The 576,716-nt window shown below is 41.7% G+C and overlaps 7 protein-coding genes and 5 long non-coding RNA genes across 34 annotated transcripts; 7 read left to right on the forward strand and 5 right to left on the reverse strand.

Annotated features, from left to right (window-relative positions):
• Positions 1-659: 659 nt before the first annotated feature.
• Positions 660-12,101, reverse strand: LOC134161125 (cadherin-related family member 5-like). 5 transcript variants are annotated; one of them, XM_062613658.1, is made up of 16 exons: positions 11,585-12,101; positions 10,815-10,905; positions 10,147-10,361; positions 8,989-9,048; positions 8,823-8,915; positions 8,161-8,247; positions 7,944-8,054; positions 6,256-6,426; positions 6,084-6,174; positions 5,220-5,326; positions 4,623-4,823; positions 3,277-3,456; positions 3,075-3,153; positions 2,097-2,284; positions 1,709-1,729; positions 660-1,150 (listed from the first exon to the last, which is right to left on the reverse strand). In XM_062613658.1, the coding sequence occupies exons 2-16, from the start codon at positions 10,873-10,875 to the stop codon at positions 731-733; spliced, it is 2,085 nt and encodes a 694-aa protein (XP_062469642.1). In that variant the 5' UTR covers positions 10,876-10,905; positions 11,585-12,101; the 3' UTR covers positions 660-730. The 5 variants fall into 5 exon arrangements, with proteins under 5 accessions (XP_062469642.1, XP_062469645.1, XP_062469644.1 ...); XM_062613661.1 differs by lacking the exon at positions 11,585-12,101 and having other exon boundaries at positions 3,277-3,441; positions 10,815-11,048; XM_062613660.1 differs by lacking the exon at positions 11,585-12,101 and having other exon boundaries at positions 2,100-2,284; positions 10,815-11,048.
• Positions 12,102-14,118: 2,017 nt separating this feature from the next.
• On the reverse strand, positions 14,119-15,392 carry ATP6V1F (ATPase H+ transporting V1 subunit F). Its single transcript, XM_062613663.1, has 2 exons — positions 15,149-15,392; positions 14,119-15,012 (listed from the first exon to the last, which is right to left on the reverse strand). Exons 1-2 carry the CDS (start codon positions 15,304-15,306, stop codon positions 14,811-14,813), a joined length of 360 nt encoding a protein of 119 aa, XP_062469647.1. The 5' UTR covers positions 15,307-15,392; the 3' UTR covers positions 14,119-14,810.
• A 16,406-nt stretch (positions 15,393-31,798) lies between these two features.
• On the forward strand, positions 31,799-46,208 carry HELB (DNA helicase B). The gene is given in 14 exon segments (XM_062613682.1): positions 31,799-32,020; positions 33,291-33,665; positions 34,380-34,606; positions 35,924-36,796; positions 37,304-37,475; positions 38,379-38,427; positions 38,429-38,503; positions 39,423-39,553; positions 40,499-40,583; positions 41,885-41,944; positions 42,204-42,408; positions 43,281-43,415; positions 43,655-44,104; positions 45,101-46,208. Coding segments are annotated over 14 exon segments (3,120 nt in total). The 5' UTR covers positions 31,799-31,824; the 3' UTR covers positions 45,188-46,208.
• Positions 46,209-47,192: 984 nt separating this feature from the next.
• GRIP1 (glutamate receptor interacting protein 1) lies at positions 47,193-371,385 on the reverse strand. 16 transcript variants are annotated; one of them, XM_062613679.1, is made up of 26 exons: positions 272,636-274,051; positions 159,361-159,441; positions 131,637-131,772; positions 130,469-130,614; positions 126,920-127,003; positions 125,959-126,034; positions 124,469-124,614; positions 97,422-97,569; positions 95,649-95,818; positions 91,501-91,656; positions 90,649-90,801; positions 85,320-85,506; positions 83,940-84,085; positions 82,236-82,316; positions 74,802-74,871; positions 74,396-74,541; positions 69,846-69,990; positions 68,631-68,770; positions 68,271-68,459; positions 62,833-62,986; positions 60,912-61,112; positions 58,429-58,540; positions 58,238-58,282; positions 55,572-55,805; positions 48,896-49,042; positions 47,193-47,833 (listed from the first exon to the last, which is right to left on the reverse strand). In XM_062613679.1, the coding sequence occupies exons 1-26, from the start codon at positions 272,766-272,768 to the stop codon at positions 47,597-47,599; spliced, it is 3,663 nt and encodes a 1,220-aa protein (XP_062469663.1). In that variant the 5' UTR covers positions 272,769-274,051; the 3' UTR covers positions 47,193-47,596. The 16 variants fall into 16 exon arrangements, with proteins under 16 accessions (XP_062469663.1, XP_062469665.1, XP_062469662.1 ...); XM_062613681.1 differs by lacking the exon at positions 91,501-91,656 and having other exon boundaries at positions 90,649-90,804; positions 272,636-274,045; XM_062613678.1 differs by lacking the exon at positions 58,238-58,282 and having other exon boundaries at positions 90,649-90,804; positions 272,636-274,044.
• Positions 47,744-55,598, forward strand: LOC134161130 (uncharacterized). Its single transcript, XR_009963842.1, has 2 exons — positions 47,744-47,942; positions 50,145-55,598. It is a non-coding gene; the product is annotated as an uncharacterized LOC134161130 (long non-coding RNA).
• A 445-nt stretch (positions 371,386-371,830) lies between the features above and the next one.
• Positions 371,831-374,317, forward strand: LOC134161088 (uncharacterized). Its single transcript, XR_009963821.1, has 2 exons — positions 371,831-373,964; positions 374,053-374,317. It is a non-coding gene; the product is annotated as an uncharacterized LOC134161088 (long non-coding RNA).
• Positions 374,318-390,253: 15,936 nt separating this feature from the next.
• Positions 390,254-392,614, reverse strand: LOC134161132 (uncharacterized). The gene is made up of 3 exons (XR_009963844.1): positions 391,846-392,614; positions 390,664-390,787; positions 390,254-390,358 (listed from the first exon to the last, which is right to left on the reverse strand). It is a non-coding gene; the product is annotated as an uncharacterized LOC134161132 (long non-coding RNA).
• Positions 392,615-410,548: 17,934 nt separating this feature from the next.
• LOC134161131 (uncharacterized) lies at positions 410,549-414,274 on the reverse strand. The gene is made up of 2 exons (XR_009963843.1): positions 414,114-414,274; positions 410,549-413,386 (listed from the first exon to the last, which is right to left on the reverse strand). It is a non-coding gene; the product is annotated as an uncharacterized LOC134161131 (long non-coding RNA).
• Positions 414,275-414,571: 297 nt separating this feature from the next.
• CAND1 (cullin associated and neddylation dissociated 1) lies at positions 414,572-444,447 on the forward strand. Of its 2 annotated transcripts, XM_062613683.1 has the most exons (15): positions 414,572-414,758; positions 418,781-418,924; positions 430,879-431,033; positions 432,385-432,508; positions 432,926-433,182; positions 433,270-433,375; positions 433,833-433,978; positions 435,061-435,353; positions 435,957-436,098; positions 436,672-438,165; positions 438,907-439,002; positions 440,426-440,595; positions 440,688-440,852; positions 441,068-441,175; positions 442,201-444,447. In XM_062613683.1, the coding sequence occupies exons 1-15, from the start codon at positions 414,691-414,693 to the stop codon at positions 442,423-442,425; spliced, it is 3,693 nt and encodes a 1,230-aa protein (XP_062469667.1). In that variant the 5' UTR covers positions 414,572-414,690; the 3' UTR covers positions 442,426-444,447. The 2 variants fall into 2 exon arrangements, with proteins under 2 accessions (XP_062469667.1, XP_062469668.1); XM_062613684.1 differs by lacking the exons at positions 414,572-414,758; positions 430,879-431,033 and having other exon boundaries at positions 418,817-418,924.
• A 37,318-nt stretch (positions 444,448-481,765) lies between these two features.
• LOC134161080 (ubiquitin carboxyl-terminal hydrolase 36-like) lies at positions 481,766-490,619 on the forward strand. The gene is given in 18 exon segments (XM_062613621.1): positions 481,766-481,795; positions 482,723-482,790; positions 483,911-484,108; positions 484,316-484,445; positions 484,661-485,258; positions 485,261-485,304; positions 485,817-485,944; positions 486,161-486,284; positions 486,287-487,305; positions 487,380-487,490; positions 487,492-487,574; positions 488,073-488,183; positions 488,457-488,559; positions 488,824-488,891; positions 489,289-489,359; positions 489,479-489,564; positions 490,136-490,267; positions 490,454-490,619. Coding segments are annotated over 18 exon segments (3,270 nt in total).
• Positions 490,620-491,668: 1,049 nt separating this feature from the next.
• Positions 491,669-497,576, forward strand: LOC134161089 (uncharacterized). The gene is made up of 3 exons (XR_009963822.1): positions 491,669-492,771; positions 494,556-494,591; positions 496,192-497,576. It is a non-coding gene; the product is annotated as an uncharacterized LOC134161089 (long non-coding RNA).
• Positions 497,577-545,904: 48,328 nt separating this feature from the next.
• DYRK2 (dual specificity tyrosine phosphorylation regulated kinase 2) lies at positions 545,905-557,657 on the forward strand. 3 transcript variants are annotated; one of them, XM_062613685.1, is made up of 3 exons: positions 545,905-546,337; positions 547,077-547,213; positions 555,403-557,657. In XM_062613685.1, the coding sequence occupies exons 1-3, from the start codon at positions 546,283-546,285 to the stop codon at positions 557,002-557,004; spliced, it is 1,794 nt and encodes a 597-aa protein (XP_062469669.1). In that variant the 5' UTR covers positions 545,905-546,282; the 3' UTR covers positions 557,005-557,657. The 3 variants fall into 3 exon arrangements, with proteins under 3 accessions (XP_062469669.1, XP_062469671.1, XP_062469670.1); XM_062613686.1 differs by lacking the exon at positions 545,905-546,337 and adding an exon at positions 546,461-546,575; XM_062613687.1 differs by lacking the exon at positions 547,077-547,213.
• The last annotated feature ends 19,059 nt before the right edge of the window (positions 557,658-576,716 follow it).

Below are 576,716 nucleotides of genomic sequence, written 5' to 3' on the forward strand. Positions count from 1 at the left end.
TGTCCCAGGGCTCCCAGTCCATCCCGGTTCTCCCAGTATACCCCAGTACTCCCATTATGGCCCAGTGCTTCCATCTCTCAGTGCTCCCAGTACAGCCCAGTGCTGCCAGTACGGCCCAGTATTCCCTAGTACTCCCAGTGCACCCCAGTATACCCAAGTGCTCCCAATACCCCAGGGTACCCCGGCACACTACAGCCACTCAGTGCTCCCACAGACCCAGAACATCCCAGTGCTTCCAGTACAACCCAGTGGGGGCCGCTCGTGAGGTCTCGGTGACGTGGGGGGCTCACACCTGGGAACTCCCACAGCTCGAGATCCCCCCGTGGCACCCGGGGGGACCCCAGGGCCCTCCAGGTTAAAAGCGCGCGGGGCCCCTTTAAGAGGCGGGTCCAGGAGGGCACCGCCCACAGTGGGCGTGGCCACTCGGGGTGAGGAGCGCGGGATACGCCACGTGGGGGCGCGTCAGGGGGCCAGAAGGGGGGAGGTGGGGGCAGGACGGGACGGAGTGTGGGCCCCCCAATGCCCTCTCATTGCCCCCCATTACCCCCCCGTGGGTCTGTCCCGCCCCCAGCACACCCATTACCTCCCCCTAGTGCCCCTATTGCCCTCCCCGGTGTTGTGCCCCTCCTATTCCCCCCATCATCACAGGGGCCCCCCAGTATCGCTCCGGCTCTTTATTGGTACCGTCCAGAACTCGCCTCCCCCCCGCCCCCGCCCCCCTTCCCCATCCTCAACACTCAATGGAGTCCTCCAGGAGCTGCAATAAGGTGGGGGGCACACTGGGGGGGTCCGGGGGGTCCGTCCCCCCCCCCTCCTCCAGGCTGTCCTCGCTCACCTCCTCCAGCGCGGGCAGCGGCCCCCGGGGCCCCCCAAAAGGAGGGGTGTCCGGAGCCCCCCCCGAGGCCTCCCCGGGGCTGGAGGCCCGGGGGGGGCTGGGAGGTGGGGGGGGCGGGGACCCCTCGGGGGGCGGGGACCCCACCGGGTGCCCCACAGAGTTGGCCTGAGGTTTGGGGGCGGGGGGAGGCTGTGGGGCTGGAGGGGGGGGCGGAGGCGGCTGGGGGGGCGGGGGGGGATCCGAGCCCTCCTCGCTGAACCCCTCATTGGGGTAATAGAGACTGGGGGGTGTCGGGGAGGATTTGCCGCCGGGGACCTGGGGGACGGGGACGGGGGGAGGGTCAGTGAGGGGGACCGCCCCCCCATGAGGCCCATCCATGGGATCCCCCCCCGTTGCGACCCTCCCCAGTGGGACCCTCCCTTGGGGCCAACCCCCCATGGGATTCTCCCCACCTGTGACACCCCCCTTAGGACACCCCCGCCAATGGGACAACCCCATATGGGAGACCCCCTCCTTGGAACACCCCAATGGGACAATTCTCCCATTCCTCCCCATGGGACACCCCCCCTCCCCAGAACACCTCTTGGGGACACCCCCATAGGATACCCCCCCCATCGACTCCCCCCCCATAAGACGCCCCGAAAAGATGCCTCCATATGGGGCACCCCCTTCTTGGCACCCTCCCAATAGGACAATTCAACCTCATGCGACACCCCCATATGGGACACGCTCCCCATAGGACTCCCACTTGGAGACCCCTCCCAGGGACACCCCGTATGGGATACCCCCTATTCGGATCCCCCCATAGGACCCCCTCAGCACCCTTTTGGGGTGTCTCACCGTAGCCCCCCCATTTGGCCTCCCCCCACTCACCGGCTGGAACCAGCGCAGGCTCTGGGGGAGCAGAGGGGGGGGGGGTCAGATGGGGACACTGAGGCACAAGGGGGGTCCCCTCCCTGTGCCCCAAACCGAGAGGAGCTCCCATCTTAGAGCCTCCTCTAAGGTGTGGGGCCAAGGGGGGCCGGGGGCGTTTTTAGAGGTATAGGAGGGTGTTGGGGGTCTGAGGCTATGTTTTGGGGTGCAAGAGGGTGTCTTTGGGTCCAGGGGAGGTTTAGGGGTGCAGGGGGTACTGAGGGTCAGCGGGAGTGTTTGGGGGTGCAGGAGGAGACTGGGGGTCCTGTGTGGGTATTTCGGGGTGCAGGGGCTGGTTTGGACATGGCTGGGTTCGGGGTTGCAGGGGGGTGTTCTGGGGGTCCCCTACCACATTGGGGTGCTTCTCGATGGCGAGCGCCGCCCGCTCGGCCGCTCCGTGCTGCCGCTGCCTCTGCTTCATGGCGCGGAGCAGGAGGAAGAGGACGGCGGCGGCCACGAGCAGCAGCGCGGCCAGAGTGCCCCCCAGCACGCCCCCGTGCAGCGGCGCCGCGCCAGCGTCTGACGGGTCCCGGGGCGCTGCGGGCACACAGGGACATGGGGAGACCCCAGGTTTAGGGGGCACAGGGCAATGGGGGGACACATATTTGGGGATGGGGAACCCCACACTTTGGGGGGCACAGGGCAATGGGGCAGGGGAAGACTCAAACCTGGGGTCACAGGGCAATGTGGGGACGATGACACCCCAACTTTAGGGGTCAGAGGGTTAATGGGGTGGGGGGGATCCCATATCCCATAGCTGAAGGTGGGGGCACAGAGCAATGGGGGGGGGTGGAAGCCGTATCTGGGGGTCATAGGGCAATAGGGCAGGGGGGGACACCCCAACATGGGGGGTCACAGGGCTATGGGGCATGGGGGAACCCCGACTTTGGTGGGCACAAAGCAGTGGGGGTGGACCCACATTTTGGGTGTCACAAGGCAATGGGTATGGGGGACACCCCATTTTGGGGGGTCACAGGGCAATGGGATAAGGGCAACCCAACTTGGGGGGATACAGGGAAATGAGGCAATGGGGGAGCCCAATATGTGGGGGTAAGAGAGCAATGGGGCAGGGGCACCCACACTTTGGGGGTCACAGGGCAATGGGGTGAGTGGGACCCCGACTTTGGGGGTGAGGGGGCCCACATCTTGGGGGTCATAGGACAATGGGGCAGGGGGGGAACAATTTCTGGCAGTCATTGTTCAATGCAGCAATGGGAGACCCTAACCTTGGTGGTTATATGGCAGTGGGGCAGGGGACACCCCACCTTTGGGGGTCACAGGTCAATGGGGCAGGGGACACCCCAATATTGGGGTCCTGGCTCCGTACCTGCCTGCCCTGGCCACAGCACTTCTAGCTCCACCGTGGTGCTTGAGGTCTCCCCCGACTCCTCGTCCCGTGCCAGCACCTTGGGGGGCACACGGGGGTGGCACCGGGGGTGAACATACAGGGACCCCCCCCAACCCATCCTGGTACAGTGTCCCCAGGTCACTGTGTCCCCCCCATGTCCTCAGTGCCCCCTATGTCCCACCTGCAGGCGGTAGCGCTGGGCTGGCTGCAGGAGATCAGCTCTGGCCACCACCAGCCCGTTGGGCATCACTTGGAAGAGCTGGGAATGGTCCTGGCCCTGCTCTCGGTGCTGGTCCCAGTGCTGGCCATGGCTGTGGTTCGTGCTGGAGCTCAGGCTGTACCGAACCTGCGGGTTCACACCCTGCGGGGGATGTACCTCAGACCCTAAGTTTTGACCAAACCTGCCCAAAACCGCCCCCAAAATGCACAAATCCACCCAAATCCAGCCCAAACCCAACCAAGCCAGGCCCAAAACCTGCCCAAACCCATCAAACCGATTCTAAACCATCCCAAAACCACCGGATCCACCCAAGCCCACCTCAGACCCTGCCCAAACCAGCCCAAAGTCGCCAAATCCAAAAACCCCAGCCCAAACCCATCCAAATCCAGCAAAACCCCACCCAAACCCTGCCCATACCCCAGCCTCCATTCCCTCCATCCATCCCCCACCCATATTCATGCCCATATCGCTGCCTTCATCCCTACATCCATCTGTCCATCCATCCCTTGACCCTGTCCCTGCCTGCATCCCTGCCCATATCCCTCCCTGCATTTCCTGCCCTCATCCCCTAGGTTCATCCCCTGCCTATATCTCCACCCATACCCCATCCATACCTCTGCCTGCTCCCTGCCTTCATCCCTTCCATTCCTACACCTATCCCCTGCCCATATCCATGCCCATATCCATGTCCTCATAACTACAATCATCCGTTCATCTCCTGCCCATACCCCTGCCCATATCCCCTTCCCTCACCCCTCATCCCTGCCTCCATCCCCTCCATCCCTATGTCCATCCCATGCCATATTCCATCTGACATCCCATCCCATATCCTTCCCTATATCCCATCCCATATCTCTGCCCATATCGCATCCCATATCTCTTCCTATATCCCGTCCCACATCCCGTTCCATACCCCATCCCACATCCCATCCCGTATCCCTCCCTATATCGCATCCCATATCTCTTCCTATATCCCATCCCATATCTCTGTCCATATCCCATCCCATATCCCACCCCATATCTCTTCCTATATCCCATATCCCATCCCATATCTCTGCCCATATCCCATCCATCCCATATCTCTTCCTATATCCTATCACACATTCTATTCCATATCTCTGCCCGTATACCTTCCCACATCCCATCCCATATCTCTGCCCATATCCCTTCCCACATCCCATGTCCCATTTCCCATCCCATATCTCTTTCCATTTTCCATCCCATATGCCTGGTCTCCCCCCCTGCATCCCTCCATCCATCCCCTTCCCGCACCCCCTTCCCTATCCCACACCCCCTGCCACCCATGCCTGCGGGAAGTCCGGGTCCCTCGCGCGCAGGGCCAGCACGTGCCCGCCGTAGGTGAGCAGCAGCGCGGCCTCGCGCGCTCCTGCCGGCACGAAGGCGCGGAAGGAGGAGCGCGGGAAGCGCGGTGGGTGCCGGTTGGGAGCCAGCACCCGCACCACGGCCTGAGCCACCGCGAACTTGGTCACATCGTTCACCTGCGATGCCTGTGCCGGTTACAGGGGCATGGGTATGGGATGCGGGGGATGGGACATGGACATATTGCATATGGGATGTGGGGTATGGGATATGGGATACATGGGTATGGGATATGGGGATATGTGATATGGCGATATGGATATGGGATATGTGATATGGGGATATGGGATGAGGGACACCCATGATCCCTCCTGATGCCCCTGAACTTCCTGACCCCCCCTCACCCCTATGGCCCACCCTGACCCCCCCCCCCCTTATTACCCCCATGACTCCAGTTACCCCCCTGAACCCCCCTGACCCCAAAGACCCCCCTCGCTCTCCCAATCTCCCTTAAAGCCCCTGACTCCCCCAGCGCCCCCTGGCCCCATAAGTGCCTTGCCCCCCCCGTCCCATTGCCCCCCCACCATGATGCTGAGGCTGATGGCTGGGATCCGCCGGCTGCTCTCCACCGCCCGCAGCAGCGTGATGGCCCCTGTCATGTTGTCAATGTGGAACCGGCTGCTCTCCTGGCCTAGGGGGAGGTGAGCTGCAGACACCCCCACACACCCCCACCCCACCTACTGACCCTCCCCATATCCCTTGTACCTCCCCTTTACACCAGACCTCCCCCTCCATCTGTCACCACAAGGCATTGTGGGAAACTCTCCCCCAGTATCACTAAGGGATGGTCCCCAATGCCCCCCCCATTAGACACCCATATGGGGAGGTCACATGGTGGGGGATGTTGTTCCAGGGGTGACCCACCCCACCATGGTCACCCTGCATCCCCCCCCACCCCGTAATGGGGGTGGGATTAGCCTCCCCCCCCCCTCCGCCTAATCCCTTTATAAAATTGGATCCTGGCAATTGGATTGGGACAAAGCAGATCCACCCAGAATGGGGACCATGGAATGGGGACTTCACCCGAGCACTGCCTGTCCCAGGGAATGGGGGTACATGGGGGACCCTGGCATTGTGACATCCCTCAGGCACTGCCGCCATTCAGCCCACCCAGCCCATGTGTCCATGTCGCCATGTCCCCATACCCCCCACATCCCCAGGGCCATATCCATATCCCCATATCCTCATGTACCCATGTCCATGTACCATGTCCCTGTCCTCATATCCCATATCCCCATGTCCCATGTCCATATCCCATGTGCCACATCCCATATGTCCCATACCCCCATGTCCCCAGTCTATGTTCATTTCCATGTCCCCATGTCCCCATATCCCATATCCCCACCTCCCATATCCCGCATCCCACATCCCATGTCCCACCCCCGTACCTGCCAGCAGGGAGTAGGTGATGGCTGCTCTCAACCCCCTGTCCCCATCCTCTGCGTAGACATCACCGGGGCTGAAGCTGAGGGGCCCCGTCTGTGTTTGGGGGTGTCACAGACACAGCCAAGCGACAAGACCCCCCATGCCCCCCCCCTGCTGTGCCCCACCCCACCCCACCTGGAGCTGCCCCTCGGTGACGTTGGCAGTGTAGACCGGGCTGGTGCAGAGCGTGAGGCCGCGGTGGGTGCGGGGGGCGCAGGGCAGGAACTGCGGGTACTGATCATCCCCATCCAGCACCTGCACCCGCACCCGCGCCGACGCGTTGAACCGCTCCCGCGTGTTCATCTCCTGAGCCATGGGCACCGGGACCGGGAGGTGGGGACACGGGGACATGGGGATATGGGGACATGGAGACATGGGGATACAGACATGGACGGGTAATGCATGAGGAGATGCGGATGTGGACATGGGGATATGGGGACATGGACATGGGGATATGGACATGGAGACACAGGGATATGGGGACATGGACATCAGGATATAGACATGGGGATCATGGGGACATTGTCATACAGACACACAGGTACATGGACACATGGACACATGGGGACATGAATACATTGATACACAGGAACAGGGACCCAAGGGGACATGGGGACATGGACACATGGGGATGTGGATACATGGACACACAGGGATGTGGACACACGGACACACATGTCTTACATGGCACAGGGACCCCCAAAGGGACCCCATGGGACAGGAACACCCATGCAATAGGGACCCCAGACAAAGGACAAGGACAACCAGGCCCAAAGCAACTGATAAAGGGACACCCATGGTTACAGAGACCCCTCTAGGGCACAGGGAACCCCAGGCCACAGTGACCCCCAACAAACAGGACCCCAAGGCAAGAGACCCCATGGGACAAGGGACACCCAGGGCACAGGGACCCCCAATGGGACAGGGACCCTGGAGAAGGAACCCCGATTGCACAGGGACTCCCCCCTAACAAAGAGCCCCCCAGGCACAGGGTCCCAATGGGACAGGGCCCCCAGACACAGGGACCCCCCGTCCCTGGTGGGTCCCCCCCGTGGCACCTGCTGGCAGGAGGGGGTGGGGTGGGGTTGTGTCCCATTAAAGAAACAAGGGATTGAGGGCGGGGGGGGATCAGTCACCCCCAATTAGTGGGGACGTGGGACGGGGGGGCACAACCACACGTGCGTGCGTCCCATGTCCCTGTGTCCCACGTCCCATGTCCCAGCAGAGCCAGGGATGGGCCTGGAGCGGGCATGAGATTCCCAGACCCCCAGCCATGGGGCTACATGGATGTGGGATGGAGATGATACATGAAGAGGGGACGAGGGACATGGGGTGGGCAGAGGGGACATGACATGTCTGCAAGGTCCCCAGGCCCACTCCCATGGGCTGCATGGATGTGGGGTGGAGGTGGCAAGGACATGAAGGGACATAGGGTGGAGCTGGCATGGGCAGGGGTAACGCAGGGTGGGCAGAAGGGATGTGGTGTGTCTACAGGGTCCCCAGGCCCCCACCTTCATGGGGCTTCATGGACATCAGGTGGATGGAAGGGACATGGAGGGGGGCATGAGGTCCACAGACCTCCAGCCATGGAGCCACAAGGATGTAAGGTGGAGATGGTGGGAGAGGGGACACAGGAACACAGGATGGAGAAGGGACATGCCATGTCCATGAGGTCCCCAGGCCCACAACCACGGGGACCATGGCCGTGGGGGGGTGGTGGCAGGACAGGAGAGGACTCTGGGACACAGGGTAGAAATGCAGGTCCCCAGCCCCCTGTCAGTGGGGCTGCAGTTCCATGGGGCCGCGGTGGGGCTGGGTCTCACCATGGCGGTGACCACGACCTCCAGCTGCTGCCGGCTCTCGAAGTCGAGCGCTCGCGCCAGCACCACCTTCCCGCTGTTGGGGAGGTCGATACGGAAGAACCTGGCGTCGGGCTGGGGCCGGTGGCGGGGGCTCAGCAGATGGCACCGGACACTCCCCCCCGCGGCACGGCCACCCCCGCATGGCCCCGAGCGGCCCCTTGCCCTGATCCCGGCTCACCGAGGCCGTGTCGATGACGTACATCAGCGTGTCCCCGTCCGCGTCCTCCGCCTGCGCACTGAACACCACCGAGTGCACGGCTGCCAGCTGCCGCCGGTCACCAGAGCGAGCAATGGCACCAGCAGTGACCGAGGGGACACAACGGGACACAATGGGACACAGAGGGGCACAACGGGACACAGAGGGACACAGGGGCACTCAACAGTGCCCAATGGCATCCAGTGGGACGTAATGACATCCAGTGGCACCCGACAGCACTCGGTGAGATCCAGTGGTACCCAACAGCAACCAACGGCACCAATGGAACATAACGATATCCAATGGCACCCGATGGCAGTCAATGAGACCAAATGGAGCCCAACGGCACCCAATGGCATCCAATGGCACTCAACAACACTCAATGAGACCCAATGGCATCCAAGGGCACACAATAGCACTCAGTGGAACACAATGGGACATGACAGTAACCAATGGCACCCAAAAGCACCCAATGGACTCAGTGGCACTCAACAGCACCCAAGAGCAGTTAATGGCATCCAACAGAACCCAATGGCACCCAATGGCATCCAAAATCCATGCCCATGGCCATCCCTGTCCCTATCCTTGTCCCTAAGACCATGACCATGCCTGTGCCCATCCCCATCCCTGTCCCATGCTGTCACCTCGCTGACGTTGTGGGTGAGGTCGGAAGCGCCCTGGAAGTGGGGCCTGTTGTCATTCTCATTGAGGACCTGGACGATGATCCGGTACTCAACCTGTGGGGGTGACCCATAGTGGAGCCAAGTCCCCCAGAGCTCCCGGAGCCCCTCAGGGTGCCCGGGGCTGTACCGGGGAGAAGCCATCCTCAGCGCAAGTCAGGGCCACCATCAGCACTGGGGACTCCAGCTCCTGCAAAGGGGACATGGTGGTGGTGGCGGGGATTTGAGATTCCCAGGAACACCCCAAGAGGGTCCCTCACCCAGTGGGTGCAGGTGGAGGGAGGTGGCTGCTGGATGGATGAGGGTGCAGTGGGTAAAGACAGGAGGGACACCAGATGGAAGTGGGTGCAGGAGGTGTGCAGGATGGATGGATGGAGTCAGGATGGGCACAGGACTGGCACACAATGGGTGTAGTAAATGCAGGACGGACACAGGATGGATGGATGGATGGACACAGGACAGACACAGGATGAGTGCAGAAAGAATGGAAAGACCCAGGATGGACCTGGGATGGACATGGGATAGATGGGCTCAGGATGAACCCAGGATGGATGGATGGACCCAGGATGAGTGCAGGATGGATGGACCCAGGGTAGACCCAGGACAGACCACAGTGGATGAAGGATGGATGGAGAATGGACACTGAAAGATGGACGGATGGATGCAGGGAAGATGCAGTTGGATGTAGGAGGGATGGAGGAGGGATGAGCAGAGCAGGATGGAAGAAGGCGGACGTATGAGGTGGGCAAGACTGTTGCAGGATAGAGAATGGGTGAAAGATTGACATGGGATGGACACAGGCAGACACAGAATGGATGGAAGATGGAGAGAGGTGGATTGAAGGAGGGATGATGGAGGGAGGTGGATGCAGATGGGACACAGGGATGCAGGATGGATGGAGAATGGAGGTAGATGGACACATGATGGATGCAGGATGGAGGATGGGTGAAGAATGGACCGGGGATGGGTGCAGGATGGATGGAGAATGAGAGGAGGATGGATGGAGGCAGGATGGTGGATGAAGACAGGTGGACACACGATGGAGGCACAATGGAGGCAGGACCATTGGGGGATGGATGGCCCGTGAAGGCAGGATGGAGAACGGATAGAGGACGGACCAAGGATGGGTGCAGGATGGTTGGAGAGTGGATTGGGGATAGATGGAGGCAGATGGACACATGATGGAGGCATAACAGAGACAGGATGGAGGTGGGTTGGAGGCAGGATGGAAGCAGGATGGCAGAGGGATGGATGCAGGCTGGAGCTGGGCAGCTCCCGGTGGCCTCACCTCGCGGTCAAGCGCGCGCCCGTTGGACGCATTGAGCCTGAGGCTGCGACCATCCAGGTAGAACCAGGCGGCGTCGTGGCCGATGAGGCAGAGCTGCAGGGGCGCCCCCGGTGCGTCCCCCCCTGCTGGCAGCCGCGCCACCAGGCTCCCATGGGCGCTGTTCTCCGTGATCTCCGTGAACACGTTCCCGAAGCTGCTGCAGCCATCGCCTTGTGCTGCACCCGCAGGGTGTGGGGCACGTGTGGGGCATGTCCATGAGGGTCCCCAGACCCGCGGCTCCATCTCTAGGTCCCCATTTCCTCATGACCCCATCCCCTGGATCCCCATCCCCTTAGGTCCCCAATACTCATGGTGGCTACCCCCAGGGTCCCCAAGCCTTTGGGTCCCTATCCCCTGCTGACCATGTCCCCTGGGTCCCTTGCTTTTGGGTCCCCATGCCCTTGGGTCCCCATGTCTCATGGTTGTCACCCCACAGGCTCTCCATTCCAGGGTCCCCTTCCCAAGGTCCCCATTCTATGGTGACCCCATCACCTGTATCCTCATCCTTGGGTCTTCATCCCCAGAGTCCCCTTCCCTGGTGACCCCATCTCAGGGTCTCCAAGGCCCCGGCCACCGTCCCCACCAGCCGCTGGATCCCCCCATCCCCACTGTCCCCAGCCCGCGCTCACCGGTGGCCAGCAGCAGTGCCAGGCGGGCGGCCAGGAGAGCCGGGCAGGACGGCGCCGCCATGGGGACAGGGACGGGACGCTCGGTGGTGCCCTGCACGGGGGAAGGACCGGGACTGGCACCGCGTCCCCGTCCCTTGTCCTTATCCTTTGTCCCCCGTGCCCCCACATCTGTGTCCCATCAGCCATGGTCTCGTGCTTCCAGCCCCAGCTCCCCATCCCTGTCCCCCACCAGGTCCCTGTTCTGTGTCCCCTTCCCCATTTTGCCACCCCTGGGGTCTCCATCCCCACATTCCTGTACCCTGTGTCCCCAACTTCGGGTCCCCCTGCCCTTGTCCCCGTAATCCTGCCTCCCCCAGTACCCATCCCCCTGATCCGATCCCTGGTCCCCATTCCCCATCCCCAGCTCCCAGTTCCTGCTCGTCTCCATCCCCGTCCCCTTCCCCTGGGCATACCCCGTTGTTGGATGCCCGCCGTCCCCGCGGTCTCGGGGCTCAGGGGGCCGAGGGGACACTCGTGCGTGTCCCCCATGTCCCCCGTGTGTCCCCTCCGTGTTCGAGTTCCCCCCATGCTCCCCCACCCGGACACCCTCAGCCTGTGGGGGCGGCCACCATCTGGCGCGTCCCCCCCATTAGCTAATTAGAGCGGGGGGGTCCCCATCTGCCACCCAACACCCCCACCCCCACCCTCAGCACCGCGCTGGGGTCCCCCCACGCTGCGCCCCAACACCGGGACCCCCCCGGACCCCCGCCGAGCCCCCCGGACCCCGTTACCTGCCCGGAGCTGCTGCCCCGGCCCGGGGGGGAGGGGGGGATTAACGGGGGGAGGGGCCGCGCTGCCCGCACCGCCCCGTGCGGGGTAAATCCTGCCCGCGCCGCCCCGTCTGCCCCGCGCTGCCTTCACCGCCCTCCCTGTACTGGGGTATGTGCTGCCTGCACCGGGTGTCCGCTGCCTGCCCTGCCTGCCCTGGAGTAAGTCCTGCCTGCCCTGGGGTATCTGCTACCTTCCCTGCCTGTGCTATTCCCTGCCTGTGCTATTCCTTGCCTGTTCTGCCTATGTTATTCCCTGCCTGTGCTGCCCACTCTGCCTGCACTACCTTGGGGTGTCTCAATACATGTGCCATCCCTGCCTGCACTATTCCCTGCCTGCGCTATCCACTGCCTGCACTGCCCGCCCTGCCTGCGCTGCCCTGGGGTGTCTCCTGCCGGCAGCTCTCTCCTGTCGCGGATGCGACCCGCGGGTACTGCCGGGAGCATTCCTCCGCGCAGCACCTCCCCTGCCCCTGCCTGCTGCCTGCGCTGCCTGCACTGCTGAACCATCCCCTGCCTGCATCATCTGCCCTGGGAGTGCTGCCTGTGCAGAACGAAGAAGTCCCCTGAGTGTGCTATTCACTACCTGTGCTCTCCTGCGCTGCTACTCCTGCCTGCACCATCCCTGCGTGTAATGGGTGAGCGTGCACGGGTGTGTGCCCTGTGGTGAGTTTGGGGCTGCACTAAGCAGCTTTGGGGATAAGGACGGAGCATGGGGGCAGCAGCTGATCAGAGGTGTGCATGTGCATTGCGTGTGCATGTGTGTGCACATACGCAGCTGTGTGTGCATGCACACATCTATGTACATGTGTGAGTACAGGAGTGCGAGTTGTGTGCATGTGAAGGCTTCTGCATACACACGTGTGTATGTGTGTGCACGTGTGTGTGTGCATGAAAGGGATGTGTGCATGCACGTGTGTATGTCTGTGTGCACACGTGCGCATGCATACAAGAGGGATGTGTGTATGCACACGTGTGCATGTGCCTGTGAGCACGTGCGTGTGTACATGTGTGTGTCCATATGCACATCCATGCACGCTTAAGTGCATGCAAAGGTGTCTGCATGCACACGTGTGCATATTCATGTCTGCATGCATGTGTGCACACATGAAACTGTACATGGATGAACATGCGTGTGTGCGTCTGCATACATGCATGTGAACATTAGTGTGTGTGCTGGCATGTGCATGCACGCCAAAGGGCATGAATGTGTGCATGTGTGTCTGGGCATGCATATGTGTGTGCACACACCTGCAAGTCCTGATGTGTGCAAGCATGTGTGTGTGCACACGTGTGTGTGCAGGCACATGTATGTGTGCACACGTGTGTGTGCGCTGGCACATGTATGTGTGCACACATGTGTGTGCAGGCACATGTATGTGTGTGCATGTGTGTGTGCAGGCACATGTATGTGTGCACACATGCATGTGTGCTGCAAGCACATGTATGCATGTACACGTGTGTGTGTGCAGGCACATGTATGTGTGCACACTTGTGTGTATGTGCAGGCACACAGAATCATAGAAAAGTTAGGGTTGGAAAGGACTTTAAGATCATCTAGTTCCAACCCCCCTGCCATGGGCAGGGATACCTCACACTAAACCATCTCACCCAAAGCCTTGTCCAACCTGGTCTTGAACACTGCCAGGGATGGAGCATTCACAACGTCCCTGGGCAACCCATTCCAGTGCCTCACCACCCTAACAGGAAATAACTTCTTCCTTATATCCAATCTAAACGTCCCCCCGTATGTGTGCACAAGGGTGTGTGTGTGCAGGCACATGTATGTGTGCACATGTGTGTGTATGTGCAGGCACATGTATGTGTGCACACAGGTGTGTATGTGCTGGCACATGTATGTGTGTGCATGTGCAGGCACATGTATGTGTGCACACGGGTGTGTATGTGCAGGCACATGTATGTGTGCACACGTGTGTGTGTGCAGGCATATGTATGTGTGCACACAGGTGTGTATGTGAAGGTACATGTGCACACGTGTGTGTGCAGGCACATGTATGTGCGCACACGTGTGCACGTGTGTGTGCACACATGTGTGTGTGACCCCTCATGTGCACATGTGCCCATCACCCCCTCAGTACCCTCCTGGTCCCTGGGGTGTGGGTGTCCCTCATAGCATGTCCCTGTCCAGCCCCCCATGACCCATAGTGTGACCCTGCCCCATGTTCCTGTGCCCCGTAGCGTGCCCTTGTCCCACTGTCTCTGTGCCCCAGTGTGTTCCCACCCATATCCCTCTGCCACGCTGTGCCCCATAGCTTGTCCCCACCCCCTGTTCCTTTGCCCGATTGTGTGTCCTTATCCTTCCGCTGTGCCCCATAGCGTGCTCCCACCACATGCTCCTGTGCCCCATAGCATGTCCCTGTCCCCTTGTGCCCCATAGAATGTCTCCACCCTATGTCCCTGTCCCTCCCATGCCTCACCGCCTATCTCCCCTCCCCACCAAGCCCCACACTGCACCCCACAGAGCACAGGAGGCCGTCAGCGGTGACAGCTCGTGTTGGGACCCGCGGCGGAGGGGGACACGGTCCAACAGCCGCGTGCCCCTGGGGGGTCCCAGACCCGCTCGGGGGCAGGGATGGGCATGAAACAGGCAGGGAACGGGCACGGACCGGCAGGAGGGGACGGGCAGCAGGCAAGGACGAGGCAGGGATGGGCAGGGAGCGGGCAGAATGAGCCAGGACCAGTCAGGACCAGCCAGGATCGCTCAGGATCACGCAGCCCCGCGGCGGCACTTCCTATTCCAGCGCTGCTGACCCAGAGTCACGGGAGCCTCAACCCACCACCTCCCCCCATCAGCACCGCGGGGGAAAGGGGGGGGGGGGGAGTTTAGAGTCCCCAGGGAGGGATTTTGGGGTCCAAAGAGGGTTTTGAGGTCCATGGGGGTGGGGGCTGAGCTCCCCTGAGGGTGTTCATGACCCTGGAGGTGGGGTTAGGGCCCCGGGGGGTGTTTTGGGGTCCCAAGGCAGGTATTTAGGACCTCCGGGGGTGTTTGAGGTCCCGGGGAGCGGCTGGGGTCCAGGAGGAGGGGGTCCAGGACACCACAGAGGAGGGTTTTAGGATCTCAACGGGGGAGAAATTGGGTTTCCCGGGCAGGGCTGAGGTCCCCCGGGGCGGTTCCAAGGGGGGTTCCAGGGGTGCTCCACGGGGGTTGTTCCGGGGGGGGGGGCCGCTGCTAGCGCAAGTCCTCGGGGGAGAAGAGGCCCCTGGCGCGGCGCAGCACCGAGTCCTTGCTGGGGTCGTAGGGGTGGTCCTTGGAGGGGATCTCGAGCACGGCGGGCAGCGGCCGGCGGTGCTCCTCCACGGCGTGCCGGATGAGGTCGGCCACGCACTGGCTGATCAGGATGATGCCGATGTCCTCCCGATTCAGGAAGCTCCTGCGGGGGGCCGGGGGCTCCCATCAGCACCCGGACCCCCCCATCCCTACCTGGCGTGTGTGTGTGTGTGTGTGTGTGTGTGTGTGTGTGTGTGTGTGTGTGTGTGCGTGCCCCTCTCCGGCGGAGAGGCGCCTACCGGAACGCCTCCTCGATCTCGGCCACGCTCGTCTCCTTGCCCACCACCAGGAAGTTGGGCTTGCGGTGTTTATCCAGCTCGCCGATGCCGCCCAGCAGGAACCCGGTCACCGTGTCCTCATCGCCCAGCACCGCGATCAGCTTCCCGCGCACCGACATGGCCGCGACCGGCGCCTGGACCCGTCCGCGACCACAGCCACCGCCCGCCGGGAACCGGGGCAGGCCACGCCCCCTGCCCCTCGGAGCCACGCCCACCGCGCCGGCGCAGAGAGGTGCGAACGGGAGGCCCCGCCCCCGCCGTAGTGACCACGCCCCCTGTCGCATATAGCCCCCTAGCCGTGGCCACGCCTCCAACTGACTACACCGCGTACCCTCGTTGCCAGGGAAACATCGCTGTCGCCCCGGCCACACGGCCACCTCCCAGCATTGCGCATGCGGGGCTGACATCGCGGGGACACCGCAAAGCCAATGGGGAGACCCCCAGATTCCATGGAGATACTCCCAAACTCCATGGGGTCACCCCAAATTCCATAGGGACACCCCCCAACTTCATGAGGACAACCCCAAACCCCATGGGGATACCCAAACCCCATGGGGATGTCTCTCAGCTCCATGGGGGCAGCACCAAAGCCTATGAGGACACCCTCCAACTCCATGGGGACACCCCTGTCATGTCAACTTGGGGGTCCTCCATCATGTCAGCACAGGGAGCCTCGATTATGTCACTCCAGGAACCCCTCCCTCATGTCAGAATGGGGACCATATCTGGGAGCCTGCGTCAGCAGAGCTGCTCCACCAGCACAGGCAAGACCTGAGATCCTAGTTTTCCTCACCTTTAACTTGCAGAAGGAAGCAAGTTTCTCTCCCCAGTGAGCCAGGAGGATCCACACTGTCTCCTCCTCTTAGAAGCAATGCTGCCCATGGCAGCAGATCCAGGAGGACACGGGCGAGCTGTGAGAGGACCCACTGGCTGCAGAGAAGCTCTCTCAGGTCACAGTTTAAAGGTCTCCAATGAGAATTTAATTCAACAACCCAGTTAGCGCATAGTAAATCCTGCGAGTGCTGGATATGTGTCTTTACTGCGGCTAAACCTCAGTAAACAAGTCTTTAATCACCCAATGGCAGTTCATTAGCAAACAAGAACTAATCGCAACAGGTAGAGAGCTGCTGAGATTGAAGTCAGTTGGTTTACACTAATGAAATACAGAGGTCCATGAAGGACTCAGATATATTCTAACCAACAGACAGGCACGGAAGAGCGCTGCCGGGGGAAAAAGGGTTTTTATTTATTGGCCCAGGAAAGCAACCCAGCAAGTGCAGGCTGCAGCAAGGCATCCTCATCGTGGCTCCCTTGGGTCTGGCGCTGGCAGCAGCGCGCTCGCTGCTCCCCCACAAGGGGGTGATGCAGCAGCAGCAGCAGCAGCAGCAGCAAGCCCTGCGCAGAGCCCTCAGCGCTCTCCCGAGGCGATGGGATCGCCGCCGTGGGGCCGATCCTGGCGCTGGAAGTGGCAATCAGTGCCTGCGGGGGATGCAGAGCTGTAGGCGAGGGGCTGGAGGGGGCACCGGGCAGGTTCCTACTGCCACCTGCCAGCGAGGGCTGTCCCGGGGCCTTTCCTGAGAAGGCTTTCATGGTTGTAGCAGAAATGGACAGGAACACCGAAAACAGTGGACAGGTCCTGATCACATCTCTGGCTGTGGTCCAGGGAGCCAACCAGCAGGTGATGGAACACCAGGACGTGACCCAGGTCCTGGATGTGGCAATGGCCAAAGAGGAGGAAGAGTGGGAAGAGGTCATTGATAAAGTGTTGTCCCAAATGAAAGTCATCACTGTACACAACATCTGGGTCAACTCCTCAGTCCCAGAGCTCTTCCAGGACCCACAGGCAGATCCCCAGGAGGAATTCAGCTTCCCCACCAGCACGAGCATAGATGTGACAGCAAAGGCAGCCAGAGACCGGCAGAGCACATCTCCTGTCCCAGCCAGACCCACAGGCACCAAACTGGCAACTTCTGCACTGGGTAGAGCTGCAGAGGAAGAGGAGCACCGCAGACCTCTCACTCTTGTGCCACAGGAGGAGGAGGCACCGGCACCAGCTTCTCCTGCCTGTGGCGAGCAGGAGGAAGCACCACAGGAACAGAGTCAGGCACCTGCCCTGCTCAGCCCACACAGCTGTGCTTTCCCCAGGGGCTTTCACAGAATCATAGAATAGTCAGGGTTGGAAAGGACCTTAAGATCATCTAGTTCCAACCCCCCTGCCATGGGCAGGGACACCTCACACTAAACCATGTCACCCAAGGCTCTGTCCAACCTCACCTTGAACACCGCCAGGGATGGAGCATTCACAGCTTCCCTGGGCAACCCATTCCAGTGCCTCACCACCCTTACAGTAAAGAACTTCTTCCTTATATCCAATCTAAACTTCCCCTGTTTAAGTTTTAACCCGTTACCCCTTGTCCTATCACTACAGTCCCTAATGAAGAGTCCCTTCCCAGCATTCTTATAGCTCCCCTTCAGATACTAGAAGGCTGCTATGAGGTCTCCACGCAGCCTTCTCTTCTCCAGCCGGAACACCCCCAACTTTCTCAGCCTATCTTCATACGGGAGGTGCTCCAGCTCCCTGATCATCCTCGTGGCCTCATCTGGACTTGTTCCAACAGTTCCATGTCCTTTTTATGTTGAAGACACCAGAACTGCACACAATACTCCAGGTGAGGTCTCACAAGAGCAGAGTAGAGGGGCAGGATCACCTCCTTCAACCTGCTGGTCACGCTCCTTTTGATGCAGCCCAGGATACGGTTGGCTTTCTGGGCTGCAAGCACACACTGAAGCTGGCTCATGTTCAGCTTCTCATTGACCAAGATGTTGAACAAGACCGGTCCCAACACCAATGCCTGAGGGACACCACTCATTACTGGTCTCCAGCCGGAGATTGAGCCATTGACCACAACATTGATGGTGTGCGGCCATCCAGCCAGTTCTTTATCCACCGAGTGCTCCATCCATCAAATTGATGTCTCTCCAATTTAGAGACAAGGATGTCATGTGGGACAGTGTCAAACGCTTTACACAAGTCCAGGTAGATGACATCAACTGCTCTACCCCTGTCCATCAGTTCTGTAGCCCCATCATAGAAGGCCACCAAATTGGTCAGGCAGGATTTCCCCTTAGTGAAGCCATGCTGGCTGTTACCAAGCACCTTGTTGATTTTCATGTGCCTTAGCATGCCTTCCAGGAGAATCTGCTCCAAGATTTTGCCAGGCACAGAGGTGAGCCTGACTGGTCTGTAGTTCCCAGGGTCATCCATTTTCCCCTTCTTGAAAATGGGGGTTGTATTTCCCTTTTTCCAGTCATCAGGAACTTCACCTGACTGCCATGATTTCGCAAATATGATGGACAGCGGCTTAGCAACTTCATTCACCAGCTCCTTCAGGACCTTCAGAGAGATTTCAGCAGGTCACATGGACTTGTGCACATTCAGGTTCTTAAGATGGTCTCGAACCAGATCCTCTCCTACAGTGGGCACAAGGTCTTCATTCTCACAGTCCCTGCGTCTGCCTTCCAAGACTTGGGTGGTGTGGGCAGAGCCTTTGCCAGTGAAGACCGAGTCAAAGAAGTCATTCAGAACCTCAGCCTTCTCCAAATCCAGGGTAGCCAGTTCTCCTGAGAGCTTCCAGAGAGGGCCCACATTGTCTCTAGTCTGTCTTTTATTTGCTATGTACCTGTAGAATCCCTTCCTGTTATCCTTAACATCCCTAGCCAAGTTTAATTCTAACTGGGCCTTAGCTTTCCTAACCTAGTCCCTAGCTTCCCGGACAACATTCCTGGATTCTCTCCAGGCCACCTGTCCTTGCTTCCACCTTTTACAAGTCTCTTTTTCTCCCCTCAAAGTTTCCTCAGCAACTCCTTATCCATCCAAGGAGGTCTGCTGGCCCTCCTGCTGTACTTCCTTCTACTCGGGACACAACACTCCTGAGCTTGTAGCAGGTGATCCTTGAATATCAACCAACAGCCTTGGGCCCCCTGCCCTCTAGGGCTACATCCCATGGAACCTTCTGAAGCAGGTTCCTGAAGAGGCCAAAGTCTGCTCTCTTGAAGTCCAGGGCAGTGAGCTTGCTGCACGCTCTTCTCCCTGTCCTGGGGATCTCGAATTCGACCATCTCATGATCGCTGCATCCAAGGCTGCCCTGGAGCATCACATTTCCAGCGAGCCCTTCCCTCTTGGTGAGCACGAGGTCAAGCATGGCACCTCTCCTTGTCGGTTCCTCTATTACTTGCAGGAGGAAGTTGTCTTCCACACAATCGAGGAACCTCCAGGATTGCTTGTGCCGGGCCGTACCGTCCTTCCAACAGATGTCAGGGTGGTTGAAGTCACCCATGAGAACAAGGGCCTGCGAGCATGAGGCTTTTCCTATCTGTCTATGGAGTGCTTCATCTGCAGGTTCTCCTTGATCAGGCGGTTTGTAACAGATCCCCACAGTAATGTCTCCCATAGCTATATTCCCTTTAACCCTGTCCCACAAACTCTCTGTGGACTGCTCACCTGTCCCCAGACAGAGTTCCATACTCTCCAGCCTATCCCTAACATAAAGGGCAACTCCCCCTCCCCGCCTGCCAGGCCTGTCCTTCCTAAAGAGCCTGTAACCTTCCATTCCAACACTCCTGTCATAGGAGCCATCCCACCATGTTTCTGTGATGCCTATTATATCATACCCCCGTAGACGTGCACACGTCTCTAATTCCTCTTGTTTGTTCCCCATGATACAGGCTTTTGTATAGAGGCATCTGAGCTCCAACTGAAGCCGGCTCATTGGCTGGAGCGGCTGGAATATCTACATTGTTCCGAGCATTTATTATAGGTGCTGGCAACTGACTGGGAGCGTTGGGATGGAATGATGTCCCCCACCCCCAACACATCTAGTTTAAAGCATCCTTGACCAGTCTGGCAAGCCTCCTAGCAAAACTGCTCCACCAGCCCCCAGTAGACCTGGCCTCCCAAACTGAGCCTCATGTTCTAGATACCCAAACCCCTGACTATGGGAATGCTCATGGAATACCTTACAGCAGCTTTCAGTACCTAAAGGGGGTCTACAAGAAATCTAGAGAGTGACTTCTGATAAGGCCATGTAGGGACAGAACAAGGGGGAATGGCTCTAAACTGAAAGAGGGGAGATTCAGATTTGGTATTAGGAAGAAGTTTTTGACTGTGAGGGTGGAGATAAGCTGTGGTTGCCCATCCCTGGCAGTGTTCAAGGCCAGGCTGGATGGGTCTTGGAGCAAGCTGGTCTGGTGGAAGATGTCCCTGACCATGACAGGGAGGTTGGAACTGGATGATCTTTAAGATCCCTTCCAACTCAAACCATTCTGTGATTCAGTGATTCTGTGAAAAACCTCAGGTAATGATTCATCTGTTGGAAGACAAAAACTAGACTTTCTTCTCTTAATAATACTGTAGCAGAAGATCATGAAATACATAAAAAGCATCTTGAAATAAAAGTTGCACTGCATTAAATATATGGTTTAGGTGGTTATCTTTGAAGCAGAGATCTGCTATGCCCACAGAGAACTGAGCAATCATGCGCTTTGTTCATCTTCACAAGCCCTATGAATTTTGGGAGAAATTGTCTCTGAGCTAGCAGAAGTCTGATGAAAGCACTTCTAAGAAAACTGTCTCTAATTTGTTAATATAACAATGATGGCTTAAATAAAAGACCAACCATGTCAGCTGCTGAGTGCTTGCGACCTCTATTTTAAATCAAAGAGGAAGGAAAAACCCTACATACAAACTCTGTGCCAAGCAGGAATCTGTAAAGTCAAAGATGAGAACGGAGTAAAAAGAGGGACGCTCAGCTTGCGAAGGCAGGCAAGCAGGAAGATGTCAGTGTTACAGATGAGGATGAGTAAGTGGTAGTGTGGTTTTCACAATACACTAACGAAGAACCAATGCAGTCATTCCAGCACATTTAGACTTCTGCTGTTTACACTGTTCTCTATTTTATGTGAATACTTAATACCAATTAGTCTTTTTGATTCTGCACCAGTAGTCACTGATGTAAAAGTACAGCATCCTTCGGGAGCATACCCTGCTAGGTCTGCTGATTAGTAAAGGGTCTTGGGAGAAACATGAGGGATGGTCACCAAAAATGTCAAACACCCCCAGATTAACAAGGTAAAGAATTCTGTTCTGGAACTGGGAAATATCCCAAAGCTATGCAAAGTAAAAATGTAACTGTCATTCTAAGTGATTCCAAGGTGAAAAATACATCTTCATCTTACAGGAAAATGACATAAAATAATTGCTTTAGACGGCTTTGAAGAGTTCTCTTGTCACACTACTTCTACAGTTTCTGACTTTCCAGACTCCAGTTTTGCCTGAGGAGAAACTCAGTTGCAGATGAAAGGCTCTGCGAGCCCCAGACCCCTTTCCCGCTCCAGGGACCGGACCTCTGGGAGCTTGAGCTGGAGCTAGGCTCTGGCATCCTGAAGCCTACCCTACTCGTAGTACGAAACCCTGCCCACCCTGGGAGATGCACACATGCATCAGCTTGGAGCCTGCAGCTCAGGAGAGAAGCTCAGGGAGCTGATCTGGCATGAAAGAACCACTGGAGACATTCTCTGTGACCCCAGGACCTCACTGCACTGGACTAGCCCCCATCAGGCTTTCAGCTTGCTCCTTTTCTTTTACTTTGCACCTATGAATCTTTGATGAGGGGATTAGGTATCTAGGAGAGCTGCTGAAGCAGACTCCATGGGGAAGTTAGGAGGAAAACCACCCCAGATCCCTGTTGGACTTGTTGGGCTGTTCAGATCAGGTCCATGTGCAAAAGCATGGGAAGCTTCGAAATAAATAAGCTAGGTACCCAGGGTGTTTCAGTAATCCCAGAATTAGGGAATGCCACAGGGGGTTTGAACTGTGCTTTTGGTTTTATGTGCCTAATCTCTGCTTCAATTCAGGTGCCTTCGGAGAATTTAACTCTAATTTGAAATGCACTGCTACAAACTCTTTCTCAGCCACCAGCTGAGAAGCAAGAGCTCTGGGAAGTCGCGTGGGGAAAGGTAAATCTTACCTATCACATTGGGCTACAGTGGATACCAAACAGAATGAGTCAGCGTTAAAAGATTTTCCCAAGTCAGCTCAGAAAAAGTGGTTATATAGGATTTAGGAACCAGCTACTCATAAGTTTAATAATGACTCACTATTTCCTCTGCTTGCTAGATTGCTTAGCACTGGCTTGGATGCTCTGATAGATCAGCTTTAATAACAAGCTGCATGATTTACCTTGAGGTGGTATTTTATTCCATGAAGATAGCTCACATCTCTGGTATGAGAAAGAAGGAAAATAATGCTAGCATAACAGAAGGTATAAATATGGTATATTCCAGAAAGATCTTTAAGCTGCTGTTCTGATAGCTGTTTCTAATTCGTCTGGATTTATTCCCCTAAACCCTGTGACAAGTCAAGAAGAGAACCAAAGTGCCCTGAGTGTAGTTAACTCATCAGTGAGTCTCTTTAAGGTGACCAGGCTGGATGAGGCCTTGGGTGATATGATTTAGCGCAAGGTGTCCCTGCCCACGGCAGGGGGGTTGGAACTAGATGATCTTAAGGTCCTTTCCAACCCTAACAATTCTATGATTCTATGAAAAAAAATCAGGAAGGTATCACTTCCAAACTGTTCTGTCTGCTCACATCATCATGTTTAGCATGAGTCCACTGCATTTGTGCCATTGGAGAAACAGGTCATTTAGCCTAAACTGATGCTGCAAGCTGCTAAACTGGACTGTCTCTGTGTAGGAGCCAATGAGTACTCGCACAATTGGGTGTCTGGCTTCATCTGGGTGGATGCCTGACAGAGCAGGAGAAACAAACAGGCTGCGATAACATCTGGTCCATCTGACCAGTCTGAAGTTTCAGCTCCAACATTTACTGCCATGGCAACTGGACAAAAGTGTGGTTCATCAAGAGGTAGAGCAGCAATATAAGTAATAAATCGACATATCAAGGGCTTAATGGAAATTATTAGAAAAAATCACGATTACTAGGAAAAAAGGAAAAACTTGTTCTGTTCCTGACCAGTACTATGTTGGAAGGTAAACATCCTGAATCCCACTGGGCTGGTCTTACAATCACTGAAAAATACTTCATAAACACCACCTTCTTTCAAATTCAGTGGAGTTGACACAGTTCAAAATACAGATGTGAAATTGGAATTCTACCGTGAAACACACTGTGGAAGAATGACCTGGTACACTTTCATGCATGTTGTCATTTGTTAATTCAATATCAGAATATTAAATCTAATTAAGTGTTTCATGTATTGACATGAAATTACTGACTATACCTTAATAGTAATGAAAACAGAGTGTGAACATAAGTGTCTGTTGGTATCGTGTTAAAGAATTCAGGGGTTCTCCTTTAAGCACTTTCACCTGTGGGCAGAATGAGTCAGAATGTAGCAAGTTCCATTCTTCAGAACCAAAAATACAAGTATGTTATCACACAAGTATGCCTCACGGGAACAGCTCTCTTAAATTAAAAGTGAATATGCGAGAACAGTTTTAAATTCTATCACATTACTATAAATGAATCTGTATTATCCTCTGAATAGCTGTTACATGAGCAGAGTCACACTTGAAGCAGAAGGAAGAGTAAAAATATTCCTTTATTTGTCAGAAAACCTTTGGTGCATGTCATGTCAAGAAATAATCTTCTCTGTTAACTTTTCCGGGACCATTTTATTCTTAAGCAAGTAATTTTGGATGCAAAGATCTCACAGTATGGAATATATGCATCATTACTGTTTGGGGCATTAGGAACACTGCGCGAGTAGTGCTGATACAGTGAAAGAGAGATCATGATTCATTACTAGCTTTGTAAGGGGTGGGATTTACCAGTGGATTCAAGTCAGTGTTTTGCCTTTCTCCTTGGAAAGCTGTCAGTGAAAGGAAACCTGCTCATAATTACTAATCAAAACTCTAGCCAGGAGGTGGTTTCTAAACGAGCTTCTGTGAGACAGCAGTGCTTATTAAGAATGGAGATTTCAACTGTAGTGTTTTTTTTTTCCTTGAAAACCAGCTATGGACAGCTTGCCTTCTTTTGCTCTGTTTTAGATGAATCTTCTACTTTTTCCTTCTGCATCCTCAGGAAGAAAGGACCTCTTTTTCTTTTCAATGCTCAGAACTTCCCCCATTTCTCAATAATTTGGCATCTTCTAAAATTTTTCATCCTCCTGTTCAAGGTAGCCCCCAGATTTGCCTATGTTGCCCCTCATCTCCCTGAGCTACCCCAGAGAGATTTGTGACTGGAGATGCTGGGAGAAGACTCCTACATACCATGGCTACCACTGCGAACTCTGTAATCACTTATAGGAGAAATCTTGACTGAGTTGCAAATGTTAAAGCTCCACACCAAACCTGCCCTTCTATTTTATCTCAGTCTGTTTGCCATATGTCATGTCCAATTTTATGCTTCAGAAGAAATACAAAGTTCATTGCAAAAGCTACACCAAACAAAAACTGTGAAATAGCTCTACAAAGAGCAGAGTGCAATTCTCTAGATATTTGTGTATCAACATACAATGTTATATATATCAACATATAATGTTAACGTGTAAGATAATTGTGTATCAACAAAAGGGGAGGAAATGAGTCAGTAAACAGGTTCTGGTTGCGGGATCACAAAGGAATTGCTACATGCAATCAAGACTGAAAAATCTATTATGTTTTAAAAAATAATCCTGTAATTTTATTTCTCAGCCATAACAAAGTCCTGGCCTGCAGTGATTGCTAAAGGTCTCACACATTTCCAAAGAAAAAGGATATTAACTGCAGCAGCATATCAATCCCAAAACACAGTCCATTTCTGCCAGCCCATCATGTCTCTGGCATTTTTGTCTAGAAAACTTAATTTTCACTTTGTGTGAGGACTCCCCAAAGGAAGTTTTATTCTTTACTCTTTTTCCTATAATAACCTCCTCTCCTCCAACATGGTTTGAGCAATTTGGCTGTCATCAGGCATTCACTTTCCATGAGTGTCTTCTGATCCATATGATATACATGACACAGCACAGTGTTATCTGAGCATTATTAAGTTCAGAGCTGCCATATCCCTCCTGTCAAAACTACTTCCATTCTCCAGGTTGTTTATTTAGGACAGAAGCTGGGTGCAGAAAAAAGTGCATAGTGCCATTAAATCCCAGTGGATTTAAAACCCTTCTGACCTTTATGCCCATTGCTGCTTGACAGCATTGATCAGTGAGATCTCACCACTCTTCTCAGTTTTTCTATTATCCACCCAGAAGCACTTTGCATCAGAGTGCCTTACACAAAAACAGAAGGCAGGGTTTAGTTTGTTATTCTCTATCCAGACCTGGAAGCAGTTGGGATGAATGGGAGGACTGTGAAGTTCTTTCCTGTAATGATGGGCTCTATTACTGTCTCTCATCTGCTCCTGACTCATCCTTTTTAATCTGTACATCCTCCTTGGAACCTTTGCTTTTCCAACAGAACACCTATTGGGAATGGCTGTTTAAGGAAAAAGAGAAGAATGAAAATTAGTAAGAAGTTAATCTCTGTATTCATTAATTTTGTTGTTACAAAAGACAAACAGTTGCATTTAAGATGTTTTTAGCTGTAATCCTAGCACTTCAATTGTCTCATTATGCTTGTAAGACCACATGAAGAATATTGCATTAAATTCATTACCATGAAAGTATAGAAAAATTGGAGGAATGCTAACAAAAAACAGTTAGTGCACACCAGTGATTGATTTATTTATGAAGGAAGATTAATAGCTAAACTCAGGAGCCCAGCTTAAGGGAAGTAACTGGAAAGGCTCTCAAAGGACCCCCTGGAAACAGGCTCAAACCTCAAACTGTGAAAGTTCTTACTCGTTTTTATTTAGTCCTTGTTCAAGAAAAGCTCCAGTTAAAAACTAAACAGGGAGAAACTGGCTACAAATATTTTCCAGATCTAAACATTAAGTAGGGCTTTATATAGCTAATGTGAGCAGTGGCCTTTGGTGGCAAACAGCTGGAAAGTAGAACTGTACACAGGTAAATGACTTTTCTTGGCAAGCTTTAGTGGCTACCTGTGAACCAGAAAACAGTCAGAATCTGTTCTTTGGTCCTGAAGCTGAACTGCAAGAAGGCAGAGAAATGCTCTCAGGGCCCAGGCATCTTCTGGGATGGTGCTTGTTGGCACAGGCAAAACCATGCCAGTGTTCCCACAGCTGCATACAGTGTAGACAACAGCATATCTCTGCTTCAGCCCAGTTCTGGCCCAGGGTTAGCTTGCAAATATAGATGTAAACTGGGTGCAGAATCACATCCCACAGTCATATGCTGCTGTCAGTAAGGTGACCTGCATAGGAAAATTAAAAAAATAAAAATGGAGCAACGTACTGAAGTCTGAGGGAAACACCCCCCATTTACTCTTCCCTGTTATCAAATTGTCTTAAAAAGTGAAGATGAACAAATACAGAACAGTATTTAAAACATATTTACTAATATCCTTTTATTTGACAGTCTCAAAAGACAGAGTTTTCATTTTGTTTTCTGAGATCCATTTCTCATTGAGTTTACTAACTAGATCTTTCGCTGTTTGGTTCACCAGGAATATAGAAATTATGCCATTACAGAGCAACATAGCTCCATAAGTGATAAACATAAATGAACAGTTTTGGATTCTCTTGCAAAAATGCAGACTTCTGTAATTCACAAACGATTTCTCCTCCAAACCATTAATTATGACCGGATACTGGAGAGAAAAAAAACAGCAAACCAAAATATTATCACATGCTTATTAGTTACCTACTTTCATTACAAATAGCACTGGGGGATTTCAGGAATTCCATAGGAAAGCTGGTCTTTGATTTTCTTGGTTTTGTTTTTTTTTTTTTGTTGTTTCATTAGCCTTTTCATTAATGGAACACACTGGGATAATGTAAGGGGGGTTTGGTGGGTTTTGGTTTTTGTTGTGTTGTGGCGTTATTTTTTTAAAAAGCTAACAAGATACAGACTGTCTTTGAAACTGCACTGCAAAGTATTATCCACTGCAAAACATTGTTAAGGGAGTTTTTATCTGTTCCTGGAGAATTATATAATAGTTCTGAATTCTCTCCTGAGAAATACAAAACTGTAAGCACAACATGGAGCTTGGTGAATGAATGCAATATATTCAAGTGGAACTTCTTGTACCCATACATTTAATTATTAAAACAGCTATATCTTTTTTTAAGTCTGTAGCAGCAGCCATTCTACCCAGATTTTTTTTGTGTGTTGGGGTTGCTTTTTCTTCCCTCAGACGTAGAAAAGAAACTTGTAGCACCATTTTTTTAATGCTTTGCAGCAGTGTGGTTAAGTTAAAGTAACTGATCTTACAGGTGAGGTCACCGTTCTATAAGGGGAAATACATGCCAGATGGTGCAAAGTTTTTGTGGTCTTGAGAAGAAATAAGAATGAGACCTCTCTTTCTGCTATCAGGCTTTTGGGGAAGTCAGCTTTGTAACACCAGAGAAAGTATTTCTGAATTTGCTTTTAAAAATTAATCTATGTGCCTTTGCACAGCAAACGAATGGCCACGAAGAACCGACTATAGGAAAGGTAGGTAAGGGCTTGTCACAACAGATTTAGTATTCATTTTCATGACAACCTTGACACTAGACACTTACTGATTCTTAAAAGTAAGCCTAACATTCCTATAGTAACAAGTTTCGTTAAGCAAAAGAAGAAAATTCACAGCAGTGTACCCAGCATGCTCACTACCAATAATCCCAGCATGTTCACCACAAAAATAACATGCTGATTAACGGCTCCTAGGAATACTGGTCCTACTTAATATTCCTAGGCCCTTGAATCAAGTTCCTCTCTCTTGGGTCTCATCAAGAGAGAACGCTATTGTCTGTCAAACACACTGTACTTAGCAATTTGATGCAGCACGAGCTGATGTGGCTGTGACATAGCAGCAAAGCCCTTTTAGATAGCTTAAGGAAATTCAGGATGGCTGCATCAATGCCAAAGAACAAGATAAGTGGCCTTACACAACACACTGCATTAGGTTCTTAAAATGTTACTAGCCTGGGCATGTGAAGAGTATAAATGTACACAATAAGGATTTGATTATGTCCAATAATAGTTGAGCATTTGCTATTTTGCAAAGCAATTCTGGCTTCTATGTTAAATACTATGTGCCCCGAGGGAACACTGAAACAGTTTATGTCTTATGTTTCTTACAGATGAAAGAATGAGAGAATGCTACACAAAGCTAGGAAACACAAACCAGTAGCCAAGGCACAAAACCCATCATTGCTGAACTTTTTTTTAAAGGGATTTCATTGTAGAGGGCTACACAGAGGACTATATAGGCTATATAGAGGACTATTACTTTTATGATATTATCAAACATGTTTGTTTCTCCTCTGCATTTTAGAAACAGGTCTTTTTAAGTATGATTCTTTTATATCTATTTCAAACCATTTCCTTTGCACATTGCATCAAGGCTTCGTTTTTTTTTTAATGAAAAGGCTGTGTTGTTTTAGATTCTTCTGAAGCCTATAATAGGGAGCAGTCCTGTGTCAGAACTTTGAACTAAACACAAAGAACTTGTCTTACTTCCTAAAGCTCTGAAAATGCCAAGAATGTTTTCCAAGCAGACTTCAATATTACTGCTAATGCTGTGGTTTATACTGGCAGAATTCCAGTCAACTCACTCTATCTGTCCTGACCAGGGGGATCAATCCTACAACTCTCAAGTTTTCAGAAAGCCCCTTTTCTAGACAATTATTAAGTATGCCGCAATATGATGTTCTTGTAACAACTCTCACCTTTTTATACATACATCTCAAGCTCTGCCAGTTTGATACTTAATAAAGCCTGTGAGACATATCTCTCTCATTCATGGTATGTCCAACTTCTTCTAAAATTCATTGTCATGCTGGTAAGTAGCTGACAACTCCTGGGCCTCATGTCATTTTCCAGGAAGCTCATTGCCAGCAGTAAGGATAGCTGACTGTTATTCAGGATCAGCACTTGAATTCAGCATCATGAAAGGCACCTAGGCTGGGTTGTGTTGTCCATAATTTCCCCTCCTCAAAAGTACTGCTGTGGAAATGATCCCTCTATGGCACCCTGAAAGATCATGTGGAAAACCCCAAAACACTTCCATCTCAAGATGAACAAAAGTTAAAACTCTGCTATTCCTGCTTCCTGCTGTGCTAGATACATCACCTGATTTCATGCTCTGAGGGCTTCCAGTTGATGGTCCCTTTAAAGGGGATGTCTGGCATGGGGTAACATTAAGAAATATAGCAAGTCTTGTCAGATTATACTCTAAGATTTACGAATTATCATGGAAGTTATATCATGGTGCATTAGAAGGTAAAATCATAAGGTTGTCAAAGCGTGTTTTCATTTTACTGTACATTCTTGGGTTTTGGGGTGGAATTTAAAGTGAGACAGATGGAAAAAAATCTAGTCCCCAAAGGTAATCTAAGATCTCAAGGTATTTTTCAAACTATGATTTAAAACCTGTATGGCAGAGTAATTTTTGATTCCTGGTCTTGTGCTCATCTGTTTTTTAATGCTTAACAATGTTTCCTTGCACATGTTTGTTGTAAATTTCTAAATCTATACAACTGCTCATTTTTCTATTTTTCACTCTTATGACTTTCATGGATGGAATGCTTCTTGTATTAAACAATTTTACCACTGACTTCATAAAATTGAAGATTTACTTTAGCTTCTATTCTCTGACTGCATAGGTAGCAGTACCGAGTAAGGGGAGGGCAGAAAACGAAGCAGACAGGAACCTTAAACTTATCTATATTATGGAGATAAGCAAATCATTCAGTCACCAATTTTCAAAAGGATCTCCTCATTCCCAGTGTTTGACCACCTAGCTCTAGAAAACTGATGTTACTTCACCTAAGCTGCAATTTTTGAAAATCAAAATTTTTGAAAATCAAGACTTACCCATTTAAAGCTGGGCACGCTGGAAGCCATTCATAATCAGGATGCATCTGACCTTAAGTATCTGCTCCTCAGTCTTCATAATGTAGTATATTTCCTTAGCTGAATGATACAAAGGAATAGAAATGTAAGACACCATGCAGGAATTCAGCATGTATAGCATAGGGACTGTAGAAACACAAGGAAATTCCAGACTCAGGCTTGCTGAATATGGTATTAAATTTGTATTTTCAGAACAGACGGGGGGTACTCACACATCAGTTTCACTTACACAAATACACAGTTGAATGTGAAATGATGTTTCCTAAGAAAAAAAGATCTTAAAACACTGATTCAAATCTATCACTGCATAACACTGTGAAGCACTTCAGGATCAGTAAGCTAATGCTTTACATTCTGTAAATTAACATGAATGTCTCCGTCCCCTCGTCTGTCTCCTTTTTATAGGCCATGTATTTTCAGCCTGCCATTTTACAGTTATTTCATTATCTGTGAATTAAGTTGGAGAAAGAATACCATTGTTTAAAGTTAACTCACAAGAACTGAAACCAACTACCTCAAGACTCTTGTTTCCATGAGATGTGCGGCTGGTTTTGAAAATCATGAAAGTTGTATTTACAAGTACTGGTACTAACACACTAATGCAGGTATTCCCAGCAAGGGGAAAGGGGCAGAGAACCATACTAGGACAGAGGGAGAGTCTGTGCTCCTACGCGTGAGTGAGCTGAAGGCCCTCAGTTTTGTGACAAGGTACTGAAGAAAGGACAGAGCGCCTGCTGGATCATGCATGGGAAGGAGTCACAAACAAATGGGAAAAAGGATTGGGTCTCTTTTAGCTTAGGCAAAAAGGAAATGTAATATTTTTATGGACTTTATATACCTTTTTCTAAGCATATGTACAAATAACATTTGCTACCCTTTTGAAGGGTTTGCCCATGCTGCTGGCAGCTTCGTAGAAGCGGGGCAACCTGTCTGCTGCTGTGTCTAGACTGGTACATTATATTTAGCTTCACATTGGGCGTTTTTACATTGCAGTTTGGTCTGGAGTGCAAAACTACCCATTTATGTAATTTCAGATGAAAAGAATCCACTCTTCTTTTGCACTTGCACCTACAGCTTTTGTCTCTCCTTTAAAATGTTACATGACCTTGAGAAGCAGCTGGGTGAAATACAATACCACAGATTGGAAATCTGCTTTCATGATTTGATGTTTTTGCGATTGGGTCATGTAAAGACACAGAATTATCACCAATCTATTAACAAATGCGCTATTTCTGCAGTAGGATGCCCACGTACGAGTACAAACGATGCCAGGGCCAGGGTCCGGGCTCAGCCATGCGTACACCCAGCGCCTGTTCCTTCCACCTCTGGGAGATCACACCGCAATTACTGAGCCTCTGCTCTCCTGCCCCCTCCAGGCGCCAATTTTGTGTTTCCTCACCACAGCTCATCTGCCGGGCTCCAACGGCCTGTAAAGCCCGCACCTCCCGAGGCGGCACGGCCTCCTCAGCTTATCCGGGACCGCCGGGAGCACAGCAGGACTGCGGTCACCACCAGTACCCGGCCAGAGCCCGCCTGGGCCCCGCTGCCGCAGGGTGCCACAGGGTGCCACAGGGTGCCACAGGGCCGCACGGAGCCGTCCCTCTCGGCGTCTCCTTCCGCGCCGGGCGCGGTGCGGACGAAGGGATCCCACCGTCAGCGCGGCGCGGTAGAGGCATGGCGGTGCCCGGGCAGCGGCCTGGGCCAGCGGTCGAGTTGTGGGGGGTACTTCTGCCTCTGCGGCGAGAGGCAGTGGGGGACTCGGAGGAAGAGACCGACGAGGAGGCAGAGGAGGAGCCGCAGCTGGTGGAGGCTGCGCTCCTGGACGCTTCCGGGCCGGAGCTGGCGGCCGCGCTGCCCCCTCGTCGAGCGGGTGAGGGGCGGGGGTAGCTCAGCGCAGAGCGGTCGGCGGGGCAGCCCCCGCGGCCTCCCTCGGAGGCGGGCGTGGGCCCGGTGCGGGGAGCGAGCTGCAGAGCGGCGGCCGGCTCGGCGGGTGCTGTGGGAATGGCGGCGGCGCGGGCAGTGTGCTGCGGAGAGGGGCCGCCGCTGCGGCCGCCTGCTGGGGGTTGTGCGGGGCAGAGCCCTCGGTGCGGGCGGGAGGAGGGCAGTGCTGAGGTACAAGGCTTTAAAAGTTAACCACGTCCGAGCTCGCTCCTTCCCCGGGTGCTGGGAGCTACGAGTAAAGAGGAGACGATGCGGAGTGAGTGACAGGTCTTACACAGGTCGCAGAAGGGTAGTGTCGTTTGCATTTATATACGGCCACGGCATTGGAGCAGTAAGAAAACATTCAGGTTAACTCCGCACACAAACAAAAGGCTTTTAAAAATCTTTTATGACATGCAAGGGTGTTGGTACTGAACATTAATGAGTCCCTGCGGTCCGTTCAGTACCTGGAAAAGAAGGGGACCTAGGAGCAACTTCTGCATAACAAGAATATTGTATCGAAAAATTGATTAAAAAATTCATTGAGGTAACAAGGGGAGAACAGATGGGCAAGTTGTTACAGACGTAAGAGCTGATGGCATGCTGATGGTGTGAGAAGGGGTCCTGCTAAACGTGGGAGTGCACTTTGTGCTGGTTGTAGCATTTAGTTCCGTGTTGTGGATCGAGGAACGGTGTGTTTATTTTTGTGAGGGAAAGGGGATGGAAACAGGAAGCAAACGAGGTCATATGAAGTGTTAAGAACTTGTTTGAATTGCTTATAATTTTTGTGGTTTCAGTTACAGAAAGTACTTGGTGTACAAATGCGTGTGAGGAGAATGCAGGTGCCGTGATGGGATATTTTGCGGCAAAACTGCCTAAAACCGAATTGCAAACTTGTCTTGGCATAAAAGGTGTGATATTAAACCAGATGCCAGTGTGTTTAACTGGCTGAATGTTCATATGCATTTTTAACTTTGTAGTTCAGACTCCTGGAGAAGCAGCTTCGGTGCTTGTTTCTGAGGTTGGTTTTGCTTTTGTTTTTAAAGCCTCCTGGAAGGGCTGACATCAGGAAGTTTATGGAACTTCCTGCTTTACTTTTACTATACAACTTCTACAAAAGATAAAAATAAGCTTTAAACAAGCAAAACTCTCTTAATCAAGTTTTTAATCTGTATGACTATTAATTTACAATGGCTTTATTTTTCTTTTTGACAATTCAGTTATTATACAAGAAGACAACACTAAAAAGGAGTATGAAGTAGTTGGACGTTTTCCATTAATTGGCCCTTGGTGGAGAGTTAATGTTAAAGCTAAAAAACTGGGGTCAAAGTACTTTGTGCAAGGATATCCGTCGTATTTTCTGCGGACTGATATAGAAGAAAACAACCGACAAGTCTTTTCGCTCTTTCTTAAGGAATGTGAAGTTCCAGAGTGTTTTAGAGAAATGTTTTTTGCTTGGCTTCCTGCGGAGTCTGTGCTGAGTTTTGGAAATCTTGAAAACACCCTAAAACAGTTCCAAGTTTCACACTTACAGGCAGGGGTTAAAGAAAGAGACACCACGAATTACGACATCTTCTACTATGTTTCGAAGTCATGTAGGTACATCCTGTGCTATGTTTGTAAGTTAATGAGTGAGTTCTGTCTTAGATACTGTGTTCACGCTAACTTGTCTTCATATGAAGTGTATATTCAGATGGTTTTGAATGTGCAAAGATTCTTTGTTTTCCAAGAGATAAATTTCTAAAAGTCTCACTTTCTTCTGAAATCTGTTTCACTTCTGAAATTTGTTTTTTAGCAAGATTTAGGGCACATCAGTTTTGTTATCCCCCTTTTGCAGATCCCAAGACTGATACAGGTGGTGAAAGTGATAGCTTAAGTTTGGGATCATTGAGAAAGCCAGTGGAGAGCACTGTTTTCCTGAGTTTCTCTGCTCATATGATACTACAGATGTAGAAGCCTCTTATTTTGGATTTTAAGCTTCTGTACATCTGTCTGAAAATTAGGTAAGCGGCAGGTGTGGTGAGGTCAGAACTGACAAAATTGAGTACACAGTTTAAACCGAGTGCATAATGCATATTTTCCAAATGAGTACGTTTAGTTGCAGTTTTTGTCATCTGTTTCCATTATTTTTTCCCAAGGCAGTGCAAGGAAAACAGTCTTTAGGATTACAAAGAATAAGAAAGTGAAAGAAATTGGGGATGTTTTGGATGCAGTGGAGGCAGAAGGATAAAAGCCAGAGTCTTTTTAAATTGTCGTTACAAATATCTTCATGTATTGCTGAAAGCTGTCTTGGTTTATGGTGTGTGCAGTTGCAGGAAAGGCAGCATTGGTAGCTCTGACTTTTCCTATGATACTGGAGTTCCTGCCGATTCTTCTGCCACGCCATTTTTGCTGTCTGTTGGAGATGGTGTGTTGGCAAAGAAAGACTGAGGAAAACAGAGGTACAGATAGTGAGGAAGAGGATTTTCAAGACAAGATGCTAACAAAATTGGATGAGATCTTAAAGAATGAGCTGTGGAAACTTGGATTCAGCAGGGTAAGTAGTGTTAAGCTGGGTAAAAAATGTGGGGTTTGTTACATTAGAGCATTTGTTGGATTGAATGCTGTTTCAGTTACGTTCAGTTTATCAACTGGGCATTTGTAGGAGGTAAGTTTAGTTTGTTTGGAAATAGGTAATGCACTGGGCTCAGTTTTAGGAAAGGTTTGGTGTTTGGGTTTTTTTCCAGTTGGTCTACAACAAATTAATCTTGGAAGATTTTAAAAGTGGTTTTGTTACAACCATTTGTTTAGTCTTTTCTGCAAAGAGGAGAAAGTTAAATACTTCAGGTAATGGGCCCAAAAGTAAGAAAGCTGATTTAAACCCCTCAGTTGTTCAGTTTTATACCAGGAAATGAGATTTTCTATTCTTAATGAATAGAACAGTATCTATGCTTTCATAGTAAGGCAGGTAAGTTGCTCTTAAGAGGTCATCTGGTCTGTTGGTTCTCCTTTCTTTGTAAGTTTTTTTGCAGTTGCTGCTTGCCTTCCTGTTTTTCTTCACTATACTTGCTGTGCAGCTTTACTGCTGCACCTCACCTTAGCACTCCTGTACCTCAGATGGCAGCTATGGCTTAATAGTTCAGACGTGAAGTTAATCCCTCTGGTTTGGCTACCCAATGCTTTTACTGACAGATGTTCTGACTTGTCTTTAAGAGCTCCAATTGCAGCGCTTCAGCATTCTAGCCAATGTATTCCAGTGTTTCACATCTTTTCCTTTTAAAAGCTTTTTCCTGATGTCCAGTTTGACTGTTACTTAATGCAGTGGACTTGTTGCTCTTGTTTCTTGTTCCAAAGACCTGCATTCTCACTGCAGGGTTTTTTTATTGCTTGAAGACTCTCTTTAGCTTTTTCTCTTGAGGCTCAGCAGGTCCAGTTAATTTTTCTTTCATGTTTTTTGCTCATCCCAGTCTTTGACTGTTTTGCAGTAGTCTCTGTAAGGGTTATGTATTTGTTGAAGTAAAATATTAAGAATTGGGTACAGTATTCTGCTAGTGCCTTTCCTGTGCTCTGTTTCTATAGGTTTTGTGCCTTCACTTGAAACTGTGATAATCAGGTGTGCATGATTTCTCCCTCATACCCAGTTTATCTGCCAGGTTTTTGATTTTAAAAGTTTCTGGTTTATACAGAAGGGTGACTGAGAGGAATTATCATTCCATCTTACTTTCGTGTAGCTTGAAAAGCATTATAACTTCATATATTATGAAAAATAAATAATTCAGAGATTACAATTTGTATTTACCAGGAGGAATGTTAGTAAGAGGTTAACATCTTCTGAAATAAATACATACTTGTTTTTATTCCTTCTGGGGAGAAGATCATCTACAGAGAACTGAAACTTTCCTACTGTGAGGCAACGTGGGCTTCATTTTGTCAGTGTGAACATCTCCTCTGGAGGATCCCTGAGTTGCAGAAGAACGCATTAATTCTGTATGATCAACTCAAGAGACGGTGTAGAGAAATGGGTCACACTTACCAAGATCAAGATGAATTAGCTCATTTTGTATCTAAAGATATGTCCATCGAGCATGTTTGGCAATCTCTTGAATTTTTGAAAGATCAGAGCGTAGTGATTAAGGAGAAAAAACTAGTGTTTCTGCCTTATCTTTATAAATCTGAAAAAGACATTGCAATGTATATAGGTGACCTTATGTCAAACCACTCGTGGAAACTGGATGTTGATGTGAAAAAGGTACTTAGTGTTTTTGAGATGTCAAGAGAAATGGTAGATACCAAAGTGAATGTTACCCAGGCACATGAAATGAAACATATGAAAGAAAATAGTCCAGACAGTCATAATTGTGAAAATCACTTTGCTGAAAAGGAAGTGGGGTCTACATCTGACACACAGAGTAAAGCAGAGTTGGACTTAGATCAGGTGATTGCTTTGGAGAAGATTTGTTCTAATCCCATCACAATCATAAGTGGAAAAGGAGGCTGTGGAAAGAGTACAATAGTTAGCTACCTTTTTCGTCACTTAAAGCAGATGGAAAAAGAAGTGGAAGCTGCTTCTAAGGCCTTTGAAGAAGACTTGGATGCGTCTGAGGAATGGAATACCTTTGATCTTAATGGGGAGTCAGAGAATATGTGCACACAAAAAAATCTGCATGTACTATTTACTGCACCTACAGGGAGGGCTGCAGGCCTTCTGAGTCAAAAAACTAATATTCCTGCATATACACTGCATCAGGTAAGGACATTCTTTTGGTTTGTTTTTAAATTGTGTTCTGAAGGGCCTTTTGACACTGTCTGTTCTTGTTTTGCAAAAAAAACAACCCAACCAAACCCAAAACAAAACCTTGTGATTTAACTTTTCATATGAAACCCTTACCTAATGCTTAGGTACAACTTGTCAGTGTTACGTTTTGGAGAGTTGTAGATCAGTCATTTGAAATAAATTGTTTGCTGTAACTTTGGTTTTCGATTGTTGTTTTTTTTTTTCTTACACATCTCTCATTTGTGCCTCTCTAAGGCATCTGGTCCTTTTAGCTTCTCAGCTATTGTTTTGGGGTTTGTTTTTCCAAGGAGGAAATTAAGCCTGAAAGTTTAAGTCTGAGTATTGACAGTTTTAAGCTCAGAATTTCAGATGATAGCTCTAAATACAACATTAGAAGATTCTACAGTCTGGCTGCCTTTATAAGACAGTTGTTGACAGTTGATTCATGTCAGAACTTGATTTATTTCTGTTTGTTTCTAGATAATCTATAGTTTTAGGTCGTGGAGGCAGAGAGAGCAATTACAGCAATGGAAATTTTCTACTGTGACAGTTCTGATTGTGGATGAAGGAAGTTTGGTGTCTGTACGCATTCTGAGTTTGGTTTTAAAACTCTTATGTGAGCATGCTCAGCTTGCCAAACTTATTATCCTAGGTAAGTGAAGCAGCAACTTTAGCATTATACAGTATTTAATAATAACACAATATACAGTGCAAGTATCAGAGCTATTATTGCTTTCACTGAGTCTCTTAAATACCCCAGAATGTTACATTGTTTTGCACTTGGATATTTCTGCTTATTCTTAAGGTCATATGAGAGAGTTTTCTAGCTCAACTGTCAATATGAAAATATCAGTATCTCCCTTCCCTGTTTAGCACTATTTTGTCTACTTCCGAAGGTATTATCCAGGCCAGGCTGGACGGGGTTTTGAGCAACCTGGTCTACTGGAGGTATCTGTGGCCATGGCAGGGGGGGTTTGGAACTAGATGATCTTTAAATTCCCTTCCAACCCAAACCATTCTGAGATTCTGTGATTATGACATCATGTGATGGCTTATTACATCTTGCAACTGGAAAACTTTTCTGATTTCCCTAAATTTAAGTGTTTACATCTTAATTTCTTGTTAGAAGGGAGGTTTCATGTCATTCTTAATGCTAGGAATATCTTGGTTTAGTTCAGAAGGGGAGACACGTATAAAATGAAAATTTTCTGCTGTCTCAGAGGTTTGCTTTTTGGCATGCCATTCATAACATTTGCTTTTAAATATGTAACTTTCGAAATGTGTTTGAATAAGATGTGCTCACTGTCAGTGTTTATCATGCAGAGGGATTTGCACCTGCTAGTAAAGCATTGCTGAGTTTTATGAAATTCAAGCTACAGCCTGATCCCCCAAACAAAGCTTCTTAGATTCTTGGAAGTTTTATTTCATGTGAATTGCGTTGAAGCATGTTGCTACGTAGAGGGTTGTATTAATTCCAGTGTGGGGTTGTTTTGTTGGGTTTTTAACAGATGATCTGTTACTGCTTCTCACAAATACTAATATGCATTCTCTTTAGGTGATACTAGACAGCTACCAAGCATAGACCCAGGAAACATGTTAGCTGATATCAAGAGGCTTTTCTGTGGAACTGCGAACTAATCACAGAGCTGAATCACAACTAATTGTAGATAATGCATCAAGGTAGGGTCTCATTACGTATGTAAGAAGCATTCTTGTAGTGGGCTGGTCCTTTACCTGCAAAACAGTAGTGCATCCAGATTTGACTCTACATTACTGTTTCTGTTATAGTTTCTTGTTAAAAATCAATAACACTGTTTTTAAAAGCAAATGGAACAGCCACCCAAAACAGCAATGGCAGAACCCCACAGAGTTTTGCAGGAATGTAGGTATTGGAGATAAACATGTGTGATGGAATATTCTTGAATTTTATGGGACGAATTTCACTATTAAATACTCTCTGTTGTTTTCAAACGTGTTGTGCATGTGTTGACTTATAATTGCTTCCCTATAAAGGAAGTCTTAAAGATACCTCTGGTGAGTGTGACAACAGCTAAAACAGACTGAATTACATTGAGAGTTTAGGTGCCAAGGGCCATTAAATCGTAGTTTCCTTTTTTTTCTTTGTATTAATACCCAGAACTGCTGAATGTTTCCAGCATTTACATTACTTTTGGACTTGAAATACTCCTATTTACTGTCAGTGTATGACTTCTTTTTTAAACCTCAAGCAGCAGTATCTAGGTCCAAGTGCCCAAGACCTTTTGATGTTGTTTGGAAGTTGCGAATATTCTGGACTACCAAATGTTTTACAAACACTCTTTTTTTTTTTTCTTTCTAACACTTCTGTGTTACTCCAGTCTGCTCCCATGAGAAGTAAGAACACCTAGTATCTACTGTAGTGCTGAAGTGTTTGGAGGATAGATTACCAGTTTTTTACTGTGAAATTAAGTTATGCTTAGAAGAAAGTGTTTCTGATGTATGTACTACAGATGACCAAAATTGTATAAATGGTGAATTTCAGGCTGATACAGATGATGTTACACAGGAGTCCTTTAACTGGAAGTAACTTTTCTGTTTTCTCTCCACTTCTCTGGTCAAGAATCTCTCACCGGCAGCTTCCTGAATTTGATGAGGTGCTGAAAGTTTCTGCTTGGGATGAGGAAATGAAAATGCCAGGCCCAGAGAAAAAATTCATTTTCATTGCTTTGCCTGCTGGCGGGGGTTGTGACAGTACGTGTGTACACTCAGTTTGTAATCTTGATTTCCCTTTGGTAAAGCATAGACTGTTTGGCTGAAACTAGCACTTGGGGAAAATTTTAATCTAGTTTTGTTTGTGGTATAAATTTAAATGCTAGATTCATAGTTTACCTATAGTTTAGCTTTCTGTAAGTGGGTGCAGCAAAACCTGTAAGTGCAAAGGATACGCTGTAGAGCTCCAGCTCACCAGTTAGTTACATTTTGAAATGGGGGGGATGGCAGCTTCTATCAATGTAAACAAGTGTGATTGTCTTTTTCTATTGTAGGTGGAGCTGTCAGACTTTAAAAGATTAAATTTTTCAGTAATTTGAGTAAACAGCATCTGTAACAGGATGGTGCTGGACAGGAATGTGCGCCCAACTCTAGAATCAAGTTAGGAAAACGGAAGCAGAGAACAAGTATTTCTTTAAACGTATTTTCAAGTTAGGATTAGGGCCATTGCTTTTGTTTTTTTGACCTTTATTGGATAAGTGGATTGAGGAGCCGCTACTTAATATGCATCAAAAAGCTTCAAGGAGGATGTGGTGTAAAAAAAAAAAAAGTGTGACTATTATCACCTTCCCTTACTGTAGTAACTTACTCAGCAAATAATACTAAACCTGGATTTCTCCTGTATCGGTTTATCTTTACCTCTTTAATGTGCTATATCCAAACCTTATTTTGCATGAAATATGCTCTGTGCAGCTGCTTAATACAGATAAACTAGAATTTCTCTTATTCCATATCAGTCTTGTCTCTCACATTTTAATTTTTGGGAGGGGTGTGTCTTTGTGTTTTATGTTCTTTTCTGTTTTTTTTTAAACAACTTGAAATGTCTTTGAAGCAAGAAATAAGCAAAGGCAGTTTCATATTGAATTATGTTTTTCTTATATTATTCTGCATATTTTAACGCCTTACTTTTTATGACTTCTAAAACAGAGTTGCAAACTGCCATAAAGACTTTACTTAAAAAAGGACCAGGATTGCAGGATGCCAAACAATCACAGTTCATCGCTTTCAGAAGGTAATAGAGCATGTAGGCAGACATTGAAAAAATCCTTGCTTAGCAGCCATGATCTGAACCTACCTGAATGTGTTGAGTTCTAGAGACTAGTGGCAATATCATAAAATTACTGGAGAGAACAGGCCAGGTGTCTTTTCCTGTACCTTCTGGTTGCCTCCAGTCTCTCCATGGAGACTTGCTTCATTTTTCTATAAGCTTAAGGTTACTTTGCCTTACCATTTTTGCCTTTGTGTTCATGTTCATCTGTACTGTTCATGTTAAAGAAACAAAGGATGGACATCATAAGTGGTCAGGTTTTGTAGTACATTCTCTGAGAGCCTGTGCTCTGGTGTTTGTTATAGTGCAGTGTTCTCCAAAAGTGAAAGGAGAAGGAAGTCTCATCTTCAGGAGGAACCCACAAAATACAAAGAAATGTCCATTTTCAAAAGTATCCCATTGTGGTAGATGTGAATTCCAGGGTGCGTGATGGTACATGTAACCTACTGTCTATATATGCTTCTACCACAGGCGGACATTGACCAAATGACAGGAGCTACTTGCATTTTGACTGTGTGACAAGGGCCGTATTTCAGTCTTGTAATCTGATGGGCATTAGTGCTCTTTTTGTACAGTGGCAAATGCACTTTGGATATCCAGCTTGGATATTTGGAAGCACAATACTTGTCATTTAAGAAGGGGTAGGGTGTAGGGCTCTTAGATGCTTTGAAGAAAGGTTGGAAAGTTTGCTAACCACTGATAACATGAACCATCATGTTATCCTGAATAGTATGGCCTCATAGTATGGTCCAGTAGTACCAATAGTCCATAAACTTACACTTCTGCACAGAAGGGTACTTTAGAAAAGACTACTACTTTTATTTGTGAAGAACCTTTTCTCAGCAATAAAACCCCACCAACTGTTTACAGGTTACTAGTGCACAAATAAGCAATTTATAGATTTTAGCTAGTTCACCTGCTTGTTGTGAATGCTGAGTAACTCTGAAATCAGTTTTATTTTTCCAGTCTGTTATTAATGGTTTCCATAAAAGATTCCTCTAGAATATAGGTACTTAATCTGCATTTAAAAGGTAAAATTCCAGGTCTTTAAAAAGCAAATAAATCTTCTGACTATTTTTAATACATCCACAGACAGAAAATAATATATCCAGGATTAGTTTTGTTTAGTTTTCCTCTTTGTCTTAAAACCAAATCTTGCTAATCTAGGTATGCAGCACAAACATCCTTACCTTTCTGTGGTATTTAGACAAAACCGTTCCTTCTACATCATGATTTTGTTCTTGTTCTTTTTTTGTACAATGTAGGCAAGATTGCGATGTAATAAATGAACTTTGTTGCCAACACTATTCAAATCATTTAACCAGGTAAGCCAGTGTTTTGCATTCTTTTCCTGTGAACAGTCTCACTTTCATGGTGTTAACTCCATGTGACTGTTTCTTACCCAAAAGTTTTACAAAAATTCAAGAAACATCTTTGAAATGTGAGTTGTCTTAACTGGTTTTGAACGTTATTAAGGTTTTTTAATCTGGCCCAAGTATAGGGAGGGGAGACGTAAGAGATACTGAGAGATGGTAAATGCATACTTTATAAATGCATTTCTCCCTCTTTCTTTCTCCAATCTAGAGACCATAAAAACCGTCTCTTATTTCAAATTGATGACAAGATTTCCTGCACAAGGAATACGTACCTCAAGGATCTCTTGCCAGACTGTGGTTTTGGGGAGGGTCCTTATCACTGTGAACGCAGAAGTGGAGAAATCACCCTCACTGCAGACACTGCTGAGGAGGGCAAACGACTGTGCAACGGAGACATATTTTTCATAACAGAGGTAAGTCCTAGCTGCAAGAACCTGCACAAAACCCCCCAATGGTAACTGGTTCAGTCCTTGTAGAATGCTCAGAACAAAACAATTTGCAGTTTTGTTTTTAGTCCACAGCACATAGTGTTTCTGCTAAACAATCATGTGAATAGGAAGAAAGAAGCAGACTCAAAATGGAGAATTAAAATACGTCTCAGAGCATTTTTGTGAAATGTGTTTCAGTTGATCTGCTCGTGTCCAGTGTAAATATGTTCTGTAAATACTAAAATGTAATTGAAATGGGTAATGTTTTGGATATAGGTAGAAGTCTTAAGTAAAGAATAAAGCTGTTACAGCTTTGAGCTCTCCCCTAATCTAAGATCAGGATCCTTAGAAAACTAAGCTGACCAAAAAAATAGAGCAGCAAAACCTCTGTATTTATTTGCTGGCTTCAGTGAGCTGAATTGACTCAGCAGATGGTCCAGTGAAAGTACTAATACTTGTGCATGGGATGGGGCACCATATAGGGTTGGTGGGAGAGAGTCGGCTCTTTGCCTTCATGGCAGTAAATCATTAAAGTGGCCTCATTGTTGTATTTCACTGTATCCACTGTATCAGTTTTCTGAGGGTTAAAACTACCTTAGTCAGCATTTTCCTTCCTAAACAGAAGGAGTTAGGGAAGGCCCTGTAAAGTGAAACTACTTTTCCTTCAAGGTGGTCAGTTGAAAGATAGCTGTCTTTTGGGTTTACCGTCTTCTGAAATTATTTCACTGGGTTGATAGTGCAGCTATTTTTGCAGTAATTTCAGGGAAGGCTGGAATATGGATACACACGGATGTATGGACTCAGGTGAAACTGCTGATACAAGCTTATTGCTGAGTGTTCTTGTGGTGTTTCTTTAGGATGTAGAAATTAATAAACAGCGCTTACTGACCATCAGCAGCACATACGGCTCTACATACACTGTGAAGTACAAGGCACTAAAGAAGCTATGCCACATAAAACATGCATGGGCCAGAACTATTCACACATTTCAGGTAAAAAATAAAGCAGCTGTGAGCTGATAAAACCTTCTTATGGCTTTAACTTGTGAATGCACTGTATTTTCATGTGAAAGAGCCAGAGGGTCTCTTGAAACTAAAATTCCTTGAATGCAGGATAGCAGATATTCTTGGGAGTATCTGCAGTTGTCGCCACCTTCCTTGTTTTTGTGTCTTTTTTTTCAGCTACTTACTGGAGATCTCACTTTGATAAGGCGTTTTTAAACATGTTTCAGGGTTCTGAGGAGAAAACTGTTGTCTATGTGGTTGGCAACCCTGGCCGTCAGCACTGGCAGCATGTGTACACAGCTGTGACCAGAGGATGTTGCCGTGTCTATGTTATAGCAGAAGAGCCGCACCTCAGGAGAGCGGTCACTAACAAGAATGTGCCCAGAAAAACTCACTTACAGAGATTTTTGAGAGAGGCAATTGCAGAAAGGAGCAACTGTCCCGGACACACTTCGTCCCCCCTGACCAACAGCTGGTTAAGTCAGGAGCTTGAGACTCAGTCTGTTAGTCTAACCCAAGGTGCTCCTGAGCCACCTGAATCTCTAACAGACTTGATTAAACAGGAAGAGTCAGCAGTTCTCATTAAAGAAGAGCAGACAGACATTTTGCAGCAAAGCCCACGTAAAAGACAACAAACCCTTGCAGAGAAGTCCGAGGATGCTATGAAAACACCCTGGGTGAGTATCAATCTCTGAACTGGGAAGGCTTAAAACAAACTCCTGCACTGTCTTTAACCACCACAAATCACCTTCTTACTGTTACGATTATTTTACCATTATTTATTTAATAATTTTCCAGATCCCCAGTAACTGGTAAAGCAGTTCAGTTTGGCAGGCGTTTTCCCAGAGTAATATGAAAAAAATAAGTTAACAATGTCAATAGTAGCAAATTTATACACCTTATTAGCCGACACATCTCTCCAATGAGTAGCTTAGGCTATAGTCACTTACTCTTTGTATGGAGAAGTCTGTTTTTAAGAGCAGACATGCTGTAAGAGTTTTATATAAAATTTAATTGGTGAAGCCGTTTTTATACAATCAGACATGCCTGATAGGTGTTTTTTTCATTATGTCTCATTTCTGAGCTCTGTCATGGGGAAAAAAACTGTTTTTGAGGACACTACTGTATTTTTGGACTACTGTGTTCAGATCTGGGGCCACTGATATAAGAAGGATGTGGACCTGTAGAAGCAAGTCCAGAGGAGGGCCACAAAGATGATCAGAGGACTGGAGCACTTCCCCTACGAAGACAGGCTAAGAGATCTGGGGTTATTCAGCCTGGAGAAGAGAAGGCTTAGGGGAGACATTATAACAGTCTTCCTAAAGGGCACCTGCAAGGATTCTAGAGAGGGATGTTTTAAAAGGGCATGTCGTGACAGGACAAGGGGGGAACAGCTTTAAAGTGAGAGGGGAGATTTAGATTACGTATTAGGAAGAAACTCTCCACTATGGTGGAGAGACACTGGCACAGGTTGACCAAGGAAGCTGTGTCTGCCCCATTCCTAGCTGGAGAGGACTTTGAGCAGCCTAATCTAGTGGAAGGTGTCCCTGCCCATGGGAGAGGGGTTGGAATTAGATGATCTTTTAAGTTCCCTTCCTACCCAAACCATTCTGTGATTTTATGATTTTAGTTCTAGTTCAAACACTGATAACATTTTTGTTCTGTTTTGACAGAGAGCAGAAGATTCCCCACTTCAGTCTTCCAGACTTAGGAATCTAACTTTGGGTCACGTAACTCCTAGGAAGCTTTTAAAGAAGTAACAGCCAATCGACTGTCCTCATTATGAATCTTTCTTGAACCTGTTCCATTCAAGAATTCGGAGCAGAGAAGCCGGTTGTGCAGATAATTTTCCTGTAGGCTTTCCCGTAACTAGCATGTTCTATAAAGTACATGCTTTTTTTTGTTTTAAAGTAAGCCCTTTTCAGTGATCTGCCCTTTGGTAAAAAGGGTGTGTTGGTCATCAAATACAATTATTTTGTTTCAGTGAAGAATGAGAGGATCCAGATGTTCCATAAAAAATACCTGGTGATTTCTGGATTTGAAGACTAGCTGGCCATACCACGATCTGTCCATCTCCTAATCTACAGAACTGCTGAGAACTTGTTACATATGCCAAAACTGTGGTTTGCTCTTGGGAGTCAAAAAACAGTTTACAAAGGGGACTTTGGATGTTTCTGGTGTGGCAGGTTTGTGGGCATGAAGTTTTCATTGATTATGGGTTTTAATCTTGTTAAAAGATTAGAACGAACAAGGAAGTTGCAACCAGTGACAGAAGTTTTCCCCCACTTTGTACTTGAGAGAGATGTACAACTTGCCATTGCTGCTTCAGCTCAGAATTATATGCTGGTAATGATCTGGGTAAGAAGTCAGAATTCCAAGTTGGAGTTAGTTAGATAAAATATTCCAATTTCAACTTTTGTGTACCATGTATGTGACTTACCACATTGTAACCTTGGAGATCAGCAAGACGGATGCTGATCAAACGTCAGGCAAATTGCACTAAAATTTGGACAGCTTCCTTTTTTCTTTTTATACATAAAGCTGGAATTTTTTTTTCCCCAAAAAACTGTGGAAAAAATGACACCTCATTTTTTATGTCTTTAAATCACTGTTTATTTCAATTTATACAGTAGTTTTTCCATACAAATATTTGCAACAGTTTGAATTTCAAAAAACATAACATAGACGATAAATATCATGCTATTAAAGTATTAAATTTGTACAAAAATACTTTACAGTTTAATGCTTATTTGTTACAAATAAAAATACATATTTAAGTAAGTGACTCATGAACTTTTTTTTTTCTCCTTCTTTTTTTACATGATTCAGCATTGAATGTCATTCTGACCGTTTCTGGCAGTGCTGAAATAGAAATCAGAGATTGGTGTGTGTGTGGGGCAGGTGAGCTTGTTCATGTGTTGGAAACAACAACAGGGATACAGTTAAACAGTTGAAATTGAGAAGAAACAACTCGGTAAGGTGACTGTTTAGATACGGAGACTCTACAAATGTACAAATCCAGGATCTTTATATTCACCAAGAACAGTAATTACCAATAACAACTTGAATACCGGAATAAACCAAAGCAGCTGCTGGTGAGCATATAATGCAACTGGCAGTACTTTATTGCTTGGGGGGAGAGGAGAGAGTTTGTGTGATGTGTTTGTAAAATATATTTACAATTTTAAATCCTAAAAACGTGTTGCAGGGGGTAACATTTATCATAAAGAAGCCTGAAAACAAAGTAAATAGGACTTTGGTCCCTTCAAGAAATTGACTTGACTTACTTAAAAAGCTCACGTGTGTCAGTACAAGTTTACAGGTTTATGGATCATTAAAGAGCTTTTGTATCAGTCTCCCACTGACATAGTTTAAAAAAAAAGCCATTTTCTTTTAAAACCTTTCTGTTTTGTCTGAACTCGTTTCAGTTTCACTCTTGTCAGTAATCCACAGAGGTTTTATCCCACTAGAAAAGTCTCTGCTTAAAAATCCCCACAGGCTGCAAGATAGACTGTTAAAATATTTCATTGCATAGGGAAGAACATACCTTCTAACAAAATGTACCAAAGTGGGGCAGTAACATTCACCTCATACTGCAGCCTCCTGCAACCACGTTGTTAAACATCTCGGCCATGCCTTGTTTGAAGAGTGCACCCTCCTTGCCAGCAGAATAAAGGTTCTGGAAATTACAGCTCTAGACATTTAACAAGAAAACCCAGTGTAGCATCACACTTCCTTATCCCTCAGGCAGCACCTTTCTCATTGATTGATAAAATGTGTTTTAAAAACCGCATAACCTGGACACCACTGTTTGTTAGCAGAGGTCAACTCTGTGCTTTTCCCTCAAACAGCAGCTGCTGAGGAAGAGAGGAACATTTAAATGATGTTTAAAACATCTCCCCAGTTTCCTATCTGGGGGGAAGAAAAGGCCCTTAAGAGTTTTGTACTGTTGCTAATGCTAGGTTGTTTAGAATGGACTGACTTGACTTAATGAAGAATTAAACCTTTTCAGAAGTAACCATGAATTAATACAAGCCTTGAGACAAAAAGACTGAGCTGTGCTTTTTAGTGCTATACAGCATCTGAGCCTTAATCTCAGAGAAATCTTAAAGGGATTTAGCACCATAATTGTCTTTTGTTACCGAATGTCCCACTAAAATGATTTTCTGCTATAATGTATTTGTAGGATCCCGTGTCTCTGTATGAACATCAGTGTGTCCGCTCTGCTGAAGGAAGGCATTAGTCTGATCACACCACTCCCCACTCACTGAAGTCTGTTGTTCTGAGCTTCCTTTAGGAGGTGCCAGCGGGTTTCTGCTAATAACCAGCTCCAGCTTATTGCCAGATTCTGCAATGAGGGGCACAACCAGACAGCAGTCAAAGTCTCTGGTGCGAACATGGTTTACCTGGACAATTAGAAGATGGATTTTTGTTACTATTTCAGGAGAAAGAAATGAGATCACAAGAGAAACAGATTTATCCTTGAGACTATGGAACCTGATTTAAAAATTCCAGGTAAAGAATTGCCCAGTACAAGACTATTTAGCCGTGGTGTCTGGTCTGAAGACACCAGTTAAGTTTTTACACCTTGCAATGGAATGTTGCTGAAGTGGGCATGTTTGCACTGGTGAGAGCTATTGGCAGCTGTCACAATGCCCACCATAAACGACACTGAACAGCACATAGTTATTTCATCTGTCATGGTTCATTCATTTCGATGCAATAGTGTACATCCAAAATGTCAATTCAGTTCAGGTCTTCTCGTGTTTTAATTAATACACATAAATTTATATAAAGTATTGGGCTATTTGACAAATAATGTGGTTTTCTCATCACAGTCCAACCTGGCACTGTGGTAAGCATGGTGCTGACTATCACATTATTCCAACTATGTCACTCAAAAACCTGGATCAAACACAGAAGCAATTGTCAAGTCTGTATCAAGGACAGCAAAAATTACAAATCTGTCTGGAAACATCTTGGGGAATTCCAGCTTTCCTGTGAGCATTTGTGTCTCCTGTGGAGCTCTGAAACACCTAACATTCTGAGAGAATTTGTCTATGATGACTTCACAGAAAGTCTAGCCCTCGTGCTGCTGCAGAAAAGCCCGTCACCACAAAGTGCAGCCTTTTCTTACTGAGGTAAAGTGATTTACACAGCCTGTGGCACAGAGTGATCATGATCATTTGTCTTTCATCCCATCCCCCTACACAAATCTTTTCCCAGCAGAAATACAAGAGTGCTTTGTACTTTTAATATTTCAGTACTCAATAATTTAAAATACAGTAAGTGATGTAGATAATAAGGCTGTTCCAAATAAGCAATGAAAATGCTTCATGCAGTTTTCTACATCTGCATAGGGCAGACACCCAAACACCCTGCAGCGTGGTGGTTATAAATGTTTGTACAACATCATATGTATGTCATGTCTCTTCATTCATAAACCTGCGTGGTGCCAGAAGCCTTACCTGTAAAAGCCTATCGTATGGTTTTAAACCTCCCAAATCGCCAGGGCCAGCTGGTCGAATGTTTTTAACATACACTCCTTTCTCCAGTAAACCATCTGAGACACTGAACCCAAAGTCTTCTCCATCTGAGTCCTTGTACAAAGTTACCTGTGGAGGTGATGGACATGATGAGAAGGGAAAACAAAAACATTTGTCTACATTTCTATGAGCATTAGGTGGGCTTTTTTCCTAGGATGGTTTTGGTAAGGTTTTTTTTTTCCACATTAGAGAGATCACTTACCTACTGTTTGGTACTTACAGTGTTACAGTTGTCCCCATTTTGACATTATATCAGAAGCCACCTTATTCTTCAGTAACAAAAAGCCCTTCTCACTTCTGCTCATCAACTGGAACTTTGTGGTGTTCAGCCCGCCTTTTTTGGTATAATTTGTTGAGTCTTAGTATTTTTGCTACCCTATTCTCCAGTTGCCAGAATCCGAGTAAAAGATTAGGTTTAGCTTTGTTTCAGGGATCACGACCTGGCCTCAACCAATTAATCAATGTCAAGTCTTCCAAAACTTCCAGCAGTCATAAACACTACTGGTACTGTAAGTCTTTGCTAGCATGGTTTTGGCTAGGCAATGGTCCACCCTGTAAAGGCCAATCTCAAAAGTGCTCAGTACAGGAGTTGTAATGCAATCTGTTAAAATACAAATGAGGCTCCTTCTAAAAGAGCTTGCAGGCAGTGTTCTTACACAGCCATGAGATGGTCATTCAAAAGCAGGAAACAGAAGTTAATACAGCAGTTAGGAGAAGGTTTTGCAGGTGTGTTCAAAGAGCAAGTCCTCACAGGTAGCTTTGTGAATTCAGTTATTTGATAAAGATTCAGGGACTTCTGTCTAGGTATGTGGCACGCTGAGGTTTTTATTTCTGTGAGGTGTTTACTTTTTCTTGCTTCTTTCTCACATCAGGAGTACAGACCTATGCAAGTAAGTTGTGTGAGTCACTGGCATGACATGCAACTGACATCAGTGCTGGCACAAAATGTGTGTGCAGATACAGTCACACAATCAAAATCAAGCTGTTACTCCTATAGCTTTATGTCACTTTGGGTTCAAAATACTGGTTTTACCATACCTTGGTGGATAAAATGACACCATTAATTAATGCATTGTAATTTTATAATGGTTCAGTACTAGTAACACTCTATCTGCCGCATACTTGCGTGTGCCAGCTGCTGAATTCCTCTCTGGTGTTTCTTGACTTACAGAATCATTCAAATTGAAGGGACTTTGGGAAGTCTTTATGTTCAACCTCCTGCTCAAGGCAGGCCAAGCCCAAATTCAGATCGGGCTGCTGAGGACTTGATCAGTACTTCACAGAAGAATGCCAGGGTGCAGCAGTGCCGGAGCACAGTGCTGGTTAGTGGTGCCTTCAGAAAGCTGCTGAGACCCTGCCTTGACTGCTATGTAAAAAGGTAAGCAAGAACAGACAAGGCTGTCTCTAAACAGGAATGAGGGATACAAATAGTTGGCTTGGGATTTTGTTCGGTAGTATTTTTTTAATTTGTGGGTTTTGGTGTTTGTTTTTTTTTGTGTGTGTGCGTGGTTTGTTTGTTTTTCCCTGTTTTGTTTCAGTTTTCTTGACTTGGCTTTACTGGTGTACCAGTACTGCTTTAACCATAATGAAAACAGACTCCCTAAGTAAGTTTGATACCTATCCTGGGAAACAGCTGGGAGAAGTTAGATACAATGCCAACTGCTGCAACATTAGCACTGCTGTATCTGTAGATGTGGCGGTGGTGCATTCACTGTTGGGGTGCTGTGAAAACACCTCTGTCTCATGCCAAGGTAAGCACAAATACCCACACACGGTATTCACCCCTTACTTTATACCAGTTCCTCAACTTCCCTTGTTTTTCTTGCTCTGTACGGCACAGCCAAGAAGAAAGGCACACCTAAAGTCCCCGTAACGGAGCTGAAGGCTTTCTCCCTGCCTGTGACTTTTCTGTCTGAGCTGTCAGTTGAAACTTGCCAGGCACTGCTGTGTTTAAGGTCTTTGCTGGCTTTTCTCCCGTCTTCCTCCAAAGTAACTTTGTGATGGAAGTCGTAATTCCTCCATCTCAGCATGAATTTTAGGAGTCAATGAGCATTTCAACTACTAAAAAAAACCTATTGGCAAATTCAAAATGATTCATCATCGAATGATTTTAGTTTGTATCAATGGCTGCTGTACCAGCAGGACTCTGGGAAACTTATGATAATTTGTTATCAACAGAGAGAGGCTTTTGTTTATTGTATCATAGCATGTTTAATATGGCTTTGATGTGAAATACGTTTGAAGCCTCTATGAAAGTGCTTTAAGATTACGATTCTACTAAATAAAGGAGGGAGATATATTTTATTGACACATTTGTGTGCATTCCATGGCAGGAATGAAAAATAATTAGCACTGGACCCAAGACACAAACTATCTTCCAATGAGGTAACTTTTTTTCCTCACTGTCACAAAGGATAGGAGTGCTTCATGTTAATTACTTCTTAAAGAAGCCTTGAAAAATAAAGATGTGATACAGTGCATAAGAGAAGAGTTAAAATACTGTGTCTTCTTCTAGCACAGATGGCACCATTTTTCAAAGCAATTTCCCCTTTCCACTTACTCCTTTTCCCTTTCCTCTTCCTTCAGGCACTGGAGTTGAATGGAGTTGGATTCAATCTCGCATGAACTACAAAAGCATATGAAACAGGGCGCTCTCTGAAGTCATCTAAACTGAACTCTTGACCTACAGGAGGGTCAACTGCATCTAACAGATTTCTGAGAGACATTCGTCTGTCCTGCTTTTTAAGATCTCCAGTGATGGAGACTCCACAGTCTAGTACAGTAATCCCTTCCAGTGCTTCAGATGTTTTCACCCTTGCTGAGAGTTAAGCTGCCTGTCCACAGAGAAGAAGGTCACTTTATTCTCTCTTTCACTGCAGTGATGTGAAACAAGGTTTGTTTTTCTCTGGACTCTGTTCAGTAGGTCAGCATCCTTCTTTAATTTTCAGACTCCAAACTGTACACTCTATTACAGTCCAGACCTTATCAAAGAAAAGTTGTAGTAGAGAATAATTCTGTGTGTACTAAAGATAGTGGTCCCATTTGTATGTTTCTAAGACACTTGCTTTTTCCCTGGTTTTAGTGAGTGGCCTAAAATGAAATACATACAAATTCTACTCTACAGATCTACAGGAAGTGCCATTCCACATTAGCTCACTTTAGCTTGTCTCTAATAATGCACACACTACTTCATGCCCAGCTTGTAACTCAGAAAAAGGAATACTGCAAAAAGGGGCATAAAAGCGGAGTTTTGCTGTAGGGGGACAGTGGGAAGTACTGCAGTTGGGGGTGGGTGTGTGACAGGAGGGGAGCAGAACTTGAGCATCTAAATGTCTTGTATTGCCCCCCTAATTGTTCAGGTTGGACATTCCTGATTTATATGGGCTGAGCACTCTGGAAGGGAATTACTACCCTGCAATTGCAACTGTTACATATCAAAATATCTCCTCATTTCAGTGGTTCTTCAGATCTACAGATCCTAGAATATTTTTAAAAACTGTTTCCTATATGGCTGTCTTCTCTTGACTTCTGGGTTATTTGACAGGAGCTTGGAAATTAAAGAAACTGAGAGTTATTCACTTAAGGGATGAGGCTGAGATTTAGCTATCACATTACTTAGGTGCAAGTCATCTGCACAGCATTTTCTTTTGCATATACAGGTTATAATTTTGGGGGCAATTCTTTTTGGGGCAGCATGTATTCTTCAAAGAGAATTGCAGAGTAAAAACCTCACTATCTGGAATAGCCAGGTTTTTAGTTAATAACAGGTATGGGCAAAGCCCTACCACTCAAGTTTCTCATCTTCACTAGCCAGTAGCACAGTCAATTCACACAACACCTGGTAAAATCGTGCTGGTTTATCTGTATTTCTGATCACAACTGTTCAGAAGGTTTGATCTTGATAGCAAAATCTCCATTATGGGCAGTTTGTTAGACTTTTCAATTTACATCAGGAGCCTAAGGGAAAAAGAAAGCTGAAATGGGAAGTTCATTCATATTTCATAAGCAATTAAATAGTTACAAATTTAAAAGAGACGCTTACACATTTTGAATCTGTTTCTATGCCTCTTCTCCCTCTCAATTCTATGGGAAAATGCTTAATTTAAATTCATACATCTTGCACAGATCAGCTATTAAGGTATTTTACCTGACTGTGATTTTAGGTTAATGACTACTTGCAGTAATAATATTGAAAAATTATGTGATATCTAGTTCGTATTTTTGCTCTCAGAGGAACGTGTGCTCTATGAAACTTTAACAAAAATGCTCCGCTGTGAGTTTTAGAAAAATATTAATCTGTATGATTACCTAGGTAGATAAAACCAATTAAAGACATTCATTAATTTGGGTACTGATACAGCAATATGTTCTCCAGCTAAATTAAACGTTACTTATTAAACCATCTAGAACAAATGTTTGAAGAGATCTGCACGACACTTATCTCAATCCTAGCATCCTCAGGACAAAGACAGTTCAAGTACACATTTGGTGAACGTAATGCTGTGAAGTAAGAAAGAGCAGTGAAGGATTCAGCTTAACTTGCTGCAAAGTTTGCAGCTTTCAGCAAAATAATCCTCGGGGCTGTGTCACCTTTCTGACAGGTGTATAGCTGAGGAGGACAAGCTAGCAATGCAATCTGCTCTCCATGCTGTTCCATTAGACTTACTCATCTGTGTTTGTAGCCTGAGCAATTCTCATCTCGTCTCAGTCTTTCAGCCCATACAGCCAGGCCGGCCATTGATACATTTCATTTTAATGGCTTTTCCTTTGGTAGAATCTTATATTCTTGCTCTCTCACAATCAAGTTATGAAAAACCAGTGGAACATCAACCTTAGCTAACCCATTTTCTGCAATCAGACTTCAGGTATGAACTCTGAGCTACAGTGCACATGGGCCCTGGCTCAACAGGCGTGCAGGCTCATCGCACTGAGGCAGTAACAAGGTACCTGACCTGTCCTGCAGAAGAAACTGGGAAACCTCAGCAGCATGCAGACAAGTACACGCTTGAAGGTCTTACTGAGGTAGGTCTTAGGCAAGCTGTGTCTTAGCTTGCATTTCAAAGACTATTTATACCATCACAGTTTTCCAAAACCAGTTTGTATTTCGCTGGTTGTCTCACCAGCGGCCCAACAGCAAGATCTCTTAGGAAAATACGTATTGCATCAACTCAGGAGAGAGGGGAAAAGTGGGTATATTGTCTGAAAAAAACCTGGAAGTCATCAAAAACAGAAGGTCACAGCAATCTTAAAAGATAGGCAACTGAAGAGAGAGAAAGCTCAAGGACAGGGTATTTTGTACTGCCCAGGACTCTTTAAGAGGTAGCAGCTATCATAGAATACTGATTCATTAATAAAATCTGACTGCTCCTTTTCAGGAAAAGATCTATTTTATCCATCATGAAAGGCTGGTTTTATAATTCACAGGAGAAAACTGTGCCTTTGCTAAACATGAGCACTCTGTGAAATGCCTACTGGTGTAGTTTTGATTTACATCCCACATTTTTTCGCCATTCAGGAAATGTAAGCACAGTAACTAACACCATTAATCACTTCATATCAAGCTGGAAATATGAATACCTTAAAACTATCACAACACATCCTACTGATTGTTTACATTGGCAGTGGATTAATTTGCCATATGTAAAATCCACTCCCTACTACCTTCTGTAAACATTCATTTAGCCCTTACTCAATGAGTCCTTACCTCGCTGAATGAAACTGAATGAACTACAACCTAAACTCAGTCAAACCCACAGGCACTAGAAACCGAACCAACTCTCTTAAGAACAACAACCTCTTAGTGGTATTTCTCCATACTTTTGCCTCCTTTCTGGGAAGTTCTTAGACCTTTAAGAGGAAGATGGGTGCAGGAGACAGGATCCTCATTGCCATCAAGGAGAAAAGCATTATAATGTCCCCAAAAGTTTTGGAAACTGGTTGCTATTATGGCCTCACTGGACTTGAAATTTAAACCAGCAGGGTGTTTGCTGCGCACATCTAAAGATACGTTATCCGGTACTTGGGCTGCAGAGAGGCCAATCACCAGGTGATTTTGACAGCCTTGAGCCATGAAAAGTTGCATAGACTGAAGATTATTTATCCTTTTAGAGCAAAGGAATTACAAAGAGAAGAGACGGAATAGCTAATTTGAAATAACATTCAATATTACGTACATTGAGTCTCATGTATTTGATTCAAAATGAGTGTTAATTTGGAAAAGGACCAATGGGAGCCCCAAACCCTCTTGAGTAATTTCCTAAAGAAATGTATTTCCTAGAAATTAAACTTTGCTTTCTTAATGAACACATTTTGCAGAGATGAGTTATTGGAATTGTCAATTCAAATTACCCGTGGATGCTCCCTGCAAAAGAGTAGTCCCTTTTGAGGATTTATTGTAAAACAAAATAGTAGACAAGGATGCATTTTATTTGTAAGTTTCCCCCACAAGGATGTATCATTAATGTGTATGAACTAATATGCATGGCCCCCAAATTACATCTGTGGAGTCATTATAAAAAGTGCTTACTGCATTGCCATAGAATTAAATTCCCTATACTGAATATATTATTTCAAAGCTGTCAGAAGAAAAATTACAGACCTTGTGTAACTCCACAGGAGTTGGTGACATGATTTCTTTCATTTCTTGCTTAATTTTTCTCAGAACCATGGACTTTCTCCCCACATCTGATGGCAATGTGTTGCTACGAGTAGCTTGACTGTAATGTGGCCTTACAGTACTTCTTTCCTGGAAGCTGGCTTGTCTTCCCAGCTGGTTACGAGGTTGTGGGTTTTCATGATTCAAACTCATTGTACTTCCTGACATAATTGTGGCCTAGAGCATTAATGAAGAGGTTAATATTTAACACAGAATGTGGGTTAGGTAAGCAGTTAATTCACAGCAGTAGAAAAAGAGTCTCTATTCTCTGTTAAAACACAGTCACTCAGGGCACAGCAAAAGGCAAGAGGATAGATGTGCAATCTGCTTGCAAGTCACTATGAAACAAAGGACCACAGCAAAACACAACAACAATAACAGAACCCTATGGGCAAAAGTTTTCAGATGGCATTTCAAACTAAAATACTGAGCACTAAATAGCTATGCTTGAAAGCTAGTCCCCTGGCAGACTGAAGAGTGTGTAGCTGAATTGCTTATTTTACAAATGTTTTACACGTAAGTAAAAAGACATTTGAGTTGTGGCATAATTGCATTTGTTAGAATTGGAGTTATAGGAAGGCATTTACAATTCAGGCTGTGTGTGCAAGTTAAAAAATGTGAGTCGGCAGAGTATGTAGGCGGCTCTGGAGCCAGCACTGGCACCGAGCATGCCTGGATACCATCCCAGGCCAAGGAAAGCTCAATGCAGGTAAGCTCACTCCCTGCCTTAACATGCATACTGCAAGAGTGCCTTAGCTCAGCACTAATGCTGCAGGGATACAAGCTGCAGCCTGACTGCCAGTTTTTAATCTCAGTCAAACCTAGCCTTTTATGTTAGATGCAAGAATATAAGGAGGGTGAAATCCTGAAAGACAACAGCAGGAGTCGTCTCATCCATTGGGTAGAATGGACTGACATGAAAAGCACCTGTGCACAGCAAGGAGCCTCCTCCCTGTGAAAGACTTTCTGCTCTGGGGAGTGGGAGGCAAATGTGCTTTGGCACAGCCACCATACAGACCTAGCACTGCAGGGATAGGGTACACTGCATTTCCTACTTATTCTCCCTGGTGCCGATGGACAAGTGAAAAGGGAAATTAAAAGGCCATAGCCTGAACTCTGACAGGGATGGGATGCAGGCAGCCTGCTGGAAAATGAGAAGTAAAAATGAAAGGAGGAAAAAAATAAGGGGAAGACAGGCAAATAAATGTTTTCTTCTGACCCTGGTGAGCATGTCTGTCACCCTTCTTTCTCCCAGCTCCAGCACTGCTTTCACTATGACATAATATATTGTAGCCTCTTTACAGTCTTTCTTGTGCTCGGTAATGACTGCTATTACTGCCTGATGGAGCAAAAGCATCCAGAGGACTCGGCAAACAACAGTTTTCTTTGCTCTTTGGCTGAAGACCTTGAAATAAAGAATGATAAGGAGTCCTTGACTACATAATGGCACTTCATAAAATAGAGGCATCACTATTCTCAGCATCCTGTCATACTGAGTAAGTTTTGCTTTCTTTCCAGAGCTGTGGGCTCTGAACAGGGCGATGCTATAAACTATACAGCATCTACAGTTCTCACTTCTGGGAAAGGCTGGGGAAAATTTGACATGTTGAAGTAACTGAATTCTGTAGGCATGAATGATCTATTTCCATTTCAGAATTATCTATTTCCACATCCTTTTATTGTGCTCTGAATATTGAAAATTGTGAGAGAAGCCTGTGGTAGTGAGCCATATCTAACTATGGAATTAAACCAGTATAACATTTTCTCCTATATTTCTCTGGTTTGCAATAACAAATACGTGAGAATCACGTTTTGCTACCCATACGTGCAATACAAAAGCCATAAATCTGAAGGAGTAAATTAATCTGAACTGAAAATCTTTCACCCAGTTACGCCATTCACATTCCTCCTGGCTGCTAAAGGACTTTATAGAACATAAAAATGAAAATGAGATTCTGCCAGGTTTGCAGCTCCAGGAATTTGAAAGAACATAAAAGAAAATATTTTAGGACCTTTCATTCCACAGCTTTCAGTGGCAGAGTCCTCTTAATTGTTCTGATTAGACAACTCAGAGAAAAAGTCATTAGGAAAATAAGACTCAAAGGTACTCTGTCTCTGTTCCCTCCCCCTTTTATCCCCCTCATGATCTAACGTGAAACATGGTTATATTTGCAATTGACTTCAGGATGAAATGTGAAAATTTGTTACATAATGAAAAATTTGCTGTAAGATGTTAGCAGGTTTTTTTGCAGAGAGGTAAGATCATAGGGGAACGTTTTAAAAAGCTGATTTTCTTTTATGTTCATCTTAATCAAATTAAGTTTCAATTTAAAAGACAACCTACAACATGCTAAGAAAAGCTGCATAAAGCGTCTGTCAGAGAACAGGATGCATTGCTGCAGGAAGGCTATGCCCACTTCAGAGTTCTGCGACATCTGCTGCCTGTGCAGGCAGCATCAATGGTTATGCACAGCAGAAGCTGCAAGTCAAAAGCTCTGGGGTGAACACGTTTATAGAATTTTGGTTGCATTGTACAAAAGAAAAGAGCTCTGGTTAGGGGCGGGGGAGGCAGCTGCACAAGCGAAAATACAAAGGTAAAGGGTAGGTACCAAGAGAGTCATGTTTCTCAAACACAGACGCCTGTCAGCCTTGTCCTGTGGAGAGGGGTTAAAGCTTTTAAATGAACTGGTGTGATTAGTGAAACTTAAAAGAAAAAAAAGGAGAAAATAAAATGAATGTAAGCCAAACCAAAACCATTTTATTTCTCTACAATTGGAAAGAAAGGTTAAGATTGTTCTACCTCTAGTTCCCTCAGAATTCCTGACTGGCCACAGGTCTCTAAATCCTCCAGAGCCTGAGACCAGAAATTTTCCTCCTGGTCAGCCTCGGTGTTATCATGGGTACCTGTGAAGCTAGATTTACAATGAGAGGTTAAAAAAATGTGGACTTCTTTTTCCCTCAAAAGTATATTTCACACACATGCCTTGCCACAGACTGCAACTCGAACGACAGAACCTTACGGCAGAAGAGTGGGGAAGAGTCATGGACCAGGAGAGGCTGGATGGACATGCAGAGCATGTGACAGACAAGGCTTCTCGTAACCTGGCAGCTGCGAGCAGCGTCTGAGCAGCGACATATTCCGTAAGGAGATAAATGGATTCCAAGAACAATTCAGTGCACATTTTTACTGGATTGGAACTGGGACCTCCCTAAGAAAATTAATGAATCAACCAGTAGCTGTGTGCAGAGCTACTCTGTGCAATGAGTATCTGCAGTAAAACCTTTCAACCTCAGAGGCTTCTCCCAAGGAACATGAAAAGAGCCCTCACTTTTGCAACAGAGTTTGCAAAAGAGGAATGTCACTGATTTTTACCTGGCTCTTTCAGCCTAAGCTTCATTTACTGTTATCAAATTTAGCCCCCCTGACTGCTGTCACAGAAACGGCTCTAGTTATTTCATACACAAACAAACAGAGAAACTTTCAGGATGCAACTGTCTTGCATGGAGACTTAGGTCTTTGGTATTTCATAAGCAGACTGAGGACTTACACTGGCACTCTTGACCGAGACGGTGGTGACTGCAATGCTTGGTTAGTTGCCCAACAAAAGAAGTCTGATAAAACCTACCAAATATTGACTGCAGCAACACAGCCCAACGGGACAGCATTACAGTGTATGTGTGTGTGGAGGAAGCAGGAGTACTTTGCTGTCTTAGCAAGGGGAATCAGCTCAATGAAGGTTCCCACAAGCACTAGAGCTGCTGCACTGCACTGGGCTGGTTATGGGAAAGGCACAGGGGAAGGGTGAGCAAAGGAAGAATGAGAATTTGCCCCTTTGGTGGCAGCAAGCTGTTGCTTTGAATCAGCTGCCCATGGGCTGCAGCTCGTGGTGCTTAACTGCACATAAACAGAGCAAACACTATTATGGAAGCATCTGAGGCCTTGCCTGTCAAACAATGTATTACTGAGAATAGCATCACTGTTAACAGAGTAGCTTCTCAATAGAACTGCTCAGCATAAGGGACGGCAGCTTGGATACTTCATGCTCATGATACTCTGCCTCAAAGATGCTTTCTTACAGTTACCAGTCAAGCAGACAATAGCCATTTCCATCTCTTACTGCAATGAATCTCCACCTAGCATCAGTGTCTCTTCTAAGATATTGCAATAGGTACAGCAATGGTGAGAATACCTACTCAGATCACAGATGCAATTCCTCCCAGGCAAGAAAAGAAAGTATTTAAAACATGATTTTAGAAAGTTCCTTGACTTCTGAAATTGGCTTTTTCAATAAGCCTAAGTAGTTGGTTTAATATCTAATGTTGAACATAGACTAATTTATTCATTGCAATACCTTTATGTTGCATACTAATATTATACTATAAAATGGAACTTGAGCTAATGAACAGGATTATTTGAGGCAACTGTCTGTGACAGCAAAAACTGTATTTCATAAAACTGGAGGTCCACTTCTTCCCCAACTTCTGTGAAATCTGAAATCATGATGCCTATATGTCTAGACTTCTTTTTAGCTGAAGCAATTCCTTTTTCTGCTCTCACCTCCTCTTCTGCTTTTTCTCTAAGTCCTGTCTTCCAGTGTGTGAAATGCTCAACTTTTGCATCTCTATTCACACCTATGTGAATAAACTGATTTGTAGCTGAGCCACTGAACCAGAAAAAAAAATGTACCAAAATAATTTCTCACCTAGATGCTTTTTTATTTTCTTTGAAACATGAGAGATTGATTTTATGTCATGTGAAATATTGTTTAACCTATAATGAATGTATTTGGTTTTCTGATGCTTATTCAAAGAGCCATCAGACATTCAGATGCATAAAAAGGCAGAAGGACAGATCATGAGACAGATATGAAGACTCAGGTGCCTCTCATTTGGTTCTTATTGCTGTATGAGAGACAAAATTTACTTTATCTGTCTTTTTTTTTTTTTTTTTCCAATTCAGGAGGTTCGAGGATGTTCTGGGATTGGGCAGACTCATTCCTGTAAGCATTGTTTTAATGTGCAAAGCTTCTTCCCTGGAGCAGGACTGGTCCTGCCTGCCAGCGGTAGGTAGACAGCAGGCTATAGAGTGGTTCCAGCTCTCTCTGGTTTCACTCACTTGCCAACTGAAATACCATTATCACTCAATGGCACGTTAATGATGTGTTACTTGCTTTTACCCTACTGTTCTCCTTTTTCCCATTTTGATTGTTTTCCCTTTCTTCCCCTCCTGCCCCCTCCTCAGTCGAGCTAGATCTCACTGCTGTGCATTCTTTGTTCTCCTACCTGGAGGTATTCCACTCTTCCAGCTGCCCCCCACCTTTCCTTGGCCCACCAGAGGCACCTTTCCACATCTTGCTCTCTTTCTTCATGCTCCTATTGCTCTCTCCCCCTGATCTTTCTACGGAAGTTTGCTTTAAATGGTTTTCTTGATTCTCTCCCAGTGTCTCAGTCTCCTTCTGTTGCCACGTATTCTTGGAAGCTGTGCTACACAAAACAAAGGTAAGAAAAAATTACATTTTTCTTAAAAGTCACTTAGCTAGAGGCAGAGAAGAGGTGGTTTCCTGGGAATTCCTATAACAGGCTGGAAGAACAGACACACCCTTCTCAAATACCCCAGCACTTGGTACAGGAGCACCATCAGTTGTCACATAACACCATTTTGTGCAGAAAGAATAATCATTAATTTGTGCCATATATCTCAGCTGTAAGTCACACTGACAATTAGAACAAGACTCTTCAATGTGTATACTTTCTGTTAAATAGAGCTTTAAAATGGTAGTAGAGTACATGCTTTTAATTTAGAAGACTATGTATTTTACAATCCATCTTCCTGGTTCACTGCTCATCAATATTATCAGCTTACTGCAAAAAATTAGCTGTTCTGGAATATATAGCTGCATCTCATCTGAGAAACAATATTTGGGCTTTAACTATGAATAAGGATGCTGCTATTAAATGAAATATATTAACTTACCAAGAATGGGAGGTATTAAGAAAACTATGGTCATTTCCTTTATTAAGTATTGTCCACTACCAGCCTATGAAAACTTCTAGTATGCTTCTGTCCAGTAGGACCAAAGGAGCTGGATATGGACTGAGAGCTCACACTTGGCCATATCTTAGCTATTACCTTGCCAGACTTGTCTCCAGATAAAACGTCACTGGGCAATCTGCTGTACCAGAGGATCTGTCATTCAGATTCTGAAAAGCAGCACTGGCATCTAAGCTTTGCCTTGATTTGTATTTGAAAGGTAACAAACTGGACCTTATGGATTTACTTATCCAGTATGTTTATATAGAAAGATTTTCTTTAGTACTAAACTTGAATTTCTCACAGACTGGGACTTTGGGCTTATTGTGCTGCTACACCAAGAAACTATTTCTCAAGAAGGACATACATGTCTGCAAGTCCTGAGGACAGGTACAAAAAGCACATCTTTCTGTGACTGTCTGAGGAAGAACTGTTCTTTGGCAGGAATTACCCAAGTTTCTGCAGTGGTTTCACTGCCAGATGATTCTTACAATGAAGAGTAAGAGGTATTTGGGTCTTTCACTATCTCCAAGCACTGTCAACTAAGCACTTTTCCATGAGGAAATTCTTTTGTCTGCAGAGAAATTAACTGAAAAGGAGATTTACTTCTCGGAAGAAGAGGAATGCATGCATGGCAAACTACCATAGCTTTGGACTAGACATTTCTACCTGGATCACTTTGTTCTCCTACTGAATCACTGCAGATGCCTCAAGCATTTATGGAAGATGACTGCAATTTCTGCTTCTTTGCCCAAACCAAAATGAAGAGTTTTCATGGAAGACAAAAGATTAACATGCCAGTTGTTTTTAGCCACGGTATTTATAGGTTTCTTTTTGTGGAGTGGAAAACAGAGAAGGTTTTTCCTAATGCTTACTCAGGGGAATGTCCTAATTTTTTTGTTTGTTTATTCTTAAGAGATAAATGCTGTGGGTTTTTTTGTCTGAAGTAACTCAAAATAAATACATGTCTTGGCTTTGGTGTCATAATCTTCTGTAACTGTCACTAATCTACCCTATTAAGTTTCATGAACTAGAAATACTGTATCTCATATTTAAAGGAAGAGCTGTTACAGCTGCATTAGAAGAACATAATTCCATTCCAGACAGTAAGTATTAATTTTTGAGGCACTGCTGCACTGTAAGTCAGAAACAGAAACTCATATGAGAACTTACCTGCTTGCTGAAGGTCGGTCCCATTCATCATCACTCAGCCCTGTATCATGAAATGGGTGGTTTTGTGGTTTGCTTGGAGGGGACAAACTAGTCTGCTTTGGAGTCCTCCACTCATAGGCATTGAAGTTGTACCCTGAAGCCTGATAGCTGTGTCCTAAAAAGATGAATTATGTATTTATGGCCCTGTATATGCTGTAATCACAGAAAAGCACATCTCCAAAGCTTGGTTCTGTAGAACTTTGATGTGGATTCATGGTTGCTAGCTTTTTTTTGCAGTAGTAGTCAGATTATTTATGATCGAAATTACACCTGGAATCAGGGGTGCTCTAGAGCTTCTCCTGTGAAAGTCCATCAAAAGCAAAATCTTAAATATATATAACACTGTTCCCCTACTGTTTATGTCTCAGCTGCTTGTGATGTTTAGTTTAGGTATCTTCACAATTTATTGATTTCCTATTTGACATCACACATTGAACACTAGTGAATAACTCACATGTTTTATGGATATGTTAAATACAATTTAACATGGTCATGTACAACATGCCCCAAATTAAACCTAAGCTATTTAGATAACTGCACTTCAGACTTACTGAAAAAAAGAGTATGCAAGGATGCATTAAAAAAATCCATCAACTTTCAACTTGTCTCTTCAGATGACTAGCAGGAAAGTTTTTCCTTCCTCCTCATAACTTTCTCAAATTTGGAAGCAATGCAGCCAAAAAATCGTGACATATTAGTGTCAATTGTGCACAAGACTATCAATCTGTAGAATGCTACCTAGATGTGGAAGTTGGCATGGTGCAGAGGCTCCTGAGTGGCCATTAACTGGAGTAATGCTAGAACAGGAATTAAATTAAATTTAAAAGAATTAAACTTGGCTAGGGATGTTAAGGATAACAGGAAGGGATTCTATAGGTACGTAGCAAATAAAAGACAAACTAGGGGCAATGTAGGCCCCCTCAGGAAGCTATCCCTGGATTTGGAGAAGGCTGAGGTTCTGAATGACTTCTTTGCCTCGGTCTTCACTGGCAAAGGCTCTGACCACACCACCCAAGTCTTGGAAGGCAGATGCAGGGACTGTGAGAAAGAAGACCTTGGGCCCACTGTAGGAGAGGATCTGGTTCGAGACCATCTTAAAAATCTGAACGTGCATAAGTCCATGGGTCCTGATGAGATCCATCCGCGGGTCCTGAAGGAGCTGAGGAATGAAGTTGCTAAACTACTGTCCATCATATTTGAAAAATCATGGCAGTCAGGTGAAGTTCCCGATGACTGGGAAAAGGGAAATATAACCCCCATTTTCAAGAAGGGGAAAATGGATGACCCGGGGAATTACAGACCAGTCAGTCTCACCTCTGTGCCTGGCAAAATCTTGGAGCAGATTCTCCTGGAAGGCATGCTAAGGCACATGAAAATCAACAAGGTGCTTGGTGACAGCCAGCATGGCTTCACTAAGGGGAAATCCTGCCTGACCAATTTGGTGGCCTTCTATGATGGGGCTACAGAACTGATGGACAGGGGTAGAGCAGTTGATGTCATCTACCTGGAATTGTGCAAAGCGTTCGACACTGTCCCACACAACATCCTTGTCTCTAAAATGGAGAGACATCAATTTGATGGATGGACCACTCAGTGGATAAAGAACTGGCTGGATGGCAGCACACGCCATCAATGTTGTGGTCAATGGCTCAATGTCCAGCTGGAGACCAGTAACGAGTGGCGCCCCTCAAGGACCGGTGTTGGGACCAGTCTTGTTCAACATCTTTGTCGCTGACATGGACAGTGGGATTGAGTGCGCCCTCAGCAAGTTTGCCGATGACACCAAGCTGTGTGGTTCGGTTGATACGCTGGAGGGAAGGAATGCCATCCAGAGGGACCTTGACACACTTGTGAGGTGGGCTGATGCCAACCTCATGAAGTTTAACCATGCCAAGTGCAATGTCCTACACCTGGGTCAGGGCAATCCCAGGCACAGCTACAGGTTGGGCAGTGAAGTGATTCAGAGCAGCCCTGCGGAGAAGGACTTTGGGGTATTAGCTGAAAATGAGCCAGAAGTGTGCGCTCGCAGTCCAGAAAGCCAACTGTATCCTGGGCTGCATCAAAAGGACCGTGACCAGCAGGTCAAAGGAGGAGATCCTGCCCCTCTACTCTGCTCTCGTGAGACCTCACCTGGAGTATTGTGTGCAGTTCTGGTGTCCTCAACATAAAAAGGACATGGAACTGTTGGAACAAGTCCAGAGGAGGGCCACAAGGATGATCAGGGGACTGGAGCACCTCCCGTATGAAGACAGGCTGAGAAAGTTGGGGCTGTTCAGCCTGGAGAAGAGAAGGCTGCATGGAGACCTCATAGCAGCCTTCCAGTATCTGAAGGGGGTCTATAGGGATGCTGGGAAGGGACTCTTCATTAGGGACTGTAGTGATAGGACAAGGGGTAACGGGTTAAAACTTAAACAGGGGAAGTTTAGATTGGATATAAGGAAGAAGTTCTTTACTGTAAGGGTGGTGAGGCACTGGAATGGGTTGCCCAGGGAAGTTGTGAATGCTCCATCCCTGGCAGTGTTCAAGGCCAGGTTGGACAAATCCTTGGGTGACGTGGTTTAGTGTGAGGTGTCCCTGGCCACGGCAGGGGGGTTGGATCTTAAGGCCCTTTACAACCCTAATTATTCTATGATTCTGTAACAGGAAGGACAGTTTCTGTCTCTGCACCATTAAGGCAAAGTCTCAATACAAACACAGGACTGTGGTGTGACAGCCCCGCACTGCCCTGCCAACATGGGAACCTCTGTACCCCTGCCCCCTTGTGGAAGAGAGACGTGCTCTTAGCAGAGACACTGATTTTTGCTAGAGCTCTTGAGAGGTGAGAAAAGGCCCTTCTCATGATGGGCACAAGTGTCTGGGACCAATATACACCCTCAGGAAGCTCACCTTGCAGAATATGATTTCTCTAGCAGCCATTTCCAAATGTCTCAAGGCTGTGTAATGGCATCAGATGACTTTTATATCTGAAGTGTTTATTCCTGGGTGCTTTTATCATAGAATCATAAGACTCATCTAGGTTGGAAAAGAACTTTAAGATCATCAACTGTTAACCTCCACTGCTAAGTCCGCCATTAAACCATATCCCTAAATGCCACATCTACATCAGTAGAGGGCACATAATGAAAAAACATTTTTGCTCATTTTGGTTCTTCTATTCAAGCTCAAGGTTGTTTGCGGGAGAAAGGAGCTGTTACGTGGCTTGTTGCACATTTATATAGGCAGGTAGACAGGCAGAGGCATTAATGCTTCTAAATACACATACAGAGTTCCCAGCACCATTTTGCTTTCTCCTGAATCTTTTAGGTAAGCCTGGCTTCCAAGTGATGCATCAAGAAGAATGCATGGATTGACTTGTCACAAGCTGATGCTGATCTGGCAAGCAAAATCTGTTATGGTAGAGCTGCTATATATGTATTTCATCTTGACATACTCCCTTTCCAGCTCCTTTGTTGGCATTTTCTGATGTGCATATTGGATTAGGAATTTTGTTCATGACTAACAAATATCACTGCTGTCACCTCTCTAAAGAGGGCAATTTGCTTCCATACATCAGTCTAGACCTGTCTCTCTCAAATCCCATGTAACTAGACAGCTGTGTGCATTTCCAGGTAATTGGCAGACATTAACATACTGCCAGATTCTAGGAAGGGTTTGTAAAAATGTGACGGCTGTGTGTGGAAGGCTCCAGATCAGCAAGTCAGACACATCAGACAAACGTACAAAACGGGGTAGTAATTCAAGGAGAGAAAAGACTGATCATCAGCATTAAATCAGTAACTAATAGGATGAAGCATTATCCAGTGCTCCAGAAACATTCCCCAAACTCCTCAATTTGCTTAGCCTGTTCCTGTGCCAAGAAAGGTTTGGAAAGAAGCCAAACTCAACTTGACAGGTCAAGACAGAATGAACTTTAATAGAAATGTGGGTCACATTAGTACCACAGCAAGGGACAAGGCACACATCTGATTACACTCAGGCTGTTTAACAGAAGTGCCATGTGTCCAGCCAAGCCTGGGCTGATTTTTTCAAGGCAGTTAGAAAAATATCTCCTTTGAGATACTGGTTTGGTTTTGGCTCGGATATCATCAGGACTTTGAGAAGTAGTCTAGGCCTCAATCCTCTCCACAGCTGAGCGATTTGCTCCAAGTATCATCAATTCAAGCAGGATATGAGAACTATCATTTTGGCACTTGTTTAGCAATACTTGTCCTTAAAACTTAAAAATATCAGAAGAAAATCTAACATGGTTGATTTTGACAAATTGACCAAACCAGTTAAAACCAGAAAAAGACAAATTTATCCCAACTCTAACTCCAGTGAAATACAAATTATACAGGGGGAATATACCCCAGTACATGGAGTACTAAATAAATGTTCTCCTCTCCAGAAGAAACTGCTGGTGTCATCCCAGAACAGGAACATTAGAGCATAGCAATGAAAGGAATCAGCACAGAACTTCAGTCTATATGGAAAATCTGTTCGGCAGAGCTCGGCTTCAGTTCTCTATGAGAGGGTACAAAACAGCTGTCCATGAGCTACTGCCCTTGCTCCTGGAAAGCAACAGCAAGAAATAGAGAACTAAACTGAACAGAATGCACACAACCAGCGTGAGTGAGTGAAAATTACTTGAGGTGAGGATGTACCTGTCCAGATACCTGCTTTTCTATGGATAAACATTTCAAGGAGAGTTAAATAAAACACTGAAGCTGTGTGGAAGTTACTTTTCTTGTAATCTAGACTATTACGAGATGTCTGTATCCCTCACTGCCTAAACAAATGTCTTACAAATTAGAAGATTATTTGAAAATCCTATATAAAACAATAGTGATGCAGAAGCAGAAAATTTATTGTTAAGGACAATCATGTCTTTAAATAGAATGACTGTTTTTGAGAGCTGAAAGTTAGATGTTAATGCTGCAGGAATGAGGAAGAAGCAAAAGATCTATGAATCATAAGCAATGCCTAACATCCCCCCTGCAGCAGTTTATAATAAATCTGTTGTCAGTTAAAAATTACTACATATGGGCATCATATTAAAGAATATCTTCAGAGCATTCTGTGCCTTGCATTGATCCCTATCTGAAGGATAAACTCATTTAGTTGTGGATGAGCTGTGGACCAGGCTATTCAGATGTCAGTAAAGCTAACAAAAGCCTGTTAATGTATTGGTAAGTGCTTCATAACACATCCCTCACATGTCATGAGGGAATGAATCTGAGACCAGCCAAGTGTAAGAAATCATGCTGCCTGGCAAGGTGTGTGGTCATTAAGAGACACTGGCACATTACAAGGTATGAGGTTTAAAGCTGGTACAGATAAACTTCTTTTTAAGGCAAAGGAAGGTCAACCATGAAGGCGATAATTTCTACTTTAAATCTCGATTGCATTTGCGATAGTACCTTGATTTCCAAAGCTGGTATCAATACCAGAGCCATCCCATGACTCTACTGCGCTGTCAACGCTTGGGACTGTAGTGGAATAGATGTCTGAGAGTTTGCCAGATTTCTGTGCAGCAGAGGTTTCATCTTCAGCATCACTCAATTCACTTACGTGACCCACAGGGACAGAAAATTTCTTGGGACTGGTAGCTGAAGAGGATTATAAAGAAAAAGTAGGGGGTAGTGCAGTCATTGCTTTACTGCAGTTCTAAGAAAATGCTTTTTACAACTGACATGACATTTTTCCAGGGATGGCCTAAATGCTTGTTAATCTGTAACAACACACACATGACCACTGATGCTACTCTTGGCCATACTCACCATCTGTCTGCTTCTTGATTTTCAAGGTGACGGTTTCTCCTGCCATCTGTAATAAATGAATGGCTTCACTCAAAGGTTTTCCTTTCAGACTGCTACTATTTATTGCTAGGATTCTGTCTCCTATGTGAATTGCGCCAGTCCTACAATAAGAGAGAGAAGAGAGCATAAGAAGAAACAAAGACAGTTTCTTTGCATATTTGGGGCATGAAAGACTCATCTCCCTTTCTTTCATTTTGCTTTTATAGCTGTGTTACAGAGCAATTCTTTTGTTAGAAATGCTTAAAGCAAGTTGCCTTTGTTGTAGTGACAATAGCAGAGCTGAGGCATGGAGGTGTGGATTTCTGTGTTGCAGCAGTTGAGTTAATCACCTGTGGATGATATTCATTGCAGCCCACCTGCTTAAGAGCAATCTCAGACAGTGCAGTTTAGTTCTGAAATAAGTCAAGTTTCTAGAAGCCTCACAATATAAGAGATAATGGCAGTGAGAGCAGGTAACAGCTCTTTCACAAACACGGCTTTCAGGATGGATCACATCAAGAGAAGAAAATAAATTCTCTCTGTGTAAATGCACTGTTTATTCTGGCTCTGCACAGTGTCATGTTTTGTGTTCTCTCTCTGAATCCACCACCAAAGTTGCAATGACAGTACCCATCTTAGAAGTAACGGGCAATGGAAAACCTTAGCATTTTCATTCTTCTCTATTCACCACTTACCATGATGAGAAATGGTGAAGTATGATTCAAGTATTATCCTTAGATAATGCTTGCTATGGTGTATGTAAGTGCACCTACAGATGCAGTGTGAGTATATGGTAAGTGGCATGTAAGTATATGGTAAGTTCAGATAAATGCAGACACACGAAGTGCTTTCTTTATCTGTTCTACTGCACAGGGCTATTGCTTTTAAATGGCTGCTAAAATGTCCTGTGACTGAGCAGTCTGATTGACTAGTCATTACTATAGGTGATTTATAATAAGGACCACAGTCTTCCACTCTGTCTTGTATAGTATGTGCAAGAACATCCTGTTAAGATATTGCTCATGCTCCTGAACTTGGCAATGATCAAAAAGCATCAGTAAAAAGATGATAAACTCAGATTCAGAGAACTGTAAAAATATAAATTGCTAAATCATGAAAATTAGCATCTGCAGGTAAACAAAATAAATCTTTACCTTCAAAAAAGAACATTTTAAAATAATTTACATTCCAATTTACCTTTCAGCTAATCCTCCTTTTGTAAGGCTGGAAATGATTATGGGATCAAAAGGCTCCTCAGTACCAGAGATTGTAATTCCAAGAGGCCCACCATAGCGCTTGAGCTCAACGGTATAAATAATTGCTCCAGAGCTCTCCTGTTCATCTGCAATAAATGCCAAGGGGATGCAATTGGTTTCTTACGAAAGAGGGAATGAAAAAAATAGCACATTCAGTCTAGTGACTGGTAATCAGACAACATTTTCAAAGGATTACATTTCAGATACGCTTCTTAATCATATTCTACTGGATTAATTTTGAAAAAAATATTCTCTCTTGTGCAATTTCTTCTTTTATTGCCAAAACCTGATTACACTTAAGTCAATAGAAAAACGCTCCTCATTCTATTAAGACTCAATTTTACTCCATTTAAAATTACATCTTCTTTCCTATTAAAATATAACTTCAGGCTATTTTGTTACAGAATTACAATTTGAGGTCGAAAGGGACCTCAGGAGGTCATTTGGTTTAACACCCCATTCCAAGCATGGCCACCTACAGCAGGTTGCCAAGGACTGTGTCCAGATGGTTTCTGAGTATCTCCAAGGAAGAAGAATCCACACTCTTCCTGGGCAATCTGTTTCAGTGCCCTGTCACCCTCATAGTAAAGAAGTGCTTCCTGATGTTTGGAGAGAACTTTCTGTGTTTCAGTTTGTGTCCGTTGCCTCTTGTCCTGTTACAGCACCACTGAAGACAGCCTGGCCCCATCTGCTTTACAACCTCCCTTCAGATATTTATATAAACTGATAAAAGTCTTCTCTGAGCCTTCTCTTCCCCAGGCTGAACACACCCAGTTTACCCTGCTTTGCCTCATAGGAGAGATGCTTCTGTCCCTTCATCATCCCTGTGGCCCTTCACTGGACCTGCTCCACTATGTCCATGTCTCTCTTGCACTGGGGAGCCAAGGTCCGGACCCAGCACTCCAGCTGTGTCACCAGGGATGAGCAGAGGGGAAGGATCACCTCCCCTGGCCTGCTGGCAGTGCTCTGCCTGATGCAGTCCAGGAGCCTGTTGGCCACATTTGCCAGGAGGCAAATTATACTATTGTATAAATACTGGTACTAGTCTGTTTCTTGAACTGAATGGAAGGTAATCAGGAGATCAAAGATAATTCAAATTCAAATGTTTCCAATGGACAAGCTTTAAGCTTTTGTAACAGAATCAGAAATAGCTTCTGAATGCTGAATCATAAATGAAGTTTAACAGTAACTCCATTAGATTTTGTTTCATTATATTGGATGAAGTAATTAGCATTATTGTGTAATTTTTATCTCACCAACCAATCATCGGAAATGGGGAAAAATTCATCACTGGGTAAGCTTAAATACAGTGTATTTTTCTCAAACAATACCCAACGGGTGTTGCAGCAACAAGAAAGGCTCCTATACTTATACAGTGCTCTTTAAATATTATCAAGAACTACACATCAGGAGAACAATCAGCTGTGCTATCTTTGGGTTGGGAAGAGACATTTTAAAATCTCAAACGAAAGATTTCTCCTCGTATCAAAATAACAAATGCTCCCTTGCCCATCTTATGATATTGGTATTCAGCCAGGATGACTGGCCTGCCGGGCAGCTTTCCCTTGATCTGTGGGTAATGACATTTTGAAGGGCTCACTGAGGGTGGAGAATGTCTCGGGCGCACACCCATAAATGTTACCAGAACTAACCTGAGACAAGTTAGAAAATTCAAATGTCCCCATTCCTGTTCCTGCCCACAGAAAAACTAGAAGAAAAAGAGCTACCTGCATCACTAGCAGAGGTTCAGAGCTGCTTTCTTCTAATGCTGAACACAGTACTTAAGCAGAGCTGGAGAAACATTAATATCTGTGGGGGAACTTTGTTCCTCCCCAGTTTGCAGAAAATGTAGGCCTTTAACTTCCCAGCACCCCAGCTCCCTCCTGTTTCCCCCTTGCTATCCACCCTAAAGAAAATGGTGCACATATAGAACCAAAGGTGAGAAGAACTAGTGTGTTTGTTCAGCAAAGAATCCTGGGATTTTCACACCTAGTGTTGGCCTTGCATTCCTAATTGGGGCATTATCAGTAGTGTTTTGGCACAGTTCACATCAACTACACCTTATCTGACATACACTTTCCACGTGTGCCCACCTCCCAAGACCCCACAGGAAGCCTCTGGCTGGCATACAGTGCTGTAAGCTGCCACTGCACAGCAGAAGAGTGGCAGCTCTTGCTTGCTTGCTACAGCATTTATGGAGCACCAACAAAACCTCTGGGATCTAATGCTGATGATGGTGACACAGGTGTGGCACGGACATGGTGCAAGGCTTCACCTGAAGGATGAGAAGTAATCCATCAAGCTAATTAAAAATGTAATAGCCAGTATTTGCCAAGGGTTGAAGTTTCTCTGCTATCAACAGTGAGTGAGTAAGAAGTTATTAATCACAGAGCAGCCCTGCCACATGAGAGTTGGAAGTTTATAGCTCTTAGTGAATGACTGGAAAGGAGACCGGTCCATTATGTCTGTCTTCTGGCTAGCCATAGTTATTAAAATTAATGGCAGAATGCAACAAATGTGAAATTGCTACACTGTTCTCTTCAGTGCTATTTTCAGGCAGCACAAATACAAGCTATCCAAGAACACTGCATGCAGGTGGCCTGAATTAACAACCAAGGCCAGTTTTGCCATGAAAGCAGAGAGCTCTGATATTCAAAACATTAGGTTAATCAGGAGATAAAATTTTTCTCAGTTTGGGAATCTGGTGGTGGGGAAAAAAAGAAGATAAAACCTGCTGAAAACGTACTTCCATCTGGGGAGGAAATACAATCAAATTACCATGGTTTTGGATCTCACGTTTTTGAGATTTTCCTTCTGTCTTTTCTTGTGATGCAATTGTGGATAGTTGTTGTTGGAAACCACATTCAATGAAAGCAGACCCTCCTCTGTGCTGCAGCGCCTCTGCCCTGTCCACTAGTGCCTTGTTCTTCAGAGTAACATCTGATCCATACAGACAAAAGGGCAAAGAAGAGCAAGGTCTGGGGGAGCACATGACACGTACCCTGCCACTGGTCTCACCTGCATGGCTGGCTCTGAGGAACACAGCTCTGAGACACATACAACTGTCTGGAGAAGGGAGGAAGAGCTGGAGAGACAGCAGAGGAAGGAAAAACAGCAGAAAGAAGAGCCAGAAGCTAGAAATATTTATGAGAAGGAAGAGTTTGAAAGCATGGAAAAGAGAACCTAAGGAGGCAGGAGCCCCGCTCCCTGCCTTCCCCTCCTCAAAAAAGCATGTAATGAGAAATTAAAATAGTTTAAATCTTAATCACATTCTTGTGAGGGGAAAACTCAAACTCCCTTCTACAGGCATTCTTCCTGTCATCTTCTGCCAAGTGTAGTTGCAGCTTGCTCTTCATCACATAGCTGGTTTGCTCAGTTTTGCAAAGCAGCTGTCGGTCAGGTGTCCCTTTGGATGTACAGTCCACAGCCAGTGTGGCCAGCCAAGGTCCAAGGTGGACCAAACTATGTACAGCAAATCCCACCTCACCACCTGCAGGGACCTAACCACAATATCCCGCCACACAGTGGTTGTTCCCTTTGCTGGGTCAAAGTGTACTTCTGTAAGCCAACTTGCACAACTGCCTTTCAGTCCATCTGCCTTTGCTTTGTACTGATCACACCCACAAGATACTGTTTCCTTTCAAAAGCAGTTAAAGGAACAGAGAATTCTAGTGCAATTCTAAATGCCGTTTCAACAGCTGCACTTGATTTTCAATGATAAAGTGGGGCAGGCTGTGCCTTACTGCTATGAGATTGTACAGAGCTTAAGACAAGTGGATTTACAGTTCCTGCTTTTGAGTAACACTGTAATATAAGTCCCAGCAGTAATGGTAATTATAATTGCCTAACTTCCTTTGCCACTAGAATGCGTAACAGAACTCTCCCTATTATCTCCAGGCAGAAATTCTGCTTTTATGGAATCCATAACAGGGAATATCCAGGAATATTAATAGGTGTAGGTGTGCAAAATGATGGCAGCTCCATTACTTCCACGGGACTGATCAGACATGGCTCCTCCATCATCCATCCAGCACAGCGTGTAAAGTACTCCTTGCCTTGAGCATGTGAATAGTCACGCTAAAGTCAAGTTTGTAAGTTTGTGGATAAAGCGTGCACTTCACCACTCTGCTGGAGAACTGAGGCCTATGAATCCATGCTTTGCTGACCACGATTCCAATCTTAAAAGCAGAAAAAATCTCAATAAGTTGGTAAGGTAATGATCAACCTTCTGTGGCTGCACCTGGGGGGAAACTGCTTTTCCAGAAAATGGAAGACTTGATTTTGCAGTGCAGTTCCTGCAGGCAATACAGCCCTTGTAAAATACAAAACTTCATACTGCATTAAAATTCTTTTTAGTGTGACACTTTCTGATTAGCATTAGCATAAATCAGCCATGTTTAGAAAAGGACATTTCACTAAAATTTAAATGTAAAGGAATAACCCTGTGTTCTAAAAGTCCTGAAAATACACAGAAATCTGCATTGCTAATACCGGAATTATCTTCATCTTTGCGGATCTTTAACTTCACAAGGTCCTCACAGTGCTGAAGGATCTGGACAGCATCTTCCATGGAGCAATTGTCAAGTCGAATGTTGTCTATTGCAAGCAACTTATCACCCAGTTCAAGTGTCCCAGTTCTGTGAACAAGCAAACAAACTTGCATGAAATTGTGGTAACATGAATGCAAGTTATCTTAGAAGGTATGAACATTATTATTATAGAAAAAAGACAGATTTTTAAAAACAATTATTTCTTAATACACTGGCATTTTCATTTGCAACTGCTTTTTACAACAACAACAACAAAGCATAGTCTCTTACAAGCTCCCTCTGTTTAACTGGAGTCTGCCTGGCTACACAATGGAAACAGATTCTTCCTGGGAGCTTGAATGTCTTACCTGTGGGCAACACTTCCTTTCTTGATATCAGAAATAACCAGAGGGTCCCCAGGTTTTCTACTGGACGGAGCTGTAATAAAGAATACATACAAGTATCTGACTTTATTACTAGATATGCAGATGGGCTAATTCTGCTCATAAATCAGTAATTCATACACATTACCTACTAGTATTATATACCCCTCCTTTTCCTAGATTATATGTATGTGAATACAATCATGAGCAGCATATTAGTAAGACTGCATAATCATCAAAAATCAGAAATGTCAAAATTAAGGAAACCGATGCAAAGTGAATTAAACCTGGTATGCCTAAATTCTGGGTTAGACTAGGACTGAACCACCTGAAGATACCACAGTACAGCTCCAGCGATCTACTATGAAATGCTGTGCAGATGTGATAACTGTGTATAAGCCAAACTGTATTTGTAACACCTCCTTTAGTGTGAAGTAGATTCCGCCTTCTCACCCAGGAAGCATTATTGTCATACCTCTGCTTTAAGCACTGAATGAAACAGAAGCAGATGTAAAGGAACGTGGGCTAGCCCACTCATGATATTTTGCCAAAGCAGCTTCACCGTGACTCTGAGGTAAACAAGTGCCTCTTTGAATGAGTAACTTTGCTCCTCTGTATTGCTGCTGGGCCTTAAGCATTGTGGACTTTTCCCCAGATACCTACTAGAAACCCTGCAATTCCAGCAATGGTCAAATCAGTAAACCCCACACCAGTCCTCTCCTTGCACACCTAACTCATATATTCTTGGAGGTATATCACATCTTTCAATTTTCTATCTGTCCATCATGGTTAAAAGCATGCTTGGCTCTACAGTGCCAGTCACTGCAATTCTTTACTGACTTGTGCTGAAGTATTTGACAGATCTCCTTTGCTTTGTCCAGAAAATTTGCTTGGTAATTTTGCTTGACTTTTGGTTGCAAAAACTGCCCCAGTGGAAGAAGACGATGAATACTGACTGTTTCCAGAGGAATGTTTCTTGGAGAAGCTTCGCTGACTGCATTTAGAGGGTTTGTCCATTTGCCAACTGAAGACTGTATGGGAGATCTGATATGATAAGCAGTGGACTCAGAACTGGAGGGTGACGGAAGATACATGGTGTGTGTCTGCCAGTGAGAAGTACACCAGCTGGTCTGTGCGGGTGGCAGTAAATGTGGTTAACACAGACTGACTTTTGGGCTTCTTGTTAACAGACCAGGCTAATATTAAACATTGCCACGTGGTGTAAGGTTCTCAGTTTTCTGAAGGCACTAATGGGTTTTGCTTGCGTAGGGCTCTTCAATTGCCATAAGTCATTCCTGCTCTCAGTACCAAGGCCTCTGCATTCATTCACAGAAGGTACTTTTCATTAAGCTCCAATGCCTGACTGACAATCACCCAAAGAGCTACCCATGTTGGAGGATCACCTACAAAATCCTGATGTCAGTTACGTTAGCATCTCGTGATTCTTTGATGGAAAATCTTCACCTACAGCAAACACACGCTGTACTAATAATCTCACTTCCAACACTATATCCTAAGAGATCTTGTTAATCTTGGCCGCCCTGGCCAAGAGAGCCTTTGAATGTTCAAAGAGACTGTGTAAGAACTGCTAAATAACCGTATTTCGAATGCAGGTCCTTGAAAGTCCAAAAGACAGATGTACAATGGCTTGCAAGAATTTGTAGAAACTTGCTAAACCAGCACGCTTTCAGGGAATGCTTATGGTGCAATTCAGAGAACAGCAACTGATCTTCTCCGAGATGTGCAATTTTCATAAGCTTGTTTCTCATACTTTCACACCTTGGATCTACTGTGTCTTCTGCGACAGGTCCATGATGTACTTGAATTCTTTGGGCTTCTTTCATCAATCAGCATTTCTTTCTTAATTCAACGTTTTTACCTTCTGGGCTGCTTTACAAATCTCTGATGTTATAATGGCACCCACCGTACAATGTCTGCAGTTTGAGATTTGAATATTTAGATAGTTTTTTGTGAAGCTGCTTTATAGAAATTACCAGTACTAAAGAACACAATCCATTATCTTTCCAAAATGAAGAGAGGAGGAACCAAAATGGGGAAAAGAGCACAGCTCAAAGTGCAAAGCCACAGAGTACATCTGGATGCAAAGGGTACGATACTGCACACAAAGTTATTACAGTTTCACACTGAGTAAGTGTGATCCAGCAGCATTTTGTCAGTTATCCTGGACTATTAATTGTGTCTGGTGGATGAAAGCCTTTTTGTAGGCAGCAAACACAGCTCCGTGTGAAATGAATCCCCTCATGCTGACAAGCCTTTAATAAGCAGCTACACCACACTTTGTTTTATTCTTGTTCAATGCTCATGGCATACTTAGTACAACTATTCAAGTTGTGCTGCAGAGATAAAATCACTGATTGCCTCCTGAACTTTTGTACTGCACATCATCACAGCCTACAATTGCCTCCCAAACACTAGTGAACAGCTGCTGTCCTCAGCAGCAAGATTGAGTACTATTATCCTGATTCTACAGATGAGGAAAGGAAACACGGGAGCATTTAGGTCAAAGCATGACAATTTTCAGTGAGCAATCTGAGATATCCATGCCTTTATTCCTCACAATATTTCAAAGTATGTAACAACTTCTATGTCCAAAGCACAACTGGCATTGTCAGCAACAGCGGCAGACGCTCAGCACTTCTGCAAGTGTGACCCCAGGATCTCAATGGTTTCCACAGAAAATCAAACAGCCACCTGTGGAAAATCTCTCTCCCTCTCCACCCCATGAAATGACTTATCTCAGCACAACTCTAGTGCAGAGAAAAGGAAGAACCCCTAAATCTCCCCAGGGTAGCATTAAACCACCTTGACAATGAGATCATCTCCTTTTTCTTTCTGCAGCCCTCCACCTCATACATTATGCAGCCTCCATCCCCTCTGATACACACCAGTGTTTCATCTCTCCCCAGAGAGCAGAGATGCAAGAGCCCCACTGAGAAAGTAGTATTTGACCACTTAATTAAAAAGAGATACCCTCATGAATTCATTCAACTTTGAAGAAACACAAGTACAGCTTTAAATCTCCAGTTTTATGTTTCATTTCAATTTTTAAGAAGCAATTAAAACCAAAGCACCTCACCACTCACCCATGTCGAGCCTTCTTGTTCCAGTCCCAGTTTCTCCCACCCCAATCGCACTTCAGCCTCTTCCCTTGTCTGTTGTCTCCCTGTTATGGATCTCCACTCATTTTCTCTCCTGGACCCATTCTGCTTGTCCACCAAAAATCTCATGTTTTCTCCCCCCTGCTTCAGCCGTTAGTCTACCCACTGTTGAACCTTTACAGAGACCTTAGACAGCCTTTATAATGAACTACAAGTGAGCTGAAGAGTGCATAGAGTTGTACAGATACTAAACTTATTATTGCAGCCCGAAGGCTGATCTTTAGCAAGATGTTTGTTCTTTCTCTTTAAATTACCATGTGATCTTAGGTCTTGTCCCAGGCCTCTACTCTAGTACTCTTGTACTAGTAAAGATACACTTCCCCTGCCACCTGAAGCCAAGATCAGCGGTCTGTTTTGTACATCACCTGTTCCATTAGGTTAAAAACCCCTCAAACAACTCCCCTTTCTTATTCCACTGCTAATCCAAACTAAAACCCCCATGTGACATAGACAGATTATAGGGTGGAACACTGCACCTACCACGCAGCCAAAACTCACTGACTAGTCTCAGCTTGGCTTCAAGTTCTGGAGTTTGATCAAACTCTAAACAAACTGAAGAAGCAGAGGAAAATGCTCATGGGATGGAAAAATAGTTCTTATACAAAGTCAGTCCACTTACCCACGGTGCTGGTTAACAGCCATTAGGCTTTTTAAAAACATTTTCATTATTAAATAGATGAAAGAGCCTTTTAAAATTCGGCTGATGTAGCTCTTTTCTTCCTTAAGTATTGGTTCACATGGAGCAGCGGAGAAACCTGCTGATGCTTCAGGCCCTGTCTTGAAAATAATTTCTTCTAACATTGCAAAATGAAGTTGAGTTTGGTAGGTGAAATCCCGTAATATACAGAAACATGCTTTAATGAGTAAATTCTCATAGTCAGCGCTAAATATCTGTAGATATTTACAATGCTTGTTTCTGATTAAGTATGAAAGCAATAAAGCAGACTATAGTATAGCTGGCTAGTCAAAACGGCTTAGAAAATCTGATGGTAATTTGGGTGAGATTCTGATATCCTTACCAGCTTTGCAGATTCTTATTCCTTGAGCAGTCCCATTAGCTTCAGAGAATGAAGCAAGCTGCTGCAGTTCATTATCAGTAAGGATATCAGAATCTTACTTAGAAAGAAAAGGCGGAGGGGGAAGAATAAAAGGAGATGTTAACTAAAATTACCAGTCTGTACTAGTAAGTCATTTTCTTGGACATCATTCAAGGTATTTAAAAAAGTCTAGGATAAAGTAGCCAGCGGCACAAAAATTTATCTCAAAAAAAAAAAGTAAAAATCTATATTCCATTACACAGTCTAAGAATCAATGTCACTCGCAAAGAAATTGAAACAGATTTGAACACTACTAGATCTACTTGAAAGTCATCCTTCTGGGGAATGGCTCTGTTACGAAAGCATAATCACACACACACGGACACTGCTGTGTCATGCTTTATTTGGATGATGTAATTTTAAGAACTGAGACATTCTAATTGCTCCAGCCATTTAACTGAGTGTGAAAATGATGGTATCTGAGGCATTAAATATATAGTCACTTAAATTTGCAAACTATAAAGAAGGGTTTTATTGAATGTAAGGAGCTATTAATGGGAAGCTTAGACAGATATTGCAGAGATAAGGGAAGGATGACAGAAGTCCAGTATGTGTGTGAAGGCAGCAATGGGTAAGGCCATTAACTGACATGCACTATCCAAAACTCAGTGCCCTGGATTAACATTAACAGTGATGCTCATGAAACTTTCTTCTGCCTTACTTTCTAGGGGTTTCTGTTATCTAAAGGGGTTTTGATTTTGTTTCGCTTTTTCTGGCATTAATAAATCTGAAATTAAGAGAAGCTTAGTCTCTTCCCCTATTACATGTCATGGTTTTCAAAGACCATGAATTAGCTTAACTGTCTTAGTATTGTTTGTCACCTCAGATATGCCTTCAAGCAGTTGGCTATAACTCCATGCAGGCACACTTGGTCTTTATTGCCAAGGAAAACAACACAAAGAAAATGATATAAATTCCTCTTCCAGGATGTCTGCCTCCTAACAGTTGACTTGGAAGAACACTTGCACTTAAAAATAGGCATATGGCCAGGTGCCAACCCCAGGTGAAGCTTACATTTTCCTTCTGACAAAAAATGTGTTTTGTATGCCAGGTCAGGTCATTTCCTGACTTCCTCATCCAAATCCCAAACTGAGCTGGGGATATGGAAACCAGGACAGGAGTTTTTCTGTAATGTTTTTATAGAGACAGCACTTTCTCACCATTAACTCCACTACATTAAGAATAGAAAGGATGAAACAGATTACTCTTAAATCGATCAAGCCCCGAAGTGAATAAACTTGACCTCCTCTATCATCCCTGTTTAACTGGTTATTCCAACCTTGCCAAGCTTTCCTTGGTGTTTGTGTTTTAAAAGAAATCATACAGCTTTCTAATAATATCAGTAGCAAATGGCATGCTAATGTGCTAAAGTGCCCTGACAAAAATTTGACAAAATGAATATAAACCGCTTCTATTCTTCAAATCACACTGCCTCATTTAGGAGTTAATTAGGCAGAACAGAACAAAGCACTGAAAAGCAAGCATGAGATGCAGCAACTCAAGACTTCTACCAAGCAAATTTACAAACTTTCAGTTGTTAGTATAAATTCTTTAAAATCTAACAAATAATTAATCCTGGACACATTTCATACGCATTACATACTGTAAGTAAGAGGAATTATTACATACAACAGATCATTTAATTTAAATATTAAAGATACTGCAGCATACTCGAAGAGCAATGCTAAGATGAATCAGGTGTCACCCTGATTATACAGAGTACTGATTTTATAAAGCACTAACTTTGGAATCAATGTCCAAGGCAGGATGGTATGCAAAGTTTGGAAGAGTAGTGCTAAATACTAAATACCAAGAACACTAGATTTCTATTCAAAGTTTACTCCTAAGTCAGAAAAAAAGAACAAGATCCCCAAACCCCAAAAAGCAGCACAAATCAAATTACTAGGAAGACCATATTTTTACAATAATCCTACAAAACTATACTAAGAACAACATTTAAATAAAACAACCTCCCTCCAGGTTTTCTCATTTCTCAATATTTTCATTTGCACAAATACATGTAGACCTATGATTTTGCTTCAAGCATCACGTCATATGGAGTCTAACAATTACTCATTCAAGTGTGCAACGCAAGCAAACAGCCCTGCAGTGTCTTCCATTTGTTCCTCAGATGTAATTCTTAGCACTGAGCTCCCTGCTGTACTTTTGATTAACCTTATTCCATTGTGCTGGTAAAAGCTTTGAGAATATAAGTCAAAGCACAGTCTTCTCCCAAGACACATGAATAATGCCGAAGAAAGCCTTATAGTCTAAGAAAGGTCACAACCATAAAGGAATGTTAATTCTGATGAGACCAGATTGTGCACTGCCATTAAGTAAACTAAATACAAGGCCATTAGCTTTGATATGGATTGTTCTTCCTTCCATCAAGGGCTGAACTCAGTACGCTGGTTTACCTGGTCAAAATCTGCTCCTAACACAGAATTTACTGTCTGCTCCCAAAATAAGTAAGTATAAAACGACTTTGATTTCAAACAACAGTAACAAATACTTTTTGAGAAACAGACTAATGCAGACCCTTGTTATCTTCTTTAGCTATCTCTGAAATCCCTAGTGAAAGGGGATTTTGCTACGTGACCTGCACATTTAGGACTGCCCACTAGTTTTACAGACTGAGGATGCATCTTCAGACTCTGGGTTCTGAAGCAGAAAATAACCCATATGTGGATGCTCATGCGTGTGAGAACCCTTGAGTTAAGTGGGTTTCTGTTCAAGACCCTGTGAAAGACCATTACAGACTTTGCTTTAAACTTCCCAACTGTGGAAATACTTTTGTATGGGCTTAATTCTACTGACTTATTTTAAGTTTTTTTTTGTTTGTTTGTTTGTTTGTTTGTTTTTAAATATAAATAATTTTAATGGGGGTTAAACATGTGCTATGCATGCAGAACAGGTCAAGCTTTAGCCCTGTCAAACTTCTGGCTTCTTTAACTACTAGAAGGGGAGCATAAATCTGTTACAGAATGGTATTTCACCAGAGACAGAGCACTACTTATCATCCCTTTTGCTAGAAAAATGAGAAAGAAATTTATACCGAAATAAACATGACCCCATAGGTACAGGACCCACTATCTGCAGATCGTCCCATGAACGTGGTCTTAAAAATAAGCACTTTCACTTACAACTTATGGTGATGCCAAGTTCCACATTATGCTTCTTTGGTAGTTTCACGTGAAATGTTCCGCTGCTTGGTATAACTGATTCTATAAAGAAATAGTTAAAGTGTTAGATAATTTCGTAAGGCACAGCTATTCCAAGTGCTTAGGACTACACACATAAATTGATGATACACATCGGCATCACAAGCCACAGATGAAACACAGGTGCTGAAGTGAAGGAAGGAGGACACACAAAGTGTGATTTATACCACTATTAGTAATTTCATAGTAACTCCTTTTTTTTGAGGTTTAAGTCAATTTATGGAGATTGCACAGGCCAGCAGCTTGCTGAGACTGCAGGTTTTTAGCTTGTATGCAAGTTCTGTGAGCATTATGAGGAAATTTTAGTGCTGGCAGATAACTTCCAGTTAAAAGGACAGGCAGCAGATCAAGTCTTAAAGAGTTTCAGGTCTTTGTGGCTGCAGGTGTAACATATTTTTAACTGTCTGCTAAGGTAACTGCATGGATTTTACATCTACTGGCAAGAAAAGGACTCAAAACATCACTAATGGAGAAGCAGCTTGAGCTAACTGAGGCAAAAACACCTTGAAGATCTGCAGCACTGTATCTGAATCCTGACTTTTGGCATCACTGCCAGCAAAAGTTTGAACTTTTACCTGAAAAGGAGCAACTGAAATTACAGCCATGGAAACATATAAACATACATGTGGTAGAGGAGTTTAACCATGAGTGTGAGTCTGCTGTCATGGAGCAAATGGGAGCAGCACAAACAAGTCCAGGCGCTGAAATACACACAGGATGTCAGGTGTATTTAAATGACTTTAATGATTTGATTTTCTTACTTTTTAATACTTAATTCCCTATGTATAAGAATGTACATATTGTATTTGTTGGGTTTTTAACATTAGACTAGATGTGTGCATGCTAAAAGATTATACAGAATTCCTCTAGGAACCTTTAGCCCGATTTTGACCTCATGATTTATAACAGCATTAACAACAATCACACTATGCAAAATACAGCACATCCAACGTCGTGACTTCAAAGGAGCTACTGCCAGGTGAGCACAAGAATCACAGAAGCTTTTACTATTTACATAGTGGAACAGTGCGCATACATGATGTCTACTTGTTTGATTTACACAATCTGTGAATTTAGAGGTGTATGCTGTATGCTTAAACACATTACAGAACAAAGAAAAGACACTGGTAATAATAAAGACTCACCAGCAACATTAACAATGATTTTTGTGGCTTTTATTAATTCAGTTTCTATTATTTTATTTAGATTGTTGGTGTGAGATATCGTAAGTGAAATTCTTCAGTTTTCTGCTTATCCACTCTTTTATAATACTTTTCTGTCTAATAAAACATTTCATTAGCTGCCCTGTAGAGGATTTGTCTCTGCTCAGCAGAATATTGCTATCTCAGGGCAGAAAAATGTTTGGAAATAACTCAGAGGAGGTACTGTCACCAGATCTTACTATAGGTCTTGTCATTTCTGTTTGTGTTCTGAAGCACGCTGCAGGGCTTCTCTATGTGAAATGAGAAAGCTGTACAAAAAGATACATGTTTCAAATGGGTCAGTTGAAATGGAATGCTGTATATGTGAGAAGAAAGTCTCCACCTTGGATGCCGAACACTCACAATGTGCTTGGGATTTATTCCTTCACTTTTCTTGCAAGACAGAATAACAGTACATTCATACCTGCAACATCAAATTCTACTTCCAAAGTGACCTTGTTGGTGATAGAGGAGTCTCTGAGCAGTTGATTGGCCTCATCAAAAGTGCTGTCTTCTGTTGGGATACCGTTTATTGCCACTATTCTGTCTCCTATTTGCAGCACCCCACACCTTGATACACAGTGATACAAAACAACCAGATGTGCACGTTACCAGAACCAGCATTATCATCGAATCATAGAATTGTTTAGGTTGTAAAGACCTCCTAGATTATCAATTCCAACCCCTAACCTAATGCTGCCAAGTCCACCACCAAACCATGTCCCTTAGTCCCACATTTACATGTCTTTTAAATACTGCCAGGGATGGTGACTCAGCCAGTTCCCTGGGCAGCCTGTCCCAGTGCTTGACAACTAGTTTGGTGAATGAACACTGAAGGCTAGAAAACCCCAGTTCCCTGAGCCACCCATCATCAGACTTGTTCTCTAGACCCTTCATCAGCTTCATTGTCCTTCTCTGGACACACTCCAGTGCCTCAATGTCTTTCTTGCAGTAAGGCGCCGAAAACTGAACACAGTGTTTGAGCTGTGACCTCACCAGTGCCGAGTACGGGGGGACAATCACTTTCCCAGTCTTGCTGGCAGAACTATTTCTGATACAAAGCATCTGCTCAAACACATTCAACCTAACCTTGAAGGGTAAGTGTGGCATAGCAGCACAACAGTCTACCTGGGCACAAAGCAGGACAGAAGCTGCTGCTGCTCCTTTGCACCAAGACACCATCAAGCTCTCCCAACATGGGTTGTGCTCATTAGGTGCTGGGGCTCAGGAAGACAGGCATAGCCCTCAGGCCTCCATCCCACCCATGGACATCACCTCTGCATCTGACACTGGGCTACAGGTGGTGTAGCTCTGCGATAGTGGCTAGTACTTGCCTATGCAACTACTATTGTCCTCATGCCATGACTGAAGGCATATATAAGCATGAAAATGCAACTGAAATGCTGCAATGAAATCATTAGTAAGTCAAAACTCTCGTATTCCTTAAGATTTGGTTTTGTACCCGAACTGGATAGAGCTGGACTTGCCCTCCCCCATGGCACAATAAATTACCACTATTTTGATTTCCAATGTTTCCCATTTCCCTCTTCCCCTCCCTTTTGCCTGAATATAGCTTCCAGTCTCCTGCCAGAGGACTCTGGATGACAAAACCACTGGTGCTTGTCATTCTTCTTACAGCTGATCAAGCATATGAAATACCCTTGTCAGAACACACAGCTTATTATTTGCCACACTTGCATTGAGCAAGGCCCTGCAATTTGTCACAAATTGAAAGCAACAAGCCCAAAGTACCCCAAGGAATGCTCACCAAAATGTACCTAGCAGCCAACTGAAAGAAGCTCACCTTTCCGCCGGACTGTCAGACTCAATATAGGAAATGAGAGGTGGAGAGGTCAAGGTCTCAGTAGCAAACACGCTCCCCTGGAGCTGTATCCCAAACCCCACCATGGGGTCAGCTGTCAGCACTACTTCTGTGGTTTCTGTGTGGACAACCTGCCCAGCCAAACCAACAGTGCTAGAGGCTAAAGACACTACAAAACAGAGCAGACCAGGAGGAGAGACATTCATACACAGCAGAAATTTCATTGCTCTTTGAGCAAATTGATCTGTACAACAAACCTAGTCAATGAAACATCTCTTTTAAAGTCAACTTAGGCTAAGGTTCATAAATTATGCATCAACAGTTATGACACAGAAGAGAATAGAAAACATCTGGTTGCACGTTAGAATGCAAAAAGATAGTTCTGTACTGAGTAAAATAGATGTGTTTGACACTCCCACCCCCAAAATCTCAGAACATCCCTGAATTCTGTTTGCATTAGGTTTGAGGCGTGGATAAGCAGAATTTTCACAGGAGCTAAGGGAATTGGAAGCGCAAGCACAGCTGTTATTCAGGCGGATTCGCACAAGCTCTTTTGAACATTGCACAGCAATGCTCTGTTGTTAGCAGCAAAGCACATGGCCCAGGCTTGTTTGCAACAAATAAGGATGCCCTCCTGCCACACTGTATATGTTTGCTACGTGTCAGCAATTTGCCAGGCTAATTGGGTAGTGTAAGTTGAACAAACCCCTCTGTTTTAGCAACCAGTATATCTCAAGAGATTGGGAGAAAAAAAGGTTCTTTGGGTTCTCTCAAAGGACCTGGGGGACACTTCTGTAAGAAACACAGGCAGCTACTTCTGTACTCCCTATTCACTCCTTCTGCTGTTCTGAATGGGCTGCCTTAGAGAGCAAATCAAGACAAAACCAACATTGGGATTCAGTGCAATTACCTATGAAATGAGGAGACTGCACCTTCAGTTCTTTGATCTCTGCCTAAATGTCTTGCATCATTGTTCGAATTCTCTCAGTGACGAACTACTGCCTTCCATTATGTCATACACAGAAAGCTAGGTTTTTTCAATTCCTGTTCAGACCAGTAATGTCAGTCCTCCAATGCTGAGGAATCTGAATGCTTTTGTGTTACAGATCTACACCATTGCCTCTCCATCTCTAACTTCCTTCAAGATCTGTTTCTGCCTGCAGAAGCTACTAAGAATTAGATAAAAGTTCAAGGTTTATTTGAGAGATTGTTTAACTGTGGATTTTTTTCCTGGATGTGGGAAAAAATTAGTTGCTGTTTCCATACTACAGATAATACCAGCACAGCCGTACAAAGATGCCAGAAGTTGTATAAGTATTTTCCATACTCTGGGGCTACAAGTATTAGCCTTTTGCTCTGAAATAAAACCTGATTTATGTGGCACAGTTGGCAATGACATTCTGCTCCAAAAGTTTCACTTGTCAAACTCCTCATTAATTTGTTTTCTCCCAGCAAAGCTCCTTTCAACTCTGAAATCACCTTTTCTAAATTACTGCGAATTCTCACTTACTTGAATTTTAATTTTCCTAAGGATTGTGTATTATTTTAGTTACTCGATAGCTTCTTTCTTACTGTTTCTTTTATCTGCACTCAGATATGGTCACATTCAAATGCAAGTACTAATTTGTTTTTAGAAATGGCCACCAGCTTTTGCATTCACTGCATTGAAGAAATGAGTTTCTCCAGTCCTCACTGCTGCAAAGGTTAAAATATGCCTAAACCAGATAAATTCAGAGTTTATATAATATCAGATCCCCTAACACAACTTCTAGAAATGTCTAAATTTAGGGCATCCAAGCTCAAAAAAGTTCCATTTTCCCCTTCTTTGAGGGCATACAAGAATTACTTGCTAGCTGTGTCTTTGTTTCTCACAACTTGTGTTTCCATTCCTCCTGTGCAGCAGGCTCTGTAACTTTCTCACTCTTTTTCTAATGCCCTACTAGGGAGCCTAAAGGTCTCAAAACATTTATTTCAGCTTTCAGCACAGCTAAGTTTTTCATTCACATTGGGAAATTCAGTTAATATTTGTGGGATTTAAAACTCACCCTAATAAGCATTTTGATGATGTGGACACTTGAAAGTGACAATTAGGAACTCCTCCCACTCCCAAAGAAAATGGACCAGAAATAAAAAAGAGCAGAGATGGAAATATGTTTTCAAGTCATGTAACAACAGCTATCTGCTAAGCCTCTATAAAATGCCACAAGTGCCCAAATCCATGATTTAAGAGCACGTTGGGATTTGTAGCAACAATAACTGCAGCAACAAACACTGCCATTTCTTTTTGCTGTTTGATGGATTCGAAGCTTTACAGGCCAGGAAGTAGCCTTAACGGTTTAAAAAGGAGCATGGATGTACATGTAGTTGTAGTGAACCCGGCTTGCTACTACTAGGGGTACATTTCAGCATATTTCTATAGTTTTCATCCCACTCTTAGGAACACTCCTGGGGTCTGGTTTACTAAACGCTCTGCAGTGACGTAAATAATAATCCTGAATGTGAAGACTACGTACTTGTTACTTTTATTCCTGCAGCCATACGAGAAACAGAGCAGGATGTATTTAAAGGTACATACGTGGATTATTATGCCTTCAGTCTCCTGCTCTAACCCTCAAGAAATTGCAAAATGGTCATGGTTCCTCCTGGCAGCAGCTAATTTGGATGTACTGAGAAAACAGCATCCATGCGCATCTATGATCCTCTCTAATTTCTACCAGATATGGTGGTATCTAGTATCATGTAAGTTGGCATAAAATTGTGTCTCACTTTCAAGTACTAATATGGGCCTATAACAGTGAACTTCAGGATTTAAACTTTAACCAAATAATGATCTAGAGAGTTTCCCGAATGAATACCATACTTTAAAACAAATGAAAACAAAATAAAAACAAGAAGGCAGAGGAAAACAAGTGGCATAAACAAAGCACGTGAGAGCAGGGCAAGCCTTCGATTTTTACAGCCATGTGTTTGGAAAGATCTGTTTAACTAATGCAATGATTGTGAAATCATGGCTATAAAACTCTCGGACCCTGCTGTATCATCACACTTCATTATCATGAAGTTTAGCATGATCACAAGAAATTATGCAGGTTTGCCTAAATAACTTGAAACATAAACTTTATAGCACCCTTCACCAATACATCCTTTTCTTCCCAAACGACATCTTAAAAGATTTATTAGAAGTTACGTTAATAAAACCCTGAAGTTATCCAAGAGGATTAAATAATAAAAAATCCCACTAAAACTGAGTGTGCTCTTCCTCTTCTAGGAAAAGGACAGCAGTCAATGCTAACTAGTTCTTATGAGTTTCCCACAAAGGGAGAGGGGCAAGGTCTTCCAAATCCTGTTGATGGCTGGTGGAAGGGTACAGTTTAGGACCGATTATTCTCTATTACAGTCACTTCTAGCACATTCAGTGCAGTGCGGGTCTCTTTAAGTTGGCTGTTACTGTAGTTACAAGTATGGTTAAAAGTCTAGAAACCGGAGTAAGGAACTCTGCATGGGCTAAAAGGCAAGCTCATGGAGATGGTGAGCAAGCCTGGCTTGCCAGTAAGTGCCTCTAAAGCCAGCTCTGATTCAGGGATCATGATGTAGTCACTGCTTGAGGTGAGACACAGCATCAGTGATAGGGCCAGTTTCGCGTATTTTCTAATGCTCTATATATATCCAGACTTCACAACACAAATACATAATATACAACCCCATAACAAAGCCTCATCCTAATTCCTCCTAGCTAGAGATTTGTTTAATCATAGCAGCCTGTCATCCCCAGGGCCTTCTGACTTGAGGAATCTTTCAGGTGGGCTTCAGTGCTTATGTGACTGTCCCGCTTAAATCTAATGTCATTGGCCTTGTTTTGAGCCTTTCTTTGCAGGATACCAAACTGCAGGGCATGGCTCCCTTGAAGGAAGAATGTCTTAAAAATACACCACCACAAGTAAAGGCTGTCTCCAAGATTCATAATAATAGGATTAGCTTTCAGGATTAACAGTCCTCTGTTGAACAGCTACAATAGAACACAATTGAAGAGCTATTTTTTTTTTGCATCCAGCATTATTTTACCATTAAAATAAATTACTATTAGAGTAACATTACTACTGTTTCTCATGTGCACATGAGGACATGTAAGAGCTGGACCCCTCCTGATGCCACGCCATGGATGGACACGCTATCTCCCCATGATGCAAAACAATGTATTGGAAGCTAACATGTCAATAAATGAGTTGTGAAAAATGGCTGATCAGAGTAAAAATAAAAAATGCACTTACGGGCAAACATTATGTAAAAATATTTGCTTTACAAATGAAATAAGAACAAGCAAGCAACAAAAAACTGCAAGAAAGCAAAACCTCAGTTTCAAGTGTTTCCTCAGAACTCCACAGTGACAGGCCTTAGATGGAGGCTACTGGTTTTCTCTGGTTTTACTATCACCATGGGAAATATTTAATACAGGGCAGCAGTGCTGTAATGCACAGCAGCTCAGTTTTTCCAGAGTGGACCTGTAAGCATTAATTAGCTGGAACAGATCATTTAGAGAGTAGTTCTCAGCTCCCTGCTCTGGAGGAACTGAGCTGCTGAGGATCACACAAAGATGTACAAGCCAAAAGGAGAGGCAGCACTTACACAGAGTCTGGGAAACAATGTGCTCATACAGCCATATTCCTCTGGCTCAGTGAATACTTGGCAATATGCAAAGTGGAACAGCCTGAAATATATCCAACGCTGACTTGGGAAATTACTGACTCTTGGGAAATCCATGCTTTGAGAGAGTCGTCAGAAACAAGGCTATTCAGTCTTCACTGTTATTTGTTGCTCTTCTTCACAAAATTGACCATACAGGTTACGATGTAGATAGAAACATTAAAACTACTTAGGAGGTACTGTGGCAAGCTTTTCTCCTTCTGTCATATGATAGTTGGTTGAGCTTACCAGCAATCTGTTTTGAACTATTCAGCTATGAATTCTAATCTCTGGTGGAAACGGGAAGAGCTGAAAAAGGTATTTAAAAATAAAGGTATTTAAAAATAAATAATTTAAAAATAAGTAATGGTATAATAAACTCTTCCACAATTGTCTGAAAAAAACATTGCTTTACATGTTTCAGATTAGACAGTTAAACTGCATTTCATCTCATTTTAGCTTGGACAAATATTTGTATGCTGATGCTTCCCTACATCTAACAGAAACTCCAATTATTTCTCTTCTGCCTAGTAGATACGTATTAATTAAGGTACTTTGTACCTTTTTCCTGTATCTTCCCCCTCCTCCACCCATTCACTGCACATTTGGAGCAAATGCTGTTACCACCTACAGGAGCTTTTGAAGTCCTTCTTTTTCATCCTCCGCCTCATCATTGTCCCACGCGGGCTGGTGGAGTAGAGGCTGCGAGGTAAGGTCCCCATGTTCAGGGAACTCAGGCTGTATGCACTCATGGAGGTAGGAGAGAAGGACGAAGACACCAAAGCTGCTGTAAGAAATCAGACACTTGGCACACAGCACTCATTCTTCATGGAAGAGCGCGGCACATGCCTATAACTCATCAATGAATCAAACAACGTGTATGATGCACAGGAATGGTTTGTGCATTTCAGATAACAAAGACATTAAACCACATAGGTGACCCTAGGTAACAGTATAGCCAGCATTTCATGAAAATACCCGCTGGAAGCTAACAAAGATAATGTAGATACCAAAAGTACATTCATTGGATACAGCTTATTTTAGGCAAAGAATGTTAAACTAAATTTTTCAACACATATCCATGAACCAATGCAGATCAATATGTCTAGATACACTGATTTTAGAAATGCCTTTTTGTAGAAGGTGATTTCTGACAAAGTATTTTTAAGCAATGCTTCGCATGCAGAAATTGTGCTTTATTTGCACTACTCAAATCTAACGGTCTACTCATATAGCAAGAGCTGATTCATTCAGAATTTTCAAGCCTTTTTCTGTCCACGAAGGTTGCCTTGTTACAGAAAGAAAAGGCATAAAATGTCAGAAATAACCTTGGCATGGCTATGAAAAAGTGTAGCATTCATAAAACTGAAAAGGTTTTAGTGCCTGAAATGGGAAAATTATGAGTGAAAGAGGAGGGGAGGGAGGAAGAGGAAGAAGAGGAGGAGGAGAGACTATGTCAGCAGGAAAAAGTGTGGAACATTACGAAGGCTTTTTTGAGGAGATGTTTTCTGGAATTTCAAGGCTGGCATCCTGCAATTGTCAGGGTGGTAGGTGTTATAATGGTGGTAGGTGAGGAGGCTGCTGTGGCTGCTGGCACACGAATCCCAGGTAAGTTGCCTGTTGCTTCTTTGAAACTTCACTGCCCACATGAAGGGATGATGGAAAATCAGAAAACAAAAGGACCAGAGAAGAGGGAAAAGTAACTGAACTGCACAAACAAAAAAAGAAGTCAAAAATGGAAATTGAAATGAAAATCAAATAATAAATAACCTGGTCTTGTTTTCTCACCAGGGGGTGCTAAGCTGAGGAACAGAAATAGTATTTATTTTTTCTCAGAATAAATGCTTCTGATTTTTTTTTTTTTTGTGGTCTTGTATTTATTTTTAAAAAGATTAGTACTGAATCAATTTCTAATCTCACTCTGGCTTTAGGAGCTAAGATTGCAGAATTCCTTAGAAAATACTAAGGTATTACATCTGATCACTAACTGAAGGTTAGTAAGTCTCTCCTTGCATTCATCTGCTAAAAAGACCAACAGATACTATAAATAGCACTGCCTGGAATGGAGATGTTTACTTGCCAGTCATTTCAATTTACTGCATTGACATTTTAATTCTGCCACCATCTATTGTTGGCATTACGCTACTCTGTGCAGTAAACGACTTCCCTGGGCCAGCAGCTGAAAACCTGTATCCTGAAGCCTGGTTAATAAAGAAAAGAGTTCTTACTGATTAGGTGGATGTGCAATTTATTGTGTGTTTTGTTTTTTTTTTTGTCAACTTGATCTTTAAACCTTTAAAATGACCCTTTTCTGGATGAAATTTGAAACCATATTTAACGCTGATTCTAAGCATGGGCAGCCTGGGACATGCCAAAAATGAAAGCCAATATTTACCAAGAGAATGGGAAGCATCTCAGTTGATGTGTCAAATATTAAAGGAAAATGACTGGAGTCACCCCTCATTAAATACAGTCTATTTATCATGAAATTTAGCATCACCATGTGCTTGCTGAACTACATAGGAACACTATAAACTATTCACTCAGATGACTGAGGGGTTCACCCATACAGTGAAACCACACGTAGTCTTTGGTCCATGAGCTGTACTGCTTTTCTCTGCTACCTGCTCCAACTATAATGGCTGCAGACACATATAACAGTAGCCAAAAATCTTGACTGTTTAGGTTGGACCCACACCTTGTGTTCCTTGTGTGGGAAAATCGTAGTCACCACAGCACTGTGCAGTATCAGAAGAAAAGCTACTCTTTCGTTTCACTTCATATTTACATGAGTAATGATCTGCTACTTGTCTGAAAATATTAACCCTCCTCTGACTCAAAAGCAATGTCTGTCACTGTGGGGAGGAGTACACACCAGGGAAGGGAGAGGAAAAGGAGAGTACAGGGGCCCATCATATCCCCACAGCCTTGTGGGGAGATTGGCACTCCGGAGGCCCTGGCACTCCCAGTCACGCTCCTGTGTCCTTCATCAGGGTGCCCTGGGTCTGTCTCAGAGCACCCCCTCTGTGCCCTGATGTGTTTGAATCAAAAGAATCCATTTGTTTTCCTGCCCTCAACAGATACCAAAGGTAAGGGTTGGGTGGGATGCCAGTACCTGCCAGCCTGCGCCTTGGGGTACCTCACCCATGGGCTCAATCGCCAGTGACCTCAGAGACTTCGGAAAATCTCATGTCAGCAAGAGTCCCAGAAACAGCAGCAGTAGCCGGATATAGCCATAGGTGTCTTACAGACTTATGTATCTTCTCAGATGAAACTGTCTATTTGATTACACACACAGACAGCAAGATTTCCAAACTTTTAACTACGGTGTAAAAATGAAAATCTAATAAGAATGACGTGGCTAGGTGGATTTTCATTATTTTCAGGTTGCTGTGAGCTTTGCTTAATTAAAAAGACTGCTTCCAGCAGGAAATTATCTGCTAGTCTTTGATTTTTTTTCTTTTTTTTAATGTTTTATTTTCACACTGAGAGTTGAGATAAAAATGTCCTCCCAAGCGGGGAGGCACACAGATTTGGTTTGCTCAGCTTGAACAAGAATAATCCTAATTCAACAAAAGTTCTGTAAAAGAAAATCCTATCGTGTGTAACTGTGGTAATTTGAGCTATTCCAACCCAGGGCTGTGTACAGTGAACATAAAACTAATGGGGCAGCAAGAGAAATGAATGTTAGCAGCACGGTATAAAGGAAAAAAAATATGAAAAAAAAAAAAATCTGATCTTTTATAGTGCTCTCCATTTTATTTTAAGGCTAAAATTTCAATTTATTTTATATGCTGAATTTCCTGCCCTTTTAAAATTCCTAACATGTTCCCCTAAGACCAATAACTGAGCTTAACAGATACAGCCCTAAGGATTCAGCTTAGCCCAGATACATAAAAGGAGCTTTGCAAACTCTGCAGCACCTAGGCCACACACCACACCTGATGAAAGGTTGCTTCCAAGAGGGTACTTGCTTCCATAATGCATGTTACACCTTGAGTTGGTTGTGATACTGGAGTATTACTACCTGGTGAGGGGCTGGGAAGGGCTGTAAACATCACAGTTAGTCTGCCTTACTTAAGAAAGCAACTTAATTGGATTTGTTCCCAAAAGATGCTCCTTGCAGATCCCCCTGATAGGATTTTATAATGATCAGTTCCTAACCCTGGCATGGCAAGAACATTACTTTTTCTAAGCATCTACACTGGGTCAAGGTGACTGGAACATCAATGGCATCATTTTGTTTTAAATGTTGGTTAAGAAATAATTGCTTCAAGTTACACAATCACCTACATACATCTTTGGCCCTGAGACTTATCTTCCCAAAACCAACACTCTTCAAAGGTTCTTTAACCAGCCAGAAATTGATTGTGTGACATCTTCACTTCAAAAAAACCCCATGAAAGATCTGTTTGCAACATGCTATCATAACTGAAAAGAATAGAAATACATTGCAAAATTTGGTCTCCATCTCATTCTGCTGCTGCAGTACCACTCTCTGCTCCTTTGCCCCTCTAACTGGCTTAAGTAGAAAGGGGAAAGAAGTGCTGAATAATGGAAGAACAGGGACTATTTTCTGTTCACCCTGGTCCAAGGGGAAATGAGTATCTCCCCAGCTACTAGTTCGACATTTACCACTCTGACAAACTGACCAGAGTGTCACTTATCCAGGGACAGCCTGGATCTTAGATAGATGTCCAAGAATATTTACCATCATTGACATGTCTAGGCCTCAGAAATCTTGTCTTGGTCTACTGAAGGCAGAAGCACAGTAAGACAGCCTCAGAAGATGGTACCACTGGTTCATACTGCAACACAGGTACGTATTTGTCTGTTGGTAACCCTTGTTATTTCTTTGACTGCCACCAACGTGCAATACGTTAGACTGAACTTATGTACACCATGAATTAACCACTTTCTATGGATTATTTAGAAGACAAGACAGGCAGAACCCATCTTCAAATGCTAAGACATTTAGTATATATTTGGTTTGAAATTGGGAAGCTATTCTCTTCAAGCATGTTGGTATGAAATAAATATCACGGTGAAAAGGCTGGGATCTAGGGAACTGTTTACAAACAAACCTTTTTCATAAGCACTGACAATGAGCCCATGAAGCAATCTCAGAAGTACTTCGAAAGATGATGGCTTTCAATAATAATGCCATTAACAAGAGAAAACACAGGGCTTTTTTCAGGTATTTCAGGGGAGAACAGGTGTTACTAATGAAGTGTTCATAACAGACTAACAAGTTGATATACTGAAAAGAAGTTGGCTGTGGTCCTTCCTCCCCCACTCTGCATTTAAGAAGCAATTTAGAGATTCATTTACTGAAGTTGCCCCTCCAATGACTGCAGCAGTGAGTCAACAGGTGTCTTTATGTACATTTACAAGTGTGCAAAGCCACTTCTCAGTAAAAGATTTCTCTCTCTATCCATAGGAATTTCAGAGGGTACATTAAAGTCGAGAAAACACAGAGCTTCTCAGAAACTGCAGAACCTTAACCTGCGGAGCTGAAACAACATTTACAGATATAACTGCCATGACAGCTTTCTTGGCCATTCAGCAAGGGCAGCCAAAGTGAAAGGCAGAAACAATAAGAGCAGTCTCTGGTGTTACAGATCCTCTTACCGTGCTCCGGGCCTTTCAGCGCCAGCCGTGTCTGGTGATGAGGAAGGATCTCAAGTTTGACATTATCTGCTGCATTAGCCAAAAACTGCGTTGCTTCTGCCAGCGTACAGTACTCCATGCTGGTGCCGTCAATGGACAGAATATGGTCTCCTACATGTAATGCACCACATCTACATAAAAGGGGAAAAACTCAGTATGATCAGGTATACTTCTTGCTTGGCAAATGAGCTTTACTGCCTTCAAACTGGTCATGACAAGTATGAACGTGTTCTTTTTTTTCGAGAGAGATTTGTGCTTTGTAGGCATTGTCACTGGTCAGACTTTATATCTATTAGTACAAACCTTAAAAACAATTCAGTTAATACAGTAGATGCCAAGACATCACTCACAGAACTGGAATGGGATAGCTGACTATAAAAATATGTGTGAATGACAGCAGAATAAAATGAGAAGAGCTTAAGGAGACTCAAATAACTTGGTCACATATCCCTCACACAAGCACCCAGTTCATCATTTTTTGAGTTACAGTTCAAACATTTATTAGTACAAAAGCTATAAATGATGATGAAATTATGCAGTAGTCAAACAAATAATGAAACCAGGGCTAGCATGGTGACTTGAGGAGTGGGGTGGGGAGGGGGCTATCTGCTAAATCTTGCTGCACTCAAGAGACTGGCTACTGGATGAGTTGAGAAATGCAAACACAGCAGTCAGCATCCCGACGTACCAGTCAAGTGGACAGCTCCTTTAATTGGTTACCCCCTGCGAAATGGGAAAAAACAGAGGGAGAAAATTAAAGCATCCTGCACCATTGAACTGGAGAACACCCCTGGATCAATGGCCGTCACTCTCAAAGTTTCTACTGTAGGGAAAAGCCCACAGAGGAGCTGTAGACTCACTGCTACAAGTGGGTGCTACCAAAAGCACCGTTGTCAGAGAGAAGTTACAAGGTAGGGTGACTGGGGACATGCAGGAGGAATTTGCTGCTGAAACGTAATACTTAAGGAATTTTTCGATAGAGATATGTATATAGAAATATACTGTATATGTATAAACACATACACACACACATACACACGCACGCACCTCAGAAATGATCTCACAGCTCTATTACAGAGCTTTAGACCACTGGGGAAAACTATCTACCATTTTTTTAAAATGGTTTAAATGGTTTTATTTAAACATTTAAATGAAGTGGAAAAGCTGCAGCAAAATAACTTCAAACCACAGAAGCCAGTCTTTGGAATACCTCAGTTGTATTCTACAAGATCAATTAAAAATCCAGACCTAAGGAGCTCCATTTCACTGTGCCACAAGAATGAGCGATCTATTCTAAAAGAACACCTCAAGGTTGCAAAGCCTCAAAATTTACTTCCCTCAATAGCTGTTCCACACTGTGGGCTTACTTCCAGTGGGTTATGTATTGCTTTAAATGCGGATCTCTGCCACAGCGTTACATTTAATAGTCAGAGCAGACCTCTGAACTCCTGTGCTGCATAGTGCAAGCAGACAGTCACATATTACATGGGGGCTGGCTTATGCCACTTAATACTACATGAATGAGCTAAAATAACTTGTGTCCTGGAAGTCTTAAACTCGGCAGTATGCAAAAACAATCTGACAAAGTGCTAATTCTAAGACCTGCAACCTTAAGAGCGTCTGGTTCAGTCCATTTTATCAAAAAAGGGAAGGGTTTCTTTAAAACCAAACTGAATGAAAGTACAAATAAAATGGATGTATGGACTTGCAGTGCCAGCCTTCTGTCACACTCACCTGTCTGCAATACTTGCAGATTTGATTTTGTCTATGACAATGACCTGCTTGTTGCAGCACATCGAGGTAGTTAGTGCAACCCCAAGAGCAGCACCGGGAGTTTTGGCAACTTCAACTAGCAGCGGTCCAGATGCTGTTGCTACCGAATCTGGTAAAATTAGACAACAAAAGATCAGTATTATACCTATGTAGTACTTACACCATTTTCATAGTTTCCCCCACAAAATCTCCATGGCTATTCTATTTCTCTAACCAGACAACATGTCACTTAAAGAAATTCTAGAACAGTATCATTTTAGGTGTCAAATATCTGATCTTAGTGTTGAAAATTATGAAAGCAAGAAGAAGTTTGTGAATCTGGCACGTCTTGGAGCTCTCAGTCTGTCAGAATCAGAGATGCACTAGGTTAGGGAAGCAGGATGTGTTAATGAACCACTCTCTGGAACAACTGAAGCTAAAAACCACCTGGAATTTAAAACAGGCATGGTTAGAGAAGGATGCTAAATTAAATTTCAGAAAAGAAGAGAAAGGTCTAAGGACAACAGCTATGATAATGGAACTGTAGAATCATAGAGTAGTTAGGGTTGGAAAAGACCGTAAGATCATCCAGTTCCAACCCCCCTGCCATGGGCAGGGACACCTCACACTAAAAACCGTGTCACCCAAGGCTCTGTCCAGCCTGACCTTGAACACCGCCAGGGATGGAGCATTCACAGCTTCCCTGGGCAACCCATTCCAGCGCCTCACCACCCTTACAGTAAAGAATTTCTTCCTTATATCCAATCTAAACTTCCCCTGTTCAAGTTTCAACCTGTTACCCCTTGTCCTATCACTACAGTTCCTAATAAAGAGTCACTCCCCAGCATTCCTATAGACCCCCTTCAGATACTGGAAGGCTGCTATGAGGTCTCCACGCAGCCTTCTCTTCTCCAGCCTGAACACCCCCAACTTTCTCAGCCTATCTTCATACGGGAGGGGCTCCAGTCCCCTGATCATCCTCGTGGCCCTTCTCTGGACTTGTTCCAACAGTTCCATGTCCTTTTTATGTTGAGGACACCAGAACTACACACAATACTCCAGGTGAGGTCTCACAAGAGCAGAGCAGAGGGGCAGGATCACCTCCTTCAACCTGCTGGTCACGCTCCTTTTGATGCAGCCCAGGATACAGTTGGCTTTCTGGGCTGTGAGCACACTGAGGCCGGCTCATGTTCATTTTCTCATCGACCAACACCCCCAAGTCCTTCTCCGCAGGGCTGCTCTGACTCTCTTCTCTGCCCAACCTGTAGCTGTGCCTGGGATTCCAATGAAGAAGACAAAGAAAGGGTCTACCAGAAATCCCTCACAAAAAGAAAGAACAATTTAGGAGAAAATGGTGAAAGCGCAGGAGGCATGACAGCTATAAATAGTAGGAGTTAAAGCAAAATGCATGTGAGGAGGCTCAGAAGATCCTTGCAATATCCTGCCACTGAATAAAGTACTGCCTTGTAACAGCACACGCATAGTAAATGACCAACACCAAAAAAAGACAGTAGAAAAATAGGAGGCAGCAACAGTCATGACTGATGTCTGTGGTGAGGAACTATGCCAAAGAGAGACAAGTGCTAGACGGAACAAAGAAACAGACAGCAATCTGCTTTCTAAATGCCAAAACAAAGCAGGCAGTGATAAGGGTGAAGTACATTCTGTAGAATGCCTGAGAACTGCTAACTGATACCTATCAATCAGTAACTGATCTCAGAGGAATAAGATACAGCAAACAGAAGGCATACAGAAGGCATCCTTTAAGGACATAAAAAGACTGAGACAAAGAGAGGGGTATCAGAAGCCTTTGGAGGTGCTTACAATCAGAATACAGAAAAAACAAAAACTTATGCTGGAGCAAAGTTACCAAATGTCCTGCTAGCAAACAGACGAGATTTATATTCACTGGAGCCTGCTGTAGGAATGGTAAGAAAAGGTTCAACCGTGACATCTCTCAAAGTCCCTGAGATTGAAGCTGTAAAAGAACTGCATTCGTCTTCAAAGTATGGAGGAGAAGACAGATGTAAGATAACTCCCTTCAGTCTTAAGTCTAGAAAATTAGTCCAATAATGTAATTCTGACACTGAAGAGACAAAATGTGAAAGGGTGCATTACTGTTCAAAACTAATACGCCCTCATGATGATACAAGAAATTGAATAAGAGCTTGATTAGCCAACACTCAGCTAAGGTGCTAGTTAAGAGAGTAACGTAGGCAAACTGAATATAGAAATTGAGTGAAAAAACATGCTTGGATGAAAGAACATACAAAATCAGTAAAGCATCAGCTAATTATTTTAGAACTCCTTGTTTACGTGCCCTACCCTGTGCCCAACTTGAAATAGTTTTTATATTCCTGTTATCTCTTTGCCAGTTAGAAACCTGAGGATGTGAAGGGGAAATTAAGTGTTTTTGGAAGTGTGCATTAAATGCAAGCAATTTTTGTTTCTGCTCAATTGGGACTGATTTTTTAAAGGCTGAATTTTCACAGGCACTACCAAAATAAGCTGCTTCACAAATCTGAACCAAACTTTAAACTGTGATCCCCTAAAAGAGAGTCCACCCTGCAGCATTCCTGCTTGCAGCTTCAGGCACTAAACAGCTTTAGAGTTGGAAGAGCTGCCCTCAGTAGCTGCCTGTCTTTCTCTAGTAACTAAAGGAGGAGGTTATCACAATTAAACTCTTCTCTAGATGCCTTGTTAAGTGTTTAAGTAAGGCAGAATGCACACAGTGACTTGCATACAGCCGAAGAAGCACACGCAGCAGAACAGAAGAATTCCCTATTTCCATTCCTGTGCTGAAAAACAATTATTTCTTCTTGAATATTCTAGTGGGTTCTGGCGCTACAAACAAGCTTGCATTCACAAACATATGGGAAGAAGACTCAAACAATGTCATCAGTACTGTGAGACAAACATTTGAACTCACATCGATCCAAAAAATGGCAAAGCCCAAGTTGTTACTGGCCTACTGCAACTTCTTTCTGTAATGACTGTCTTGAGAAGAGGAAACTAAATATCTGTTGAGAATGAGTATATCTTTCAAGAGTCTGCTCCTTTCTCAAGTTACTTGAGAAATGCATAATCAGTTTATGCTCTAGCGGTATTTCCCAGGTGCCTGTTGAAATACACTGGGAAAGCAAACCAAGCCAGACAGGATGAACAAATAAGATAACTACATTAGAGGAACCAGAAGAGAAGAAATGGAGTGTGTCTAACTGTGGAAAATAAACACAAGGAAGAGAAATCAGAAGGCAATAATCAAGCACACATTCCCTGACAGAGAAGTATCAGTTTATCATGTTGAAGTAAAGCATGGATGTGAAAAATGTATCATACAGGTATAAATTATTCATGGGTGAAGATGTTTCAGTCATTAAGATATTTACGCTGTGACTGAAGCACTTACACACTATGTTGATTTATTGGCTATGTAATTACATAAGATATACTGATGAATGTTTCCATGAAAAATGCTCTAGATTTTTGATTTTGTTAATCATTTTTCACACTTCTGAGCACTGCATCTCAATCAGTACAAGAGGCTTGATTAAAACCTCCCAGAGGAAGCAGTACTACTAATACATTCCGCATGCTAATACATTTCTTCAGCTAGATAGCAGCATACCTTTTTTATTTGACAGCTTAAATCACTGGCAACAAGGGGTTAGCATACTTTTCCGATGTGTAAATACACTACATGATATATAAAATTTGTGGATAAAATAAGCAGTGTCACATCCCCCCCCCCCAACAGAGAATCACAAATCATTTTAAAAGTTGAAAAAAGAATTAAATCTTAGCCTGATAAAGTGATCACGTTACACATGTTTATGTCCTTGTAAATGTATATATCTGCTAACCCTTACCTATCCTCACAGCTTGTTAAAGCCAGTTCCACAACTGGTGGATGGTGAAGGACAAGACCTCTTTAGGATTCCCACAGTGGGAAAGCCAAAAATGAGCTGCTATTTTTCGGCAGCAAAGGATCAACATGTAAAACAGTACCTCTAAATGCCCTAAAAAGGCATTTGCTTCCCCAATATTTCTTGTACTTAAACCTGGGAAGTGCTGCTATACTGTGAGCTTGTTCCTGAAGGTACACTAAGCTCTGTTGCTATCATCTGTGCTCTGCAGCTTCCCACTTCTCTAACTGGAAAGTTTTGGATGCTGCCTTATATTTTTTCAGAAGTCATGGCAATACAAAGCACGAATCACGTTTTTATGGAGCAACTTAAAAGAACCAAGAAGGAAGCATGTCAAAACAGATTTTGACTGTAAAGAGCCAGCTGAACCTACTGAAACCCACAGCTCCACAGGACTGCTATCGATCTTGCTTGGATGCTGCTGTATCTTCTAGTAATGACATGAGTGACAAACAAGAGGATACCTTACTATCTCACACTGATTTTTCTCTTGCCAAGCTTCTTTCCTATTCACCTTAAAATTGTATATAGGAGGCCCATGTAATTTTCTCTGTTGTCATTGTGATTCTCTGACTCAAAGCAGTGGGAAAAAAAGCATTAAAAAAAGCAAGTCTGTGCTGGTTCAGATCAGCAAATAAATGCACAGTTCTTCAGACCTTGCAGTTCTCCCCGTACAAAGTCTTAATGCTTTTGTAGCAATGCATTCACAGATCTAAATGCGTCTCTCTCCTGTCAAACTAGAAGACAGCATTTCACAGAAGTACTTTTTCATGGTCAAAAAGTGTGTTCTCCTGCTTCTCACATCTTTCTTTGTTCCCTTCATACAAGATCTTTGCAACCCACAGACAGTAAGTACAGCAATCTCTTCTTTTGTCCATTCAGTTGTCAGTAGACCTGATTCTTTACCTTCTCTCTCTTTTTCTGTAACCCTAATTTTTATACCCAGAACCTACGTGCCTCATGCTCAGACTCATCAAGAAAGCATAAAGTTAATTAGAACACTGGGACACTCAAAATATATTTTCAGAACACTAAGCCTCATTAAGCTGAGGTCATATGACACCTGGACATCTTTCTATACTTCTCCTAAAAGGAAAAACATCCTCTAACCCTAAAGTACAATTTCCAGTGCCGATACACAAAGACTAGATGGATCACAGAGGTGCATTTTAGTGAAGCTAAGGAAGACTGTTGACGACTGAAAAAAATCTGAAATCTCTGACACTCTCTCTCCTTTAAGAGCAAAAAGCTGGAACATTTACAGCAGATCAGTTTGAATCACTCCCAAGTGCCCTACACTTTATTCTTGCTTTCCTCTACTCTCTCTGTGCTCTTTTCTTAATTCACAAAAATCAATGATTCTTTTCCAGCATCAGCTCAGCAATCACACATGCTGCAGTTCTGATGTATATGGGTCAGTCATCGATTGCTCCTCAAGAAATCTATTGAGTAAACTCTCATAGAAGGACCCTCACAAGTCCTTAAATGCAGAAATGCAAAACCATTTCCTTGAACTTGCTTTCTTCAACAAAAATATGACAGAATGCAGGGAGGTGTATGTACTTACGTATGTGAGCCAATGTGCGTTACAGAAAGGGTCCAACACGAAACACTCTATTGCAGTCTATTTTTACTGTAGAAAGGTTGAGACAACCACATACCATCAGCACTCAAAGCAAAACTGGAAGGTACTTAGAAATTGCAGTGGCGAATCTGGTGTGTAAGGCCAGAATACGATGACAGCAGTCCCAGCTCCTGCAGCTAAATCTGGGCTTTATTTGCCATATCTCAGTCTCAACAGAGTATTTATAGAATAACTGATGGTGGGGAATGCGCAGCAGGTGCAGTTGTGTCAGTCTATTCAGAATCAGCATTAGCACCCCTATTTTCTGTCTTAAGTAGCAGGAGTTGAAATGTTAAAAGCTGCTTCCCCCCCCCCGTAAATGACTCGAAATTTCAGGTGTCAGACATACCACAGGTTTATCAACAGGAGCTTTCAGTATTTGCTATTCCTTTGAAAATCTAGATCGCTGAAATGCAAAAATCAGAGTTTGTACATTTCTTACAGGGCACTTAAAAAATCCATGGCCAGTTGTAGAGATTTGAGCTCAGGTAACAAACTCAAAGAACAGGCAAAATTTCTAAGAGACTGGACGAATTTTGTTCCCAAGTCCTGTGGCTCTAGCAGTGACAATTCTCCATGCAGACTGGTTTGCAAGGCCCTTTACAGCACTTCTCAGCTGGCAGTGGAGCAACATAAAAGCACTCAAGGATTCTGAGCACATTCACATTCACTCTTCTTCATTAATCAACAGACTATTCATTACTGTCAAACAGTACCTTAAACTGCACTTCATGAATCTAGTCATCCTCCATGTGGTTTTCTTATTGTATTCTTAAGGACCTTTTTTTTTCAATGAACACCAACCTAGAAAGAACATTCTTTGTGTCCATTAAAATGTCCTCTCTGTAAGAATGATAACATTTAAAGTTGTCCCAGCTCCTCATAGTCCAGTGGCAAGAGTGTATCCCTGTGATAGTGAGACTTACATTCTCTGTCCTACCATGGCCCCACTATTTCCCTTCCCTGAGACAGCCTTAGCAAAACCTAGTGATAGGTGGTCGACCTTCTCCAATTGCCTTTTCCATAGTCTCCAGCAAAATAAAAGCCCAAACTAGAAACAGCTAACTACTTTACTGTGCAAGAGAAAGATTTGCTGGGAGTGGGCAAGCCTTTATCCACCTTTTTCTTTCCTCTGTGCTTCTTCCCATTAACACCCTTCTTCTTTCCCCAGGTTTGTAGCTTGCCAGGTCACACCAGGTGCACAGAGATAAAAGCCCAAACACTTCTGACACTGCTTTTTAGCCACATTCTAAAACATTCCTTAGTTTTTTTGATTTCCTTTGTAGGGGCACTTTCATTCACTCATACGAAACACCAATCAGATGATTAGATAAGCTTCCCTAACACACAGAGCTGACTGATGGTTATTTAAGTACTAAATTTTAGGAGTGGGAGGCTGCCTATTTATGTAATACCCTTTTCTTGTACTCCAAAGATAATCTGATCTCCACAAATCCCTAATCTCCATTTTGCAAAGAAGGGAATATTAATTAAATATTTTTTAAGATGATCCAATTAAGAAATAGAGATTGGGATCATGGGTCAATGGTTTCAAGAAGGGAAAGTAGCAGCAAAGAAGAGAGGCAGGAATAAGGCTTCTGCAGTGTCTAAAGGGCACAGGAACAACATTCAAAATGTTCTATGGCTGGGTAGTGCCATTATCACTCATTCAGAGTAATATCCGATTCCTCATACTTTTGTGATGGTAAAGGTCATAAGTGAACCACACACAGGGCACTGATGCACAGTACTGGCCCTGGCATTCTGTTCTACTAATATTGAGTAGTGATTGCACCCTTGCTTTGCTCATGCTTCATTTAGCAGAGTAACCTTTCTTCATCTCACACCTTATGGGAAAACAAGAATCAATGCCAGCTAGCAAGCTCTGATAATGATTTTCTGAAATGCTAAAAACCAACGACAGTGTTTCTAATTATCTTCTGAGAGCTAGAATACAGAAAGTATGAATAAGTTACTGACTTGTGAGACTTCACCCTAAAATATACATTGGTATGGAGTAAACTGGGATTATATATTGCAAGCAATATTTGGAGAGAGAGGAGAATAGTTTCTTTAATAAGGAAACAACTATTAAAAAATTAAATATTGTTCTTGTTCAAAGGATCAATAGGCAGTCTCCAAGGCTCAACTTGTAATCTACCTAAAACGTGTGCTCCTAGCATTCCCTTGATTATGGAATGTGTTTCAGACAGGCTGCACAGAGAGCTTTTGTAATTTTATCCATCTCAGCTGTAATTAAAGGGGCAAAACCAGAACTAACAGAATTTTTTCCTTATTGCCAGTAACAGCACCGCACTGGAGCTGCTGGGCTACTCATTGAAAGGAAGTTCACAGGGCCTACAGAAAACCATGAAGGTTTTCTGCTAAGGAAAAAAGCCACCAATGGCACTTTACACCCTCTCACCTTCAGAATCATCTGATTTCAAAACTGAAAAATAGGAATAATTTCAAGAGGATGCCAGCAGAATGAATAATAGTGAAATCAGAGGGACCTCTCAACCTCAGAATGGAACATGGAGACATTATCCTCTAAATGAATGTGCTGCCTATCTCTTCCCTTATACACAAGCAATTTCATATTCCTGTCAACTGACTGGCACAGTCTTTCCATTTTCCTTTTCTCACCTAATTCCCGCAGTTCATTTATATGCCTCTAATTCAACCAAGTTCTTAAGATCTAAGGCTTAGGAGCTGCCTTTACCTAATTTCATACTTTGCACCCTTACTCCCATCACCCTTCTCAGCTAAGAAATGGCCGGTAACCGCCAAAGAACCATCCCTGCCCTCAAAGTGCTTGCACCAGTGAGTGCAGTGGGGATGTACTCAAAACCTGCTTGGGACTTTCTCAGCCTTTCTCCACAAAAGCATGCCTAAAGCCCTTTCACTTAAAAGACTTTCCCCAGTTCCTGGGACACTCCCTCCTCCTGCTGTTTCATGCTCAGACATCTTTAATTTTTACTAGTTCCCTTCTCCTCTCAAAAGCTGCATTAAACCCCAAACTCTTCATTAATCTGTATCATTTTTTTTTGCGTGTCCTGTTGATCTAAAACCTGATTTATCAGTTGCTGAATTTACAACAGAGAAATGACATGGTGGATGGAGGATCTGCCTCTGAGGTTAGTCTGAATGCATTTGACATAAGCCCAGGCTCTGCAATTCCTTTCCTTTGTTACCTTTAAAATGAATACTACACTGAAAACTCAGGTGGCACTTAAAGAACTATTGAAAACTTAAATCCCTACCCCTGATGTCAGTATGTGGTTTCAGAACTTGGGAGCCTATACATACACCTTTATGGTTAGCTTGTTAACCTGGGCTTCAAACACCACTTTCCTATTGAAGGATGGCTCCTGAAAACTGCCCTGAAACACTATATAACATTAGACTGATTGTCAGATATTTGCAAAAGTCAGCAACAATCTGCATTTTATTCCAGGAATGGAACTCACAAATAGTTACTTATTAAAACCATCTCCTAAAATGGTGCAGATAATATGTAAAGTCCTCTGCTGAGACACTAGCATACAAACCACTATTTTTTTCTATTACACAAGCACATATAAAATCACAGAACCATCAAATCATAGAACGGTTTGGGCTGGAAGAGGCCTTTGAAGATCATCCAGTCCAACTCTGCTGCCCTGGGCAGGGACACCTTCCACTAGAGCAGGTTGCTGCAAGCCCCGTCCAACCTGGCCTTGAACACTGCCAGTGGACAGGGCATCCACAAGTTCTCTGGGCCACATGACAGATAGATACATATGTACAAAAGAACTTCTCATACTTATTTATTCTTGCAAGTAGGACAGCAAATAAAATACAAAAGAACTTTGATTTCTTCAAAACACTCCAGCTCTTGCACTGTTCTGTACCTGACTAATCACAACAAATAGAACAAACAAGGACAACACTATCTGCATCTCTGTCTGCAAACTAAGACACAGCTGGTCTGTCAAATTTTGTATCTGCCAGCCTTGAATGTATGCCTGCTAAGTACATGCTACTACAGACAATATAAAGTGCTGCAGTACCCATAAATTTTGTCTATTTGCCATAATGACCCTAGGATTCCATCTAATGGGAACAGTAATAATTAGAGCAGGACTGGATTATCTTCAAAAGCCTAAAGAGCACAAAGCTCCTCGCTGCCAGCACTTGCCAGATAGGAACAAACACTGCAAACACCCAAGCTTTGTTTCAAGCTGACAGTTCCCATCTGCACAGGGCTCTACCAGGATAACAACATCTTGGATAATCCCAAAAGCTTCAGAGAAAAGGACAGTTTGGACAACTTGGTAAGAGAACTGACATGCACGCCAAACAGTTAAGGTAAATAAGGACAAGTCAGTGCTGTGATAGTGAGATACTTCTTGTCCCTGTCTCCCCATCACACTTGGGAACTGAAGTCCTTGGAAGCAGCAGAGCCACACAGGCAAGGTGCTGGGCCTGTGACAGCCACTTCTACTTCTCACCAGGGTGTTTGACCCAAGTGCAGCCCCACTCCCATATGGCTGGGCTGCTTGGCATACTTGAGGTGCATGCCTAGACCTTGCTCAAGGGTCCTCTGCACTGAGCCACTCTGTCTCGTACATTCACAATTACTTATTCTTTGGGTATGCTTCTGATAATATTGAAATCAACAGACTTTGGTTGGTTGAATAGGCAGGAGGTTTCAGGCTAGTCTAAACCACTCCTCTGCAAAGCCTATCAGGTGAGTATAAGGCAGAAAAAAAAGAAAAATTAAACTCTACATCCTTCCCCGTAACAGATAACATGAATTTCTGGTGTTGTAAGTTTGTACTATCAGTACCATTTTTTTCCCCTAAAGCTCTGGTCTCTTTTCAATAAGCTCTGCTCTAGCATAGATGTCTTACAAATAATTGATGCATTGGCACAGCCACGGAATAAAATGGTACCATGCAGAAGGCTGAGTCTGAGATCTGACCTTGGTATTTATGCACTGAGCAGAGTGAGAGTTTTTCAGCTCTCAGGGGTTGCACAGGATATTTTGCCATTCAATGCCAACCACTCATGAAATAAAACTTCTGTAGAATGAGTCAGGAAACAAGTTTATTAACTGCCCTTCCTTTCCTCTTAGGTACTGCCTGAGCAGCAGTTCAGCAAAAACATTTCAAAGAAATAGAGAAACTTAGGTAAACTGCCCTCAAATCCAACACAGAAGCCACAGTGAACATAAGCTCTTTGATCCTATATTGCAAAACTAATCCAGGATTGTCTACCTGTTGCCTATGTATTTCCAGATTTACCTTTCCTGGTGCTTGTTCCAAGCAATACAGAAACAGTACTACAGGGAGTATTTACAGATTTAACGGAAAGTTTCTATATCCCTTGTTCTATCCCTTGTTCTGTCTTGCTCTATATACAATGTACATCTCCATGCTTCTTCTCCCAAAATCCCAACCAAGGAACAACCTCTAGAAACCCAAGAACCCCGTAACTGATGAATACCAGCAATGGGAAGTGTACTCTTTCATCTGCTTCCTCAGCAGGCAGCCTGCCAGCTTGCTGCCAGGGTCACCCTTGGCAAGGTTCTTGTGCGGCTCCGCCGTTGGCGTAGCACAAGGCATTTGCCTCCTGTCAGAACAGCTCCTGCTGCTGGGCTCAGAGGGACTCGAGGTCCTCTCATGCTCCTGTCTGATGACTTTTTGAAGATGTTCCAGTGATCATAAGGTACAAAGATTTGTAATTTGGTAATTACTGAATTTCTGTAAAGGAGAAACTGCCGAAAAGCCTCTTCTGGGTATTTATTTTTTGGGGTTTTGTTTTGTTTTTTTTTCTCTTTTTTGATGAGTGAAAATCCACCCAAATTTACCTAAGCTGTAAAGACCTTGAAAAACTGGAGGTCAGAGTGCTCGTAAGGCAGCTATTTCATTTAGCACTGCTGAGCTCACCATACAGACTGTATGCATGCAAATTGTGAAAACCCAAAGGGGAAGTTGATTAAAATCAGCAGAACATCAATATAAATCATTATAAAAATACTTGAACATAAAAAAAGCTCAGAAGTGTCTGTTTACAAACAGAACGACATTAAAAGAAAAATATTACGGTCACCATGTGGGCACAAAGCACTTGAAACTTAATGAACCCCAGAATGAATACTGCCTCAATGAACTTATTTTTACCTCCCTTCCTTAATTAAATAGTAACATATTCTTCCTTCTTCAAGAGCCTCATGCAGAAGGTAGACAGTGACTATTTAGAGTAGCAACACTCTTCCCTTCTTTTTCCATGCTCATGCCTTAATTACTAAGCAGTGTTTTCAAGCTTCCCTGAGCATATGTGGCTGGGGAAGAGCTATTGTATGGTGCAGCTTCTGAATATTCATCACAACACACGTTCATTAAGGATTTTATCTTATAACCACCCTTTAGAGCAAAAGCGTAATGTTTTCCCTGCTGTACAGATAATCAAACGAGGATCTAAGAAATGAAGGTCAAAAACATCCATTAGTCCAGAGAGGATGATTTGAGACTCACTGGGATTCACTGCATCAAAATGCCGGCACCTGTAGAGCAAATGTGAGGTAGGTACAGTGGAGCTAGAGGCCTAAACTCCCTTTACAAACGTCAGAGAAAACTGGCATATAAAAACATGTTTCACTTGCCCTGGTTTAGGCAACTACATCAAGATGAGATGAGCTATTCTTTAGAACCTTTCTCTCACTTGACTGTTTTCCAGATCACTTAGTACTATGCAGCAGGTGACTGATGGAGGCAAAATCTATGCAATCATTCCAATTAAAATCTCTATCATACCATATGCTTCAAGGCTTCTAAGTAAGGCTGCATGGGCATCTTTAATTCTTGCATTTCCCATCCCCAAAGAGCTGAACTGAAAGGAACTTTACAAAGACAAGAGAAAACTTCCCCCAACACACATAAAATCTTTTGTCACAAAACGCTACTTCTCCTGAGCACACTGAGCTGCACCCTTTCAAAGACTTCCAAATTGTCGCGGTTTAAACCCAGTCAGGTAATTCGTTCGCTCACTTCCCCCCCCTTTTCTTGCCCTCCCCCTGCTCTCGGGGGGACGGAGAGGAAATCGAAAAGAATGCAACTCCCACAGGTTGAGATAAGAACAGTTTAGTAACTAAGGTATAACACAAATCACTACTGCTACCACCAGTGATAATAATGATAAAGGAAATAACAAGGGAAGAGAATACATCATCTCACCACCAGCCGACCGATAACTCGCCCCCCCAGCCCGACCAAGCTCTGACCAATACCTCCTCCAACCCTGCAGACCCCCAGCCCTTCCGGCTAACTCCCAGTTACCTCCAGGGCATGACGTGCTGTGGTATGGAATACCTCTTTGGTCAGTTTGGGTCAGGTGTCCTGTCTCTGCTTCCTCCTGGCTTCCCCTCCTCCCTGGCAGAGCATGAGGCTCACAAAGTCCTTGGCCAAACCAAAACATCACTTGTTATCAGCTCTGTTCCCGAGCTGAAGGTCAAAACACTGCACTGCACCAGCTACCAAGAAGGGGAAAAATGACTGCTACTGCTGAACCCAGGACATTATCCACCCCTTATTCCATACCATTCACGTCATGTCAGATCCCACATTTTCAATATACCATCACTCTTATCTCGGTGCACTCTTAACTTAGTGCATGGACCAGTCCCTATAAAGCTGCTGAGTCCATCTGGTCCATGTCAGGCTCCATCTCTTGTAACAGTCTTCCAGAGCAGGAGAGACTGTGTGCAGTGTTCACACTCGTGAATAACCTAGGCAATAGTGTCCATTGCTAAGTCCACCCCTCGATCATGAGTCCATCTCTGTGTTGCATCTCTGCTCTGATGGCCTGAAGTGCCATGGGCCCACCAGGCTTAAAATAATTCACTGTCCCCTTCAGCAGTTTCTGCAGCTTGTTGCTGGGGACTCCATACAGCTGCCTTCCATCTCCGATGCTTCCAAAGCACTGGAGGGGCCCAGTGGACTAGATACTTGCCCATACTGTCCCACACACCCTGCCACTCATGACTGTCCAGCCTTGGGGAAAATCTCTTTCCCCCCTCGTCGTCTAACCCCAGACAAGACCCAAACTTGACTCTGCTTAACTTTGGAGATCAGACAAAATGGTTGTGGGTAGAACACAGTCTGTGTGTGTGCCAACATGCTGATCCCCATCACAATCAGCAGGCAGGTCCCAAGGATACCCAAAAGCCATTCAAAACCTTCAGAACTCTCAGTTGATGCTGCTGTCCTTGTCACCGGGGCTGGTGTAGCTGCTGTGCTTGCCGGCTCTGCCACCACCAGCTTCTCTTTTCCTGAGTCCAGCTCTTCCTCCTCTGCCTTGCTGGGAAATGCTGCGTGGTCTCCTGCATCCTCCTGCGGCTCGGCGGGCGGCTTCCTGGGAATGCTCTCGGCCGTCGCGGGGCTGGGCTCGGCCGCGGGGCTGGGCTCCTCCGCGGGGCTCGGCTCCTCCGCCGCCTTCTCCCGCTGCTCGGCAGCCCCTTCCTTCTGCTCCTCGACCGCCCCGACCTCCTCCACCGGCAGCCGTCCCCTCGCGGCCTCCGGCCCCGCTCCCGCCGCCGCTTGGTCCCCGGGGCCGCGCTCCCGGGCCCCTTCAGCAGCCGCCGGCTCCTGGGGCCGCTCCCCCTCGGCTCCCCACAGCCTCACGAAGATGGAGAGCAGAGTGAGGGCCAGGACGGTGAAGAGCAGCCGGACGGCCAGGTACAAGTCCACGGCCACGTCCGTCCCGCCCTGCTGCTGGGGCCCGCCCGTATTACAAGCCATTGCCATAAAGCACAGTGAGACAAGAACCTTAGCCCAGGCCCCATACTTGATAAACACTATCACAGCAAATACCGGCTCTACATAAGTTACAACATTCTGAAGCTGTGAGATCAAGCGAAACAACTCTGAGAGCCAATAAATCAGCATTGTGACAAGTGTGACTATCAATCCAGTCAGATCTGTTCTTATCTCAACCCTTCGTGCCCCACGTTGGGCGCCAAAAAGAACTGTCGCGGTTTAAACCCAGTCAGGTAATTCGTTCGCTCACTTCCCCCCCTTTTCTTGCCCTCCCCCTGCTCTCGGAGGGACGGAGAGGAGAATCGAAAAGAATGCAACTCCCACAGGTTGAGATAAGAACAGTTTAGTAACTAAGGTATAACACAGATCACTACTGCTACCACCAATGATTATAATGATAAAGGAAATAACAAGGGAAGAGAATACATCAAACTCGCCCCCCCAGCCCGACCAAGCTCTGACCAATACCTCCTCCAACCCTGCAGACCCCCAGCCCTTCCGGCTAACTCCCAGTTACCTCCTGGGCATGACGTGCTGTGTATGGAATACCTCTTTGGTCAGTTTGGGTCAGGTGTCCTGTCTCTGCTTCCTCCTGGCTTCCCCTCCTCCCTGGCAGAGCATGAGGCTCACAAAGTCCTTGGCCAAACCAAAACATCGCTTGTTATCAGCTCTGTTCCCGAGCTGAAAGTCAAAACACTGCACTGCACCAGCTACCAAGAAGGGGAAAAATGACTGCTACTGCTGAACCCAGGACACAAATGTAGATAAGTCTGGGTAGATTTTCACTGGGATAAGCAGCAGAGACTTTCCTGAAAAGGGCTGCTCATCTGAGAGTTTCGCTGGCATGCTCAAGGGTGGAGCCTTTTGCTGTGATCTAGATCCAAACTGGGATGACCTATGAACTGGCAATTTCACGCATGTACACCCTGTCCCAGTGCTAATGCTGAAGTGCCAGAAGAGCAATAACCTAGCAAAAGGGCAAAGAAAATGGGCCTGGCATGTTCTCTTTGGGAAGAGTACAGGGATGTTGTCCGGGAAGCTAGGGACCAGGTTAGGAAAGCTAAGGCCCAGTTAGAATTAGACTTAGCTAGAGGTATTAAAGATAACAGGAAGGGATTCTACAGGTACATAGCAAATAAAAAACATACTAGGGACAATGTAGGCCCCCTCAGGAAGCTCTCAGGAGAACTGGCTACACGGGATTTGGAGAAGGCTGAGGTTCTGAATGACTTCTTTGCCTCGGTCTTCACTGGCAAAGGCTTTGACCACACCACCCAAGTCTTGGAAGGCAGACGCACGGACTGTGAGAAAGAAGACCTTGGGCCCACTGCAGGAGAGGATCTGGTTCGAGACCATCTTAAAAATCTGAACGTGCACAAGTCCATGGGTCCTGATGAGATCCATCCACGGGTCCTGAAGGAGCTGGTGAATGAAGTTGCTAAGCCGCTGTCCATCATATTTGAAAAATCATGGCAGTCAGGTGAAGTTCCCGATGACTGGAAAAAGGGAAATATAACCCCCATTTTCAAGAAGGGGAAAATGGATGACCCGGGGAGTTACAGACCAGTCAGTCTCACCTCTGTGCCTGGCAAAATCTTGGAGCATCCCGGAAGGCATGCTAAGGCACATGAAAAACAACAAAGTGCTTGGTGACAGCCAGCATGGCTTCATAAGGGGAAATCCTGCCTGACCAATTTGGTGGCCTTCTATGATGGGGCTATGGAACTGATGGACGGAGTAGAGCAGCTGATGTCATCTACCTGGACTTGTGCAAAGCATTCGACGCTGTCCCACACGACATCCTTGTCTCTAAATTGGAGCAACATCAATTTGATGGATGGAGCACTCGGTGGATAAAGAACTGGCTGGATGGCAGCACACAAAGAGTTGTGGTCAATGGCTCAATGTCCGGCTGGAGACCAGTAACCCATTGCCTGTCCCTTTTCTCCCCAGAGCCTCATTGCCTCTGACGCCATACAGGCAATTTTATCTACTGGCAAAGCTCTGCTCTGCTTCCAATTTCATGCAGGTAACCTGTGGGTTTGGGTTACCATGTGACTTAACTCACTTCCAAGACAAAGTACTTTTACACTGGTGTGGGTTCTGCATGTAAAAATGAGATTTTATCAGCCAGGGAAGAGATACCTGGAGGCACATAAGAGGAAGGAAAAAACCTCAGCTTGGCACAGCTTCACCTGTAACCTTGGGAAGTTGTCATATCCTTCATTACTCATCTCTTCAGGAGCACTTGGCACTCTTTTTTTGGCTGCAGGGAGCCATGACTTTTCTCCTGGTTGTCAGAATTGAAATTAAAGATAAAACTAGAGAATGATCTAGAGAAGTATTCATCAAACCATCACCACCCTTTGCTCCTCATCCAAGAAGAAAAGAGGTAAGATTTAAATGCAACTTGCAGTCAGATGCTTGCCTGTGGTTGATTTTGAATGAATCTTCAATTACCACAGAAATATAATTTTGTTAGGGCCCTCCAATATCTACACTGAAAGTTCAACATGGCCAATCCATAACTGCTGTCAATATTCTGTCCATTTTCTTTACAAATGAAACTTGTGAGACTTAGAGAAGATCAAACGCCACTAATGTGAGTCACCAATTAAAAAAAGACAAATCCAATGACTTTTTGGCTGAACAGAGGCTAAAACACATAGGAATTTTTACCAATACTGTTTCCCCAAACCACTCTGATAAACACTGAGTTCACAGGCTACAGAAATGATCTCTTTAAATGAATGAAGCATGGTAACCATGCATTTAGGAAAAAGATGAAAGACAGGTTGCTATGGATGTTTAAAATTAGCGTAGGGGAATGTGGTTTGAATAGCAAATGCACAGAGAACATAACATTTCACTCATCGTACAGCTGAGCAACATCATCAGAAGTGTAATTCTGTGTAACAAGACTATGTTGTAAGATGTGGCACTGGTGCAATTATCTTTGAGTAACTACGTTGATTTCAAGATACGCTCATTTAGCTTAGACGTTGACGTTTTTTCCCCTACCTACATTTGCAGCTCACAGGCCTTAGTACTGTGTTGTCTGAACAGTATACATCTCCCATATGCTAAATACTACACGGTGCAATCTCATAGGATCTGTGTCAGATCTCATCCACATCAGTTTTGCACTGGAACACCATTAACTGAGAAAGTTCGGATTTAGGCAAAATACCTAAAAATATTCATACTTTAAAATCTGTCCTTTTTCAGCATAAATGTTCTGTAACATGATGAATGAACCATGAACCTTAGTGTAAAGGGATGAAAATCTGCCCTACTGCATCCAAGTTTAACCTCTCAGTTTATGCCCAATACAGGTGTTCCAGGAAATTATTTGAGGGATTTTTGGGGTTTTCTCCCCTTGGTCTAACCTGTAAGGCACTGTTTGGGTGTATCCCATCAGTGAAAGGAAGTCAAGTGGCTGGAGTAGTTCAGTTCTGTATTTTTTAAACAGCTCCCTCAGTGAAAGTCTTGGGAGACATTTAGTGCTTTCCTCTCCCTGAAATGGAGGCAGGAATGGACTCTTTGCTGCTGCTTTGCTGCTAGAGATTGGCCCAAGTTCTCCCTAATATAAAGAAAACCAGATCTGTCCTTTACTCCTTAGTTTCTCAGATGACTGCGATGCCACTAAACCAAATCCAAGGCTGATATTTTTTAATTGGATTTTTTTCTGATCACAGAGTTTCTCTTGCATTGAATTGCATGGCACAGGCAGAAGATCCTTTAATCTCCAGAAGCTTAATTATCATCCTCTTTGCAAAACTTTCACACCTGCACTCTGAATTTAACTACTTCAGCTACCTGCTCAATTTTTTTTTCCAGGCCAGCACAAATCAGGATACTTCATTATCCTTGTTAGTCTGCTGTTGACCAGCACAGGCTAAGTAACAGATAAGCCAATTTGCTGAAAGACCTCTTACAGAATCATAGAACGGTTTGGATTGGAAGGGACCTTAAAGCTCCTCCAGTTCCAACCCCCTGCCATGGGGCAGGGATACCTCTCACCAGACCAGGTTGCACAAAGCCCCATCCAACCTGGCCTTGAACACTGCCAAGGATGGGGCATCCACAGTTCTCTGGACACTCTTACAGTGCCTCACCACCCTCATTGTGAAGAATTGACTAACTTCCATTGACTCTTGACTAACCTCCATCTGGCCAGAGTATAAGCATGCAATAGAGATGGCAAATCTCTTTTACACTGCATTTCATGGCACATCTGGATAGCCCTCATGCAAAGTGGAAAGATTTGATCAATCCTTTTTTTCCCCATCTTTTACTAAATATATATGAGGGTTATTTCTTTCCCTCTGCTTACTTGGAGCCTGGATGATGAACAGGAGAGGTTATTACAACAATCTCCTCCGTCCATCATCTGTTTTCAAATACTGAAAAAAGCACAGTAGTATATTTTCAACAGGGAGAGGTTGCTTCCACATAAGGATCAAATCCTTGAATTAGCATCTAAAAATTTCAGACCAATGCTTGTGAGGAAAGAGGAGCATAGGTTAGGAAGGCTCTATTTTAACAAGTCCCCATCATGAAATACATTATATGTTTCAGGCTGATTTTGTTTACTTGTACACAATTTAGACTTTGCACACAAGAATAGGTTTCACCTTCCTGTAAAGTCTTTGAAGACAAATATGTCCATTACTCTCAGTACACAGTAAATAAACCTGAATATTTTCATATACAAAGTGGAACTTGGAAGATAACTCCCCCACCATTTCCTAGTTAGTTACGATAATTAACCTTTAGTTTTCTTTCACAGAGACATCTCATTTCACCATTACAGTTTTTTCTCCCATACAAAGCAATATTTATTAATCTGCTTTTAATGGCCATGGTTTCAAAAGCGCTGGAGATAAATGTTAATTTGACCTGTTAGAGTAATTTGTAACTCACATGGTTCAGCTAAACTCTATTTATTTCTCTTTAGGGATGATCAAGAAGTTTGTAAAGAATGAAATATCTGTAAGATTTATTAAATTCTTGTAAAACATGACAACTCCTCCTTTCTGTAATCATCTACTTAGCAACACGGCTACCAAACAGTAACGACAAATCATAAGCAGGCAGAGAAAAGAAAGTAAACCAACATTCTATAGGGAAAATATTCCTATGGGAATCACAGACGTTGCTCATTAAAACATATCAATTTTAATTGCTTACAACTTGGTCACAGTTCAAACATTTGGTGTGATTTTCTTCTTATGATGGGTACCTATCCCAGGCTGTATTTTTTTTCTTCTCTTAATGTGAGAGGTGAAACAGGTCAGCGGTGTCTGAGAGCACCATAAGGGAAAACCATATTGTTTTGGTTTATATTGAAATTTATGTTCTCTGTGTGTCTCCATTATCTAGCAGATCCAGCATAGAGAACAACTGAAAGCCAGCAGGAGGTACAATGGGACTTTTGGGGCAAGAAGGGGAGGAACTGAGGTGGGAGGGTGACTGATTTGAAAAGAAGCTGCAGTACAAGTAATTTTGGAATGGTTTGCTGAGAATAAGTGAAAGAAGGACAGACATGAAAATTGCAAAAGGCCTTTATGGAGGTAAGTCAGCAGTGTGAGATAAATGTATTGGAAAATCACCTAAGCCTTACTTGGCAAACGACAAAAGAGAAAAATAGGCTGTAACAAGAGGGAATAGCATGTTGGGGATTTAGGACCTTCTAGAAAAGAAGACTCAAACTAGGTCAGTAAGGAAAGGGAAAATCAAGCAGCTGCTGGGAAAAGAAAAAAAGACAGTAATGCAGCAAGGAACCAGAGTAAGAATGAAGAACAGAGGGAAAAATCATCATGCTTGCATGAAATGGACATGAAGGAACATGGGATCCTGAACCTTTATAGCTCTCCACTGTAAGCAAATGCCTTTGAAACCCACTGGTCACTTATGTCTCTCAAGTCTTTTCTGGTACCCAGGAAGCACATCGGTACTGTGCTTGACAGCTGATCTGATAACCTGGCTAACAGGGAGCAGACTAGTGGGCTTAATGGTTCTCACTCGTTTGAGGAAGTATTTGGGTATAGAAGTCAGATATAAAGTTTATCCCCTGGAGAAACCTAGGTTGTAAGCTCACACAAATATTGGGAAATGACAAACTGACAGTTATGCAACACAGTGATACTACCCATTGGATAGAGAAATGCTATTTTCTTACAAGGCCCCATTCCACACCTCTGTCACTACTCAGCAGTCCTCATTGTGAAACAAATGTCCCATCCATAAGACAAAGCACTGTAAGTTTTGAGGGAGCTAGCAGTGGATGACTTGGGTGGCAGGTGTGTACGGCATAAAGAGGGAGGTGCAAAAGAAAGTCATTTAACATGGAGCAGACACCTGGCTGCTTCCTTGAATTACCAGATTCCCTTTTTGTCACAACTTCGGTAAAGGCTGAAAAGCACATTTAAACTATACTGGTCTCTAATTACAAGCATTTTCTTGTTTCACTACCTGCAGTCAGCGGCAGTATCTCTTCTTGATCACAAAAAGTACCGACGAATCAAGAAATGGGTTTTATGCCTTTTTTTTTTTTTTTTTTAAACCATATACCTATTTACCATAGGTTTCCTTGCTACCCATTTATCTTGAGAGGTATTAAAAAGCTATTTATCTTCCTTTTAGGCCAGGTAGACAGAGTGGACTAAAGCAGGCGATCAAGCAGGAACTGTTGCCTGACCCATAGATATCAATCCTCTTATAGGCTCATGATGAGACGCAGTGAAGTCAGCATGTCATACTTAGTAGAGCATGAGAAATGAAGTGTTAAAAGGAATAACCCACCCTCACTTGCCATTGTAAAAAAAGCAGTCCTGAAAGCCAGAAAACTCAATGGCAGAAAAAAATCACAAGCCTCAGACTTGTCTGATGGAAAAAGCCTCTTTTGGTGCCAAGGGTAAGTCATATTCCAAAACATTTATCTTTCACTAGATGAAACCCTAACAAGCTAGCACTACAGAGTGAGCACTTATTGTATACATCCACACTTGACTGTCAGTTCATACTAATGTCCCTGATGCAGCTACCTGGCACTGACAGCAGAAAGCACAAATACAGTGTTTGATAAATAAGGAACTTGTACAGTAACATGGGAGACTAACATGCCATAACATATGGATTTAAATATCTGCTTAGTTTGCGCAGCATGAACGTGAATTGTGCATTGGCCTCTAGGAGAGACCAAAAACCTCATGTGTTTTACCTAGTGACACAACCGTGAGTGGGTATTTCTGGAACTGTTAGAGATATGCCTACATCATCTTCTGCCTTAAGAAAGAGCCAATACATATGGAATGACCTTGGGACACTGGGTTTTCTCCTTGAGACATGCATATTGCCTGAAGCACTCAAACTGTGGCAGGATTAGTGCCTCAGGAAAAAAACACCAGGAAATTAATAACTCTTCATGCAGACAAGGATCTGCGCAGTGCCTTTGATAAGCCTGTGGTCACATACTGATGACAGAAAGGAAATTCAAAATGAATAGCTGCATAAAAGGGTTATTATCTCTCCTTGTGGGTCCTAGGACTATATTGCATGCACACCCAGCTGGACAGAGGCTGAGCAGACAATGTCAACCCTGACATTTCCCACCTGGCACGCTCAACTTTTTGACTTCAAACATTTGTCTTCTAGCATAATTTGTGTATGTGTTTGTGTAGAAGTATTTAAAGTAGAGCAATACTTTAACCAATACAGCTATCCTGACCTTTGCTTTGCACATTAATTTTCATTCAATCTGTCTCTGAAGCAACACAAGAAAGGAAGTTTCTTTAAAGGTTTAAGCAGCTAATTCATATTTAGGATTTCAAGGGATTTAGGTCTGTTGCTCTGTGACAGCCAGGAGAGCTGCAGTTGCAGTTGAATGCTAGAGTACACTACCAATCTGTTCTGCCAAAGACTTGTAAGACACAAAGGAAATGTTAATTTTAAATTTATAAAGAAACAGAAAGCAAAAGACAGTGTGGAATCCTACAGGATTCCTGACTCTCCTTCAACTTTCAAGGTCTCGCAACATTTATGAGGTTTATGAGGAACTTGAGAATCTTTTTTTAGATCTTTTTTAGAGATCTTTTTTTAGAATGGGTGAACTCAAAGAGGCAAAAAGCTTGGACAGTGTTTGGTAAACTCCTGTCAGATTTACAAGCAAGTGATTGCATTAATAATTCCCTAGAAAGCTGCATCAGTGGTAAATGTCAAGTTCAGAAAATTGAGGGTGCTGCTCTAGCTAAAGTTAACCAGTTCTATGTCAGAGTTACTCTGACAGCTTAGGACTGAAAACTAAGCTGACCGTGTCTGTTTTGCAGAGAGCAATTACAGGATACCACATCCCAGCAAATCTATTTGGGCTCAAATAAGTGCCAGAGCTGTTAAAGAAGCCAGAGAAACATCTGGAATTTGAATATGCAGTAAGTTCCTTCATTCCTGAAGACCACAGAGAGGTTTGAACTAAGAAATACCCAGTGAGAGAGAAAGATGGAGTGTCTCTCAGGTGCAAATAGCTAACAAAAGCTTACCATTGTGTCAAAGTTCTGACACACTCAGCTACAGTTAAACAACAGTTAACTGTTTATCCTTTGTTAACAGTAATTAACTGTGTTATCCTTTGAATCAAGGATTACCCCAATAAGAACACTCAAAATTTAAAAAGTAGATTGCTCAAAAGCTCAGCAGCAGCAATTTATGAAGTAGAGTTACATACAAATATTGTGGGCCAGAATTTAAACTCAAGGTAGTCATTATTTTTCTGAATGTTCCCTTTTGGAGTAAATATGGAAGATTACACAAGCAGATGCAACCCTAGTTACAGAGACAACAGAAAGCCCAGTAGCATCCTGGCAGATTTTGGAAAACCTGAAGGGAAACTGCATCTGCTCTGCTTCCAAATAAATGCAGTCATAAACTTTTATTTCTTATTTTAGAGAGGGGCAGCGTGAATCTCTGTTTGCAGCTTGTTATTCGCACTGCATTCTAATTCTCTTTGACTGACAATGCCTGACCTACAGCTTTCAAGCCCTGAGCAGCTTGGTAGGACACTTCACCCAGACCACTGCCAAAGAGTGAGAACTTCAGTCTCCCCAGCCTAAGTTTATAGCCTGGAATTAACATTTGCTGTTTGGTTGCCACAGGAAAGGATTCAGGCTGCAAAATTATTTTGGCAATGGCAGCAAGTCACTGTCAGCCACCAGCCTGCTTCTTCTCCTTCACTTCCACAACATGAGGGGCACAGGTATAGTCATACGGCAGAGAGAGCTGCAATATTCAAACATCTCCCACCACAGGTTATTCACATAACCATAAAGCTTGGACACTTCAGGTGTAAGGATTACAAAGAAAAGTGATAAAGCCCATGAAGTTTATGTTACTCACACACAGTTAAGTGCAGGGCAAGTCACCATATCCATCTCCTCTGCAAATACTGAAGCGAAGCATTATTAAAGCCTCACAAAATAAAAACTGCAGGAATAAGCAACCACATTGCTTCCCAACTGGAGGAGGTATTCTGGAAAACAGACATTTGGAAGATTGCTGCCTTCCACAGCTTCAAAAGTAACTTTTATCAGGTCATAAAATATTTTCTCAGAAATTACGTTTTCCTGTTTTCCTTGGGGATAATCTTGGTATTTCCAAACTCCTACTATTTAAAAGTCTCTTAGAAACTATACAGCAATATACTCCACACACCAACCTGGAAGCATTTTCAGTAGCAAAAAAAACCCAGAAGCTAGTATCATCTCTTCCAAGAAGCAGAATTGACAAGTTTATTTCCTAGGACCCAGCCAAGCAGGACACTTCAGGATGTATTTAAGCAAGCACCAGTGTAACTCCAGAGAGTTCAACGGGACTAGCCACATCTCCTACATTATATACACACAAAATTACCCTTCACAGAACTCCATGATATTCTTTTTACTCCAGCTTGTCTAGGTTCCAGAAACAATAAAATGTACAAGCTTCCCAGGTGACCTCTTGAAGACTTCAGGCAAAGGAACTAAGCTTCAAGAAATATAGCTCCTCTGAAACGGCTTATGCTTACAGGAGTATAAAAAGCCAGTTACACACTACAGGACTGTAGCTGAAAAATAGTTCAGAATTACTTTCTTCATCTAGTGTAACCTTTTTAAATCAAGTCCCAATTTCATGCTATCAGAGTATATTTTATGTCCTTTTCCAGTTCTGGCCACACAGAATGCTACATTACAGGATATAAACATCTGCTAACAGAAGAGAGGATATTAAAGCAAGTAATGGTACAATTATAGCTCTAGGAGCAAGATATTCTACTGAAAGTTTACACCAGGAAGAGAATGCACCAGAATTTTATATAACTTTGTTTTTTTTTTCCCCCCACTCTCATCAGGCTAACCTACTGAACTAGTTTCAAGCATCCTTAAGCCACCTTACTCAATGCCCTTCCTTCAGCCTATTTTCATATTCAGATCAACCCTCAAATGGCATTACAAATAGCTTGTCTGTGGGTAGCATAAGAGTTGGGGAACAGAGTAACATTTCTGTAATTCTTAAATTTCTCTTCATAGATCATTGCCTCCCTTTCATGTTACTCCCAACTTCGAGTTCATTGCTCTTTCAGAAGTATGTGAAGATTAAAATCAGCACTGTTTTCCTGGGCCAGGAATCAACGGATTAGGATGAGTGATTTTCAGCCTTTCCACCATGGTAATAACGTAAGTGCAGAAAGAAAAGAAAGCTTCCCAACAAGATTTTTCACACCGCTGCCAGTAAACTAAGCAGGGCATGCACAGTGGAAAAAAAAAAATCAAAACCTACTGGGGGCTAGATAAAATCTAACAAAATCATGATGTGTTAGACAGAAAACCTGCTGGATTCCTCCTTATTTCTTCTCACAGACACTGCAGGACCACCATCTCATACATTTCCCAGTGTTTGATACCCTTTTCCTTCCTTCTTTCTGACTCCACAAGTCTCAGATTCTTCTACCTGTTTGAATTTTCACAGCATTACACGTTCATTGCCAGGAAGGCAGGAATAATAAATACAGATTTGTTACTGAGATCAAAAGGGAGACAGCAGAGTTTATTCAGAGAGAGAATGCGAGAACATGAAGAGACCAACTGGTAGGTACTGCCTGTACAGTTATAAACCGCCAACTGAGTTCTGTATCTGCCTGCCCTGAGCTCTATCCAAGTAACACTGAAAAGAAGGTTCCTGTCCTGAACAACTGCAGCTTAGAGCACAACAGTGCTTCTCAGGGTGTGGTTGTATCCTCACACAAACCTGCAAAGATTTTTAAAATACCCTCAGTGAAACGGAGGCCAGTTCCCTCCCTGGGCTACACAGGAGAATGGGGATGACAGTCTTCTCTGAAAGGAAAGCCTTCCTGGGAACTTCATTTGTCTAAAGCCAGGGGTTCTTTTTTTTCAACAAGGTCTCATTCTTAGAGAAAGTGGAATATAAGGAATCTGGTTTTAAGTGTGATGATAAACAGGGTTTGGCCATCTGTCATCTGCCGAAGAAGAAGAAAGAAATGAAAACACCTAAATTCTAGTTCTTTTCACGTTACAGGATCATTTGCAGGATATGATACAGGATCATTTGCATTTGCATTTTCCACATAGGAAGTCCCTGCCCAGATGCTGTTTCCACCTTTCTGGACATGAACCTTGCACAACTGTCCAGTAGGCCTGCCAGACACCACACAAACCGGTCCCTCCATTCTTGATAGACAAGTAAACAGAGATACATAGTAATAACAATAATGACAATAATGATACTACTACTAATAATAGAATCTGTCTTGCAGGAGAACAAAGAGGCTGTTCCACCATAAACAAGTATCTGCCCATTATTATTCTAAGTATTAATCTTTTCCAAGGCTTTTAAGTTTGACAATGCTATTTCACCAATTCCTATGAGGCTGCTTTACTGCTAGGCTAAAAATCTCACTCTGGAACTGAGGAGAAAATAAAGAGAAAGATCCCCAAATAGAGAAGAAATATTTTTATCTGACTGGTGAGTATTTTTGTTTCTTGCTGCCATGAATTTTCTGTACCTTGCAAAAAGGGAGGGGATATGACAACTTCCAAAACAAATGGAAATAACTCAATCCCAAGTCTTATGTGAGAAATGATCTGCTGTCCTTAACTTTCCAAAACACCTTCCATGTCATCAGTAAGTTCAATCAAAATTTGTATAAAGTATAAGCTCATTTTTCAAGCCATGATTTGCCACCTCTACATTTCTTAACAAATTTTCTCTTCCCCGTTCTTTTGTGTGTGGTGGTTTTGTGACTCTTTTTAATAATGTCTTAGCCATCTAGCAGCACTAGCAAAAGGCAAATGAATTCCTGTTGAAGCAGGTAAGCCCCTCTTTCATGTGACACAGAAATGCTTACACTTCATTAACCTTTATTATAACCTAGTCACTGGAAAAGTTACTTTCATAGAATCCACACTATGGTTTCACTCTACAAACCATGAAATGTCAGAATGCTAAACTGCAGTAAAATACTGCTCACCTCCTTATGAACCCAAGATTAATGATACGGTGCGGAAAGGAATAGCAGTGCTACTAGGAGCGTAACAGGTCATGATCACTTCTAAAATACCTCATCAAGAACATGCAGCAAAACATAACAGATGGTTCCCAGAACTACAGCCCCACTTCTTGACCTACCCATCACTGAGACATCATATTCAACCAGCAGAGTTGCCTCCTGTCCACACTGTTTGAGAATACTCATGGCTTCAGCATGTGTTGCTCCCAACAGTCGGATACCATCAACACTCAGCAGCCTGTCTCCAGGTTTGATTGTGCCCTCTCTGAAGGGAGATTAAAGGAATGAACTTTATTAATATAAATTGATATGGAGTTAACATCATTTTTATGTAAAGTGATTCCCTCACACCCTCTCTGACATCCATCCCTCTTGCCTTAACACTTAACATTTACTTTGATGGTGAGAACGTTCAGAGGGCGCAGCGGAAACGAAATTACTGTAATTGGAAAGTCAGTGACTAGAAAAGAGCTTACCACATAGCTAAATAATCAAGTCACCTTAAATTGCAACTAAGTATAGCTTCTGCTTCAACATATGCTTGCTTTCTGCCCTGTCAACACAACTCTTCTTTCATGCATACATAAATACCTCCTCCCCCAATGTTTTCTTAAAAATAAATATGAGGTGCAAACACATGGGTGCAGAAACAGATTGCAAAACATGAATGCTTATTTAATGATTTTCTTCAAAAATACCCCTTACTTGGATAATTCAATTTTTCTTTTCTTCCTATCTAAAACCAATTTGGCTATAAATATACACTGCCTCCCAGATCTGTCTCATAATGTATTCCATGTTATAATAGAAAATGTAGTACTAACATTGTTGTCTCAAGAACTGGGGAGAGAAACAAGGAAGCAAGGGATATGAGGGTGTTAAGAAAGGGAGGGACAGAAGACAAACACTCTCTTGCACCATTTGTTTCTCAATCAATGTTTTCAGGGTCAAAAATGGTCAACAAAGGCTGCAGAATGATCAACCCATTTTAAAGAAACTGCCCTTTAAGTTCCTTTAATTGTTTAAGGACACAAATGTAATTGTTCTAAAACGTAATTCATACATGTAAATAAAGTGAATATTCTTATTTTATGCAGCTACAAGACGGTACTACATAAATACATGCTCACTGGGCCAAAACATGAATCTGTACTCAGAAATTGTCCAGGCGAAGTTATGTGTGAACTCACATGCAGATACATACAAACATCTTAAAAGAACAATACAAACAAATCCCAAACACGTGACAGTACTTTTTTCTGAAGTGCAAGAGTGTTAAGAGCACAAAAAGCAACATCAGTTGTCTGAAGAAAAATGTGCTTTGACCTATTGCAGGCATTTTTTCTAATTATTTTGTTTTTTTTTTTAAAGTTAATGGGAAAGTCTTGAAACATGTAACATGCTAAACTATTGTTCACACACACCATGATGTGCTGAGCCTTTGTGGTTGCCTATGCCTCTTGTTATTCTAATTGAATGCATAATTCATGATTTTCAAAGGAACAGGTTTGAATGTACCTACTTGACTCCAACTCCTAACTTCTGCCCCAAATAATTCACTTTTCTCCATTTCTCTTTCACATGCATTCCAGAGAAAGATGAACTGTACCTGTCAGCAGGCCCTCCAGGTCTAACGCATGTTATTACAACAGGACGAGATTTATTTCTGTCATCGTGTGCTCCACCTAGAAAGGGAAAAGTGAGAGAAAGCACACCTTCATTCTATGTAGTTTATGAAAGCTGATTTCTAAAGCTTTCTAAAATCTGATTTTAGGAAAGCCTAAATCTTGCAGCATGCATACTTACAGATGGGCTAAAAAGATCAAAAAATGGCCAAGCCATTAATGTGAACCTCCACTGAATTTTAACCTAAAATAAAAGTGACATACTGTATGGGATAGATGATTCTTTAGAAAATATTTCTTCAGAGTGAATCTTAATAAATGTATACGCTTTGCTTAGAACCCTTACTCTGCAAGTATGACCTTGGTGTGAAAACTTACTGCTCTGAACTGTTTGCGGTACAGAGAAAAAAACCACCTGTACTTCATGTATACTCAGAATAGTAAGTGGTCACTAAGGAATTTATATATTTAATAAAAAAAAAAGTTTTTTTTTTCTGAAAAAAACTCTAATAATTTATAATTGGGGTATATTATTCAACAGCTGCATGTTTTCTTCTGTTCTCTTATTCACTGATAATACTTTTCTTGTACTATTCAGACTATCAGCACAATTAATCAACCTAATTTATACACATACCGTATGTGAATCTTCTTAAAGAACTACAGTCTTCCTGCTTATTTCAGTGGTAGCAGGATCTGGTCTAATCTGAAACAAAGCTTCTCATAGTCTTGGCATAGCTGATTAATTACTCTTCCATAGAAAAAAATATTAGAGTGACTCATAAAAGCAGTACATGACTGCATGGAAAAAAGGACACATAAATCACTGAGAATTCTACAAACTGTGCATCAGCAATCTTGAAATGATTTCGAAATGCCATAAAAGCTGACAACTTGTTTGCCGATTTAGAAAATACAGACAACTCAAATTTAATGGTAACTCACCTCTTATCACAAATCCAAAAGTGTTCCCCTCTTTATGTAAAGTAACTTCCACAGTTCTGAAGATGAGACCTGATCCTTGTACAGCTAAAATAAATAAATAAATAATCCAAAACTCAATTGTTATTATTTTACCAATTCTATACACACATCTGCACTTTTCCCAATTCAAGGTAGATACTGTGCTCCTGGTCATATGACTGGAAAAACTCCAGTACAAAAGAGTCAGATTAAAGACCTATCAACTCATCCTCTTTTTTGAGAGCATTTTGGGTTGGATATTTTGCAGATTGCCAACTGTTTGGAAAAAGAGCCACAGATGCACATAATAGGCGAGGAATTTGAGCCCTACTGCTTAAATTGTGGCATAAAGAGAGCTAGAGAAGATGGAAATACACAATGAGACACAAAAATGACAAATTCTTAAAGCTACCTGGATTTGGTTGTGCAGCCATGAAAACATTGATTTGGATTAAAGTCAACACAGTTGTGATCTTTAGTGTGTACCTCTAATCTTAGATTACTAGATTAATAAGCAGAAAGTATTTTGTACCATAAGGCTTGGTTTGTGTTTTGTTTTTTTTTTCCTTTTTCAAAGTATAAGATGCTCCTTCAACACTGCTAAGGGAGTGAAAAAAAGTCTTTGACTTGTAGTCGAGTCAGTATTCCCCCCGTAAGCACTAAAGGAGCGGTGCACAGCTGGGTGAGGAGGTGAGAAGTGTAATGCACGTACCAACACAGCTGGGTGTGATAATCCACTTTACGGAATTTGAAACCACTGCTATTAAGAGACCAGTTACCAGGTTACTATTGGCTTTACAGGAAAAACTTTGGCAGGGTGTAAGAGCTGCCTTTTCCAAAGGAAAAGGACACTGGGGAAAAATCACACGCACACACACTTCCCAGATTCCAGGAAGATACTGCAAACAGCACAATGCACACAAACATCTGTGAGCAGCAGAACTGATGAAAACTTATGTTCTTTAATGCTCCTTCCTGCAGTGAACAGTTTCCATGTCTCCCATTAGGATACCCGGAGTGGGGAATGTACACCAGAGGCTGCACAGATGGGGAGGCCTTGAAAGGCCCCAGGAAGCAGTGGTGCCTTTTAAAGTGCTTCACGCCTCTCTTTTTGAGGACTCCCCTGCTTGGGGGATCTCAACAGACACTGGAGTGTCTATTTCTATGAAATGTACCATAATGTACTTTTTTTTTTTTTGAGTCTTTCAATTGTCATTAAAAAAGTTACTGCAGGGAACCAGAAGAACCACCCAATGAAATCACATAAATCTAAATTCCTTAGGAAAAGACAGCCCTCCAAAGCATTGCTCTGTATTACAGTAATTGCAGCTAGAGCTTGAAGATCAGGACCATGGTACTGAAGTACATGTGGCTGATTCCTTTTCAGTTGGAAACATTTTACTGACTGAAAAGGACTGAATTACGGAGGGAAGACAACTCTTGCTTTCACTGTCAGCAGAAAGTGGCCCTGCACGTAGCTCAAGCTGAATCCATGCCTGCTAATCTGCTTGGTGTGGCCTGTAACCTCCACTGTGGACAGGCAAAATTCGTAGTTCAGCAACAAGGAATAGCACACAGCATCTTCCCACTTGGGGAACAACCTCCCAGGCGGCTGTTCTTCCACCCCAGCCTCACCCTGGCAGGGGAAAGGAGTCCTTAAAACCTCTAGCGACAACAAAAGGCAAATGAGCGGCACGCATGGCTCATGTTCCAGTTAAAAACATTGAGGTGGCTCATGCTGAAAATAGCAGCTGGAAGCTCTTGCTGTGAACACTGCCAGACAGGGAAGGAAGCACCAGGGAGAGTGGGAATTACTAGTGCTCAGCCAGATTTAATCCATCGTTATTAAAGCTCTGACATCTCCCCACTCTGAAACCACGGTAGTCCTCTCTCAGAGGGGGCAACCACAAGAACAACAGTGGAATTTCATTAGGTACTGGGCAGGGAAGGAGGTGCCAGGACTTCACCACATAACCTACTGGAAAACTTCTGTGTATAATGAAGGCACTGTGTCTAGCTTGTTCACTAGAAGTTGACGGAACAACTAAACTGCTAATTATCTCAAACTTTTCTAGTGATGCTAGTATAAAGAAGTCAGAAATTCCAAGGACTTAGCGACAAAGTTATGATCGCTACTGTAATTTAGCACGCTAAAATCCTGTTTCAGTGGATGAGAGTGGCACATATGCCAAATGCAGGTGTAACAGAAGGAAGCCCACTTAGTAAGTGCAAAACAAAGAATACTCATAAACCAATTACGTCACCAGCAAAATAATTCTGAACTCAGCTGACTTCATTAACTCTAATACAGTACTTCTGAAGTTCCCTTACCACAGGCAAACACTGATCAAGAGAGCACATTCAAAACATATTAAGGTGGTTGTCAGGTCATAAAAAACCAAATATGTGATTAGACTAGCCCTGCAGCTGCTAGAAAGCAGTGGGGAGTTCATCCACCCCTGAGCATCCAAGAGAGTGATGGATTTTTTGGCATCTATTGCGAGGAAAGTCTTTATTTAAGGAGACAGGAGCTTCCTAGTTGGCTCTGCAGATTTTCCTGGCTGAACACCAGCAAACAATAACTTCCCTCCTCCAGTGAGCAGCATGAAGGAGCACACACTCTTTCAAAGGTATGCCTAGTGGTGGTGCCAGCCAGCCACTCACTCTTTCACTTTAGGTCCCAGATTTCCAATTCACCATTTCTCTGGCTTTCACTTCATACCTGATAGCCTCAATTCCCACTGTTTTTCCCCTACAGATGCACAGTCAAAGACATAAGCACAAAAAGAATGAGTAAAGGAGAGGCAAGGAAAACATTCAGTAGCACTCTGTTACTTCAGCATCGGCATAAATTTATGTTTTGAAGACAATCCTGCTCAGCGAGAAGCCCTTGCTTCAGCCACACAATTCTTGCAAGTTTATGTATCCCCATGGAAGCTCTTGCTTCAACCACACAATTCTTGCAAGTTTATGTATCCCCATGGCTTAGCCCACTGGCTCTTCTGCTCTATAAATGGAATGTGATGTCAGAAAAGACTGGAAAAGTCCCAAAGTATGTTGTTCATATGGGAGAGCAGGAGGGCGCTGCAAATTAAGAGAAGGAAGGAAAATGCAGAGGTAGAACTGACAGATATTCATTGGTCTCATCTCAAAAGACCTTACTGTAACAAGAAATATTCTCTTGCCCTGGAATCTACCTAATCTGATTCTCAGTATTCAAAATTGTAAACAAATGAACAACAACAACAAAACAGTGACGGCTGAGAACTCTGTTCTGTTGTTGATGGGATTTATGCTTCTAAAAACACTTGTGCATTTCTGAGAGCATCCCCCTGCACTGCCAGTTCTTTCATACTGCTTCCATGTTCTGTGATAAGCCAGAGGAAAAAAATATAAGAAAATAACCACTACCAAAAAATGAAGATCACCAACTATTGTAGTTTAAAATCAGGCCACTAACCATGCCCATCTCACCACTAATAACATGTCTGCTATTCTGCATAGGTTACAATTTGCTCTTCTGTTACTTACTGACTGGAGGCAGCTCATATTCCACTTCTAAAACAACCCTCTCGCCAACATTCTTGAGCAGGCTGATGATCTCATCGTGGCGAAATTTGGTCAGGTTGATTCCATTCACAGATTTGATGTAGTCCCCTACATCCAGCTGGTCACTCCTAGGAAAAAATACATATTCCTTTTGTTAAAGACAGATCTGCTGGACCAAACTAAATCCTTTAAATCACAGTTTAGTGAAGGTAAGAAATAGTTTCCATTCATCTAGATTAAAATAAGCTCATCTTTCAAACAGAAAGTAGCATTTTAAGATCTTAATCTTGTTAAATATTAAAATAAGAAGAGTGTTGCATTATTGATTTCTGATGTACAAAACCAGCTGTACAATAAAGGAGCTGGATGATTTGACTAGTTTGGGCATAGGATCTGGGAAATTGTCTTCTTTATGTCCCTACCTTTCTCTTTCTCTCTTTGGGAAGCATCCAAACCCATTTTTTTTTAACAACAGTTGCATACACAACTAACATCGCAGCTATAGGAGACAGGCCACAGCCCAAATGCATATGTTCTGCCCAGTTATTTCGAAGGACTTAGCTTAACCTTTATCTTTTGACTTGTTTCACTCATGAATAACAGCTTTTTTATTTCCACTGTAATAGTGAGCAAGGTAGCTATGACTTTAGATTCTCTTTAATCTTAAAATCAGCTGATGAACAGTTTGGTTTTGGGTTTTGATTTTTGTTGCCTTTTCTATTTTTTTAATAAATTATGGTATTACTATGGCTACTTTTTCCATTATATATAATAGTTATGGTTATATATATGGTTACATATAATAGTACTATGGTTAGTTTTTCTGTTTCATTTTTCCGCTTCACTATTTTATGCCACTTCTCTCAAGTTTTTATTCAAAGACAAAAAATATACAAAACGTATCATATAATTTAAAAGGAACTTAATTAGTCTTAGGATGACTTTCAAATATCTCACTGGTATTTCTAGTTTCTGACAAAGTAGCCTTGAGGGAAGAGGGGGGTCAGCTGTTGCCATTTCTCTCTGAGCCTGATGGGCTGCCATTACAGATGCATCTAGTCACATATTTGTTAGTGACCTTTCTGATGCGGTATGCATTTCTGAAGCAATCACATCATGTAATACATTCTGTGGCTTGAGATGTAGTTACCTAGCAGCGATTCCTCCTTGACGAAGGTTAGATACTCTTGGTTTCCCATCCTTGTCGATTCCACCTGATACTGTAAGCCCTAGGGTGGTGCCTTCTTTTTTCATTAATTCAACTATTGTTGAGCCCTTGAATTCCTCTGTTGAAAGAAAATTATTTGCATTATTAAAATTTAAGTGATAACACAGATGTTGCCTTTCTAAAATGTCATCTACTTCCCAAGAAAATCACTGTGTGTGTTAATAAGAAATAACATGTACGTCTGGAGATTCTTTATGTTACAATTCACAAGTTCTGTTTGCAAGGCTCTGCATAAAGATAAATTTGAGACATATGTTCTGTAAAAGGTTATTAAAAACTACACCAGTGTGCTAGTATACAGAGACAATAAATACAAAGTCTGGCAACACTTACGAATAGTAGGTAGTTGTTTCACATTTTTAAGCAGCTGTATTTTCTCATTTTCTGCTTTCTCCCTCTGACCTCTATGTTTTATAAAGTACTTCAACTGATTAAATGGAACGGTAAAAGACACAATGATATAACAGTACTAGAAAATTTAGGTTCAGGCTCACTTTGAGGCCACTAGTAGGTGTCAATCAACACAACCTAACACAACAAGAATCCAGATGGACATTAAATACATCAGATCTTAATGGTTTCATTCGTTATTCTTACACAAATATATCTTCACTGTAACTCTCTGAAATCTCTGCAGAACAGGTTGTTGTGGCTTAAACCATGACACAGGTGTAAAGGTAAGTGAAGGGCTTTCATAGTCATAAGTGCGTATTAAATTTCCCCCACATGCAGTCTGGGATACCCTGTTCTGAAGTTTGCCCTTTAGTATTCTTGGAAAATGCCAAGCTAATCCCACAGACCTCTGAAAATGCAGATCACATGCAATGGAAAGCCTCAAACTCTCAAAATGACATGCCATTGCAACGGACAAGGCAACCTACATGTACACAGCTCCCAGCAGGACTGCAACTGTTTGGAAAGCCACAAGGCAATCATACTTCATGTCCAGTGTTTCCAGCCAGAGAAAACCTATTAAAACCACCAGCAGCCCAAGTATTCTGGAGAAATGCATGAAGTTCTAAAGATCCACCTAGAAAATGATGAAATCCTGGAAAGATCATCCATCTTTCCGGTTCTTTTCAGCATTAATATGCAGCTTTTAGGTGAAATGGTCAGATACAAACATCATATACACTGTATACAGGGTATGCCTGCACTGTGCTAGCAATCTTGCTGTGGAAGCATATTTAAAGAGAAAAGGCACTCAAAACCTAAACAAGTTTCTTCTATGCATGCTCAGCAGTAAGGTCTAGAATAAGCACTATACAAACAACAACAAGGCTCTGAGATAACAACCTAATACATCTTCACCTCAAAATGAACAGCAGCTGCCCTTAACGAGAACTGACAGACTTGAGCAATACAAAGGTAATGGTGGTAGGCAGAGGAAAGCATTCAGAGGAGCCTCCAGCTCCAGTGGAGTATCCCATAAACCTTGCAAGAACTTCCAAAAGCATTAATTCCTGATTCTTTTGCAGATGTAGCATCCTCCTGTGCAATGTTCCTGCTCTGCTCTAGTGGCTGGCAGGCTCTTCTTTGCATTCTAGCTGATGATGACCTCACTTCAGTTATTCACATTTTTACCATTATAGAGCAGGACTTGAGTGTTTGGGCAAGAATTGTCCAAAAGTTTCTACTAAGACAAAATTCTGCAATGTATTCAAGTCAGCAGCATGGATTGTCAGAAGCAGACATGAGCATAGTTATCTGGTACATTCCCCAACCTGGCTGACACCAAACCGTCATTTGGCATCATTTGGAAGCTATTGAGCTTCTACAATGTTTGCTCACATCTGGCCTTTTTGACAGTTCAGAAAGAACAGATGTGGTTACCTGCATCTGAACATGTACATATGTTGCATAGCTGCAGGAGATGTTACAGACAAAAATGCTGCTGCTTTCAGTTCTACAAAAAGCTTCCAGTATTTATAATAATTACAAGAGTTAGTCACGGTACTTGCTGCAAACAAAACCACTGTACATTTGCACCCATAATGCTATCTCTGGTGCTTTGCCAGTGTGTCACACTTGTTTATTCAGGGTTTGTTCGACCATGAGATCTAGGGCCAACAGGAAAACTCCTTCCCCTCTCTCCCACACCTCCCAGGCTGAATCCCTTCTTTTGTATTTCTAAGTATTATAATCTGGTTCTCAGCACCTAGCTAAGATTTTTTTGTTTTGTTTTTTTTTTTAATAAACACTTTACCAGAATGTGTATACAGGACATCAATAATGCACTGCACACAGAATCATAGAATAGTTAGGGTTGGAAAGGACCTTAAGATCATCCAGTTCCAACCCCTGCCACGGGCAGGGACACCTCACACTAAAACACGTCACCCAAGGCTCTGTCCAACCTGGCCTTGAACACCGCCAGGGATGGAGCATTCACAGCTTCCCTGGGCAACCCATTCCAGTGCCTCACCACCCTTACAGTAAAGAACTTCTTCCTTACATCCAATCTAAACTTCCCCTGTTTAAGTTGCCTAATAGTTTGCCGTAGCATAATACTGTCATGTGTTTTAAGCTTTTATATAGGTTCTGAGTTTGCAATCCAATGCTGGGAAATACTCTTCTGCCTGAAGTGACATGTGGAACAGATGATCCATGAAGTGTTTTAAGCTACCTAATGATTACACAGTTCCCTGCAACTACTGGCATGCAAAGTAATGACCAGGCTTGTTCCTTCTCACAACAGGGAGGGACCTTTAAACACTCTTCCTTGGTAGGCAAGAGAGAAAGCTGCACCAACACCATGAGGAAGTGGTATGAAATGTACATTGCTAACTGACAGATAATTTCATCCAGGAGTACTAAATAGTTCATTAGGATTGTCCCTCTGAAAGATTTTGTAGCTTTTGTTGTTGTCCTGGGTTCAGCAGTAGCATATTCATAACAGGAAGAAATTAAACTGCTAGTTTTGCTTATAAGAGGCTGTTATTCCTGGAAGTGCTCTGAACCAGGTCCACTTGATATCCCCATCTCTCTTGTTTTCATCTTGCTTTCTTAAATCGCACACGATTACTGTTCTTATAGTACTAAATAATACATGTTTACTCATCTGCATTACTTTGATGTTATTATTGGAGACTAATCACACTGGAGTATTATCAAAATGCCAGAACAATCCTGGGCCTTCATTTCCAATCCAACAAGCAATCCCATATGTATGCGCTATTCCCCAACTAGTGCAAGGTCAGTCTGCTTTCTTGTTAACGCAATGCTATGTTGCTCTTTGTGGCTTAAGAATCAAACTACTTCATGTATCACCTCACTCATAATTCATTACATATGCCAATCAGCAAACTCTAAATCAGTTAGAAGTCTCTGGGTTCTGCTCTTTCTTACATGTACTGCCACACTGCTAATAATATTAGCATAGCCCAGCTTTAGAAGGGAAGGCAAAGAAGTTATTCCCAGATTTCTTATAAATTATGAGCAAGAGAGGAACTGAAATTACAAATTTTTTCCTTAGTGGTAAACTGAATATAGAACAAGAGCTTAAGAAACATTTTACTCCATAACAGTTTATGAAGTATCAAATATCAGAACACCACTCCTGCAGTACAGCTCTGTGATATGAACCAAATGAATTATTCTAAAATGAAACTGTGTAGAGAAAAGATGTTTCCAAGTCTATAAAAAGCCCAAATCAATACCATTTTACACTTCAGTTGAAAAAAAAAGCACTTGAGAACTTCTTCCCTATGTACCATTAACAACTCGGGCAGCATTTGGTGAAACACAGCTCACACTGGGTCCTGCCTTCCCTCAGCTTAGAGAGGGTTTCATAGAATCATAGAATAGTTAGGGCTGGAAAGGGCCTTAAGAACATCTAGTTCCAACACCCCTGCCATGGGCAGGGGCACCTCACACTAAACCATATCACCCAAGGCTCTGTCCAGCCTGACCTTGAACACTGCCAGGGATGGAGCATTCACAACCTCCCTGGGCAACCCATTCCAGTGCCTCACCACCCTTACAGTAAAGAACTTCTTCCTTGTATCCAATCTAAACTTCCCCTGTTTAAGTTTGAACCCATTACCCCTTGTCCTATCACTACAGTCCCTAATGAAGAGTCCCTCCCCAGCATCCCTATAGCCCCTCTTCAGATACTGGAAGGCTGCTATGAGGTTTCAGGAGTGCCCTAGGACTTCCACTGCTTCCTGCTGCTGCTGGGGTGATCCTGGGCATACCGGTCCATGCTGCACCAGTCACCCTACAGCTTTGCTGGCATCTACTTACGTCTGGTATGGGGCTCAAGGATTCTGCTGAATACTGGAGACGGGCTCGGCAAGGGGAGTGTAAGGTGAAGCACATATAGGAGCTGAACTATAAAGAGAACACTATGCTGCAGCTGTTTTCTAAATTCCTGGTCTGAATGCTTCTGTTAGGTTCACTGCTGCGTTACTGTAACTGTGTGTGCCTGACCTGCAGCAGGGTCTGCTGGTGTATCAACACTATGATTTGCCCTGCAACCTGGAAGACTACAGGGATACTCAACACTGCAGAAAAAAACTTCAAAGATAAGCAGATGCTCAGATACAAGAATGGACAAATCTCACTGAAAGAAGATGAATAAATAGAATAACTTGCAAGTACATAAAATCCAAGACATATCGTGTCAAATTAATTTTTCTGTAAGGCAAACAGTGTCACAATAAAGCTTCTAGAATTTTATATATGATCAGACATTTTATAATTTCCTGCTTTTTGATGTATGTAAACAACATGTTTTAAGGAATAAAAAGCATGGAAAATAAATTGACTCATGAAGATTTCTGAACCTGGAATATATTCACTTCTTGGAAAAGAAAAATACTAGACTACAGAAGAGAGCTGCTGGTTTGTTTTTTTTTTTCTTCAAAACAACAGTTAAAAGCTGAGAGAACTTGCAGATTTTATCACCTATTTTCTATATTACTACAAGTTCATATCCTAATTTACGTATTAAAGTGTACATCTGACAAATATTTGCCTTCATTCCAGATATTGTCTTTTCCATCTGTTCTGTAAAAATTTAATTTTAAAATCCAAGAAAATGCCTAAAATCTACATGTTTGGGTCAAGTGCTTGCATCCTCCACCTAATGAGTAAGTTTACTCAGTGTAGCCAGCACAGGGTGTAAATGGAACTTAACCATTAAAAAAACCCCAAAACACTCAAATAAACCCCCAAAGCCCCTTGCTCTTATTGATCTTTTCCTACCAAAAGACATACATAATCAGTAAGTCAGTAACTGGTAAGTCTGTTGAAAATACAGTCAATGCTGTGCTTGTATGGATTTCCCTGTATGTCAGCAGAAATTTTGCAGAGGAAACATTTTGCTTTACATCCCAGTAGGCATCTCACGGTTTAACTAAGAAATCACATAAAGATAAAGTCAATTCTTAAGAAAGTGACAGCAGTTTGTTATACTGGGGACATCACATCTATTCACTGTTTTGAGTAGGTGTATTTCTCTGTGACAAGAGGGATCTCAAGAGATGAGGAGCACTCCATTCCTTGTTGCCATTTTTCTGACTGGCTGTCATTAAGTCCTAAACCACCTAAATTTGTATTAAAAACAAACAAAACCAAACCACATTGGTGAAGAGAATCTGAAGACACAAAGCTGTCCTTTAAACTACTTCGTGCTGCCCCCTCCAGCCTGTGGAAGGACAATCCCCAAAGCAGTCCTAGTTCAGAAACCCGCAGCCTACAGCAGAAGACAGAGAGGTCTGAGGTGCATCAAAGCACATCTACAAGGCACAACACACTGTAGTTACACCAATGGGACTATAAACTTAAACCACCAGCAGTGCAGGTTGCCTTGGGTCGGAGGCCAGGCAAACGTAACTCTAGTAACTTGCATAAGGAGAAATGTGGTGCCATTTTCAGTGAAAGCAAGGGAGCTGGGTGAGGCTCAGACACTTACAAACACCTGCCTAAAACAGACTCAGTTTATACTGACAACTATTTTGGTTGTGTACAGGGCATTAGACAGCATCAGACAATGCTTTTTTTTCTCCCCGCCCTCCCCCCCCAGCTATAAAAGCATCTACAAGATGACTTTACCACTGCAGAAATCTTACCAAAACCCCAAATACCTCCCACCAGCGCTTACAAACTGGAAAACATGCTTATAAACCATTGCATGGCCTAGGCATGACACAGAAAAGCAAATAATGGTATTTTATGATCAACCACAGGCTGTGATATACAGGACATGATCATGTAAGTCACAGAAAACACCAAGCTTGCCGGACATAGCAGCGCAGCTCACATCTGGATTTGCTGGTTTCCCACCTAAAAAGAGCTTAGCTCTTGCACTATTTAGTTTTTAGGTACGCTTTCATATTCTAAGGCACAGAAACAGATACCCTGGAAGCCAATTCTGTCTAAACCTAAACTGAGGCATATAACAGGTATGGTCTTCAACTTAGCATCAGCTACAAGTATTAAATTTGAAACTTTGCTTATAAGTAAAAAATTAGACATGAATATAAATATCGCAAACCTGAGTTCAAATAACCAGCAAATGAAAGCCAGTAACAGATATAAAAAAAGCCTCTTCATTCTTAATAACAAGAACCTCATAAATTTCTGAGCAAAAGACTATTGGAAGAAACACCTGATATACGACAGTGTTGTTGATACACACCACAGTAACTTCAGTAATTACATTCCAGGAGTGAAATAGTTAGCAGGGCTGTACAAGTAAGACCTTTTCTACAAAACCAGCTGCTTTTTGTAAGTGCTATAGAGAAAAACTCACAATCAGCTGTTGGAGAACTGCATTTCATTTTTTACAGTGACTGAGTTAAACTATTAGTAACTTCCAAAGGCTTAACACTTCCATCCCAGCCTAGTCACACAACAGCCTACAGTGCAGTTATAACAAGCTGTCCCAGTGTTTCTCTGGCAGCAGCACAGCCGTGCTACCAATGGCAGATGCTCAAGATCCAACATCCTGCTTGTGTCTGAATCTACCCCTCATAGACAGAATTAGTAGGAAACATTTGACAGAAAATGCAAAAACGGCAGGGCATGATAACAGATCGGTTTTCACACAGAAGCAGCTTCATACAGCAATAAGAATGATCTCTGTACAGTTATCAGATATGTTTTTTTAGTTTGCTTCTGCTCACAACTGGGTTGACAATAATGCCAGAATACCAAGAATACAAGCCAATACTCAAAATAATCCCAAGCATTCCAAGTACTAGCAGCCTAAAATTATTGATGATGTTAACTTCGACAGACACTGGGCATTCAAAGAGATCAAGTTGAGTTATCTCAATACGGATGATGGCATCTGATTCTTCTAAGAGCTGGGGCTACTAGGAATTTTTGTCAGTGACCACTGAGTTCTCTCTGTGGTTTGTTTTTCACCCTACATCAAGGACTGAAAGTACCAGGCCCACACAGTCAGAACAACAAGCTCTTCCCTCCCTATGTTTTCTTGAGATGCCTGGTGACAAGGCTTATGGAGGAATAAAATGAATGCACCTGTAATGAAAGTAATGAAGGATGCGAAAAGAATTCCTATTTTTGGACTGTGTAGGAGAGCCCAACAGTGGGGAAGGGCAAAATCACAGCCTCTGAGAAAATGCTGCCAAGCCATTTGGAGGGGTTCTTATTTTTAAGGTATCTTTGCATCATTTTTTGCTCATCTGATTCTGATTCTTTTAATTTTTGTAATGTCCATAAGGCGCAATGTAATACAATACAGGATATCTGTGCAGAAGGAAATTGAAAACATACAAGTTTTATAATCCCCTATTATAAGTAAAGAATCAAATTACAAGCTTGAATTCTTGTAAGTATATTGAAGAACAATCAACGTATTTTAATGAAAATGGATTTAGAAAGTAAGATATGTTTCAAGTTTGTGTCAAAAATAATAGAATTACTATTCATAAACCCTGAGCAAACCTTGGCAGAGAAATACAATTAGAGGAAAAAGTATTAATAAAATGATAAACTATTAAAACATCTGGTTTCAGTAAATAAGATTTTTTAAAACATTACTGCAAGAAGACATAGATTTAGTGGAATCACAACAACAAATTTTTTTTTTTTCATTGCTACCTACCAAAAAAGCTATTTTTATCACTGATGTGCCACATTGCAACAGGGTTGGAATAAACATGCCATGTGAAATGCATACTTGCTCAGTGATGCAGCATTATTTCCTTGAGTGGGGTGTGAAGTTCTAGTGTTTTCATCGATGGCTTGCTTTGGGAAAGTATCTACACTATACATTTATCACTGCCTGCACACTTGGAGATTTGCAGTGATCAACTTCCTATCTTTGGATAAGGTCCCATTCCACCTTGATGCACTTGCTAGGTTTCAGTAAGTTCAAGTGTTTCAGTAAGTTCAACCATTTTTCCGCTTCCACATTATCTGTGGCAGTCAAATTCCTGAACATGTGCAGGGACAAAGCTCACTGAACTGCCAAGGTGGAGCTTTTGGAATCAAAGACATTGAAGGGTAGGGCAAAACAAGCACAGTGATGAACAACTCAATGGTCTCAACCGTCACAACCACTTCTACAGACACTACAGGGCTTTCGAGAGATCAAATCTCTCTTAGTAGAAGGTAGTTTTGAGCTGGAGCTTACAGCCAGAGTTATCTCAAATTTGTATCTCCCGCATGAAACACGTGTCTCCTTTGAAAAGTTTGCTTCATGCTGTAAGTAACCAAGCCTTAAACTCAAGAATGGCTTGTACTATTCAGCAGTGCTACTCTGACCACCTCTGCACACGTCTGTTAAACATTACTGATGAAGAAATGAGAGTTTCACACCATTAGTCTTCTCTAGATTTCTGTCTGCACTGGATGAAGGATTCAGTAACCTTCCTCCCTTGCTAGTGGAAATGCTGCTGTGCAGAACAGCACAGAGCTTTGACACTAATGTGTTTTTTGATTCATAAAACTTATTCCCATAATTCTTATGTATTTCTTTCATGGCAAAATTAGCACCAAGAAAACTTGCTAAATCATGTTTATTTGTACTTAGGTGACACTGGTCACAAAAGCATGGCCTGACTGTTCCAGTTCCTCTGCTTTCTACAGTTAACAAAATGGATCAGGCAGGACTAATTACAGGACTGACTACATTTGTGCATTTCAAGGCAGGAAGGAACCACTGAGAACAATTCTCTCCCTGATCTCCTGAGTGACACGAGCAGAGGATCATGATACAGTGATATCTGCAGCTACAGATCACCTTTTAGAAAGATATCCAACCTGGCTTTGAGAGCGTCATGTGATGGAAAATCTGCTACATGCACAGGTAATTTCTGTCTGAACTGGGAGTAAACAAGCCTTCAAGACTAAGATCTCATTATACTACCACCATGACATTCAGGATCTCCCTGCAGATGCAGAACTATAACCTCTGATCAAATCACCTCTTAATCTTCTTTCCATTTTAGATTAAGAACTGCCTGAATTGCTAAGTTTTCTGCCATTTAAGACACACTTTGCCGCTCATTCCAATTGTTCAATATCCTGTGGCTACCAGGTAGGTTTTAGCAACAGTGCCATCAGATCCCCTTTCTCTATTTGAGCTGTCATTGAGTTTTTACTAAACATACTTTCAGCCTACTGCTGTAACATAATTTAACATTTTAGTTAATACAAAACATCACTTTTTTATCATGTGAACCTGAGATTACTAGTAAAATGGCAAAATAGAAGCAGTAAGGATCAGAAGGAATACAGTAATGCTGTTACTCCTTTTCAGATAAACTACTGTGCAGGTATTCAAGCAAAGGATGGTGAATTTTCAAATGTCTATTTTGAAAACTGAAATTTGGAGGACTGGGATAGTAGAACTTTTCCTACTACTTGGACTAAGGACCAGACAAGTTTCAAGATTTTAAGGTTTTAGAAGTCATATCCTTTTTGTTTGTAGAACACACAAAAGTTGAACAATGCGCACAACCCTATCTTTCTACTTGGTAGTACTGAGATCTGGCATGATGAAAAGGTTTATCAAGGTCTCTGTGTGCAAGATTAGAAAATCCTTGGAAAGATGAGAAATACAAAAAAGGGAAAAAAAAAAAGGAAAAAAGAGAATGAATGATAAAAATGGAAAATGAGAGCAGATACTTCCTACACATTTTGTCCTTTGTGCTCAGCGATCACCGATACCTTTATGGATTGCTTACTCTCTACCTTTGCAGAAAACCACAACTCAGAAATACCCACTTCTGGAAGATGGTAGTGCAAAAATAGGATGAAAGAATGCATAGCTATAAATGTTTTTAAAAGTGATCCAACAATGACAAGGGTTTTTTCTATACTTCAGTCTGAAAGAAAACTAAAGTTACAAGGATGGCTTACGAGGGAATTTAATATACAGCACCTGACAAATAGGAAGCACTGAATTTTTTTATTAGGTGCTTATAGTAGAAAAAAAATGTCTGTGACAAAAGGACCATTAACTGAACTAACATTCAGGATGAAGAAAAAGTATAATTAAAGCCAAAGGAAAAGCTGGGTTAAAGAGCTATAAAATAAATTACTGGCTTGTATTAAATTTTGCCAAATCACAGAATAGTGATGACTTCAGCTGTCAATAAGCACTTAAAATCCACAAGGATTTACTGTTGGTGTAAAGAAGTTTGCCAACAGGAAAGAAAAACAGGAAAAAAAGAAAAGGAATAATTTAGGCATTTCTTGGCTTCTAACCTCCACTCTGTAACTCTCTAATCAATCTCTACTTCTTCCCTAAGGTTTAATGTATTCATAATGAACTAATGGCAAAGACAGATGCTTTCATTTGCATGAAACAACTTATTAGTCAAGCTTGCTGAACAAATCACTGCAGCAGAACAGTAAAATGCATAGCTGCAAGAATATACCTATGTGATTTCTTCTGTCATCTGAATTTCCAGCATATCGCACAGAACTGGCACAGAAACTGAAATGGCATCATATTAGCATGTATAGAGAGGTAAGTGTCTCTACGAACTAAAGAAACAGCTAAAATCTTCAAATGGCACCAAACATACAGATTCAGCTAAACAGTACTACCTGGAGGCTTCAATGACATCTTTAATTTCAAGCAAAATGAGATGAACAGAATCGCAACAAGGAAGCAAACAGGTAAAAGTGCCCAACACAAAGCTCACCTGTTGAAAATAAAGAAGTATTTTCTGACTTTTAAAAGAAGTCAGATTTTCAGTGAAAAGACCTGTCACTTAAATACAAGCAAACTGCCTGCTTGTGAGCACTTCTTCAGGTTGCTGACTCCACGCAAACACCTCACAAGACGTGACTGTTCTGGTTTCTTTCCTCCTCTGCTGTTAAAGGATATATTGCCCTGGTTGTAAAAGGAAACATTTAAATTCTAAATAATTTTAAGTTTATGAAAACATTCGAGGAATTTACCAGGCCTTTCTCAGTGCAGAGGCCTCACCACAGAGATATTCTTTTATCATTTACAGTAAAATGTGCTAACCAGAACTAGAGGAAAAATGATGGGAAAAATTAGGTTTTTTTTACATTTGACATAGTTTCAGTTTCATATAAAAGTTTTGAAAGTTACACAAACAAGTGCATTCTGAAACTTTTATCTTCTCCAGATATACCACCCTATGATGATTTCAAAATGAAAGAAACTTCTGCTGCCTGTGACCTGTATCTCTTTGCTTCACCGCTGCTTACACTGCGCTGCTCCCAGCTGTCTGTTGTGCCACATGCCCAGAAGCCTGGAAAGGCTGGGGTCCCCACACCAGAGCAGTTCACGTGCAGTTCGGTTATCCATCATAACTGGATTTATGAACCACCCCAGGTTTAATAAATCAACCTTTTTTGGCAGAGGTCTGCATCACTGGTAAATTTCCGTTGAGAACAGGCACTGAGCATCTGTGATTGCCATTCATTTCACCTGAAATGACCAGTGCTCAAATCCTTCCTTTGTATTACTATACTCTTAAATTGCTTTGAAAAACTGTGATAGACTTCCTCATGTGACTGAAGCAATCACAACAGCATAAATCATACATTGCTTGCCTGTCCCAATTACCACATCAAATGCATCAATGTGAACCAGTTGGATTACTCAAAAAAGCACCATGACTTAGACTTTAGAAATATAAAAAAAGAATCCCGCCCTTGTTTTCCTAAATCAGATTAACACTTTGACAGTAACAACAAACCATTTCATTTGCTTCCTTTTATCCCATTGGTTCCTGGCAAACTGACCAGATATCTAATTACAGACTTAAATTTTGCATGTGTAACTTCTTAAATCTTTGAGGATGTCACTCCAGTCCTCAACTTGTATCAGACACTCAGATTTAATCACTTGTTTTTTTCCTAACTTACAGCCTATTCTGTAGTTTGTGTATGCATATAAAGGATACTATGCCAAACATGCAGGCATGTTTGGCATTTCTGCTATTTTTACAACATCACTTACTTTAGCACTGTTAATGGGAGCATATTATATCAACTTGAATATACTTTATGAAGCTAAGATTTATATCACAAGAATGTCTGGCATGATAGAATCTGTTTTTACTCATATGTATGCAACAAACAGTTCATTAAATTGGCCAGAAAGATCGGCATCATCTATAGGTACAAGTTGGGATCAGGAAAGGCTGCTGATGGTATCTAACAGTTCACAGAGCTATTTATCTAAACTGGAGAATTTGAAAGAATGACTAATAATAAATGTTTCTAGTCAGGATCTATCTTAATTCCCAGAATTTAGCTTATTCTGAGGGTCACCTCCTCCAAGTTTTTCTGACTGAAAACAGATGGGAAAGGTAATTTCCACCTGAACAACACTATCCAATGAACACATTTGCCTACTTTTTGTCACCATTTGTAAAACACGCACAAATGTCTTGCAGGTTCTGCTTCCAAAAGCCTTTTCTGCTAAGGGAAAATTTGTATTAAAAGATGTCCCCAACATGACTATATAAGTGTGGATTTATAGCAAACCCTCTCAGCAGAGATTAAATCCTCATGGGGGAAAAATGAAGACAAAAGAATTCAGACCAATTTGTCAAGCAAAAGAAGAGTGCCAACACTTCTGTGCTGACATCACTTTTCCTACCCTGAAGCTTCACTCATTTAGAAGTACTGCAAAATTCATACTTCCAACCAAGGCAGCTTCACCAGCAATATTTCCCAAGAAACACCTAGCTTATACGTTTTACAGGATGCCTGTAATGAGAGTCTTTGCTTCAGATTTTCTTTCCCTTCTTGGTTTAGCAAAGTGCGGAGCAGGTGATCTTCAGGCCATGACAGGCCTGCACATTCATCATGTTTTTCCACAGTGAAGACCCAGAACTTACGATGGAGATAGAGATACCAGCTTAATGTTAACTGCCACCACCTGATAAGAATATTTGGGATGGTTTTGAGTTTGTAATGTTTAATTTTAAATCATACATGCATTAGAAGAATCCAATGCCCTGATGTCTTCTGATCCCCATCTTTTGACTACTGGACGATGATATTTTTATAGGGTACTGGATATATTAAAATGTGCATTGGAACAGCAGATAAAATTTCCAGTCCAGCTTTGCACACAGAGAAAATTGGGACTACAAAATGTATCCACAACGTGTCAAAAATAATTTGAGACTCCCAATACCCTCAGACCACGAAAAGCACATTTTACCATGGATTATGATCATGTCCAACTATCATCCTTGTTGGTGAGCATTTAAGCTAGACTGACAGACTTAAAACAACTTGTCTATTATTTATTGTGGTGTGGGATTAAGCAAATCAAGCTCCATGATTGGATATCTGTTCCCATCCACTATATGCTCTCTACTGCAGCATTACCTTTTGTTAGTGGCTAAGGAACACAGCTCTTGGATTTTAAAGGTGTTTAATATCCCTATCACAAAACTGAAGAAATTCTGGTTTGGTAGCTTTAAGTTAAAACAACTCTCAAATATACTTGTTAAATTTTCAATTCCAGAACTAATAACATATCTTTTAGCCAGAACTCAACCTGAAAACCTTTTGGAAGAGCATGTGTTTTTACTCCCATGTGAGCATATTCCATGCAAGTTACTGAAAAAATACCCATTTTATTCATACTGCAGCATTAGGTACTTTTTGTAGACCTGGTCCATTTTGTTGCATTCTTTGTCTAATGGCAAGATTTCCCTATATGACCTCTATTGATTTTTACTTCTCACTTTCATTTACAGAAAGTGATATTCACACTCTGTTAACAGCATATGATCAGTCATGGTTTGTTAAGGATACCTAAAATCCAGCTGCAGCATGTGTCTTTCATTTTTCTGTGACACTGGGTTTTTACTACCTCAAAGGTCAATGCTCATTTTCTGTATCATTTATCTGACAAGTAATCAGGGTCACAATGTCATCTAATGTGGGATGAAGGTCTTGGAAGTACCCTGTCTCACAGTTAACTATTAAGCTGGGCTCATTTGCTTCACTGATAAAATCAATCAGCATTGAAGACTGGCATTTGTTTCTCCTTGGAATGAGATTCACAGTGTCCTTCCACCAATGTTTTCTGTAAATAAGAGCATTGAAATCTCTTGATTTTGGCCTCACTGCTATTTTTGCCTATTAAAATACTCCTTGTTTTGCTTTCCGTACTCTTTCAGTTGGTTAGTAAGTGAGACTTGACTGAAGAGCCTTATTTATGTTTTTATTCACCCAACATTAGAATGCCCCAAACCATGCAGATAAAAAGTGAGAACGACATCTGCAATTTGGACAAGGACAATAAATATAAAAGGTCTGCATTCTACTAGCCCGTCTATCACTTACAAAATTAATATTAAGTCTCTCTATTAATGTAAGAGATATGAAGGGATGTGTGGACCTATATAGCTAAAAAACCCAACAGGTACCCAGTAAATTAATTATGAAATTAATGTGGACAGAAAAGAATTTGGGCACCCTCACAGGTGATCTAAACTCTCACTGACCAGACTTATGAATGCAAGCCATACATATATAAACAGGACAGTTTTACACAGCAGTATTTAGTACACCTATTTAGTGAAGTAGTGACCATCACTCGGGTGCTTTATGTCCTTTCTGTGACACAATTCAACAAGATTATTAATAACCTAAGAGAGAATAGGAGAGTCAGAAAAGAGCTTTCAGAACAGTTAAAGAAACATGCCAAAGAAGAGAAGACCCAGAAGCACAATTTGTTTGTTTTAACAAAGGGGAGATTAAAAGGTGATTTCGTAATGAAATGCCTATAAAGGATGAAATGAATTTTGATGAAAAGCAACTCTTATCACAAACAAGGTGAAGCAGAAGCTACACATACTCAAGCTAGAAATAAAAGCAGCTAGGCTAATTAACCCCAAAAGGCTGTAATGGGTTTTCCATACCAGTAACCTTAAACAGATTGAATGTCCTTCTAAAATATAATTCAAATAAAAGCTGAGATATAAATAAATCCAGTGAAGTTGTATGTTTAGTTTAGATGGTCACCAGTGCCCCTTCCGGCCCGTGAATTCCATGTAAATTCACATTACATACAGTAAAACCTGAAAGGGTAAGCTCTTTATTCTTACCACTGAGATTTTAAATAGAGAGGAAATAAAAGGTAGTTTGTAATTACTTTGTAATTAACTTGTGGTCTTACAGCTCCCCCATGAAACAGAAACATCTAACTCTTTTATTCCACACTAAGAGGCATGGATTCACATTTTTCTGCCCCACATGCCAAAGATGTGATGAGGAAGACACACAAGAACTAAAATCTCTTTTCCTCTTTTGATTCTAAGTGAATAGAAAGCATGAAAAAAGCTATTAAATAAACAAGCAAAGAAACAACCATTCCTCCATCTACAAGAAAACACTTTACACCGCTTCATATTGGTAAAATGGACATACAACTTTGTAACAATACCCTCCAAAACCCCAAACATTTTGATGTAAAGCCAAGGTTTACAGTATGAACTCAGCAGCTTTGACCAACTGATACAGTTGAAGAGGTGAGCTATCATCCATATTGGCATAGCATATTTTGCTGTGACACAGCTGTTACCTTGGTGAATGATACATTATTTCCTAGCTATCTTAATGCCATGAATTTATAATCACTGCAGAAACTGAATGGGAGATTCAAAAACCAGATGGAAAGCATACATTAACTCCTTTAAAGAGGTAATAGGAAATACATTAGGAGCATTAAAAAAATCAAGTTAATTATCTATAACTGTAAGATAAAAAGAATCTATCAACTCCAAAAAGACCCAAGTAGGCAAATGATGAAAAATTATCCACAACTTCTCAAATCAGGAAATTACTCAGACCTTAAACGTACATGCCTAGATTTCTTTTGCTAGTCATCTGCTTCTGCTTATAGCATTGTGGGACACTGGACTTTTGAACGACAGCAATGCTCTGCTAGGTCAGACTAACACTTCCTCTTGGAAAGCAAGAAAATTAGTCCTGTTTGGGGAGAGAATGAGAGCCTGCCTACTTTGTCCAGATCCAGTCCTGCCACGCTAGAGGCTACAACGCTCCTCAGTACTTACATATGAATTTTTTTTGTTCAGACCCTCTGAATCTCTGTCTGCATCCACAGGTTTACTTCTTACTCTTCCCCTCTATTGATACTGGATGCAGGAGGACTGTCTCGATGGAATGATGCAGAAATCAGGTTTTTTAATGATGTTATAGATACTATATGGGTTTCATTCTCACCACACTACATACAGTTAAGCTGATTTTGCTGGGAAAAACTGCAGCTGGAATAATTTAACACATTTGATTTTGCAGGGCTGAGGTTTGGTAAAATTATATGCAACTGAATCCAAATACCCATAAATTAAGGTGTTTGGCACCATCAGCAACAAATCTGTAACTGGCTGTGCCTATAATCAAATTCTATATAGTAGTGAAATAGTTTAAAGGTATTTAACTTTTCAGACCTCATATCAGGTGGATATTTGAAAAAGTTCATGTTCCTCATGTTCAATATTGCCTTTAATGCATTTTCGTCCTCATTTATGGCGAAAGGAATGAAATCAGATTTTTCTCTATTCTAATCCTTTCCAGTATTGAAAAGCACTAGCATGTAGCAGAATTGTAAAGAAAATGTATAAATAAATCATCAGCAATCTCATTTAGCTAAAAAGCCAGTGGGCTTTTTTCATTTTCTAGGAGAGCCAAATTTCTTCAGATTTATCTGTGCATGAAACATGTTTACATGAATGACAAACATGGAATCATTCCAATAGTTATTTTGGTAGAAGGGAAGGAGGACAAGAAAGAAATCTTCTTTCAGTAGTACATATGCGAAAGAAAATTCAGGAATTTCCAATGCTGATGGGTAGGAAAAGCCATGTGACTCTGCAGATGCCTCACAGACCATTTGATAAACCTCCAGCAGGTTAAACAAACACACAGGGAAGACTGTATATGATACTGCAACTGCAGCCTCTCATCAAACATGAAAATCAGCAAATGACTTTGCAGATATAATAAACACCTCAAGTGCAGAAAAGCTTACAATCCCGTGATATACATTTCACAGGTCAAAACATTGGCTTCTGCTAGGAAATCACCCAAGACAGTTGGCATAACTGTGACTGCAGAGGTTACTGCTAATGAATTTCTAAATGCTAAAAATCTCCTCAGTGGCAAATCTGAGCATTCTGTGCTGATTTTTAAAAGCGCGCAATAAGAGTGTCTATGAGACAAACGCAAATTGAGAAGAAAGTGCTTTTGCAGATGCACACTTTAGCTTCCAAACCCAGCTTTTAGTGACATACATAGTACCTTCAGGTTTTACTTCTGCAATCATAGAATGGTATAGACCATTCCAGAAAATGGAAAGGACCTTATGATCATTTAGTTCCAACATCCCTTCCACGGGCAGCGACACCTCACACTACACCTGTCCAACCTGGCCTTGAACACTGACAGGGATAGAACATTTACCACTTCTTTCCCCAGCCTGTAGCTGTGCCTGGGATCGCCCCAACCCAAATGTAGGACCTTGCACTTCTCATTGTTGAACTTCATGAGCAATGAATTATTTCCTCCACAATAAGAGCTATGAAAAAGGTAGGGATGATTTTGTGACATGTTTCCTCAGGCAATTCATGCTCTTAATCCACAAAACCAGTTAGCTAGTGAAGACTATTTAATATTTTAGTAGGGGATGAATTATTAGGTAAAACAGCACAGCAGTGCCTCTGTGAAATCAGAGTGCTTATGAAATCTGAGGGAAGCTGAAGTCAAGGGCAAGGCTGGAAGAGGTGACTGAGGTCTGCCCAGGTAAGGCAACACTTCCTGAGAAGGTAGCTTCTCTACAGCACACGATGCAAAGCCAGCTGCCAAAGTCAGCAGTCCTCCATCAAAAAATAATAGCAGTTTACAACTTCTGCGGTTTTACTTGACATAGGAGTCTCAGGAAATTGGACCAAGTTAACTGCAAGCACGAGAAGAGCTATTTTGAACACTGGCTGTCTTGGCAATGCTGTATCAATCACAGAGGAAAACAAAACCGGCTCTGGAGGTGTTTGCACATAGGTAAACATCTACCCACTTGGGATGGATCATCTGTCATATTTGTCAGTCACTGTGAACCTGGCCCAGATGTTAACAGCTGAGCTACAGCAAGAATATCCTTCTTCCCCCCTAAGCAGCATCATTTAATGAAACTTGCATCCTTGGATCACATTAAAAATCTTTTATTTTATTTTTTAATCCATGTGGTTGTTTTCTCAATTCCTCCTCTCTCTCTGTATTACTTTCTATATTTCTCCCTTATTTCTGAGATTATCTTGCAAAGGAAAAATAACATGCTCTATCTAGGCTAGTATTATATGATGGTGTACAGACCGCTTCCTCACTTACATTGTGGCCCAGCACACAGCTGTTAAATTCGGCTAATACAATTTTATATCAGCAACTGAAGCACAGCATAACTGGATCATATCTTCTGTCTCTAACTGTAATCTATAATGGATCCTTATATGTATATATATAGAATCATGGAATCACAGAATAATTAAGGTTGGAAAGGACCTTAAGATCATCCAGTTCCAACCCCCCTGCCATGGGCAGGGACACCTCACACTAAACCATGCCACCCAAGGCTCTGTCCAGCCTGGCCATGAACACCGCCAGGGATGGAGCATACACAACTTCCCTGGGCAACCCATTCCAGGGCCTCACCACCCTTACAGTACAGAACTTCTTCCTTATATCTAACCTGAACTTCCCCTGCTTAATGAAGAGTCTCTCCCAAGCATCCCTACAGCCCCCCTTCAGATACTGGAAGGCTGCTATGAGGTCTCCACGCAGCCTTCTCTTCTCCAGGCTGAACAGCCCCAACTTCCTCAGCCTGTCTTCATACGGGAGGTGCTCCAGTCCCCTGATCATCCTCGTGGCCCTTCTCTGGACTTGTTCCAACAGTTCCATGTCCTTTTTATGTTGAGGACACCAGAACTGCACACAATACTCCAGGTGAGGTCTCACAAGAGCAGAGTAGAGGGGCAGGATCACCTCCTTCGACCTGCTGGTCACGCTCCTTTTGATGCAGCCCAGGATACGGTTGGCTTTCTGGGCTGCGAGCGCACACTGAAGCCGGCTCATGTTCAGTTTCTCCTAATATATTTTAACTTTCAATTATTTTCTTATTTCTTCACAACATTTACTTGTTTCCTATAGGAATATGTGTTTGTTTTCAGGATTAAACAGACATTTCTGTGTGCTCTGAAACTGCCAGAATCATAAGTAAATTAAGTAGAGTGGTCTTTAGAAGGTAGACAAACCCCTCAAGAAAGCCACATTTGGTGCAGCATGAGTCAGAATATCAACATTTGCTGTGGAGCAGGCTGTAGGTCAGGGAGGGAAAAAATGGCATGCTTGTGTGTTTTTGTAAACAGTTAAATAACACCCGCATGTGTGTAGAGCCAAGGATCAGAAGAAAACTCCCTTACTGCTTTCCAGTGGTATACACATTGTGTATTTAAGCATTTCGGAGCCTGAAAACTCCCAGACTTCAATTATTGTTTTTGTTACAATAATTCAGTGTTTCATCACTTCTCCTAGGAATATTTTGTGTCCTAAGCAATTACTGAGGACACTACATCATACAGTAATTATTTTTTTAGTATCAGCTCTGTAAATACTATCTTTGCAAGGCATTTTAAAGTTCCTTCCTTCCAGCTCAGTAGTTCAAAATTCAGCCTACCCTAAAATCACGTCTGTTTAACATCTCATTTTTTGCATAAAGATTTGTTACCAAACCCCCCCCAAATGAGCCTCCAAAACTGCTAATAACAGCAATATCAGAGCATGAGCCACAGCAGAGGATGTGCTTCGGGGCTGTACATTCACTCTTGTGTTTTCCCTCCAGTTTGATGGCTAGCCTTGTTTTTGAGATCAAACACTGAGCTGAAATAGGAAACCTGTTTTATGGCACACTTCAAAAGATCAGGTAGTGTGGGAAGAAAGTGCAGTATTCATGCATGTACAAAGGAACTAAAAAAATCTGGTCACTTTAATTTCAGACTTTAAAGTCTTGACAATATTCCTTCAGAGTAGAACGACCTATTTTAACAACTGACCTGTTAGTACATCCCCGCAACAGCATACAAAACTTGCAAATGACAACGGTAAGAAAATAAACAGAGAGAAAACCAGGCTCCCCATGGTGGAGAAAATGTCAAAGGAATGATTTATAACTTCTAGGTGTGGTCTTCCCTACTCTTCTCCATGAGGGTTTGCATGCACTCTCCCCATAAATACAATTTGCCTGTTCAGCAGATCTAGTATCACCATGGAGAAGGTGGCTGGAATGAGACTTGGGAAGGTGCAAAAGCTCCTGTGGGTCCCTGAGGCCAGCACAGCTGGAGCACAAGGCTTATGTGGGAGAACAAGAGCGGATCAAAGACAACATGATGTGGGACAAGATTTCAAGGGACCTTCTGCTAGGTGTGTTGAGCAGGGGAGGAGGCAGGCAGTTGTGTTATTCTTCTGTCCCAGAGAAAAGGAAATTTCCTCTTTTTGAGGAAATATTCCCACTATGCCTCCTTGTTATTTGGCACTGGTTCTTTGAACAAGAATTTACTTAGGAGATAGCTACATGACTGCAATCCTTCTAGCTCACCAAGTCTCTGAATTCACAGATGATTCAAACAGCTGTCCCAGACTACAGCTTACACTGCAGTTTTGAGCCCTTGATCACTTCAGGCAACAAAGCTTCACATTTCTAGGAGTCTCCCATAGGTCAGGTGTCTGAGACAATAGATGCAAGAAGTAAAAAGTAAGGATTTTCCAGTTTAATGTCAAACAGACTGGGTACAAATTAGCTTTTCCCTAAAAACACAGACTTTTATCCCAACCAAAACTATTTGCAGAATTTAACTGAAACTTACTAATGATTTCAGCCAACAAAAATAAAACACTGAGAACCTGAAACATTACAGTTCTTTAAAAACTGTGGGGTTTTTGACTATTAATTTTATTTAAAAAAATAATAGTAACTTTCATGACTCAATAAAAAATTTGTACAGAATTGGGCTAAACCAAAACAAAACTTCTGCTGCGGATTTTATGAAATAATTTAATCAGCCTCAAATTTATGGTGTCTTGTTTGTTTGTTTCATGAAGGATCTAGTTTTACGTTTGGCTCAGGTAATTTCTTCTCCCTCTATTCCTCCAGTTTTCAGCGAGTGCACTGAAAATAGACAAATAAATAGTGTGACAGATTTCTCCATGTTGCTAAAACAGATAAGGGCATTGGATTTTAGTCTAGAAAGCATGGGAGCAGCTATTCAACCTGTCCATATTCAGGACAACACTGAGAACAAGCTTATCTTTAAGCATACATTAAAGCCTCCTTGACTTCAAAGTGCTTCTTCAACAGAGTCATCAGCTTCTGACACTGGTGGAATATTTGATGCTCTTTTTAAAGCTCCTGCAGGAATAAGCAATCACAAGATCAACACCTTTGACTCAAGTGCTACTGACTTAATGTTTCCCTTTGGCCAGGCACTGCATGGACCCTTGGGCAAGCTGGGAGGAAACCTTAGCCCAGGAACTCAGTGGGAACTACAGCCATCTAAACCTAGGGATAAGAGATGAGCTAACAAGTGAGTATCAAATACTTCATTTTTAAATGGCAGACATTTTTACCTGCATCTGACTCTGAGGGAAGGGTCTTACCTATGAATTCTGAAACATGCTGATTTCATTTATGTGCCTAAGTATTAGTCCAACAGTGATAGCTTCCTGAATGAGGCACAGTACACACCCCCTTGGCTTCTGTAACATATTATGTGGGCAGAATAGCAATAAGGTGTCATCACATACTGGTCAACTGTATAAATGTAAAGGTTCAGAGGAAAATACCTGTTTGTTTCTTACTCTGCAGACTGCTTGTCTGCTGGTGTTACCTCAAGCTTCACTTTTATGTTAAGAAATTCTGACTGTAAAGCTAAATAATGCTTCAAATCATCACGTATTTATAGCTACAACTAAACACCTACACATCTGCAAAATTAAGTCCAAGTTTCAAACTGCAATTATATTAACACATATAATTTGAATTAACTATAATTTCAGCAATTCTGTAAATCCCTTTGAAAGGATCTGTTGCTTGTTGATTTTGTGCCATGTGAAGACATGCTAAACGTGATATGTAGTCTCATCACATGAATAATGCATTCTGCATCTTAAACAAGCAAGTTCGGCTCCACAGAGATGCTTAATCCATTCCCTGCTTCTGGGTATGAAAGGAATTAAACTCAATGTACTGATCTCACAGTATGTGCTCATTTGACTTTAATTACAAAATGATTATTTCAACCTTTTTTTCCTGTAAAATAAACCAAGCCTGAGCTCCATGTAACCTCTATAGAATTACATGACTTCTCTGTGCATTCACTCTTTGCTCATCAATACTGTACTTTCAATACTGTTTCACATGAAAGGACAGAAAAGCCTCTTGGGGTTTACAGTTGGTATAGTAGTTTCAGATCTCACAGCACCAAAAGCTCCCCCTTTTTGATACTGAGCCAAATGAAGGAGCACTAGAATCCATTATAGTGATTTCAAATGTCATGAGAAGGAATTTTTACCAGGCACAGGGGGTGACATGAACCCATACTACGCAGGCAGATTTACATCACACATACTGGATATACATTTTCACTAGTGTTTTTTCCACAGACTGTTCAAACTGTGCAAAGCTCAGTATAAGATCGTTTACCTTGCTAAAAAACAGAATTTTCCTCTTGGCTGATTCAATAGCCAGAGCATTCCTTGGGAAGAGGACATCTGCTGTCCATGCATTGGGAATGACAGAGCATCAAGTGAATTAGACAGCTATACTGTCAAAGGCACTGCCATGTTTCAAGCTTCAAAAAACAGCACTTCAGGAATGTGATGCTTTATCAGGCATACCATCTGGGAGGAATCTAAATGAATGCTTTCCATACAGTATATGCTCTTCATGTAAGGATTACTGACAGTAACTCCAGCTGACATGTCTCCAATCAGGTTTAGAAGAATTTACCAGGTTCACTGCATCATGCCTTCCAATTCAAAACCTATTTGGAGCTGACCTACATACTGGCAGAAGTGTGATCCTGCAAAGCAAAGAGGTTGTACTTCTTCTGATCTCAAACTACTTAATGGGTTAATGGTTCTAGTTAATACTACCGGTACACCTCCTACTGCCAAGCCAAGCTGCCTAGCTGGGATGCTTCTGCATCTGTGTCAAAACTAATCCATAATGTTGATAAACTACCCAGAGACAAGAAAGCACAGATGCTATTTACAAGGTGCACCTTATATGAGAGATGTGAGGTCAAATTTTCTCAGTATCCAAGTGATATAAACATTTATGGATTATTTTCAGAAACTTCAGTCAACTCCTAAATGTTCAAGTTACTTCTCAAAATAATATTTACTTTTACAAAACTATTTATGTATCTAACCCCACGACATCCGCTGTGCTAGAATGTGAATTTGGCTCCTAAGGTCTAGAGATGCAACAATGCATTAAGATAAATGTCTTCACTATACTAAAAGCTGAAGAACATACATAAGATTAGATCAGTGTTTTTCAGAACACCTGAAATTAAACACAGTACATCTCCTTAACCACTTGCCACTATTATCTCTCTGAATAAACTATGACCTATACAGAGCACAGAGGAAAGATTTATCTGCAGCGCTCACAAACACTCTGGAATACACAGCAAATTTGTAAAGTATTCAAAATAAATGGTGATTTGTCATGACAACTATTCAACATGTGAAACTCCTAATCTTATCAAACGCTCTAAAGAAAAATTGCACCGATTCAGTTTTCATCAAACTTTCTTCTTAAAGAACACAAGTGAAAATCATCAGTTCTCAAAATATCACCTGAAGCCATGAACCTCGCTCTGTATTTGGACCTCGACATGAGTGTTTTAGAAATACACTAACCACATGAGAGATGACAACTGCTAAATTCACAGTGAAAATGGATGACCCTGGGAATTACAGACCAGTCAGGCTCACCTCTGTGCCTGGCAAAATCTTGGAGCAGATTCTCCTGGAAGGCATGCTAAGGCACATGAAAATCAACAAGGTGCTTGGTAACAGCCAGCATGGCTTCACTAAGGGGAAATCCTGCCTGACCAATTTGGTGGCCTTTTATGATGGGGCTACAGAACTGATGGACAGGGGTAGAGCAGTTGATGTCATCTACCTGGAATTGTGCAAAGCGTTCGACACTGTCCCACACAACATCCTTGTCTCTAAATTGGAGAGACATCAATTTGATGGATGGACCACTTGGTGGATAAAGAACTGGCTGGATGGCCGCACACAGAGTTGTGGTCAATGGCTCAATGTCCAGCTGGAGACCAGTAACGAGTGGTGTCCCTCAGGGATCGGTGTTGGGACCGGTCTTGTTCAACATCTTTGTCGCTGACATGGACAGTGGGATTGAGTGCGCCCTCAGCAAGTTTGCCGATGACACCAAGCTGTGTGGTTCGGTTGATATGCTGAAGGGAAGGAATGCCATCCAGAGGGACCTTGACACGCTTGTGAGGTGGGCTGATGCCAACCTCATGAAGTTTAACCATGCCAAGTGCAAGGTCCTACACCTGGGTCGGAGCAATCCCAGGCACAGCTACAGGTTGGGCAGAGAAGAGATTCAGAGCAGCCCTGTGGAGAAGGACTTGGTTGATGAGAAAATGAACATGAGCCGGCTGCAGTGTGCGCTCGCAGCCCAGAAAGCCAACCATATCCTGGGCTGCATCAAAAGGAGCGTGACCAGCAGGTCGAAGGAGGTGATCCTGCCCCTCTACTCTGCTCTTGTGAGACCTCACCTGGAGTATTGTGTGCAGTTCTGGTGTCCTCAACATAAAAAGGACATGGAACTGTTGGAACAAGTCCAGAGGAGGGCCACAAGGATGATCAGGGAGCTGGAGCACCTCCTGTGTGAAGACAGGCTGAGAAAGTTGGGGCTGTTCAGCCTGGAGGAGTGAAGGCTGCATGGAGACCTCATAGCAGCCTTCCAGTATCTGAAGGGGGCTGTAGGGATGCTGGAGAGGGACTCTTCATTAGGGACTGTAGTGATAGGACAAGGGGTAACAGGTTAAAACTTAAACAGGGGAAGTTTAGGTTGGATATAAGAAGGAAATTCTTTCCTGTTAGGGTGGTGAGGCACTGGAATGGGTTGCCCAGGGAGGCTGTGAATGCTCCATCCCTGGCAGTATTCAAGACCAGGTTGGACGAGGCCTTGGGTGATATGATTTAGTGTGAGGTGTCCCTGCCCACGGCAGGGGGGTTGGAACTAGATGATCTTAAGGTCCTTTCCAATCCTAATGATTCTATGATTCTCTGATTCTATGAAATATTCAGAAGATTAAAAAAAAGTAAGTAGATACTCTGTATTTTTACTTTAGTGACCTATGAGCTAAAGAATTACCTGAAAAGGTACCCATACAGAGGCCTTGATTCACTCTGAAGAACAATGAATCATGATTTGTATTGACTCGGAGAAAAAACAGGTGGTTGGTCTTTGTATAATTATTTTCTCATAACAATAACTGCACACTAGACACTGGAGTCATGTCATTTCACAGTGGTTATGATAGATATGATTCTACCATAACAGTAACAATCTGCATATCACTAGACTGTTTTCAACAGTCAAAAATGTTCATTATGTGCAACAGTAAATCATCCAGCTTGCTCTCTCTCACATATCCAAACATGCACAAAAAGCATGCACAAAACATGTAATTTGGCTCTTCAGAAACACTAGAGCTATTGGGATGAGATGCAAACATGGCAGTGGTAAAGGTCTGAACTCCATCCCCTGTATCTATAGCCTCCCAGCAGGTGTGTAACTTTGTTCAGCAGTAAGGCCATAGAGTGCAAAGAATATTACCATTAGTCATTAGAAGGTGGGTGACATGACCTTACAGTTTCTGACTTCTATTGCAAGTTATCTTCCCTCTGAGTCGAAGGTTACTGTGCTTTCTGTGAGACTGGCAACATCAGTTATTCTGCCTTTGCACAACCTTTGTCAGTGTTCATTTGTTTTCATTTCATTTAAAGATCTCTAAAATCTTATTGAAGGTGAAAATCCCTTTAGACTGCTGCATAATATACATAGAACTTGATATTCATAAGCATATTTTGCAGACATGTTTGAAGTAATTAAAAGAGAAATACATGGAGCTGACAGAGAAAGTCCAGAGGAGGCCACGAGGATGATCAGGGGACTGGAGCACCTCCCGTATGAAGACAGGCTGAGAAAGTTGGGGCTGTTCAGCCTGGAGAAGAGAAGGCTGCGTGAAGACCTCATAGCAGCCTTTCAGTATCTAAAGGGGGCCTAAAAGGTTGCTGGGGGGGGACTCTTCATCAGGGACTGTAGTGATAGGACAAGGGGTAATGGGTTGAAACTTAAACAGGGCAAGTTCAGGTTTGATATAAGGAAGAAGTTCTTTACTGTGAGGATGGTGAGGCACTGGAACAGGTGGCCCAGAAGAAGTGGTAAATGTTCCATCCCTGACAATGTTCAAGGCCAGGTTGGACAGAGTCTTGGGCAATATGGTCTAGCGTGAGGCGTTCCTGCCCACGGCAGGGGTTTGGAACTGGATGATCTTAAGGTCCTTTCCAACCCTAACCATTCCATGATTCTATAACTCTATGAAATAGGTTCAAAGACCACGTATTTAAACCACTGATCTAGTGATCCACCTTTGAGCGATACAGTGACAGAAAAGACAAGGATGGGCATACCATGTAGCAGAAAATTACGTGAAGATGTGAATTCTGACAGTGTTGCTCACTAGATTTCTGAGCCTGTCCAATCAGCCCTGGAAAATATAAGCTCCAATCTCCCTATACTGTTGAAACCAGATATCAAACTACAGATTTCATGGGTCCTGAAAATATGCGAATGTCTGAAGAAGTCACAATCAATGTCTGAAACCTGCTGCAAAAGACAGACACGGGGATTTTCTTCCTAGCAAAAGCTTGAGGCTACCTAACTGTGGGAGCTCCATACAGTTCCCATGGAACCTTCCTTATAAAGTTGCTTCATAGTAACTGTAATTCATTTGCTTTTTATAACTAGCTGAATTTTGCTTAGCATTACCTTCCTGTTCACAAACAAGTTAGGTGTTATAAAAAGCAAGGCAAGTCTTACCTGGAATACTCTGTCTCCTCACAGACAGTGCTCCATCAGGTGCCTTTGCCTGGTTTGCAGACTTTGTGTAAGGACTCTCATCTAAACAGAAACAAGCAACACTTCTTGTTACTATTAAATATAATGTGAAAAACCCCAGAATTTTTACCCAAATCCTGTGTGAACTAGCAGTGCAGAGCACAAGAGCTGCTGTGAGCTAGATAAAGATGGGTATTTCTGAATGTTGATTCAATGTTCAATGTCATGTTCAGACTAAATGACAAAGGCTCTGAATAGCAGAGCTGAAAACGATGGGGTAAAACTAAAATCAGAGATAATACTTAGTTGATGACAGGCTTGACATACAAAGACCTTTTTGGCTATAACATAATTATAGACATTTCCTTTTTCTCATGTTAAGAAGCTTTGTCAAAGACTCCAGTGAGAGAGGTACCATCCCTGTTCAGGAGTGAAAGGTTTCTGGAAGCTTTTGAATATTCCAGCTGTAAAGAACTCCTTTTCCTCTGGGATCTGTCAGTGGGTGGTTCCTTTTCTGTGGTAACAATTGATCAGGGAAAACATCAGAAAGCTGTTGCCAAATAGGCCAGCCATTTTTACGCTTGAAGAATGGCACTGTAACAGCCTGTGTCTAAATAGGAAGCTATGTGGAGCACCTACTGATCAACCTCAGCACGTAAGAGACCACTAATGCTGAGATGAGCAGATGAGCTGTAAATTAAAGGCAGCATTAGGCAGAAAGTGAGTCACTTGTACATCCTCCTTAAGAGCAAAATGACAGCAGGGGAACAAATCAACTGTATTGTAGTTTTAAAAGGAATAAGCTATAAGCTCAAGAAAGAAATGTGAATAAAAAAGAAGTACTATGCATCTTATTATTTCAATCAGAAGAAAGGAATCAAAAGAAACTAGGCTTCTGTCTTGCTCTTCCTTTAATCGCATGCTCTAACACTTTAAAGAATTATCAAATCCTTCTATTTGCATATTTTCCTTCAGTTAAATTCCAAAGACTGATGCATTTACAGCATGTGCATGAATATATGCTTAAATACAGATCAATGAGTAAAGGAATCAAAGACCATGCTATCTGGTGGCATCCTCAGATCAAGTAGAACTATATAATCATTTTCTGGAGAATCAGTTTTCAGCTGACACTCTTGACATTGTAAGCCTTGCAAAGTCTCAAACTCCCTTAGAAGCTTGCATCATGGACAGCAGTCCATTTCTATACAAGTGAGGGAGGAGTTTGGTCAGCATAATTTGACTTAAAACCAGGTGTCAGAAAGAAGTGACTAGAAAAGTTGGTTGGCTTTTAAAGCCAGAACCTCTGCAATGAGCTCTGCTACTGTTCGGCAGTGACAAAACACCTAAATAAATTAAAAAAAAAAAAAAAAAGAAAGAAAAAGGCAAAATATTGTTTTACAGTCACCCACTTGATAAAAATGCAGCTAGTAATGAAGAATATCCATTGGTATATATATGTTCTTCAGCCAATAGAATTGTTTTTTTCTACAGTAAAATGAACTTCCATTGCTTTAGGACTACACTGTTACAAGGAGAAAGAGAACAGGCTTGGCTATACTGTGTGCTAGTACATACTCCAAGAAAATAAAGCTGTCAGCTACAGGAAATACACTAGCATGAAAAAATATTAACACAGACCCAGCTACACAATTCAAGAAAAAGGTAGATGTGTAAAGCCTTATTCTTCCATTTGAGGAAAGCGGAAAAGATGATATGGTTGCATATGCAGAATATACATCCCTTCATTAAAGAAAAAAAATAAAGTAAGAGTGAGCTAGAGCTTCTGGAGGAAGTAAGATTGTCTTTTTTATTTCACAGAAGAGATACCACTGAGCTTAAACTCAAGACAAGGCTTTACCGAACAACCTTGCTAACTCACACCAATACCAGAAAAATAGGGCTCATCCATAACATGTGCATTACGTGTCCCATCCATTTTTACTTATTTGCAGGTGCTGAACATGACAGCAGATAGTACAAGGCATGCATTTTTCTTTTAAAAGTAGGCAGGAAACGTAATACAATTTCTCAGGAACCAGTGGATGGTGATGACTTTGGACCCTATTTGAATGTATGCCCTACCCATGAAAAATCTATCCATTTACAGAACAAAACAGTCCTCTCCTAGTCAGACTTATTACATACAAATGTTTTTCACCGGATTCGAAAGAGGCTAAAATAGAACGTAAGAATTTTCGCAGCTAGACCTTTTTCATTGAATCTTTATCACTGAGCAAATGAGTACATCAGCTACAGTCTCATGCTGGAATAGGATTTTCCCAATATTGCACTGCACTGGGAGTACCTGCAGTTATCCAGAGTCCAGAATAAAGGACAAGTCTGCAAATCTTTCTGGTTAATGGGGAGAGGAGACTGTATATGTTAGTAAGCTAATATTTTAACTTAACCATGTTAACATTGAAAACTTACCAGATACTTATATACTGTAGGCAGGCAGTTGTGCTGCATTTCTTAATCTCTCTACAGACACCAAAGAAGAAGCTCAAAAAGTTGCTTAATAAACTTTTGAACTTTTGTTAATGCAAAATATGCCCAATTACTATTGGGAAAGAACAATAAGCTATCGTATCATCGGTGGACTGGAAAGCTGTTCCTGGGACAGGAAGCAATTTTATTTCAGTACCCATTTAACAGTAAAATCACACTGCACCGTAACTAGAAATCAGTGTAAAGGATTCCCAGAAGCAAAGCAAAACAAATATAACCGACTGGAGAAAGAATGCTAACAGCCTTATTGAGATGCTTATTTGAGACACAAAAGTAAAATAAAGGACAGTTACAGAAATAAATGCCACCCTAAACAGCAAAGTGACTAAAGAGACATGGAAGGCCTGATAGGTCTGAAATATCAGACACCATTCATGATGTCATAAAAGGGAAAAAATCTGTTTGTATATATTAGCAAAATTGTATATGTGGCCACAAGGATTTACTATAAAATTATAATTTACTGATGCCCCCATCCACTCTATAGTTATCAGGGAAGGTCTTAAACCATGCAAAAATGTCTCATAATAGCAGTGGCTAGAGGGATTTGCCCAAGTATTTTGTAATACCAGCTTCCCCCTCTACAGCACAGATAGACTTCTTGGAGATGAAGTCTATCTGAAGTTTGAAAACAAACCCAGCAAGCCAACACGCTGAAAAAGCAATGCAGGAAAAGGTATAAAGCATTTCCCCTGCAATGGGAGACAATAACTCAAAATTAGGTAAAGTTGCGACGTATTTAAGAAGCCATATGTACAAAGCAGAGGGAGAAACAGACTAGACTCAGAAGCATAAATCTCACCTAGCTAACACTCCTAACACTAATTTATCATCAGCAGGGAGTGAGCCACAGAATTCACAGGCCAAACTGCATCACCCATGAGCACAGAAACACCTTGCCCAGGACAAGCAGACAGGCAAGCTGCAAACTGCTGCTTGGTGCACCAGCTCCTTCCCACTTCTGGAGGAATCACACTGCAGGTGGCCATGTTCACTGCAGCAGGACTAGTTTAGCTGTGCAGATACATACACTCTTGGAGCTGCACTTATTACATCAATGGCTTTCCCCCCACAATTTTCTCTGGCTGTGAGATTAGTTGACCCAGGATAAACAATTTCTGGCAAGTCAGTAGGTCATATAAAGGTGACCCCTCTGCCGGCAGCTCTCTTCACTTAATGACTACAGGAAACCAACCCTCTTATGCTGCTAACATGTGGGGGTCATTTCTACCCCCTAAATTCATACTTTGCATGTTTCTTCCAGTTATAAATGTGCAATAGTGAAGACGATGCCCGCTGTGTTCATTTACCTCCTTCCTGGCAGAACACAGCAATAATCTTGGAGGTGACGCCTTGCAGATAACTGAGATTCTTTTAACAGCAAAGCAAAATTATCTTCCCATTTTCTCCTTTTACTTGTTCTCATGAAAGAGCCCCAAATACAGGCAAGTAGTCCTACTGCTTACAGCTATTATGGTGGGCTTATTGCTTTTGCTATTGACTGTGAGGCAGATAAACAGCTATTTGCACCTTCCTGCCTATTTTTAACCTAGTGGTATCTCTACCCTGTAACTAGATGATTCATTCTTTGAATTAGGGACCCATGCCGTGACCCATTTACATCATTCTGCATTGCTCTTACTACACGTGGGGGGCTCTGTCCAAGAACAAGGGCTTTATACTCTGAAACTAACCAACAGTCGTGTAACTCTACAAAGACCATACACTGGATAATGTGCACAGCTATATAAAGTACTGCGTTAGCAAAATGACCATATGAAATCTTCAGATATTGGCTATATTCAGTGTAATATCCTTTTAAGGTTACCAGCTGGGGACACATTAGAGTGAATAAAAGGAAAGCTTAAAGATATTTTTTCAACAGTCAAGTCCAGGCATTCAATGTGTCAGGGGGTTTATTGTCACAGAACCATTTGTGTGTCTCTCGAGGTGGCTGTGAAAGCTATTGACACAAGGATGTGGTTTACAGATGTGGTAAAGCTCAAAAGCACTCCCTCCTTCAGGTCTTCACAATGGGCTAGAGGATGTTTCCTTTGCTGCTGCTGCTGCAAATTCAGTTGATACCGTACATACCCCAGTAAACCTGTCCAAACCATGTGCAGCACCAGGTGACCCCAGAAAGCAACTAAGCACAACTGCATCCTGTCGGACATGAAAGTGAAGCCTCTTCCCACCCTACTGGGAACAGCTATTGAACAACACAGCAGCTGCCCCTTTGGCCCTCCTACATGGAGAAGGAATGTGAAGATCGTTCACTGTCATATCTTGACTCTCCCACACAACAGCTTGTGCTCAGCTTTACATCACCACTTGCACCTCCTTCTCTTCTGCAAAGGCTGTATTCCTTTGGGAGCAGCGGAAGTAATGTAGCACCAAATCTGTAAGAGAGGAACTTCAAACGCAGGGTAATTTTTTAATATTGAGGAACTTGGAAACTATATTCATTTTTTTTCAACAGTAGATGTGAAAGCACTGTGAGGAAGAACAGAGTTTCCATCTTTCTATTTTTCCTTCTCATTCTTCAACACTTTACTTATGTCTCACAACAGGATAAGCTGTTCTTCAGCCAAGGGAGAACTGGATTTAAACCTTTTCACAGTTTGACCTAAACTCTAGCTCCTAAATAGACTTCAGAACCCAGGGAAGTGAGATCTTAGGTGTCCCTCAAACATTCCCCACTGTGAAGCATCTCCAGCATGGGTCCCAAGACTCCAAAATGGAGCACATTGCATCTTCCCTAGCTACAGCTCCAGCTGTCTCAGTGTACGGGATGAATAAGATCAACTGCATATGTTGTTGCTTACACTGTTTGGGGTAGCACACCCCTCAGACTAGAAAAGAATCACATACCTATTGTCATGGTTTAAACCCAGTCAGGTAATTCGTTCGCTCACTTCCCCCCCTTTTCTTGCCCTCCCCCATAGGTGACGGAGAGGAGAATCGAAAAGAATGCAACTCCCACGGGTTGAGATAAGAGTAACTAAGGTATAACACAAATCACTACTGCTACCACCAATGATAATAATGATAAAGGAAATAACAAGGGAAGAGAATACATCATCTCACCACCAGCCAACCGATAATCGCCCCCCAAGCCCAACCAAGCTCTGACCGATACCTCCTCCAACCCTGCAGTCTGTTGCTAACTCCCAGTTACACATGTGCTTGGTATGGAATAGCACACCCCTGGCAGAGCATGAGGCTCACAAAGTCCTTGGCCAAACCAAAACAATCACATCACAACACTGCACTGCACCAGCTACCAAGAAGGAGAAAAAAATGACTGCTACTGCTGAACCCAGGACACCTATACAGAGGTAGAGGATGATAACATAACAAGTAGTCATGATGATGATTACAGCTGAAAGAAGAACATCCTAAAGATGAGTTTCTCAAAAACTAAAAGCACCAGGGTCACAGTTACTTCTACAGTTGGTATTTCAGGCATTCCCAGGTCTGTAATATCCCATTCACAGAAATCTGCCACTCAACTTTATAACGAAGAGTATTTTTCACTAAAGGAACAGGCTGGGGGTTTGACTAGATGATCTCCAAAAGGTCCCTTCCAAGCCTAACAATTCTGTGATTTTTATGAATCCTAGCAGTACAGCACAAAACACCACAGGTTCTCATACTTCTTATATCTGAAACTTAGCCTGAATTTCATCTTTAAACATCATAAAGCTCAGCATTACCTAAAAGCATAATTTTTGGCACAGTACCATATGAGTGACAGTTGGTAAATTTTGAGCTACAGCTTCCTTGGTTATCCCCACAGCTTGCAGGTGGAGGCTTTCACAGATGCAAATAAGTGTGTATCCACTGATGTCTGTGGTTTACAGAAGCTCTGAAGTTGAAGGCTTACACAGACTTTCTGTACAACTGTTAGGACCATTCCTGCAGCAAATTACTCTCTTCTAAACGCGGACATTTCTCTTAAAGATATTCCATTCTGTAAGAAAGCTGAAATATTTACTGGAGCAGGGACTCAAACCCGAGTCTCGCATTCATAGATGAGTACCCAAACTCCCAGCTACACAATCATTCAGTTTTGCTTGCTGGCTCTGGTCAATGGTTTAGGTATGCTATACAAAGTAGAACAGATTAAAGCTATCTCATCCACCATCAGTTCCAAGTCCAGGCAGAAGAAGCAATCTGAATTAAAGATCCCCTGTGTGCCCCTGTGAGCATCCCAGACACTACAAAGTCATCAGGACCACTCTAGAAAAATGCCCCTGATCCCACGTAAGCTCATCTCCTCAATTCCTATTCTTTGTTTCTGATAATAATGCGTAAACATTTTCTCCGAACTGTTACAAATTCTGGAAAATGTAATTTTCAGGTTGATCTGTAGCAATGGGAAGGGGAAAAAACCGCCAAGAAGGGAGTTGAAGCTTGTTTACCTCACTGCCCTACAGCAGAGAGAGCTTGTGTTAAAGACAGAGAACAAATCTTCCTCCCCGAACTTAAAGACCAAATAATTGTGAATGAGAACTGACTAAATAACTCTGAATATTTATGCAATACCCTGATAAATGTAACCCCTAGCAGTCACAATCAGTAGATAGACACCAACACAACTTAACTGAATCTACAGCAGTTATACCAGTTAAATCAGCTGTAAATGAATCATAGCAAGAATAATTCCATCCATTTTTTAATACTACATTTTTTTTTTAAATAACTAAACCTTACAAAGGTAATGGCATTTCTAAAACTTTGGTAAATTTTACAACTGAATTATTGAATACACTTGAATTGACAAACTACATTGAAATTTGCTGGGAAGCAGTGAATAGTGGAAATTTTACTTTGGCTGTTGATGGAAAATTTTGGCACTACTGGTTTTAGCCTGGTGTAACTTTTACCCTTAGTAACTGTTATTGACAACAACAGTGAAAAAAAGATTTCAGAGAATAAATTTTTCCTGGGAAAGGAGGATGCTTTTAAAAGATTTGCCTTTAAATAATGCTAAAGTCTAGAGAAAGTTTAACATCCTGGAACACTCATGGTTACCGCAATATCACCACAGCTGTCAGAGCATAATGGACTACAAACAGCTGAAATAAGAGACAAAACTGGCTAAATTCCTTCAGCAGATGCGTAGTGTACAGATTTTTGAATGTATATTCTTCATGAAACAACAGAATGTCAACAATTTGCTTTCCCCATATGCTAGCCATTTCAGACTTGTTATGGGAGCTCCAACCATGAAAGAAAGCATTAATTTCTCCTACTGGTGCAACAGAATAACGATTTTTTGAGTTCTTTTAGAGCTATGGCTTCAATCACTTCCAACAAGACTTTATTTTTGAAATGCCAATGCTGCTCTTCGAAGTAGTGCTTGGAAATATCTAAAGTTTCCTAAGAGCTGCATGCAAAGTAGTCATTAATGAACTAGACTCCAAATAGGATAAATATGAATGTATTTAATCTTAATCCTTTCTTATCAAACTCTGAGCTCAGTGCTCTTCAGCAGTCTTTATCAAGAAACTATAGGGCTTCAAATGCTTCCATAAGTAACATTTGTTGGTGTGTGTGACATGGAAAAATTACAAGAAGAAAAGTTAGAATAGCTTCTCTGGTAATCTCCTTTTCCACATTTAGCAGATGTGTCCTCTGGCTTTCTCAGAAACTTAATTTTACCAGTTATAGCACCCAATGTCTCTCTAAAGTGAAAATTTATTCAATTTTATTATACTTGATGCAAATTTCTCTTTTTTTTTTTTTTAAATGAATTATATGGTTACTCATTACAGTAGCTGCTCAGTTTAATCTAGAAGCAAGAAAAGTAGGGTACTGTAATTATGCATAACCATGAATCCATTTCCTGTTGGCTCAGCAAGCTTGACCATTTGAAAAGTGATCTGAATAGTCCCCAAGTCTTCTTGCCCAAAGCTGATTTCATGAGCCTGTGCTTAGGTACCTGAATGGAAATGCTTAGTTTTGTAAATGCTGATCTCTTCCCAAAGCTATTTTGCTCAGGAAAACTCAGAACTTTTCAAGACCATCTAAAACATGCAGGATCTACAGAAGGCTGAAAACACGTCTCGAGAGATGTTAGCATATGGTGAAATTCACTTCAGTGGATTATGCATTAAAGAAGTAATCCTATTTAAATAACACCCCAACCAAAAACTACTTCAAATCTCATAAATACATCTTTCTGTTCAGATAGCATCAAGTATTTGTTAAGGGATTAAATTCAAATGCCATAAATCAGAACCATTACTGAATCGTTACATAATTTTGGGATTCACTGTGAGTCTCACACTCTTGTCTTAAGCTTATGTTTATTGTTTCTGGAAATAATATAGGCATCACATAAGTGAAATGTGTGAGGCTTAACCACAGCAGCTGGAAACTGAAGAAGCTGTGAGAGTGAAAAAGCTCAACGAAACAGAGGATGTAAACTATTTTCCTCTATGAAACAGTTTGGGATTTTTCTATATGTAGAACTTCTGCAGAAAATCTTGTTCTAGGGGATGGGGCTATAAACCTTTTCATTTAAAAGGAAATTCCTAAGTGACACAGATCTCCGTGACAGAAAACACTTCTGGATATTGAAGCTATGCTTTTTGTCCTGAACAGCCATAGTTTGTTAAGAGTTAATCTTGACCCATAGAAAGGTTTTGTTGTCCTCTCTGCGTGTGTCTTTAGGAACATCACAACTAGGATGTCAACTAGGAACTTCTGCAGGGAAAGCAGAACCTAGTTGCATGTGTGCTGGGGGAAGGCAATGATAAAAGTTAACAGCTGAGATAATGAGACTATCACTCAAGTTCCATAAAAAGTTAGTAAAATATGTTAAACTGTTTAGAAAACAGAAATTTAGTTTGTTTCAGGAAAAATAAGAATAAACAAAGTCACAGCACTGCATTCTAAGACAAAGTTAGGGATCATAATTTTTTCACAAGGCTACTTATCCCACCTCTACTCCAGTGCTGTACTAATACTATTTGCAGAAAGTTATATCATGTATTTCTCATCCTGTTTGTGTCTGTGTCTCTAGTGATGACATTTCCATCATATTCCTTTGGAGAGTGCTCCACAGGATGCACCAGATCTCTCAGCTGGAAAATTGCTCCATCAGCCTACAATTTTCTTTCCTCACTTTAACTGTCATTCTATTACTCCTAATAACATTCCTTCCCTCTTCAGAAGATCTTACAAAAAATGTCTCTCATGTACTGTTAATTCCAGAAATCACACAGATTACTGTGTTTTCTGCTTTAGGGTAGGATCCTACCACTCTTACTGGACACGACTACACAAAGACTGGCTGATTTTGCCACTGAAACACAGTGTGCATGCTGACTGCGATATCCATTTGGTGAAGAATACATTTGGTTTCTTTAAACAAAAAATTTGCACAAGGTTAACTCTGGTGTGGGCAACATTTAAGAGTAAAGCATACTTCTGCATCATAGTAGTATGTTGTATAAATTTACAGCCTTATAGTTATCCTTTTTAATCCCACTAACAAGCTTTATTTGATTCATAAAATCAGTTTAGCACTGCCACTAGGAGCTGCTTAAACACTGCACCAGTACCAGCGCATTTACACTGGCATGCCAGTGGGATTCTCCCACTTATTTATAGTCCAAATGATGCACGTGAGTGCAATTAGCACAGCTCAGGCTTAGTAAAATACTTATTCAGAAAGAATGCACTGAAAGAAGTGCATTCTATAATGCACTTACATAGCTATAAACCTGACACCTTCCTTGTGCCCTTGTGAAATACCCTCCTACTTTCAGCCCTTGCCCTTGAAGAGTTTACTCTATGCTTACACAAAGACTGTGCAATAACTTTGACTAAGTTCAGCTGTCAGCAGAACTTCAGTTTTTGGAAGCTGTGACAAGTTTGAACACAATGCAAAGTAAGAGTCTTTTAAAATAAAGCGCTGTCTGCTATTAGAGTGGGAACAAAGCACAGCAACAAAAGAGATGTCAAGCTGACAAACCAATATATACATATTTGTTTTACTTAAAGCCTAGGCCACCTTCTGTGCTTCAGACAGCATCTATCCACGCACACCATTCTTTACGGCAAGCCTTTTAACCTGTCAAATATCCTTTATTTGACAGTGCCTTCCAAGTCTTATTTAATCTCAGAGCCTATTTAGGGCAAGCAATCTGCAGTATTGTCTGCAGTATTCCTCAGATTCTGTAAAATGGTAATTATTAGAACTTAATCCTATGAAAATATACAAAAAAGAAACAGATGTGTGACTACATGAAAACTTATACCCCCACAACCTTCAAGAAGGCAGGCAAATAATTTTCCATCTATCCATGCACCAATCCCCCAAGATTTCTAACCAGGACTCCTTCTCCTTTAGGAATTAACAGCTGCACATTTACAACATCTTTGGCTCTAAACCTCCTAGAAATGATGACAGCATCAGCCTATCATCTACCATAACTGCAGGAAGTATAAACATGGATTTCATTTTTCCATAGTGTGAAAACTCCTACCTTAAAATTTCTGTCCAACCACTATAGTAATGGTGAGGTAATTATTAAACCTTTCTCTGTATTACCAGTGTACTGTCAGCACTTCCAGGTCTATCATAATACCACATGTGTGTGTGCATGCACATGCTTAATTTTAATAACAAGTTTATTTGATTCATCAAATAATTTCAAAACAGACAGGAGAAAGCAATTAAAAATAACAGGAAATCTCGCACATTAAAACCAGCTCGAACCAACCTGACATGCTATCAGATAAAGGACTCGGAAGAAACAGCATTTAAGGCAGAAGTTCAAACAAACTGTCAGGACTTGCCATGTTCTGAAGGTCAAACAAGGCCTGGTTTTGGCAGACCAACAGCATCATGAACACCAGAGTCCAGATCACTCTACCATAGCCAGCTGGGGCTCTCCCCAGGTTTTTATAATGAAGGACAGAGGGAAACCAAGCTGATTTTAGGAGCCAAAATAGAATACTGGCAACTAATAAGACATGATGTATACGCCCTTCAGAACCAAGTGAGTGCTAAATACGCTGACATCTGCACAATATGTAGCCAAAGAAATACATCTGCAGTAAGTGCCTGAAAAAAAGACCATTAAGCCAAATATTTGGCTTATTTGGCAAACATGTTTATTTCACAAAGGCACGACATTCTTCCTTATCTGAAGTCTCTAAAAGGAGAGCCTGGTGCAGAATATGGCACACATTAATGTAAACTGCCATTGGGAATGAAGGCAGTAACATTCAAGAAAAGAAATTACTGAAAATACTAAAACTGCAATTCCTAAGCAAGAACAGAGCAAACTGCTTTGAAAGCAAAGTAGCTTTGAAATCCAATTGACAACAATATCTTATTAACTACACCAGGAAGCATTCCTGCAGCCAGCATCACCACCCCTATGAACCAGAAGATACAACTGCAGGCACAAGTGGTATTTTATTGACCACATCAACAAGAAAACACAGAAGACAGGACCCTTATCAATAACTGGGGCAAGATGTCTGACAGATGATAATAGAAGTTTGATCTTTAAGGTATTTCAAGAAATAACTGGTATTAAAAAGAAAAATGCCAATGATTCCAAGCTACAGTATCTATATTGCACAAAGCAAGCACTTTGCTGCAGAGTCAGAGTTGAACACGCTGATTAAGACTGCAAGAACAGCAAATCAAGCCACTGAGATCCGTAAGAATTGCTGGTTAAGACAGTGGCTTTTAACCTGTTGTCTGTTGAATCCTGAAAGATCACAGACTATTGTGCCATATCTTTTGAAAGGTTCCTAAGGAAAAAGAAGATACCTTTACTCTGTACAGCAATCTAATTACAGAACTTACCTATTAAGGTGTGCAACACCGCTAAGTAGCTAAACAAAGAAGAATGAAGCCATTGAGACTAATAGGCACAGTCAGCTGCCTCAGGCTGCCCCAAGAGCCTGAAAAAAGCAAGTTTCCAAAGTTTCCACACTCTACAGACAACACATTCCGCCTTCTATGTCTTAAAAAGGCTCAAAGACATGCATTGGTTTTGGCTGGTTAGAAATGTAAATGCTTCTGAAAACATTTCCTAACAGGAGTTAGGACAACAACTGCTGACTGCAGAAAAAGTCCTGTTAACTCCTCTGATGGCGGAGGTAACTTAATCCTTCAGTGTGCTTTCAGCTTCCCTGGTGCATCCTTTAAGAAGAGAGAATGGGGAGAAGCATAATCTCCTAGAGAAAGGAAGCCTTTTTTCTACTATGGGAGTGCACGAGCACACAAGGGGATGGGAAGCATCAACAGGAAAGAGTGCAGTGGATGGAAAAGAGCAAAAAGCAAAGGCTGATAGCACACATCATTGATGAATGTGCTGCACAAGCACTGCACAGAAGGAGGACCTCCCTGAGACCAAAGAACCCCTTGCAATAAATAAATGATAAATAAATAGAACCTGTTTGGAGAAGGACTTGGGGGTGTTGGTTGATGAGAAACTGAACATGAGCCAGCTTCAGTGTGCACTCACAGCCCAGAAAGCCAACCGCATCCTGGGCTGCATCAAAAGCAGCGTGACCAGCAGGTCGAAGGAGGTGATCCTGCCCCTCTACTCTGCTCTTGTGAGACCTCACCTGGAGTATTGTGTGCAGTTCTGGTGTCCTCAACATAAAAAGGACATGGAACTGTTGGAACAAGTCCAGAGAAGGGCCACAAGGATGATCAGGGACTGGAGCACCTCCCGTATGAAGATAGGCTGAGAAAGTTGGGGCTGTTCAGCCTGGAGAAGAGAAGGCTGCGTGGAGACCTCATAGCAGCCTTCCAGTATCTGAAGGGGGTCTACAAGGATGCTGGAGAGGGACTCTTCATCAGGGACAGTAGTGACAGAACAAGAGGTAATGGCTTCAAACTTAAACGGGAGATTTAGGTTGGATATAAGGAAGAAATTCTTCCCTGTGAGGGTGCTGAGGCGCTGGCACAGGGTACCCAGAGAAGCTGTGGCTGCCCCATCCCTGGCAGGGTTCAAGGCCAGGTTGGAAGCAACCCGATCTAGTGGGAGGTTGGAAGCAACCCGATCTAGTGGGAGGTGTCCCTGCCCATGGCAGGGGGGTTGGAAGTAGATGATCATAAGGTCTTTTCCAACCCAAACCATTCTATGATTCTATGGTTCAAAAGTCTTGCCTGGTGAGGGAAGAAAGGAGACTGTTTACTGTAAGTTAAAGGTCTAGGCAGATTTACTTTAAAAATAACCTGAGTTCTCATCAGTCACTTTGAAAAATAAACACATTAAAACATCAGAAGAGGCCTTTCAGCAGAAAGAACTGTCTTTCACTACACATAATATAGGGCTCACTTAAATTATCCCTTGTGAGGTTTATAAAACATCTTGCTAACACTTCCCCCTTATCTCCTATACTCCACTAAAACGCCATTACTATTCCTGTCTTCTTGCCTTAAGAGAATAAATAATAATAAGCTCACTGTCTACAAGGTCTATGGCTGTTGAAAGTTGCCAGTCACCTGCCATTTCCTTGCAAAGAGTAAACCCAACAACCAGACCTGTCCTTGAGAGAGTTGTAGGGCAGCTGAGCTGGTGGTGCTGACCCTAGGCTTTCTGAATACATACTGTCTCAGAGCTTATCATAAAAACATTGCTTTTTCCATCAAAAGAGGCTTCCACTGAACAGCTCTGTGAAACGAGCTCCCATGCCTCACACTCCCGTATTAGGTCTGACTAGAGACGTGAGATGCTAAAAACAGAGTTGTGCTTTTGCGTGTTCCACAGCAGCATTCATTCTGCCTGCTTTCTTGTGTCCGTACTCCTTCCCTTCATAGGGGCATTAAATTTTAACAGAATATGTGGAATAGAAGGAATAAAAAAGGAGATGAGGTCTGGCAGAAAATGTAACGGAAAATAAATAATATGCAGTGCATAGGATGCTGTGTGTCACATAAGGAAGAGGGAGAGAAGAGGAAAACAAAACTAAATCGGGTTGCAGAGGGCAAAGAAGGAACAGTATGGGAGGATGAATGGAAAGACAGTAATCCCAATTCTCAACTCCTAAATCTCTTCCCATGTTCCTCTAACAAGCTCCATTTCCTTTGCTAATTACACAGAACTGAAGTAGTCTGATTTGAAATCATGCAGAAGTTAGAAGTCCTCAGCTTTGAGTTTCCACTCCTAATAGCAAAAGGCCAAATTAGAAAATATCAGAGAAGCTGATTTGTCAAGAGACACCAGGACACCAGGATCACAGCAGGAATTATTACTTTGCTGCTTTCCTTTTCCAAGCTGTGTGCTCTGATTCTGGACCAACACTCCTCCCTGTGAGAAGCAAATGAATAAGGAAGCTAGCGAGAGCTGTATGCATTTTTTTATCACCATCACCAGCTCAAAGAACCTGAATGGGAACTGAAAACACGGTATGAAGTTCAGGAAACAACACTCTTAACTACTTTTTCAACCATGCAGGAATTTTTGGTTCAGGTATTTCTTTTAATAGTCTGCTTAGCAGAGAAACACAGGTTAACAATGACAGGTAACAGTGTTACTGCCAGCATTGTATGAATGGTATAAAAATAGAAAAGTGTCAATAACAACCTAAAGACAAACCAAAGTAAGCATAAAGTCTCAGCACAGAAATGACTTCTTTAACCATCACTATTTTGTACACTTTATCTTTTCTAGCATGATTTGTTCAGGGACTGTTAGCCTTGGTATTGCTCCCATTACTTCCAGCATAAAATAAAAGTCTATTGAGACTTGCAAACAAAAAGGTAATTAAAAGTCAGATAAAATTACTACAGAGATCGAACAATGTCTATTCCCCAAGTTCATGTCAAGATCCATGTACATGTAATGTTTCATACAATGTAAGTTATTCAATAAAAATGATGAGGAAGAATAAAATGTTCCCATTACTCTTTCCTAACAGATTTATTAAAAGGAAATCATAAGTTAAAACAAGTAGGTTAAACACAAAAGGATTACTCTATTCATTGAGATTGCCAGGATAATATCTTTAGTTCTGTCAGACCGGCTACTACACCAATAGTAAAACCAGTATTTTTCTTTAAGCCCCAGCTCTGAAAAGTACAACAATTGAAAGGATCACTTGTGCCTACTAAAGCCCAACAAGAAGACAGTGGGATTTTAAAGTCCATAGAATACTTAAGATTCAAACATGGGTTGGCTGCTCTCCTAACTTGGGCTGCTTTCCTGGAGTGGGATTACAAGCCCTGGTTATGCAAATATTCAGGCACATGCATGGCTTTTTGTTCTCTAAGTGCATAGTGCAAATCAAGACCTGTACTCATCATTAATTCATTTTTCTGTGAGGCCATGTCATATCATGTTTTATAATGTAAGGAATAGTATGCAAAATTCTGTCATAAATCATACTCTGTCATTTCTAAACAGATTTCTGAAACCTGAAACTTAAATACCAAGTTCCTAAAGGCAGCTATGACAAAACAGGCCACTATTGTAGCACGTTTGCACTGAATACACTGGCAAACTGCAGTGAGCACGGCTGTGTGCAAGTTTGAAAACCAGTTTCTATGTAAGGAGCAAAAAATTGGTACCAGAAGTCATACATTCATCATTTTAGTCTCTTTTAAAAAGAATACTATAACATTTATTCTTATAAAGCTCATAAAAATAAATACTCCCAACAGAGAGATTTATGATGCAAACCAGTACCCATTTCAGAATAACACCACTTAGATATAGAAAGGCCATGAAAGATCATCCAGTACTTTGGTATAAACACAATCTATTTTGAAATTCCCAGATGCATGCGCTGCCACCCGTTTCTTCAAAGATTTTATTGGATATGTGCTCATACCCACTTTAAAATGGACTGAGGTCTATTAAAGTCCATCACAGTCCTAGAAAAGCCTGTGATCCATTCATGCATATAGGCAGTGAGCTACAGACAAGTACCACCACTGTAATAGCTTTCAGTTAAAAAACAAACATCAACCCCCCCCCCCCACTTTAATTCCTTAATTTACTATAACATTTAAAGACTTCCTAACTATTTATGCAATCTTTGCAATTAATCTTCAGTCTCATATGAATTTTAGCCTTTTCTAGCGCATTAAGGAAAGCAATGAATTTACAAACAGATAAATGAAAAAGAGTAATGTATATTCGTAAAGGTATGGGTGCTGATTTGACTGAGTCTTTCATGAAGTCTTGGCTAAACGAACAGGAGAAGAGTCATCATAGATTACAATTATAATTACAGCTCCCCTGGAAAATCTCAGTAAATCATTAATTCTTCATGTTGCTATTTTAGCGTGCCAAAAAAAACACAACCCTAGTAGCTTTCTAGTTCCCCGTACTACTTACAATACCCCTATCCCATTGTAATTTTTAATTTGCCTGCCAATTCAAGTCAGTACACTGCAAATCCTCAGGACACCCCACAGAGTATAACACTTTACACCTAACAGTGACACTGGCAACGATCAAGGATGGAGAAAGAAAATATAGCTGATGGGTTCAGCAGGCAGATATTTAGCAGATGTGACACATTACCCATATCTGTGCTTCTACTTCTACCACCTCCAGCCTTTTACAGATTAATTTAGGCCAACTGTCCAAACCCATGAAGCCCCAATGAGTAAGGCACAGCAGTGAACCCATCCACGAGATAGGACGATTAGCACTTAGAATGAAACTCTGTGAATCTCCATCATTATTTTAATGGCACTCTATGTGCTAATTTTAAATATAAAAGCTGCTTCTCTCAAGTTCTAGCTAGAGAATTTTGCTAAAGATCACCTCTAACATTACAATCTAAATTCAGTGAGATCATACATAAACATTTATATTAGCTACTCAGTGAACAGTAAGATTTGTGGGTCTGGGGATCTGGCTTTTCTTAAAACATTCTATATGTACTGGCTAAGATCAGGAATAAACTGTGGTATCAATACCGGCATAAAAGCCAAACAAACATGAAACCAAAGTATTTAAATAATAAAAACGTCTACAGAGTTATGCTCACAGTTCAAATCCAAAAATCTCCCTAGTAAAGGACTACACAGTTAATTCCAGTTATGAGACACCACCCTTTGAAAGGAAGCAATAACGTCCCTGGGTAAAATACATCATTGCTTTAACTGGCCTGAGAAATGCCCCCAAAATATCGTATCATATGACCCGTTACTAGGGTTTTATAAAACAACTAGTTTTGTTACAACTCTTCCCTTCTTTCTTCACCAACATAGTGCAAGGGAAATAGTTTGATTTCTGTAAAACATATTCTGAGTTTATCAATTATTTGTCAAGTAATTTGAGTTTATCAAGAACTTATCAAAGGAAGGCTACTCTGGAGAAATCAAATCTTACGTTGAGATCTTCATGAAGTGCGACCGATGATCATTTCCAGCTCTTTCAGGAACAAGTTCAATTAATCTAAGTTCAATTCACCACAGCCTGATGGCTGGCCCAAGCCCAGCTCCACTTGTCACGGAGCATTTCCCTACTGTCAAACACAGCTGCTGGGAACAGCCAGCAAGAAAGAGAAATGATCCTGCAGGCAATTAAATGTATTCCTCCCAGAAGGGCTTCAAACAGGAGAGAGATCTCAAACTACACTGAAAGGGAAGACCCCATGCAGAACAAAGTACATCTACATAGTGAGTCATGTTTCATCTGCTCTTCTGTATTTGATACTATTTAGAGATTATGGTTGGTTGGTTTGTTTGTTTTTAATGTGTGAAGCCCCATAAGCCCATGTAAGAGATCAAGTTTATGGCTTATTAAGACTAGAATTGTAACTAGAAACATTACTATTTCCCCAATGGCAGGCGACACCACCCTCTCCAGCCCCACAGCAGGCATATTTTCTACCACAGCTATCTGAAACATTCACTAAAAAAAGGCAGAAATTTTAATGGCCATTGCCTTTCAGATTGTCAAATCAAGCTGGCAATATGAAAACAATGACTTCTACTGCCAAAGAAAGTTTCTTGGGAAAAAAATGAAAAGTATAATAAAACTTTCCTGCTAAAGCTACCAGAGATAACTATGTCTAACTTCCCCCTCTTATCTTCGTATGTGCTTCTCATTAGCTTGCCTTCATCTCTGGCATCCAGCTATCATCTCTCCCCAGGAATGAGAGCATGAAGGAGGGAGGGAGACGGCCCCTGTTCCCCATGTTAGCTTTTGCATGTAGCTCCCCAGCTAACTGTGCTGACCACTATTCACACTAGACAAAAAAAAAAAAAGTCATAAAATCAAATTTTAGTAACTTGCTGTAAGTTCCAATAAGATCGTATTTGTAGATTCTTAGTATTAGATTTTTTTTTTAACTGGACCAACGACATCTATTGTACTTCTTTATCTACCACAACCTTCCTAGGAAGCAACACACGATAGCTTAGCCTGAACTGGTGCATATGGCAGCGTGTAAGCTGGCTACAAATCCAGAAATCTGGCCAATAGCAGAGCCCACACCTTTGACAGCAAAACCATGTATCATGAACCTCTCAGCTATTTACTGATGTGGCCCTGCCAGGAAAGGCCATGAACATCACACAGTGAGGACTATACTTTGTGCTGCTCACTGGCTCTGTAGCCTGTGGGGGGACCTTACCCAAGGTCCCCTGGATGTGAGACCAAGAGTCTGGGAGGTAGGAAAAGGTGGAGAAGCATGACTCCATTTGTCTTCCTCTGCCTAGGATAAAAGCATTGAAGCTGTTGAGGTCCACAGGGTAATGGGCAAAGCCAGGGCATCTGCACCTGGCTGCTTTCCCCCTGGCACTGCTCAGCATGTCTGCTGAGGTCTGGGTTGTAGTGCCTCTGGTGTGATAAGATATGTCACCTCTCATAGATGTCCAGTCCTTTTATATCCCTCGTTTAGACAAATGTCTGGCATCTGGATAAAAGTCAGCTGGTGTGGGTCCAACTGAGATAAACTGGAACTGTCGGCCAGCACAGGGATGCACTGGGACGAATATCCAGATGGAACATCTGTTCCCTATTGCACATCCTCCCTAGTTGCCATTGATCCTGAAACATTATTAGGCTTCCCTTCGGTCCAAGATTAACCCAGCTAACAGATGTGCTGGCAACCCTCAAAGGCAGAAGGATTTGGTTGTGTGGGACACTGCCTGTCTTCTTAAGGAAAAAGGCTGATAATACAGATGCCCTCCAACTTGACAGAAGGGGAGCCAACCTTGCATAAAAAAGGGTCAATCAGGGTGATAAAACTAATACCAAAAATGAAACTGACTAGAGGGAAAAAATGAAAATTTATTTGGCAAAAAAAAACCCAACAAAATCAGGATTTGGGAAACAAATTTATCTGAAATTCCTAAAGATGGGAAGAGAAGACAACATGTCTGCAGCAGAACTAGAAACTTGTGTGCTAGACAGGAGATGTCAGAACAATTAACATATAGGGCAAAATTTAATCTGATAATTTTTTTTAATTATTTATCTACAGGGTGCTAAAATTTAGACAGAACTCCTTAATTTAGGGAAATTGGAGGTTTGTGTTGCACAAGTCATAATACAGGATCACTGCAGACTATTATTAAGTCTTTGACTGGTATATCGAAGACAACCACAGCAAACAGTGATAAACAGCAAGATTAACTTGAGCAATGTGGCCAGTTCCAGTGATACACAGAGTTTGCTTTCATGGTTTATAAACCATGAAAACAAACTGAAAGGTACATAGAGGTAAACATCACTGCTGAGCTGCAGCACTGTGAAAGCCACTGATGCACAACAGTGCCATGCAGGAACTGCCCAAGGGCCAAGAATGGACACTGAAGAGCTGAGAAAGGTACCTGAAGGTGAGGCAGGAGCCCGGATGCACTGGGCAGCAGGCCAGCTGTACCACCCAGCGGCAGGGGTGATTCTGTTTTTTCCCCTGAATTTCTCAGCTGTTTCAATTTCTATCAGAATTAAGTTGTCTGAAGCTGCCCAACTCCAGGCATGCACAACAAAGATACATGGAAGAGGCAGGTACAAAAACCCCTGTGCATTAAAGCTTGATGCACAACTATTTCTGTTCCAGGAAATTTATGTCTGAAGGTGGTAGGAGATTCCTGGTGCTTGTAGGAACATCAGGAAATATTTACTACACTTTTATTTCTCTTAACTGCAAAAAATAAACCACCCATGTCACCTCCCAAGGATGCACTACCTCCCTGTCATACCTTGAAGTCAATAATGAAAACCTGGAGTTTGAAACATGGGTTTGCATCCTGGGCTGTGACGTGGCAGATGAAAAGTACAAATGGGCAAGAACACAAATTGTGTTGCCCACAAGGTCACTCAGTGGCAGTCCCCAAACACATAGAGCTGGCACACAGCCATCCGGCAAATACCAAATGTAGATGTAATGGCATGTTTTCTTTTTAAATTAAAGATTTTCATATGTTCGCAATTGTAGAATACTTGATCTGACAAGTACATTCAAGCACAAAAGACAACGTGAGACAACGGGAGAAACACAACAGACATGAACATTTATCCAAAATGTACCCAGTAAATAGCTTAATTTGCCTGTTCCCTGGGGAGATCTGAACTGTTTTCTGTGCAGAGGCTGTTAAACAGCAAATTATTTATTGGAAAGTTAATACAGCATGGTTAGGAGCATTTCACATGAATTGTCTCGGTACACAACAACCTTTACTTACCAGAGGAGAAATTGTGTGAACCTAATCAAACAACTGGAATAAACCTGGTTTAAACAGGAACAGTGCAAGGCTTAAGCAAGGTGAGAATCAGAAGTTCTGAGGACCCCCTCAGAGGCAGGAAGTGCTCCAGCATCTCTGCATGCGTCTCTGCATCTAAATACCTCTCATCAACACAATGAAGTTGCACTCAGAGAACACTGCACAGACATATATAAACAGTCCCTTTTCTTTCAAAAGCTCTCTGATCATAAGGGAAACAGATATTTAAGGCAATCATTTTAACCCTCAGAATTACTACTCAACTGAATGAATACAGACTGATCTGCAGCACATCACAGCAATTATTTTGGCTTTCATTCATGATGGCCAATTCTCATTTTCCACCAGACAGTAGAGACCAAGAGACTTCTCCGAAGCCCACAGCCATCCTGGCTCAGCTACCTGTGATGCAGCATGAAAAGGGACTGAATACACCATCTCCTAAGGTGGAGCCTAAACCTTCTGAAAATGCGGACTTTGATGGGGGCCACTGATTCTTGGTTTGCAACTGTCTCCAGGAAAACTGGAGGAAGCCATGAATCTTCTCTCAGACCTGACTTTTATAGAACATGTTTGTAAAGCTGCTAACATAAACCTGCTGTTTGGTAAAGCGTAATATTCCCATAACATATTCCGCTGCAATTGTCTGTTTTATGTGGAGATATTGTACATACTCTGAAACATAAATTACATGCACTTTGCTGGAAACTTTCAAGTGATTTTTTCATACAACGCTAGAATGGCGCTAGGCTGATGACAGATTTGAGGACTCAAAGTAAATAAAAAAATGTTTAAAAGCGTGTGCGTGGGGAAGAGTCTGAATTAAAAAAAGACAGACATTGCTGAAAAATCATGCAATAAATAATACAAATAATAAATCTCATTTTGAGTCAACCTGAAACATTATCTTCAATTCAAAATGAAATGCTTCCTTTTATTTTCAAGCTATTTAACCCCTAAAAAACATTCTTTAAGGAGAAGGGGGAAGTAAAAAGCTCCAAAATATTTTGAAGGAAAAGAGTAAAGATCTAATTTTGAAAATGCTGAAACAAGACACTGCAGCATCTGGGGAAATAATTTTTCTTCTTCAGTCAAAACTACTACTGATAATCATCCTTGAAAATGCAAATACTTATGATCTCAGTCTAACTGTGCTTCTCAGCAAATTTATGACTTGTCAAAAAAGACTTTTCCCAGCTTTATTCATGAAGTTGAAGGCAATTATCACTTTTTCAGATGATGTAAGAGTGAATGAGTGGCTAAACAAACTGATGGGAATTAGAAGAGATACAAAGCAGTTTGCACAACTCTCACAATCATTCCAGTGAACTGTAAGCTATATTAGAGCATCACTTTCAGTAGCAGCAATACAACCTTCTCCAAACCTAAAAGGAACAAAGAAATCACACAACATGAACTATCAGAGAAAAAAGGAACAAAATCCACCAACAAATGTAAGTGCTATATCCTGCAACTCTATTACAAATCTGAAAGTGCAATGTCATAATTGATGCTAACACAAATGAAGTGACAGGGTAAGGGGTGATTTAGTTTTGTCATCTAATGTATGTTGTCAAGCAATCTGACCTCATCCATTTAAATGGCACAGTGGGCTAAGTTGGTATTTTCTAAAGTTATATCCAGATGGCTACTTTGAAATGACTGCTACCAAAATGTGCATTAGATGCATTGTGTTCCATGAGTAATACCCAATAAAATGAGCTGCAAGCACTCAATGCTGTGTAAGAATAGGTTGATTACTACTTTCAGAGACAGAGACATTATTTTACATGGAACAAGTAGGACATTTGCTTACTCTGAAAGATGCAAAAGTATTTCTGTTCCTTAAAACACATAATTTCACTTTTGATGATTCATCTGTGCTGCAAATGAAAACTGATAAAAGTTTTCAACTAAAAGGAAATACATTGTATTTAATAAATGTATAAGGCATACGAATATTTCCTTTTCTTTTTGGTGGGTTTGAGCTTATTACAGTAGTTCGACATTACTCCTATTAGGCATTACAGTCATGGTCAGAAATGTACACATGGTAGATAGTTCTGCACTAATAAGAGCAAGACAGGTGACACATTCACCTATTGGATCCTGTGACTCATACGTTGACCCACCTACAGTGGGAAAAGCATCCCGCTGCTGTTCCAGTAAGACTCAGAAGACTGTTCTAATGGTCTTACACTGTTTCACCTGTTTGTGGATACCAAGAGGTCAAGGACACAGTTTTGCACCCAGGAATGCATGCACTGAAAAGTTCTAATTGCTGGGATACATAATTTAATGCTACTTTTTTTTTTCTTTCTGAGGCAGAACATTTGGAATTGTCTTCTCCTCAGATTATTGTGCATTAATAAAATATATCGCATATATGTAACTGTCTAATCATAAGTGTACAACACTTCAAGAAGTTACAATGAGGTTAAAAAAGCTTCTACAAAGCTAAGTTCCCTTTTCCACTGAGATATCCCAAAATCTACCAGAACCAGCCAACCATAACAACATAGATAATATTTCCAAAGACTCTAGTTGCAGAATTTCATAATTCAGCATATCAAATCAATGAGATTTAAGCAAGCCTACAAAGTTAAGTTTTGTATACTTAAATGTTATCCTGAGTTGGGTTGGAGGGGGAGGTCTAAATTCAGTATACAACTATTAACTGTAATACATTACAGCAAAATTATTTCAAAAACATTCCATGGAAATAACTCTATGCTTCATTATGCAAATACATACTTGGAAATGCTTTGCAGGCATTCTTAAATTGTCAAGAACACAATTTCCATTATACCTTATCCCAGGCAGCTGAACATAGGCAGCTAAATTTCCACACAGCATTAAGAACAACAACAAACTTCAAACCTTTCAGAGATGCGGTTTGCCTCTGCCATGTTCTATAAAGACAAATGCCAATGCAAAACACATTTGTTTTTATTGTGCCACAGAATATGAAAACATCAACAATAAGATTCAAAACAGCCTAAGGGATATTTTCAGTGTTGATGTTGGGTATTTAGGTCTCTAGATTCCTATAATGTGACCCTAAAAATCCTTGCTTAGCTGCCATCAGCCTCTGAAGGCATGACACACTCCAGAGAGAGAGCAAACCAATTTCCACATCAAGTGAGTTCCATAATACCTGAAGGACAGTTCGTGTATCTTGTTTATGACAAGACGAAGCAGCTAGAAGCATTTGATCAGAACTCAAATCAGGCATCCCTCTGCCTAAATAAGTCTACCATATCTTTGGGTTTATTTGGGGATCATTTTTTTTACCTTCCTGGAAATTTAATTACAACAGACCTTAAAGGATTTTAAGAAAAACATTGGTCTTTGATTGGACAAAGTGAATACTGGAGGAAACGTGACTCACTGTTAAGTTAGTGTTTCAGGAGACAGAACAGAAATTTGATTTTATCTGCAATCTCTCTTACGCGAAACAGTGAAATAATCTGACAAGGAGAAGCCAAGAAGCCCTTTCCCCAGGAAGGCAAGATTCTCTAAGCTGCAAGGGTACAACTTTTCTGCTTCATCTCATCTTTGTCCAATACTTTGTCAGTGAATGCCACCACTGTGTACCATGACAAGAGAAAGAGTATGTACTATCACAGCCAAGCTTGTAATAGTGTGTCTCGGGAATTTCGTTAATGATGTGGAAAGTACAGGCTTGAATCCTCTACAATTAAAGAGCAGAACCTAAGTCCCTATGAACTGGCAAGATAAACTATCATAGAGGGGCAGTCAGAGAGATTTTCAAAGAAATGAGTGATTCCATTCCCTGTCCCGCTTAAGTTTTTTAAGAAAGGGTATGGGCATGCACCTTCAAGAAAAGGAATGCATGGACTGCGCAGGTGGGGTGGAAATTGCATACTCATGCAGACCCAAGAGAAACCCCCAACTCACCTCACTCTCAGGGTTACCAACTGGCTAAATGCAAATGGTGTGACAGTGACATATGAACTCTTGCTTACTTATGCAGCTGACAGTTAATTCTCCTCATACCCTGCATAGAGAACATGGGCATCTACCATGAGGTCTGTGTTCTAGTTCAGGGTCATGCATACTAGAGATGCACCTACTTTTTTGGCATCAAAGTGCAGATGTAGCCCTAAATGACGGAAGTAACATTTTCAAAAATAACATGGGCACTATGCCTCTAAATCTCAGTGAAAAACCTGTTAGATGTCACCGTCCAGCTTTCACATACTTGTTGTTAAGTATTTGTGGTTCAAGAACTTTTCTTTAGCATTTTGTCACATTTGATTGACTGGTTCCTTCAGGCAGAGGCTTTTTAAAGAACTGTTCAGAAATTTTAGATGTAGAAGTGGTAGTAGTGGTTACATGTCTAAGTCTTAACATGCTATGGATTCCTAATAGTCTATCTTTTAGTCCAAATTATTTTATATGCAGAAGAAAGATGCCTCCATTTATTCCTTAAAGTACATACTTATAGATGGGCCACATTTTCAGACCCAGTAAATACCTAAAGGCTGCTAAAATTAATTTATTAACTAAACGTACCATGGAATATGGAAAAAGTTTCATCACTGCCATATTCTTTAGCACTAGGATTTCCAGGGTAAACCACTGAGTATCGGCAAGTTGAAGGATGTCCTGCAGAAGCCCCTGACTGCAAAGGAAATTTTTTTGCCAAATCTTGCTATGGTCTGTATGCATGAGAATGTTTTCTGCTGTAGGAACCTGATGATACAGTAGTGCCTAAGCTATTGCAGCTGGACAAGACAGACATACATATACGGGGGAAAGGGATTCATGACAGGTAAGACACTTGCAATACGTCAGATGCTGGTCTAGTGCTCAGCATGTGCTTCTGCAACAGCAACTCAAGAGTATAATGGGTGTTGTAAAATATGTTTTTCAATGGTTTTTCATTGTACTTTGATTCTCTTGGGACTGATTTTAACAAGTTGCATATCTCTCAGGATGTGCAGAAACACAAAGCAGTATGTATGTGCATACCATGAGTGCGTCCATGTCTATCCATCCAGAAGTCTGGCCTACAAATACATGTTCACTGTCTTAATATCCACATAAATATGGTACACAGGTTTTTAACAAATACAAAGGATGCTCATAGTTGTACGTAAGCATAGTGCTGCAAAGCCACCAAAAAAGACAGAAGCAGACTGCATAATTAAGTGCTTCTTTTTCCTGACAGTAATTACATTTGCATGACAGCAATGCCAACCACTATCATTTATCATTTCTGGTGATGGAACTCTATGGTTCTATGGATACATATTCTATCCAATTGAGAACCATACTGCAGCATTAAAAACGTTTGCTTTAGGTTATTACAATATCCTTCAGAAGTCTTCAAGAAATATTAAAACATACAGTTACGTCTCTTGGAGTACTTCATAATTTACTGAGCACATAAGATTGACAGGCAATAACGATACATCTGGCTGCCAGCCTAATCTCCATAATGACCTGCATTTCACAGTTGTTAACACATTCATCAGTCACACTATCACCAAAACTGATGAAACTAAGTGGGAATGACAGCAAAATGCTTTTCTGGGGAGGAAATTCAACAATCCCACCCCCCCAAAAAAAAAACCAGAAGCAAACCAACCAATCAAACCCACCTGAAATTTATCCTTTAATAACATTATCAATACTCATTTTAATGTAACTTTTCCAATGAGTCTTATTATTTGTATTAAGACGAAAGCTGCAACAGCATTTTCACTGGAGAGGGGTTTTCTTGAATACTTATACAGGTGCTTCGAGACTCAAACCCTGCAAGACTAATCAATGTGCACAAAATTCAGATGAAATTGTTTGCATCAAAATAACTTTTGAAAGAATTAGCACATGCAACCATACTGGATGGCTCATGCTAGTACACAGAAGATAATTAAAACACAGATTTATGAAGTAAAACTCATTAAGAACCAATTATAAAGCAGAATGTGATCTTGTTTGAAATCTTTCATCTCAGTCTTTGAAACTTTTTTTCATGCCAAGGAATTTTGCTTCTTTATAAAGGCTGGGAATTATTTAAACCCCGATAGTAATTTCACCTGAATGGCTTACCTACAGCATTCCTCTATCTGTGGCATTGTAAAAATTCCTGTGTTAAAAATTGTTAGCAAGTAAAATGTCACAATTTTATATTTTATGGCTTAATAACTTCCTCCAAAATGAATGCAGTACTTAATCTGTGCCCAAGCACTACCTGTGCATGTCCAGAAAGAGTGACCATTTGTAATTTTTTTTATTAAGTCCTTGAAAACTTGGGAGTCACAGAAATAGGAGAGTTCTTCCAATGTCAACTCCAATGTCAGGACCCAGGCTGGTAGAAAGACTGATCCACTTAGGACTTCACCTATGTTGTTCATTCTGAAACTAAAGTGAAGGGGGCATAAAATTAGTTTTTCAAGGTTCTTTCATGGCTTATGGGACTCATTTTACCTTTAACAAGTTTTATAGCCCTTAGGTTGCTCACAAACACACAACAGTTCCTGTCATAGAAGCCAGTATCAAACTACACCTGCAACCAGCTTAGTATTTCTCCTTTATACCTACACCAAGCAATGAGGGGAGGCGATGAAAAGCTCTCACAGACCTGGTGCCTTCTGGGCAGGCTCACTTGCCAATCATCTTTCAAACAAAATTCTTCTATGATTCTCTCTCCACCTCATTACCTGTTTCTAAGAAGAAAGGTCACTGTAACCTTCACATAAAACACACAATAATCCATTAACATGACATGATTCCCATCTTTCAGATTTTATAAAAATATGGTTGATATTTCCCAGTATGTCTAATTCCTTGCAGAATCCTATTTTTCAACACCAAGAAACAAAACTATTTTAGCTAATAACTGGTGATTAATCATGATCAACTGTCACACCTAATTTAACTTTAATTCTATGAAAAGGTTTTCTATGCAATTCAAAGTTAAAATATACTTTTTAATGTGCAGATGAAGAAAGTACAATAGCATACCCAGCATCCATCTTTTTTTTCACCAAGGAAGTAGACTTGAAGTTTTTAAAATACTAAATGATTGCTTTTTATGAAGTTATTAACAAAACTACACAAAATGCAGATAGATTCTGCATTATTATTCAATTGCTTTCATTTATTGCTCTTTCTTTGAAATGGGTCCTGGCAGTTTATAATACCACACTTCAATGTTGAGAGGATGCACCTTTAGTAAGAACTCATCATATGTGTTTCCCCTCTGTATATAACAGATCAGACCTTACAAAAGACATGAGCTTACTTCAGGACTAGGGAAAAAAAAGCTTTGTACTTTTGAAGAAGGAGCTTGCTGCACATTCTGAATATATTTCAGGGGAAAAAAAAAGGACAAATGGACAAACGGAGCCATCATAGCACTACAACAGGGTGACAGGTACAAAAGGAAACTGCACTGTAACACTGCTATATTGAACTGATAGAGGTGCCTATGTACACCTTTAGACATGGTAAAACTACTAACGTGGTGTAATTTAATGCAGTGTATGTTTCCTATCATCCTAATTTCCAGTTATGCCCCTTTTCGTATCTGTCTATAAAAAGATTACCGCAGCAATTTGTTAGTTGTAGCCACTATTCTTTCAACTCTTGGCTTAAGTACACTGCAAATTCATAACGGTAGGGTATGGTAGGAAGCATGCACTGAGCAGAGAGTAAAAAGCCAACAAATAAACAAAATACACAGTTTGAAGTTTTGGGGTGACATAAAGACAACCACATATATCCTCCAGGAAAGTAAAGCTATTATCAGCTATTACTTAATTGCTTAATAGAACTGTCCAGTTTTATCACAATTTGACCAAAAGCACTGGAAATTCGTATCAGGACTTAATGGTGCACTTAGGAAAATAATGTTGCATTAATAGTCTGAAATATGATTCTGCGTATATCCTCTGCCTGGGAAAAGATGTAATTTGATTCTTCTGAATGATATATGCTCAACATATATGTTGAGCATAGGTGTGAAAATGACATGTGGATATTGACTGGTTATCCCAACTGCATCAAGACTTTAACTCCTGAAGCATCTAATTTATCTTCCACAAATAAGATACCTACTGAGCTACCAAGATATCCAGTGAAAAGAAGCAACTTAAAGGAGGCCAAAACCAAATTCAATGGCAAAGATGCACAATTCTTAGTGGTTAAACAAAAAAATCACAAGTCTGGTGGTACTGATGTCTTCTCAGTTAACATCTATCACTCAAAGTCCCTCTCCTTAACAGCTGCTTATGGAAAGCTTACTTGCTTACTCATATTTAAAGAAATGCCCAGAGTCAAGGTCAGGGGTTATTTACTTTCCCTTGGTTCCTAATATGTGAAAGAGGAAGTGTAGTCTGGCAGCATAAGACCCTGCTCATCCCCATCAGATTCATTTTCACTGTGTTTGGCTCCTGTGATGGCGTAAATCCAGAAAACACCATGGGCAGTAGGCGGGAATTGAGGCGCAGAAGCCTTGCACTCAAGGCCTGAGGTGAAATAATGGTACCCCAGCTCAAAAGCAAGCTACCACAAAGCATCATAACATTTCTACCCTAACCTTTATGAGGTTTATTAGAAGGACTCTTACAAGAATGAGAAGCATCAAATAATTTTTGCTGTTTCCTGCCCTAGGCTGGGGTCATACCCATGTCTTCATCTAATATTCCCTGGACCAAGGATGAGAAGACTGGAAACCCACTCAAAGCCCATGGGAACTGCTGAGGATCAAGCAGGGACTTGGCCGGACCACAGCTGTTAATCACGTTTTACTTGTATTTTGTTCAATACACAAAGCTTCACATATACATATGTGAACAAAATACAACATACATTGCATATACAAATATAAGTCACTCCTGCTCCTTAAGTCAGGGTTGTTTTGAGAAGGGAGAAAATTACTACAGAGAAGATACGAGTATGCGATGTACGCAGAAGCTATTACCTTTAAACTTCTTTGATACATACAAATAATTGCCTTAAGGGACAAATATCAATCACTTTTACACTATAAAAATAGTATCTGCTTTGTATTTGAGTTATTGTCTGCAGAGGAAATATCAGACAAAATGCTGTTCTCTGCAGATGCTGGCATCTATTCAAAAATCAAAGAAAAAACTCATATTTTAAATTAGTTATTGCATTACTTTAGGGCTTGAGAAATCAGTTACAGGACACATTTTACTCTGAAGAGGTTCCCTCAAGCAGCAAAGCACAGGTAATTTCCAAAGAACTCTTACAAAAATAAACAGAGAAAAAACAGGGAATACAACTGACAAGTGCTAAAAGCTTACAAAACCTCAGCAGCACTCTGTCAAATGACTGACCTAGAGTAGAGTGCAGCATCAAGTGATGCTCTGCTGGCCTGATGCCACATAACCATGAGGAAATAAAACTATTTCCAGATAAATCAAAATATTCCTGTTGATCCTTGGAATGAAATATTACCACCATTCTCTTAATCGCTCCTTGCTCAAAAGAAAGAGTTATAGTTCTCTACAGTTACAAGGATGAACATTCACAAGTCAGACCCCCATGATTCTCTCACTATTCTCCACTCAAAAGGTTTTTAATTTTCTTCATAAATAAGAACACCAGTTAAACCCAAGAACAAACAAAACCATATATTAAAGGATGTAACACTGATTAAAACTGTTTGGTTTTTTTTTTCCAAGGGATCTGCAAAATCAGGTTGGAAGAGAAAAGGCAGTCAACTCAATAGAACATCACAAATCCAGCTGTGGATCTGCCCCCCCCCAAAAAATGAAGCTACCGATTACTGATTTTCTATTACCAGAAAATTTCAGTTAAAGATATATGACCTCAGCCAAAAATCTCATCATAACAGAAGGCTAACCATTCTATGATTCTACGATGTACTCCATACAACTCCAATGCATAAAGCAATGACTACCGATTCTCGGTGGTGGCCCAAAACACCACCTTGTGAAAACATTAACAATCCAAAGTATAGCTACCCAGAAGTGCTAGAAGATGTTCTGAATAAAAATATATGAAACAGTATAACTGCTAAGTTTTGAAGACCGATAGTTCAAGATCTCAGTCAGAAAGGTACTTGATTTGTATAGAGTAAAATTATACATTCATATAAATACATCTATAAAAATATATAGGTACAAAAATATTTTCCCAGCTAGGCAGCAGGTATGTGAATGGTCTGCATTTTGTTTCAGTGTCTTCCACTCCTGAGAAGACTATACTACAGTATATATCTGAACCAGTAAGACCAGAAACAGAGGAACAGATTTGGATGTGGTCATTGGCACAGACACCACAAAAGGAGCAAATGAAGAGGAGAAGGGCAAGAACAAAACCTTAACATAGTTCACAATTCAAGGAGGTGGTATTAGATGAGAAAATGCTCCAGTACTACGCCAAATCCATTAGCAACTCCAAATCAGACAGACAGTCCCCACAGATTCATGTCACAAAACCTACATTTACAGGAATACTATTCCCCTTTGCAGGGAAGGCTTACCAAGTATAAAACCCCTTGTAATGAAAAACAGCATAGGGAATAAATTACCATAAATTCTTTGTATTTCAGCTGCATGCATAATAATGTGGTTATGAGCTTCACACTCTATGCATGAGAACATTCCTGAATATCCTGATGACACCACGATTACAAACACGGATGAAGAAGCTTTAATCCAACCATGTTCTCTTTCTTGCACTCCACAAATCCATGCTAGCTGCTCTTCCTATTTAAGACAAAGTTGATTTTGAAATCGTAGGTCTGATTCTGTTTATCGTAACACCTAATTAAAAACTCTTGACAGTGCACACGTCTGCTTAACTCCCCTTACTCCCTGCCTCCCCCCCCAATCCCCATTTTGAGGAAAAGATGAGATTTTGAAGCTTTCTTAAACACGACTGAATTTTCCAGATACATAATTTAGATACACACTTCATAAAATATGTAGCAGACATAGCTTTCAGAATATTCTCTTGAAAAAAAAAGCCTTCACTGACCTGTTGAATGTAGTGTGTGGACTTTGATAAGTCCATGGGCCACACACGGAATAACATTATTTCCATCTAAACCTTGGCTAAACTATTTTAAGTCAAATACTTTCACTCAGTTAAACCCATCAGATCTCTAAATCTAGATTTAGTTTCCTAAGTTGCTGCAGCTTGGCAAAGCTGACCACCTTCAACTCATATGCAAAGCGTTCTCCTGATGTCACTACCCCATCGTTAAGTTTCGGTGGATTTATACACAGATTTTCCATCTCAGTTTGTAAATTGTTCATGATAATTTTCCAAGTCACTTGGTGTGATGTCCTCAGATTTGTCCTCACATTTACCTATGTCTGCCAACCCTACAGTTTGTTTCTGAACAATAACTGTCTAATCTACTCTTTTGCTAGTCACCATATTTTTTGAGATCTCCAAATACTCTCCTGTTTCCATATGTTAAGGCATAAGCTCCAGATATCACAGCATTTGATGACTTAGAGACAAGTGGTGTAGATACACCATGAGATAGAAAGTCATTTTGTTCTTGAATAAGCAACACAATTATTTTAGTTCAAATTACTGTATTTCTTCTTTCTTCACAATCAATCACAATGAACCTCAAATGAGAACAAAGTAAAAACAGTACAATTAAATCATATTCTGATTCTCAAACTCAGCCATATAATGAAATCTTGATCAACAAAATGAATGAAAATATAATTACTGATCTACTTGAGAAAGTAAGTAGAAAGCCATATTGATAAAATCTGAATTTCTTTTAGCTAACCATAACCAAATGCCTGAAAACACAAGGTTTCAAACAGGTTACCAAGCATCATCTATTTTGGTATGTATTCTCAAAAATGTCACTGTGGGACAGACTAGGGAAATTAAGAGGAACCACTGTAACTAGAAGCCAGCTTCACTCTTTCCAACACCACCCATCCATCCCTCTGCTACTTCCTCTTTATGGTAACACAGTTAGTAAGATTGGCTGTGAAAAGGTCAGAGGAAATGTCACTTACTTCATTACTCTGTGACTAATTATGATTAAATTGATGGAGGGGGAGCTCATTATAGTAATTTTTGTCTCCAGAGCAGTGAATGAGCATGTGAGTGGATGTATGGCCATGCTGAGTGCTACCTTCAGTAGGAAAATACACTGGAAATGTTAACTTTGGCCCTTATTTCTTCTTAGGCAGCTATCCATCAGTTTTCATCAATATCAAGACCATGCAAGTTTAAAATTGCAACATGTAAAAAATCATATGCAAAGAGACCGGATTCTGTGATTTGTAATACGCATTTAGCTATTGGGCCCTGAAATGTACCAAAACATAAAATCACCAAAAGCAAAAAAAAAAAAGTGCTATATTTTAACTTTCTACATGCCTGCATTTTTTTTAAATTATTCTTTCTTCTTGACATAACCAAGTAAAAAATTCTCTACTTCAAAAGTAAATGCAGCAGAAAGAAGATGCTGTCAAAGTAACTTTAAAGTTATACATACCTGGTATCCCACTTATGTGGCTAATGCCCATTCCAAAGACGATCATATCTCCTTGATTGTCTCACGGAGACAAGAAAAATTTTCAAAGCCTGTTCCCTAATCTGCTGAAAAAGCAATAGCCTGGCTTCACTACTGCCTTTGCAATGGCAGTTAAATTGAGATCTGAGATGTTGGAGACAGCTGCAAAGCTCAGTACTGAGTACACTGCATCCCAGCCCAACTACTCCAAGCTCTGCATATGGGTAAACTGTGAGGATGTGAATCCAATGAAGAATAGAGGCAGAGTTTATTTTGCAATCAGAAAAACTACTCACATTTCTGTAGGGTCTAAGTGAAAACTGGATGAAGGTTTTCTGTTAGGTTGGACAAAGGAGATCTTACACTGTGCTACTGCCACAGATGCAACAAAAGAGAAATCAGTCTTACTCCCTGGGGCTAAAATTACTACCTCAGTGCAGCTGTCAGCCAACACAAAGCATCTGCTGTTCAAAATTACACAGCAAATGCACACAAGAAGTGGCTCTCAGACTCGTGTTTGTAGGAAATCCTCTTGCTGGTGGTTTGGTGGCCTTGCCTGAACCATCCTGACATGGTTCATAACAGCAATGTAGAAGAGGGAACTGTATTCTTCTACAAAGGGAGCTCAAGCACTTCCTCAGGCATAACTTGCTCCTGCTGCATTTGGGAGGGCTCCTGCTGCCTTGGAAGCTCCTTAACATTAAGTAAAAGTGGGTGTCAGGGACATTTATCACTGTGTTACACAGCTCGAGTGAAAACAGAGACAAGATGCAACTAGACAGTCTTCTGGACTGCTAAACTTCCCAAGGAACTCCCTCACCAACACTGGACTTTAGCAGGGCAAACTTTGGCCTTTTCAAGCAATTGCTAGGGGAAATCCCATGGGCAAGGCTGCTTGAAGGAAAAGGGGCCCAAGATTGTTGGTTGACATTCAAGGACTGCTTTTTCCGTGCTCAAGATCGGAGCATCCCGACACGTAGGAAGTCAAGGAAGAGGGCCAAGAGACCTGTGTGGCTAAATAGGGAATTGCTGGGTATGCTCAAGTGGAAGAGGAGAGTTTACAGGTCATGGAAGGAGGGGCTGGCCACTTGGGAGGAATATAAGGCTGCTGCTAGGGGATGTAGGAAGGCAGCTAGGAGGACTAAGGCTTCCTTAGAATTAAACCTGGCAAGAAGGGTCAAGGACAGCAAAAAGAGCTTTTTCAAGTACATGGCAGACAAAACTAACACCAGAGGCAATGTAGGCCCACTGATGAACGTGATGGGTGCCCTGGTGACAGAAGATGCAGAGATGGCAGAGTTACTGAATGCCTTCTTTGTCTCTGTCTACTCTGCTGCAGGCAGTCCTGAAGAGCCCTGTACCCCTGAGACCTTAGATGAAGTCAGGTCGACGGAGCGACTTGCCTTAGTCGATGAGGAATGGGTTAGAGATCAGTTGAGCAATCTGGACGTCCATAAATCCATGGGTCCAGATGGGATGCACCCGCGGGTGCTGAGGGAACTGGCGGAAGTCATTGCTAGACCACTCGCCATCATCTTTACCAAGTCCTGGGAAACGGGAGAGGTGCCTGAGGACTGGAGGAAGGCAAATGTCACTCCGGTCTTCAAAAAGGGCAAGAAGGAGGACCCGGGTAACTATAGACCGGTCAGCCTCACCTCCATCCCTGGGAAAGTGATGGAACACCTTATCCTTGGCGCCATCTTAAAGCATATCAAGGATAAGAGGGTTATGAGGGGCAGTCAACATGGCTTCACCAGGGGGAAATCATTTGACCAATCTCTTAGCCTTTTATGAGGAAATAACACGGTGGATGGATGATGGCAGAGCGGTGGATGTGGTCTACCTTGACTTCAGCAAAGCCTTTGACACAGTCTCCCACAGCATCCTCACGGCTAAATTGAGGAAGTGTGGACTGGATGACCAGGTAGTGAGGTGGACTGCGAACTGGCTGAAGGAGAGAAGCCAGAGAGTTGTAGTCTATGGGGCTGAGTCTAGTTGGAGGCCTGTAACTAGTGGAGTGCCTCAAGGGTCAGTACTGGGACCAGTATTATTTAATATATTCATCAATGATTTAGATGAGGGAATTGAGTGTACTATCAGCAAGTTTGCTGATGACACTAAGCTGGGAGGAGTGGCTGACACGCCGGAAGGCTGTGCTGCCATCCAGCGAGACCTGGACAGGCTGGAGAGTTGGGCAGGGAATAACGGGATGAAATATAACAAGGGAAAGTGTAGAGTCCTGCATCTGGGCAGGAACAACCCCAGGTTCCAGTATAGGTTGGGGAACGACCTGTTAGAGAGCAGTGTAGGGGAGAGGGACCTGGGGGTCCTAGTGGACGACAGGATGACCATGAGCCAACACTGTGCCCTTGTGGCTAAGAAGGCCAATGGCATCCTGGGATGTATTAGAAGGGCGGTGGTTAGTAGGTCAAGAGAGGTCCTCCTTCCCCTCTACTCTGCCCTGGTGAGACCCCATCTGGAGTATTGTGTCCAGTTCTGGGCCCCTCAGTTCAAGAAGGACAGGGAGCTGCTGGAGAGAGTCCAGCGCAGGGCAACCAAGATGATTAAGGGAGTGGAGCATCTCCCTTATGAGGAAAGACTGAGGGAGCTGGGTCTTTATAGTTTAGAGAAGAGGAGACTGAGGGGTGACCTTATAAGTGTCTATAAATATATAAAGGGGGAGTGTCACGAGGATGGAGCCAGGCTCTACTCAGTGGCAAACAATGATAGGACAAGGGGTAATGGGTGCAAACTGGAACACAAGAGGTTCCACTTAAACTTGAGAAGGAACTTCTTCTCAGTGAGGGTGACGGAACACTGGAACAGGCTGCCCAGGGAAGTCTCCTTCCCTGGAGACATTCAAAGCCCGCCTGGACACATTCCTGTGTAACGTTATCTAGGTGTTCCTGCTCTGGCAGGGGGATTGGACTAGATGATCTTTTGAGGTCCCTTCCAATCTCCAGCATACTGTGATACTGTGTGAACACTGCATTTCTCTGCTTTTTTGAAAAGTATTAAAACAAAACCTAACACAGAAATCCTTTTTCCCCCATTCCTTCTCACTTTTTGAGAATTAATTACTAAGGATATGTTCATTTCTTTCTGAAGCATGTAATTTCTTTTTTCTTTCAAGAATATTTTTTTTTTTGGTCCACTAAAAAAAGAACTGCTCATACTATGCATTTGCTCAGGTTGTCATGCTTTCCCTCAATTACTACCTGCTTCTAGCTCAACAGAACAAGAACTGTCATAATTTATACTTAGGTTAGGGAAAATGAAGTCCTGACCCACAGGTGCTGTAACAATATCAAAATATCTTGGGTCTACAGAAACTGATGTACATGTACCTAAGCATGTCACTAAAGAAAAAAGCCAAACCAACCAAAACCAACCAATCAACCAAAACCCCAAAGCATTCACCCTGTCACTGAAAGACTTGAAATACTGAAAAGGTGCCCTCCTTTTGACTGCTGGGGAGAAGGCAATGATTTATCAACTTAAGCCTCATAACAAGGTAGGAAATTTCATCTTTGTTATTCATGAGTGGCTTGTGATATAGCCAAGAACAACATGTCCACAACATCTTTGCAAAGCTGTGCTGGTCTCTGACAGGTCACAACACATGCTGGATGTCGTCGTCCCCCCCAAGAAAATCTAAATGCCAGAAGATTTCTTTTGCAAGACAGGGCTGTCAAATTCTAGTTCATTAAAAGCACAAATGTTTCCTTGAGAGTATTGTGGATTTAAACTGTGTTTTATTGGTGACATTTACCAATGCACTATGGTAATTTAGTCACTTGAAGAGCTGGTATTTCTTTGCTAAACATCTTTCTCTATTCACCACTGAGAAGCCAAGGCAGAGTAAGCCTGTTAGATGAGACATTATTTCCAGTAACATTTTTTTCCCCACAAAGTTATGCCTAGTGTTTGCCTCTTTATAATCAGTCCAATTTGAAGTAACTTTTCCACCCCAATACACTTTCAGAGAAGCTGCTTCTTCTATCAAAATCATCATTCCCAACAGCATTAATAAAAACTGCAGATGAGCAGTTCAAGGGATAAAGTATAGAAGCTGCTGTGGAGACTTACAGAATACTTCCACTTTCTCTGTAATTACAATTTTCTGGGCTGAAGCTTTCTTTTAACCTTCGCCCAGGGATGAATATGTTGAAGATTCAGTCTTAAAAGGTACTGAAATATTGGGGGAGTGATGTGCTGAAGCAAATCCCCAAAAGAATAATGGAAACAAGAAGGATGAGCATATTTAAAACTCCATACACTCACAGGAGTGAGGCTATGATACGGTACCTGTGACAGCACTGTGGCTACTCAGTTTGATGATGCAGAATGTCCCATTCATTCATATCCTTAATAAATTTAGAAGTTCTTAATCTAAAGCTTTTAATTACATCATAAGCTAACAATCAGATTTTCCCTTGAGGGGGAAAAAAAGATGTTATGAGAAGTTTCTTTTTGCTCATAACTGTCATGAACTTGGCCCTTCAGGATAGTCTTCACCCAGGGCAGTCCTCCCTGTGTGTCCCTCAAGCCCTCTCCCCAGGCCAGCAAAACTCCCACCAAGGAATGCAGGCAGAGCAGCAGAAATAAGGTTACCTTTCGTCGATTTACTTCCAGCTGTTTAGAGAGATGCTGTAACCTCTGCTGACAGAGACTTGCCTGCTTAAGGGCTGTGCCTACAGCCCGACTTTCAGGCAACAGAAACACGTCGGCACCATGGTAGAGAATGAAATGGAGATGGAGCACAACTCCTGGGAGTCCTGATAGGAGACAGATTAAGCTGCAAAAATGCAGAAATCTGCCAAAAATGCAGCTACGCTCTCACCCCTGTTCCACAGAGCGTCTCCAATTTAGCAGATCCCCAAACTAAGTATTTATAAAAAAGCCGAAGAGAGTGTGAGTCTGCCCTTCTTCCCCTGGGCACACGAGGAACCAGAGCGCATTTCCGGCTGAAGCCTCGCCTTGCAGTACATTCCTAAAACGTCTAGGTAAGTACCACTACATAATTCCAGACCCTAACTTTATACGGGATAAAACATTTTTGTAAAATGACTAGATCTTAACCCTTAGTGTTTAATCCTTGGCAGCTCAGGTCCCCGTTTCTCCTCACATGTACCTTTCCAGCAGGAGAGGGGCTATGCCTTCAGCACATGCCGCATCTGCTTCACCTCCAGCTTCTCTTACATCCCTCTCATTTCTCTTTCCCCCATTGTCCTCTTTCCCATTTGCTCTGCAGAGCTCCTGGCAGCACTGTATCTCACACTACTGATGCTTGTTCTCCCAGTTTGCAACTCAGCTCTGCTTTGCTCGACACCAGAGTACTTGGGACCATGGGCCCCACCAGCTAACTGCACAGCAAAGGCTTGCAATGTGTACCCTCTCTTTTGTCCTCCCCCATGCCACCCTTCTCCTTTCCATGTTTCCTCAGGCATCACCTCCATTCATGTATTTCTGAGGAATTCAAATACTTCATTCAAAGTCTCCCATGGGAACCAGACAGGCACAGGCAGCAAGCTAATTTGGTTGCAAAGAAAAATCAAGAGCTCTCATCAGAATTCGAGGATGGACATGTATTTTTACATGCAATGTCTTATGTTTAAATTTGCAATGTCTGTCATGCTGTACCTAATGCATGTTCCTGCTTAGCGCTTTGCTCCAGCCCTCCTCACACCTTCCGTGCCACTCTGGAAGGCTCATCCAGATTGGGTTCACGACAGAAACAAAATGCCACAGTATTTTTGAGTCTCTGCCCGCTGATGTCTGCTAGAACTATGTGAAACAGCAATGACACTGAAAGTAAAGAAACATTTGCAGCACACTTCTGTCCTGCATCAGTGCTTACACTCAGGAAGATGCCTGTGCACGAACAACCCATCCACGAGCCAGCCTGAGGTTTTGTTATTTACAGCTCAAATGTCTTGCTTGCATTCATATTAAAACTGGCATCCCTTGTCAATAAACTCAATAGACTGTTATTTTGTACAACTTCATCTTTAATATTTAGCCTACAAACTGCCAGATAATATTTTTTTTTCTTCCTTTAATTTTCCTCAGAATACTTTTGAGAGGAAGGAAGTACTGCTGTCCCCATCATGCAGCTAGGGACAAGGCACAAAGTCCAAGACACTTGCCAAACTCCTGTGTAAGTTCAGCAGGAGTTAGTGAAGAACTTCAACAATCCACCCAGGTCCCACAAATCTAAATGTGCTGGGAAAAACCCTCCCTACATCTTATACATGCAACAGAACTGCCATATCAGCTACTAATACCAGATATCACCTACTAATTCTGATAGACATTAGATAGCTAATGTCCACTTACAGTCTGTTTTTATCACTGCAGCTTTCTCTTCACACCTTACAGGCACCTGCACACAGTTCTATCAGCTTATTTAAAACAGAGATAATTTCTCTGCAGAACTCCAGCCATGCACACATTTCTCAGATCATCAGGGCTGCAGCACTGCTGCTACTTTAAGTAGTACATGCTTGATTTGTGAAGTATTTTTACGCCTGTCCTTTCTTTCAAAGTTTCACACAGATTGGTTAGTATGCTGCTGTACTTTAGATTGTCCTGAATAATTAATAAAGAGTTTGCTGGTTCTTGAATATATTAGCAGTGAAGAAATATTCCTTGAACTTGTGAACTGTGATCAGCTTGCTGCAGAAGAGAAAATCTTTTCTGCCCCCTTCATTAATTCTTACAACAATAGGTTCAAAGGATTCTTTTGAACAAAAAGACAATATACTGCATCCTACTAATGCTCATTAAATATAGTAGATGTGCCTCTTTTGTTCTACACATACACAGTGCTGGAAAGCCTAAACAGCAATTACAGAAGGAACATCTTCTTAACAAAAATTAATCTCTCTCCCTCTCCTTTGGTGATTGTATTGCAGGAACTTAACCATTTCGAAGCAATCTTAAAACAATCCTGGCTAAAGGCACTCTTAAGTGCAAATAAAAAAAAACAGGATTGATGAAGATCTAGAAGGGAAAAAGTCATGAAACGTTCTCTGCTCTCTCTTAGTCTTTGCCAACTTCAGTAACTGTTCTTAACAGAAATGGGAGTAAGGAAGCTGTACCCCAGACTGCCGCAGACCAGCTGGGCAACATAGTCATGGCCACTCTTTGCCTTTATTTCATCTGACAAGCAGTCTCGCAATAAAATATATAGATATATATTTAAATACAAAAGAAAAAAAATGCAAGTTCAAAGGAATATACTTTTGGGGGGTTGGTTTTTTTTGAAGGTTTGTGGTTTTTTTTTGGGGGGGTGGGGGGTGTATTTGTGTGTTATTACATTTGCTTCATTACAAACACTTTGAGCAATGTCAAAACTTCCCTTGCTGACAGACTTGTGTACAGCTCTCCCCTGCAGACAATATCCCATCTTCTCAGGAAATTTGTGCTAATGGCTACTGTTGAGGAAGAGCTGCTGAAGGTGGCCCTGAAGTTCCCACATCCTAGCAGAAAACCATTTCCAGGTTTTGCTTCCACTTTATTCTTTCACTGCAGGTTGTTTACTAAGTCAGCAGAAACACGTAAGTCACTTTCAGAAACATAATGGAAAAAATAAGAGATGTGAACAACTTGGATAAACGTGTTGAGTATGAAAACACGTCAAAGTGTATTTCCAAAACCCTAATTGAATGTACAAAGCCAGCAAATCCATGCTGACTGCCTATTTATAGAACTTGTTGGCACTCTTGAGAGTTTTCAGAACTAATTTTAGAAAGACAAGGAACTAACCTATGTTCAAAAGTCCTTACAGATACTGTTACTTATGATTTTTACTTCATTCAAAGCAAGCTGTTGACTCAGTCTTGTATTTTTATAAACAACGTAATGACAAAAAGAGACCCCATGGTTAGGATTACTATTAAAATAATATACAGGCTGGTAACTTGCTGTCACAGTCAGAAGTAATTCGCTGGAACACTGGAAAGCAAATTATAACCTACATCCAGCTACACTCAGAATTCATCCTTTGATGCCTTAGGCCCCTAACCAATTTTTAGATAACTGATCATCTTGTAAACTGGAGTGCAACATCCTGTGGTTTAGGCTTCCTTTATCTCACTGTATTGGAAACATATTGGGAGCATAAAAATCTATGTCTGCAGAAAGGATCTGTATGCACAGTAGGTGCTAAATTATCCTGTAGATACGCTATAAAGTATTGATGGGTGAAAGGCAGACCACTCAGGTCCTTACACTATGTGCTGTATAACAGCAGTTGACATCTTTATCAGAGTGCTCTTACTCTGTTTCCATTATAATAATATCCAGAACACCTTCACTGATTTGGGTATGTTAAAAAATTCACTCCTGCCTCTAACAAAGGCACATTTTTGTAATGCAGCATACACAGCTTCCTAAAAGATCTGTTCTTGGGGCTAATAAAGGAAAAAGCAAACATGTCCATACATAAATTAACCACAGCCAAGGCTCTGTAATGCACTGCTTGAAAGGCAATTTTTAAACTATAAAGTGGCTAATTTAGTTGTAAACCTGACTAGCTTACACATTTCAGCAATGTTTCACTATTGTACTACACTGTTGTAACTTGAAGTAATTATTGTAAATTGTGCAGTTTTGATTTAGCATGTATATTCAATGTAAATGATTACCACAGGCTCTTTGGTATGCACAGTGTGCATACTGCTCAGTGCCTGAGGTCTTACAGAAATAAATTTGGAGGAAAAAACCCTAGTATTTCTCCACCACTCAAAAAAAATCCCTATTCTACGATACAAGCAGCTGTATGAAGAGCAGATTTGTGGCTATTCTTAAAACTTCAACTGTGGCATTTCCTCATATTCAACCGGTCTTAAGTTACCATTCCCTCCAAGGCCAGTACTTTTCATACAGAGATCTGTAAAAATGGCTGCTACTTCACATTCTTAACAGGAGCTTTTAGCTTAGCTTGCTCTTTTGGGATAGGAAAGCAATAAAACAAATAAAAGACTATATAAAAATTAAAAAAACCCTCTTCTCAAATTTTAGTAGCTAATATGGCAAAGAAGATACTTTTTCTCCTTTTAGAACTGCTTAACCACTTTCAACATTGCTTAAAACAGATACACACATCTATATACCTCCAGATACATATAATCACAACTAAAAAGAGACAAAGCCAGCAATGTTTCAGCTCAAAGGTGAAAGCATGAGAGATTTATGCATGAAAGAAATCAAGTAACTACAGCACAAACTCCCATCTGCCATAAACATTTTAAATGCTATTAAAAACATCTGTAACTGAAAAAAAACATAGAAACAACAAACTGGTGTAGAAACAACATAGCACCACCCTGGTGTCCTAAACAGGAATGTTTTTCTGGTTCTTAACTACACAGAGTAGATTTAAATTCAAATCATGTCTCGGCATATATGAGACAACAGTCTCACGCAGTGTCCTCCTCGCAAATTGCATCATCAAATAAAATAATACTCTTCTTCCATGGTTGTTTGTTAATGGACACAAATATGGAGCTTCGCCTCAGCTTGATAATATTCAATTTCATTACTGAAAATGTACTGACCTCCAAAATAATGACTCAGAAAAATGAAATGTAATACACATTAAGGGAACAAACTCATAGTATTTTGAATTTCCTGCATGAATAATTATTATACACTTCTTGTTTGCCATATATTTTGCCCTAAGAGGGGATAGCTGCTACAGTGGAAGTTGTGGATACAGTGGAAGCTGCGGATGCCCCATTCCTGGCAGTGCTCAAGGCCAGGTTGGATGGGGCTTTGAGTGGAAGGTGTCCCTGCCCAGGGCAGGGGCTGGAATTGGATGAGCTTTAAGATCCCTTCCAACCGTAACCATTCTATGAAATAGGGGAAAAGGCTTTGTGTACAGCAGCCTCAGCAGATGCAGTGGCCCTTGTACCCAGAGGCACAATACAGCATGGAAGGAGTGTGAAGGCAAGGGGCAGTGGTGAAGGAGACCAGGGAGTGGGGAGGTTGGACTAGGTGATCTTTGAAGGACACTTCCAACACAAACCATTCTGTGGTTCTGCAAGTGTGCCTGTGACCTACAACTGGTATAAGTTTGAGGGTAGAGGACAGAGAAGGAGACTAATGTTCACATCTGGAGATGATCCTGGTGTGCTCGTGGCTACAGTAAGGAAGAGCAGCAGTGTGCCACTGACCAGACTTTGGAAAGCATGCCTACAACTAATACAGTATTTTTGCCCTAAGATTTACTCAGAACACTTGAAGTTTCTCCTGGCAGAGATTTTTAAAGTGACAGACTAAGTATGCGTAGAAACCTAAAGACACAGCTCTGCTTTTTGCTGTGAAAGATTAAAATGAAGCACAGGAAGAAGGGAGTGCAATTGTAGAACACAGTATTGCCACAACATCTCCCTTGTGGGAAGAATTGCTATTGGAGTCTCCAGTTGCCCAGATGAGCTATTTCCATTTACATCCCTATCTGAAAGGAGAAATTAAGTTGCAAGCTTACTTCATCAATATAGGCATGAAAAATGACAAATAAAAGAAAGCAGGGATTTCCACTTTTTGATGTACAATTTTCTGCACATGTATCATTTATTAAGAGCACAAGACACTAATCACGTGTGCAGCATACCTATTTATTTGATTTTGAAATGATTTTGAGGAACTGCACAAAGGTACACGAAAGAAAGAGCCTAGCAGAGGCACACTGGGGAAAGTACTAAAGCAAGGAAAATTGCTTTTGGAGCAAAGAAATTCAACAAAAGCACCAAATCCCAAGGCTAGTAGCAAGATGGAAGGGAAGGGGATCTCCCAGCTGATGCAGCAGCAGGAGATTGCCAGCTGGTGGCAAGAGTCCTCTCTGCACTAACAACATGAAGGTCCACCCCGGTTGAGCAGTCCATAACTGGTGTCCGAGATGCAAAAGCCAAGGGCAGAGAACACACAAGAGTCAGCTAAAAGAACAAAGGTTTTACTGAACAGAGCGAAAATTCAGGAGCATGTCAGTTAGGGCAGCAATTCCAGTCTGACATGCATAGGGCTTACAAGCGAATATATGAATATATCTCTAGGCTGCCTTTTTTAAAAAAACAATAATTGACTGTTAATAGTAAGACAAGCATAAGGCACATTTCTTTAACGTAAAAATCGATAGTATCATGCCAGTTCCTATTGGGAGGGAGTGGGAGAAGCAAGGAGTGTCAAAGGAAGTTAAGATTATTTCAAAGGAGAAAAACCCACTAGCCTGAGTTCTGTTGAATGATGGAAGTGTGAAAAAATTAAGATGGCTATGATGTATAAGAATATTGATTATTCCCGGGGAAACTGTATTTAAGTGGAGCAACAACTCTCATCGGTGATAGACTAGATTAGTGCCCAGATCTATCTTATAAAGACATCAGCAGACAAAAAGGTTCCTCTACTCAAAGCAGGAAAAGAGAAACTGCTGACTTCCAACCTGATACATGTGCAATAGAACTACCAAAATAGAAACATTTTACACATATGAGAAAAGCAGGCATTATCCAGCACAGATTTGAAAGAGAAGCAAATCTACAGAGGAGGGGATGAATAATAAATATTTCAGTTCATCATGTTTGAACAACATGGCCCTACACAGCAATCTAAAGAACAGGAAAATGCATTATATAAGTTTGATTGCGATATTCTTGTCTTTCCCATTACTGACCTCACTGTATTATCATCTTACTCTTTCATGCTTCTGCAAAAAAAAAACCAAACCCTAATTGATTTTGACCTATGCTGATTAGTAATAAAAGATTTCTGATGTTTTGAGCTAGGCTGATACAGTTTTATTCACATATGGACTCTTTCCCTCTGCATAGTAATGGACATTAACTGTTTCACAGTACCCGAGCTAAAAACCAGGAGCTTTCTATTTGCAGACACATAATGCTACTGTATTGTTGAAAGTTTCCACACACACACACACACACACAGAGACAAAATTACACAGAGAAAGAAAAATTACCAAACATTTCTTTTTTCTCTGGTTATTTTTAGAAACTAAGATATGTTCATTTCTGAAGAGGGAAGGTGTCTTATCCAGACAGATTTTCACATAGCTGCTTTAATAATATCAAGGGACTCAGAGTAAGATGCTAGAATTTTAAAGTTCTGGGTGATAAAACCAGAGACTACAAAGATTTACAGTAACATAAAATGCCCAGTGCTCTAAGAGGCAAATTAACTTCAGAAGCGTGACATGCTAGTGCAGCCCTAAAAAAACACACACTGCTGTCTGTACTTCATCACATACAACAGTCTTTGGCATCTAAAGCATTGACAGAAATAGCTTATAGATTACATTAAACAACAGAAACTCAGCCTTAATACTGAATATCACTGTCAGTTATCAGAGCATGCACTGACCCAGGAGGGACTCCTCTGAGTGATTAGCAAAAAGACAAAATAATGATACCCCAAAATAACTTTAGCACTTCACTTGGAAATAAAAACCTCCTCTTAGCAATAAAGGAAAAAAGAAAAGAAAACAGGAACCTATCTTGCCAGCAGGAGCTAGGGATGGGACATGTAAGGGTTTTCACTGAAAAGAGCCCCTACACCTTTCTGTATTCAGAGTTCTTTGTTGCCTGACAGTAAACTGGAAGGACGGTCATATTTAAAAGTAAAAACGTCAGGCTGCGTCTCTGGCAGGCTGCAACAGAGCCCCTCAATGAATAAGAAGGAAAGGACGTTACCTTTAGCAAGTCTCCTCAGGATTTGACAGCGGCATTTAAAAGAGACAGCTATCATTCTCGCTGCCTGCCTGCCCGGGCAGAGCGCGCTCACGGCTCTGCCTGGGTGAATGCAGCAGGCGGCTGTGAATTCCTCCTCCCGCACATACCAGGCGAAAGGTAGCCCCGGCGGGGAGTGACAAAGCTTAATTCCTCTTGGCTGATGCAGAGATCAGCCCCATGTCATCCGGCAAAGCTGTGTCATTCACTGCTACCGCCACCACCACCACCTGCACGGGGAGACGAAGAGCTTAAAAAGCAGTATTTCTTTAAAAGCTAGAAAGCATCCAACTGCACACACAGGCGTGGGTATTAGAGGGAGCCGTTCCTCAGTCTCTCACGTTCCCTGGCTGTGCAGGGAGCGATGGTTGCTGTGCCAGGCAAAGGGCCCCATGTTTCAGCACTGGTGGTGATTTTTCACCTCTTTCCTCACATCTCCTTTCCTTATGGTTCCCTCTGGATATCTAGCGCAACACCAGGAATCCTGGGGGAGAAGGAAACTATTTCAAATGGAAAATATTCTAAACAAAGCATATTAAAGATTTAATCTTACATATCTGTAGGGAAGAAGAAAAAAGACTGATTTTATAATCAAGAAAGCTTTTTGACAATTTTAGACAAGTCTATTACAGCCATTGAAGCACAGACCACAGGGGGAGGGAGAAAGTCGAGGGACAGGATGGACTGTTGTGTGTGGGCAGGACCACCAAGCACTTGATCACACCAAAATAAATAAAATGATGCTGCACAGAAAACACGTTAATCAGGTATTCTCCCCTCACTAGAGGAGAGAGCAGCTTTTAGTGCACCTGAGAATGTATTCTGCCAAACACTGCGCCATTTGTAAGATTTCTTCAGCCCACCAGTAGTTTCATCTCCTTTTACACCTATTCAAACAGCAAATTAACCTGCTTTTCCAATTCATTCAGAAAATGATGAAGTGGAGCTTAAACAGGAGTTCCATCCTACCTTTAGGGAGCCAAATACTAAAGGATGAAACTCCACACCCATTCTAAAGACCAAGCAAGCAAACCAAAGTAAGCCGTATAAAGTCTGTCAATTCACACTCATGCACAAATCCCAAATACTGCATCAGATACTCTTTAAAACAACAGATTATTATTTCTTTGTCAAGACTTGTGCTTCACTTGGGTGATACATGTAAAACAGTCTTCATATACTCTTGTCCCATTCACTTTCTTTGATTAGAAAATCAGTCAGTGTATCTTCTGCCAGCTTTTATCCATCACTATATTTAATGTTATGGTTCAGTGTTAAGGTGCACATCAGCTACAGAAAAACTAGGAGAGGCACAAACAGCTTCCACACTTGGAGCTGTTTCTCTCACCCTGACTGCTCTGCACTGCATCAGCTGCTCCATGCTTCCATATTCCAACTCACTATTACAGTGATTGTTTTTCTTATTTTTGTCTTATTGGTTACAGCAACAGCTATCTTTCCAAGGCCAAGGTGAAACATTCCATCAGCACAATTGCAGCTGCAACTACCCACACAGGTCCAGTGAAATCGATTTTATTTTGTTGTCATTTAAACCAGTTAGGGGTAATCGAGTCATCTGTTCACCAACCTTGTCATTGCTTCTTGTAGCAGCTGTTGTACCAAACAGCTGTAAAATCCAAACAGTGGAAAAGCAGATGGACCTGAAGTCATGGCCTGATCACTCCAGCCCTGAAACCCCAGACCTCTGGCCAGGGTGTTCAAGGAGGGGTGAAGCCAGGGGAAGAAGTTGGAGGTTTAATCCAGTGTAATTCAGTGGTCTGAGGAGAAAATGGAAAATGTTGGACTACCACAGGGGGGAAAGGAGAGAGAAGTTGTATATTCTTGGACCCCCATAAAGACAAGTGAGAGAAGAGTACGTAGCTCTCTGTCCGCTGATATCATCAATACGCTTTTTGAGGAGAAAATCTGCCACCATTCCTTGTTGCCACCTCCTGCTCAGGTAACAGGACTTTCACACCAGTAATACCAATCAATACCACTCTGTATCTGATTCCCTTTCATAGAATTACAGACTCGTTTGGGTTGGAAGGGACCTTAAAGATCATCTAGTTCCAACACCAGGTTGCTCAAATCCCCATCCAGGCTGGCCTTGAACACTGCTAAGGGATGGGGCTCTCTGGCTCCACTGGAAAACCTGTTCCAGAGACCATGATAATGGCCTCAGCACACAGCTCCTGCTCACAGCTCTGTTGCGTTTGAGATGCTGAAGCTGCCCTGATCTTGCTGCTCCCTTTCTGCAGACCAGCATCCAGAATCCTTATTACCGTCTTTTCATCTGCCAGGTACCCATCCTTGATGCTTGTCATACCCAGACAGACCAATTTAAACACCTGCCCTTACCTCAAAGGTAACCAGAGGATACTGTAAAATGATCGTTTATCTGCCCTAATATTCGTTCTTTGATTTTTCCCAGGCAAAACAGACAAGGAAGACTGAGTGTGGTGTCAGAGCTAGGTGAGCCTGCAGTGATCCTCCTGCCCTTCAAAATAAGGAGCAGCTCTCAAGAATCCGCTTTTGTCTTCTCTCCTTCAGAGCACAATTTTGACATCCTTGAGGACTTCTGCTGCGCAGAGAATGGCAAGAGGTTGTATCTACACCATGAGAAAGAACTGATCACTACTTGCTTTTGTGATCTGACTCCACAACTTGGCCTGGTTCAGCCCCTTGGTAAAAGGAGGCAAAAGTGAGCACACTTACAGAGCTAGGAGGCTGCAAAAGCCAGACTTCAGACACAGGAGAAAAATCAAGCCATTGTGTAAGGACACAATGAACCAAGAGTAAGATGAACCCCAATGGGATTACATAAAAATGTATAAAACTCTAGTAATGATACAGAAACTGTATATATATGCAAAACCAGCAGCAGATCTGGACAGATAGGGCTTTATTAAGAGGGAAAAGATGTAGTCCTTGATCCAAAAAGCTTACTGCATTGTTTATTACTTCTTCTAGATTGCGGATGCATATGCTAAATAGCCTCTGAAGCACAGCAGTAACCACCTCCAACCAAATCAATAGAATTATATTTTTGCATATGTTTCTTCAGACATTTTTTCTATCCTTGCCAAAGGAGGTCATGTGCAGATCTGAATTGCTCAAGAAGACTTTGTAAGACAAAGGTTTCATACTTCAAGTACAGCACTGAATGTAAGGATAAACTGTATTTACTGCGGGGCTTTTTTTTTTTTTCCTGAGTTTTGGTAGTTCAAAAAAAGTAATCCAGTTACTGGAACAATTTCTGAAATATGCACTCATGATGCTCATGGTTTCACCAGCTTCTTGCTGGACAGCAATCACCAGGACTGACAGAACCATTCCTGCCTGAAGTCCTGCTTCCAAAATGAATTTAGAAACACCTAAGGTATTCTTCACCGTACAGAATATTTTTATTATTTTTTTTAACCAAATTAAGGATTTTTTTGTGATTATTAAGTGTCTCAACTTTCCAAAAGTCAGCCATCATTTTCTGAGGCATGAGTTACCCAGTTCTGCAGATGGACTCAACTGGTTGCTCAGGAGAAAAAACAGGGGAGAAGGTAAAAATAATGGGGTAGAGGGTGGAAGGAAGGGTACGTAATGTAATATTGGAAGACCAAAAACCTTCACGCATAGTGAAAACTTACTTATACTCTATATAACACAGATTAAAGTAATTACTAATTACATTTCTTCCTTATTACAAAGCTACAAATCTCGATACTATTTCCTCTGGGCTCATCTGCAAAAATCTCTTTTTTCATTTTGATCCTTTTGGACAGCAGCCTGAATTTATATCACTTCTATTGCTGCATTCATTCCTTCACAAGTCTGAAAGGTCATTTATAAACTCTACATAAATATTTATATATCTAGATGACTTGAGATATATATATGATAAATATTTTCTCAACTGAATTTGTATTCATTAATACTGAGTAGAAGATCACTCGATGTAAGAAGCTTATATTTCCGTATGATACGACAGTCAGAAAAATAGACGTATCCTATTTAACACCATCTTCTGGTTAATCTTATCAGATCATATTATCTGAAATAAATGAATCAAAAAAAGTTAAGATCTATTAGACTTCTCTGCAGGATAAAAAATTATATAATAAAGTTCTCTAAATTAAATTGAGGATTATAAACTTTATATAAGGTGACTTTTTGATGCAATTGGGAAACTTCTATGAAAATACAATATACAATGAGGAATAAAAATTCGGCAAAGTATCAAATTGTGTTTGGGGGGAAAAATTAAGTTTGCCAAAAATGCACTTTTTAGTCAGAAAACGTAACTCTTACTATTCACACTCTTCAGTTTCATGAGAATATATACACCCAGAAGATACTTCTTGGTCAAATTCCATTCACATGCTGCATCAAACATCTCTTTTTGCACACTGACTGATCAGCGTCCTAAAACCTGTTACAGCCCTCTTCCCTCTTTCCCTTCATAGGGAAATTGTCCATATGAAGTGCCATAATTCTTTTTGGATGTCACATGCTCCTATTTTTCTTTACATGTCAAGTTTGTGTGTCACCACTCTGAAGGTGATACATCACAAACAACTCAGTTGTCACAGTGATGTACACCAAAGATCTTAAAGAAAGATGACCTGTGGGGTTCAGTGAAGACAGCAATGTACTCGAACTACAGCTTCAGCAAAACAATAAGGTAACCAGAAAGATATACAGATATCAAATATTTCATGTGTCAGGAAGACACAATGGTATCTAGTGGGTCTACCAACATATGAAAATTGGAATGAAATATTATGAAGTCTGAATGAATTAAGATTTTGTACAACTCAGTATTTTGTTCCATCATTTTAAAAGATGCTACTGGTACCTATTACATTATTCAAGTCAAAAGTCAGATTATTAAGTGAAAAGACAGTTAATTTAACTGAAACATTTCCACTATTGTATTTGATATATCCTGGTATTAATCATGAACTAGGAACAAAACCAAGAGTCTCAATCTCAAAACAAAATTTGAACATTTTTCATCCCAAAGACAAGAGCTGTATTCCCATGCAGAAGCAGCCTCAGTCAATCCAGCATCTTGCAGTGGATACTGCTCTATTATGGAGATTCCCCTTCACTACACGGAGAGAGAATAAAAAGGAAAGCTCAATAAAACCACCCTGTTATTCCCTAGCTCTCAGATTATCAACACAGACAACTTGTCAGCTTTGCGTAATTCAGAGGGTCTTGTAAACTTACGTTTTTATTCAATCAACTACAGCAGCTCTTTTCTAGCTATATGAACCACCTTTGCAACACTGCCGGGCAATTTCACGCAGATCTTGCAGCAGAATGCTTTACAGGTCATTAAAAGAAATAAAAGGTGCTCTGGCTTCAGAGAATTGTTGTAGGAGAAGATTTCATGCAGAAGGTGCAGCATGTTGGAAAGCAAGGATATGGGTGTGCTAAAAATGGTAACAGATGACAAGAATAGTTAAAGATCTGAGCTGATGCCAAAACACCATTGCTGTGGCATCATATGAATATGGTAACTTTATCACCTAGAAATAGATTGGTGAAAAGCAATTCAGGGGCTTTCTGGATAGAAAAAAAAAAAACTTACTGGCTCCAAGCAACATCAGCCTTTTTGAATCAGCAGGTATTATGCAACTGGTGGTAAAATCAGTCAGTATTTCCACATTCTGGGATAGTAAAGCACTTTATAATACAGAAGAAACCCCCCCCCATTTTAATGGTGTGGGTTTTTTAAAGTCTGATTTAATTACATGTTCTATAAAATCTATAATGTTATATTAAAGGCAACAGAATGCGTACACGTTTTCTATATGAAAATAACTCTCCACTAGACACTACTCTCTAGCATAACATTAGGAACAGCATTTCCTACATTATCCTTCACAGCAATCCCACACCACAGCTTCACAAAAATGCTTTATCTTACCAGCTCATACTAATTACTGGCAAAAATCAACACTGCCCTTTCCAGTGAAACCGCGTTGATATACAAAGGTTTAGAAATGTTTCTTACTGGAGAAACTGCCCTCAAAGCCCTCTGAGATTTGTAGCGCAACTATGACTTTTCAATCCTGACCTCATTTCAGTTGCTAGCAAAATAGGCAGTTCAGCCTTTCCCAGGCTTTCCTAGCTTCAAATCTTTGTTCAAAAATAACAAAGGACTTACAAGAATGATAAAATATGAAGATGCCGTAAGTACTATAAAAAATAGAAACTTTTAGTAGCACAAGTTTGCTGCAGTCTCTCAAAGGTAATCTTAAGCACAGCCACAACTACTTGAGATTTAATTCAGAAGGAAGTCACTTTGCAAAAACAATAGCTTGTGAACCATTTCAGGTATCGCTCCATTTCTAGTATGTACATGTGTCCTTACCCTTACTTTGGTCTGGTTTGCAATAGCTGAAGAGAGTGCATACTTTCTAGAGCATTACCAATAATTTGTCCTTTTATCTTCTGAACCAGCAATTAGTAAAGAACCTGTATTTTTTTTCAAAATGTAATTTTGATGAATTATGTAAATGAAAACGTAATGAAATAAACCACCACTGAAGCAGTCTGCCTGCCCTGCCAGCAGAAGAAGCAGTGAAAAGACTGGCATACCACAAATGGCAGTGAGCCTTCCAGGATGCTTGTAGATCTCAACGAGAGGAACAACAAGGAACGACCCTGTTCAACAAACATAATCAGCCCAGGGTGGGCTCCTGCCAGCAACATGCATATAATTACAGGCTCTGGGATTTAATGTAATCTCAAAACTAAAGGATGACAGTCTTACAAGTAGCTTCCACATGCTGCACTACATGGTTAAAGACTCTTGTAATTACAGTTTCTGTAAGGCTTTTTACTCTGTAGAGGCTTTTTCAATTAATCAGAACGATGACCTTCCTATTGCTACATAAGTCTTTAACAAAACAAAGCTAAGCATTTCCTCAGAATTACCATACTGGAAGCCAAGACAATCCCCCACACTTAGCTGAAAACAGCTGCTTTTACGCTAATTTAAAAACAAAAAAAGATTATGATTCCACTGAAACCACTTGAACAAAAGTGAAATAATTATACCTCTCTCTAGCTATACCGATTTGTTTCCATATTTTTTATCAGCAGCTGTGAAATTAGAATATCACACTAGAAAATAAAATGTGTATTTAGAGAAATGAGTCTAGAATATAGCATAAGGTCATTTAATCTACTACAAGAGACTTTTAGGAATTAGTAAGATTTTATGTGCAAGTCTCTATATTCAAGATGCAGTCAAAAAGCAATGGAAGATTATAGCCCTAGAGATACAGTGCAAAGAATGGATGGCACAAACAGAGTTTCAACCAGCAATATCTCCAAGCCTTTGCAAGATGAAGGGAAACATCAATTCATTGATGCAGTTGTATTTCTACCTGCGTGCAAGCTGCAGGAAGACATGGTAGCAGCTGCTTTCCAAAACAGAGTGGGTTTCTATACTGAAATTAGGTATATACTGGATGTTTGCCTATGGTACGAGCAACAGCCAGCCAACTGGCACTGACCACATTGACTGTTACATCCCAGAAGCAGAACTGGTGTGCCTGAAAACCAAAGATAAATAGAAAATACAGACAAAATGGTCAGATATACAGGAAAGGGAAAAACAAGCAACAGGGGAAAGAAAACAAAAACGTTCCAGTTTGCACAATGGGTGCTGACTCTCATGATTAAGATGGGTTTGTTGGATAAAACTGTTAACTTCCTAGCTAGGTCCATTTTCCTAGCTAGGTTCATATTAGCTTCCTAGGTTCATGTTTCACTCTAATTCCCAGACTTGCACAAGACTGTACTGTCCCTATGCAAGCTGTGCACACAGTGACACCAGACACATAAGCGGGTACCTCCCTGAGCAACCTTTGTATAAAGTCTGACAATTCCCTAACAGGAACGGTGTGATCCTAGCGCTGATGTAGGCTTGTGGTATGAACCTTGCAGTTTCCAGTTTGGAGATGTCTGCAGCGAGAAACGACCACTACCTTCTGATCCATTTGTCTGCAACATACTTGCACACCAGGTCTGTGCTGCAGACCCAGCAAAGGCTTGGAGGTCACACTACAACACACTGCATCCCAGGCTTGCCCAGCATACCTTCCAGGAGCGTTTTAGTGACAACACAAAATTTGACTCATGTGGGAATTTTGCCACCTTCTGAGGACTGAAGATCAGCCACCATTAAGGCAGAATGAAAAGCCCAGTAATCTGTTACTGTAGTCTGGTTTAACACACAGAGAGCAAGAAAGATGTAGCAGAGTTGGGGTGAGGGATGAAATCTTCCTGCCAAGAGAGAAGGTCCTTCCACACCTCCCTAGATCCCTCTGCAGCATGAACAGGCTCTGCTTCCCTCCTGTTACCTGGAAGCACTACTACACCTCACCAGTGCTAGTACAGCTATGGCTGAGGATGTTTTACATGGCTGCTGACCCGTGCTCTGTGGCCTCCTGAGACCAGCAATGTCAATACCCTATGCACTGCCCTGGACTCAGTTTCTCTCCCATTGTGACCTGTGACCAAGTTATTTCCTCTCGTTTTGTGTTCTGAAGTAAAATATGTGAGGCTTTAGTTGGCGTCAAATTTGGAGTCCAGCACCCACACCAGGTCTGATCTAGCATCCTCTGAAACTGCGCACCTATTTAAGAAGGCACATCCCTGAAGTTTCTGTGCAAATGCAGGGCATTTATAGCTTCAGAAAAAGTTCTGTACCGTCGTACATCAGTGTATCACAGCATATGGCTAGTATCATTGACATTTCTGTATAGCCTTTTAATCCCAAGCCTTTGTTTCAGGTGACAGTTTTCAAAACAGAATTAATGAATAATTAAGGCATTATAAAAGGTTTTTAAACCTCTGAGCAACAATCACAAATACAAAATAAGAACTGAGACCTACTGAGAATTGTATACTCTTCCGCTGCAGGTACATACTTCCCACCATGGACTGCTGCACCACAGCAGTTCTGTACCAGAACCTGATACTCAACTCCGGTATCTATGCTGGTCTCTGCTTGGTTTGGACTTGTTTTTAAAAGGTTGAAAAACTAGACAGGGTGCAGAGAAGAGTGCCAAGAACGATCTGCACAATAAAAATGACTTGTGCAATGAAAGGAAACACAATATACCGGAAGAGTTTGGACAGCACCCCAATTACACAGTGCCTAAGTGCTGTCTTAGGAAGGATGTGTTGAGTGCTCAAGTGCTTCTCCATCATTTGACGGACAAGGGAAGCAATGAAAAGCTACATGGGAAAACACATGGCTGGAACTCAAAGCCATTAAAATTCAAACCAATCACCCACCACCTGCTGGGAAGATCTACTGATAGATAAAGCTATCAAAATGATTCTCTGAAGAGCCACTGCCTGCTTCCAACTTTTTTATATATGAATTCCTAATGTTTTAGAAAAACTGTCCCATTATACTCCAAAACTGCTGCACATTCTCAAAGAGCCAGCACTTCGAGAGCGGGAAAACCCTTCTGTGCACCATCCTCAGTCCCACACATCCCTTTCCCTTTGGATGTAAAAAAAGGGACAGGATCCACAGCAAGAGGGCAAACACACACATGCAAAGTAGCACAAAGCATGTTTATATCAGGAAAACAGAACATCTATAACACAGATGACTTGAAGGATTTATCACCATGCTTTGCTCCCAGGAAACAGTTAACAAAGCAAACAATGGAAAAGTTCCTAGGCAAGGGGTTGAAGTATTTGTAACATAAGTCTCAAGAGTGAAAGGTTGATAATTTCAAGCTTGTTTTAGTGTCATTCCTCCATGGATCATTAGTGCTTTAGTGGTGTCTTGCTGCTATTCATCACACTTCTAATAGCTCCTTCTGAAATACTCTTTGAAAAAAGTTGGCCAAGTACCATTAAAAGTCTGTATCAACATTTAGCAGGTTCTCTCCATCCCCATGCTCCCCACTCCCCCCCCCCTTTTTTTTAAAATCAGAGAAATCCTACAGTCTCCTAAGGTAAACATGACACCATATACAATAAAGACCATTAACAAACTGCGAGAAGCTCAATACAGAGGCAAAACAACGCATTCAGGAACGGCCCAACAGCAAACTAAAACGTGCCAGCCAGCAAAACAAATGTTACTCTTGGAAAATTAAAAGGATAATTTAAGAAAACCCAAAGCACTGGATATCTTCTTATAAAGAACAAATTCTTCCTGTATTATTTTAAACTTACCACTTGTAAACTATCAATTGGTATTAACAAATTATTACTTTAATTCGTTTTCTAATACTCCAACATTCTTACATAAAAACCTTCTCGCACAATTCTGCGCTGTCAGATATGAATTAGTAGCTTATCAACAGACATCAGACTTCAAGTTCTGCATTACATTTTCACTAACCAACTAGTAATTTTGCCTGGAGCTTGGACAGATATATTTTAACAGCATAAGCAATTCCACCTTGAACTCTTGACAAGTTCAGAGTTCTCAGGCTGGCTTTAGGGGCCTGAGAAGTGCTGCAGCCTGGGCTGTTCCGAATGCCTCCACCAGCCACCCAGGCTCAGAGGGGAGACACCAGCCACAGCTCACCTCTGCCACCCCAGCACCGCTTTGATAGCTGTTGCTTCATTTCCTCATGTCACATGGTCAAAACCTTTTTGACAATGTTTCACGTGATTCAGTAACCTCAGTGAAAACGTATTAATAACTATTTTTTCCCCCATTTTCCCACATTCTTCTGCAACCACTGTGACCTTTCAAAATTTCTCATAAACTTTGTCTCCTCTCTCCATAGGTATCTGGGTTCTTTTAATAATTTTCCATTGGATACCAGTATGCTTGCTATATATATACATTTTTATCTTTTATCATAACCCAGGCCTGAAATCTATCTGTTCCTTTTTACTAAACCCTTTCTGTTTGCTCCTGTGTTTCGGTATGGGAAACAGCCATAATTTAATTTAAGTCTTGGTGCAGTCCAACAGACCTTTAAGTAGAGGCAGTTACTTTCCCATGCTTGTGGCATGCCATTTATTAGTACAGCAACAGTAACTTCTTTTTGCAAGTATCACTGCTATTGACTGTACAGCAAACTTACATGCCATTTGTCCACACATGTGGGTCCCTCTATACACCACTGCTTTCCCAGCTTTCCATTCATAATATGTCATTGTATCTTGGATTATTTCCCCATAGATGCATTAACTTGCTAAATCATATGATATTCTTCTGCATATTACACATTTCTAGTTATTTTAAAGACTCTCCACTCTCATTACTATATAGGTTTCCTGATCTAATTTCATCTGCTAATTTTATCAACAGTTAATGAGGTTGTTAAGTCACTATTGCCTTTGCTATCCTTGAGTCAACTCCTGGGGCTGTTTCTCAACCCACTCATTTTGAGGTATTTTCCTTTGTCAGATCATAAGCATTTAAAATTCAGCAAATGCTTCACAAGACTCCCAAAAATCCTCAAGTACTGGATGAACTACTAGTATTTCTCCCATTAATGCTGTATTCTATTCCAAATTGTGACAGCTTATTATTTACAAATCTATAGTACTTATTAACAATGGTCACATTATCATCAAAACCGGAAATCCCTCTCCTCTTTAATGTTTATTCAATATTTACTTCATTAATGAAATTTTATAGTAACCAACACTAAATTAAAAAGAAGATCACAGCCAAAGGAACTTCTCTCTTTTTTTTCCTCTCCTCTTTTAAAGTGCATGTATTAATGTACTCCTTGGTATGTTGCTAGCTTTCCTTTCAAATGGATGAGCCCAAGCAGGCTGCATCTATAGATACCAGAGATCAGTGTGTTCACGGACAGAGACAGAAAGTTGGCAATGCTGTATGCTTGAATTTATTTGTTCATGTGTCACAGGCTTCATGAAAACCAGTGTGTACAGCAATTGCTGTAAAGCATTTACTCTTTTTTTTTTTCCCCGACATACATTTAGGTCTGCATTACGCCAGCTGCTGCACTTCCGCAATGAAAATAAACTTGGTACCACAAAGAGAAGCCTGTGTACAGATTCTACGAACTTACTTGGAAAGAGCTACATATACTTAATTGATCAAAAGGGAGTCACAAAAGGATGAAATATTTCGCAGAGGCATATGCTAATGGTACTGCACCAGCCTCCAAGACCGGCTGCCTTACTGGAAAGGTCCATAAAACTGTTGAGGTGATGGAAATGCTTGAAAGGTGCAGCTTGGAATGCAGAAACGGGACAGTAACAATGCCATTTATTTAATTATTTTAAAAATAAGGCAAGGAGAAAGGGTCCCGGGTGTTTTAACAGGAAATTAGAAAGCTAGCGGAAATAAATCCACCACCTATCAAAGCTTTAACAGCCCAAGTTCCCCTCCCCCTACTCCCCATTCCCGATCTCCCGGCTGCATCCAAACGCTCACAGTGCTGCTAATGGATAAAAATGGAAACAAATGTATGCAACAAATCACAGCAGGTTCCTGTGCCAGCTTTTCCCTTTTGATTCATCAGACCCAGATCTTCATACTGCTGCTACGTATTAAAAATCAATGTTCTGCCTCTTCATTGCTGTCATTATTTCTCTTTCACTTCAGAAGTTTCCTTCAGATTGCTGCCTGACCAGCTTGTCAGGACATATTTAAATCAATATTTTGAGCATACACACATGTGTGGCATGCATCTGGATGCCACCTCATTACCATCTGAATTCCTATCATTTCTGCCGAGGCACAAAAACGTAGGGGTAAAAATCATGTCAAATGACAGAAGATTACAGCCATCTATCTCCATCATTTAAAAATCTGAAGTAACTGCAGATTTTGCCATCAGCTCATTTTATACCTGTGAGAGAACCTAAATAAAGATTGAATGCAGCACTTTCTGTGATGCATGAAAACGCAATGCAGCTCAAGCAGAAGGCATTAAAGATTTATCCTCTACTTGGCCCAAACCGGGGTTTCAAGCTGCTTATGTCAACATCACTTACCGTACCTGGGGCTCACCTTCCACGTCCTGGAGGAAAACCCACGATGGTGCAGGCGGTTAACAGGGAATTCAAACATTCAGAGTTGAGTGAATGGCAACATTACTATTTGGGAAGGGGAAGCCCTACCAAGACCAAATGCAATTGAGGCAACCCGTCTTTATGGAGCAATTGCTACCGCTGGTTGAGCTCCAGGTAAGAGAAGCTCGGCTGGTACAGTGGATTGGCAACAGGGATGCTGGCTTCTGCAGTACTGTCAATGCACACTGGAGTAAACAGGTGAGGCTGCAGAAAGTCAAAATGCACAATCCTACTATAGTATAAAGAAACAGTGTAAAAAAATTTACATAAATAGCAAACCTCTGCTTGCTTGCATTTGGACACAAAAAGCCTCCAATAAAGGAAGTATCTTCCTTAACTTTGTCATAAAGCAGGTACCCACTGCACTCCTCCCTGTAACAACATGCCAGTGCCTTGATTTTTTTCTTTTAATTAGAAGCACAGCATTCTCTTGAAAGAGATTTCCTTTATGCTAATTCATGTCTTACTGACATGAAAATGAGCCTAGAGCTACTAATGTGATTTTCACATTAGGCTTCAGTAAGGCTGCTAAATTTTCTCCAAAGTAAATGTAAAAAAAAAAAAGAAACCAAAACCACAAACAACAACAGAAAAAAAAAAAAACAAAACCCCAAAGAATTATAATCCACATTTACACACCCACACACAAAAGCAGCACATTTTCCACTGATATGCTCATTTCAGGCTCTGTATTTGAAGTGTTTTAGTCTATGAAAGAGGATGATCAAGGACTCCTCACTTGGGGGTTCTCTGAGTGGTGTGCATGTAACAGCCTTTGGTGGGTGCATGGTGATGCACTTCTCACTGTCCTCTTCTGGGACATTTTAAATTGACAGATATGGGATGTGCCTGCATCTGAGGTGCAGCCAAATCCTTTTCCTGCCTTTTTTGCACATAGATGGAACAGGTATTAGGAGGACTACATGGAATCCTGGAAATACTGAATTTACTACTTCAAGATCCTATCACCAAAAGCAGAGAGGAAAAGTAAGCAGTTTTCATAGATTTTGAAGTACTTTCTTTATATTCATTTTGTCTGTTCTTTCCTAGTCCATTTTCACTTTCTATGATAAACACATATATTAAACATTAAATGCAAAATACAAAAAATATCTGGGTCCCCATATCAACACTGATCATTTATTTATTTTTTAACAGGCATGGAAACAATCCCTATGTTGACAGTACCCCTTTAAGGTGTGAGCAGAGGTAAACTTAAGTTCCCCTCTCCACTTGCTTTCATAGGAACTACTGCCCCTAATCTTTGACGTAATATCTGGAAGCCGACATGAATAAACATATTCACCAATATTTTCCCTTAAAGGGTTGAGTTTATGAACTAAAGCTGTAATACAACAGGCTCCAGCGCTGACATGATCAGAAACACAACAGATGTCTCATGAAGAATTTGTAGTTCTGGATCTAGTCCTTGGCAGGATCAGGACTCCAATGGCCCTTGTTCTCTGTTTTAGCTCTTTAAGCCAAAGAGGAGTGGGAAGAGGGGTATAGGACCATATGGAAATGCCTAAATAGAATCTAGAGTTCAATCCCACCAAGAGCTGCAAATGAAGACTACCCTCTGAGCAGAAACAAAGACAGAAGAGAAAATGGCAGAGAGGACTATAAATGCTCGTTTTCTTTTCAGTCATTAATATTCAGCTTATTCCACATGAAACCTTTGTTTCAAGGGACTGAATAGCTCAGAAGATTGACTTTGATTTTGGGAGGCTTTCATTCGTAAGCTGTCAGTTTGGATCTAGCTGAGGGAGGTACTGACGGATGGTTTCTAATATCTAAGAGGTGCTTAGTGGCATATGACAAATGACAAAGCAGTTGCACAGTGAGTTATATAGTGAGTCAGCAATCCTTCCCCAGAAGGTTCAATGCTAATTAAGAAGCAACTCTACACCTTCTGTGTAAGGCTGCTTGGAAACTTCTGCCCAGATGCCAGAAACAAATCACATTTGAACTAAATACCTTAAGCTTTAGCATGGAAATAAATAACAGCCCTGTAATTATATCACAGTGCAACCTTCAATGCCCTCGTTATATTTTTATTCAAACAGTACATTTAGTATAGTTATATGATGCCTGACTAACAAAAAGGCACTTTTTGTTCATTCAAAAACACTGTCAGTGTTGAGATGTTCACCTTTTATTTAAAACAGCACTTTGGTGGACAGGCTCCCTCCCAAGTCCATCATCCAAATCCAATAAGCGCAGTCATATGCTAAGCAGGACTAAGACGAGGTCCCACAGGATGGCACTGAGCTATGGCTCACATAGCTCACCTCCTCATGGTTCTGCAGACAGGGCAGTTCAGGCTGGGAACAAACCCCATCTTTGGCTCTGCCATTAGCAATGGACTTGAATAATGGTTTATATCGCACCACTTCCTCTCCATTTAATGTTATACCAACAAGTTCATTTCAGTCACATTCAACAAACAGATGGAGACTGACAAAAAGAAAAATAGCCTTTTTCCCCCCCTTTTCTTTCCAAGTTGCCCTGGTCACACAGCAAGTGATGAGTAGAAACAACAGACACCCACAATACAGCCTCCATCTTTCACAGAGGATTTTATCCTCTTTTAATCTGTGCCAGCTCAGCCCCAGCCACAGTGCCCCTGCATGAAGTGCTTCAAGCACTGTGAAATCCTGCCTTGGAGACACTGGTTTCTGATCCTTATTTTGTATTAAATTGCAAAAGTCCTGTGAAAAGACTCAGTTAAAACTTGTGCTGTGCATTTACCAGCACAAAGAAAACTGCATTTCAGGGACAGGACATACCTAATTGCAAGGAAATGAGTTACAGCAAAACGGCAGTAAGAACTACTGTAATGGAAGACAGCCTCAATTAGAAGTTACAGTAACAATGCAAGGAAAAAAACAATCTGATGCATGTTAATAGCCTGCTCAAAATCTCAGCACAAAGCAGCATCAGACACAGGAAGTCACTTCTGAAAAGCTAATGAATCATTTAGTTAACAAGGAAAGGTCATGCCTTTGATGAATGGGATCTAAGAATAATAATTAAGCAGAAGACCCATACCATATATATTTCACAAAAGGCTATAATGTTTTAGAAAACTGCTCAATTTTGGTTTGGGGTATTTTTTAATGCTATGAAAAGGTGTGCGAGTTTGTTGTGGTTTTAATTTTCACAACCAGTGTTCTTTTTGTTCCATTCTTTGCATTATATTATATATGACAAAGCCTACAAATCCATCTTCCCTTTCTTACTGCCTGTGAACCCTGTGGTGTTCCATTTATGAGTGGGAAGAACATGTGAGTTAAGTCACTAATGAACTGGCTTAAAAAAAGAAAGACAGTCAGAAATCAATAAGAAAATCAGACTCAGTAAGAAACTCAAAAAAACAGCTATGTAAAAGTAGCTCTTTTAAATTTTACTATACCAAAACCAAGTCTCCTGCTACTTTTTCAACCTGGCCACAAAGAAAGTTTTTCTAAAACTGAAAGCATACTTTTTTTTTGGGCTTTTTACACCGTGTCTCTACTGGAGAGCCATTAAGAGTTCACATCTCAGGAGAAAAGCGATTCATTGGATTGTTAAATTTGGCACCATATAAATCCTCTTCACTGCATTTTTTCCAAGTTGATTTTCAAGGTTAAGAGCTGTTTCCCAGACTCCTTTGCTACGTTAGATTATTAAAAAAGTGTCATAAAAGAATGTTTTACTTTTCTAAGAGATTAAAAAGAAAGCCTTCATACCTTTAGCTATCTATATTCTACAGTACGTATACTTGACACTGGAGTACTAGCGAGCCTGCTGCAAACAAAAATCCCTGATGATGCAGAAGCTCCCTTCACCGTATGCAGGGTACAAGAAAAAGTGTATTTCATTTCATGCATCACAAACAACTTCTGGAGAACACCTATTCATGTTACATTTAGTCAGGTTCTTACACTGCTTTTTCACCCCCTCTTGGATGCTGCTCAAATGAAGCTTTCCTCCTCCATGGTCAAGTCTCCCTCCTCCTCACTTTCACTTTGCTGAAGGAGAACTGGAGGAAAACATACCTGGATGTTTCTGCACCAAGTGTTTGTTGGGAATACAAGGCTGAAACCCCAAGATTGCTCCATGTTTGGAATAAGAAATTGAGAAGGATGGAGACACTTCAAAGGCTAGAAATGTTTCAAATCTCCTCTGGGCATGAGCCAGCTTGCAAAACTACCTCAGAGGTGGCTCTGTCATTGCCAACACATCACTTCTCTCCTTCCACAGACTGGTCTACCGCCTCCACAGGACAGATTCCTTATACTGGCTCAAGTGCCTGTGATAAGGTCACGTTTTACCGCCTCCAGGCCTAAGACACAGTGCACCTTGTGACAGCACCATGGGATCTGAAGTGACATATTCCATTAAATGCTAGAGCAGTGACTGGGAGACAAAGTGAGTGACCAATACAAAACCCCATTACTTCGAATTACATAAACAGGAATATTTTTCTAATAAAACATAATGAGGACTATTTTACTTATGCTAAAGCAGCACTTGGGGTTCTTTTTGAAATGAGACAGTTTGTTTCCAAATACCTTAGGAAACCTCACTACTTTCACTCTCCGCCCCAAGATAAAAACAAACCCAGTGGGACGGACAACTGCAGCATTTCAGCCCATAAGAGGACCATGTTCCTCTCTCCATCAGAAGGTGGAGCAGAGGTGATGGTATCTTGTGAATTTAAAGCCACATCTGCCTAGCAGACGGGTAACAACAATCTCCTGCATTGGTCAATGTGTGAAAAACCTTCTACTTTCAAGCAGCAAGAGATCCTCAACATAAAAAGGACATGGAACTGATGGAACAAGTCCAGAGAAGGGCCATGAGGATGATCAGGGGACTGGAGTACCTGCTGCATGAAGGTAGGCTGAGAAAGTTGGGGCTGTTCAGGCTGGAGAAGAGAAGGCTGCGTGGAGACCTCATAGCAGCCTTCCAGTATCTGAAGGGGGCCTATAGGGATGCTGGAGAAGGACTCTTCATTAGGGATTGTAGTGATAGGACAAGGGGTAACGGGTTAAAACTTAAACAGGGGAAGTTTAGATTGGATATAAGGAAGAAATTCTTTACTGAGGCACTGGAATGCCTCAGTAATCCCAGTGAGGCACTGGAATGGGTTGCCCAGGGAGGTTGTGAATGCTCCATCCCTGGCGGTGTTCAAGGCCAGGTTGGACAGAGCCTTGAGTGGCATGGTTTAGTGTGAGGTGTCCCTGCCCATGGTAGGGGGGTTGGAACTGGATGATCTTAAGGGCCTTTCCAACCCTAATTATTCTATGATTCTATGCTCAAAATGTAGGCTTACAGTAAGATGTGACAAAAGCTTCTGGGTCCCAGGATCTAGTCTTCTGCTCAGCTAATGCACTGAGCAACCTCTGCATTAAACCTGCCCTTCCCTTATGGCCAGCTCAGTCTAGAAGGCACAAAGACAACATCACTGGGTGCAGCGGCTCTTCCGTTGCTGGGGATGCCCTCCTGTAACCAGCCCTTTGTAGCTGCCTTCAGGAATGTATCTGGATACGTGCCCACGCACATGCCCAGAGCTCTGTTTCAAGTCCTAAATAGAATGAAAAATCTGTCAGGGAGTCAGCTTTCCTCCTGCCTTTCCTTTCTACCAGAGGTTGGAGCTGGAGCTACCTCAAGCCCTCTGACCCAAGGCAAGAGTGGTGACAGGAGAAAAAGGATCCTACCACCGTGACTGGCCACCTCACTGCCACTCCGTTCGTCTTCCCACTGAAGTCCCTAGGGTGGATTAGGGAGAGCCTCCCACCCCACGCAGTGCCCTACCCCTGCAGCCCACTGCCACCCTCCTCTTACACAGCTGAAACTCCAGATCCTCCTTCACCCTGCAGCATGAGCTTCTCCACTGCTCTACAGGCCATCAAACTCAGTGGCAATGGCAAGAAGAACCCTTCTTCCCAAAACATCGTAACCTGTTCTGCCTTACCTACTACAGCACCAAGAGAGGTTGTTCTACGTGGCAGAGCTACAGGCGTTTAACACTTGTAAAACAATAATTAATATTCAGGGCTCACTACGAAAATGTTCTTTTAGCTACCAAGACCAGCATGATTTTTCTTTTAATTGGAAGTTTTTTCATGGTTTATAAAAGATTTTCTGTGAATAGAATTGAATAACAAAGAAAAAAAACCTTATTTTGCTAAATCCTTATATTACCAAAACTGCAGCAAAACAGGTGAAACAGTCACCTTGCCTGGTGTGCCTGCAATGAGGTGATAATTATTTAAACACTCTCCTTTTAAAAACAAGTGAAATGCGATAACACTGACGCATTTATCCACCTGGTTTTGTCCACGAGCACAAATCCCTACCAGGGTTTTCTCAATAAAAAACGCATTACTGCAGCGTTTTCCACACTGCAGCAGTGTAGAAAAGAGGAGTATGTGTGCATACGGAGTGGAGGCACGCAGATCTCCAGGCCCACACACAAACACAAGGATTCCCGGTACACCGATGAGAAGTCCCAGATCAGTGCCCATTGACTCCCTCTACTGGCAAAAGCTGCTGCTTTCCTCTCCCCAAAAATGGATTTTTGCTGGCTCTTAACTTTTGACCAGCATGGAAAATGACAGCATTAATCTTGTTAGGCTACTTTCAAATGCGGGGAGGCAGACAGCCACAACAGCAGTAAATGATTCCAAAAGGCAACCCAGAACATGACCACTGCAGTGCACTGTGCCAAACCTTATCCAGTGCTTGTGACCAGCTGCTTTGCAGTGCACATTTGTAACCAAGATAACTTCAAATCTAAGGAGCCTCCTAGCAAATCCCAGATAAACCTAGAATAAGTATCCAGTATTCATTTTAATTGTAGTTCCCACAGTAATATTCACAGAAATTAAACTGGGTTCTATTTGTTCTCTGTGCAAACTTACAGATTTTCTTATTAAAGACAACCTTAAATAATGTAAGATTCATGGAATAGTACATTGCCTTCCTTTTAAAATATTTATGGAATTCTTTATAAAAGAAAATCACTACTTTCATTTTACTCTAAAACTTTAAAGGCGAGAGGCTGGATATGCATGAGGGCGGCCGAAGGGCTGTAAACTTGCCCCAGCCCTATCATCTGCCTGTCATTACTCTCCTTTGGGTCTAAGGGACCAGCCAAAACCAGCCAGGTGAGGTGACCAGCTTACTACATTTTTGGCTAGGTGAATTACAGAGACAGGCCCATTACTTACTTCATCATCACTGATTAACAGAATAAACTCATGATCTGCCTCTCATTTCAAACCTGTGAATTGTCAATCTACTGGATTTTTTGGTGGCTGACATTGCAACATTTAATGGAAATGCTGTGTAACTGCAGAGTTCTATGAAGTGTTTTATTACTCTGAAGTAACACTCACACTATTTCCATAAATGTCAGCATCCAACAAACCTCCCTTTAGAAACAAATTTAGAAAAGTTGGGGGAGGGAAGTTGAATGTGCACACTACATGCACAAAAGCCTCTCTTCATGCTTCCCATCTCCTCTTGTCCCCTGCACCTACCTGCTAGCATCATGAGGCACAGCGTGCAGGAGGGAGGGGCTCCAGTTGTTGAGCTGCCTTGCCAGGGTCTCCAGAGACTCAACTGCATCCCATTGTGCCAACAGAACTACAGGAGAAGTGGTACAAAACAGCAGCCAGAAACCAAAAAGAACAGTGACCTTCATGTGAGATTGCTACAAGCTACTGCTGTTTGAAGAGGAGCTCCACAACCCCCAGTTCCCTATCACTCCCACGCAGTATGCAGCTGCCTTAAGACATGCGTGAAAAAGAAGATCCCCACGACACTGTACAAACATGGACAACAACTACATCTGGAAATGGACAGGCTGGCTGACTGCCCAAGACCTGGTGAATGCAAACCCCTTTGGCTATCTGGCATTGCCACCTAGAAGCATTCAGCTCCCTATAAAGGGCATAAACCTCTGCCAGACATTGATCTGGGACCATGACTACAGCCATGTAATAATGTGTGCCCTGCAATGCTGCTGTAACATGCCTGCCATCCCAAAAGGCTTTTCTTCAAAGTTAAGAGACAATTACAGAGCTCTTTTTACCCTCCTCAGGACCACCCTGGACTTGTAAGATACACTCAGTAGTATGCCTAGGTCTCTGCGTACCTGTTCGGGGTTTTGAGCATGTAGTGGGATATTTTGTTTTTAAAAGGAAAAACAGAAAATTACCCTTTCTTTTTAAAGTAAAACTAGATCCTATGTAATCACAGGAGTCCAGGAGCTGGAACCATTTAAGAGAGTTCTAAATCTTAGAGAATACATTTTGAGGTAGCAACAGATGTACATAGGAACATGGTCATAAAGATGAGAAAGAAACAGATTTTATGGCTATTTTCAGTAAGTTGCTTTAAAGCTCTGTTTCCCAAAATATCTAAAAGATTTACTTTTTATGCTGAAGTAATTACACGGTTGACATAACGCCACAAGCCTCTAGAAAGATCACAAACACTGCAAAATACCAGCTTCACGTTGTTTATATAATGTCCTTAAATGCACATTCATCTGCACACTTACTGATCTGCACATACAGTAAAAATGGTATCCAGCTGTAAATATTGTAAATGTCTTCAAATCATAAGCCTGATAATACAACCACCACTTCAATAACCATTACAAATAGTCTGTTGGGGTTATTTAGCTTTTTAATTTAAACTCTCTGAACACTGCCTGCTTCTTCATAAACACCTTTATCAGAGAAATCAGATGAGAACTGGATTCTATACAATTCCTGTTATGCCTTTATATATAGAACAAAAAGCAGAAGTACTAGCATGCTGATTATTTAGGCAAACACGGCCTGCAAACATGGCCATACAAACATGTATGGCTTCTACAGGCATGAACCTGCTTCTTTTTTTTTTCTTTTTGAGAGAAAGGGAGTATTGGCTACAATGCTGAAGTTACTTTTAAATTTCTTTCATAAAGTACCAAGGGCTCCAGGATTTCTACACAGCGGTGCCACAGGTGGGTGAGGGTAACTATCATTTATCATAACCAAAAGATGGTTCTCCTCACAGAAACCATGTAATATTCCATTACATGGTTAGCAATATGGTAACAATCCAAATCATCTTAAAAGCAGGGATTTTAAAACACGTTGCAAAGAAACTTTTCATAATGGGAGGGAATTCCTAAGATCCACCAAGGTAATTCCATGGAAGATTTGCACTGATACAGGTTAAACGCTGAAGACAGGCGGAACAAAATACACTTCTGAAAGTCTGTAGGCAGAGGGCAGCATGCTCCAGCCATCAGCGGTCTCACTGCTGCCTGCTGCTTTAATCAGCATCTCGCCCTCACCAAGAGAGCATCAGCTTTGTGTAATGGTGACTCTGAAACCTGAGGATATTTAGTCATTTAAAAAAGGAAGCTGGCTACATACATGTTTGTGATTTAAAAAACGTGCTTTTTATTATAGATGATATCTGTGTAACATAAAAGAAAGTAGGCTGTGGTCCTCATAAATGTGCATCTTCTGAAGTCAATAAAAATTCTGCTCCAGAATGTCACTGCTTCTTTGTGGAAGGAGCACATAGGAGTGATGAAAACCAAAGTGTGAGGAAACCAGAACATGCATTATAAGTGACAACTTGTCTCATCAAGCTCATCCGTCTTTTAAATCCAAGAAATATAGTGCCAAAAGGAGTCATAAAAAGTCTGAAGAATTTAATCATAAGCAGATAATTTCTTAATTGACTCCATAAGGCTGTCTGCAAGAGTTCAACATTTACATATAATGATAATGCATATTAGATGGTAATTACTGTGAACCTTTCTTTAATTATAACTGATAAAGCAAATAAATCCTACGATCCTAATTGAAGAATGCAATTAAGTCTGAGTAGTTTGGGGAGAAGAGAAGAGACAGAAACATTGATTTTAAAATCAGGAGAATGGCACACTATACCAAAATTCCCATCCTCTTTCTAGTCATGTCAAAGAGCATGAGAAATCCATCCTCTCTAAGGACAGTGAAATTATTAACCCTGCTTTGCTATTTGCTAATGACACAAAATGGTTTCTCACACAGCTGTATCCAGGATTTGAAAAGTCCACTTGCTCACAAAGAGAAATAATTTTCTTTTTGACTCATCAGCATTGCGAACTGTCTGAGGACTCTGTGAGCATCCCAAGCAAAGGGAGGGCCATTAAGGAACAGAAAAAGGTAACCTGGGGACTGGGAACAAAGACAAGGGAGGATGGAGGTGAGATCGTCTGAGATCCAAGAAACCCACCTAACCTAAGTTTAGATCTAGGAGGTAATTCAAGAAGTAAAAGCTGTCCTAGGTTATATTATTAGATGCCAATAATTTAAAAACACACATGACAAAGCTATCACCTTTCACAGCTATGCAAGGACTACCCCTGAAAGCAACACCAGTAGAGTACAACTGAGAGTCCAAGAGTAAATTTAAGAGATACTTACATGAAATGTTGGATTGACAACACATGCCACAAACACCTCAAGGAAATCCCTGGGATGCAGCCAACTTGGCTACAAGCACTTGAAAGAAGCTCACTTATATTTTCAAATAGTCAGTTATATGCAGCAAGAAACTTGGGCATTTAAAAAAAAACAAAACAGTTGTGTGAAGGCAGTATGAACTTTCAACATTTCAGTCCATGCCACTCCTCGTGAGACTGACTAAAGCTGACAGTCCATCAGCCTGACCTCCCCTGCACAAGCACTCCCTACAAATTGGAGTTTGAAAGTTCAAGCTTCACATTTCCTATCGGCTGGTACTGGAACACCCCTAGCAGGAATGGTTCAGCATCTCCACCAAGACTCTGCTCAGCTGGTCTCGCAGCTGCGGCCTCTCCCAGGGGATGCAGAGAAAGCCAAAGGTGATCACACCAGTCACTCACCTTCAAATCATACTAAGACATTCTCTGGAGAAGCAGAGAGAAGCAGACTGACAGACTGGCTGCCTGGTAGAAGACAGAAAGAGATTTCCAAGGGAAAAACCCACACTGAAGTCTCAAATTTGAGATTAAAATACATCAGTCCTGAACCGGCAACACCTTTAGCAGCACCTCTGCCTGACTTGGCTCCTTCCGCATCAAAGAATTACGAGAAATCCTGTTACACAAAGTATTTGCTATGTACAGTGGACAACTCTCACCTACAACTTCTTGTTCAGCTATGCCTGTGCTATGATGCTGAGGGGCAGATCCTTTTCAGCTGGGATAGACTTAGGTTCAGGCAAGTAGTTCATATGAGAATGGGACTGCAGCTTTGCACATGATAATCTGGAGAAATACAATCTATGGGTGAAAAAGAAAATCCTGTGCAACACTACAGTTGGGTGTTTTTTTTTCTTGTGTTTTTTTGTTTGCTGTTTTGGGGGTTTTTGGGGGGTGAGTTAGAAAAACACTCACGCTGCCATCAGTTATAATAAACTTCACTGGTAAATAAGTGAGCATCTCAAGGGCAGCTTAAGCACCAGAATATATCGGTCAAATAATATTTAATATAAGCTTGTACTCAGAAATGGACTATAAAATAGCACCACAGGGAATCTGTGTTTATTTTTTCTCTATTTTTGTTCCAAATAGGATCATTTCCCTTTGTTTTCTAGGTACTGGCATCAGGCTTTCCCCCCCTTCCCTCCTCTCCTATGCAGTTAATAGCAAGACTCTCCAAGGCCTATGATATGATGCTCAATCACTTTGCAATCCAAGGCACCACACAGATCTCTCTGGCTTGGATGGAGTGAACAATGCTGTCAGCACATAACACTGGGAAGTATCAGTCCTGTTATACTCGTTTACCAATGTTTGCAAAAAGTTCAAAAGAAAGCAACCTCTTTTCTGAGTGAAAACAAGGGAACTATACAGCCTGGCAGGCAGACCTGCTGCAGGAGGAAGCTAATCCACTGCTTTCATTTTGTGTATGCCAAATACCACCTGCATGAAAAGGCCAAGAAAGTACCTGCTTGAAAGCCATCTGCTGAGTTCTTCTCCCCCTCCTCATTAATTCTGCCTAGCTGCTGAAACTGTCATTCACTGCTCAGAAAGCAACACCAAACAAGTTTGCCCCACAGACCACAAGTGCTCCTGTGGGACCTCGCTCACACCATTAACCCATGCAACAACACACCATACAAGTGCAGCCTCCCACCAGCCCAGAGGGGAAAAAAAAGAGAACTAAGCTCTGTGCTATTAAGAAAAAGGGGCTGCTTATAGCAAAGAAATTAAGTTTCCCTCATGCTTTTTCCTCCCCTCTCGTGTATGTTGCACACTGTAAGGGAGCACTTTCCGCTTCCACCCCTCCCAGCATCAGAAGATTTCTTGCTGCTGTGTAATTCCATGTGCATCAGCAGCATTAAGAAGCTTTGAACCAAACCCCAATGTTTTGGCACAACTGCAGTGACTTCAGTCACGCCTGGTTCAGAAGCACTTATTTAGTCCAGCAAACACATTTAAAATATTCACCAAAATGCTCTGTTACAGAACATTACTGTTACTATAGTTTGCAGCTAGTTTGTAGTCACCACAGGACTACAAAACGTGCCACAGGCACACACAGCAAGGTGTTGCCAGGAACAGAATGCGAAATTCTGCAAATAGAGCATATACTGAAGGAGCAGACTTTGTATGGAATACTGGGGAAAATCTGCTAAGATATTATATGGAACATTATATTAACCGGAGAGTCTCATTCTGTCATTCTGTCTTTTTAAATCATTAGTCACTCCAGCTCTTTCTTGCTAGATGCATTTAATAGGTTTTTTCTTGTTGGTTCCCCCCTCCCCCCCCAACTCTGTACATTCTTCACTTTATTAGTAGCTACTGCAATGCATTATAATGCCATACAGAAGTTTCAACATGTGATAAACTATCACTCCAGTCTCAGAAGGAAAGATCTTCTGAGACATAGGACACTGCAGAATAAAAACCCCAGGAAGCTGCATAATCCACATCCAATTAATATCAAAGACTCAACAATTATCAGATGACAGTTTTCCACACATCTCATAGCAGATGCACAAAGCTTCTGCACTTGCAGTGCTACTCTGCAAGGCAGGAACTTGCACATGGCACTAAAAGCACGTGTCAGCTGGACACTTTCTATCTGGCACCATCAGTCCCTACAGCAACACAGATGATATGACAGGCTGACCAGCAATAAAACTGGCAGTTTGGTGACTTCATAGCTGTGGTCCATTGCTCTGGCAGGTGATGCTCAAGACTTCCAGAGCAAACCAGAGACTGAAAAGAATCAGTGCTTCTTTCCAGTGCTGCTGGAAAGTGCCCCTCATGCATTTTCTTGTCCAAGAAAGTGCATCAGGGGCTACCTAAGAGCATCTTTGGTGGAAAACTGCTCACTGACCAAGTTGTTCTAAAGAACATGAACAAGATGGCAACACTGAGGAATCCAAGTTGGCATTTAGAATCACAGAATCGTAGAACAGTTAAGCTTGGAAAGGACATTAGGATCATCTAGTTCCACCCCCCCTGCCATGGGAAGGGACAACTCACACTAAACCGCGTCACCCAGGGCTCTGTCCAACCTGGCCTTGAACACACTTCACAACTTCCCTGGGCAACCCATTCCAGTACCTCACCACTCTCACGGTAAGAAACTTCTTCCTTATATCCAATCTAAACTTCCCCTGTTTAAGTTTGAACCCGTTACGCCTTGCCCTATCACTACAGTCCCTAATGAAGAGTCCCTCCCCAGCATCCCTATAGGCCCCCTTCAGATACTGGAAGGCTGCTATGAGGTCTCCACGCAGCCTTCTCTTCTCCAGGCTGAACAGCCCCAACTTTCTCAGCCTGTCTTCATACGGGAGGTGCTCCAGTCCCCTGATCATCCTCGTGGCCCTCCTCTGGATTTGTTCCAACAGTTCCATGTCCTTTTTATGTTGAGGACACCAGAACTGCACACAATACTCCAGGTGAGGTCTCACAAGAGCAGAGTAGAGGGGCAGGATCACCTCCTTCGACCTGCTGGTCACGCTCCTTTTGATGCAGCCCAGGATACAGTTGGCTTTCTGGACTGTGAGTGCACACTGAAGCCAGCTCATGTTCATTTTCTCATTGACCAACAACCCCAAGTCCTTCTCTGCGGGGCTGCTCTGAATCTCTTCTCTGCCCAGCCTGTAGCTGTGCCTGGGATTGCTCCAACCCAGGTGTAGGACCTTGCACTTGGCATGGTTAAACTTCATGAGGTTGGCATCAGCCCACCTCACAAGCATGTCAAGGTCCCTCTGGATGCCATTCCTTCCCTCCAGCGTATCAACCGAACCACACAGCTTGGTGCCATCGGCAAACTTGCTGAGGGCGCACTCAATCCCACTGTCCATGTCACTGACAAAGATGTTGAACAAGACCGGTCCCAACACCGACCCCTGAGGGACACCACTCGTTACTGGTCTCCAGCTGGACATTGAGCCATTGACCACAACTCCTTGTGTGCGGCCATCCATCCAGTTCTTTATCCACCAAGTGTCCCACCTATCAAATTGATGTCTCTCCAATTTAGAGACAAGGATGTCGTGTGGGACAGTGTCCAATGCTTTGCACAAGTCCAGGTAGATTTGTCTCCTATGAGAAGGGAGAAAAATACCAAAAGAGCAGTTGAAGTAGGCGCCTGAAAGGAGTATAACTGGCAAAGCAAAGGCTGGGACTGGCTTCCCTGCAAGAAGAGGAAAAGGCAGCATGGTATCAACTTGTGGGAGAGCTTGGAAGACAAACTCTTGCTGACATCCTAATTAGGGGTTGTTTAAATAGTGAGGTTATGTGCAGTGCTATTAATTCTGGTGGGGGAGAAGTAGTAGGAGTAGCAGCATTGAATTAAGAATTTAAATTCTCTTGCTAAGAAAACAGTCAAACCCCAAAGCTCTTCAGAGTTTTTCCATTAACTGTGCAGTTCTTTGAAGTATTTTTCATTTTGCTTAGCTTCATACTCTGTAATTTCAGATGGTGCTAATTCTGCTTCTTGTATCTAGTCCAGTGGATCTGGAAATGCTGTATAATGATTTGAGTACTAGAATGTTTCATGAACTGATGAGTCCAGAAAAAGAATTTTTAAATTCAAGTAAATGTAATTCCTTCAGCCCTGTCTCACATCATATTTTCTGAGACAATCCTTCCTCCAACTCCGTATTCACTTTGCCTCCCTCTTTCCTAGTGATAACCAAACACTGCAGACAGCATCCACAACAGCTTCACCTGGGGCATAGAGTCTTCATAAAACTCAGCAAGACTCCTCGTGCTCTTTGCAATGGCATCACACCGGTAAGCTGCTTAATTTGTCATCCAGTAAAAATGAACACTGATTCTGCTCTGCAGCACAGCTGCTCAGCTTCTTATTTCCTGTTTTACATTTGTACATTTGATTTTTCCTTCCCAGCTGTGGCTTCCGCTCAATACCATCTTACTCATTCCAGACCCTTATCCTGATTTATTCAGAATATTTAAAAGTCTGATCCTGTCCTGTCTTCAAAATGTTCATAACCCCTTTCGGTTCAGCATCAGCCACAATTTTCATCAGTATTTTCAAATTCATTATGCAAATTGTGAAAAAAATACTGAAGAGAACGCAGCACAGGACAGAGCCCTTCAGAAAACGGGCTCCCACCACTTGGACTACCAAACACTAGAAGCCAAACCTCTGCTGCAGCCTTTCAACCACTGCAGAAGTTACATTATCGAGCCCTTGTTTAGACTACTGCCCTAGTTTATATAGTACAGTGTCAAGCGAAAGAGTGTCAAAAGCCTTACTGAAGTCAGAATGGATCACATCTAACATTTCTTTGACTTTCTGCCAGTTACTCTGTCAGTATTGAACATTAGACTAGCTTGACATCATTTGTTCTCGACAAATCCATTTGGGTATTTCCTTGCTACTCTTTAACAACTTGCAAATCATTTAATAATTTATCCCCCCCCCCCCCCCCTTTTTTTTGTTTAATCCCTGGTCTATAATTTTCAATAACTTCTCTTTCGCTGTGTGAGACCACATCCATCTCTGCCCCTCCCTAGTCCTCTCAGACCCCTCCTCCCCCCCCCCCCCCAAGTTCTTAAGAAATACAGCACTAATGATTCGAAGATTGCTTGAGCCAATTCCTTAAAGTACTCTGAAATAAATTCCAACAGTCACTCCTGCCTTGAAAGCACCTTTAGCCACCTCTTCTCCATTCTTGCCCACACTTTTGGTTTCCTTCCTAGAAAACCCCGAGTAATGACCACGTACACTCCTCCCATTTCTCTCCTTCCCATCCCACTATCCCTTTTCCACAAGTAAAAAGCTTTTCAATGGTGATAGATTGTGTCTTACAATGAACTGTGGTTTTGTTGTAAAAAAACCCCACAACGTTACAGCTGGGCATGGCTGCTGATGCATTCTACCTTGCTCAATTATGAGGACATTATGGCAACGCCACAAAGACACCTCAATGGGTAGGGAGGCTGAGATGCTCCTTTTCACTAGAGCTGGCTGGAGCCAGCCATTGCAGAGTAGGAGCAGCTCCTCCCTGGGGAAGGGCAGTGAGGGCAATGCTGCTGCTTTCCCATGGGGAACAGGCAGGGGACGAACAGCCATAATCCCCGAATTAGCACAACACCCACTTCCCTGACCAGACACTTCTGCAAATGTCTGAGTACTTCTAGAAGGGCTCCAAGTGCCATCCAGGCCCCAGCTGCACAAACCCAGCACCAACACAGCAACCAAAACAACATTTATGCTTTAAAAGCAAGGTTAGAGCACAGTGTAACCCTTGCTATAAATTCATATCAAGATCACACGGAAACCAACTTGCACAGACTTTCTGCAGCCGCTCTGCTGCCAGCACCACACCACTGCGTTGGTGGAAACCTCATCTTGCGAGTCTCTCCTAGCGGTAGGAAACTAAATGCCAGTCTCATGTTATTGGCCAATGATTTTCATAAAACCCAGATAAACCAGGACATTTTGTACTGTTTCAGTTCATTCATTCATGAGTAGGGGGCATACGAATGATCAGACTCCTGAATGAGGGAGAAAAGGTGCAGCTTCCTCGCAAGTGACGGAGAATGAGGTTGAAATAAAAATGTTAATATGTGTGTTCTATTATACATGCCCTGATTCAGCTGAGCTCTAGTGCCCCACATATACAAAGCCTTTTTTCATCTGAGCTACACAAGGATTTCAACTCTTCTTAACAGGAAGCTGCTTCACCAAGGTGCATTTCCAAGGAGGTTAGAGGAGCTGCTGCCTATTGCCCAAACTTGGATTTATGAAACAGAAGCAACACTAAACACAGAAAAGCTTTGCTTACATAAAATATTCCTATAAGTGGGACCACCTATGATTTATGACTGGCAAAGAGCAAAGTGCCATACTGCAGGTGCAGAAGGCCAACACTGATTTGTGAGAAACCTTCAGCAGCCACTGGAAAGCCACAGCACAAAAATGTGCGTTTTATCGGCTCTTTGGACAGAAGACAAAGCAAATGATGAGGTGATGACCTACATGCCAGCTCAAGAGCAATTAGCCTGGGAAGTGCAGCACTTTCAACATTATAGTGAAGTGCACTGGAGGATGCTCATATGAAACGGAACCTGCAGTGCTGGTTAAGTCCTCTCAGGCTGGGAGGAAGGGCGGGGGAAAAAGAGGAAGAGGAGGGAAGAACAGAATTTATATGAATGGGAAATTATCATTCAACAAGCAGGCACAATATACTAAGATCCTAAGACATAGTGCAATAAAACCTCTCATTTATTTTTGAGGCATATCCTCATTACCACTCTCTAGACTGTATCAGCATTTTCATTTTTCTCTGTTTCCAGGAGACTATAACCTAACCCTAAAAACGTGTCTGCAGTGAAAAGTAGCATACAAGCCTCAGCCTGAAAGAAGCTTTTCATTTCTGTCAATTTAATTTGTCTGAACAAAATAGTAATAATAAAAGAGGCAAAATTTAGAACTCCTAAGCTGCATTCTCTATTCAAACCCTTACATTTAAGTGTAGCACACTACTTGTAATCATCAGCAACTGATTTCTTCTTTTTATAATGAAACATTTGCATTTTATTACTTTCTTCCTCTGACTCCCCCCACATGCTTCCTTTCTTTTCATGCTACATCTTTTCCTGTGTGAATTCAGCAAGCATTTCTCATGTTCTTTCTTTCCACTTTTTTACATTGTGTTCTCTTACCTCTGAAATACACTCACTCTTTTTTCTCATCTGTTTTTCTCCCTCAAACCATTCCATCTCACACTGCATAGACCTGTTCCCCGAATCTATCCTGTGCCTCTCTCATTCATCACAGTGGCCAAGTTAAAACCAGGATGCAGAGGCAAAAATACACCTAGTAGTACTAATGGTAAAAAGTAAATCTCTTCTACTATAGCTATTGAAAAGGAATTGCTCCCCTCCATCTCTCTTGAGACACGGAGATGATGGAGAAGAGCATTGCACAGGTTGCTGTAGCCCTGCCTCTGTGCCCAGCATGCCTTAGGTACAAGGGCATTTCTGAATTGTTTGAAAGGTGGGGAAAGGATAAGTTAACAATTACATCTGATTGCAGATTCCATGATAGAATGTATTTTGTTAGAAAATGTTACTCTAGTAAAACTGACGCATCAAAGCACCTTGCATGAATCCCCAAGCCAAATACAGAGTAGGCTTTTTGAGCCTTTAGACAGACAACAGTCTTGAGTCTTTCTGCTATTTCTCACCTCAGCAGAGCGCTTAAGCCCCAGACATCCCTACCTATTCATGGCTGCAGGCGCTACTGCATTGTAAAATACTAACAAAAGCTCTGGATCCATAACCTGGCATTTCTTTTCTTTAGGGATGTTTCACTTTTAGTTCTCATTTGGAAAAGCTTGGCAGTGTTAGTTAAGACCTGGGAGTTGTAAAGTGAAAAAACAACTCTTACAGCACCCCCAGAAGAATGACAAAAGAGGTCAGTCAGAGCTCATTTTGAGGAGCTCACCCAAAAGTCTATGCCTACTTCAAATAATCAAACAGTTGAATGCTTAAGTTTTAAGCACTAAGATTTAATTACAGAAAAATATAGAATCACAGAATGGTTTGGGTTGGAAAGAATCATCTAGTTCCACCACCATCCCAGCCACAGGCAGGGACAAAATCTAGTTTAACACAAAAAAAAACCAAACCCACACGAAAACAAAATTCTTAGAATTAATGTCCCAGAACAGCTCAGTTATCTGTCATACTGCTGACAGAGCACACAGTCTTGTGGTAGATACATTGTGAACCATCCCTGTATCATGTAGATTGAAACTATTGCCACACATCATAAACAAAATCTTACCATACTGTAAGACCTTGGAAAAAACAGTATTTTTCCTCCAGTCGTACATTTGCTGAAATAACAGAGAATGCAGAGATATTTCTTCTTCTGAGATAGCCTATATTTATTATCATCATTCAGCTCTGAATCTGGTGCACAGCAGCCTTCAGGAGACTCTGGAGAAGGTACAGTGACACCTGAAATGAAGGGTTCTCTCTCACAGCACACATAAAATGTGAGCTTATTCTTCATTTACAATGATTTTGCTAATGCGCTGACCTCTGTGCAGAAGATACTGAGCTTCTGAGATGCAACTCAATAGCTGTGACTGCTTCAGCCACTGTGGTCTCCAAGCTCTGTCACTTTGTGCCCATTCTGACTCCACAATGCTTGCCGCATCCTAGTCTCTCACTTGTACATGTTTTACATCCTTTCTGCATTTCTTCTCTCTCAAGACATACTGCTCCAATTCCTGAAGCTTGATTTAACTTTCTCTTCTTCCTGTACAGCAAATGAGTAAGATTCTCCAGCTGATATGGAGCTGAGCTCCATTCCTGCATCCACTGCAGCTGTGTGACCCATAGCAAATAACTTAGGGAGAGCTCCAATGTGTAATGATGCATTATGTTTAGAAAAAAATCACACAGCCTACTCCAGACAACTACATTTCTGGTGGACTTTTTTACCCACAATTCTATGGTGTTCTCACCAACTAGTGAGGGCAGATTCTTGGGTGGACACCCAGCCCCATTTCCACAATCCAGGGTAAACCAAGCACTGACAAATCATTTCTCAGAAAAGAGAACTGTGATTCATCTAATGGTCAGCTCTGGAAAAGCTGAGTACACCTGACAAAACTATACTCCTCCCACTCTTTTAAATCATTGATGATTGCTAACCATAATAGCTAAGAAGCTAAATAATGTTTCAAAAACTATTATGCTGAGAAAATAGTGTGTATAGCACAGAGCATGTGTGTAAGCTCCAAAAAGCCTACTGTGCTAGCCAAGATAGGAGGCAGCAACAGATATATGAAGATAGGCTGAAAAGACTGAAAATTCTGGTCCAAGCCCATTCATGGCCCAAACACGCCAGAAAGCTCACCAACTATCAACCCATCACAACATGGATACCGTCTTAAAGAAGTTCAATACACCAAGGTTTTATATTGTTGTTTTACCTTTTTTTTTTTTAACAAGATGTAGATAAACAATTAAAGCATTTGGTGAGTTAAATAATAAATGCAATTGAAAAAATTATTCTAGAGATCTAGATAGATACAGTTCTATCTGAAAACTTTTCCAGTTTTCTACATCCCTGTCAGAGTGTAGCCATTGTTGTCTTTAATGTCTCCTAAAGAATTTCATTGCATACTGTGTTTCAGACAGCAAATCTTACTTAAAAAGGCATTTCAGTTTTTCATACTTCTGTAATTGAGCATAACTAACTTACCAAATACCCATGTCTTTAAGAGATCTGGTTTGTATGTTTTTTCCTCTCTGTGGCTTCCCAAAGTTAAGATACAAGATCAAATAAGCCACGTTTGCAAAAAGAGGAGACAAAACCCTCAATTAAAGCTTTATTTAAAAAGATAAGCACTCTGAAAAACTGCAGCAGAGTTTAGACATTTGCAGTTACACTGAAAAAAATAAACTAGATAGCTTGAAAAGGGAACTGATTTAATTCCACAATGAAACACAACACTGAGATACAGAAGATTTCCAGCAGTGTCTGCTATGAAACCCGATTTTTAAAGTGTTGAAAAACCACCATAATATGTCTAGTTAGTTTTCCCAATCTGACAGTGAAACAGAAAACCAATGAAGTACTTAATGCATTTTGAGCTGACTGACATTACAAAAACATCAATTTAACAATTTCATTAAGGTGACTGGGCTACCTGGAAAACAGGATGAGTTTCGAATAAGGCAAGTACATTACAAGGAACTGCAAGAGGAGAAGGGAAGAGAGCCATGGTACATGAAGAGTAAGCAAGAAGGATTCAATTTCTTCACAACTTTGAAAAAGGATCAAAAATTCAAAACTGTGATTATATTTTATCATAGATCTAAGGACAGTCAGAACGTGTAGGAGTTCTGAAAGTGTAACTGGGAACATGTTGGAACTATTCATAGAAATTGTAAGTCTCAAAATAATGAAAACCAAAACCTTCAATTAAAAAGTTTTTTAAAAAATCAAGACATAGAAATTGAAACCAAAAAATGAGCAAAGTGTATAAAAATCCAGGTGATGGAGGGGAGGGGGTAATAAAGTTTCGGTGAACTATTATACTTAGACAATGAAAATGTTCAATTGTACTATTACAGAATAGTCTTCCATATAGAAATTGTATACAAACGCATAGTCTACATTCATGCCATTTGTACTGAAACAACAGCTGTTCAAAGCAAACAAACCCTCTAAAATGGAAGGAAGGGAAATAGAGGAAAACCTGGGGTGGCCCCAAATTTCACTTAGGCTGAACTGATAGTGGGAAAGGATTCACCAGCTACAGAGATAAAGCAGTCATCATTAAAAGTATGCCAACTTATGGCCTGGTAATAAAGATCACTTGTAATGAACAAAATCAACACAACAAAACCTTTTAATTAGCAAGCACAAGCAATGGTAAAGGAAGGATCTGGAAAAGCTTCTGCTGACTGTAGGACCAAGGAACACCATGAATCAGAGAGAAACTGCAGGAAGTACAGTGAAAACTGAAGAAACGCATGGGATAAAACATGCTAGCATTAATGTTCATTTTCTTAATCTATTTTCTAACGTGGACAATTCCAAGTATTTTTGCTTACAAGGCAGACTTGGATGCAAGCTATTACCTAGACAAAAGGATGCACATGACAGCTTTTCCAAACAGCACCAGTTATGAAGCAGAATGCCTTAGCCAACAGCTGTAGGGTGACCCAAAACCAGGGAATTAATTCAACTATAAAAGTGTATGCAAATCGTTAATTAACACAACAGTAAAAATAATTTACAACAGATTTTAGCACAGTAAAATACAAAACAGTACAAAAAACAAACTACAAAGCCAAGCACAGGCCTTATGCAATGAGCAATGAGCATGACAGTCATCATGATTATAGAAACAAATGCATTTATTTCAAGTCTGAATTTGGTATCTACATAATTCAACAAAACATGTTATTTTCCTTTTTTTCTTGGAAAAACAAATAACATTAACACTATATTAAGAGCTATGACACATTCAAACTTAAAATCAAATGAACGACGATATTTATATCATAGTGAATATGGAAAAAACAAAGAATAGGAACAGCCAAGTATAATTCATATCTGAAATGCCAGGCTAGAAAAGGAACAGTAACAAAATGAAACAGGAAAAAAACAGCCAATGTCTTCAATATTATCTGATCTTTATTGTATGTCTGAAGTTTCATCGAGATCACCAATGCAAAACTGTATATAACCAAAACCCCAAGTTATTATCAATTATGAAACAAGATGTCTGTTGTGCCTCCCTGAAAGTCTTTTTTTAATATCTTTAATTGTTATGGATGGCTATTCTTCAGTAAAATGAGGTTTTTATATACTTCATCATTTGTCCCAACATGCTGCTAAGCCTAAAATGATTTTCAGTTGGTTAAATGACTTTCTACTGTGCTGAAAAACAACAAACACAAAATAAAATGCCTTACCACTGTGGGATTTTTACAATTGCTTCAGGAAAATAAGCTTTGTGTTAAAGGCCTGTTTAACTTTGCTATATGCACAGCAGACTTCTACTATGGCTCTTCTAAGCCAGAAGATGGGTTACTGAAAACAGAGGCTTTCCATGCTCAGTATTTCTTTCTCCATCTATGCCATTTTCCTCCATATCATCTTTAGAAACATCCAACCACTAGTGAATTTTGTTCTAAAAATTAATTACACAGGATGGTATTGGTGCACCACAAAAACCTACCAAAAGTCTGAAGATAACATTAAATGCAACATCCACACTCAATCTTTGTGTCTTCTATAAAAATCACAGTTTTTACAGGACCATAAGGGAAGCTGTAGAAATTTTATCAGGTTATTTTTTACCTGCAGCCAGACCAACATATTGAGATGTCTTCCTAATTAAAAGCAATGGGAGGTCTCGAACAGTGCAAAGTTCTGTATAGTGCAAACCACCGATAAGAAATAGTGCAGAAATGTTTGGTGGCAAAAGCCAGCCTATATTCACTAGAATTTATTTATTACCTGTTGAGAGGTGGTCAGACTGGCCACTCTGACTTCCTTGAGAGATCTCAATATAGATTAAGAGGTGGGTTCACACTCTATAAGCCCTTTCCCACCTGACCCAAACCAGGCAGCTCTCTATCCCAAGAATAAAACCAAAAGGAGAACAAGTAAACAGGAGGCTTCACACAGTGGGCAGCAGACCTGGGGTACTCATTGCCAAAGGATGCTTCTAGTTGCTTGAAGTTTTTTAACAGGAGAATGGATGAGACCATGAAATAAAAATGTTAATGGTTATTAAGTACAAAGCCACTTCTTCAAAGGTCCTAAAACAGAAAAAAATAATTGAGACTCGGAAAGCAGAGTCTATGCCTGCACACTGTTCATGCTAATCCATAGACATCTACTTATAGGTGGAAACAGGACGGTAAGATACTATGGCTATTCTTACGGACACAACTCCCAACCTTCTGAATATATACAAATAAATATTTTCTAGAGGTCATGGTGCCTTCCCTGCCTTGAATATTGTCACTGACCACATAAAAGTTTATCTTGTCAACAATAACCCCTTTAATTCTCTTCCAAGAGACAGTTCAGGGAAAGGTGCCCTTCAGCAGAAGCAATCTCTAAGAGGCACAGCAGAGGCAATGGCTTAGTCAGCAACAGCAGAGGGGGAGAGGCAGTCCATTCATTTTAAACAATAGAAGAAAGGGCACAGGGGAATATTGGGCCAAGGAGAGGTTTTACTTTATTATCGGTTCACATTAAAATATTGTTATTATACAAAAGACATAAAATGAGGGAGAGATTTGGGTGAAGAAATATTATCCAGGTTGTAAGTTTTGCATGACTAAAACTGGGATGTTAAATCTAGCTGCCGAAGCTCAAGTGGCCTGAACTTCAAAGCCACAGAGAATCTTCAGTTAACACTGATTTTCAGGACATTTGGGAAGGCTGGGGGGCTGGGCACCAGATTTTACAGCAGTAAGAAAAACTGCCTAGCAGAAAACATTTATCAAAAAAAGTCTATTTCCTATCACCATTATGAAGAGTTAGTTCATAAATTGTATCAGTTAGACTTCTGTCTCCCATCAAATCTCTAAGTGGAAAGTCTCAGGAAATCTCAGGCTGCCTGAGTGGCTTTACTGAATTTCCTCAACAGTTTTCCTCAAAAAAGAAAGATTTTATGCAGAGTGATAGTTGATACAATTGTAACTAATGACAGATAAGTTCATGGGTAGCCTTCAACAGCAGCTTTGTAATAAGGTATGTAATATTTCCTCACGAAAGCATGCAGCGATGGCTGGAAATTCACCCCTCACCACAAAATCTGTCATCCATGAATCATACCAGAAATACTGCTGAAAACTTTGGACCGTACAGCTCCATCAGAACAGTAATCCTTTGTCATCCTCCTTTTGTTCTTCCCTCTCTGTGTCTGTGCTAAGTTTCTCTTTAGGGCAGGAACTTTTAATTACATACAGAGGGCTTACTGCTGCAGGGCTCTTGCCTTCTTGGGACCTACATTCTCTTTAACTTGTACTAGAAACAGTAAAGACAACAGCGTCCATCTGTATTTCTGACCAGGCTTTCCCACATAAATGCATGCATTATCAACATAAAGTCTAAGGTGACAGGTTGGGCACATCTAGGACTATCACACTGCGCAGTCATCTAACACAGGTGCACATCAACCAAGCTGTGTGCAACACATGTACCTGACTACTCTTCTCCAAGCAGTGGACCAACTGCACGGGACCTTTCCCAGAGGAACATACATTCTTTTTGGCCACTGAAAACTCACCTTGCAAGGCCTCACACCATCTTCTTCCTAAAAGGCTTTTTGACTTGTATTTTGCCTTTTCATTTGCTACCCAAAACAAGTATGTTATTTACTTGTGTTCACATGACTATACTGATACATTTTACTTTTCAGGAGGAAAACACCCTCATTACAATCTCTTACTTCTGACAATGTTTTCAGTACCTGAATGCTTGTACACATTGAGAATGACAGCAAATAATTATGGACTGCTGTGATCCCTGGCAACAGCAGCGTTTTTCCAAGACCAAAAAAACCCAGATGAATGATTCTGTTAACTTTTCAAGTATGATGTATGAAAAAAACCACACATGGAATGATCTTTAAGGCAACTGGTTAAAATAGCTTTCTAGATACACAATACCAAAAGCAGTATTTTCAAATTATTTTCTACCTCTTAGGTCATAATGTGCAATTCTCCATACAGCACTGAGCTTTACTGCTCTTGTTTGCAGCTGGTTGTCAAGGGTTTTTTGCAGGGGAAGGTTTTGATGGATCCACTCTATACAATGGCAGTGGTGTTACTCTCTCACACACTACAAAGCATCAAGTAGCTTTTTTAGATATTGTTATTCCACTAAACATGAACTGCTTATACCTTCAAGGAATACAATTATTGTTCCAGTAAAGCAAACACTAACGATAAAAGGTAAGTAAAGGTACCAGTGAGTGTAATAAATGTTGTCAAGCAAAGACACCCGTAATTGAGGTTATGCAGTAACATAAGGAACTGTCACTACTGGTGTGACAACACTGAAGTCAACAGGGTTTTACTGTAATGGATATAGCCCAATGTCTCTGTGCCTAAGCAGTCACAGCATAAAGAGGTGTTTACCACAATTTTAAAACAGTCATGCAAATTCAGAACTGCAGACACATAAAAGACTGCTGCATAGTTTAACACATGGATGAACAAGTAATTAGACTTATTTGTTTGTGGATTAAATGCCTGCAGAATAAAAGGCTTTTGCTCAGTCTGAGAAAATAAAAAGAAATAAACTGCTTTCTCACATTTGCACTCTGTGCTGCAAAACAATGAGATTATGCTTTAATTTTCAGTAGAGCCATGCTTGGAGGATTTTGGGCACCTTACTGGAGAACAACAAAAAGCAGTGTGTCCAAACAAGACAAAGCATACCGGATTGTATTTTCAGGGGTCACTAGAACTCTCAGAAAACCTACACATCATTTAAATTTTCAGATTCTTAAGTGGAAAATAGATTATATATCACATTCTAAGGAGGTATATCACATTCTAACTGCAATGCTGCCTTCTTGCCAGGTCATGTGAAAATACTAATAAGCAGATCAAAAGGTATCCCATTCTGTGGCTTCCTTTGTTAAAGGAGAGAAAGATATGATCTGAGATGATACGCGAGTTAGATCTGCATCTCCCTGCCATCACTTGGCCCCTACCCACAGACTTAGAAATATCAACACAAATGGAAAACATTAAGCCCTCAATGACTTTTGAGAGTCACAGCATCTAAGCCACTGGTTTTTAAATTCCAGTAAGCAATGGCTAATGTTTCCAGCAATATCCCACAGAAACGGAAAAATCCTTATTTTCCTCACAAAATAAGTATCCATGACTCAAATTCAGTCAGTCATATGTAAAGATGGAGGCTTTATATGGTAGGGAATAAATTCCAAATACTATAATGGAGATAAAAAGGGGAAAAGGAACCAAGCAGGCTAGAAATAAAGATCAAAAAACCCCCATAACTCTAATTCTTCAGCTTTTAATATTGATACATTTATTTCATATAGCTACTGTGTATACATTGCAGTATCTAACTCAAATACAGTGTGTTATCAAAATAGAAGGAGGATAAAGAAATGAGCAGAGAATTACAAATAGTCAGGTGAAACTCCTGCATTTATGTTTGGACTTACGGGTTTTGTTGTATTAATATTACAATCAGATATGGAAGTTTGAATATTAGTTATTCGCAGAAATTCCCCACAAATTTTCTGACTAGAAGCAGAGGAAAGGCTTCAGTACACAAAGTATACAACGTGTAGGAAAAGCAAACAGGAAACCAAGACAACAGAAGAAAACAGTATGCGTATGGCACTGTGCTAGCCAGGATGTGTCACAGTGCAATGGACCCGAAGTTTCCTCAGTGGTCTGACAAGACCAATTAGCATCTTGTAATAAGGGAACGAATATCACAAGACTCCTGAAAAACACCATTTGGATGATTTCAGATGAGTGACTCATTTTATCAGCTCATATTTCGAAAGTAATGAGGCTATTTTAGTCCAGCTAAAAGTGAATAAATCTTCAACTGCCCCCAACCATCTTTTGTGTTTTTAGAATAAACTGTAAAAAGGATTGAAATGTTCCTATCAAGAACTTCTATTGCTGCACCCTTTCTGGAGAGATGTAACAAAATATTTTTCAATTGCAAGTCTTGAGAAAGAAGTGGTTTTGCCTGCCTGCCCACCAGTAAGGAAAGCACATCACAGCTTGGCAAGGAGGAACCAGGAAAGATGAGAGGAGCTGCTCCTACCCCACGCTAAATGTTACTTGGTTCCCACTGGATCCTTACGCTATACTTTTCCTTTATGTTATGAGGACAACTTCAGAAAGCACGACAACATAATAAAGCTAGGGAAAGACAACCCCATTATTAGCACTGCAGAAAATAAAACAGATTAATGTCGCTAACGCACATGTCAAAAGAGATAATAATGATGTGCACAAATGAGTCTTCTCATCAGGAGCAAGGAACATAAGCACCACCTAAAACTGAGTAATAATTACATACAAATCAAAAATGACACTGCCAGCTGCTAAGCACACATTATTCTCTCAGATTACCAAAGGGTTTGTTTTCCATTTTTCCCTTAAAACTTGCTAAGTCTTCCTTTTCCATTCAAGAGACATAAATTATAAAGTAGCAGAGCAGGCGATTGCATTCCCTAGGAAGACAAATGCTGGTGCCACTGGGCAGCTTGCCGCTTAAAGCTCTAACTACACATTGTGCCAAAATGAAGGTGCAGATGTGCAGTGGAGACTGCTAACAGAAAATAGCTTTTCTGAGTCAAACCATAGAAACTAGTTTGAAGTTGTGAGAAATGCTTAGTTTTCCATTTCTGAAGCATTTAGTAATGATGCGTCACAGGAATTTCAAGTCTCTCTCTTACTTTTTAACATTTGCATTTATGCATGCCCTAACCACTGATGTTGCACTAAGATTCAAACGCAGAGCAGTCACATTCAATAAATCCACACAAGTCATGCCCTCCCAGCCTCAGTCAGAAAGAGTCTGGAATATAAAATCCTGCTTTGGTTGTATTCCTCTGACTGCACTACTTTTCATTCTTATAATCACTATTTCATCTATCTTCCAAAGACAGAATATGAGATCAAGTACCACAGCTGAACACTTTCTGAACTATTAATCTCTTTTACTCTGATCCTTTATACCCGAGGTCATACCCTGAAGACGTAGCTCAAGAGAAGCACAATATAAGACAAGGAATAGAACTAAAAATCTAGTATCATGAAGACAAGACTTAACACAATACATAAAAATAAAGCATCAAGAAATGTTAACTTCTACTGATATTAGACTTTATCCAGGAGTTTATCATCTGCATCCAATCTTTCAGCTGCATAAGACAACATTTTATTACCGAATGGACACAGTAAGACTGCATTAAGCAGTCAAGATACACGAAAAAGTCAGACTATTTTATGAACCAGACTAGAGAATTGCTTTCTCCTGTACACCTTTGCTTGGAAATTGCCTAGAAATCATTTTTGCAATCTCCAGGTATGGAGGTACATTAATCTTTCTTCCTTACATTTTATTGCACATGACCTATGAATTACTTGTGTCCCATAAAGATTACAACCTTCCTATCTATATTATGACACAATCATAATTTTAAAGTACATATATGCTGTTTAATAGAAAGGAGTATGTTAACCAAGAATAATCACCACAAATAAAAACTAAATAATAACTAGGGTAGGAAGCAAAATTTATTAGACAAGCTGACTGAAAAATATCACTTGTGGCTGGATACTGGTATGCCTTTTCTGCTAGCAACACACCTTAAGATACTTTCATTTACTTCACTCACAAGACTGATGAATTTTATATTCTTCCAGACAGTACTTAGGATGTAATAATTTCTTTTTTTATAAACTGCTAAAAACCATGACAGCATTCTTAGCAGAAATTGGCACAACAGCAAAATGAAAGAGAATCAACTCATTTTCTGCTGAACATTTATTTTCAGTTGGCCTGTAAAACCAAGATCAAGTTGCTACTTACCGTGATTAATAACTTCCTTGTCCTTGACAAGGCACTCTATAAATTGTTACAGGCACAATAGTACACTGCAATACTGTTAAGGTGTCTACTTACTGTGTATTTGTTAATATTTTATTGTAGCAATCCCTCATTTTATACTTGTGACACATTTTTCTTATTTTTAAATGGAATTTCTCATATTTGCTCCCACTGCCCTTTGCCCTGTCACTGGGCACCACTGAGAAGAGCCATCTTCTTCACTCACTTTCATCACACACTCTGGTAAGATCCCTGCGATCTTCCTCTTCTCCAGGCTGTAGAGCCCCAGTCCTCTCACCCTCCATATGTCACCTATGCTGGTCTGTGCTCTACTCCTGACCCATGAGCTTTCAACTAACTGATCATCTCTCCAAAGGCAGAAATCCATGTACATGAAAAGCAGCAGCCTCTCCTCACAGTCCCAGCCTACAATCATTTGGAACTTCGTAAGCAATTTCTCCAGTGATAAATTAATCCCAAATGTGTTTCAGCTGGAGTACTTACTAAATTATGTTGCTAGTAGGTTCTTCAGCACTCATAATCAAATCACACTTTATACCTGCAATGAGCTGCAACAGTGCTTCAGCACCAAGTGAGAACTGGGTAAGGTTGACCAAAGACAGGTGTAGCTTGTCTTTCTCCTCCTCAGAAAACAAAAAAGGCAGTTAAGTGCTAACTGGACAAAACAATTGGAGGAATTGGCAAGTAGTTCTAGCACCTGAGCCAACAGGTGTTCCAATTATTTCCTGTTTCTCCTTCTGTGAAAGTCAGAAGAGCAGATTTCAATTTGTGTCGCAAATAAGACATTCTGTATGCAAAGGGTGTTCCCTCTTCTCACTCGTCTTTGAGCAACCCAATGTTACAAGTGACATCCTACACACAAAACCATACTTCTGTTTCTCAGTCAACCTCAGCTTTCAGTATTTAATATCCTTTAAGTAACACGTTTAGATCTTGCGTGCAACGCCCTGGAATGAGGCATTGTCTAGAGACAACTGGTCAAGAGGGAATAAGAAAAAAAAAAAAAAATATCTGTTTTGCTCTACATTTCAAACAGACCATTTCTGCTTTAGTGGGCATTTCCATTCCTGATATTGGCTTCTGAAGCTTAACATCCTTCTGAGCAATGTTCTTGGTGCAGTGCTTGTGAAAAGCTAGCAAGCCACCACTGCAATACCTGGCAAAGTCTTCTTTGAGACAAGGACCTCTCAACTTGCAGCTTTTGGCTCCAATGTCAGAAGAGAATGAGGCAGAAAACACCTGTACAAAGAGTCATTTCCCTTTTCTGGTGAAGGTGTTTGAACAGAGACACTTACAAACATGTTTGGGCCCTTTCTCGCCAAAAATATTCAAAACACTCAACTCTCTCAACCATTACGGAAGACAGAAATTAGCATAAATTCCTCATGCGTTTAGGACAGGGTCTGATATGAACCTGGAAACCCTGGGATTTCAGTGTAATTTGCCAAATCCTGTCATTTGCCAACTGGCTGTAGACTGCATTTCTTCAGTGCACTCTACTGCTTTCAACAGTTAGGAAAAGCATGTATGATGGACGTCACCAGAACAGAAGTCCATATGATGCTCCATCTTTGCAGGAAATGTTCAGAAAACACAAGCAAATTAGCATTTTAACTAAAAAGCGCCCTGCTACAACAGGATAAAAGCTTACATGCTTTCATATTTCAGCTCTCTCTGTCACAATAATAATTTTATGGTGTCTTTGATTGATAATCTTAAGTGTCACATCACACAAACTATCTCCTAAAGTTAACATATAAACCTTTGTTGGTTGGATTTAGCTAAAACAGTTCCATTGCGGATACCCTGAGGATTTTTTATTCACTGGATTAACTTAAAAGCTGAAATTCCTGTAGGTTGCAACAGCTTTGTCTTGAAATTTAATGTGCACAGGCAGCAAACCTGCAGGAGCTTCTTTCAACTAGGACTGTTACTTACACTGCATTTTTGAGCCTCAGACAGGAAGATGACAGGGAAAGCACAGTCTCGCATACTGCACCCTGCAATATACAGCATCCATTAGATTTGTTTGGGGTTCATCTATTTGAAAATCTCCCGATTTGGGTAACAAAATGTTTCATGGCATGAAAAAACAACCTGAGTCCTGCATACACCTAGAGTATGAAGACTAGTTCAAAGAGACTAGATGAATGCTTTAAGAAGCTTGCCTATGCTAACTCATCTGGCAAACCTGAAGTGGGCAAAGGATCCAGCCCTGTTTCTAGGCCAACAATGACACCAGCAGGTACATGTCTGATAAGTTTCTTTCAAAAATACATCTGGGAAACCCTCTGACATTCCCATCTAGTTCACAATACCATTTGTTCCGTTTCTTAGTGTCAACTCAAAATGTCAAAATCTCTTTCGCTTTGGAGTCCACAGAAATTTGAGTTTTTTCTCACAATATCTTGTCAAAGCACTGGTTTGCAATACTTCCCCAAAATAAGTTACAAATATTTCAGCTGATGGTTTCCTCACCCTTACAAACAGTCTTATCATCTTCAATATTAGCATAGGTGAGTGAGCAGCTTATAAACAGTTCTCTACCTGGAGATAACCATAGCAATCTCCTTTGTGGACACTGTTGTTAAAACCAACTTCTACAGGAAATAATTGCTACTCATTAGTGATTATTTTTTATTCAACAAGAACCACTGGAATGTACTTTCTGTGATATCCAGCTATGCACTGAAAGAGGGTAGTCATGGTCATTTAGCTGCTCCTCATAGGCTGGCAAGTTAGGGAGGATGTTTGTTATTGATGGGGGAAACACCAGAAAGTAGGTCAAGTACAATAAAAGGTCACTGGAGGGGAAGGCAGATATTCAAGAGGGAATCCAGCTCTTCCAAGCATGCACAAATGGGGGCTGTGGCATCCAAAGATTACAGCAGGGTAAAGAAAAAAAAAAGAACAAGTAACCCCCCTTTGTAGCTGCAGAGAAATTTATCGGTGTTAGTCTCTACTAGCTACATTCGCATTTTACAAGCAATCACACAAGTTCAGTACCACTGGTCCTAACCTAATGAATAAAAGCATGTGCACTTTAACAAGAACTGGCTCCCCACAGTAGGCAGCTCTGTACAACCTATAAACCAACTTACTGATCAATATGAGCCCAGCACTGCACTTGCACTGGGCTACATGACCGTGATAAAATCTGGAGAGCAAAGACAGAGTAATGTAGTTTCTAACTTTTACGGGGAACAATCACAAAACAATTTTAAGTGTCTAGAGAACTGAAAATTAATTTCATATTTAGATACCTACACTGTATGTGCACACCTGCATGTATGAATCCATCTGACATCCACACTACTTGTCTGGGGGGACAGGTTCCTCCCCAGTAAAATCAGGTTTGGGCAACAATAGCTATGCTTCCAGAAACACACAGCACAAAGGAACGACCACCTCTGGCAGCATATTTCCCATCTGGACTATTTCTAAAACTGCTGCTTAACAGGGCTGGAATGAAATCATGTAGACATTTAGGAAGGTCTTTAAGGAGATGAAGAGAAAAAGGATGCCCATCAGTTTCCTACGCTCAGCAGGAAAAGAAGCAGAGTGGGAATTTACTTTGGTTTGTAGGTTTACTGCACAGTTTGACCTGGCAAACGCAAAACATGACCCCCCGGAGCTGGGGCTGCTCCTGTGTGCTGTGGGGAGGAAGCCCTTTCCATATACTACACTCTCCAGTAGCTTAATCAGCTATGGCTATTCATCTCTCCTCTCAATTTTTATACCTGAAATTTGGGAAGCAGGGACAAAGTTGACTGAAAGGGGAAATGCTGTGAGGAAATCAAATTAATCCTAGTGGATTTCCTGACAGGAAAGTCTTTCAAGGAACCCTGACATGTTCTCAGGGCAAAACTACTGTCATGCCTGGCAGTCAAGGCTCAAGCAATGCCTTGGCTTTGCTTCATGCTTCAGTGGAACTCATCACCGCACTTCTTGGGGCCTGGACACGCAGCAGGCTCTCCTTACTGAGAGAAAGGGATACGCTGCCTTTTCATGTATCTGTGCTTTTCATATATATTCTATACATGTGTGTTGATAATACCTAGATATAGAAAATGTGTATAATCATATATATGTAAGAAGGAAAAATAACAAGAAAAGGTCATACTTCAAGGGAAAACGAGGGTACAACTGCACAAAAGAGAGCAAACAGACTCAAGCTGCCTCTGCTTTGCTCTACCTGCTGTAGTATTTTTAACTCTCTTCTAATCTTACAGCAAAGGCTGACAAAACCAAGGACAACTAATTAAGTAGTAACAAAGTAAAACTATATAAAGTAAATACTGTGAGTGGAAATAGAAGAAAATGTTCTTTGATATTTTAATTCCTGCTTTTCCACTCTCAAAATCTCGTACAAACATGAAAATGGGTACAAACATGATGTTATCCCTAGATTTCAGCAAAGCAAAATGAAAAGATTCTGAGCATCTTCACATTATGGGAAATTTAGCAGAGTAAGTCTTTAAAAATAAAAGTCGCTGCAATTTCCGTTCCAGGTTTGTTAAACAGTCACATCATAACACTTAATTGCATAATTTTTTTATGTGCTACATCCAGAGTTGGGATATATCTCAGTAAAAGAAGAAAAGTATTTCCCACAATTACAAAATACTTTCAAAGCTTCAAGTGACAGCACCATTTCAGTAATAAACCAACATGTTTTTGTAGCACAGAACTGCTCCACTGCACTATTAATTCTTGCCTATTGACATTACAATCACCATCTGCATTGTTTTCATTTTAATAAACCTCTCCAGAGTCTGCTTTTAATTAGAGATATATATACACACATCAAACTCCGGCTTCTAACTCCTTTATTGGATAATTTTATTTAAATTAGTGTTCAAGAAGCACTGAAAATTCCCACTCCACCCAACAACATTTTCTCATTACCACCAAAGGTTTGATTTCTGCAAACTTGCGTATAGTGTCCACCGCTATGACTCAACATATCTAAAAGCTGAACTTTCAGATCACAGAGAATACAAGGAAAAGAGCTGTTACTTCACTGCATCTCAATACAAATCCAGTGGTTTCATTTGGAGGTGGGGTTTTTTTTAGCTTTAACAGTATTGTTTCTCACCATTTCTTGGGCCGTAAAATAATTCTCACAATGGGCATAATGTTAAAGCCCTGCCATATTGACAGAGGGTGGATTTAGATTAGATATTAGGAAGAAGTTCTTTACTGTGAGAGGGGTGAAGACACTGGCACAGGTTGCCCAGGGAAGTTGTGGCTGCCCCATTCCTTCCTGGCAATGTTCAAGGCCTGGTTGGACAGAACTTTGAGCAAGTTGGTCTAGTGGAAGGTGTTCCTGCCCATGGCAGGGCGGTTGGAACTGAATAAGCTTTAAAGGTCGCTTCCAACCCAAACCATTCTATGATTCTATGATGATACATTCAAGCAGCACAATAATGCTGAGTCTATGGCTGGCCAGAAGTATACATCCAACCAAGTGCTGCACCCGAGCTGCCCCCTTCTCCATGGGCCTCTCAGCTGGCCTGCAAATGCCAACAGCAGCCCCACTGTGGTCCATGCAAATCTACCAGCAGGTGCTGAGCACACACTGGCTACAAGAGCAGCTACCAGCTCCCTCTGAAGGGGTAAAGGTGGGAGCTCAGTATTACAGCCAGAATGAAAACCACCTCTGTATTTGAATTACGTCCAATAAAAAATACAAGTTAATCTGTAATTTTATTATACTTCACTAGTAACTTTGTGAAGCCCTAGAAAATCAATGTTACAAACAAAACTCATGGGGAGACAGGAGAAGGGCAGCTGTACAGTAAAAGGAATTCTTTCATTACTTTAGTATACTGACTAAGTGGATTAACTGATCTTTGCAGAAGTAATGCAATCACTCCTACCTACTTCAAAGCCCTTTTATTCAGGCCATGTTTCTACTAAGTCAAACCACCTTTTATGTTGCAAAAATTTTTGTATACTATTCATATAAGGTTAAAGACAACCACTCGCTAGCATGTGATGTTTCTAAAGAAGCATGCAGCTGCTGAGAGATCAAACTGTAGTTCAGAAAGCAATCACAGCCACCACAGATCCGACTGTCTTATAATTTGCCTTAAGGCCGTTATCTTTCTGATGCTGGACTTCTGATAATTTTGATCATTTAGAACCTAAGTTTCTCTTTCGCCCCCACTAGACTTTCCAAGCTGTGCTCTGCAACTGCCACCTCTGAGAAGCTATGGGAAGTAACAAATGAATACCACCTGGCAGCTTACTTTGAGTGACTCAAGCCCTCAAGGGAACAATGCTGTCTAATGACTGATAGCGTTAGTAGCCCTCTTTAGCCCATTACAACACAGATCCTCTTGACACAGTATCCTCAATGCCCAGAACATCTCCCCTCAAGCACCAGGCTGAGCCACAGGCTTGCAGAAAGCCCACTACCAAACTTTATGTCCTGGAGCCCTTCCTAACCTGTATACCCCATGATTATAAGCCAGCTGTATACACAAATACACACTACTAACATGACTGCTTTATCATAACACATTACATATATGCCTCTCAAAAATGGGGTATTATGAAGAAGCTGGAACAATGTTCAGTGATTTCATGCTGCTCTAGAGAGCAGTGCAAGCCATTCTAGACAGCACAATGTCCTGCATGTAAGTGGATTTTTAGGAACTGAGTGATTTCTTTCTCCCCAGAAGGCTGAAGACTTTTCTTAAAATATCTCAAGTGTGTGCATGTGTTCACCCCCACACAAAGTAATTCACTGCAGTACAGGACTACCACCAAGAGCACACAACTACAGAGAAACCTCTGTGCGAGTGCAAAAGATTTGCTTCTTTTCCATGACCATAGTCACAGAAAGGCATGCTACAAGGTGAAATTTCAGTTTATTTGTATCACAGGTAGGTATTGGAAATTTTCTGCATTAGCACATCTGATGCCTCTCTTGCACACATGTATAAATGAGATAGTGTCATTTTAATGCCCTTCCACAGCACAAACCTTTGATGACCTCATGAATAGTTAAACATGCAACTAATACAGCAGAAATACACAGAAACCACCAAGCCAAATTTTATCAGCCACCCTCACCATGCTAAATGCAGCTCCCCACAACCCATGCATCGTCCTTGCAACATCTGCTATGCCATTAGAGCGGCACAGGGAAGCCATGGAGGAGTGACAGCAGGAGCTGACTGTCTGGCTCTACACATTTGGGCTCAATTCTGGAAAGAAGAAAAGCAATCTCCAAGCAGGAGGTAGCAATGGGTTAGCCCGTTCAAATCACTCCTTACAATCCCTGCTTGCAACAAAGCCCAAGCTGAAGAATTTGCAGCAAGAATGCTCAAGAGGCACCTTACTTTCCAGTGCACCAGCATTACTATTACATTACAGACCTCACAGTGTTAATCATTAAGAGCCTGGAAATGCATGTTGAGAGAGAGGTATGACAGCAAGGCATAGATACATTCACTGACATTTAATATAGTCATTTTGATTAATTATTAAATCTCTGAAATGAAGTTGGTGCTTGAAACAGCTTTTCAAAGGGTCCAGTACTCCCATTAGCAAATTAACTTCATTCTCAACACTTGGCATTAGTTGCTTGGAAACAATTACATTATTTAAGACATCTGAACACATTTCTTTTAATCCACCAACCCCCAAACTGTTTTCCCCAAAACTGAGAGAGTCATTCCCTGTTCAACAGATTTACATATTTTTGGTATTCCTTATGTAACCTGACATTAAATTTTCAAAAATAGTATCTTTTCAATCACTGAACCTACACTTAATTTCATCCAGTATGCCCAGTAAGAAGCACAAAGATTGATCAAAAACACAATTCAAATTTAGCATTTATTTACATATATATATATATATATGCATATATAAATATATGTACTCAAGCACAAATGCATGCAGATGAATATAAATTCAGGCTAGCCAATCATTCAATACAGGAAAATCAAAACACCAAATATAGCTAATACTGGTTAGATGTTGGATAAGAAAAAACTCACAGCTACAAGCATTATCTGACGGTAAACAAAGAGTAAATATATCTTGCTGACAATAAGATATAACTATTTTTTGTTTTCTTCCTCACCAGTTCCTCAAAACTTTATTTTCCCTATAACATTTTGACATGCACTCTTGCCTAATTCTCAAGAAAGTACCAGTTAGGTGAGTAAGCGTAGCATCTGATTTGACCCCAAAAGGTTAAAAATAGAAGCTACCGCATCACTGGTGCCTACCCATTAACAGGGCTTTTGGGAAAGGATAAGAGGGAGAACCAGGGCTGGGCAGAGGCAGAAAAAGCCACCTCAGTGCAGGAAAGGTGCCTGCCTGCAGCCACAATGCAACCTTCACCCTTCGCTTTGGAAAAGCCAGGAAGCCCCACCAGCTCCTGCCACCTCCAGAACCGCAGCAGCTCAGCGTAACACCCACACACATGGATCCTGAGCTTCAAGCAGTAAGAAAAGCTAGAAAACACCCTGCTCCAACTCTTGGCTCAACACAGTCTTCAATAGACCAAGGCAGGATGTGACTGAGATACTGGAAGGAAGCTCTGGCCCTTCTGCTGAGCACTCTTCACAGCAGTCCTCCAAACCTGTTACTTAATTCCATACCATTCACCTGTCTTACTTGAGGGTGTATTTGGGACAGTTAGTTCAAATTTTGTCAAAACAAATCTCATTCCCTTGCATTTCTTGACAGAGAATAGTTAGGGACATTTTAGCTTCAAATTAAATAAAGCAAGAAAGTGAAAACAAGTCCACTTCATCCTCTACGGTAGTGGTGGCCCCACTGGTGGCTTAGTAAAAACAAGGTTTCCAACACAAAATTGCTGACACAAAGGCAGCTTTAGTTCTTAGAATTATTAAAAAGCAAGTTGTAGATAGACTGACGTTTTAATTTCATACTTCTGCATCTCTGAAGAGTTAAAGGTTATCCAAAAGCCAGAAACGTTTTTCCCAGAGTACACTCATAATACCGAGATTGACACATGCTGTTCTGTACAGAAAACAGTACACAAAGGGGGGGAAAGCCCATCTATTTGCATCCGTTCACACACTTATTAAATCCTATGTAGGCAAAACTGTTCTTAGCCTTCAAAAAAAAAAAAAAAAAGGGGGCAACAAAAACCCACCAAACAAAATTTCTCCTCCACTTCACTCTTCTTCAAGAAATGATGGGATACGATTTGCCTTATTATTTGACAGCAATTAGTAAATATTAGGAAAAGAAATTGCTGGTGTCCTCACATGCCAAGTGCTGTCCATCAGATCATGAGCAGCACAGAAGTATCAACCCCAGGGGATAGACAGGCAGCTTGCTGGTGGACAGGCCTGGGAGGGAGATGTCCCCAGCACAGGCAATACAGAAGAATGTCTTCATGTTGATTAAACATTTTCTTATTCCATATGGCAAGAACAGAGACCTGATTTACAGAAAGAAATCCAAAGATGTTTGAAGTGGTCAAAACCCTCCAGGATACAGGAACTTGGCCTGTTACAGAGTTTGTTCATTCCCCCCCCCAACAACCCAAACAGGCTTGCTGTGTGGAAATGCAGCTTATCTACACTTGAGAAGCAGCATAAGGGGATTTTGTACATGCTGTTCTTGCAGTAAGTTTCTGCTCAAAAGTAGGGATTCCAGAACCATACATACACAGACACACATTTGAGTCAAAATTTCAACATCAAGTGTTTTTTTCCCCTAATAACTGCTTTTGCAGAAGCTAAAAGGAAGGAGTGCCCATGCCCACCCGCCTGCCCCCCCTTTCCCACAAACCAACAGGACCTTCACACAGCAAGGGCAATCTCTCAGTTTTGCATTAGACTTAAGTCTAACTGCAGACACAGATACCAAAGCTTTGTATGTTTGATCTCTGCACCGCTATCCTAAGCTCCAGACTTAGATGATTTATTCTATGGTGACTCTGCACCTCAGACGTCCAAAAGGTTGGAAGTGCTTCAGGTCTTTCTTTTCACACATCTCAAGAAACAACATGAAGATTTTCTAGCAGAGAGATCATTATAAACACACAGCTAATCTTCTGCTGCTTCAAAGCATTTTCACCCTACCAAAAAACCTCAAGCTGTCACTCACACATGCATTTTCTATGTACATGTACAAATGTACTCAGCTCCTGTCCAAAACTCTGTCTACAACTTCAGTATCCCCACTGGCCTTCATACCAAAGCACACATTTGTTTGCTTGGATTCTGTAATATTAATTGGCTTTCATACAGTAAATAGCAGCAGTGAGGCCTTCTCTCAAGCTCCACCTGAATCCCTTTTGCTTCAAGTGAATAAAAACAAAATTAAACCAAATAAAAAAATAAATCACTGTTTGCACTGACAGGCAATTTACCGTATTTAATACTTCCTACAATAGATCCATCTACCTCAAGTCTGTTTCAGTGGAACAGCATTTTGGGGTCAGTGTTAAATAAGCCACACTTTTTTTCCTCTTTCCCTCCCCTTCCTCCCCCCAGCAACATCACAGTTTAAAATGCCATTATTATTTTCAGGTTAAAATTTTAAATTGTAAATGAAGGCTCATGTTTAAAAGATACTGGCAAGAATAATTGGCTTTTTCAAATAAAAGAAATCAGCAGCAAACTGTATTAATCAATGATTATTGAATTCTGTGCTCCAGGCTAGTGGTTCCTGTTAACAGTGATCCTTCAGACCCAGGTTTTCCACTTCAGCTTTAATGAACAAGGTTGAAATCATGCACTGAAATGAAATAATGCAGAACTAATCAACTGGCTTTGTTTCTGAAGTATGAACAGTTTCACTTGTGAATCAAAATGAAATCAAACTGCGCATGCTTACAAATTATCTTTGAGGAAGCAACCCAGGGATGCTCATCTCAGTCAAAATACCCTTTAATCTCTGCCAGGAATTGGAACATAGCACAGACACACAACACAACAAATATCTGGAAGAAACTCTTAGAATTACTATTTTGTTCTACCCTTACACACCGTTTTCTTTAGCATTCACTACTACAGACCCTTGTATCCAACCTCTGCCAGTGGGACTACTCACACTAATGGAGCTACCCACATGCCTGGCATTTGCAGGATCAAATCTCTGGTTGGCTTACAGCAATATACAGCCAAGACAATACAAACCTCACTAAAAAAAAAACAACCCACTGTCAAGTCTACAAATCTGCTTGATAAAATAAACACCAACCAGGAAAAGTGCAATCACTGCAGAGAGATTTCTGAAGCTTTGTTTTTCCATGCGGCAGCTATAAATAAACAAACAAATAAATCTCCCCACGCATTTTAAGATGCACAGAAAAACACATTAAAACCCAAGACCACAGTTTCTGAATAAAACAGCTGAATTTGCAGATGCAAGAGCCTTTTGAACTTCACTTCCTCTGCTTCTTCCTGAAACAGCTTCCTATTCACATTTTTCTTGACCTAGCTTTAAATTAAAGCATTCCCAGCGGCCTCGGGTCAAGCTTAAAGGCAGACCATGTACATCTCAAGCTCTAGTCTATGCTAAAGCTTAGGCACATCAACAACCAGCCATCCTCCTGGTTTGCTGAGCAGCACATACAGTTCTGTTTAAGTAAGTAAGTAGAAGGTGCAGCCAGCTTTCTTAATAATAGTAGCTGTGCTTTTTAAAAGAAAAAGCCATACTGCAGACCATGATCTAGGCTAGACAGAGCTTTGAGGAACCTGGTCCAGTGGAAGGTGTCCCTGCCCATGGCAGGCAGTTGGAACTAGATGATCTTTAAGGTTCCTTCCAACCCAAACCATTCTATAACTCTAGGCGTTTTTCGCTTTGTATTAATACAAGATACACATGCACGTGTCCATCCTTTCTAGTCCAAACGCGCCTAGAAAGCCCTTGCTTGAAGGGAGGTTTAAACGACTGCAGATGGGATGTGTTGCCTTCCTCCCTTTTTATTATGATTTGATTTTTTGACAAAACTGCAAGAAAAGTCTTTCTCAGATTGCAAATTCAGGGGTACTGTGCACCACAACAGCGTTTTTCAAGTACTTTAAAGGACTTGAGGATGTGTGAAGAGAAAGAGGTTCCAGGCTTGTAATTCAGAAAATTAATGAAATTTCCACTTTGGGAAAACAAAACAACCATTAAAACAGCTCCACTCAATTGGCCAAGGCCCACTTGAAGAATTAAAGAACTAGACACACCATGAACAGCAGTGGGGTAAAAAAAAAGCCCACAGTCCACAGCAGGCTGAATACCAAAAGATACGTTCTCACATTTAGGTATCATCACCTAATCTCTTCCTCCACACTGTGGTCCTTGCTGCTATATTAGACTGGACTTCAAAAACTGTTGAACTTTCCAGATTCCACAAGCTGAAATTAGGAGCCTACAGGCATATAAACAATCTTGTGATCGTCTGGGAAGCACTGATCATTTCCAGTCACTACAGTAACCAAAAGAAAAAGATCAGGACAATTCACCTATGAAACTACCACAGATTTTTACATATCGCTGTTTTCTCAGATTCTTTTTTAAGTTGTGCATTCAGAAAATATAAATTGCTACCAAGAAAAGATGAACAGTAATTCTAGGAATAATTTTAACTGTTTAGAGAAGCAGTTAAAATGAGTGGGAGTGAATTGCCCACTTGAAATCAAGTTATATTTTTCTCCTTTATTGTGTACCTCCCTATATCAGTTAGTGGTAGTTTAAACATATCTAAGACCATAAAGCTGCTGCTATTTATCATCCATTTATTAACCACATAAGACATAATCACTAAGTAATCAAGACTTAAAAGACACTTTAGCACAAAATAAGAAATCTCTGACCAAAACTGCATTTTTCTTACCTGCAAATCCACTGATAATTAACCAGGGAATAAAATACCAACATCCTGAAGCTGTGTCAGAATTCGTTCCAAGCAATTACTTTCACAGAACTTAAAATTTGTCTTAATGAAATACTATGAGAAAGATACAGGGCTGGAGCATCTTCCATGTATTAAAGCTATTTTCATACAATGGAGCAGTGTGTTACCTTTGGCTGCCTTCTCTACTCACGTTGATGTAACCTCCTGAATAATTATGCCACCAGCACTATGTTTTTGTAAGACACTTAAACTTCTGTCATTTTCTATGAGGAAGAAAACAATCTACAGTGAATGGCCATGTGGCTGTAAAAAGCCCAATTATCTGTAAGGCACAAAGGACCACCAAGTCCGGGCTGTAACTAGAACAGCCTTCAACAGCTTTGCTCAGTCTCTGGAAACAATCTGCGTGACACGATCTGCCCTACAAAACCCACAGCCCATCAGATTTGTTATAATATCCTAAGTTCTGAGTAGTAGTGCAAAAAGAAAAAACTAGAAAGGAACACTGTTTCCTACTGAGACAAGAACAAAACACAAACACTGAACTGCAGCATGCAAATCAAGTACCAGTTGCAAAATTAGAACATTTCATGCGTTCCCCATCCCTTGTGATAGGTTCAGGAGTGTTGGTATTTTAAAGGGATGCCCATGTTTTTCCCAGAAGACAAACCTTTCCACTACCCTCCTGTAGAAAAGGGCTGGGTACTCCCTGCCTGAATAGGCCAGCAAAGATACTCATGATGATTGGGAAAGCAAAGAGATGTTATCAAAATCTACCACATTCCTACATATGCTTTTATTTTTGTAACTACGTTTAGAGCATACCAAGAAAAAAGTAAGCAAATCATTAATGCCCTAAGATCAAGACAACTTCTTTTTTTTTTTTTTTCAGGTGGGATGCCTGCATAACTCCTCTGGAAATCTTCTGGGAAGTCAGGTGAAATACAGGTCAAGTTACAAAAGGAGCATTTCAGAGACTACTAATGTGTCACTAAATTCATAGGGATTTCAGTGAAGCAAGCAGTTCCACCATCTTACTGCACTCTAACTACTGATGGGCAGTTATAAAACCACCACCCTGAACAGCTCTGGTCTCTCCATTTCAGAAGTCACTCCTGTCTCCTTTTAGCAAAAAAAGAGAATGTGCAGCATTCTCATGACAAGCCATGTGACATTCTACCACCACTCAACAGAAAATATATGCTCACAGAATCACAGAAAATAAGTGTTCCTGCTTTCCAAATTGTAAATGCCACCAGATGTATTCAGATTTACTGATAACTGACCTGAGTGCTGCTGCTGCTAGCAGAGCTTTGCCACACATCCAGGCTCTCTCCCGACTTCCTTTCACAGACACCTTCTCATTTCCCCTAAACTAGGTTGTCAGATGCAGCATCCCTGTCAGACAGCGTGGCAAACATCCCTTTCAATTTCTGAGCATTCAGCACTAATACAGCTGACACCACAGCCTGCAGCTCCTGCCATGTCCCATCTCTTGTTGACTACACAGCTTCAACTGGGCTTCTCCAAATGGGGTGCAGGTAGCAGTTCATAAAGGCTCTAAATTATTTTCTACTCTAACCTGCAGAAAGCAAGGGCAAAAAGCCACTATCACTCTGCATTTAAAATATGTAAAAAATGTGGGTTTATTGCACTTACTTGTAATACATTTTGAATCCTTTTTTTTTTTTTTCTCCTTTTAATAGAGATGCTACCAGCTGACAGAATAGCAACAAGGTGTACTGTTGAAGGAGGAGTCTTCCCCTCTGGGAGAGGGACAGTGTTACCAAATTAACAAAGACCCAAGCAGCCACAGAGCTTGTTAAATACACCCAAAGGAAGCATTTGTGAACACATCTGAGAACACAGTTTACTGAGTTAATACTTCACCTGGTATCTGTCTAATTTTGATTTCACTTTCTTTTTTGTATTCAAACAGTAGCTCCCCCAGAGTTGTCTTTAATCTCTTTTCTCCTTTCTTTCACAGTCCTTTCTTCTCCATCCAACGTCTCCTTTCATAAAACCACATATTACTTGAGGTTAGAAGGGCTCTTGGAAGTCCTCCAGCCTGAGTTCCCTGCTCAGAGCATGGCCAGGTCTGAAGCTGGATTTAACCTAAATAGGTAGGTCAGGGTGCTTGCAGCATCATTCAGTTAAATTTTGAGTATCTCCAAAGGAATTTCTCACTGTGCCTTCCATCCTTGTCCAACTCCATACCCAAGCATGGAGAGGGACTCTTCATCAGAACTGTAGTGACAGGACATGGGGGAATGGGTTTAAACTTCAACAGGACAAGTTCAGGCTAGATATAAGGAAGAAGTTCTTTACTGTGAGGGTGGTGATGCACTGGAACAGGTGGCCCAGAGAAGTTGTGAATGCTCCATCCCTTGCAGTGTTCAAGGCCAGGTTGGACAGAGCCTTGGGTGACATGGTTTAGTGTGCGGTGTTCCTGCTCATAGTAGGGGGGTTGGAACCAGATGATCTTAAGATCCTTTCCAACCCTAACCATCCTGTGATTCTATGTACACACAGGTCTTACAAGCATCAGGCCTACACCTACACAACCAATTCTGACACCTGGAAAACCATCTCTGATGGCCTATCTCCAGCATCAGTGTTATGCAGAAGACATGGTGTTTGTATGCCTTACGCAGGGGCATTTTGTATTGTGTCTAGCAAGTACAGAACAGGCTGGGCAAATCCAAAGGGTTCATTCTTTGCTTTCCCTCAGTGGGGCTGTAGATCAGCCATGTCCTCCACGCCCTGCAGATTCCTTGTAGGGTGGCATGATCTCATACCTCCTCTTGCACCCTGCTATTCCTGTTCAGTTTGGCTCTTCCCTTGGCTGCCTTTCCAAGGACAGTTCTCAGATGTCTCTTATCATCTGTTCTACCATGCCCAGGGACAGCCAAAAAACTGATGCCTGATTCTTCCTTCCTCTGCCCACAGTGCTCCCAGTGTCAGCATGTGGACTGTTCTAAAAACATACTGAAGCACTATCTGAAGTGTGATCAGATGCTATGGCCACTCACCAAAATTTACTTGTGCCCATCTTAACACCAAGGAGATTTTGCTTCATTTATAGCAAGTATTATGCCCATAACGTGCCATTATGGAATTTCCACTGCATGTTGGAATTTCCACTGCATGTTAAAGCCCAAGGAACTGCTGCTCCATATTCTCTACTACTTGCACGCACACACCATTAAAAAAGCAAACTGCAAGCTGTTAAGTGCCAGATTTCAGAATTCCTAGCAAGCCTCCGTTTGGTCTCCTTTCACATATGCATTGCAACACAATCTTTAATTACCTTATCTTCTAGTTTTTGGTAAGGGGACTTGTCTCAGCAATGCCCAAAACATTCACTACCTCAAAAATTATTGAAGACCTTGTTTTCACCTCCGTTCTCAAAGTATAATTCCATGCCTTAGTTCCCACCCACTATTCCACCCCTTCTCTCCGGACAGACATTAATTTCTTCCTGAGCTCTTCTACGGTGCCCATCACTGTAGTATTCAAGAGCTTAGCAAACACTAATTTACTTTCATAATGCACCTGTGAAGGAGAGGTACCATCAGCCTCATTTCCCAGGCAGAGAACTAGAGCACAGAGAGATTATCATCAAAGGTATACAACAATGTAAAGGTTGCAGCCTGAGATACCTTATGGCTGGATTTTCAGACTAGTCACACTTACATAAATTTTATAGATTCAAACTATACTTCCCTTGGCATTCTACAGCAGCTTGTGACAGACATCTCCAAATTCAAGCTCTAAGGTCAGGGAAAAAAGGGATGAGCCCCAATGGAAAGGGTGGTAGGGAGGCCAGGCCCAATGCTGCATCAGGACTCAGTGCAGCCTCTCCCACATGCTGAATCCATCACACGTGCCACAGCAAAAATGAGCAGGTAGTCCTTCATTAAGGACTCATTAAAGAGAGACCATGTTAAGGTTCTATAGGCACCCTCAGTTCTACTGCTTTTTAAATCTGGAGCGTGCATTCTCTGAACTGCAACAGTCTTGCACACTAATTCGTGTACAATTTCCTGGATTTCAGAGGGAAATCAGAAAATCCTCTGAACAAAATCGGTACTGTTCAGGTGCTTGGGTCATTGGCAGCATGGTCAGCATGGACTCCTGTGTCCTGTCGAGCCACAGCGCTGCTCCTCGTCTTTTCTGCTGAAGAACATTAAACATAGTTGCTTCCATACACGCAATGAGGATTACCAAATTTGCCTTAAACAAATACTGTCTACTGTACACAGGTGTTTACATTCACGCTGATGATTATAGTTTCTGGCATGCCCAGCTGAAGAAACACGGCAATCATTCAATAAGTGTTCATAAACTAATCAGCAAGAGGCTTATATTGTTGCTTCCCTCTTTGTTCTGCTGTTTTAAGTTTTCCATTGGAACTGAAGGCTAATATTAAATCTGTCACCTCAGTAGCTACTTTTACATCTCTTTTTAATCTTTGTTCATAAAACCTGATGTTTCATTCACTTCACAATAACCATGGGGAAAAAAGTAATCACATTACTACACGTTCATGATGTAAACTGACAAAGTCAGGATTAAAACCATAAACTTACACGTCATTTCAGGAAGTACTAAATCCAGATCTCTCCAAATTTCATTATTTGAACTTGAACATCATATATTCTAGATACACTAAAATACAAAGGGTGCCAAATTCTCTGAAACAGTGAAGGTACAACCTCATACCAGCAGCCATTATAAAAGGAGGAAGACCCACAACAAATACATTTCTCAAGCAGGGACAATCAGGATATTTAATTATTCAATAAAGAACAGGACTAGAAAGTAAATGAAGGAAAAGTAGCACAGAAATTGTACACTCATAATTGCTAGCAGGCAGAAGTGTTTATACAGTTCATGAGAAGAATTATGTAACTCAGGTCTCATTATTTCAGTGAATTAAAATAAATAAGCTGGTTTCCCTCAAGTAACTCTAAAGCAATGTTTTACAATCCATGCTCTTGCGCTGCCCTGGGAGTCTAAGGGCCACTTGCAGAAAAGCCACAAAGTGTCATGTTAAAAAAGCAATCCTAATGCTGCCAAACTTAAACTGGCTGTTGCACCACTGTGCTTTAGGAGAAAAAAGTATAACATTTCTATGGCCTGTTTCATGTATATTGAAAATATTTCCCCAAAACCAGTACACATCTGCCTAAGAAATGCCTTGCTCCAGTCCTGCAGGGAACCCCACAGCCTCATATGCCCCACTGACAAACCCTGCAACTGGGTATCATGCTACTGCACAAGTAACAACACCAATGTAATTATCTTTGAATATATATAAAAAACATGATGTGGCTAAAGCTGCTATTCAAACAGCTTAAGCATCTACAAACACAAGCCTCATCCCAATACTTACATGATTTTAATTACTATAAAACAAGTGAGGAATAAAATAAGATTTTAATATATGTGTATTTCTGACAGCCTTGGAGGACCTAAATAATTTCATGGGATGCCCAAGAGCTGTAACATTCTCCATTTTATAACACACTCCTACTAGTTTGCTCTCTATAAAATGAGATTAATTTTTCTCTACCTCTTGGGTTCTTCTAGAAAAGACACAATGATTAATAACCACGGCAACCAAGACAACATAAATGGAATCACCTCCAAATACACAGTTCATCAGAAGTCAAGCAACCCTTTGCAAGAGGATGGCTGTCATGAAATACAAAACTCAACTTGATGCAACAACCAACTGTTCAAACAAAACCCCAAACAAACAAAACCCCAAACAAACAAAACCCCAAACAAACAAAACCCCAAACAAACAAAAACCCCAAACAAACAAAAACCCCAAACAAACAAAAACCCCAAACAAACTAATATGAACGAAGATGAAAAAGCAACAGAAACAGCACAGGGGTGCAACACCTTTATCTAACAAGCGCCAGAATTTTATTCAAAAATGGAAAATGTAATTGACACCTGTACACACAAGTTTTAGCCTGGAAGTGGCTTCAGGGACAACAGTCACTTGCTACCACTTTTTTTTTCATTTAGAAATCTCTAAAAGGGAAAGTTGATACTCTCTGCCCCAACAGTAAAGCTCAAATGCAGTAGCCTACTCTATCACCACGCCTGGCTTGCAGACTAACACTGGGTGTTAGCCCTGTGATGACAGAGTCTCTCTGGACATGGGCATCACATCCCATTCCTGATGAACTTGTGGTTTTGGGGTTATCCAGACCTCAGGAAAAAAGTAACTTCTGGAAAAAACAGACAGAAATGTTGAAGAAATATAATCCATTAATTAAAATCTTCATGGTCCAACAATCATGAAACAGTCATTAAGGATAAGAAAATAAGAACCTTTAGCAAACTTCAGACATTTTTAAAAAGATTATATCATTGTGTTTTCAAGGCCTGCCATATTCCCTGCTCAGGTGACGAAGCCTTTTTTCTTGGAGGCTCCAACAAATGTATCACCTTTAGTTTCAACAAAAGCTGAGATTTTACTGTACTGAAAAGATCTGTGATAGGATAAGAAACCCCCTCACGCACACACACATCCAGTTAAACTGCGGACTAGTAATACACAGACTTCGTAAAATGAAAAGCAGTTGTACTGCATTCCTCACCCTTAAGATCAACTAACGTCTCTGCAATCTGAGCTAGAGATAATCAGTGCCCTTGTCACCACACTACTCATAAAACCATTAACTCTTTTACAACCCCAATCAAATCTATGAGACTGCTGCAAACAAGAATATTTGTTATAATTTACAAAACAGAGGAAATCTTGACAAAAGTGATGCTGCTACTGACCACAGGCAAGTCAGGGAGGGAAGCCTCAGTGTTTTCTCTTAGTGATATTTTAGTAGCAAGTCCCTTCTATCAATACTTAACACAGCTTTAAAACTATCCAGGGTATGAAATGTAAAGCCATTTGTTACTAAGATTTTGGCAGCTAAGGGATTCTCTGCACCAGAGCATCAAGTCATATTGGAGAGCAACACCCAAGAAGAGTTCTTCTGCTGACATCATCCCAAATAGAGTATCATACATCCAGTATTCATTTTAACTAATTATTCCCAGACTTCAGTCAACAAAGAGGAAATTTTCATCTCTGAGTTATACAAAACTTCCAATTCTTCCTTTTTGCCTTATTTACTAGGCTAGGAGTCAAATACTTTACCTTCATTGTCCCATGATGACACAGGGAGAGAGGTGGGACAATTAATGGAAAGAAGGGAAAGACCATCACATGCATTTTAGAACAAATTCAAAGAGGTTGACTGTCCTGAAACTGAGGAAGTGAATGATTCTCACACAAGAACTGTGGAAGAATTAATAAATGGCATCACAGGGAAAACCGATACATGATTATACCACAGATCCACTATGGCAGACTGCTTTGTCTAAAATATCAATGCTCTTGTCAAATAATACATCCTAGGCCTTGAAAACGGATAGGAGAAAATATTTCATGAGACTCTGAGTGACTACATGGAATATTTTAAGATCAGGGCTAAAAAATATGTGATCTTTTGAGTTACTTGGAGTTTACTAGTAGAATTCTTTAATCACTGGGGTTTGGAATTATTCTTTAACATTTTCATTGCATCAACAAAAATAAAACCTTTATGCCAATGGACTATGCTGCTGACATAATGATGGGAGGAATAACGTAAGAAGAAGCACCAGTGAAAACAGAGTATCTTCCAGGAAGAGATGAGTGACAGAAACCAGAAGTAACGTGAATTAAACAAAATGAAACACCCTCTAGACCTGCATAGGCACTCTGTGACAAGCACATTTTGTGTGACTTGCGAGTTTCTAAATGGGTTGGAAGAAACCCAAACTCTCCCAAGTGTTCTGCTAATTAAAAGACTTAGCACTGAAACCAGAGTGGGGTGTTGTTTTGGTGAGAGATGACCAAATCAGGCCAGGTCCCAAAAACACCTGCCTGGTCAAAACTAAGCTGAAACCTCAAAGGTCCTGGGCAAAACACTCCAACTACAGCAAAAGGGCATGTCATTTATGAGAGCATTCCATACATGCTGCATGCATACATACATGCTACATACATACATGCTACATGCACACAGTGCATACATACGTGATAGCATTCCTGATGTTTGCTATCAGACTTGGTAATAACATAACAAGGTCCTTTTTCAGGCCTTATTAAAAGGAACAGGTTGAATGGCAATGTCATAATGCTGCAGAAGATAAATATAAAGCTTTTTGAAGCGTTTTAAACAATAAGCACCAACTTGTCTGAGTAGATCAAGTAGCAATTTCATCACCCATTATATTCACACTGCAAAGTCTCACTGAAACGAGCATGATGCCTGCACTACTGTCAATATGTTTGTGTACCAAAATTGTTAGTTATTCTAGCATTACATAGAACAGAGATGCTTCCAAAAGACAGGAGAGTTGATGTTGCATGTCAAAACAAGAATATCCATTTTAACTACACCCTAATGGATGAAGTGTCAAAGCAAAAAGTCATCTGACTCAAGAGCTTGGATCTGTTTTTTTACTCAGGGAACTTCAGGCACTACTACACCTCTCCTTCATCCAGCTGTGTCCCAATATCACAGCGAATGTGGTCTACGACAGAGCTTCAGAGGAATAAAGACAGTGTACCTAACAGCAGGAGCTACAATATCTAAGCGCAGCTGGGCTGAGGACAAACTAGTCACCTTTTTCCTGTGATTCCCAGAGGCCTAGTCTATTTTTAACTTTGTTTTCTTTCTGTTTGATCGTTTATTCTAATGTAGTTTCTGCATTTGTCCATTAATTCAGCCTCTATACAACACCTGAAGCAATACTACAAACAGACAGAAGAGAGTAACAAGCTCATGAAGTGATTGGCTCAGACAATTTTCAAATGCACCGGCTAATTGGATATATAACTCATAAACGACGGCAGAGGAGGGATGGATAACAATGTGGGAAGAGGAAGCTAAATCTAAAAAAGCCCCAACTGCATTCAGTTGAATGAATACCTCTTTGATTTCATTAACTCTCATATTCTGAAAATCATACCAATAAATATGATCTTATTCTCAAGCACACATTCCTCTAAACATACGAATGTAGCAAAAATGGCTATTAAAAGCTCTGCAATTACTCTAAACTTGCACTGTAAACAGCATAACACCAGACCATAATTAAACTAAATATGAAACATTTCATTGTCCTCATTACATGAAATTCAATTTCAAGAAAGCATTTATAGTAGCACCAACAGTACCTTTCCACATTCATATATTGCTTTAAGCAGCTACCACACCTATTCAACCAAAACAGTGACATATTTAGCCCAGAAAAATGAGACAAAAGAAACACTTGAGGAGTAACTGATGTTTGATGCTCTCATCTGTGCCATATTTGGTTTAAGTAACTGTGAGAAGCTGCCAACTCCTTGTGCATCCAACTCCATAGGACTGTGCACTATTTTGACCATTCAATTCGAGTATTGCAATCGCTGTTGTAAACACCACTTCAAAATCTAACACAGATTCATCCCATCTGAAATACTTACGACCTGCACAGGCTGAAGTGTGTATTATCCTTTTATTTTCCAAGTAGAATAAAAGGAAAAACCTATTAGGTATTTGGCTCAATCTTAGTGACTTACATTAAGTCAAGAGTTAATAATTTATTAATCAGTATTCAAGAAATCCTTATTACATGTGACAGTTTTTGGAGGGGTTTTGCTTTCTTACTTGAAAGACCTTCAACAACAACCAGTGAGGGAAATATTTTGACATACTGCTTTGACACCTTCCTTTGATTTACATATTAAAGCAAGAAAAAGTTAACGTGGTTTCACTAACATGTATCATTTTCACATTTTTCCATGCTAAGTAGATTTAAATTTTCAGTTCTGCTGTAGATTTTATGTAAATTATGTTCTATTATAACTGCACTGCCCCCAAAATAGGTCTTTTTCTTACAAGAATTCCATCTTAACAACATAGATAAATTATAAGATTATCAGCATGATAAATGCTCTTAAAAATGGAGAGATCAGGACTGTATTAAGGAGAAACCCAGTAAACAACCAAACACCCTACATGAGTTTACTTTTGGAGACAGGCACTCATGGTACACTGGGAGAAAAACAAGAAAATCTCTTGCTTCCTTATTTTCCAGAGGATAGCAGTACTCTGGTGCTGTAAGGCACAATCACATTCTTTGTTTTGTCTTAAAACAAATGTAAGGTTCTTATGATGTGTTTCAGCAAAGTGGAAGTGAAGCTGAATGATGCAAAAAGATACTGACAGCCACTCGTATAGCACAGAGCAACAAAGAAAGTGCATCAAACTTCAGCTGCTCAACAAAAGGCACAGCTTTACTGCGAAGGTCCCAAACCACCTGCCAGAAGAGCAGAAACCTCTTAAAAAGGTGCTTTCTGTGCATGACTGCTTTTAATGCCACCACCATGTCCTGACAGCTCTGCACAATACCCCGGGTAGGGGCTGAGCATGGCTTCCCTCCCACCATCCCCATGGGCACCTCTGGGCACATCACCCCCTCTGGGTGAAGCCCATAGCAGACCAGCAGCCCCGAACCTGACAGGTACAGGGGATGAGCCCTACTACGCTGCAAGAAACAGCTCACAGATTGCACAGGGACTTCTGAGCAGATGGTTTGTTTTGGTTTTGGGTGAGCTGCTGCTGGCACATGAACGCAAGCAAACAAAACCCACCACTCAATTCTTCACCAGTGGTCCTGGACCTGCCCCAAGGAAGCAGCTCACTTGACTTAGTACTGAAAACACCAGGTCACAGCAGAGGCCCTGAGAACTGACTCTCCCCTAATAACAAACACTAATCATCAACTCCAACTTACAAAAGATTGCTGCCTCTAGAGTGCTTTAAAAAACATCCATGCAGCTTTCCAAAGGCTCTAAACAAGGGCTACCACCACCCTATTGCTTCTCAGCACAAAGTGTTTTAACAAAAGGTTTCCAGCAGTCAGACTCAATTAACTGCACCTGAAATCTTACCCGGGTTTGCAGACAAACCCCGTTTACTTTGAGAGCAGCCGTGCCACTTCAGCTGCTTTGTATTGTTCATCAGCAGTCACAGCCACATAAAGCCCTAACACAAAACGACGTTTTAATACTTGCATGAGGCTTAGATTCTAGCAAAAAATATTGTGTTTTCAGGGTTTTAAAACATCTTAAAAGCACTGTATTTCTCACAGCCACAGGAAAATGAGGTTATGCAAAATACTTACTTTGAAAATGCTCTGAGGCATAATAGTAGACATCCTCATAGCCCTCATGGTAATCCTCCTCTGGACGGTACTTTTTGCCTTTTCTTCTTCTCGACCTTCTTATCTGCTTGACGAAGCCCAAGAAGCGCTCCATCTCCTGCCTCAGCAGCACCGGCCCGCAGCCCCCTTTGCCCTCTGTTTCACAAAGAGCTGTCCCAGCATGAATCAACCGCGAGCACCAGAGCAAAGCTGCAGCCTCTGACCAGCCGCTCAGGCACCATCAAAAAAAACCCTCCCTTACCTCAGCTGTGCCTATCAAGCATACTGTTTTCCCTTTAAAAAGAAAATGAGAGAAAGGGGGTGGTGGACTTTATCAAATACACTAACTACAATATTTCAACATGAAAACAGGCAAAGGAGGAAAATACTGAAGCAAAAGGAGAAAAGTCAGGATGTCAAGTGGTTATTAAACAGCAGAGGACAAAGTTGAAGAGACCTGCCTGCCAGCAAGGGGAAGCCCAGCACTGAGAGCTCCCTATCCTGTGTTTCCATCATTTGAAGAGGGGCTGGGAGGCGGGGATAGATGTTAGTCAATGGACTGAACCATATCTCAAGGCAAAACAGGTTTTCATTTGCCAGTTAAATGCTGCCCTCTTATTTACTCAGGCACAGGCTCAGGAGCCCGTTTGATTTCATTTGTTGTGAGAAGAGGAAACACGCTGATCCAATCGTGGCATCACATATGCTGGATGAATAAATAGCAAAGTGGTTTAATCCATACACACAGCCCACTCACCGGCAAGTGTGTGCTGAATGTGTTAATTGGAGCAGCAGGGAGAAAGCTCGGCAGCTGTTAAAAAATGACACATATACCCACTGGGCATTAGTGTATTCTAATCATCACTAGATCTAAACATTAAAAGGCACTCTGCGGGCAGGTCTCCCATAGAGCTGGTCAGGCTATATGGCAATAGGCAAACAAAGGAAGCAACATCAGAAGCATGACAACAGTAATTTAAAATCCCAGCAGTTTTAAAAACTTTAAAATTGAGGTACAGCAGACTATCCTTTGCACAGGATGATAGGAGGGAAAAGCCTGAAAAGCCGCTTGCTCTCTTCTCTTGCATGCCTGAATCCCACATGCATTCCCTAAGATAAGGCTGGAATTTCATCGGTGTTTCTGATGAAGTTTCCTCCTGCACAAGAACAAAAGCAGTGCCTGCTTGAATCCTATCACATCGACATCTGCCAGAGGGCTTTTTTTCTGTAACAACACCCCCATGAGCCACATGAAGCCTCTAGTCCAGCAGGACCCCTCCCGTCTGCTGGCACAAGTCAGGGATCAGTCACCTCAGTCAAACCATGTGCTGATTATGGTCACCTGCACCCATGCTAGCAGGAGATACCATTTTGCACATGATGAGCATGTGTAAATCAGAGAATCTTCCTGTAAAACAGACTTTACAGGGTCATAATCTGGAAAATGAAGAGCATGCAGAAGTGGGGTTAGTTTCTGGTGAAGCAAAGATTTCAGTGAGTCATTATCTTGCAAAGAGCCAACCAGGGTGGTGTTTTTAAAAGCACAAAAGAAGAAAAGCAACAGCCAGGATTGCTATTTAGCATTGCTTCAACACAAGTATGCAGAGATTGCTCAGGAATGAATGAATTGGGGTTTTCTAGTTTTGAAACGTGCAGAAGTTACGAGCAGAAGTCAGCTGTACCTGCTACCTGAGGATCCCAAAACAAACACACCGTGAAAGCAAGCTCTGGAAATCTCGCGGGCTTGGTCTAGCTTCCCAGTTGCTTTAAAACAATATTGTCATAAAACCACACCCATTTGATCTCTAAAAGGTCAAAAAAAAACATGGCCACTCCTACTGAGCTCCCCACAGGAACACTCATCCTCCTTGACCTTACCAGCCCCTGCTTTTCCACTGTGAAAATGCAGCCACCGTCACTAGCTGATGAACGTCCTGAGGGCACTACCAGAATTATTTTTAGTGTAACTTGTATAAGGAGGTTATTTTTTATTACAAGTCTGGTTTTTATCACACAGCTTTCAAACTGTGAAGGGTAAAGACCTTAGAGGAATATTACAGGTATATTACCAAAATAAAAAAGCCAATAAAACTTTTCTGTGGATCTTTAAGAAGGGATCACTCACTGGATGCTCTGACAGTTTCAATGCACGTCTTTTCTGTGCTCTGCCACCAAGCAGCAAAAACATTGCATTAGTATCATGAAACATGAACACCAAACAAAGAGCCTACAGCAGAGGCAGAACTCTCTTTTCAGAGAGGGAAATGTTGTTTTGATGCTATATTTGCTGCTGTAGAGCTCTCTCCCCAACAGATGTGCAAAAAGTTATTTGTAGGTGTCAGAAACATTCATCTTGAAGACAGAAGTTTTGCAGCCATCACTGCTTCCCGAAGTTAACTTACAAAGTTCCATTCAATATGACACAGCTACTTTTTAAAAAGGAGAAAATGTAAAACTTTCTGGCTTTTAAACTGTCGTCTAAACGAAAGCTGAAAACTGGAACTGAACAGACACTTTGCTTTCATCAAGTAAATACAGTTTCCATTGCCTCTGTTGCTGTATGTCCTGCTGCAGTGGTACTGGCTTCCGCTGCCCCCAGCACACCCCAAGGAGGCTTTAGCCCTTTCCACAACAAAACTAACACAGCAAATAAGCAGCCAAGGGAGCAACCAAATTATCTCAGCTAGCACATATGCACCAGCTGTAGTACACTGACTGCCTGACCATTTTCTAGACAGAACCAATCTAAATTTGGGCACATTTTGAGCTTTGGAGAGTGTGTCATTACCCGGTGCAACAGACCTTCCCTTCTCTCCCCGTGCTCACGAGGTGCATCACAGACATATACAGCTAATGTAGTAAAGCAGAGAAAATGCACTGAATGGTATCATTGGTCAGTGCTCACAGTAATGGCTCCCACCTATCTTGTATGTAAAGCATAAAGAGCTTGAGTGGGAGCATGAGAACTTGTCAGATAAGCACAGGGGGTTCAAGCTCTACTGCTCTTCACTGTATGCCACCAACTACTACTGTCTAAAAAAGACAGTCTCCATCTCCCTCATGGAAGGTCCAGAAGCAGGCCCATAGTTTCTAACACGGAAGCTGATAGTCGTGCCAGCATGTAAATTATACACCTGTTTCCTTTAGCATGAGTGCAAACAGCAGAGAAAAACAATTTCAGCATTTTATATATATGTGTGTGCATATATATATAACCTAGAACATGCTGAGCTTTTGATAGGATTTTCCACACTCTAAAATATTCTGGTACTCAGGGCAATTTACAGAGAAGGAAATACCTTAACTGAGGGCAATGTTCTTATAGGTTAATAGCAGTCAGAGTATTAAATGTTCTATTAAACTATAAAGATTTCTGAACAAAATTTTTGTTCATATGTATTACATACTACCTCTATGGCTTTGCTGAGAACACCGGAGACATTCATTAGCTAGTCTTCATGCCATACCTGTAAATATTTTATCATAGTCCTACTTTCAAAGGTATACGCAGAGAATTCAGTTTCACAAATAGAGTTTACCGGAGGTAGAAAAAAATAAATAAATAATCAGCTAACTGCTGCTTTCCCCATTGCTCAGGATTGACCCTTTTGCAGCTTCTTCTGGTTAGCATCTCACTTCTTCGTGGAAATGAATATGGCTCTTGTAGCCTTCTGCTTGAAAAGCAGTAAAAAAGCAGAAGCATAACAGATGCATACCACAGCTCCAGAAAGACACCTTGATTTTATGGGAGAAGCAGGAAAGAAACAAGCATTAGGTTTCAAATTTTTTAAATGTAAAACATCAGAGATGACAATGAGTTTCATCCCTTAATGACAAAGAGAATAGGATAATTATGCCCAGAGGGTATAAAAGTAGGTGTAGGTTGACATTCCAAAGCTCTCTTTGAACTAGAGTTTAGAGAATCAATTTTCTGGCGTTATAATGCCACAGCAGAAGCTGCAATGTAAGTATGTCTCAAGCTCTTTGGCTCATCCTTTCTCCATGAATATGCCTACTTCAATAAGAGCAAGTGCTCTATTGCCATTTCCAAGGTGGCTTCTTCCTTTGAAGAAGCTAGGATTATCATGCTGTCTTCAGCATGACTTGCATAAAACAAATTTGCCAAGTGACACCAATTAGGTAATAGTTACAGTCTCCATTCTGGTAACTAGTTTAAGAACCTCCATCAAACTGGATCTGTCAGTGACTTACTGGAAAAGACTTCATGGCAGTAATAAAACAAATACACCATTGAGACACTGTCCTTTTCAAAAGCTGAGCTGAGGCAGAAATGCTGTTGCATCCATGGATAATTTTCTAGAAGACAGATGTCAGCATTTAAAAGCTAACTTGCCTTTGTACCTATAGCAAAGATTAGGTTTCTCGTCATGTAGAATACCTGCATTTAACATTTTATTCACACAAACGTGGCTATTATCAAGGTAAATGTTCACAGGTTTCACAAACATATTTTCTACAGCTCTTTTTCCAATATTTGGGGGAAGAAGTAGAAAAAACATTTTGGTATCCAAGAATAAACCACAAAGGGACTAAATATTTAACAAGGATTTCCATTTGAGTGGGCTTGCAAACATGATGCTTTGAAACCAGAGCATGTGAATGAAAAAAGCTTCTCTAACACTTTGTATCAGAAATACAGAACAGAACTGGCACCAAATATTAACAGTTCTAAGCAGGTATTTTGCATCTGGTTCATCAGCATGTTTCAGCGTTTAAAAGAAAAACATTTTAGATTGAAGAACCCTCCCGTGTCTCCCTTTGCTTCTCTGGGCATGCCCTGAATGTCTTCTGCTTGGGGGAAGGAATGCTCCCACTGGGAAACAGCTGTGTAAGAGAAAACACAAGGGCAGCACAGAGATCTTCAAGGTACTCTCTTCGGGGAAAAAAAAAAGCCAACACAAAAATATAAATGCACACTACAAAAATTAAGATAATGATAAACAGTTCTTGGAGGTTGGCTGAATAGAGAAAATAGTTATTTTCCCTCCTCCCTCAAGCCCCCATAAAGATACAGCAGACCTCAAAAGGGAAAACCAGACCATTTCTTCTCTGGCTCTCTTTCAACTGAGTTTTGATTATCTGCTGTCATTCTTTCTGGAGACCAGCAATAACAGACAAAGAAACTAGTCCTCTTATTCATCTTACAGTATCATCTTGCCTGACCTTCTAGTTTTTCAAGAGCAGATGTTTGTTTACACACGGTAATTGCTCATGTTAAGGCTGCAATTTTCCACTCAAAATTTGCCCTAAATATCCTGCTGTAAAATGTGAGCTTATCAGTTTGAAAATTATCAAATGCCTGTAATTTACAATCTATTAAGCACTGTAAGAACATATGGGCCATATACACAGGAGAACTGTTGTGTACAAAGTTAATATTGTGTGTGAGAAGAAATAAACAGCCCACCACCACCCTGCGGTACCACCTGAAAGCCCTCTGTCTGAAACAAGCTTCTGAATACAAGTTCTGTGCTCTTCTGAAGATGTCTGGAGAGGCCATTGAAAGCATAGGACATAACTAATATTACACTGCACATCTCTCTCACTTGACAACAGAAAAATATGCAGAATAACCAGCGTACTATCTGCATGAGAACTGGATGGTGATACAATACGATACAATACTGTTTATCCACTACTGTTATCTTTCACATCTTACACTTTTTATATGCTGTAAAATTATCAGTTTGCTCTGATTTTAATGCATTACACTCAGTTTCACAAGTCATTGTATATTTTTGTTATTTGTTGCTCACATTCAATCATAGACCATTGTTTTCTTCTGCTCCTGAATTAAAGAATGCAAGATTTAAGAGCTGGAGTTCAGCTTTTCTACTACTTAGCTGTAAATTAACTGGAAAATCCTTTTTATTTTAGGCCTTTTTTTTTTTTTTTTTTTTTGCAAGTGAGCACATACATTTTAAAGGTAAACTTGCAAGTGCCAGCAAATACTTTAAGAATTCTATTGTATTTTACCATACATATTATTTCATATTAACATTCCTAACGGTTTTGTTTTTTACATTTTATCACATATAAGTGTGCACATAGAAATGTGAATAAGGATAAAGTAGAACACAAAGGATAGAGGAAGAGGCTACATTCATTTAGAGGGAATTGGTAGACTGCTTGTGGGATTAATACCAGAACGTTGTCTCTCGTATATGAGGAATGCTGAGAAATCTTTGTGGCACTGTTTTGAAAGGGTCACTTGTCAAGTTGAATTTCACGCAGAATGTATGCTTCGGGGAAAAGAAGCTATTTCCTTGCCCCTCCAATTCAGCTGAAATAGTTTGCATACATTCTATTTTTCTTCTTTTTCTAGCCTATTCGGCTTTAAATAAATAACTAATTCTAACACACGGATATGCAGAAATGTTAACCTGACCACCACCAAGGAAATACAGTTTAGGTAAAATTAAGTATAAAAATAAGTTTGAGTTTGCTTAGTATTTTGTGACACCAATAATCATTCTACAAGAAAAGCTAACCAGAAAGGAATACTATAACTGTATTTAAAAGCCCTCAAGGGCTGAAGCAGTAGACTGATATTTTAAAATACTAAAGCTAGAACATAATTCTTTGAGAAGTCTGAATTAAAGGTGTTTTCATCTTTCTAAAAGAAATGTAGGAAATGGCTAGAGGGAACACTACCAAGACTTCGCAAACTTCATCTGTTTCATGCACAAAGTATAACTCAAATCAACTGTGAAATACATATGGAGGAGGGGTTTATAATATGGTTTTTATTCCTCCTGAGTAAAAAGAGTTATATTTCCCTAATTTTTGAGTCTTCAAAAACTGCACATTTCACTTCTAACCATAAGTAAACTCTATGTAGAACACTGGGAAGACAGAATAATTAAATAGTTAAATCACAGCTCACGAGAACAAACATACCTAGCAAATACGTTAAATGAAGTTCTCACATAAAGCCATCAAAATATTTGCTAGGCTGCATACCATACACTACAGGAGCTATAGGGTGCCATCAAACAAGGTTGAGGTAGGTGGGATTTCACAGTTAATTGATAGTGGAAGACCTGAATATGATATGTGACATTTAAGGTAGGCTACAGGAGAATCCATCACTAAACATTTCTTTCCATGTAAAGGCTTATGCAAGAGTTTTTTTACTGGGTGACATTAAATGGATTTAGTTTCTCTTACCTCATGAGATTAGCAAAACTAGCTGCAGAAAACCATCCTGCTATCCTCCCACAGATGCATCCTAACCTACTCACTGAGACTATTCCCCACTGTCCATGGCCACAGCCCCATTGAGCAGGGAGCACTAAGTGCACACACACGTGCCTGCACGCACACACACAAGCAGATTATCCCACTCTGCTTCCATGGGTTAAAATGTGAAGAGGTTAAAATGCAAAGGACCAACATGACATGGAACACAAGAACAAAACGACCTCCATGTGCCATTTCATATAAATCCTCACCTTCTGCATGATATAAATTCTCTGTATCAGAGGTATCATATGAAATGAGGAAATTTAGATTTACAAACTCTGGTGCAGAGGGATGTCTGTACTCCCCAGCAGCACCATGATGGTTGTTCTACCTCTTCTCTTACTAATACGTAGTAACAGTAGCCATTTGGAAGCAGTGAAAACCTTGTTATGCTTCATCATTGAAAACATCCACCAGTCATGTATTGTACATTCCCCTGAATTACTGCAACAGAAAGCTTTTGTGATTTGTTTAATAAATTGAAGGAACAGTTAGAAGTAATAAAGGATGGGCAAAAGGAGATAAATCTGACAGGGGAAGACTGCAACTAGAAAACAGAAGCAATGAAAAAACCCCTCTGGGAAAAAAACCACAGGCATCCAGAAAGTAATTTGTATCCTGAGCCCCATATGTTTTGTTGGGGTCAAGGATACATTGGATAAATAGAAAGATTTTTTTTGCAGGTGAGCTCCGAGAAGAAGAAAATTCTGCTCAACCGTCAAGAAAAGACAACTGCAGATAAAATCTCCATTGCGATCATGTGAATTTACAATTAAAGACTATGTAAATATAGTTAAACCATCTGGAGTCCACTGTCCTAGAGGCACATGCCAACCTGATAGCAATGAAGAATCCAGTTACTCAGATGGATTAACCTTTCTTCTTTTCTCTATATACCCTCCAATACCCTCCACACCCAGTTGTTCCCTTTTTCTTTCTAAATCCTAAGTTTTATGTAATTCCGGTTGTCCTTGCACAATCTGAAACCGTAAAGCATACCAAGTAAAGAGAACACAGACTTGAATGGCCAAAGGACAACTTCACACGTAACCTCACATTAATGAAGCCCAAGTACTACCTGTCCACAGAACTGAAGGATCACAGTTTCCGTCCACAAGCTCTCGGTACAATAGCAAGGCCCATTGAACATCAGTGTGGTACTTCATTTCCCTCATGCCAAACAGCAGTTTGGGAAATGAGAGCTGCTGACGCTTCATTATGGATGAGGTTTGACTTCCCTTCTGTCCCCATCCCAAGGGCACAGAGCAGGTTCTGCAGTTCAGACTGCGATTTGTTTCCTACTGCAAGTCCACCTTCTTCCCTTCAGGAAAAAAAAAAAAAATAAAAAGGAGAAACTCTGCTTTAGACTGTTGCCAAAAGGTTAACTAAGAAAATATAGACAAAGCAAATACATAGACTTCAAAATTGTCTGCTCCATTTCCTCCATGAGAGCAGTATTCCTGGTTTTGAATGTTAAGAGGCAAACCACAGGGAAAAAAATGCATTACATTCTGGGCTTGCAAAACTCATCCACTTCTGCCATGAGTTCTGACATTTTCTGCTGGAAATTAACTCTTACAGTAACAGTTTTGCCATATAAAACTGTGGGACTAAAAACAAAGTAATCTTTTGTTCAGTCGTGCACCCCTCACAGGGTGATACAGAATAGAACAAATACTTCTGTTTTTCTAGGTAAAAGACTATGACATTATTGACCTTACTGTACATTCCAGAAGCAACATGATTACTGAGGTTTCTTCTCTTTGAAAGTTGATAGTTCCCAAACAAAAGAGTACTTGGAACTTACACTCTATGGCACATAGCAGAGACAAAACAGCGTGGTTTTTCAAACTCCCCTTTGATGATGTTTTGTACTTCAGGATGTACTTCATTCCTCTCTCATGGTCCTCCTCATCATTGGTAAATAAAAGGTAAATGCTTGTTAAGGTGTTCTTAGGAAGTCATCCCTAATGCATCTACTTTACCACAATTTTTAACACACTTTTTCATCCTCACACTCCCTTCCCTGTTCTCTTCAACCAGAACCATATCTTCAGGCATTGTTTCTTTCTTGGTCCACAGGTCCTGCACCTATAATAAATGCTCCAGCACCTACAATAAATGCTCCTGTACCTACAATAAATGCTCCAGCACCTATAATAAATGCTTGGAGCAATGTAGATATATCCCAGCTGCTGCAGCCAATGAGCCGGCTTCATTTGGAGCTCATTTACCTCTATACAAATGCCCGTAGCATGGGGAACAAACAAGAGGAATTAGAGATGTGTGAACTGCCTACCCTGGATCTGGAGAAGGCTGAGGTTCTGAATGACTTCTTTGCCTCGGTCTTCACTGGCAAAGGCTCTGACTGCACCATCCAAGTCTTGGAAGGCAGATGCAGGGACTGTGAGAATGAAGACCTTGGGCCCACTGTAGGAGAGGATCTGGTTCGAGACCATCTTACAAACCTGAACTTACACAAGTCCATGGGACCTGATGAAATCCATCCACGGGTCCTGAAGGAGCTGGTGAATGAAGTTGCTAAGCCACTGTCCATCATATTTGAAAAATCATGGCAGTCAGGTGAAGTTCCCAAAGACTGGAAAAAGGGAAATACAACCCCCATTTTCAAGAAGGGGAAAATGGATGACCTGGGGAACTACAGACCAGTCAGTCTCACCTCTGTGCCTGGCAAAATCTTGGAGCAGATTCTCCTGGAAGGCATGCTAAGGAACATGAAAATCAACAAAGTGCTTGGTGACAGCCAGCATGGCTTCACTAAGGGGAAATCCTGCCTGACCAATTTGGTGGCCTTCTATGATGGGGCTACAGAACCGATGGACAGGGGTAGAGCAGTTGATGTCATCTACCTGGGCTTGTGCAAAGCGTTCGACACTGTCCCACACGACATCCTTGTCTCTAAATTGGAGAGACATCAATTTGATGGATGGAGCACTCGGTGGATAAAGAACTGGCTGGATGGCTGCACTCAAAGAGTTGTGGTCAATGGCTCAATGTCCAGCTGGAGACCAGTAACGAGTGGTGTCCCTCAGGGATCGGTGTTGGGACTGGTCTTGTTCAACGTCTTTGTCAGTGACACGGACAGTGGGATTGAGTGCGCCCTCAGCAAGTTTGCCGATGACACCAAGCTGTGTGGTTCGGTTGATATGCTGGAGGGAAGGAATGGCATCCAGAGGGACCTTGACACGCTTGTGAGGTGGGCTGATGCCAACCTCATGAAGTTTAACCATGCCAAGTGCAAGGTCCTACACCTGGGTCGGAGCAATCCCAGGCAGAGCTCCAGGTTGGGCAGAGAAGAGATTCAGAGCAGCCCTGCAGAGAAGGACTTGGGGGTGTTGGTCGATGAGAAAATGAACATGAGCCAGCCTCAGTGTACTGTCACAGCCCAGAAAGCCAACCATATCCTGGGCTGCATCAAAAGGAGCGTGACCAGCAGGTCGAAGGAGGTGATCCTGCCCCTCTACTCTGCTCTTGTGAGACCTCACCTGGAGTATTGTGTGCAGTTCTGGTGTCCTCAACATAAAAAGGACATGGAACTGTTGGAACAAGTCCAGAGAAGGGCCACGAGGATGATCAGGGGACTGGAGCACCGCCTGTGTGAAGATAGGCTGAGAAAGTTGGGGCTGTTCAGCCTGGAGAAGAGAAGGCTGCGTGGAGACCTCATAGCAGCCTTCCAGTATCTGAAGGGGGCCTATAGAGATGCTGGGGAGGGACTCTTCATTAGGGACTGTAGTGACAGGACAAGGGGTAACAGGTTAAAACTTAAACAGGGGAAGTTTAGGTTGGATACAAGGAGGAAGTTTTTTCCTGTTAGGGTAGTGAGGCACTGGAATGCGCTGCCCAGGGTGAATGCTCCATCCCTGGCAGTGTTCAAGACCAGGTTGGACAGAGCCTTGGGTGGCATGGTTTAGTGTGAGGTGTCCCTGCCCATGGCAGGGGGGTTGGAACTAGATGATCTTAAGGTCCTTTCCAACCCTAACTATTCTATGATTCTAGGTTATGTTGCAGACATCTGCTCCTGCAATGACTGGAGTTTTTGCTCCCTATGGTGTATTTGGACACCTGAGTAAAAAAATGTGCATATGAAGAAACACATAGCATTTCTCTTTGTTAATTATAAAAGTCACAGAAGAGGAATACATTGCTTACAGAGCAAGTTCTATCTCTCCTAACGCATATGTGTAGTGGCAGAGCTTATAATTAATCACCTCAAGATTCAAAATGGCTAAATACTCAAAAGACTGTGGTTTCTATCAACACTAACCAAACGTTAGAAGAAAAAATCAAGGAAATACTACACCAGACCAGATCAATTATTATCAGTCAGCTTACAAAACTGACACAGCTAACTTTACTGTCCTAAAGAGATCTGTAACACTGCAAATATCCCACCTGAGAAGCATTTTCACCATTTGAGATGCTCAGTATGTATCTACAGACAGCAGTTTTAAAAGAAGAAAATTCAGACTGGATGGGTATTTTACAAACTGGCTTGATAATTATTGGCATTTTGATGACTCAACCCTTAAAATGTTGCTCAGAAGTACCAAAGCAACCCTGCAGACACACTCATGCTTTCTCCCTGGTTTTATACCATATCGTGCAGAGTATCACATGGTATTGACTGACATTCAAGATTCTTGAATAAACTACTTTGGGATTTGCATATTTTTCTCCCCTCCATTAATTAAAAAAAAAAAGAAAACAAAAAAGAAAACCCACAAACCAAAAAAAACCCAAAACTTAGGCCTGAGTTTAGCCTCTTAAAAAAGGCATTTCAGGTATTTACATTTTACTGTCCTACTCCCTACTCTTACAGTCTGCTCGCTTGTACATTATTTTACCTATTCGGGTAGAAATAACAGCCTTTTTTTTTTTTTTACTTCTATAATAGAACATCTCAATTTAGAAATCTGCTAAGAGTTTAACCTCTGGCAGTCCCCCTGAGCTGAACATGATGCAGAGTGTTAGCAAGCACTACAATAATGAGCAGTTGCTGCATCAGATGCTCACCAATGCACTGGTATTGCCACATCCTAACTTCAGATGCAGTTGTGCCACAAGTTTGGTTTTACTTCAGGGAAGCATGACTGTAATGAAAATGATCTCACCCTCACATGAAGAAGGAAAAAAATCCCCAAATCTTTCTTGTTGGACCTAAAGCTCACATTCCGGAAGCGGAGGGTGATAGCTTGACATTTCATTTTCTAAGAAATCTAAACAACCACAATAAACTTACAAATGTAGACATGCTGCACTGTTAAATTTCATTTCATGCTCGGTAAGCAAATATTACCCAACTGTACGTACTGTCATCCTCTGTCTTTTTAGTTAGAAATCTTACAGCCAATAAAGGTTTGACCTTGAAATATTTCACAGATGGATGATGTTGCTTAATTTGCTAGTCACTTTGTTACAGATTTTGCAGAACTGCAAAGTTAGGTCACATTTACTCTAATTTCACTTTACAATAACTTTAGAAACTGCATCATTAATAAGAGACACTAGAAGAGCATTCATGCACCATGTGTCTGAACTCTCATGAAAAATTCAGTTTTGAAACTAAAAATACTGAGGTAATACAGAAGCTAATTTTCTTTGTATTTAGTGCTCCTAGAATTCTTTTAGTGCCAAAACATAACAAGTAAGCCTGCACACTATTTTTGTGTAGATTCTAATACACTGACAAAGCTACTATAAGTTTTCTTCTTATGAAGCCTTGTGTGAAGGGATGACTAACTGTTACAGTACACAGGTGTAAAATTCTGTTCATCAGGTCTTTTTTCATGTGGGCTGAGTCAACACTGATGTGTATTTTAAATGGAAAATTAAAGGAAAAATTCCAGTGCTGTTTATTCAGAGGAAAGCTATTATTTTCTGATACTGCTATTGAATTTGACATACTACATCAAAGTCGCTATACAACACAAATAACCAAATATACACAATGGCTAATTTTGTAATGATTTAGTTAGCTGGAAAAATCCTGTTCGGTTACAAGAGATCATAACTCATTACCACTTCAAATCTCAGTAAATACATGAAATCACATTTTCTGCAGAGAATAAAAATTCATTTCAGTCTAATTGCCAAATAGGAAGACTAACTGAGTAAGAACTGCAAAACTCCAAAAAGGATTTAGGATCTCTAATGAGTTGTAAACTACTGTAAACAAACAAGGAAGTTGAAAAACAAGCATTTTGTGACTTCAAGGAAAAAGCAAACAAAAGTTAATTTGAAGTACTACTTGTTTGCTTCTAAGCATGTTCTTTTTATTTGCCTCTTATGATTCCCCTTTGAAAGATCCACCACCTCCATCCCAAAAATGCTTATCCCAATAACTGATTCTGCGTAGGACATACAGCTATTTAGAAATCAGAAAGACTCTTCAGAGAATAAAATCAAGCTCCATCCTACCCATGTCTGGAAACAATCTTTCTCACACTTTCTTTTTCTCCTGTCTCTATTCTCACATAGAGAAGCCCATTCGCTCAGAGCCAAGCTGCTTCCCAGGGTGTTTACTCAAACTACCTTTTAGTCCCCCAGTCATGGCTTCCATGTGAACTGTCCATGATTTGATTCTAGACATAAACCACAAAACATTTGGTCTAGACTCTCTTAGTCAGTAGGTTTAAATTTTTTGTTTTGGTTACTGTTACCTTTAAAAATCAGTTCTCTGAACGCTACCATCTACTGAGGCTAATGGGAAGAACTTCCATCAACTTCCAAGGGTTACAGCAACCTAAAGGAAATCACAGGCATGGAAAGGCAGGTGGGGGAAGACCCTTTCATTTGCTGCTTATGTCCTTGATGTCATCAACTGTTACTCATGAGCAAAGAGTCCAAAAGCTGAGACCTGGCAGGTAATGGCAAAAGCAAAGCCTGCAAGAGCTGGGGGAGAAATACATACTTGCAGATCTGGCCTTAAAAACTGACAGCTCTTCAATACAGTGAATCTGCCTTCTAAAACTGATGACAAATATGGTGCCATTTTTTGGTAAAAAGAACACAGAATTGGAAGAATTTCTGTCACTAATTTTGGAACAAGACTAACCATCTGATTTAAGAAGACTGGGCTATACTTCTTACCAGCATAGACACTAGTTGAGCTAAAATTAAATTCTATGCTAATGCATGTGTTAATGATTTATGAGCATTTATGTTCTTTGTTTTACCTAGTGTACTTAATAACCTCTTGAGGGAAAGATAAAAAAATTATGACTCACATTTAAGTTTACCAAATGAGGATTTAAATCCAATTTAATAAGGTGGGTCCTATCTGCCAATGCAGCCCATCTTCCGAGGATCCCCCCTGATGCCACTTCCAAGAGGTGAAAGAGAAAGCATGACACTGAATATTAACTGGGCAGCACTGCTTCTGAAAGCTACACTCCTGAAGGCATTGTGTGCCTACGAATATTTGATAAGCTGCTTTAACACCAGCTCCTGGACTAGAGTAAATGAGAATTTCAACTTGCAGTTCGAGTACAATTTTAAAGCATACAAAATGTAGGAGAAAAGCTTGCAACTGTCATTTAAAGACATTCTTCAGGTCAAAGGGCAAAATCTGAATAAAGCTAGACCCTTCCCTACTAATTCTCTGCACTTACCCTGCCCCGTTTTTTCCACTTCTACACTATTTTGAAGTCCTGTATTGGCAATATCATTCAGTTCATCAAGTAATTGTCTTGAGTTCAGAGTCCCTTAATCTTTGTGCAATGAGAAGCTAACCCATAGATTGAACTACCATTCCAAATAATCCACATTTCTACACAGAGGAAGGGGGAAAACCACAGGAAAACTAAAATACACACCCATTCAAAAAATACAAGGTGACAAAAACATTTCATATATTTCTGTGAGAAATCAGCTCAGGACAGAAATATTAGAGCTGGACTATGCATTTCACACTGGGCAAAGCCCTCCTGACTTTGAAACAAGCATTGCAACGATTCAGAGAGTCACAATGGATACAAGCACCCTGAAACCATGAAATGATGCATAGTTAAACCACTGCCTCATCCTACCAGCTTCTTTCTATTTCTCACTCATCCACCCTCTTTTATCCTTGATGGGCAGTCTGAGCTCAAAGGTCCAAATATCACAGTACCACCAACATCACGTTGACACAGACTGACAATTATTCACCAAGGGAAAGCCTTTCAAGGGTTTTTTACACTCTCAGCAAGTTAGTAGGTATTGAATGTTCCAGTAGATGAAGTCACAGTATTTGAAACACTATTAAATTGGCTGCACAAAGTTTCAGGGTCATCTAGAAATGGGGTTATGCTAATACCAGTATATGTTTGCTTAAAAAATTACACAGGACAATGTTGAAATTATGTTAATGGCCTGACTGCAAGTGAAAAAATGAAACATTCAAGCCACATGCAGGCATTCTTCCAAATTCATGTGTATTATTTTTATCAGGCACATCAACATCTGTTAAGCATAAAGAGAATTAACTTATTTTGCCCAGTCACAATTATGATTAATATGACTCAGAATCTTCCATTAGTTTACAACTGGACATAAAGCTAAGAACTGGTCATTTGTGGTCATTAAAAGAGTCCTTGGCATTTTCACATACGACAAGTGGCTATTGCTGATGTCCTGCACAAAATCTCAGCAATCACTGGTAATTCCACTACATATACATGAGGTAGATTTTCCTCACTTTTGCAACTAGAGAAGCTGCGGCTTGGTTTGTGATAGTTCAACAGTCTCAAAACCATTAGCTGTCATCATCAAGAACACATGCAGATGCAAGACAACTAGAAAATGTTAACCTCACTCTGAAAAAAAAAAGGCAAAGGCAAAGACAAGGTGGGAGCGAGGGGGAGATCTTTACACAGCTGGCATTAAACTTCCATTCAAGGAAATACTGCAATTAAAAACTGAAACAGAGTTGTTTGAAAGCACCTGGAAAAAAAATGATTCCCCAAGATTAACTGTCAAATCAGCAGCAAGCCTGCAAACCATGCAGACAGAGAACACAGGAGATGTCATATGTGCTATCTAAATATTCTCCCAAGTACATGGTATATGTCACTCTTTAGTGACATATATTACATACACAAAGTGATAGTTTGACTAGTGAATGCAAAACTGCTGGAAAGCTATAACAAGTCCTAACAAAAAAGCAAATAATTTGGAACTTTTTGGATCCACTGCTATTCATATTTTACTTTCTATACATCATATACATATTCAATCCTTTATGTATGATTACAATATTTATTTAGGCTGTGCATAAATTCCAAGACATCACCAGTCTTGGACCAACTGCAAGAGCTCTGGGTGAGAGGTAAGAATATAAAATAAACAGATTAAAGAAACAAGACTGTTTTCAATAGAGAGAAATGCAAGATATTCCAATAAGCAGGAATATTCAAGTATATAAACTGAGGATAAATAACAAGTTATTAAGTAGATATTACCCTGAAAAGCAACTGGGGGCCACAGTCATTCATCAGTTGAACTCAGCTCCTTAACACCCACTATTTGCAAACTAGGCAAACATATAGGCATATTTAACAGGATTATAGCAGACACGAAGGTATTTCTCTGCTTTCTTCTACACTGGTAAGGTCTCAACTGGATGTTTCTGTCCATAGTTAAGATGGTACAGTTAAAAAAAAAAGTGTTCATGGATTAAAGATCTGTGAAATTTAATCTGAAGAAGAAACAATGAGGAAGGGAGATAAAACTGAGATGAAGACAGAATAATAGTGCAGAAATGTTAGTAAAGGAAAAGAAAGAAAACCTGGCTTCCATTATCTACAGAGATGTCTGGAATATTCAGGTAGAACATAAGGTAAAACATTCAGCAGATATGGGCAGTAAAGTGTAGAACGGTGTGACAGAAGCCCCAAGAAATTCAACTACAGCAAATGCAAAGTCCTGCAGCTGAGGTGAAACAATCCCACTCCAACAGCCCAGACACCAACTGGAAAGGAAAGCAGCTCTACCAAAAAGGATCAGGGGGTCCTGGTGGACCACATGTTGAACATTAGCCTGCAGTGAACCCTTGTAGAAACGAAAACCAACTCCACACTGGGCTGAATCAGTGAAAGCACAGGCAGCAGATAAAGCAAAGTGATCCTTCTCCAGAATTCAGCACTTGTGAGACTGCAACTGAAGCATTTTGTCCCATTTGGAGATCCCCAGTAGAGAAAAAGATAGACACACTGAAGCCAGTCTGTTGAGGACCACCATAAAGATCAAGAGATGGGGCACGCAACACATGGAGAGAGGCTGAGGGGCTTGAATTTGTTTAGCTTCTAATGTTTAGAAAAAATACTAAGGGAGATTATAAGTGATGTTTTCAAGATTATGGAGAAGAGAGAGTAAGGCCCTTCTCAGAGGTTCTCCATGAAAAGACAAAAGTCACCAGACATAAGTTGCAGAAAGGGAAACTCCAATTATTGCAATTAGATAGGAGGAAAAAACTCGTAATAAGGGTGGTAAAACATTGAAGTCAGGGAAGACTTCTAAGGTGAATAGGGACCCTGAAGAACCTGACCCAACCTCAAAGGTGGCTCTTCCTTGAAAAGCAGGCTGGACCAGACAACCTCCAGAAGTTCCTTGCTTCCTAAATTATTCTCTAAAACTTTGCAATACAGCCGCTGTGAGGAACGACAAAGATAGTGCCTTGGGCTAGGAGACTGATTGTACACTCCACAGGTTCATTCCAGCCTTTTCTTTCCTGCATTCCTGAAGATGGAAAGGCACTCATAAATCTTCAGACAGAATACATGTTTTCTCCTCTTTGCATGAACAGCGCCTCATTTAGTTTAGGTAAGAGATTATGACCATAAATAAACACACAATACTACATACTTAGAAACTTCATACTGATAAACTCAGAAGTTAACTTCAGATACCAGGCAGAATGAAAAACAAGGTGGGGGATGGAGGTGGGGGTGTGACAGTTACCATAGGCAGCATATAAAATAACATTTTCAAATACTTCCTATCCCTTTTTGCAATTCCCAGAGAGGCTCACAGGCGCTTTGCTGACAGCCAGAGCTGGAGCCTCCACTAAGTAGTGGGCTGACAGCATGTGGTGAGAGAGGAATACACAGTGCACAATCATTGCAAGCAACTTTAAAACCCCTTTTCAGCTTCTAAGGCCTTCACGGCACAAAACACAAAGGGAAATCAGTTATATCACATAGGGAATTTAAATGTAGATCTCCTGGAAAGATTTAAGGAGGGAACAAAAACCCTTCAGCTGATCACCTATAAACTTTCTAAAACTAATTTCACACTGGAAGTAAGATCACGCAGCCCTGTTTTCTGTAACTGACAGTCTAGTGGCCACTGGTGATATATGCACTCCATGGAAGACAACTAAACATTAAGCTCATACCTTCTTATAAAAGAACTGAAAATACAAAGTCAGAAAATTCTGTAACAACATCTCTCATATCTGCATATTGTTTTGAAAGCTCAGAAGCAAATAAAAATACTTATTTAAACTGAATAACAATGCTGATTTCCTTTAAGATGCAGATGTAATGCTTTGTCCTCACTATAAATAAGCTGTTGATGTATGTGTGTGAAAGAGCTTGGAACTGCTTACATTAATCCATTAGTGGCAGGAGAGACCACAGTAATACCCATTACCTAATGTGACTGATTTTCTCAGCTTAAAAGAATAAATATTGCTTGCATGATCAAGGCCCTTAGTTTGTCATATTTTGTGTAAGAGAAAAATACATGACTACCACATGAAATATTGGCCAGCAGACTTCTTCTTATAGCTCTTTTAAAAGGCAGTATTCCCCTTCCTCTAACTAAACATCTTTCATCATTACAGCTCAATTTATACTGAGTACTCCAGCACAGCTCTCAAACTCTTTAGATGGACCTCATAGGCAAACAAAAAAAAAAAAATCTTATTTTCATATATGCAGAAAACAGTAGAATCCTTACTTTGCAAGAAGCCTGAGACCTCAACCTGCACATAAACATTTATTTTTATAGATATATTCTCTTACAGAAATTTTTACTATTTCTGGTGATTCAGCTATATAAAATATTCATATATATATATATAAATTTCCCACATGGAATAATTGCAGGAACTGGTATTATGCTTAAACTTCAACCAAGAAGGGTGTATGTATAACTTAAACGAAATTAACAATTCTGCTACAATTTAAAATCAAGCAAATATATGCTCCAGAACCTATATATGCATATCTAAAGACATGCACCCAGAGAGCTTTGACTGAAATATAAAATCGAGGTTTTAAAAGCTTTAGTAAGATTTTGATAGTTCCATATTTATCTGAGATTAACTTTTCTTACTTCTATCATGTTAAAAATCTGGTTTTGTAAAGCATGTTGTTACCTAGGAAACAAGAACAAATGCAAGTGCAATCTGAATAAAAATTCAAAAGCCTTGGATGAAACTACATCTACTAAAATAACTTCCCTACCTCCAAGTCGAAGATTTTCTCACTATTATTAACAATATATTCATGACTTCATTAATAATATAATGATTAAAAAAAAGAAGTGTTAACCCTCCTAAATAATAGGAGGGGAAGTATTTTACTAGTTTATACTTCTTACACCTTTTCTAGCGATCATTACTGGAAGTTTTACCCTTCAAAATCAACTGTTACAAAAATTTTAAACTAGTAGTAGAAGGAAACAACATAAATCCTAGAAATTCATAGAAAATTAAATAATTTTTTCCCAACAAGACAAATGGAGAGAAGTGCTAAGATGTTTGCAGAGGCTCTCCCCAGCATGAACCTACAAGAAAAGGCATTTCTGCTTCAACTTACAAGGAAACCTACTATTTGCAGGTGTAAAGTCCCAGAGGTAGGGTTTTTGTGTACTATAGGTCTCCCATAAAAAGCAGAAATTGTCAGAACTCCTTTGCACACTATCTGAACATGACATTTAGTTACTGACAGAGCAACATGCGCAGTCAGAAAGCAGTCTGTCAATAATGATACTTCTCACATAAATGCTGTTTGATTGGCTTTGGGGTTTGTTTTGGTTTTTATTTTATACATTAATAAACTGTTGTGCATAAGGAAAAAGAAACCCTCATTATGTATACTACTCATTCTAATGAAATCAGTTTCCTTTCCAGAATATGGTGAAGGGGCAATATCAATGACTTGCTTAATTTTTAAGGTATATTCCTCGGTAAAAAAGAAACTCAAAATAATTACTGCTGGAAAAATTTGTGTCACCTGCTCCCATAAAATACAGTATTGGAGAGACATGCAAGAGAGGAGTCTTGAGGCACTGACTTAGGAAAGGGATTAAGTTAATACCACTTCCCTTCTGAACACTGCATTTAACACACTTCAATTATATATCTTTGTTAATTTATGAGTTCTCGTGTCTGGGGTAAACTTGTTACTAGTCCGGGAGATGCATGAAAAAAGTACTGGGATTAAATTAACGGCTGTAAAATTTGGGTGGATTACTTACACCTGGAAAATTACACGAAACTGCCCAGACTACTAACTAGCTATTTTAAGTGTAAAACCACAAGTGTCATCAGACTATGCTCTGTGGCAAGCTCCGCATTGCAGAGGTAGGAAACAGATCAGAGGGTTTGTTGTTGATCTTATTTCTCAGACATAAGAAGCTTGATCCATCAGTTTTTGTATTCTGCAGTGCTATTCTAATGATTCCAAACACTTGCATCTTCAGCATCATTGCACAGCATCTTTTAAACAACCTAGAAACTATTGAGTTCTTTTGTATGGAAAACAATAAAATGCTCTGAATAACATCAATTACCCATTTGATGCATTCAAAAGGCAAGGAAAACTTAAAAGCTACCCAAAAGGCTAGAAAAATAAAGCGTTAAAAGTTAGCCCTGCTAGTTCCAAAACCACTCAAATATAAACAGTAATCACAGGTGTTGGAAGATGTGGTTCTGTCACAATTACTTGAATTGCCACAGTCTCCATTTGTCTTTCTAATCACCATTCCAATAATTTTGTTTCACATTTTCTACATGAAATCTGTCTGTTTGTGCTTCCTTGCGCTGTTCATCCCACTGGTCTTTTGTCTGACTAGAGATTGCCTCTCTTCGCAGTCTGGCCTTTTTTCTTTCTCCCTTTCAATTCCCCAGGCTTTCTCAGCCATCCTTACCTTTTTCTTATCTCCAATAATCTTTTCTTCCATTCCAGACTCAGTTTTACTCTTGTACTTGCCCATACTGTTTTCAATGACCATATAGCTCACTGCTTTTCCTTCCTATAGAGAGGTTAAATGTACCAGCAGAAACACAGCAGGAACTAAGAAGAGCTGCTGAACACCTTGTCTTGCCTTTGTACAGGAAAGAAGCTGAAGGCTCTTACAGTGTCCTGGGTTCAGCTAATAGCAGTCATTTTTCTCCTTCTTAGTAGCTGGTGCAGTGCTGTGTTTTTGACTTTCAGCCTGGGAACAGCACTGATAACACCAATGTTTTTAGTTGTTGCTCAGTAACGTTTAGTCTGACCAAGGACTTTCTGAGTCTCATGCACTGCCAGGGAGGAGGGGAAGCAGAGACAGGACACCTGACCCAAACTGACCAAAGACGTATTCCATACCACAGCACGTCATACCCAGTGTATAAAATGGGGACAGTTACCCAGAAGGGTTAGATCACTGCTCGGTCAGGCTGGGTATCGGTCGGCGGGTGGTGACATTTGTATTCTCTTCCCTTGTTATTACCCTTATCATTATTACTATTGGTGGTAGCAGTAGTGATTTGTGTTATACCTTAGTTACTGGACTGTTCTTATCTCAACCTGTGGGAGTTACATTCTTTCAATTCTCCTCCCCATCCCTGCAGGAGTGGAGGCAGGGAGAAGATGGGAAGGAATGAGTATGTACAAATACGTGTGTACTGACATACATCTTTATGTAAAAAGATAAAGCCTCTGCCTTTCTGTATTACCTTTATTTCTGCATGTACTTTTTTCTCACCAAGATTCATGGTAGATCATACTTAAAAAGCACAAACTAAGCGTGCTTTTCTTAAGAGCTAGTAAAATTTACACAGCCAGACTGCAATTCCTGGATAAATAGTCCAGATATTGCAACAACTGCACTCATTAGAAGAGAACATTGCTTCTGCAATAATAATTACAGCTGTCCTGAGCTCACAAACACTGTCTCCAGCTCAAAGACTTCTGATTCCTTTAGTGCTGAGGCTGTCAAACTTTCAAAGCACGTTGACAGACAGCTGTGGTTTTGTTTTTCAAGTTAAAGGTTAAATGTGCCAACAGAAACCCAGCAAATACCAGAAGATGCTACCGAGTACCCTATCTTGACTCTCCACAAGGCAGAAGCTCTTGACACCTGCTGAACCAGGCTCCCCGACTCTAGAGATGTTTCTGCCAGTGCCAAGGTCAGGGCAAGCAGCCTTAGCTCTCAAAGCCCTCTCCCCACACCACCTCTGTGGCTCCTGTCTCACTACTTCTTCACCACTCCCTTTGCTGAGCAGGGAGGGCCACCAGGACATCAAACTGTGCACCAGGTCAGGGATCAGATCCAGGTTAAAAATAGGCTTTCCTAAGAGAATCTAGTATCCACGCTGCAGGCAGCTGTCCCCTCCTCTTGTGCGCCTTATAGAAATTCCGAAATGGTGGCACAGCTGTAGCTGTAATGTGGCCATCTGCCACTTGAAAAGACATTCTCTATCATTAGACTGTACTTATTTTGGAAGGAACATTGAAACCTACAATATTAAATTATTTTTCTCTTATTTTCTCCATTGCTGCTGCAGCTGATGTACATAATTCCACCTACTCTTTGCAAAAAGGGCCCCAAATTTTCCATCTCCACATCCTCTCAAGTAGACCTTTTTCTTCCTAAAGCTCTATAAAAGCTGCCCGATGCAGATGTCTCAAGTTGTTTTAATTGTCATCTTTGAAGCAGACTCATTTTCTTTGCTTCCCCAGCTCTTGCTCTGTAAGAACAACTCCAGGTAAAACCAGGAGGGCGTTCACATGAGTGAAGACAGCATCATCATGAGTGATGCTCACTACCATGAGCGAACAGGGCAGGCTGCCCCACTTGCACTGGGCTGCGCCATGGATGGCAAGGCAGCATCTATCTGTGCCAAAGAGAGGCCCAGGTGAGGTCTGGCATCTTAGCACAAAGAAGGAGTGGCTACTGCTAAACTGTATGAGCATCCTCAGTGGTGGTGGACTATTCAGTAATAGTTTTCAGGCATCTGTCACTTCTGGACACGTTTGAGAGATACAGGAGTGCTTAACTTTCCAACTCGATGCACTGCTGAGACAGGTACTTGGAATATTTTTTAATTATTTGGCTTTGACAAGGATTTGAATAATGAACATCTAAAATGAATTTGAAAGCTGAGACCATATCCTGGCCACCAGGTCAAGGGAGATAGCCCTCCCTCTGTACTCTGCTCTCATGACACACACCCACGTGAAGTACTGTGTTCAGCTCTGTGGTGTCTACCATAAGAAGAACATGGACCTGTAGGATCAGGTCCAGAGGAGGGCTGTGAAGATGATCAGAGGGCTGGAGCACCTCCCCTGTGAAGAGAGGCTGAGACAGCTGGGTTTCTTCAGCCTGGAGAAGTGAAGGCTTCAGGGAGACTTTAGAGAAGCCTCCCAGTACCTAAAGGGGCCCACAAGAAATCTGGAAAGAGGGCATGTACTGATAGGACAAGGGGGAATGGCTTGAAACTGAAAGAGGGGAGATTTAGATTAGATCTTAGGAAGTTCTTTACTATGAAGGTGGTGAGACACTGGCACAGATTGCCCAGAGAAGCTGTGGTTGTCCCATACCTGGAAGTGCTCAAGACCAGGCTGGATGGGGCTTTGAGCAACCTGCTCTAGGGGAAGGTGTCCCTGCCCATGGCAGGGGGTTGGAACTGGATGATTTTTAAGGCTCCTTCCACCAATCCAAACCATTCTATGATTCTATGATCTCTACCACTGAGCCTTTCTGTTTCCAATGTGTTTACATTTTTCTCCTGCTTGTATGTCTAATAAAAAACTGGAAAATGTTTCTCTACCCTGCTACCTCAGGAAAAGGGCGATGATGCTCTGCTGACCTGTCATTATCCTGTTAATCACCTACTGGACTTCTTAGAGGATGGTAGAAGATGGAGACACCAGGGTGTTGGGAGGCTGGGAACAAGCATACCTGCAATGATACACTCTAAAGGAAACGTAGTGCTCTGCTACTGGCACTGGGGGAAAAAATACATACATAAATAAATGAATGAATGAAAAGTTCTGCACTTCCATCTTGCATAGATGCTTTTAGGTTTGCTGCTGAACACCCTCCCAGACCAGACCTCTTCAGTGGTACAGTGCTGAAGGTAGAAGTGAATACAGGCAGAGGGCAGCGAAGAAGGTAGAAGTGAACACAGAGGTCAGTGAAGGACCTTATCTCCTTAAGCTTAAAACTTTCAGTCAAAAACCATATTCTGTGAGCAAAGCTGTGTGACAGGAAAGTCTAAACAAATATCAAATAGGTAAATCTATAAAGAAATACAGTAATTTTGCTATTAGGGATTCAAATATTTTGCACATCTCTAAAGAAAAGATTCCTTTTTTTTTCTTTTTAGAATAAAATTGCAATGTAGGAGGTCTGAGTAAGATTCTTGGCTAAGTGTTCCCAAAGTCAAGGAGCTCCCTTCGAGGGAGCCTAGGTCCTGCAAGCACTTCTTCAAGTGACAACAATAACAACGAGAAACACTAACCCATGACTTGGTTTGCACTGGATAACAAAATCATCCTCACTCACAAAAATGTTAAAGCAGTGTGTGAATAAAGCTAAAAATACCATTTGAGCAGAACAGCAATATCAGAGAAACTATAACATGAATTCTTGAAGCAACTTCAGTGTCTGCCTTGGAGACACTTGCTCACTTGCCAAGTCTGTCAGAAAGAATTAACTTGTCAGCAAAAAAAAGGGCATAGTATATGAAAAAATATTTGTTTGAAAGTTACACTGCTATTTGTCATCTTTCCACAAACTATTTCAAGCTTTCAGGCATCATTTGCTGTTTTTCATCTTGTTAACTGTAACTCTCTCACATGGGCATATCCATCCTGTCCTTGATGCTTATATAACAACATCCCCAAAAAAGAAGGGATTAAAAAAAGCGGTACTCTGCAACTTTCTTTTCTTGATGGCTTAGAACAGGCAAAGGATTATATTATATATGTTATATTATAAAAACATCTTGAATTTTAGGGCAGAAGTCTCAGGTTAAGGATCTGTTAAGAATGACAAAGTCTGAAGCACTAACTGAAGATGTGATGATCCAAACAAAGGAATTGCTGTCCAGTTTTCAGAGCGAGGGGCCACCACGATCAACCCCCGGCCAGCTAGGCCACATACAATCCCAAAGTATCAAGTCAAAAGATTTGATTATGAGAGATTTAGGGAATAATTTAAGAAAAAGAATATACAGATGCAAAACAATGTCTGAGGTTACATGGAGTTGGTTTGCACTGAATGAATTGGCTGATATTTGTCATGTGGATGTTATCTGGATAGCTTTTTCAATCAGCATGTAAGTGGTGACTCGTGTGCCAAGACTGGTTGAAAAAAAACGACAAACATACACTTGTAGATTCAGGTAACTTCAGAAAAGAGCCAATTTTAACTCTTGTGACCTCAAAAAAGGGCACTGATGGAGAAAGAAAAGGAAAAAAGGAGCATATGGCTTACTGCAGAAATGCCTTCAGCAAAACCAGCTACTAAGTAACTTGCAAAATGTAATGCAATGGAGACAGAAGGCTCATCCTCAAAAGCCAAATAGTCATTTTACCAAATTAAGATGCAAATCCATCAGAAGTTACATGAAATGGGTTTACATGCAACTTCCAGTGGGAAAGGCTCATTAAAGCTGCCCCCAGCCAAGCCCCTGTACTATGAAGTGCAGCACATGTACCAACAACATGAAACTTCTGTAATGGAACTTGAAAAACCAGGCTGATACATTTTCTGCTGCAGTAGAAGGAACTTTTAACAACAGAGGTGTATGCAAACCAAGAGATGAGCTCAGTTCTAAAGAACCAGGTCACAAAGTTTCTGAATTCTGACATTTCATCAGTCAGTCAGATTCAAATTCACCAGGACCCAAAATAAACATTTCCATAGTGATAACTGATTTTCTGGTACCCCGTAACTCCAAGTAAGGCCTTCCCTGTGAAACAAATAAATAAAAAAACCAACCTACTTATGCAAAAAGAATATCAAAAATATTAAAAATACATGTACTGGGAGACACCTTCAAGTTTTGTAGAAATTCTGATCTTTCTGAAATGAAAATACAACAAAGTTCTGATAAATCCTTTCAGTTTAGACATGATACAAATAAGGTCTAGGAGAATTGTTCAAGAAACAGGGAAAAAAGGGCAAGATACAGCATGAAAACATTGGCTTTAGCAAGAAAACAGGAGCTTTGTCACATAATATTCTTACTGTTTCTTTGACTGGGAGATGCTACTGGGGATCATGAACATTTTCAAGGTAATAGGGTGTCAACAGAAATGTACAGCACGAGTCAGAGATCAAGTCAAAACCAGGGTCAGAGTCCACTGGAGGTCTTCACAAACGCAGAAAAGATGCCAAAAGGGCTAGGATGGTATGCCTGGATCATAAGCAGCACGGACTATGATTAAAATTACAGCCTCACCTGCATCACATTAACTGCATTCTGTGCAATGCCCTAACTTTGCTTACATTTAAGCAAACCCATCATATGACAAACATTTTCTTCCTATTTCATTCTGTTCACCCGCTGAGACCTAGCTGTGCGGTCTGGTGTGCCTCCTGAACTGTAAAATGCACTGTATGTGACAAACCTGACACAAATCTCTGTAGCTGATTACCAAGTCCCGTTTTGTCAACACTGAGAAATCACTTGCCCAGCAGCCTAAGGAGCCACATGGTGCCACCACAGCTCTCATGGCCCCGCTGTGGCAGAAAGCAGGTGGCCAAGGCAGGGGATTGTGCAAGTCATTTTTCCTATTAGCTTCCCTGTGACAGGAATCATTACTCAGAGCGTTTCTGGCGGGCTGACACCACCTTGCATGACAGCATTCAGCAGTTCATATCCTCTTTGCCTCTGGTTTGCAATTGCCAAAAGCTCTCGGTCAGGACTGCACAAAGGACTTTAAGTGCAATGTCAAGGAAAGTTGCAGCATCTGGCTCAAATAAAATAAATGGAAGCCCTGGCACTGCAAAAGCCCTTTGCGTGGAGAGAGGAGCTTGTGTCTGACTGGCTCCCAGTGCCTTGCTGGACTCAGACACTTTCTTCACTTGTATCATCAGCAGAACAGGGAAAAAAATAAAACAGGGAAGGTAAAGATAAAAGGGGAAGAACACATCCATGACCAGAGGCTGGTTGCCATCTGGGAAGAAGAATGCACATCTGCTCTGGGACTGAGGGGAGCTGCCCACACAGGGAGGAAAGAAGGTTCATTTGGGGAGAGGATAGGAATTGGCCAAAATATGTTAAAGGATGCAAATGATACAGGGGCAAAAGCCACTCTGATGCTTAGAGAATGAAGAGAGCAGCCCCCATGCTACCATTTCCCCTGGAAAGCTGTGTCATGCAACACGTTGGTATCTCAAGAAGGTTTTGCTGTTACAGCTAGACCATGGGCATACTGGATACCATCCATGTGAAGGAGATACACCACATGGAGGCACGGACCCTTCAGAACACCCCTGGGGAAGGGGAAGCTCTCTGCACAACAGCAGAAATTTGTCCTCCAAATCAGAGCTGCAGGAAGAAACCAAATGCTGAGAAAGACAGGCTGAAGGCCTGTGTGAAAGGACTTTATGCCTTCAAATTGGCACCTAAACTTTCATTTGATCATCGCAAATTATCATCCCAATTGTTTTCCTAAGCGAGTTTCATCACTATCCAGATAAAGCCTACTGCGCACTGCTGCAAAGCCTAAAAAACAACTGAGCTTGTTGAATTGAACAATAGCAGCAATGACTTATTTTTCAGACTCCAAGCCTACTTATGGCATCTCCACTAAACTTCATAGATGAGAAATCAGTAATCCCTCACTCTGTTTTTAAGCTTCCCAGAAAAAGAAAACAAAAAAGTATTGCTATTTTGCTCAAGAGTTTCAGGGGATTACTTTTCATGCGGGATGAAAAGAAACAAAATATATGTTATAAACAAAACTGTGTTCCCTAGAAGAGACTCATCTACCCTGGTCTAAGCTATTTACTTCTATGTACTTCCAAACCACTAAATCTGGAAAAGAAGCAGTTTCTTCCATTGACCCCAAGTTTGTAAAAGCATGTGGACTTTGTCTAATTTCAATGACACCGGTGCTGCACCTACAGTGTTCCACACAGAGTTTCTTCCAGTTATAAGCCATACAGAAAATTTACTCTTAATCTCTTTGATGCAGAGGAACAATGACTAACATGCACTGGGTACCGTGTTTTTTTGAGAACTCTGTGAGTATCTCACTGGGGAAAGAGCGCTGCGCAATCAGCTTTTGGTCAGCTGGGAAAAATAATGATACCAAAACAGTATCATCAGATATTCACATCTATACCTACCCAGAAATCTTCAGTTAATACTTTTGGGAGAGACATACAAATGCCAAATTGGCAGTTGAACTGAGGTGGAAATTATTCTACAGGTGGGTAGTTTGTGGCAGGGATACCACCCAACCTCCTAAATTCCAACAAAAACTTTGCAAATAAACACCACCGCAGCAGCTGTAAAGTAACACCAAATACAGAGCTGGCTCCTTGTGAAAGCCAGGGAGTGTAGCAACAGAACTGAACCTCTGGGACCCACCGCTTTCATACTTAGAGCTGAAATCATTATGCAGCTTTGTTGGCAGGATTCTCAGCAGATCAGCAGCAGCCTTTTCCCCAAAGACAGGGGGAAGCCTGCTGAAGTACACTAGGAAAATGGTTTCCCCTGTGCTATCCAGCTAAGGGGAAGCAAAATGTTACAGGAGATCTGCTTAACAAACACTTGGCCTTCCTGGGTGGGGATCCAAGTCAAAGGGCATGATGCAGAAGCAGCACAACATCAGGTTAACAGTCTGTCAAAATCCTAATGTTAGATGTATGTTCAGCCTCTGCAGACTACTCAGACAGGGAACCCTCAAAGATGGACCATGTACCCCTGTTACCTGAAGCACTGCTTTTGTTTGTTTAATGAAGAGGCATAAAGACTACTTATACGAAAAGGAGTATTGGGTTTGGAAGTTGACAAATTACTGCTGCAGTTGGAGATACTATGAATTTTTAAAGGAACCCAATTACATCACTTTCATTACCCACTGCATAGCATAAAGGTAAAACACAAACACACATTTCTCTTTACAGGTTCAGCCCTATTTTTTCCCTTCTCTTCCCTCACACAAAATTCAAACGAGGAATCAAAGGGCCTTTTCTCTATCCTTCTGGCAATAATACCACAGCTGACTTCTTGCCCACCACCTTAAATATCTGTTTAAAGGTTAGCTACAGTCATGAAACGAGTACCCAGAGCAAAGCAAATGACAAGAACATTTAAGAAACAGTTTTTTAAGCTTTATAAGCCATTATTTGAGAAATGGCAACTGTCCAGTAATGAGATAAAGATTAGTGCAGAAATAAGATCATTTTATGAAAGCAAACCACAAAAAGAAACTTACTCCAACCAAGAAGCTTCTCTGTTAGCTAGGTATCACACTACCAATGGTAAAATCTCCCTCTACAAATCTCTCAATGGCAATATCTGTAGTCAGTCTGTTCTTTCAGCAAGCACAAACTGATAAACATCAGTAAAGAGAGATTAAGATCTTTTATTACAATGGAGAGAAAGTAGTTTTGATTTTGTAGAGAAGATGGGTGATAACCTACTCATAGCAATGTGGAAACTGGGCAGCTCTGCTGCATGCTGTATATGTAGGGACTCTGGAAGTGGTACTCAGCCCAGCCTTTGAAAGGACAAACTGCATCTCATACAGCAAAAGTCAAGTCAGCGCACCATGCGCCCTTCCTGTGGCTGACCCATGCCCACTGCCTGCATCTGCATCTACGATGCTAATTCAGTGGCTTCTAGAGGCACTCCAAAGAAATGGAGGGCTTCTATCTGAACACCACTGAACTCTGTGAACACAAGTAAATGGTTGCATAAAGGTTTATAAATCTAATTTACTTCTGAATAGCCTCATCTCTGGTTACGAGCAGGGACTATAAGTCCTTAACTTAGCTGCAAAAGTAAACACCTTTAGCCTGTCTGCTGAGTCTAATGGAGCAACTAGAGACAAAAGAGTCTGCTTGCAGATCTGATTTTGCAAAGAAATACCCCTTGTTAGCAGAACTATGATAAGACGCAGACATGCACCAGGATCCCAGCACTCGTTTGATCAAGCATCTACTCTACCCTGATTCCAAACCCTGTTTTCCCCCAGCTCAGCACCTGAGACAGACAACAACCCTGTACTTGGAACTTGGCAGCGCACCTCCCTGTGCTATAAAGCCATGAGCACAAGGAGCAAAGACGGTCAAAGGCCCATAGATCACGGCTCACAGCATATGGTGGATGTATATCATTGCAGACATATTGAGTCCTACAGTCATGATGGAATCTAATGGTGCAACTCCAAAAATACGTGTTGTACAGGAAATCAAAGTGAATTATCTTAATGATTTTGCCTAGAGACATAAACAGCTGCTGCAAGCTAACATCAGCTAACGGAAAATTGAAGCATTTGTTCTCAAAAGCTACTTATTTCACATCCATTTACAATGAAAGACTGATTATTTTCATTCAAGGAAGAACTATATAATCTGAAATATATTTTTAAAGTACAACTTTGGTAAGAGCACCCATAAACATTTAAGGAAAACTTGGGTCCAGCAGGCTGAGGAAACTTTATGGTGTGGTCCTTAGGTCTATAATGCATCAAAAGGAAATGCTAAACAGCATGGCTTTCAGAGACTTAGATTCTTGCCCCAAGGTACTTATAGCTTCAGGCAACATTTGCTTTATATTGCATTCTCTTTTGGCAATACTTTTTCATATTCTCACTTTACCTTGCTTTCACCACCAACTGCAGAACTGATACAAGGGCAAAGGCTGATTAATAAAACTATTACAGCACAATGATCTTCCAAAATAGTACTTTAATCTGTCTTGGTCTCAAGATGAAACACATTCAGTGGATGTAACTTACTGTTCATAACTTAACCTTTGTTCATCAGCTAGATTCCTACTTCTAATCTTAAGAAATTGTTTCTACATTTAGAATCAATGTCTACTCCTGAAATAATGAGCTAATATCCACCTGACAGCTATAACTTACTAATAAAGTATAAAAGATCATCAAAGGCCTACTTATTAAAGACCTTGCTGTGGGGCTGGCAAGTTTTGTCCCCATTCTAAATAGTAGACAGATTATAAAATAAATTTTTCAGTCTTACTAAACTCCAAGTTTTGTCACGTGTTGTCCCTCCTTTCCTGCAAAATTCTCACTTTTTGAAACTCTGAATGATTTCACTCAAGGAGAAAAAAAAAATCAAAACATGTTTTCCTGAAGAAATGAATCACCCAGAAACCCTTTTGAAAGAGAAGCAGATTTTGATAACTCACGCCTTTAACTGTCCCCTAGATTAACGATTTCTTCAACTACAAGAATGCCCAAATGAAAATTCTACATTTGTAAAGCACAGATGGCTGGGAGTCGGCACAGCACTTTGAAAAACATAAAGGCAATTAATTTTATAATTACACTTCCAAAATAATCCTTTTTATAATTTTAGGGCTGATGAGAAATAAACTCTCTTTTCTCTCCAGCATTTTCCAGACAGAGTGTTACCCAGATTATAAAACCACCTCCTCACTTCCCACACACTTACCACAGGGATCACAGACAGCAGAGCAGAAGGATTTCCGGATGTCCCCAGGATCTCAAAAGGTAAATGGATATAACAAGAAGAGGCAATAGCAAGACCAACTTATTAGGAGTAGTAGTAGGATCCAGGAAACTAAGTCACAGAAAGAGATGCCATTCCAGCCTAGGCTTAGCCTCACAACCATGGGGCTCCATCTTTGCTTCAGATAGGACCAATTTAGATTCAATCTGTATATACTACTTTTCAACCTCATAGCAAGCAGGGGTAGGAGAGAAAATAGGATCATGCTAGCTATGAATTGTTCTAAGTCTTTGTTGTGAGGAAAGGCAGTCTCCAGAAGCATTCTTTATTAATAGATTCCTATGACTGACACTTTCTTTGTCATGAAAGAGAAGCAGTAAAATATGTGGGTTACAGATTCAGATATAGAACATTCCTGCTTTCCTAGTGTAGGGTGCCTATTATTTATTAAGTTATTATTTCATGCCACAGTAAATACTTTAAAGCCTGCCTTGCCTTTTGGATGTTGTTCATTTAAGGTAAGGAGATGATTTGTTGAATACATACAAAATAATAAGTTCAATTAACATATGCCCACTAGGTCCTCAGACCTAGTCTGAAGGCAAGATACTCTTCAATGTACTGAAAAGTCTTTCGCTCTCTTTAATAAACAATGAATCATTCAAGGAGGTCCAACAATGTGACTGCTCCACCTCAGAGGATCTGAGCATTGCAGCTTAGCAGCCGGACAAAGCCCTTGGTGAAAGGATGGAAATGGAGACCCTCAGTACAGCAGGAACCCACTGTATTCAGTGTTGGAGACACAGACAGCTGTGTGTGCACACAGCCTGGTACCAAGTGAGCCCATGCCTTGACTGGATCACAGATGAGCACCAAACAAGCCCAGAGAGATGGTCTTAACTGCAAACTTACCAGGCTGAGCTGCAGTGAAACTTAGCAGTTGCCCCATTAAACATCCACACAGAGATGAGCTTTTGTCAGGCAGACACAAGAGTTAATACAGAATCTCTTCTACATGTAGTAAGTGCTCTGCAAGCTCGTGAAGAGGGAAACCAAATCTGTAAGCATCTGCCTTGGACAGAAGTTTGGGCCCTGCTTGGCAAATTTTACTACCTAAATTATTTATTAAGAGCTTCATTCCTTTAGTTAATAACAGATGGACAGGAGGAGGGTTTGATTCTCCTTTTTTGTTGGGTTTTTGGTTTTTGTTGCTGCTGTTTTTTGGGGTTGGGGTCTTTTTTCTTGTTGGGGGTCTGGGAGCTGGTTTTGGGGTGGGGTTTTTTGGGTGGGTTTTTTTTTTTTGTTTTTGTTTTTTTTTTTTGCTATGAGCTATACAGGGTAAAACACAGAAGTGCTTTTAGTCAGGAAAAGCAGCACTACACTCCCTTGGCACTCAGAACTGCCAGCACAGTGACCCTTTTAAGACACTTCATACGTTACCTCTGGAAAAATGGTTTACCCCAGGGACACATACACATCTTTGAGAAGCTGTAGGTTTTTGAGCATCTGTAGGGACAGCTGGCATGATGGTTACAGCAGCTGTCGCACTTGAATTATGAAATTGTGCATTGCCCAAGGAAAGGATCAATGTCATGCAAATCTCACAAACCTGAATTCAAGTCACAAAGAAAATGAAGGTGGGAGAGAACTGTTCTGATGTTGTGAGCCAGACTCGTTTAAATCACTCCATAAATTCAAATAATATGTTATGTGTTAGATGCTATACTAAATACTGCATCTCTAAGGCTTCCATATGAACAGTCATTTTACTTTGATACGTCTACTAAAATTTCATTAAAATCTTTGGGGGAACAACCCAACCCTGCAGGAGCAAGGCAGCCATGAGTTTTTAAATCAAACTTCACTAAAAGATTTATTCTTTTCACCCAGACCAAGCAGGAGATGTCAGTCCTTCAGCATGGTTTTACTGCTTGAGGAAATTATGTCTTGGTTCACAGATGATTAGTTATGTGACTGACCTGATTTATTATGTATCAGGGCTACTTCAGAAGAGGAACAGCCCTGAACAGAGCAACAAAAGTTACATTAGTATAAATGACCTGTCTCTACTAAATGGTTAACAGAAATAATTTAATTTAAGGCTTTTTGTGGGGAAAAAAATAGAAAAGCAGTCTTAATAAAATTTAGGTAATTAATAAAATAACAGCTGAGGTTGTCTGCTCACACAACGCACACAGGAGCAGAGGGCTTGTAAGAAAGCCTTCTCCCTGAGCCTTGCTTTTGAGAGATTCCCACAAACCCAGGGAGCCCTTGGGACCCACAGGAAGTCACAGCCAGCTGCTCAAAACCCTTCAACACCCCACAGTTGTGTCTGGCTCCTTTTACAGCACACACCAGAGTTTTCAGGAATTACAAAAATCACACCATTTAGTTCCCTGGGAAAATGGGAAGTTTAGAAGAAAACAGCCAAACAAGTGACAGTTGACAGGTACTTTTTATTTCCCCTCCACTTTTACTCTCTTTTTCTTTTCCCTAGTAATTTCCATAGACCAAAGATCTCATGCAGTGCTAAGTTCTCCATGTTGGGAAGTTATCAGCTGCCCCCAGCTAAGGAAGTGCAGAACTTGCTGAGGGTAGGGTTTTTGGATACCAATTCATCAGCAGAAATGTACATGTTTAGAAAAAAAACCAAAAAACGAAACACTGAAAAATCTTTTATATTATTAATTTACAGAAAGAAACACTAAAGTTCCCCTATTTAAATAATCTAGGACATTCAAAAATCAATATTACTTTACATCCCATGAATCAATTTCAATACCATTAGAGGACAGAAACATCACATCATCCTGTAATCTACCCTATACAGTCTGGACAGTAATAATAAAAACAACATGACTAGAAATTCATCATAGGACAAGGATTTGTTTTTCCTCGATCAGAACTTCCCTAAATTCAAATGGGAGGAGGGAGAAGGAAATTCAGTATCTTGTATTGGGATTATTTAATGATTTTTTCTCAAGTTTCCCCTCTGTCCATCTTTTTAAGACATGGAAAACAACTGAAAACAATGTTTCTTCACAATCATGTACTCACTGTAAAATCCTTAGTGCTGTGATAAAAATATACATGGCAAGGTACAAATGAGTATAAAACCCATCTGATTTCAGTTTGCAATGGATTTCTTAATCATCAATAAAATGCAGTGTAGATGATTATTTATTTATTTATTTATTTAAAAGATAAATTAATTCTTTTCAACCAGAAGTAATTGCAAGTGAAGACAAGTTCACTATTAAAATACTGCATACCATTAGTGCTGGCAGTACATTCCCTTCTCTAAAGAATTATGTCCACTTTGTGAAAGGGAATCACCTTCAGTTACTGCAACAAACCCAGTGCTGGCAGGAATGCTGAGCTAGCATAATGTAATTTAACTATTGCTATGACAAATTGGCAAGCAGCAGAAATCAGAGGAATACATTCAGAAGAGCCCCCATAATCAATGCAATGAACAGCAAACCAATAAAGCATTTTAATGTTTCTTCCAGGATCACGCAGTTGATTAATATACTAATACATTTACACATAAGAAGTTACCCGTGTATGTAGCTGTCAATTTTTAATGGAGGGTTCTCAGAAGTGCTTCATGATTAACATCACACACCACCTTAGTTGAACAAGAAAGGCCATTAAACTCACTGTAAATACAGACTGATTTAATCTCTTTAGCAGCACACTAACATGCATAGGAGAAAATACTCTCAAGCAATAACTGCCATGCTTAAAGGACCCGATTTGCACCACTCCATAATTACCGACAACAGTTAATTTTCTTGCATTTACCACATTCTTGGTCATATTCCCAGTTCAAATTCTGCTTCTCATAAAAGCAAGGCAACAAAGCAAATAGACCTTTAAGTATTTTTTTTAAATCCTATATACTTAAATAACACCTTCCACTGACTTAAAGTTCTGCTAAATAAGGATGCAATGAAACGAAAATTTAAGGATTGCTACTTTAAAGAGAATTTAAGAACTTCCGGCACCTAGGGCATTATGAAGTATGCTAAGGATTACAGTCTTCCACAGCAGACTATTCCTAAATCAGAGATATAACCATGAGGCATGTGTCCGGCCAACCAAAAGGATGTGAAACGGTACATTCAGCAACATTCAAACTGATTATTTCTGCTTGGGTCCCCCAGTTCTGAAAGGGCAAATGAATCTTTCTCTCTTATACCAGCATTACTCTCCAAGACCCAGATCTGTTCAGGACCGGACCACAAGACCCCTCAGAAAGCAGAAGAACCAGGCTGCAGCTCAAGCACACCACCAGTAAGCTTTGCAAGAAGGCGGTTGCTGGCTCAAAGTTTGCAGAGATGCTGTCCACTTTCAAAAGAGACATCTACTTTCAAAAGAAGGCATCAAATTAAAATCACCCTAAGGTCTCCAGACCCCTTAATTTCTGCTTTTTTGTACGGGACACACGTAACATTGACCCAGCTGTCCCAATTTTGAGGCACAAATGACAAAACTTGCACACACTAAACCTTTCAAATGCCTCACAATTCATCTAGCGCTACAGATCACAGAACTCAGCTCACTACTAGAGGTAGTCAAGGCTACACTTACTTGAAGGGGCAAATTCCAATAGTAATTTCTCACTAATACCCAGTGAAAAGCTATCCAGGTTTTGACATGCAACAGGTCTTCAATATGTACATGTAAGTGGGAAAAAACAAAAAGGTTATTTCAGGGCTGCCAATCCTTAACTATCATCATTACATGCATCACTCCCCTCTGAATGGCCAGTCTCTGCCCTTACATGGGCTGGGGCTGTGGGAAGAAGAGGACTAAAGAGGAAATGACAGCACCTTCATAGAACACTCTTTCCTCATAGTTGTATTTGGTTTTCATTTGTTGATAAAATTGATGGTTTGGGCACATTTCAGTTGCCCCTACCTCTTCAAGTGGCCCTTCTGCAAAGCTTTTCATGGTGTTCATCTAGTAACCAAAAATGGTTTATTTTTCTCTTCTGGAGTGGACTCTGACTTTCTGGCAACCAGATGGAAAGTACTTCTCTGGAAAGCACACACTGCTTCTGGAAACCCCTGCCAACACACACAGCACTGTCTTGTTTGCTTGACAGTGTTATCAGCAAAAACAGCTTCAAAGTCTTTACAGGCTTCTCACTCCTCCCTGGATGACATTCAAGATATTGAAGTTTTCACATGATTTGAGACATATATAACAAGACAGTTCTTTTTCACACATAGTTATGTCAGGTTTTAGACCCAAAGGAATCAGACGGGGGCGGGATTCTCAGCAGGTAACAATATTATTATTATTTTCCTTTTACTGGCCTGGCACAGCCCACTCAGTTATGTCAAAATGTGCCACACTTCAGTTTACTTCTTTCTCCATAAGATTTTAATTCTTTGATTTTATTTTTTTTTTCCTTAGACTACATGACATGTCCTTTAGTGAGTCACAAATGCTGCAAAAATAATGGTCTAGTACTACTAGGTCTCTCATCAAAACAGGAGCAAATAGTTTAAATCCCACTTACGTTAAGCTTCACAAACTGTTGTGGGGTATTTCAACAACTAATACTAATAAATAGATCCATATACCATTGGGTTACCATCAGGGATGTTAAGAAATGATCTTTGTGGTTGGTTTTACCAGCTGAAGGGAAATTAGAAATATAATTCAGAACTGCATGTTAAAGGTAGTTCTGGCACAATTTTTAACCATTTACAATACATTCTCCACACTCTGTCCTGTAATTCCTACCCACCTGAAGAAGCTCCTGGGGAAATTCTCTCGCTGAAACTTTGATCTGTTTTTCTTTTCTTTCAGTACCACCTAAGCTCTTAAACATTTAGCAGTAGAGCTTCACTGAAAGACAAAAAGATAATTAGCAAAAGCACTGAACATCATTACTAAAGAACCACCAAAGGTTTACCTGACACATATCTTAAGCAAGTTTGCACAATTCTGATTTAAAACACTTTGGCCTTCTAATTTCCTATCACTGTTTACAACAAAATATGAATTCCATACATAGGCACAGACTGTAAATGAACAATTTTTCTACCCAAACCTCTCATGCTATGGTTACAGCATAGTGCCATCTGCTGTACATTCGTTTATGTACAATTCTTCCAACTATATGACAAAGAAAAGCTCCTGATGGTTATTTAAAAGCTTTGAGCACAAACAGTTCTATAATACGCAATTTTGTCACTAGCATTTTATACAAAAATAAGATCGAGCACTGCATATTCTGTTCTGCAAGTATACAAAAGGCTACACAGCTGTATCCTAACATATGGGTGGCTGCTGAATAAAGAAATCAAATGATGAGACCATAGGGAACCACCGCTTTTATTTCTCTAAGAAAAAAAAGATGATTTTTTTGGTCACAGCTGGGGTTTACACAAATCCTCTTCAATTAAATATTAATACACATTTTTAACTGCATTCCCTCATTAACAACAAATGATGCCAGAGACTGTAAGAAAGCTGCCAATTTTGAGAGTTCACTTGGCTCCAGCTTATAATGTCCATCATAAATGCCTGATTTTTTAATTTTTCATTTTTTTTAATGTATTTCAGGGTAAAACAGACAAAATAAGAATTGTGCCCTTGGACACATCAATGAAATGTTCACAACAAATCTCCGGGATAATATACTTCAGCATAATTACTTCATCAGAGCTTGCATTGAAATGAATGATACAGTGAGATGCACTTGCCCCTGCATATACTCCTACTCCATTATTCCATTATCCAACTAATCACCCTCAAGGTCTCCCTTTTCCAATGAGAATTTTATCTTTCCTTGGAGACTCTAAATGGACCTGCCTTTCAAATGGCTAAAAAGTTCACTGTGGCCTAAAGAACGGCTGTATCACTTTGGCTTTTGCCACAGGGGAGACTACAGGATTGGCTAGCAAGAGCCACTAATGCAAGGAAATCCCCACACCCTCTGGCTAGCACTTATTTGTATAAGCAAACATTAAAAATATCCGAGGTTTCATGGTACTTCTAAAACTCTCTCCCCATGACTTATTACTCTGCAAGAGGCAAGGAAAGGCACCCAGGATTTTAAGGCAATGTCTCATTGCAGCCTCAGGGAGTTCCCCTCAGTCAAGAACAGGTACGCAGAGGTGTGCAGCAGCCTCCAACCACAAAGTTCTGCGGCTGCACTGTTACACTACTGAAATTTGGGGGGAAATACTGCTCCATGCTTCTATTACTTATTCTTTTTTCAACACATTCTTTACTCGTGCAACTGAGTACCACAACAGTGTTCATGTCAGTTTGTATCTTAAATTTGACACACAAGCCCATTCTCAGGAGCTTCTGGTCTTCTGAAAACTAACTCCAAAAACATAACATCTTTCATTAAATGGATAGAGAATTCAACCTACTGCTTTATGCATTTTCAGTTTCTTTATTACACAAGCTGAAATGTGCTGCATGTAGGATACTTCATGGAGGTTATCCCGGGAGGCTGCATCTCAGTATTTCAAATACTGCTTACAAATTCATCGCAAGCTAGATTAGGTGACCCTCAAGTTTTCAGTTTACGGTCACAAAAATGCTGAAGAATATAATTTTTGCTCAGAAACTGACAGGTAAAATTCAAATGGCAAATGCATTAATTTCACATTGCGATTTTTCAAACAGTTGGGTTTGACAACACTGCAGATGGTTAATAATGCTGCAGCTGAAGTCTCTTGACTACCTCAAGCAGCACTTGCTCAGTGGTGAAGTTCCAAAGCACTGGAGGGGCCCAGTGGACTAGATACTTGCCCATACTGTCCCATACACCCTGCCTGCCACTCATGACTGTCCAGCCTCAGGGAAAATCTCCTGGTCCCCCTATATCGTCATCTAACCCTAGACAAGACCCAAACCTGACTCTGCTTAACTTTTGAGATCAGACAAAATGGTCGTGGGTAAAACACACTCTGTATGCCTGCCAACATGCTGATCCCCATCACAATCAGCAGGCAGGTCTCAAGGGTACTCAAAAGCCATTCAAAACCTTCAGAACTTTCAAATGATGCTGTAAATGGTCTGGTGGGGGAGCTGGGAAGGTAAGGGAATGTCTCCTTCATAGGCTGACCACAGGAGGAGGAAACAAAAGATGTGTAATTTCTAAACACTTCCATTATGTACCTCCCAAAGTAGAGAGGTGATGACCACACTGGGAACACAAGCCAGATCAGTTTCATGACTCATGATCAATGAGTCTATTGTATAAGTCACAGTATGTATACAGTATCATTACCATACACAGGAATGTGTACAGACTCCACAACCTCCCTGGGCAGCCATTACCATAAGGTACAGCAAAACAAGAACCTTAGCCCAAGCCCCCCAGCCGATAAACACTAAAACAGCAAATACTGGCTGTAATCAAGGTACGACATGCTGAAACTCAAGCAAGTGCATCTAGTCTGTTTCGGAAGGAGCAGCAAGCTGGAGCTCTCCAGTCTACACAGCAATAGCAGCATGCATGGCAAAAAAAAAAAAAATAAAAAAAATAAAATCGAGGTGACGAAAGATGCTGCTGTCATATTAAATGTCTATGATTTACCTCTTGTGATATTTTATCAATTACAAAAAGGAACATGCAGAGAAATAACTACAGAAGGGTATAAATATTTCTCCAGAGTCACACTGGCCCTGCCAACCATGAAATGTATGCTGCTAAATTACTGGTGCTGCTTGCAAATCAATATTCTCTACAAAGCGAATTTTTGAGCAGGAAAACATTTTGAATAGCTAATTTGCAAGTTAAACAGGGAAAACAGATAAACCTAAATTATTCTGATGAAAAAATACTACAGTTAAGTTCTTGAAATTCTTGATGCACATTGTCTCAGCAAGAAGCAAAGGTTCCATGCCTCTTTCCAGCCAGAATCCACAGAAGTCACACGGGCAAATGCCAAACACAACAGGGAATCCAATCCCAGTTAGATAGCCAGAAACCACTAGCACTCCAGAAAATAGAGTACTTCCTTTGCCCTTACTAACTTGTAAATGAAAATGATAAAGAGCAAAGATACACTTACAAAGGTGTGCCCTGATACCCCTTTGGTCCTCAGAAGCATAACTTGAAAATTAATCTGATTTTCTTAAATAAATTTATAAATTGCTACACTGCAGCTCATTTGAGAAGACAACTTTTCAAGTAAATTAGTTGAGAAAGTATTATTTTCATCCAGAAAAGTCTGTGTTAATTAAAGCCCTGTTTTGATTAACATGATAATAATCATGATGCCCTATTTCTATCATTCTTATTAGTGCAATACAGCTACGGATATTACTCCAGGTGACTCTGATTTCCCCTTATCTTTCTCCAAACCCACTAGTTGCAGCAGAGCCCTTGAGCACGACACACAGATCCCCTATACACAACATTTTACTCAGCTGACTTTTACTCTGAGCCACCCCTACTTTCAGCCGAAGTCAGCTTGTAAAAGTCTCAAAGGTGAAAGGAATAAATTTCAATTCCTTAACAGATGGTTCATATGCGTTCTTTATTAGCCATGTTTTTACTTCTGTGTTCCCACTCATCTTTGCAGGAAAACAAAACCCAGCATAGTTTTTCTCGTAAGACTATTTGAACACTAGTAGGGCTTTGAGCAACCTGGTCTAGTGGAAGGTGTCCCTGCCCGTGGCTGGGGTGTTGTAACTGGATGATCTTAAGGTCCTTTTCATCACAAACCATTTTATGATAATCACAGGATATGCTTTTTATTCTGTACTTTGCAGTTCCCCTTTTTCCCTGTATGATCTGTTTCTCCCTCTGAAATTAAAGAAGTCAGCACGGTGCAGCCAATTAATTCTGTTCAGATCATTAGCAACTGCAGAACTTAGAAAGAGAAATTGGTGACTTTATTCCGCAGAAAAAACTTAGGGAGACAACACAGCACTCTCAGGAAAATTGTCTCAGCATTAGCTGAGCTGCTGCTTTGATTCTCTACTCTTAACAGCTCCTCACTTGAGGATGGTCAAAGCGGAAAATTAATGATTCTTCACTGTACACGATATTGTTTGCTGCAATCTGTTAGCTTGAAAGAGGACTGCTAGGGGAAAACAATAAATGACAAATGCCCATGATCAAACCTGAAGAAATCAAATCTCTGTTAACACACCAGAGGGTTGGTTTTGAGTTTAGCCTTTTTTATGCAGTTAGGGGGTTTGCGTGGTTTTTGGTTGGTTGGCTGGTTATTTTTCAGGTTTGGTTTTTTGTTGTTTTTTTTTTAAGAGAAAAAAAAAAAAGAAATCAATTCCACAGTACAGTTTTAGTCCACCAAATTGATTATTTCTTTTACCAATGTACTTGAATGACAACTTTTGATTAGACAAGTCCATGTTTTAATGCCAAAATCAGTATGAACTTTGCCAGAATTATTCAGTCACGTTCACAAGAATAATTAGAACAAGAGCCACTTTTCAGAGTAGCCCAGGGAAACATGGCTGCCATGAATGTGGCAATTATGGTCTGTCTTTCAGGCTTAGCTTTCAGAAACAAACCCTCTTGAGAAGCTGGTGCTGAGTGCCCATGCTGCAGACAGCCCTGGTGATCAAGGCTGCCCATAGAGTCTCCCAAGGCAAGAGTATAAACCTGCAGAGGACAGTTGTGATGCAGCCCTAGGGCCTACTGGGGGTTTGGGACCAAATTATGGGCCACCTCAGCTCTGTAAGGTTCACACATAAAACTTACTTGGTTCAGCTTTCACTAAAATGGATTAAAATTAATTCTCAACACCTATTCCTGGGAAAAACAGCTCAGTATTGGTGAAAACTGATTTGCCTCAAAAATGTAAAGTTTTTTCCTTTTCATAAAATTTACTAAAACAGTTCATGGGGAAAATAGACTTCTATACATCAGGTCTCTCCATAATTCAGCAGCAGTAACATACTACATGAGCAGTAGTAATCTGGGTTTATAAACAGGAATTTTTATTACAGGAATGCCCAGATTTAAATTTTATTGACAAGTGAAAAACAGTCATTTGTATTTATAAATAAGCAAAGTGCAAGTTTTTAACATTTGAAATGGACACTGCAGACTGGTTTTAGTTTTCATTTTCACCGTCAGAGAACTTTCACAAGTGGTATTTAAATGCACATAATCTACTCCATTTTCAAAAAGTGATTGTTTTTACTATAAAGGTACATTTTAAGACAACACATAAACCAATGAGAAGTAACATTGTGTCTTTTTTCTTAAGAAAACCTCCTTTTATATAGAAATGGAAGAATTTTAAGCCTTATGAAATACCAGTTTCATACATTATCAGTCAGTTTACAGGGAACACCCAAAAGCAAAGCGCGATTTTATACAGTGAGTACAAAAGTATTCCTGACTGTTGGCTTATAGCTGCAAAAAGAGTAAGCTGTTGTCTAGATGTATATTAACACTGCATATAGCAATGTAGGTTTCATGATTATTTCTTCATTCTGTTAGACCAAAATCAGGAGTCCCCTGCCCTGCAGGGTAATAACATTGCCATGGATTTTGTACCTTCTTATCTCTAACCAGATGAACCTGCTTCTAATACAGACCAGAGCTGATCCAAACCCAAAAATTCTTTCAGTAGAGTACACCCCAAGGGATTTCATTTTTCATTTGGGCAACAGGCTGAAAATCTTCCTGGTTTGTAAATCAAATAATTTTGCCAAAGGTGTCGCTTTTTTGTTTTGTTGTTTGTTGGGTTTTTTAATTAAGAAACATTTCATTAAGTTCTTTGATCAGCCTCAAAAATTACCATTGTAACCTGTAACAGCATCAAAAATATGAGTTTACATTTAGAAGACTGGCATTTTTCTTGCTCAGTCTCTAAAACACTAAGAGCTGAAGTTGAAAGTGAACTACTACATTAAACCTTATAAAAATATCTCCAAGCAAAATATATGCACATACATAATCCTATCATACCTGTTTTGTTTTGGTTTTGCTGATGGTTGTACATAATCAGACAATCAGGAGGCTGACGGTTTCTATTTTCAACCCTGTCAGACCCTAGTGTGAAAAAAAGGCATTTGAATTATTGATAACCCACTAATGTCTTCTGTCTAAGACAAGACAGGCTAAATCCTAGTTCCCCAAAGACACTTCTTGTTTTTTCCTAGTACAGTTACTAGAAAACATCATCGTTCTGAAATGCGATGGCAGCCTACCCTCTGCAACAGAGTGCAACCGGAACAGGAATGCATGGAACAATCCATGTAAGGCTGATGCAGAATGATGCAAGATGTGCTGTAAAAGCATGTTTTCATCCTAAATGAAGCACTGTAACAGGAATTTGTGAAAAGAGGGGCAGCTTTAGGACAGAGAGTGAAAGCAAGTAGCAGTGCAGAACAGGGCACGCTATGACCCACCAGTGAGGACAGCTTTGTCCTCCACCCAACCTGGCATGGGGAACTGAGAGCTGGTTGCTCATTAAAATAAAAAACTAAAACCCCTGTTTCACCAGTTTTGCCCTCTGCACGGTCAGCTGTTATTTCCTATATTCAGCAACTGGAATGTTTTCACTCTGATTAGTAGAGAAACACTTTGAGCCAAAACTGGATAGATGTTTTTGTGATACAAATTATGCACACAACTGACTTAGCTGCAAAACCAAACTCCACTTTGATTATCAAAACTGCTACAATGTCACTGAAGACACTTAAGGTCCATCACTACTGCCCAAATTGCAAGCATTTAGCATTTAGTTTGCAATTACAACGTATCATCCAGAAATGATCACTCCAGCTAACACACTGCACTCCGGATTTGCCAGAGGCCTCCCAAATCATGTAACTGACCTTGCAACTTGTCACCTTATCACTTCAGATAAGGTGAAAAGGTGTCTAAAGCTGTGAGCCTCAGAGGACCCAAGAGCTTTTTCTATTAGTTTCTCAACCTAGGAGACCGGGGGAAATAAAAAAATAATTTAAAAAAAAAAAAGTTCCTTCACATGTAATGGGGAAAGGGTAAAGAAAGCAACTATCAAACTCAGATTATGGACATCCACATCATGTTAGTTTTCTCACACCTGCTGAGAATCGCAGAGTCAAGCAGCCAACAGACTGAAAGTCCAATTAAATTATACTGTGACTATTTCTATTCCCCACAGGTTATAGGGAAAGGGTTGTCCCATTTTATTTTTTCTAGGTACGTACAATTCACTCTCTGCTTTTCCATCAGTGCTGAAAAAGACACTAGCGTCTGTTTGACTGCTGTTCTGCACTAAGGCCTTTGTCCACATAGGTTCTGATTTCTTGTCACGCTGTGAAAACGCCACAATTAGATGTTTCCTAACACTATTCTTTTCCTGGGTACACTTGTCATCAGATGCAAGTACAGCAGACATTAAAATGGGAGCGCATCTTCCAAAGGAATCAGCATATCAAGAGTTTTCTGCAGTGTTTTTGCAAGACGAAAATGAAAAAATGTGACAATTTTAATAGAAGCATTAATACATACACGCAGCACATGCACTGGTCCATTTAGTGGTTAACTTTGATAACTGATAGGTTGGTTCTGCAAAAACATTAAAACCAACTACCAGAATACAGTTAAAAACAACCACCAGAATAAAGACAGACCATAATTACGTCTAGAGAACATTGCTTCACCTTTCAGAGCAAGGTTTCCAGAAGGATGCATGTGCAGCAGTACTGTGGTAAGCCTGATTCTTCAGCAAGGAATTCATTAGACATTACTGACTCAAGCCGGTTTAAAAACCTAATGAAAGAAGTGAGACTATTCCCATTTAATGACAGAGGAATTTAATAGAAGACTGGACTAGATCCACACACTGTGGAGATCTAAAACTTTTTAGAGCTTGGCCCCAAAAAGAGCAAATCTGAAGCCTTTGCATTGCATGCCCGAGCTCCCTTAGCACTGTACAAGATGAGTTAGGAGCCCTGGCATCTAAGCCTTAGATTCTACCTGCACTCAGGACAGTGAGGTGTCCAAAACTACTCCCATCCCTGGGGTTAGGGTGTCTGCAGCCTTCAGTCTGCCATCCACATGCACCTGAGATTCAGGACTCCATATCCTTCCTGATTTCAGGTACCCAAGTACCTTCTGTGGGCCTGGACAAATTCTTACCCTTTTTTTTTTTTTTAATACTTTTGGTTGGTTGTTTTTTTGTTTGGTTTGGGTTTTTGTTTTTTTTATTTTACTCAATGGTGTAAGGGCTACAGCACTTTCTAAGACACAGGTCAATCCCCAACTCAGCAGAGCAGTGTTCCAGAAGAGGACTGTGACCACAGAGGGAAGGAAGGAGGCAAGACCGGACTGGAAGCAAAGGAGGCAAGAGGCACATCACACTTTCAGATCTACTTTGAAGAACACAGGATTTATGGAGCCAAAGAGACAATACAAAGCAATTTGTAGCTTTCTGATAGGAGTGCTCTGCTGAAAGAAGTAATACCTGAGATAATTCCCAATACTATTTATACAATTCACCCAACTGCCACATAAAATAAGGATGCTGGGGAGGGACTCTTCATTAGAGACTGTAGTGACAGGACAAGGGGTAACAGGTTCAAACTAAAACAGGGGAAGTTTATATTGGATATAAGGAGGAAGTCCTTTACTGTAAGGGTGGTGAGGCATTGGAATGGGTTGCCCACGGAAGTTGTGGATGCTCCATCCCTAGTGGTGGTAAGGCAGGGTTGGACAGAGCCTTGGGTGGCATGGTTTAGTGTGAGGTGTCCCTGCCCATGGCAGGGGGGTTGGAACTGGATGATCTTAAGGTCCTTTCCAATCCTAACGATTCTGTGATTCTAAAATCAAATAAATGAAGCCCTAAAGACCAGAATGGGAGGCTTTTCTTCTCCAGCTGAACACTGGATTAGAGAAGTCATGCTCTTCCACACATATGCTTTCTCTGGGTCTATGAATCTTGAGTGTCTTTCTGCACAGCTTTATTATCAGGAGATAAGAATGACCCAGCTACAATCTAGCATCTTTCCTTAGGGTTAGTCCCTGGGGTTGAGAAAAGCACTGAGTAAAATTTCCTTCTTTCAGAACACGCATTTCAATCACTACACTATATAAATAACTTTCATAACCTAACTTATACAAAAGTAAGGCCCTGCCATCAACGTAAGTTTTCAATGGAAAGGGCTGCAGCTGTCATGTTTCATGCTGACACCAAGAGAACAAACCCACCACTTCAATGTCCCTCAAGAGGCCAGAACAGGGCCAGCCAGCATGCAGCTCAGCTCAGTCATACAGATACTGTTAAGATTTTGACTAAACCATTTATAATCAAAGCAGGTGAAAAATCAGGTAAGTTTCTGCAATATTTTCACTGAATTTCAAGAAAGTTCATATAGACAAAGAAACACCAAGCAGCCCATTGCCACTTACATCCTTTTCCACTTCAGTATTTAACTTCCTACCTCAGAATTATCAGATTTGCAAGCCTGAAATAAAACGTAAAATATGTGTTAGAAATGATGATCATTAAAGACTTGGAGAAAACATCTATTATGGTAAGTTATCCCCTTACCATTAGAATTTCAGAAACCTGTAATTTTTGCTGGTGTTTTTGAATCTCTCAATCGCAATCACCTACTTGCTGTCACGTATAAAACACCAACTACAAACTAAAAGTTAATCATGAGCCAGATGTCTGACATACATCAATTTTACAGTTTGTTTCACAAATCATTTGACTAAATGTATGTGCATCCTTATGAATTTATTGCAAATGCAACATCTGTCCTGCCTTTTATTCTTATACTGACACCAGGATTGGTGTCCGCATTTTTAAAGTAAGTAGGTGTCACTGCCCTTTTATACCTAGAAAGACACAGCTTACCCTAGGAATTCTCAGCACTGGATGTTTTGCCATTGTCTGGAGTAAAAAAATAACCACATCAGGTACATACCACATCATCCCTTCCTGCTCCTCAGCACCCAGGGAGGGCATGTTTCACTTACTGTGTGTTTTACAATTAAAAAAACCAACCATCAACAAAACAATGTCAACAATTACTGGGTTGTCCTCATTAATCCCAAAACTGTGTCTTAGACTCTACATATCCCTGTTGCTATAGCCTTGTTGTCTCCATCACTACTTCTTCACTTCAGTTAAATCATGTTTTCCACCTGAGAACAAAGATGCTGATCAAATCACCAGCTAATACAAGCTAATACAGCAGTTTCACCTTTTAAAAATAACAGATGTGGCTCAAGAAGCCATTGTTTGGTTTGTTTTCTTCACCTGTAATACTGTCTTGTCATACTATACAGCACATGTGCAGCTCCCAGCCAGCTCCGAGAAAATCTTCCCATGGGTAAGACAGGCTGCAAGCAGTGGATAGGTAGCCAGGGAGAGATAGGAAGTAGGGAGGCAGACAGGAAGAGATCTGGGAGATACAAAGGACATCACATGAGCTAACTCCAAAGCAAGCTTTCCTAATCCATTTTTTTATCCAAGGATGACTGGTTGGCATTAAAAAATATATAAATAAATAAATAAACACAGCTGTAATGGTCTGAACCCATCTGCCCAAAAAGATAAAGTCTGCTTAAAAAAAAAATACTAACCCAAGTCCTTTAGCTCTTGATGTTTCTAACTGACTTCTGTGCTAAGCTATCAAAAAGGCAAAGTACCTTCGAAGAATCTCAGGCTCTTGCTTGCCTTTGCTTTCAGACCTTTCCTTTCTCTATAACCTTGACTGGCCAAAACTCCAGTCCAGAGAGCACTCTCCTGCCTGTTACCCTGCCAGTGTTTCTTCTGCCTCTGAGCCAGATCTGTGAAAAATATTTTACATCAGCTCCTGCACAGCATAACTGGAAAACATGCCCAATTCAACAGCATATAATTTTAAAGTGTTCACAACAACAGCACATATAAGCAGGGATGCCACTGTAAGAACAGTAACAGTCATTACAAAACATAACATATACGGAATATATGTATACATGAGATACAAGAATTCAGATTTGTTTGAGCTATCAAAGAAAAACTCCCAGAAATAAGCAGATTTATGAAGTTGTAGTGTTCTGATTTTAGATTTCCTAAAACATATATCAAGAAATGCTACCTGTCAGGACTGACCTTCACACTGGTTTCAGGCTAACCACCAGCAACTGAGCTAATCCAACATAATGACATCCTAGCAGACCCTTTACCAGTTGCACAAGGAGTAAACCAGCATGGATATTGTACTCAACAACCATATAGTGGCTATCTTACAAGAAGGTGCTCAGAACAATGCTAGGAGGCATTCCTGAACCAGGGCCAGAGTGCAGTCTTCAAGCAGCATGGCAGACAACCCTGAGAAACTTGAATTGAAACACCAGGCATGAGTGCTCTTGGCATCCTCCTTCTCCTAAAACAGTAAATGCAAAGACATTTGAAGCAATCAGAACTTAATTTCCTGCTGGACAACCCAGAACTTATCCCTGATCCTGCAGAGCAGACACTAAAACACTTTAAAATTTCAATTGATGCATCTCTACCTTCCTAGTTTAATGGAGGTTTTGATAATTCCAGTTAATTTTGGTCCATCTGAAGTAGAATATAGCAAGACAAAGCAGACAAAGATTCCAGTCAAGGGTTCCAAGACATTTTTTAATTTAAGGAAAGAAAATACATTTAAGGTTTCTGGTTTTGTTTTAAATAAGGACTTGTTTTCATTGCTATCAACAGGGAATTACATTTTTTTCGCACTTCCTCAAGTCATGGTTGCCACCAGAAAATAATTCTACATCACTGGTTTAATACGCTAGAAGCAATATTTTGGAAGAAATGCAGGTTGCCTGTTTTCCTTAAAAGAAAGAGAGAAAGGAAACATTATGGATTCAGGTCAAATATTAACGGGGGGGGGGCAGGGGAAACACACACTCATACCTACAACAGCACCTCTTCCCATAAAATCACCTTACCCAGAGCTGAAGTGACTTTTACAAAGACAGAGATAACCATATCTGCTACTCATTTACATTAAGTAAATGGATCACTGTTACTAATTGAAACTTTGCTGAATGATTGGGGGCAAGAGGGAAAAAAAACCTCTTACAACCTTCTTATAGAATGTGCCTCTAGTCAATATTCATAGATATCTCTCAGATGTGTAATATGAGCTGCTTCAAGGAGAACAGACTCATTTTGAAACCAAGATGGCCATAATTCATCCTACATCACAAAAACATCAGCATATAATTACCACAGTGCCACAAGGATGACGATGGGACTGGAGCACCTCCCGCATGAAGACAGGCTGAGAAAGTTGGAGCTGTTCAGCCTGGAGAAGAGAAGGCTGCGTGGAAACCTCATAGCAGCCTTCCAGTATCTGAAGGGGACCTATAGGGATGCTGGAGAGGGACTCTTCATTAGGGACTGTAGTGATAGGACAAGGGGTAACAGGTTCAAACTAAAACAGGGGAAGTTTATATTGGATATAAGGAAAAAAATTCTTTACTGTTAGGGTGGTGAGGCACTGGAATGGGTTGCCCAGGGAAGCTGTGAATGCTCCATCCCTGGCAGTGTTCAAGGCCAGGTTGGAAGAAGCCTTGGGTGGCATGGTTTAGTGTGAGGTGTCCCTGCCCATTGCAGGGGGGTTGGAACTAGATGATCTTCAGGTCCTTTCCAACCCAAACTATTCTATGATTATATATTTACGAACTGCATGCTGTTTCAATGTTTGGAAAGTGTTTAAAGAGATGAATGAGCACTGCTCCCTGTGGTACACAAAAGGTTTCTTAGTATGAGAGGAGAAGTTGGGAGTGTTTTGTTTACTTCTACTTTAGCAGAAAAGTGTAATCCTTACTGCTGCAATCTTTTTCTATCTTTTTTATTATTAATACAAACATGCAAACAGTTGGAGATCATTCATAAATTCACAATTTTATTTTTCTAAATCACAAATCCCTTAAAAACTCTTCCCATGTAGGAGCCAGGTACCAACAACACTTCCACAATGATCAGAGGATAGTGTCAAATTTACTTAGCCTGTTACAAAAGTTCAATTCCTGCCATCCCCTCTTCCTGCCCCCTCCCCACAAATAATTAGTCTTGAGCCATGATGACACCTCATTTTCCTTTTTTGGTCTCTTTGGAAAACGCTTTTGTTTTCTCTTCTGAGGTGGCTCCAACTGTAGAAGGTTTAATTAATTATTTACTAAAAAAACATTTACTGGGGTCAGTTTATTCTTTTGACTCAACCTAATTCTCCCTGAAGTCACACAGATTGTACTGAATTTTAAGGCAGAAAGGCTCTTATCAAGCACTTTCATCAATCTACAACATTCTGTTAATATATTTCTATTAATCTGATTGCTACAAGGGTGTGATATCCCCCACATCTCTATACTTCATCAGTTGCAAAACACCTTTGATTCCCTATGCGTGTGATCTATGAAACAAGAATGCTGGTGCAATGCTGAAAGTCTCATCCTGCTAAAACTGTGGGTTATCTATTACAAGGGTGCACTGACACTGAATTTATTGCATTAGAAGTAATTCTTAAAGGTGCACAGGGAGGAGAAGAAAGGAATGGTGCTGCTGCTGGAGGGAGAGTTGACAGTAGCGTGTGCAAGGAGAAAAAATGAAGGGTGACTGATTTAAATCTTGGGAATTCATTCTGGCTCTCCAAACCTGTATTATGAGCACTGCCTTTAGTGAGACCACTCAAATAGGAGGCACAAAATACGTCACACATTGAAATGAGTGCAACAGACATTTGCAGGACAGAAACAGCATACGGTGGTTACTTGCTGCATGCCCAAATTCTATCCGATCACCACTGACATATTCAGTAGCATATTTCAATAAAGGAATTCTTGAATTAGCAGTAAAAGAACATTATTTTCCAACAAGCATTAACAAATAGCCCTTTTTCATTAATCGATCAAAACCAGCCTTCTGGTAAAGACATTCTAAAATGTACACAACTTCACAGTTAGGTCTTAAAAACTGGTTAACCTCTGCAGTCCTGCAGGATGATACACCCAGTTGCACAGCTAGCTGCTGATACATTATTGGTTTTGACAAAGTCATGAAAGCTTAGATTAAGCTTCTATTAAAATTTACAGCTTATGACAGATTTGCCATTTTTAATTTATTTCTAGTTCAGTTGTATCAAATTATCCCAACTTGAGACTTTATGATATGATTTCTACCAAGGGAGAACATTATTTGGTAACAAATGATATAAACTACTGTAGTTTGGTTCAGAGAAAAGCTCGTCTAAAGGAATTTACTATCAGAGGCAAATAAGCATATTTTATTTACTCAGAATACTTTTCTCCGCTTTAAAAATACATTTTCATCTACTCTGCATATATTTTATATCTTATTATGAAGCTATGCACATTAATTTCCTTCTGTATTTGTAAGTGCATGACACAGCCTTCCTTAGGTCAGAGATCTGTTTTCCCACCAATTCTTACATTTTACTTGCACTGCCACCATTGAGAATTATTCACAAATAAAATATAAAAAGAAACTGCCAAGAAGCAGCAAAACCAAAATGGTATAATCCAGAGACAGATGAAACTCACAAGACTTTTTCACTCTCTGTCTCAAGGATGCCCATCTTGTTCTCAGTAGAGATCTCTTGGTCTACTGTGTCTCACCTCACCACATAAGACACCTTCTCAATCATTTGAGGAAAACAGGGCAGGGAGAATAACAGACACAAACAAAACCTCTATATTCAAATATGCAAATAAGGCCAGAAGGATTTTCCGTGGTTAGTATCAGCTTTGAAAAACTGCAGATGTAAAACTATGGCAGCCAGGTCTGGCTTTCTGTGTTTTTTGAGCCCAGCACTGCTAACCTGCATCACACATAGGAGTCTGCTCCTGCCTGGACAACTTGTGCTGGCCTAACACTTTCTGCCAGCAGCCCTTGGGGTGTCACCTCCTTTCACTGTATTTCAGGGAGCCTCAAGAGATGGAGGGGCAACAACACGTGTTGCTTCAAAAGGTAGAGGTTCTCTCTGGACACAGCAGCAAGACCCACCACAGGTAGTGGCATACATGGGAGAATGCACCTTCTCGGTCAGCACCAGCAGGGCTAGGAAGAATTGGGGCTCTCCAGAAACCAATGGCAGTCACTAGGTCTGCACAAAAAAAAACAACAAAGCTTCAGAGCTTCCCTCTTCTAAAGTAAAACCCTTCCAGCAAAGCACAGAAAGCAGCAGGAGGGAAATCTGCCCCAGAGTTGACCTGTTAACACAGGGCATCCACAGATCAGAGACTGGATTCAGGATGGTGAAGAGAGAGGACAGCCTCAGGACAGGCCTGAAGATGAAATTTATGCAGGAGTATAAGTTCTGTTTTTCTCCACCTTTTTTATTCTTTCACACCACAACACACAGAAGTCTGCCAAAATGCTTAACTTAGGATTTTATGCATATGCCAGTAACTCTACACTTATCTGTGGAAGATAATTATCAGCACCACAGAAAACACTGTGTCAATTAACCTCTTTTAATTCTTTCACAGAATTAGTATTTGCATTTAAACCTATCAAATTATCTTTCCTCTTTTTTTTTTTTTTTTTGGAGTGGGAATGTGTTGGGGTTTTTTTGTCTTTGATAACTCACCACTTCAAAGAGAAAGAAAGCAGATGCATATGGCACGTACTAGCTCTGGTATTATCACCTAAAGGCTCCTAATCACTTTCAGATACTCCACCAGTAACACTGTGAACTACTGAGCCAACGACTGAAAGGACCCACCTTGGATGGGTGGGTATTTTTGATCAAAGCATCCAGAATTTCTTTCCCTCCAAGCCTCAGAGAAGGCTCTCTAGTGCCTGCCCTACCCAAAGCAATGAGAATTCAAATCTGTATTTACCTCTTGCACATTTGTGTACTGCAGTAAATTATATGCAAGGCTCACTGCTAGTGAAAATCTGACTTTCCCCAAAATTAATTACTTAGTCTTCCACCTACTTACTATAAACTGTTACACATGCTACCTCTCATCAGAGTCATGAATTCAACTTAACACGAATAAATAAGTTTGACATGAAAAATCAGACAACTGCACTCACCTTATTACAAGCAGGAAAAAAACCTCACCGTTAAGTATGGTTTGCCACCATAGTATTGGAATCTGATCAATTCCAGTCTGCTTTCTTAGTTGAGCTAAATCTTCGGTACTATACAGCATAACAAACTACAGTAAGGCCATCTGATGCTTTCTGACCATTAGGACAAAAACTGAATGGAGTCTATAGTAACGCAAGACTTAAGAGGCCAGCACAGGCCTGCCTCAACAACGCTGGAGTGAATGGATTTTTCTGTAAAGTTAGGTGATAATTGGAAAAGTGAAACTGAAACCCATGTACAGGAGAAAGGGAAGACTGATTAAACTTGGCGCACTTCCTATATGTGAAAATTAAACATATTAAATGGCAAAGAGTGACACTGAGTTTTAAAAGGATCCAAATAGATAGGAGGCAGAAAATAGGTAAGGTTTTGAGGCAAAATCTACTGAAAGGCCATAAAACAGATAATCCTGGGAAACACTGAGTGGGGTACAAATATTTAGCCCTTTACAACTTCCCATTCCTGACATTTATGTGTTTACCTGACAAGGAGGCAGAGATCATGTTATAAGAAAGTGTTTCTGTGTTGGCTAGACTTTAAGAAGGAAGCAAAAGCCCACAAGCCAAAAACAGGGGAAAAAACCAACCAACCAAACAAAAAAACCACCAAACAACAACAAAACACTAACCACAACCAAAAAACACAAACCAAAAAAAAACCACAACCAAAAAACAGAGGGGGAAATCTTAAGCTTAGGCAGGTGCCTGGAAGCTGTTAGCTGTAAGAAGTTCCTTGGCACCCACCAAAGCATGGGTTCTAACAACAGCTTCCCATGCAGACTCAGCAGGTCTAGCTACTTCTCCCATATGTCTAGTTTTCCCTCAAACTTTTACAGTTTCAAACATGAAAAATACTATCTTGGTGAGACCAAATGAAAATTTGGATTTTTATTTTTCAAGTTTATTGAAAGAAAGCTGCTGAGCTGCAGCTTTCTTTAATGCAACTGGTAGGAGGAAGCTTGCATTCCCCAAGGGCAGCCAATGCAAGCCCACAGTGAAGCATCAGTGACTGCCAACCAGGCCAGGAGAAATGCCTGACTCCATGAGCGAGCCTGTACAAGCAACAGTAAAGCACAACAAAAGACCAGGAAAGATCTCTTGTCCCATGATGTCAGAAAATGAGCAATAGCTTTGTGAAATACATGATATCCTATTTTCAACCATTTGAAGTTTACAGGAAAGTAGAGTTTCTTTCAATTCAAAGTATTTTTGAAAACACCCTAAAGTTGTGATTAATGGAAAATTAGACTGTCTAAAAGAAAATCAACCTTTGCTTAAAATGAAACAAAAATACTGAACAAAAGACTATGTCTCCAGTACAAACACCAACTGGTGTCATTGTGTTCTCACACCTGAGCTGAGAAACAGCCTTAAATACCTTAATAAACTTAGACTCCACTGTGCTGCAGTGGCTAATCAAGTTTTAGCCTCTTTTTCATTTCTGTTCAGCTTTATTGCATAAAGTGAACATGCAGAGGAAAGGCAGTATATGAAAATCCTGAATATTTTGTTTCATTGTTGCCTGCACTATTTGCTACCTTTGATTCTATGGCAATATCCCGAACTCCTAGACCTGAAACCAAATCAGCAAAATGCTAACAATATTATCTTCTTTCTTTTTTTCCAAAGAGAACCTCAGACAGGATATTAAAACACATTTCATCTCCAAATATGTAATTACCATATACCGAATATATGACATGCAGAAATAATACGAATAAAAAAAGATTCAAAGCAGAACTGAATGATAATTTATACTGTCCCGTAGTCTGCTCTCACACACCCCCACCCTTCTTCTCTAGGCACACATTACCGAGCGGAAAACAAGCACTGCTACCTCCAGCATTCTGCAAACTGAATACATACTGCTCATCTGAATGCAATACAGAAGAGCCCATCTCTCCTTGAAATTATGTCAGTTAGTAAAGCTTGCTGAAAGTGGTTCTGCTACCAGATCATCAGGCTGAGATCCACAGACTGTATCTCCAGTACGAGTGACCCCTGAAAGGCAACACAGGGATGAGCTTTTGGTTCATCATTCACTGCCCTTAAAAGAATTCAATTTCTCAAACCTAAACAAGTTGCTTTATCAAATGAAGCTACAGTTTTAAATCAGAATTGTATTTTTGAGGTGCAGGAGTCAATAAAAGAAAGAAATTTTAGACAGCTTTTTATGCTTCTATGTATTTAAAGTTCATATGGGCAACAAGTTCGGTATCACACATGGCTTAGTGTAAGACCACAGCTGGAAGAAACCTTGGAAACAGAAGTTCTGCAGGTGAACTATTCAAAACACTTGCCTTAATTTTCTCAGCCAGCTTTGGCAATTCCACAAGTGTTTCCTCTGGGCACTAAATGCCCCTGAGAAGCCCACACACACTTTCCAAGGACCAGTCTGTGCTTTATAAAAAGCCAAAGCTTGCACAGCCCCAGCAAGAGGCTGCAGAATTCAATCCACAGTCAAGGGGGGCAGCCAAACACAGAGCCAGACACAGGCCCAAAGCCCAGTGAACTGATAAACTATAGCTTTTGGCAACCCAAAGGGAAAACAAATTTTGAAGCAGGTCAAACCTCTCTGAAATGCCTTAACTACAAATACTTGATTTAGATGACAACTGAGATACTGTGCACAAACAGAAGGGTCATCCTAAGTGACCCTGAGAAATAAAACTAAACAAATAAAAGCAAAGCCCCACCAAACACACACCACACCTCAAATATTGTTGGTGATAAGATTGTGAAGAAAGCTGTTCCTCCATGTAGGAGGAGAAAAGAAATGCTCATGGGACAGATAGGAACAGAGAAAAAACAAGAGTTAGGCAGAACCTTTACACCCCTCCTTTTGCTGACTCTCAAACCTTTACAATTGAGGACTTGTCTGCTCACACAAGCAAAGCCTGGCCTCAGGTACATGGAGCAGCCAGCCCTGCACATGATGTACAGCAATCCTGCAGGGTGCAGCTTGAGGCAGTCCCCAGGACAGAAGTCAGAGTATGCTCTGCTTAGGGACAGACAGGTCAGGAAGTCGCTATTTCAGACCAGGGCAGGCAGACCTGCTCAGTAGCTTCCTTCCCTCTGCAACAGGGCTAAGCACACTCTTACAGTATGAACACAAGCAGCCTAACTGTTGCAGAGCCAACTGCTTTACAAAAAGAGAAAAGAAAAGGAACGGCTCCCAAATGGCACAGGATGTCATTCTTAGGTAAACTAGAAGTAATTTTCTCATGTTCTCATTCAAGCACCATCCTCGTTGTTCCTGATGTTCTAAAAGCCATGGCCGAAATATCTGTATGCATCTGCCACAGCATCAACCACTCCAGCTCTGACTCTCAGCTGCTGCTACCCTAAGTATTGATAACTTTCACTCACAATAAAATGATGCACACCCAAAAAAGCTAGTGTAACTAGCACACCTTAAGTTCACACCATACATGCACAACTACTCTTATAGGTCAATGAATGCTAAGCTGGATATCCCAATACTGCTACAGTAACTTAATCCAACCAGAAGATAGGAACACTTTGAGCTTATTTTTTTTTTCTCCTTGTATTTGTTCTCTGTAGTTTATAAACATGTTATTTTGTTCCACTTCAACTATAGTTTGGATTTGGCTGTTAATGTAAGCTTCCAGAAGCTGACTTCATGTCCCAGGAGATGAAAACTGCTTTACCCTCAAAGAAGAAAGCAAAAACAAGTGAGGCTGCCTTGCTCAATGGGCATATAAGGTTAAAATAAAGTGTCATATACCAACTGTAGTCTCCATCCAAAGAGAGAGGCTTTACATGGCAGGTTTTCCACACTGTCAGAGTACCCACAGACCATAAGTATCTCAGGGCATGAACACTACAAAATATACTGGTGCTACAGCTACAAAGAACAACCTAGTATGAATAATCTAAGGCATGATTTTCAACATGTGACAGATATCACCACAACTACACTGGGAAGCACAACAGTTACCCTTCATTTATCCAATGGGGCAAATCTATTCACACAATTACCATCACGTAGCCAATGTACAATAAAGCTGTGGATAGCATCCACCAAGGGAAGTTATTTGTGCAGCCATGCCTTTTAACTGAAAAGAGCAAATTAGCACGAGCTTGGAAACAAAATCATGAGCCAAAACCCTCAAGGAGACAAGTGACTGATATAAATCTGTATGTTGCAGCTCTTACTCTATACACAGATACTTACCAGAAGGGTAGTGTCTGTTGGTTGGCTTGGGGAGTTTTGTGGGGTGGGAGTCTAAGTCCTAGCATATAGGCAAGAAGATAGCTATATGGAAACCAAGGGAATTTGTATTTGTAAAGTAACTTAACCCTAAGTACCAAAGTAGAAAGAATAATTCTTGTGATTGCTGAACTGAGAAAATCAGGACACCGAGGATATTGTAGAGTATAAACATACATGAAAGCAATTTTTTTTTTGTCAGTCTGTTTTCACAAAACAACTTCCACTAGGGAAATATTTTCATTGTGGCTGACTTCTTTTAGCTGATGAAAGGAAGGTTATGTCATTTTCTATCAGACTATCACACACAGTACAGAAATGTTACAGGAAGGCTTTCTATCCCTCTGAAGCTTCAGCTGCATCTTCAAGGTTTCCGCTCCAGCTGATCTCTGAAGCTTTCCAAAGCTCTGCTGTTCAGATTTGATGTCTGCATCCAGCGTTACGATTTTCATCTAATGAAGAAGTACAGAGAGAACTCCCAAATACACATGAGCTACAGAGACATGCTGCAAATTAGTAATGTTCTCTTATTGACAGGATAGGTGACGTTTGTTTGGACGCAGATTTTTTTTACATCATCCCTTAAAGGTTACCTAATTTTCTATCCTCATATATGAGGGCATCCCCACTGTTAGTCATGTAATTGGCTATTCTAAACCAGCAACAAAACCACCAAAAAGGATGAAATCATACCTACTTAGAAGGTAAAACTTTCATGTCAGAGACGATTTTTCACTACACCCATGAGTTAGGATCTCCAAGTACTATAACGTTTTTCCTGTCACCGCGGCATAAGCTGAATTATTCAATTTAAGAACTCCATGTAAAAAAACTTTAAATTACCCATATGGTTTCCTAAGGAAAGTCAGCTTGTTTTATCACATTACCTGCCCACTCACCCTGCAAGCCTGTTGGCTGATTCTAGCCAAATTTTAAGAAGGTTTTTATACCCTTCAAAATAATGCTGCTCCTACAAATTTAACGCGAAGTCAGCTGCTGGGAAGCATCACTAACTAATGTCTCCACAGAGGAAAGGGGGAGGAGGAACTGCATCATCATTCATTAAGCTGCCAGGCAGTGTCACTAGGTGCTGCACCTGCCACTTCTGGTACAAGGTACAGGATTTAAGGATGGGTCTGGGAGAAGAGGATTTTCTTCTCTGCTCTTGACAGGATGCTGGCAAGGGGGAATGTATGGGCCAGCAGACAATTAATCACGTCAGGCTTCATTAATTTTGGTGCTCAAACACCCAACTGTTATACCTTATGATTGCTACTTACCTCTTACACATTTGCTTTTTCACCAAGAAGCTCATTAGCCAAGACCCACCACCTCTTTCAGTCTAGTAAGTCCTATCATATAGATTTTGACAGGCTTAAAATCTAATCCTGTACTGAATAACAGCGTAGCATGATGTAGACAAGGGGATTTTTTTCCCCAGTGTTTCCAGCAGCTGGCAGAATAGAGCACACTGGAAATCACTCAGAAGCAAAGCTAGGATTTATTTGACAGTGTTAAGAAGTACGTGGGTGAAAGATGTGAAGACAGAGAGATGGAGTAAAGAGTAAAACACAATGGAGAAAAGAGTAAAGCACATGTAATACAGAAAAGCCATATCAAATTTGCAGGCCAAGTTTCTGGATGCTCATAGAAACTTGATCTAGAGCTCTAATAAACCTGATGCATAGAAAAATGGAATAAAAAGTGTAAAGACACTTGAAAAGTAACTGTGTACATTACTTTCCCTGAAAACAGCACATTTGTACACAAAGTAAAGAATATATAAATTCAAAACCAGCTTCAGTGTGTCTATCGACTTCACCAACCAAGTAGAAATAATGTCCAAGGACTTGTATGCTTGAAGTTTTGAAAATGATACAAAATTGTACCATTTTGTATCAATTTTATCAAGGTACATCACTGGTCCTGGAGAGGGACCTATGGCACCTGGACTATTTGTCTTGCGGTACTGAGGAAGTAACAGGGAGCAGCTTTGTGCTCAGTATGGCACTAAGTTTACTCAGCTCAGCAGAACTTTTCTAGCCAGGGTTGCTGTACCACAGCCCAATCCCATCTCACCCAGATTTGCTGAGAGCTCTTCCCACCTTTTCATTAGATTCCATTACCACCTTTTTAGAAGATTCCAATCCGTTTCCCACCTTTTTAGAACCTTTTTAGAAGATCCCATTACTCAGACTCCCAGGATCCACCGGCAGTGATCAGCAACTACTGAGCCATCAGCAGCTACGGCAGGTGACACACACTGCCACCACGGCTCCACCAGCCCTGCCCAGAGGTTCCACAACAGCATCAGACGTGGGCCTGGCTGTCTCCACCAAGACACTCCTTGCATTGAACTCCTTTGAAACTCATTTTCTGAAACCATATTGAAAGAGCAATGCCATTAGCCTTATCCAGTGGCATCTGACACTGTAAGACATCCCTAAACACCTTACAGAAGCAAATATGCATCTTTATGAATAGAATATTTCAGTCATTGTGTCTCATAGCCTGCTACAAGGGCAAAGAGCACTACCATCTCAGAGCCCCATTTCAAGAATCCAGCATTCACATTGTCTCCAGATAAGCTGAGAGCGAAAGAACAATCCACAGCCTGCTTTTCTTCCATCACTGGGTTCATGCTGGCCATAAATATGGCACAAAAGAGGCCACCGACTCCTCTGCTGGGCACCATTAGCCCTGGGTGCTCAAACAACTCCATGCTGCAAGGCACACCATGAATGAAAGGCTATCTTCTCTTTTCTTATTTATCTTGCGCCTGTATTAATGAAGCATTTTAACAACAGGGTGATGATGGCTCATCATACAGATTTTGAAAAATGTTATGGATGGATGAGACAAAAATAGATGCCTGTAAAATTTAAATTTTAAAAGTCTAAATTTGCTGAGGGATTTCTTCCTTTGGTTTAATACAATACCTGAAAAGATGAAGGAAAAGTCTCATTCTTAAAGGTGTATTTTTGTCACTCTCCAAGGAGTAGCTGCCCCAAAGCACACACAGCACCGGGCTTCAAGACAGTAAGAGAGGTCAAATGTGTTGTTTCTACAAATGTTGCACGCACTTCAGCTTGTTTATTTTTACTCTTCCCCACTCCAAAAAGTTCTGCCTAAAGGAAAATGCTGTGAAAGAGATAAAAAAAAGGTACAGTCCAAACAGCAGGAAGGACCTGTAAGGAAACAAATGCACTCCAGCACCTGGAGAACTGTCCCCAGCTCTGCATGGGCCAGCAAAATTCACTCCTCAGAGATGGAAACTAAGGATGAAAGATATCAGTCAAAAAGCTGTTAGAATTAGTAGTAGAAATAGTGATTTATCAGAAGCCAAGAACTGCAGAAAGTAAAAAAAAAGTTTAAAAAAGGAGGAAGTAATAACGGCAAACATGTTGAGACCTAAAAGTGGTGGTACTGCGCTTCAGAAAACTCAAACATTCTGAAGAAAATATAGCAGTGTGGATTTAACTTTTTTCTCATCCGATTATTTCTTCACTGTGCATGCTGTGAACTCTGGGTACAGAAATATTTATTTATTTAGGAGAAACAGCAAAGGTTTTCCTAAATCCCACGCTTCTATGGAAAAAAAGAAGGTTAAGTACCAAACCTTGCTAAGTCAAAAGAATAACAGCACCAGGAAACAAGGCCAAGGCTTCTTGGATCTGCTAGAACCACATGGGCCTACCAAAAGGTGGTGAAAGCAAACAGGTTTGCACTGGAGAGGTTGGTACAGGAGCAGTGGAAGGGGACACCAGCCCTTCCTTCCCTCTGAGCCCAGGCCAGAGTAGAGGAGGTGTAATTCACTCTCCTCTAGCAGTGATTTCCGAGGTTTTGGCATGAGCCCTCAGAAAATCACCGCTCCTACCTGATTGCAAACTCAGGACTAAAGAACTCTGTGTGCTGTTAAAACTGAACTAGAAAAATCACCCTAGAAAAAGAACCTCCAGAAAAATGGCTTTTCTTTCTTTTTTAAGCCAAGGCTTGTGATCAAATGCACATTAGGTCAGTAGCATGTTTGCCAAATACAGAAAAAGAATGTACACACAGTAGTACCGCAGTTGGGAAAAACATGGGATTTTAATGAAATACATTTCATTAAAAAGAAAAACAGGGAGGATACCCAGATCAGTAACAGGATAAAAGGACAGCCAAATAAGAAACTTGCAAAATACTTCATTTTCATTCTTTTCAAGGTTTCAAATAAACAGAAGCACATACAGCCTTATTTTCTAGAGGCAAATTTTACCAAAGGAAATTTCAAGAATACCAGTAGGTGGCACTTTAAAAGAAACTAGAACCCCAAACGTGCCACAGAAGCTTCTTCACCAAATGAAAATACATTTTCAAATTTTCATTCTAACAAGACATACAAAGAAATATTTTATTTTTAGAAACACACCTTTAAGTGACATGATAGCCCTTTAAGAAAAATAAGGCTCTGTTTTAGTGTTTATTTAAAAAGGAGGGGATGCAGTTATTAATTCTAATTTTAAATGATACTTGGATTTAGCTAGTTTATGTGAACAGATATCCAAAGGCAAATATCCATCATCCTGTGTGATGTACTCTAGGTTACCCTGCTCTTGCAGGGGGGTTGGACTAGATGATCTTTTGAGGTCCCTTCCAACCCTTGGGATTCTGTGAAAAGCCAAAAAACATGTAAGAAGAAAGAGTGAAATATATACAAGGGATGTAATAATCACACATGTAATAATCACACGCAATCATCTACAAAAGAGAGGAGAAAAGCGTGCAGTAGTGTCACTATGAGGAACCTGAGATGGGTGTGAAGAAGCTACTCTTGCAGGTTCCCTCCAGGAAGGGAAAAGGGGGCTTTTGGCAGGCTTCGCCTCAAGGAAGGAAGGTTTTGAATCCTGCCTTATCTTTTAGTGCTACACACATCATTGCAAATCTTTAAGGAGCTTCCATAATGCAAATGATAATGGTTTTAAGAGACTGAGCGATTTTCCAGTCTCTCAGTCTTTCAGCAAACACTCCTAACTGAATCTTGGAGAAAAAAGTTGGGTTTAATATTTGAAAAACTGGAGTTGAAACATCTGTAAAGCAAATACATCCCATTTTAGCTTTCCAGTACTCTGCAAAAAGCGGAAGCTACTTCGCAAGCTAATCAAACATGAAGTCAAAAGAGAGAGGGTCCATTACAAATAGTAAAATACCATGTTACAGAAATAATAAACCCAGCTTAAATTTAATAACTATTAAACAACAGTAACATTTAAAAAGCTGTTCACAAGTGAATTCAAGAAGAGAAGTAGTGTAAGTTTCTGGGTAAACTACCTCTCTCTCAAGCAATTCTCAGTCATTTAATCAATAACTCCATAAATAGCAAATTAAGTCCATCAGCCACAGTTTGATGAAGCAGTATTGACTTAAAAAGTTTGAAGAAAGCCGATTATTTCCCACATTCAATTAAAACCAGCGTCACCGTACACATAGATCACACAACAAATGCACTGGAAAACCTAGTCCTGTAATTAAGCAGAAAACTGATTATTTATAAAAACCAACTGCTCATTTAGTAGATACAATCCAAACTTCATGGTCCATGAAGCATGAGAGTATTCATTTGTATATGCAGGCAATAAAATTCCAGCTCCTGCTTGAATTCCAATTGACGGAGGGCCACCTCAAAATTAAGAGTATGTAAACAGAAAATTCAAATGTCATTCGCCATTCAAAGCACAATATATGGGTGACAGTTTGACTGTCTTCCAAGCAACAGTACCGTGTTAGCTCATAAAAACTTCATTGTCAACTCCTTCTTTGATCATGACTAAATCTGGAACTTGAAGGTCTGATACATTTCTTCTTGGAAGTATGGGCTTCAGTCACATCCTTACACTTGACTCTACCTTAAAAGTGAAATCATTTTCATGATTATACTGTGACAAAGTGTATTTTCAATCCATTACATAAGCCAAAAACCAAATCACTGACAGACACCATACTCAGCAATGACATGCCCTCTTCGTTCTCTGTACCTACTGTGAGGGCTGGCTGTAGGTGACCTGCTCCAGTGTCCCACGCTAAAGAGCCAAGGTTTTCATTCCCATGGCATTGCAGCATTCCTGACAGAGAATGTGGCTGCTAGCAGCAACCACCACCTCCACCTCAGGAAAGGGATTTGCAGTGCAGCAGGAGTGGGAATGTCATGGAAATGAATGGGCATGGACAGAGACCCTAAATGCAATGAGCTTGAGGGAATGAAGCAAGCTGGGTGCAGTATTCTTTTATCTGAAATTCAGGATGAAACAGAGGGCAAAGGAATGATGAGGGATGCTGAGGAAGAAGATCAAGCAAAAGTGATAGGAAACAGACAGGGGAAACCAGTGCCTTTAAAGGGGCTTCCCAGGATGCCATGAGCCATGTGAGCTGGCTCTTCTCACAAAAGCTTCTTCCTTTCAGGGACATTTCAGATTTCCCCTTAACTTCATCTTGGGAGACATAGTCTAAGTGTGAGGTGTCCCTGCTCATGGCAGGGGAGTAGGAACTAGATGCTCTTAAGGTTCTTTCCACCCCTAACTATTCTATGATTCTATGATTGCACACCTGTGATCAGTGCTTAGAGCCAGAGCTTGGGAGAAGTTGTATGACGCCACAGGCAAACTGTTCCACATACCTCAGAGGATGCCCTGCATGCAGACCATAATTCAGAGAATTAAGGCCCTTTTAGTCTTTCTACTCTGAAAGAGAGGCACCGAGATGCAACATTCCTCTAAGGAAGGCTTACAGCATATGCCTCATCAGCACAATCACATCAGACCACAGCAGGGAAAAAAATGAGGCCACAGCTTTTTGCTACAAAGATACTAAACAAAATCACCACAGTCAGTCCTAGGCTTTCACATTCTAAATACAAAGCAAGTCTGTTTAATTCTTCAAACTCCAACAACTTAAGGATAGTACTTTTTATAATTAAATTTATCTTTCAACCCCTGTAGCTGTACAGACAACTTTTGAAGAGTAGAACTCCACCTGGTTCTCAAATTCAAATTCAAGAAGAAAGAGAATTTCTTCTCTTCAGGAAAAAGCACTGGGTAGAGGACAGTAAAAATATTTCAAAGCCTTTAGCACTTTTTTCTAGTAAAGAAAAATTAACACTTAACTAAAACACTGCCCAACTTCACGTAGAATGCAGCAGTCCATTTAGTTTTTAACCCCCAACAGCAGAGTCACAGGAGACAGTTCTGGGCTGGAAACAAGGCTGCCTTCTCACCCTGTAGTGTTACTATGTCTGCAAGAGGAGAAAAGCATCAGGGTACCAAGGAGGGAATTCCCTCCATGCGCCTGTGAGCACAGTGCAGCCTCAAATAGCTCCTTCTGTGCCATACTGTATTCACTTCATGACATTACTGACCATGGAGGCAGCTTGGGAACAGGCACAAGGATGCTCCAGTTGCAGCCAACTGAGACATTTCTATAGTCACAACTGATGTGCCAGAGAGAGAACTATTACGATATTAAATTAACATCTGTCCTGGACATTTCTAAATGAAAAATATCATACAATTGTTACAGGCTACCTTTTTTTGTAGACAGAAGTAGTACAGAAGTTTTCAGGACCTAATGTCATATAAAATTACTGATTTCAAATTATGAATCATTCTGTCTAACAGCACAGTAAATGCCACAAAGTGGGATTCAGTACTTGCGATAAAATGTTCAGTCTTTATATAGATATACATAAGGCAAAGAAAAATACCTCAAGGGAAATCTGCACCAAATCATAAACCACAAGGGGGACACGAAGATTAAAATTCTGGAAGCATTGTGCATCAAATGAGCAGTTTACTATTCAAAAAACCCCAAAATCTACTGAAGCAAATTCAGTACTTCTACAATTATTATAGCACAATAACTGTCACTTTGAAGGATGAAGGTTGGGTGTTTCAAAGGTTTCTATACAGCACTTCTCTGCTTACTTGAAATGTGGTATTTTTAAACTGCAGTATCAGCCAGCCAAATAAATGCACCAGACACCTTCGAGCCACGCTCTTAAATGAAAGAATATTCATAAAGGATTTAGAACAACATCTCAATTCACTGACCTAAATATTACAAAGCAAATCACCAGAATGTCTTCTACATGCAACCATGTCAGAAAATTTCAATTACTTCTTATCTTATAATTAAACTACTGGCTTAATACTTTGCATTTCTATGGTACCTTTCACCCAGGGAGCTTAACGTGCTTTACACACATTATCAGCTTTTACAGTTAGCTGGCTTTTGTGAAGAGACACTGTACTGCAGACTTCCAGTTTGAGGTTTTATATTAATTACATACAAGTAAAAAGGAATCTCAAGTCACAACAGGTAATGTAAAGTTCATCCAAATAAACTGAGTTATTGTGAATTCATTAATGAGAAAGTGAATGCAAAAAAGCAAGCTGGAGGAACACACCACAAAACATACCTTCTTTGGGTGTTTTGCTGCATCACTGCTGCCATATTTTAAACAGCAGTTATTAATAGTAAAGACACCAAAGGATTTTAAACCCTTTTAAAAAATCTGCACTAAATAAAGCAGGAAAAATTAATATGTGTTGGTTAGTATGTTCACATATACCACTCCTTCACATTGTGAGATATGAAGAAAGGAGGGCATTTTAACATTACACAACTGATACTCCTTCTTGGCAGCGCACGTTGACTCAGCTGTTTGAGGCTCCATGGCTCCAATAGCACTGTCATAACCCAAGTGCTCTGAAATGTAAACCATCACAACTTTCTCCAAAGTAGCTTAAAATGTCAGAAACCTTGCCAGCCTGGGAGGAACCAAGACACACATAAGTCTTTACAGTTCATCTGAAACAACTTGCAGCAATAATTGGCGCAGCTTCCACTACTGGTGCTCAGCCCATGAAGGATAGCACATAAGCACAGAATTCAAAGTTCAGCATGTTGCACTATTAACAAAACGAAATATTTAAACAAACACTTTAAGGTAATTAATAATACATATGTACAACTACTGCTGCAGAATGAGTCATCCTTACAGGACAAAATGAAAATAGTTTATAAAATTAGATTCAGAAACAACAGAGGATGAAGGCTGAAGTGCTGAGGCACAAAGTATAGCCTTTCCTAAGATGGTATGACCTCTTCACATGAAGTATGCAGTTCATCTCACCTGAGTCCTGATTAGAGCAGGGGGAACAATAATCTTCATAGAGTCATGCGGGCCCCATTATTCTACAGACACCCCATTACTTTTAATGGAAAAACTACTTGAACAATAGTTTATGGAAATTTCAAAATTTTATTGGGATCACTGTGCAAAGCACAGACTTTATTCTACTACTGTATGTTAAACACTACAGGATTCACAAGGAAAGAAAAATTGCAGCTAAGACCTTTTTAAAATCACTATGAATAATCTGAACAGATTTTCTGAAGGTAAAAGCTGAAGTATTTCAAATACAAGATTTAGACTCTTAGGGCAGTGATGCACTCAAAGCAAGAAAAGGGGCAGCTGTATAGCACAGCAGGCAGACTTTGCCATTTAAAACTATTTCATACCTGCTGACTCCCATTTCGTATTTTAAGGCCAGGCATTTCCCCCCACTCCCTGTGGTTAGGTCAGACGTATCATCAAACAGTTTCAAGTAGTTTACATGAAATCCACTAAATTCCACTGCTGCAAATGATGAGGTTATATGTGGCCTGAAGCAATGATCTTTTTTAAAAAACTCTATTTCAGGTCAAGTGGAAATATATGACTTGTTAGGCCAGGGTAAAATCAGTTATGGCCTGGAGATGAATCTTCCCTTCTGTCTGAATAGAACTGACATTTGTGTTCCACACTACAGATTCAACAAACAAAAGTTAATTAATTTAGGGCAGCAATTCTTTCAGTGCTTTTGGCAGCATCCTAAACCAGTGAATACAAATTTAGGTATTTACAACGTTCCAAAACCTTAGAAGAGAGTGGCAGCTAAGCAATTCAGAACACTTTAAAAATAATGCACAGAGCTGGGCTTCTGTCTATACTGCACTCAAATTGCTGTACTTCCACTCATTCACCAAATGCAGCTTGCATCTAGATATTTCTTCCTTTCCAGCTAAGTGATTCATATTGTTGCTTCCTTCCTTAAATTCTTACTGCTGCAAGGATCAGTTCAATTTTATAACCGATGCTCATTTGTTATTTGTGAATTATACGAATAGCTTATAGTATGTTTAGGAACACACATCACCATCCACATTTCATATGCACATGTATAAAGAGACAGAGAAAGAGAATATATTAGAAGGACAATAATGTGTCATAGCATACCAGTCGCTTGCCAGAATCAATTCCTGATGAGATGAATGGACTGATTTCCCCAGAGACAGATCATACTGTACCCTGTGTGGCTGTGTGATGCCCTGAGAATAAAGCACAGCTCTTCTGACAAGCCCAGAGACATGGAAGACCACCTCAAGCTCTAAGCTGGCTGTAACAAGTGTTCCTGTTTGGTAAGCATGTTTAGTACTGCTACAGGTGATTTTGGGCAGAATATTTCTTAAATAAGATGCCTGAAATTCAGTATTTCACTGCTTTTACATTCCAGGAACATCAACTTTCAGTGAAAGGATTTTTTTTTTCCTTTTTTTCCAATAATAGAGTCATATGAAAGTATGGGTTTACAATTAATCCATGTTCTACCATACTGAACACTTAATCTTCCCCCCTCCTGTAGCTCCCAGTCTAAAGTCACACAGTATTAAGTCACCCTTAGCTTCGGCCATCTACCTTTAGAAAGAGTAGAGCTTCTTCTTGCCTACTCTTGATCTGCTCTGTATAATCAGTTTGTAAGCACAGACTCGTGTATACAGCATGCTGCTTAATGCAGAGAGAGCTCAGTCTTGCCCAAAGTTTCCAAGCAATAACTGCCATTCTAGGATGTGTTTTTTTCACTAAATACACAAGGAGACAGGCAACCAGGACCTTCATTCCTGCTTTCACAGGCTATGCACTACCTACAAAAACAGCTGCAAGAAATCCACTTCCAGTTCTACAAACCATTTTTATTTGCAAAATACCATTTGATTCAAAAATCCTCATTTACGTCGATTCACAACAACAAACTTCCAAGCTTTCATGTTTTAGACCAGAGCTCCAAAGGAACTGCAGCCAACAGCTTCATATTTGAAAGATGCAAAGCTGAGACAGACAAGTTTGATCCTGAAGAAAATCCAATGCTCCATGGTGGCAGAATGAGGTGTTCTTGCTTATAAAACCAAAATCTAGCAATTCTGGGGGACTGGGCAGAGGCATGAAGACTGGTGACCAGAAATGCAGGTGTTGTGTCTGAACACTTCCACTTGCCATACGTAGCACATCACATATGGCATCAGATTTTCTATCTGGCATACTGTTCCTCTTCAGCTTCACACATGTTCCAATGTAAGTAACCAAACTAAGGGGGCTACAAAGTTTATGTTGGTAAAACAAAATGACAGATACTCAGTCAACCTAGCAGAGCCAGTATGCTAATTAGCAATTATTTCCAGAGCCCTGGGCACAATATTATAGGATCCCTATACCAGAACATGTTAACTCCCCAGTTCTATTCTGGCAAAGAGCAACCACTTCCCCTCCCATCTCCAATGACAAAAACTCCAGACAGGAACCGATCACTAGTAGCCTGGGGTTAGGAAAAAAGAAAAATGTCCTATATGAACATTTATTTGTCCAAAGGACTTTGACCCAGCAATGCCTTTGGTGCCAGCCACTGCAGCAGTGCATCAGCCCATGAAATGAATCACTGCCCTGCTGCAGTTCCTACAGTGGAGTCTGCAGGACTTGAGAAAGGAGCGAGCAGACACGCTACAGGAACAGAAAAATCCTGAATTAAGAATATTCTTAAACCCTAAAGAAAGTCAAGTGGAATGACTGGAGATATGAATCTGATATGGAGTGATCAAGAGAGGCATATTTTATTATACCTTCAATTGAAAACAACAGTTCTGCAAAAATAATTCAGGAAAAATATCAGAAGTGGGTATGCTCATAAAGGACAAAATGATAATGCAAAACACTCATAAATCATTTTATATTTGCTTTTCTCAAGCCAGACACTTGTAAAAACAGGAAGGAAAAAATCTGTAGAATTTACTATGGTTAAACAAGGAAGAATATATGAATTATTATGTAATTTTATAAAGATTTGTTTATATGGCTATTAAGGTTACTATAACAATTTCCTAAAACAGAAAGCAATGCCTTTTCACAATTAGTGTACTATGCCTCTGGGGTTTTTTCCTAAGTAAAACAAGGGCCAATATTAAAAAAATTATAATAAATTAATACATGCATATATAAAGCAAATGCTCATAGTTTACCAAATAGGGAGCCTCAGACTTGTCCAAAAACCACAGTTGGGTACTGTGCAATATTCACGTGAAATGCTTTTCTTGGAAATGGAAAGGAACACAGATGAAACATGAAACAAGATGCTCAGTTCTACTGAGTATCCTAGAAAGAAGTCTTTAAAAATGAGGGAAGCACTGACTTGATAAAAAAAAAGTCAGAAAAGCTGAATATATTTCATTTGCTTAACAGAGGTGCATAGGAACCTCCTCATATTGAAGGATCACAGGACTAATTTAGAAAATTACATGGGTTGAGTAAATTATTATGAACGATAGAATACAACTGAAGCGTACATAAATTCTGACAAAAATGTATTAGGATATGAAACAATTTCCAAAAGCAAATGACAGAAGCATCATTGCCAATGACAGGCCCAATACTACAGCAGACAAAAATACTGAAAATAAAGACAGAAAACTTCAGTGTTTGTTAAACAGAAACAGAGCCTAATTTACTCTTGCATAGATAAATAACTTAAAAAATAAGAAAAGATGGGTGATCATCAGCCATCAAAGGTAGGCCATCAGTAGTTTTGCAGATCTGTGTTAAGACCTATGCTACTCAAGATGTTCTTAATAAAACTAGCGGAAAAAAAGGTGAATAATGAGGTGCAAGGTTTGTTGACCATATTTATATTAGCCAGGAAAAAGCACCCCACTTAAAAGTTACATTTACAAAGGGTCATGTGCATGGAGAAAAGTCAGTCTTGGTGTCAGAGGTGAAACACTGGCTTCCAATCTGACCACTGCCACTTAGGGAGTATAATTTGGGGATTATCATTTTGGGATTATAACTGTATTTCACTTATATAAATAATACACCTCCAGACCACTCCCTGGCCCATCAGTGCATCCAAAGCCCATCTCCACAAACCTGGAGGAGTAGAGGCACAGTGGCAGGCAGGACCCTAACCCAAGGACTCCTGCTGAGGAACACCCTGTCTGTCCCAGGAGAACTTCAGCTCCAGCATCCAGACACAGAGCCATAAACATGAGTCACAAGTCACAGGGAACAGCTCTCCTCATCGCCTTTCGGATTAAGGAAGGGTGCTGCCTCAGGGTGTAGAACACACAAGAGGATGAAGGGGAAGGGGATATTGGGATTGTACAGGGTTTATGAGTATGTGAGCGCTAGCAAAGACCAAGCATGAGATGTGGCCTGGAAGCAAACGGTTTAGAGCGGGTCTCCAAGGGCCAGCTCTGGGCTTGAGAGTGCTTGTTTGTCTCTGCAGACAAGAGCACAGATGATGTTGGCTGTGGGACCAGGAGGCCCATATGCCCAGATGCCAGCAACTGGGGAGACTGGGATCCAGGGGCAGCTACTGGGCAGACCAAGCGTCTGAGCCCAGCTGCTGGAAGGATCCTCCTCCTACGTATGTATCCATATACTCTCATGCACAGACCTCCCTCTGTCTAAGGAAGACCTGTCTGTATCTGAATGGTCTATCTGCTTGCATTATCTGTGTTGGCCATGCACACACACAGTGCATACCCATGACTGCTGGGGATACATTTCAGCCTCACCACCACTTGGACCTGGCAGCACGAAGCAGCAGGTGCCTTGCCTCTCTGGGGCTGTTGGACCTGGCATGACATATTTTCCTCCAGTATAAAATACATGTTTTCAGGCAACCATCAGGTAAATGCCTAGCAGTCAGAACAAACCAACAGTTTATTACGAGTTACACAGAGGTGAGAAAAAAAAAGAGAGACAAGCTTAACACCACCAATAAACCCACTTTGTGCCAGCACCTTGAATGCTCGCTACTGTTGTGCTTTTCTCCCTACTCCATCAATGGTTGAACAGCTCAAACTCTTCTAGGAAGGGGATGAAGAAGCCAGGATATAACGGGAGCCAGTAAAACTCACAGGTGGCACACTCAGGACAGACAGGGATCAGTTTTATCTCTTGAAGCTCAAGAGCTAGAGTGTAAACAACAAACATAAGTTGTCTTCACACAACTTACATCTATGTCTTGGGATTCTGACACAAGACACTGTGGACACCAAAACCCTACAGCCTTAAGGAGAGGCCAAACAGGTTTATGGAAAAGAAATGCAGTACGGATTACTAACCACACAGAGATCACCCTTATCTCAGGAAAACATCCTGAGCCACATACCACTGAAGGGTGGGAGAGGAGGGATGGGAAAGTCATTGCCTTGTTGCTGTAATCTTCTTGAGCCTGTGACTTTTGCCCAACATCATAAAGGATGTGCAGTTAGATGGACATCAAGTCTGAATGGCTTTACTAATTCTTACATTCTGTTCTTCTTTTGGGTTTGTTTTGTTGTTTGGTTAGTTTTGGGGTTTGGGTTCTTTTTTCAATAGTAATAATACAGAGGATGGCTCCACACAGTGCTGATACTTTTCTTACTATGTAGACAGATCTGTTTGAAGTTTCTTCCCTGTTTTCAGTGTGCAGTTCCTTTTTTTCCACCTAGGCCATTTCACAGACCAAGGTTAAAGAAACAATGAGCACAAGAATCACCAGGACAAGGAAAACCAACATCCTTCTCTGGAGAAATGGGAAAAGGTAGCTGCAGAAATGAGAAATGGGAAAATAAACAGCAGCATGGAGTCCAAGCACCCCTTGCCTTGCTATAAGTATATAGCTGATAAGAGCAAAGAAAAGCTAAGGCACAGATGGATGGGAATTCTCTTGCACTCTCATCTACATAGCAGAGCATCCAGCTCCTATAGCCCTATAATAGATTGGATTTTTCCAGCAAGGGATTTGCAACCTCACTGCTGCCTGTAGTCCTTGCGGTACAGCTTCTACTGGACAGCAAGGTAAAAGCTAACTCTAAACATCTGAATTAATACAGGCTGACTGATAGCAAAACCAAAAATCATGATTCATTAATTCCACAAAAACATCTACCTCATCTGATGTGCACCTCCTGAGTGACAGAGGAGGTCTGGTCCGTACCTCCTCACACCCATGTTTTGGGAGATAAACCCTTTTGTCCACACAATGTCCCCACCTTAACACAGGCACAATGACACAAACTGCATCTGTTAGAAGACATACTTAAAACCCCCATCCTGCACCACAATGTCACCAGCAGAGCAGAGAATATAGATGGGATTTAATTCAACCGATTTTTGAGCAGCTCTCAGTTTAGGTAGAAAGCACAGCATAAACTTCAAACAATTATCTAAAATGTCACAATTATACAGGGCTACCTTAGGCAAAGCTCTCAGAAGCAGCAGAGATGATTCTCCCACACTACAGAGAGCAACCTAGTCATCATGACAGCATTTTGTTACTGTTATTTAAAAGGACAGACTCTAGACCAAAGACACAGAATCAGCAACTCCAAACTCAAGTTCAATGAAGCCAGACAATTCAAAAGCCTGCAAGTAAATAAGCAATAAATAAAAGGAGAAAAAGAGAAGCATTTGAAACAGTAAGCACACACTCACAAAACTCATTGCCAGTAATGGTACTGTTTCAAAGTGAGAATCTACAAGACAATGGCCGCTAATTGACAACAACTTCCAACGAACAGACATTGAGTCTAGTCAAGTAAGAGCTCTACTGCTTGAAAAGACAATAAGAGACCTTAATAAATGTAATCTCTTCCCACTTCCAAAAATTAAAGGCAAAATTGCATTAGACATATTTAAAATACAAAAGATAAGCAAGGATATCCTTCATGAAACTTTGAATCTGATTTATTTTTAAAGAAAAGCAGGACAAAATGCTCTGTCTACACCCTGACTAAAGAAAAGCCTCTGATACAGTGAAATATCAGAGTGAAGCTCACCATCCTTATGATTTGACGAACAACTGGGAATAATTAATTTCCAGGCTCAGAGCTGCCAGAGCTTCACAGAAGCTGGATTCTTGATACGTACAAACCTAGAGCCTACCCCTGGAACAAACAATCTTCCAAACTTCTCCGATGCAAACACAGGGAAACAGAATACCACACACCATTAATAGAAACACAGAAACCCAAGATGTGGTAATCTGTAGTTCTCCTGAAATGACAAATAGGACTTTCAGCATGATGAGGGAACATATAGATGGACCTCAACAACACTGCACTTGGTTTGGGCACTCTCTACACAATCTTCATCTAGACTTCTGCTTGCTTCTCAGATGCTTAGTAACAGTAGGTCATCTTTAAAAGCTCAAACAAAACATGCAAGAGGAACAGAATCTGGTTGCAGGCAACAAAGTATTTACTTCATCCAAACTAGTAGCGAAGATATTCATTTTTTTACAATATATATGGGGAGAAGGGAGAAGTGGGAAACACAAGTACATCAAAGCACAGCACAGGAAGCCCTGGAAATACAGTTAGTTAGAAGCAAGACTCAGCTAATAAACCACACTGAAAGCCTTGATGCAGTGTCATTCCTTTAGAACACAGCATGCTCAGGTCATCATAAAATGCAAATACAGCTTAGCTGGCACTGAGTTTCCAATCGATTTTTGTTTCCAGCTAAAAAAATAAAAATTGCTACTGTGAAATGGCAGGTTTTTGCCAATAATTTACATATTCATATACATATAACTCTGTGTGTGTGCATGTGTATCTATATAATCAAACCCCCGTTCTATCTTGTAGTTCTGGCACTAAACTTCAGACAGGTGTATGCTCAACAACTAATAAACTATCAGAACTGTGCGTTTAATTAAAAATAAAGAAAAAATTGAAATGCACATACAAAAGTATCAAGTCATCTGCAGTCTCTAGCATTAAGTGTGATAATAGAGAAATCTAGGAACTGATGAACCATTCTATCTTTGAGATTAGGTTAGTCCTGATAAACTGCAAGCATCTGATTTCAGAACATACAAGAATAAATCTTACCAATGTGTAGCACAAGCTAGTGTTTTAATAAGCTGTTACTCTTAGATGGAGCTCCTGATAAATTCCACGTGTGCAGCGGGAGAACGGCATCAGTTCTGCAGATACCACTAAAACCTCCTCTTTCCAAGTTAGATATATATCACTCTCAAATCACAATGAAAGAATGCAACAGCAACAATGTGATTTGCATGGCTGTAATTAAAAACAATTCAGCACACCCAGCCAGTCAGCTTAAGATACAAAGGGACCATCTAATATCAATTAGATATGTTTCTGCCTTTCATTTCCACAGAATATTCTGCATGAACTTTGCAACACGTTAGTGGCTGATGCCAGTCAAATAGAAGCATGACTGGAAATAAACCTGCCCTGGAACAATTGTGTCTAAAAGATCTGTATTTTTCTTGTTCAGTGACATACAGATTATCTTTGATTGCTTAAAATGGAAGCTACCAGAAGAGCAACTTTATTAGTCTTTCCCTTACTGCAAGGGAATTACAAAGGGAAGAATTAGTCAGATATTATTGTCATGTGCTGCCTTTAATATTATGATGTAAATTACAAAAATTAAAAACATTAATTTCATTAAAGCTATTTTTCCTGAGGAAAGGAGAAGAATTAGAATTTGCATTTCTGAAGCAGATCCTAGCATAAGCCGAGACTGACAAGTGAATGCAAGCCCAGCAGAAGCACAGGAAAGCAGATTTGGAAGAGAATGGTAGAAGAAAGCCTGTCCAAAGGAGAGATCCAAATGTTAGAAACAGAACCTGTCATTTAGTCACTACAAAAATAAAACCTAATACAGCCAAATAACTTGCTGTGTAAACTGTGCACAAGCTAAAATGTTGGCTGCTGGTCCAAGCGCACAGCAATCCTGTTGCAGTCTATGAATGCAAACCCAAGTCCAGCTGAGTTTGCAGCTTGCCTAGTCTCAAACTACCAGCAGTAACCAAGGATGACAGCCAAACCTAAAGCCAGCAGCCAGCCCTCACATAAATATACCCACATATAGTCTAAATTAGCTGTATTCTTGAGCAGCATCCTCCCCCAGGATTGTAATAGTGCTCAATACCAGCGGGCAGAGGAAAGCACTCCAAATACTCAGAGAAAATTTAAGACAGACAAGGCTTATGATGCTTCTTATATAAGCAAAAAATATATGCTAAAAGTGCTTAAAAATAATGAGGAAATTAATACAATCTGTGCTGAGCCCTTAGCCTACTCACTATACCTGTTAATATAAAAAGTTACTAGATGCAGTGCACATCTGCTGTCAGACAGCGTGTTTTTCAAAGTGCTTAATAATCTAAGTATCTATTAATTATGCTTTTCAGAAATGCTAGATCAGTTTTTCACAGCAGCATTTTCACAGCTCTTTCTATATTTTCATTTTTGCTCATCTAATAAATTGACAAAATTAGAGATTTTCAAAAATCAGGTAGGAGTTATACAAGAAGTTTTTGGGTTTTTTCCTTTTGTAGCTCTTCTAGCTTCTGAAGGCTATGTTTTATGAACAGCTTTCTTTCAAAACATGTGTTGCACAAAATAAGCAGTAACTGAGAAAAACAAATGGGCCGCCTCACAGAGAGTTTAGAATCTAAGACATTATTTTAACAACCAAGATTTCCTGAAGAATCTGACACATTGTGTATGTTTTTTCCTCCATAAAGGTCAAACTGCCTAACAATCATACATCAGAGTAAAGCATGTAAAGAGCACCCTGAAAAGTTTTGCTTTGCAACATTATAAAGCACTTTCAAATCATAGTTAGGATGAAAAAAAACTACAGAAAAAGAAAACAGATGTTTTCTTAACCCCAAGTTTCATCCATTACAAAGTTCTTGCTTGTTTCGACTTCCCAGCAGACCCTTAAGTTTCTAGACAATTTGATGGATCATTTTCCAAAAAAGCACTATCTGAAACAACCACATCAGGTCAAGGTATGCTAGCTTTGCATGTAATTCATACTCAATACTGTCAAGCATGCTACTAGAACCTATCAACCAGCATTCTGCAAGTTCCATTAATGCTGCTGTAAAAATACACAGCCTCTTTGCTCATCTACTTTCTGCAAAATGACAAAACCAACTCTATCTCAGCTCTCCCTCTGGGAACCAGGACTGATGCCATGAGTATCAGCTCCTCAGGCAGCAGCAGAAGCCAATCTACTCCTAGCGAGACACTAAGACCTTTCCTGTTGTAACATTTGTATATGTACTTATTCTAGTTGATACCGGTGCCAATGATTAAAACTGACACTGCCTTTATGTGACTCTTGCTTTGCTGGATTTTAAGTGGTGACCTGAAATTTCTCATATCATGTTCAGATTTAAATGACAAATTCCTTTTATTTTCATTTTTCAGTAGACATTGAGGGAAATTAAATGCTTTGCATGACATTAAATTTCTTTTGGGGCAACTGTTTCTTTTGACAATTTTAGATATTCCCTTTTCAGTTCAAGGATTTGAAGCCCAGAAGAGAACTCTGTACTAGACATTGGGTAGACTTTCCAGAGAGCTCAGAAACCCTACACGTCAATGACTGACAGATCAGACAGACCTCTCATACATCTTACTTTGCATACATTCATTAAAGCTGTACCGGGATTTAAAAACTAGTGTTTTTGCAGAATCCATTCATTTCGTCAATATTTTGAGGAAGTTTGTCCATGGACTCACCATCCAAAGACAAATCTGTTACGGGAACCCAAGCCTGGAATGGGCCACCCATCCCCATTAGCCTGGGACTATAGCGACAAAGACAGAACATGCCATCTTCAACAGTGGTTTGACAGATCAGAAGCTAGAAGGGACATGAGAGAGCCTGTTCTGTTCCATGACAAATGGTCTGTAACAAAACCCAAACACAGATTGGAACAGATTGCTTGTAAAAAGCAGCTAAACTAAAAAACAGAGAAGAAAAAAGACCAAAATCAAAACAGGAAAGACACCTTCCTCGCAGAGACCCACAACAAAGGCAAAGTCTGCCTTGGCAACAGTGATAAAGACAGAAAGTACAACTGACACAGCAGGACAGCAGCTGTAGGACACAATCAGCTATACCAAGAGCAGCAGCAACAGAGGAGTTTGCTTCCTCACTGATGAAGAAATTTGCTTCTTATATCCCACACACTCCTCTCTGCCCCTCTCCCTCCTATTGACTCTCTTTCACCCTATCACACTCAAAGCACATCTCCACATCCCTCTTAACATCCCCACAGGGGAAACCAGCACATGCTGTGACCAGCTATGTATATGCTGACTATTATCCCACTCATGCAGGTGTCAGCCTGTCAATTAAAGCATTACTTTAATGTCTACCTTAAAGATGCATTCATTTGCACCTCCCCTGCTTTACTCAGGCTCCAATATATACGGAATTTGTTGGAACTTCTCTATGGGGTTCCCCCTCTCTCTCAAAGCATGGTTGAATATCACACTGAATGTTTTAAAAATTTTACTCCCAATAAAACCAATACCAAAATTCAACCCCCATGGTGACGCAAGGTCACTGCCAATGGACTCTGTGACTTGTTGGGACCAAGCCATAGAATCCTGTCCTGCTCTGTGGTACATCACCTTGACACATCCAAGAGCATGTGTGAAAATGCACCTCCAAGATCACATTTGTTTACAAAGCACCAATTTGTGAAGCCCACTTGAACAAGTAGGACAAGGCACATTCATTTGGTGGCTGTGGTCCTGAAGACCTTAGCCTCTGAAAACCTCCTGAAGACCTGAACCTTTTCAGGCTCAGAGCCCTGACAAACCTACACAGAACTTCATGATGCCTGGAGCACAGCTGATACCACAGAATTTCTCCTGAGAACTTCTATCTATTTATTTCCTAGAACAAATTTCCCCCTTCATGCAGTTGGTATAACAGTTTCATTTGTGAGCAAAGCCTCTGTTCCGTGTACATTGGGGAAATGAATATGAAACAGGTTTTTCTTCCTCAAACCTGTAAGGTTTCACACATTGCCTGTTTTATTCAGAAGCTCCCATTTTAATGGGAGTGGAGGATAATGCCAGGTTCCTTTGAGAGTCCTAAGGGGAAATATTTACTAAAAAGGCACTTTATCAGCTCATGTTCATTTTGGATGTCAAGAATTTTAATTACATTTTTGGCCTTTATCAGAAAGTAGGTTTTGCATTAGACAACTCTTTCTCCTTGAAAGGATAAAACCAATGGATACCTGGATTTGTTCCTGGTAGTTTTCTTAATATTGTTAAATTCCTCCTCTTCTTGGAAGAGGGGTTGACTTCTATTCCTTACCATGTGGGGAAAAAAAAGCAGACAATAGAATTTGTACCAGTTGACCTCATTCCCTATGATATCATTTCAATACAGTGAAAATCAGCTTCTAGCCACTCTGCAGGTACTACTTTCTCCTGCAATTCTTTCATTATTAGTACTACCTATTTTACAGTTGCTACTTACTCACAGCATAGGACTTCTGCAGGTATCCGTTTCTTTGCCAGATCTTAACTGGACTGAAATCTGTGCTAATTAATTGCCTCTGGGTGATTGCTGCTCCTACTGCTCTTGTTTCAACCAAATGGGTCAGAGAATTGGAAGGATTTTATCACACTTGAAATAAGTGAATATACCTGAAGTCTTATTTTCCAAAATAGCCAGTGCCTTTTCTTTAGAATATTCTCCCATTCACATGCTTTAGGGTAAGGACTTGAAATCTGCATCACAAATTTGTCTTGGAAAATTACATAGATTTAGCTACAGTACTAAACCAATCACAGAAGAAGGTATTTAGGTATGTTCATTAGAAAGAATTTAGCACATTAATTTCTCAGATTTCTATTTCTGATGCATGCCCATAAGAAAGTATTAGTCCTAATCTCATTAAGTATGCCATATTCCAGGGCTACAAGGATAAACCTGGACTTGTCCTGTAAGGATTACTCATAAAAGTTTTACACTCAGATACAGAAGGCAGGTGTTAGAACACACAATACAGTGATTACCGTGATCACCAACAACAGCTTGACAGAATAGAAACATGAAAAACATAGGAAAAACAATCACCAGGGTAAGAAAAAATTTATTAGCCAGGTATCAACTGAACTGAAACACAAGGCTACAAAGAAAACGTTCAATATTTGGGATTACAGGACTAAGGGGCCTAAAACTATTCTACAAGCAGCGCTGGGCAAGGAAATCAGCCTGTAACTCACTGCAGAAGGAGATCTGGACTGCAAGCCATAGCAACTTCCTCAAGCAAGAAAGCTCAAGGTTTAACTATTGCATTGGCATTATAGGAAGTTGAGAACAGGGATGCTGAATATTTGGTTACAACAACAGTGCTTTAATAAATGCAGGATGGCAATAAACATTTTAATAAGGCTTGGACAGTAACTGGGAGCCAGCTGCTGACTGTGCCTGCCCACATATTCGGACACAATCCTGCTGAGCATGTGGGAGCATGTGTGTGCCTGAGGCATTTTGTAACTGTTTCAAGGACCATACATAGCCATTTATGGACCAGCAGTGATTCATGAACCATGGGCTGAATAACACTAAACAGAATTACCTTTTCTGTCCCTTTTGGCATTTTTCTCTGGATTCTATGTAGACTCAGCACTTTGCCCATACCCTCAGTTATTTGTGTACTGGTGGGGAAAAAAGTCCTAAATTATGCCAAGATAACAAGCACACATCTTATTTAGCTTGTCTTCACCATCATTTCAGTGCAACTTATTTATAAGGCATGTCTAAAGAGATAAATCAATAATAAGGAAGACCTGAAGAAACAAGAATAAAAGATGGTATAAAATAGGGGAAAAAAGGATTAAGAGACAGAGAAAGAAAAAAGGAGAACAGGTGAGATGGAAGAAGGGGAGTGGTTCAGAAACCCTTTGCTATTAGGGAGCAGGAAGGAGGAAGCAGAGGAAAAGCCCCAGGAAGTCAAACACACAGAATCTCAAGTGGAAAAAGCTTTCTGATACCTCAAGTAAATCAACAGTCAAAACGGTCTGAGGAGCTTTGTAGCTATTGCTGGAAATTCCTCCTCTTGCTGAGTGCAAACTACAATGATGACACTCATTAAGTTGCTGCAACAAAGAGCTCATTGCCAAGTACTGCCAGGCATGCTCCTTCATGCTACAAACCAGGCTAGAGAGAAAGCCAGGGGAGTAAAATCAAAATATATACAAGCTACGATATTGATTTATTATTTATTTTCATAAATAAGTACTGACAAAAAAAAAAATCTTAAACTTTTTATACTTTGTCTGCCACAGCACTGGCCCCCTGCTGCTCCAAAGCAAGACACAAAGCAGGAACACTGTCAGAGCAGTTCAGTTCTGTCTGGTACTAAACACACACATTCTTCATAGCAGTTAACCTCCAATTAAAAACATGACAAAAAAGTGGCTTTGCAAAAGCTGTGCACACTTCTGCTGCCCCCATAACACATGCAGGTTGACTTAAGAGCATGATGACCATACCACTTCACAGTCTTCCTCTAGAAGTCACTGAAAAGCACATCAAATCATCCATCCCACTTCCAGAGAGACAACCAAGCAGACAATTCCAACTATTCCAGCTTCTAGAGCAGTAATAGCCTTTTGTACATGGTCTTCTTCCTAGAAGTTAACTTTCTCATAATTAATGATGTACACTTTTCTATACCATCAGATGGCATTTTCCTTTATAGCATTCTCTCTACAGTGGCAATAAACTTACACTTCTGAATTCAAACAGTACATCTACATGTTGCCAGTGATATTAACCTGATTTATTATTGATCGTCACAAGGAGGGTTTTAAAGTTTCCAAATAATGACTGATTTGTCAAAAATGTAAATGAATAAATAAATGACCTCAACATATAGAAAATATTATTATAAACCCCAAACCATATATGGAATCTGGTCATTCTTATGCTGAGCTGCAGGATCTGTGGTTTTATGATATTTCATCATGCAGAGTGGCTAGTGAAAATGGTCTCCAGAACTCCTGCTTTAGAACTTGAAATTATGTGGGCTTTCAGGGCTGCCATATTTGCAGCCACAGAGCTTAGAAACCCAAAGCCTGAGTTATAGCTCTAATTGGAATAACTTCCAACTCAATGGCAAGGAACCTGGAACCAAGAGCCCTTAATCTCAGTCAAAGGTCGTCAGGTTTCCCAAGTTTCACACAATGCAAAATTAGCCTGTGAATTTCATTTCCATGCAAGACTAGTTAGACGACTGATTACAGGATTAAATCAGGCATCTGTAGAGATATGTCAAGCATACCCACTTTATAATAGTAAGCAATAAAGTATAAACTACTCTGCTCTCGTGAGACCTCACCTGGAGTATTGTGTGCAGTTCTGGTGTCAGGACATGGAACTGTTGGAACAAGTCCAGAGGAGGGCCATGAGGATGATCAGGGGACTGGAGCACCTCCCTTATGAAGACAGGCTGACAAAGTTGGGGCTGTTCAGCCTGAAGAGAAGGCTGCTTGGAGACCTCATAGCAGCCTTCCAGTATCTGAAGGGGGGCTGTAGGGATGCTGGGGAGGGACTCTTTCATTAGAGACTGTAGTGACAGGACAAGGGGTAACAGGTTCAAACTTCAGGAAGTTCAGATTGGATATAAGGATGAAATTCTTTCCTGTAAGGGTGATGAGGCACTGGAATGGGCTGCCCAGGGAGGTTGTGAATGCTCCATCCCTGGCAGTGTTCAAGAGCAGGCTGGAAGAGGCCTTGGGTGACATGGTTTAGTGTGAGGTCTCCCTGCCCATGGCAGGGAGGTTGGAACTAGATGATCTTAAGGTCCTTTCCAACCCTAACGATTCTGTGATTCTATGAAACAGAAGCTTCAAATGTAATAGCAATTCTCAAACTGCAGGACTATAATAAGTTTCTAGCAAATACCCCCAAGAGGAAGGTTACCCTGCATCTCACTGATACAGAGTTTATTGCATTGAATCAGGAAACACTAAATACGGTCACAAACAAATCAGACGAGAAGGACCTCTGCCCCAATGAACATGAAAAACAGTGCTCCTCTTTGAACATTTTCTCACTGATTTTCTTTCTGTTAAAACAGAAATAAACCAAGATTTTAAAAAAGGAGATGCATTGCAATAGCTGAAGTTTAGTAAGGAAACAAACAATGAAATGTTATTAGGCCATTCAACAAGACTAGTAACACGTGAAGACATCGAGGTTAATATAACAAATGAAAATAGAAAATATTAGATAAACTAGGGGCTTAGACAGCGTAACTCAGGTAACTGGAATAACTTTTTGTTCTAAGAATAACCTCATTTTAATATAACTAGAAATAGTAAAATATAAAGCCACATTTTGAATATGTTTATTAAACACTTTGCCACAGAAGAAATTAAAACATCTGCACAATGACATAAGACATAATTAAAGCAGTTTCAAACAACTTCACCCAATAAATTTTTTCTTATTTCCAAGTTTAAAAATACTAATTTGACTTTTAATGAATAAAAATTAGAAATGCTTTTTCCAAAACAAATCATGTTCTGAATCTCAAATTATGCTTACACAGCCTATACTGTGTGTAAAGAAGCAGATGAAGGAACCACTAGACCCTTTAGTTGTTCTTTTCTTTAATCAAAGTGGCATTTTGTTAGTATTTCCTTGAATGGGCAAATATTACCTCACATCTCTGAACACCACAGCACAATCTATTTGCTGTATCACATTTTTATAATTTTTTTTTTCATTTTTTGTTTAATAAAACATCTCACAAAGAAACATTAATCAGTCTGAAGTTCCCACCATTGCCAGTTTAGTAAGGCTTCCATGGCAATATATGCTATCTCTTTGCTTATCGGTGTATTCACTGAACTAGTACTTTGCCTTGAATATCCTAATTCTTCCCATAACTGCCTTAATTCATTGCAACCTTGAAATACCACAGAAGAGATCAATTATATCAAACCATATTCCAAACTCAGTATCAGGAAGAAGTAGAACACAATGCTGACAGCTGAATGGAGAACCTAATATAAAAAACTACTTACTTCTCTTTACAATACCAGATGATACCCATAGTTTAAGGAAAACTGAAGGGTGTTCATGTGGAAAGTGCGGTACCTGCTCAGGTCAGAGAAGATGAATGGCAAACACTCTGTGTTACACAGTATTGGTGAAGCCACCAGGGAATCCAAGTCCATCACCATCAAAAAGACAACCCTAGAAGCTAAGTAAAGCACACCTCTCAGAAAAAAAAACCACAACATCATCAGTAAAACCTAAAGGCGTCTGAGGCCAATCTCAGAAACTGTCTCCAGTATAGTCCAAATTACTTGGACATCAGGAGGAGGGGTAAAGATCAGCAACTAAATTGGTTTCTTACAGATGAACTTAGCATCTTATAGGTTGGGAAAGACCCCTAAGAGCATCAAGTGTATCAGTAAACCTAACTTGCCAAGTCCAGCTTAATACTGTTCTGCATATGCTTATGTACCTTGGCATTGTACATTTTGGTATTAGCACAGGAGACTTTTGATAAAATTTAAAATAAATTCCTGGGTTTTTTACACTCAAAGGAAAAAATTGTCTCCTCTCTTCTGAGCAACAAGTCTCATAGATTACCAGCCCCCAAACTCTGCAAGGGCAAATCAAACTTGCTCCTGGAAGATCAAATAAGCAATGGCCCTTTTGTTCTTGTCTGCCTTTTATGCAGCACCTCAGTTCAAGGAGAAAGATGACATTTTCATTATTAAAATAATGCTTCTGTCTCCTCAGATTGAACATTTATGTTCAAAAGATGTTTGTAAAAGACTTTTTTCAGGGAAACCTTCAATAAATACATTGAGATGCACCAGTAGAACAGGAAACTAGCATATACAAATATTTATATAGTTTATGACATACACCAATATTCCTTACCATTGCAATACCAAACTCTGTTTAGAGACATATGGGTATTTCCTGCTAACACAGAATATAGCAGGATTTTAACTGACTGGAAAGCTATACAGCACTAGTAGAGATTTATGGCAGTGTCACACTGCAGAATAATATTGGGTTTATTCAGCTTTTTTATTATTAATCAGCCTACTCCATGTATGACAACCTAGAAATGAAGTTCCCATTTGACACTGGCTTCCTGCTTCTAAGGATGAGCAAGTGGACTTGGCAACCCTTCCTAAGTATTGTATTCACTTACGTGCAACTTTTCTCCTGGAACAAAGTGCCTCTTTTTGTTGTAGTCGTATTTTCTAATGAACTATTAAATGAAATCTTGTAGGACTCCTGTACACAGGAAAGACTACAGACCACAGTGTTCCAGTGTTTGAAGACAACGACATGAGAGAGTTCTAATTGCAAAGCAGATGTCTGCTGTGATCCTGCACCAATCACACCTCCATCCCAATTTTTTCACAAGATAATATCTACCTTGCTTTACCTTGCTTTAACGAAAGAAGACTAAGTTTTATAAACCACTGCTGAAGATGATGAACCCTACTGATGAGTTAATGAACCGAAAGTTCTCTCTTCTGCTGGACAAAGCAGAAAACATTAAGATTTGTTTGGGAGTGTTTCATGACTTTCTGTGGAAATTTTAATATTTCTATAATTACTTAGATTTCAGCAACACCTCCCAGCTGGCAAAGCATTTTCAAAGCACAGACAACACATCTGAAATTCACAAAAACAGAGACTGGAATACAAAATCAAAGTAGTAAGGATTATTCAGAAGCATATGTATTTTATACTGCCTGGGAATGAAAGTACAAAGCACAATAGCAGCATTGCTGCTTTTAATGCCAGTTCACAGTAACAGCCCCAGTGTTTAAATTCCTCTTTCTCAACAGGTGATTCTGAAAGCAGCATGATAGCTTTCTTATAAACAAAAAAAAAAAGCCAAAATTGTGGCTGTCCCAAATAACAACAACACAGGTAATACATTGAATGCCTACTTTCATCAGATTCAACAAAAAGCTCTCATTGATTTCAGCCAAGATGCTACTCTATTTTGTACAGTGGTCACTTCTGTTTCCAGGGTTATTATATCAAACACGTACATTGTGGTTTTTTAGGATCCACACAAAAAATAAACTTGGAAACAAGTAACTATCAGTGTTTTCACTCTTACAAAGATTATTCCTCCTGCTATGATACATAACAGCGTTTCTGTGATAATGAATCAGGCACCTCTGGAAATGCAGTGGGATTTCAGACCTATTCAGGTAAATGGCATAAGTCACCTTTGGTGATAAAACTGCCAGTTCTGAGTATACCTTTATTGCACATTACTTTCATTCGTGATGCAACATTTTTCATTGAGTGAAAAAGATGTTTTTCCACCAGAAGAAAAAATATGAAGCATCTTGCAGTTACACACATTTAACTTTTCTTCCAACAAAGAATATGAAGAATAAGCAAAGGACTAAAGACAAATATCTTTTATATATTCTCTGGGGGAAAAAAAAGGCTTTTAATAAAAAGAAAGGGAAATTTATGATGTTTAAATACCTTTTACTGGCATTCCCTCTCCCCACAAAACAATATTAGCACATATTACAAGAATGATCTTTAATGAAAGAAAATAAAGTTTCTTTCTAGGATTAGTCTTTGATACACTGAAGCATGTAAGTTATAAGCCTAAATTTAAGCACACTGACTTCAAAACGGTCATTCATTCTCAAGTATCCATACACAAGCAGCAAAGGTTTCAATGCCCTTGACTTCGAGATCTTTTAAGATTAGTATCAAATATACTGGGAACATGTGCATTGTCCCACTCACACAGTTAGAGCTTGACAGTTTACTAAGTGTCATAATCTTATCCAGAAAAACATGTGTATATTAAATACTTTCCTGGATTAGGGACTCCATGCAGGACAGTTTGCTGGCTCAAGCCCTTCATGCGCATGATCTGCTGACAAACAGATCTCTGACATATTATCAATTCATGATAAGTTTTTGTTTTTCTTTTAGTCCTTAGTGTGCTATCGATTGAGGCAAATGATTAATATTTGATTATCAACTGGAATCCACATGCAAATAAGATAATTAATGTGTTTGAACTTGAACACCCAAAATCATTACAATAGCCTAAAAATTGTTCTGTTTAAAGAATACTGCCACAAACCATGATTTCAATACAACCCCAGGGACAGACCTTCACTTATGCTCCCTGCGTAGTGTATTTTCCTAGCACAGCATGCCACAAAAGGTGTATTTTTTAAGTACAATTAAAATGCTTACCTTTAACTCTGCAAACCCTTAAATGTGTGCAACCCTGGGCATCCTAATTGTGAAGGAATAAGCTACAATTCAGTATAAACTCCCCAGAAAATTACAGTACTTTCATGTAACTACATAAAATCCAAAATTTGCCAGTTGAACATTTAGAAGTTTCACATAAACATATAGAATTTTCATTTTAATAATTTAAAGCAAAACTAAACAAATTACAAAAAGACACTTCATGTAATTATTACAGGCAGCTAGCACTAAGGAAATAATAAACAACACTTGAAACAAGTCAATTAAAGGTTCTTTTCCTTCACAGTATCAGCCTAACCAGCCAAGAGTTGTTCAGTTTCAATGAACAGGCCCACCATGCTACTGCTTTCTTTTTACGCTGACTTCTTTCTTTGCAGTTACAGGAAATTTAAATATGCCTAGTTACAAAAAAGGGGTCAGAAAAAAGTACTGCCAACCCTGGTTAGACCTCAAAAAACACAAGGAATGATGGAAAAGGAAGGAAATGTCAACACCAGCCTGATCTATATTCTAAGCTGGGAAAATCAAAAATATTAAAGACAAGTTTTTCAGATGACTTGGGACCCCACAACTCAACTACAAGGATGTTTCCTATATTTAAGTCACCTACCTGAGGTCATCCTAAAATTCTCACAGGCTGTGTTATTTAAAATTACTTCAATCCCTTCACAGAAAAGAAACATATGTGTAGGAATATGGCTTCTGACACTACTTACCAGTAACCTGATCTTTGACTAAAATAGAATACAGAGCCAGCAGCTGTACCTTCCTCTTCAGTTTGAACAATTTAATGACAGAAGGCAAGTCATCTGAAAATTAAGACTGTTTTCACATTAAAGTATTCTGAAAAGCAAGGTCAGTTCACACCAAATATTTAAACAAATAGCAGCAAACACATCTAAAATGTGATTAAGCAGAATGCTGAACTAATACAATACATACTATTCATTCTTTTGGTTTTTTTTTTTTAAGCAAATAGTGGCACAAGCACATGCTTTCACGCGTCCGCAGATTCAGCAACACCTTAAATAGATAGGAAATCTCAAAAATTTTAGGGCTAGTGCACTCGAAACGAGAGAGCCATAAGAAAATCCTGAGTTAATGCCTCATTTTTGCCAGCAGCTGTAATGACAGGAAAGCTCGGGAATACTGAAGCCTTATAACATTCAAATAAAGATAACATGAAACTTAAGTTACAAGATGTGTTTGTTCAGTAAGCAAATGTGAACACACAAGACACCAGCTGTGTTTTAACACTGTGTTGGGGCGGGGGGTGAGGAGGGTGTTCTACCACTAACATTCCTGAATTAAGTTATTCACTCACAAGATCAGCAAGTATAAAGCTACTGAAATATCCTTACACACTATCCATTTCATTCTTTCCCTCCCCTCTCCACACAGCCACCCACACCCCAGCTGAAAGCTTTTAATCAACTGCTTCACTTTTGACATGCAAATCCTGCAAGTTTATCTGGCTCCTGCACATTTTGCAAGCAGTCCTACAAGAGGTGAAGTTAAAAGCGCTAGAAATTATCATTTCAAAATACATTTCTTTAAAAAGGGGAACACAATTTCTAGGTCCTGCGAAATCATCATGTTCGTAGAACCTTTTGCAACACAGGTCACTTAAAGCCTATATCATATATATTGTTTATTTGGTTTGGGAGAGGTTAGTATTACCAAAAAAGAAGTAAATTACAGGTTTCCTCACAAAATGGGAAGTTTTATCAAACACCTCAGATATTTTGAAAAGACTCGGGCTCAAATCTTCTCACTGCATTCAAAAACATTGTGACAAATACAAACCCACCAGAAAACATACAAATACAAATAAAACTAGCAGATACACATGAAGGCGGCAACATATTTTTGGGTTTTCTCTGACTTTTCAGAAGAAGCCTTGGAATAACAAACAGCCTCCACTAATTGCTAAAAGGACTCAGTAAATTTGCTGGCACAAGCGAATTAACCTCCAGAATCCAGCAGAGTTGCATCCATTTACCAGGCAGTGAATTTCACTCCCCAGAGTATTTTCCGTGTGACTACCACTCTACTTTCTGCCCAGCTGTTGTATAAATAATCCATTCCTAACGCAAAAACAACCCAAGCACTTCACTGAAAATGCCACTGAAATTAACTTTTTGTCAGAGTAGTAAAACCGTGTGTTTATTCTGCAACAGCCTCATCTCAAACTCGGGTCCCAACCCTGTCATAAGGAGCGTGGGTACAAGTGAGGACAAAATCTTGTCAGTTAGCAATGCTAAAAACAGATTTTGAGAATGCAGAGTATAGCAGCCAGCTTGATGCAACTCGCTTATTGGAACCATCCGTTGCTTTACTCAGATGCCAAAAATTCCCTTCAGGAGACACAGCACCTGTGAGCACCAGCTACTGATATGTAGTGAAAAGGAGCTGGTAATCATAGTGAAAGACAGCAGCAGCAGGGGAAGCTCCTCTTTGCCACAGCAGTACAAAGGACACAGTATCTGGTTCACAGAGATGATAATTCAGATAGAAAAGAATAATATAATCCAAATAGTCCAAAGGTGTGTTACTCCTAATTTAATAACAACTTTCAATAAGGCTTTCTGTTAGCAAACATCATTGCTCTGAACTACACGCTGTCACTAACCCAAGGACTCAATACACCTTCTTTCTTCATACCTATGCAGAACACATTGATCCCACAGACATTTTTGATCACTGGAAAAGGACATGGCATGAGGCTAGCTGTTACTACACACACACACACACACACAAAAAAAAAGTGCCAGTTACTGCTCCTTTTTGCTTCCAAAGATTGTTCTCAGGAATACTGTCCCACTGTAGAAGCAGCTAACCTGACAAACAAGCAGTGGACTGTGGAACACCTGGTCTCCATCACAGGCAACTGTAGATGTCACTGCTTCTGCCTCGCTAATTGATATCCATAGAAACAAAAAGCTTGAAACATGAGAAATCATGTTGGAACTGGCTCACTTAAAACACATGCTCCAGTCACCGATACAGTCTTCATTTTGTTGGTTAAATGTAAATGTGCTGGTTCCAATTCATACATTACAGTGGGGGACAGAGAGATCACATCTCATTGTACAATCACCTACCATGAAACTGCCTCAGGAAGAAAATGCTACACTACATAGTGTGGCTCGGTAGAAAAAAATAAGCATTTTACATAGTGTTTGCCTTCCTAGGAAGGACAGTTAATGGGAGGGTACGTTCTGGCAATACTTTATAGTGTCAAAATACTGTCTGCTAATAAGGAAACATTTGTGTTCAGTTACAAAACATTCAATTAGCATCTCCCAAAATGGCGCCATTAACATTCAGTCTCATCCCACTGGTAAAGAAAAAATAATTATGAGTACGTTTCATTGACTGCTATTTTTAACTGCCATCATCGCATTTCTATCTTCACATTTCAAGGAATAAAGAAGCTATGTTATTTCGAGAGAAGGCTTAAACTTCGGTGAGACAACTCTGGAACTCCCTAAATGTCTGTGGGATTCCAGTGTGTAAAGAGGGTGGTAAAGCTATTAAAATATTCTCTGCAGCTTTCCCTGCAGAATCTTTTCGGTGGCATTTTGCACTGACAGCAAGGCATAAAATAAGGCGTAAAAAAACCAGAAGATTGAGATCTTCTTGAGGATCAGTCCTGCCTGCTTTTCTTGATTCCTGTGGTAATTTCCAAGGAGAGAAGACAACACCACTCCATGTGAAATGTCTCAGTATCCAAGTTGTCAGCACCTACTTACCTGGTTTTTCCCCTTCACATGTTCTCTCAAAATATTTCAATATTAAGCAAAGAGCATTGCTTCTAACTTGTGATTAGCAAAAAGCACAATTAGCACTGATCATGGCTAAGAAAAGGAAAAAAAAGAAAAACCCACACAAAAACCAACCAAGCATTAGATCATCAGCATCATTCAGAGCCATAAAATCTGGCCACCCTGTACCAAAGGACAAGCCAGAATGGTTTGTGTTACCCAGTCACCCAGCACAGTCTGCCCCAGCATGAAGAAGGAAGGAAAAATCAGTGCAGCGATTCAATAATCAAGATTACTTGCATGCAACACAAATGTTACTATTTTACCCTGAATTTTACAGGGTGTCAAACTCATCTTGCCGGACTGAATCGCAAAGCAGGTGATCACCGTGCCCTCACCCACACAGGATGCTGACGCATCTTGTTAGGCTGTTCTTGCATAAGTCAGGACGGACAGTATTCTTGACATTTCTATGTGCTTGAATGCCACCCAAATGGCTTGTGAAAAACATCCAAACAACACAGAATTTCACACCCACAATCATAAGACCCTTATACACAACTGCTGACTCAGCACATCCTTTTTCAAAAGCACCAGCATGATTAAACAGGGCTCAGATATGAGCAATGCCTACTGCAGCCACTTGAACTCAACAGTCCTGGCAGCTCTTCACGGAGAACCCTGAGCAGTGGCTGCTTTGGTAATTTCGAATCAAACAAAAAACAACACATAATAGGGATATAGATATGTGCTGAGATTCAAGAAAAGTTGCCTACACCTAAATTACTAAAGGATCTAACACTGAAGCTTCTGTGTTTCAGGTTATGTCTAATACTTCAGTGCAGAGGAAGCTCTGATCAAAAACTTGTGTTTAGAGCTTATACCCTACATGGCTCCCAGATACCTGCAAAATCAACTGCGCCCATCTCTGCCAAATATTGCTAGTGCTCCAAATTCTACATGTCGCAATCACTGAAGACCATATCTTCATGAAGAATCTGTAACATTCATCAAATTATTTTAATACTTCAGGTCATAAAATGCTGTTAATTTGGCTGCGCAGATCACAGGAGATGTAGATGCTTTTTGCTTATTCTCAGTTCCTTTGATGCTAAGAGGACACCAGGGAGCAATTGCTGCCTCTTTTCTACCCATGTTAGAGCTTTCCTGGTCCCAGCTGGTTTTAAGAGAATGAAAAAACTGACAGCACCTGTGTTCTTTGCATGCTGATGAAAATCAGCTCTAGAGTGTCATCTTATCCCAGCTGGCAAATGGTCTTTACCAGTGTTCCATTTAGCAAATAAAGACCAACTGTCCAAGATGCAGTTCAGTTAGACTGAGGTGAAAAGAGACAGAAGCCCTGACAAAGGCAAGATATAGACCATCTGTAATTAGTATTTTGTTATCAATATGTCTTATTATTAGTGTTTTCCAATTCAAGGTTTAGTTATAGTTTCAGATGCTACTGGAGGACCAGAAGGCAGCTAGTTAAGCCAGCTTCTGATGTTATTTCTGCAGTCAGAGAGAGTGATGTTTCCTTCTATTTTTGTCCTTACCACTGTTACTCACATGGTCTTCACCTTAAATGTAAGCAACTACAGCATGCTTTGCACAGTATAACTGACCAAAAGTCCCAATTGTTCATGCACTAGATAACTCGTCTGAACTCCACAGTAAGTCTCGTCACAAAAGGTTTTCTGCCATACGGTTTATACTTTAACTTTTCAGGAGGCATGTGACACAAGTGAGAAAACAGATAAAGGCAAACAGAAAGCCTTTGCACAAGGTTTCCAATCCTAGGTCTCTACCTCTCACTTTCTTCATTTTCTGAGGACCCACTTAAGCTCAAGAAGCAAGAGATTCCTCTGGCCTTAACAGGCCAGAGCTTAAAATACAACGAACAGTCATGCTCAGCCTTTTGTGTTGAAAATCTAAGCTAATTTTTAACATGCACCTGGAAAGAGTATGAAGCAAATCCTCTGTTAAAGCCACCTCATTTGATCAGATGTGTATTGCTAACCCACAATAATACTATTAAGTGCAGTAACAAGCCCATAGCTCTCCCTTATCTGAGAAACCGATTCTCTTCCAGTTTAAGATAAGCAGACAAGCTCACGCAGCAATAACCTCAGGGACAGATGCTTGCTGTCAGAACATCCTCCATGAGAACACACTAGTTTTGTATTCGAGGCAAGAGTCACAAAATACTTGCATATTTTTTTATCCTTGAGTCCTGGGCTTTAAAACATTTCCTAATGTTTTCTTTAAAATTCCTAAAGTTCACCTACTTTAACTGTCGAGAACTGTGAAGACAGAAGAGCAGAAACCAAAGACAGTCTTCCCTTCTTCCTCAATATAACTGGGCTACCATGTTAAGCATAGAGGCAAAACAACTATGAAAGGCATAATACTTTTTTTTTAAATCAAGACCAAAGTATACTTAGATGCATTCTTAAAATTAATAACCATGTACATTAAGGGATCTCAAGCAGTTCCATAGTGAACATACAAGATATACAAATACTATTTTTCATACTCCTGTCAAACCTGATCAGCTATGAAGTTGAAACAGGAGTTCCATAAAATACTTCCATTTAACTTGATTGGAAGGAATATTGAACAAAATTAATTCCAGGAACATTTTTCTTCTCAAAGTATTTGCTTAGATGTCACCTCAAAAAGTGTTTTAGGCGGTTTATAACAAGATTTGATTTAGCATCTTAGGCAGAAAATTGGGGAGGGGGCAGCATGACCTGAATTTTAATCGCACTGTGTAATACTGGTAAGTCTTCACGTGTCACTTTTGAAATGACAAGGTTTACTGCATCAGGCATACGTTACATTTGTTCTACTCAACACAGAGCACGATTCCTGTCCCCTAAAGGAGAGGACTCCTTCTGATAATCATGGTGGTGGGAGAACAGAAGTGACACAGCCACTGCAGAGCACTGCTCGATTACAGAGCAGGCAGTAGAAATCCAGTAACTGCTGCAGTGTGCACAAAAAAGCAGCTATCCACTTCCTATTTTAAATATGGTCTCAGCCTCTAAAGAACAGCACAATGTGATTTTTCAGTTGACGTAAGTATTCCACATAATTTCCACAGTGAAGACATCTAAAAATACTTGTTGAAATAGCACTGATTGCCACCCCTTGGAAAAAAACCTTCTGCACAAAGCAGCACTCTCACAAATGCTAAACCCTACGTGCACAGGCACACTCCAATGCTTGAAACATTACCCTAGGTTATCCTCCTTCACTCAAGGTATCAATTATTGCCAAGGTGAACCAACAGTGTTGACTATTTCTCTGCTACTTCATTTCAGTTAGAACAGCCAATTTCCATTAGCAAAATCCTGGTTCTGTCAAGTTTTTGGATAACCTCCATTCCAGCGCATGACTTGAAGGAGCAACAGGCTGAGGTAGGCATTCAGCACGGAAAGGGGAGTCTGAAGCAAGGAAGGGGGAATCAAGGATACCAATACACTAAAATAATCTTGCTTGGAGCAAACCTGCTGTGTCTGCACAAGAGTATCAGCATTTGCAATATCCCAACAGCTTCTGATATTGAAACAACGCAGTTCTTCAGATAGTTTTTTGAGTCCTCACACCTGAAACAGGCTGCTGCAATAGCACCACCATCCAGTTCCTGCCATACCAATGAACTGAGCACCAGGGAAGACACAACAGCCTTGAGGTGCTCCCCAAAGCAACGCTGCATTGGTTTAGACAAGATGAGAGTATCAGCACCTAGTGAACCCTTATTGCTGCAGTGTCTCAGGAATACAGGGAAATTTCCACACAGCCCTCACATCCTCTCTGACAAGTCCACCCACCCCTGAAGCCTCACATCTCAGCACCCACAACTTCTATCCTTTCCACAGCTGAGGACACAGGGGACTGATCAGCTCTATACAGGTGCACGCACAGGACACAGGGGCTAAAGGAAGCCTATGGGGAAAGAGGGGAAAAAGCCTGGAGAAAGACGGGAAAAAGCCTGGAGAAAGACGGTCTGTACTAAGCACTTGCAGCTCACCATAGGGAAACCTTTGCCTTCCTGCTTTTCCCAGCACCTTCAGAGATGACTTCTCTTCCAGTTCAAACCTACTGCTACAACTAGACTTGAAATTAAAGCTGCACAGTAACTGTTTATTATGACAGGGAACGGTGGGTATGGACTGCGGAGACAGTAAAGCTGAGACTGAAAGGGAAAGCCAGCAGGAGGCACATGGATGAACCCCAATTATTAAGCTACTCACTTAAAACAAGTGGTTTAATTTGGTTTGTGGTTGGGTTTGGATTTCTTCTGGTGTGGGCTGAGGTCTTTTGGTTAGGTTATTTTTTTCCTTTTTCTTTTTTACAGTCTGCTTTGGGAGTACTCACCACCAAGAAACTTCAGCACTAAATTAACAGAGCAGTTTCACGTTGTTATATAGCAAAATCAATACTAGTCAGTCCTGCTGGTGTTCGTGGGGTTGAATAAAGCCTAACTGCTCTCGCTAGAGGAAAACACTGGTTTAAGCAATCAGATTATAGGTACATAAAAATCAAAGAAAATACACACACATTAAATGTTTCTTATTCTTATATCCTATATAAGTATTATTTATCCAATATAAACGTGTTTGGGATGGATGGATAAATGTATATTTTATATCCTATATATGAGTGCACTTGTATATGTGACATAAGTAAAATTTATATCACTAAACATTTCACATCCAATATTACTCCATATCTAAATCACAGAAACAACCGGCTACCATGTTAGTATAAAATAACAGTATTTACATTTGCCAGAGTCTGCTGATAGCAGGATGTACAAAAAGTGTTCTGCAGAGTAACTGAATGGAAATATTTTCTAGAAACAGAAGGGGGGGATGTTAGCACAACTGGCTCTGAACCAGAATTTAACTGTATCTGTAACTGCCTTTTAACTCAATGCCATACTAAACTCCTACATTAGCTAAAGATGCACCTTCATTTCATTACTGCATAGGCCATTTTTCTGGCTAGTTTGAAAGCTTTATTTCATCTATTCTTCATGCTCAAGGACTATTACATTCAACATTGATTCACTATTTTGACCATTTCATATTTTTCCAAGCCTAAAGCAGAAAAGCTCCAGTAACTGGAATCCTGCTAAATTACTAGCTAAAATTGAGCAATATACAATGCAACATACTTTAGAAGGTAATAATTTACTTTAGGCAGGGAAGAGCCTTTTTATTTATGCAATAGGAATACAATAAAAAAAAAAGCATCAGTGATAAGACTGTTAACACATAAAGCTATCCAGCTTCACAATGAAGATGAAAGAGATTAAAGACAAAATAAGAATAAACAAAAACTGCTACCAGATCAGCATTCTAAGCGGCATTAAACCCATCAGAGCAAAACCATTACTGTGACCACATGCTACAGCTCATGACAACCTTTATGCAGAACAAAATGAGAAAATCTTTCCAGTTTCTGACATAGCTAGATTAGACCCTTTCTAAAGTTTTCTCATCTGTAAAAGCATCCAACATATTTTGGCAACTGTCATCCATCCTATTTCTGCAATTCCGCAGCTACACAGATTCCTGACATTAAGAAATATTACGGCAGATTTTAGTAATGATGGTATCTAGTAAGGCAAAAGACTAAAAACCTCGTTTTTCACAGCCGAAATACCCGCTCCCATTTCAGCAACTATTTTTATGATGTCATAACGCTTGCGATGAACTTCCCATTAGGGATAGCATTTACCAGTCAGAAGCAGGGCAGCAGTTCTGCCACAGACCTGCACTTCCAACACAAAGCTACAATACTTCCTCCACAGAGCACACAAAACCTCCTGCTTTTTAACAGTCGGGGAATTTTTGTCCCTAGCTGTACAGCTATCTATCCAATACCGCAGCAACCAAAACCAGACGTCCTTCTCCAGATCTCCATATGCTACCGTGGAATTAATGACCTGTGTATCAAAGATATGACGCGCATACCTAAGAGTTCACAAGCGTAACCGGTGTACTAGTCTTTTCTCCTTTGACTCACAGGCTGAGGACAGAGCAGTAACATGCCCATTTCCCACGCCAGAAACCCTCTTTGAAGAAACACCAAAGTTACCTTGTTATTAGAATAAGCAGACGGTTTATTCTGAAAAGCGACCACAAACTACCTGCCTTCTGCCGGTACCGACCACGGCTGAGTGATCCGAGACCACCCCTCGGCGGGGCAGCTCCCGCGGGCAACGCTCGGCGCCAAGGCGCGATCGCCACCAGTTTGCGGACGGGGCTCGCGGCTCCGCGGTGCCGGCGCCCCCCGGGAAAGGATGGGACAGGTCCAGCCCCGCGCCTCGGCCACGAGTGGCGGTCCGGGGGTTGAGCCACACGCGCGGAAGTTTCACTTCGAAGCTTCCTCCCTTCCTTCCCGGCTCATGCCCCCCGGCTTCAGGAGCCTGGTCCGGGACGCGGGGGGGGGGGAGCGCGGGCGGCGGTACCCGGAGAAAAGTTAGTTGCTGCGGGGCCCGGCCCGGTGTCGTCCCCCCAACCCCGGGTGCCCACCTCCTCCTCCTCCCGCTACCCCGCGCCCCCCGCTCCCGCCGCGGCGGCGGAGCAAGATGGAAGGCGCGGGGCCGCCAGCCCGTCCCACCGCGGGACGGCTACCGCCTTGCCCCGGGGATGGGGAAGGCGAGGGGAGGGTCTCCCTCGCCCGCCCTCCTTCCCTCGCGGTGTCTGCCGCCACCCGTGCTCCGCGCTCACCTCGCTCCGGCTCGGCTTGCAGGCAGATGGGGATGTTCTTCTTCCAGCCCGGCATGGCTCCGCGCTCCCCGCTCAGCGCTGCGGCAGCGGGGGGCGGCTCATGGCAGGGCGAGGAGGCGGTGGCGGCAGCGACCCGCGCTCGGGGGGCAGTCGGCTGCTCCGGCGGGCAGCAGCGGAGGGGCGGCGGCTGCGCGGCGGGAGGGAAGAAGGGAAGACGGGGGAGGGGAGACGGCAGAGCTCCGGCGGCTTGGGGACGGGAGGGAGGGCGCGGGGTGGGGCGGGCTAGCTCCGGTTTAGCCGGGGACCGGAGGGAGGGGGACGGGCGGGGGGATTGCGGGATGGGGAGGTGCGGATAGGAGCCCGGCCCCGGCCCGCCCCGCCGCTGGCAGGTAGGACCGCCCAAGCCAGCGGCCGCACAATGGAAGGCCCGCGGGCGATCCTCGCCCGGCCCCTGTGGCACGGCGGGGCCAGGTGGCGCGGGACGGACGGGGCGGGACAGGGGCTGTTGCCGTCGCTGCACCGGGAGCAGGCCGCAGGGAGCCGCTCTTCGCGCCGCCGTGCCCTCACCGCGGGCGGAGAGGGGCGGGAGGCTGCGGGTGCGGCTGTGGCGGTGACCCGCGTGTCAGCGGCTGCGGGCCGTGAAACGCGCGCCCCGGGTCCGCCGTGTCCTCGCGTATGGACGGGTCTTGAGTTTGGGCCCCTCCAGGCGCCCGAAACGCGGGGAGAGGCATTGGCTGCCGTGTGCCGCCTCGGCCAGCGGCTCCTGCTGCGTGGATGGGGTGTTGAAACGAGCTCCTTCCCCATTCCCGGCTGGCACCCACACGTGCGAAAGCTAGGAATTAAAGAGTTAAAATCGAGGGAAGCTCTCAGGGGCACTGACAGCCCTTGATCAAATCTACGAGAATTTGCACCATAAAGACTCCCAGACCCGGCTGTGACAGGTCGGATTTCTGTCATTATTACAGCCAATTCCTTACGACCTTTTGACCAAAAGACCTCGAATCTCACCACTAAAATGATTTGTGACACAGCCATGTCCTAGTAGGAGACTGTTGCTGTGGCGATTAAATATTCCTTTTAATTTTTACAGAAAAGCACCGCTATAAAAATTCAAAGTGCCAGGCTTGCATATTATTTTTAAATAATGATAGTAATATAAGTGAAGCTTTTTTCTTTCCCCAGACACGTCTGGGGGTGGACTGCTATATGAGCTTCCTCCTGCCTAGCAGATATGGTGTGATTATTTTTGTATTGTCTGTCGTTCCCTCACATTTATAGAAACTAGGAATTACATAATTTTACATGGTCAAACAACTACACATGAGCCCTTCATTTAAACGGAGATTTGAAGGGTTTCCTGGATTTAATTTCTGTTTCCTGACACGGCCTTTTTCTGCCTTGACTTTATGTTGCTGCATCAAGCAGAACACGTCTCTTGATACTCGTGAAAACCCCTTGGTTAAAACCCCATTGATGAGAGCTGCAGCTACTGGCTTTTCCTTGATTGCACTTGAGCTGTGGTCCCGTCGTTGGAAATGCTGCCATTGCATGTGGCAGGATCACCAAGCAGTACCAGTGATCCAAATGAAGCGCAGACATATCCTGGATTTTTGCTGAATTGAGAGGATATGATAAAGAGTTGCTTTTGCTAGCAGTGCTCTTGCTGCTTACTACAGAACAGGTGATACCTGATAGCCTGGAGAAGAGAAGGCTCCAGGGAGACCTTAGAGCAGCCTTACGGTACCTAAAGGGTGCCTACAAGAAATCTGGAGAGGGGCTGTTTACAAGGGCTTGTAGTGATATGATGAGGGGAATGGCTTTAAGCTGGAAGGGAGTGGATTTAGATTAGATACTTTGAAGAAATTCTTGACTGAGAGGGTGCTGAGGTGCTAGCACAGGTTGTCCAGAGAAGCTGTGGCTGCCCCATCCCTGGCAGTGTTCAAGGCCAGGTTGGATGGGGCTTGGAGCAGCCTGCTCTAGTGGAAGGTGTCCATGCCCATGGCAGGGGGGTTGGAACTGGATGATCTTTAAGGTCCCTTCCAGTCCAAACCATTCTGTGATTCTATGATACAGAACAAAACCCAAAAGCATGATGTCAACAAACCGAAAGCATTTTGCCAAGTTAGAAGTGTCAGACTGGGTTTATGTTAGGTTTGAATCATGTGACCACTGATTGTTTTGTCATTGGGGAGCACTGAATTTGATTTCCTGCATCTTTAAACCACAGTCTTGTGTCCTTTCTTCAAGAAGAGACATGTTTATCCAAATATTTTTTCTTCCTTCCATAGTACTTAAATAATGTTGGGAGTTTATTTAATTGCATTTCTAAAGAAAAATGTGAGTTGTGCATGTGAATTTCTAAGCATTATAAAATAAAGATCTCCAGCCAGAGAGCTGGCAAAAGCTTCCAGAAGATGCCTTTGGGGCATGCAGGCTGAGCAACTGCACTGCCCGAGGCAGATTCAGAGGAGAAGGACAAGACTCTGTGGATGTCAGCCCAGCAGGCACCAAGAGGGAGCAGGTGCTGAAAACTGTCCCAGGAGTTGCTGGACAATACACAGCCAGGAAAGAGCTTTCGAGACAATGAAGTGGTTTAGAAGCTATAGTTCTACTTTTAAAACATTACTCTGGCAGTTACTCACCTAACCTCTGCCATTTCTTAAAAGAAACCTGGGCTTTCAAGTGCTATGGAATGAAATAAAACTCCAGATGATTGTGTTTTATCCATGTCCTAAATCTTACCTACTACCCCTGATGTCCAGCATTTTCTACCAGCTTTTCCATTATGAGTGAAAAAAAGAATAGAAGCGTCTCTGAGTCTTAACATTGTAGTTGTGATCCTCCAGATGGCGTTTTGCCAGCACTGGAATTCTGCAAAGTTGCAGGTCAGAGGAATAACGTAGTAGATTGCTCTACTCTGCAGGCCACAATAAGCCATTTTCTAACCTTTTATTTATTTTTTTTCTCTTATAGTGCTATCTCTTTGAATGTGAGTAAAAAGTCCTTAGGGATGAATGTGGGATTTTTCAGAGTCCTGCAGGAGTCATAAAAATCCAGCTGATGGTTTGGATTTGCTCCAGAAATGTGCTTCAAAATGAGGGATAATTCCTAGTTTTTTCTGAGTATCACTGGCTTCTCAGGAATAACATTCAACAACATTTGCATCATCGAGTGGAATATGTATGCTTCTCCCTGTCTTATGCAAGACTTTACAAATAAATCCTTTTAGGCAATGATACTCTGTAATACCCATTTCTGTGCCACAGGAAAAGCTTGCATGGGTGCCTAGCTCAAGTTAATTTAATTGCATTCTCTTACTCACATGAGCTGTCTTACACTGAACAATGCTTCTGTGCATCCCAATGTTAGTAATGGAAGAAAGTGGTCACCTGAGTTAGATGTGCATTTTGTGCTGAATATATCACACTGGCAGCATGTAAACTTCCTGCCAGTTCTTTTCTGTCTACAGCTTTTTCCCCCAGAGAATTTTAAATGAATCGAATCTTGGTTTTCAAGGAAACATCCTGCTAGTTAAAAGCTGAGGATCAGCTCCTTGCTCAGCAGCCTGTCAAGGTTCACCCTGTTGTCTCCTGAAGACAGTACTAAAGAATAAACCACGCAAAACAAACTCAGTTTGGCCCCTGGAATTCCCAAGGTGGATACGCTTTTGTCATGTGCCTTTCCTGCATATTTCATTTTGATGCTTGTCTGCATCAAATTCTGATAAATGCATTTACTTACTCTTTCTGGCAAACGACCTGCAGCCACGAATACCATTAATGACACTCAGCACACTTTGGGAAGCCCATTATTGGAAAGCCAGCTGCAATTGCAGGCACATTAGTTGTACCCATTATCCACACACAAGTCACACGATTGATTGTCTTATGCGTACTTGCTAGCCCAGAAATTATGATTTGCCAGTACTGGACCAGTCATGAACTTACATGACAGTTAGGGATCAGCAGCTCTACTGGCAACTGTTCCTACTGCAGGCAGTAAGTGTTCTGTTCCTGGAGGCTTAGGGCCAGATCATTAAATATATCTGCCACTGCTTGTCACCTCAGTTCTCCATGCTATGGAGAACTATGACCCGTCTCCTTCTGAACAGACCTTACACCTGAAAGGTGTGCAGGATCTAGCATCTCACAGAACATCTGCCTGTTGCATGACAAGCATAGTCAGCTGGAATTAACAGCAGTGAGATGGAGGAAAGGAAAAAGAACTAGAATGCAATCTTAGGGGTGCCTCAAGTACGGCTAGAGCTGAGTTAAAGCCATTGACACTTTACAGGGACAGAAAAGATGGACTTGGTTTTACACAATAAGAAATAATTCCTAAAATGGCTGCAAGTTTTTGAGACACTACATGCCCCAGCATCCCTAACACCAAATCTTTGTAACTGCAGCATGAGGGAGGAATAGCTCTCAAAAGCTATGAGCAGGCTCTGCACTAGGGGTGTGAAAGATGATGTTGGGCCAGCAAAAGCAGGAGAGTTGGACCATGAAAGCACATAGCCATGCAGATGTTCTCCAAGTGCCTTCACGAATAGGACCTCAGCTGCCTACATGTGTTTACAGTTTTCAAGTTTTACCCCGAATCTTAAGAAAAAGGTTTTTATTTTCTACCTGCTTTAACAACTGATGCTCAGCTAGAGTGCATATCAGAAAAATTTTGGTCACCTTTTTCGTTTTTTGAAATGTAGATTAAATTTAGTCTTTTAGGAAAATTCAGTATCATTAATGCAAATTTATGTGAATGACACTATTATCTGCATCTCCTACAATATACAGAACACTGAGCTGATCAGAGAGAACCTTTGCGTAAGGTATTTGAGATAATATAGTGATCTTACAGAATGTCATTGTAACCCTTCCACCAGTCAAGGCAGAAAACCTGCAATTATACTTTACAGCAGCAAAGACTGTTACATAAATTGTTTAAAACATTCAAAGAAGAGGCAGATTAGAGAGGTATAAGGTATTTTATCATGAGTTTTCTATAAAGAAGACATACTATTTAATATTAATTACTACTATTATTCAGTGCTAACAGCCCTGATCCAGAAGAGGATGTACAACAAACTGTAACTTTAATGATATGGTTAGTTCCACCAATGGAGTGAAAGGAGCTTTCCTGGATCAGGCAATCCAGCAGGTTTGTAAAGCTAAATGTAGTATGGAATAAACTAATATGAAATATCCATATCTGTAGGTATTATGTTTCTCCTTTGGACCATGGTAAGGTGTAGATTCTTGGTAAGAAGCACAATCCATTTATAATTGGTTTTGTTCTCAAACTAGATGCTAGTATATATCTCACCTTAATGGTCCTGCAGGACTACTTCAGAGCTAAAACTAGCAGCATGTTTCAACTTTATTATAAAGTCTCAATACTACTAGGTAGTACTGCTGGATTTTTTTTCAGACTTAGTGCAAAAGAAGTCACAAACTATTGATTTCCCTTATAAAATTAATTCATTGAACTATTTTTTATATGTTCATTGTCCTGTTCATTCATAAATATATGCAAGTTGCATAATGATTTATGAGAACTAGTTGGTAATCAGAACTTGAGTAGAGGATTTTTATTTTTCAAAAAAATACCCATGAAGCTTCTGTGTTTTGCTTATATAGGCAAAAGACTTGCATACACGATTTTAGTTAAATTTGATTGATTGTCACTTACTTGCTGATCAGATGACTCTGAAAAGGAGCATTGGATTTCTACAGCAGAAATAAGTCTCTTCTTAGTTTGACCAAACTAAGTAATCATCCAATTGCACTTGGGAAGACCTATTTTTGAATCCACTGCATTTTACTGCCAGCACTCTTCAAATATAGTAGTAATAATAATAGTAGTAACAATTACTACAATTATTTGCAGTACATTTGTTAAGGGTTACATTTAAGGATCTTAAATATCCTTTCCTTAGCCCTGGCTTGGACAACAAAATGTTCAACTGTTAATATTAAGAATTTGTACATTTGGTTATTCAATCAGGGTTACACCCATGCAAACCTATTAAAATTAACTGGACAGAAAAAAAAATGGGCCATTAATTACTTTTTAGCTGACTTCTTCATTTTCCAATATGTACTGAGAATTTGAATTTTCCTGCTTCCCCTCTTGTTGTCACCCCCTGCTAAAAAGCTTACAACACGTGTGCTTATATTGTACATTTGCTTTTGTTATGAATATTCAGAACATGCCTCTTTGTAATTAATATGATCAGTTGTTATCACAAACATTTTTTTTAGCAATCAGTATAGTAATTTACATTTGCATAGGGGATCCAAAGCAGTTCACAAACTACTGGTATAACTGTATATAGTTACTAAAAGTTAAAAATAGTGATTTTTACATTGAAAGGGAATAAATTGAAACTGACTTTTTTTTTTTTTTTTAAATGAAGCATGGGAAAACAAATTCAGAACTAAAAGTAGCTGTTACCATGACACAGTCAAAATGTTTAGGGGAAGAAATACCACTGACTTTAAAATAGCGGTGTGGCTTTGAGAAACTTGAACTGTTGGGGAACTACCTGATCATTGCTCAGTGGAGAGCAAGCCCTGGAAGAAGCCAGGTGATCTCAGTTCCCTTAGAGAAAGTACAGGAGGAGGCTACCCAGCCTGCTGCTGAACAGAGCCTTTGGTGCCAGAGATGTTTTTAAGGGTTGGTGTAGAAAATAGAGAAATGCAAGATAATGATAATCGAGTAACATATGCCTGTTGGAGAAAATGGCACCTCTATGGCAGCCAATGCAAACATGACACTTTGAACTTTCTCTCATATGATATAATAACTGGAATGATATCAAATATTTTAATAAAACTCCCTAGCTAGTAATTTTCACTGTGATACAGCTTGTGGGTAGCATGGTATTATGCTACTTGGGAAAGTTTTTTATTTTCCAGCCTATTCATTGCTTTCTCTCCTACAGGGCTCCTATACAGAAATACCAGAAACTCTCTCAAAGCCTTTATAAGAACAAAGACTGACTCAAAAAAAAAGGGAGGAAAAAAAAAAAAAATCCTTTGATGCCCATTTATGACCAATAGGACAGACTACAGACACCAAAACAGTGTTATGGCAAAGTCTCAACAACAAAGAACTTGAAATTGCACAAACAAGGGTTTCTGCAGTTTTATAATGCAATAGAAAGTCTCATTAAATGAAGTCTAATAGAACCAGCTCAGAAATTGCAGCTAACCCCATGTGTAGATCTACAAATTAGCTATTATAAGCAATTCAAAAGTTTCAGTCTTCCCCAGTGGCTTGTAGTGCACATTTACACTGAATGGGTTCTCGGGGAAAACACCCCTGTTCAGATTTACTAAAACAATAGCCTCTGGGGCCTTGGAAAGAAATCCAGTGTTACACTTCACCATACAAGGATTCTCAGGGAGGGAATCATCTAGGGGAGCATTCCTGCCAGCCATTCCTGACCCAGCAACTTGGCACGTCACAGTCCGCAGCTGGTAGGGTCACTGCTTTCATACCCACCTATTAGCTAAAACTGCCTGACAAGGTCTGTACCATCTTCCAAGACACCTCCCAACACACATAGGCAATGCACGCCATTCACTTGCACAGCGGTCTTCTAACTCAAATTATGTTGAGTAGTATTGCAGATAATACTATCAGGGTGCTTGCTATGGCACAAATACAGGTAACTCAGACCCATGCTTGTGATCATGTAAGTACTCATGTTAGCCATGCCTCCTGCCATGTTCTTAACTTTAAAAAAGGAAATTCATGGGGACAGTGAGAAGCAGCCACCAAGCAGAGGATCCTGCTCTGCTTGCATGTCACCTTCTTGCTCCTCCCTGCTCAGTGAGGCTCTGAGATGCTTCTTTGTGGTCTGAAAGGAGATGTGGAACTCCTTCACACTCCTGAGAGAGAAAAAAGAGGAAATCAGTGGAAGATAGAGTTAACAGAGTGAGATAACCGTAATGCTGCTACTGTAGGAGGTCTTCCTATGGTAGCACTTCCCTGTGATTGCTGGCTGTGTCTAGCCTGCACTGAACTGGGCAGGTGCTGAGGATCCCAAACCTAGCCCAGGGCTGCAAGTGAAGCAACTGCCCCTTGCAGTAGCAGCTAGCATCAGGACCATAGGACAGTAATATATAGCGTAGATTTGTTTCACAAAACAACCCACAACAGAGCACACAAACTCGCTATAAACTTTCAGAGGATTCACCAAGCTGAAGTTCCTGGATTTGCTTTACCCTCGTTGAAGCAATGAATCTTTAAGGTGCTGCTGTAAAAGCACTGGTTGCAATTGCTAATTCACACAGGAACTGTAACTGCACAAAAAATAAGAAAGTAAACAATCTATGATAAAGCAAGGCCAGTAGGGTGCGGGTTCACCATACGTCTTACTCCATCTTTTTCTTTGCCACATGCATCATATTTTCTTTATAGTAATTTATACCAGTTGCAAATTCTGGTTTTGAACAAAAGGCAGCTGGCAGCTGTTTGCTATGTGTGTAATTATGATTGCTCTCATGCCGTGAACATACTACTTATTTAGTGTATTTCAAGATGCAATGGGTGGTACTTGTTTTACTTTTCTTGCAGCAATGGCATCTTCTTTTAATGAAGTGGAGCTGGGTGGCAAGGGAGGTTTTACCATATCCTGCCAGCAGTGCACTGGTATCCGTGTGTGCTGCTCCCCTTTCCTAAAGACAACAAAGTACTCACAGGAGGGGAGGCTTCAGGGGTACATGGGTATTGAAGATGTGGGAGAACCAACAAGAACTGATCTTGCAATCCTGCAAAAACGCTATGGGCTCAGGAAGCAGGTTCCTGGGGGATCCAGGCCTTAGAGGTTAGTGAAGGAACGATTTCTTCTAGGGTCTGAAGGTTTTATTGGATTTCCTTACAGCCCAGGAGGTCTCTCCTGGACTGAGAACAGGCCTGAAGGGAAAATCTCACATCTGAAACATGCAGTTGGCAGGCAAAAGAGGGAAACTGTTTACAGACCCCTGAACCAACATTTTGTCTTAGCCAAGAGCTTGCTATTTGAAAAAGAAGTTTACAGCTGCAGTTTTTGTTCAAACAAAATGCTACATTTAAAATCTGAAAGCCATTTTGGTGCATTTAGATGTTCTCTTTCAAGAAGTGATGAAGATGGATTGACCTTGGACTTCTGGCCATTTTAGGGTCCTGTTATAAATAGCAAACAAAACACGGATCATAGAATCATAGAATGGTTTGGGTTGGAAAGGACCTTAAAGCTCATCCAGTTCCAACCCCCTGCCACAGGCAGGGACACCTTCCACTAGACCAGGTTTCTCCAAGCCCCATCCAACCTGGCCTTGAACACTGCCAGGGATGGGGCAACCACAACTTCTCTGGTAACCTTCTTCCAGTGTCTCATCACACTGACAGTAAAGAATGTCTTACAGAATGTCTAAATCTACCCTCTTTCAGTTTTCTAAATCTAGATGCTCAGATGCATCTAAATCAGATGCTCAGAAATTCTCTAGAAGGTGGTCCAGCTATTTAAATACCTAATACAATAAAATGAATTAGAAAATAAGACCTATATGTAAAAGATACTGGAAAATTATTGTTGCTGGAATTTTAATTCAGAGGTTTGATTTCCATATTGTAGTGCAATTTCCTTCAGGCTGTTTCATTCCTATTTGCCAAACTTCCAAATCTTGTCTGGTGTCTGAGGAATAAAAACAAGATAATTTTATTAAGGTTCTAATGAATGATGAATTATAAGACCAAAGTGGTTGCAGTTTGTGGATAGGCATATAATGTCATTGAACAGCTGGGAGCCAATAAGAATGGTAATTTTCCTAAGTCAATGCATGAATATGCAGGATGCTTCTCCATACACTGCTGAAATACCAAGAGTGCCTAATCACACTGGGGGAAAAGTGCTGTTCATGAACTGTTGACATGTTTTACTCCATGCCAGACAATTAAAGGAAAACAGAAGAAATAAAGAATACTCACTGTGAAATTATTTTGTATTTTGCAAAATGGCAACAAATGTGTTCCTCCTGCATTGCTTAAACAATAGGAAACATCCGCTGGAAAATCCTGAAAATGAATACTGGCAGTGCATTTAATGTATTTCAAAAAAAGCACATTCTATGGATTATGTCTATTCTACAAATATAATTTAAGTTTATGAAAGATATATAAATTAATACATCCCTCATAACTGTATGCATACCCGAATTTTCTGTGTTCTTTAAAATATATTGAGCTTTTCCTTAATGAACAATAGACTGCGTGTCAGGAATATTTGAGTTTGGATGTTTTAGAGCCTACTATTTTCATGTGTGAGCTTGTACTGCAATACCTGAATATACAAAGTACTTTTCTGGAGAAAATTGAGGCAATACCACATGGAAAACTATTTTAATATCTTTTATCAGGAAAGGCAAAAGCATGTGGTTAAATGAGAATTGCCTCTCAATAATTACAGAAAATAACTTTGAAAAGTAAAAAGGGGCTATTGTAGAGTGCTAAAGAGTTAATGAGTGTTCCAGAGTATAATGTTCTAATTCTGCCCTTCCCCTTCTCTCCTTCTGTCTTCTTCCATCCTTCTTTCCAAGTATGCGCTTCCCCACCCCTGTCTACCTCTGTCCCTTCAGCCTCACCTGCCCCAGGGATTGGTGTCCTTCTCGTTGGTGCTAACAGCCCTTGGCTGGGTGGTGACAAAAACACCTCATGAGCTAAGAAGGGAGAAGAAGGAAGCAAAGAAAGGTGGGGGAGGTTACTGTCATCTTCCCAGTCCTATTAACAAAACCCTTCCTTCTCCATATTCTTGGTTCTGATGCTAAGGCCAACACTGGTGAACTGGAGGCATTAGTGCTGGGTCCCCACATTGCACAGGACTCGCTGAAGGTTTTATTCAACATGACTGAGTGAAGCGGGCAGCAAGTGTACAGGTGTCCACCATGCCCAGGAGGAGTGGTTTGCTTTCTTTATAATCCATTGGAAGAAAACGAAGGCCCCCAAAAGCTTCCCAGTAGCCCTCTTGGCTGTAGCACATAGGCAACATGATCTGTCATAAATTCCTGTACACCAAAGCAATATTAGCACTGGGGCTCTGCATATTTTTTCCTTTGCAAAGAATTTGACTAGGCTCAGTATGGCCTGGATTTGTCAAAGCACAACCTCTGTTCCTTGTGCAGGTGTTTACGCTGATGTAAATTAAACATGGTGTAAATGAAATACGATGCTGCTGAATTAAAGTTTGCACGTAGGGAATAATGCAGTAGCCATTTTAAAGAAAAATGAGTTTGTAAAGGAAAAAAGGTGGAATCTTTATTTTCTTTTAAAACAGGAAGGTTAACTTCTGTTTAATTATTCTTAAAGTATATATTGTTCTATGTCAGGTTCACTTCCAGACAGCTTGATTGGCAGTTCTTTACTTAGCCATACTGAGAACGATGGGAATGCCTTTGGATTAACAAGGCCATCAAGGCATCTGATTACTGCCTGCATTACTGATTTTAGTTCTCAGAACAGAAGAAAATATGGCTGAAAATGTTTAAAATATGATAAAGAGCATTTTACAAATACCTCCTAAAATTTTACATTAATATGCATACTGCATAATATTTTGAAAACGGAATCTGACTTGTTCTAAAGCTGTTTATGGTATCTTTTTATTCCCAGTTATGATTTACTATTTCAGATATAATGATAACTTTGTAAGTAAGACATGCCCTTAATTCACATACAGAGTCATTGGATACGTCTCTGAATAGCAAAGTATGAATTTGCCTCTGAGGTTGCTTCTTTCAGAAGCTGTATCACATCTGATACAGGCAACATGGTTTGCCACTCCTAAGGCAGAAAATGAATGTTCAGAATACACCAATCTCTCTTGGCTAAGAGCCACACTTTCAATTTATCAGGCATCCTTTTCACTAATGGGTTAACCCTTATAGACAGTTAATGTTCACTCTGCTTCTGCTGGAATACATTTAAGATAAAATATTTATAACCCTCCACTGGAATGAGCATTAAAAAGGCAAGATTGTTCAAAATAATGGTCTAAAAAAGGAGCAAAAATGAGAACCCAAAATAGGCTAATAAAATCCTTCTCAAAAATGAAGATATCCAATGGAAAAAAAATGAGGATTTTTTAATATCTGATAAAGAGGAAGATTTGGTATCACTGGTCAGCAGCAAGCTAGAACATGTTGACAAGTACAAAGTGACTCATGAGAGTCTGCATGGATTTAAAAGGGTAAATCATGGTTAGCAAAATGGATTTCATAAGAAACAAAAGAAATTAATGACTGAATGCAGACAGTTTGGCTCTCACTGTCTTCTTCCTGATCTCATATATATATATACACACACACGTATATATATATATATATATATATATGTGTGTTTATAGTTTAAAAGATGAAATAACTTTTAGCCTGAGTAATTGTCCTGGGTTCAGCAGTAGCAGTCATTTTTCTCCTTCTTAGTAGCTGGTGCAGTCCGGTGGTTTTGACTTTTGGCCTGGGAACAGCGCTGGTAACACCAATGTTTTTAGTTGCTGCTTAGTAATGTTTACTCTGATCAAGGACTTTTCAGTCTCTCATGCTCTGCCAGGGAGGAGGGGAAGCTGGGAGGAAACAGAGACAGGACACCTGACCCAAACTAGCCAAAGAGGAATTCCATGCCACAGCACATCATGCACACTATATAAACTGGAGACAGTTACCCAGAAGGGTTAGATCACTGCTCAGTCGGGCTGGGTATCAGTTGGCGGGTGGTGAGCAGTTGTATTCTCTTCCCTTGTTATTTCCCTTATCATTACTATTATTGGTGGTAGCAGCAGTAGTGATTTGTGTTATACCTTAGTTACTGGACTGTTCTTATCTCAATCCGTGGGAGTTACATTCTTTCGATTCTCCGCCCCATCCCTCCGGGAGTGGGAGGAGGAAAAGGGGGGAGTGAGCGAACAGCTGCGTGGTACTGAGTTACCAGCTGGGCCAAAACGATGACAGTAATTTTGCTGGTAAAGGTATTCAGAAGAACATTTGACATTTTCATATGTAATCACTGAGAGGAACAGGACAGACCCTCAGGGTATGGGGCTGCAGTCTCCTGCAAAGAGGGAATGCTTAATGGTGAGTGATATAAGAGTCTGTAGATAGATCCCAAATACTCAGCATGGTCACCTCACCATGATCCCCTTACCTTTAAAAGATAATCAGGTTGAAATGCCTGCATGGTCTCTATTATCTACCCATGCATGAAGTCAGCTGATAGGGATTGCACACATGCACAGGAGTGTTTCTTCAATGAGCTTTGAGTAAGAACCTGAGTTCCTCTTGTAATGTAAAACTGGCAGAAGTCTTCAACTGGAACAAAATTGCTCTGTGTTGTCTATACTCCTAAACTAGCCATGTGATGAGTGCCACTTCAAATGATGGGGCACCCGCAATTTCTCAGGGCAACCTGTTCTGGTGACTCACCACCACAAATCAGAGTCTCAATAAATAGACTTAAAGTGCCTTCCCCTCCCATTTAGCCAAAAGCCTGTAGGATAAATGCAACTGGAAAAGGGGATGGTCTTACCATGGGCAATGCTGGACCCTTCCTCACAACTCTGCATCTGTAGAAAAGAGAAGGCCTGCTCCCACACAGGGTTCACCATTGGAGGTCACTGCTCCTGGAATTTAGGGACTCATATTACCACCCAGGCTTTGCTGGCAATTCTTCTCTTCAAGAAGTCCTAAGCCCTATAATCAGGATATCCCAGTGCTGTACTACAGTGCAAGCAGATAGCAAAGACAGATGATTACTTTCAGTTTCTAACATTTTCAACTTCTGCTATGAATTTACAAATGTGCATATGAAGCTGAAGGAAATAATAAACATTTTTTTCAGCAAGTAATGTCAGTGTAAAACTCAGTGCTGTGCTGCTGTACAAATCATATAATCACAGAATGGGTTGGGTTGAAAGAGACCTTCAAAGATCACCTAGTCAAACCCCCTGACATTTTCAATGATCGGGTCGTTCAAAGCCCCATCCAATGCTCAAAGCCACATATTACCTGACTTTGAACCCTTCCAATGATGGGGCATCCACAATTTCTCTAGGCAACGTGTTCCAGTGTCTCACCACCATAAACTAGGGTCTTACATAACTTTGTCTTAATGTGCCTTACACTATTAACGGTTTTCAATTTACCATGTCTCTGAAAGCAGAAAGCTGTTCTAACATTTTCTCCCTTGAGCTTTTATTAGTTTAAAAGGGAGAAGCCAGTAAAAGACCTCCCAAAGAGAAGATGAGGGCTATATGGTAGATGAATAGGCAGACAAAACAGATAGATGGATAGCTAGCTATACTATAGCTCTGGTGCACACAAGGTCCGCTCTTTCCAAACTCTTAGTGACTTCTGCAAAACACATGTATTGATCTTCTTCTAACTGAACAGGTGTAATAATGTGACTGATACAGAATCTGTACAGTGATTTAGAAATAAACCTATGCAATAGCCAGGGGAACAGTGGTGAAGCACTACATGGAAACACTGGAAAAAGTTCTTCTAAGCCACTTCAGCAATGTCATCAAAACAAAGGCATTAACCAAACGCTAGCCATATGTTAACCAACATATCGACTGCCTCCTTCAAAAACAGAAACCTGACAGAATAAGCAAGAGTAAGGGTTTCATTGCCTTCTTTTCAATGCTGGTTAGCTTTTGGATGGCTTTGTCATCTAACTGGAAAGGTAAGAACTGCAGAGTAGGAAAGAGAATAGTGGAAATGCACTAGCGAGTTTAATATGAGATAAAATAGTTAAGTGGATAGCAATTATTGTATAAGCCTCAAGCTGTGACCCAATCAGCTATCACAATCTAAGCAGGATTGGGCTGTATTGGTACTTAAGGGGAAAATCCCATATGCTTACTGGAAAGAGTTGATTCAACAGGTGTAAGTGTCTCTTCTGACTCATTTAGGGAAACATCACAGCAAGGCTTTAGAAGGAACTTATATATATTTACTACCAATTAACATAATGGAGTCTTAATTTCAGAGTCAGTATTTATATGCTTCTTGTCTACTAGACTGCTGCAGTTTCATAGGAATATGGTATTTTTCACATCTCATCTTAAGTTTTCAATAGCATTTTTGAGATATTAAATAGCAACTGCATTTTATGTCAGAAGTGGTTCTGACTTCAGGGCTGTGCAAAGTCATTCTCACATAAATGCCATCAGGTTTACACACTTAACACACTTAAATAGTACTATTTAAAATTGATGAGACTCCTGTGAGACAGCAGCAAGGTTTTACCCAGAGTTTATGCAATCAGGATGAAAATCTCCTAAGTAGACACTGAACAGCTGGGCCATGCATCAATAAATCACATGTAAAATCTGTATTCTCTTGGCTGGCAAATGAACTTCATGGGAATGAGTTTCACCCTTGGAATGTAACATCCTTTGGGAATGATTTCAATAAAGTTTTTATGTTAACATATAATTTTAACACTATTAGAACAATATGAATGACCAGTTAGTGAAGTAAGTATAATTAGAGACACCCAGACATCATGGAAAAACATTTTGTGGGAACATAGCCTACAAGACTTGGGTATTCTGTTGAGCATAATGCATTGTTACACTGGAGAATCGGTAATAATTCATTTTACATACTGGCAATAATGCGCTGGAGGGGAAATAAACGGACCACATCCGTTAAGTCTGCTACACAATGTAAGGAATTTTAAAAACCGCATGTCTTTGCTAAGAGATAAAGCCCCCCTGGAAACAGCGTTACATCAGTTAACAAAAGACAAAATCTGGATATAGCAAAGAAATTTCATTTAAAATACTAATGAAATATATTGTATACTTAAAAGTGAACATGATTTCATCAGTCTTTTATGTATCCAGACACTGGAGTGGCAGCAAATGTCTGTGTCAAAGAATGACTTAAACAACCAGCAAGTATGTTAAAGTTTGTACAGTCTGGCACTAGAGCAATTACGTCTGTCTTGAATGTATGTATTATTAGCCTGATTCAGATGAGCTAAAGAAAAGAGCAATGGCTGACATCTGAAATTCCACTAGGTGTTTATGCTTGGACATGAAGGCCAAATTTCTGCCATGCAATGAAGTACCTGAGTTACAGCCAACCTGAGCCATCAGGACCCCAAGCCATAGCCCAGCACTATGCAGAGGCTGCAGTTCAAAATCTCAGGGGAGTCTGGATGTGTTTGCAGAACATGTTAGCTCAGGGCAGTGCTATGCCAATGCAGCTACACATTTCCAGATCTGAAGGACTTCTGTGTGTTTCCACATAATAGACTCTTGTATTTTCTTATCAGGTTAACTCCAGAAAAGCCAGTCTGGATGTCGATGAGTGATGGTTTCAATGTGGCCATAAATCTTTGTCTTGTCACAAGGTAAGACTTACTGCTATTTCTTACCAAATTATCTAACAGGGAGTTGTGTGAAACAGAAATGTAAATATATTCCTAGAAACACACAGTCATAGAATGGTTTGGGTTGGAAGGGACCGTAAAGATCACCTAGTTCTAAACCCCCTGCCATGGGCAGGGACACCTTCCACTAAACCAGGCTGCACAAAGCCCTGTCCAGCCTGGCCTTGAGCAGTGCCAAGTGTTGTTCATAGTATTCATAGAACCATCATAAAAGGCAAAAGACTTATATGATTTGAAGAGAAACCAAAGTATTTAGCATGTGCTTTCCAATGCTTTTCAGTTTGGGGTGCCCTCTTTTAAATATATCAGGTGACAAAGTTTATTTTTCTATTTATGGTTTTCCTAACCAGAAGTTAGGTATCTTGCACCTGCTATCTAGATAACTGTCACTGAAGAACAGTGTCCCAGGTTTTGGATTCTGCAGTCTATATTTGGTGAAGGGTCTGATTGTATTCCAACGCATGCCCTCAGCTGCTCTAAATCTGTGTATTTCATGGCCAAACTCTTTGCATATTTCTAGGCTTCCTGTTGAATGTAGTGTCTTATTATGACACCTACTCCAGGAGCTTTCCAGAACCTTGTGGTACAACCCTGGTGTGGTACAAAGTGGTAAAAGTATGGGTCTGGTGATGATTGTCATGGAGAAATTTAGCTCCAGCTTGTAGAACAAAGCCCCTCATACAGGAAAGGTGCTTGGTGTTCTGAGCTAAATTAATGTGCCAAATATTTCCCCAACAGATAACTGCAGGGGTTAGCTGCTAAGTTGTTTTAAATCCAGAAGACACTGTCATGGTTTAAACCCAGTGGTTTAAACCCAGTCAGCCACACAATTTCTACTCCCCCCCGCCTCTTTCTTTCCTTCCCCCCTGCCCCCTCCCCGCTCCCAGAGGGATGGGGAGGAGAATCAAAAGAATGTAACTCACACGGGTTGAGATAAGAACTATCTTATAGTATCTAAGTATCTATAGTATCTAAGTATCTAAGGTGTAACACAAATCACTGCTGCTACCACCAATAATAATAATGATAAGAGAAATAACAAGGGAAGAGAATATGATACCACCTGCCGAAACGAGCCTGACCGAGCAGCGAGTTCCTTTCCGGGTAACTCCCAGTTACCTCCCCGGGCATGACATGCTGTGGCATGGAATATCTCTTTGGCTAGTTTGGGTCAGGTGTCCTGTCTCTGCTTCATGCTGGCTTCCCCTCCTCCCTGGCAGAGCATGAGGCTCACAAAGTCCTTGACCAGAGTAAACATCAGTGTTATCAGCTCTGTTCCCAGGACGAAAGTCGAAACACAGTGCTGCAGCAGCTACTAAGAAGGATTAAAAATGACTGCTACTGCTGAACCCAGGACACAAATAAACACTGCTTTTTGTTTCTCTCTTCACTTCGACGATGTGGTGCAACCAGAACCTTAAAATAGAGTCAGAGCTGCAAAGGATTTGGGGCAGCTAGAGAAACTCTTGGTAATGTCAAAGCTATACAAGCAAATGCCTTAGAGCTGAAATCTGAATGAACTAGAGGCTACAATAAGGGAAGGAGATTCACTGGGAGTACTGGCAGTGTCAGCATAGAATCATAGAATCAGCTAGATTGGAAAAGATGTTTAAGATCATCAAGTTCTACCATTACCCCAGGACTGCCAAGACCACCACTAATCCGTGTCACTGAGGGCCTCATCTACACGGTTTTTGAACATTTCCATGGACAGCGATTCTACCACTTTCCTGAGAAGCCTGTTCCAATATCTGATTACCCTCTCTGTGAAGAAATTTTTCACAATATCCAATCTCAACCTTCCCTGGCACAGCTTGAGGCCATTACCTCTTCCCCATCCTTTGAAACCAGCCAATACTGTGGAAAGCAGCCAGAGCAGAAAAGGAAGCAGTCTGTATTTATAAGCCTAATAAGTAAGCATAAGACCTTGGGACTAATTTAAGAGAGCGATAGGGAAAAAATGTGCCAAACCCAGTTCTCAACCACTTCACAGCATCATTTTTTTTTAGCAACTGGAAGATTCATCTTTGTGTTTGGTGTGTAAATAAAGATATCAGCAAAATGCAGAGCTTTAGAGGTTATGGCCACTATCATCCTTTTCTCACATTACTGGAAAGCAGGTATTTATCCAGATAATATATTCACAGATGATATGTCCTGTTCTTACATCAGTGTCTGAGCAGATAAGACAGTTCCTTTCCATTTGGTATAGAGGATTCCACAAAGGTCTAAAAATGATGAGTGGTTTTGTGGGTTTTTTTCTTTCCCAGTAGTAAAGTAGTAAAATATAAACTACCAGTCTTGTGTAGATTTGGGTGAGGTCTTGTTGGAACGTAATCACACCAGAAGACTGGATGTAAGACAAGCGATTTGTGATATTTTCATAAAATATGAAAAGTTAAGCAAAGGGTGGGTGTTGTCTCCACTTCTTGGTCATTTGCAAACTCAAAGAAGGGAAAGAATAATGGGTAAACTAGGCAATTGTGACAGAAAATATTTTCCAATAGTAATGCCATTCATACTGAATGAATTTAAGGCATAGTTTCAATAGCATTTTCAGTAATTGATGGTACATTCTATATTAAGGGAGAATAATGGTATTTTAAGATGGAAGCAATTTTTCATTTGATTACCATTCAGTTCTGATGAGTTGAAGGGAACTTTGAAATCGTCTCATGTCTTTACTGTTGAGAGACCAGCTATAGCCTTATCCAAGGATTATTTTATATTTAGCTCCTTTTTTTTTTTTTTTGGCTTTGCCTTTGTATTCCTCCAAAAATAATTTTCCTGTTGTCTTCTTACTAATGAGGAATGAATTAGTCCAGATGAAATCAAATCCATTCTGAAAGGGAAAACTGAAAATGTGATTCTTGGAGCAGATCTACTGCATATTTTTGTTATTAGTTCAGAGTGTTTCACTTGTTAGTCATTTGTAGGCGATCTCATGCAAAATCATTTACCGGTAAAGCACACTGACTTCTTAGGTTATTGGCATAAAGCACAGTAGGGTCCACTCATGGTTCCTGTGCACTTCACATAGCTATTTATACAACTACAGAGTGTGAATGCTGTCATTCTGATATGCAGTTATTTTTCATGGATATTAACAGCTGATAGAAATCAAGCTTTAGAGTTTAAACTGCCTACCTGTAGAGACGTCTGCTGATGCTGATCCTTTCACTGGTTATCTTAAGGTGAGAAAATACAGTAATTGCTTCCATCACTTGATCAATCCACCATGGAAAATCCGAGTCAAGGTTCACCTCACCAACTAAATGATCAGACAGCAAATTGAGCCAACAGCTTGATCAGTCATTCTGCAAGCTTAAGAGATTGCATTTGAGAATAGGCTTTTTGTATTGCACCTGTAAGTAATATATAAACTAACACCCTGGAGGAAAAGACTTCTTTAGGAACTCTGGGAGAACTACCTTCAGAGATAAACACATTCAGATATCAAACAACCGGCAGGAACAGAGTGTAAAAAAAGTATGAAATCTGTTCAAGGAGAAACAAAATATAGTACTCCTGTAGTTGCCAGTTGTCATAAAGCTGAAAGGAGGCCTTTTATATTTCTCTGAGATTATAAACTCAAAGTGAAAAAAAAAAAAAAGTCTTCTGCAAACAAATCAGTAATTCTTAAGGAAAAAATGTCACATTGTTGATAAAATATCTATTGTGAATTTGAGGTCTTTATTTTTCTGTAACTTTGAGTTCTGTCAAAAGATGGATAGCCTAGAGCACAGGTAGTGGTATATAGACATCCTTCACCTTGAACTCTCTTCCATCAGTACTAGTCACTACTGGCTAAAGACTGCTAGCCCCTACAGACCACATGTATGGGATGAGCTAGGTGCTGTCAGCCCAGTACCCATGCAAAACCCACTAGTACCACCTGTTTGATGCTAGTCACAAACCCTAGAAACATTTTTGGCTGTGATGCCAGGAATTTGCCACAGTATGACAAACTATTTTCTGCCTGTTCCAGATTAGTTTTGAGGCAAAGCAGCATATGGAATCTTACTTGGTTGCAGCAGCCTCTGCCTGCTCAGTGAATCCCTGCCAGCTGACTGGGATTGTATGTCTATCACCAGCTCTGAAATTCACATAACACCAAATGCATATTGTACATTTCGCCTACTCCAGAGCTGGAGCTTCCAACTTTCAGAACAAATAGCAGGCCTTCTTTTCCATGCAAAGTAAACAGCCATTTTTTTATTACATAGCCTTCAAATATGATGATTGTATCTCACTGTTGCATTTCATTAAGAAACCATCTTTGATGCATTACTAACACAGCAATTCAATGAAATCTTAAGATGCAATTACCTCCTTTTGGCTAGCAGAAGCCAGGCATAGCACAGAAGTAGGAACTGGAAGTGCTCAGAGTATTTGCGGTGGCTCCTTCTGGAGATGGGAGGTACTCGTTTCATATCTCAAAATAAAAGACTCTGTTCAACCTCAGTTATCATGATGCAGCCCCTGAAGACACTGTTTAAAGCAAGGGCAAGTATCAAAGGAGTGACAAAATAAGCATCTCTGAAAAGAAAGATGTAGTTTCAATCTTTTATCTTTTAATCTGTATCTTTTATCTTTTACCTTAAGTGAAATAATTTGAGCTCTGTAACCTGTATGACTTTTTTTTTATTATTATTAATTCCTGTGGTCATTCTGAATTTCCCTGCATTGCTTTTCAGAAATACCTTACTGATTAGCAACAGGAGTTCTTCATACTTGTCACCAGTTATTATTGCCTTTCTTATAGGAGTGCCTAGAGATCTAGCATGAGATCAAGACTGCAAAAGATGCTTTATACAAAAGCAGTAGAATTCCCATGGCAAATATTTGCCAGGGAATAGACATGGGTGGCACAAAAGAAATAATCTTGGTAGCTCAATTCAATGGTACTCATATTCCAACTGAAATATACACTCATTTTTCTCCTTTACTGTATTAATTTCTGTGTAATGAGGACATAAAAATATAGCATTGCATTCCTTCACTGTTCCTTGAGTATTGCCTTTTCACTCCAGGTATTTGCTTATCTCTGGCTCAGGAATAAACACCTCTTCAGACCAGCTGTAGAGATAATGATTAAATGTTAAGGTCAATCATTAGAATCATAGAATAGTTAGGGTTGGAAAGGACCTTAAGATCATCTAGTCCCAACCTCCCTGCCATGGGAAGGGACACCTCACGCTAAACCATGTCACCCAAGGCCTCATTCAACCTGGTCTTGAACACTGCCAGGGATGGAGAATTCACAACCTCCCTGGGCAACCCATTCCAGTGCCTCATCACCCTAACAGGAAAGAAATTCCTCCTTATATCCAATCTGAACTTCCTGAAGTTTGAACCTGTTACGCCTTGCCCTATCACTACAGTCCCTAATGAAGAGTCCCTCCCCAGCATCCCTATAGGCCCCCTTCAGATACTGGAAGGCTGCTATGAGGTCTCCACACAGCCTTCACTTCTCCAGGCTGAACAGCCCCAACTTTCTCAGCCTGTCTTCATACGGGAGGTGCTCCAGTCCCCTGATCATCCTCGTGGTCCTCCTCTGGACTTGTTTCAGCAGTTCCATGTCCTTTTTATGTTGAGGACACCAGAACTGCACACAATACTCCATGTGAGGTCTCACAAGAGCAGAGTAGAGGGGCAGGATCACCTCCTTCGACCTGCTGGTCGCGCTCCTTTTGATGCAGCCCAGGATACGGTTGGCTTTCTGGGCTGCGAGCACACACTGAAGCCGGCTCATGTCCATTTTCTCATCGACCAGCACCCCCAAGTCCTTCTCTGCAGGGCTGCTCTGAATCTCTTTGCCCAACCTGGTGTAGGACCTTGCACTTGGCATGGTTAAACTTCATGAGGTTGGCATCAGCCCACCTCACAACCATGTCGAGGTCCCTCTGGATGGCATTCCTTCCCTCCAGGGTATCAACCGAACCACACAGCTTGGTGTCATCGGCAAACTTGCTGAGGGCGCACTCAATCCCACTGTCCATGTCAGCGACAAAGATGTTAAACAAGACCGGTCCCAACACTGATCCCTGAGGGATGCCACTCATTACTGGTCTCCAGCCAGACATTGGAGCCATTGACTACAACTCTTTGTGTGCTGCCATCCAGCCAGTTCTTTATCCACCGAGTGGTCCATCCATCAAATTGATGTCTCTCCAATTTAGAGACAAGGATGTTGTGTGGGACAGCGTCGAACGCTTTGCACAAATCCAGGTAGATGACATCAACTGCTCTACCCCTGTCCATCAGTTCTGTAGCCCCATCATAGAAGGCCACCAGATTGGTCAGGCAGGATTTCCCCTTATGAAGCCATGCTGGCTGTCACCAAGCACTTTGTTGATTTTCATGTGCCTTAGCATGCCTTCCAGGAGAATCTGCTCCAGGATTTTGCCAGGCACAGAGGTGAGCCTGACTGGTCTGTAGTTCCCAGGGTCATCCATTTTCCCCTTCTTGAAAATGGGGGTTATATTTCCCTTTTTTCAGTCATCAGGAACTTCACCTGACTGCCATGATTTTTCAAATATGATGGACAGTGGCTTAGCAACTTCATTCACCAGCTCCTTCAGGACCCGCGGATGGATCTCATCAGGACCCATGGACTTGTGCATGTTCAGATTTTTAAGATGGTCTCGAACCAGATCCTCTCCTACAGTGGGTGCAAGGTCTTCATTCTCACAGTCCCTGCATCTGCCTTCCAAGACTTGGGTGGTGTGGGCAGAGCCTTTGCCAGTGAAGACCGAGGCAAAGAAATCATTCAGAACCTCAGCCTTCTCCAAATCCTGTGTAGCCAGTTCTCCTGAGAGCTTCGTGAGGGGGCCCACATTCTCCCTAGTCTGTCTTTTATTTGCTATGTACCTGTAGAATCCCTTCCTGTTATCCTTAACATCCCTAGCCAAGTTTAATTCTGACTGGGCCTTAGCTTTCCTAACCTGGTCCCTAGCTTCCCGGACAACATCCCTGTACTCTTCCCAGGCCTCCTGTCCTTGCTTCCACTTTTTATAAGCCTCTTTTTTCATTTGAATTTTCCTCAGTAGCTCCTTATCCATCCAAGGAGTTCTGGCCCTCCTGCTGCAAAGAGATACGTCATTATGTGCATGAAGGCCTCTTGAACTGGGACCTTATGAGTTAATGGTCTGAGTGGCAGGAGTGCTGAATACAGGGATACAGCTTAAAGTCTGTTGTGTAAGGGAAAGGTTTATAGAGAGCAGGGACTTGCCAGAAACTGCACTTCCTGACAGCACACTGCAGAGGGATGAGCATCCTTGTACCTAAAGACTTCTGACAGCGTGGACATTTTCCTGGCTTTGGAGAGATGAATAGGCCATATAATTAATAGAGAAAAATATAGCAATGCCTAATCAGCCAAGAGTACTGCAATGCTTCAGATTTTGTGGCTGACATGGCAAGTTGGCAAGTTCCTGCCCCTGCATCCTCAGGCCCAAGTGCCCCTGGTAGTACACTGTCCTGGCAGGAGCTGCTGTTCCCACGTGTTACTAAACTACCAATGTCTTTATTTCTTACAAAAATAGAAGAGAAAAGGAAAATCCAGTAAAATATAATATGTAAAGAAAAAGTCTTTCAGGGGAAGGGACAGGAGGCAGGGCTGCAGCAGTTGGCAGGCACACTCCAGCGACTCTCATCTCTCCCATCTGCACCAGACACTGCTACAATCCCAGCTTGAGAGGATAAACAAGCACTCGTCTCTGGCTTCTCTGAAGATGACCAAAACATTCTGTACATCTCAAATGGTATATGCATTATGAAGATATTTATTGTAGGGTCTGAGCTCTAAAGCAGTTGAAAAATCCATGTTAAATCTCAGCAAAGGATTTTTTTCTTTTTTGGCCTGCAGACATTTCTAATACTGGAACATCACTTTCCTGCCAAGACAAATTCTACCTCTTGCTTTTATTTTTCCATGCCACTTCCTATGCCAATCAGCCTTTCAATTCTCCTGAAAATCCTGTTAGAAATGCACTTCTTCAGCTTCTCTTTTCATCACCGATTTCTTCTCTAGCACCATATCCCACCATACGTAGATAGTAACCTTCACTTTAAATGTTAACCTTGGTCTCTTCTTGATAAAGACAGTTCACATGGTTAAATAGTTGGTGCTGTTAAATAATGAGATAAAATTTCCCCAAAGTATTTGTGTTTCTGTGCTTTCTTGTCATGTGGCTCATCATGTGGATGAGCTAACAGATTATTCCTTTGCACAACATATTGTACTGTACTGTATTTACCTTTTTCTCCTTAGTTTATAAGGAATGAGTATAATGGAGGTTCAAATACATGTTTGAATAGGGTAATTCACAAAACAAGAGAGGCTGTATCCATAAAGGATCTGGTTGTGGCCCCTTTAATTCTGTGACCACAAGTGCTTCTTGCAATCAGCTAGGAGGCTTCAGTGAAAAGCAGCTCACAGATATTTTTCCACCAGGACTGAGTACACCACCAGTATGTTTCAATAGAACAGCTGGTGCTTAAAAGGCTAGTAATTACAATTTTATTCAAAAAATAAGAACTGGTGGAGCTAAGATGATCATTGAATCAGATGGGTGACCTTGAAAGGCAGACTGCAGTGAACTTGTTGAACTTTGGAAAAAGTAAGAAAAACAAATAAAAATAGATCTCTCTACAACATTTCTGGTACTTTCTGGCAAAAAGCTACAATCTTCAATTTTCCCCCAAATACCATCATTATGAAAATTGACTGAAAAAAAAAAAAAAGCTCTGAAAAGCCTCATTATTTTACTCTTCCTTTCAAGGGCAGGGATGACGTTCTAAAAACTGCACTTCCCTGTAATTAAAAGCCCTGTGAAATTTTAGGTTTTAAACAGAAGCTTATGATAATGGTGTACTTTATAGAAATAAGAACACAAAACCAGCTGTAATGACTTGGGAGATGTACAACCAGTCCATCTAGGCCAGTAACTCATCTCTGTCAGTGGCCATAAACTGCTGCCCAAGGAAGAATATGAGATTATAGCAAATAATGTCATAATATTTCCTCTTAACATTTCCCAGCCTCCAAGTGCCTGGGATTCAGACCCAAAACATCAGTGTGTTTTCCACTGGTGATCCTGAACAACTTCTAAAACCTACGTTGACCTACAGTGTCTTCAGCATCCTGCAGTGGAGTTGTACAGCTTAGCTACGTATTGTGTGAAACATGGGATCACTGGATAATTCAGGATGGAAGGGGTATCAAGAGGTCTGTAGTCCAACCTCCTGCTCAGATCAGGGTCAGCTACAACTGAGGTTGCTCAGGGCTTTATCCAGTTGGGTATTTAAAACCTCCATGTGCAGAAACTGCACAACCTCCTTGTTCCAAAATTTTGTTGGTCTCATCAGGGAAATATTTTCCTTTATAGTCAGTCAGATCTGCCACCAAGCTCTGTAACTTTTCATGCCCGTTGATCTTTGTTCTCTTGCCAGGCACTGCCAAGAAAAGCCTGGCTCCTGCTTCTCAGTAACCTAACCAATAGGCACTGGTACTGGTTGGCAGGTACTAGTTATTAGTACTGGTTGCTAGGTATTGCTGTTAGGTTCCCCTAGAACCATCTCTTTCCCAGGCTGAAGATGACCTGGTCCCTCAGTATCTCCTTTAAGGACAAATGCCCCAGTTCTGATCATCATGGTGGCATAATTGCCTAAAAGCACATACATTATAGCTCCTAGATCTAAATCCTGAGTTAGAAACTCACACTGCTTCGTTTGTGAAATTAAGACTGCTTTTCCCAATCAACTTACTGAATTTTATCTGTTATTTTAATGTCCAGTTACTGAATTTTGTATAAACAGTCACAGAAGAAATAAATCAAAACACGTTTGCAAAGTGTGCATTGGAGTCATGCTGTTTATATTTCTGGAGATAAAGCAGATAAACCTTTTTGTAAGGTTTTTTGATATTCTGCAGTAATCATAGCCCCCAGAGTTCTGAGTACATTTACAGAGATGGCACACTGCTTTTTATCACAGTGACCAGCTTCGTGATGCTGCTGAATTAATCTGTTGTTGCCTATTTAATGTACCTACTCATCTCTTTCTGCTTGGATTACAGATACACATGCTGCTAATATAGACGGCATGAAGCTTCTCCATGTTCTGGCATTTAAGTACTTGCAGACTATCAAGATGTCACTTGTCATACATTCACTTAACATGCAGCATCCTGAAGGGCTGCCAAATTACAAACATTATAAAAAAGAAATCCAGAGGAAACATTATTTCAATTAAGGCAATTTTTCCTGTTTGTGCTCCAAATAAGTTAAAAGGGGAAAATGGAAGCTGAAACTAAAAAAAGAAACGAAACCAGAAGAATGGCTCATGTATCACAAAGTCTAACTGCTGGGAAACAGCCAACGGGCTACTGCTCATCCCATCACACTGTGTGGTTATAACTTCTTAAAGCCATGTCATATGTCAGATAACAACATTCCAGAAATAAACATCAGTCTTGCATTTATTTTTTAGAAGGAAGGACTAAATCTTACAAGGGGCATGGTCTGAGCAGAAACTCAGGCATCTTTGTGGATTTTGATGGAGATGTGACTGCTGCAGCTGAAGGCCTTGCCCTAAATGATCCAATTTGGAAGACTACATTAGTGGTGCCATAGCATTTTAATTTCAGCCCTTGGTGTGCAAACTGACACTATACACAGGTCTCGAGAAACAGTTTTCGGCAGTCTTCCTGCTGTACACCATTTCCAGATGTCCCACTATCCAGCAATGCCCAGCGGCTTGACTAGCAGCATGTGATGATGCTCTACATGATGAGTAATTACCAGCTCTGCTGCAATCCTGCCTCCTGTCCCCCATTTAAATGTGTATGCACTACCCAAGCAAATTGTGGCAAATTGGTACAATTAGCCTGTGCATCAAGAAAACACTGTTCTAACAGGGAATATCAATGAATGGACCTTGTCTGGTTTTACTGATATCGAGTTATACCTGTCCGTATTATGCAAATGCAAACACATACACATATACATATACATATATGCATTTTAACAGATTGTATAACTTTCCTTCGAAGCTGTTGGTGCTGAAAGGCTAGATAATCATTCCATGCTGGCCATCAAGCCACTACACGGTTATCATGCTAATCAAAGCCTGCTTTGAAATGCTGTTTAGTTTCATCACCATTACAAAGGAGCAGCTAAAGGACATGTAAGGCAGGCTGGGAGGGAGTGAATGCTCTGAGACACTATAATCTATTTGAACAGCCATGTTTATTGGAAACAGGAGGGGAAATTGTTTAGCGTAAGCTAGTATCAATCACTGAATGGTTTCTGTTCCTTGTTATTAATGTGCAGGCAGCCGAGCAGGGACGAATGAGCTCTGTGGAAAGACAGACACCTCCCCACTAAAGGGGGAAAGAATTGGTAGCCCCCACGCATACCAGATGGACTCCTGCAATCTTTCATAAAGACTATTTTTTTCCCAGACTAGGACAAAGAAGTCATAACATCTCAATGCCTGAACGATCCTTTGTTATTTTGAAAAGTTCTGTGCCTTTTTTGTATATGCAGATGGAATTGTTTTTTGGGGATAGGGATCTCCTCCAGAAAGGACCCTCCATCCAGTAGAGCAAAAGGCTCTACTATAATACAAATAAGTGTGACTGCCTGGCTAACTATGCTTTCTAGCCTCTCTGTAGGTGTGAATGCTTTAACTGTCTTATCGCACAGTTGTCTCTTTTTTCTTTTTTTTTTTTTTTTTAATTAAAGAAACACACTTCTTTAAAACAAGAATGGTTTGTTGGATTTATCTGGTTTAACTTAGGGTTAGCAAATTAAAAGTGAACACTGATTTCAGAGGAATTAAATCAAGTGTCTACAGTTATCATTCTCCAATAGATCATAGGTGTGGAGGCTATAACCTCTTCTGGAACTGTAAAACTGCTGGCAAGAACGAAGTAGACAATGATCTATAGGACTTTGATGCAACAAGTATAGCCATAGAAGAGCTTTCCCAGGCTCCCCGATTTTGGTGTGCCAGCTTGAAAGCTCATTAGGGAGCCAGAGTTGTGTGTATTCATGACAGATGCTGAAGGATATTTTTCACCACACTTAGACTTAAATGGTAAAGCAAACAGGAGAGTCCTGTTATGTCAGATAGAAAAACTACTTACACATGCAAATAAATGTAAAAAATACCTCAGCCTCAAAACTGATCTGTTTCCTATTAAAATCATAAGTGTACCTATTCATAATGAATCAAAATGCATGCTCACGGATGGATGTTTAAAATATAAAGTGGGCATGTTTTCTTCTGCTGAGTTCTGAAGTATTCTAAACCATACCTGCCAGGCCATAGTCACATCAGATCTCCTACGCAAAATGAGTTTTGATTAGGTCAATATTTGGTTAGAAAGACATAGCAGGTGCATCAGAAAGGAAATGTTCATCAGTAGATAGGAGACTCCTTTTTGTATGAGCCTTAAACCAGTATTTGAAAGGGCACTATGCCACTTCAAGTCTTCAGGTTGACACAGACAGCTAAGATCTATGTGGCAGTATTGGGTTTCCAAGGCAAGGTTTTGGTAGCAGAGGGACTACAGGGGTGGCTTCTGTGAGAAGCTGCCAGAAGCTTCCCCCACATCCAAGAGAGCCAATGCCAGCTGGCTACAAGATGGGCCCACCACTGGCCAAGACTGAGCCCATCAGTGACGGTGGTAGCGCCTCTGGGATAACATAGTTAAGAAGGGGGAAAAACTGCAAGAGCAACTGCAGGTGGAGAGAGGAGTGAGACTGTGTGAGAGCAACAGCTCCGCAGACAGGCAGGTCAGTGCAGACGGAGGGCCAGGAGGTGCTCCAGGTGCCGGAGCAGAGGTTCCCCTGCAGCCTGTGGTGCAGCCCACGGTGAGGCAGCTGTGCCCCCTGTAGCCCATGGAGGTCCATGGTGGAGCAGGCCTCCACCTGCAGCTCGGGGAGGGCCCCACGCCAGAGCAGGGGGGTGCCCAAAGGAGGCTGTGACCCTGTGGGAAGCCTGCGCTGGAGCAGGGCCCTGGCAGGACCTGTGGCCCCGTGGGGAGAGGAGCCCAAACTGGGGCAGGTTTGCTGCAGGACTGGTGACCTCACAGGGGATCCAGGCTGGAGCGGTCTGTGCCTGTGGGAAGGCACCCTGTGGAAGGGACCCACGCTGGAGCAGCGTGTGAAGAACTGCAGCCTGTGGGAAGGACTCACACTGGAGAAGTTTGTGGAGGACTCTCTCCCACGGGAGGGACCCCAAACTGGAGCAGGGGAAGGGTGTGAGGAGGAAGGAGCAGCACAGACAAAGTGTGATGAACTGACCGCAACCCCCATTCCCTGTCCCCCTGAGGTGGAGGTAAAGAATTCGGGAGAGAAGTTGGAGGAAGAAGGGAGATGTGGGGAAGGTGCTTTAAGGCTTGATCTCAGACATCATGGGATTTCTCTAACAAATATAATTTATGCTTACTCATGACACTAGGGTTATTTTCTAGTGAGGACAGGAGGCAGAACATGGACAGCTCACCCAACATACAGTGATGAGCAGTGAAATTAAGTTTTGATTTTAAGCAACTCCTGATATGCTACATGCCATTTAGGTAACTGTCTACTGTCCAGGTATGCTTTTATGTTTAATACAAAGATAGGCTGGAGAAACAGATACTGGCCTCAGCTGGAAACTCTACTGGAACAATGCCATTGACATGAAGTTTCATTTGGTGCAGTTTTGCATCAATTTATAGGGCCCCATCACTCTCATAACTGAGAAGTCCAATGGGCTAGAAACAAGCTGCCATCACTTTCAGTCATTTCTGAATGGTAAACAGTTCAGATTATAAATTCTTTGCCACAAAATTGTCTGCTGCTAATTGCTCTTTTGCATGTAATTATCAGTGAGGATTTAATAAGTATGGAAATACTGTTACATGCCAAAAAGTAAAAATAAAATGAGGAAAAGCAGACTTAAAGAATGTCTGGCAGACAAACTCTTTAATTAAACCCGGAACACCATTCTGGCTGACGTCTCTCTTGGTGAACATCTCCGACAGAGAGATGAGGTTTTATAATACTTCAAGCAGAACGAGTAATAATTTGCTTCTATAGCTGGAAAGGTTCTGGCCTTTGCCTCTACGTTACCAATTTGAAAAGACCATCCATATAGGTGAGAATAAGACTGAACATATCAAGGGAAACAGAGAATCTTATCTTAAGAATAGTAACTTCTAAACCAGCACCAATTCAAATGAGAGGTAGGTGAAACTTAGAAGGGGTTTTGAACTGTCACTAGACTTGTAGGAGTAGCTCCAGCTCTCACTTTCTTTACATGATCTGTCTCTTAAAGAACCACAGGGTTTATGCTGCAGGTAGAACATAGGAGGTGGGGCTAAGAAACTGAACTGTCCTCTCAAGGATTTTCTTCTTGTTTCTGATTAGGAAAAAAAAGATGAAGGTGGACAAATAACTTCACAGTGACACTTTCTGCCTACTGTCAAATGGCAACGGAAGTTGAAACTTACTTGAAATTTTCCTCCTGTGGTCACAGTCATTAGACAATATTGATCAGAATACAATCATAAATCACAAATACACAAGATAATAAGGTTCCTATATCTAGATCCCATGTAGTTAATAGCTAAACTACTGTTTGCCACTCTGAGAGAAAAATCACGCGTTGCTGTAAGCTATCAAAGAAAATGAAGTGGAAGGAAGATTTGGTATTTTCACTACATTTCTCTAAAGGGAAAACATCTAGATTTAGGGTTGCTAAGCAGGTTAATGACCTGTTGCACAAGACTAAAGAATAAATTATTTACTGAGAAGGAATGAGTAGAATGCAAATCTGAAATGTATTTTCTTGAGTGAAAAAAAAATAGATCTCTTGCTTTAATTTCCTTAATTGCTGGTTTTTAGCTGTCATTAAGTGGTTCTATGTAGACCTGAAAATGCCTTTCTAATTCTCATGAAAAATACAGAAACAAAATAGACCAAGTTTGGCTAAGCATAAGGCTGGTACTAAAAGCTGTGGGTGGGAAGTGTTACAAGCTTTCTTTCGCTATTCCTGGTGCAATTCCTCAATGTGAATCTGTTGCCCAAAGGGAAACAACCTACAGAACTAGAGAGAATTTTGTTCTTCCTGCCTGCTCTAGTCTATATTATTTCTTTCTCTGAGGATTAGGAAGGTGACAATTATGGTGAGACATTTTGTGTGTGATGTAATATGGATTTACCAGGAACTCTGAGACCAATTCATGGAGAACAGATGTGGCAAGAGTATTCAATCACTGTTGTATTCACTTATTTTAGATTTAAGTTGCTAGCCTAGATGCAAGAGGCCATGCCTAATCATAAGCACACTGAGCCTTCTAGATCTTCATACTTGATTGTATTATTAGTAGCAAAAAGAGACATCACACTTAAGTATCTTTGCATTTGGCCAAATGAACTCTGAAGGCATTCTGGCCCACTCTGTTTTTGTTAGCAAGATTTTTTTGACATAGTTCTTCGGGCATAGGTTTGCTTACTGTCATTGGAGAGGATGGTCTCAGTCTGGGAGCTGTTTTTGTAACTCATGTATGAAAGTAAAGTGAAACTTCCAGACTGCTCCCTTTTTGAGGGTTCATTATGAATTCCTCTTCAATATCATTACTGAAACTCTAAAATGAAGATTATACCACCAGGATGGATTTCATGTCTGTTTTACCTGAAAGATTTCTGCATTCCATTTGTGACTGATATTGGTATAAGGCAACCCTCTGGAGGGCATAGCTTTTTTTTCAGATCATTTTTTTTTTGCTTTCTAAACTAGAACAGGAAAAGAATAAACCCTGGCTGATTGGATCGCCTTAGCGGCGCATTTCTTTAGGACTTCAGTATCAGAACAAATTAGATCATTCTGCACTGATGTGATATATAATTCCTGTATCTCTGTGCCATCAGCTCCTTGGGTTTGGTTTGAAGGGGTAAGAATTACGCTGCAGCATTTGAGTGAAACTGTTTTTATTATTGGAATCACGATATTTTTTTTATGGGCAAGAGAAAAACTACCACAACTGGCACACAGTATGACTCAAACTTACATACTGGGAACCTAAATTCTGTCAGCATCAATTGGACATGAAGAACATCCGCTGATTTGAGACTTCGTTTTCATGTAGCCCTACTAGCAAAAAGAAACTACTTCCTGTTTGCAATTCAGCGCACACTGGTTTTATTATTTCCTTTAATTCTTTCTCATGTTTTAAATCACTGCTTATTAAGAAATCTTCCAGCATTACTTCTAAGTATCTCTTGGTGCATCAGTTGAGCACAGCTAAGTTAAATACTAGATCTGCCACTTGAAAATATTAATTGATGGAGAGAAATGAAACAGTAATGACAGCTGAAACAATAGCTGTTTTTAAAAAATCTGATTTCAGCTGTTGTCAAACTTGTTGATCTTTAGTGAAAAGTGAAATATGCACTTTAATGGAATATCATTCTCGCTGCATCTTCCATCCTCATATTATAGGTTATGATTGCTACATTTTTCTCCTTTTACTGTAAAAGATGACTCTTTGGAACAAGAAGGGCTGATTGCTCCATTAGCTCTTGATATCATTCAGCACTTAGGACAATATTAATTTCTTTTGCACTTTATTTGCATTCTCTAATCACTGGAAATACCCTGGAAAATCTTATACCATTTGATGACCCAAACAGGGAATATTTTTCTGCTGAACCCTTTCCTAGAAGTGCAGCCTTTTTCCCTAGACATTTATATTGAGCATAAATTATGATGGCTCTTAAGATGAGATATGTGAATTTTGGCAAATATATCTTAAACCTCTTGCATTAAATTGTCATGAAAACCAAAACAAATAAACGAGATAGGTAGTGAGTTTCGTGGATTTCAGTTGGAAGCAACTCTGAATGTATACCAAGACTGCAAGGTCTAACAACATATAAAATTGAATTACTAGCTTCCATTTTGAATCATCACCTGATTCTGTTTTCACAGAAGTTTTGCTCTCTGACTGGAACAAGGATGAAAAGCTGGGACTTACTTGACTTGATATGCCACCAACTGCATGTGCCAAAAAGTGACAGCTTGAGTAAATGATTTTGTCAAAACAGAAAGTATCAGTAAGGCGGCAACACTGAGGGACTGAAGGATTCATAGCAGTTTGTTAGAAGCAGTGGTATATATTCAGCTATTACTCCTTTTTTCTTTTTGCCAAGGGTTCTGATTAGTCAGCTTTTTCATATTAAATAACTGAATGCAGATAATTCTGTAGCTTACTAATGTTGAATGTTACTGAGCATACGTCCATAAAGGAATTATTCTAGAATAAGACTCATGCAAAGTTAATGAACTATAGCTGTCATCAAATAACTTTCTTAGAGGAATATTATTTTACATTAAGCATACCTAAATTGTAAGTCTTCTACAAATATTCTAAAAGACCTATGTTGGGGAACACCTCCATGTATAAACCTTACTTTTCAGAAGTAGCCACTGTTCTTACTTTCTTATTGCTTTTATGCTATATTCTGCACACATCAGGAAGGATCAGATGAGGGTGGCAGGGAGTAAAGTACTTACCAGAAATGACAGTGAAAGAATAAAGTATTTAACAATGAGAATCTGTAACTTCTTGGGGTACCTAAGTGGGTTTGAATACAGGATTACATATTTGACTGGAGTATTAATAATTCAGATACATTATTGTAGAGAATTCCAGGAAAAAATATGTCACTTTTTTTCTTTTTTTACTGCTATAAAACGTAAAGCCTCAGCATTTTTACTGGCTCAAAAAAAATATTTTATGATGAAGACCCACAGTAAAGTTCAAATGAAGAGAAGGAATTCGTAATTTGGTAGCCCTAACTGTAGAGATAAACAAAATATGTCATTTGATGACATATGTGACTCCAAGTGGCCGTTTTTCTTCACCAGATGTCATTTAATCTTTTAGCTGCAGGTGCAGAAGTTATCTTGAGGCAGAAGCTACAAACAGAGCAATTTTACAGGAGATGTTCTACTTGGTGGGAAATGTAGGAATAATTGCCACATGCAGCTGTATTTCCTTCTGCCTTCCAACAGTGGATATATATATCCCTTGCCCCCAGATTAGAACATGGTTCAGCATAACATTTGCTCCTTTGGTCAGTGTTTTGCAATTCATGTGAAAATGGATATTCATTTCAGTTGTTTCTAAGTATTCAAAGGAACACATTTGTTCTGAATTACCTATCTGGACATCTTGGTAGCTGCTAATAAAAGAGAATCAAATGGATATAATGGCACATTTGATCAGTTCCCACAGATCTGGAAATGCATTCATCATCCCAGGCTTTGCTTGGTTTTGCAAATGTGTCAGTTAGGGTTTTATCCTTCTAGATAATGAAAATGGCATTTATATTGTACCGTGCTAACTTGAGCTAAGAATTTTGATGAACTGGGCCCTCATTAAGGAGACTGAAAAATGATTTGTTTTCCCCGATCTCTGAAGCATGTAAAATGAATACACTAATTAAAGAAAGATCTGAGCCTCTGACCTTATGCAGCAAACAGTGATACAGATTTTCTTCCTGTTTGATACTCCTGCAAGACACAATAACATCTTTTTCCAGCAAAGCACATAAACATGCGCTTAACATGAAGCCATAAGAGTACTCTGATTGGTTTAAAATTAAGCAATGTGTTTAAGTGCTTTATTGTATTTAAGCCAGCCTTGACTCTACCAAGATGGCTCACACAACCCAACCACGTTCACAATTCACTGTTTCCCTAGAAGTCTGAAATAACATGGACCACTGCCAACCTCCTTTGACTGCCCTGCAGGTACTGCACTACTGCAGTACTAGATGAGTCACCTCAAGGAAACGTAATTTTGGAGCTGGCTTCTTGAAACAAAAACTGCATCAGTTTGTGGACAAAGAGTTCTGAACAGAAAAAAAATTACCCTTGTGGGTGCTTCTGCCCTTCTAGTAATGTTCTGGTCCCAAACGTTGACTAAAATGGAGTATTTTCCTTGCAATAAAATAGCTATATTTACAAGCTGACCTTGAAGCATGTACAAACTATTCCTTCTGGATGGTATCACAGCTTCTCAGCTAGATGCCTCAGACTATACACTGCCAAGGGATAATGAAAATTCTTTTCCAGCATCAGCTGCTGCTGCTGTGTAAATTTACCATAATACAAATCTCACGCTGTTCTTGGCCTTTGCTGGGTTTCCAGAATGACCCCGTTAACACCACACAGAAAAGCAAAGCAGATGAGAGAGCAACGAATAGAAGCAACGCAAGAAAAGGACCTGAGAGCAGTGAGCCCCTGTGGTTTAATCACAATGGCAAATATGGAAGGGAAAACATCCTGTATCTGAAAAGGACAACAAACTGAGCCATGCACCAGGCTGGCAGATTATAGTAGGTGCTTCTCCATCTGTTTCCCTGCTCCTTGGCAGCACAGGTTTCAAATGAGAGTTGAGGGACACTAGTTTCTGCTCACAGTGGTTCTGCAGGGGCAGCACGCTTTGATGACCTCCTGATGGAGGATAAGGCTGCAGAATTGCATTTCCCTCCCATTCCTGCCAATCACAACTGTAGAGAGTGCAACTATTCACAGCAGGACAAAGTAACTGCAAAATGCCACCAGATCAGCTTTTTCACACTGAGAATGCACTGGTGTAAATGACAACAGGTAGAAGAAAACAAAGAAACAAGCTTATTTCTATTGCTGGAGAAAGCACTGCCTCCAGAAACACTGTAGGAATAGACTCTGAGGACATTTCTACAAAATGTTGAGAGACAAAATCATTTTTATCTTGCAATATGTGAACAGACAATTGTCTCTCTGTATCTCATCCTTGCAAATGACATTGTTTCTACAATATATTGTTCCAGGCTCTCTGAAGCACTAGCTAGTAATGCAAAAATCTTACAAAAATGACTAATTTTGGTCTTTACAAGATGATAACAGAACAAAGACCTGATCTGGTACCATTATAGCAGAATACAGAGATAAAATGATGCCCTTAAGCTGGCAATACCACAAAAGTGGTGAAAGAATTAAAAATCATACAGGTCACCTTGACCGTGACAGACAGGAGATGTTTTTTCTAATGTAAGTAATAGGAATCAACATTTCAATGCGTGAAAGACTAAGGAGTTTTTGAGAACTATTTTTGTTTTGAAAATGACATTCCTCTGTATCAGACTGTAGCAGCGCTGGTTGACTTTCGTGACAGAAGTTATTAAGAAATGCCAGTTCTCTCAGTGAGAGGTACTGGCATCATTAACCCCCCAACAGATAATGAAGCAACAGGGGGTATTTCTTCAGATTGTTTTGAAATTTAAACATATTCTTTTTGATATAAGTTTTTCTTACTGGCACGTAATGATTTTGAAAGTATTACAACTAATTGCAGATATTTTCTTTTAAGAGTCTCTTCCCGCTTGAATAATGCACATAAGATATACGAGATTCCTGGCTGGTATTTGTGCTTCTTTTGATACTTTGTTTTGTATTTGCCATTCATATACATAAATTCACAAATGAGCCACCGATACTTGGCAGTCCTAGTCAATTTTATACATATTCATTATAAAGAGAAGAAAAATTGTACATACCCAGAGGGTTTAAAAATTCTAACCATGATTCTGCTAAGTTCAAACATACGCTGTTTCATATGTCTCCTAAACTTAGACTATACCCTGCTTTTATAATACATGGGTATTAATCCTAGAATGATATTAGTAGGCTAATAATATGTATTTAAACAACTTTCACACCTATGACTCTGTGTTGACAAATTTTAGCATGCAAACATGTAGTTACTGAATTATATCAAAGAGCAAAATCACGTGGAAAGACACTAGGCCCCAAGACTCAGTAAGTTATGGTGAGAATATTGGCAATATAAATTAACTTTTCTTTCTGTTCAAATGTTTGCTGACACTCACACAGACCTTCAGCGCAGAGCTGAAGAGACTGACTGTTATGTGTTCTTTGGTGGTAGAAAGACCCTGGAGACCCCAGCCCCTTCAGCAGCCCTGCCTCCAGGGTAAAGTGGAAATGGTTGCACTAGGCCGAGTTAACTAAATTCAGGCAAAACTCTAATAAGGACAAGGAGGCATGTAGCTTTCCCACACATTAGCAGATTCATATGTTCTGGGGGTTGGATCTTGACTTCCTTCCTTTTAAAGGTTTCAATTCAAAATACTCAAAAGATTTTGCAGGGAGAAGTGGCAGTTCTGTAGGTGCAAACAGCAAAAGCAATCTTACAGCAGTTTTCCAGTCTGTTACCATGCTATGCCCTTGTTCTCTTTTAAAAAATACTTAACAAGAGGCAACTACACAGACAGGGTCTAATCAGTACTTGAACTTAGTACTCCTCTGACAAGATTTTGTGCATAATAACCACTTACTGTGTGTTAAATATACTTCAGTTCACAGAAAAAAAAAAAAAAATCAAAGAAATTTTGAGTTGATCAAACGTAGAGCTTTTCAGTCCCAGAACAGCCTCTAATAAAGACTGGTATGTGTCCCTGCTCAAGATGACCTAATAGTACAGGTATTATATGTCAGATATAAGAACTACGAAAGGATGGCTGAAAAAAATTTCTCCTGCAAAGCATATGGAATTCAGGGGATGTTTTTAGATTCTTCCATTGTGAGAATGTGGGTGATGGTGTGTACTGAGTCGTTATTATTTATTTATTACTCAACTAGCAAATTTGAAAGAATACATATGTTAAGAGCTGTTCAGCATGCAAGTTAGAAGACTAATAGAGCCCTACAGTAAAACATGCATAGAGTATGAAAAAGATCAAAACATGAATCAGTTTGTGGTGTCCAACAGAGACACATGCTGACAGGCAGTGGATTATGTTTGTTGCTCAAGTGATGGCAGGCTGGCAACAGGCATCATCTGCTCTGAGAGTCACGGAGTCACTGTACCTTGGACGATCCCGTAGACGAGTCAGTTTTGCTCCAAGAAATCAGACTCTGCACAGTTACACTCTATTGCATAGATTCATTAATTCCAATTTAGTTTTAGCCCTCTGTGTTCACCCTGATTCATGGAAGAATAATTACATTTGTATTTTTTCATTTTTGCTGTTACTGACAGTCTCATAAATGAGGGAGGGAGATAGCAAGCACATCCTATAGACCCGAAATGAAGCACTCTTAAGCAAGAATCCACAAAACAGCAGCAGCGCTTTAAAATGTTATGAAATGAAACAGATTAGCCCTTATGTCTGTCTTGACAAACATTGACTCATATTGTAATTAGCCAATGTACCAACACTGAAATTTCTAAATTACCAGTATAGTCAAGGCTTTCCTGAAATGTGGGATCCGGAATAAACAAAATCCACAGCACAGCTACCTCTGGTTCTAATAAGCCTAAATAGTCCAAACACTTATTATAATTTGTATTTTTATGACTTCTGAAACACAAAGAGCATTGTTCAACATCAGAAGTTCCAATTAAACAACTGCTTTAAGTTTACTGGAGACAAGCATCTCTAGTACAAGCATGGCTGAGATCATTACATGAAGAAAGCTGGGTGTGCTGACATAAAGGGAAACATAATTGGCTCTGAAGCAATTACAAATGCAGAGTTGTGATAAGGAATGAAAATGGAAATGGTCAAGGAAAAAGAAAACCAAACTGGACTGATTTTCAGAAGAGGTATTAAGGAACACAAAAAACTTTTGTTCTGTAAACCAAGTTCATCTGGCATGAAAATAATACAATGACAAAAATCTTTTAATCTAAATTTTCAGCTCATGCTTCAAATCAGATTTCATTTGAAAAATTCATTTTATTTTTGGGTGATTGTGGAATGTATTCATATAGTTTTGACCACAGATGCTGCAAAAAGCTGTGCAATGTTTAGCAACCAGAAGGGAGATTTATTTTAGAATTTTTGTGTTTTGCTTGTTTGTTTTTCTAATTAAAATACTGTTAAATTTTTTTCCTCAAGATATTACATTTCCTGAAACTTAATCTTATGATGAGGGTGCTATTGGAGCTCTGCTCTTTTAGAGAGGCAATTGCAGCCCATTTGACAGTTGCTTCAGTCAACTGCTTAACCGGATGCATGTATTATTTTCAGCACTTTTTTTCCCAGATCTTTCTCTATTTAAAGCTGATGGAATCAGACACTTTGCTTTGCTTTACAGAAGTGGATCATCTGGGTTAAGGAAGGAAAGCCTAAGCAGTTCACAGCTGTAGATATTATTTATTCTTCTTGGTAAGTGTAGAAATCTCCCCTAAATGAGTATCTTCTATTGTCCAAAAATGAAACAGTTTTAGGTGACAATTAGCACAGTAGCACCAACTGCTTTTGGAAAGATGCTTTGGGATTCTTACTTAAACTGCATGTGAACAAGTTTTCAGCTTTAAGGAGAAAGAAAAACTTCGCTAAAACTTTGGCTTAGGAAGTGAAAGGCAGCTTATGATTTATTTAGTTCCAAATGTGCCCTACTTTGGAAACTCCTACCATTTATTATGGAATGTAATCTAACTTTAAAAATAATGAAAACAGAAAATAAAAGGGTGGAGAGAAGGAGGAGGGGAAACACCCTTAAGAGAGCATTGTTATGATTAAGATTCCAAAGCCAAGTTTCTAGTTCTCCAGTTAATGTGCTTTCATCTTTTGGAACGCAGTATTTTATTCAATGTAATTCAGGGATAGCCTTAAAACACACATTTACCCACACAACTGTTCTAGCATAGGTTATGCTGCTTTTTCAATTTGTTTGCTTTAAGTTAAAGATTGTTGTACCATTCTTTTTTGTTTCATATTTAAATCTAGATCACTTCTTTGACACCATCTGTGGTTTGTTAATATAATCAGCAGATACACTTGTAAAAACTTTCTTTCCAGACATCTTTTTAAAAATTCAAAGTTCAGATGTACAAAGTCAGTCACGCATCTAAGAGATAAGCCATGACTGTAAGGTTCTTGGCTCAAATATCTGCTTGCAGCAGTGAGCAGCAATTTTCCTTTTATTACCCCAAAAACCAGCTGTAAAAAACGATAACCAGCTTTAAACTTGTCATCCTAAAGGATTCCCTTTAAGCCGAGTAAAGCTGTGTGGTATAGTTCTTTCCAGGATGATAGACAAAGATGTAGCACATTCCTGATGTCCTCTGCAATCAGTGGGATCACAACTCCCATGTGAAGTGAAAGGGCAAATTTTTGAGGGTTCAAATTCTAGTGCTGTGAATGCATCTCTAAACTAAACCTGCTCTTCTCTCATCTTCAGCATTTGGGGAATATATTTGCAAGTGTAAAGCAAGATAAATCCTTTCAGGTTCCAGCAGTTAATTAAGCTTTCAGCTATCTTTGTGAATGAACCAAGAGCGTCTAATATGCATGTCTACAGGGAACAGATCAGGAGTACCACTCCATCTGTGAAGTTGTTTGCTATCAGCTGGAAAAAATCTCTTCGCAATTAGCTTTTCTCTGTGTGTAACTTCCTCTGGAACACTGCATCTACTATAGCTGAATCCCAATTGTAATAAATGTTCTTGAAGAAAATACTTGTAACTTCCTTCATGATGGCCTATGTTTCTGGCAGTAATAAGAAATCAGGTTTAAGCAGTGACAGGGTAAGCTGGCTGAGGTATAGAAACCAGCATGGGAAGGATAACGCTAAATGATTTAAGATAATTTTAAAGTGTTCAAGGTTGTGCAGCAGACTAGAGCAGAATTGTTCTGAAATTATCTGATTTTTTTTTTCTCTCGTACACTTGCTTGTAATAAGTATATGTATGTAGGATTCCCAAAGTCAGAAACAGCTTAGTTTAATGTCTAATTGGAAACAGTGAGGATTAAAAAAGTTAAATCCCTACTTGAGTGGATCTGCTTAGAAGGACATGAAGACCTTACACACCATAGAGTTTTCTATTGTCTGATTGGTCTTAACATGCTTATCTGATAGAATGCAGCACGGTAACCATGTGGGCAGAACACTTTTGGAACAGATGATCTTCACCACCCCATAACCATTCCATCCCCGTTCAGTCAAAAGTTACGAACATAATGTGGTAATGTGACACTGACATCTCAGAAACAAATTGTTCCTGGGAAATGTAACATATGCAAAAGTCATGGTCACTGAAATGATTTAGAATAGCACTAATGTTCACATGGCAAAATGTGAATCAATATGCCAAATGTTTGTACTTCAACTTTTTATGTCTCAGTACTTCAAAGAGCAGCTACACAGTTTTTGTGTGTAGTATAATACCATCACAATTCAGATGCCATAAACCATTTTCAGCTGTCACAACCAAGTCAAGGCAATCTATCTTCACATGTATTGTTCCAGCTGGCTTCGTTGAATATCCAACACAGGCATTCAAGCAAAATGAAGTAAAGAAATTCACTCTCTAAAAGGAACTTTTAAGTATTCCCAAACCAAAGGAGTGTATGGCCTATTTGAAAATCAGTCAGCTCTCCTGAGTGCCTTCCCTCACTGTAGTTCCTCTACCCATACTGAAGTTTCCCCATATCTCTTCAGGATACCCACCCCCCTCCTGACTACTTGCATTTTCCTTACTCTATCCCTACATCACACCTCACCACAGTGCTACTGATCCAACATCATGCTGCACACCTCCTTACCCCATACACTGTTTCACTGTACAGTGCTAACCTATGACCAAGTTGCTCCGGGGAATGAGATCAGTACGTATTAAGCTCTCTCTCCAACAAAGACGATTAACAATATGACTATCTTTGAAAATACAAGCTTGAACACTGTGGCTGGGTGACAGGCCATGGCAGTGACACACAGTTTCTCTCCACCGAGTAGAACATTCTTTCCACCAGCTGTTGTCCAAGGCTGCCTGCAAGATGCATGTAATAAATGCCTATTTAAAAGAAATTTTTAGTCCTTTTTTCTTTTTAATACACATTAAGTGATCTAAAAGCTTTTTAGTTTTGCTGTACACACGCGTAACTGAGAGGGATTAAGGTTATTTAACGTTCTTGTATTTTAACATGAACCTTAAGGAAGATCTAGTATGGAAACATTACCCCAGTTCTCCCACTGCTCTGTACCATGCACTGATGCACAAACAGATCAGAGGTTAGGCCCAGAAAAGTAACAAGATCAACATGAATGAGCTATAAAATAAATAAATAAATAAAAATTATCTGAAATACATCCTTTGGCTTCCAAGGCTCTGAAAGTGCTTACATCAGATTTTCAAGCTGTCTTCTTCAAACTACAGCCAAACAGGAGCTTGCTCCCCTTTTTTTTTAAACCAAGAAATTTGATTTTCACATCACCACTACTGGCTTCCATCAAACATTTCTCAGCGATGGCAGCCGCACATGTATGAGAGGGCCCGGAACAGAAGCTACAGCGTCTGTTAACACCGCAGTATGCCATGTCTGTAACGGCCGTAGTACAAAAATCACATCTGGTGCCTACCCACTCAGGGCACTGACAGGCACTCGGAGCGTTGGTGAATCCTTTTAATGTGGCCAGCTTCTAGGTCGAAGTGTACTAACAGCCACGTTTCAGTCGGCTCTCGCTCGAGGTGAGACCTGCGGAACCCCAACAAACACCACCCCACCTGCAAACCGCCTCACCCGCTCACCACAACGAGGCTCCACATCCCGGCGAGCAACGCGCCGCGGAGGCCCCTCCGTCCCCCCCCCCTGAACTACACGTCCCGGCGTGCACCGCCGATAGCTGCTGGTGCGACGTGGACAGGATGCACGCCGGGAAGCGTAGTCCTCGCCAACCTTCCCACCGCCTCCCGCCGCCGCATCCCCGCCTCCCGCCACCCTGCAACGGAGGCCTAAACTTCCCGCGCACGCTCTGCGCCACGTACGCCCTGGCGTCACACCGCCGTGGGCACCTCCCTCCCAGTGGCAGAGCCAATCCAGGGGCGCCGACTTCCGCGACCTTTCACCCGGCGCCAAGCGCTAGTGGCTCCCAGCCCGCCGGCCCCTCCCGCCGTGTCAGCCGCAGCCGCAGGAGGCGGCGGAGTGCCCGCCTTTCTCCGCCGCCCTCGTCCCTTCCACCGGCTCTGGCTCTGGCCCCGGCCCCGGCCCGCCCTGCCGTCCCCAGCAGCGGGCGAAGTGGAGCCGGCGAGGCCGGGAAGACGCTGCCGCCTTCTTCTCTTCTCCTCTCCTCCTTTCCCTCCCGGCCGGGTCCGTCAACATGGCGAGCGCCTCGTACCACATCTCCAACCTGCTGGAGAAAATGACATCCAGCGACAAGGACTTCAGGTGGGGCTCGCCGCCGCCGCCGCTCCCCCGCCGCGCCCTCCCCCGCCCGCCCGGCCCCGGCGCGCCCGCAGGCCCCGCGCCTCCCTGCCCCCATGGCCGTCTCCGCGCCGGCCCCGGGCCTGGCGCCGCGGCTGTCAGGGCCCGGTACCGCCAGACCGGGCCGTGCTTGCCTCGGTACCTCCCTGCGTGGAGAGGGGCCCCCCTTCCCTCGCTGCCTCTGCAGGGCAGGGCGCGAATCTGCAACTACCTCGGGAAGTAAGTTCCTGGGAGGCAGGGCCTCCTCGCTGCCGGTGAAGGACGGGACACGGCAGTGCCCGAAAAGCCGCGGCCTCCACGCCTCGTGGGCAGATATCCTAGGCAGTCGTGAGGAGCGAAGTGGTCGTCAGGTTTGCAGAACTGCGTGGGGATAGGTGAAGGCGGAAGTTAGCATTTGATTTTTTTTGGCCTCGCAGATGCTCAGAAGACGAACGGACAAAGACCCGAGCAGCCTGCTGTGGCTGACCCCACTTTCAGCAGCAGAGATTGGGTGAGATGACCTCCCAGGGTCCCTTCCCAACCTCAAAAAATACGGACCCTGTGACTCTGCAGATAGGAGCAGGGAGGGCCACCCAGCACAGCAGGCTTGAACATCATCTTGAACTCCCGTGCTTTCTGGATGCTGCATGTTGTAGACAGAAGAGTTTTGTGCTACTCACATAATTTGGTGTTGCCTTTCAAAGTCTTTGCATCCAGAGAGAGGTCCAGTTGAGTCTTAAGGGGACAGAACGGGTATATCAATTTTGAGGCTCTGTCATAGGAGCACTACTTCTTATTGATCATTTGCTTGCTTTGCAGTAAATTAATAGCAGATAAAAGGCAAGGATCAGAAAGTATTAAGTATCAAAAAATGAAATGTTGTAAGTAAGTTATTTAAAACCCAGCAAAGGTAATACACAATAGTTGTAGCAAAATGTTAAGTTAAAAATAATTACATTTGTTTGTATTGTGTGCAACCGGTAATTCACGTTTGAAGCCTTTATTTGTCAAAGAGGGTACATGAATTCAGACAGGGAAAAGGCGTAAAAGACACTGGGGTTTTGTTGCTTTGCTGCAGCATTAAAGTGCTTAGTTTACAGTTAAAAAACACGTGGACATCCAAACAATTCTTTTGTTAATATATTAAGACCTAAAGGAAAACAGAGGTGAAGATGAAATAACCATAGAGTTGGACTTGGAATAATCTTGTTTGCTTTTGACAAACTGTTGTAGCACTGGACACGTGAAATAAATTTATGGGAATTTATGTTGATTTCTGTCATATTTTAGTAGCTTGATATTACCTGGGAAGTTTAAGCTAGAAAGTTTGGAAGTAGAAAAACAATTTGGTTAGTCTAAAAAGAGGCAATCCAGAATTTCCTGATTTACTTAAATTGTACTAAAAATAAATTCAAACATTTTTCCTCTGAATATTAGTGAAGATCTCTGTACTTTCATCATACTAATTTGTTTCTGTGATTAAGTGAGCTTTCCGTTTTGTACTAATGGGGAGCATGACTTAGAAAAAATTCTAATGGATACCAGCTAAATACTGACTTTGAGTATAAAACTTTTTGCATAAAAAAGCTAGGTTATACCTATCAAATGCAGTTGTAGCAAGCACTTTTTTCCCCAGCTGCATGTACTTAAAACTTGCTTTGTAATTGTGTAGAGTGCACTTTAAAAATGACTTGTTTTAGGACATTTGAACAACTTTGGGGTTCTTAAATAGTAAAAAAAAACCCGAACAAACAAAAACAACCAACAGGAGAGAAAAACAAACAAGAAACCAAATAAAAATTCCTAGCGTAGATTAAAATCTGACTTTACAAGCCATGGAAATGGGTGACAGTAGACCTTTACAAACTGGCTGTTATGCGGTAATGCATTTTATGAAACTTTGTGTGTCTTATTTGCATAATAGATAAAATAGTATTTAGTGCATTTTTCTAAGGTGTATTTGAAGAGGGACATTGTAGTTAACTTCTTGATACCAAGAAGCTGAGTATAACTTACAGTTCAAGTAGGCACTTTACCATAAAATTTAACCCTCTGCTTTTTGACTAAACTGACTTGTTTAATGACTGACTTGTCTGGCACAAATGTTTGTAGTATCCAGAAACTCAGACTCTAAAATGGACAGTAACCTAAGGTGGCAATTTACTGTGTGGCTGTGAGAGGAGGAGAATGACTACTCTGAGTACAAGGTATGAGGAGCTGCTTATGTGCTACTGCTTTGCACCAGGTAAAGTTTGATGTGCCTGAGGAGGAAGCAGCCATGACTAAAGGCCACATCTAAACTACTCAAAACCATGTTTCTAAATACCAGCTACTTTAAGGTTGCCAAGCCTCCCCACAGCGTTGGGAAGGAGTTGGATTTATTTTAATAGCGGAGTCTGCCAGGAGGACTCTTCAGTTGTAGTTGAGTGCAGAAGCTTGTGAATGCGCTGAGGATGCACAAGCTTTGCTCAGTTTAGGAACTTGTCACAATTAGGTGATGAGTGTGTGTGAACTTGTAAGACTAGGAAATGAGAACTATTGACCAGGGAAGTGAGGAGAAGCTCTTAAGACTGTTTAAGAAAAGGATTTAAACATAACGATAACAAGGAGACAGTTTTTGAATTTTCTGCTATTGGATGATTTTATGTATATCCTTATTCCCATCCTATCTGTTCATTACCTTTACTTACCAAGATGCTTTTTTCCCTGTTGTGCTTAAAAGCTGATGCCATTTGCATTTATCATTTGCTTATGCACACATCTGGTTCCTGTCAGATTACAGGGTTGCTTCAGTGGGTGTGTTGGTGAGAATGAAAAATGAGTGAGGTCTTATCTTAGAAACACCTTGAGTCTATTAGGCTGGAATTACTGTATTAAAAGACAGGACAAGTTGAAGTCCATTATGTGAGGACAGACATCTGGTATTTGTGATGCATATTAAGATTATGCAGAGGCTTGGCTTTCATTTTCAGTAAAAAAAGAGAACTATCTAGCATGTCAGGCTATAGAGATAACCTTCCAAGTATGACCTGAGCTCAAGTGATGTCTGCCTGAGGCTTATGTGCCTGAAGTCCAAATGTCAGCCTAAACTGTTTAATTACAAACCATTTTTGTCTGGGGCTTTGAATGCGGGTTGGGACCGGTACTGAAGCCCGTGGGATTCATAATTGAGTAATACATCTGTATTATTTCCTCTGAGAAGAGAGGGCACTTACAAAAGAAGAACAGATTGGAAAACAGACTTCAGAAGGAAGAGAAACAAAAGGCATAAAAGCAATATTTTTGGAAAGGCATTTCCTAGCATGTTCTTTTATTGGGGGATGTGACTGTTACTGAACAGAAAATCAATGGATATGAAAGATGATTTTATTTGCTTGATCTGTCAAGAATTAATCCTGGTCTTTAATGTAGCACCCTGGGTTGAGGGTTGGATAAACATGATCTGCTGTTGTCTGAACTATAAACCAAGTAGTCTGTACAGGGCAAAAAAATGCAAAATACATTAATTGTAGCTTGCTTTTATTCCTCCATTGTTTGGCTTTTGTGAATTTTATGGGAGAATGTTTGAAAAACCTTCTGTATTTTTCTTCTTGCTTAAAATTAGTCTTAAAATAAACTCAGGTAATTATTTTTATAAAAAGGTTTTTAAAAAGCCTGTTGTTTTAAAAACATCAACATAGCTCATGAAAGGACTACTTAAAATCCAGAAAAGTGAGTTTTAATTTGTAAAGATCATTTAGAATATAATGGAAACACTGGAATTAAAATGTGTAGCAGCTCTCATCAGGGAGGGATGATGACCCAACTAAAAGTTACTTTCTGTTTCAAATATGATTTTTCTCCTCTTTTTTTTATAACTAAAATAAATGCTGAAAACAGCTAACAGTAATCCAGTGTTAAATATGATTTATGTGATAGCCCATGGTGGAAACTGAGAATCTTGAATCATGAGCACCGTGAATAACCTGTATCTTTCTGGTAATAATTATCTGACTATCTTTTGTCAGGTTTATGGCTACTAATGACTTAATGACAGAACTACAGAAAGATTCTATCAAGCTGGATGATGACAGTGAAAGAAAGGTGGTGAAGATGATTTTGAAGTTACTGGAAGATAAAAATGGTGAGGTGCAAAACTTAGCTGTGAAATGGTGAGTATTCTTGTTCTGTGGTATAAGGAATTGTTTAATGACTGAACAACATAAAGCATTTTTGAAAAACTTCAAGACCACTGCTACACAAAATAATTGTGAAATTGATGTCTGCAAGGGAGCTGTTATACTTGTAGGTTTCCTGTCTTAATTTTAGTTTTTACAGAACTGTTTTTGTTGACATTGTGGATTAACATTTGGAGTTTCAGGTGACATAGCACATGCAGTCCTTGCTGCAAGTGTGTGAATGACATGCTTGTTCTTTGGTGATAATTCTTGAATGCTCAATAGATTTAAGAAGGTTATAATTCACTGGTGGTTGCCTCATTGATATTTGACTGTGAATAGGTAGATGTATTTGAGTAGTTTTCAAGCAGAGATTAAAACCAAAAATGGTAAATACACAGTCTTGGTTATCAAATATGGAACTTAACTCTTCACTAATATTCAAAATATGGTGTTGATGGTTGTTTGTGCTCTGCAGAAACTGTAAATGCTTTGTGGAGTCAGGCTGCAGTTACTTGCATCTGAGAGGCTTCTGTTGCTTCGCTGCCCTCTCTTCCTCACTTTAATTGTACATCTGGTGTAGCTTTTCCAGAGCACCCTTTGAAGAGGTGCTGTTTATCGTGATGTACTTTTTATTCTTGGCCCTTCTGACTTTTTGTGCCCTTCAAGAGGGCCTTCTCCTTTAAGAAGCTTCTAGTGTTCACTGAGAATGGCTCTTGTTCCATGAGCTCAGATTTTCTAAAATACTCCATCTACTCTACTTAAATTGCATGAGGCATGAATTGAAGTAAACTTGCTGTGCAAGAGCTTTGGACAGCCTTGAAGAGTAGTTTCACATTGTGACTAGCTGAGTTAGTTTGTTTCAGCTTGTTATTCTTTACAGTTTGCTCCATCAGACTATCAAAGCAGAAAATTAAAGTCTGTGTGTACATCTGCTTTTGTACTTGGGAGCTATGTTTGCCTCAGCTTCTGAAATATATTGAGTGATGGTAACTAAGATCTTGTACAGAGACACTAGTTAAGGAATAGTGAGTTTCAAGCCAAAGTTTAATCTTAGCAGTATAGTAATGTAATTGTTACTACTTTTTCACTAGTCTTACCAGGGTTGTGGAGTTGTTTAAATGTGTCTTCCCCCCTTTTTATAAACAAACAATACAAATGGTGTGTTTCTTTTTAATTCGGACTTCTGCAGTGTCCAAGTTCCTAGTGGTACCGCTTAAGTTCTATGGCTTTGAAACAGGTTGCTCAGAAGAGCAGATTATTATGAAACTTGGCTCAGGCTTAGAATTATCTTTATGTGAAATAGCATTTTGTATAAAAGTTTCATTGCAGCATGCATGCAGTACAAGTTTGGAGTCTTTCTGAGAAATCCAAATAATGCTTAAGAACAGTGTTATATTTACTGTAATGGGACAAGAAACATGATGGAAAAGTTTTCAGGTAAATTGTAAACATTCACCTCGAATGTGTACATTCTTGAACCTGTTAAATTTTCTTTTGCATCCCAATCACTTCCAGATATGCTTTGAGGACAAAATAAAAACCGCCTTAAAAGAGCATTCTCTTACTAAGGCAGCTTATACTCATGGTATTGTTCCACGACAGTTTTAAGCTAGTTCAGGCTAATGCTGCTTTGCTGTTCTCAACTTCTTTGTCCCTTTTCTTATGCTGTTGCTTTTCAGATTTTGTTGTAGACTGGTTTGGGGACTTAAGTTTTCCTCTGGCTTAATGCTCTCCTCCTGCAATTGGATGAACATTCGTAGAAACAATAGTGGGGTGAAGGATGGTGGGAGAGGTTGAACACTATTATTAAGCTGTAGTTTTTCTAAGATGGTTGAAGCTGATTGAAACTCTTCCATCTAATACAATGCTGAGTGTAAACCAGATTTGTTGAGAAATTAAATTCAGCCAGCATATTTTTCTTGACTTTGTTTTTTATAATATTTTGTGCTGTCATTCTTGTCTATTTCTGTGACAAATTTGTTGGCACTTTCAGCTGAGAAAAGCATAAACTGCATTTAGATCTCTGTTAGTTTAAATGCTCTGGTGAACTTTACATGCTGTCAGCAGGACCTTTCATCAAACTAGTACTTGATGACCCATTTGAGTAGGTATGGATTACCTCTCTCACAGAAAAGGGATTTAAGACAACCCTGTGTACCTTTGAATCTGTATTTGAGACAGATTTTTCCTTGGGGAAGACAGAAAAGATTTGCAATTTGTTATGAGAGATTCTGCTCCAGGTAGATCAATGGAAACACTGTGAATGGCATAGGTATCGATCACTCCTTTAGCAGGTAAGAACCTCCTGTGGTACAATCACTCTTTCAGGGTTTGATTTGTGAGGTAACAGAACAGAACAGATTTAGAACAATTCAGAGCAGCCTTAAAGCACCATTTATTTTTAGGCAAGCGTAGCAACAAGTAAGTAGTGTTCTGGTTTTGCCTTATCCTCTGCTTGCTTTCACATATGGGTATAAAGGGCTCTATTGGTTAAAATGCTGCTGAACTTGTTTCTTATTGTCTCTTCAAAGCACACTAGTGATTTTGTTCTGATTCTTTCAGTTATATCACACTGTTTTGGACAGGATAAAACATGTTATCCGTTGGTTAGCGGAAGTCAGGTTGAGAGTTCATGGATATTTGGGTAGCTACCTTGTGAGGTGATTGTGCAGTTCATTTCTGAATAAAAAAGAAAATTAATGAGCTGCCTTTGTGCTCTTGGAGTAAAACTCAATCTGCTCTAAGTTGGAACCTACAAAAGGGAAGTGAGTATGTTTGTCAAGCTTCTGTTATTGCAGGCAGTAGATGCAAACTGGGTCAGTAACTGCAGGTTGTTCACCTTGTTTTTCTTAGGAGCATGTAACTTTTTAAACATATTCTTCTTGTCAACATTTTTTTTCTGCAGGAGTTGTTTTTTGCTTCATCTGATAGCCATAGGCTGTTTTATAGTCAGCCAGTGTAGAAAATGCTGTTGGATGTTCTTATGGCATATTCTTAGTTTAAGGCTGTTAGTGTAGTCCATGGTATCCTGTGCACCTTATTACAGTAGTAGTTATGCTGCCTGTAGCTCTGTCCAAGATTATGTGTATTTGGATTAGACAAGCAGTTTGGTTTATCTAAGCATAGGTATTGTGTTGGATGGATGGTTTGTTCATTGCTGGTGATGTTGGGTGTAATGTTCTGTTGGCCCAAATTACCCATTAATTGTTTCATATGTTCAGTATTGTAGTTTAATGATGAGCTGCTTCTTGTTTTAAGCAGTTATCTTTGGTTTGTAATTCTGGCATTTAAACCTGTACTTAAAATTTTTATTGCTTCACACTGAGCTGTTTCCTGAAACCTGTAAAAACCAAAACAAACACAACATATATAAATACATGTAAGAAAAAAGAGGGATCAAAGTACTTTCAGTGTTTCCTCCCTTGCGATACTGTAGTTTCTCTGCATTCATCAGTGTGACTTCTCTGGGCAGTAGTTCAATGTAGCGACCCCTGCTTGATGCTGTAAGTGTGAGTCATTAGTATGAGCAGGGTGATGCATGCATTGGTTGTTGTGTGGCTGATCCGGTTCGGCAGCTTTAAAGTTTTTTGGATGCTGTGGTAATACACTGGGGCACATCACGCTATACTGGTGATTTGAATCAGCAATATTTTTTTCCATTTATGAGTTTTAACTCCTCACTGTAAGTAGGTGTGCTTATTTGATAGCAATGAAGATATGCCAGTTTGAGGCTATACTTGATCACGAGTTGATGTCCCTCTTCCTAATAAGAAGCTATGCTACAAACACTTCTTTCTTTTTCAAATGTATGTAACTTAAAGGAGGCAGTGTGTTATAGTTGCTGTTTATTTGCACAGGCAGCTCTAAGAGAAACTGGACACAAATTAGTGGCTAGAGAAAGGGAAAAGATCAAAGACCACTTAAAACAGTATCTGAAACTGCCTTCAAATGTGTAAAACACATACATAAGTGCAAAAGCTTTGTTTTCTGAATTGATTTTATAAAAGAAGGTTGCACTTTATTTTCCACTTAAAAGCTTAGTTTGTAATCTGGAACTAATAATAAGGTCTGTAGGTGATATCTACTGGTTTTAAAGGCGAGAAAAGCTTGAGGCAATTTTTTAAAAAATGTGCTTCATAACTGGTATGTCTGTTTTATTGAACTAAGAGGCTGAATAGATGGGGCTGAAGACACTTATTCAGGTAAAATCTGGTTTAATGCTTTCTAGAAACTAATTTCGAGTATTTTTGTGAATGACTTAGTCATTTCGAGGGTTTGGTCATAAGCAAAAAGGTGTTTCCTATACTTAATGGAGATGGATCTAACTGACCAGCCTTTGCTGTGATTATATTAGTTACTCATAGGTTACATTTGAAAAAGAAACATTTAAATCAGAAACATTTAGTATTTGTTCAATAGCTCAGGTTTAAAAAAAGGCCTTACCATCATTTCAGATATTTTCACTTATGGAACAACTGTTTTTTGGTGGGGATCTGCTTCTCGTCTGTCAAAGCTGATGTATAAAAGGATGCTGTCAGCTGCAAATCTCTAGGATGCAGAAGATGCATTTTCATAGAGCTGCAGCAGTCATTGCGAACTGCAAAAAGCAGAAGATGTGATCTTCCAAGCAGTGAAAGGAGGGATGACATTGCCACCTGGAATCTCACCAACCAGGTAGCAAACTTGTGCACTACTGATCAGAAGAAAACTTTCAGGATTGCTACTCTGAAGGCTTGCCATGTTTTTTAAAGGGTACTGTCACTCAGTTTTGTATGAATACACTTCCATAATTGTACAGGTGCTTGTTCCTGCTTCCTGGTGTTTCTATTTACAGTGCTGTTCCTGGAGCCTGCAGCATTACAGATGTGAAGTAGTTTCTACAGATTCTGCATTTGCACCTTTGTATACTGTAGTCTGTTGACTGAAACACATGGAATTTCTTTGGACCACTCTAGATGGTCCTCATAGCTTGGAATTGTGACTGTTTCTGTTCTAGGTGATTTGTGCTTGCGATGCTTGTAACACGTTTTTACTGTGCACCAAGGGTAGATGAACGCAACAATGCTGTGAGCAGCCACTGACTGATGGTGTGTATTTGAAGAGAAACTAGTGATGTGTCAATGAAATACTGTCAAGGGAAACCTTTGCTGGAGAATGAAATGAAGTTGTGGAGAAAGCTGTGAGCTTTTTGAGCTACTGGAGAAAGTGTTTCGGCTTTCAGGAGTGCAGTCAGGGATGGATAAATGTATTTGAGCCTGGGAGATAGTGCTTGTAGTAATTTGTGTGTTGGCAAATGCATGTGTATAAATCTGGAATTTATCTGCTGGAAGAAAGAAGATCTTTACCAATATCATTCACTAGAAATTATTTTAATAAGGTTGCAGTATTAATTTACCATGATTGAAGCAGTAAACTAACCAGATTATACTGTGGATATGGTCCTCTAAATCCCTGCTCTTAGGGATCTAATAGCTATGGAGATGATTTGATAGAATCTGAAGATTCCAGTACTTTTTTCTTAAATTAAACGTCAATTTCAGGTTAGGGCCTGAGATTTGGCTACTTTTAACAAAGGGTGCTCTGTCAGGGCTGTTAGTTTTTGCAGAAGTAGTTATACTTTCTGAAGTGAGTTGCATTACATCTTCATTTCTGTATGCTTAAAAGGCTTCTTTTTATGCCTTTCATCAGGTACCAGTCAGTAGCTCCTTTAACAGTTCTCTTGAGATCATCTGTAAGCTCTTTCTTTTAGAAATGTTGCCCCAAATTGTTTTTGTGTATACATTTTTAAGATACCTGTGTATCTCCATAAAACACAAAATGAGTAAATTGCAATCTTCCTGAACCTGTGGCACTGGGGTGATCTTAATGCATCAATTTCAGATGTCTGTGGCCTAGTTTGAATATGTTAAGCTAGTTCTAAGTTTCGTGTATTAATAAAACTGAATTAGTTGTGATATTTCAGTGCATGGTTTTGGTAAATGTGTTGCCTTTGATGCTTTTTTTTTTTCCTTTTAAATTTCCATATTGACAGTATTTTCAGCAGGTTTTACTGCACAAGCAGGGTGGGTAAGGAGAGAAGGAAGCCAAGCAGGTTACAGTTTGTGAAGAAAGATATAGAAAGTGGTAGGTGTGATTGACTTGGGAATTGCATATTTCAGGGTGCTAATCTTAAATGCTGTGCCTCAAGTGCAAACACTGTTCTGAGTTCATGGGGGTAAGGCATTATGAGCATGGCCATTGAAAAAGAAGCTCTTAAGTTTGTCTGACATGGTGACAGGCTGTTAATGCCAAAACTTTGACTCTTACACTTGTTACTATCATACTCTAAGTCGCACTTGGTGACAGTTGAAACAAGGGCTTGTTTTATATAATAGATAAATCTCCTTTGTCCATGCCCTCCTCCTGTTTGTACTCCTTGCTTGCTGCCTTTTGTGTTTGTTGGGCATTTTAAATGATAATTAGCTCTTGCTACTGTGGATTCTTTGACCTGGAAAGAAAGGGTAACAGCAGTGGGCTGCATACAGCAGGTTTTGAGATGAAAGATGTGTTTTGGTTTTGTCTGCTGTAGAATCATGTGTACTAGGTGCCCAAGAGTGAAGGCCATAGATCTCAGCCATTTGAGTCCATCTGGAATTACTGTCTCTTCTGGATCTGAGCCTAGCCCTCCAGTGTAGCTCCCTCCAACAGCTGTACGTGATGGTTTAGTTTGAGCTGTTGGAAGACTCATTTTTTGTGTGTGTTTTTTTTTTTTTTTTTTTAGGAATGGAAAAAGTGGGTGAGCATATTGGGTGAAACAATTTTTGAGGGTCTACAATTGTCCTGTGGTGTGAGCTGTATGGTGGAAAGGGTTGGTTTTGAAATGACTGAGAGCACTATTAAGGCAGGAAGCAAAGGTGTGAGGAACTTTGGTGTGTATGGGAGTCTTTGTAGCAGGAGAATGGAAAGCTAGATGCTGAGACTGAAGACCAGGTTTCAGAGGAACTTGGAATTTGGGTTTGGATTTACCCTGTAGGTGCTTCTAAACTTGACCAGACTTTTCCTCTCTTTTTCCTCATGCTTGCTCAAAATGACAATTGCTCTGACCAGAAGTGGGAGTTGCAAAAGTGACTTGTTCAAAATGAACAAATTCTATGTCAAGTCTGACTGTACATTCAGAAGTTAATTTGATATGGTCCAAGAAGCCAAGTCACATTAAAAGAATTGTGAGGTAATAGAAAGTGTATATAGGTCAACAAGTAAAATTAATACATGATAACATTCCTTGTTAACAGCACTTTGATATTAATCTGCACATCCTCAGATCTCTACCACTAAAGCAATGCAGGAATGTCCTTCCCCCCCCTCCCCCCCAGCTGTACCAGCATGGTAGTAAATGTGGGGTTTGTCTTCTTGTCATTCTAGGTAAATGCACTACTAAGCTCCTAAACTAACTTCAGTGCCTTTATTTTGAATGCCATAGCCTTGAGCCTTTCCTTCTGCATAGTGATCTGTGACCTGTGTGTTCCTTCACAGCTGCCTGGCTGACAGCTTTATTAGGTAGCAGTAAACCTAGGGTCCAGCTGTGTTCTTGGAGAGTTAGACTTAAACTCCAGAGCAATTTGCAGTAAACCAAGAAAAGCTGTTTCACTTGTCATCTTGTACATTGTATGCTTGTGTCTCAATGCATATAAATTAAGAAAGGAACCCTCCTTTAGACTGTAAAGACTCGAGTAATTTTTCTGTCTTAAACCACTTGTGGGTTTCTGTAATACAATAATGTGGGAATTAGATGATTTAAGTACCAAGTGTAAAGTTATTTAAATACTTCTTTGCCTGAGTGGCGTAACTTAATTTGGATTTGGGCTATCTACTTTCAGAATAATAGTCTTCATTCAGAGCTTAGTGTCTTGATAGCTTGGGCAGATTTCTGCGTGCATCTAGATGACTTCCCTCTGCCCTTCCTCCCCCCAGTTGTATTTAGTTGACTTAATGTCCATGCTTTTTTAACTGTGAAAGTTGCTCGTAATTCAGAATAATTTTCAAAATCATATGAAATAAAAACATAACATTCTTTCCCCGTTGTGATTACTAAAGTCTGAAAGGAAGTACTTCGTGAAGTGTTTCACATCCAGATAGTTTCTTTCCAGTAATCTGCTGCAATTAGAATATGGTGCAATGAATTTACTAGCTTTGCTAGAACTATTAATCAGGGTTTAGCTCCATACCACAACCTGGCAACTTTATTATTACATTGTACAACCAAATGTATGAAGTTGGATTTTTTTTTTTCCCTACCTTTTTTCAAGTGTCTTCAGCTTGTTTTGCTTTTGTAAAATGTTTTGAAAGGCTACTTTTGGAGAGGAGGGGAAAAATACCCTTGTGTATCAAACTAACTTGTGGCCAAACTGTTTAAAAAGTTTGATAATTACTGTTTGTTTCACATCAGGGAAGACTTAGGTGCAAATTAATATATTACGACTGTTCAATTTCTTTTCCTAAAGCATGGAACTCTGGTCACCCTGCTCCCTTTGCACTGAACAAGGAGTTAAACTAGGCAAATATTTCTAGTTGAAAGTTGGTTTGTTTTAAATTATGTTAATCTGGTTTACAAATAATTTCATCAGCTGCATGTTAAACTTCTCATGCCTTAAAAAGGTTGTGACCATATGGTGCTTAAATCATTGCAGTGTCAAAAGTCTGGCGTACTTGTAGTGGATAATGGCGTGGTTTTGAAAATTTCAACTTTTGCTTTCTTGATCTTAGTCTTGTTTTGATAACAGGATAGTTCATTTTTTCCTCAAGGGTTTCAGTTTGACTTCAACTCTCAAAAATTGGTGTTTACTAATCCGATAGATGTCATTTTAGTCTCAGCTTTACTAGAATCAACTTTAATGAAAAGCAGTATTAGCATTCAGTGTGGAAAAACATGAAGCTTCTATGGAGGCATTACATTCTAATGTAGTCCTAATATAATTAGTTGGTAATTGGCTTTAAGATGCTCCTTTCTTCACATTTGTTCATACATTGATTTTCACATATTTCAGTTTTATAGCTCCGATTTAAAAAGAGCTTGTCTGTGTACATTGTGCACAATGTTAGAGGACAGATACAAAATTTGTACCCTCCCTTGTAAACCACAGAAACATCTGTTGGGTAATGTATGGCTCTGTCAGTTGCACTAGAATCATAGAATAGTTAGGGTTGGAAAGAGCCTTAAGATCATCTAGTTCCAACACCCCTGCCATGGGCAGGGACACCTCACACTAAACCACATCACCTAAGGCTCTGTCCAACCTGGACTTGAACACTGCCAGGGATGGAGCATTCACAACTTCCCTGGACAACCCATTCCAGTGCCTCACCACCCTAACAGGAAATAATTTCTTCCATATATCCATCTAAACTTCCCATTTAAGTTTTAACCTGTTACCCCTTGTCCTATCACTACAGTCCCTAATGAGGAGTCCCTCTCCAGCATCCTTATAGCCCCCCTTCAGATACTGGAAGGCTGCTATGAGGTCTCCATGCAGTCTTTTCTTCTCCAGGCTGAACAGCCCCAACTTTCTCAGCCTATCTTCATACGGGAGGTGCTCCAGTCCCCTGATCATCCTCGTGGCCCTTCTCTGGACTTGTTCCAACAGTTCCATGTCCTTTTTATGTTGGGGACACCAGAACTGTACACAGTACTTCAAATGAGGTCTCCGGAGAGCAGAGCAGAGTAGAGGGGCAGGATCACCTCCTTCGACCTGCTGGTCATGCTCCTTTTGATGCAGCCCAGGATACGGTTGGCTTTCTGGGCTGCGAGTGCACACCGAAGCCAGCTCATCTTCATTTTCTCATCAACCAACACCCCCAAGATCAGCACTTGAAACTGCTTTAACACTGTCTATCCTCACAGCACAAGTCTGGAGCTGTTGCATGACCTTGCTTTGACTTCTGTACTGCAAGTTGAGCCCTGATTTCCACAAAAACAGCAGCAAAACTTAATATTTTGAAAAATGCTTCCTGAAAAAAAAAATCTACAGATGTTTCTCCACTCCTCAAACTCTTAACCAATTGTTTTGGTACAAAGAGTTTAAAAATCTACAGATGTTTCTCCACTCCTCAAACTCTTAACCAATTGTTTTGGTACAAAGAGCTTACTTGAAATCCTCACTCTTTACTGCTCATTAAAGTTCATGCTGAGAACACACATGTAAAATCTCTTGAAAGTCTTTGGTGCTTTGTCACTGTGGCTGAAGTTGAATTTGATGGTGATGTGTATAAATTCTGGTGTGTTTCATAGGAAGAAAAACATTGAGGTGCTGTTGAAAGTCAGGCTGTAGGATTTCCTTGGTGGAAATCTGGAGCAACTGCAAAGCAACTAGGAGATGGTCTGTGCACAACACCAAGTCAAAATGCTATTCATTATCCCTTTGATTCAGGTAGAAGAGAAAATAAATAGAAGTTTTCTGGAGTTATATCTGTTTTTCTGTTAATTCTGTTGTGGGCTATACTTCCCGTTTAATTCCCACATTTTCTGTAGGTGGTCCTTGCTGCTGCTGTCTTCATTCTTGCTTCAAGCCATTGCTTTTACTCCTGTGTGACTGCTGCACACAGCTCCTCATCTTGCTGCCATTGCTTCTGTCAGGGTCAGTGCAGAACCTAAGCTTGGTAGAACTTTAGCTTCATGTGACATGTCTAGTTTTGATGTCTTATTAGTAAGCATGCTTTCTTGATTGCATAGTGATATTATGGGTGCTGCCACAGAGAATTAAAGAGAGAATAATTGGCACGATCAATATACAGAGGACAGAAGCTTACAAAAAAGGGAGCTATGTCTTTCAGAGAAATTACTGTACATGCAGGTTAACAGTACTGTTTTTTGGTGGAACGTGGTAGGAATGCTTATAGCACAGCGTGTAACACTTTTTTTCTTCTTTTCAGGATTTGATGTGTACATTTTTAATGTAGTATGTTTGAGGGAGTTGAATTAGATTAAAATGTTTGGTGATTTAAAGCATTTTTAAATTCATTTTCCTGAGATGCTTTGAAGGTGGGCATTTTAAACATACAGAGAAACTAGGTAAGCAAATTTGAAGTAAGAGGGGGGTAGTAGGAGAAAGAGAGAATAAGTTCTCAGAGTTTTTGTGCAGGATTTTCACAGGTGAGTAGAAGGAAATAGAGAATATAAAGTTATGTTTTTGCAGAACTTCCCTCTTGGAATGGAACATTAACAATGGAGAGAGATGCTGAAAGTTGGTGATAGGGCTGAGACTATGGTGAAGGATGGTGTATTTCTTAGTAATAAACTAGACTTTACTGGGACATCTGTGGTTTTAGCGTTCTGAACAAGTGGGAGCATTTGACAAAGGAATACAAGATTAAGATGCTCAAAGCACTTGGAATGACTGAAAACTCACAGTTCAGAGGAAAGAGGAAATATTACTGTGTGCTGTATGTATAGTGGTGCTGGGTGTCTGTGTGGAGGAGAACATGCCATGTCATTGTTTTTTATGTTGTTTGCCTTCTATTAAGGAAGGCACTCTAAAGTACAGAGTGAGTCTGAGACTGAACCCAAGTGTTGTGTAGAATAAAGATGCAGCAGTTAAGGTTGCTTGTCTGTGAACTAAGCAGGCACTAAGTCAAGCACATAAACTGATGGCTCTGGCTAGGCAACTTTTGTTGTAAACCTTAGTGTTAAGTGAGAAGTAAGAGAGACCCTGATTTGAGACTCAAGCAAGACAGTCATGCAAAAACTGTTTCCACCACTTAGATTAAAAACATGTACTAAACCACTGTTTTGTTATGAAACTTACGGAGGCAGGTTTCAACCCAACCAGTTGAAGGTTTCCAGATTTTGAAATTATGCTTTATATTACTATCAAAACCAACCTTAAGTTTGTGACTTGAATGCAAAATACTGAAATGAAATAAGGAAGGTTATTTAAGATTGCAGATTTAATATTTTTCTTCTGTTTATACAGCCTTGGCCCTTTGGTGAGTAAAGTGAAGGAGTATCAAGTGGAGACCATTGTAGATACCCTCTGTACAAACATGCTTTCAGATAAAGAACAATTACGTGACATTTCAAGCATTGGCCTTAAAACTGTGATTGGAGAACTTCCCCCAGCTTCCAGTGGTAAGGCATTTTGTACTCAAGACTACCTAGTTTTATAATTTCATTACTAACTAAAAAAAAATAAATGCAAAAGCTGGGTCCTTCAGTGGAGAGGCTTTGGTTCATTTAATGTTGGAATTGACTTGTCAGAGGAAAAATGCATGGCACAGATATCCTTTTAGATGTTTCTTCTCTGTATTTCCAGATTTTGCTAGTTTGAAAACTTTTTTACTAAAGGATTTCATTAATATGAAAACCAAACTTACAGTATATAAACTTCAGTATAACAAATTGAGTGTAAAAGCCTCCTATTTTAATAATTGCCTTGGTGGAACAACTCTAGGCTGTAGTAATAGCTAAATCTCAGCTTGCGTTTTGATTGATAGTGTTCTTTAAAATTGTTTATAACTTGGGTATTTTTCTTTTATGATCTTCTTTCTTAGTTTCTGGCAAGTGTTTTGGAAAGTACCCCATGTTTCTAACAGTTGCCTGATAAACTGCAGGCAAGCATTTCAGTAATTTTAAATAAAGGCAGTCTTTCCTTCAAAACAGATAGTAATGGTGAACAGCTCATGGCATTACTTTTTTATTCAAGTAATACTCAGATATCATAACATAAGGTATGAATGAGAACAGAGAAGTGATTCAAAAGGGTTTGGAAATGCAGGTTTTAGAAACTGAGGTTTATTTAAAAAAAATAATAAATTTAAAAACAAATGAAGATGAGTGCTAGCCTTTGGATAGCTGATACCATGACACGAGTTTCTTCTCTTGTCAAAATTACTCCATACACTGTTAGACAGTTGGGGAAAGGGGGAAACTCTGGAGTTGTGCTAAAGATACTTTTACTTGAATTTTAAAATACTTGGGGTATACATTTCCCCCCCTTCTCAAATGTTTCAGCAGTATTACAGGTACTTATTACTTAAGCAGCTTCTTGGACAAAGATTTTTCTCTTTGATAGAGCCACCTCTAAAGAGCAGCTGTATATTTACTGCTGTGCTTCCCCCTACCTGTAGTTTATTCCTTTAGCTCTTTCAATTACGGTGCTAGGTTTGTCTTGGCCTTCACTTTCCATTGCTTGCCCTGCCAAGAGCAGTGTGCTTTCCCATAAGGTATATAAACCAGACTTTTTAAGAAGTCCTCCTTCTTGGTATTTTTGTACATAGGTAGTCTTTCAGCTCTAACGCACAGTGCATATTACATTAGCAAACAAACTGGCTGTTCAAGCTTGTTTTGTTGGATGAGAAGATTTTTTTAATGTTGAGATCAGGTTGCTTTTCATGTCATGAACATCATCTCTGGTGTTAAAAACTGGGGGGCTTTGAGGTTTTTTCATTATGAAAATGCTGAGGTTTTGTTATTCTTTCAGGTTCTGCATTAGCAGCTAATGTTTGCAAAAAGATCACAGGGCGTCTCACTAGTGCTATAGCCAAACAGGAAGATGTGTCTGTTCAACTGGAGGCACTTGATATTATGGCTGATATGCTAAGCAGGTAAACATCACTCTTCCAAAATGCTGGTAAATGCTGATAAATACTCCTTAAAGCTTGACCTTAAATTTTCCAAATGTTAAATTTAAATTACTTGAAGTTATATGAGATAATAGGGTAATGTATTAAAGGTGAAACATTTAGGAGAGAAAAGTGAATGTACTAAAGATAAGTTCATTGATAGATTGCTTGTTATTTAATCTTCTGTGAATTGTAGTTTTAAGATTATTTTAATGTTTATTGCTTTGAGGGTATGTTTTAAACTAATTTAATTTTTTAAAAAGTTCCAAAACCTTAAATGTAAAGACTAATTGGTATCTGTGTGTGATGTTTTCGGAATATTTAAAGGAATTGTTGTAAATATATGGACAAAGTTATCTAGATTCAATTGGTTTGAGTTTGTGTTTTGTCTGTTTTAAGGCAAGGAGGACTGCTTGTTAACTTCCATCCTTCAATTCTGACCTGTCTGCTCCCCCAGCTGACTAGCCCCAGACTTGCTGTGAGGAAAAGAACCATCATTGCTCTTGGTCACCTGGTTATGAGTTGTGGCAATATGGTATTTGTTGACCTCATTGAACATCTGTTGACAGAACTGTCTAAAAATGATTCCATGTCAACAACTAGGACCTATATACAGTGTATTGCTGCTATTAGTAGGCAAGCAGGTCATAGAATAGGTAAGAAAAATATATAAATTATCTTTAATTTTAAAAGTTTTTATGTGAGAGTAATTACTTTGCTAACTTTTTTTTTCCCCTTACCAGGTGAATATCTTGAGAAAATAATTCCTTTGGTTGTAAAGTTTTGTAATGTAGACGATGATGAACTACGAGAGTACTGCATTCAAGCCTTTGAATCCTTTGTTAGGAGGTAAGATGTAATAATGTGTACCATTTGATGTCAAGAGACAGTCCCCTTGGTACAAAATATTTTTGCAAGCTCTTAGCTGGAACTGTTCCTATAACTCTGTCTTGTAACTTAACTTCTAAACAGTGTGTTATATCTGTACTGAAGAAACTTTCTACTGTGCCATTACTACTTACAGGAAGTATTCTAATACTACTTGTTGTCCAATAGTAGTGACAAAAACATAAGTACCCAAAGGCATATCTTGGTTCTCTGCAATCTTCCAATCTAGCAGATCCAGTTATATGGTAGCATTGTACTTTCTGACCTTTCTTTCAGAATTTCTGTAATTCTGATGGATGAATTGAGGGTGCTTGGTTTGGCCAGTGTCTTCAAAATGCAGTATGTATTGTGAAGCCTTTTAGGAGTATTTTAATTCTTCAAAGTAATTTGACATTGATTGTATTTTTATATTATGCAGATGCCCCAAAGAAGTTTATCCTCATGTAACTACTATTATAAACATTTGTCTTAAATATCTTACCTATGATCCTAATTACAATTATGATGATGAAGATGAAGATGAAAATGCTATGGATGCTGATGGTGGTGATGATGATGATCAAGGTATATTCTCCTTTTGGTTTGGGGGAGAGGAAGAGCTTGTGAACCTGCACTCATCTGAGAAAATCAGTATGGGTGGAATTGCTATTAAGTACCAGCATTTGAATCACTTGCATGCTTTTGTATTCAATTTTTGTACTGTTTTTAAAAATACTTTATGAACTCACTTCTTGGAATAAAAGTATAGGATGTTAGTGCTAGAGAGAAATAATTCCAAGGGTGAACATAGGGTACAAGACAAATATTTTAAAATACTTGAAAGGTGGAAAATGGCAGAAGCATGTAGGATGATATAACCAAAGTGAGAAGAACATCAGTTAATGAATTGAAAATACATATTCAGCCTGGGAGAGGCTCCTCGCTACTTTCTGCTATGTGTTGCTACCTAATGCATAAAATGAGAATAGATTGAAAATTGCAAGATACTCAGTATTTTTTGTAGGATAACAAAATGTTTAAGAGTGAAAGGTATAAGGTGTTTGTTGTTAATATGGTGACAATATATACCTTGCCATATGTAAGCTTTATGAAAAGTTGGACGCACAAGTAATCTGAACCCAGAGCGTAATATTCTCATTACTTTTAAGAATGCATGAGCTGCATAGTTGTTGATTTAGTGCATAAGAAGTTAAACTGTATTGCTTACTGTATGGTGGGGTTTTGTTGTCATCTTTTGGCTCAGAGTATGGTTTGATTTGTTGCTAGAAAGAAACAAACAGGACAGTTTGTTGAATCTTGATCAGCTAGTAACTGTTGTTGCATTCTTGCTTATGTCATGAGTAAGGAGGAATATGCTTTAAATCAGTAGTCAGGCTGTAACTAAGATGCAAACTGCCTTGTCATGTTTGCAGTTTAAATCAATACATGTGTAAGGCTAGTGTGAAAAAATTGGCAGAGAAAATAATTAGTCTTATGATTTAGGCAGCTTAGAAGGCTTTTTATCTAAGGTTTTTAATGTTCTTCTGAAACTTTCTTTGGTGTGCCTTGTGGAAAGGACCCAAGGGTATTCTTAATAATTGCTTAAAATAAAACTTAATGCTTTGATTGTCTAGACTTGAACATATTCATTATTTATTTTTTTCAAGGGAGTGATGATGAATATAGCGATGATGATGACATGAGCTGGAAAGTGAGGCGTGCAGCTGCTAAGTGTCTGGATGCTGTGGTTAGCACACGGCATGAAATGCTTCCCGAATTCTACAAAACTGTATCTCCTGCTTTAATAGCCAGATTCAAAGAACGTGAGGAGAATGTTAAAGCAGATGTTTTTCATGCATATCTTTCTCTTTTAAAACAAACTCGACCTGTGCAAAGTTGGCTTTGTGATCCTGATGCAATGGAACAAGGAGAGACACCATTGACAATGCTTCAGAGTCAGGTTATTTATCAGAAATTTTGTTATTTTTGAGAGCAGTCACTGAAGTTGTGCCCTGTCCGTAAGGATAGTTCTTGAAATGTGCCATATCATGCTTTCCTCATACACAGATCACAGTTGATTACTGTGGTACTAACATAGAGAGCAAGCCAGCTAAACTGGTCCAGGGAAGTGCAGCAGTCTTGGAAAGTTAAATCCAAACTCAGCAAATATGCTTATCTGATGTCAGTATTTTATCACCACCTGTAAAAGTTGCATGTCCTATGTAGTTTAGCCAAATTACCAAAGCAAAACAGTTATTTTTTTGCATTCTATAATGCAGATGTAAGCTAACTTAATTTGCTGCAACATATTCTGGTTGCAGAATAAAAAGGATAATGTTGCAATTCTTTTTCTAAGTGTTTTGTTTCATGTCACCTTTTAAAGTTAAATTGCTAATTTTAATAGCATTTCTTTTGACTAATTTCCCCGTTTCTATAAGTTCCCTAGTACCCTAGAGAAATCAGAAATAGAGGGGTAGGATACACATCTTTCTATTACCCTAGTGATCAAAGATGAAAGAAATGTCAGCTGTTGAATCAATTAACAAATGTGTGATGATTGCAGGTCCCCAACATAGTTAAAGCTTTGCACAAACAGATGAAGGAGAAAAGCGTGAAGACTCGTCAGTGTTGCTTTAACATGCTAACTGAGCTAGTAAATGTGTTACCTGGAGCCCTAACACAACATGTTCCTGTACTTGTACCGGGTATGAAAAACATAATATCAACTTAAGGATTTATTAGTAAATTGAATGTGAAGTTTCAAAATCTTTAAATCTTGACTGTTTTTTTTGCAAAAGCTTTGAAGTGCTCCTTCTGTTTAAAGAAATTAGCAAAATTATCAGCTACTATGTGGATGCATGTAAATATTTTGGAGACATATTTCAATCTTGAAAACAAGCATTAATTCTAAGTGAGCTTTTCACTTCTATATTTAAAGAAAAAGATAATTTGATTCTTAATTGCAAGATCACAATGCATTTCTGATCTCAGGAGAGTGAAACATAAAATGTTGAATTTTGAAGTAACAAAGGAAAGTAAGTTTGGAAAAGTTTGAAGGTTCAAAATTGGTTTATAAATCAGAAAATACATCACAAGTCATCAGAGGTCCTGTGTCCTCTGTGCAGAGGAAGCTTGAAAACTAATTGATTGAATAAACTGTTGAAAGGGACTTAGAAGCATTCAAAAAAGGTTGGGAGCAGGAAAACATAAATTCAGTATTGCTGCCTTCCTTCGGACATTTTGCTAATCTAAAAAGATATTTTTCTGTTTTCTTCCAGGAATAATTTTTTCACTGAATGACAAATCAAGTTCTTCTAATCTGAAGATAGATGCATTGTCCTGTTTGTATGTGATCCTCTGCAATCATTCTCCCCAGGTCTTTCATCCTCATGTTCAAGCATTGGTACCTCCAGTTGTAGCTTGTGTTGGAGACCCATTTTACAAGATAACATCAGAAGCGCTTTTGGTTACACAACAACTTGTGAAGGTTATTCGTCCTTTAGACCAGCCTTCTTCCTTTGATGCTACTCCTTACATCAAAGATTTGTTTACTTGTACAATCAAGAGATTAAAGGCTGCTGACATTGACCAGGAAGTGAAAGAAAGGGCGATATCTTGTATGGGTCAAATAATTTGTAGCCTTGGTGATAGCCTAGGCACAGACCTACCTAGTACGCTTCAGATCTTCCTAGAGAGATTGAAGAATGAGATCACTCGGTTAACTACAGTAAAGGCCATGACATTGATTGCTGGTTCTCCTTTGAAGATAGATTTGAGACCAATCCTTGGGGAGGGAGTTCCTATTCTTGCTTCTTTTTTGAGAAAGAACCAGCGAGCTTTGAAACTGGGTACTCTTTCTGCTCTAGATATTTTAATTAAGAATTACAGTGACAGCTTGACAGCTGCGATGATTGATGCTGTCCTGGATGAGCTTCCACCTCTGATTAGTGAAAGTGATATGCATGTCTCACAGATGGCTATCAGTTTTCTGACAACACTGGCTAAAGTATATCCTTCCTCCCTGTCAAAGATTAGTGGGTCCATTCTCAATGAACTTATTGGGCTGGTGAGGTCACCTTTGCTTCAGGGTGGAGCTCTTAGTGCCATGCTAGAATTTTTCCAAGCTTTGGTTGTGACTGGTACAAATAATTTAGGCTATATGGATTTACTGCGCATGTTAACGGGTCCAGTGTACTCACAGAGTACAGCACTTACTCATAAGCAGTCTTACTATTCCATTGCCAAATGTGTTGCTGCCCTTACTCGAGCCTGCCCTAAGGAAGGACCAGCGGTTGTAGGTCAGTTCATTCAGGACGTCAAGAACTCAAGGTCCACGGATTCCATTCGTCTTTTGGCTCTACTTTCTCTTGGGGAAGTTGGGCATCACATTGACTTAAGTGGACAAATTGAGCTGAAGTCTGTAATATTAGAAGCATTCTCTTCTCCTAGTGAAGAAGTCAAATCAGCTGCGTCTTATGCATTAGGCAGTATTAGTGTTGGCAATCTTCCTGAGTATCTGCCGTTTGTCTTGCAAGAAATAACCAGTCAACCTAAGAGGCAGTACCTTCTTCTTCATTCCTTGAAAGAAATAATTAGCTCTGCATCAGTGATTGGTCTCAAACCGTATGTTGAGAACATCTGGGCCTTACTCCTGAAACACTGCGAATGTGCAGAAGAGGGTACAAGGAATGTTGTTGCTGAATGCTTGGGCAAGCTTACATTAATAGACCCAGAGACTCTGCTTCCACGACTCAAGGGATACTTGGCGTCAGGTGAGTAGTGGTAAATCATGTACATATTGTAGCAAATGGCCTTACCCTATCTATTAGTTTTGCAAATTACTTGCTTAAATTTTGTAATATTCTTGAAGTTTTGCTCCTCCCAACAACAATGTGCAGCTTAGATGGCTCCCTTTTTGCAAGTTGTTGGTCATACGTAATATGTATTACATTTATATTCTGCTTTCAGACTGTGGTATTTCAATTGATACTATGTTTAACAGAGAGCTATAAGCTTAAGGCAGAAAGAACATGGGTGACAAAAGGACAGATAGACAAACCAATTAGAACATGTTGATCTTTTGATGTAAATCACAGTATTCCTAATTTTCAGGTAAAAATTCAGAATTTTTTAAGGATTAGGAAATTGTGCATACCTTATGAATCTTGTCAGTAGAGTTCCTGGTCTGAAACTGTTTTCTTCATGCACTTCTGCTTTAAAAAGGAGAGTTATCTGTAGGCCTACATGTGATGATAAAAAAACTGGTTCTAACAGGCTTATTACTTGAATTTTCTGTAGCAGATAACATTAAATGCTTATTACCAATATCATGTTAAAATGCCTTCTCCATAGATTTAGTTGAGTTACATATTGCATTGCTAGTAATAAATAGCATTTCTTGTTTAGTGTTCTTAAAAGTACTAGAAGTTTAAAAAGAACAGCATTGAGTGTGATTTAAATTCTGTAGTTGTACTGTTTTAATGTTACATATTCACACTTTTGTTTCATATTAGGGTCTTCATATGCTCGAAGTTCAGTGGTTACTGCTGTTAAGTTCACTATTTCTGATCATCCACAACCCATAGACCCACTTCTGAAGAACTGCATAGGTAAGTTCTTTACTTTTACTAACAGTTTCTATGTTTTCAGGCAATAGAATTGCATTTAAAATGTGTTCTTCTTGTTTTCAGAAGTAAATATTTTTCACGTACTGGTGTTAGCTGCTAATGATAACTGTTAGAACAGTTACAAAATGTTTCCGTATTAGCCAGTTATTTCTATTAATTGTAGTTTGCTTGAATTCTGAGCAGTAAAAATTGTGTGATTAAAAATTTTATATGTATATTGAAGCTGTGATACAAGAAGCTAAGGCTTTTCCTGAGATGGGATCCAAAAGCTAATTTTCTTTCATGTGCTCTTGCAGATTATATCATTTTGATGTGCTAAGTTACTGTCTTTACCCAGGAGGGCAGTCTTGGAAATATTTGACATTCAGTCACTTAAAATATAAATGCATGTCTGAATTCTGAGTATTATCAGGTGGTGAATTGTACATTTAGGTCCTAATGATTCTATAATGCTTATGGTCTGAAAGCATTTGGAAGCATATATATTTTTACAGGGATAATGTAATCAAAGCTTTCAGTGTAACACCAGTATGATAAAAAGTGATTTAGCTGTGCTGTGGCTTTTTGATCTTTTCTTATTTGTATGACAAAGTATTGTAGAATTGTTTAGTATGCTATAGTGACTGGTTTATAGCGTATTAATTATAGGTTTAAAGATGTGTAAAAAATTGTGCATACTGCTAAACCTAAGGGGGGGGGGGAACAATCTTTAAAACCCATGGTCTTGTGGAGAGCAAGGTTTTTATTTACGATGAAGTGGAATCAGTTACTTTGTGTTATTTTCATCACTAAGCTTTATTTTTTTATTATAGATTCAAGAATTGTTTGTGTCGTGTCCCGTCCCCCCTTCCCCCCCTTTATCTCCCATGGAAGCTGCCTTGCCCTTTTGGTTTCTGGAAACATGAATTGATTATTCTGTAAAAAAACAAAGCTATTGGTATCTTGTACTTAAAAAAACCTCAGCCATCTTTAGTTTTGTTACCCAATTTCTTTTTTGTGTAGAAGTCGCTTTGGTGTTTATACCTTGTTGTTTTTCTCCTTTTTAAAATTTCACTTTGCAAACATTGAGGAAAATATGTTCCTGCATGAATTTATTTTAACAAGGCTGTGTTACAGAACTGTAGAAGTTCCAGGTTGAAAATGCCTGAAGGCAGAGTGGGATGAGAGAGTTATTTGTACATTAATATATACTGAGCTAGGGTTATTTTGGGGCAATCTAAGAATTCTCAATATATGCTGATTTAAGGTTAAAAATCAGTATTTTGATAGTCTCCTTAAGAGGGGTTTTCTAATTCTTGAACTGCAGAATTGAAATTGTTTTTCTGATACAACTAAGCGAGGATATTGTGAGATCTTTTTCATTTGTTACTTTAACAAGTTGATTTATTTCTGTACATGATTGCAGGTGATTTCCTGAAAACATTGGAGGACCCAGATCTCAATGTCAGGAGAGTAGCACTGGTGACATTTAACTCAGCTGCACACAATAAACCATCATTAATAAGGGACCTCTTAGACACTGTGCTTCCTCATCTTTACAATGAAACAAAAGTCAGAAAGGAATTAATTAGAGAGGTATGTTAACTAAGAAAAAGTGTTAAATATATGTAAATGGATTCGTTTTCTAAGTATATTACTTCTTACCTTTGTTTTTTATTTGCAAACAGGTGGAAATGGGACCATTTAAGCATACAGTTGATGATGGGTTGGACATAAGGAAAGCAGCTTTTGAGTGCATGTATACTCTTTTGGATAGCTGTTTGGATAGACTAGATATTTTTGAATTCTTAAACCATGTAGAAGATGGCCTGAAGGACCACTATGATATTAAGGTTAGCTGTTATTTTTCTCTGTGTAGTCAAAATTTTTTATGTAGTGAATAGACTGAAATGGTAAAAATATTACTTCATATGCTTAAATACTTCACTGTATTTGCCATTTCCATTAAAGTGTTGCTGTTAAAAGGTTATACAGCATTGCAGGAAATATATCTTCATGTATGTGCTGAGCATCACTAATTGTTGAATTACCGTTTTTCTCAACCTAGATGCTAACCTTTTTAATGTTGGTGAGACTGTCTACCCTTTGTCCAAGCGCAGTGCTGCAGAGGTTGGATAGGCTTGTTGAACCTTTGCGTGCTACGTGTACAACTAAGGTATTTAAATTTAAACCAATTTAATTATTTCATGTTGTCTTACAGAAATATAAATGAACTTGTGTATGAAGAATGCTGTGCAGCTGCAGCATTTTCCTGAGTTACAGTTAATAAACTGCAGTAGGCAGGATAATATAAATATGTGCACCTTTACACATGTATTGAAATTCTTTAAATTACAAATGGATGGGTAGACTTGTTTGCTTCTTTTAAAAAATCCTATGATCCTTGATATTTCTTTTGTTCCGTAAAAATTTAGCTTCTATATGGGCAACTTGTAAGTCTCACTTCTTTATAAGTAGTAAAACCGGGAATTGAGAGGTTTTTCCTGACTTCTGATGATTACCTTGGATCATACAAACATTTGGGTGATGAAAGGAGGCAGAATAACTGGTCTTTTTTTGCTGTTTTTTGTTATTTTTTTTTCCCCTTTATACGTTTGTATTAGGAGAATCTTGGTGCAGTTAGTCTCCTTCCATTCCTGTTCTTGTCTTGATCCACCTGTATGCTCTGACAGTCACTTAATGCGTGATTTACTTTGCTTTTCCATTACTGTAGTCTGTTCTATTTCCCATGGAGAAATTTGACTGGTTTTAATGATAATTTATGTTTGTATTATTGAAACATCTTTTGAGAATTATAACAGAAGGTTAAGCAGTTATTCCAATGAAGGCCAACTTTTAAAAAAATGTTATGTCCTCTGGAAGCTGGAAGTACTATGATAATATCAGTCTAATGTCATTTACTGACCTTAGTAGCTAGAGGTTGACTGCTATAATTATTTTGATTTGTAACTGACCTGGTAGTTTACAGCCTTTTTCTGCTTGCTTTGCAATAAACTGCTGGTATAAATACTGCTAAAAAGTAGCTGTCTGGGGGGAGTTAAGAGCTTAGGCCATTTTGAAAACTGTTTAGAGTGGTAGAATGCAATGAAATAGGTCTTTGTAAGGTACTTATTTTATTTTCAGGTGTGTGTAAAAGGAGGGTTAAGCAGAAGTTTCAAATGTATTTCATTTTCTTCCTAGGTAAAGGCAAACTCAGTGAAACAGGAGTTTGAGAAGCAAGATGAACTGAAACGATCTGCTATGAGGGCAGTAGCAGCGCTTCTAACCATTCCAGAAGCAGAGAAGAGTCCATTAATGAGTGAATTTCAGTCACAAATAAGCTCTAACCCTGAGCTTGCAGCCATCTTTGAAAGTATCCAAAAAGATTCATCATCCACTAACTTGGAATCAATGGACACTAGTTAGATGTTTGTCCAAAATGGGGACCATTACGTTGAACCATATGATGCACTGAATTGACAGGTTATGAGTAAGAAACAGAAAACTTATCTAATCTACACATTGTTCCACTTTATTACCTTTATGGAGACAGTTGGCTTTTCCCATTGTTGCTTTTCTAGCATTTATTCCAGAAATATATTTCCGTAATCCAGAGTTTGTTAACCACTCTTGTTTTAGCGGATTTGGCCACATTTGGGAATTAAACAGTTGACACATGGTATATGGAAATAGGTTCCAACATCCATTTGCCCTGTAATGTTTAGGATTAAAATGTCAAAATTTTGTGACCATGATTTTTTTTTTCTTTTATTAACTCTTTCTTCTTGTGAACAAAAACCGGGGGAGGTGGGAATCAAGCATCCAGATGCACCATGTTTTTGTATACCTTTTATTCTTTTTTTGTTTCAGCTTCATAAATCGGTTTGGCTGGTAGATGGAATCTGTATAAGATTTATTCTAAAGAAGGTTTGGGCACAGTATAAAAAAAAGCAGACATAAATGTCATTTTTAGAGGCGTGGGGATTAGGAAACAAATATCCCTGTTGTGCACACTGATTTTGCATGAGCAAGTTTACAAATATATATTGTCTGTAAAACAGCATGTGCAGTTTATTTGTAATGCAAGTTAAAATAAGTTCTACTGTATCAGTGCAGTTTTCAGGTATTTTGACATATAGACCATTCATTCAAGAAGGGATGAATGAAGGCTGGTTGTCTTAACTTGGCTTTTTTAAATGCCAGTAGTATGACCCTGCAGATGTTAAATATGGTAATTCCTGCAGTGCTCATGGCTTTTCATTCCCAAAGGCTGGATCCTCTGGAATTGAGGTGGACAAACTGGAAGATTGGAGGGAAATAGGATGAGATGGAGGTAAAATGAGCAGGGAACAGTAGCTGCTCAGTGGCTCCTGAACTCTGGATTTAACTTTGCTTTCGTTATAAAAACATGCAGGGAATTTTCTTCAGTGGCTTCTACCTCCTATTCTTCATCCAGCAGCCTTTTTTAAGGCACTAATATATGCTGTTACCTAGACAAATATTGCCAGACCATCATTTTGTGGCTGTCAGAGTGTTTACTGGCATGTGTAACCACCAGTATATTGCAGTGTTGCAAATGTCATACAGTATTCTGGAGGAAACGGAATGGTCATAAGACTGGAGAGAGGCAGAGAGTGAACAGGTAGAAGAACAAAATCTGCCATGAATATGCTGAGGTAATTTGGAAGTGGACCAGAAGGTTATACCTGACAGTCCCACAATGAACTGGATTTGGGGATTTAATAGCAAAAGATGGGGAACAACTGCCTCAGATTAACACTTGTCATTACTTGGTTAATACAATTGCTTAGTTCTCATTTTTAGTCAGATCTGAATTTGATTTTTCTGTAGTCAACTAGTATTTTTTTAGCTAGTTTGAGATTTGGAAACCTTTTTCATGGATGTGTGGCACAAGCTACTATGTGACTAAACAAACATAATTTTTATGACCTCAGACACAGCTTCCTTTGAGCATTGGGGCTCCGGAGAAAATTCTTCACCTTAAATGCTTGTAGCTTGGGAAAAGCAGGGGAGATATTGGTGCATTTTACTCTAATAAAAGGACCTGAACGAAGAAATCTATGAACTCATTCCATAGCAAGAATTTTAATGCTGTAGAAATTTTTGAAATTGTAGCTTTCTTTGTCTCCAAAGTCTTCATACTAATGTAACAATTGTCTTCTAGAAGTAGAAATAAATGAAATTTAAATGTACCAACATATCTAAATGTCATGAAAAAGAGTGGGATGACTTTAGAGAGAAACCATATGGTAGAAAAAGCACTGTGAATTAGGTGTATTTTATCTTGCTACAGAACTCATCTACTTCAATGACGGCAATATACAAGCCTCCTAATTAAGAATCTGTTGTGCTAATTAGTTGTCAAGCTAATCTTCGAGCTTTTGTGTTAAATTTTTGGAGTGCATTAAAATGTTTTGTAGACCTAAAGCTAGGTGTGAGAATGGTGTGATAAACATGAAATGTGAGGGTAAAATATGTAAATGGAGTAGGTGCCAACGGCAAGTGATCAGAAGTTGAGAGATTTGTGTTTGTACCACCATAATGCCTATTGTGGTGGGTGCAAATATTCTTTGCTTTGTTTTAAGGTGCATTACACTTAAGGATAGACATTGAGCTGTATTACATAATGAATGCCTTCTTGCAAGAGAGTATTTTTCACTTTGACCAGTGATGTAAGAATTCAATTTTTCCCTGTAAATTACAGCAATTCTAAGAGTTCGGTTCTCTCCATGTAGCAGTTGGTCACATCACAGTTCAGGAAGATGGACTTACAAAGGCTGTAACTGCACCATAATTACTGAAATGATTGATTAGTTTTATAAAATCTAACCAGGTTAGGTGTTCCAATTCCACTAACTTTCACTGGATCCCTTGACTGAAAGGCTTGTTATTGGTTGTTGGTTTCTTTTGTTGTTGTTGTTCCCCACTGTATATCCAAGTATTTGGGTAGGTCTGGTGTATTTATGCTTTTAGTGCAATTAGGTTCAGGTAATCTGTTACGGATGATGTCAGGAATACCTGTAGCTCCTTTTTAAATGCTGACTATTTGAAACTAAAATATGAAATTACTCTTACTAAACCAAAACCAGAATACTGAAAGGCTGCTCCTAGAGATTTTTTTTTGTATGATTAGAACTTTTTCTAGTGTTTTTTAATCATTTTGCACACAGGTAGTTGAGACCAGTTAATAAGCTTGCCCATAATATACAAATGATTGGCTAGTCCTCACATTGTAGATTCTTGCCTTTAATTATTTTTCTATCTCAGAAGTACTTAATGCTCTGATTGTCTATGAGAAATCTTGCCATCCTTGCAAGGGAAGTATTTTCTGGAATTATAAATTGAAAACTACAAGTACCTTAAAGAACCCTGCACTTCAGTCATACAGGGTTTTTTCTTTATATGTATTTTTCCTTCTAAATATTACATCTAATACAGTAGTTGACAGAGAGCTCAGCTACTTCCAGATTGTATTTCTATGAGGTGAGCAAAGCAGTACACATGCATGCAGGCAGCATTGCTGCTCTCCAATGAAGGATCATTTTAACATTTCATCAACTCAAATTAGAAATATGAATTAAAAGTTTGTAGCTGGTACTGTTGGTATTTGGTTTAACAGATATACACAGTAATGATTCTAGGAACCGGTTCAATGTGCTGTGAGGGATTTAGTAGGGATTTAGTAACTTCTCATATTTACTGGTACTTCCCCTTCCTCATCTCTCCTAGAGATGACTTCAAAAGCAAAGTAATGTGACCTTGGAAGTTTTTGTTTTGTTAGCCCTGATCATTCTGACTGAAATTACACCTGTTTCTGCTAGATACCAAAGGGTTAAGCCTGCAGCCTCTGTGCTTTATTTCCATGTTGCTCTGAACTTCACATAAAAGGTACTGTTTAGATGAAAGTAACTGCTTTTAAAATTAATTTCATAAAAGTGAAAACTATGGGTCAGTTTATTAGTTTCTTTTTGTTCTTGTTTGCTGTTTGCTGTAAGATTGAAAGACTTGCTTGCTGCACTATTGAACATAGTCAGGCATTGTAACAGTGAGTGTTGCCCACTCCTCTAGAAGAGCTCTGCAGTTACAGCTTTTACACTAAAACTGATCTTTTTTCATAAGTATCTGTTTATATTTTTTCACTGTATCCAAGTTTTGGGGAGGAGAAGGAAATTGGAGTCCTGGAGAATAATGAAGTAAATTAATCTTCCATGACCTGTGTTGGTGAAGTGGGGAGGTTTTCTGCAAGGTGCTTTTGGGAAGAATCAGGCAATTTTGCCTTGGTAGGGAGTTAGATTTCTTTAGATTAGTTTCTACCCCATGAGGCTTTAATGTTTCCACATAATCTTTGATGAGGAAAAAACTGCCTTCAAAAAGGTCATCCTTCCCCCAAAACAAACAAAAAGGTTTCTGTTGATTTTAAGGCTGTATATTGTGTTTTAGAACATAACACTGAGCCAGAGAAGAAATGAGTGATGTTTCTGAGAACCACACAGACACTTGCTGGAAGACAGATGTTCCCTGGAATGTAGCACTGAGAAAGAGAAACTGAAATCTTAAAACAAGAATAGTTTAATTTAGAATAATTTTCCTTTTTTGTGTTATGCATTTGATCATCTTTTTGAAGAACAGGAAATACAGTGATGGTGGGGGGAGTAATTGTCAAGCTGTGACCTTCTGTGATTGCAGAAGGGATAATTTCTATTCCCTGCTGCTCCTTTAAAAACAAATTAAAAAATCCAAGCTTAGGTATTTTGACAAAAGTACATAGTAATTCTGAAAATACTTTTATTCTGGAGGAGTTAAAAGGTCTTTATTATTTGTCCATTATTTTTTTCATTTATTCTGAAGAAATTCCTTCCCTTCATATGTAGGTTGCTCCAGCCTGACAAGTATGAGGCAGTTACATGAAGCTGCTGCAGAGTTTAGGAAATAAGCTTTATCACTTTGGGTCAGTGCAGTGAATATATTCCTGTAGTAGAAAAAGTTTGCAATTCACTCTTTCCCAATGTTACTAATGGATGGGGAAAAAAAAATCAGTCACATATGACTCTAGTTTCCATTTAATCTCCAGCCTTTCTTCAACTGACAACTGTTGGGCTCTTAATAGTCTGATTGGCTTTTAGTTTGGATGCCACCCATCCTGGGAATTGCTGTTGTGATGTCAAGGCCTCTAGAAGACTTATTTTCTCCAGTCCTTACTAAGGTTATTTGCCAGAAGGCTCAGATTTATCTGCCATATCTATATTTCCATTGTGCATTAAGACAATTGTTTCATGAATTGCATGTAGTATCCATTTTACTGATGGGTGTCTTGGAGAGATGCTATGCTTAAATGCAACTGAATGCCATTTTTCAGGAAGTTCATAGTTCAACCACTCCCCTCTGCAGTGAAAATCCACTATACCTAAAAAATACTGGAATTCAGAGTATTAAAAAAAAAAACCCACAACAAACCTACAAAGCCAACACACTTTTTATTTATAAAACGTACCTGAGGACAAAATGATTTCTTGTGTGTGCAGCATGACTAATGGAATGTAGCTTCATGTCGATTTTTCTCTCTGCTCTCAATTTCTGAATGCTTGCACTGTGTCAAACGATCTGCAGTTCTGGACCAACTTGCCAGTGAGAGGGCGTTTTGTGTTGTAACAGCAAACTTTCGCCTACTGATGGAATGTATGGGAGGAACTACTTTGTTTTTTTTTCTCCTTCCACAGCTGCTGATCTTCACACAGATAGCAAACTGAAATGTCAGCCACCTTCAATAAAGGGTAAAAGTTGACAGACGTTTTAAAGAATACATACTGGATTTCATATCATCCTGATTCCTTTTCATAGTCAGACAACTTTACCATATTAGTTTCCAAATGCAAAGATGATTAAATGGGTCTTCATTAGGAAGAAGGTATTAAAGTGACTGAGTGGTACTGCATTCTTGTTTTCCCTAACACCTTAGGTTGAAAAAACATACCTCTGGTTTGAATTGTGACTTTTTTATAAAAACCACCTTATCTTCAAAATTAGAAGTGTGGAACTGAAGCTGTGGGGGGATGAGGTGGTTGATTTCAGTACCTTGTCAGGGGCAGACAAAGCAAAACACTAAACCTCACATGGTACCAATTTTGGCATATAAAGTGGGTTGAATTCAGCTCTGATAAACCAATAGAATATTGTATCTCTAGTAGCTGATATGAAAGTTGTTTGACATAGAAGATCATGTACTGTTTTGATTTGTTGGAGAGTATGTAGACACAGTGACCTCAGTTGCAGGTAATTTTCAAAGACGTTGGCAATTTTTATTGAGTTCCTTCGCTCACAACTTTTAAAAATAAGAGGGAAATAACCCTAAAATTCTGTAATTCTTGTAGTGACGTTGGTATTTGATTTCTACAGGACCATCCTTTTTGGTTTTGTTTTGTTTCTTTCCCCACTTCTAAATCTATCCAGGAAGAAAGAAGTCTAAAGTGGAAATTTGGTTAAGTGGCTTTCAGCCTTGTGTATTCAGTCAGTTTTATAAGGAAAATGAAGAGAGGCTACTTAAACGTGGAGAAGGTAATGGTTTCTCTATGGTTTGAATGGATGTTTTCAGGTTGAAACAGTTGGATATCATCAAGGGCTATGTAAGGACAAAGAATTTTCTGCAAATGTAAAAATTCCTGGTTGTCATTATTAATTCCAGGTCTATTAGGTGCCTAAACATGGCTGGTTCAGAAAACTTTAAGCTAAAAGAATGGCAAGGGCAGGCTGTTGCATACAAGTGTGAATCTACATTGCTGTTTGGCAAATGGTTGATAACTGTTGGTCTGTTTTTTCTTAATACTGATGTCTTTAGGCATTTATTACTCCACCACTTTTCATAGCTATCAGCAAAATATTCTACATGTTAAGCCAAGTTCTGTTTGATTAAGGGAAAAAGAGGTTGAAGGATGGTTTGGGAGGAGTGCAGAAACAGTTGGGAAACTGGCCGGGTTTCTTTTTCCTTATGTATCTTTTTAACATATGGAAGGATGGGAAACAAAATTGTCCATTGGCAGGTTTAGGTACTTTATAGAAGGTTGAGAAGAACACAGCAGAATATAATGAATTTTTTTCGGTCAAAGTATTTTTTGCTTGCTGTCCTGGGGTGTCCACCAGGGATAACAAAGTTCAGTATGGCTAGCCAGATAGACCTGGTAAAATCCTTTGTCTGTGGGATCAGATCTTCCAGTTGAGAGAACAAAGATCTCTTTGAAACCTAGAGGAATTACTGAAGAGAACCAGACCATTTAAGAACAACCCAAAGGCTGCCACTGCAATACAGATGCAATTTTATTTTTTTTTTTTTTGCGCTTAACTGCATCATATGCAGGAGGTACATTACTTACTACAGAAAGAAGATAACTGGGGAGCATGTTTTGTGACATGCTTTTTAACACACATGCAGTGAGGGCCTATGTTCTGTTTAGTATGGATGCTGAGCAAATTACACTCTTGTAAAATGAGAACTATACAGTGCAGAAGAAAAATCTGGTCACATCTACCCCATCATTCAATTCATACTGCAACAGGTAAGTAAGTAGATGTAAGGGAGCTATGTTAGACTTGAGGTAGTGGAGTTATTTGGAGGTCTATCCAGTTTGCTGTAAGGATGCAATGCTCTACTTTTGACAGGTTTTTTTTTTAATTGTGGTTTTAGTAATTACATTTGAAAGGAAGGTTCATCCCAAAAATTCCCTTGCTTCACCGATCTCTTGGAGAATTCATCTCAATACAATTTTAAAGAATTCCTCTGACAGCTTTAATAGCTGAAACTGAGTGGTTAATACTTCTGATAATTCCAATAAATCTATTTCCAACAAAGGAAACACTTAAAATGCTGCTATATTAACTAATGAAGTAAAGCAAGCAACCACAATGCACAATTCCCAGGACCAGCTAAAACATTCTGCAGGAATTGAGTCAGATGTTCCTCCTACCTTTGGAAATGGTAAAGAGCAAATGCGAGAACATTTACTCTATATTCATCTCCTTTATTTGAGCTTTAAAGTGGTCCAGTGGATAAATGTGATTTGAAATCAAGAATGCTGATCCTTTTTTTAAAAAAATATATGTATTTGCAGACTTATTTAGGAATGTGTTCAAGGAGACCACTTCTGAGAAATTGACCTGTCACTGGTGCAGACTACAGCAAACACTTGGAACACATCAAGGAGCAATCTCTCCAGATATTCTTTGCTTTCTCAAAGCACTACAAGGTTCAAGTATTTATTTGCAAAGTTACCTGTAAATGTCACCATGTTGTTTTCATGCTGCTGTATTGCTTGTTTGCAAGTGACATGTTCTAATACATGCACTTCAGGGACTGTGAACAGATGACATCTTTTATTGTGAATGTTTGTTTTATGTCACTACAAACCCAGTCTTGCTTGCCTTGATTAAATCTTGCGTACTTTTCTGTAGTTTTACCTAGGGTACAGCCTACAGCAGTAAAATCAGAATTTGTTTCTGACAAAGCTAATGTTACAGAGAAGCCCCAGGAAACGTCTGAGGTCTGCATGCAGAATAGTAGGTTTGACTACAAAGATGTCATAGCTAATACACTCCATATTGCAGACCAGCTATTTATTTGACAAAGTAGTGGAAATGGTTTTTTTAAAAAGTACAGTGTCTAAGAACAGCACTGAAAGCATCTTTGATAAATCTGTTCTTACAGCTGGTTGATTGTGTGGCTGAAGAAGAGTGTATTCACAGCAAAGTCTGTCTTCATTGCTCATCAGTCAAGACAAATCCAAATGTTACTGCCTGGCTGTGCCAGTGAATGCACAAGGATATGTTGATAAATACAGCATAGGGCTAACGGTTATTTCTGTGCTCGAAAGCAAGACTCCACACTAAAATCCACTTGATATCTGTCCTGGTTGTGTACACATGTATCTGAGAATGGGTAAGTTTTTCTGGTGGGTTTTTTGTTTGTTTGTTTGTTTGCTTGTTTGAATTTTTCAAAGCTACAGTTCCTCCTGAATGCAAGTAATTACTATTGCATTTGTGGAAGCTATTTCAGGCAACTAAAAAAACCCCAAACAACCAACTTTTTATATTTTCCCAATGCTGTGTTAAAACCATATAGTAACATTTTATTTTAAAAACCTAAAAATTAATCCTGACAACAGCATTTTTACATGAAAGTCATTTTATTACTATCAATTTCTCAGTGGTTTTGTTAAGAAAGCAAACAGCAATCTAACACAATTTGTTGGCGTTATTTTGATTTCATCATAGCATTAGCATTTTCAGCCCTTTGGTTTTATACCCTCTGCCTTGAAGGAACCCTTAATGTTTATTTGGATAAATGAATGAACAGATCTGTCTGAACCTGTTTGTGCTCTCCCAGTGCTGGTTCTGTGATTGTAAATCTGCTGTTGCCTCTTTAAAAATAGACCATAATTGATTCCTTCCAAAGGGTTAGGGTATAGCTAGAGTCAACCTCTCCATTCTTTCCCTATGCTCATTACAATAGCTTACAGTATGTCTACTAAGGAAAAAAAGGTTAATACAGTTTTTTTTGCCCATCTGGTTACTTCACCCTGTTGCACTGTCATGGCAGAATTAGCTGGCAGTGTGAGCACAGGGCCACAAAGATGGTCAGGGTCTGGGGCATCCCTCTTACAAGGAGAGATTGCAGGAGCTTTGCCAGTTTAGTCCAGAGAAGAGAAGACTGAGGTGGGATCGCGATGCGTATAAATATCTCAAAGGCGAGTGCCAGGAGGATGGTGCCAGACTCTTTTCAGTGGTGCCCAAGGAAAGGAGCAGTGGCCATAAACTAAAACACAAGAAGTTTCTCCTCACCAAGAGGAAGAACTTTATGTTGAAGGTAGCAGAGCGCTGGAAAAGGCTGCCCAGGAGGTTGTGGGCTCTCCCTCTCTGGAGACGTTCAAACCCTGAGCTAGGTGGCCTTGCCTTAGCAGGAAGGTTGGACCGGCTGATCTTCAGGGGTCCCTTCAACCCGAATGATTCTGTGATGCCGGGAAAACTGAATTTCAGGAGCAGTTCCAGCTAGTTATTTTCTTCCAGGAGATGGCGCTGTAGCGCCATAACTGATGCCAAACATTGCGGCGAGAAGGGGTAGAACCGGCAGGTTTGCAAATAGGATATTGCAGATATTTAGAGGATAGATGTAAAATGGATCTCGTAATTTTATTTTTCTTGACGAGCTACTGAAGGTTTCAGTTACGATTGGCTTGCTTCAAAGTTCCTTTTAAACCTTCTTACAAGGAATTTCTAAACTTCCGTGTTGTGAAGTTTGGCAAGGGTGGTGGAGGTAGGTGGTCACCACGGCAGTGCTCCTCCTGCAGCTGGGTGTTTGGTGGTGGTAAGGATGGTCTGGATGGCTCAGCGCCGCTGCAAGGAGCGCAATAAACCAAGAGGAGGAAAACTAGCAATATAGAATGAACTGTATGCAATTGTAATGAACCGCAACCTGCACTGTAATTATAAGAACAGCCAGGGAAGGTGATTGCCTGGCAGTTGTCACTGGATGTGTGTGTCTATAAGCCAACAGCAGCTTCAGAAGCTTACAAGCTTATTGAGGTTGTTTTGGCTTGTACTGTGTGCCACAAGTACCCAAATAAACACTGCTATTGTAGCAGATGCTACTTCGGATAGGATTCAACAGAAGCCAAAACAAAGAATAATTTTAATTGGAATCAGTTGTGTTATGCAGATGTGTGGATAGAAACAATCAAACACACACATGCCTAAACATTCCAGTCAATCTTTATACTTGGTTTAACACTTAACTGATTAGTGCTTTGGATGATCCGTCCAACCACACTACAGTGACTCAGTGTGGTGGCTGGAGCTGAAGGCTTACTTTCTGTTGCACGCAGCAGGGGAAGTGGGAAGAAAGACTTCAAGTCCAGTGTGGGGATGAACACAGACCAAAACATATCCTTGCAGTCTGCCATTCTTTTCAGCCACTGCTGTGAGAGATTGGCATCATGTGAATGCCTGGCTGAAGTTTGTTTTATCTCGCTTTTAACCAGCTCTGCATTTCCAGTCTTGCAGCATTTTATGTTTGTTTCTAATTTCAGCCTTTATCATGGTATCCGCTACCCTCAGGACAGGGCTTTTCTCTAGCCCACACATCTTAATACCTCTGGGAGGGATGCAATGCCGATCTGGAGATCGTATGCTGCTGGCTCTGGCCTTCAGCACTTCCAGGGATAGGGCAAATACGCAGTAACTGTTCTGTACTTATGGACCAGTTCTACATAAGTGTATATCACACTTAGTATGTGGGTAATATTTCTAGAAGAACCAAAGCATATAAAGCTACAGGGTATGTCCATAAACATGCCATGATTTGAGTGTTCTTCGCTATCAACAATTGAGTGGGTAAGTTTAGATGTACAAGCAGGCAATGAAAAGGTTTTCTCTCTCCTTACTCTAGCTCTTATTCTAGAGGTCCAATATGATATGGCACATATTGTAATATGTATAAATTCTTCATTTCAAGAAATCAAAACTGTTGAGATAGCAATGCAAAAAACTTCTCATTGAGTTCATGTAACATTAAAAGTCAATGGGAAGAAAATCTATTTGAAGTTTAAATTATTTTCTAATAACTGAAATTCATTTTTAAACACTTGGTACTGGTGTAACCAGTGGCAACAATTGAAAGTAATTCAGGTAGGAGCTGTATGGAACAAACACAAAGGCTAGTTTGATTACCTATTTTACAGGCTTTCTGCACCTTTCACTCAGGAGCATCACCGTTGTTACAATGGATGGGAAGAGCAGGCTGCTCAGTGGTTACCTTTGCTGGCAGGTCCTGCATCTCAAGCTTCAGAAAAAAGTTTGATTCTGTAACGGCAAAGAATCATTGTGGCCAAAATAGGCCTTTATTTGCAGTTTTGGGTGTGAAGGCTCAGCCTGAATTTTCAGATTCTATTCCTTTGTAGATATTTATTCTAGTAAACAACAAAGAACATTAACTGCTCTGGTCTGCCTTATGTATAATCTTGCTAATTTCTCTAGGTAGCAAAAAGCATTTTTATAGTTTGTTTTTTTTAAGTTTCTATTTATATTGACAAGTGTTAGTGTATCTATTTTGGTTTAGCTTTGGTGGGGTTTTAAACAGTGTGGCCATGAGTACACAAGATATGCATGTCGGTTCCTTCTGAGAATTGAATTTTTGTATTATCTCACACTTTATAAATCATTTACTTTAGCCACAGAATACTTGCAGGAACTGCACAGGCTAGAGAGAAAAATACTGTTCCCCTTTCTGTCCCTGCAGAGGTTATCTGGCTCAGCTCTTGTGATCTGAGCTGCTTTATCAACTGTGCAAGCACGGGCTTGACAATAAAGGTTATCTTTTCAGAGGGGGGAAGCATCCTGAATTAGGAAATGAGTTACTGTCAGAATTGAGACTGCTGGAGAAGAAACAATGAGATTGTGTGAGGGTGCTATGGTGCCACAGATATCTGCCTTCAGAGCTTTAGTAAATACAGGTATATAGCTGTGGTTAATAAATTCATGTATTTGGCTGGGGGGAGCTGATACATCCAGATTACAAGCTAGCCATGAAACACCAGCAAAGGAGCTATGCTGTACTAGTGATATAAAATACTTTGGGAATGGAACATCGAGAATAACTCTGTGGTCGTCTTTGCCACAAGGGCACATTGCTGACTCACAGTCAGTGTCTACCAGGACCCCAGGTACTTTTCTGATAATGTTTCCCTTTATGTAGCTAGGATTAAAAATGGGTTGCCCTTTCCAGAATTAAATTCAAGTGCAAATAATGGCAAAACTGAAAGAATCACTTTCTACAGAGAAATCAAAGATGACTTTTTTTTTTTCCGTAGTGTAATGGAAATATTGATTAGTAGAACTGCTCCTGCAATTTTCTTGCTATGTTTCTCCTGGTGCTGTTGCAAAATCACTTCAGAATACTATTGTTTTAAAATCCAGAGAGCTGCTTGACAGGACTTTATCAAAGTGCACATGTAAGTGAATTATAAATGCTGGGCCCAGCCTGTTGTTCAGACCTCACTGACAAGAGGTACCATAGCATCTACCAAATTAGGATCCTGCTGCTGATTTAATGTCAGCCTTCAAAAAAAAAGGGCTGGATTTTAGTGCCTTATAAAAAAAGAGATAAAATACTATTTTTTAAATAACTAATATTGACAGCTACCAGAGAAAATATGAGAATGGAACATAGCCCTTTCTTGCCCATGCACAAATGAACAAGGAAACCAGCTACCAGCCAGGTGTAGGTGGTAGTGGAAGAAAGGCCAGTTATTTCCCAGTATTGCCAATGGCTGACATGGGGCCATTTACCAAACTTAATTACACTGTTTTTATTTTTTTTTTTCTTAACAGCATATTTTCTGTTTCCTCTCATGTGGAAAATTACTAATTGTACAAATTAAATGAAAATATATCCCATGTTTAATTGCACAAAACTCTTTGTATAATAGAATAGATGTGATATTTTACAGGCTTGGTGTTTCTGCTGGAAAAAGCTAAAATCCAGAGTCATCATTGGCAGATTTAGACAGTGAGCAGGAGTGAAAATGAAATGTAATTTTTAATTCTTTTCTGTAGGTTCATATATTTGCATGCATCACAGTAATGCTTAATGTCTCCACAGTGATTAATTCTATTAATTTCCAAAATAAAGATTGCAGGCAATAGTGAGAACTTCATCCTCATTCTTCATCTTGCAGAGCGCAAGTCTGGTTTTGTTCTTTGCTTGATCGAGATCAGGAAATTTCAGTGGCCTAAACATGAGACTGTAGATTAATCTGAGGTGAGTTTCCCTCAAAGTGCATTGTTAGAGCTGTTCTGCTTTGTTTAAATGCAATTATTTACATGATGAATACCAGATATATAGTGCAGCTGGGGCTTGAACCATTGTCTCTGAATGCCCTAGTAGAAGGGGTGATCGCTCTCCTGTCCTGTGAGTATTCTTTACTCCTGGAAAGCAGATCAGTTCAAAATAGACATGGATAAGAGGCAGATAACAGAGCAACATACAGGCCTGTATCTACTGAACATAATCTCTGGGATGGGATTTATGGTTAGCAGTTCTTCAGCCAGTGCCTGCATGGGCCTTGATCTCCACAGCTCTGCAATACATGCTCAACATGTGCCCAGGGAGTCTGGCAGACCACCTAGCAACGCATTCAGTGCAAATGTATGTGCCTGCATATGGTTATAACCAGAAAGCTTTAGAATTAGAGGTAAATGGCATCAAGGATGAAGTGTTTTGACTACAAAATTGGAAGTAGTTATGAAAAGGTAGGACATAAAAACCATTATTGGCATTTATCTTTTGCTGTAGTCATCACTAAAAGCCACTCGGCATTTACTTTTGAGGATAGTTCAGCATTTGCTGTCATGGCATTTCTTTTTGTAATAGTCACTTCTTTATACTGAGTACAAATAAATCTTCAAGGTGTAGACTGCCACTCTGAGCATTTCTCCTTGTTAAATGCGAATGTAGTGTTCTGCCGCAGTTCCCTTTCATTTTTTTCTTTCCTGCTGTGATGCTTAGAGATGTTGTTTCGTGCTGCCAGTGTGTCTGTACCAATGAAGCGGTACCTCCTTGAGGATGCTGCTGAGCTACGTCAGGCTCCTGAAGCCGAATGTGTTTGGGGGGAAGGTTTTCCACACTTTGGCAGTGCTCCTTGCAGCCACCAGCTGCTTTACTATGCAAGTAAACTTCATTAATTGCATTTTAAGTAATAGGTAACATATAGGCTAGTGTGAATTACCTGTGAATGCTGCAGTAGTCCCTTGCTCTTTGCAGAAAGAAGGTGTTGCATCACTTCCAACACTGTCTTTTGTGTTTGGCCAAAAGGATGTTGCACTGGATTAACTTCTGTGAGTCTATCATATTTTATTTGAAATAATACCCTTAATTTTCTCCTTATCAGCCAGACACAGAGGCTGTATTGGCATTGCACGGTGTTGCTTGCATGTGGGGCTGACAAAAGTAAGATAAAGAAAAGTGTAGGTTTGGCCAAATCCATATCCCTTTCCATCATAAAATGACACATTCTTACAACAGTCATTCTTCTAAACATTTTAGCTCTACATCTACAGTTACACGGAAGCTAATTGTGTTTCTTCAGCTGAGTTTAAGCCTTTTACAATTATTTTGATGCTGTGAATGGGAAAAGTGATTTATTACAGTGCATTACTTCTCCAATACTTCATAATGGAGCAATCAATTTTTAGATGTGCGTTTTGCAGAAAGAATGAAGCACTGATACTATGAAAAATATCACAAGAGCTTTTACCTCTGCTGAAAAATGGCGACAAAAATGCTTTCAGTGGGACCTGAACCGAACTGTTTTATCTGAACAGATGCTGAACATGGCCTATGAGCTTCTTGAGGTGTTGCATTGAGTCAAAAGCTGTTGGTAATGTTTATTCAAGTGTAGGCAAAGCCATAAGGGTTCTGCACTGCAGCAGATGTAACAGAATGTCTGAATATGCTGAAGTTATGTGTTGTGGTATAAATAGCACTAGTAGTGCACAAGCAATGGCCCGTGTTGAAACCCAGACCTTCACAGTTGCTGAGTCAGAAATTCTCCTGGATGTTTTATTGTGAGATTTTGAGCAACAGTTTTAGTGCGTTAGGAACAGAGAAGGAATAGATCCAATTTTTCCATGAATGAAATAAAACATTGGGGTATATTACTGTATTTATGGACAGTTGCAGTGTGCTTCATATGAAAGTGAAAATTTTGCATTTTATGAAAGATAATTTAATTATTTTCACTGACCTTACAGTAATGCAATATTGTAATGTATATCAACCTAGATAAAGATGCGTTGGCTTGTAGAATAGACCCAGCATTTGAGTCAGAAAACCTGAAAAGCCAAGACTTCAAGTTACCAAACCAACATCTCCTTATTTGCTCAGGGCAGAAATGAACTGAAAATTTCCTCTATCACTTTTACCACAGAAACTTGGAATCTTTTGGCTGAAATGAAAATGCCAAAGGAGAGGAAAAGAAGTCAATTAAATTAGTCATTGTAGCTCTGCTGCTCACATGAGCTGTGGTAGATATTTAAAACATGCTTGTAAGTTGCCTGTTGAAGAAAGAAGAATGGCTACTGCTTTACCTTCTCAAGGATAGTTCGATGAAAGATAACAAATACAGGATGAGGGCTGCTAAAGGTGAAGGATGTCCGAGTCCTTCACCAGTGGGGTAGAGCTCAAGGTCTGAAAGGAGAATTAACCCTTAATCCCTAGCTCCCTATAAATTCTCTCTTTCAGAGACAGGAAGAAGAAACTAACAGGCTGAACCTTGTCTTGAGCAGCATTTCAAAATTGTCTCCTCAAACTTCAACAGGTCAAAATACACAACTGAGTGATTATTTTTGTGTCCAACTTGTCCAATGCAATTTCTGTTGATTTTTATATTCATCAAAGTGCAAGTATTCCTCCAGTTAATTAAAGGAAGTGCAGTGTACAGGTTGAGTGAATTGAGTGAAAAATATTGCCTGTGCATACTGTCCAGTAAGAAAAAAGCAATTCTTTTGATGAGCAGTGCAGAATAAGTGGATCTTTTAAAGTGGCAACATGCTGAAGCTGGAATTTCAGCTCTACCTGTTCACAGCTTCTCAGTGCCTCTATGTACATGCAGCATTTTGCTTAATATTAGCTGCTTAATACCTAGTGAAAATCACACTGAATTGGTTTGAATCCTGTGATTTCTTTTCCTGCTTAGCATAAGGCAATAAACAGAACTGCCCTGTGATGTTTTATTGTGTCAGAGGGAGGAGGGAGCAGCAAATGTTTATTGTCCGTTCTCTTGGGAAGGGTTTCAAACAAAAGGAAAAGCCGTATCTGTCACGTTCCCTGAAATGCTTTCCTTTCTGCCCAGCTGTTCGCTATGGGAGGAACTGGTTTTGTCCCTTCTACAGGTTTTCCCGTGACCCTCCCAGTTAACGGGATGCTGAGTTTAAGCAGCAGTAGAGCTATTTGACAGTGACTGTCAAGGCTGTGGCTTATAAGGGGTACAAGAAGGCACTAGTGAAGGCTTTCTTTAAAGTCTCTGTCCCCATGAATGTTTTGGTTCTGCACAGTGTGTGAATTTCTCTGATGTTGCCTCTTTAAGGCACAGTTTTAAGTCAGTTCTCTGATTTGTGACTTTACAGAGCATGCAACAAAAATATCTTGAGTGTGAAGAGCTTTGGTGTGCTTAACCCAGCAGGTGTTCTCCAGCTGCTCTGGAGAACATCAACCTCATCACTTGGAGCTGTGAATGTTTCTATGCATTCATTTTGAACTCTCTTACAGTACATACCTGCTGATTATCACATCCTTTTGGCCTTTTTGAGGAAAAACTCTCAAGAATATATCTTAGAACTGACTTGAAATATACTACTGCAGTGCTTGTTTTTCTGCCCTCCTTGTGTGGCTGAGGGTGAGTTTTCTATGCACCTATGCTGCTTGCTAAACTGTGATTATCCTAATACATTCTCATTTATGGTCCTTTCTGAACAGTTTGCTGGTTCATTAGCGTTATTCACCAGAGAGAAGCAGCAAATAACACAGTCCCTGCACTTTCAGATACTTGGGAATCAAGCGTAATCCAAAGTGTTTCTGAAGAGTCATCACCTGCCTCTAATACAATTGCCAGCAAAGCAAAGCCATAATGTCAACACCAACTTTTCTTGGTCTGGGAGCAGCGATAATGAGTAATGTAATCCAGGCAGCCTCAGATCTATACTGCCCCACTGACCACTATTTCATTTCCCATGTTCATGTATGCAGCTGGAAAACTTATTTGTCTGTCTCCTATGGGCTGGTCATCACTGTGATACCCAACACATAGCAGGCCAGTGGAAGGGATGGTTTTAAAAGCAGCAGTAATACAGTGTAGTTCTTAAGGCTTAGAAACAGAGATCAGAAGAGAATAACTAAATGGACAGCAGTCTGATTGCTCATTAACACTTGTGTTTGAATCCATCCTTAGATTAAGAGTCAAATATTTTTCCATTTCCCATTCTTACACAGGCATTTTTCTTGAATGACTACCGAAAACGCTTCTCCCTTCTAAACATCCAGTCATTAGCAGTTCATATTTTAAAATGCTAATTATTATGAGTGGAAATATGCAAAATTTCCTTAAAAGCTGACTTGCAAATGTTAATACAAGGATAAATGAATGTTGATTGAATACGCCTTTCAGAAGCAAGCTGCTTTAGAAACACTCCATCAGTTTTCCCCATTACCACATTTAAAAAAGATTTAAAATAATTGTTGGAAGTCACTGAGTGCTGATAACTCTGCTTTATGAATGTGGGCTAATGGAGTAAAGCGATAATTATTTAGCTGCTGTTGCATTTTAATTCATGGGTGTTACAGTCCAGTGTGACCTTTGCCTTTTGATTTTCAACAGGCAAATAAAATCTGCTTGGTAGTTTCAGGTAAAGGCCCTTGCAGAACCTCGGTGGATCAGAGGAAGGAAGGCAGAAGGCTGTAGATGCTTCTATGATATGGAAGCATCCCCATGATGTACTTCAGAGGAGTGTGATTTTCAGGTCCTGTCAGAATCAAGAGGGACCAGAGCATGAGCGTCACCAGAGGCACCCATGCAGGGCTGGTGGATGTAATGCTGGACCTATGGGAGGGGCAAAGGGTGGGTTGTCTTAGGCCATCTTAGAGCCTCTCAAGCCTTGCTGACCCCATGGCAGGTCTGCCAGCCCACTGGTGCTGCTGGGACACCTCAGGCCATCTCTGGCACCCCTTCCTGGTCAAACACAGGCAACTGCTTTGAGATGCTGACTGCAAAGCTGGGGTTGTGATTGCTTCCACTTCACAGCCTTTGCCAGTGAGCTTTCTGTTGAGGTGGATCCATGCGAGTAAGGGCACTTTTAATGAATTTTAATTTGCTTTTGTACTGTATTTCTTTTCTTTCACAAAGTTGAGCTAGCATGAGGTAACAGCATATCCCACTTAGAAGATGGATGAAATCAATTGTGCCTGTCTCAGAGGTGACAGATAGCAAAAGTAAGACCAGTGCAGCCAAAACCATCCTCTCAAATCTGCCTTCTGCAAAGCATCTCTCCTGTGACTCGTAACAGGGACCCAAATTAAAAACAAAGAAGCAAACAAACACAAACAAATGAAATGTGATGGTTGACTGCAGCCACATTAAACTAGATTTTGTTTTTCAGCAATACAGTGAGAACTTAGTCTTTGAGTTATTTAATATGTATTGAACCTAAGAGGGGCTCTTTGGCACGTTCTTGGTCAGTTGCTGAAGTGCTGTGATGGCACCAAGCAGTGTCACACTGATGTGCCAACTGCCTTCCACATGCAGGGAGAGCAGAAATCTCCATGGCAATTCCAAGTTCTGGTACTGGTGTACTGAGATGTGTTGACATCTAACCACATCACTGCTCAAGACAATTTTCTCGTTGCCATTAGCTGTACTCAGACCTGGACCACAGAATCAGCTGAGACTCTGCATGAATTGTACCACAGAGTATATTATAAGGAAATGCTCATATGCTCTATCTGCATAATCTTTGACTATCAAAGAATGCTTATCTTTTTAAAATGCCAAAATAGTTCTATTAATCCATATGAGCTCTGGAGTGATAGTGAGAAGTATTAAAATGTCACTATAATGCCAAAATCACAAAAGTCAAATAGAGCTTTCTCATAGCAACATCAAATTAGAATTAAGTGAAGAGTCCTTCAGAGTTCCTCAAAACCTGAAGAAAGAAAGGTATGACTTAAAACACAGCAGCCTGTAAATGGGCTGGATGCACAGCTGAGTCAAGGCCATTTGGCCACCAATGACTCTTTATGCACTTTATAAAATCATACTGTTAGAACAGTCTCTACATTTAGAAGAACCATGTTAAAGACTATTATACTTCAATGAAATCACTGCAGTGGTTGGCTAGCTCTAAGTAACAGTGTTTAAGAACTCTCATAGTTATGTAAAGCATAATCTTCATGAAATTTAGAGTTTTGCATATTTCATGTCACGTACTGCCATGATCTCTGCTGTATGCTGTGGCTTTGTTTGCAACTGTGACAGCAAACTGTCTCCGGGAACAGGATCTTTGAAAGGGTGGAGATCTTTTTATTTCTTGGTTCTCTTTGTAGCTGCAATTCTGAAAGCATTTTTATCTAGTTTCATTAGAGGTTTTACAGCAAGCTAAGCGTATTGGAAAACCCGTGTTCTCCAGTGGTAAACTCGTTAGCTAACTATGCAATTGCCCATCGCAGCTGCAAGTCTGCGTAGCTAATTCCTTCAGAAAGGCTGATGCATCACAAACACATGCATTTCAAGAGCTGAGGTCTGCTGCCTCATCTCATCAATGGAAAGGGTTTTATGAATCAGTATCATGCTGAATTTTAAGAGCACTTTGACAAGCAGCTAGTTTTTTACTTGTGAGCATAAAATTAGTGGCTTCTACAAATACAAAGCTTTTTTTTTTTTTCTTTTGGTAGCAGTAGAGTGGAAAATTTAAGGGGCAAATGAGAATTTTGCAAAGGAAGGTCATTGAGAAAGGGGAAGTCAAGAAAAACATGACACCTTCTAACAAAGACTGCAAGTGGTCATTCTGCAGTAATGCCTTGCTGCTGTACGTGAGTACAGTTTACATATCTTGGCCAAGGTTTTCTCAACACCATCCCGAGCACCATGTCACCCTACTACATACTGACAAGTTTGTGGAGGTTTTGCTCATGCAGTGGCTCAACCTCATCAATGCTGTGTGCTAAGCACCTGCTGAGGGGGCATCTCCTTGGGCCGAGTACAAAAAGCATAATCTGCCATTGGTGATTTAAGGAGCACCATGGGGTCATCCTCACCCCTTCACGTTTGTGTGTGGGCCGCTTGTGTGGCCTGAAGCACTTGAAAAGTTTCACAGGCTCTAATTGCTGAGGCTCCTCGCCCACAGCCTCCCCATGAGCCTAAGGCTCTTGTGTGACTGCTCTGTTGCCAGCTGGACCGCTCTGAGCTATTTTCCACCTGCCAACAGTCCCAACTGGCACAGGACGGTCTTGGAGCATTCCTGGACCTGATCATCCTTGCTTTGAAGTAATGATGCTTTTTACCATTGACTTCAGCCAGCTGGGAATGAAGCCCTGTTCTGATTTGCATTTAATCAAGGGTATTCTTCTCCTTTCTTTTTTCAGCTTTGTGTTGCAGCTTGTTTTTCTTTTTCATGGATATTAAAAATATGCAATAAAAAGGGTCTGTTAGTGTTCAACACTCTAAAAATCAGAGCTTTGTTGTTCCCTGGAAGCAATTTCTGAACTTTCTCTGCCTGATGGTGCCAGTAGATTTTCCAGAGCCAATAATCACAAAATGTCAGTGTAGCTAAATGGGGACAATAAATTTTCAAACAGTTCCATAACATGATTTTACCAGACATTAAAAAGGTCAGGCATGAACTGTAAATAAATTCCCATCTCACAGCTATATGCCTTTTCAGTTAGAGAGTAAATTATCATTGAGATAAGCAGTCAAGCAGTTATTCCTCTGTTTTGCAATGGTCCTATATTTTGCTAGTTAGATAGCTGGCCTCTCCTGCAAAGATAGGGAGACACTGTCAAAGTATGAGAATTCCTCTGCTGTAGAAATGAGTGTGTATGAAATAAAACTTAGAAGGAATCTTGGATCAAATGTAGGTTATGTAGTTAGGTATCCCCTTTCTGTGACTTTCTGGAGCTTTCTGGAACCATGAGAGTAGATGTCAAACAAGCAAAGGGATGAAGAGCAAAGCAAACCCTTCCTCCCCTTTCTTGCTGGTGCCATGATGAACACACACTCTGGCTTCTTCTTTGGAAGCCTTCTGGATTTGTGCATTGCCCCTCCCAGGAGGACAATGCACAGTGCCAGTACTGGAAGTAGAGGAAAGGTGCACTATCTGCCTTTCATGTCCAGGAAGAGACATGGCAGAGAGATGCCCACATCCCACCTCCTCACTGAGACTGAAGGATCTCACTATGTCTGCAGGTCACTTCAAGTGCAGGACCTGGCTTTCAGTCAACTCTTCTGTGCTCTCTTAGCACTTGCAAGAGCGAATCATTTACTTAGAAGATCCCAGAAATGTCCAGACCTCCACATATTCAACAGCTGGGGCTGGTGAGAACATGCTTTAAAGATGTCTGCAGATTGCTGGGTCTAGCTGGAAAGCTGGTCTTGTACCAATAGCTTCCCTGCACCCAGTGGAGACCTGGGTCTTCACCTGCTTTTTGCTAAGGACTCTTGTGTTCCAGTGCTGGTCAGGTTCACTTGGTGAGAAACTGGCTGCACTTCTTGCTCCTGCACTCTGAGAGGATTCAGCTGGTGGCTCTCCTTGCTCTGCCCTACTGTCACATGAGTCTCAACTTATATTTCAATAGCAAGTGAAAATACCAACTGAGTCGATGATTTGCCATTAGGATTCAGACCAGAGTCTGATTCCTTCTCTTAAAAAATAATGGGCCACCAGCTGTATGTATCTCACCTCTGTTTTGAAGTATTACTGGAAGACTTGACAAACAGTTTGCCAGTGAGATGATAGAAGGGGAAGTGAATTAACTCCAGAACATTGCCTGCCACCAGGGTGAGCTCCATGCATGGTAAATCCGTATGGAAATCTGAGCATTTGATATGCCAAGGGGCAGAAGGAGCTCAAGTACTCAGGCATTTCTGTGTGGACAGGTCTGATCTCATGTTCACTGCAAACCTCTTCATATTGCAGGTACTGATTTGAGTGGCACTTCTTATTAACAACTGTATTCAAGCGTTGTGTATCTTCGGAGCTGTGGGACTGTAATTTTGTGTAGTGCAGTCTTTTCTACTTATGAAGTCCAGAAAAGGTAGAGATCTTCCTGCCCTTTAGCAAAACCTCTACTAAGTTGAAGCTTCTATCTAAGTTAATGTATAGGGAAAAGAGATACTGTAGTATTTTACCCATAACCTCCACAAGCATAATTTCCTGTAGGATTTAAATGACCTTTATGGGGAAGAAGGACCAGTAAAGGAGAGGTCTTGGAGGAGCAAGATGTTTCTGTCAGTAGTGCATGGCAGGGAGTGATTTTTAGGAGGCTAAAGGAAGAAGCGAATAAAACAAAAGTTTAGATGAGTAAGGAAATGAAAAATATAGTCATAGAAAGACTTGGGAAGACAAGGAAAAGAGAGAGGCATGAAGAAATGAAAAGGCAGACTGGTTTGAAAATTGAAGGAAGGGACAGAGCGACTGTGGGAGACATCAGTAATGAAAGAAATCCATCCCAGAACAGCAGGGCCTATGCATGTCAGCTGGCTCTGCCTTTGTAGGTGGCAGTGGAGAATCCTGGAAGGTTAGTGTTGACAATCCTTGCAACCCAGGCTGGCTCTTCTGGGGAAACAGGGATTAGCAGCATACGTGGAACGATGAGTTTGTCATTGCAAAGACTTAGCTGTGAATCGTTCAGCCTATCAAGGTGACCTGTTATCAGCATCTTGTGGAGCAGCGAGGAAAAGATGTAGAAAGGCAATTATTTTCTACGTATGACAGAGCTTTTGCATGCCCCACAGGCACTCCTGCTGAGGCCACCTGAAGATTTACACTGTGGTTATAACAAATTAGATTTTTCTGCATCCTTCCACATGCAGTAAAAAAACATTGTGTGTAATATCCTAACAAATATACCACACTATATTGTGGATGTGCTGTAAGTGTCCGTTAAAACATATGATGTTGATCTGTTGCCCTAGTTTGCATTGTGCAGAACAGGCAGCTTGTCTTTGATGTAAATATATTTGCTTTGGTGGAGTAAAAAGTTGAGCTACAGGAATAAAAGCTTTCCCAAACATTTGTGTGGGGCACATAGTTAAAAGGAGACAAGAAAACTGACAGAGCAGAAAGTTTCTCAGAACTGGTGGCCTAATCAGAGGAAGAAAAAGTAGTTTTTCAACATTTTCATTGGCCAAAATAACAGTAACTTGTTATTTGATTAACTGATTAATCACCATGTTTGCATGGGATAAAATAGCCCATGGTGACACAGCGTAGGAAGGTGATGTTTTGATGATGCTAGAGCTGATTTTGCCCAGAAGCCCCGGGTGAAATTCACACATGACATTCACCATGGACCAACCAACGTGGCTCAGCATAAGGGCCATAGTCTGGCTCTGCTGGTGCATAGGGGCATGCCGTTCTTGCTGCTTTGTTTGACCTGGGCTTTGTGCCAAGCTAGCTCTGCCCCACAGCTGAAGTGTTCCTCTCCTAGGGTGTCTGTTTCAACCATGTGAGCTCCTGCTGTGCTGGTGATCATCAGGTCTAGGGAGCAGACCACCAAGCCAATCCATGTGCCAAGCCCTGTGAAGCCAGGAGCTGCAGCAGCGCAGTCCATCGAAGGTGGTGCTCAAACCGCTGTTTGGAAACTAGCTCTAATTTTAGTAACAGATTCCTCTGAGCCAGGCCAAACCACCTCCGACACCTCACAGAAATCTGTCTTAGAAAAATGGCTCAGTGCCCTATTAACTCAGCCCTTCCATCAGGTGTGTTTGTATGTGAACACCAGCCCTGCTGTACAGTGGGGATGAGAGCTTGGCTTATGTCCTAACCAAGTCCTGTAGCTGGCAAATCACTGTGCATAAATAGTTTTTCCAAAGACAACCGCCTCCCTCTGTAGGGAAGACTTATTTCTGGAAAACATTTCAAAGTGTGATTATATAGCATCTGACATAAATTGCCCCCATGGAGTAACTGGACAGTTGGATGATCAATTAATGCTGGCTGCTTTCCATGCTATTGTTTCAGCGGTATCAGGTAATGGATGGCTCACATGTTCTAAGCATTACATTATTTATATAATGCTTAGATAATAATTTAGTTTATGTCTAGGAAAATATGTCTTGTCCGTGAAGCAGAGAATTACTGGCTGTGTGACTTAGAGATGGCTCTAAACCATTTCAGTCAAGTGTAATAAATTAGGATACAGTGAAAGAGTTTATTTTCTTCACCATTGCCGTTATGTGATTCAGCTACTGAAAAGCTCTGTGTGAAATCCCATTGCCTGTACAAATATTACAACAGAAATTTTAGAGCAAGGGGCATCAGCAACAATAGATGTACTGCTTTAGGAAGGCTTCATGGGATATTTGCTTACACTGTTTCAGAGAAACAGAAGCTTCATACCGCTTTTTGCTCAGATAACCAACATTTTAGGTTTTTAAGCTATTACTATCAACCAAATGCTCTAAAGAGGGACTTCTCCCCAGAAAAGAGAACTCGAAACACCACCCAAAGCTTGACCACATTTGAAGTTGATGTTGAAATTCTGCTGAGTTACAGAACAGCATGATTTTCCCCCAGATGTTTCTATTCTTTACTGAAGCATATGGCTACACTTCTGAAAGCAGTTGAATTACTACTGCCTAAGAATTTGCCACCCATTGGGATGCTTACTTGGCCTTGACTGTGATTTTTTGGACGTGTTTGATTATGTGACTCTAACAGGAGAGTCTTCAGATTAACAGCTTTCAAGAAAAGTTGACTACCCTGAGTTTCCTATTGTTTACTTTTCTTTGATTAAGAACTGGTTCTGTATGATGGAAGCAATTAAAAAAGCCTCTTCTTTTAATTAATGGACCAAATTATCCATGTTTTTGTCCCAGTCTTCTTTATTACAATGCATAACCTTTATTTTTACAAGCAGTGCATCAAGTCATAGCCATTTCTTATTCTAAAACACCTAACTACCCCCAAAGCTACACTGTTTCATCCCTCTGTATTACCTACAGCATATAGTAGAGGGGGTTGTTATACTCCTAAATGAATTGCATTATCCATGGGGGATGTTAAAAAGGTAATGGAAAGTTAATGTGATATTTGCTTCCTTTTTATGTACTCATTAAAATGATTTATAACTGTGATGCTTATCTAAAACCACAATTGGAATATTATATTAAGTGTTTATTTTTGATGTGGTACATGTAATTTTGTAAGAATACAATACAGTTTTGTAAGAATACAATTTCAGCAGGGTGTATAGGGAATTGGGAGAACAACTCAAGTAATTTCTCAGTTAATTACTGTTCTCATGTGCTTCACCCCCTCTCTGAAAATGTCTCTGTATTAGAAGGGGTAGGTACAGCATTGCACTGACATGTACCGTCTTACAAAGTTGAAACGGTGCTGTTTCCATAGGAAAAACTGTCTATCGAGTGTTTCAAATGCAGACCAGTGGCTAGAAGCCAGGTCAAGCGATGGCAAATCTGTGTTCCCAAGAGGGCTGCTTGTGGCCGGGGTGAAAGAAGCTGCTGGGCATAGCTCAGGCTCCCAGCAGGGAGATGTCTGTCCTGCAGACAGCAAGCTAATACAGGCTGGGAATCTGCTAACACTCCCCAGACCTCCTGGGTCACGGGATACCTGGCCCTGTGCGCACCACTGAGCAGGGGTGTTTTCAGTGGTAGAAAATCACCTTCTTTCCACTTCTGGACCCCATGTGCTGGGTTCAGCAAGTCAGCAAATCACGAGTGGGACTGGGCAGTGGTGCATGAGATACCGGGTTGTGGATTTAAGGGGACAGTGTGGCAGTGCCCTACAAACATGTCAAAGACTGAGAGGTGGGGAGCAGGTTAGGAGGTGCTGAGGAAGCAGCACACAAAAATTGAGACATCTATCTTTCCTGCCAGTCCAGCTCTTTGGCAGAAGACAAGCCAGGGTTTGTTCTTTCCAGTAGCTTTCAGAAGGTATCACACAGGGTAGCGTTTTACACAAGCTTTGGATAATGTGGTGTTATCTGCTCCCACAAGTGAGAAGGAAGAGAAAGTACCATGCAGATCCTTAGGAAAACACCTAAGCTGAATTCACAGGGAAAAAAACCTAACAAGTAATAATACATGGAGGTCATAAGAACTTTTGTAGTCAGCCTGATCTGCTTTCAGCTGCTTCTAAGGCAGCAGCCTTGGCCCATGTGCAGCCCTTGCAGGCCCAACTGGCCTCCGAGCCTGTGGAGCCTGTAATTCTCAGCACCCTCCTCTGCCCCCCTGGCTCCTGCTCAGCCCTCAGCCTTGGTCCCAGCCAACACATGGGACCAAGCCACACTGAAAGCTTTGTAGATAGAAGTGGAAATAGCTCCTAAGCAGGCAGCAGCTGTGCCCTACTTCTGGGTGATTTTGAGGCCATTCATGGAGTTGTCCTGCTGTCTCTGCATGTGCACAGAAAATCTGTGGCTTATTCCTCAGGAAAACCAAAATCAGATGTGTAGAGAGTGTAATTTCCAGCATATCTTCTATGCACACAGCCCAGGAACTGGTGACTGCCTTTGGTTGGTGTGAGAAGCTGTGCAACAAACTGAATCTTTGAGGGATGGGCTGGAATTCCTATGGACAGCAAGAAAAAAATAACAAAACCAGCTGACTGTCTTGAATGACATTTTCAAAGCCACTCATCCAGCCTCTGTACTGTAAAAAGCTTATTCTGTGTATGACAATAGGAGCAGCTGGGCATGCACCCTGCTGTAAAAGCTGAGTGCAGCAGACAGTTCCTGTCCTGTAGCCCTACAGACTCATAGCAATAACAAGCCATGTGCAGGGCTGGGGAGGTGCAGCCAAGTGATGTGAATCACAGGACAGTGGCAAAGGCTAGGTTATTTATTTCCTCAGCATCTTCTGGGAAGGTGGACAAAGAGAATTGTGATATGGAAAGAAAACTGTGGGACACAGTAGCAAGTTGTAGGGCTAGGAACAAAGTGGAGCTGAGATGAAGAGGCACTGAGGGAAGGATAAAGCAAACTGTACTAAAGGACTGAAGCAAATTCTCTGCATGTTTTTGCTTTGGCTCTTACTTCCTCCAGCAGCCCTCATCTATGCTGTGGTGGGGTAGGGGCTGCAGTGGTCCTGTGGGTAGAGGTTTGCTTTTCCTGTGGCAAACATGGTGCTACCTTAGGTGCCCTGCCACAGGGAGGGACACAAAGCAGCCTGGTACCCAACTGACAGAACAGCAGCTACATCTATAACTGATTAATACTTATTGCCTTTGAAACTTATGCACAGTAATGCTGGTAGCTGCTCTTCTGCAGCAGGCAGGTAGGGAAAATCAGGCCATCTCCCAGTGTGGGAGGAAGTGTGCCCTGACGATCATACTTTAGCTCTGTGTTGATAGAGGGCAGAGAGAATTCTTCACCAGCTAGAAGGATGCTACTTGACTTTCACCTGCTGGTTTCTAAGTAGTTATTTGAGGACTGTGGGTGGCACCAGTGATGTTCAGAAACACAGCAAAGGTATAAAACCACCTCTGAGTTAATGCTGGGAGTTTTGTTTTGGCAGTTATGAGGTTTAATTAAGCCTCCATTCTCACAAGCCTTTAGCATCCTTTTAGCTTCTAACTTAGGATCAACTGAGATCAAACATATTGTCAGAAACCTTTCCAAAGCTGACAGTAGCACAAAGATAGCACTAATGTGCCTCATATATGGGTGTCCTGGTTTAAACCCAGCCAGACAGCTCGTTCACTCACTCACCCCCTTTCCTCCCTCTTTCTTTCCTTCCCGTGTGCCCTCTTCCCCGCTCCCAGAGGGATGGGGAGAAGAATCAAAAGAATGTAACTCCCACGGGTTGAGATAAGAACAGTCCAGTAACTAAGGTATAACACAAATCACTACTGCTACCACCAATAATAATAATGATAAGAGAAAATAACAAGGGAGGAGAATACGATACCACCTGCTGAAACAAGCCCGACCCAGAAGACCCTGTGTCCTTCTGGGTAACTCCCAGTTACCTCCCGAGGCATGACGTGCTGTGGTATGGAATACCTCTTTGGTCAGTTTGGGTCACGTGTCCTGTCTCTGTTTTCTCCCGGCTTCCCCTCCTCCCTGGCAGAGCATGAGGCTCACAAAGTCCTTGGTCAGAGTAAACATTACTGAGCAGCAACTAAAAACATCGGTGTTATCAGCTCTGTTCCCAGACTGAAAGTCAAAACACAACGCTGCACCAGCTACCAGGAAGGAGAAAAATTGACTGCTACTGCTAAACCCAGGACAATGGGTATAAGCAGGATGCCTTCACCAGGGCGTGTTCAATCACAGCAACAGCTCATGATCTTCACTGGTGTTACAGGGATGCCCAGTAGCGCTGCCAGCATTCGTGTCAGCATTTCCTTTATAAACTCCTTATTTCTATTGCTTGACTGACAAAGTGCCAAATGCATACACTGTCGCCTCTGAGATGAACAGAAAGATGTAAGGAACAGTGTTTTTCTCCTTCTGTTAACTGAAGAGAAGTGTTGATTTGGTTTCTAATAAGTAGATCAGATGCTGAAGCTCATGTCACTGGAGGTACTTGGAGTGTCTGAACTCTGAGTTAATCCCCACTGCCATACAGGAGAAATAGAGCTTGAAAGTTTGGAGGTGAGCAGACTCAGGGGCATGAGCTGGGCCATGCTGAAAATACAAGCCAGCCATCAGGGCTGGTCATAGACATGATATTTCTAAGGGTTTGATGCTTTTGTGTCTGGTAACTGATTCTTTGCTGTGCTAATGTAATTTTGTGCTGCTTCGGTTGCATGAAGATGTGCTCATGTAGGCAGAACATGCTCCTCTTCTTTCTGCTCTTCATTAATATCCCTTTCCCAAATATCCCATGCATACTGTAGCCCAAAATAAGGGCTTCTCAACTGCTTCTGAGCTCCCAGCAAGATGGACCAGAGCACAGTCAGGCTGGAGGGCACTTACTGTAGTTGTCTTCACTTCATCAGCTGAGTGGAGTAGACTGGACCTTGCTGTGTCTTTCTCTTGCACCAGGGACTGAAAAAATGCATGCTGATCCCCAGTGAAGTGTGTGCCCACCCCATCCCATTCCCTAACTGGTAATGGCACTGGGCTTGATCTCTAGTTCACATCATCTGCCTCTTTCCTGTGTCTTCCTCAGCAGGGTAAATGCCACAGCACCAGCTATGTATCCTCCTTCAAAGACTTCATGGAGCTTTTGGGGTTGCTATCAAATTTTCATTCCTCATCTCATCTGACCAAAAGTGGGTTTTGGTTTTGTTGAATACTGTTACTATGCAACATAACAGCAAGCGGCTGGGTGTGATGTTGGGTGGAGTTCCTTGCAATGACTTTAACTGTGATAAAAAACATGTGCTTAATGTTATTTTTAGACTAGTGTATGTTAAGAGGTCATAAAATTTTAATCTAAATACAGCTTTGTATAAATACAGGGCTCTCAAGAACCTTAATGCTGAGATCAGTATGTCGCCCCAGGTTCAAACTTGCTTACACAACTGGAAAAAACAGAGTTACAGAGCTCAGTGCAGAAATGAAGAAGTTCTTTCAGATTCCCTTGCTGGTTTTGTTTTTCTTCACATAACACCTTTTTGGAAAGAAAATCATCGTGGTGACTGGTGGGTCCCAAGGGCCAGGGAGCTGTGCTGCTGGGAGGCAGGGATGGCTGCGGTTCAGGCTGAGCCTCGCAGCTGGCCTCGTCCATCCAGGGACCACTCCATACTGGCGCTCGTATTGTACTTCTGAGAAATCCCCTTATCTCTTTGCCTGCTTCTTGCAAGGAAAATGATAGGTATTGCATGCTTCTGCCCAAAGACTTTGCCTCTATTCCCCCCTTTCACATGTGTGTATGCACGTTGTGCAAGCACACGTGTTTGTTAATCCATTCACCCTTGAGCTTATGTTTGGCAGTTGCACCCCTCCAAGTCAAGCAGCACTCACATTTTTCTAGCACCTAGCAGTCTGGTTGACCTTTCCTGAAACTTTGGACTTAAGCTGGGTTTCTTTAGCCCTAGTGAACCTTATGACCTAGACTTTGCACTTCGGGCTCAAAAATCCTGTACTAGGTGTGTAAGAACATGGAGATAGCTGAAGATATGGTTTACGCAGGGTCCCACAGCAATCTCCTCTATTTTCTCTGCCTTTTCATAAAGATAAAACCTCCAAGAATGACCTTGGAGGAATCAAAGTATCATCTTGGATTATTTTTAAAAAAGCAATTTATTTATAGATATTAAACAGGGTTGTTGTTTTTCTTTTTAAACAGCTTCAACAACTTCAACAACTGCGAGGAGAGTTTTCATTTTGGAGTTGTGCTCATTTCTAGCTGACCTCTCCTGACTTCTCTGCAAATCTGTTGCTTGTTTTTCAGGAGGACACTGCTCTCCTCCGTGAGTATCAAAGACAGCTGCTCTCCTTGTTGCAGGTCTTTTGTCACTGATGGAGGAAAATTTCCCAGTAATCCTGTTGGAGGCAGCAAACAACAAAGAAATGGCAAAAATGCAATGATGCCGTCTATCCAGAGGGAAAGCCAGAGCACATCAGTCACTGCAAAGCTATTTGTAAAATGCATGCAGAGGCGCAAGGACATTCCTCAAGATCTGTGGCAGCAGGAAGGTGACCTGGCACAGAAGATCTCAAGTGTTTTAATCCGCGCTGTATTCACCGCCTGCCCAGCTTTGGCTGTATTTACAGTGCACAGCACATCTCCTGCATAACTGCTTTTGTCATTCTCACCACTGCAACTGCCTAAACAAGTCCTCGGAGAGACTAACTTAATAAAATCATCCCCATGGTTTCAGAAGGACCTTGTTTTTTTGTAGTATCCCATGCTGTTGTTACATGCCTGAGGGAAGGCATTTCAACTTGTCACTCACCATAAATGCAGAAAGAATATGTCTGTGGCACTAAGAGGACACTGCTCAAACTTAAAATCCTAGCACAGCTCAATTCCCTAGGCCTCTGGCATCCATGAAGTCATACTGACAGAGATGTCAGCCCTCTTCATTTCACACTTTGGCATTTTAGTGGCCTCTCAGGATCACGCAGGGGTGAAGGGGTACCAAACAAGTACATTAGTCTGAACTGCAGAGGAGAATGGAAGTAGACAACGTGTTAGACAGATGATTGATGTAAAATTATCTGCATTTTGGGGTGAATTTCACAGAAGTTGGTGGGGTTTACCAGGAAGAGGCAGTCAGGTACACAACACTTACCAGAGACAGGTCTGACATCTGCCAATGGATTCAATTATTTTCTCCTCAAAGGTCTGGATGGAGGGTCCATCACCAGGAAGGCCCCCATCACACAGCCATACAAGGCAAAATCCCAGTGCTGCTGGTGATAATGCAGTCTCTACAAGCACTGTTGAGGACATTTCAGGTGAGGCACAGCAATATTTTTCACTAGAGACTATGAAACCAAATTTAGCCCTTCTTACATCACCTCATCCCAGAGGTGGTCCACTGTGTTTAAGTGAAGAGGAAAAACAGTACTCTAATTCCTATGAAGCATCTCTTTTTGCCAACAGCCACAGGATAAGAAGTAAATGAAGGCAGGATGTGAACCATTGCTGATCTCTTTCCTTTTTCCTGGCTGCTAGAAGGGAAATCTGTCTGTCTTTATTTCCTTCTCTTCCCTTGATCTTGGCTATTCACTGGGGATGGGTTTTGACTGTTGTCTGTTTGCTACCAGCTCCTCCCCTCCCTGATGGCTGAGAGCCTGGTGCTGCTGGTACCAGCAGTCACAGGGCTAACTGAAAAGGAACTGCAGTCAGACTTTTGGTCTCCATTGAAGCCCTACACATACAATGGTTTCTTTCAAATCCATCTTTAAATATACTACTCCAAATGGAGTTCACCCCAGAAGAACAGATCCTGGACATAGTATACTTAATTTTGAGTTACCAAAACTCAAGTGAGAGGTCCTCAAGCAACCCAATTTCAGCTGCCCTTGTCCTGAGCAGAGAGTTGGGCCTGATGACCTTCGCAGGGTCCTTTCCAGCCTAAATTTTCCTATGAGGATTCAATCAGTCCAGTATGGGTCAGTTCAAGAAGCACCAGCAGACTTGCACAGACACTGATCTGGGCTTTGGTGGCAAACAGCAGCAGAAGACTTTGATCTCAAAGTTGTGTTAGGAAATGATAATGCAGTACTAGCAAACCATGGGATATGATTCACATTTTTCCAAAGACAAAAGTCTGCCGCAGATGTTTGTGACCAGAACTACACCAGATCTAAATCTAAACCCCCAGGATCCTTCTCTGACTGTTGCTTCTGCCCCTTCTGTTTTTCCTAACATCATTATCCAGAATTATAATTCCCAGCACAGCACAGATTTTTTCTATTCTTAGGCCCTTCTAATTAGACAAAGAAAATGTCAAGTTCAGCAGATCAGCAGCTTGTACATCATGGATCTTGATGGTCCTGGCCTGGCAGGTATAAGCACAGCTCCTTTATGACCAAGCTCTGTTTCCTACAGACCTATACAGAGACCACAGGGCAGCACACTTGGAGAATGGGCCTGGCTCGGTGCTCTGGCAGGCAGAGCCAGGAATAAGGACAAATCTGCTGATTCAGGGTCCTACAAACATAGCTGATCTCACTGCAGTGAAAATAGGTCACTAATCACACATGGCCAGCATCCAAAAACTAGCCAGGAAAATTGAATATCTGCTGGCTGAAAACTCTGTTTTACTCAAACGCACAAGAAGAAAGCAGTCTGCTTTAATTTGTTTAAAACAACCACCAGATTAATGACCAGGAGATGAAGACAGCAATCTCCCTCCCCTGTTATTTTTTAAAGCAAGCAACTCATTTATTGTTCCAGCCCATGCTTCGCTTCCGTTCTCACACATTAAAATAATGTGTAGTTCACACTTCTGTTTTTAACCTTAGTTACAACAAGCAGGACTGATGTCTAAAGAAAAAAAGGAGCATTAGCTTGTGTTTTTTTCTTTTATAAGCTTCTGTCTAGTGAAATGGCTGAGCTAGTATTGCCAGAAATAGATCTTACTAAATAAAAATAACATCAAGGTTCCTGTTTTTTTTTTTATAAGACAAAACCATAAATTTCTTTTTAGATCATTCAGTTTTCTTTTTAAGTTGGCTGCCTGTCCTGACATCCTAAATAATTAAATGGGAGAGCACTTAGACTGCAGCAAGGCTGAGGCTTAGTGATGCAGAATAAGTGTACCCTGATGTTACACAATGTGTACGGTGGGAGAAGAAGGCCAATCAATATAAATGAATCCAATTTTCCTTTGGATAAATTCTCTCTCTCAGTCAGTAACTGGGGAGAATATGGAAGCTTTATAGAAACAAGATGAGATCTGCTCAAATTTTAGATCTGTCTCTAGCTGAGATCAGCTTAGGCACATTTCTTCTGCTGAGCATCATGACCTGGTAATCAGGAGTAGTCTTCAGTCATGGACTGAGTGGCGACATGCCTGTGTGAAAAGAATTACTGAAAATGTTAATAATTGTTGTTAGAATGGCCAGAGGAGTTGGCCAGAAATAATAGTGTGCATGCTTGAAAAAAAGACCCAAAAGAGGCTGGTTAAAAAAATTAGTTAGGATATGTGCTCTTGAATGTTCTTAAATTATGTTAAAAGAAGGATGAATGCAAGAACTGAAACTAGCTCATAGGAGCACTTGAATTGCCCTTGCATTATGTTATAGGCCTTAGCTGTAAGGTCACGTTTCGTCCTCCTGACACACAAGCTGGTCCTTGTCACGTACTCTGGAGGCGAATTGCTGCTCCCTCTTCCCCATAGCCATCATTCCTTCTACCTGCCCCATCTCTTGTGTGCTGTGCAGGGTCCAGGCACTTACCTAAGAGACAGCCACAATGTATTAACCTCCCAGGGAGGTGTTTCCCACCCAGGAAGGCCCTGTGGACAGTCACACAACATGACAAAATGATTCACAGCAGCCCACACTAGGGAAAAAGAGAAAGCAGAGGAAAATGGCTTGTCTTTCCAGCAACTCAGGGCTCAGTAGCTCAAATGTTGCCTTCATTTCTCTCTTGTTGCAATTAACAGGAAAGATTTTGTGTAGAACACACGGCCATATCAGATTATAAGATGTACTTCTTTTAACCTGAGGGAATTTGTAGTGACTGATGTGGTAAGGCCAGCCCTGGCAGTGCTGTCTCCAGTGGGAAAGCCACAGAATCACTGTCATGCATCAGTAACATTTCTGTACAGAACTTATGCCAGGGCTAAAGCAAGAACAGACCATGTCATCACCATACAGTTCTTAGCTTTTATTTACAAAGGTTTTGTGACTCTGAGGATCCTACTAGTCCCTAAAGGCTGATATCACTGATTTAGCCAGCAGAGATCAAAGGCATTTTTTGACGGATGTTGTGTGCCCAACTGGCTTTTACTGGAATCTCATGCTAGAAGTGAGAACAACTGATTTCTTACATGCTACACAACTGTAAATGTAACTTTATGAGAAACATTCATCAAGTGTGTAATACAAGCAGTTTTTGAACTCACTGATTTAAGAACAAGCTTGTCCTGGGTTCAGCAGTAGCAGTCATTTTTCCCCTTCTTGGTAGCTGGTGCAGTGCAATGTTTTGACTTTCAGCTCGGGAACAGAGCTGATAACAAGCGATGTTTTGGTTTCGCCAAGGACTTTGTGAGCCTCATGCTCTGCCAGGGAGGAGGGGGAGCCAGGAGGAAGCAGAGACAGGACACCTGACCCAAGTTAGCCAAAGAGGTATTCCATACCACAGCACGTCATGCCCAGGATGTGACTGGGAGTTAGCCGGAAGGGCCGGGAGACTGCAGGGTTGGAGGAGGTATCGGTCGGAGCTTGGTCGGGCTGGGGGGGGCGAGTTATCGGTCGGCTGGTGGTGAGATGATGTATTCTCTTCCCTTGTTATTTCCTTTATCATTATTATCATTGGTGGTAGCAGTAGTGATCTGTGTTATACCTTAGTTACTAAACTGTTCCTATCTCAACCCGTGGGAGTTGCATTCTTTTCGATTCTCCTCTCCGTCCCTCCGAGAGCAGGGGGAGGGAAAGAAAAGGGGGGGAAGTGAGTGAACGAATTACCTGACTGGGTTTAAACCACGACAGTTCTTTTTGGCGCCCAACGTGGGGCACGAAGGGTTGAGATAACGACAGATCTGACCGGATTAATAGTCACTCGTCACAATGCTGATTTATTGGCTCTCAGAGTTGTTTTGCTTGATCTCACAGCTTCAGAATGTTGTAACTTACGTAGAGCCGGTATTTGCTGTGATAGTGTTTATCAAGTATGGGGCCTGGGCTAAGGTTCTTGTCTCACTGTGCTTTATGGCAATGGCTTGTAATACGGGCGGGCTCCAGCAGCAGGGCGGGACGGACGTGGCCTTGGACTTGTACCTGGCCGTCCGGCTGCTCTGCCCCGTCCTGGCCCTCACCCTACTCTCCATCTTCGTGAGGCTGCGGGGAGCCGAGGGGGAGCGGCCCCGGGAGCCGGCGGCAGCCGAAGCGGCCCGGGAGAGCGGCCCCGGGCACCAAGCGGCGGCGGGAGCGGGGCCGGAGGCCGCGAGGGGACGGCTGCGGGTGGAGGAGGTCGGGGCGGTCGAGGAGCAGAAGGAAGGGGCTGCCGAGCAGCGGGAGAAGGCGGCGGAGGAGCCGAGCCCCGCGGAAGAGCCGAGCCCCGCGGCCGAGCCGAGCCCCGCGGAGGAGCCGAGCCCCGCGGCCGAGCCGAGCCCCGCGACGGCCGAGAGCGTTTCCCGGAAGCCGCCCGCCGAGCCCCAGGAGGATGCAGGAGACCACGCAGCACATCCCAGCAAGGCAGAGGAGGAAGAGCTGGACTCAGGAAAAGAGAAGCTGGCGGTGGGAGAGCCGGCAAGCACAGCAGCTACACCAGCCCCAGTGACAGGGACAGCAGCATCAACTGAGAATTCTGAAGGTTTTGAATGGCCTTTGGGTATCCTTGGAACCTGCCTGCTGATTGTGATGGGGATCAGCATGTTGGCACACACACAGGCTGTGTTCTACCCACGACCATTTTGTCTGATCTCAAAAGTTAAGCAGAGTCAGGTTTGGGTCTTGTCTGGGGTTAGACGAGGATATGGGGGGACCAAGAGGTTTTCCCCAAGGCTGGACAGCCAGGAGTGGCAGGGTGTGTGGGACAGTATGGGCAAGTATCTAGTCCATTGGGCCCCTCCAGTGCTTTGGAAGCATCGGAGATGGAAGGCAGCTGTATGGAGTCCCCAGCAACAAGCTGCAGAAACTGCTGAAGGGGACAGTGAATTATTTTGAGCCTGGTGGGCCCAATGCACTTCAGGCCATCAGAGCAGAGATGCAACACAGAGATGGACTCATGATCGAGGGGTGGACTTAGGAATGGACACTATTGCCCAGGTTATTCACGAGTGTGAACACTGCACACAGTCTCTCCTGCTCTGGAAGACTGTTACAAGAGATGGAGCCTGACATCATGTACCAGATGGACTCAGCAGCTCTATAGGGACTGGTCCATGCACTAAGATAAGAGTGCACTGAGATAAGAGTGATGGTATATTGAAAATGTGGGATCTGAGCATGACGTGAATGGTATGGAATAAGGGGTGGATAATGTCCTGGGTTCAGCAGTAGCAGTCATTTTTCCCCTTCTTGGTAGCTGGTGCAGTGCAATGTTTTGACTTTCAGCTCGGGAACAGAGCTGATAACAAGCGATGTTTTGGTTTGGCCAAGGACTTTGTGAGCCTCATGCTCTGCCAGGGAGGAGGGGGAGCCAGGAGGAAGCAGAGACAGGACACCTGACCCAAGTTAGCCAAAGAGGTATTCCATACCACAGCACGTCATGCCCAGGATGTGACTGGGAGTTAGCCGGAAGGGCCGGGAGACTGCAGGGTTGGAGGAGGTATCGGTCGGAGCTTGGTCGGGCTGGGGGGGGCGAGTTATCGGTCGGCTGGTGGTGAGATGATGTATTCTCTTCCCTTGTTATTTCCTTTATCATTATTATCATTGGTGGTAGCAGTAGTGATCTGTGTTATACCTTAGTTACTAAACTGTTCTTATCTCAACCCGTGGGAGTTGCATTCTTTTCGATTCTCCTCTCCGTCCCTCCGAGAGCAGGGGGAGGGAAAGAAAAGGGGGGGAAGTGAGCGAACGAATTACCTGACTGGGTTTAAACCACGACAAAGCTGTAGATGGAAATCATGAAATAATACACAGTGAGACAAAGGAATAAACAATTCAGACGAAGAATTGAAATCAGATCTGAGACAGGTTTCAAATTCCTTGTCTGTCAGGCTATATTCTCGAGTTAGATCCTTGACACAAACACTTCTGCCTTACACCATCTGAAGCAGACCTAGAGTAACACCCAGTACCTGTAACCTCTCCTTGAGGGTAAACATGCTGCAGGAATCAAGGGACCTTCAGTAACAGTAAGCTCACAGTCACTCCAAAGGGTCTGCGAGCCTCCAGGAGGAGGGTGGTGTGGTCTTGGGTGAATTATTGTGTATTTTCTTTAGCATGTGCATATATAAGAATATATGTAAGCCTCCTGTTTATTTGCTTAGTCAGGCAAGGCTTAAGAGGGAGCAGTAGAGGGATGAACACCTGAAATGTTCAAACCCAGTATAACATAGGAACAAGTTGAGCTTACGAAATCTCTCGCGAGCAGCTGAAAAAAGTTAAAGAAGTCACGTGGAAAGAGCAGGCCCCAAGCAAAATAAACCTTGTGAGTATTTTGCCGGGTATATCAGAGCAAACCTCAAATGACACCCTGTAAATAAATCTTCAGTGATGACTGCCAAATATATGTACATCAAAAGTAAAGCCCTTGTCCATGGACTCACGTAACATAGTCAGTCTCAATAGAGTTCATCTTTTCTGCCCTCTTTTACCCCCCAAAAATTTACTGTGCAAGAGTGATTCAGTTCCAACATACCCCATATGCTGGGTTATCAGCCAGATACTGGCAGCTCCCACTAAATGTTTTTTTTCTTTCCAGTATGCACGTTTCTGCAAAAACACATTCAAAGCATTTCCACTTCCAAGTTAAACTCACAAATTCAAGGAAACTGTGAGTTAAGCTCATAGTCAGTAACAGTTGTCTTATCACATGGTTAAAGAGATTCAGCCTTTTATGATCTTTTGATCATAATGCTCTCACCACACTGCCCAAGTCTTGGGAGACAGATGTAGGGACAGTGAGAAGGAAGATCTTAGGCCCACTGTAAGAGAGGATCAGGTTCAAGATCACATTAAGAACCAGAACGTGCAAAAGTCCATGGGATCTGGTGAAATCCATCCTGATGTGTGGCTTTGAAAAGGAATGTGATGGGCATCGCTCCGAGGTGTGAGGAAGTAGAGCAGCAGGGCTTGTGGCTCCATCGTCTGTCCCTCAGGGCTGACCTGTGGGCTTCTCCAGCCAGTACCTGTGACGTGTTTTCCATCTGCCTGGGTGCTGTCTTGTCTGGGTGGGGCTGTGACTATGGCTGCACCAGAGGGGGTGACATGTGCTGGTCCTTGTGTACTCGAGATGCCCCAGAGCTGGACTGTAGCACAGAGCTCATAGGGAAAACTAAGCTGCGCTGGACTGGTGATGCCCTGTCTCCTGTACTGTTTTGACCTCTACTGGGATTGCTCCCAACGTCCTGTCTTCTCCTCTGCTCCAGGTGACCAAGGCAGCTTCTGCATGATATGCATCATGCAGAACCATGTGGTGTAGGCTTTTCCCAACAGCGGCAGCATGATAGAGCCTATGGCCTTTGTCTGAGACCTCGAGAGTAAGAATGGCTGCACTGCGCTCCCTTCCTCTCACGTAGCTGAGCTGGAGAGCAGGGAGCAGAACCTTTGAGATGAGGGCAGGTGACTCACAGAGCCTGCCAGGACCTGGAGACCTCGAGATTAAGAATGGCTGCACTGCGCTCCCTTCCTCTCACGTAGCTGAGCTGGAGAGCAGGGAGCAGAACCTTTGAGATGAGGGCAGGTGACTCACAGAGCCTGCCAGGACCTAGTGACCTCATGGGCTGTGTGTGGGGATCCCCCATGGCCAACATGAGTCTGCCGTCCGCTTTGGTTTGAGGCGACTCAACCCCTGGGGCTCCCAAGAGAGGTGGGGTGCTGTCTCTCACAGCATGTGCTGGGGCTGATTCCTCCCTCTCCTGCAGAGATCGTTCAGCACATGCACTTCGGGCAACGGGAAGATGCACACAAGTTCCTGCGTTTACACCATTGAAGGCATGCAGAGGTCCTGCCTGAGCGGCTGCACCAAGTACATGGGGGCTCTCTCTGATGGGCTGTTGCTGCCCTTCTCCACCATCCTCTTGCTGGTCCCCTGCCCCTGCTGGAGGGGACTGTGGGGTCAGCGTGCTCCCCAGGCAGCACTTGTATTCTTAGGCTCTTGCCCTGAGAAGTTGCGCTGCCCCTGCAGTGCCCAGCTCTGAGCTCCAGCCAGGAGTTTGTGCTGAGGACACCCTGGTGTCTGTGGCATGGCCATGGTACAGGGACGGTGTGAGACCCGGTGCTGCTGTTTCAAGGTTAGATAGCGAGACCCAGGCCACCACATTGGTTCACCAGATCTTTGGCGGTTACCTGGGGTCCCGTGGTGAGTGCTCGGTGCCAGGCCCTGGGCCTGCAATCACTTGGGGCTGCTGCTTTGACAGCAGCCTTGTAGTTAAAATCCTTTGGGAAAATGACTGAGCACATGGAAATGATCCAGAGCTGCAGTTGGTCAGTCCCATGGGACTGGTGGGTCAGGAGCCCTGTTGTAGTGATGGCAAAAGCTGTTGACTGTGGATTCCCAGCTCATCTCATCACTACCAGTAAAGGAACTCCCTGGCACACCTGCTGTGCTGGCACACAGTGGAATTGCCAGCCTTCCTCTGCGCCAGGCTGCAGATCCTGGTGCTCCCATCCCAGAGCTCAAGCTGGGAGAGGGGGAGGCGGTTCCCGGGCTGTGCTGCGTGCAGGTTGTTGTGCCAGTGTGCTCGTTGCTCTTTGCAGTGGAGTGTTTGGTGTGCAAGAGTCTCGAACACTTACAAACCGTTCCAAGACCTGGCGCTGGAGATCAGGTGAGCGGGGATGCTCTGCTTGTGCTTTCCCTGGAACGGTGTCTTGGCAGGGAGCCAGGCTGTCTCCTAGCCTGGCCACCCATGCACTGACCTCTCCTCCATTCTTGCAGCAAGCCAGAGACCTCCTGGAGACGCTGGAGCTGTTTGTGAAGCCAGACCTGCTGGGTGGGGAGAATGCCTGCCTGTGTGCAGGGAGCATGTTGGGCTGAGGGCAGGAATAGGTCTGCGGCTGTGCTGGTCAGAAACAGCACAACATGGGAGAAACCCACAACATGGGAGGGCTTCTAAACCTGCTCCATGCTAAAGTGTGAGGCCGTGGAAGCCTGTGGTGAAAGCTGCCGCTCTTCAGCTCCTTCCTTTCATGAGGAGAACCTGGGTCAGCGGACATGGCCATAAGCAGATGCCTGGTGCCTGCCAGGTCATTTCCATGGGGTCTGCCACTTGGCCAGAGCTGGCAATCATCTGGGTGGTGGAACAGCTTGAATGACACAGCTCTTCCTGTGCAGACGCAACAACAGTGTCGGCAGCAAAACGCTTCAGCATCCACTGAGCCTCCAACGTTCTCACGCTCTCACTGAAGCGGTTCCTCTTCTGTGGTGGCCAGAAAGTCACAAAGGTGAGTGCTCAGCAATGCAGAGCTGGGGCTGTCTCCTGGCCCAAGCAGCAGGGTGGGAGGTGGTCCTGCTGCTCTTGGCCAGCCACACGCTAGGAGCTTGTCCTGGCACCTTCATCATGGTGACCTCTACCTGGGGAGGGCAGCTCCTGCTCCCTCGGGAGATGGACATGAGGACAGTTGAGCTGCTCCTGCTCTAGCAAGAAACCCATCTGCTGTGCAGGCTCCTGAGACATCTTCTCTTCCTCTGCATACCGTGGCGTACCCCAAGCTCCTCAACATCCGCCCATACCTGTCAGAAAACAAGGGGGATGCTGTAATGTATGGGCTCTATGCAGTGCTGGTACATTCTGGGTACAGCTGCAATGCAGGGCACTACTACTGCTATGTGAAGTTGAGCCCAGAGCACCCTGGGCTGGGAGCTGCTGGGTCAGGCTGTGCTTTGCTGCTGGAAGCACTCTTGTAGAGTCCTCTTGCCTGCCCTGGGCTGCTGTGGGCTTTGGCCAGAGGAGCTCTGCTGGTGGGTGCTGCTGCTGCTGCCAGTCTTTGGACCAGGCGAAGCTCTGGACACAGCCCAACCCCATTCTCTCTGCTCCTTCTGCAGGCCAGCAACGGACAGTGGTACAAGATGAACGACAGCGTGGTCTGCCACAGTAACATCAAAGCGGTGCTGAACCAGGAGGCCTACCTGCTCTTCTATGTGAGGTAGGAGTGCCTGTGGCCCCCAGCCCCCCAGCAGGGCAGGGCTGGCACCACGTGCAGGAGAGCTCCAGCCCCTTGCCATGGTTTTGCTGTAGATGAAGAGCATCTCCCTCCTTGGAGCTGCTGACTCCTGCTTCTTGGGTGCAGTTCTGATCGAAAGCATTCCATTTGGTCAAACACTTGCAGTTAACCTTTGTCCTTCTTTTCCAGACTCTCTGGCCCAGAGAAGAGCTTGGACAGGCCCATTGCCAGAGCTGTCTCCAAGCTGACTGGCTCTGAGGGCATCGTCTCCAAAGAGGCAAAGAAAACTGTGAGCCACAGGCCCCTGTTCCCATCACTGGTGTGTCCTGAAGGCTGCTCTTGGGCAGTGCTCATGGGAGCTGGGAGCTGCTGCCTCTTGGGCTGCTCTCCTGCAGCCGGGAAGGGAGCAAGCTGTTTGCAGGAGGGATCCTGCTGAGTCAAGGGTGCCTGTGTGGCCCCGAGGGCAGGATCACTTTGTGCCCCTGGCTCCTTGAATTCTCTTCTCCCTGAACTTCTCCCTCTTTCTTTGTCCAGGGTCGCAGCGAGTGGCCAGAGAAGAGGACACCAGGGCTGGAGGTGGTTGGGGTTCCCATGGACCGCAGCACATTGGGTATGGAACCAGAGCTGTGGAACGGCCCCTCCCCAGGGAAGCTGCCCTTTACATCACTGCCAACTGAAGTGGCCTTCAAAGCCACCTGTGTGGGCACAGTGCTGCCCAGTGCCACAGCCCAGAGCCCAGAGCCTCCCAGGTCCACGTCAGCCCTGGGCTCCAGCATCACCAGCAGAGCAGGCTCAGCTGAAGCAGATCATCCTCAGCAGAGCTCCTGGGAGGAAAGGACTCTACCTGCCCAGGCCACATCCCCAGTGCTGTTGGGCCTCACCCAGCAGCCTGGGAGCACTGGGCATAGAGCCTGTGACTCGGGGGAGGACTCGGGAAGCAGCAGTGCTGCCAGTCCAGCGCCTGCTGCAGTGGGGAAGCTGGACACAGTTTCCCAGGAGGCCGGGAGCAGAACCAGCAGCTCCAGCACCTCTTGGGAGACAGACTGTGGCACCGACGTCCCCAGTGTCACGCCGGCTGCCCCCACAACCATCAGGCGCATGAAGGTGAAATCACCCTGGTTGGCCAGTGCTGCTGTGGGCAGAGCAGCAGCACACCACCACCACCGGCCAAGAAGCTGGCGCTGCCAGAAAGGTGAGCCTGAGCTTCTGCCTGGGGCCTTCAGCAGGTGCCTTGTGTCTTGTGAAGCAAGGCTCATGCTGGCAGCAAGTGCAGAGCCAGTGCTGGGGATCCTGCCTGGCCAGAGAGGGTGGAGAGAGCCCCAGCCCAGGCTGTGGAGGGAGGGCAGAGCTGCTGCTGTTCCCATGAGTGATGCAGGAGAGATGGTTCCTGCCTTGCTGAGGACATGGGGCAGCCTTGCCAGCCCTCCCTGAGGCGAGTGGGAGCAGGAGGGCTCAGAGCTGCCCTCTGGGCACAGCGGTGCAGCCGGGTCTCAGCACCGGGCACAGGGGCTTCAGGTCTTGAAACTTCCTTGCTTTTTTTTTTCCTTGGTGCTCCTACATAAAAGCACGTCTGATTCCTCTTCCACCACCCTGCTTCCCTCCCCCTGTGCCTGGGCTCCCCTTTTGGTTTTCCCCTCTTGCCTGATGGAAACCTCTTTTCTTCAGCTCACCAAGCCTTTATGTGTGTCAGTCCCCGCAGGGCAGGAAGCTGCACAGGAGGGACCACCACGCACGGCCTCGCGCGCAAGCCGCTGGCAGCAGCTTCCCACTGAACAGCAGCTGCCCCAGCTCGCCTCTGCTGCCTTTGGGCACATGCAGGTAAGCAGTGCCCATCGCTGCCCATCTCTTGTGCTGTGGCCAGGCCATCTGCAGCCTCGGGGGGCTCCTCGAGGCACCTCTGGCCTCGGCGCCGGCTCAGGGGTGATTTCGGCATCTGCCTCCCCTGCTCTGGACTGCCTCAGCCCCAGCCCAGCCTCTTGGCACCCAGCCTCCCCCCTGGACAGTGCTAGTCCATCACCACCTTTCTCTCTGCAGCAGGGTGGGGCCCAGCCCGGTCATCACTGGCTCCTTCAAGAAGAAGAGGCGGCACGAGGCAGGCAGCAGCCTTGGTGCTCCAGCGGTCGAGGAGGAGGTCTCTGTCCCACCCGAGAAGAAGAAGAAGAAGAGACTTCTCTCGCTGCTGAGGCCTTGGAGTTCCTGGAGGGGCCGGAGGCAGCAGGTCCCAGCCGTGATTGGGAGGCACTGGGCTCGCAGGCCCTGGGGAGCTGGCTTGTGTCACCCCCCTGTGCCCACACAGACTGGGAGTCTGCCTCTGCCGCAAGGAGGGAAAAGTGGATGAGGAAGAAAATGAGCAGCACCAGGCAGCAACAGGCACGCCACAAAGCCCGCTTGTCCAAGCACTGTCCCCCGGCATTATATAAGCGATGCAGGCACAACCTTAGCTCAGCTCTCTCGCCCGGAGCTGGGCGGGCCATGGAGGCGGAGCATAAGCTTCCTTCCCGTGGCTTCAGCACGCGGTTGATCAGGCGGAGTCGTCGGTTCAACGCGGCTGATTGGAGGAACGCGGAGAGCGGACTTCGAGGGGTGGAAGTGGTTGACGGGGCGGACCCCAAGGGTTGGGCGCCTGTCGCTGGCCAGACCCCAAGAGTTGGGCGCCGTTCATTGGGTGCGGTAACAGCAGCGCCTGCTCTTCAGGACACGTGCGTCTGGTGCACGTTGTGCAGTGTGTGCAGGGGGGTGAGGCGGGAAACACAGGTCGGAGCTGGGCTGGTGTCGGGGCGGTGCCCGCCGCGGTGGCAGGGCCAGCCCAGGCCGTGTGCTGTTCTGCTGGCAACACGCGGTCCTGCGATAGGAACAGAACGGCCCAGTGTCCCCCACTCAATTGCCTGCCTCTCCCTGCAGTTGAGACCGCTAGGCCTCACCATGCCGGTCATGGAGAAGATGCGGAAGATGATGAAGCGGGCCCGGTGGGAGATAAGCGGGAAAGGGAAGGTGGCCAATCTGCTGGCTCAGGCTGCCAAGAAGGTGCTGCCGCAGAAGGCTAAGAGTGAACTTCCCTACTGGTGCTTCTTCAAGAAGCTGCAGAAGATCTGCAGCAAGTTAGGGTGCAGGAACCCCCCTGCCAAGGCTGCTGGACCCCAGTGCAGCCCCGAGGAGGAGCAGCAGGTCAAGCAGAGTAAGTACTGGGGGCTCAGTGGGCACAACTGCAGCCCACACTGCACAGCTCACCCACCATTCCTCATCCTATGGAGAGCAGCGATGCCCAGGTGGGCCCAAGGGATGGGATCTTCCCCATGGAGCGCCTATCCATGGAGTGGCAGTGGGTGCACCCAATTGGCGTGGGACTGCGTAACCTCGGGAACACATTTCCTTAACTCCACTGTGCAGTGCCTGACATACACCCTGCCGCTCCCTAACTACCTGCTTTCCAAGGAGCACCGCTGCACCCGTGAGTAGTGGGGCCTGGCGCGGCAGCTGGCTGTGCTGGCAGGCCCCTGCTCCGCACGCTGGGCTCAGTATCTCAGCACACGTGGCTCTGGCAAGGGCCATGTGGGTGTCAGGATGAACCTTCTCTGCCCCCTCCTGCCACTTCTCCATGGAGATGCTGCTCCTGTGTATAGCTCCTTTTTCCCAGCCATAGCAGCACCCCTGAGCTTTACATCTTTGTGTCTGGGGACGCTTGTGTCCATGGTGGTTGTAGCCAAGGCTAAGATGGCTCCCGTGGGGTCTGCTGGCTTCGTGGGGACTGAGCTGGACATCCCAAACAGCCCCTGCCTGCGTGAGGGCAGAAGGCTGCGTACAGGCAGCAGATGCTGTTGATGTGTGACTTTGAAAGGGAATGTGATGGGCATTGCTCCGACCTGTACTGTACTGCCCCGTCTCCTGTACTGCTTTGATCTCTACTGTGTTTGTCCCCAACCTCCTGTCATCTACTCCTTTGTCACAGGTGACCAAGGCAGCTTCTGCATGATACGCACCATGCAGAGCCACGTGGCTGAGGCTTTTGCGAACAGTGGGAGAGTGATAGAGCCAACGGCCTTTGTCCAAGAACTCAACGGTAAGAATGACTCCACTGTACTTCCCCTCCTCCCATAGCCGTGCTGGAGAGCAGGGAGTAATGTGTGAGCAGAACCTTTGAGAAGAGGCCAGGAGAACTCGTGGAGCCTGCGGGGACCTGCTGACCTCATGGGCTGTGTGTGGGGTTCCCCCGTGGCCGACACGAGTCTGCCGTCCGCTTTGGTTTGAGGGGACTCAACCCCTGGGGCCACCGAGGGAGGTGGGCTCTGTCTCTCACAGCATGTGCTGGGGTTGATTCGTCCCTGTCCTGAAGAGATCACTGGGCACATGCGCTTTGTACAGCAGGAGGATGCGCATGAATTCCTGCGTTACACCATCAACGCTATGCAGAAGTCCTGCCTGAGTGGCTGCAAAAGGTACGTGGGGCATCCCTCTGATGGGCTGTCCCTGCTCTTCTCCGCTGTCCTCTCGCTGGTTCCCTGCCTTGCTGGAGGGGACTGTGGGGTCAGTGTGTTCCCCAGGCAGCACTTGTGTTCCGGGGCCCTTGCCCCAGGAAGCTGTGTTGCCCCTGCAGTGCCCAGCTCTGAGCTCCAGCCACGAGCTTGTGCTGAGGACACCATGGCAGTGGCAGGACGGCCATAGGGCAGGGACGGTGTGAGACCCGGTGCTGCTGTTTCAAGGTTGGACTGCAAGACCCAGGCAACAACATTGGTCCACCAGATCTTTGGCGGCAACCTGCGATCCCGTGGTGAGTGCTCGGTGCCAGGCCCTGGGCCTGCTGTTGCTTTGCCGGGAGCCTTGTAGTTAAAATGCTTTGGGAAAATCGCTGAGCACGTAGACATGATCCAGAGCTTCAGCTGCTCAGTCCCGTGGGACCTGTGGGTCAGGAGCCCGCTTGTGGTGACGGCAAGAGCTGTCGGCTGTGGATCCCCAGCTCATCGCCACCAGGAAATGAACCTCCTGGCACCACTCGCTGTGCCAGCACGCAGTGGAATTGGCAGCCTTCCTCTGTGCCAGGCTGCGCATCCTGGTGTTCCCGTCCCAGAGCTCGAACCCGAAGAGGGGAGGCAGTTCCCGCATTGTGCTGGGTGGCGATGGGTGCGGGTCAGTGTGCCAGGGTGTGCTCATTGCTCTTTCCTTTACAGTGGAGTGTTTGTCGTGCAAGAGAGCCTCGGACACGTACGACCCTTTCCTGGACCTGGCACTGGAGATCTCGGTACTGCAGCGGGCTGGGGACCCGGTGCTCCTGCTCTCCTGGGGCCGGCATCTCGGCAGGGAGCCAGGCTGTGGCCTGGCCAGGTCACCTGCGCGCTGACCTCTCCTCCATCCTTGCAGCAAGCCAGAGACCTACGGGAGGCGCTGGAGCTGTTTGTGAAGCTGGACCTACTGGGTGTGGAGAACTCCCTGTGAGCAGGGTGCGTGCAGGGCTGTGGGCAGGAACAGAGCTGCTGATGTGCTGGTGGGAAGCAGGCAGAAAGCCACAACACGGGAGGGCTTTTCGATCTGTTCCATGCTAAAGTGTGAGGCTGTGGAAGCCTGTGGTGAAAGCCTTGTGGACTGCCCCAGCCACAGCCCAGCCCCTCAGCACCCAGCCTCCCCCTTGGACAGTGCTGGTCCATCACCACCCCTCACACCACCTTTCTCTCTGCAGCAGGGAGGGGCCCAGCCCGGTCATCACTGGCTCCTTCACAAAGAAGAGGCGGCACGAGGCAGGCAGCAGCCTTGGTGCTCCAGCGGTCGAGGAGGAGGTCTCCATCCCACCCGAGAAGAAGAAGAAGAGACTTCTCTCGCTGCTGAGGCCTTGGAGTCCCTGGAGGGGCCGGAGGCAGCAGGTCCCAGCTGTGATTGGGAGGAGCTGGAGGCAGCAGGTCCCAGCCGTGATTTGGAGGTGCCGGGCTCGCAGGCCGTGGAGAGCTGGCTCATGTCACCCCCCTGTGCCCACCCAGACTGGGAGTCTGCCTCTGCCACACGGAGGTAAAAGAAGTGAACGAGGAAGAAAATGAGCAGCACCAGGCAGCTGCATAGACCTGTAAACACCAGAGACTGCACACCAGTGCTCCAAAGGGCCATTAGGGCAGACAAGCCACCAGCTCTCCAGGGTGGAGGCACAGGGTCGTGCCTGAGGTGCGAAAAACTTTGCAGCTGGCATAAATATTTACCCCTAGCTCCTCCCTGCCCAGTACAGGCCCCAGTATGCCCATGCACCCTGCACCCTCATGACATTGTTAGTCCTGACAGTGTCTTTTGGGGCACGAGATCTGCCTTGGAGGATGAGCTTCTTCCTTGTGCTCACTTTGCCTGTTTCTGCAGTGTCAGCAGATACCAGGCTGCAGCTCAGCGCAGGCACTGCCTCCTGGCCCCAGCAGCAGGGTGGGAAGCGGCGTTGCTGCTGTTGCCCAGCCATGCCCTGGGAGCATGTCCTGGCACCTTCCTCATGGTGACGTCTGCCTGGGGAGAGCAGGTCCCTCTCCCTTAAGAAATGGATTCGCAGGACACCTGAGCTGCTCCTGCTCTAGCAAGAAACTCGTCTGCTGTGCAGGCTCCTGAGACACCCTCTGTTCCTCTGCAGGCTGTGGCATATCCTGAGGTCCTGAACATCCACCCATACACGTCTGAGAACAGCAGGGGTCCTGTCATGTGTGGGCTGTGTGCAGTGCTGGTACACTCTGTGTACAGCTGCCAGATGGGGCACTACTATTGTTATGTGAAGGTGAGCACAGTGCACTCGGGGCTGGGGGCTGGTGGGTGCCGCTGGGTCATTGCTGGCTGCAGGAAGGTGTTCAGCAGATGTGCACGGTTGGGAGCACTGTAGGGATGGGGGGTACAGGCTGTTCTCCGCTGCAGGAAGTGCTTCTGCAGAGTCCTCTTGCCTGTCCTGGGCTGCTGCGGGCTTTGGCCAGCAGAGCTCTGCTGATGGGTGCTGCTGCTTCTGGTCTTCTGGCCAGGAGAGGCCCTGGACACAGCCCTACCCCATTCTGTCTTCTCCTGCAGGCCAGCAACGGGCAGTGATACCAGATGAACAACAGCGTGGTCTGCTACAGCACCATCAAAGCACTCCTCAGCCATGAGGCCTACCTCCTGCTCTGCATGAGGGGGGAGCGTCTGCGGTCCCGGGCCACGCGGTGAGGTGGGGCTGGCACCGACCCCGAGGCTGCTCCTTCTTGTCCTTCCCCGCCCTTTCTCCCTCTCCTCACCTCCATTTTGGAGCCGCCGTTGAAGTGTCACCCTTCCCCGGCCCGCAATACACACGCGGCGGTGACTCAGTAGCGCTGGGCTCGGGGCGGTGGGACGGGCTCGCCCTTCCCCGCCTGGTGCTGCGGCGGCACGTGCACGGGCCCTGGCGCTGGCAGGGCCGGAGAGGTTGTGGCGGGAGGGAGGGAGGGGCCGGCGGAAGGCGGCGGAGCTGCCTGTGCTCGGTGACCGGGTCCCCGGTGGGGCTGGGCCGCTCCCGGGTGCCCGTTGCTGTCGGTGGGTCCGGGCAGGGCTGCAGTTCGGTGCTGGCGGGACTCGCTCCCGCAAGTGGGGCGGCGGAGGAAACGCCGGCGGAGAACCGGCTCCCGGTGGGGGAGCCCTGTTGTGGCGATGGCAAAAGCTGTTGGCTGTGGATCGTGCCTCACCTCATCCCCACCAGCAAAGGAGCCCTCTGGCAGCATTCGCAGTGCCATCACACAGTGGAATTGCCGGCCTTGCGCTTTGCCAGGCTGTGGATCCTGGTGCTCCCATCCCAGGGCTCGAACCGAGAGATCCAGTGCTCGTGGTCTCCCGGCGCTAATTCTTTTGCCGTCTGCAGCCACTTGAGTGCAGGCTGATAAACTAGAACGCCTGTATTTTGTCACCGTAATTTTTCATGAGGGTTTGGTTTTGTCTGATCCCTGAATTTTCCCAGGCTTGCTTTTGCCTAAAAGTAAGCACTTGAATTCCCTTTCAGGCTTGAATACGACTAGGTTTTAGTTAGAGAGGTAGGTCCTTATGCAGAAATATTTTTAACATTTGAAAATGTACTGTTTTAAGTTCAAGTGATGAATGAGCTTTTTAACTTGGCAGTGAAATGCCCAGGGACTAAGCTGTCAGGCATTAGAGGTACCAGAAGCAGCAGCCCTTGGAGGTCTCTTGGTCTGTTGGGGTTTCTCATAACCCACCAAACCCCTGATGGGCAGGAGCCATTCCCTGTGTCTGTGATGTGAATCAGAGAAAACCTGGAGGATATAATTCAAATAGCTGTGACCCAAGGGGGTGAGAAAAACTGGGAGCCAGCACCTGGTGTGCTGGTGAGGTGGCAAAATTTGTAAGGCATCAAAATCCAAACCTGGACTTGCTGCCTTATGGTCCAGTCACTCAGTGCTCTTTCCCTGCCCCCACTCAAGGTGAAGCAGGGATGGGCGGCAGTCATCACGGCCATGGTGCAAGCAAAATGGTGCAGCATTGGGAAGGGGTAAGCTGGAGGCTTAAAATCAAGTAATTTCTAAAAAAGATTCCCAGCCTGACTGCAAGGCCTCAGATGTTGTCAGTAATGTGGTTTTTTTTTTTCATCTGGACCATCCTTCTACCCAGGAAGGCTGGGCTCTCTCCCTGCTTGCTTTCCAGGAGTGAAAAGCACCAAACAAGGGCCTTGGAGAGACCTGCTGCCTGTGCATAAGAACCAGAATGGGCTGGTTTTCATCATTTATGCTTTTCTAGGACCATAAAGACGGGGTGAAAGGTGGGTTGGGGCATCCCTTGGGTGCACAGCTCCCCAGCCAGCCAGATCTGTGCATCTGAAGGTGCAGTGTTTCAACTTGCCTCTCTTCCTTACTGAACGGTAACTCACACGAGCAGCAGGTCAGATGAGTGGTGGGGTGGAGGCGGTATGAAAAATGACACAGTCTCCCACAGCATCCTCACAGCTAAATTGAGGAAGTGTGGACTGGATGATCAGGTAGTGAGGTGGACTGCGAACTGGCTGAAGGAGAGAAGCCAGAGAGTTGTAGTCTATGGGGCGGAGTCTAGTTGGAGGCCTGTAACTAGTGGAGTGCCTCAAGGGTCAGTACTGGGACCGGTATTATTTAATATATTCATCAACGATTTAGATGAGGGAATTGAGTGTACTATCAGCAAGTTTGCTGATGACACTAAGCTGGGAGGAGTGGCTGACACGCCAGAAGGCTGTGCTGCCATCCAGCAAGACCTGGACAGGCTGGAGAGTTGGGCAGGGAATAACTGGATGAAATATAACAAGGGGAAGTGTAGAGTCCTGCATCTGGGCAGGAACAACCCCAGGTTCCAGTATAGGTTGGGGAACGACCTGTTAGAGAGCAGTGTAGGGGAGAGGGACCTGGGGGTCCTAGTGGACGACAGGATGACCATGAGCCAACACTGTGCCTTTGTGGCTAAGAAGGCCAATGGCATCCTGGGATGTATTAGAAGGGCGGTGGTTAGTAGGTCGAGAGAGGTCCTCCTTCCCCTCTACTCTGCCCTGGTGAGACCCCATTTGGAATATTGTGTCCAGTTCTGGGCCCCTCAGTTCAAGAAGGACAGGGAGCTGCTGGAGAGAGTCCAGCGCAGGGCAACTAAGATGATTAAGGGAGTGGAGCATCTCCCTTATGAGGAAAGACTGAGGGAGCTGGGTCTCTATAGTTTAGAGAAGAGGAGACTGAGGGGTGACCTTATTAGTGTATATAAATATATAAAGGGGGAATGTCACGAGGATGGAGCCAGGCTCTACTCAGTGGCAAACAATGATAGGACAAGGGGTAATGGGTGCAAACTGGAACACAAGAGGTTCCACTTAAACTTGAGAAGGAACTTCTTCTCAGTGAGGGTGACGGAACACTGGAACAGGCTGTCCAGGGAGGTTGTGGAGTCTCCTTCCCTGGAGACATTCAAAACCCGCCTGGACACATTCCTGTGTAACATTATCTAGGTGTTCCTGCTCCGGCAGGGGGATTGGACTAGATGATCTTTTGAGGTCCCTTCCAATCTCTAGCATACTGTGATACTGTGATACAAATCTCAGAATGTTTAAATTCTCTTCCATACCATGACTTGCAGGCAGTATGGGTCCCTGCCTGCAGCATCCCCTTAGTGACCTGGTCACATGCAGCAGCCTTCATCAAATTTCAGCAGAGTTACGTGATTAAGTACCAGTTTTGTTTCTGCCTGCTGATTTTATTACCTCAGCTGTTCCACTGCTGCTGGGATCAATGCAAGCACCTGCACTGACGTCCTCGGGGTAAAGGTAGATGTGACTCTTCCCAGCTAAGATGTTTTATGCAAAGGGTGCTTTGCTATGAAGCCTTGGGTATGAGAGTCCATAAATGTATTAACATACAAGTTATCTTATCTTAGTTCAATTTTGCAGGGTTCATTTTATTGCTTTTTACCACTTACTGAATGAAATTCAATTGTTATTGAATTTCATTTTTTTTTTCTCCAGGCACTGGAAAATAAAGGCAAATTCCATGAGGAGGAGGTAATTTAGAGACAGTTTGAAGCTGCTATACTTCAAATGTGTTGACATGCTGTACCTTTACCTCGGGTGTCCTGTTTTACTAACTCAGTAATCTAAGTAAATACAATGAGAAAAATCATACCCTGATCTTACATTGCTTCTCCATCTAAAATTACCTTTAAGTTTTCTGTAAAAACTTACAATTTAAATGTCCCCTTGTGTGTTCAAGGGGAAAGCAGACTGATCAAAAGCAATAAAAGAGAAATGTATTCCTAATTTTTTGCAGAGAGGTTACCAACTGCCAGCTTTAGAGCTGCTCCCCAGGATTTTCTAATTTTAAATAAAACCATAATAAAATGTAATTTTTGAGTTTCTGTTAATATTAAATTTTGGGACTATTTTGCTGTTCTGGATTGAATAAAATAATCTGAAATACATTTTTTTTCATTTATAACTTTGATTTCCTTATGTTGCATTTTTAATTTCAAAGTATTTGAATATGTCAAATTGAAATGTTCCAGCCTGTTATGTTTCCACAGTGAAACATACTTAACTTTCTTAAGAACTTAACATTCTTCATTTTCATTTGCTTTTCAGAAGAAATTTATTCAGAATGAACATTTTCAGACATTGTGGTTGTGACCAAAGGATATTTCCAGACATGAAAATGTTGTCAGAAAGTTTTTGCCCAGCTTTTTCATATTCCTTTGAGCAATACAGCTGTGATTGCAAGAGCTGACACAGCCAAAACTTGCAGGCAGGTGCTGTGTTTGTACTGGCCTCTTATCATTTGTGGTTTTCCAGGCTCCCAGCTGCTTTTTGGCCTGGCAAAGGGAGCACAGAAAGTCAAGGCTGTCCGTGTCATTAAAAGCAACATGAAAGTTGCAGTATCAGTGAGCCACCTATCTTAACTGCTACCTGTTGATTTAGAGCTTGCTTTCTTATCAGAGACCAGGAGATACCTGGTTATTCTCCAGTAAGGGAAAAGCCAGATTTGGGGAGCAGAGAGAAATTCAGCGCAGCTCACCTTTGCCGTAACAGGAGCTAACTTGGCTATTTGGATTTTGGAGGCAAATTTATCTGTAAAACAGAAAAAGCAGAATTGATACCTAAATTAAAAACAACCACAACAAACCCAAACAGAAGGATTAAGGTTCCAGGCTGTGTTAAATAATTGTGTTTGTGAGGCAGTAGGTGAAATTCTGCTGAAATTGCTTCCCAAGAAAAAGAAAAGGAAAAATAAAAAGCCATGTCAGGTTTATTTTAGTGGTCGGTCACTCTAGCGGGGAAAGTATAAAGCCTTAGAAGTGAGCACAGCAGGCAAGGCTTAGCTCAAATACCTGAAGCAGCTCTCAGAAGCAAGTGGAGTGAAACTGGAGAGCTGCCCAGGCAGTGTGGGGTCTGGCAGCTGCCCAGAGGGCAGTAATGGCTCCTACAGACAACCTAACTGCCAGGGCAGAAGTATTGCTAATGTATCATTAAGCAATGATGATAAGTGATGCTGTTGTAAACTGATTGCTGGAAAGTGTTTAGGGAAAGGAGTTTCTGATTGCAAAAGCTGCCTTGAAATTTGAGTCATTTCACCAAAACTATCTAAATCTATGTTTCATGTGAATTGAAGACATGGTGAAGCCAAAGCCCAGCAGCCTGATTTTCTGGAGCTGATGGGAACAGGGGACAGCTCCCATGTACCTGGACAAAACCAGAGAGGCTGCAATGGTGTGAATGCCAGAGCCCTGTTAGCTGGAGAAAAAGGAGAGCTGCATGTTCTCAGGCCTGCTTGCACTCCCCTTCATGTAGGATGACATAGGACATGTCCTCTTCTCTACCCTGGAGCTGGGCAAGTGTGACCCTGAGCCAACAGCTCAAACCCCACCCTGCCCGGTGCTGATGCTCTGAGTCCTCAAGCTCATGGGTCTGCGTGCCCCAGCCAGGTCAGAAACACTGACTGCCTCTTGCAGCCTAGATTCAAGTCAAGTGAGCACAGCACCTGTAGGAAGACAGCTTGGTTTTGACAGAAATAGGGATGCCAGCTCTAGTTGAACCTGCTACACTGCCTGCTCTGTGCAGGCACACATTGATGGCGGCTTTCATGGGCTCAGGCATGCAGCATATACTCTCACACTACAACTTACTTTAACTTCTGATGGGCAGCAGTTTCCTGTTGCAACACTCAAAGGAGCTGTTTTGTTGTTTTTCCTCCTATTTTGCCTTTCATGAATGTATTTCAAATAGAGAACCCCATGCCTGCTGTTAGTGACCGCACAGAGTGTACACAGCAGAGACAGTATTAAACATCCCTTTTAGGAGCCTGTTAGCCCCCTAGAGGTACACGGTGTGATCCATGGCTTCCTGTGTCAGAAACCAATCAGTGCTTGCAGATAGGAGTTCCGAAGCAGTGTGTGATTAGTTAGCATTTAACTTATTTGTAGCTTATTTCAAATCAGTCAGTGCTTCTTGCATACGATTTTTGTTGAATAAAGAACAGGCACCACAAATGCACAGCATTATGTCAATTTGGTTCATCTTCTGGGAGGAGGACAACTGACTTCACAGGAAGTCTGTGCATTGCTATTCATGTCCACAGTCAAATAAACAAATAATACTTAGGTATCTGATTTTTTTTTCTTGTTTATTAATTCATCTTGAACAGCTGGAATTGTCTTGTACAAGCCTGTGTTCTTACTTCATGTCAAAGTAGTGTAGCTCCACTGTGATGAAGGCAGCACAGCTGATCTGTACCTCTGTACAGATCTGGTTCTCCATAGGGAGGCCCACACCATGGTGTGGGGATGGTAACACCCCCCTAAAGACCATGCTGTTGGGAACCCAGATTTTCGGACTAGAGCTCTTTCCAGGACTGAGGCCAAAGTGGTGCAGAGTGCTCTCGCCTTGATCTGATGGATTAGCATTTGCTGGATTAAGACTCTGCTGTACAGCTTTTGATATCCTCTGCTGAACTAACAAATTAAAATTGCTAGAAAAGGTATAGAGACACCATTCTTGGACAATTCACGTATCCTAAAAGTCTATCTAGGTATCTGCTGCTGAGTGATTTTGTTTATGAAATCAGGAAAAAATAAAGGAAGAGATCAATGAAATTCCAGAGCTAGTGACTATTACAAACACATAATTTTGTGGTCTCACAGGAAATCTGCCCTTAGTCCAAGATTTGGCAGTAGGTAAAAAGAAAAATATAAAGTCATCAGAAAACACCCAAACTGTAAGGAAAATCTGTCTTCTGATTACTAGCAGGTCTCCAAATGGTAACACCCCCTTTGCTTATGTATTGCATCCCTAGTGAGGCACATCTGATATTAGGAATAGAGTCCCCTTTTTTCCTTCAGGCCAGGCCACCCAGTTTCATGTTTCTTATTCTTCTTGCAGATGTGCTTAGCTGAGGGCTTTGGAAATTTTCATATGGCAATTTAAAATACTTCTTTTATTCTTTTAAATACTCCTGTGGTGTATTAAGACCTTGCTCCAAGAATCCTTGTTTCATAGCAGTATTTCTTCATCAGCTGAGGCACTTAAGCAATAAGTAAATTAATACGTCATCCATCCTGCCTTCTAGATTTGGCAGCTTGTGCTTTGAGCATCATCATCCAAGTCTGCCGCTATTGAAAAGACCCTATGCTGAACCCTTTGGTGCTTTGCTAATACTTGCCTTCTAATCTGGAACAGCTACTTAGTTTCTTGTGTGGGGTTGAAGACAGTTTCTGTTCGCAAACGTCAAGAAGCCAGCTTAGCACACCTTTGTCTTTGAACTGCTGGGCTGAAAATGAATCGCTGCACTCCTGAATTCATGGGTACAGGAAGCCTGAGAAATCATTGTCTCCTTTTTGATCAGAAGTATCTTCAGAATTTTAAAGTAGTTCACCATAAGTACATGTTATCCTCTTACCCTGAGCTCACTATTTTCCAAATGTTCATGAAATGCTTGCTCCACCTTGAGCTTCTCTAATTTAGCATCTGCTTTGTATTGTGCCTGAGCTGGATGCCACACAGATCCTGGCATCCCAAATCCCCCTTCTGCTATATCAGTATTATGGATACAAGAAGGGGTTTTGTAGTGTGTAGTCTCACAGGTAAAGACTGTACTTTTTGTACTGGGAAAGGACTCCTTCAGCAAGGTGGCTTTTGCACTACTGTAGATATGAAACTTTCATTAGGAATTAATGTTATGGACCAGTGGTCTCAAAATTGCCATTTGATTTGGGCACTGTGTCCCTAGTGTCTTTTTTCAAAATCCAGTCCAAATTATAGTCCTTTTACTCTTGCACTATCTCAGATCTTCTGTCAAAAGGCTGTGCCCTGTTGTGCTCAGCACCATGTGAAAGGGGAATAAAAAGTATGTGCCTGCCCCAGGTCTCCTAGAATTAATTCTAAGATAAATCTGGTTCCAGGCACTGTGAGGCACCTCAATTTTTTTTTTTTTTTTTTTAATGAAAAACTGTTTTTGGGTGGGTTTTTTGGGTTTTGGTTTGGGTTTTTTTTTCTTTCAGTCAGACCAGCACTCTGAAAATGTGCACATTTCTAGCAGTTTTTCACTGTATATAAATTATAGGGTATGTTTGATAAGTAATTCGCTTTAGCAATGCAGTGGAAATAACTTGCTGTTTTCATCACCTTAGAAGTGGTATGAGCAGCATCTACTAATCCTTCCTTGCCCAGATATTCCAGTTATTCCAAAAGGCCACACTCGATTTCAGTTCACAGCTCTCCTGTGTATTATTCTTTTTCATTAAAATGGCATTTTGCCCATATGCTGGTGTATCCAGCAGAAAGTGACAGCTGGATATGGACAAATGAGAGAGGATGCTTTCACAACTACATGTAGGATATTATTTTCTACAGTGTAAAGACTCACCCATCCCATCTGCTGTGGGAAGATAGTGAAGCTGAGACAAACAGGATAAATGTGAATACGGGTTTGAATGTGAAGCATCTCCTCTCCAGCCCCTTTCCCACTCATACCTGAGACCAGCTGGAGTCCAGGGCAGGAGCCTCTTGCTGCTGCATCTGGCCCATGTCCTGCCAGCCCTGGCCCCAGCCCCTTCCCAGCACTGCATTGCTTTTCAGTGGTGTAGATAAAGGAGGAGCTGGGGGAGCAGCACAGGACTTGGGTGGGTATTTTCTACTGCATTTTGACTTTTCATACAGTTACTCACATTTCTCACTGATGGCTTTTCCTTTTGTCTCCAGAGACCTTTTTCTGGATCTCAGCTGCAGGAGAGCTATTGGTCTCTGTTGAATGAGTTTTCAGGTCACCTCCTGCCTTAGAAAGATTGCCAGAGCTACAATCAAGACTGCACCCTGATGGTCCCTTCAAGCTTCTGCAGTGAGGCTGGCAGGGCTAGGACGGGCAACTACTATTTTCTGATGTTTTCAAGTTCTCCTGCACTTGTACAATTATTTTCCCCCATACTACAGGAGGGAAAGACCCAGGACACAGACCCAGTTTCTTGGACTGCAAAGTTGTCTTCCCTCTGGTTTCCGTGATGGGGGGCTATGTCACTGGCAACTCTTGCTGACCACAAAGTTCTTGGGGACCATAAAGGGGTCGCAGAGAAGGGGAAGAGAGTGGGAGGAGTCCTAGACAGATGGTGCCTGTCTAAGATTTGTCACAAAGCACTATTTCCTATGCTAACTTTCAAAATAGCCAATCTGTTACCTTGATACCCACACCTTAAATACAGGCTGGGAGAGGAGATCCCTTTGCCCAGAGAAGCTGTGGCTGCCCCATCCCTGGTGGTGTTGAAGGCCAGGTTGGACATGGCTTGGAGCAACCTGCTCTAGTGGAAGGTGTCCATGGCCATGGCAGGGGGGTTTGAACTGGATGAGCTTTAAGGTCCCTTCCCACCCAAACCATTCTATGATTCTACAATTCTGTATGTCAGTAAGGTGAACTCTGGGATTGTCCTTCCAAACCCGAGGGAAAAAATGCGGCTTTGTAGCCCATGTCCTATAGTTTCACTGTGTTTCAGTGAGGGTTTGATTGCTGCCTCTCTGATAGTTGTCTCCCAGGCAGCCCATATAATTAGACATAGATCTGAGTAAACACATTTTATGGGTTCACCCAGAGCATTTTACAGGCCCTGGCCACCCTTGGAATACCACCACCTCTGAACAGAGGGTAGAAGACAAAAATAAGCAAACTGCACACTAAGGGACGTGGCAATTCCATCTTATTTTTAGCACAAAGATGTCAGAGGGTTTGCATATTCCAGCAGGACAGACAGAAATGTGGTGCCTTATGTCACAGCCAAAGCACACACTGCACTGGAGTGATGCCTACATACAGGTTTGATTTATGAAATCTAGCTTATGCTAGACCTCTCCTTTTTCTGAGAATCAAGACATGATTGCAGGCTTTACAGTGCCCATATACAGTGCACCTGTCATACAGTCTTCCCAAGCAATAATCCTAGCAGTTAAACATCTTACGATACTTCTGCAGACTTGAGTTTCATGTATGTTGCTTGAAGCTTTAGTCCATCATTGAGTGCTTCAGCAGGGGCTAGCGCTGCCCTCCCAGTGAGCACCACAAGGGTTTCCTCCACTACACCATCCGGTTATCACCCGCAGGAGCCAGTAGACGTCCCAGGGGAGTCACCGGGCTGCTCTTGCGCTGTGTCTGGGCTCAACCTGCTGAAGTGGCACTAATTATCGTGCTGGTGTTACGCAAGGAGCTATTATGCACTAAGTAGAGGGCAGAGCGCTGATTACGTTGCAGGGATGATTACAGGAGCCTTCTGAGATATCCACGTACCCACAGGTATATTCACCTGCTGCTGCTGTGTGTACGCAATCACACTACATGCATTAGCAAGGCTGCATTGAGCTATTTAGGGTGCGTGGGAGCCTTAGAGAGCTGCTGTCAGCAAACAAAGGCCAAGCAGAGCCCTGCCTTCTCCCGTGGGGTTGCCTTCTTGGTTCTATTCATCTGAAATGCTGTCCTCGCTGAAATGCTCTGGAAGGTCTCCAGCACTTTGCTAGAGTTGGTATTGCAATGAATTAGGTCACACCAATACAGCAGCATGGGACTGCATCACACCATGGGGCTTCCTCCAGCCTCCGTGCTCCTTGCCGCTCTCAGGGAAGCTAGCAAGCACGCAGGCTGCCTGAGAAAGATTTTGCTTTCCTTATTTGTTTCCTTTGGACTAAAATTTCTTAGCACTTCCTCCGCTCCCTGCCCATCCATAGTTAGCAAGGCCATAAATGCAAACAGGTTTATTTTGCAAGTATTTCATTATTCTGAAGCTTTTGATTGAAGCAGCATTAAAAATATAACCCCAGTGCTGGGATTTCTTTGCTCTCTGTTGTCAACAGCATACTTTTAAAAGAAATATTCCCTTTTTTCTCCCCCCCCCTTTTTTTTTTCCTATGATCGCCTTGTTTCAGAGTTACTTAAGCAGGAAAATATTTCCCTTGGAAGAGATCCAAGCCCACAGAACTCAGGCAGAGTCTCTCTGTTAACTTTAAATGCACTATGGACTAGGCTGCTGTAAAGCCCTAAAATGAATACATTGGTAAAGAGCAAGATGCTGTTGGGTTTAATGAGACAAGTATGGCAGGACCTGTGATGGCAAGCAACCCTGATGTTAGTTATATTAGTGATGCAGGAGGAGAGCTCTCCGGATGGTGGGCATTTATGTGGTTAATTGATGGCTGGATATTTATAGCCTAGCAACGATCTTTTTAAGGCTACAGGCACCAGGCATGGGTTTTCCCATGGGGCAGGGAGAGGGGGATGGAGCGGAAACAGGGCTGATAGTGGTGGTGAGGATTTGACATGGCTTTTCTCTCACTACTAGCTTTGGTCTCCCTAGCTTCACTCCCCCAAATATTTGGTGTTTCTGCACCAAGCCACAGCAAGGCACTGCTGTGATTGCATATCTGTTTGTGCCAGGCATCCCAGCCCCCTCAGCCTTCCTCTGCATGACCTCATGGGTGGGAGCATCCTGCAGCTGAGGTTAGAATTCGGCCCCTCAGCAGCCCAAGGCTGTGCTTGGACAAGGGAATGACTCTGCAGGGGTTACTGGCCCCTGGGTCACTTGGTTGAACTGTTCCTGCAGTTGCTGCTTCTCCTCTGCCAGGCACAATGAGGATTTCAGTTGCAGAAGCAAACTGTGCTGGGTGCTGACTGGAAGAACTGGCGGAGCCAGGCTGGAGCAGTGGCCAGCGGGGAAGATGCCACTGGCACCAGCTTCTGTCAATGCCCTGCCTATGGGCTTCCCTTGCCCAGCTCTGGAAAGTGCTGGGAGCTCAGCATCCCCTACAGTTCTTGATGTAGGTACCTATGCTTGGATTAAGGAAAGCAACATTATGGCTCCTGTACCCTCAGTGTTACCCAGTGAACAGACTCATAGGGACACAATTTGAAGCCTCATATACTCCGTTTGCTGCTGATGATTAGAAAAGCAATTCCAGCTCTGCATACCCAAACACTGTTAAAGCAAAGGAAAGCAGAGGGATTGTAAGATACAGCCAACATCCAACAAAAACTTTGGTGGTTGCATTTTTCCTAATGCTTGGTCTCTCTAGAGATAATGGAAAAGCCAGAGAGTTATTCTGAAGGAAGACTTACTTATTGCTAGCTCTGATGAATACTGGTGATTAGGACCAGCTTTGATGCAGTACTGGAAACCAATCACAGTTATGATCTTTCCTTAAAAAAAAGAACTTTTTTAATGTTTACATAAAAATGTCACATAAAAATAAATTGAATCTAGCCTCTGGAATCATACCCAGCATATCTGCCTTGGAGTATACGTTTACCTCCTGAGAATTCATACAGTAATTAGATGAATGTGCTTAATTAATCACATTTCCTGTGCTGAAGAGGTTTGATGGAAAACATTTGCTTCCATCACTTTATTAAAGCATTATTGAGTGTTGTGCTTGTCATGTGTTCATCACCAGCCTTCTCACCAATTAATCCTGACAAAATGAAGCTTACCAAGAGCAAAGTAAGCCAGTACTCACACACTCGCTTTGCTGCAGCTTTGTGTACATGCCTTCATGCCTCTAGGTAATTACTGGATAATTGAGAGCAGAGTCTGTTTAATCTAAAATGAGATGTGCTAAATATAAACCATTTTCAGTGCCTGATTGATACTGTTTTAATAGGCTTGGTATCATCTACTGCCATGGACATGTAATGCATGATTACCTTTACTTATTGCATGTGTTTATTGTCAACTTTAAAGTCAAAATATGATTTGCCAGAATAGTTATTATATCTATGAAGCAATTATTGCTTATTTAATATTTTTCCCACACACCACACCTGAATTAAAATACGGGTATTCAAAAGCAGAGGCCTGAAGAGAGAATATTAAACCTTTTCAGAGGTATTTATTATTTGGCCTCAGCCACAACATCACTGAGGCTGCATCTCCTGGAATCCAGCACCCAATGTGGGGGCAGGAATATCTGCTGGAGGACTTGCAGCAGTTTCTGAGGCTCAGGAGAGGACACAGCAGAGACCTTCCCACTGCAGAGCAGTGATGGGAGCAGAGCAACTGAATGGGGCATTAGCTCTGGGGAGAGACCTAGGAGCAAGCCCCAGTGCTGGACCTCATCAGAGAGGCTCAGGCAAGGGACACCCAGCCCCGCTCTAGTCCATTCCATCCCATCCCACGCCAGGACCAAGCACAGACCTTACCAAAGAAAGTGCAGATAGGAGGATGGGTGGGAAGTGGGGAGAGAGGAGTCCCTTGAAATGCCATCCTCACTCTTGGTTATTCAAGTCTCTGGCAACAGGAGAGTTGACCTGTGCCTGCTCCTTTCTTTTCTCCCAGGCCACCAAAAATGGCTAGGATGCTCCAGCTCCTTGAAGCAGTGGCCAAATGGAATGGAGACTGCCTTCCTCCAGTGCTGGGAGATAAACGGCTCTACAGGACTATACACCAACTCAGTGGCAGAGCTGAGTCAGGAGCTGCTAACACTAAGCTGCAGTGAATAAATCAGATCCTGTTGGCTGCCTCTTAACCAGGCTTTCGCTGCTGTGACACTGAGGCCGCCGTTCTAAGGGCTTTTCCCTTCTGACCACCTAAAATATTAGCCATGCAGACAGATATTAATGAGTTTCCCTATTCTACCAACCATCCAGCCACAAGAAGCCTCTTATTGTAGAAATAAGCTAGCTGTCATAAGCACTTCTGTTCACATAGTCATTAGGAATGGAAATGCTTATTTCCATACAAAACCAAAATGTTAACTGGTGGGTAATCAGATTTTGCTTTTTTTCTGTCTGTTTTATTGCAAGAATTTACTCAGGCATTTTTATTGCTGATGCAGTCACAAAGTTACTTCCAATATTGTGCATGGCAAGATATCCTTCATATGTGAGTCTGTATTTCCAGCAACTACAAAGAACTACTGCAGAGATAAGTTTTAGGCATGGGAACATTTCTTTCTTTTCTGTTGTCAAAAACTAAACCTAGATTTGGCTGGAAAGTATTTGGCAACAATTTGACATTTTTGATAGAGTGCGTTTGTGCTCATAATACTGTTTCTTCCGATAACCCAAGTTGCTTTCCAAAGGCAACCTAGACTTGAAAGTTTGCAGCCAGCATTACACATGACTTCTTTATAGATGCCCTACCTTTCTACTGTCTCTGTCACTAACAGACTTATTCCCCAGCTTTAAAAACCTATTCAGAAAGGAGAGATATAGTCCAAAGGCTGGTTGATTCTCTACAAAACCACACAGAACCAAAGACAGAAGGCTGCAGCCTTGCCATTGCCTGTCTGCTTCCCTTTTTCTGCACTGCTAATGGCAGGGCTGAAATCTTACTCTCTCTTTGGTTAATCATACAGCTGGGTGTGTTTTAGAACCTGCAGAACTTAACAGGAAAAGTATCTTAACACCTAGTGAGTTTCAGATAAGCCTACTGTAGGATTTGGGTTTGGAAGGCTATGTATTGGTGCAGTACTCACAGACAATATTGCTAAACCAAATGAAAACACACATAGTCTACTCTCAATATCCAGTGGTATCTTGAATATCTAGTGAACTCTTAAAAGTACCTTTAAATGCCCTGAAAATACCTTGGATAGACAAATTACCCAAGAAACAGTAAGCCCTTGTCACAGAGGGAATGGGAACATCTAAATGTCTGAGGTATGAACTCAGCTCATAGTCCTGCAGCCAGAGAGCTATCTGGCTAAAACCCACACTTCTGTGTAATGCCTGTTATAGGGGAATCCTGTATAAGCTGTATCTTCCCTTCCAGCCCAGTTAAATGTTGTTTGAAAAACAAGAAGAATAAATAAAGTAGTTAATCTCATAAGTTTATTCCTTTTTCCTAAAATTCCCTGGCTGCTTCATTAAGTGTTTATGTTAGGCATCACCCTGAGACAGGCTGAAATTTGGTACAGAAATGGCATCGAGAAGGGGCTGGTTTGGTCTCTGGCCAAATGAAGCACCTGGGTGATCCTAGCTGGGGATTCACTTGAGTCTTAGTAATAAACTTTACCTCTACATGAAAAACTCTAGACTCCATTAGGGGCAAAATCATCAAATGCAGTTGCAAATAACAAGGCAAAAGGGGAGGTTCATAGGAAATAAGAAATGTGGAAAAGACCGCCACAAAGATTAGGATGGGAAAAGCCTGTGATCATCTTGGATGTGACTAGTAAATAAGATATGGAGGAACTTACAAGCTTCTTAAGGCCCCCATGGAAGAAAGCACTGAAGCATATGCCCTGAGCTATACAGGCCTCTACACGCTTGCTATACCCAAGGAGTAGGTGTCCCTGCACACTACAAAATTGCTAGCTACACTCAAATTCCTGGCACGAGTCCCCCATCTGATATCAGCATGGCTGTGCACACACTTGCTTTCTTCATATCTGAGGAAATTCCTTTGCAGAAGTCCTGAAGGGTGCCAAGGGTTGGGGCTGCTGCTGGCTGCCTGCATCTCGCCTGCCTGTGTGGAGGTGCAGGAACAGGTCTGCCCCTGTAAGCCATTCAGACCTCATCTCCTCCAGAGGGACCCACCAGCAAGGGTGCCAATTAGTGCCAACAGGAGCCTATTGAGCACTGAGGTAGGCATGCTGTTGTGCAATTGCTGGGAAATGAAAACAGCCTGTTCCTGCAGTTGTTTGGGGTTTTTTATTTCCCCTCTTTTTTTTCTGCACTGTATGGTAACTGCAATTAAATCTTTCTTGGCAGAGTATTTCAGCTGAGAGCTTTTTCCCTATGAGTGCTCTGCATCCCTGTGTGAACTACTTGATGTTTCATTACACAAATAGGCTTCATTTGAAGAAATGAGGCCCTGCTGGGAAAAATCAAATGCTTGAATTACAGGTGTTCTGCAGGGGGGAATTTGTCCTCAGACAGTGAGATTGGGGGTCGAGACCTGCCCACAGCTGCTGGGCTGGAGCAGCCACACCATGAGAAAGATTTATTTTTAAAAGCCTATTTTAAGAAAAAGGCTTCTGTGTCTAAGGGGGGAAATAATCATTGCTCAAGATGTGCCTGAGCCACACAAAGCCAAGGACACTGGCTGTGCTGGAGTCAGCTGTGGGAAGACCTTGAACTGCAGCTGCTGAACTTAGGTGTGAGTTTGTCTGCAAACACCTCCCAAAGTCCATGACCCAACTTTCCTATCTGTACCTAAAGTCTCACAAGAACTACTTATACTGAGTGAATTTTGTTCTGACAAAAAATGGTGCAGGGACTTGATGGCACGTTCTGTTTTTAATCCCTACTGCTGAACATCACCTTTCTAGTGCACTTCAGGGGTTTTGTGCTTGACCCAAGCTGAGCAGGACAAACTAACAGCAAGAGATCTTAGAGGAATGTTAACAAATCTCACCCACTTCCAACTTTCCATTCCTATCCCAATTTTGTGCTATAAGGAGGCAAATTATTTTTTCACCCGAGATTCACCTAAGCAAAATCAGACATTTACAGTAGGCTCTGTACCTGGGCTTCTTATCCAAAGTGCCCCTATGGTCAGAGCAGACACACAGACACATGTGGGGCTAAAGTAGGACTAATACAGGTCAGATGAATTGTGCCCTAAAAGTGCTCACTTCTTTCTGTATTGATTTTGAAGGGGGCCTGGAGCTACCGGCTTAGATGCTGTCTGCCAGGTCTAAATTTTGGTCAGTAGCATCCGCATTGAACTCCTTAGCTTGCAAGTCTTATCAAAATATCTGCACTTGCTGCTAATGCAATATACATATTTATGCCTGCACTGTGACCGTCCTTGGGATTTTGTAATTCTCAGCAGCAACATTATGTATTAAGGCCACAGCTTGCTTTCCTGCATAAAATATTAGTCAAGTAATCAAAACAATGTTAAACCTTAGCCTTCTGATACTAAGCCCCAGCAACTCCACAATCCTTCTTTTTCAACAGCAATGCAACATATTTTCATTAACGCTTAATACAAAGAGATCCAGCTCATCGGCCCAAAGAGCCTAGTTGTGTTCATATGCAAGGGGGCCACAGAGGCTGCCTGCCTGTGGTCTGCTGTGCTCGTCAGCCCTTCAACAAGCACAGTAATCATCAGTTCAGTCCATCCCAGTCACCTGAGACTGAAAATGGTTTCCATGGGTTGGGTGCTTGGCAAGGAGCCTGCTTGTGGCTCCTTGCTCCTGCACTGCCCAGTCCTTGCAAGGCACCCTCCAGGGGAGGCTTGGGGCAGACCCTGCTGGGGAGCGGGGGCAGGAAGCTGTGGAAAGGGTAATACAAAGGTCCGTAGAGAAGGACCAACAGTCAGCAGGCTGGCTTTTGACAGCCTTGAAGTGGATCAACCCTGGGGTAGGCCCCAGGGTGGCAGCTGATGGAAGCTGGTGCTATTTATACCTGCATCTCATTTGCACCTGGGAGACACCATGTATCAGTGGCGAGAGATAAGAGCCTTTCCACAACAACATTGCTGCTCAAAGAAACCAAACAGCTGTAAATCATGGGAAAAAGAGAGGGGGAAGAAGAGACGAACTGTGCTTTCACAGTGCAGCCTCCATCTATGTTGTATTAGCAAGCAAAGTTACACAAAATACAGCAGCAACCTAGGGACACTGCCTGCAGGTGTTACCAGAGTGGCGCGGGCGGTGGATGAACTCATGTTTACTGTGGGATGAAGCGCTGCGGGTGTCTCATCTGGAGGAAGACCCATCCACAGCCATGCTGCTGAGTCCAGCACTGCCTGCAGCCCCATGCTGCTGCCCACACAGCCTAGGGACAGGGGCAAAACAGCCAGCACAGAAGGAGCACAGAGAGGTAAAGTAACCAGGTTTTGTAATTACTTCTGTTCCGAGGGTTTCCTGCACCCAGGAAACAGTTGCTGTTTCAGTGGGACAATCTCTTCTTCCAAGAGGTAAGAAAATGCACAGTTTTCTGCTGGCTGGAGGGGCTGCATCCATTTTGCACCCTCAGGGTGTTTGTCTTCTGAGTACTTCAACATATAAACCACTGCGTTTTGGGTAAGTGGAATGCATTTGTTCCACCACGTGAACAATCCCAAAGAAAACCAAAACACTGGTTTTGGCTCAACTTGAGATTAAAATATAATTGCTTTTTTCTTTCCTTCCATGCATCAAAAAGCTGCTGTTTGTGATGCTCTGCGATGTCTCCAGTCTGGAGCCAGTGGAGGTGAGCCTCCAGCTCTGCCCGTGGACCATGACAGCTGTGTGACAGCCATATCACAGTGGCTGGTGTGGTTCTCCCTGCATGGTGGGCCCATTGCTCTTGTTTCTGTGTGTGTGTACTGGGAGTATGTGTAGGGGGATTCAGCTGCCTGAACTAAGCCTCAGGGCTTCCAGCTGGCATCCAGCCTGGCTAGAGCCCGCAGGCACTGCCTCTCTTGGCAGCATTGCCTGGTTAATTATGATTTTAGCCTGGTTCTCTAAAGAAATCAGGCTTCTGTGAGGACACTGGCTGTGTGGGGCTTCACCAGCGTGCTTCAGTCCCACCCCAAAATAATTGTTTAACCTTCACACTGGTTCAGGCTGAATTTGAGGGTTGGCAGAGCTCACAGAGCTTTGTTTGAGTTTTAGGAAAGGTGAAAGGATAGCAGAGGCACTGCTTTTAAGCCCCCAGCATGAGTGAGTCTGTGGCATGGGCTGCATCACTGCATACTGACCCAGAGCACAGCCTCAAGATGCCAGCCCCTGGGAAAGTGAGTGCTTCGTGGGACTGCTCACCTAGTAATGCCAACCAGCCTTTGTAGGGGACAGCAGCAAGGAAAGGGATGAGAAACTGCAGGGAGTATCAGGGACATAGGCTGGGTACTTCCTGTCCTTGCTTTTCAGCCCTTTTCAGTACTTCCCGGCAGCAGAGGGAGATGCCACCCGCCCCAGATTACAACCTGTTACTATTTCTGTCTTTCTGGCACCCTTTCATCAGCTCCCAAGTTTCCGTATATGCAGGCACAAACATCTCCAGGACTGAATTTTCCAGCCATTCATCAACTTGAGAAACTGGAGCAGCCAAAGCTTCTGGATGTTGCAGCCCTTGGGGAATCCCAGAAGGGTGGGAGCCCCACAGTCCCATGCCACCCTAAAAAGCTACTGAACCCACCAGCTGTGGGAGAAGCTGGTCAGGCAGCACTGGTAGCAGTGGTGCTCTGGGTGCCAGCAGAGCAACAGGTTGCCAGTAAGGCCCTCCCTGTTTTGACTCTCACTCCTGCCCCAGGGAGCCATGTGTAAGGGAAAAGGTTATTGTGGCTTGTGAGGAGGAAAGCAAGAAGATAATCCAAAAGAAATGACGCTAAATTGATCGCTGTTACATCCCACTGCAAATATGTTATTTTCTATGCAACATTCGTGCATCAATAGTCTAGCTGTACGAGGATGAAAAGTTAACGTATCAACTACACCCTATTACCATATTGCATGTATAATTTATAAGGTTTTAAGATTAGCCTGATTTCTGTTGTGGTTTTTTTGTTTGTTTGTTTTTAAACTAACAACTTTTTGTAATTTTATTTAATTTGCCTTTTCTTTACGTAAAATAATAAACCCCCTGAGTGTAATTTTAATCTTCTCCAAATTCCTTTGTCATCAGCTGAACGAGATGATATTAGAACACTTTAAGATATCCAATATCCAATATCCAATATCAAGTGGTTCCCTTTTAACGAGGCCATAACAGGCTCTTCACAGATTTGATAAGGAATCAGCTGCCTTTCAAACTACACTTGCAAATTAAGGTGACAGCCCAAGCAGGCAGCCCTGCACAAGAGGAAAGTGGTTATAATGGAATGGGAGTTAAGGAGAAAAACTTGCAAATTCACCTCATTTGGCATTCTTGGTATTCTGTCAAATTTAACTTGCCATGTGTAGGCATGCACAACTTTAAAAAGAATCTCAGCATCATGGTAAAGGGTAAAGGGAATATTATAGGGACAGGTCTGCTTCAGTGTACTGATATGCATGTAATATTTCCCCTGAAAAACAATCATGAAGCTTGCTTATAAACCTTGAGATGTTAAAAGAAACACATCTTTGTACTTTTTTTCCTTGCCTTGGTTGATGTGGGGGATTTTTGATGTAGTACCTGAAAGCCACAGACTTGCCTGGTTTTAATGGGGATTCTTCCCTAACTTGCTATTCTGCAGCTGAGACGTTAAGCAGCAAGCAATGGATGAAGGAGGACTGGAGAGAGGGACTCCTTTGGAAGCCTTTGGGTCTCCATGTCTGAGTTAGAGATTTGGACACCTGTAATAGGTAGCAGAGGGTGCTCAGCTCCCCACTCCCACACATCCTAAGGTTGCCTTAGGAAATCCCCAAGGCTCAGCACTCTGTGAAATGCAATAAGCCATCCGTAAAGCCACACTTGGCAGCTGTCCTTCCGCCCTGTGGCTGCTTTCCATGTGGCTGGAGCCAGCACTGGGTAGCTGTGTGCCAAGCTGGGTGGGCAGCATTGCTATGGCTGCTCATGGGGCTTCACCAGTGGGCTTTAGAAGCAATCTGGTACTTGCTCCAGGACAGGATGAAGCGATTAAGATGATCTTCCCCACCTTATTGACCTCAATGACTTTACAGCTTTGCTGCCAGAAAGTTGTGTTGGCTGAAGCTAGTCAGTGGGAGACATAATAAACAGAAATTTATCTCCTGCACTCCTGTCGTTGCATCCCTGGAAATGTGCGCAGAGCCCCTCATGCCCAGGGCATGGTGCAGGGCCAGGCTGCCCACCAGCCACAGAGTTTGTCAGTCTTCCATCATGTATTGAAGGTCCTTGCTGTCCAACTGTCCTGGGCATTTGCCCTCAATATTCTCCACTGCAGATAAGAATTATTGTTGTTACTATTATGATTATTGTTACTAAAGAAACTGCTGGTGTTCCCAGTATGATCCTTAGTGTCTGGGGACGTGGGACTTATGATTAAAACACACAGATTCTTCAGAAGAGAAAATGGTTTCTGGAGACAAAGAATGAAAAGGGAGACTATAGGTAAAGTGGAGCAATCTTAGAAGACAGAAAAAAAGACCAGGTGAAGCAGCAGATAGGGAAGGGGAGGAGGAAGCAGATACAGGGAGGGAACCACTGGACTGGGAGCCCTTCTGTGCTGTTTTCTGTGCTAAAGCAGAAGGATGTTGAGACTTCCCAAAATATAGAAAGCAAGAAATCTTCTGATGGGCTTAAATAATTTCTTATTAATTTACAGAGTGGAAGACTGCTGTTGCTTGCGACCCCAATTAACTAATTTTATTTGGGTTTATTTGAAACAGTGGCTTCCTGGCTGATTTAATTTTGATTTGAGCATTTTCTGCATCCTTGTTCATTAGGGTAATGGCTGTTTTAAGGAAAGACATGTCCAAGGCCTGTGTAGTGCACAGACAGGAGCTGTCTCAGCTGGCCATAGGATCCTGCAGGCAGGGCAGAAAGTCAGTCACAGGACCACGAGCAGTTCACTCACCCTGACCCTGAAAGACAGACAGTGAGTCCAACCAGCCAACAGAAGGAAAAATTATCCTGGAAGTAACAAAGATAAAGGAAAACCTCCAGCATTTAAACAGCTGCCTGGGCATGTGATGCAAATGGCAGAGGACAACATGAACTAATAGGATGATGTGTAAATGAACCAATACTTTGTATGCTCTCATGCCTCGCCTGTGTCTGTTTAATAACTGTGTTCTCACTTTTTCTCACTGCTTTCATGAGCCAGCTTATTTTTAAGGGCTTTTATAAGCCATTCAGAAAAGGAACTGGGAGCTGCATGGCGGTGTGGGTGAGGGTGTGATTTGGAGCCTGGACCACTGGGGTGGTCTTGTCCTGGACACTGAAGCAAGGACACTGCCAACCTGGGCACAGCAACAGCAGACGGTAGCATGGGCTCTGCAGTGGGGGCACAGGTGCCCTTGAGCCCACAGCCCCACCACTGGCCCCTGGGCTCAAACTGCCCTCCAGCACCATTCCCAGCCTCACACTCTCTTTTCCCCATTCATGCAGCTCAAGATGCTGACTGCTTTTAGCTGAGCTGGCAGGATGTGCACCCGCCGTGGTGTGATGCTGCAGCTCATCCTGGCTGTGGTGGGGTTAAGTTAGGCTGAGAGGAGTTTACAAAGCACAGGAACCCCAGCCGAGCAGCCCCACAGAGGTGCAGGCAGAAGTATTTTGGCAGGTGCAGTAAGTAGGTGGTTTGGATAATGCTTTCAGACAATCTTTGCCATCCCAGATTCCTCCGTGGCTGCAAAGCAGTTAGCGCCAGCAATTGGGAAATGCTTTTGTACATACGCGAGGCCCTTTAGGAGCACGGCTTTCATTATGAAGAGCTCCAATTCCTTAGGTATTAAGCTGGATAAATATTTTTCACAATACAAGCGGAAGAAGCCACTTCCAGCTGCAAGGGGGGGCTGCTTTAGTGCCCTGTTTGTTGAACAGCCAATTGCTGTTCTAAACCTAATCCTATGAAATAAGCCACGTATTATAAGTAAAGCTGGAATTAGCAGAGCATATGGGACCTAATAAACACAATATTCATAGGATTAGATGTGAAATATTAAGGTCTGATCCTGCTGGCCTTTCCCATATCAGAAGTCTCACTGATATTGCTTATATTCATGTGCAAAGGCCTATGTTTTAGACAAATAATAGCTGTGAAGATTGATTACAGGTAAAGCAGCATGGAAATGATGAAGTCTTTAAAATATGACTGGTGACTCAGAATGTCTGGTTTTGGGTGTATTTTCCTAACTTTCCATAAAGAGTCAAAATTCAAGACATTCTCAGTTATGACTCAAAAAATTACCTCTTGATCTCTGGGGAACAGACCTGGAAGTCTACAAGAGAAAATACAGACTATGGTTCTCTACCACATCATCCTCAGAAAGGCAGTGGTGCAGAAGAATAAAAAACCCCACAACATCTAGCTTTAATGATATTTAAATTAACACTTAGCATTAAATAACACAAAACCCACAGCAGGACAGCACTGAGCTCTGGTGTTACTGGTATTTAGATATCTGTGATAAGAGTAAAAGCCCTGATATATCAGGAGGTAAGACTGAAGCAGGAACATCTCTAGAATTATAATGTATGTATCTTGATGAGGAAATAGGTATGTATAAGTCAGTAATATTATCAGTGAGTGTGGGAGAAGATACAAACAGAAGTCGCTTGGTCCTGACTTTCTACAGAAAAAAGGGGTAAATTATTTATGCCAGCACCAGCCCACTCATACGTACAGGTCTTTGAGAAGTTAAAAGCATGTTTGCGCTTACCTTGCCTGTCTCTGTGCTTTCCCATGGGTGCTCCATTCTGCATGTCAGTGCAGAAATACCAGGATTAGACCTCTGTCACTGAACCGGCGATAAAGACCATTAACTCGATCTGTCATCACTGGATGCTCATTCCCAGCTGATCTAATAGATTTCCACTGGATTAGCCTGGATACATCATGCACTAGAATAAGCCAGTAACCTATGACCAAGAATGGTATATGGAGAGGAGACATTGTGTGCAACCTTCTGCGCCTGTCTTGTCTTACTTAAAATACTGAGCTGTGGCAGGCACATATTGATCCCATACGTGATAACAGCTGTTAGCCAGACACACAGATCCATTGTCTGCTTTGCTGATGGCCAACTTGGAACAATAATCACACGTGCTATGCTGAGAAAGTAACAGCCACCGAGGCAGACCTTTGCTCTGACGACCTCATGTTGCTGTAGTGTCATTAAGGGTCCATAATTCTGGTTTAACGCTGGAAGATGCCAGGATCTCTGAGCAGTGTGAAATCCTGTGAGCTGCCCTCAGAGCACCTGCTATAGGTTATGAGCATAAGGATTTTACCTAATACAGCTGGGCATCCCCATTCTTTGGTGCTTGAAGTGATGAGGAATCTGAGCATCAGTTAGAGGTGCTGTAGAGCTGCTTTGCCTCCCGGTGAGTCCCATATAACTTGTCCTGACAGTATGCTCTCTTTCTCCTAAAAGATGAGACCTTTTTAGTTACATATCAACAGCCTTTTAAGCTGCAGTGGGGAGCTTGTGTCTGCATCAGTCATGTCTGTGGGCTGGCTGCTGGCATTAGCCAGATCCCACAGTTGCCTCGCTCCTCCCTGCTGCTCTGGAAAGCACTTGTCTGGGCTCACATGAAAACACATGGCCCGCTATAACAGCAACTAACTGCTTCCAAGTACAAAACAACGCCATGTGGAATCTCTGGGTTTGCTTCTCCTACTCGCCTGCCTTCCCTGAGCTCAGCCCGCAGTGCCCACAGCACCTTCTAGTACACTGGAGGCTACAGGGGGACCTGCCATGACACTGGAATCCCCACAGCCTTCTTACAGGGAGCGAGGCCCTGGGTGAGTAGGATGGGTCTGAGGAGCAGCCAGAGTGTGCCAGGGTCTTGGGCTGTGCTGCAGACATCCAAGCAGTATTGATTTTCCCACTGATCCAAAATACAGGAGCCAACCACAGAGCTTGGCTAGCCTTGGTGTCCAGTTGCACGTACTTTGTTTGCACAGTTGTAAGCCAGAAACTGCATGGGCAAGCCAGAAAAGCCCCTGTAACACCACTAAATAAGTTCTCAGGATGGAAGTAACCTGTCTATAAACACACAGAGAAATAGTTCAGTGAGAACATGCAAATTCAGTCCCATAAATGCCTTCTTAGTGCAGCAACTGTAGAACGAGCACCTTCTTGAACATGTCAGGGTCCTGACAGGGGCCAGACTGCCTGGGATCTCCAACATTCACATTTATGAATGCCTTGCTGTAAGCATTGGCAGCTGTTTGGTTCATAGAACAGGCACTGTTGTGCTGGTCCCCTGTCATTTTGACCGTCAAAAGAAGTTGCCCAGTCCCTTGCCACCCTGAAAGATGCTTCATGTCACAGTTTGTTGCCAAAGGGAGAAGACAGGACCTGCTCCACAGCCCCAGACCCCTTGGAAAGGTCAGTTTAATCTGAGTCCTGCTTGTTTGCAGCAGTAATACTTATCACATAGTGCTCCCCATCACTAAGATTTATCAAGCCACTTTTCACTGAGGCCTTTGTGATCTAAGATCCATGTATTTGGCCAAGGATCTGTTTGGCACTGAACTGATATATCTAAGTGTTATTAGCTCCTCACGCAAGGTTACTCTGTGCCTGATGGTGCAGCTGTGGGCAGTGCTCAGCCAGCCTCAGAACCACCTTAGCGCAGGTGTTGCTGCAGTTCAGTGATTCAGTGTGATTCAGGTAGAAGTACCAACTATCCATCTTTCACAGCCTATGTGTAAAGCCAGATGTGTAGGAAGGGGAAGTGCTAACAAGCCCACAGAGTTCTGTTCCTGCAGAGAAACCCACTTCCTAAAAGCAGTGGGATATCGATGGTTTGGGTTCGTTTCCAGTGAGAAAGAGAATACTGATCTCTAGGGCTTTCCATAAGAAATGCAGTGCAGCAGGGCTAATTTCCTTTTAAAGGTACATGAGAATGCCAGGATTGCTGCACGTAAAGTATTAGCAGGACAGCTTCTACAGACTCCATCAAGCATAAAATAAAACAGCTACAATGCCTCTTAGGAAGAAAGGGAAAATATTTTGCCATGCATTTTTAATTCAGTTCATCACTGAAAAGCCATACACTGAAAGATTAAGATATTATTCATAATACTTTCATTTGCCATACATAAAGTTAGACCCATTACCAAAAGACAGCTCCACTTAAGAATCCACCTATCGGATTGTTTTCCTAGGTGAGAAGCTATATAATAGGATGTATTTTCTCCGGATACATTCACTTCATAAATCCGATCAATGAAACACTGCTGCCTCTGAAGGGTATTTAAGTACAGCTTTGCCCACAGATGTAGCAGCAGACCTTTGGTAAGAGAACCACTGACAGATTTAATTAACATTACAATTCGAGGAAATAAATGGAATTGTCTATAACAAAATGGGTGTTTATATCGAGGCTTTACTGCAATACTTGTGCTCAAGACTGATGAATGACTTAGAGTTTCTGAAAAGTCACAGTGGCAGCTTATTCTCTTCCATTCTTTTATATTATCTTGCGGGTAAGTTAAACAAATTAGTGATGTCAGAACATGCTCCTGGGACATGTATGTAGTTTGTATGTATGGCAGCATGTCTCACCTCTTCAGTGCAATCCTGTGTCCCCTGCTGTGACTGATACCAATTCTTCTCAGGTGCATACTGAAGTGAAAAAAAGTCAAGTAATGACTTCCTCCCAGAGTGATTTCAACTAGAAAATGAAAGCTTTCTTCAGAGTTATTGTTTAGGCATATACAAGAAGGCACATGTGACCTGCCTCCCCAAAAAACCCCATGCCTTCTGCGATAAATGTACCAGCAAGGCTGATTCAGAGGCTGTAGCGTTTCGAGTGCTTTTTAGAACACATCCTTTCCTGTAAGTTCCAATTCCAGTTTTGGGTGGCTGCAGTGTAGTGCATGGCTAACTGCATCCATCAGGCAGATCTTGTGGCACTGGTGGGTTATTAATTTTGCATATTGTGGGTATCAGAATCAAGTGACCCACATGTAGATTGAATTTTCCAGACCTCATTTTGGTCCTGGGCAAAAAAATGGGGGCAGCCTGGCTTCTCACACAGACACATGAAGTCCTTGTTCCCAAAATCTTCAGTGGGAGTTGTGCCCTGCTGAAGGAATCAGTTCATGGTGGATGCTACAAGTACTCATTAGTTCCAGTTCCAGCCTCTCTCCCCAGCAAGCTGCTGTGCAGCCCTGGTACGACTTAAAAGAAATACCATGAGCCAGATTTCCCACGGTGAGGATCTGACTTTATGGCTGGCACTAGAGTGACACAGTCAAAAATACAGAGAATCACCAAGGATGAGGGCCCAGCAAATCTATACCCCACACAGTCTTCTCTGGTATAAATACTGGTTTGGATGGTTTGAAGGTGGAGTTCTCATCTAAGAAACTGTTAGAAAAACATTGCAATGATAACTACAGCTGTTTGAGTAGCTTCCTAACAATACATGAATGCATGGACTTAGTATTTGATATAAATATATATATATAAATACAGAACATATGGGGCATATAATTTTTTATATATGCTAGGAATAATCCACTTATTGAGAGTTAACAGTGTGCACAATGCTGTACAAAAGGCATCTTGTAGCACTTAGGTTCAGTTCCAATTGATACTGTAGGCATGTGGCATGACTACCAAGACTTTTGTTACAGTCAGTGAAGAGAAACAGGCATTTCTGGGGTCTCTTTTATCTTGCCCTAAAGTAGACCCCAAAAGTAGGCCAAGCAAACTGCACCCCAGAAGCGCCTCTCTCTTCTTTCACTGCAAAGGAAACCTAGGGTGACTGCAGTAAAGAGGTCAACGCCTGAGTTAAAGGTTTAAAAATAGAGGAGCTAAATTCCACCCGTGTGGTTCAGATAAGGGAGACAAAGTGAAACAGGTCAGAAAATGTTTGATGTGTTCAGTCTGGTCGGTTATTTTTTAACATCACGGAGTCTGATTTCCAGTCACTGTGATTTCACATCACTGTCAGTAAAAGGCTGACTAGGGTCCTAAATATTGAAGAAACTTTAATTAGCTATCGATAGAGCAGGGCTTAGATCTGTGGAGATCAGAGTCCCTTTGTGCCAGACTGTGCTAAGAAATAAGGGGAGGCAACACCAGTCCAAGCCAGTTTGTAGGCTTAAGAAGTAGGAGCTGGGAAAGGAAAAAATGCAGAGGGAAGTCTCTCACTCATCAGCTCTGCCCAGGAAGTCAGTGCAAGATGGCACTGGTGGGTGCAGTGAGACAAGGCAGAGGTCTGAAAGACTCACGTACTGACGTTTTTCTGCCAGCCCTGCCCTCTACCTGGCCAATCCCAGGAAGGCTCTGGCCTCTGGGAGTAGACTTTCTTAGCTTCCTGATGACTGCACGTGTGGGATTTTGTGTAACTGGGCTAATAATTAGAAGCAGCCTTCATCTGCATGCTTTGTGGCCTTTGCAGTCAGGACTGTAATAAGGCTATAATGTAAGGTATGTGGCTGCTGAACATGCCCTCCTGTCTGTATTTTACAGGCACTGGTGCAGACCCTGGACTCCCAGGTTAAAACCTGTAGGGCTGGTTAGCTCAGCCTCCCAGCATTCCAGATTCAACCTTGCTATAGCCAGCACCAGCACCACCTACCCAGCAGAATAAGCTCCAATTTAAAAAACAAAGGGTAAGTCATTTGCAGAAGTGATGATGAGATCCAGGGCTGTCCACAGGACACCAGTTTAAATCTGGCCTGTGCTGGCAGTGACCGCAAAGACAGCACCGTCTGACAGCTGTCCCTGACAGCGAGGGGGATTAGCTGTGTCAGCTTGGCTGGCTGATGGGCCAGCCAGATGGGCCTGGGGGGCAGCCCTGTGGCACTGCCGACCCAGACAGACCCTGACGTCTCACCCTGGCTGGTGCCCTCCAAAGCATCACTGCATGGCTTGATAGAGGGGGGCTCTTCAATACCATCCCAGATACATATGTGAAGATGTGGGGGAAAAGTATGAAATAACACAACAGCAGAAGAACTCTCCATGGGAAAAGATGAGGCAGATGGAGGGAGGATCATAAGAAAACTTTAATATTGCCTAGCAGACAAATTATTATTGCCCAAGCACTAGTCCTGAAAAAGTACATTGCTACCCTGGCACTTTGGTGGAGAAACACATGCCCTAATTTTCATAAATTTCAGTACATATATACAGGATCAAAAAGGTTGACAGAATTTGCTGCTTAATCTTCAACTGGGACAAATCAGGTAGACATAAAACCATTGAAAAAATTCTGGCTGACTTAAATTACTTCAACTACAGCCTTTAAGATGGACTTTGCTGAAGTTGTCTGGCTTATAAATCAGCATCCAAATTGCACATAGGCTTCTGCCACAGCAGAATGAAAGGTCTAGAAGCAGAAAGCAGCACCTTCTGCGCTGTTATAATGCTGAACTGGAGCAGCAAAGCCCAGCTGTCTCATAACCATGCAATGCAAGCCTGTTGCCACCACCCTGGGTACCTGCACTGCCCATCCACAGCAGTGGGAAGCTGCTGCTGTGAAGAGGAATAGCAACAGAGCTGCTCTAAGCTGTGCCTCAGGGACCAGGTGATCAAGATGCTCTAAATCCATCCTGCTCTAAGACTGAGCTGCAACAGAGGCCCCAGGATTAGATCATGTACACAAGGTGCTCAGAGCAGGTAGCTGGAAGAAGGCTGCTGAGTTCTCCTCCAGCACTGTTCTCTAACTCTCCCCGTCAGAGATCTCACTCCTCTGTGCCTCAATTTACTCATTTTGGCATAAGAATATTTAGCTCCCTCTAAGGGTTACCAGCAGAAGGATTTAACATTTACACAGTGTTGAGGAAAGTGTTATGAAACGCCTTTCAGTGAGCAGCTGGAATGGCATCCATTTCAGATCTGCTTATTTTTGCTCTTGGCCTTCTGGAGAGTTATATGACAATTTAATATTACCCGTGACACCTGGCAGGATTAAGCCAATTCTCATTTTATTCAGGGTTGATCACAGATTTTGCAGGGGCCCAAGGCAGAGCAGAGCTCTGGGCTGCCAGGAGTGACGGAGTTCAGCCAGGCTCTGAGTCACAGCCAGACAAAAAGATCAAGCTCCAGCTCACAAAACACCAAATCAGTGCAGGGCTTTGAGCTCCTTCCAGAGCTTGAGTACTAACGCAATTGCTTATGGCAGTTTTACTTCCAACCCGTCCCACTCACTGTTGTACAAATCATTGGGAGGAGCATCATCTGAGATGTGGCATCCTCAATAAAGTTAATAGCATGGCTTTAACCTTAACAAAGTTGCAGGTTATGTGCCATTTCTTGTGCTTTAGCCATACTCTTATTATAAAGACATTTATTTGGTTCCCTGGATAGAACATGATCAAGTTTTATTCCGAGATACTCATTAAGTGTGACAGTGCTAAATGGAAGGGGTTTTGGCAAAGAATAAAACCAGCTTTAAGCATGGCAGGAGGAGAGAATGAAGGGGGGAGAGAGAACAAATTTATTACTACAGCTGATCACATATGCTGTCTCGGAGGAGATGCTATGAAAGACATGGAACATCATTTGCACTAATTAGAGGAACAGTGTCACCCCAATGTATAAATATTTTAGATTTCAACACATGTACTATAGAGGTCAGCAGCAGAAGGCCTAAAGAGAGGAATGTATCACAAGTGCAAGCAGCTGTTCCCACTCTGGCTTTCTCTGTAGATAATGTAAATGACACTGATAGATTGAGCACCCTTCAGAGAAACCTTCTGAAAACAATTTAAAAGACAGAAGGAGAGATGATGATGTCTGGGAGAGTGAACAGGTTCAGAGGGGGAAGTTTACTGTTACCTTGGAACATGTAAGGGCCAGAAAGGGTTACTGAGGCTGTCTTTTGGCAGGTACACTTCAAGCAATGGAAAATTAATGTGTTCCTTGGCATCTCCCACCTCTCTGCAAGTCATTATTTCTGCTTGCTGCTGATCAGAGCTGCCTGTTTCAGGTTTTCCCCTTGGCATAGTCTGTTCCTTGTTTTCAATTTCCCTTCTGTAACGCACTTCTCTCCAGCTTCCTTAGCACCACTTCTCTCCTAACCACAAGTCACTTAACCCCTCTTTCTGAACGATCTGTTTAGCAATTGATAGGGCTGTACAGTAAGAGGAGCTTGTCCCAGCTAAAGACAGCGACTGCTAATTCAGGACAGTTGTCATCTCTTTAATGGAAATTCCTCTGGGCTTCACAGGAATCTTTGCTGGTCTCTGTGGATTACTCTTGCTTCTATTATTTTCTGCTGGCAGACCAATCTGCAAGGACTAATTTTAAATGGATTACTTGTTTTACAGTCTGATTTTAGTTGAAATTAGTAGAAAAGAAGTTGCATGGCTTTCAGCTGGAATTTCCTGTGGGAGACACAACCACTTCAGCTCTAGAGACTGTTTCTAGCTAATCCTGTAGAGTGAATTTGATTTTATAAAGATTTGCCCAGCAAAAGGGTGGATAAATACAAAAGGTTAAGTTTTTGCCACACACATTTCTCAGTTACGTTTGTCCCCCAAAGGCTCACATCACTCCCTCTCAGAGTTCCTGCTTCCAGATAAGCCTGTTGCTCCATAAAAACCAATACACTAACCTTCGGGGGTGTGTGTAAAGTAGTTCACAACTGGGGAGGGAAATGGGTACCAGACTAAACAAATTGCTGACTCAGACTCTGCAGCTGTCTTGGCTATAACAAAACACCTAAAGAAGCTGATGCTGAAGGTGCATGGTGAGAACATCGAGCCTCCACCCAGGGCTCAGTGCCTGACAGGAGCTGCCCTCTTCTGCCAGCAGCACTTGTAGAGCAGACAGGAACTGCTTTATAAAGTAATGTTTGCTGAATGTGCATGGACGATACTGGTGCATCCAGAGAGGTCAGTGATTATCTGATGGTGCCCTGCACCCCCAAGGTGTTAAGAGTACATTGAATCCCTTTTGCTTTCATGTTTGCCGTAAGGTCAAAACCAGAGAGTGGCCCTAAACCCAGTGTTCTGCATGGCATGGGGCTGCCAGCTGCCACATGTTTAGATGTTGCAGAGGTGAAAAAACCTGAGAAGTTGAACTAGCTGGAACTTGGAGCCTAGGAAAGCGGGGCAGAAAATACTGCGGGGTATCTGTTTTGGTAGTTACGAGTTCCCTCAGACTGCAGGGCACCTTACTCCTTGGACAGGGGAAACTCTCTTTCTCTGACGCTACAAGAGACCACAAGTGTTTCTAAATCACAGAACACCACAGAAAATAAAATTGGAAAGTAAGGAAACAGCATGTGATTCCTAACAGGTGTTTGTCTCATCCATTCTTAAACAGCTCAGATGATGTCAATTACACTATCAAGTCCAAAACTAAATTACCCTTAATATCAGACAGGGTTGTTCTGTATAATATGATATTTTTGTTGTTGTTGCAGATTAAGAGTATTTCCTTGTCTATTCTTTTTTAATAGTGCATGTGGAGATCAGGATATTCCTTTTGTCTTTGCTGCAACTGATGGAAAATCTTCTCTAAACAAAACAAAACAAAAAAAAAGAAAAAACAAAAATTCTGAACAGATGTTCTTTGTATGCCTTTTTACCTCCCACAAACTGTGAAGAAAAATATATCAATATATTTATTTGTAGACACAGGCTTTCTTTGTAAATGGGGTGGGTCAAGCATATGTCGCCTGCCTCAGCTGACAGCAGCTTGAAAAGCAGCAGTAATCTGACCACTTTTAATCATGTGAAATTAGATTGTTTGGACTGGATTAGATCAGATTTGTTCCAATCCACCTCGGCTGTTACTCCCCACTTTATGTTCTTTGAGATGGTCACAAAGAGTCTGATTGTTCATTTTTTCCAGCTTAACAGTTCAGTGGCTTGCTTGCCCCTTCAAGTAGGTGTTAGCCTTCTCCTTTTCAGTCCCATGGATACTCACTGCTCCACCACAGTTCTTTCAGAAGAATAGACAGCAGCTTTAAGGCTGTCTCAGCGAGCTCCTTCACTATTGTGGGGCATATTTCACCAGGCACAGGTAATCTAAACACATCTGGTTTATCCAATTACTTTCTAACCTGTCAGTTTCCTATTCCAATTTGAGCTGCTGTTCTTTTTTTTCCTTGTTGGTGTTAACTGTATCAGCCAGTTGAACAGGCATTTCTTTTCATTTTACTTAATTTTTTCCTTCTTTAGCATACTGCCAAAACATCAGCAATACAACAGGCTAACACCCAGGCCTCTAGTCTGAACAGTGGCCAAGTCTTTGGTTGTTTGCTGCTCAGACCTGAAATAGAACCATGCATCAATTTTTTGAAGTAGGAGCCTCAGATAGCTGTCCTGAAGCTAAAATTAACACCTGAGGTTTCTTGACTTACTGCACAACTATAAAACACTTCAGGAGTTCAGGGAGTGCAATATGGTTAGAGAGCGAGTTCAGAGGAGGTCGTACTGGCAGCTTCTATCTGAAGCAGCTTGTCAGGGTCCAGCAATTAAGCCCATTTAAGGCTTGCCATATTCAAGCCCTGACAAGATCCAAAGGTACAGCTATTATAACTAATGCTTTTACTTCTTCACTGACAGTCTGTATGCACTGTTTCTGCTGACCTTCCCCAAGGCAAGGGCTTCCTGCAGAGGACACACACCATTTTCCTGTCCACAGTGTAAGGGATGTCTGCATCTCCTGTGTCTCCTGCCTATGGGTTGTCTTTGACCTTTGAGTTCTCAAAGCCATAATGATTCCTGGAAAATTTGTTTTATTAGAGTTCTTGCTGCAATTTCCCTTCATGACCTTATGTTATTACCTTGCAATTGTTTGACACCTTCAGATTGCTAATACCTGAGAGCAGAAGTGTCCAAAATATCACCCAGATATCACTGCTGTCTCTCTGATACAATGTTCTTTATTATCATCAGTGCTGCTTTATCTGACAGACTTGCATTATAAGAGCACAAGCCTTGTTCATATCCAGGATTCCATCCTCCCTACTGAGTACTAAAAACACCTGTGAGAAGGTATCATTTTCTCTCTCCCTCAGGGCTTTTAAATGACCTTGAAGAAGGGGAGCGTGTGACAAAGGCTGAGCAGGTAGACAACTGGCAAAGTAGAATTGATTGTATAAACTAACTATAGGCACAAGGTGTAGCTTCTAATTGCTTGAAAACCTTAAAAGCATTGCTGGAAAGGTCATCTGAACTATCCCTGATTCTCATCAGCAGATTCCCTTTAATTATTTACAGCAGTAGACTGGATATAAAATAGAGAGGCTAGCAGCCATCTGCTTTGGGCTTTTGGTATGATAACTGTAACAAAGTCACAGGGATCTGTGCGGGGAAAGACAGAAGCGCACTCATGGTCGGCAGCCCATTTAAAATACAGATAGCAGATGCAAAAGGGAACACGTGCTGATGAACAAGAGCAGGTAAAGAAAGAGGAGCATAACTTTTGAAGCATCTCGATGTGGTCAAGGTGGACTATTCAGTATAAGCTTGAACTGCAACGGTTCAAACACACAACTTTCTGTCCCCTGCACAGGCTACTTTGGAAGTCGAGTATACAGCCTCCTGTTACTTTCAGGCCCTCTACTTGCTCTGTTTTGAGGGGGCAGAACTATGTCCCAGTTATTAAAACTGCAACCATAGAGACTTTCATTGCCAAAAGGGAGTGTCTGTTCTGATGACAGGGCTACTTTGGAGGTAACAGGAATAAGTACTTTTATTCATCAGGGCTTTTTTGAAGATGCATGAAATCATCAGTTATGATGAGGTCATATCTGCAATCTCCAGGTTATACCTGGGAGAGCTGAACTGGTCTTTTTAAAATAGATATTTACTTCTTTTTCTGGCTTTGGTAGCTAAAGGCCCTTATTATAGTCTTCTAATAAATTGTCTTGAGCAAGTCCTAGTCTGTCTTGGGATACTGATCATGATATCAATTGCTTCTACACAAGGGATTTTATATGGAAACCTTGATGCTAGTGGATTAAGATCCAGTGGAGAAAAGGCTCAAGATTGTGCAGTCAAGGGAAGAACCCAAGCAGTTTCTCCCATGTAGTCATCCCTTTAGAGATCAGGCTTCTAACATGAAGTCATTTCTTGTTTCTGAAGTCCTAGATACTTTCTTGGCAGTATTCCTGCAGTCCAAGGAAAGGGTTGATGCCAGTATTCTGCCTGAATTAAAATGGGATTGGCACAACAGTTAAGTTGAAATAACCTATTCAGATAACTTGATTTGGCAGAGAATAAGGTGCTGTTTATAGTCACATTAAAAAGCATGAGAATGCAGGGGTGGAGCTCCTCAGTGGATTTGTAGAGATGGGGGAGAGAGAATGAGAGCAACTCAAGAGAAGGAGACTTGCCTCTTGCCAGCCTCAGGCAAGGAGTCAAGCTTGTGAGAGAGCAGCCTAGAGGACAGAGCTGTTGAGAAACACCCAGCCTCCTGCACAAAGAAATGCTCATCTCCGTTCCTCCTCCTTTCCCACAGCACAGCAACGCCTGTGAAAAATTACAGCGTGTTGACCACAGCACAACAGTTTTAAAGCTGCATTTAACACACTTTTATTTAGCTGGGCTTTTTTTTCCACCTAGTAGTGAGTGTTCTGAAAAGCTCAGGACCCCAGAAGTTGTCTACACAAATTCTTCTTGAAGGTTACGCTTTTAGGAATATTTTATTCTGAAAATATATTTTTCCCAGCACTAGTAGTGTCTGGAGCCTCTCTGGGCTGCCCACAGCTATGAAAAGCCAAGCTCTGCCTCAAAGAATTTAAGGACTGAGAGAAATACATGAAATGGAAAGGGTTTGGAAAAATCAGCTGCATCTGAGTCTGTATGATGCAAACATACACAGTCTCATACAAAAATGTAACTTTCCTTCAATAAAGATTTGCAGAAGGCAGATGTAACTGGTGTGCTATGCCTGCACTTCAAACAAGCACACTAATATTCCCTGTGGAGGGAAACAAGAGAACCAGGATGTCAGTTCTTTCCATGCGAAAGTGTATATGTATATATACATGTGCATAGGAATGCACGGGGGAAAAAAAATATGTGCATGTTTTTATATATGTGAGCTTGTGTCTGTATACATATTTATATGTAAGCAGCCATTTTCAGTCCCCTGAGCCACAAGTGAATCGCTGGGTGAGATGGCCAAGGGCAGAGGGGATTACAGAGACAGGAGCAACCTTCCTGCATGGTAAAGCTAGTGGCTGGAGGAGGAGCTGGAGAAGGGGTGAGTGTTGCGCGGCAGCTGCTGGGGACAGGAGTAGGAGGCTGCAGCAAGAGCTGTGCAAATTCCTCACTCCACATTCCTGGCTGGGCACGGAGAACTGGAAAAGCACTTTTTTGTCCAAAGTAGAAGCTGGTGGACTTATTTCCTCTTAACTGTACCGCTAGAGCAATGAGAGAACAGGCAAACTGAAGCACAGGCAAGAGTGAGATGACAAAATCAAACAGCTTTTCTGCAGTGGAATGAAAGGACAGGGAAACCCACAGTAGGGATCATACTGAAAGGATTATGAAGTTGGTAAGATGTGGAAGGAAGATGGTATTACCAGGCATGGTTTATGTGAGTCAGACAAGAATAATAGAGGTATTACAGTGCAGAAAAGATGAGGCTGATGAACTCATGCTAATGGAGATTACAGTTCAGCTGCCCATCTTTCTCTCCTCCCTGATTTCTTTTCATTAAAGGAATTAAGAGAATCTTGTGGGGTGGCTTGAGGGAATGGGGAGTGTTACAGTTCCTCTCCAGAGCCATACTACAGCAATGACATCTATGGCTGTGGAAAAAAAAAAAGAGGAGGGGGAAAAATGCACAGAGGAACAGACCTGATGAAAGACAAGTGAAGAAGGTCTGAGCAGAGGGACTGTGGAAAGTCAGCATAAGAGAGAGAGGATGACACTTGCAGCAGTGAAGTCATAGATTTCTGTGACTGACAACACAACGTCTGAAAGATGAAAGACAGAAACTCCAAAAGCTGGAGTGGAAGTGGCATTTAAGGCAATTGAGTATCACCAATCTGTCTGGGATCAACTGAGGAGTAAAAGACCATAAGCAGCTGGTTGTCAGGTAGTGGGAATATCTTGATGGGTCAAGAAGCTTCTGAAGCCAGAGACTGTGTCACGGTTCAAGCAGCGAAACAAGAGATACAGAGGAGTCTATATTTTTTTTTTCTGCTTATTTCTAGGTGCACCTCACCCATATGACGATACTTTAAAAATAGATCAGTTTTTAATCACTGAGAAAAAAAGGAATTTCTCTTAAGTCTGAATCTAAAAATGACATATCAGGGATTTAAAATTTAAATCATTAGTCCATTATTTGAAGGCCAGACCAAATTGCTAACATTAAGCACTCAAGGATTAAAACCCAAAAAGGTTCACATGACTATCAAGCTTATGCTTTATTATGCTTACACTGGTACATTTAAATAGGATTTTTTTTACATTTAAAACTACACTATTCTGTTTACACTTTTACATTTAAAACAACTATGCACTAAGGCATTCAAAACATTCTGCAAGTCTGAGATCTGAAACTAACATTTAATGCCAGAATAAGCAGAACTGACAAATTCCAAATCTGGTTCTTTTATCAAATGGCTATCAAAGAAAAGTACCTGTAAATCCAATGGAATTGCACTGATGTAAAACAGATGTCAGTGAAAGGAGAGTCAGTTCTTGCCATCCACAAAGGATGGTTGTAAACCAGGTGTTAACACATTTCCTCCTGATGCTGATATGAAGGCCTTGTTAATACAGTGTGATGACACTTGAATTGTCATGAAGTTGTGTTACTCATTTTCAGCAGAGGACCGATACATCAAGATTGTAGACAGGATAGAAGCAGAGCTATATCTGGTTATAATCATGCATGACCAGCTGCTCTGAAGAAGTAACAACTCTATGCGTGGAAGCAGTGCATAGAAGTGATGAATGTATATAGCAGTCCACAATTGGAGCACATTTAAATATTGAGCACAGGCTAAAAAGCCTGCCTTTTACAAAATTGATATTATAACAGGGAAATATTTTATAGTGTTTTGATTATGCGTATAAAACTTATCAAGTATTCACATGCTATTGTACAATGACAATAAGACTAGAAGGGTAGGTTTAAATGAAATGAAACGTCCCAGATAGCTTGTCCCAGAAAGCCTACCTCAAACTTTAGATGCAATATGTGCAGCCTGAGAAACACAGATGAGAGATAAAACAGTCTTCAAAAACTTTGGCAGAAAATTCATGGGCAAAAAATAGAAAAAGTTTTAAGAAACGACTGCTAGTTCGTGAACACAGGGCTAATGAACAAACTGACAGCTTTACTGAAGCAAATACATCCAGCTAAATATATACTGCGATATCAAACTCCCAGGCTAGCCTACTGAAAACCTCTCATTAGTTTAAAGGATATACAGTTTTATCTGTATGCTAAGAACTGCTTTATCCTACAAAAAAGATTGCTAAATTTGGTCTAATCTTGGAGATTTAATTCTGTGAGGAACTGCTACCTTCTCACAGCTGGAAGACATTTCATGTCATTCATAAAGTGCTGGAAGCAGTGCTATTTTCTAGTGTCACAAACAACCTCCAAGCCAACAGCAGAGCTATATTTGGAAATGTTTTTGATTTGCAGACTCTATTTTATGTCACCCATAAGGCACAAGAAGGAAGATACCCCTGTCCTAAACAAAAATAGACCAACCTTTTCTTTCAGATTGCTGTTTGAAATTCCCTGATTCATTATACTTGCAGAGCCAGACTGGTCATAGTAAGGTCTGCTCACTACAAAGGAAGTTGTAGTGACACTAATGAAGCAAGTCACCTGGCTTTTAGACTGTTGAATCTCTAGAGATATAACCACAAAAAATTGTCTTGATTAAGAAAAAAAATGAGCACTGGTAAGGTACTCCAGATGTGCCTATATGTCTTCCTCGATAAGGCAAGAAAAAGAAAAGATTAATTTATACTGGAAATCAAACTTTAATACAGCTAAGGTTGGCAGAGAGGACTACCGCTCCTGATGATTAAAATGGCAGCTCCCCCAGCTCTGTATCAGGAAGATACAGGATATATTCCATGAGAAATTTTGCATTGTTGTTCAACAACCCAGAAGGAATCAAAATGAAATTTATTTCCTATAGAAAGAATCTGGGTCTCAGTAGATGGTGTCAACAATATCCTGTAACTGTGACATTCCTAGAAAGTGGCTGCATAAAGTCATACGGCTGAATTTTGCTCATACACAACTTTTACTAAGTATTGCCAAACATTTTTGCTTTATACAACTAAGTTCAGTTATTATCCAAACATGCTTTTTCTAATAACAAACACACTACTCCCATGCTCCAGACAGTCACACTGGCTGTTGGAGCCATGCCACTTTGTGGTGATTGACTTTGACAGACTTTGGCACCAGAAGATCCAAGGAGAAAGAAATCCCACAGTCAACACTTTTGAGAAGAAACTCTGCCTTGAGATTTGATAGCCACAGCCTAAAGCTGAACCATCATTGCTGTATATGTACCTATGATAGTTTAATCAGGGAGATTTTATTACTGTATGACTAGCTCCTAGTTATTGAACACATTTAACAAAATTGCATAATAATTTAACATAAAATTGAAGTGATTTCCTTGGTAGTCACTACTATCACTAGTGTGCCCTCACAACCCTCTCCATTTTGAAGTGCAGTATCCTGATATCTATGCTATGGTCCTCTAATATTAGGGCCCCGTACTATGTATGTTGTCCATGGATGGCTTGCAAGTGTGCTGCACCGAAGTGCCTAGGATTAACACAATACTAAGCAGAACTTCTGGTCTTCCTATCCAATCTCAACAGACAAAATGACAGAAATGCGGAACCTATTTTTTACCTGAATACCAACCATCAGAGTCTATCACCATGTGCACCTGGGGGAAACTTGCTGTCAGCCAGAAAAGGTAGTAGCTGCAGTGAAGCAACTTCTGTGTACCTTTGGATAACAAGAATTGCTGCTTTGGTGTGCCGCTAGCTTAAGTCTCCTATCCAGAGACATCTTATATTAGAAAGCCTGGTGTGTGCACTGTCATAAAACAAGGCCTTTCAAGCTTTGCACCTCAAGACTGAAACTGCCTTTCTGCATCTGGGGGTCTGCTGATGCCAAGCTCATTGAAAGGAAAAAAGCCTGAGCAACTAGGTCTCTGTGCTGGTTTTCTTTATTTCCCAGGAAATGCCTGAATAGCCAATACCATATTATTCATTTGTAACTATCTGCTCTGAAATTCATTTGTAATTTTTGTAATACTCGCATTTATTTCTCTTCTTTGTGTATCTTCTTTCAGTGCATGTTTCCGTAGTATACCTGTGGGTACTTCTAAGCCCAACTCCCATTGATATTAACTTCTCTCCTTACTGTGAAGTAAGGAGAGAAGTTCTCAATAGGTTGTAAATTTGAGAAGGTCTCAATAAGGTTGTAAATAACGATTATAGCCTCTGTGAGGTCTTTCTCACTGCCACGGTTGTGTGAAGTCACGTGAAGTGGCCTCAGTGTACCTTGTCTGCTCCTCTTCTTGTCCACAAACACTGGCAGGCAATGCTGGTGTGATAATCTATTTTTCACCTATGAAATACTTGGTTTTGAATTTCACCCTTCTTTTATTCTGCATTAAAAGGTGCTTCTGGAAGCATAGAGTGTAAATATTCACTATTGTTGTTGCTGCTGCCCCTTTTGATTGTTCTTGGTTTGTATAAATCTACAGAATATGTTTTTCACATATCCTAGTATTTCTATTTACCTAAAATTACCCCTGTTATATAAACTACCGTACAAAACTAGTAGTTTTATATATATATATATATATAATATATATATATATATATATATTTTCCCAAAAGCAACAGGAAATCCCCACAAAAACCTAGTATCTACTTAAATTCATTCTGATTTGTATTCTTATGGGCCCTGTGCTGTTTGGAAAGATTTGCTTTCCTCTCATTGGCTGGAATTTTTTGAACATCCATCATCCAATTACATAGTTACATCATGTACTTCACATATTTTATGCCTTTACTCTCAACAGCTTTTTAGTGTGACTGTGATGTATTAAATATCATGTAAAATAGACATTAAACAGGTACTTTATCTTGTACAAACATTTTATTTCTCTGGTGAAGTAAAGTGATTTAAAGAAAAATACATCTAAACTCTTAACCTGGGCAATATAGAACTTACGTATTTTTCACCATCCAGCCCTGAGCATCAATCAAGTGAATTTACTCACTTTTAATTTACCATTGCACCATCAAAAGTATTTTGGGATCATCCAGGAAAAAAAAAAATAAAAATCCATACTAGTCAGGTTTACCTGAGCATAACTCACTCCTTCCAAAAGGATCCAAAGGCCTTTCAGAAGATCTGTTCTATTAACATAGCTGCATAACTAATCCTGCTGGGCAGAGCATTTTCTGTAGTGGTTTTGGTCTCTGGTAGAGGCTGCAAACTGCTTCTCCTCCCACTTGGGAGTATTTTTATGTAGTGCCTAAGACCTCCAATGCTGCTGTCATTAGAAAGAGTAGCATAGTATTCCTGACAGAGTAAAATGGAATAGGATTAGACAGGAAAAATGTGAAGCACAGAACTGAATTAGTTGTTTCCAAGTTGCAGGGAAAACACCTTGTATACAAGCAGAATACAATGAGCACTTTTGACATAACTCTATCCAAATAAAATAATCTTTTCCAGCTACATGATGCTACATGTAAAGGCAAAGTAAGTTAGCTTTGATATCAGGATTAGCTACAGTATCATACATTCTTTTTGAAATCAAAGTAAGGGTTACAAAAATAAATGAGGTTATGCTCAGAAACAAATGGCCAATAGGTCTGGGAGGCAAGATTTGTGTCTCTTGTTACTTTCTGAGTTATGTATTTATTTTCTGCTATGGAGAAATATAATCTAGCAGTCAGGCAAATTTAATGAGTTTTTTGGGGTTGGTGTTTTCTTGCGTTTTTTTTTTTTGCAGGTGTCATTATTCTCAAGAATCAAAACAAGCTGATTTTTGCAACCAAGGGGAAGAATGTCAGGTTGTTCTACACAGTAGCAATCACAATATGAATCGCAGGTAGCAAGAAAAATCTGACCTATGCAGTCCAGGAGTGAGGACTGTTAACGTCCATTCTGAAAAAAATGCATATATTCTGCAATATTTTATTAATTGATCTTGAAATATTTATTTTTTAATTGACTGCATACATCAGAAATCTTACTTTCTGTCTCCTGACCACACTCAAATGGTATGCAGCATGAATATACAGGGAGTCTGAGCTTCTGATAACTTAGGTGGGGAGCTGAAGTTTGGTAATAGAGCGCACTCAAATCAGACACAAAATGTTTCAGACAAGAACTAATTGCTGGAAGTTGAAGCTAGACAAATTCAGACCAGAAATAAAATCAAAGTGTTGTAACAATGGAGAAAGTCATTGAAGTTCAACACTCAAGTCTAATGATGAATTCTTCACCGCTGGAAATACAATTGATGATAGTTTTTAATATTTATTTTTTTTTAATTCATGCTCTACTTTAAGTACTGATGTGGGGTCTAAAGAAGGATTTCTCTTTAGTGAATCCTTGGGCCTGTATTATACAGGACTTTGGACCAGATGAGCACTGTAGAGCCATCTGAACTTAAAATCTATGAATCTGGATGTTGAAACAGCTTTAAAATCAGTGTGCTGATGGGCACTTGTCCCAGGTAGATGCTGGGAGTTCTGGGTAATTTATGTTTTGACCCATTTCCCACACTTAAAGCTTCTGATGTAGAATACTCTCATGACCCTCTTTATCACTTGTCTCCAGTTCTGACAATAGCTACATTTTCTCATATCCTTTTCTCTCTCTTGCAGTTTAGATACTGTTGTGTAAAGGTGAACTTTGAAGAGGCAGTCTAGATTCAGCAGCTGCTCTTCAGCTGTCTAACAAGAAAAATGCCTGTGGGCTGAAAATAGAATGGTTGATCTAGATCTGGCTGATAGATTGGTTGCACTGAGGATATTTCAGCTGATCTTCAAATACAGATCAAGGCAGAGACTCTGATAAAAGAGCATTGATTAGGAAAGCTTGCAAGGTGAAAGAACTGGTAACGGAGAGAAGATCAGAGTCACCATGTAGCACAGTCTTGAATAATTCTCATCTACAACTAGAACTGCTCCCCCTTCATCATCTTGTTAGATGTGTGGGATTTGTATTTTTTGACAGATGGTCTAGAAAGACAAAACCTCCAGGAGGATCTGAATTACTAAATAGAGCTGTCAATTTTGTGTGTCACTCGTGTGTGACTGGAGATTCCTGGAGTTCCAAATAGTTCATTTCTTTCATGTCACAAGTGAGAATGAGTCTCACCAACTCATTGTGTTTGTAGTGTTTGTGACATCAACCCATTCTTCTGCAGTCAAGGTCATAATTTCTTTTTGAAGAAGTTGTTTATGCCTGCCAGATTCTTTCATATTGCATATGAAAAGAGTACCCCATATGTTGTGAAAAAGTCTGCAGGAACCTACAAAGATTCCTTGGTATTACTAAATAGAACAAGAAACCCTAACGGTAGTATGCAGTTTATTTACCCACAAAGAGATCCATCTTTCCAGAGCTCTACTCCACAAATGTGACTATCTATCCCTTTAGTCCACACCTCCCCGTCCTCATTTTGTCCTGACTTGACACTTACAGGCCACGGCAAATGCTGAATTCCCTAGTTTCCCTCTCAATCCCAACACATCCTTCTCCTTAACACATCCTTCCCCTGTTCCTGGCATCCAGCACTGTCTGTAACAGCATCAAAGACTGCAAAGCCTTGAAAACAAAAAGATGGGGCAATCATAGCCTAAGGGGCAAAGTCACAGACAGCTGAGGGTGGGAGGAAAGGTTAGGACTTGTCATGGATGTGCAAAGATGCTCTCTCTGCATCATTGCTGAGGAGAGAGCCTTATGGAGGCTTGTAGCACTCACGTTATTCTTGCCCAGGGCCCTGCTGAAATCAGAGTCAGTCTCAAAGGAAACATGCAACCCTTAAAGATACAAAGCTAATTTTTTTTTGCAAGCACAGACTGTATGTGCTATGAACCAATGATTAAGAAGTGGATATCAAATCACTGATTTGAAACAGATTTTAAAAATGCAGATTACAGAAAGATAATTTTGTTGATCTCATGCAATATCACTGGGAGCAGCAGAGGAAATTGTGTTTCCTAATAAGAGCTGGATGAAGGGCACGTTTGTTTAAAGATCTACCAGGACTGTGCTGGTACTGAGCATTCCCATTTGGGGCACAGAGAATTTCATGTTTGCCATAATGTCTGGTACCTATGAGTCAGTCTCATGTCAGGTCCTTCTTCTGCTGTGAAAAAAAGCAATTCCAGGATGTTCCATTTACTCCTCTGGGATCCGTATCAAAATGGAAATTACTCTCAGAATCACTTCAGAGGAAGAAAATGGCAGTCTTGATGTTTTACGAGCCATATGGGAAAGAAGGACTTAAGCATGGTGCTTCTGTTTCTTTCTCTCAACTGAAGATGACAGGAGTCTGGTTGTTTTTCGAGTTTCTGCATTAAGGTTTGCTTATATCCAGGTGAAAAAAAAACCCAACCTAAAACCCAACCAACCTTTGTATGACATGTGTGGCCTAAGCTGACAAGCATACTGCATGTATGATTTATATTTAGAGCAAAGCTCAAAGGTTTCTAAAGCAATCTATTTTCAAAAGTAGAAGCTGTCATATTCTAAATCTGCTCTTAAAGAAAACTGGACCTCAGTGTTATTTTCTGATTAAAATACACAACAGTCAGAAGAAAGGGCAATGTTTGAGAACAAACATGTGATGTACAGAATTTAGTGAGGCACCTGATTTCAGGATGCTTTATGATTATAGATGAATGGCCAAAGCAATTTTGTTTTAGTCAGTGTATGAACAGCATTTATGTAACTGAAAGACATTCTTACACAAGTTACTGGTAAGTGAATTGATTGTAGATGGCTGGCTTTTGGGGAATTATCTTTGCTTCTTCCATGTGATGGTCATGGCAGAAGTGTTGCATTGGGTGCTGTTTTATAAGCTGATGCCTTCCTCACAGCTGCTGGAACCACAGCTTCTCCCCAGGGCATGTTCTTTGCCTGAGCTCCTGGCTTTTACTGCTACTGTCATTTCAAAGACTTCACATCACAGTGCTTGGGGTAGATGGGAGATGAAAAGTCTTCCTTGTGGGAGGTTTGATTGCTCAAAGTTAACTGCTGGGTTTTTTTTCTCAAGCAAATGTTTCTTCTCAACTGGGAGAGTGTTCAAAGATTGACGTGTTTCATGGCTGACACACTGTTGATCCTCAGTTACCCCCTCATGTAGATTATGGGGTAAGAATAAATGGAGCCAGTTTTTTTTCTTCATGCTGATTTGTACAGCAAACTTCTAAACATTTATGGCTTTCTCTGTAAAGAGTATGAAGCAGTTAGGTGTCATGCCTGATGCTGATGGCCCCTATGAATGGCCTTCTTGTCAAAGAAGTCACTCTCCACTTCAGTCAGGCCCCTAGAGGTAAGCATGTGCGATCTGTTGTATTCAGTTGATGTTGTAACAGCACACCTAATGCTATGACAGTTGAATATTTACTCAGAAGCCTTAACTTCCCAAGGAATTGACATATTTTTATCACTTATCTTTCCATTTAAAATAATAAATGTGTACATATACGAAGCAGTGATTTTCCCTGTGTGCATACTTACTTACACTCCAACTTTCATCCTGAAAAGAGAAATCTCTTGAACTGAATGCTATCGGAAAACTCCAGTAAATGGACCAGAAGATTTTGTATTCTTACAGAATATGGAAAAACCTGTGGAGCAGTATGGAATTTCTTCTTTAAGTCTTGGAATCAGCAATTACAACTTTGACTAAAAGCCAAAAGAGGAAAATTATAAGGAAAAAATAATAAAATAAAATCAGCTATTCTTGGAAGAAGTGTGCTCTGTTCTTATCTGCTGCTATGCCTCTGGTCCTGTGGTTTGCTTCCTGTGTTTCTGGCATTTTTCCAATGGAGACTTTCATCGCGTAAAAAAAAAAAAACCAAACCAAAAAACTTTAGTGGCAAATATTTATACTGAATTATTTCATTAAAAACCCAGAGTGAGCATTTGCTTTGAAAAAAATGGTTTTACTTTCTTTTCTGTAATATATATATATTAACTCTCTGTTCAGTGGCACTCTCCAGGTACTGGAGATGTCTTAGTCAGATCTGTGCTGTAACCTCACATCACACACAGCCTCTGTTACCTCTCAGAAATAGACCATTTAGTACATATTCTTCAAACTGCAATTTAGGTAAAGTGGCCAATCTGGCGCCCTATTAAAACTTCCAAAAAGAGAAGACACACATTTCTTTTCATGTCATCTTTTTGCTGCCTGAATGAATCTCTATGTATCCAGTGGTTAAGGATTCATCTCTTTGACCATGCCATTTTGATGTGCCACTAGGTTCAGAAGCTCTGAATTTTTGTCAGCTTGCAACAAAGCATTTCTCAAAAATATGGAGTCCTTCATGCTCTACAGGTTATCTCACAGCGACAAGAAGCCTAGTGCATGCCTTCATGAGCAATTTAAGAGCAAGGCAAAAATCTTATCCAGAAAGCTAATTGTAAAAAATGTCATTGCAACTATGAACACTTGGCTGTTAGGTACTGTTCATTTTAGAGTCCTCCATGACAATAAAAACTATAGCAGTGGAAGAGGAGGATTTCAGCATACGGGAAGAACTCACCCCTGCAATTGCGAACTGGATAAATCTATCAATCAAGTTGGGGGTGGAGGGAAGGACCTAGAAATAAATGGAAAATGGGATAAAATAAAATATGGATTTAGCAAAAATTGATTGCCCTGAAAGTAATGAGCTTTCCAGAAGTCAGCCCCTGAGAAAATTTATTATTATTTTTTTTATTTACCTATCAGGGCCCCAGTTCCCTTGCCAATAGGGTGTCACTACCTGGGTGCCCATTTCCCTGTGCTTTCTTGTGCTGCAGCTACTCTTGCAGGTAAATGCCCCAGACACAAATTCTTGCAACTGTAGTGGTAGGATTAGCACAGAGCCCTCAGGAAAGGAAGTGAGGAAACACTGAGTTACTTCCATTCAGGGAAGTCCCCTGAAAATTTGCTTAGATCTCTTAAGCCCGCTGATCCAGCCCAGTTGTCCTCTCACACTTCCAGCTCTTCTTTCTCCTAGCTGATGCTCTACAGATAGAAGGACTCCATTCTTTACCCACTCTGATTCCTGGAAGGGAGCATCCCTGTGATGGCATAATTTACTGGGAGATGGACAGCCTTGTCTGGAAAGTGTGGCAGTGCAGTGCTGTGGTCTATCTGTAGCCTCCCAGTTGACTGAAAGTGCTAGGAGAGCAAAGACAAGAAGCAGGAGACAAAAGGTTGACTTAAAATGGGAGAACACAAGTGGAAGCAGCACTGAATAGAGAGACAGAAAAAGGCAGAGGTCACACTACCAGGAAGCTAATGCCAGAAAATAAAAAATGATTATGTTTTGCTTTTGCTTCATCCTCTTTACTCTTTCTATGTGGCTTTCCATAATATTTTTCATGTTATCTTTCCTACTCTATATTGTCTTCCTTTCCTGCCTCTTTTGTATTTACTGACCGTTTTTCAGTTTGTTTTCTGTTTACAAAAATAGATCATTAGCCTTTACTTTAAAAACTAAAGTTAAACTTTATTTGAAAATACTCATCTGATTCCAAACACTGACAAAAACTTTACACGTGGCATGACTGGAATATGACTGTGCTGTATGCAACATTCAAAAAACCCACTTTTAAGATCTAACCTCACAACAAGCCTTTTTCTTCTTTAATTTCTTTTCTGTAACTCATTTTCTCTCTGTCCCAGTGAGTCACGAATTCCTGTTTCCAGGTTCAGCAGCTTGTATTTTGTTGCACACCTTCAGAGGCTGAAGGTCAAATGTACTGAACTTTCCCACGAGTGCTTTTGCCACTAGTTTATTGTACATCTGGTCTGTACAAAATGTGGTGACAGTGACCCTTTTTCTCAAAAGAATACACAGATGACATCTCCAGAAGATGTTCTTGAGCTGGTCAGCTTGTGCAGGGTTAGATCTCTGGGTTATTATGGTCACCTGTGGTTTGTATCTGTCTGCTTGGACACCACTTCACAGCACACTTTTCCAAGCACTGAAATGAGTGTTGGCACCTATCTTTTCTGGGATTTCCTTTTATGAGCTAGGCACTTGTCAGACCTAGCCCCAAACATTTAACATTACCCATTTCACATACAACTAAATCTGTTTATAGGTTTACCTGTAGGTAGCAACCTCTGCCTTTCTGCAAATTAAAATTAAAATCACAGCTAAGCAAATACTTTGTTCTATAATTTAAAGCCCTGATCCTAATCACAGGTGGAACTGTGTGTAAGTGGTCCTTTTGAAATCACTGGGATTAAATTTACGAGTAAAGTAGCACACATACTGAAGTGTTCCCCTGGGCCTCCTTTTTCTTTTTGTAGAACATCTGCAGGAATTCTCGTACATTTACTAAATTTTCCAAATTACACAATGATTTTCTGAATTGATTATGAACTGTTTGTGTGTTCATGTGCTTATTTCTTCCTTTGGAAGGAGATGATTACAAATGATAATAGTGAATTAAAGCCTCTGTTTTATTTTCACTTCATGTATTTGCTGTGTTTCTTCTCCCCCTGTTTACATCTGAATACACACATCCACCAAGCATTCACTTAGAAATCTAAACGAGAGGCTGGGCAGCTTAGTAAGGTACTGAAGTAGTCACTGGGGAGATCACTTAACTTTCTCTCCCCAATATATGCCTGCATATCCCTTGTTGTTACCTCAATATCAGTCTGACCATGCCCACTAAAAATAATTTTTACACTCCTGAGGTAAGTGGAGAAGGGTAAGGATGCTCATTACTGAAGAAAACGCACTGTGTATGTTGCACATACTATCCTTAGGAGACATGGCCAGGGGCTCCTCTTATCATGTGCATTCAATAGATGTAATCTGTTTCCCATGGTAAGCCCAAGCAGGGCTTACACTCTGTGAAATGGGGAGCTGAAGAATTCTCCACAGCTGTCTGATACCTTCAGTTCCCACTCAGTTTAATTCTGCATATCAGAATTGGTTCATTTCTTGTTGTCCTAACCAACCTTTATTATGTTTTAATGAGAAAGTTCTTTCCCAGCATGTAACCTTAAATTTGCTTTTCAGCAGGTGTCTCATGGTTTAACCTAAAAGTCACCACGTAAATCCCAGCAGTAGATTATACCGGTTAATAATACAGCACTCAAGCTCTGGGACTTAATGATTCATTTTTCTTTTATTATTAATAAATTCTGCCCAGAGTAAACCTTGGTGAGGAAAGGAACTTGGTCGGAGTTCTTTCTGGATTCTGAGTTCCTCTGACCCATAATCTTTTAATTATGTCTCATTTTTGTACTTTTTTAGAGCAGTGATTTTAATGATTTTAATGAACTTTATCACAAGTGAGATGTGCAATTTCTCAATTTCAGTGCACCCTGTGAGATATCGAGCTCCCTGTCTCAGTGGAGCTGAAGCCTCTCAGCACCTGGGAAAATTAAATCCCAGCTTCTATGAAATGCTGCTGTGGAGAGTACCCAACTCCCAAAAACCCTTTAAAGCTAAGTCTCTTTCATTTCACATGTGGAATTGGACAAGCAAAGGTTACCAGAGTTTCAACAGCTGGGACTAACCCAGTGTGTGAACAGCTGGTTTTGAAACTGAGTAGCCCACACAATGAGTGCAAGAAAGATTACACCAAGTTTCTATATTGATTTTCAAGGTGGTTAGAAAAGGAAACTGAATTCAGAGGTTTAACAAGTTTGCTGTTTCTCTTAGAACAGTTTGGTAGACATCCTATCTATCATCTGCATACTAAGCTAGCAGTAACTGTTATTTTATAGGATGTTTTTAGGAAAGCCAGCAGTTTTAAATTATATCTTTGCAATTACCACATCTCCCTTGTTTGCATAGCTGGGGGAATGAAGGAGCTTCACAGACAAGGTGGGGAAGGGTCCACAGAGGAAGAAGGGCCAATGACACAAACATAATTTCCTTCTTGTCTTGTTCCAGAGGTTCCCTTTTTTCTGAGTACATAAAAAAGGGTGTGCCAGCAAGCTGAAAAGAATCAGCTACCATTAGCTTCTTCACTGAGATAATTTTTATATTAATGCTACTCCACTGACTCCATCAAGGTTGCTTCTGCTGTATGAAACAGGAAAATAGGAACCTTTCTCCTCCCATTACACATGCTGGGATTTTACACAAAGGAATGAGTCTAATGTTCTAATGAATATTAATGATATAAGACTCTAGAAATGATAAAGAAAATATAGAATATGGAAACTTATAAACATTGACATGGTCTGGTGAAAAGGGAAAGCATTTTCCTTTATATGTAATTTGCCATCAATAAAATGCAAATATATTGTGAAATAATCTCCCACAAAATAACTAATAGAGTAAGAATTAAAAATTGCTTGCATGCTTGCAGACTCATAGGATCTCACAGTATGTCTTCAGGGTGTACTCATTGGCCACTAAACCATCCTTTGTTGTGTCTTAATACTGCAATACAAATGGTGACGTGTTCTTAAACAGCAGAAAGAGCAAACCCTTGAACACAAGATAAAGTTTAGCCTCAACAGAACACATGCTGGAATAAAGGCCAACAAACATCTGAACCTGGCAACACAGTTTAGCTTCATATACCTTCATGTCAGTATGAATATGTACTAGCAAACTGATTTGTGGCAGTGGTTCTCTGCACTCTTGCTCTGAACACATAACCTCATTTTTTATAATTGTACTGAAACACAATTTTATTCTGAGTTGCAGGTAATGCTCTGCTGGGATTTATTTTTTTTTCATCCTGAGGAAGGTAGAGAGAGGGTGGAGTTGCAAACCTTACATGTGTACCACACAGCAAAGTGCATGTTTGAGATCCAGTCGAGCCCTGACCTGTGTGCTTTCCATCTGCAATGCTAGCATTTGTAGGCTGCTGTATTTTGAAGTGCTTAACACTGTTCCTAGCACGATCTGCTGAAAGGCTACACTGTAGTGTACACAGTCCTGCTCATGCTTAAATTATCCATAACACATTAATGGTGCTGGTTGTATTCAGGCACTCCTCAGGCAACCACTGGGCTTAAGGGTTTACTTTTAAAATACGTATCACTGGCTGAGACAACAGGCTTAGACCTATGTTTAATTGATGGTGAGACATATCCTCAGTGTTTTAATGTTTCCAGCTCAGCATCTAAGGCCTGCTTCACAAAAACAATGGGAAAAAGTCATGTATTTAAAAATGGCTTAGGTCCTAGAACATTTTAAAAGATGCTCAGAGTAAGTATAGATTCTCATTCTTATGCAAATTCTGCTTAACATGAGAAGATGATTAAAAGGTGGCAGAAAACCACATTTTTACTTTCTTTGTTCTAGGCCTGTCTTACCTCTCCTTTTCATAGAATAATAGGACCATTTAGGTTGGAAAGACCATCAAATCCAACCATTAACTTAGCACTACCAAGCCCACCACTAAACCATGTCCCTAAGCACCATGTCCTCTATCCCTATCATGTCTGAGGAGCCTTGTATTTGCTTACCTAGTGGTCATTTATCTACACCCAGAATGCTGAGCCCAGTGAGAACAGTCAGAGCATAGCAAGGTGCTGAGCAACCGCTGCACCTGTCACTGTGGGAGCCCCCAGAGTCATCACTGCAGCTTTGGACATGCATGGCTTCTCAGGAATTCCTGATGTCTGACCGCAGAAGCATTTGTCAACTCCACAGTGGCAGAGATGCTGTGTGACTGACCAGCCAGCCTCTCTTGCCCTGCAACTACATACCAAAGACCCCTAAAATAAAACCCTAACCAGCATCTGCATTGGAGAGGTAAGAGGACTAGCATGGGAGATTTCACAGTAATGCTAAGGAGGTACAGCGCTCTAACAGGACAATGAGATGAACTGGGTCCCAAGGCAGCCTGGCAAAACCAGACCTCAGTAACCCCCCGCAGCTTGCTTGGAATTAATATCTGTCTTGGTCACAAGGACAGAAGTTCTTGACCAAATGGCTCAAGAAACACAGCATGTTCTGTACTTCTAATATGCAGTAGCATATTATCCTCAATAATGCATTTTAATGTACTATGTGGGCAGGAGTACTTTTAGACAAGGTTTTACAGATAACATGTTTTATTCTAGACTATTCTGGTTCTGGGCTTTTTTCTTTCTTTTAAAAGTGAATTTTAATTTTCTCATTCAATGGTTGTGATTTTTAAACTACTTTATTTTTACCAAATAGTTGCTAATTTTTGTTCTAGGACACTTTGTACATTTTGTCATGGGAGGATGGGATCTGTAGCAGCTTGACATAAGCCTCTTCAAGAGAACTGCAGCAAGCAGCCTCCTGATCCCACCTGCACCTCCAGCTGCTGACCTCTTCACCTCTAGCTGTTGACTTCTTCACCTCCTTCTTTAGATGCCCGTGGTGGTGCAAAACCAGTACTGCCTGTGTCCCACTGAGTTGGCCCTTTCTGCTCTCCAGCCTGGTTGGGTAGCCACCTGGAAACAAAGTTTTTGTATGATTCTCTTAAAACAAAGTGGTTTAATGACACTGCCTTACAAGCCCCTTGCAAATACCTGTTGGACCTGTTAGAGCAGGTCCAGAGGAGGGCTACAGAAATGATCAGAGGGCTGAAGCATCTCTCCTGTGAAACAGGCTGGAGAGAGTTGGGGCTGTTCAGCCTAGAGAAGGCTCAGGAGAGACCTTCAAGCAGTCTTCCAGTGCCTAAAGGGGCTCTGAGCTACCTGGTCTAGCAGAAGGGGTCCCTGCCTGTGGCAGTGAGGTGGACTAGATGATCCTTAAAGGTCCCTTCCAACCCAAACTATTCTATGATTCTAAGTAGTCTGAACACTCAGTAGATTTTATGAACACTCATTAGATTTTTTTTTTTGCAAGAAAGGGAAGACTAATCTTCTGTCATTACAGGTTAGTTCACACCTTTGCGTAATAAAAGCTGATGGAGCAGGAAAAAGGATCACAAAAACCCTGATGCATTTTGCTGTCTGATTTCTGAGCACTGTACACTTTCTCCTGTCAGGTACCGAATTCTTATTCCTGTCCTGGGAACTGAAATCTGTTGATCTCATCTTGTATAGTACTTGTCGGGAAAGTGCTGATATGTTCAGTTGGCCAGTATCAGAAAGAATAAAGTTTTGTGGCCACACAGTGGACATAGTTCAGATTCCTGAGTGTAACACTTGGCGCGAAAGAATTAATCCTTTCTTTGTCTTTCAGTATTTAGGTTTTGTTTTCTTCTTTTCTTTGTACATCTGAGACTGTGATTTTGAAGAAGGGTGTTTATTTGCAACCAACGTATTTTGCAATTACATTAGCATGTTCCTCCTCTTTAGCAACCTAAATCCTACATGAAAGAGGCTTTTAAACTGAAATTTATTGTACTACATTCAGAAGGAATCAAGATGGGCATGCCCTCAGCTTGAGTTCCACTTCAGCTTCTATCAGGCACTGTCCATGACAGCAAATGCCAGGATGGATTGCAGATGGGGAAAGAGATGGAGCGAGAGGAAGAGAGGCATCTAGGCAGGCCCATGCACACTTGGAGGCTCAAAGACTAATGCCGAAAGCTTATAACACACACAGTTTTAGAAAGGGAATAGCTGGACAGGTACCAATGTAATGTGTTCCCACTGACTCAATTAAAAGACTGTTTACTATGTGATAGACTAACTCTATTTTTCACACAGTATTCATGGTGGTCACAGATTGTTTGGGCAAACTGTGGAAGGCACACTGTGAATGAAGCACCTGACTAGAAAGGGGTTGACACAGGACACCCGATGGGCTTTCTCCTATCTCCGTATTTAGGTATAACTAACCCCAGAACATGCATGAAGCTGTCTGTGCCTTTGACAGAGAAGACACATTATTTAAGATGAAGTGTGAGCTCCTGCAACCCCTACGAAAAGATAATTGATTGTAATTTCATTTTTTCTTACCCAGCTTCAATGTGAACAAGCTTCTTCCCCATTCTCCTCCTTAGATTAACTAGAAAAGTATCTTTTTCTTGCCATTCCTGCAACACTTAAGGTGTCTCACAAAGAACACTAATGTTATCAGAGTGTTTGATACACAGATATTTTTGATGTGCATACACTGCATGTAAAAATGATGGGAAAATACAACAATCAGTAAACAGCATCTGAACACCTGGCAGATGTGGGGAAGGGACACTGGGAGTGCCTTTGTACATATGGGGGGATTTGAGGAAGACAAAGCTTTCTTTCCGCTACAGTGAAGGGAAGCGATTAGGTGGGTGTGGAAAGGAGAAGGTATGATTGTTTTCTCTGCATGACAGGAGGGGTTAAGGAGACTGTTTATTTCTTTGTACCAGTACAGGAAACGTGTTTGTTTATGCATCTATCTTTGTCACTGGAAGAGGCAAAGGGATGGATGTATTTTTTTCTGTTGCTTAGGCATAGGAAAAGGGGAGATTTATTTTCCTTTTTCTGTGGAAGGGGACGAAGGGAGGTCTGTCTAATACCTACCAGCAGCTTCAAAAAGGCAAATACGTGTGGTCTGTACAGACTTCAAAAAGGGTTGAGCGCAGGTAGGAGAGTTCTTTCAACACTGTCCCAAGCTGAGCAAATGTTTAGATATCTATTTTTGGCTGTAATGACGCTGGAACTGACAAACCAGGAATTCAAAGCATTGTACTCCACAAAGCACTTTGTACAGTTTAGAAAACAAGGCAGATAATGCCCCCTGCAATCTCATTTCCCTCATCCTAGGCTGAGACACCGGGGACTCCAGGGCAATCCCAAAAGCTCTTTCAGGATTTCAGGGTAACCTCGAAGACTCTTTTCCCTCCCTGCCAATTTTTAGGATTGCATTTGATTTCACGTTTCAGGTTATCCACGGTGCCACCTTTGTCCTCCCAGTCTGGCAGCAGTGACCCCCGCTGCCTGAGCAGTCGGTGATCCCCCACTCCCCTTTCCCCACACACGGGCCGACCTCCCCTCGGCATCGCCCTCTCCCCGGCGCACACACCGGCGCTGTCGGAGCTGGGGACGGGCCGGGGGGCGGCGGGCAGCGGCGCAGGCTGTCTACCGTCGGCCAACATGGCTGTGACCACGGCGGGTGACCCTTGGGCGAGGGGCGCTCGGGAGGCGGCCGTTGGGCGAGGAGGGGGGGGCGGAGGGCCGGTGCTCGGGGGGAAGCGGCGGGCCGCGCTGCCGCCGCGGAGCGGTAACGGAGGGGAGGGAGCGGCGGGGAGGGAAGAACGGAGGGAGGGAGAAGGCGGTCGGGGCGGAGACTGCCCCTCCAGTGCGCTGTTTGTCGCTGTTCCGCCGCGCGAGGAGGAGGGCTCTGTCCGGCCGCCTGCTGCTGCCCCCTCCTCCGTGCGAGGGGACCGGGGCGACCGGGGAGGGGCGGGGGAGGTGATGAGCTTGGGCCGGGGGCTGCGGCGGCGGCGCGGCTGCTGCTGCTGCTGCGGCGGCGGGAGGCGACGGCGGGGCATTGGAGGGTCTGTCCTGCCGGCCCGGGGCCAAGGGGATGCAGCGGAGGACGGGTCTGGGTGTAGCTGATCGGAGAAGAGAGGCAGCCGCCGACCGGAGAGGCCGAGGAGCAGCGGAGGAGAGCCACCCTGACATGCCTTTTCCTCTCCCTCCTCTCCAGCGGCCATGTTAACCAGAAAGCCCTCAGCTAGCGCCGCCGCTGGTGCTGCCTACCCAGCCGGTAAGCAGAGGGCTGCCGTGACCACCACCGCGACGCGCCGGGTCGTGCGGGGCTGGGAGGGGGGTGAACTCGGCCACCCCTCTGCTGCAGCCGCCGCCGCCGCAGCGGGGACGTGCTCGTCGGAACAATGATCCACCCTCCCCCCGGCAACCGAGCCCGGGGGCCGGCGGGGGGCTTCGTACTCGGCTCCGGCGTGCCGCTGTTGTACGGGGTGGCGAGTTCGCCTCGGGGAAGAGAGGTGGGGGGAAGAGGAATCACTTGGGGAAACGACCGGGGGAGAACCGGGAGTCGCGGCATTTGCCGGAGCGGCCGCGTTTGATGGGGGCAGCGGTGCTCGCCTGCTCTTGCCGCTGCACACTTGTGAACTCCTGGCGGCGCCGGGATTTCTCCGGGCCAGACGGCTTGGGGGGGCGTTGGAGAGGGTAAGACGGGCGGGCGGGCGGCCGTCCAGCTCCGAGGTGCGTGCGGGGCTGAGCCGGCTCGCTCTCTAGGTTAGGTGGCTGCCGGTGGCGGGTTAATCTCGGATGAAGGGTTTAGCCGGGCGAGCACGGCCCGCCCGCGCTATTAGCCGGATCGGTGCGTGTGTGCGCCGCGGCGGTGATTAGCTTTTAATGGCTTCTGCCTGAAGCGAGACGGGCGGTGGTGCCAGCGAAACGCCGGGGCCACCGCCGCCCCCCGACGGCCTCCCTGCCTGAGGGGCCGCCGCTGCCCTCCGCGCTCACCCCTCTGCTCTCCGCAGGCAGGGCAGGGGACAGCGGTCGCCCGCTGCAGTCTTCCCCGGGCACCGGAGCCGGGGTCCCCCGGGCAGGAGCTGGGACCGGTCCGCCGTCACCTCTCGCATTGCCGCCGCTCAGGGCCAGCAACGCCTCCCACACGGTGAGCCAGGGCTCGGGGCGGGGGGCCGAGGCGGGGGCTGGGGGAAGGCTCGTCCGGCCGCGGGGGCTTGCCGCGCCGCCGCCGCGCTGCGTTCGCCCGGTGTCCCCCACGGCGGGATCGAGCTCTCACGGGCGCCGCCGCGAGCGCCCAGTCCCGCCTGACGAGGCGCTTGAGCAAAGTGCATTTAATTTCTGCAGACTCCGATCAAACGTGCGTTTGTTGTGGGGCTGGGACTCGGGTGACTGCACTGAGAAGCACCTTTCCCTGTCCCCAGCCCACTTCAGTCTGGTTTTGTGTCTCATTTTCAGTGACAAATTCGATCTCCCACACTCGCACAGAGGAGCTGTTCTGGTAAATGCATTTTTTGGGATTACATTGTTTTGGCAATGAGGTTAGTCACTGCGAATAAAGTGAACCGTAGTGAAAAATGAAGGCTGCTCTCCCTTTATATGTCTGATTAGCTCAGGCCGATAGCTGCCCTTCCCTTGAAATAGCTATCACTGTACTCGTCGACAATGATTGGATAAATCCGACTTTATTACTGCAGTAGTTTACCTAAAAAAATAAGCACTGGTGGCATGAAAAGGATGTTATTTTCCGGTTCTGTGATATATCACATTATCTCCCACTCATAGTTAATCTACTAGGAATGAAACTTCCCAAGTATGCCACTATATATGGATGAGAGAGGGTATCTCTGTCCTGAAGGCACGACAGAGTAGAGAGGGAGGTATCTGTATGCTGTCATGTTATCATTAAATACCTGAATTTTTTATTGCATACATATCCTTTTAAATTATGAGGGATTTTGTACTGACCGTGAAAGGCATTGATGGCATACTTTCCTTAGAATTAATGAATTCTTCATGGATGCTCACATACTATCTTTGTAAACATATGACAGAGCTTTAAATGGTAACATGATTATGGGCTGGTGGAAGGTGAAACTATGCATTTAGGTGTTAGTGTTTCAGTGACTTTCTGTGTACCTTGAGTAAAAGCATCTTATTCAAATCCATTTATAGAAAGAATTGGCATAAATAAAAGGTAAAAAAATCACTATATTCTCAAAAGGAATTATGAATATTCTGCAAATTCAAGGCGGAGCTGCATACTTGAGATGTATATTTATGTAGCTAGGATATGTGTCTGAATTGTTCATTAGTATCAAAGGCCAATTTTTTTCACATTCATGTACCAGTTAAGTGCTGGTTGATTTTAGGGTTGGGGTAGCAGCTTAATGTTTTTATAAAAACATAAAAGAAGGAGTGTGGTACAGACAGCCTGGACGCCAGTCATAAAACTGCACATGCAGATGGGCTCACAAATAACAGAGGCCCACATGAAATAGAGCCCAGACTTAATTTAGGATTTGTAAAGGCATAGTGGTCCAGCTATATAACTGGGACTACTCACTAATCTGGAAGTACAGAACTTTGGTATTTTTATACATAGATTTATATGTGCATGTGTGTATTATATATAGTGTCTGTGCATATATACCTACATTTATAAAGATGAAGTCTTTATGAAAGCATGCAAGGGGTGCTCAAGTTACATTTCTGTATTTCGAGTATTTTTATACATCGTTGTATATGTATGCGTATGTTTATATATAGCTTATCTGCATGTGTGTGTATATACACATAGAGATGAAATATTTATGGAAGCACACAGGGGTGGCCAAGCATTATATTGCTGGTTTTCATGTCTCTCTAGATTCTGACTGTTAGAAACTCTGCCTTTCTTTTGTCATACAGAGCTTGCTCTACAGTATTTATTTAGCCTTGGATACTATTACAGAAATACCTCAGACTGCCTTTCCGAATTTTGTAAGTGGTTATTTTGTGGTTGGCTAACATAACTTTTTGTGGTAAGGATCAGATGTCACATCAGAATGCTGTATTTTAACCTAAAAATAAAAGGGGAAAAAAAAAAAAAGGTGATATGTGATTGTTCTGTAAATTTCAGGCCTGCTGACCTCAGCTGACCCTGACTGAAATAATTGGTTTTGCATCCCACTACTTCCTCCAATCAGGCCTTTTTAAAATGGAACATTTCAGTGTTCTTAGACTGTTTTCCTTCTTTGTGATCATTTGCTTATTCTGTTTTCATCCCTGTTGTATATCTGTGTGACTTCTGTAATAGCAAAAAATGGGGAACATTTCTCTTTGTGTTTGAAACTTTCAGGAGCTACAGTTTGCTTGAGTAGTTGAAGTTGCTGGTGGTTGGCTGTAAATGTGTGCATTGTATATGCGTATATTAGTTGCGAAGATAGAGGTTGAAGATGGGTTTTTATTTAAGCTAGAAAGTTTTTATTTTAATTCCGACAGAGAATAAATCAACCACCTGTTGTATTTCTTGCAGTAGCGAGTTGTGCTCTAGCCTCTTGTGAAACTGTGGTATCCTACTTTCAAGTGAAGTTTCATCATTTGGTAGAAACCAGCCACATGGGTAGAAGGGGGGAAGATGTTGTTTTACCCAGGCTTTGTATAACAGGGCAGAGGTTTTAGCTGCAGTCTCTGCAATCACAGCAGCCTTGGTTGCTAAGCACACTGCTGTGGTTTTTTTTTTTGTTTGGTTTTAAATTGTGGCTTCATCCTGGACTTATTTGTGTCTGCTCCCATCCCTGATTATCTTTTTGTGCTCATGGTGGAAAACAAGAACTCATTTCTAGCCCCTTGTCCTTTTTCTTCTCCAAAGTCATTGCTTTCTCTTTTGAAGTCTTAAGTTCTGGCCTTGGCGACTGGCACCTTTTTCCATTCACTCTCCTGTTTCATTATGGTGTTAGTACATCCACTTGACATGCTGCATTAGAGATTATCTTGCTTGCCTGCTGCTCTGCTTGTGTAAATCCCCACCCGTCTGTGAGTCTCTCTCCCAGACTCTTGTCTCTTGTATTCTGCCTACCTCCATCTCTGTTTATTCTTATTTGGCACATATCCGTGCATTCTGCACTCTTCCTGTTTCTCTTGCAATAAAGCAGTCTTAATCTTTTTCTCCTCCTGTCTAGTACTGTAACAACAGCCCATTTACAGTGCATGATTCAGTGCACTCCCTCTTCAATTCCTTTGCAAGATTTCCCTACAGCAAGGCCTGTTTTGTTTTGAAATCAGTGGTGAATGTCTATCCATGTACGTTTGCATCAGTCAGTCTTCATCTTAAAAATATTAAATTTTATTAAAAAAATGGTTCACATGGTAACAGAACAGGGATTCCTGGACTAAATGTGAAGATCTAGTGGGTCACATGCTGAAGTTTTTTACTGCAGGCCGCTGCTTAAAGCAGACAAAACCCAATGAAAATACCTTGCAGTTGTGGTGCTCTCATGTAATAAATTGCCATGGGAATGTTGTTATGTTTGAGTGGAAATAACTGTACTGTCATGATCTGTAGTTTGCTACATCTAGATTTCTTTGCATGTTTCTTCTTCTACATTAAACTTACGTCTAAGGGGAATACGAAGCTATCTTAACTTTTAATGGGGGACTTTGTTCTCCCACAGTTGGTGACTATGCTGTGGGGGCTGCTGCACATCAGGGCACATCTCTCTTATGTGTACACTTCAGCTTACCTAAAGGGTTCAATTTAGTTTGCATTGACTGTCCTTTTTTGTTTCAACATGTGTAATGCATGTAGGATGTCCCAGACTTACTGCATCCATGTAGTTCTGACAGGAGGAAAAAAATTAGGAATTGGGATCACTCTTGGGGCTTAGTTCTGTCTGAAAATATCTGCTATATAAAGTCAAAATCAAGTTTTAAAAAAATAAGCTTGTATGGACCAGATATGACATCAGCAAAAAAATTCAAATGGTGTGTTTTTAGTACAGCTGTTGTTGAGCTACAGGCTCTTTAGGACAAGGGCTTAGTCTTTTTTGGTGCTCATAATAAAACCATTATGATAATCCTGTATTATTGCTATTGTACTTATTATCACATTATTTTTAGTTCTGAACAGAGGAATGCTGTTGAATTCATTTATTAGATTAAAAAAAGCCTTTGTACATTTGCTCAGGCTGTAGTCAAAATAGGCAGTCAAGCATGCTACACCTGATACTAGCATGTCAGACACAGGAGGGCTGAAACTGGCCCAGAAATACTGTAAAGAAAGGGGTATATAGTGGAATGTTTATTCTTTAATGAGTTACTGCTTTGGAACACTGTGTGTATATATATATATCTCGGATAAAGATGTCTTACTCCTGTGTAGTATTACAGCAGGCCGTTGTGATTGCTTTATTAATAAGGTTCATTTAATAAACCTTTTTAGAGTCTGGTTGACAGCAAAATCTTCTTTTCTGTGGTATGCTTTTTTTGAGCAGCAGTAGTCTTGTAGAGGGTTTTGAAACAGACTATTGCATTGGCTGTGTGTTACTGCAAAGGAGTCGTCAACTGCTTTGTCTTCTTGTTGGCATGACAGACTCAGTTTTATGCTAATTCTGTGCTGTTACAGGTCTGTAGTGTAAGTATAGTAAGTTACTGTTCTACTTCTGTCCCTAAACCCATTTGTGAAAACAAAACAAAAAACCAAACCCCAAGCACTCCCATCCCCAAAAAGAAGGTGTTTGGGTTTGGGTTGTTTTGCCTAGTGTCTGTACTTCGATGGTTAGGTGAATGTTTTTAGCATAGTCATCAACTTCCATAAACTGAGCAAACCAAAATTAAAGCAAAATCTAGTGGTGATTTTGAAGTAATGAAAAACTGTTGAGAGAGGAAAAAATCCACCATTGTGATGTTTGCTGTTATGTAATTGATGTTGACAGAAGATTCAGGAAGATTGGCTCTTTGAGTTCAGGCTTACCTGTTCTTGCAGTATGTCTTACGGAGAAGTGTGCACATCAGTAAGTTTTTGATGACGTGGGCTAGAAAAACATGTAAATCTTAGCAGGTGTAGTTGGGTGTGAGCGCAGGCAGTAGAATATATAAGTACGATGCATAAGTGCATGCAGGTTGTCAGCTGTGTAGGTTGTTGGTTCTGGAATTTACAGGCAGAAGTAAAGGTGCCATGTGTTATAAGCAGCTCAGACTTACGGTGTCAGGTGGGAGGCTGGTGGAGGTTCTGTGTACTGTGAACAGTTTGATACTGTACTAGAAGTCTGTAGTGCTTTGTAGCTTCCCAAGCCCATTAGTTGTGGTTTAGGGAATTTACAACGTCATTGGTGAAGCCTGTGGAGCTTGTAAACAGTGCAAGCCTGAACTTGACAGCAATCTCAGTCAGCCAGTAGCCAGAAGCAGATAGGCAGAACAAAGGGCTGGTGAGAATCCAGCCCTAATCCAGGTTGGAAATAGAAGAAGAGGTGGTGATTCTTGTGCAGGTAGTACCCTGAGATGAGAAAAGTCCATTTTTCATACTGACTTAGTGGTTGTGATATATCTGATAGCTTGGAAATGCCTGATGGAGGGGGAGGGGAGAAGAACAGTGAACTGCCTTCTCCCCGACAGCTTTTGGAATAAAGCCTGTGCTCATTTGGTGTCTTTTCTTCCACAAAGAAAACTAGTGCTACTGTCTGCATCTGCATTTGCATTCCCAAGCAGCAGTTGACTGAAACTGGCAAAACCGGTCACTTTGGATTTAGGGTGAAGCTGGGATAATGCTGGTGATTTCATTCTGCTGCTTGGGGAAAAAAAAAACCAAGCTGTGAGCAGCAAGAGAAACCGTGAGGCTGCCTGAAGGTGCAGGAAGCAGAGCTGCATGGTTTACAGTTTAGAATGTGTTTGCAAACATGCTTTTAGGAAAAAGGAACTCTTTAGTATGTGGTGAGAGTAGAAAAATGTTTGTTTTTTTTTTTCCTAGCCCTGATACAAAGAAAATAACTGAAGTCTGAAGACTTCCCCTGTACATCTGTTGAAACAAGCAGTGCTTAGGAAGGGCAGAAAATAGTTAATTCTGAAAACAGGTGACTCAAGTGAAAAAAAAACAACCCCAACAAACTAATTCAAGATGTGAACTGTGATGATGTGTACTTGGGTTAAGAATTCTTAAAGATGGTTTTCTCCACTATGCTCTTTCTTTCTCATTGTCTGAATGTCAGTATTGTCTGCTCCCCTTTGTCTTGGTATGTTCTGCTTTATTGTTCAACCAGTGCCACAGAAGAAACATTTGTACCTGTATTTGTAATCTGCACAGTTATTCTGCTGCTTCATTGTGCGTTTCTTATATTTACAGTTCTGCAGTACTGCATGTGCTGAGCCTCTGACACATCTTACTAACTAGGTCTGGTTCTTCTGAGATGGGTCATTTAGCAGCTCTTGGGGCTGAATTACCTGTTTTTTTTCCCCAGTAACTGCTGCTTATATAGAGGATCAGGGCAACCTTCATGAAACTGCTACTGCAGTGCGCTTCAGACTTCGATCTGAAGGAATTACCTGTAGGCTCGTTAAGTCCCCTTGCTGCTTAATGCCTGCTGCTTTTGAGGCCTCAAACTAGGAAGGGAATGAATGTTGCTATCCCATGTATCTTCACTTTGCTTAAATGTTACAGATGTCTTAGCTTTGGATTGCAGTTCTGTGGTAAACCTTTCTATGAGATTGATCAGATTTGATAGTGTGAGCCCAAATTGATCTTCAAATAAACATCCACAGTCAAACTGTAGTGATGAAATAAAATGAACCAGTTATTCAAAGCAAGTCAAAATGGAATCAGAAGAGTAGTGAACTCAGCAGAAGCAGTCTCCGAGAGATCTTGGGTTTGCGTTGTGTGAATTTCAGAACTGCAAGTTTAAAAATATTATCCAAAGGTGAAGCTGGTGTCCAGCTGGCTACTCCTTGGGAGCAAGTTACTGAATTTACAAGAACAGGCTTCTACCATATCAGACTGAGACCTTAACAGAAGCACAAAATATGCTAAGAGTCCGTGTTACATGTCCTGGTTTTCTCATTAGGAAGCACTGCTGCAGTTGCAGCACAGATTTCATTGCCTCATATCACAGCACACTACTGTCATTTTCTGATTTTGTTTCAGCAACCTTAAGTGAACAGGGAATGTGTTATCCGTAGCTGTCTAGAAAAGGTAGGGTTCAGATTAGAAGCGCTCTCAACCCTGGCTTGATCATCTGTCTGACAGCATCAGTGAACTTTTGGTTAGTAATTTGGTATGAATGTTAAGACTGGTGAATCAGCTGGAGAGAGAAGGGAAAATCTTACCACCTTTGTGTAAGACCAGGCAGAAGACAAACTAATTATCCTCTGCTTGAGAGCAAATGAGGAATTCTAAGGACAGCTATTTTAGTGACAGGTGTATGCTCATAAATTTCTTGTTTCACCTTAAAAATAACAGGTTTTGAGAAAGACTTTTCACACCCCAGTGCTTCTGGTGTTCCTTTGCTTGAAAATGCTGAGTATTCCTTTGCTTGAAAATGCTGTTTATTCCCTTGTGAAAACTGTGAAGAACAAATATAATTTCTAAAATCAACTAATCCTTTTTTTGATTCCTTTAAAATAAAGTTACTTGTATATTCTTAAAGGCAAAGATTTTCTTTCCATTCAAACCTGCATCAGGCCCCACACTTCATCTTGGTTAAAAGTTATTGTAAGACTGGTTTGGGAAGGTGCTAAAGGATATGCCCGTGCTTCATTGATCTGAATGCTTTACTGAATAGTTACTGCCTCAATTGCAAGCAGTAAATGGCACCTCTTGAACTTTAGATATGTTCTTTTCCTCTTTGTGCATGTTACAGAACATATGTTTATTGCTTAAAATTGTGTCTGTAGCTTTTGGTATACAGCAAATTCAGGAACAAGTTAATATGTTGATTTCTGAGAACAGGTGACTAGGAGAGCCTTAGCCATGTAAGTTATAGCAGGCATTGTATGTTGATCTCCAGCATCAGTAGAAGTGCTACTATATTCTGTAAAGTTTAAAGTCCTTCAAGCGTACTTCTTGATGTTACAGGGCTGTTTCCTTGAAGATTCCTTAGAGGAATTGTCAGCTTATCGTGGTAGCACATCTGTGATGGCCACAATCTAGAGAGTTGTGAAAGCAGCATTTGAAAAACAAGGATGTGAAGAATTTAATAGTGCCCTGCAGAATCACAATATATGTCCTGTATTTTTCTTAGATTATCTGACTTCTAAGAAAATACTCAGTTTTGAGGTGATTTAGGCAGGATGGCGGGTTGCAGAATACGTGTGAAGCATAGAGTTCATGCCTCTCTTGTTAACTGGGTATGTATTTATTTTCGATTTTAGGTTGGAGGCAGTAAGCACACAATGAGTGAGCACCTCCATGTTGGTAGCCATGGACAAATCCAGGTTCAGCAGCTGTTTGAAGATAATAGTAACAAGAGGACGGTTCTGACGACACAGCCAAATGGACTTACAACGTTAGGCAAATCTGGATTGCCAGTGGTTCAGGACAGACAGTCAGAGAGTGCTCACAGACGACAAGGGAGCTCCAGCTCTTTAAAATCTACAGATGGAACAGGGAAGGTGAAAGCTTCTGCTATGACACCAGAGCAGGCAATGAAGCAATACATGCAAAAATTAACAGCTTTTGAGCATCATGAGATTTTTAGCTACCCTGAAATATACTTTTTGGGTCCAAACGCAAAGAAGAGGCAAGGTGTGATCGGTGGTTCAAACAACTGTGGGTATGATGATGACCAAGGGTCTTATATACAAGTACCCCATGATCATATTGCGTACAGGTATGAAGTCCTGAAAGTTATAGGGAAGGGAAGCTTTGGGCAAGTGGTGAAGGCCTACGATCACAAGATGCATCAGCATGTGGCACTAAAAATGGTGAGAAATGAAAAACGTTTCCACCGGCAAGCTGCGGAAGAAATTAAGATCCTGGAGCATCTCCGGAAGCAAGATAAGGATAACAACATGAATGTTATCCACATGTTGGAAAACTTCACATTCCGCAGCCATATCTGCATGACATTTGAATTGCTGAGCATGAACCTGTATGAATTGATAAAGAAAAACAAGTTTCAGGGCTTTAGCCTACCTTTGGTCCGCAAGTTTGCCCACTCAATTTTGCAGTGCTTGGATGCTTTGCACAAAAACAGAATCATTCACTGTGACCTTAAACCTGAGAACATTCTGTTGAAGCAACAGGGTAGAAGTGGTATCAAAGTGATTGATTTTGGCTCAAGTTGTTATGAGCATCAGCGTGTCTACACTTACATTCAGTCACGTTTTTACCGTGCACCTGAAGTCATCCTTGGTGCCCGTTATGGGATGCCCATAGATATGTGGAGCTTGGGTTGTATTCTAGCAGAGCTTCTGACTGGTTATCCACTTTTACCTGGAGAAGATGAAGGAGACCAGCTGGCTTGTATGATTGAGCTATTAGGCATGCCTTCTCCAAAACTCTTAGATTCATCCAAGCGAGCCAAAAACTTTGTGAGTTCTAAGGGTTATCCCCGCTATTGCAGCATCACAACCTTGTCTGATGGCTCTGTAATACTTAATGGTGGACGCTCTCGAAGAGGAAAACTACGTGGCCCACCAGAGAGCAGAGAATGGGGTAATGCATTAAAGGGATGTGATGATCCCTTGTTCCTGGACTTCCTAAAACAGTGTTTAGAATGGGATCCTGCTATTCGTATGACACCCAGCCAGGCTTTGCGGCATCCCTGGCTAAGGAGACGGTTGCCAAAACCTCCAACTGGGGAAAAGGCTTCAGCAAAGAGAATTACAGAGAGCACTGGTGCTATAACGTCGATTTCCAAGTTACCTCCGACTTCAAGCTCAGCTTCAAAACTGAGGACTAATTTGTCACAGATGACAGATGCCAATGGGAATATTCAGCAAAGAACAGTGTTGCCAAAACTCGTTAGCTGAGGCTGAGAAACCCAATGCTGTTAGTATGAGAGATAAGATGTGGCTGAGCCTTATTTGTATGAAAAGGTAGCTCAGATATACATTTTTATTTGCTCAATAACTTTATTAATTTGTATCTTTCAGCACTCATTTTAAATGTAAGAAATGTTGATTTTGTTTTTATAAAAACATGGGGACAATGCTTTAAGTTTTTATACTTATTTTTTAAGATGTTTGTCTTCTACAGTACAACTAGCCTTACTGTAACTAGTGTGATACAGTAATAAACATCAGTGGCAGGCCACTGGTTACAAGATAACTGTCATGCATTGCAGCGTGGTGTCAAAGGTATTATCGTTTCTCTTCCATGGTTCATATTAGGTTTCACCTGGGGAAAATTTGTAAGGCTCTACTTTTTGGATTTTATGGGTATGCGAACACTCACACTTATGCCTGACTGGGCTCCAGGGAGAATATCAAAGAAGTAGTTAAGCACCTGTAAACTTGTAATTTAAAGTGGAGCTGTAGCGTGTTACACTGTCATTTTCTATATGGTAGCCCAGAGAAAGTAGTGGTATTACTATGATACAGTCACCTCCTATGGAATACTTTCTCTACTCAAAAGTAATGGGTTTTGGTTAAAATGAGTATCTAAATATAATGAAAAAAAATAATTTCCAGGACTAAAATGACTGTCTCGCGCTATGTGCTGTGTGGTAGAGCGAGAGGAACAGGCACTCTTGGAAAGCTTGAAGGTGGAAGTATGTCTGTTCCTGTAAATCTAAAATGTATGTAACACTGAGCATTCACACTGGGCTTCTCTTGGTTTGTATTTTTTGTTTTCCTTTCCTGTTTTCTTTCCTGATGTGCAGCTTGGTCTCCCGAAATCACATAGGCAGAAGTACTTGTTCTGTCAGTTTTATACTGTAACTTCCAGACTGTTACGCTACATGGATTTCACAAATAGCTTTTATTTCTTCTGACCATATTTGTTTTGAGTGACTGACCTCTCTGGTGCATTTACCCTTCAGATCAAATCTGCATGCAGGGGCAAAGACTATGTTACTACATTGCTTTCTGTAAAGAACGTCACTCTAGAGAGTGTAACTGTAGATGGAACGATCCTGAGTGGAAAGACTCAGTTGGCAGACAGCATCCTAGAAATTTTCTAGTACAGGAGAATTCTCAAAGGAGTTAAATGGTTGGAATTTGATTTAATCTTTGGCATTTGTAGCTGTAAATCAGCTTTGGAGGGACAGTTGAAGATATGTGTAGATTTGTGTTCTAATGCTTGGTTTTTCTTTTTTTAAGCATACATGGAAGAAAGATGGTCTTTACTGAGGAATAATATCTAAACCTATGAGAGAAATACTCGTAGCATGTTTTCAACAGGAACAGTTTGAAATGCAGGTTCAGTTTTCATCACAAACAATGGCAGTGGTCTACATTGGATGTATAAAACATGAGCAAGGAATTTTAAATCTGGAAGGGTTTATGGACATTAGAGCAAAACATTCTAGAATGGATTTCATTAAACCTCAATAAATTTCCTATAAGCAACATTTATATGCACAGATTTTACTGAGTTACGTGTACAAATGATGAAAAATACTTAAAGCATGGTCCCCTGAGAGGCCAAGAAAGTTTCCGGATAAGTTCTCCTTCATGTTCATTAATTTACCACTTACAGCTTAGTTTTGTTTGTTTGTTTGTTTGGTTTGGTTTTAATTCAATGTAAGACTGGGGGAGGGATAAAAATACAAAATGACAGAATTCTCAGGAAACATACCGCTTCACTTCTTGCCAAAAAGTCAACACCTAAAGAAGCTCCAAAAAGAATTTCTAAGTAGAGAATGGAATTTGTTGATTGATAACTTGTGAAAATTACAGCATCAGTCGACTGTTTCTTTTTTGTTTTCTAAATAAGATTGTTTCCTGCCTCTAGTCAAATTAAATTATTTAGTGTTAAATGTTCACAACTTTATACAATGTGTGTAAGTGCAATATGTAAACATGTATGAAATCATGTTTAAAATGAAATATAGTAATACAGCTAAGAAAAGTGGCTTTTGGAATATGAATATCTGGTAAGTTACGGTCAGTAAGTTCTAAGTCTGGAAAAGAGATATATTAGTTTTCATATAAAATTAACTGCTTTCATGACTGTGGGAATACAATAGTGTGTATTTTTCTACAGTAACTGGGAATATTTACTTCCTCCACCACCCACTTGGCTTTACCACTCCTTTCTACCTTAACCCTTCCTGCAAAAGTTAAGAAATAGGGAAATAGGGATGCATATGTTTGGGGCGGAAAGATAGTCACCTCCCTTGATATATTATAAAGGGTCATTGATACATGTTCCTGCCTTTCCTGGCATTTTAAGGTGAAAACATGCTTAATGTTCATGGGTCATTAATGGGCTAAAACCACTAAATATTCTTTTTCATGTAACCAGTTCTTAATGCCAATAATGCATTTATGATCCAACTTCTTCATAAATGCTACCGGAAACTTTAAGGCCAAAATATAGTGTGCAGAGCTATTTTTTTAACCCAGATGCAGTGGAACTTCCTGTATACTAAAGGAGCAGCTACATCAGGGGTTTTAAGTGATGTAGCTGCTTTTTATTGTAGCTTATTTATACCTGTAAAAAAGGAGGGAGGGGGGAAAGGATGTTGCCTCTTGCTTTGATGTGATTTTATTCTAAGGGCTCTGATATTTAGGCTGATAGAAGTTGGCTTGGAAGCAGTGCTTAGTCTCACGTTACCATTGTCCAGGGATGTCTGAGCTATTTTCAGATGTAGTAACAGCACAGTGTTGTCTTCAGTTGCAGTCTCACTTGGCTCAGTTTCTTGCACCACTGGAGTGTTCATTACCACTGAAGTGTATTGGAACAACAGCGTGATGCAAGATGTGTAGATCAACAGTAGAGGATGGATTGTGCCCTTGGTGTTAACAATGTGCCTTTTGTTACAAATGCCGGTAGTAGGGCATGCATCTTGGCCTCTTTAACCCCCAGAATACTGGATAGTAAGGGTGAAATCTTTTTAAATGCTGTACCTGTCTTGGAATATCCTGTAGATGATTAAGGCCTTAATAGAAACAATAAGGCAATCACACTGGTAAGGGTGGAGAGGGCACGCTGATCTTGGAGTACTTTCCGTAAAGGGGTTAAAGATGGCCCTTTCTCATTGGTTGTACTTTAACATCAAATTGATTTTTCTTTTCTTTAATAAATTTTTGTTATGGTGACACTAGACAGTAATTAACTGTATTTGTAAAATTTACCTCAAACTCTTTAGTTTTATAGTGTGATTTAATCCCAGGGCATTTGGTATGAACCAAAGTGCATTCCTTTTATATGTGCCTGGCTCTTATAAAGGTGGCCAGGGATTTTTACAATTTGGGTGCAAGGCACTTAAGCCACTTTTAACTCGGTGGGTGGTTTGGAGTTATAAATGACTTCATGGGAATGTTGAAAACACTTTAGACATAAGTAGCATTGGGCAATATTAGAATCTTTAGGAAAGGGTGTGCATTATTTAATGCTCTCCATTTTTTTAGTATTTTTTTCCATCAATAATGTTTGTGATAACTACAAAAAGAACTTTTTCTTTCCCAGTCAGCAAAGATTAGAATATTGCCCAGTTTAATGCTATGGTAGCATTTCAATAAAATAACATTTGTGAGTTCTTGTTTCTAGGGGCTTGTACATCTCTGCTACAAATTGTGATTACTCAGTTCAACTGCTACAATTACGTCTAAGCAGTGGCTTGGGTTTTTATTGGGCAACGACTTAGACACGTGACTGTAATATGCTGCAACTGTGTGTACTGAAAACGTGAAAAACGATTGAATGTGGACTGTGTATATATTTATGTATAATTTTCTGTGAGATGCTGCTGTTGCCACTTCACATTAAAGATGTTGTAGTGGGTTTTAATCCTAGTGGCCAGTTCTATGATACTGTATGTATTGTACAGCTGATGACAGGAGTTAAGACTGTTCTAGTGAATATTTGTTACATTTTATTGTTGTGGCCAGAGATCATTTCAGAATAAAATTTTATGTCCTACTTTACTTTTCTCCACTGTAGTTTGGGTTTTTTTCTGGTCATAAAGAGAGCTCTTGGAGCGCTGGCATTTCTTAAACATGGAAAGGCCTGCTCTAGCCTGCTGAAGTCAATGACAGTGGTACCTTTTGTCCCCCAGCATGCTTACTGCTATCTGTAGATAGTAATTACTCACTGCTGGAGGATGAGTTTGCTGATGCTTTATGTGTCTTGACAGCCTTGAATGTTGCCCAAAGGCTACTTTTGCCCTGACGTTTCTAAAGATCTCAGGACTTGGAAAGGAATATATTTTGTATTTTTATGTGCCCCATTTGACAGAAAACATCCTTGGCAGGAATTCTGCCTGTGTGGGTGTTCTAACTGCTTTTAAATATCTTTAACATGACAACAGATCTGATTTTATAAGAAATAGTTGATTGAGAAAGGTGCCGTGTGTATTCTTTTTCTTAAAAATGCCCACATTTCTGCACTGCTTTTTGAGTCAGACTGACTTCTCAGAACATGCCAGACTTAAGTATATGTGTCAGGACAATGAGAGCATACTACACAAAGCTGGTAGGCTAGACTGAGCTAAGTTCTGACATACGTACATCTGGAATAGTTTTGCTGTTTATAATTGTGAATAATCGGCCACATTCTCTTCTTGGTAGTCTCAGTGTACACCCAAACCAGTTTCACTGAGCAGCTTTCTGATGAGGTGAGCCCAGGCTGAAATCAAAGTATTTTAACTACACTTCAGTGTCTTCTTTTCAGCATAGTTGGAGATGTTGGAGCGCAAAAACCTTCAAGATTAAATATAGCTGAACACAGTTTAAAGCTATGAAGAGCAGAAAGCCAAAAATTACATTTTTGTGGATTAAAGCTTATTTGTTAATTACTGTGTTCTTCTGAGAAGAAAGGCTTTTTCTAGTTCAGCTTTATAGATTTCCTTCTAATCCATCTCTCACCCTCTTTTCCAGCCGTCTGTCCCTTTTGCCAGCTCTTGTACACTTCTGTCACATCTGTTTTTTCATTTGAAGGGTAGAGGCTGTCTCGCCTGATTTCACTTGTCTGAATATTGGGTTTTGTCCTGTGTCATTTGCTGAGACTCCCAGTAGCTGGTGGGGAAACTGTGTTGACCTCTGCCAGCGCTGCTCCCTCCCTGGGCTCTAACAGAGAGCTCAGATCCCTGTCTGAAATGGGGCCTTCAGAATCCACCCTGAGTGACTGTAGTTGCTGTTAACCTCCACAGTTTTTGGATGTCAGTTGTGCATCTGTTATTTCTATAGCAGAGTAAAGGGTGCAAGAAATGTAATTATGATCAGGTGCCATGTTACTTGTAGGTGCTGCTCCTTTCCTTCAGAAAACCTGTCTTGTTCCCTTTTCTAAAGATCTACTTACTGAAAGATCCAGCATGAATTTTACTCTTCCTCAGAACTTGAGAAATGAAAAATTTTGGCCATACCAGGTTGAGATTGGGAAGGTTTTAAATGCATCTCAGTGTTTGAAAACCATTGATAAACTATTATTTCTGTGGAAAATCTTCCTTTGAGAGCCTGTCATTTTTAAACTCTATGCTAATAGTTAAAGGACAACATTAAAGGTTCTTTTCAGCAGCTAAAACTTAAAAGAACCCCTGTTATACATTTCTTTAAAAAAATGTGATTTATAATGCTGTTAATTCTGCTAGCACAGTCATGTGGTTTGTATTTTAATGTCCCTGAGAGGACATTCTTTGTCTCAAGTGCATGTCACTAGACATCTCCCAGCCATCAGATAAGCTATAGCAGAATAGAAGTGGCTTTGATAGAACCAGTTTCTGTTCCTTCACAGGACTCCTGTGCAACTCCTGGAACTGGGGTTTCTCTGTGTCATTTTCCCTTTTGGTTTTGTCTGTTGGTTGGTTGCTTGTTCATTTGTTTGTTTTTAAGAAGTGCTTTCCAGCCTCTGGCTGTGGTGAATCTTGGCTCTCTGCCGACTATGGAGCAGAGAGATAGGGAGTGCTGCAAAAATAATGTTTCCTTAGCTTTCTCCCAACAATAAATAGGAAGTCTATCTTAGTACCGAACTCCGAAGACAGGGAATGCACATTTGCCTCCAGCTGCTGTGTTCTAGTCTCCACACCAAGCTGATAACCTTGTTCCTTAACTTTGAAGGGGGAAAAAGAGACTACAAAAGGAATGTCATTGCATCTTTTTGATAAAGTTTGGGATCTAGTTGGAGCTAGGGAGAGGTTCTGCTTGGAAGTTCTTGGGCTGGGAGCTCTGCCTAACACCCTGGGAGTTGGCAAATGCAGTGTTCCTGCTAACAGTGGGAAATGTTTTCCCATTTTTGTAGACTGTTTTCATTGCTTTGCTTTGGTTTGGTTATCTGCAAGCTGGACATGGCTATGCATACCTTATATACCTGGAGATGTCTGGAGTAGATGCAAACAGTGAGGTATTACTTTATAACTAACACTGACACTGGGAAAACCAGAGATTGTCATTCAGAGACTGATCTGGCAGTGCCCTGTGTGTAGTACCCACAGAGTCCCATGTGAGCCTCCAAATGCAAAGCATTGCAGTGAAGTATTAAATGTAATGTGTGAGAGAAGTGTCCACCTAGTAGAAAAGCAATTAACAATGGTATTATAAAGACTTTTGGGCCAGCTCAGTTTTAGAGTGTAGTATTGATTTATTTAATAAGACCTTTTTAATTTAATAAAAAATATCTGCATAAAGAAATAAGATTTTTATTTCAGCTTCAGTATGGCAGTAAAAGTTCCACATTTTTTTTCCCCCCAAGTGTGTGGGGTACTTGCAGACACTACAAATACACTTTGCTCAAGCCACCTAGGTATAGAGATCTACTCCAATATCATCTCCTGACAGATGAGGAGGACCTAAAATTAAAGAATATGTGTGTGTAACATATATGTATGTGTTTACATAGACATATATATATGATTCTTTGAAAAACAAACCCCAAAACTGCAGGCATTGTTTGTCTTCTCAAAGAAGAGAGATGGGGCTTCAGTTTCTTTTTGCCTCTGAAGGTTCAGTATAAGCCAAACATCTTTGCATTACAAACACATCAAAGTCAGCTCTCATGGCTGGAGTCCCTGTTTCACCACCAGGATGCTCATAGCGAACCTCAGCTTCCCTGATGAAGGCTGCTCTGTGCTCAGTGAGCAGGAGGGAGGTATCACTGAGGGAGAGGTGGTCCTTGTGTTTTCCAGAGTGGGCCTTCACTAGTGGGAGAGCTGTTTTGTAGCTTACCCTGCTTGGCAACTGAAATTTCTCCTTCAGAATTAAAGCCTGAGTCCATGCACTTAGACTGGGTTGGGAAATGTCAGCTGAGAAAGAAACCCTGAGGCCAAGGCAGAGTTTGTAAAGCTCACAGCTAGAATAAAAATGGATTTCTGAACATCCCAGTACTTGTCATAGCCAGCTGTGACACTTCCAAAGTGGCTTCTAAGATCTGAAAGACTTTTCCAAAGGTCTGTACAGAGACAGCTTTGCCTAGGACATTCCTGGGCTGGTGGCTCTGCCTACCCTGCATGCTGGTGGCAGTGCCTCTGGCTCCCCTGCACTTCTGGGTTCCTCAGGGTACAAAGAGCACTTCATGAGCAGAAAACAAAAGCAGTGTTGCTAAGGAGAAATTAAATATTTATGTATCAAGGGCTCTGCACGCTAGTAATGGAACTCTAGAGTCACTGCTATTTGGCTGGGTGTCAGTCCTATGAACCATTTTGCCCCACTGACCTTCTAATCTGCAGGTACGTGCCATCACCTATGTGTCCACTGTGTTGGAGTGGACCAGCAGGCCTGATTCCTCCCAAGCTCGCCTGTCGCTGCCCTCAGCAATGCCTGCAAATCGCTTGCCAGTGAACTACTAGTACAGTGCTTCGAAGATGTAAGTTGATGCTATCGGGTACCCAGTAAGGTGTCCCAGCCCACTGATGGGAGCTGACCCAAGAGCAAGCTGCGCAAGTGGTGTCACTGGTGACACTGGCCCTGCTCCCTGCAGGGTGCTCCTGTCCCTAAGGACATGTGTGTGGCAGGGACACTTCCCTTCCCCTGCCCTTTCCTGTGTGGCAGAATCAAAGGGTGATGCTCAGATAATGCACTCTCACCCTGCAGGAAGAGGATAGCTCTCCCCACCCCAGGACTGGTAGCATCAGGCAAAGCAGCCTAATGCTTGTGAGGAAGCTGTAACACACTCTTCTGCTGGCATGGGGGGGAATGTTTCCAATCATAAGCCTTTGCAGATGGCCTGTCTTAATTAGCTTTGACAAGTACCTAAGTTGCTGTTAAGTTACACCACAAATGGGATCATGAAGCTTTCATTTTTTGTCACTTTTAAATAAAGCTTTTTCCCTCCTCCTGGTACAGCATTTCCATTTTTCTTTCCATATAAGGCTCTTGAGAAGAAATGAGATCTTTACGTAGCTGAGGAGCTATATTTTGATTGACTAAATGATTTAGAATTAGGAGGTAGCTCCTGCCACTGTTCTTCATCTGTTGATTGAGAATTGCCTGCAGCAAATCGGTGCAGGCAGAGCTGCCAGTAAAGCATGCTGGTATCTTCTCACAGTAGATACCTTTCAACCCCAAATTTCCTCCTTCCTCTGGTACTGGCTCAGACGTATTATCTTTATGGCCAGTGACTCTACAGGAGTTAGAGGGTTGTACTTACTTACATGTGAAATACTTACCCATGCAGTTATTTATGATCTGCTGTGTGGGAGTGGTGGTGCTGGTAGCCTTTTCAGAGCCTGTGAATGGATTGTGTGTGAAATCAGGCTGAAGGCAAGTGTGCCTCTGCTTTTGAAGGGCGGGAAGCAGAAATCTTTCCTCACCTGGTAGAAACCACTTGACCTGCTTGGCAAAAAGGTGGCTCTGGAGTGAGCTGACATGGGCAAGGTTAGAAACAGGAGAGAGGTGCCTATTATGGGCCTTTGAGAAGAAGCTGTTGTTTTCTCCTCTGTCAAAACTATGGCATAAAAGGTTCCTGGGATGTTCTGATCAGGAAGGAGCTGGGCACGTAATCCATCCCTGGCTATAGCCTCCTTGTTCCCAGTTTCTTGGTTTCCCTTTGCAGTTTTGGACAGATAAGCTCCTCTTTTGGCTAAAGCTGAGGAGATCCTTGTGAGCCTGCCTCTCTGTAGGTGAGCAGGCTGGAGAGGCAGGGAGCATGGTGGTTGCAAAGCAAGGGCAATAAGCAATAAACAAGGGACCACTTTTTTTCACTCAGTGGTTTCATCCAATTCTCTATTGTGTTGGATGTGGGTATCAGCAACCAACCACCTGCTTGAGCCATGAGTATCCTATGTATTAAAAAAAACCCAGATTCAAGCCACATAAACCTGTGGACGGCTATTTAATTGCCTTCATGGAGCTCAGGTTTCAGTTTCACATTTATGTATTTAATTTCTATCTTCCAACCATGACAAGCAGAACCTTTCTAGGAGCATAGAGCCTAGGGAACACCCACTATTACAGCAGATACCATGTCTCAAAATCCCTTACCTAAGTTTACTGTTTTTCTGCTATAAAAGTAGTTAGCTTACTAGCATCTACTGCTTCTGTTGGAAGATTGTTATAAAACACCATTTCTCTAATGGTTAGGAAAGTGCTTTGAGCTTAAAATAGTTGGTGACTTTTTTTCATGCTATTTGGTTTTGTGCCAACATTGTCTTATAGTTTGAATGATTCTTCAGCCCTGCTGGTATTTGGGCATATGTTTATAAAGTGTAATTGTATCCCCCCTCAGACTTTCTCCTTTTAGGCTGACCCTATTAAGCTATATTTATCTCATCAGTAAAACTGACTCTCCATTCCCATCCTACTAGGTCTCTGCACCTGTTCTAGCTTGAGTTCAGCGTTCTTAGGGCTGTGGACAGCATTCTGCTTGCGATCCCACTGGCCTTTGGCTGCTCCCTTTCCTTTCCTTCTGCTATGTATGGCTGAGGAGAGGCAAGTTACAGCGAGATTTCTCTTGGCTGGTGTATAACTGCTCGCCTTTGTTGTATTTGATCACCACTGCCTTATTGTGAGAAATGAAACCCTGTGATTCTCATGAGTATGTGTAATTTGAGAAGCTGGAAATTTTAGGAAAACATCAGAAATTATGTGATTAAGAAAGAAATACTCGTATTTGGCATTCATTTTTCAAAGATACATTTCAGGATGTGATGCAGTTGGCTCTAATCAGCACTGATGGATCAAGGTGTGGCTGTTACACCAAAAAAAATAGTAAAGATGTTTTGACTATGATGCTGCCAGATCTTATAACTCCAACTCATGTTTTCCCTCAAATCCTTGCTCCTAGAATTTTTACATAGTTACATTTCTTGACCTCTACTGAAAGCTTCTAGTCTCAGATATATATCTGGAAAGAAGTATGTTGTAAACCCCAAATCCAGAGAACAATTCCCATGAATTTAAAAGAAACACATTAGAAAGAGAAAGCAGATTTAAATCCAGACTAATGAATTTGCAAGGCATGTATCAGTGTTGCTGGAGTTTTCTGAGTATTCAGAGTCCTCAGTGCTAGCAAGAGCATGTGAAATAGTATGATTTGAAGCAAAAATCCTGGTTTACTACACACCTAATTGAGAGTTGCTTCATGGAAAGACATCAAGCCAGATGTGGTGATACTGTTGTGCCATACCTGGCCATCGTGCATCAAAATGTCTCACACTGAGTGCTCAGGAACACTGTTCCTTACTCTCTTACAGAGACACAAGGAAGGAGGATTATAACAGTAAAGCAGCTGTGGAAATCGAAGAACAGTTAAAGTTGCTGGGGTGAATTTAGTGCCTATGAAGAACCAAAAATGAGACTGAACTTCGCAGCACATGCTCATATCATGGGCCACAGACGGGCTGATCCCTGCCTCTGCCAATTCGCACTTCTGTGTCACTCATCAAAGGGCTGCAGCTGGTGAGAGGGGTTGGATGTGCCAACCTGTGGGCTTCAGCAGGATTTGCTAATGAGTTTAAGTCAAGGTTTAAAGGCATATCTTCAAAGATGGTGTGTTTACAGTGTATTGGCCCATAGTGCTAGCTGGATCCCAAATGTAGGGATTTCTCTAAAACATCAAAGCCCACATTGATGACCAAGGAGGAAACCTCAGTGTAAGTCTTCACTACCCGTCTTTTTTATTCTGTTTAACAGTGAACTCCCTCCTGCACAGAAGAAAAGAGTTTTCTTGCAAAGAAAGGCTTCTGCTTGTGATTGTTTCTGCTCTTGCCTTAAATAACAAAGTTTCCTGGACAAGCTAAGAGAATACAGTGGATGGAAGGGCAAGGAAGTATTAAGGATGGCTGCTTTAAAGCTGGAAAAAAAAACATTTTTCAAGCACATTTTGAACAGCATTTATTTTGAAATATTGTCAAAAGCGTGAATTTTTAAGTGTTAGGTTTTGCTTTTGTTTTTCTTGTCATGCTTCACAATTTTTTTTTCTTTGTTTCCTTTTTGGCACTGGCTTATTTTGGAGGGAAAGAGATTAAAAGTGAAAGAAGCCAGAGGAAGTCAATTTAAATGTGAAACTGAAAATACTGCAGAAATTTTGCATAGAGCTTTCATTTTCAGACACAGAAAATCAACTGGAAAAAAAAAATCAGTTAAACAAATGAAACGGGTCTACATTTGGATTTTCTGTACACAGAGTTTTTCTCTAAAACTCCAATCCTACAAAGATTTTATTGCCTGTTTAGCTTAATACACATAAACATTTGTTATTGCCAGGGTGGATTAGAAGTCATGTTCAAAGAGCTTCTGTGAAGCTTTTAACTACTCTAACATCTAACAATGAGGACCTTAAGCCCAGAAGAACCCAGTTCTTGTGGTGGCTGGAAAACATGACAATTTTACAGTTCGTGTTTGGATGACAACTGAGGCCTGTTGCTGAATAAGTAAAGATTCTCACCCAAGGGTTTGCTTTATTTTTCAAGGAGGGCTTAGAGAACTTGCAGGCACATTTTCTTCCTGGAGATGATGTTTGAATTAAGGCAGTTAAGGAGCACAGGCAGATACAACTGTATTCTGGTCTGAGGCTGGGACAGATTTTATTTTTGGCATTATTTGCCCACCTAAATGCACAGGAGTAGCAGCATCTTTTTTTATTTTCTTTATTGCTGCCTTCATACCAAGGTTGCTGGGAAATAAAATCAACCCAAATTTAGCCTCCAAAATACGTAAGGGGAGTAGGCCATGTAAAATAACCTGCTCCAGGAGCTGGTTGGTTTGTGTCTGTTAGGTGATGCAAATAAGCCAAGGCAGAGGAGGAACCTGGTTTGATTACTGGCAGCTGCTGTCCAGCTGATGTAATTCGGTAATAGCTGGTGACAGGCAGAAACTATAGAAGATACAAATGATAATTCCCTGGGGAGCTCCAAACATAAATAATTCATCAAAATGAATTTTATAGTAGGGGTCAAAAGAAATTGAAGAAAGCCTGAGTGTTAACTCTCCAAGGGAGGAATGGACAGACTGGTTTTGTACAAACTAGGCGGGGAGAAATACAGGCAAATTAAATGTGAATTAAGAATATGATATTGTTTCTATTACCTGGAACCAAATAAGAGACACAAGAGAAATAAAATAAAAGGAGGATGATTAAGGAAATGGCAGTAAGCGAAACTGCTGCTGGATAAATGTGCCAGAGAGATGCTGGGTAATAGCAGCAGCAGAATAAGTTGTCACAGGTTCATACTGTTGCACAATGTAGATATCATATAGTCAAATGGAAGAGTGTCTTCTTAGTAATCAGCTCTGTAACTTAACCATAGTTAGGATTAATCTCCCCGAGATATTTCATATATTTCCTATATTCATAGGAATATAGTCTGAGTAAGGAAAGGCTGCTTGTCTATGTGGGAAGGGCAGAAATGTCAGTGTGGGATATTGATGAGGCTCCTGCAGGTGACATCTACAAGGGATGAACCTGCAGGGTGGCCAAGGGCATTCCCTACTGACTGCCATGGGCTGCATTGCCCAGTGCTATTCCAGGGCTGCATCCCAATGTGAGGCACTTTGGGTTTCCCACAGTGCAAAAACTGCCCTCAGATGCTGATTTTCCAGGAGGAGGAAAGCTGTCATGCCCCATTCAGCAAAGAGTTCCCTGAGGAAAAACAATAATGCTGTTTAAGGTCTACTTCTCTGGGATTGCTTTTAAAAACATCTTTTGGTGAAGCCGTTTCTGAGCTTGCCTAGCACAAGGCGACTATTTTTCCACATACCAGGCTGTAATTCTGCAACTGTTAGTGGGGGTTGGACTAGATGATCTCCAGAGGTCCCTTCCAACCCTAACAGTTCTGTGATTCTGTGTCTTTGGGTTTTATGTTTGCCTAAGTTTGTGAACTCTGACTAGTTAAATAACTTCATGTGGACCGAAGAGGGGTGTTTTTGTTGTATATGAAGAAACACTGGCTTAGGAATAAGTTGTTGCAAGCCTGTGAAAATGGCACATTGCTTATGTGCAGTGCAAAGTTTTCCACCCAGGCTCATATTTTAAAAAGTGGCCTCTAATTTTGGGTATCCAAATTTAGTCACCTGAAGGTTGACTTTCAGAGATACTGCCTCCCTTCGAGTCTGAGCATGTATACTTTACAGTGCCCAGAATAGCTTTCCCAGGCCAGTCTGCTTCTTTGCAGAAAGCAGCCCTTGTTTTGTACTATTCTGGATTCATATTTTGTCATTGTCTGAGAACTGCTGGCTCTCACATAGAAAATGTTTTCTACACTGTAAGTTTTGTGCTCCCTAAATCTGGGGAACTTTATTTTCTGGGGACTTTGATTTTGCTTTAGATCAAAGGTCTTCTTCTTTCCATACTCAGAAAAAGAAAAGACTTTATTTTCCTGTATAATCACTTGCAGACTGCAACTATGAGAATAAAAGGAGAGACACTTCAACTACCTCGATTATTATAAAGTCAAAAGGTATGAGAGAAGGATCATCCCTTGTTACAAAAATCCATGAGGCTGTCTGGTACTTCAGTGTACATGATGCCACCTGAAAACAAAGTTCAGTTTAGTGCCTCTTCCTCTTGTCTAGCTGAGTAACCCAGATAAAATATCCTTTGAACATAATGGTGTGAGTAGAATCAGAAAATAAAACATTTAGAATCCTAGTAATATTTTTGTGCTAACCTTGTGAAAAGCAGAGATTTTGCTGCTTTCTCACTGCATTTTCCCCCTCCCTGCTTGCACTTTTTCACAGGGAGGCATTTCTTGTTTTCTGATCTGATAAGAAGCGAAAATGCAACATTGTCTTTTGTGTGCAGAGGCTTTGCTGTGATTTAAGGAAAAAGGATGTGCATGTGGTAATGTACCAGTTTCCAAAAATAAATAGATTGATACTCTGGTGAATTGTGCTGATCGCAGGATTAATGCACTCTCTTATTCCTGAATTCATGCTGGGTGCAGGTAGCATTAAAGGAAGCTGAAAAACCACAAGGGACTCTGTAGTGCTTTATTTTTCCCTTTAAGACAAAAAAGCCTGCCTCTCCTGTCAGTTATACAGAGAGCCAGAGCCAGATGAGAAGCAAATGATATGACAAGTAAATGCCCTGTGGCACATGACAGGACTAGCCCATGGCTGGGTGCTGGTATCTGTCCAGGCTGTTTCTACAGTGGGAACAACCAAAAAACCCCTTTTACCCTGGATGCTTCAAAATCACTCCTGTAATCAACTGGGTAAAATGGGCACCACTTTCATGGTGATACAGCCTAGAAAATAATGAAGGAGGAAAAGTGGCTGCACTGCTTTTCAGAAAGCAAGATGAGGCTGAACCCTTTGGACGGGATGTCAGCTTTTGCCAGAGAAGCACGTTTTCTTGACTGAGCAAGTAGCAGAGTGTGAGAAGCAGAGTGCTTACACGAGGCTGCTTGCGGGGAATGTACCAGTGAGCTCTTCTCACATTTTCTTGTGCAACAATCCCAGCATTGACTGAAAATTTTACAGATGTACATGAGAATAAAGAATGGAAACTTTCAGCTCTGATACCAGCACAGTGCCAGCTTTTGCCCATCTCCTGAGATGCTGAGTGGTTTCTGTTGCTGTCTGCACCCATTAATTCACTATCCCTTTGAAAAACAAGGGATGAGATTAGAAATCATGGTGGAGCCCTGATGGAGCAGATGCTGGTGTCAGGACTGCGCAGTGTATGGGTCCCCCCAGATGCTCCCATTGCTGTAAGACTAAACACAGCCTATGCCGCTCTCCTGCTCCTTTGCTTGGCCAGCAAGCCCTCAGGCTAGCAAGCACTGACCCGTACCTTGTAAATGCCCTGAACCAAAACAACAGAAATAAGCCAAGAGCATGAGTCAGAGAATGAAAAAGAGATTCTTCTGTGTGAAGTCTTGAGTGAGCAATGGCAGGCAGAGAGATGCTCCTGTGGTCAGTGTGAGGCAGGTGTCTTCCAACCAGGACCCCCACCAAACACATAGGGGGTCCTGGAGGACATGGGCTATGTTCAGTTCACAGCAAAACCCCCCAGGTGCTTATAACACAAGATAGGGTTCCCAGAACTGATGGGTTACTGCTGGTCTACAGCTCTTGCTAATATGGACAATTCCACCCACAAAATTATAATAGAGAAAACAAGGATTTTTTCCCATTTTACCTCTCCATCCATGGATTCTCTGTCCTTTCCTGCCCTCATAGTGGGAAAATATAGCACTGCTCTTCCTTTTCAAGGCCAGACACATGCATATGCACTGGCACTCCCTAGCTGCAGCATACGATTTGTCTTGTGTTTCTACATAGGTGTCCCCTGCTGTCAGCTGTCTGACTTTTAGTGTTGGCACAGAGATGGCAGCAGGTCCCACTGTCTTCACCAGAACTTCTATAGCATTACCCACACAAAATGCCTTTCAAGTGAGGCACTTTGGTCCAGCCTCCCAGTATGAGAGTGCCTATCAAAAACCCTGACACTCTCGCCAAATAAATCCCTGGTGCGCTCTGCTCTCACTGCTGGGATAGTTAAACAAAGGGATGCCACAAACTCTTTCTCTCTGTGGGGTTTAAACAAACCGTCCACTTCCTGATGATATCTGAACATTAGCAGAGGGCAGTTTTGCTGGTCTAATTCTCCAGAGACAGATATTTGTTCCATAAGTTGGTGCAAAAAAAAGTGTTTGTTTTGATTTTTGTGCACTGAGACCATGAGAGCCACTTTACAAAGTGTTAAGTGCTTCAATCATTTTTATGGGGGTTGCTTTCCCCTATCCATTTGTCAAGTTTGGTTAACGTTAATTTCCATTATTTCCTCTGAAACAAAGGATTAACCTGTAGCAAATTTTTATGGTTAGACTTCAAGAATGGTGTGTCTGCTGGTTTAGATGTAAATGCATTGGCAACGTGACACGCTGAAACACAATATAATGATGCAGTCGCATGAATTGCTCTCCATAAAGATGTATTCTCCCTATCGATCCTGGAAGTGACAAATTCTGTCTGAGGAAGGCAGCACTTTGAGATATTAAAGTGTAATTTATGGATTCATTTACTGGGGCTCCAGAATTGATTTCCTTAAAAGTTACGGAGCATATCTGATGCAAATCTCGTGGGATTTAGAACAATATAGCAAAATATCATTATTTTCTAGTTCCCTTTGTAATCATTAAATGAAGGCAGAATGTCCTTTGTTAAATGGGCCCCTTCATCCTCTGGGTGAATTAGGTGCAATTATAATTAAACTTTCGTTTAGAATTTGAACTAAATTAAAATCATATAAATAACTGAATCTGCAGAATTGCTATTCCTAATTAATAAGGTAACTGCTCTTGCTGGAATAGACTTTTTATGATGCATTAATAACTCCCAATTCCTATTACGTATTTATCTAAGGCAGTATATTGTATTTCAAATGTTTAACAGAAAAATCCCATAAGGAAGAGTCTAATAAAGTACTCTATTAGCTATCGAGTAGTTTTAACTATATTGCAGACTCTCTCAATGCCTCCTGCTGCTCCTGAAAGATGATACAATAAAATCCACATTGCAATGTGGTGTAACATTTTATCTGAAACTGGGTGAGATTCTTGGAGTGCCATGCAGAGTGCTAGCACTTCGGCTTGGGTGATGAGAATACACACACCCCCAGACAGCCTCATCTTACTGCTGGGTTTTTTATCCCCCAGGGCTAGTTTGATATGTACTTCAGAGGCTTTGCAAATCATTCTGCAAAGTAGTCAATGCCTTGGGTTTAGGATTTGTGTTTCAGGGTAATGCAAGTATTACTCTCATGTGTTATACTGAAGCTTTTGTAAGTATTTACCTGCTAAATTGGAGTCCTCGACAGATACCATGCTCAACGTGCTTATTTTCAATGTGGAAAGAAAGTAATTCAGGTGAAGCTCTAACTATGTAACATCCAACTACCCTTAGCTACTTCTTCATCTCTGTAGTACTGCCACCAGCTTTGAAGCCCAAGGAGCTCACTGCCACAGGGTGACAGAGAGCACAAGAGCCTGGATAGGCTCCACTTTCTCCACTTGCAAACCTCCAAAGCCCAGGCATTTGCCTTCAGCTTCTCTGTGTCCTGCCAAACCCAGCTGGGTGACCTGATTGCAGGTCACCCCAAGTGACTTCAGCTCCTCTAGTTTAAGTACATACCAGCCCATGTCAAAAAGAGGAAAAGGTGTAAAACAAGAACAGAAGTCATAAATATAATCATCATCCGGATGTAACAGTAGAAAGTGAATATAACCCTCTCTTAGGAGAGGATAAGAAAAGGTAAAGAAAAATTATGGAATCAGTTAACCACTTTTTAAAGATGTGTTGATGATAAGACTAGTACAAAAAGAAATATATGGAATATAATTCCCTGCTGGCAAGCATAATTTTGGACACCTTTCAATCATTCCGATATCTCACTGCTCATTACTATCATATGTAAAATGCAACACAATTGTTCCATTGCATGTTATACAGTTTATTTACCTACACTTTTGCAATCTGCCTTGATATTTTGCGTCAGAAGTGTTTTAAAATATTATTCAGTCAACACCAATAGATCAATAGCCCTCTCTGATTTACTGAAACGTACAGAACTATAGAATTTTCATGCCAGAATGTACCTGACAAGTTGTTTTTCACCATGCTCAGGCCTTCTTTTAGGTGGTTATACTGTTGACCAGTACATGAATCTAATGTCAGTAGCAACAAACTCAAGAAACCCAGAATCTGATGACCGTTTGTTGCTATGTATCCCTACTTATGCTCAGAATATTTTGCTTTCTCAAGATATTAAATTGAAACAATTCTAGGAATGACACAAAATGAAGTTAATTGTCCTAAGTTATTTTAGCAAACCAATTCTGAGTAAGTGATCTACGAATCTACTTCATGGGCTGATTTCATTTAAGACTGACTGACTGTTACAGTTTAACAAATATATTAATCATGAATAATAAGTGGAATTGGAGCAGTAAATGAGATGGTGGCACAGAGAACTTATGTTTTTAAGACTCCTTAATTCCAGAAGAAAAAAATTCTCTCACCCTCTGAGCACTGCAATCATTTTAGCAACTGAGCTGAATCTTTTGAGGGTGGTGAGTGTAGTAAAACAATGTTGTGGTTTGCTTTAACTGCTCAGATGAAGGTCCCCGCTAGCATTCTGGCACAGATGTGCTGGAGTGGATTTCATCATCTATGGCCTGTTCATGCTGTGTTTCGTAATCAAGGCATTTAGGAATTGTAACTCTGAGTCCTGTATATAATTTCACATGTGTTGTTATAACACGTGCATTGCTGATCCTTAACTTTGGAGGTGGGAAGTATTGGCTGTAAGGAGGGGAGAAAAATGAGCAGTGGGCATAAAAAAATCCCTGTGGTCAAAACCAAGTAGCATTTTGCAGTGCTTTCTGCATGGATATGCCTCCATGAATGGAAGTTGTCACGTATGTGTGCAGAGGTTTGAGCCAATTACACCTTTTGTTTTTGTTTGTTTTAAACTAAAATGGCATCTTTAAAAATAAATCCTAAACCACCTTTCAAGGTTAATGACACAGTGATGCTGAAGGTACAGGATGTCTCTCTGCTGATTGTCCTTTGCAAACAGCAAGAGAAATCATGTCAAGATGTACATGGGCTTTTCAAAAATCCTACTGGTTTTCCCTCTCTTATGGAGCATTTTTACCCCCTCATTCTCCTATCCCCCTTTATTGTGGAAACCACAGAAAACAGTGCATATTCCCTTAGCTCTTCTCCAGACTACTTCCCTATGCTGATTTTTCAGAGGTGCTGGGCAAACACATTTTGGCAGAATTTCTGCTTGGTGTGCTCCATCTGCCCTGGCCTTTGATGGGAAGAAGGTGAAGAGACTGCCACTCTACCACCTACCCCCTTCTGCACGCTGCCCCGATACTCACGCTCAGTGACTTTACAGCCTGTCCTCCATGGGGTGCTGGTTGAGCTGCTCCACCACCATGCTAATTTGTCATCTTTCATGGTACATGTCCCAGCATCTGATTTGCCCTTCTATTTCTCCAGGGCTGTATGAATGAGCAAGGGGGAGACTTTCCTGGGTGGATTCTGAAAACAGTCTATTGAAGAGGTCCATATAAAATTGCCAAAATTCATCTGACATCATCTTTCAACCTTTCAGGAGAAAATAGCTTTCTAGAACCTTCTCGTTACATTCTGCCTTTGGGCTGGATAAGCAGCTAAACACCCTTCTCTAATGC

The sequence above is a fragment of the Pezoporus occidentalis genome, unplaced genomic scaffold (assembly GCF_034315485.1).
Source record: "Pezoporus occidentalis ecotype Australia unplaced genomic scaffold, CSIRO_AGI_Poc_V1 ctg17, whole genome shotgun sequence".
Lineage (NCBI taxonomy): Eukaryota > Metazoa > Chordata > Aves > Psittaciformes > Psittacidae > Pezoporus > Pezoporus occidentalis.

Excerpts from the sequence above, each read along its gene's own strand:
- LOC134161125 (XM_062613658.1), bottom strand. The coding sequence starts at position 10,875 with ATGGCGGCGCCGTCCTGCCCGGCTCTCCTGGCCGCCCGCCTGGCACTG. Across the intron at positions 6,175-6,255 it reads TCACCGAGGGGCAGCTCCAG|ACGGGGCCCCTCAGCTTCAG; the intron begins GTGGGGTGGGGT and ends CCCCAAACACAG. Across the intron at positions 4,824-5,219 it reads CCATCAGCCTCAGCATCATG|GCATCGCAGGTGAACGATGT; the intron begins GTGGGGGGGCAA and ends TAACCGGCACAG.
- ATP6V1F (XM_062613663.1), bottom strand. The coding sequence starts at position 15,306 with ATGTCGGTGCGCGGGAAGCTGATCGCGGTGCTGGGCGATGAGGACACG. Across the intron at positions 15,013-15,148 it reads GAGATCGAGGAGGCGTTCCG|GAGCTTCCTGAATCGGGAGG; the intron begins GTAGGCGCCTCT and ends GGCCCCCCGCAG.
- GRIP1 (XM_062613679.1), bottom strand. The coding sequence starts at position 272,768 with ATGGAGCGCTTCTTGGGCTTCGTCAAGCAGATAAGAAGGTCGAGAAGA. Across the intron at positions 85,507-90,648 it reads GAAGGACTTCAAAAGCTCCT|TGTCTTTAGCCTCTAGCACT; the intron begins GTAGGTGGTAAC and ends TCTGTTTTGTAG. Across the intron at positions 84,086-85,319 it reads TCTGACAGTCCGGCGGAAAG|GTGTGGGGTGCTGCAAATAG; the intron begins GTGAGCTTCTTT and ends CTGTGTATCAAG.
- CAND1 (XM_062613683.1), top strand. The coding sequence starts at position 414,691 with ATGGCGAGCGCCTCGTACCACATCTCCAACCTGCTGGAGAAAATGACA. Across the intron at positions 433,376-433,832 it reads TTTGAATCCTTTGTTAGGAG|ATGCCCCAAAGAAGTTTATC; the intron begins GTAAGATGTAAT and ends TATATTATGCAG. Across the intron at positions 440,596-440,687 it reads GAAAGGAATTAATTAGAGAG|GTGGAAATGGGACCATTTAA; the intron begins GTATGTTAACTA and ends ATTTGCAAACAG.
- DYRK2 (XM_062613685.1), top strand. The coding sequence starts at position 546,283 with ATGTTAACCAGAAAGCCCTCAGCTAGCGCCGCCGCTGGTGCTGCCTAC. Across the intron at positions 546,338-547,076 it reads TGGTGCTGCCTACCCAGCCG|GCAGGGCAGGGGACAGCGGT; the intron begins GTAAGCAGAGGG and ends TGCTCTCCGCAG. Across the intron at positions 547,214-555,402 it reads CCAGCAACGCCTCCCACACG|GTTGGAGGCAGTAAGCACAC; the intron begins GTGAGCCAGGGC and ends TTTCGATTTTAG.